This window comes from Lepidochelys kempii, chromosome 9 (assembly GCF_965140265.1).
Source record: "Lepidochelys kempii isolate rLepKem1 chromosome 9, rLepKem1.hap2, whole genome shotgun sequence".
NCBI classification, from domain to species: Eukaryota; Metazoa; Chordata; order Testudines; family Cheloniidae; genus Lepidochelys; species Lepidochelys kempii.
The window spans coordinates 7,546,401-8,114,049 of NC_133264.1; the positions used below are offsets into that span (position 1 = coordinate 7,546,401).

Consider the following 567,649-nt stretch of genomic DNA (forward strand, 5'->3'; position numbering starts at 1 on the left):
TAGGAGCAGAGAGGTTGTTTTACCTTTGTATTTGGCACTAGGGCTACTGTTGCTGGAATCCCATGGCCAGTTCTCGTGGCCACAATTCAAGAAAGATGTTGATAAATTGGAGAGAGTTGAGAGAAGAGCCACAAAAATGACTCAAGGATTAGAAAACCTGCCTTGTAGTGATAGACTCAAAGAGCTCAATCTGTTTATCTTAACAAAGAAGGTTAAGGGGTGACTTGGTTACAATCTGTAAGTACCTAGATGAGGAACAAAGATGTAATAACAGGCTCTTCAAACTAGCAGACAAAGGTATAACAAGATCCAACAGTTGGAAGTTGAAGCTAGACAAATTCAGACGGGAAATAAGAGGGGTTTTTTTGTTTTTTTTTTTAAACAGCGAGGGTAATTAACCACTGGAACAATTTACCACGGTTCAGGGTTGATTCTCCACCATGGCAATTTTTAAATCAAGATTGGATTTTTTTTAAAAGCTTAAAAGCTCTGCTCTAGTTCAAATAAAATTATTTTGGGAAAGTTCAGTGTCTTATTTTATACAGAAGGTCCGACTAGAAGATCATAATGGTCCCTTCTGGCACCGGAATATATGAACCTATGAATAGGGCTATAATTGAAGGCTCCAGAAATATCAGCTGGTGCTGAACCACTTCCTTAGCAGTGGGTCTTACAAGGAGCACGTCCCACATATGCTCCATAGCTAGTACTGGACTCCAGCTTAGTTTCAGCTAAAATTCAAAGTGTTAGTTATGACCTGTGAAGTTATTCATGGATTGGTTCCTGGTAGAGCCCTGCGCAGGACGACTTTTAATTCTGCTCCTGCCCTGCAATACTCACTCCCACCCACTCCCGCTATTGTGGCAGCAGGTCCTGCAGGTCTGGTGGGATCCCAGTCCCGCTGCAGGGCTCTAGTTCCTGGCTACTTTAGAGCCTCACTTATGTGTGTTCAGATTTATCTTAACATAAAGCACTGGTATTAACTCCGCCCATACCTAGCCATCTGTGGCCTGGAATTCTCTCCTCTTGCTGGCATGACAGAGACACGCGTCTGGAAGTGAAAAGGCCCAGCTATGCTGGCAATGATGTACCTCTCTCATTCATAAAGTACTCCACCAGGTGACGGGCCTCCTCTTGGATTCGGTGCTCCAGGCCTTTCTTGCCCAGCCCCAGGTTCCGTAGGGTCATCAGCCCAAAGCGTCTCTGCTGCTTCCAGGTGTGACCACTTGTGAAAATAATACCTGAGGCCATTGAGAATTGTTGTTTATATAAAGCAAAATCCTTCACATAGTAACAGTTAAATCTAAAATAAATTTTCTAACAGGAGAGGTAAATGCAGAAGAATGTGACTCCTAGCTGAACTCCTTTATCTGGCCACAGATGTGATAAGGCTTGTGACAACTTCAGAAAAGTACTTGATGTCGAGGGTTTTGTTGCTCTTATAAGAGAAATAGAAAGTGGGGCTTCAAAAACTCAGGATGCAGTTTTCGTAAATCATTTGTAATACAAAACCATGTAATTCTACAGCTGGGAACCCACACCAGGAATTCTAGAGAGGAGGGGAATTTCGTTGGGTGAGATTTGCTGCAGTGCAAGGCATGACTAAAAGGGCAAGAATGGTTGTGTTTGAATGACAGTGCAGGGATCTGACCTGAAGCCCAGCAGGTGAGAAGATCCTGCCCAGGTTAAAAAGCCATCACATTAGATGACTATGACAAAACTAGTACTGTGTAAAGCATATGTACAATGGGAGTAATGCCAGCTGATGTTCACATTCCTGGCTGATGCTTCAAACAAACTTATTAGTCAGGATTTTGCTCCTCCGTTCTATTCAGTGGCTGTTTGCCTCATTGATTAGTATCAGAAAAGTCACTTTTGTAGTGATTTTAACTGTTTGCAGCAGCATTCCCATGGGGAGATGACTATGGAAGCAGGGAGCAGCCACACTTAAAGGATCATGTGAACTTACTTTTTCTGTATAGTTAATAAGGAAAGAAAATGTTACCCTTTCCTCCGGCCGTTTTCCGAAAGAAAGGGGTTGTTGGCCGGCCAGAGACGTCTTCAGAGCGGACAGTCAGGCCATCCTTCACAGTTGGGAATCCATTCAGTATGATGATAGGAATATGTCCCATCCACAAGGTGAAGATGTTGCCATAAATCCGTGCCAACTAGAGACATCATCAGTGCCAGAAAACCACAAGTCAGAAAAACTGTACACAATGAATCAACCGCCCAGCTTACTCCAGGACGCTCTCTTGGGGGTGGGAGGGGGTGCTGTAGAAACATTTGTAGTGAAACCCCGAACCATGGCGAAAGACGAGCTAAAGTCAGAAAAGCCTCATAGCTGACTGAGATAAGACCATACTCTCTCATCCAACAGGATGTCTCAGCAGCTGTGTCATGGGGATGCTATTTAAATGTCTTGTACGGAATGGGATTAGAATTACCTACAGGTGAGTTTCACCTCATGATGGACAGACGTCCCCAGGAGTAGAATGGCTTGTGCCTTCCAATTAAGGGGACAATTCTGTGGTGTCTCTTCTAATACCTTGTGTGTAAACATTGCATATAAAACACACCGAATAAAGGTGGTAACTGACATGCTTGGGAGATTTATTATTGTTCCTTGGAGTCACAGTTTATCAGGGTTAGTTATATGCGATAATGCTGGGCAATCTCATGCATCTCAGTCTTCCTAAGTACCCCTTGCAGTGACCTACCTCTGAACTCACTAATAAGCATATCATTTTCTCCTTTAGAGCTAACAGCAAATTACAAACAGCCCAGTGCCCAGAAACATCCCCATTAATTTATTTCCCCATCAGAATCCTAGAAGATTAGGGTTGGAAGAGACCTCAGGAGGTCATCTAGTCATTCCTCTCACCTGCCCCTGTTTTCCGAATCCTTTAAAACAACCAGATCTCTTGGCATGTTATAAAGGGACATTCACTCCAGAACTTGTATAAAGGGCAAATTTCTGCCTAAGGCAGCTGGTCATTTGCTGCCTCTCTCTTTGCAATAATTTCTGTTGTTGGTGTTTGAAAAAGATCTTTCTGTCTCGCAATGCTCCTTCCTTCTGCCTGATGAAATTGGGTGTGTTCCAGGTTCTTACCGTAGAAGTGAATGCAATGCCACCTACTGAGCATTAAGGCTTCAGCGAAGAATTGAGCTGGGAAGGAGCGTAGCCATCCCAGAAACAAATACTTTGGATATGAGCAAATGTAGCAAGAAATACTGAAGGAAACCAGGCGACAGTTGAATAGATTGAGGCTGAAATTGTCTAAGTGCCTCAATAAATCCGTATTTAACACCTGCAGCTCCCATTGACGTCAGTGGGACTTGGGGGAGCTCAGCACCTCGAAATATCATCTCACTTTATCTAGGTAGTTACATATACATTTAGGAGCCCACTCATGACCTACCAGGGTTTGGGGACCCCCCCCTTTAAGTCAATTCTTTTTGCTGAGTCAGGAATACTTCGTTCTCATTCAATCTTCTGCTCAGCAGATGTCATTAAATTCACACTTTCATCACTAACAGGTAATGGAATTTATGGCCATCGTTTACTATCCCATGCACAAGCCAGATGAAATGTTATTTAGCATGCAGAAGTGCCTTATGTGCCGCCTTTTGCTAATTTTATCATTTACTTGGTTATATTTGGACACACACTCACAATACCTTAATAAGAGTCTCATGCTGGCGTTTGAAATCCATCTGCCACATGGTGCCGATGAGCGGGAGGGGAGTTGGTCCAGGAGGAAGCCTGCTACATGCCCACTTCAGTTTCAGAAATTGCACAACAAAGAGAGAGATGACCAGAGTTACTAAAAACTCACTTATCCCCAACATCACCCTGCTGCTCTATCTGTCTGTCCACTTTGTGGTCAGGTCTGAACTCTCCCTGTCTTTTTTGAGGTTCCAGCTCTCCCTAAATAGGCTTTAATCCCCTTCTATCTACCTCTCTCTTTCTCCCTGTGATTCCCTGCTTTTATACCTATCATCAGAGTGGTGAATTGCAAGTTTCATGTGTATTTAATAAGACCTTTGTACTGTAAGCCAATCTTTCTGCTAGCCAAACCTTACCCACCAGACCATAAACTCTAAGCTCACAGTGAGACTGGTCTGCCCTCTGCTGTATAAATGTTTTGTGTAAAGGTAAAAACCAGTTTCAACATTAATTATATAATTTGATGAAGGGCTGGGAGAAAGCCCTTGGGAAAGTTTTCACACAAATTGAGAACTCTCTCAGAAAGGAAAGGTTACTTATCTTGTACAGTAACCTGAGTTCTTCAAGACGTGTCCCCCTATGGGTTCTCCACGTCAGGATATCTGCATGCCCATGCCCTCTTGATTTGAGATTTTGTCAGCTCTGTCCATAAGTCCGCTCCTGCGCCTCAGACACCCTCGTTCCCCAATACAAGAGTATATGGGGGTGCAGACCTGCCACCACTTGTAGCCTACCAAATATATTAAGTAGAAATTAGGCTTTGGTATGACAGAAAATAGAAGTTAGAAAGAACATGACCCAGGGTTATGCTACTGTTATGTTTTGGTTGTAACTGTTTAAGCAAGGTTTTCAGTGAGTGATTTCAATGTTTCATTAAATGCTATCTGTATTGATAGCATAGGAAGGACAATGGTGGAGATGTTAATTTAAATAATGTGTAATGGAAAGAGCCAATGAGGAGATAGCAGAATAAAATTATGGCAAGGGGCAGTTTATTGTTAATTAGTGTTATAATGGATTATCAAAGGAGCCATTTTGTTAAATTGGAGAGAGCTCCAATTAATATCAAAAGGGGACCGTTATGTTCCAGGATTTTAAGGTTGTACTGCACTCTGTGGTCAGTGGACTGATCAGCCATTGATACATGAGTTCCTGTTTGAGTGTAAGTATTGTATAATTGGAGTGTGGTGGAAGTGGTAATTGCATGCCTCTTTGCTTAACTAGTCATTTTTCTTTTTGAATAAAGTTTGGTATTAAAGTGTTGCCTAGTGATCCTCTACTAAATAAATGTTTGGTGAGTCTGAGAGGGTGCTCTATACAGAGGAGTTTAAGTCCGTCCTCCCTCAGATCTTAAAACCCCTTTTTTTTAAATCCAAAGCAAATTTTAAATTGAGAGGGAATGTGGGTTTCTCCCAAGCCATGAAGGCAGCTGGAATGTCCGTCACTGTGGGGAAAGGACCTGTGGCAGGTCTGACAGAGTTTGAAGGCCCAAGTCTTGGGCATAACCTGCACTCGAGGCCATGCAAGAGGCCCAGAGGGGAAAAAAAACAACAAAGGGCCAAACAGTAGGGAACCCCTCAAAGCACAAACTTGTGGTAATTAAAAAAAAAAAGAAAAAGAAATAACTCAAACTAAAAAGGTATAAAGAAAGCGAGGTGTAGCAAACTGCATGGCTCAGCTTACAGACATCTCGATGCTCCATCTCAAGCAGCAATTGGATCAGTGACGGGTCTCCCCTTCCCTACATGCCCTCACCCCATGGCACAAGGTGTCTGGGATGCAAGTGTGGCTCTGCGTAAACTGCTGACAAGAATCTCTGATCCAGCCTATTCCGGAGCAGCCACATGGACATGACTCTGTGGTATCTGGCTGATGAATCTTGCCCATATGCTCAGGGTTTAGCTGATCGCCATATTTGGGGTCGGGAAGGAATTTTCCTCCAGGGCAGATTGGAAGAGGCCCTGGAGGTTTTTCACCTTCCTCTGTAGCATGGGGTACGGGTCACTTGCTGGAGGATTCTCTGCTCCTTGAAGTCTTTAAACTACGATTTGAGGACTTCAATAGCACAGATATAGGTGTGAGGTTTTTTGCAGGAGTGGGTGGGTGAAATTCTGTGGCCTGCGTTGTGCAGGAGGTCAGACTAGATGATCAGAATGGTCCCTTCTGACCTAAATAGCTATGAATCTATGACTCGAAGCAGAATCGTTGGCTCTCAGTTTAGTTTAAAAAAAATGGAATTCCTTTAGGCTCTGCAAAACACAAGTTCTTGGCCACTGCATGTTTGTATGATTTTTATTGTATTCCCCTGGAGGCCCTAGGATCTGGGAAAGAATTAAATTAAAATCTGAGTTTTTATCGTTTGCATAGAACAACTTCAATTTGGGTAAAGAAAATTCACTAGTATGCTCCAGCTGCTCCAGGGATGCCAGGAGCTGTAAACCCACGTTAACCAGACCATTCAAATGGAGCTATGGCTTCTTTGCATCACAAAAGTGGTCCAAAGCAGCTGGTGTATCCTGGTGAAGCTGAGCCATAGACCAACACCTCAAAAATGAGGAAAATGTTTTATCATTTTAAAACTCTAGTTCCGTAGCTTACCAGGACCTCTGAGCTGGATTTATCAACCCAGGGACTTTGCTTCTCTAGCTTTTCCTTTATCTTCACATTTGAATCATAGAATCATAGAATATCGGGGTTGGAAGGGACCCCTGAAGGTCATCTAGTCCAACCCCCTGCTCAAAGCAGGACCAATTCCCAGTTAAATCATCCCAGCCAGGGCTTTGTCAAGCCTGACCTTAAAAACCTCTAAGGAAGGAAATTCTACTACCTCCCTAGGTAACGCATTCCAGTGTTTCACCACTCTCTTAGTGAAAAAGTTTTTCCTAATATCCAATCTAAACCTCCCCCACTGCAACTTGAGACCATTACTCCTCGTTCTGTCATCTGCTACCATTGAGAACAGTCTAGAGCCATCCTCTTTGGAACCCCCTTTCAGGTAGTTGAAAGCAGCTATCAAATCCCCCCTCATTCTTCTCTTCTGCAGGCTAAACAATCCCAGCTCCCTCAGCCTCTCCTCATAACTCATGTGTTCTAGACCCCTAATCATGTTTGTTGCCCTTCGCTGGACTCTCTCCAATTTATCCACATCCTTCTTGTAGTGTGGGGCCCAAAACTGGACACAGTACTCCAGATGAGGCCTCACCAATGTCGAATAGAGGGGAATGATCACGTCCCTCGATCTGCTCGCTATGCCCCTACTTATACATCCCAAAATGCCATTGGCCTTCTTGGCAACAAGGGCACACTGCTGACTCATATCCAGCTTCTCGTCCACTGTCACCCCTAGGTCCTTTTCCGCAGAACTGCTGCCTAGCCATTCGGTCCCTAGTCTGTAGCGGTGCATTGGATACTTCATCCATTCTGTATCCTCTGGAGGGTTGCTATGGAGCTGCTTTTTGGAATTTCAAACTAAGACTTCTGCAGGGGAAGCCACTGAGCTGAGGATAGGGTAAGGAAGAGCAAAGCTGAGAGCTTCTTGTTAGTGAATCTGGTAAACCCTGTGTGTTACAGTGTGAACTTGGTCAAACTTTTATAAACTTAATTGAACTCCAGCTCAGTGAAGTTCAAGTCAATACAGAGGCGTTTACATTCCAAAATTAAACCTTGACAACAATGTTTTGCACAGTATTTATCCAACATTTCATTACTGCAACTGGATACAAACTCCGCTGTATTCATTTGAATGTCATTGAACTGCCTCCTGCATGTGTACTGTATAAAGGGAGATCACCACAGCTGATTATCTAGTTGAGTTGTGTAACACCCTGTGAATTTCCTCTAAGCCCTTCACTATTAATGAGTTAGATTGGGAACTGCACTGAACTCACTTGAACTGACTAAAAGGAAAACTACTTACCTTTAGTAAGTGGAGTTCTTCAAGATGTATCGTTTATGGGTATATCCAGCCGGGGATAAAAGATCCACAGCACACCTGCGGCTGGCCCAGGTCAGCTGACTCGGGCTCACAGCACTCAAGAGTCCAGGGCTAAAAATCATTGTGTAGCCATGTGCATTCGGGCTGGAACCCAAGCTCTGGGACCCTTTACTCTTGCAGAAACATCTACACAGCAATTTTTCAGCTCCAGAGCCTAAGCCCTGTGTGCCCGTTAGCTGATCCAGATCAGCCATGGGTTTTTATACCTCTGTGTAGACATACTCTATATGCGTTCCACTTCCGGTGTGCACTTGCCCCGTGTGCTCGAGAGCCAAACATTTTACCCAGAAGCGTGCTTCTTTGATGACCTCGAGCCCCTCCAACTCAAGGGTATAAAGGAGCAGAGTGACCAACGAACCCTCAGCTTCTGTGCCACTATCAAATCCAGGCTATTGGCTTTGACAGTAGCCGTAAAAAGCAAGGTGGGTCATGGAACACATGTAAACAACGCATCTCAAGGAACTCCAGTTACTAACGATAAGTGGCCTTCAATTATGTTAAATAATCAATTAATTATGTTAATTATGTATGACATTAATATGTCAATTATGTTAATGCTTCAGTCAAACACAAGTTATTGGGCTCAATGCAGGAGTAACTGGGTGAAATTTGATGGCCTGTGATATAGAGGAGGTCATATTACATGATCAAATGGTCCATTTTGTCCTTAAAATCTATGAGTCTGTCAGTCTAGGAATTATTTCAGTGGCAGAGTCAAGCGAGCAAGTTAGGAAAGGCCGGATTGACAGTTGCCCTGAATGAGGAAGGGTCCTGTGGAAAAAATAATGTGTCATCATGTTATTAAAGGCTATCCCACTGCATACGCACAAGGAGGCCAAATTAGATAGCACAGAGAACAATAAATCCTAACTTTTGCGTGCTTGACTTTGCAACCTAAACAACATTCTTTTAATGTAAGTTTTTTCATGTACTTTCCTCCTAAGTGATTTTTTTTTAAAAGTAAAATTTTGTTTTTTACACTTTTCCCATGTTCATCTGTAATAACCCTCCAAGCATGTAGGGTTTGAACCCTGAACCTTCAGCATTGCCGCACACATGGCTACCACTTGAATTACAGGACTAACTACATTAAGCTTGCAGTAGCAGAAGACTGTTATCCCAAATCGGGGGTTGGACCACTGGGTCCAAGTGCTGAGCTCTGGGGTTGGCCAGGGGATAGCCCATCCCAGTCCAGCTCTCTCACCCCCCCTCCCACAAATCCAGCCATGGAGTGCTAGGGGAGCTACTCCCCTGTGTGGTACCCGCAAGGGGGCAGGGGGCCAGGCGGCGAATGCTGAGTCTGGGAAGTTCCAGTGTGTATGGGGTCTTCAGAGTCTTCAGTGGAAGAGAAGGATGGATTCAAAGCCTACAGAGAAGAGAGGGAGGGAGGCGCTCTGAGCTTAGGGTTACAAAAGAAGAGAGGGGTAGAGCTTTCAAGAGCTAAGGGGGTGTTTCCCAGTGGGGGAAGGGGAGACGTGGGAGCGCAAAGCCTACGGGTGTTGAGTGCAAGAGAGATTCTGAATGGGACTGGTTTGGATTGGAGGGAGTTAAGATGCTGGGGAGGGGGGCGGCTTCCTAGGCTGGCAGGGACCAGGTTGGAGGGGGAGATAGATGATAGCTGTGTGGTGTGAAAATGTGCGTAAGTAGAGGGAATGGTGACCGGAGGGACAATACTAAGGGCAGATAAAAAGGTCACAGCCAGACTGGTGGGGAAAGAGAGACAAAAGAGGCCAGGGACCTGAGGGGAAAGGAGTCACAGAGATACTGTTTTCTCTTACCAAGCCCTTTACTATAATGTGTCCCAGGGTTTCATGATAGGGGGAGGGCAGGGGCAGAGGCAGGGAACAATTTTGTCTTCTCATTTCCCCACCCCCCTGCCCCGAACTCTTTCATCCCCTCTCAAAGCTTTGCCTCTGAGCCCCCGCCCTCTCCTCACCAATGGGCAGGTTTTCACCTTGAAAGTCTCTTCAGGCTGGAGCAGGAGGGAGTGCATCTAGGATGCAGACAGGTTCCAGCACCTGCGGTCCCACCACTTATTAGAGACATCAGGCACTGCTGCCTATGTGTCACCTCTGAATCTGGCCCAGCGAATGCTTCAAACAAGTTTCTTATCAGTCAGTTTTATTTCTCTGGCATTTTTATTCTTTTGTTCTCTTTAAATGGCTGTTTTCCCCCTTTTTCCCCTATCAATCTGGCTGCTCACTTACGGTAGCACTGAATAGTTAAGATCTGCCATTACTGTACCAGAGACAATGGCTACAAAATAGAGGAATGGCCACCTCAAGCAGATATTCAACATTTTCATTTAATTTCTATGGAAAACAAATCTCAGCCTCTCCATTTGACAGAGCTTTGAAGAAAGGAGTCATTGCCCTCCCAGAAACATCTTCAGGGTGGATGGTCAAGCCGTCTTTCACTGCTTGGAATCCATTCAGTGTGATCACAGGGATCCCTCCAAACCACAAGGTGAAGATGTTTCCATGAATTTTTGCCAGCTGTAGACTGGATCAATGCCAGAAAAGCACAGGTGGGGAGGTGAGGAAAAAACCCACCAACCCAATAGGTGATGAGTTTCCTTTTCTCACTGATGACGATCTCTCAGGGGGTCTGTAATGGGGGGTGATATTCCCCTCTCATCTATGGGATCAGGATACCAGCAGGAACATTTCACCTCACTATCAGATTTGTTGTTGTTTCCTGAGTTGTCCCCAAGAACAGAGATGTGTCTACTCATTATATTCACTGTTAGGAATGATTTTGTGGTGATCCTTCTCACTCTCCACAGCATCAGAGATGCTTTAATTTATTCCAGCCAGCGAATTTTATCATTAGGGGCCATTCTGTTAGCCCAGGATCACTGGACCCCAATGTACTCTGGCCACCCTTTCTCCTCCCACAAGACTGCTCTCTCTGTTCTGTCACATTCATGATGCCCAGAGAATTTTCTATGCAAGGAGAATCCCCAGTGATTGCTTAAGCCCATTTTCCATCCTGTTTGCTCCGCTAAAGGAGTGTAACGGGAGTGGAGCAGGGCCAAAATCCTGGCCAAATATCACTTCCTTGACAACATCTTTATACCTTTTACCCTCCCTCCTCCCCCCAAAATGTTAGACTGTCTCACAATGAGCAGTGAAGCAATTCAGCCTGTTTCCCATAGTGACACAATCTTTCATCGTTCGTTCCGAGCCCACCTGACCTTCCACCACCCACCCAAACTTCACTTTGGACCTAAACAGTTGCAAAAACTATACGCAAGGGTCAAAGTAATAAATGACTAGAAGAGTATAAAATCCCATTTCTTATCCAAGGGGCCTACTTCCAATAACCTGTAATAATTTCTTTCACCCTTGGAATGAATTAGAATACAATCTGTAACTCCTTATTCTCCTAACAGAGCCACATACTAAGGACCATGTTACCTAGTGAAAATTATGTTCACCAGCAAGTAATAGGCTGGCACACTGGAACTCTGATAATCCCTAGTGCCTTAAATAAACCATCCCTTTCTAATAGAATCGGGCCAGACCGTGCCTGGGCCATCAGGGCTTTCAGGATTCCGTGAACATCTTTGTGCTGCCATGGTGTGCAGCTGACTCAAGGCAGCAGGATTCCATCATCATCACAGAGAAGCCAGAGACTCTGTGCTCTCGTAAACGTCAGAAAGCCCAGAGCACTTCGGCGAGGCTGGCAGTGAAGGTTAAAAGTGTGAAGCTTGTCACCAGGCTTGTGAAACAACTGGAGGGGACTCCTGGTTGATTTTGAGTTCCCTTCCTCATGTGGTACAAATAGAGCATTTATCCCTCACCTGGCCCTCACCAACACAAATCAAGGAGCTCTTCTGCCTCCCTGTGACAGGGATAACAGCCCTGCCTGTGGCACACTGCTCAAAACCTGGGGATTTTTTCATACCAAAATCCTCCAGGAAACTGGTAAACTATAACTAAGTACTAAATACTACTAACTATACCCAGTAAAACTATAAAATACTGGCTAACTGATGCAAATGCTACAGGGACCCACAACTCTCGCCATGGGCAGTGAGAAGGAACTGAGAGAGAGGTGGTGGGCACCCCTTTTATGCACTCCCCTCACAAAAGTTTCCAACTCAAGAGTTCTGCGCACACAGACACCTGCAGTGGAATGTATATGGACACAATCACTGTACAGGTAAGTCACCGTTCTCTCCTTTCTAATCTTTGACGATGATGGAATCCACCTTCTGGGACCCACCGGCACCCCAGTAGCATGTCAATGGTATTCACTGATTCCTGACATCATCAAAGGTTAGAAAAGAACGATGGTTGGAGGCACTAGAAGCTAGCAGTGTCCCATACAGGGGCAGATATTCACTGCTCTGCTCCTGGTTCATGAGTCCTGATCAAAGACTTACCAGAGGGATTCCAACCAGTCTTGCAAATGGAGCATGGACCCACATTCACTTTTGGAGAAGAAAATATTATGCAAGAAGCTATCAGTTGGGAATAACATTTCTAAGGCACCCATCCCCACATTAACTAGACGCAGCTGACTCAGCCAGGCATTTTCTATTTCTCGCTTTACAATAATTTTGGATATCGGTACTTCAATAAGATCATTATCCCTCACAATGTGCCTCCTCCTTCTGCCTGATCCTGCAGTGAGATGATAGGAATCCATACATTGCCCCAGTTGCTGAGATCACCTACTGAGCACTATGAATTCACTGCAGGATTGAGCAGAAAGGGGCAAGGACGGACTGAGAAACAGCAAGCCCTGAAAAAAATGAGTGAGAACTGAAGAGATCTGTTAATTTCTAACCTTTTCAGTAATACAGACAGACGCACAACACATAGTGCTAATCCTTTGGTGAGCAGGCTAGAAAAATGTCCGTGCTCTAAAGGGTTAAAAACCAACGTGTCGGAAAGTTTCATATTGTTGAAAGTCCCTCTTTAAAAATGTATTCCTTTTCCTTCTTCACTAGTCAGAAATACTGGCCCCACTTGTTTAATTTTTATAAACATCAGCGTTCTCATGAATTTGACACATCCCACATTAAAAGGCGACAGAGTTTAGCTATCAGGTTGATTTTCACATTTGCAATACTTTGACCACAACTTTCCAGAGCATGTAAATCTACTTCCTGCTACCAATACATGTCACTTAATTAGCCCATTAGACCATCAACCAACCAGTGTCTAAGAATGAATACCTTCATGAGACGATCACGATGAAACTGAAAATTCATCTGCGCGCAGTTTCCAACGACTGGGCAGGGAATTGGTCCAGGAGGAAGTCGTCTTCCTGTGCCTGTCGCAACTTCAGAAACTTCACAATCAAAAGAGAGACAATCAAGGAGATGAGAACCTGACTTATTGTCAGCATTTCACTGCTTTTTAAACCACCTTGTCTGTGCCTAAACTAGGGGTGGGCAAACTTTTTGGCCCTAGGGCCACATCGGGTACAGAAATTATATGGAGGGCCAGGTAGGGAAGGCTGGGGGAGGCTATGCCTCCCAAAACAGCAAGGCACGGCCTGGCCCCCGCCCCCATTCCATCCCCCCGGAACTCCCACCCCCATCCAACCCCCAGCCCCCGCTCCCCACCCCGACTGCCCCCGGGACTCCTGCATCCTATCCAAACACCCCTGCTCTCTGCTCCCTGACCATCCCCCTGGGACGCCTGTCCCCTATCCAATCTCCCCTGCTCCCCACCCCCTGACCGACCCCCTGGGGCTCCCCCACCCCCTATACAACCCTCCCTGTTCTCCCCACCCCATGTTACCTGTGGAGTGGGGAAAAGGGGGGGCTCAGTCCTTTTCCTGTGTGTTTCCCCTGCTCGTTTGGCTGGTCTCCCTGGCAGTCGGGCAGGGCTCGCTCCCTGTCTGGGCTTGGCTGCTGGGGACAGGGGCCAAGCATGCTGGAAGTGGAGGGGGGCCCTGGCTTGCTCTGCCCCTGTTCCCGGCAGCAGGGCCCAGGTCCCTTGAAGAAGAGCTGTGTTAAGGGGGGGGGGGGGGGGCTGAGGACAAGTTGGTGAGCGGATGGCTAGCGCGGAGAGTGGAGCAGATAGCTGGACGGCTGGCGGAGAGGAGCAGACAGCAGGACAGCGAGCAGAGAGCGGAGCGGACAGCTGGGTGGCTGGTGGAGAGGCGCAGAGAGCGGAGTGGAGCGGATAGCGGGGCAGCTGACGGAGAGGCGCAGCTGGTGGGGAAGACTGCAGCAGAACCCGTGGAGAGGCCTGGCATTTGGCTGTCGACCCGAGCAGCGGAGCATGTAAGATGCCCCCCGTACCTCCCTCCACTTCCACCCAGGCTGGGACGTAAACTCTGCAGATGAACTTCTGAACTCTATGCAGGGGCTGCACTGACCAACGACAGAAACTGGGGGGATGACTATTGGATTGCTGGACTTAAGACCCTGAGGGGAAAAGGACACTGCCAAACTTACCTGGGGGCGAGTCTTTTGCTCATGGTTGGTGTTATGAATCTTGTTTGTGGTGTTTCCCCAACATAATGCCGCATTGTTTCCCTCCTTTATTAAAAGGCTTTTGCTACACTCAGACTCTGTGCTTGCGAGAGGGGAAGTATTGCCTCTTGGAGGCGCCCAGGAGGGTGGTATGTAATTGTCCCAGGTCCCTGGGTGGGGGCTCGAGCGAGTTTTGCATTGTGTTATTGAAACGGAACCGCTAGATACTGAACCCGGCCCTTGTCGCTGCCAACTCTGACGAGCAGAAGGAAGGGTTACAAGTACACAGATCTTTACAGACTCAACACCTCAATTCACAGTTCACATACATGAATTACAGGATTTATTAGATTAAAACCCTGTCACTTCAATATTATAATAAATGACAGCATCTACCTCTTAAAATTCTTCCTCCCACTAGTCAGTTTTCAGGTCAGTGAGAAGTAAAGTCAGACACTAAATTTCTTTGCTGTAATTTTTTAATTTGTAGCACATCTGGAAGAAATTTACAAAGACTTTTTGAGCACAAGACAATGATGAAACAGCTGCACTGTTCAGCTGCATTGCCCAGGATCTAGCAGCTTGCGATAATGTGTGATGCTGACACCAGAAAAAGAGTAAGAGATGCAAGGAGGAGAGTTATGGGGTCAAGCAATCTTGATGAATGATTCTTCTCCCGATCTGTGATGCACGGCAGCCTAACGAGGAACAGCACAGAGCTTATATGGCTGGGGCTGCACTGTGCTCCCCAAAACAAGCTTTGTGCTTATTTCCTTCACTCCCTTTGGGAGGGTGAACTTGAATGCCCTCAGCAGGTTGGTGAAGATGATGAAGAGCTTACTCCTTGCCAGCTGCTCCCCAAAACACACCCAGGGCCCTGAAGAAGAGAAGGGGAAGGACAGTTAAGTACCCAAGGAATTCTGTCTCCACTTGCCATCTTCCAACTTGCAGGTACTTTTCAGAAGCAAGATTGTTCATTCTCAACCGAAAGCAAACTGACTCCCGGATATCACTGCACCCTCCCCCCCACTCACCAGCAAGAACTTGGCACCTATCATAGGTGTTTATGTGGCTGTAATCACAAGCAAAGACACTGTGAAAGGGTGGCTGTCTACTGATCTCGACAGATTTATCTGTGCAATGCTGATCATTTTGGGGAACAAGTGGGGGGCTCTGCGGCTTGAATTGGAAGAGATTACTCTACTCAAGGGGATGTTGATATCCAGTACGAAGCTGGAAAGGTCAACAGCACAGGCTACTGTTATATATTATATACACACACACACAAAGGGTGCTGCCCCTCAATTATGAAGATTAGCATTCTCAATCTTATTCTGCTATATATTTCCAGGCACTTTCAGAACTTTCAGAAGAAATACTCCCTCTGTACACATGGTCATGATTTATTTCTCCCCCGGCTACCTTCTAACTTACACGCACTTTTCAGATGCAACATTGTTCATTCTCACCTGAAAGCGAAGGTATTTTTGCTGAACTTGTAATTTTCTCTTGGGACTGAATAATACAAAATGGGGTGGGTGGGTGTAAAGTTTTTTTAAACTACTACTACTTACTCACTACTAAGTACTACTAGTAAACTACTAAAAGAGCTAAGAGGACACACCTGAGGTAAAACTCAACACAGACAATTGCAAAGGCTCCATCTCTTGAGAAGGAATGGAGGGTGGCTCGCCCACGCAATGCTGCATAACAATGGCATGGAGCAAGCCTGAGTAATACATATGCATGCGCCAAATGGCCACTGCTATGAAATATCTCCAATCAATGGTGCATGGGGCACAGCGCACCTAGAGTGGAGCACCCAGAGGGATATTACTCAAAGAAGAAGTGTTTATCCGTCAGTGCATTTACCTACTGAGAATGGTAAAAAACCTTCTCTGTTCACAAAATTTCCTTCCTTATCCAAGAAACGACTTGGGTTGAACTGTCGAGGAGACTCCCATTTCTCAGGATCAAAGAGGACAGAGTCTAAATTTGGCAGAATGATGGTGCCCTGCAAGGAAGAAACAGTTGGTTCAGTTCTCTGAGGTCTGGTCTACGCGGTGAGTTTGTGGGCTGTAATTTCTTGTCTGCACCAACCTGTCATGTGCTAACTGGCCTGTGTAGACCCACTGGCACACACTAAAAGTTCCCTCGTTTACATGAGCATAGAACTGTTTGAAACTGGAAGATGTTAATGTGCACGAGGGAACTTTTAGTGTGTGCCAGCCGGGTCCACATGAGCCACTTATTGCACCACACTCTCACATCGAGTAGAATTTATTCTCCACTGGTGTGGGCTAACACACAATGTAGACAAGGCCTGAGTCTTTCTCCATCAGATAAGTCAATAAGGAGAGGGACATGGACAAATTTCAGTTCAAATTTATTGCAATGTGCAGAAGGTCACATGTAGAATGTGTGTGTCACATGTTTTGGATTTAAATGGCCTTTTTTCAAAACCAGAAACTTTCGTTTGGAGCTTTCAGTTTCTCAAAATGTTTCAGTATTTCATCAAAACCAAAAATTTTGAAATTGCAGGTGTTTGTTTTCTTATCCTTTCTCTCTCTTCCCCCCTTTTCTCCTTTCTGCCACTGAATGCAATAGAAGCGATGATGTCTTGTTTTTGTCAATTTTTCCCCTTGCCACCCTGTAACTTTTCAAAGCTACTCCACATTTTAAAAAGTTATCCGGGACCAGAATTGTAGAGTTTCATTTTTCCTTTTGACAGTCTATAACTTTTGCAAAGTTGAAAATTCAAAATGGTTAGAAAAGTATTTTGAATTTTTTTTTCAAAAAAACAAAAACAAGGGTTCCGTTTGGAACCCTGCAAAATGGGAACAAAGTTGAAATTTCAGATATTGTTGTGAAATGGTTTTTCCACGTTTTGACCAGTTCTCGTCACACAGTGACAAGCCTGTGTACCAGGAGTAATTCAGAGGATACTGCACATTAAACTGTTTATTTCAAGCTTGCTACCGGCAACGGCCACGTTGCCAAAAAGGAATAATATTGATGACACCAGTGACATGGAGCCCACCTTTTACTTCTAATATTCACGCTTGAAAGACACTGGCAACAGTTGGGCTGTTTCAGCATTTGCTAGAGAAGCAAATTTGCTAGAGGGCCAATTCAGAAAAGCTCTTAAGTCCATCCTTCTTCTGGAGATCATTTAACTATGTGCTTCACTAAAACAGAGTCTTAAAGTCCCACTGACTTAAACAGAGCTTAAGCATGTGTCCTTAATATGGATGCTTACCTGAATCTGGCCTCAGGAAGAAACTTTAAAAAAGAACATGAGAGAGACAGCAATATATTTGGAATCATGAGTTGACTTGGCTTCCTAATGCACTATACCCCTTCAGTGGGAGAAGGGGGTTATAAATCTGCACCTCTTTCACAGATATTACACAGAAGACGAGCGTATCGAAGTGAACAATGTCTCTGTACCTTTGGAATGAGAAACGCCTGCAGTGTTGTATCCTTCCCACTTTCTCTGGGGATTGCAATTAAAACAATGCTACAATAACGTTGGATCTCATGAATCACGGCGTTGGTGTAGGGCAGTTTCTTTCGATCCTCATAGCAGATTAATTGAGAGGGACCCAGTAAAGTGTCCATCTCCTTCTGGACTTTCTCTGAGGAAAAGCATTCGGCTTTAGAGAGGGGGAAAGAGCATATATTCTGCATACTGTGTATTTATTATGGGCACTTTCATTTCCCTTTTGGCTATTATAGTGATAAGAATACAATAAAGTAAATAATTAAAAGAATTTTAATTATTTGAAAACATAAAAGTAAATAAAGAATAAGAATATTTTCAAATTCCAGGACAAATGACTAAAGTATAATTTGACTTTTCACATACTTCTGGGTTGCATCTTCAGATAATTCGTTTAAACAAATACTAGAAGACAGTGAAATCTTACCATCTGCCCATTCCCAATGAGACAGCTGATTTGGGGATCTTTTATAAAATTAGTCTTGCAAGTTGTTGTATTTATAGTTAGGCTCTGAGAGTGAACCATAAATAAAACATTAACTGCTAATTAAGAAATTAATTCAGTGACACAATCAAGGAATCTATTTTGCTCTCATAGGAGACAGAGTGACAACACATTTAGACCACAAGAAAAGCACTGCATCATCACAAAACTCTGAAGGCAGGAATATACTCCAAGAGCAAGATAACATTACCTAGCAACTACTGAGCGCTAATGAACCCTTCGCTGGTTGTCACATACCCCACAAGATTTTATTCAGCTTACAAATGTTAAAGGTTTAGAAAAGCAGTTAAGTAATAATTAATCTAAGATTAATTTCTGAAGTTCAATTAAAACTGGAAGTGCATGCATGCCCCTCCACTCCAGCATTCCAGAACCAAGGGTACAAAAACCTTCCTCTCACTCAACTCAATTCCTCTCTGAAGCCTGGCACACGCTTTAGATCTTGGATGCTGACGGGAAGAGGGAAGGTCAATGTGAATCTGGGGAGGCACTGCATTCAGAAAGCAAAAGTTACTCCAGTGTATAACCTCTTTTGCAATCTTAATTGTAATAGGTACTACCTGCCTGCACTATAATGCCAACACGTGGCCTGTTAACCCCATATCTAACCAATCACAATTCTATACTATGCAACTATACCCCACCTCCTTGGTCTTCCAGTCTTCCTTTTACCTTCTTTATCCAGTGGAGGGCAATGAAAATGATTAGGGGGCTGGGGCACATGACTTATGAGGAGAGGCTGAGGGAACTGGGCTTATTTAGTTTGCAGAAAAGAAGAGCGAGGGGGGATTTGATAGCAGCCTTCAACTACCTGAAGGGGGGTTCCAAAGAGGATGGAGCTCAGCTGTTCTCAGTAGTAGCAGATGATAGAACAAGGAGCAATGGTCTCAAGTTGCAGTGGGGGAGGTCTAGGTTGGCTATCAGGAAACACTATTTCACTAGGAGGGTGATGAATCACTGGCATGGGTTACCTAGGGAGGTGGTGGAATCTCCATCCTTAGAGGTTTTTAAGGCCTGGCTTGACAAAGCCCTGTTTGGGATGATTTAGTTGGGGGTTGGTCCTGCTTTGAGCAGGAGGTTGGACTAGGTGACTTCCTGAGGTCTCATCGAACCCTAATCTTCTATGATTCTATGATTCCCACTTCTCTTGTATAATCATCTCACATGTTGCTATTAATATTATTATGAAAGAGAATACCGCTGTGCGTACCCGTATGGCCCCACAGTATGCCAACATTTTTACAGCTGACTTAGAACAACGCTTCCTCAGCTCTCGTCCACTAGTGCCCCTCCTCTACTTGTGCTACATTGATGACATCTTCATTATATGGACCCACAGGAAGGAGGCCCTTGAAGAATTCCACCTGGATTTCAACAATTTCCACCCCACCATCAACCTCAGCCTGGACCAGTCCACACAAGAGATCCACTTCCTGGACACTACAGTACAAATAAGTGATGGTCACATAAACACCACCCTGTACCGGAAACCTACTGACCGCTATACTTACCTACATGCCTCCAGCTTCCATCCAGGACACATCACACAATCCATTGTCTACAGCCAAGCCCTAAGATAAAACTAAATTTGCTCCAGTCCCTCAGACAGAGAAAAATACCTACAAGATCTTTTTCAAGCATTCTTAGAACTACAGTACCCACCTGGAGAAGCGAGGAAACAGATTGACAGAGCAAGACGGGTACCCAGAAGTCACCTACTACAAGACAGGCCCGACAAGGAAAATAACAGAACGCCACTAGCCGTCACCTTCAGCCCCCAACTAAAACCTCTCCAGCGCATCATCAAAGATCTATAACCTATCCTGAAGGACGACCCCTCACTCTCACAGACCTTGGGAGACAGGCCAGTCCTCGCTTACAGACAACCCCCAAACCTGAAGCAAATACTCACCAGCAACTACACACCACACCATAGAAACACGAACCCAGGAACCAATCCCTGTAACAAACCCCGTTGCCTACTCTGTCCCCATATCTACGATAGCAACACCATCAGAGGACCCAACCACATCAGCCGCACCATCAGAGGCTCATTCACCTGCACATCTACCAATGTGATATATGCCATCATGTGCCAGCAATGCCCCTCTGCCATGTACATTGGCCAAACCGGACAGTCCCTATGTAAAAGAATAAATGGACACAAATCGGACATCAGGAACGGTAACATACAAAAGCCAGTAGGAGAACACATCAATCTCCCTGAACATTCAGTAACAGATTTAAAAGTAGCCATCCTGCAACAAAAAAACTTCAGAAACAGACTTCAAAGAGAAACTGCAGAGCTACAATTAATTTGCAAATTTAACATCATTAATTTGGGCTTGAATAGGGACTGGAGTGGCTGGCTCACTACAAAAAGCAGCTTTGCCCCTCCTGGAATTGACACCTCCTCATCTATTGTTGGGAGTGGATCCACATCCACCCTGATCGAATTGGCCCTGTCAGCACTGGTTCTCCACTTGTGAGGTAACTCCCTTCTCTTCATGTGTCAGTATAAATATGCCTGCATCTGTAATTTTCACTCCATGCATCTGAAGAAGTGGGTTTTTTACCCACGAAAGCTAACTGTCAAATAAATCTGTTAGTCTTTAAGGTGCCACCAGACTCCTTGTTGTTTTTGTGGATACAGACTAACACGGCCACCCTCTGATACTTAGGATTATTTCTGCTATCCAGCAAAGGAGAACACGGTCATGCCAGTTATACTTTTCTGAGAGACCACTGTACAGGACGGTTTATTCTAACTTCATTGCAGAGGCCAACTCCCATTCTATTTGGAGCACCGTCAGCTACGGGCTCCCAACGTTAGGTCTGTGTTGGATTTAGACTGAGAGAGCGCTGAAGCAAAGACTGTGTCTTCCTCAGTGTCTGTACAGGACTGAGCACTCAGACAACAATCAATAAAAAATGAAATATGTTTCCAAAGAATGACTATCCTGAAATCATATCTGCATCTCTGGCTGCAACGTATCTAATTCCACAGCTCCAAACAAGCAGCTTTAGTACTTGCACTATTCTTCTTAAAATGTGCAGAAATGGTGGGTTTTCTGCATCAATCTCCTGCATGGTTTGTTTGTGTCCCTGACTCACCTTGGATGTTGGGATAAGCCACCATATAGAGAAGTGCCCAGCGCAGGGTGCTGATTGTGGTCTCTGTACCTGCCAGAAAGAGGTCAAAAATACACTGTTCCATGTCGTCTTCGTCATACGTAGAGGTGGGGTCATCTTTAGCCTGCAGATGTCAATCAGAAAGATGATGTTAGAGCACATAAGGTAGGACTATGTAACAATTAACCTGACTACATCACTGGAATGTGCACTGTATAATATTACACAACAAACACACCTCTAAAAGAATTAGACAATCAAGCTGATAGAATAATACAAAGAGATTTGCAAATATTTTATTGAATAAATATGGAGAATTTGTTCCAGTATTATTCACATTGTCATGTTACTTGTTCTTCCAAAACTGTCAAATTTGTAAATCCACTTACTATTCTGTCTGTTAAACTCACCGCCTATTGTAGCTCACCACCTGCCTCACTTTTAACATTATGCACAGAGCTAGTCCAGCCAAAACACACCCCTCATGTTTTTCTCTCACCTTCCTTCTCTCGAACTCCTGCCCACTTGTTTGTTTCATCTATATGTTGCATATTGTCATTAGCCAAGATTGTAAGATCTTTAAGGCAGGGACTGTCTTTATTGTTCTTAATCTCTCTCTCTCTCTCTCTCTCTCTCTCTCTCTCTCACACACACAGTTACATTACAAGAACATTTTTAAGGTTGCAAAGTCAAATTGCAAAGTTCTAACCGAAAAGTTGGAAAATTCCAGAATTAAGATTGTCTATGCAATCTGAATTCAGCCCCTTTGTGCAAATGCATTATGATACAATTTTTTCCATACAACCATTGCCTCATTCAGTGCACATGATAGATGGTGCTTTGAGGATGAATCGGGGCTGTGTAAAGGAAGCAGGCTGTTGTCTGTGTGGATCTTTACCAATAATCGACTTGAAAATTACAGGTAAGTAGAACTCCTCTTTCTCCTTTGAGTACTATCAGTTCAAATCTCCACTCTTTGGAGGCTCATAAACTATATTAAACTGACAAGGGTCTCCCATCTCTCTATTTATGACCTACACTAACAGCTACATTCCCAACAATGCTGCTGCTAACAGTGCCCAGGACTAAGGTTATGACAGAAAGAGATAAAATAAGTTTACTCAGGGACTCTTACTAATAAGGGGGAAATAAGACTGAGCCCAAACCCAAATACCTTCAGAACATGATGCCAAAACACACCTGTTTTACATTAAAAATAATTTAAAAAATCTTCTCACAATAAACAAAGACAAGGAGTTTCTAATGCTCACATGCACTAAACAGGAAGGAAAGCTGATGGAGGAGATGAGCAGTAGAATCATTCGGGAACTCTGTTGAGCACAGTGCTATGTGACTGATAATTAATGCATTTAATTCTTAGATGCTAGAGTGATCAGTGCCCCAGAAGCACCGAAGATTAAACAAGCTGACTGACCAACCCTGATCAATTCAGTTTAGCTCCCAGCCTCGGTTTCCCTGTCTATAAAATAAAAAAGTTAGTATTTAGCTGACTTGCAGGAATGCTTGGAGATGTATTAGTGAGTCTTTGTAGGCTGCTTTGAAGATATACTTCACGATGTAAGTGCTAAGTGTTGTTATTTTTAAGCTGCCTGTTTGTCATGGAAGAAAACACGAGTCATAAATGTAGTTAAATAAGAAAGAGTAATGGGGCATGATCTTTTAATATTAAAATGTTTTTCATGTGGACTCATGTTTTTAGATGTTAATTTTACATTCAATATAATTTTATACCATTGGAAAATATTTTAGATTCAAATACATATTAAAATGCACTTATTTAAACCCCCGAGGACTTTTCTTTATAACTAATGTAAAATATTTTTGTCTTTGTAATAAATCAAAAATACATTTTTTAGGCAATATGTATAACAAATCAGCAGTCTCACCTCACCCCTTGAAGCATATATCTACTATAATTTATGCAAACAAAATACGTAAACTCATTAAAAACTCATTCAGAGCTGTAGTGAACTATAGAGAGTTAAATCTGTAAAGCTGCCTAAGGGAGTCTTACTGGGTTGGAGCTTGTAAATATGACAGACTGTAACTGTTTATAAAAGAAAAAAGAAATAAAGTAGCAGTTTTACTCTTGGGCATCATGACCAGAGAACACAGGAATGAATTACTGGCTTAGACTCAAATCCATCCAATCCAACATCCTGTCTCCAAAAGTGGCCACCACCAGATTTGTCAAGACACAGCATAAGAAACTCCAGTGGAAAAGCCTTGACAAATTGTCCATAGAGGAAGTTTCTACTTGACCCCCTGTCACTCACTGCTTGTCTTATGTCCTGAAGAATGAGGTTTTATAGTCCTTAAAAACACCATTTATTTTATCTAGTCTAATGTAACTGTGGATGTTCTCCTCTAGTTGTTCAGCCTCTCGGCACTGGGTGCCAGCAACACTGCCAGCATACCCCTTTCCCTCGGGGACAGGCCCATGCCAAGCCACACAGCCCCCCCACCCAACACCCCCTGACTCCCTCTGGCCAGAGCCCCCCGGGACCCACTATGCCCAGCGCCCCTCCAGACCCACCCACAAATGCGCAGCATCCTGCACAACACCACCCCTGCCCACAGCCCCACCACAACTGCCCAGCACCCCCCACAGAATCCCCACTCCCTAGTGCCCCAACATACACAGATCCTCCCCGCCCCTTCACAGCCCAGCACCCCACCAGACCCATTCCCCCACCCCCTGCCTCCCAGCCACACTCACCAGCCCTGCTGGGAGGCGACTGTGTCTGCCGGACTGAGCTGGCAGTGCAGCCAGGGCCGGTCCCAGGGCCAGGAATCGCTCCGGCCCCTCAGGAGTGGTGAGATCAGCCAGGCCAGGGCCTGCCCGGCCGGGCTCCCTCAAGACACACTTGCCTGGAGGGGCCCAGCCAAGCCCCTCACACTGTTTCTCCCCCCACACATGGCCGAGACCGGCAGGCTTCTGCACCAGTCCCAGGTGGCTCAGCTCCGGGGAGACAGGTGGTGGGAAGCAGAGACTGCCAGGAGCCAGAGGCGCACTGGGGTCCGGCCAGGGGGCTGAGAGGAGCCCTCGGCTAGCTGGTGAGCAGGCCGAGAGGAGAAAGAGGTGGGCGGGGGGAGCCAGCGGGGTCTCTGGACACAGTGCAAGGGGAGCAGGCTGGGGCCCCTTCTGAGCATGGAGCTACTGTGAACCCGGCACTAGAGTGGATTATATCCACCCTGATCAAATTGGCCCTGTCAGCACTGGTTCTCCACCTGTGAGGCAACTCCCTTCTCTTCATGTGTCAGTATAAATACGTCTGCATCTGTAATTTTCACTCCATGCATCTGAAGAAGTGGGTTTTTTACCCACGAAAGCTTATGCCCAAATAAATCTGTTAGCCTTTAAGGTGCCACCGGACTCCTTGTTGTTTTTGTGGATACAGACTAACACGGCCACCCCCTGATACTATCTAAAGATCCACCCCCTTTTCCTTTGACCCTCCCCCAGCTTACTCCAGAACAACTGAATAACGATAAATAAGACTATTTACAAGTACAATCCATGAGCCAATGGCACGATTGGATCAACATTCCCCTCTCACTGAAATAGGTTCTAGTGTCCTATGTTGAGAAAGACCTTCTGCTGAGTGTGTAATTGCTGCTCCATTTGCTCTACAGTTCCTGCACACTCGGTATCTAACTCACTGTCTTGTAAATATATAAAAAGAACAGGAGGACTTGTGGCACCTTGGAGAGACTAACCAATTTATTTGCGCATAAGCTTTTGTGAGGTACAGCTCACTTCATCGGAGGCATACTGTGGAAAGCGTAGAAGATCTTTTTATACACACAAAGCATGAAAAAACACCTCCCCCCACCCCACTCTCCTGCTGGTAATAGTTTATCTAAAGTGATCACTCTCCTTACAATGTGTATGATGATCAAGGTGGGCCATTTCCAGCACAAATCCAGGGTTTAACAAGAACGTCTGAGGGGGGAGGGGGAGGAAAAAACAAGGGGAAATAGGTTACCTTGCAGAATGACTTAGCCACTCCCAGTCTCTATTCAAGCCTTAGTTAATTGTATCCAATTTGCAAATGAATTCCAATTCAAGAGTCTCTCGCTGGAGTCTGGATTTGAAGTTTTTTTGTTGTAATATCGCAACTTTCATGTCTGTAATCGCGTGACCTAAGAGATTGAAGTGTTCTCCTATTGGTTTATGACTGTTATAATTCTTGACATCTGATTTGTGTCCATTTATTCTTTTACGTAGAGACTGTTCAGTTTGACCAATGTAGATGGCAGAGGGGCATTGCTGGCACATGATGGCATATATCACATTGGTGGATGTGCAGGTGAACGAGCCTCTGATAGTGTGGCTGATGTGATTAGGCCGTATGATGGTGTCCCCTGAATAGATATGTGGGCACAGTTGGCAACGGGCTTTGTTGCAAGGATAGGTTCCTGGGTTAGTGGTTCTGTTGTGTGGTATGTGGTTGTTGGTGAGTATTTGCTTCAGGTTGGGGGGCTGTCTGTAGGCAAGGACTGGCCTGTCTCCCAAGATTTGTGAGAGTGTTGGGTCGTCCTTCAGGATAGGTTGTAGATCCTTAATAATGCGTTGGAGGGGTTTTAGTTGGGGGCTGAAGGTGATGGCTAGTGGCGTTGTGTTATTTTCTTTGTTAGGCCTGTCCTGTAGTAGGTGACTTCTGGGAACTCTTCTGGCTCTATCAATCTGTTTCTTCACTTCCGCAGGTGGGTATTGTAGTTGTAAGAATGCTTGATAGAGATCTTGTAGGTGTTTGTCTCTGTCTGAGGGGTTGGAGCAAATGCGGTTGTATCGCAGAGCTTGGCTGTAGACGATGGATCGTGTGGTGTGGTCAGGGTGAAAGCTGGAGGCATGTAGGTAGGAATAGCCGTCAGTAGGTTTCCCCTATAGGATGGTGTTTATGTGATCATCATTTATTAGCACTGTAGTGTCCAGGAAGTGGATCTCTTGTGTGGAGTGGACCAGGCTGAGGTTGATGGTGGGATGGAAATTGTTGAAATCATGGTGGAATTCCTCAAGGGCTTCTTTTCCATGGGTCCAGATGATGAAGATGTCATCAATATAGCGCAAGCAGAGTAGGGGCGTTAGGGGACGAGAGCTGAGGAAGCGTTGTTCTAAGTCAGCCATAAAAATGTTGGCATACTGTGGGGCCATGCGGGTACCCATGGCAGTGCCGCTGATTTGAAGGTATACATTGTCCCCAAATGTAAAATAGTTATGGGTAAGGACAAAGTCACAAAGTTCAGCCACCAGGTTAGCCGTGACATTATCGGGGATAGTGTTCTTGACAGCTTGTAGTTCATCTTTGTGTGGAATGTTGGTGTAGAGGGCTTCTACATCCATAGTGGCCAGGATGGTGTTATCAGGAAGATCACCGATGGATTGTAGTTTCCTCAGGAAGTCAGTGGTGTCTTGAAGGTAGCTGAGAGTGCTGGTAGCGTAGGGCCTGAGGAGGGAGCCTGGATTTGTGCTGGAAATGGCCCACCTTGATTATCATACACATTGTAAGAAGCATGATCACTTTAGATAAGCTATTACCAGCAGGAGAGTGTGGTGGGGGGAGGTATTTTTTCATGCTTTGTGTGTATAAAAAGATCTTCTACACTTTCCACAGTATGCATCCGATGAAGTGAGCTGTAGCTCATGAAAGCTTATGCTCAAATAAATTGGTTAGTCTCTAAGGTGCCACAAGTACTCCTTTTCTTTTTATACACACAGACCATGAAAAAATGGGTGTTTATCACTTCAAAAGGTTTTCTCTCCCCCCCACCCCACTCTCCTGCTGGTAATAGCTTATCTAAAGTGATAGATACACATTGTAAGGAGAGTGATCACTTTAGATAAGCTATTACCAGCAGGAGAGTGGGGTGGGGGGAGAGAAAACCTTTTGAAGTGATAAACACCCATTTTTTCATGGTCTGTGTGTATAAAAATATCCTCACTGCATTTTCCACTTTTATGCATCCGATGAAGTGAGCTGTAGCTCACGAAAGCTTATGCTCAAATAAATTGGTTAGTCTCTAAGATGCCACAAGTCTTCCTTTTCTTTTTGCGAATATAGACTAACACAGCTGCTACTCTGAAACCTGTATAAAAAGAGAAATTGTAAACAAAACCTATATTGATTGTCTTCTCCTATTCCCCCACCTTGTAGCCAAGCTTTTTCCTCTGGTCAGTACAACCACTGCCGTTTGTTTTACATTAGAACTGAGTTGCTCTGGGCTTAAGCTCTTTCTCAAGCTATGTGGTTGTGGGGCCTTAGACAAGTCACTTAACTTCCCTGTTTCAAAGTTTCCTTAGCTTTAGAGAGGTAAGGGATACGTGAGACTTAATTCATTACTGTTATCTAGGTACTCTGATACATTGGTGATGAGCGTCAGAGCTGCCGATAAATAATTAATTAACACTGATACAGAAGAATGCGGATCACAAGACTGTCCCAAAATAAAAACATGTAAGCTGCTAATTCCAACTTCCTCTCTTTCCCCTTACTGGTTCTTGAGAAACAAAAGGGGCTCCACTCTTTTTCTCTGAGGAGCTAATCAGAAATAGCCATTCAGAGGCCTGATGTCACCACACTGACCTTGCTCTGTCTGGTGCCTCCAGCCCATGTGCTACAGAGACTCCAGGTGAGGATGAAGTAGCTCATGGCCCCACCAGGAGTCCCTTGGGTGCACTGGAGAAGTCCCAGCCCCACGTGATATCCACAGTAGGGGGTGCTGCACACTGCATTACACAAGTCATCCTGTAGATACAACATAGGGTCTGCTTCACAGTTGTGTGGCATCTTGTGTCACCATTTACACCTGTGCAAAGTGGGTGCAAAATGCTGTCAAATCAGAGTGATGATGTTTTACACTCTGCGTTGGTCTAAGTGACTGCACAAGGTGCAGGGCAATAGTGGATGGGGATTGTTGTGGCTAATGACTGGAACGTCAAAGGTGGAACTTAGTCCCACCACCCCTAATTGCCAGCTGCTGGGATGTAATTGCACCCCTTAAACTCAGTAAGATTTCCTTACACACAAGCTGCAGTTAGGGAACTTTTGGTTGAAGTATTAACTAATGGGGTTAGTAGAAAGTACGGGCAGAGGTATAGTCTGAAATGACACTCGGATACAATGTTGAACAGAAATTTGGGATGAGGTCTTGGAACCCCCCGGTCTTTGTGGAATATGTTATCAGGTGGGTGGGCCATCAGGGACTGCAGTGCCAAAATTATCTCCACTGAGGTTCTGGTCATTAAGAAGAAAAACTTCAGCAAAAGGTTGTACAGAGTGCAAGACTCAATGGGCTCAAAGGACCTCCCATAAGTTTGGTTAACAGTATCTGCAACTCCAAGACCTCACTGGTGGACTGCTGAGGACTTTCTGGTAGCCAGCAGAAACCTGGCTGGTCACATGGTGCCAGTTCTCCTCGTTTCCAAAGCACATTATAAAAAGCTAAAAGCACTCTGCTAAGGTTGTTTGTCCAGGTAAGCAGCTGTTCTAATTCCCACAGGGGTGGACTTGTGATTGTGTCTCCCAACATTTACAATCTCTTTATTAGGATGTGGTCCATCTTATGGAAATGGTGGGAAAGCCTGTCTTAGAATGAGACCCGAGGAAGAGCTTGTACTGTCCACCAGCAGAAGTCGGTCCAGTAAAAGATATTCCCTCACCTACCTTGTCTGTCCTCTAATTAAGCTATTGAGAAGGTCCAAGAGAATATTTGTGGCCTCTGGAGAAAAATCTCTCAAAGTCAAGTGACCTTGGCTTAAAGGCTGTCTATGTGGATAAGGATTTATACCCCTTCATGCCCTGAACTAGGGGATGTGCCTGTGTCTGAATGTCTCAGGGCCCAGTCAACTCAGGAGGGGACAGCCACAACAGCCCGTAGCTGCACTGAGGCTTTATATGAAATCTATAGGGCTGCTGGGTGGAGCTTGCTTCACACTCTTACTAACCACTATTCTCTTGACACTGCATCAGGAGCAGAGGCTGGTTTTGGGAGGACAGCTATTCGACTCTTGGGGCTCCTCAACCCTCCTTCCCAAGGAGGTCACAGCTGGATAAATGTCTGCTGGGAAGCTCTGCGAAGACAGTGTCATGAAGGAGAAAACAGGGTTACCTGCCTGTAGTAACTTACATTCTCTGGATGTGTGTCCTTCACACAGACCCTCCCTCCTTCCCTCTGCTTCAGAGCCAAGCTGCAAATAGGGCATTTGTGGGTAGTGAAGAACTGAGAGGCTGGAAGAGAGGGGCTCTGTATACACTTGATATGTAGAGCTCAAGGGAATGGTGTGCACCCTTTAACTGCCAACTAGTGCCCCAAAAGAGTCAGTGACTTTGTAACCATTCCTAAATTGGGTTTCTATGGAGGCAACTCAGTCAGAGAACAAGAATTACTGCTGGTGAATAACATCTATTTATCCTCAGCTTTTAAATCTCCTGTTTACAATAAAAAACAATCCCTTTTTTAACAGGAGACTTTTCTCAGGTGGTTCCAATCCATGTTGTTTCTATGTCACAGCAAGATCTCAGATAAAAGAACTAAGTCCTATGGTTCTGGATTTATTCCTCTTGATAGAAAGTATATTGTAGGGACATGTACATAGTTTTGCTTTTCATAAATATTAGCGTGACAGGTAACTGATTCTCAATGGCCTCAGGTATTATGTTCTCAAGTGGTTACAACTGGAAGCAGCAGAGACGCTTTGGGCTGATGACCCTGCAGAACCTGGGACTAGGCAAGAAAGGCCTGGAGCACCAAATCCAAGAGGAGGCCCGTCACCTGGTGGGGTACTTTGAGACGTCACTGCTAAAGTGGTTTTTAACTACAGTTGTGTTGCCAGCACGTATTTTATTACTAACATGAAGATTTCGTCTCAAAAGAGCTACATAGAAAAGCTCAGGGTTGGGAGATAGGACTGAGGCTTTCGGGCATCCATCTTATGAATTTTGCCCTTATTCACAACGGCGGCCCATTACGTCACTTAGGAATGAATTCCTGATGGCAACAATTTCCCTATAGCCTCTGTTTGCCCCGAGTAAAAATGATAGCTATCCCCCTTTATTTCCAGTGCTGCCATAAGGGAACACAAGCATAAAGCAAAGGCAGGGCAGCTAAGGAACTGAACAGGAAATGGTGAGGAGCTGAGGGACTGTGTGAGGTAGGATTGGGACTTGGAAGAGACTGGAGGGAGTTCAGGGAAATGCGTATGTGCTGGAAAGAGACAGAGGGAGGTGAACGTGAAGGAGCCGGAGGGAGACTGAATGTATGTGGAGGAGTGGAAAGGGAAGAGGAAGAATGAGGAGGAGAAGGAGGAACACAGTGTAGGGTGCAAGAGAAGACAGAGGAGGGGAAAGATTTACCCTTTCTATTTGCCAGTTGTTTGAAGACAGGGGTCTCCAGCCGTCCAGAAAACTCTTCAGAGTGGGTGGTCAGACTAGCCTTCACTGCTTGGAACCCATGCAGCACAATCGCAGGGGTGTGTTCCAGCCCCAAAGTGAAGATGTTGCCATGAACTTCTGCCATCTGTGGGCTGCACCAGTGCCATAACAGCACAGGTGAAAAAACATCATGCCAAACAGTCATGATTAGGCCCCACCAAATTCATGGCCTTGAAAAACACGTCATGGACCGTGAAATCTGGTCTCCCCTGTGAAATCTGGTCTTTTATGTGCTTTTACCCCATACTATACAGATTTCATGGGGGAGACCAAGGTTTCTCAAATTGGGGTCCTGACTCAAAAGGGGGTTGCAAGGTTATTGTAGGGGGGGTCGCGGTATTGCCACCCTTACCTCTTCACTGCCTTCAGAGCCGGGTGGCCAGAGAGTGGCGGCTGCTGACTGAGCTCCCAGCTCTGCAGGCAGCAGATCAGAAGAAAGGGTGGCAATACCATACCAGGCCACCCTTACTTCTGCGCTGCTGCTGGCCGCGGCTCTGCCTTCAGAGCTGGGCTCCCGGCCAGGAGCCGCTGCTCTCCAGCTGCCCAGCTCTGAAGGCAGCCCTGCCACCAGCAGCCGTGCAGAAGTAAGGCTAGCAGTACCACTAAACCCCCCCCAATAACTTTGCGACCCCCCCCCACAAAACTTCTTTTAGGTTCGGGACCCCTACTATCACAACACTGTGAAATTTCAGATTTAAATATCTGAAATAAGGACATTTACAATTTTTAAAATCCTATGACCGTGAAATTGACCAAAATGGACTGTGAATTTGGTAGGGCCCTAGTCATGATGAGCCTGCTCTGTTTTCTGAGAAGGGTGATTCCAGGGTTCAGTACTGAGGCAGGGACTGTCTTTTTTTTCCCTGCTTGCACAGCACAGTTGTATTCATTTAGATTATATAAATAGACCCCAAGAGTCAAATGTGTGAACATGACCCTGTCACTGTCCAACATTAAAGAGTTTTAAGCAAGGTTTGGGGTTAGGCATACAGAAACCTTAGCCTGCTTAGTACCGTGGCAAACACCATTAACAATCCTATTAAAGATAGAGAAAAAGAAGGAAAAACAGTTAAAGCATTTGAAAGGCAAAGCATTTGTCATAAATATAAAGGGGACAGTAACCACCTTTCTGTACACAGTGCAATAAAATCCCTCCTGGCCAGAGGCAAAATCCTTTCACCTGTAAAGGGTTAAGAAGCTAAGGTAACCTCGCTGGCACCTGACCCAAAATGAGCAATGAGTGGACAAGATACTTTCAAATCTGGAGGGGGGGAAAAAGGCTTTTGTCTGTCTGATACCTTTGCCGGGAACAGATCAAGGATGCAAGCCCTTCAACTCCTGTAAAGTTAGTAAGTAATCTAGCTAGAAAATGCGTTAGGTTTTCTTTGTTTTGGCTTGTAAATTCGCTGTGCTGGAGGAAATGTGTATTCTTGGTTTTGTGTCTTTTTGTAACTTAAGGTTTTGCCTAGAGGGATTCTCTATGTTTTGAATCTGACTGCCTGTAAGATTATCTTCCATTTTGATCTTACAAAGTTGTTCTCTTATCTTTTTTTGTTCTTCTAATAAAGTTCTGATTTTTAAGAATCTGACTGGGTTTTTTGGGTCTTAAAAATCCAAGGGGTTTGTGCTCATCTTGTTTATTCTCAAGCCTCCCCAGGAAAGGGGTTGTAATGGCTTGGGAGGATATTTTGTGGAAATAGGAACTCCAAGTGGTCCTTTCCCTGTTCTTTGTCTAAATCACTTGATGGTGGCTGCTTTGTCCTCGAACAGTATGCTAAGTTTGTGCCTTGGGAAAGTTTTTAACCTAAGCTGGTAGAAATAAGCTTAGGAGGTCTTTCATGCGGGTCCCCACATCTGTACCCCAGAGTTCAGAGTGGGGAAGGAACCTTGACAGCATTAAGTAAGGCTTTCATTTTAAGAGTGTCCCTTGTTCCCTATCCCTAAAGCTGAAGAAAGTTTTTAGAAGGAGACCACCCCTCTATTTAACCACCTCTTAGTCAGTATTAAAGATGGCGATCATTATCTTTCTGGGGAAAAGAGAAATTAGTTGAGATGAGCTGGAGCTGTTGTTAAAGTCCATTTCCTAGCAGACAAAACTAGACAAATGCATACACGAGGGGAGAGAAAAGAACAGCAAAGATCGAAAATGCAGCTTCTTTCTCTGGGGTTGACTCTTCCTTGCAACCTCATTGCTGAAAAAACACAGGCATGGCACACAGAGTGATCAGCCACTCCAAGACCTGGCAAATTTGTACTCGCATCAGGCTGTTTAGGGCATTGCTTCTAACTGCTCCTTTGAGCAGAGGCTCACAATCGTATTGCCAAACATACAGTCTTGGCCAGCTGGGCCAGATTCCTATTAGATAGGAGGCAAAAAGGAAGTGGGATAGGAAAGAGAAGAAGAAATAAGGTGAGGAAGGAAAAGGACACACAAAGGGGTTGTGGGGAGATGACAAAGTCTCACACCCACAGTCGGAGCCAGATTTAGTGGCTGGATTTCTAGAGAGCTCATCACATTGGCTGCTCTCTTGAAAATCTGATCCCAGTTGTGTGTGTTGAGCGTTTTATAAAATCTTTCCCTGTGATATCATGAAAATCTGGCCCCATATGCTCAGTGTGGACAAAACCTTTCCCCCTCCCAGCTCTATTCCCCTGCATCATCCACCACCTAACATCTTACCTAGGTGTAACTTCCTCCCCACAGACTTTCTGAAGTCTGCAGGACAGGTGCCACTTTGATAGACTTCATAAAACCTGATGGAGCAGGACTCCCTCTTCTGTGCAGTTTATACACCATCCCAGTTTAAATTATGGAACAACAGGTGGGAGATGACTAGATTTGATTTTTCAGTACACATCATACAACCTTCTAAACATTTATTTAGTGGGATGTCTAAAAAAAAAAAGCCAGTTCTTTAAGGGTCAAATCCAATGTATCTGAAAATTTCTACAATATGAAAATTTATTCCTTCTTCCTCTTCATGAGGCAGAAATACTGTCCTCAGTGTTGTTTAATTCTTATGCACATCAAGGTTTCATGTACATTTGACACAATCTCTGTTTAAAAAATGACAGAATGATCCAAGTTGACTTTCATATCTCCAATTCTTAAGAAATAAACTCTTTAGCATAAAAAAAACCACTTTATACTACCAATAAATGTCACTAATTTTCCCTGTCAGCTTATTAGTCTATTAGTTAGTTATCTGGAAATACATACCTTATTGAGGATGTCATGATCAGCTTTAAAGTTCAGCTGCCACAAGCTTCCAAGAATGGGGTTGGTCCTGGAGGAAGGCGTCTACGTGCCCATTGCAACTTCAGAAACTGCACAATCAGAAGAAACACAACCAGCCCTATGAGAGTCTTGCATATTGTCAGCATTTTACTGCTGCTTTATAGAGCTACTCTCTGAAAAGTCATAGAATCATAGAATATCAGGGTTGGAAGGGACCCCAGAAGGTCATCTAGTCCAACCCCCTGCTCGAAGCAGGACCAATTCCCAGTTAAATCATCCCAGCCAGGGCTTTGTCAAGCCTGACCTTAAAAACCTCTAAGGAAGGAGATTCTACCACCTCCCTAGGTAATGCATTCCAGTGTTTCACCACCCTCATAGTGAAAAAGTTTTTCCTAATATCCAATCTAAACCTCCCCCACTGTCTGTTGCAGATATACAGGCTGAACCCTCTTTATCTTGCTTTATTAAGGATTTAATGCATTAATTAGTCCACTTAATTATAGGAAGCTCTGTGTATCTCTCAAATCTCCTTCCCTCCCTGTTCTTAGAGCATAGGACATTCACCTTCTAGAGTGTGTTTTATTGTTATGATGTTGTGTTAAACCTCATGGAAACTGGTGGGCGTAACAGCTACCCCTCATTGGGATAAAAGTGTGAAACAGTTAATCTCCTTTATCGCTGAAACAACAGGAGCCTCCACCCAAAACACAGGCGCATGTCAGACACTTTTAGAGAACTTTTAGAGCTCAGTAGCAGGGTCTGCATGGTCAGTCAGCGTGTGGCAGGCTAGGCCACTGTAGACTTACACCCCAGTTTGCTGCAGGCTAACGCACCAGATAGACATGCCTTTGAGGGCCTGTGGAATTTGCCATTGAACTTGAGTCTTTCCTGGCACCAGCCCACCAGAAGAGGAAGAAGCACTAGTAAGGAGGATAGAAGCTTTTCACCACGATCGCCATCAGTACAGCTCTGTATCTAATACATATAGTGGGAAAGGGGATTCTGATCTGGTTCATGACAGAATTATACTGAAAGGGGTTAGTGGCTGCCATCAACCACAGATCCGGTTGAAGTTGATAGGTGTGCTGAGCGCCTTTCATTCAGGCTAAAGACAGGCGCAATTATATACCCCCTTCATGGTCATGGCTGAAGCAGTGGAGTCTTCCGCCAAAAGCACTGGCCACATGTGAGGCCTGGGCAGAGGCTTACCCATGTGAGCCGAAGGGTTTACCTGGGGACTGACTGCAAATGCTGGATTGGGGAATTCATTGGTTGGAGCTGTGTGTCTGCATGGGGTAGAGGCAGAAATCAACCAGAAAGCCAGCGAGAAGCAGTGACTGCTGCTTCCTGTGTCTAATATGATTGTTTGACTTTTACATTCTCCTCTACTCCTCATCTCTTTGTTTGTCTCTACCGGTTTTCTCTAGAGTTTACACTGTAGCTTTTTCAATACAGGTACACAGAGCCTAATACAAAGGAGCCCTGAATCATGATTCATGCAAGTAAATGCTACTGTAATAACCAACATCAGGTACTGGGGGGGAAATGAGGCCGAGCTGGAGCCACCCCTTGCCCCAGCACCCCTTGGACCCAGAACTGTGCAGAGGAGACACCCCTCATCTGGGGGCATCAAGACCCAGGTGTTGTATTCTCTCCCCGCCTCACCCCCTACCTGGGCTTGTTAGAAAGCTGCAAAGAGAAGCCAGCTGGAGACTCCATCTGAGAGGGTCAGAAACAGCCAAAGCAGGGACCAATGGTCCTCTGGAGAACTTTTTTCAGTTTTGCCTTGACTTGGTCCTGTGCTGATTGGTGGTTTGTTCCAACCCTCCCCCTTCCTCAGTCTCTTCACCTCAGGATCACTCCCTTTCCCTTCAGTGTCCCCTATCCCTTCCCTTTTGGGGATGCTCACTAAACTAAACACGTAAAAAAAGAAACCATCGTTCAACTAACATGACGTTGCTGCCATCAACTTTTTCGGTTCAGCTCAAACTGTTCAGCAAATTCGACACAAATTTGCAAATAGTTCTGGTTGATCTGAAATGACATTTTTCGGTGAATAAACTATTCATCCAAAAAGTTTCACCCTGTTCTAAGTGTAAAAGCTTTGGGGTGGGGGCCCGTCTTTTTGTTGGGTGTTTGTACAGGACCTACCAAAATGGGGTCCTGGTCCTCAGCCTTACAATAATAATCAAAGGTAAAAAACCAAATGTATTCATCTGTTGGCTGTTCCATACATTAAATTGGGGTGGTAGATAAGGTCTGCAGAAGAGGGAGCCCTGCTCCATCAGACTTTATGAAGCCCATCAAAATGGGACATTCTGCTTGCAGTTTCAGAAGTTTGTGGGGTGGTGGATAATGCCCAGGAATAGAGCTGGGCAGGGGAAGTTTTGTCCATATTGAGCACGCAGAGCCAACTTTTGAAAAGACCCAGGGGCAAGATTTTTCAACTGCCTGACAGCCGGAATCAGAGCCAGATTTTTAAAAGAGCACCCACCATGCCGAGCTCTTCGGAACCGCCAGCCAGTTGTTTAGGTGCCTAAATGGAAGCCATGCTCTTCTGAGCATCTGGTTCCAATGGTGGGTCCTGAGCACATCTGACAAGGTTATCAGCTAGAAAATGTTCAGTATTTACAGTTTAACATGGAGATAATAGCTGTTACCTGACTTTCCATCCTCGCACAGCACCTCACCTGCCATGACTCCGGTTCCCTTCGCCCCTTCCTGCCCTAGAGCCTCTATTTCAAGACCAGGTAGCACAGCTCCATGACACCCAGTCCCTAACCCACAGTCCACTTCCCCCATCACCATGTCCCCACCTGGACTCCTGCCCCTCTATATTTCTCTCATCCCTTATTCTCTGCTTTCAGCAATGGTACTGCCAGTACCAAGAGTTCCAAAAGGCAACGTTTCTCACCTCGTGCAATAACTAGTTCTGCATTATGTGCGTCCCTAGGGGTGCTTCACTCCAGGTGCTCATGCGCCTCTCAAGCCTTTGAGCAGAGACTTCTGGCTAGCAGTGCCCATTCAGCCCACACAGGCGCCCTATGCCTTCTCACGGCAGACACCGAGGCTACAGAGGGGTCTGTGGGCAAACTGCCCTCGGTTCCTTCTCTACTCAGTCATCCCTAGGGAACAACCGAAGCAGAGGGTAAGGAGGGCGGGTAGGTGAGCACCCATTGCGGGACACAACTCAAAGAACTACAGTTACTGCACAGGGTGAGTAACATTGCCGCCTTCTTCGAGTAGCAGCATCCTTTTGGGTGCTCCACTTCAGGTGGAGATAAGGCCTCTGATGCTGAGCTGGGAGGGAGGGGACGTGGCTCCATGACAGCTGCTCAGGGGGGCTCTGCCCCTCTCAAAGCACACCAGGGAGCCTGCAGCACAGCTGCCTCTATCAACAGAAGGGGGAAACACAGGCAGTTCAGGTGACATTCCTGAGCTGACCGTGCTCTCGAGAGAGATCACGAGAGCTCCTTCCATAACTAGCCTGAAACTGCAAAACTTGCAGCATCACCAGAAGCGTTGGCAACAATGGGCATGTGAAACTTCAGGGACACCTGGTTCTTGGGTAAGGAGGGAAGGGGAGGGTTTGAAATGTTGGCTTCAAATAAGCAGCTGTCTTCAAATTTATAGCTCTGAGAACTCAGCCTGAGATCTGAAAGTCACACTGTTTTTTCCTTCTCATCATCATCATCATCATCAAAAGATTTTCCAGGCCAACAGGATCCCTCAGTTTCACTTGTGCAACCTTAAAATCTAGAGATTATGCCTTCATTGACACCTCTGCAACTCCCATGGTCTTTAGTGCATTTGCATAGGTGTAACACCTGGGAACTTGGCAAAGAATTCTGTTTATGATGCACCAACAGACATAGAATCCATCTCTCTCTTGCTTTCTTTGGCTCTGCATGGCTAACAGAAACAAAAAATAATCTCATATGGGTCTGATACACACAGGCAGTAGGTATGCATTGATTCAAAGGGCCATCTGACCATTCACTTTAAACTAGCAAGATGATATTTTGTCATTAAAAATGTTCACTAGTACAAGTTTGCTGTAAAAATACAAATATGAGAAAACACAGCAGTAAAAACAGTGCTATGAAAACTCCTGAAGACCAAAGGAATGTAGAGAACATCAGAACATCATTCAGACCGCATGGGGTCTCATCACAAACACGCTCTCAGAAGCAGGAGCAGATCCATCTGCAGACACAGCTGATGTGCCGTCACTGGCGAAAATGTAGCTTAGGAAACAGAAGCTACTTCAGGGAAGAGCTGTGAAAGAAGTTACACTGTAAGACATGGCCACCAAGGCTTCATGACGTTAACCTCTGAGTGTGGTATTTATCTGCAAAGGAGGAGGCTTCTGTATTAGGCAGTAAAACATACAACAGACATAGAACATGGATTGTTAACGGCCGGGTCCAGAATTGTTTAATACTGTTTTTGAGCAAAGCCTGTAAAACCCTGTTCACAACATTACGAAATTGATTCAATTAATAATTCTTGGCACTTAATATTTTCCCTCCGTACATCCTCAAGTGATTCATAACAGTGAGTAAGACATCATTAAGCCCCAACAGCATTCTCAGCTGTTGTACTTGAAGGCACAAGTAGGCATCATCCCTGTGCCCTGTGAAGCTTACAATCTAAATGGATACAAGGCTCACATGTCAAACCCAGAGAACAGAGCTAGCTGATAGATTTTCCTCTCTCCACCACAGATATGGGTTATTACTCACATCATCCATCCAGAGGGATGACTTCTCTGCTGCTCAGAGAAGTTAAGTGACTTAAGATCACACAGGTTTCAGAGGGGTAGCTGTGTTAATCTGTATCAGCAAAAACAATGAGGAGCCCTTGTGACACCTTAGAGACTAACACATTTATTTGGGCATAAGCTTTCATGAGCTAAAACCCACTTCATCAGATGCATAGAGTGGAAAATACTGGAAGGAGGTATAAATACACAGCATATGAAAAGATGGGAGTTGCCTTACCAAGTTGGGGGTCAGTGCTAATGAGCCAATTCAATTAAGGTGGAAGTGGGCTATTCTCAACGGTTGACAAGAGTAAGGCAACTCCCATCTTTTCATATGCTGTGTATTTATACCTCCTTCCAGTATTTTCCACTCCATGCATCTGATGAAGTGGGTTTTAGCCCACGAAAGCTTATGCCCAAATAAATGTGTTAGTCTCTAAGGTGTCACAAGGGCTCCTCATTGTTTTTGCTGATACAGATTAACACGGCTACCCCTCTGAAACCTGTGTGATCTTAAGTCACTTAACTTCTTTGAGCAGCAGAGAAGTCATCCCTCTGGATGGATGATGTGAGTAATAACCCATATCTGTGTTAGTCTCTAAGGTGCCACAAGCACTCCTCGGTTTTTTTTAGATCACACAGTGTATTAATAAATGACACCATCAAAGAACATAATCACATCAGCCACACCATCAGGGGCTCGTTCACCTGCACATCTACCAATGTGATATATGCCATCATGTGCCAGCAATGCCCCTTTGCCATGTTCATGTCTGTCCCATTCACACTGTGTAAATGTTGCCATAGATGTTGGTTAACTGGAGAGTTGATAACCATAAGTCAGAAAAATTGAAAGCAACCGGCAGATCTATTAAAAGGCTTCTTTCGGATGTTTTCTATAACTCTGACTAAACCCATTTGCCTCTGACTGAATCGGATTAGAGTTTACAACATAATTTAGCTGCCTAACGTAACACACTTTGGGTATGGAATGCCAGTCCTACTCCATTTTATGCAACATGGACACTGAGCGTTAGAACATCACTCAACAGGAGGGAAAAGGCGACAAAAGGAGAACCAGAGAACTTCCTCTAAAATATTACATCAGCTCAAAGTTAAAGTGAATAAACAGACACTTGTTATTTTTTCTTTTTTTTTTTTGTATGTGTTTTTTCCTTTTTGTTTTAGTTTATTGCAAATTATTGTATGTGTTTGCTTCTCTCAGTGTCAATGTAGGAAGATAACTATTTTTTGCACTCTACATTTCTTTTCTTGCTACTTCCCTGTGACTTTTCTTATCTTCCTTCTCATTGCCTTTTCTCAGGTCAGACTTATATTTTCTCCTGAAACAGAGTCTGAAGTGAATTTCTTACTATTGTAATTATTTAAACTGTTTCGCAAGAGAATGGCACTTCAGGAAAACAGGAGTACAGTTTTTCCTACTCCATCTTAAAACCAATTGTCTGGGTTATTGCAAAACTTTGTTTTAGGGTGTACAGTTGGCCATGCTATGGAGATCAAAGTTCTCACAGCCTGGAAACATTTCACTGATATCAGTGTCAATATATCATAGTGCCTTCTGCAAGAAAAGTTCTGCCACGGATGCCTTATAGAAGGAGATACTCTCTGCTCTCTATATATTGTGGGTGAGTCCAAACGGCCAGTAGAACATAATGAGTGCTTTTTAGAAGAAGGCTGAGTCTTTTATCTATTTTATCTTATATCTATTACCTAGTGCCACTCGCAGTCTGGAAGAAATACCAGAGAAGCGACGAGCTGTTCAGCCTCTGGCAAAACAGGATATCTAAATGGTCACGGAACTGTTTTGGAAACAATAGGGCCTGATCTAAAATCCAGCGAAGGCAATGGAAAGACTCCCATTGATATCAATGGGTTTTGGTTCAGTGCTATTCACACACTGGATTTGTGATAATAAAGTCTGTACATTATAAATTCTTAGAGAGAGAACAGCAAAAGCAAAGAAGAAAAATAGCAATTGAAAGTGATTATTCTTTTTTCCCCAGTAGTGCAGTTCCCCACGTCGCGTGTGTTTGGGTAATAATTAGTCAGGTTCAAAACTGCAGTAGCGTCATTCATGTCAGAGGGGTGAAAAAAATTTCGCCACTGGCTTGAAATGAAGTAAATCAGATTTTCCCCAGATAGAGATAATGGGACTTAAAGCAAGACTGAAGGATGCAACCTGCTACATATCTGGCACTCTAATTTCTCTTAATCCACGGGGAAACTGAACACAACGAAACAAAAACCCACAGTTGAAAGTCATAATCACACCTGTAACTCAGGCTCTTGTTGGGCATTTAAATGAATTCCCTGGAGTTCATTCTGTACTTAATGAATTATTGGCACTAAAACGTTGGATCCAATAGCAGGTACACAATGTGCTCAGAGTGATTCGGTAACCTTGATTCTGCCAAAGAGATATGAGTCTGGAAACGGCAGCTGGCACACTGAAGCAACTGCTGAAATGAGATATAACGACATTTGCTTATTAACAGGCAGTTTACAAGAGCTTAGTTGGGCTGAATTCTACACAGTCAGATTCATTCCTCAGATACTGAAGAAACAATTATTATTTACTTTCAAAGGTGTCAAAAACAATACATAAAAAAGCGCTCACCCAGAAGCTATACAAGTTGGAAGGTTTGATCTTCCGCAGGGATCAATAGGGAAGGAAAGGCAGCCATTTTATAGCAAAGGTAACAAAAATTGAGTGAAAAGACTGTACTTGAGGTCCAGTTCTAAAGAAATGTACACATCCCAAACAAATAAATAATTCTAGGAAGCGCTGCATGCCTGAGAGTGGCCCAAAGTGGTCCATGCCAAGTCGGTTAGCAAATTTGATCATGCTAGCCAGCTGCCATGACCTGACTCTTCCTGGACACACATCTTATTTTGGGTTGCCAGTGCAGCCTTTTTATCCCAATCATCTCAGGGTGCTTGCCTGTGAATTGAGTGATCCTGGCTACTTCTCCTAATTTTATTTCGAGGGCCCTGCAGAGCTCTTAAAAACCTACCGACGGACTATACCGCCAACTTCTGCTCGGTTTAAATAAACGCCTAGTGTTTCGTCAGTCAGACTAAACATAACATAAACCTAACAAGTGTTCAGAAATCTTCCAACTTGTTACTCCAATAGGGACAGCCTGTTCTTATACGGCCCCAGCCCTGCTTACCCTCATGACCGCAGTCTAGCTCTCCGACCCCATCTAGGATCCTGCTCCCTCTCCCCACAGCAGCCAACAATCCCTCAAATTCAAACCCTCCAAATCTCTAACAGGCAGACTGGGTGGAACATCCATCCAGGAGTCCAAGCCTGTGTGTCTATGTACACTCAGCACCATGTTCTTTTTGGTCTTCATCCTGCTTCATATCCCATCATACGATTTCGCTTAACATTTTATCCTATGACCACATCTCTTACCAAACAATTTTCAAACAAACGTAGTTCCTTCTTCACACCAGCTCACGGCCCAGGTGCATTCATTTGCTTCTGCCCTTCTAAGCTAGCAAGCACTCTAGGTCCTATAGTGCTCAGAGATTGATCCATCAGGTTTACAAGTGGTTTGCCTTCAGCCAAGAGAATACCAGTCTTGCTTCTCCACCAAGAATGGGTCTGGAAGGATGCTAAGGTTGAAATCCAGGGAAGTCAATGGAAGTTCTGCCATTCACTTCAATGGGCCCAGGATTTTGCCCAAGAATGCAAGGCCCTAAAGAGGTGTTTTGGTTATTTTTGTTTTTTAAATATTTGAACTGTGCATTTCTCCAACTCCAGGCTTTCTGTACAGTGAGCAGATTCTTTCTTGCAGTCTTGCCCATTTGCACTGTTCTGGCATGCCCAGTAACAAAACGCTCCAGTGAAGAGAATCATTTTATACCCTTACTATTCAGAGGCCCCCTTCATAGTGGTTTCAGCTTAATATCATATATTTTATCTTCAAACTATTTTCTGTCTTCAAACTATTTTCCTTATATATTCAGTCATATTATCTTGTTTTGGTGTGATTGCTTTGCTAAACAAGGTATTAATTAACCTTATATAGTATCTTGTGGATGCCTTCACTCCCATTTGCAATTATAGCAATCACTTCATAGAAAAATAATATGATAAAGATAACATTCTTAGCTGTTTTTAATGCATTTTAGCTGCTGGGAACAAAGAGAAACGTCACCATTATATAAAAAGAAGTGGAGTACTAGTGGCACCTTAGAGACTAACCAATTAGACTAATTAGTTAACTAATTGGTTAGTCTCTAAGGTGCCACTAGTACTCCTTTTCTTTTTGTGAATACAGACTAACACGGCTGCTACTCTGAAACCTGTCACCATTATATGAGAGTCCAGATGCCGATGGATCACAATTTCAGAGCCAATAGCATGTAGCCCCAGTATCCATCCTAATAGGAGAGTTTCTCACTGAAAAGAGAGAGAGGTCACACTGGGAGATCACAGAACAGGGTGGGAGTGGTTTGGCTAACTGAAATGGATCACCTATTTCAAAGTTTACTAAAAACGCGTTAGTTTGGCAAGCGTAGAGTGTATCAAAGAGAGGAAACAATAGAGAGAGCGAGAGATGACTAGAAAGGGCAAATGCGCTTAGCAAAGAGCTAGAATCTAACAGAAACTGAGCTCAGTGTATGCAGCTCCAGGACAATTTTCAGAGAGACAGTACCCTCAGCAGAAAGGAAATTGATAACACAGCACGGTGAGATGTTGGGGATAACTGAGGTTGCAGTGGCTCTGATTGTGTGTCTCCTGATTGCACAGTTTCTGAAGTTGCAATGGACACGTAGACGTTTTCCTCCTGGACCAACTCCCCTACCCATTATTGGCAACTTATGGCTGCTGGACTTTAAACTTCACCGAGAAAATCTTGTTAAGGTATTTATTTTAGCAGAATTCTGTACTTGGCTGAAATAGAGAAGCTTGGAATGATTCAGGTGGATTTAAAATTGGCATTGCACAGGAGTTACCTAATCAATTATAGGGTATTCCGCAACCTGACTTAATTATTACCCAAACACACGCGACGTGGGGAACTGCACTACTAGGAAAAAAGAATAATCACTTTCAATTGCTATTTTTCTTCTTTGCTTTTGCTGTTCTCTCTCTAAGAATGTCCAAATAGGCATATTTATAATGTACAGACTTTATTATCACACGTCCAGTGTGTGAATAATACTGAGACCCTGAACCAAAACCCATTGATATCAATGGGAGTCTTTCCATTGCCTTCACTGGATTTTGGATCAGGCCCTATTGTTTCCAAAGCAGTTCCGAGACCATTCAGATATCCTGTTTTGCCAGAGGCTGAACAGCTCGTCGCTTCTCTGGTATTTCTTCCAGACTGCGAGTGGCACTAGGTAATAGATACAGAAGACTCAGCCTTCTTCTAAAAAGCAACTCATTATATTCTACTGATGGTTTGGACTCACTCTCTGCTCTCTATATATTGTGGGTATCTCATTCTATAAGGCATCCATGGCAGGACTTTTCTTGCAGGAAGCACTATGATATATTGACACTGTGGCAGAGCTCCGACCTTGTCCCCGTGGGTCCCACGCTTCCAGGCGGTTTATGCTAGCTTCAGAGGGTTGCAGTGAGCCTCTATGTCTTCCTTCTCTCTCTAGGGCCAGGGATGCAGTCTACTGAGCCTTTTTCATCATAAGCCAGCAAGGAGGTCGGTGAGAGAACTCCCACAGTCTCTGTTGCTCCTACGGCCTTATACCAAAACAGTTCAGCCTCCTGTCCTGACAGGGGCCTGTCTTCCCCTCCCAGGAAGTGTTTCTGTTGTGGTGGGTTGGGGGGAACCCAGGCCCACCCTCTACTCTGGGTCCCAGCCCAGGGACCCTAATGGTAGCAGCTCTTGGCAGCCAACCTTTTACTGCCAGAGTTGCTAGATTTCCCTGGGCCACTTGCCCACAGCTCTCCTTCTTCTCTCTTCTTCACCCTTACCTTAAGGCTCCCTAACCAATGACTTGAGCGTGTCTTCATGAACCAGCCCTTCAGGCACACCTCCTCTCCCCGGCTTTCCTCCGCCTGACTGGAGTGAGCCCTTTTGTAGTACCAGAGGGGCCTTAGAGTCAGGTGGTCACATTAGCTTAATGGCCTCACCTGACTCTTTGCAGGTTAATTAGAGTCAGGTGTTCTCATTAGCCAGGAGCCTAGCCCCTGCTCTGGTCAGTCAGGGAACAGAAAACTGTTAATCCAGTGGCCAGTATATCTGCCTTCTGCTACTCTGCTGTACCCAACTGGCCTGGGTCTGTCACATATCCCTCCCCCCTGCTCAACACCAAGGGGTTGGGCAGCTTGGGACGCCAGACAGCGTGCGCGTGATAAGCCATCGGCGTTGCCATGGCGACTCCCTGTTCTCCACTAGATGTGGAACTGGAAAGGTTGGAGGGATAAGAACCACCTGGTTACCCTCGTGTTCTTTTCCTTGTTCCGTTGCACCCATTGAAGAGGGGCATGGTCGGTCACAAGGATAAATCTGCACCGCAACAGGTAATAATGTTTCCATGGCCCATTTTACGGTGAGGCACTCTCTCTCTCTCACTGCATATTTTTGTTCCCTCGGAAGGAGTTTCCTATGAGGTACAGAATTGGGTGGTCCTCTTCCCCAACCATCTGCGACAGGACGGCCCCTAGCCCCACTTCAGATGCATCTTTCTGTAGGATGAATTCGTTGGTGAAATCCGGGGCTATCAATATGGGGTTACTGCAGAGGGCAGTCTGTAGGTCCGCAAATGCCCTCTCTGCTGCACCGGACCATCTGACTGGATCAGGACCATGGGCCTTCACTAAGTCAGTTAGGGGATTTGCCCTTGTGGCAAAATGGGGGATGAAAAGCCGGTAATACCCCACCACCCCTAGGAATGCTCGGACCTGCTTCTTACGACTTGGCCGTGGCCAATTTTGGATGGCCTCTAACTTATTCAGTTGGGGTTTTACCAGACCTTTTCCCTACCACATAGCCAAGATATTTGGCCTCCATGAACTCTACGGCGCACTTAACAGGGTTCGCCGTAAGGCCAGCTCGCCTGAAGGTATCAAGGACCGCCCCCGCCTTCAAGTGGGTTTCCCAATCTGGGGTATGAATCACCATGTCATCCAAGTAGGCCGCAGCATAACTGGCATGGGGGCATAATAACTTGTCCATGAGGCGCTGAAAGGTAGCTGGGGCCCCATATAGTCCAAAAGGGAGGCCTGTATATTGGAAGAGACCCTCTGGTGTAGAAAACGCCGTCTTTTCCTTTGCATCTTCGACTAGGGGAATCTGCCAGTACCCCTTTGTCAAGTCCAGGCTTGTCAAGTACTGGGCATTCCCCAGACGGTCCACTAGTTTGTCGATGCGGAGTATAGGGTAGGCATCAAACTGGGATATCTTGTTTAGTCGACGGAAGTCGTTGCAGAACCTCGTGGTGCCATCAGGTTTGGGCACCAACACTATTGGTCTGGATCACTGACTGTGGGATTCTTCGATGATCCCCACCTCCAGCGTTTTCCTGACTTCTGCTTTTATTTCCTCCCTTTTGGCTGCTGGCACCCGGTAGGGCCTCATAGTTACTCTAGCCCCAGGGTTCGTGATGACATGGTGATATGTCCCGGTTGTGTGACCTGGCTTTGTCGAGAATACGTCTTGATATTGGGCAATCGTCTCAGTTACCTCTTTCTTCTGGGCTGTCATTAGATCAGGAGACACCCTCACCTGCTCAGGATTTTTGTTCCCTGGGTACAACTCTTCCCGAACCACTGTGCATGCCTTTCGCGCATGCCAGGGTTTCAGAAGTTTGACCTGGTATATCTGCTCTAGTTTTTGATGTCCTGGTTGTCGCACCTTGTAATTTACTTCCCCTATGGGTTCGACTATTTTGTAGGGCCCTTACCACTGGGCCAACAGCTTACTTTCTGCTGTGGGTACCAGTACTATTACACGGGTCACCGGGTTGAAACTGACAAACCTTGGCTTGACGGTTGTAGTAGGATCTCTGGGCCTCTTGGGCCTTCTCTAGGTGCTCCCTCACTATGGGCATGACCCAGGCTATCCGGTCCCTCATCCATAGCACATGATCTATTACGTTCTTTCCCTCACTGGGTTCCTCCTCCCAAATTTCCTTGGCTAGGTCCAGGATGTCTCGGGGGTTGCGTCCATACAACAGCTCAAAGGGAGAGAATCCGGTGGAAGCTTGGGGGGCCTCACGGATGGCGATCATGAGGTACAGTAGTAGGCTGTCCCAATCTTTCCTATCCTTGCTTACCACCTTTCTTATCATGGCCTTGAGGGTCTGGTTAAATCTTTCCACCAGACCATCGGTTTGTGGATGGTAAACTGAGGTCTGCAGCGTCTGGACATGGAGCAGGGAACACAGGTCCTTCATCAACTTAGACATGAATGGTGTTCCCAGGCCTGTGAGGATTTCTTTTGGTGGCCCTACTAGGGCAAAGATTGCCACTAATTCTTTGGTAATGCTCTTGGAAGCTGTGTTTTGTAAGCTTCTGGGTATCTGGTTGCATAGTCTAGGATGATAAGCCATACTGGTGGCCTCAGGTCATTTTCTCTAGCAGCCCCATGGCGATCCGCTTGAACAGAACTTCGATGATCGCCAGGGGTACCAGAGGAGCTCTTAGATGTGGACGAGGGCTGTGCAGTTGACATTCGGGGCAAGAGGCACAGTACCGCCGGACGTCTTTATGTACCCCCACCCAGAAGAACCTGTGTGAGAATCGCACCTGGGTTTTCTCCACTCCCAGGTGCCCTCCAAAAAGGTGACTGTGAGTGAGGCTTAATATTGCCTTCTGGTGTTTCCGGGGTACTAGGAGCTGGTGTACTTCTTGCTCCTGCATTTGCACGACCCGGTATAGGAGATTCCTCTTGATCACAAAATAAGGCCCTGGCCCCCAGGTCTTTCCCCTCTATAGGTACCCCATCTATCTCAGCCACCTCCTTCCTGGCGTTCTCTTGGGTCTTCCACCTGGTCCCGTCCAAAAGTCTCTCTCCCGGGACTTATCAGCCCAAACTCTGAGGGATCTGTCTCTGCCCTCTCGGCTGGCTCCGTGAGGTTGGGGCTGGAAGCGGTCTCTGACCCCTCTGTCTTGGGGGGTTGTCCGTGTACATCTGCCTACACAGGAAGCCCTTGGTCCTTGTATCCGGATTCGGGTACGCAAGGGCTTGGCCACCCTCCTTTCTCTCTTGGTCTTCCTACCTTTCCCCAGGACAGAGGATAGCTCCTGGGACATTTCCACGAAAAATGGGAGGTGACATTCGCCTCCTGAAGTTCGGGGAAGTCCCCTTCCTCCAGTCCCTCCAGTAGGAGCAAGTTTCCAAACAAAGGGAAATCTCTACCTATGATCATGGATTATAGGAGGTTTGGGACTACTCCTGCTTTCATGCCGTGACATTTCCCTGAATTTCAATTTTCACTGGTATGATGGGGTAGTAACTAACAGTCCCATGGACACAGGTTACCCCCATATGCTTAGCCTGCATTAACTGGCTGCGCTTCACTAACTTACCTGAAATTAGGGTGATAGCACTCCCCGAGTCTACGAGTGCCATGGTTTCTACCCCATTCAACTTTACCGGCCTTGTATATTTAGGTGGGGTGACTGCAACCCCTACAATATTGAGTAGGCTGTACGGGTCTGTCCCGTCCCCCAGGTTCCACTGCATGGGCTCTACGACATTGGGGCGTTGGACCGCTATGTGCCCCAACTCCCTGCACCCGTAACACTTATAATTACTTCTAGTCACTCCCCCGTCACATGGGTTAGGGGGTTTAGTCCCAGGGTTCCCCCCACTCAGGCCTTTTCCTTCCTTCTGGGTTCCTGGCTGGTTTTCGGTCCCCCTCTTCTTCCACCTAGGACTCCCTGGGGATTTGGCCACCCGACCCTCCAGGGTCAGGGTCAAGTGTTTGCTTCAGGAGGGGCCTTCCTTGGGGAGTTGGGTCAATTCCCTGGCTGTCATCCGTCTTTCCACCAAAGTGATCATTTCATCGTTGGTGGACGGATCATTCTGGCATACCCATTTGCGGAGATCTGGCAGCAGTCCCCACATGTAATGGTCCATTATCAATGCTCCAAAATCTCCTCCGGGCTGCATGCCTTGGGCCGTAGCCACTTCCGAACGAGATGTATGAGATCAAATAGTTGGGACCTCGGAGGTTTATTCTCCCTGTATTTCCACTCCTGGAACCTCTGGGCCCGTACCACTACCGTCACCCCTGATCGTCCTAGGATCTCTGCCCTCAGCCGGGAATAGTCAGCAGCGTCCTTGATGGGCAGATCAAAGTAGGCCTTCTGAGCCTCTCTACACAAAAAAGGGGTGAGAATGCTGGCCCACTGCTCCTGGGGCCATGCCTCACACTGAGCAGACCTTTCAAATGAGAGGAGATATGCCTCTACGTCATCCTCTGCTGTCATCTTTGGCAGACAACCGGTGGTCCTCAGGGTTCGGGTCCCCTCGGACTGCCGGGCCTGGGTGGTGAGGATCGTCAGCTGGTCCATTACCTCGCACAGGAGGGCTCGACCTTGGGTCGCCTGGCTCATCAATAATTGGTTGGTTTCCTACTGTAGCCTCATGGACTCCTGTTGCGCCATCGCCTGAGCCCGGGTGGCCTCCTGCTGGGCCGCCGTGGCTTGCACCAGTGCTCTCACCACCTCCTCCATCGTGGTACAAACACCCCAAACCATAAACCCTAGTGCACTTTTTAAAAAACAAACAAACCCTCTTTGTTCCGCCACACTGTGAACAATCAGTATCCCACTTCTCACACCAGTTGTGGCAGAGCTCCGACCTTGTCCCCGTGGGTCCCACACTTCCAGGCGGTTTATGCTAGCTTCAGAGGCTCACTGCAACCCTCCATGTAACCCTTCTCTCTCTAGGGCCAGGGATGCAGTCTACTGACCCCTTTTCATCATAAGCCAGCAAGGAGGTCGGTGAGAGAACTCCCACAGTCTCTGTTGCTCCTACGGCCTCATGCCAAAACAGTTCAGCCTCCTGTCCTGACAGGGGCCTGTCTTCCCCTCCCAGGAGGTGTTTCTGTTGTGGTGGGTTGGGGGGAACCCAGGCCCGCCCTTTACTCCAGGTTCTGGCCCAGGAACCCCAATGGTAGCAGCTGTTGACAACCAGCCTTTCACTGCCAGAGTTGCTAGATTTCCCTGGGCCACTTGCCCACAGCTCTCCTGCTTCTCCCTTCTTCACCTTTACCTTAGGGCTCCCTAACCAATGACTTGAGCGTGTCTTCATGAACCAGCCCTTCAGGCACACCTCCTCTCCCCAGCTTTCCTCCGCCTGACTGGAGTGAGCCCTTTTGTAGTACCAGAGGGGCCTTAATTAGAGTCAGGTGTTCACATTAGCTTAATGGCCTCACCTGACTCTTTGCAGGTTAATTAGAGTCAGGTGTTCTCATTAGCCAGGAGCCTAGCCCCTGCTCTGGTCAGTCAGGGAACAGAAAACTGTTAATCCAGTGGCCAGTATATCTGCCTTCTGCTACTCTGCTGTACCCAACTGGCCTGGGTCTGTCACAACATTGATATCAGTGAAATGTCTCCAGACTGTGAGAACTTTGATCTCCATAGCATGGCCAACTGTACACCCTAAAACAAAGTTTTGCAATAACCCAGACAATTGATTTTAAGATGGAGTAGGAAAAACTGTACTCCTGTTTTCCTGAAGTGCCATTCTCTTGAGAAACAGTTTAAATAATTACAATAGTAAGAAATTCACTTCAGACTCTGTTTCAGGAGAAAATATAAGTCTGACCTGAGAAAAGGCAATGAGAAGGAAGATAAGAAAAATCACAGGGAAGCAGTAAGAAAAGAAACGTAGAGTGCAAAAATAGTTATCTTCCTACATTGACATTGAGAAAAGCAAACACATACAATAATTCGCAATAAATGAAAACAAAAAGGAAAAAACACATACAAAAAAAAAAAAGAAAAAACAACAAGTGTCTGTTTATTCACTTTAACTTTGAGCTGATGTAATATTTTAGTCAAAGTTCTCTGGTTCTCCTTTTGTCGCCTTTTCCCTCCTGTTGAGTGATGTTCTAACGCTCAGTGTCCATGTTGCATAAAATGGAGTAGGACTGGCATTCCATACCCAAAGTGTGTTACGTTAGGCAGCTAAATTCTGTTGTAAACTCTAATCCAATTCAGTCAGAGGCAAATGGGTTTAGTCAGAGTTATAGAAAACATCCGAAAGAAGCCTTTTAATAGATCTGCCGGTTGCTTTCAATTTTTCTGACTTATGGTTATCAACTCTCCAGTTAACCAACATCTATGGCAACATTTACACAGTGTGGATGGGGCAGACACCTGTGATTGTATTGAATGGATACAAAGCAGTAAAAGATGGCCTTATCTCCCATTCAGAAGAGATTTCTGGACGGCCTCTCACCCCCTTCTATAGGGATCTGATGGGAGAAAAAGGTAAAAGATATTACTCTTTTGCAAGGAATAATATTGAAGCATAAAGGTGGCATTCTAAGGCAGACTATTCTTCCCAGATACTGTCTTGCCACGTGGTACTTATGCAGTTGGATAGCAGGGCTCCATGCAGAACTGCAATATTAAAAAAGAAAAACAGACCAAAAAAGGCAAATCCTGTACAACTTACATAACACACCACTGGCTATGCTTCTCTTCTTTCCATAGGATTTGGAGAAAAATTTGCCCACCAAGTTGGCCTTAATATGGCTTAATTCTAAAAAGACAATGTCTCCATATACAAAACCCCCACAACAGACATGTATTCAAAGGTTTGCCTATAAGCACATCTGACACACCAATAGATGAGTTATTCTATCCTCTCCAAAAGCTGCCCCCACGGAGTTTCCAGGGATGTGACTATAACAAGATATATAATTATACTAATGGTGATAGAAACCCAAGTAACAGATCACAGCTCAAAATCTGTAAAGCACGTCATTGTTTCCTCTTACTAGAAAAAGGCATCTTAATTTAAACTTGCCTTCCGCTATAAAAGGGTTTCCTTCCTAGCAAGAGTATAATGGTGTTTCTATTGTCCTCAGGTATTTTCCTGACAAGCGGTCACACCTGGAAGCAGCAGAGACGCTTTGGTATGACGTTTCTAAGGCGCCTGGAACTGGGTAAGAAAAGCCTGGAGCACCGAATACAAGAGGAGACCAGACACCTGGTGGAGGTCTTTGCCAGTCAGAAAGGTAAATTCTTTGAAAGATTGTAATTTAGAGCTGTTCCCTATATATAAGACAGGCTGTGGGGTGATAACAAGTCTAACAGCACTTCTGTTCTTGAATGACACAGAGATGCTCATGCTGGTGGGGACTGTTATGGGTTTCTCAATTGAGCTGTAGCTCACGAAAGCTTATGCTCAAATAAATTTGTTAGTCTTGAAGGTGCCACAAGTCCACCTGTTCTTAATTGCCTAAGTGAACGAAGCACTTTAGGAGGAGTGCTCAGGTTTGAGTGTACAGATAGACATTTAACGGGTTTTAAAAATAAATACACCAAAACCAATTTTTATTTCTCATTCATATCACTGTCCTATTGAAAACACAGGGAGCTGGAACAATCCCTATCTTTAGAGTCACCTAACACTTTCCATCACACCAAATTCTTGTGAACTTTTTGTGTGAGGCTTTACAACTCCATTGCTTGCAGGAGACCTTTGAAATTCAGCTGGGAATGGGCCCTCAGGCTAGAAACATGTCTTTCCCTTTTCCCATGAAATTTCATGCAGGCCTGGATGAAATATAAGCCACTGAAAATCACCATCTTCCCTCGCTTGTGTTGTTCAGTAACATTGTGGCAGAATGCCAAGAGAATAATAACTGAACATAAATATATATTCATAACATAAATATATATTTATGAATTGAATATATTTATGAATTCAAAATACATATTTTGAATATATAAATATTCAAAAAAATGAGGTCTACCCCACCAAAGCAGTAGCACCCCATGCTGTATGGGGAATGCCTAAAGAGTCCTAAGGATCAGGGCGTGGCCGTGTTAGTCTGTATCCAGAAAAACAACAAGGAGTCCGGTGGCACCTTAAAAACTAACAGCTTTATTTGGGCATAAGCTTTCGTGGGTAAAACACCACTTCTTGATCTGAAGAAGTGGTGCTTTACCCATGAAAGCTTATGCCCAAATAAATCCATTAGTCTTTAAGGTGGCACCGGACTCCTTGTTGTTTTTTAAACAGTCCTGTCGCTCCAGAGGCAGCAGTCTCTGTTGCAATGCTGCAGGTTCAGGGTAAAAACCGTGATGATGTGCGGATGGAGCCGTTATTGGTGCACAAAATATAGCTTGCCTTTTCCCTTTGGAACTGCTCCCCCGGGAATTACACAAAGAAAACCACGTTAGAATCATAGTCATTTTGGTTGCAAAGTCAAGCACTTGAAAGAGACGAAATGCCAGAATGAAGATTGCTGCTGGAACCTGAATTTTTCCCTCTTGTGAAAATTCATTATAACCTTTCATTACCTGTTCATTCATTCATACACACAGGCCCAGAGGACTTTTATTCACTCTGGATGCACAAGACAGCAAAATTAACATTGCCCAGACAATTTTTAATCTAGCATTTGCTAACTTTTGAGCACTTTTCTTTGCCACCTAAATAACATTATTGTAATGCAGTTTTGTAGTATGTGATATCAATTTAGATTGAAGCCAGATATATTTAAAATGAATAATATACCTTACCTTTTAATGATAGCTTAGGAAATGTGAATACTTGTGTGACATTATTAATATGAACGGGGACCATATAGATCATTGTTACAACCAAGGTACTGTAAAGTGGCACCAAATCTTGTATAAAGGGGGTCAAATAAGGTGTCTAAGACAAGGTTATGATTTGCTGGTTATGATTATGCTGTCTGTATGCAGGTATCATTTTATATTTAAAGTTATAAGTATTGGCTCTATACTGTCTGTATTGCGAACTTGTGCTATGCTTCTGGGGGACACCCCAGACAATTTCGTATCAGCACTGCCTAGCCTGCTGGATGGTCCATTAAGGACCATCAGCTCTACAGCTGACCCACTGAGAGAAGGCAGACATGCCTTGTGACTCAGCAAGGTGTGCAGGGATCTGCCTATGGACAGAACTCTAAGGTTTTTCTATGCCATGTGCTGGATAGCTTGTCTTTGGGACAAAGAACGCAGAGACCACATGGCAAGAGACTATAAAAGGCTGCTGCATCTTGTCTTCAATCCTGCTTCTTACTTCTGGAGGAACCTTCCTGCAAACTGAAGCTCTGAACAAAGGACTGAATGACCCATCCCAGCTGGGGATGTTCTCCAGAGACTTGATTTAAACCTGCAGTTTATTCTTTCACTGCTACAAGCGTGAACCAAGAACTTTGCCATTACTGTATGTCATTGATTCCATTTAACCAGTTCTAGCTCTCATCTATATTTCTTTCTTTTTATGAATAAACCTTTAGATTTTAGATTCTGAAGGATTAGCAACAGCGTGATTTGTGGATAAGATCTGATTTGTACATTGATCTGGGTCTGGGGCTTGGTCCTTTGGGATTGGGAGAACCATTTTTTCTTTTACTGGGGCATTCGTTTTCATAATCATTCGTCCCCATAACGAATGGCACCGGTGGTGATACTGGGAAACTGGAGTGTCTAAGGGAATTGCTTGTGTGACTTATGGTTAGCCAGTGGGGTAAAACCGAAGTCTTCTCTGTTTGGCTGGTTTGGTGTGCAAAGAAACCCCAGCCTTGGGCTCTAACTGCCCTGCTCTGCTCTAAGCAATTTGTCCTGAATTGTTACTCTCAGAAGTGTCCCACCAAATAAATTGGTTAGCATTGTTACAGTAGCATAGTTGTGCTAGGATCCACAGAACCAAGGCAATTAAGCTTTGGATCAAAACCCCATGCTATCCAAATTTGAATTTTGGTATTGAGAGTCTGGTTGGTTAAGGAGCAGTTGCAATGGGTGAGCAAAGAGCATATGAGGGCCTTGACAAAAAAGCCCTGGAAGTTTTGTGTTCAGAAAAGGGGATAAGCTTTAAAAAGGTTTCAGAGTAACAGCCGTGTTAGTCTGTATTTGCAAAAAGAAAAGGAGTACTTGTGGCACCTTAGAGACTAACCAATTTATTTGAGCATGAGCTTTCGTGAGCTACAGCTCACTTCATCGGATGCATACCGTGGAAACTGTAGCAGACTTTATATACACACAGAGAATATGAAACAATACCTCCTCCCACCCCACTGTCCTGCTGGTAATAGCTTATCTAAAGTGATCATCAAGTTGGGCCATTTCCAGCACAAATCCAGGTTTTCTCACCCTCCACCCCCCCACACAAATTCACTCTCCTGCTGGTGATAGCCCATCCAAAGTGACAACTCTTTACACAATGTGCATGATAATCAATAACCTGGATTTGTGCAGGAAATGGCCCAACTTGATTATCATACACATTGTGTAGAGAGCATAAGCTTTCGTGAGCTACAGCTCACTTCATCGGATGCATTCAGTGGAAAATACAGTGAGGAGATTTATATACACACCGAACATGAAAAAATGGGTGTTATCATACACACTGTAAGGAGAGTGATCGCTTAAGATGAGCTATTACCAGCAGGAGAGCAGGGGGGAGAAAACCTTTTGTAGTGATAATCAGGGTGGGCCATTTCCAGCAGTTAACAGAAACGTCCAAGGAGCAGTAGGGGGGTGGGGGAAATACTGGGAAATAGTTTTACTTTGTGTAATGACACATCCACTCCCAGTCTCTATTCAAGCCTAAGTTAATTGTATCCAGTTTGCAAATTAATTCCAATTCAGCAGTCTCTCATTGGAGTCTGTTTTTGAAGTCTTTTTCTTCTAATATTACGACCTTTAGGTCTGAAATAGAGTGACCAGAGAGATTGAAGTGTTCTCCGACTGGTTTATGAATGTTATAATTCTTGACGTCTGATTTGTGTCCATTTATTCTTTTACGTAGAGACTATCCAGTTTGACCAATGTACATGGCAGAGGGGCATTGCTGGCACATGATGGCATATCTCACATTGATAGATGTGCAGGTGAATGAGCCTCTGATAGTGTGGCTGATGTGATTAGGCCCTATGATGGTGTTCCCTGAATAGATATGTGGACACAGTTGGCAACAGGCTTTGTTGCAAAGATAGGTTCCTGGGTTAGTGGTTCTGTTGTGTGGTGTGTGGTTGCTGGTGAGTATTTGCTTCAGGTTGGGGGGCTGTCTGTAGGCAAGGACTGGCCTGTCTCCCAAGATCTGTGAGAGTGTTGGGTTGTCCTTCAGGATAGGTTGTAGATCCTTGATGATGCATTGGAGAGGTTTTAGTTGGGGGCTGAAGGTGATGGCTAGTGGTGTTGTGTTATTATCTTTGTTGGGCCTGTCCCGTAGTAGGTGACTCCTGGGTACTCTTCTGGCTCTGTCAATTTGTTTCTTCACTTCAGCAGGTGGGTATTGTAGTTGTAAGAATGCTTGATAGAGATCTTGCAGGTGTTTGTCTCTATCTGAGGGGTTGGAGCAAATGTGGTTGTATCGTAGAGCTTGGCTGTAGACGATGGATCGTGTGGTGTGGTCTGGGTGAAAGCTGGAGGCATGTAGGTAGGAATAGCGGTCAGTAGGTTTCCGGTATAGGGTGGTGTTTATGTGACCATTGCTGATTAGCACCGTAGTGTCCAGGAAGTGGATCTGTTGTGTCGATTGGTCCAGGCTGAGGTTGATGTTGGGAAGGAAATTGTTGAAATCATTGTGGAATTCCTCAAGGGCTTCTTTTCCATGGGTCCAGATGATGAAGATGTCATCAATATAGCGCAAGTAGAGTAGGGGCGTTAGGGGATGAGAGCTGAGGAAGCGTTGTTCTAAGTCAGCCATAAAAATGTTGACATACTGTGGGACCGTGCGGGTACCCATAGCAGTGCCGCTGATTTGAAGATATACATTGTCCCCAAATGTGAAATAGTTATGGGTGAGGACAAAGTCACGAAGTTCAGCCACCAGGTTTGCCTTGACATTATCGGGGATAGCCTCTGTCCTTCATGCCATTGGAGATTTTTTCAAATATTTTGGCATTTTGTCTTTTCGAATGGAGTTCTGCCAGCACGGATTCGTCTCACCATACAGCGATCAGATCCCGTACCTTCCGTTCGGTCCATGTTGGAGCTCTTCAGTGATTCTGGGACTGCATGGTCTCCTGTGATGATGAGCTCTGCATGGTGACCTGTGCAGGTGAGCTCGCCACGCTGGCCAAACAGGAAATGAGATTCAAAAGTTCGCGGGCCTTTTTCTGTCTACCTGGCCAGTGCATCTGAGTTGAGAGCACTGTCCAGAGCGGTCACAACTGAGCACTTTGGGATAGCTCCTAGAGGCCAATACTGTCGAATTGCATCCACAGTACCCCAAATTCGAGCCGGCAAGGCTGATTTCAGTGCTAATCCCCTTGTTGGGGGTGGAGTAAAGAAATAGATTTTAAGAGTCCTTTAAGTAAAAAAAAAAAAAATGGCTGTCATGTGGACGGGTGCAGGGTTAAATCGAGATAACGCTGCTAAATTCGACCTCAACTCATAGTGTAGACCAGGCCTCTGTAAGACAGAGTCCAGCCTTGAAATTGGTAGAGTCACCGATCTGAAAACCGGTAAACAGGTTCCTGCCTGTGTTGATGCAAATTACCAGCTGACAGGGAGAAGAAAGACTTGCTAATAGCTGTTAGCAAAGATATCACACCCAACCAGCCAGTGAATTCTGTTAAGCAAGAGAAATCAGGGTTTGATCCTTCAGGACAAGGAGGAAAAAGAAAACTTGATTTTGCAAAGGGAAGCCACAGGGTAACCCTAAAAGGCCCAAACCCCAATGGTATTAAGCCAAAGGTGTGGCATGACAAGAATAATTGTAAATGGACACTTGCAATAGATTTGATGTTATTGCTAATGGTTATTTTTTTAACTAATATGTTATATAGAACTGTAAAAATGTACAAGGTGCCTAATCTTTTGAAAAAACCCTTGAACATGTTAAGAGTGATACATGAAAACACACTTTATGTTAAAAGGCCTTGTAATGCTGATGTTGCACAGTTAGTGCCTGTAAACAGTCCTGGAACTTTTCACGGGAGAAAAGACATTCCAAACTTGATGTCATTTCAAAGTTTGGAAGAAACTAAAACTTTGTCAGTAGAAAGGAAAAATTAAAACTCCTGCCTAGAAGCTTGAGGACCTATGCTCTTATTTCAGTGCACAGCACAGAGGGGAGAAAAAAATGCAGTAATTCCACACAAAACAGGCCACAGACCAAACAGGGAAACATAGATGCAAGGGTTGTTTCCTCCAAACGTATTATATTCAGTAGCATCGTTCCATTGTAAAGGACAAGGACTAACATAAATAAATTCCAAGCATCTCTTCACAAATATCTTCAGTTCTTTTAGAAAAAGGAAGTCCTCTCCAGGTTCTAGTTCCTCTGTTTAGTTTACATTAAATAGAATTCACTCCTTTGTAAAATGTCTCACTTATCTAAAAGTAATTCAATCTCCTTTACATTGTACAACTGCTTGTACTATTGTGCAGATTCCTTCATGGTCCTCCTTAACACTCCTCACCACAGTCCATTCAGTGGTTCTAAGTAACACTTGCCGTATTTTCAGGGAAATCCTTCGACCCCCATACCCACATCGTCTATGCTGTCGCAAATGTGATCTGCACTGTGGTTTTTGGCCATCGCTTCTCCAGTGAGGATGATTCCTTCAACCGGCTCATCAAAGCCATCTATTTTGTGATCTTCTTCCAGGCCACGATCTGGGGCAGGGTGAGCATACAGTTATTCCGGTTCTTATCACTGTAAAGTTTATCTATGCTTCACCAGGAAAACCAAAGGGTTAATGGTTACTGTACATACATAGTACAGAGAGATGGACATTACCACAGCATGTAATTTCCAAAAAGTATTATGCAGGATTTTTGCTTATGAAGCAGTAAATACACACTTCATAGATCTCATGTCTTATTTATAGGACACCATCAGTAAATCATGTGGCCCAAGACTTGAGTTATTAGTACAAATCATTACTTCTTTTGGCAGCAGATTTCCAAATCATTTAATGTGTTTCAAAACCAAGAAACGTTTACATAAACGTGTGCGTCTTGAACCAGATTTCTAAATGCTAGTACTAAACCTAACACTCTTGGAATGCTGATTTTGTACTTGGAAACTGAGACATAAAAGTACAGTTAATAAAATCCAAAACTTTGAAGCCCTGTCATTTTGAGCAGATTTCTGATCAGTCTTGCTCAAGATCTGATCTACAAATCCTAAATGTATGTTCTATACTGCATTCTCTCTCAGAATTTATGTTTAAACTAATCTGCACGTATATTCTGTATGGATGATGCTTTTTCTTCTCCTTTTAAGGCCAGAAGGGGCCATCAAATTATCTTGTCTGACCTCTTGTATGATACAGAGGCCATAGAATTTCATCATGACTAAAGCATATTTTTAAACTAGGGCTGTCGATTAATCGCAGTTAACTCACGTGATTAACTCAAAAAAATTAATCGCGATTAAAAAAATTAATCGCAATTAATCGCAGTTTTAATCACATTGTTAAACAATAGAATACCAATTGAAATTTATTAAATATTTTGAATGTTTTTCTACATTTTCATATATATTGTATCTGGGTTGTAATTGAAATCAAGGTGTATATTATTTTTTATTACAAATATTTGCACTGTAAAAATAATAAACAAAAGAAATAGTATGAAGTGAATTGAAAAATACAAGTACTGGAGTGCAATCTCTCTATCATGAAAGTGCAGCTTACAAATGTAGATTTTTTTTGTTACATAACTTCACTCAAAAACAAAACAACGTAAAACTTCAGAGCCTACAAGTCCACTCAGTCCTATTTCTTGTTCAGCCAATCACCAAAGACAAACAAGTTTGTTACATTTACAGGAGATCATGCTGCCTGCTTCTTATTTACAATGTCACCAGAAAGTGAGAACAGGTGTTCACATGGCACTTTTGTAGCTGGCATTGCAAGGTATTAACATGCCAGATATGCTAAACATTCATATTCCCCTTCTTGCTTCGACCACCATTCCAGAGGACATGCTTCCATGCCGATGACGCTCGTTAAAAAAATAATGTGTTAATTAAATTTGTGACTGAACTCCTTGGGGGAGAATTGTATGGCCCCTACTCTGTTTTACCCACATTCTGCCATACATTTCGTGATATAGCAGTCTCGGATGATGACCCAGCACATGTTGCTCATTTTAAGAACACTTTCACTGCAGATTTCAGAAAATGCAAAGAAGGTACCAATGTGAGATTTCTAAAGATCGCTACAGCACTCGACTCAAGGTTTAAGAATCTGAAGTGCCTTCCAAAATCCGAGAGGCAAAAGGTTTGGAGCATGCTTTCAGAAGTCTTAAAACAGCAACACTCCTATGTGGAAACTACAGAACCCGAACCACCAAAAAAGAAAATCAACCTTCTGCTAGTGGCATCTAACTCAGATAATGAAAATGAACATGTGTTGGTCCACACTGCCTTGGATTGGTACAGAGCAGAACCCGTCATCAGCATGAACACATGTCCCCTGGAATGGTGGTTGAAGCATGAAGGGATATATGAATCTTTAGTGCATCTGGCACGTAAATATCTTGTGATGCTGGCTACAACAGTGCCATGCGAATGCCTGTTCTCACTTTCTGGTGACATTATAAACAAGAAGCAGGCAGCATTATCTCCAGCAAATGTGAACAAACTTGTTTGTCTGAGTGATTGGCTGAATGAGAAGTAGGACTGAGTGGATTTGCAGGCTCTAAAATTTTACATTGTTTTGTTTTTGAATGCAAGTTTTTTGTACATAATTCTACATTTGCAAGTTCAACTTTCATGATAAAGAGATTTCCCTACAGTCCTTGTATTAGGTGAATTGAAAAATACTATTTTTTTTTTACAGTGCAAATACTTGTAATCAAAAATAAATAAAAAGTGAGCACTGTACACTTTGTATTCTGTGTTGTAACTGAAATCAATATCTTTGAAAATGTAGAAAACATCCAAAATATTAAAATAAATGGTATTCTATTATGGTTTAACACTGTGATTAATCACACAATTAATCACGATTCATTTTTTTAATCGCTTGACAGCCCTATTTTAAACGTATCTGAAGTTTATCTGTTTATTGGGCTATGTCGCCTTTCTGGCATTCTAGTATTCACTGATAGTATTTTTGGGTACCCGGAGGCCTTCAAGTAGGGGTGCTTCAGAAATTAAAACATAAATGTAAGCGAACACTGCAGAAGTTGCTCTGCTTACAGCCCTAGAGACCAAAATCCTCTAGCCACAGAAGAGGCACAGCATAAGCAATGCAAAAGAAAGCTTCCCACAAATGACTTCCTAACGGTGCATCTCATCTCTGTTTTGGAGGGAACACATCTAGGAATTCAGCCTCCACACCCACTCAGTCTTCAGTCTCTTTAGCGAGGAAGTTAAACAGGGCGACAATAGCATAGGTGCTGCGCCTGCTCCCTAGTAACTAGACTTGGGGTACTACCACCTGCTCCATGACCACACATGTCACTGAGCAGATGTCACCTCTCTGCAGCTTCTGGTCAACATGCTCCATGGCCTGGGCTCATGGTGCCTGTGGGTCTGTCTACACTGCAATAAAACGGCCAAAGCTGGCCCGTCAGCTGAGTCAGGCTTGTGGGGCTCAGACTGCGGGGCTATAATATTGCAGTGGAGATGTTTGGTCTGGAGCCCAGACTCTAAGACCCTGCAATTGGGGAGAGACCCAGAGCCCAGGCTCCACCTCGAGCCCCAATAGCTGCACTGCAATTTTACAGCCCGGCAGCCTGAGCCCCGCAAGCCCGAATTAGCTGATAGCGATGAGCCAAGGGTGTTTTATTGCAGAGTAGACATAACTTAAAAAGAAAAGGAGGACTTGTGGCACCTTAGAGACTAACCAATTTATTTGAGCATGAGCTTTCGTGAGCTACAGCTCACGAATGAAGTGAGCTGTAGCTCACGAAAGCTCATGCTCAAATAAATTGGTTAGTCTCTAAGGTGCCACAAGTCCTCCTTTTCTTTTTGCGAATACAGACTAACACGGCTGTTACTCTGAAACATAACTTAAAAACAGTCCAAAGCTCCAGGAAAAAGACCGTGGTCAGCAACTGTGCCCCTCTGGCACAAAGGAACGCTCCACATCTGGGGTGATCCAAGACTGTGGATTGAATTCCCCCAGGCACTAAGGACCATGACAGACCTAACTACTTTCCACACCTAATGGAAGGTGCATTTCTTTAACCTTGCCTTCTCTTACCTAAACACAGAGCAACAAGTATATTTATATTAAAAACACCCTTCTGAAACAAGACTCTCCAATGCACGTGCTCTGGGGAGAGAATGAGCGAACAAACTCCATGATAGGTGTGCAGACACGTTGTTTAATGAACACTGGAGAGCACTCAGATACTACCATGAATAAGCACAGTACAAAAATGTATGTAGAACAGATCAGTTTAGTCCAGATCAGAACTGACTTAAAGCAGAGGTTAAAAGGTTTCATATTCCTACTAGACATGTAAACCCTCCAGTCCCTTCATACTTTTATTTAAGTTTTCATGACACTTTAAACTTCCTCAGGTTCACTTGCTTATATCAGAGAACTCACATCATCTCCCCTATGTTTTACCCATAGATGTATGATGCTTTCCCATGGTTTATGCATCATCTCCCAGGACCTCACCAGGAAGTGTTTGTGTACACCAATTTTATGCATAATTTAGTTAAGAACGAAGTCCGAAGTCATGAGGAGAGATGGAAAGAAGATGATCCACAGGATCTCATTGACTTCTACCTGGCTCAGATAGCAAAAGTAAGTGCCTGTACTCTGTATAACACTAGCTTCTCCTTAGCCTCACTGTCCACTGCAGAGAGACTTAGCTGAAGGATTGCTAAATAATTTTATAGATTAATATTTCAAATCTTCCTGTAATTTGGGACTTCAGAAGCATTTTTGTTTCCCCCCTGCCATTTGTTGGACATTTCACGAGACGTTTTCATCAAGCAACACTAACCGTGTCAGCTGCCTCCCCTGCGCCCCCTTGTGGCTAAGGGTGGTGCTGCAATACCCAGCCTCAGTTTCCGCTCTTGGTTCCTCACACTCAAAAGAGGCTTTCCCAAGTCCAGCAGCAGCAGCACCTCTTTGGGCTGATTTTAACGAAGTTCCAGAACAAACACAAAAGCTTTCCCACTCAGCCTTAAGCTGGGCAGAGCCCCTTTTTGCTGAGGTACTGTCTCTTCCTCTGTTCTCTAAGCCACTGGAGCAGACGCCAGGCCTGGCCCCCTTCTTGGTCTCTCCCCAAAAGGAAAACAAAATCGTCCAGAGGGGTCTTTCTACCCAGCCCCAAATCCCCTCCCAGGAATCACTACAGGAGGCAAACACGCTCCCTGCAGCTTCACTCTGTCGCCCCCATCCATTTGGCCATCCACCAGCCTCTGTTTTTCTACCTCCCCAGAGGTTCGATTTAGTCACACACCTGCCTGTCACATGACTTGCTTCCTTCTCTCCGCCAGGGGAGGAAAATTAGCTGTGTCACAGGTGGGCTGAGAGATACGTCCCTTTAGAAGGGCCAGCCAACCTGTGAAAAATGTGTTAATTACCAGACAGTCAACCGTACTCCTGTAGAACCTTCTGCTTTCAAATCTTGTGAATGTCACCTTCAGACCAAAGATGACCCCACCTCCACCTTTAACGAAGATAACATGGTTCAGACTGTGGCTGATCTTTTGCTGGGAGGGACAGAAACCACAACTATCACCCTGTGCTGGGCACTCCTCTATATGCTGCAATACCCAGATATCCAAGGTGAGTGGATGCGCATCGAAGGGACACACATTAAAGTTTGCCAATAATTACTAAACAAATATTAGCTCAGATTAACAGGGTGCTGTAAGACAAAGTGACCTGCCAGCAATGAACATCAGTGCTTAGCTGTTAATATCTAACAGCTCAGAAAAGAGAATTTAATCTATGAAATATCATGAAAGGAAATAGAAATATGCTGTCACCCCATCAGCTGCCTGAAATGCAACACCAGCAGGCTACTGGTCTCCCCCTTCATACTAAGACAATAGCGAGGGAAGATAGCAGGCTAAAGGGGCAATTTCACAAGTAAAACAAGCATATTTTCTCTCACGAATACCTTTTCATTGCCAAAGTAGAAACAGTGAGCAGCACTTAAAAATTTACCTAATCTGACATGTATTTATAACTTTCCTGTCAAAAGATATGGTGAATATAATGGGAATATGTCAATGTCCCTCGTTTCATCTAAACGGGAATACGCAGGCACTTCTGTAAAGATTAATTTGAAAGAGAAGTACCATTTGAGAAATTACCATGAGCTCTGGGGAAACGCTCCCCCTCTCAACTTCAAACCAATGCAGGGATCAAACCACACTCCAAAGCATCTCAAGGCAACGTATTCTTATTTTACAAAACCCTGGATTGTGTACGTCCAGTCAAGGGACACACAGCAAGTTAACACAGCTTTGTAAAGAGATGGGCGTATTAAAAAGAAAACCAGAAAAAGGGACGAAAAATATTCACCGGTTATCAGTAAAACCGAGTATTTCTTTGCAGAGAGAGTCCAGAAGGAACTAGACACGGTTCTGGAACCTTCCCAACTAATCCACTATGAGGACCGGAAGAAACTGCCTTACACAAACGCTGTGATTCATGAGATCTTGCGCTGCAGCAACATTACTGCTGTCGGGGCCCCTCGGCAGTGCGTGAAGGATACAACAGTGCTGGGGTTTCCCGTTGAAAAGGTACAACGGTATTCCCCATGTTAATGACCCCTGCTTCTTTTGCATCATTATTACTAAAGGCACGTCTACACTAGAGACATACATCAACTTATGTTACGTCGACTTACAGACACTGTTACAGCCTACAGCAGAGGGGGGTAAACTACGGCCCGCAGGCCATATCCAGCCCTCAGGACCCTTCCCTCTGGCCCCTGAGCTCCTGCCAGGGAACGGGGTCAGGACAGGCTTGCAGAGGAGCCAGCCCAATTCCCCCGCAGCGTGGTGAGCGGGCCAGAGGCTAGCCCCTGGTCCCTCCCCTCTTCCCTCCCTCACAGTCACAGTTCCCCCAGCTCCTGGGCAGCATGGCTGCAGCTCCAGCCGGGCGGCACGGCTATAGCGTGGCCAGGGGGAGTTACGGGGGGGGAGGGGGGCGAGGAGCAGGGGGAGTTGCAGGAGGGCGGTCAAGGGGTCTGGGCCCTGCTGCCAGGGACAGTGGCAGAGCAAGCCAGGGCCCCCCTCCACCTCCAGCATGCTTGGCCCCTGTCCCCAGCAGCCAAGCCCAGACAGGGAGCGAGCCCTGCTCGACTGCCAGAGAGAGCAGCCAAACAAGCAGGGGAAACGCACAGGGAAAGGACTGAGCCCCCCTTTCCCCCACTCCACAGGTAACGTGGGGCAGGAGAGCAGGGAGGGTTGGATAGGGGGCAGGGGGGCTTCAGGGGGTCAGTCACGGGGTGGGGAGCAGGGAGGATTGGACAGGGGACGGGCGTCCTGGGGGGATGATCAGGGGGCAGAGAGCAGGGGTGTTTGGATAAGATGCAGGAGTCCCAGGGGGCAGTGGCCAGGCCATGCATAGCCTCCCCCAGCCTTCCCTACCTGGCCCTCTATACAATTTTTGTACCCGATGTGGCCCTAGGGCCAAAAAGTTTGCTCACCCCTGGCCTACAGTCTACACTACAGATTTACAGTTGTAATTACTGCTGTGGCTGATGCCCACACTACCCTCCTACTGTTGGTGGCATGCATCCTCACTAGAAGCACTTCCATTAACTGAAGAGGGGCAGTGTAGGGAGGCTAAGAGCCAGGGCTCTCAGCTCCCTGCAGCTCCCCACTGGGAGCCCAGCTGCTCCCCCCCGCCCCCAGGCTCTTGGTTCCCCACTCCCACCTGCGAGTGGAGGCCAGCCACCTGGGGTTCGTGCCTCCCTGCTCACAGCTGGGTGCAGGGGGCAGCTGCCCGGGCTTCTCGGCTCCCTGAGCGGGAAGCCGCCTTGCAACAGCCCAGCCAGGCTCCAGCTACCCAGCTTTCTTGTCAATTTCACTGCTCCAGCATGGAGCTGTAAAATTGACAAGACAGCCAACAGCTGCTGTGGCTACACAGACACTGTGTTGTCATAACTACACCAACGTAAGTCCTATGCCTCTCGTGGAGGTGGAGTTATTATGTCGGTGTAGCAGGGCACTTACATCAGTGGGACAAAGCTGTGGTGTGTACACTGACATAATTAGGTCAATGTAAAGTGCCTTCCATCCACCTAACTGTGTAGCGTAGACCAGGCCTAAGTATTCATGTTACACTCATGCCTCGCTATCCTAATCAAGGATCAGGGCCCCACTGTGGTAAGAACTTCAGAAAAAATAGCCAAGACGACAGTCCCTGCCCCCAAACACTTTCCGTCTATACATGAGACAGGACAGAACAGGCAAATAGGGTGGAAGTAGGTTGGGAGTTGAAAAATGACCACAGCTTTGCAGAAGTAGTCTAGGCCTGTAGGCATCATGGCATCAAGAAGGTTTTAAGGGTGGGGGAAGAGAGATGGTGGTGTGCTTTATCAATTTGATTGGGCATTTTCCCCACACATATGAGAGGATCACGGGAGAAAGCCTGGAGGCGTTTGAGGGAGATGATGATTAGGGCTGCCGTCAATACCAAGCAAAGGCAGGAGCCAACTATTCAATGTGCCAGTAGATCTTACCGATAGCATGGGGCTCACTGGTGAAGGGCCAGAAATGAAAGACAAGGAGCTAGTGTCTGATGTGGTGTGATAGGACCCAGCAAAGAAATGGAAAGAGACGGTTAATGTGGTTAGAGTGACAAGCCATGAATGCAATCCTAGTAGCAGAATTTTGAATACACTTGAGAGGGACAATGTAGCTGGCATCAAGGCCAGAGAAGAAGAGATTATAAGGCTCATGGCATAAAATGATGAGATTAGATGACAGTCTGGACACAGACAAGGCCAAATCTTTGAAATATTATATTGGTGGCAGCAGCAAGATTTGGCTGCAGTCTAGATTTGTGAGTTTGGAGAGAAGGCCAAGTTGATGAGAACATCCAAATTATGGTCTTGCAACAACTGGGAGGGTGGTGGTGTTATCCACAGTGATGGAGTAAATGGAGAAAGAAGAAGGCCAAAACTCAGTTTTGACCATGTTGAATTGAAGGTTCCAGCTGGACATCCATGAAGAAATGTTAGAAAAGCTATCTCAGATGTAGAACTGGATGGAGAGGAACTCAAAGCAGTAGTTACAGAAGACATATTCTATGTGTGGAGGTGGAGGGGAAAGGGACAGGGAAGTAAGTGGGGTAAAGGTTAGATTTTTTTCATGATAGGGAAGAGAAAAGCATGCATTTATTGAGAGGAGTGAGTGGTTAAGAGAGAGCAAGGAACAGGGTGAATGGGGTGAAGGGAGGTAGAGTAGGATCGGGTTGCTGGGACAGATGGATTAAAGGAGGGCAGATGAGAAACCTCTGTGTCAGTAATAGAGGAGAAGGAGAGAATGTGATAAAAGGAAAAAGAGGACAATTTGTAACAGAACATTTGAGTACAATACTATCAGATGTGACCCTGGTGAACCACGCTGATAAGCAGAGAAATGAGGCTAGACAGTCTGAGCCACACAGCTGCTATAAAAGGGCATAGACTTGTTGATGTCAATGAAGCCACACTGATTTACACAAGCTGAGAACCTGCTCCTGTTTTTAATGCTTAGCTAACAAAGACTAATTCACAAATAGAAGACAATTAAGTTTTGCTTCTTTTTCAGGGCACAATTGTATTGCCAAACTTACACTCTGCTGTATACGATTCTGAACACTGGGAGACCCCATGGAAGTTCAACCCGAGTCACTTTCTCGATTCAGATGGCAACTTTGTAAACAATGAAGCATTCATACCTTTCTCAGCAGGTATTTCACTGGCATCTAAATCTGCTTGCTCCAAGTATGTAAGCATGTGAGATGCTAGCTACATACATGGGGCAGTTAGCCCTTCCCGCTGGTTCCACCATGGCAGCCATGCTTTATTTCTAGTGATCTAGCATGGGCATGTCTCCATGATCTGCCTGTGAATTACATCCCCGGCTCGAAGCATAGACATACCCAAAGCCAGATATATATCTAGCATCTCAGGTAAAGAAAATTATACAGATTATGTCCCTCTGAGGCAACTTCTCACCTTAGCGTCCAAGAGACTCAGCAGAATTTTGTTTGGAAATTCACTTTTCTCTGACTCACTCTGCAATCATTTGTAGGAGTAATGCCCTTCTCTTGTTCCTTCCGTAGGGCATCGGGTGTGTTTGGGGGAACAGATGGCAAGAACTGAGCTCTTCATCTTCTTTGTCAACCTGCTGCAGGTGTTTACATTCCAGCTTCCAGAGGGAGTGAAGGAAGTCAATCTAAACTATATTTTAGGGGCTATATTGCAGCCACATCCATATAAGCTCCATGTGGTTCCACGCTAGTCTGAAATGAACCATAAATGGAGGTGATTCTGTCAGGGATTTTAATATTCATCTTGTACTTTATCTTATTAGTCTTATTTGATAATTCAGTATTGTGACAGTGGATGGAGATAGTTTTATTTAGGAACACAGACTTATTAAATTTTAACTTTTAAAAAATAAATGCATTTGCCAAAGATCAAGCGATCTTCAGTGTACAAAAGTGCAAGGTAACACCTATTGGAAAGAATTATCTAAACTATTTCTACACAGTAGAGATACTAATGAACTAGCTGTAGTCCCACCACGGCTGCACAACTGTCCAGATATAATAAAGATGCATTATTTTAACTGAACTTCAGTGTGTACCATTCACTCTTCTGTGTTCACAAAACCTCTCTTCTCTCCTTCAAAGTTCATTTCACATGTTTTTATCCAAAGGCTATCAATGTACTTTGGGTCCCCCTTCCTTTACTCTCTCTGGGAGGACTATTCACAGTAGTAAAGTTAAGCATGCACATGTCTGCAGTTTTAGGGCCTCATGTCCTCTCACAACCACCATTCTTTTGAATGTCCCTTTGGATTTGGCAATGTGACATGTCACTATAGTGTTACAGATTCTTTTTGTTCGCCTTCTTCTCCTGGTTTCCTCATTAAAGCTACTGTCTCTTGACAAGTTGCTTATGCATCTGTTTTGTTATATCAATCACGGCATCTCCAGGAACCAACTCTTTTTTTTCTTAAGAATCCCTCGTTTCCCCTTACAACTCCATCCTCTTTGGAGAGGTTAGTGGGACAACATTCTACTACTGGTTACTTAAAGTGAGGGCACTGAGCAGTTGAGAACTGAAGAAATTAGATCAAATTACCACCATTTCTTAGGATCACCCCTAGATATAACACTATTCTATGAAAATTAAGGGTTAGGTGCACTTGGTACTACCATTTATTGCATCACCATCCCACTAATCTCAACCAAACGTATCGCGCTCTGTTGATTCCACTTCTGAAAAGGTTCCGTTTCCAAATCGGCTGCGTGCAGCCTAGTTTTCTTCAGTTTCTGAAGCTCAATAGGGAAAACCGTAAAAGATTCTGGAGTGAGTTTTGACGCTGAAAGTATCATTGTGCATGTGAAGCTGCTGTAAAGTCAATGTCAGAGGAGAACTGGGCCCTCTAGGTCTGCTTTTCAACTCCCACTTAACGGAAACCTGGGGATTGCAAAAAATTGCAAAGCTTGCCACAACACAACAAATAAAGCTTAAAGAAACACAAAGAGATTGAAACTATCAATGATATTAACAGAAGACCTTTTAAACTCTTTAACATCACCTTACATTTATTAAAGAAAATACAATATCTAAAAAACCCACACTTGAGTAAGAAATATTTTAACAGGAATTAAGAAAACAACATTCTGGTTACTAGTAAAAATACTGTCTTATATGGAGTTTCAAACCAACAGCTTTGCATAAGTTATTTCTTCCTTCCCTTCCAGGTGTTCACATGGTGCAAGACAAACTCGCCTACACTTATCTTTTCCAAAGTTACAGTTTCATGACAAATATTCATAGTAGCAGGGCCCATGATAAAGTGCTCAGTAATAAGACTGGCAGTGGTAGATCTAGATCTGGTCTATACCTGTTCCAGTGTACTTCGTTGGATCCTAGTCTTTCCTTCCTGGAAAAGGGACTCCAGTTTCTTTCCCCTACACTCCTCCTTTCCTCTGCTGGTCTCCTGAGGTTGTTCTGTAAACTTGGGTACTCTTCACCAAACGTTCTTTCATTATGTACACATAGGTCACATTTTTTTTTTCCTGTTTTAATGTTAAAACTACAGCTTGAGTTAAAACACGTGCACACACCCTTTGCCCATATTTTTGAAGAACTGAGGTATAGCATGAAGTTCATTTGTATGTTGCTGGTAGTAAAACATGGAGGGGAAGAATGCTCATCAGGATGCGAATGATCAAGGAGGTATCTTTTCAGAGAGGACGTCACCAGGCTGGAAGTCAGTCTGAATGGAAAACCACTGGGACCAGGGTATTTTCTGGTTAATTCATTTCAAATTGAAAATAGCCACAGGTCAGGCTTTTCCAGTCTCTCTACTGTTATGATGTTGACGCGAGAATTCCAAATTACCTTTTCATCACAGCTGTAAAGGAGACCTGCAAAAAAGAGGCTGAACTGAAGCTATTTCATAGGTTAAAACCTGTAGTTTTGTAACATGTTAACAGTCTCAGGGTGAAAAAGATTGGCAGATATGCCTTAGCTAGACAGAGAAAAGGAAAATTCAGGAATTAAGGCCATGTGTTGTTACACATTCTCTTCCTGTTAATTGATACACTTAAATAGTCTCAAGGAAGTGATGCAAATCCCGTAACTTCAGTAATTTGGAACTAGACTGGACAGAACCCTAGAAATATACAATACAGTATACCACTCGCACCCGCTCTACGTCTCTCTCTCAGTGCCATTATCCACTTGTCCCAGTGCCCGAGACACACAACTACCTGAATGAAAAGCAAGTAATGGGGCTGGGAGGAAAGGGGAAAGCACTGCATAGTCTCATGGTTCTAAGTGGACTCGTCACCACTCCTACGCAACCAAACAGCAGCTGTAATCAAAAGTGCTTTAATATTTGATTAACAGAGGGACTGCACCTTTTTCTTCGAGATATAGACCCAGCGCAGTCAGCCATGTTTCCATCTCCTTCAGGCTAAACTACTGCAGTGTACTGCACCTGGCATAGACCAGGAAGGGCACATAGAAGCGTTAGTTGTTTTAATACACAGCAGCCCACTTCTATGTAAGGCAGACTAACAAAACCACATCACCAAAGTAGTCCATGCTCTCCACCGGTTCCCCTTCAAAAACCTGAACTGCTTCTAGGTTATAGTCTTTATAACCTTCACCTAGCTAGGATTTCTTAAAAACTCAGAGATTATCTCTTTCTGTATCTTAGCTGGAATCAATGAGGAGATTGTGGCTGTCATCTCCAAACTGAAATTCTCAGGAGGTTTGAAGCACGGTATTCTCAGGGGAGTGCCACTGGCACTTTACCCTACTACTGGACAGCAGGGTAGGCCCAAGTCTGACTACCCTTAGGGAATAATGTAAAAATAATCTCACTAGATAGGCTGTTGTTACTGAGGGAGGGGCCTATCAACGTTTGCCCTAGAGACAGGCAAGAACCACATCTAAGAAAGAAATGAATAATGAACAAGGAATGGAAATAATGCTATTATTAATTAGGTGTTACAGCTCCTAGATTCTAAAGCAAGGCCACCATTAGAAATGTACATATATGTTTCTATCTCCAATTTCTGTGAAATAAAAGTCCAGGCTTAGTTTGTTGTGTGGTTTTGAGGACAAAGTATAATCACTGGTCAACATAACCTAGAGCAGGAAAATTAGTAAGCCAACTGATACCTGGTGTGGTGATGTGGTTGTTTTTTTATTTGCTTGTTTATTCTGTGTGTAATTGGCCTTTTTACCTCTGGGAGATTTTATCAGGTTGGTATTTGTCTTGCCTAATAAGTAAACAGTGTTATGAAGAACACCCTCTGATTTAAAATGCAAGTAAGATTTTATTTTAACACAGTCGCAAAAAATAATATTTTTGGATCTTTCCCCCCCTAAAATAAAAATATCTTAAGTGTCAGGAACTCAGAACTCATGCCCAATCCTGCAACCACATTGTGCGCATGTGTAGTGGAGAAAAAAAATAATCAGTCAAATGTTAAACATGTTGCATTAACTTGACCAAAACAGCTCACAGCCCAATGTGAATTATCATAATAGCATATTGTGTGTACAAGCAAACACAAACGTAGACCTACTAAGGCATACAGGGCAATCATCTCCAGGTTTTCCCCACTCTTTTTTTCCCATATGATTAGTATTAATTTCTAAATACTGCAGTAGTGCCTAAAGACCCCAATACAGATCAGAGCCCATTGGGTGAGGAAAAGGACTGAATATATAAATAAAATAAGAGTGATGGAGACACAAAAGGAGAGTACAGTTAAAAATATTATATATATACACACACACACATATATACATACACACTATTAATATAGCTAGGATTCACGATGTGACGGAGAGACTGCCGAGACTCATCAAGCCCTCGGATCACTACCCCTTCCTGCTTCTCCACATGGGCACCAATGATACTGCCAAGAATGACCTTGAGCAGATCACTGCAGACTACCTGGCTCTGGGAAGAAGGATAAAAGAGTTTGAGGCGCAAGTGGTCTTCTCGTCCATCCTCCCCGTGGAAGGAAAAGGCCTGGGTAGAGATCGTCGAATCGTGGAAGTCAACAAATGGCTACGCAGGTGGTGTCGGAGAGAAGGCTTTGGATTCTTTGACCATGGGATGGTGTTCCAAGAAGGAGTGCTAGGCAGAGATGGGCTCCACCTAACGAAGAGAGGGAAGAGCATCTTCACAAGCAGGCTGGCTAACCTAGTGAGGAGGCTTTAAACTAGGTTCACCGGGGAAGGAGACCAAAGCCCTCAGGTAAGTGGGGAAGTGGGATACCAGGAGGAAGCAGGAGCGCGTGAGAGGGCAGCGCTCCTGCCTCATACTGAGAAAGAGGGATGATCAGCAAGTTATCTCAAGTGCCTATACACAAATGCAAGAAGCCTGGGAAACAAGCAGGGAGAACTGGAAGTCCTGGCACAGTCAAGGAATTATGATGTGATTGGAATAACCGAGACTTGGTGGGATAACTCACATGACTGGAGTACTGTCATGGATGGATATAAACTGTTCAGGAAGGACAGGCAGGGCAGAAAAGGTGGGGGAGTTGCACTGTATGTAAGGGAGCAGTATGACTGCTCAGAGCTCAAGTATGAAACTGCAGAAAAACCTGAGCGTCTCTGGATTAAGTTTAGAAGTGTGAGCAACAAGGGTGATGTCATGTTGGGAGTCTACTATAGACCACCGGACCAGGGGGATGAAGTGGATGAGGCTTTCTTCCGGCAACTCACGGAAGTTACTAGATCGCATTGCCCTGGTTCTCATGGGAGACTTCAATCACCCTGATATCTGCTGGGAGAGCAATACAGGGGTGCACAGACAATCCAATGGAAAATGGAAAGAGAGCAATACAGGGGTGCACAGACAATCCAATGGACAATGGAAAGGGTAGGGGACAATTTCCTGGTTGCAAGTGCTGGAGGAACCAACTAAGGGCAGAGCTCTTCTTGACCTGCTGCTCACAAACCGGGAAGAATTAGTAGGGGAAGCTAAAGTGGATGGGAACCTGGGAGGCAGTGACCATGAGATGGTTGAGTTCAGGATCCTGACACAGAGAAGAAAGGAGAGCAGCAGAATACAGACCCTGGACTTCAGAAAAGCAGATTTTGACTCCCTCAGGGAACTGATGGGCAGGATCCCCTGGGAGAATAACATGAGAGGGAAAGGAGTCCAGGAGAGCTGGCTGTATTTTAAAGAATCTTTATTGAGGTTACAGGGACAAACCATCCCGATGTGTAGAAAGAATAGTAAATATAGTAGGCGACCAGCTTGGCTTAACAGTGAAATCCTTGCTGATCTTGAACACAAAAAAGAAGCTTACAAGAAGTGGAAGATTGGACAAATGACCAGGGAAGAGTATAAAAATATTGCTCGTGGATGCAGGAGCGAAATCAGGAAGGCCGGATCACACCTGGAGTTGCAGCTAGGAAGAGATGTTAAGAGTAACAAGAAGGGTTTCTTCAGGTATGTTAGCAACAAGAAGAAAGTCAAGGAAAGTGTGGACCCCTTGCTGAATGAGGGAGGTAACCTAGTGACAGAGGATGTGGAAAAAGCTAATGTACTCAATGCTTTTTTTGCCTCTGTCTTCACGAACAAGGTCAGCTCCCAGACTGCTGCACCGGGCAGCACAGCATGGGGAGGAGGTGACCAGCCCTCTGTGGAGAAAGAAGTGATTCGGGACTATTTAGAAAAGCTGGACCAGCACAAGTCCATGGGGCCGGATGCGTTGCATCCGAGAGTGCTAAAGGAGTTGGCGGATGTGATTGCAGAGCCATTGGCCATTATCTTTGAAAACTCATGGCGATCCGGGGAAGTTCCAGACGACTGGAAAAAGGCTAATGTAGTGCCCATCTTTAAAAAAGGGAAGGAGGAGGATCCTGGGAACTACAGGCCAGTCAGCCTCACCTCAGTCCCTGGAAAAATCATGGAGCAGGTCCTCAAGGAATCAATTCTGAAGCACTTAGAGGAAAGTGATCAGGAACAGTCAGCATGGATTCACCAAGGGCAAGTCATGCTTCACTAATCTAATTGCCTTCTGTGACAAGATAACTGGCTCTGTGGATGAGGGGAAAGCGGTGATCGTGTTGTTCCTTGTCTTTAGCAAAGCTTTTGACACGGTCTCCCACAGTATTCTTGTCAGCAAGTTAAAGAAGTATGGGCTGGATGAATGGACTATAAGGTGGACAGAAAGTTGGCTAGATTGTCGGGCTCAACGGGTAGTGATCAATGGCTCCGTGTCTAGTTGGCAGCCGGTATCAAGTGGAGTGCCCCAAGGGTCGGTCCTCGGGCCGGTTTTGTTCAATATCTTCATAAATGATCTGGAGGATGATGTGGATTGTACCCTCAGCAAGTTTGCAGATGACACTAAACTGGGAGGAGAGGTAGATATGCTGGAGGGTAGGGATAGGATACAGAGGGACCTAGACAAATTAGAGGATTGGGCCAAAAGAAATCTGATGAGGTTCAACAAGGACAAGTGCAGAGTCCTGCATTTAGGACAGAAGAACCCCATGCACCGCTACAGACTAGGGACCAAATGGCTCGGCAGCAGTTCTGCAGAAAAGGACCTAGGGGTTACAGTTGACGATAAGCTGGATATGAGTCAACAGTGTGCCCTTAAAGAAAAGGAGTACTTGTGGCACCTTAGAGACTAACCAATTTATTTGAGCATAAGCTTTCGTGAGCTACAGCTCACTTCATCGGATGCATACTGTGGAAACTGCAGAAGACATTATATACACAGAGACCATGAAACAATACCTCCTCCCACCCCACTCTCCTGTTGGTAATAGCTTATCTAAAGTGATCACTCTCCTTACAATGTGTATGATAATCAAGGTGGACCATTTCCAGCACAAATCTAGGTTTTCTCCCCCCCCCCCCTTTTTTTTTTCCAAAAACCACACACACAAACTCACTCTCCTGCTGGTAATAGCTTATCCAAAGTGACCACTCTTTCCACAGTATGCATCCGATGAAATGAGCTGTAGCTCACGAAAGCTTATGCTCAAATAAATTGGTTAGTCTCGAAGGTGCCGCAAGTACTCCTTTTCTTTTTGCGAATACAGACTAACACGGCTGTTACTCTGAAACCTGTCAGTGTGCCCTTGTTGCCAAGGCCAATGGCATTTTGGGATGTATACGTAGGGACATTGCCAGCAGACTGAGGGACGTGATCGTTCCCCTCTATTCAACATTGGTGAGGCCTCATCTGGAGTGTCCAGTTTTGGGCCCCACACTACAAAAAGGATGTGGAAAAATTGGAAAGAGTCCAGAGAAGGCCACCAAAAATGATTAGGGGTCTGGAGCACACGATTTATGAGGAGAGGCTGAGGGGACTGAGATTAATTAGTCTGCAGAAGAGAAGAATGAGGGGGGATTTGATAGCTGCTTTCAACTACCTGAAAGGGGGTTCCAAAGAGGATGGATCTAGACTGTTCTCAGTGGCACCAGATGACAGGACAAGGAGTAATGGTCTCAAGTTGCAGTGGGGGAGGTTTAGGTTGGATATTAGGAAAAACTTTTTCACTAGGAGGGTGGTGAAACACTGGAATGCGTTACCTAGGGAGGTGGTGGAATCTCCTTCCTTAGATATTTTTAAGGTCAGGCTTGACAAAGCCCTGGCTGGGATGATTTAGTTGGGGATTGGTCCTGCTTTGAGCAGGGGGTTGGACTAGATGACCTCCTGAGGTCCCTTCCAACCCTGATATTCTATGATTCTATGAATATTAATAACTTTTAAAATGCAAATATAAGTGTCAATTATTGCCATAAGCCCATCACAGCTATTAGTCCACCAGCTTCTCACAGGCTTTACAGCAGAGGTGGGTATTGAGGATGGATTTGAAGGAGTCAGTATGGCTTTATAGATCATTTCAGAGAGGGGATTCCCTGTGTCTGAGGCAGCATGAGAGAAGACAAAGAGTTATAGTATAATTGCTATTTTGCAGACTGGAAAAACGAAAAGAGAGGTTCACTGATGTGCCTAAGAACAAACAGTTAGCACGGAGTGGAATTAGAACTTTCAAATTCTTGTCTCCCAGTCCCTGGTACAAATCATTAGCTAATGCTTATGTGTTTGCCTCTGACTTCCAGTGTACATCAATCTCAGTGCCACTGAAATTCAAATGCCACCTACTTCTTGCAATATTTGTCCAAGGATCTCCTGGCTCTGAATGCATTTCCTATTTGAAAAGGAAAGAAAAAATTACTTCAGTGCAAAGCATAAATAGTTTCCTACTGTCTCATCTCCCAGGGAACTCTACCTGTCTCTCTCAAGACCTAACTTCCCTACTTCCTGCAGACCTTCGATCAGAGCCTCCCACAGGCCTAACCTACTTCCTGTAGTTCCTCTTTCTGAGGCCCAATTGTTCATCAGGTTAACATCTGATCCCATTAGTATCACCCCCTCAGATTGCGGGCTGGTAATTATGGCACAGATGGAGCCAGCCCTACTTCCCTTAAAGGGCCAGTCACCCCAGTTACCCTGTGGTAGTGGTACAAAGATGTTATAATAAATATGGAAACATTACTATTATAAATTATTGTGTAGTGTTGTCCTATGCTCTGTTACATGTGAATTTAGAAACAGTCTAAACCCAAACAGATACCTATATATTTTTACCTGTCTATTTTGTTGGTTATGACCACTGTGAAATTGCCTTCAGTATTAGGCAAGTACGTTGAAGGTACAATTACATAATTCCCTGCAGAGAGTCTGCACAGTTGGCTCACTTCCTGTGAGTAGCAATGAGGTACACAGCTAACCAGTGGCTCCAAGTGCAGAAAAGAACAACTCTGTGGTTTCCAACTGTCGTTAGGCACCTGAAGAGATTAAAATAATTTCAGATCTCACACCTTTAAAACAAATCAGAGTGGTCCACAAATAACCCACCCCTCCAAATACACGCCCTATTTCATAGAGTGATCACGGTTCGCTCACGGTCACTTATCAGTTGTCAGGGGGGAAAAAAAATTGTTAGGGGAGAAGGGCAGGAGAGAGTCAAGCCCAATTACCAAGCTTGGGTCTTAGTCACCAAGCATGCCCAACCATTTGCATCTGTGTAAAAATGAAAAAAAAATCCATGCATTTTAAAAAAAAGCGTATAATTTAACATAGAGTTACCTGGCTATAGTCTTAGTGTTAAATAAAACCCTTCAAACATTCAGAAAAATCTATAAGTACTGGCTGCTGCATGACTTCTAAACCGGAATATGACAAGGGTTCAGTGGAACCAGAAATTTGGTTGCTGTGCTATCCACTCATGCATTGTTATACCTACTGTACCTGTGAACTAATACAGCTCAAATGTCTACTTGTATTGGCCCAAATATAATCATTTATAGGGTGCATTTCCCTTCTCCAAGGTAAGAGGCACCTGAATAAGTGATGGATTTGTTTCATTTACAAGAATCAACTAATCTGACTGACTGGGGTAAATCATACCTGGAAGATATGAAACCCTATTGGACGACACTTGCTATCTTGACAGTGCTGGCGGAGGGTGACTTTCATGCTGCGCTCTTCTGTTCCTGCAGGGACGGAGAGGGGAAAGCAGGGATTGGTATGGAAGGAGTGGAAGTTCCTGCTACCTCCAGCACTTTGGCCGTTTTTCCAGCATCCCTGTAGCTGCACTGTCTCCCATTCACCTGGTGGGAGCTCTTCACAGAGGGCAGCATCAGTGGGTGGTGGTTTTATCTCACTATCAAATGTAAGAAAGAAAGGGAAAGTAGTGTACAAAAGGTGAAAGGTTTCCATGACTGTAATTCACCATCCTTAGTGCTCAGCTGTCAAAATATGGACAAATACCAATAATGAAATAAGTGTCAAGAAATGCAAACTCTTACCAGTCAAGCATTCCCATTAACTGTTAATTCAATGCCAATCATTGCCACATATAAGTATAATTAAATGCAAAACCTGAACATTTGTGGAACAGAGAAAATAAATAAAGTAAAATTTAAGATCTCTACAGCACCTTGAATCTGGCCACATTGCACAATGTAAATTTAAAGTATAAACACATTAAAATATGTATTTAAGACATAGCAATAGAAAATACAACATGCTGCATTAGTTTATTGATTAAATTTATCTTTTGAATTTCCTAACATTGATGCATTTGGTTTCTTAACCTTAATGTTCCATGAATTTACATTTTTGCATTTAATTTCCCTAGAGTCCCCCGCCCCCGCAAATAGGGCAAGGAGGAAAAGAAAGAAATATGAAAACAATGTAGCTCTCGGAGGCCTTCCCCACCGCCCACAAAGCTCCAGGAAACATCTACCCTGGATGAAGTGAGCACACCACAGACCTGTGCAACATCCAAAATGTACTGATGCCTGCAGTAATTGTGCAGCAGTAACATTCTTGTATAAAACACACCATACCTTGTATGAAGTATATTCTCCACAAGGTACACACCGCAAAGAATTACACCAGTTCACCTCTGAACAGTGTGCACTTCTTCCAGACACTGGGGCTCTCTTGGATCAAAAAAAGATTTAGGTGGCCACCCCCCAGGTCCCTTGAGGTACTATAGCAGGGGTGGGGAATCTTTTTTCTATCAGGGACCTCTGATCCACATTAAAAATCAGTCAGGGGCCACACACAGCTCTGGGGTGGGAGCAGAGGCTCAAGCAAGTGGTCGCGGCTCTAGCCCCGTGGGGGGTGGCACGAAGCTCGTGGCTTCCCCTAGGCTTTGGGATGGGGCCAGAAATGATTGGGTTGCGGGAGGGGGTGAGGGCTCTGGCTGGAGGGCTGAAGGGTTTGGGGTGCAGGAGGGGGCTCTGGGAGGGGCAAAGGGGTTTGAAGTACAGGAGCGGGCTCAGGGCTGCGGCAGGGGTTTAGGGCGTGGGCTCCGAGAGGGAGTTAGGGTGCGGGAGCAGGGCCTGACCTGGGGCAGAAGGTTGGCATGCAGGAGCGGGTTTGGGGTGTGGGCTCCAGTCGGGGAAGCGCTTACCTCAGGAGGCTCCTGGTTGGTGGCGCAGCAGGGCCAAGGCTGGCTCCTTGCCTACCCGGGCTCTGCACTGCTTCCGGAAGCAGCTGGCATGTCCGGCCCCTAGGCAGAGGGGCCAGGCGGCTCAGTGCAGTGCACGCGACCAGTGCCCATTGGCCACAGTTCCTGGCCAATGGGAGCTGCGGAGCCAGCATTGGGGGCAGGGGCAGCATGCAGAGCTGTCCTGATCGCCCCTCCACCTAGGGGCCACAAGGACATGCCGGCGATCCGGCGCTCATGGCTTCAGCCCAGTGGGGGCGGGGGGCGCCAAGGCTCGGGGCTTTCGGCCCATGGCACGGAGACTTGCCGCAGACCAGACGAAATGAAGCAGTGGGCTCGAGGTTACCCACCCCTGTACTACAGGAAGGACTTCAAGCATCTCCGAGACCCCATTCAAAAGAGCCAGAAGAGGTGCCCATTATACAGCCACACTAATTACCTGAACTCAAAAGATTTAGCACCTTCTTTACATGTACCTCTCCTAACCATAGTTCAGGTCACAGCAAGCCCTCGTAAAGGGCATAAGGCTTTACATAAACTGTCAACAGGGTTTTTGTGGGATTTGCTACTTCTCTTCCTTTTTGAACATACCTGAGGCAGATTCTTCCTGTTGAGAATACACGAAGCAGGAAGTCGCTCTCTGCATTCTTCAGAAAGGTGCTAGGGACAATAAGGTAATAACCAGGGGCAAGGTCACAGCGCAGATGTACTTCTCTGTCATAAGAATGACAAATGGTACCTACAACCGGAGGAGCAGAGAGGGTCTTTGGTAGGTTAAAGCGCCTCTTCTCCACCTAAAATAGACACATAATGTAGCATAGCATTGTAGGAAAGTTGACAAGATTATAGCAAAGTTAAATGGGGTCAAATATTCAGTCAACAAACCCCAAATCCATAGTACCACAAGTGTGTGCTTTGCCATCTGGCAGACCATGCAAGTATTATTTCCAAACCTGTCTCAAAGGGTCAGATTCAGGATCGCACTCATGAGGGTGAGCAATTCGGGGTGGGAAAATGAAAGCTGCTTCCCCTTTCTTGTGCTCTGGAGCAGTGCTGGACAGAATTTCACTGGGGACTGTAGTCCCTTCTCCCACATAGCTTCCCTGCGGAAGTTAATGCCAGTAAGTGGGCAAGAAAGGGTGAGATGAGTATAGGGAAATGGTCCACCATCTATCCATCAGCCAATGGAGCAGACCACACATATAGCACATTATACCATCTCAAAAGGTCACAGAACATTCCTCTGGCATATTTATCCTGGGAGTTCCCAGGAAGAATTCTGTCCCAGCTAGAATTGCTCTTGGGGGCATCAGTTACAAACCAGCCCCATGCAGAACCGAACCAGCATGCCTCAGGGCAGAATTTTGCCCAAAGGAAACACAAAATTCTGATACACTGTTGTGTTTTCATTCAGATTAGATTTACCCAGAAGCCAACATGGTCAGACTATAAACCATGGGAAGCTCTCATTTTTCATGCAAAGTTCAGTGGTGCTGAACATTGCTCATGTACAATAGCTACTTTTTCAAACAATCACTTTTTTGGAAATCTCATGTAGTCTCAGGGCAGGTTAAAGCTCAGCACCTACCAGACTCTGAGCACATTTTGTAAAAGTGAGCAACTGTTATCAAAAAAAGTGAAAACAATTTGTTTTAATTTGCTCTCTTCAAAACAAAAAAAAGGAACAGGCTGGAGCAAACCAGGCCCAGACTGAAAACCTGTCTACCACATTTCAGCTGAAATTAAACGTTTTCAGCGAAGGGCAAACATTTTAATTCTTTCACAATATTTTAGGTACAACAAGTGTAACAGAGATCTGTGGGGAATTAAAGGAGATTAGGAGAAAAATACTGTTCATATTTTGAGTTAAAGCGTTTGGCCTGAGCATCAGTAAAATAAGCCTTCATCCACTACTAATTATGTTCTTGTTTACGAAAGTAATTAAAAAGAAAAAAGTTGTTAGAAGATATTTTCATGGTGCAAATTAAACTTGGAGGTGAAATTATATTAATGAACCCAGGGGCACTGATCACTGTGCAACGACAAGCATAAACACACATTTCTGAAGTTTTTGAACACCTCGATGATAGCTTGAGTACGCAAAAATAGAGTTGCACAAAATTGTAGCTACAAATGAGTAGAATTATTTTCAGTTGCACTAGGCATTTCTGAAATTAGTTTTTTTCCTATGCACATTGTGTTGTATTCTGGGTACACACATTATTAGACAGAGTTTAACAAACTAGAAAGAACCCAAAGAAAAGCAACAAAAACAAGTAGGGTGGTAAAAGGACTGACTTATGAGAAAAGATTAACAGAGATTTTAAAAGATTAATACATATATAAGAGGTGATAATTAAGGGAGGGACATAACAGTATACAAACATGTGAAGGGTGTAGACACCAAAGCGAGAGAAGAACTTCTTAGGATAGTACAAGGGGGTTGAACTAAGAGAAAGGAGTTAACATTAAGAAAGGGAAAAATTATCAGGCAAATCTTTCTAATACTGCAATGTAACTGACTGTGTGAACAGTCTCCAAAGAGAAGTAGCGGAAGCTTCATTGCTTAGAATGTTTAAAAATAAACTCAATAAAGCCCTGGTATATGTACTATAGGCAACGATCCTTCAATGACCCTGTGAGATGGGAAGTCTCATCTAAAAGGTCTTTTACACCCCTGACTTCCATGAACAATGGACTCATGGCATTGCAGTAACAAATGAACAGTTTCCACGGTAAACATCTGATGAAGTGAGCTGTAGCTCACGAAAGCTCATGCTCAAATAAATTGGTTAGTCTCTAAGGTGCCACAAGTACTCCTTTTCTTTTTGCGAATACAGACTAACACGGCTGTTCCTCTGAAATGAATGACTATGTCAGATGCTCCTGTTTTTCTGGAAACTTTTCTTCTTGGCCCAACTAGAAGTTTGAAAAGTTACCCCCAATTACCTTCCAGACGTGCAGTCCCACAGCCTGGTAATTCTGCCCTTGAATGCCTTCAGTCAGAGATGGACCTTTCTCTGCTAAGTGGGTCAGATTCTGAGTTCTTCCAGCCCAATCAGCACAGTACTTCCTGGGTTTCTGCAGAAGAGCAATGCACACCTCACTCTGCTCACATATCCTCAGCCAGAACTTGGGGTTCATAGGGAAGCTGTTGTTGTTACGGCAACCACCTGCAGACTGGCCTTTCACCCAGGATCCACAGAGATTCCGAGTATGACTCAGCACTTTCTCTAAGGAAAAAAACAGGTACCACACATCAGCAATTGGAAACAATTCATTTTTGTGGCTCAAGAGTCTCCAGACTGAAAGCAGTCCTGTGGCAAGGCCACTTTCTGTGAGCTAATGTTCACGGCCAAGATATCCCAAGAGGTATAAAATCCAAGTCAGAGTGGGAAGCTGAAGAACTTTATCCTTAAAGATCATATGCAGACTATTTCTACAAGTCTGAAACCTCAAATTTGTCTCCCAGTTGGAAGAGAACATTACAGGGCTCCCCAGTAAAACTGTCTTCAGGAAACGACTAACTCCCACACCAAGGGGGCAAACATAGCAAACAATTCTTTAGTCTGGGGGGAAAAAAAAAAAAAAAAAAGGTTTAAAAACTCCTGTGAAATCTCCTTCTTTCCTCCCAGCAGCAACAGTCACAGGAAAGGCCTACAGCAGGGATTGGCAACCTCTGGCATATGGCCCATCAGGGAAAGCCACTGGTGGGCTGGGACAGTTTGTTCACTTGCAGCATCCGCAGGTTTGGCCAATCGCAACTCCCACTGGCTGCGGTTCGCCATTCTAGGCCAATGGGGGCTGCGGGAAGTGGCGGCCAGCACATCCCTTGGCCCACACCGCTTCCAACAGCCCCCATTTGGCCTAGAACGGTGAACTGCAGCCAGTGGGAGCTGCGACAGGCCGAACCTGCGAACGCTGCAGGTGAACAAACCGTCCTGGCCCACCAGCGGCTTTCCCTGATGGGCCGCGTGCCAAAGGTTGCCGATCCTGGGCCTACAGGTTGGGAAGGAAGAGAGTAAAATACTGGTATTTCTGCTTTTAAATATTTTGTGTCTGATACTGCAGCAAACGAGGACCATAAAATAACCTACATAGAGATCATCTCATCTGCAGACGTGGGCTGATAAGAACTTTACAGCAAGCGTAGGTCAGAATTCCAATTCTCCATAGATCATCTTGAGGTGGGATGAAGGAGTAACTGCGACACCTACACCTCTGGGGGTGTGGAGGAGCAGGAGGAGGAGAACTTGCAACACTAATGTAGCAAACAATCTGTATTCCACAAAGCACCTACTTCACATTTAAGCACGATTTAATACTTTGGTGAATAGGAATTTACTTACAAATATGTTTACATGTTTTGCCAAATCAAAGCCAAAATGCCTCCTACTGGTCTCTCTGGAATAAGCACAGAATCATAGAAATGAAGGGCGGAAGAGACCTTAAGGAGTCATCAAGTCCAGCCTCCTACACTGAGGCAGGATTAAGTATATCTGGCTCCATTCCCCAGGTTTCTGTTCCTCTGGTGCTGTTCAGATGACCCAATTCAGAACCAGATTCTCCCCATGTGTGCCAGGGAAGGTGAGAGTTTGAAGATGGCATGAGCAACTTATCTCCCCAGGCCTCAGCTACTGCACTGTTCTCCAGACAACCTAGCTTGACAGCTTACACTTCTGTTTTACCCCTTCGCTGCCTGCAAGCTGGACTCCAGCTATCACTCCCAAACCTCCTGATGTCTGGGCTGCATGGAGTATGCACTGAAACTATAAGGGCTAGAAACATTTTTTTAAATGATGAGATTTCAGAGCATAATTCTATAGCAGGCAGGTTAGCTCTGCAGCAATCTCCACAGCCTCAAAGTACATGAGTCCCTAAGCTTTGCATAAGCATTTTCACTTACAACTCTTAAAATTATTGGCAAATAAGGAAGAGGATTTTTCCAGTAAATCAGAGAAATGTAGAAAAAGAGAAAAGTTAATAAGAAGTTTAATTTAATTACCCAGTAGACACCAGTTCTGTTCTCCAACCTCTCCCAGAGTACGCATTCAGGGCATACTCAATAAAATTTGGAAAACGTTTTGGAAACCACAAAGGTCTAGTGTAGAGGGGGACAAACTACGGCCTGCGGGCCACATCCGGCCTGCAGTACACTTCCCTGTAGCCCCCGAGCTCCTGCCAGGGAGTGGGGTCAGGACGGGATGGCTCCTCTGCAAGCCTAACTCCCCCGCAGCATGGTGAGCGGGATGGAGGCTAGCCCTTGACCCCTCCCCTTCTACTCCCCTGGCTCCCTCCCTTGCAGTCACACTTACCTGGGCAGCGTGGCTGCAGCTCCGGCCGGGCAGCCCGGCTATAGCGCCGCCAGACCTGGTGCTCCAGGGCGGCACGGTCGGGGGGGGGGGGGGGAGGCGAGGAGCAGGGAGGGTTGCAGGGATCAAGGGGCCTGGGCCCGCTGCTGGGGACAGGGGCAGAGCAAGCCAGGGCCCCCCTCCACCTCCAGCATGCTTGGCCCCTGTCCCCAGCAGCCAAGCCCAGACAGGGAGCGAGCCCTGCTCGACTGCCAGGGAGAGCAGCCAAACAAGCAGGGGAAACACACAGGGAAAAGGACTGAGCCCCCCTTTCCCCCACTCCACAGGTAACGTGGGGCAGGGAGAGCAGGGAGGGTTGGATAGGGGCGGGGGTCCTGGGGGTGGTCAGGCGGTGGGGAGCAGTGGGGATTGGATAGGGTACGGGCATCTGGGGGGGGAGGGTGGTCAGGGGGCAGAGAGCAGGGGTGTTTGGATAGGATGCAGGAGTCCCAGGGGGCAGTCAGGGGTGGGGAGCAGGGGGGGGGGGGTCGGATGAGGGTGGGAGTTCTCGGGGGCTGGAATGGGGGCAGAGGCCAGGCCACACCTCACTGTTTGGGGAGGCATAGCCTCCCCCAGCCTTCCCTACCCTGCCATCCATACAAGTTCTGTACCCGATGTGGCCCTAGGGCCAAAAAGTTTGCCCACCCCTGATCTAGTGCTAAACAAGTCTAATTTTGGCCCTTTTTAATTCAAATCAGACTTTCCCATTAAACTAATTTGACTTGTTACCAATAGTCCCTTTGTCCACATTGTACCTGTATAGAGGCTCTGAAGCTGTCCCTCTTCAGTGACTGGAAACCCAATGGTAATCTCATCAAACTCCTTGAAAAACTCCTCCTCCTCAACCCAGAATTCTCCTTCCTGGATCTGGGAAAGCAATTCTGAAGCAACTATTGGATCCAATTGGCTCCACCCTTGACCACTGCAAATAAATGCACAAAAGTCAATGTCTAAGCTCTTTGCTCACACTCCCAATAGAGTTCTACAAAAATCTTCTACAAAAATTGCTTCGTGAGGGAAAAAAAGGTATTTTTTCATTTTACTATTGTGTTCATCCATGCAACATTTCGTCTAGTTATTAATCAATTGGGACTGGAAAGAGAAATTATAGATAGGCAATCTCCTTGCAGGAAGACCTAGAAACCAGCTACACCAGAGAGTAAGGGATTATGGAACATACTCCCAGGTAAAACAAATAGTTTATTTGCAATGAATACTGAACAATGTGCAAAGTATTTGTACCTTTTTTTATCGTTTAAAAAAAAAGCAGGTGTTAGAATTTGTGCATGATGGAAAGAGGAAGTGAAAAACACAACTCCAAACACACGAAAGTGGTTAAACAAATAAAATTAAATATGGCTGTTTTGGAAGGTTTTTCTGGTGCCACTTACTGAACCCCTTACATCAGCGACACACCATTTCCATAGAGCAGTAGGGCAAGACCTTTTTAGCATGTTGGCTTCAAAGTTACTGCAAGTTGAAGATGTGAGCCACAACTAATTATTTAGGGTCCTACTAGTTGCTGGGCACCTTCAACTCCCATTAATTTTACTGAGACTGAAAAACATTCTGCACTTCACAGAACAGGGTACTACAGCTTTAAGTTCTTTGAGGCAAGGAGTGTGTGTCTTCCTTTATGTTTTATGCGGTGTCCAGCACAACACTAATTTTTAAATTAGCCTGTCTTTTTCTCTATGCAGTGTTGCTGTAGCTGTGTTGGTCCCAGGATATTAGAGACAAGGTGGGTGAGGAAATATCTTCTACTCGACCAACTTCTGTTGGGGGGAGAGAAACTTTTGAGCTTACATAGAGCTCTTCTTCAGGTCTGGGAAATGTACTCAGACTACCATCTTTAAATACAAGGTAGAACGAGATGGAACAGATTGTTTAGCATAAATAGTTCATACATATTTCAAGGGACCACTCAAGTGAAGTGGCCCGATAACATACCTTTCCTGTCACAAAAAAAAGAAAAAGAATCTGGGGGCAGGGAGGTAAGTGGATTACAGGTAACAACGATTTAGGTCAGTGGTTTTCAACCTATGGTCTGCGGACTATGTCTAAGGGGTCTACAAAAGGTGACTATGAAAATAAAGGTTTCAGAGTAGCAGCCGTGTTAGTCTGTATTCGCAAAAAGAAAAGGAGGACTTGTGGCACCTTAGAGACTAACAAATTTATTTGAGCATAAGCTTTCGTGAGCTACAGGTCAAATAAATTTGTTAGTCTCTAAGGTGCCACAAGTCCTCCTTTTCTTTTTATGAAAATAAAATTTCAGATCCAGAAAAGGCATTTTGTTTTTCTGATCAATCAAAAGTATGTAAATATCCCCACCTACAGATCAAAACCTGGAAGTGTTCTCATTACCATATAAGTCCACTGTCTAGCACCCTTTCTCATGCTGTGTCAAATGCCATGCTGAGCATGTTCAACATGTATGGTTGAATTCTGTTCAGTCAGTTTTCTGTCTTCTAAGAGGTCTATGGGAGGGGTCCACAGACCACAGGTTGACTTTCCAAAGGAATCATAGAATCATAGAATCATAGAATATCAGGGTTGGAAGGGACCCCAGAAGGTCATCTAGTCCAACCCCCTGCTCAAAGCAGGACCAATTCCCAGTTAAATCATCCCAGCCAGGGCTTTGTCAAGCCTGACCTTAAAAACCTCTAAGGAAGGAGATTCTACCACCTCCCTAGGTAACGCATTCCAGTGTTTCACCACCCTCTTAGTGAAAAAGTTTTTCCTAATATCCAATCTAAACCTCCCCCACTGCAACTTGAGACCATTACTCCTCGTTCTGTCATCTGCTACCATTGAGAACAGTCTAGAGCCATCCTCTTTGGAACCCCCTTTCAGGTAGTTGAAAGCAGCTATCAAATCCCCCCTCATTCTTCTCTTCTGCAGGCTAAACAATCCCAGCTCCCTCAGCCTCTCCTCATAACTCATGTGTTCCAGTCCCCTAATCATTTTTGTTGCCCTTCGCTGGACTCTCTCCAATTTATCCACATCCTTCTTGAAGTGTGGGGCCCAAAACTGGACACAGTACTCCAGATGAGGCCTCACCAATGTCGAACAGAGGGGAACGATCACGTCCCTCGATCTGCTCGCTATGCCCCTACTTATACATCCCAAAATGCCATTGGCCTTCTTGGCAACAAGGGCACACTGCTGACTCATATCCAGCTTCTCGTCCACTGTCACTCCTAGGTCCTTTTCCGCAGAACTGCTGCCTAGCCATTCGGTCCCTAGTCTGTAGCTGTGCACTGGGTTCTTCCGTCCTAAGTGCAGGACCCTGCACTTATCCTTATTGAACCTCATCAGATTTCTTTTGGCCCAATCCTCCAATTTGTCTAGGTCCTTCTGTATCCTATCCCTCCCCTCCAGCGTATCTACCACTCCTCCCAGTTTAGTATCATCCGCAAATTTGCTGAGAGTGCAATCCACACCATCCTCCAGATCATTTATGAAGATATTGAACAAAACCGGCCCCAGGACCGACCCCTGGGGCACTCCACTTGATACTGGCTGCCAACTAGACATGGAGCCATTGATCACTACCCGTTGAGCCCGACAATCTAGCCAGCTTTCTACCCACCTTATAGTGCATTCATCCAGCCCATACTTCCTTAACTTGCTGACAAGAATACTGTGGGAGACCGTGTCAAAAGCTTTGCTAAAGTCAAGAAACAATACATCCACTGCTTTCCCTTCATCCACAGAACCAGTAATCTCATCATAGAAGGCGATTAGATTAGTCAGGCATGACCTTCCCTTGGTGAATCCATGCTGGCTGTTCCTGATCACTTTCCTCTCATGCAAGTGCTTCAGGATTGATTCTTTGAGGACCTGCTCCATGATTTTTCCAGGGACTGAGGTGAGGCTGACTGGCCTGTAGTTCCCAGGATCCTCCTTTTTCCCTTTTTTAAAGATTGGCACTACATTAGCCTTTTTCCAGTCATCTGGGACTTCCCCCGTTCGCCACGAGTTTTCAAAGATAATGGCCAATGGCTCTGCAATCACAGCCGCCAGTTCCTTTAGCACTCTCGGATGCAACTCGTCCTGCCCCATGGACTTGTGCACGTCCAGCTTTTCTAAATAGTCCCTAACCACCTCTATCTCCACAGAGGGCTGGCCATCTCTTCCCCATTTTGTGGCTTATTACAACATTATTATTATTATTATTATTTATGGCTTATTACAACAATCTGTAACCCAATTAAATCCCCACCCCCAAAAAACATATTTCCTATCAATGTATCATGTATTTGGAAATCAGGATTGCCAGACCCAAAACCCCAAAAAATCAAGACCACAAGAACCATAATGTTGTATGCTGAACTCATAAAAAGGTTCTAAGAAATAAGGCTACCGTACTCTGCAACTCTCCTCTGTTGTAGCCTATTAGGAATACTACTCTGTAATATACACACACATTTTGTGCTCACACACAGTAAATATCTTCATCTTTATGGTAGTACCTTAAAAAGAGAGTATTCTAAATGAAAACAAGCCACTTACCCTTCCCTCCAGCGTCCTTTCCAACACCTCCTCCCCCAAGGATTTCGTATCCGTAGCAAGATGATTTCGTTGCCCGAGACTCTGGAGAGATGAAGCATATCTGAGACAATAAAGGCATGAAATTCTCCCAGTTCACTGGCACCTGTACAGGAAAGATAACCATCGTTAGGAGGTAGAAAACTACCCAGCATTCTTTTTCAAGGCAAGAGGAAGTAAACTCGCTATCCCCTGTGAAGAAGATTCACTTTGTACTGAAGAAAGTTGCTACAAGTCAACTGCTCTGCCTGTGAACACAACGGATGAACATGCAACCCACCCTGTACGCAGAGACAAATAACTGCCTGGTTTATACATCTATGATTAGAAGAGTGAAGAGAAATGCTGATCACCAGAATCCCTAGAAACATGCTAGTTAGCTTTGAGTATCCATAGACCAGTGGTGCTGAAGCACTACTTTCCCTTACTTTTTCCCTTTTATGGGAAGAAAAAGACACACCTGCCATATTTAAGAATCTCTGGAATGCTCATATTACCTTGCCTGGAGCTGAGGACTGAGCAACTTATCACACATTGTTCCTTCAGGTTCATCAGTCTCCTAAATACCATCTTCTCCAAAACTTTACCAGTCCTCTCTCTTTCCATGCTTCTTCCAGGGTCTTTTAGGATCCATCTCTCAGCTAGACCTCCAGTCAAGTCAACTAAAGCATCTGCCACCTGCCCTGCCCACAACTGCTCATAAGACCCATGCACCCTATAAAAACAAAAAAGAAACAGTGGCACATATTTCAAACTTAAATGAACATCATTTTGGCTTTATTTTAATCACACATATGTCCCCATTGGGAGCCTGATGTTAGTATGACATAAAAGGTGCCACTGCAGCGATGAAATATTTAGGCCATCAGACACCTCACGTATTCAGCAAAGTATCTAGGTGACAGCTGGGGCCTCTGCTGCGATTCTGTGACGTACCAGAGGACCTTGTCCAGATGGTGACAGGTTTGTATGACACTTTCATGACAAGTGGACACACTTCGGTGTAACAGAGTGTTTTGAGGTGAAGGTTGGGCTCCACCAGGGATCAGTGCTTAAACTATTAGTATTCAAAACTGTGATGGACTTCATAAGTAAGAAAATCCAAATAGGTGATGGTCCAAAGTTGATGTATGGAGACCATATTGCACCCATGGCCGATAGTGCAGAAGATTTGGTCCAGGCAATTGATACCTGGAACAGGAAACTAACAAATTATGGCCCCAAAATGACTAAAGAAAAGACTGAAGTCATGTGGGTAATTCACCCGGGACCAAAATAGATGAATATTAACATTGAGGGCCAGCAACTAAATCAGGTTTCTGCATTCAAGTACTTTGGTGGCTGGTTAGCAGCAAACAAAGTAGTCAACAGTGAACTGCGCGCGAGACAAAACTGGCAAAGATAGGTGGTGTGATTTATGACTACTTAAGAGACAACTATACCAAACTTTGGTAAGATCAGCTCTTCTCTACAGATCAGAGAAATGGGTGACGGAAGAGAAGCATTTGAGAAGACCTGAAGCCATTGAAATGAGATGTTTGAGGGCAGTGAAAGAGCTGACATTGCTGGAACACACGTGGAATGATGACATCAGGAGTGAGACTAAGGTCTGTGGTATCAGACAGAAGCTGCAGGAGAGGAAGCTGAGACGGTATGGGCATGTTTGAAGGATGGATAAGGGAGTCCAAACTAGTCACATTGAAATAAGGTGCTATTGGGCTGTTCGGAATACAATCCTGTCCTGATAGTGCTTATCACCTCCAGAGAAAGGGAAGTGCCTAGAAAATGTAAAAGGAAACTTAGTTTGATAGCATCCTGTCTGGCAAGAACTCACTTATCAATAGATGGGATGTGAAATCCTCACTTCTGTATTGTTTTGTCATTATAGTTCCCACTTTGCTATTGTTTGTCTGTATAATCTCTGTCTGGTTCTGTGATTGTTTCTGTCTGCTGTATAATTAATTTTGCTGGGTGTAAACTAATTAAGGTGGTGGGATATAATTGGTTACATAATCATGTTACAATATGTTAGGATTAGTTAGTTAAATTTCAGGAAAATGATCGGTTAAGATATAGCTAAGCAGAACACAAGTTTTACTATATAGTCTGCAGTCAATCAGGAAGTGAGTGAGTGTTTGGGGCGGAAATGGGAACAGGGAATGGGGGTAGGGAAATTGGAATCATGTTTGGCTAAGGGCAGGAATGGGAACAGGGACACAGGTGTAAGGCTCTGTGGTGTCAGAGCTGGGAAGGAGGACACTAAGGAAGGAAACTGAAATCATGCTTGCTGGAAGTTCACTCCAATAAACATGAAATTGTTTGCAACTTTGGACTATGGGTATTGTTGCTCTCTGTTCACGCGAGAAGGACCAGGGAAGTAAGTGGGTGAAGGAATAAGCTCCCTAACAGGAGACATTTGGGACTAGAGTTCACAGGCTGAGAACAAGAGGATGGCCGAGAAAACAGCCAATAGACGGTGTACGGGAGGACGAAGTAGATATGGAGTGAGCGTTGGACCAGCAAACCTGGAAACACTGATAGGCTACCTGACTCCAACTAGATGGGAAAAGGGAAAGAAAAATAAGATATCACACTGCCTTATGGAAAGCTTGATACAATCCTTTCCTGTACAGAAACTGCTCACTGCTTGTCATTTGCATCTCATCTTTAAACTTTCATCACCCTTCATGAAGCACAATATAGCTAGTAATGTTTAAAAAATAACATTTCTAACATACCTCCCCTTAATATATTCTTTGTTTGCTAAACACAGTCAAACTAGTTTTTTCTCCCAGCTGTTTCATTTTGTGGGGTCAGGGACGTTGTGTTATTATTTGCGGTAACTACAAAGCAGAGTGAATGAACACACTGAAAGAATACTAAGCCAGATTCATAAAATTTCTGTAAGAAATGGTCAAAATAACATTTGCCTGGCAAACCCACAGTAAGAAGAAAAGGTTAATGTGCCAAAGGTGCCTTGACAGAAACATGTACCTTAACTTCAGCATATCTACTGCTAGCTGAGTAACTTCACCTTAAAAGGTGTTTGTCCTCTGCTGGGGGCTAAACAAACCCTTCTCTAAGATCTTGTAACTGTTTGGTGTCCTTCTTATCCAAAGCATTTGGTCTCTGAACTGCTTTGTCAGTCTACACTGTATACTGGGCTGAGGTCGTATTTTGCTGCTTATTTTATAAAACAATGGCCCCACTGCCAGATATAAAACAAAACAACAACAATAATAATATTCCAGGGTCCATAACTCCTGATAAAACCAGCAAATGAGTGGCAAGGGATGGTTAGACAGAAGTATGCAGGAAAGAAATATTCAGGGCCTGAGCCTCAACTAACATAAGCTGGTGTAGCTTCATTATTTCAGTGGAGCATCATAGATTTTCAATAGCTGAAGATCTGTCCATTGATGTCTATCTTAAAATCTTCTCAAATAATGCACCAGGGAAAACTTTATTTCAGTCTTACTAAGCTAGGTGATCTGCAGCTAGTAGCTAGCTGAGCATCACTGCAGTCTAGCAGCTGCTGGGTCATTATAAAACTCTTATTTTTTTCACAATTCCTTTCAGTAAGAAAATCTCACCCTGTGTGAAGGCGAAAATGTATCTGGGTGATCCAGGATAAACATTGGACCTCTACAGAATCCAATATAGGAAAAATTCTGGAAATTATCAGTCTATATACAGGTTTCAGATATAAAGAGCTCAAGTCCTAGAGAGGGCTCTGGAAGCCCACATGGCATGAAATCCAATCAAACAAAGCACTATGTAGAATATGTGCTAGTCATTACTGCAATTTAAATCTCCTCCTCCAATTAAGTTCACTTACTTGGCATAGACCTTTTCCAGTAAGGGAAGCCAAAACACATCTTCTGTCTGACACTGGGAGAAGCAGAGTTTACCCCCAAGGCAAGGCAGGCGATCATCAATGGTTACCTCCACCCAATGTCCAAACTGCCAGACTTGACAAGTGAAACAGCCTGTGTACGTCTCATCTGTCCAGCTGGGCTGACCTGGAGGGATTACCTGGAAGAAGACAAGACAATATTAGCAAAATCAAGACAAACAGGGACTTTCTTTTGAGGAAACCACCACTTAAAACATGGTCAATTCCAGCTATTCTACATCATAGCATAGATAGAAATAATATGTCATAACATCAAAGAGTAAAGACAGAGCATCAGAGTACATCTTAGAAGTTTCACTGAGTTGGAAAAGACTAGGGGAAAAAAATATTAATGGAGCATACAGGAAAATCTGCTAGGACATGAAACATTACAAGAAGCTGTTCTATACCTTAGTTAGCAGGTATTTACTCTTCTGCAAAGCAACACAGGCACACAGGAACCAACAATCTCCCAAAATCCCTTGCTTCACTTGCACCTCCTGTGGATTGTCTGAAAACAATTGAGGAGCAGAACAAATTTCCTAAAACAAAGCAAACGTTAAGGTTAAATCCTGTATGACAGTCTAAGCCAAACAAGCTATGTTTTGTGGGATCGGATGGCTCACAAGACAATTAACACAATAAGGGACCTTTCGTTCTTGTTTGAATACAGTACAGGTTACCACTAATTGAGAGTTGTTACAGTATGACTATTCAGTAGGTGACCTATGTGAAATAAGACTGGTGGATCTCAGTCCAGATCTTGGTAGATAGATTCCATCATCAATAATACATTACTATTGATAATCTCAGCAAAGAGACAAGAAGTGAATGAACAGAGAGAGAAATAACCCACTCCCTAGTAGTTGTGCAGGTCACAACTCACAAGCAAGGTTGAGGTACATTAGCAGGGCAGCATGAGATACAAGCTATGAGAGAATTCAACATCCCAGAACAAAAAAACCCACCCTTGTCTGGCCACGCAAAACTCAGTTTGCCATTGCTAAGCAAGCTATTGATCTAAACCGCAAAACACTTTTTCTTGTAAACTTTACAGCGGGCAGAAAACTGAATGAATTAGCCCTGAGCTGCTGCTTTGCTACTTTTCTCCTTGGCTAGCGGAGCCCCACACTTTACTCTGGGAAATATGCTTATTAGTTATTTGTTTTACCATATGGTCTAGGAGCCCCCGTCATGGATCAGGATCCCATTGTGTTAGATGCTGTACAAGCAAAGATCAAAAAGGTAGTCCCTGCTGCAAAGAGCTTACAATCTAAATATACAAGAAACAACAGATGAATATAGAAGACAAGGGAATACAAGGAAACAATGAGACACAACAGGTAGTGGTCTCAGCACACCAGCAGCTTGTCAGGTTTTTGTCAGTAAAGAAAAGTAATTAGATAGCTTTGCTCCTTCCAAGCATGGGGGCAAGCACAGGAGAAAGCATAAAGGTGCTAGTTTGAAAATTTAACAAATGGGCTATGGAGATTGGCATCAACTTTTCAATACTGAATGAGAGATTATTGTGGGGGGATAGGGTGGTGATAGGGCATGAAGGCCTTCGAAACTGAAGACAAGTAACTTATGTTTGATGAGACAGAGAAGGGGAAGCTAGTGGAGGGATTCAAAGAGAAGGGTGACATCGTCAAAGTGACAAACAAGAAGAATAATCTTTGCAGCAGTGTTCTGAATGGATACGGGAGGGGCAAGATAGCATTTGTCAAGGCCATAGAAAAGGATGTTGCTGTAATCAAGATGTGAGCTGATGAAAGCCTGCATGAGAGTTCAGCTGTGTGGATGGACAGGAAAGGCCGTATGTTTGAGATGTTGTACAGAAAGATTGGGCAAGATTTAGACATAGCCTTGACGTGAAGACCTACAGAGAGGCCTAACCTGAAGATGATACCCAAGTTATGGTCCCGAGTGACAGGCAGGATGGTGGTGATGTCCACACTGACTGAGAAAGGATGGGATTGGGGGGGAAGACTAAGAGCTCTGTTTTAGCCATGTTGAGTTTGAACTGATGGCTAGACATCCACAAGGAGACTTCAGAGAGATAGGCCAAGATCTTAGTCTGGACAGAAGGGCAGGGATCTGGAGTAGAGAGGTATACCTGTGAGTCTTTAGCATAGAGATGGAGTTGAATTTGTGTTTGCAAATCAGATTATCTAGGGATAAAGTGTAGAGGAAGAAAAAAGGGGAAATTAAACAATACTTTGTTTTTTTAGAAGGCCATCAAGTTATCACATTGACCACTAGTGACAGATTCCTAAAGGGAAGAATCACAGGTGTCAAACTTAGTCAGACTTGCTGGGTAAACACATTTGATACACAGAGTACTAAAGGCTCTCAATCAAAGTGGCCAAAGATACAGTTAGCCCAGCAACCATAGCACACTACTTTTGTCATTTTTGTATTTCAGAACCATACAAAGAACTAGAAACAGTAACTGAACACTAAGTCATCCCGTTGTTAATGGAAAGTCAAATATTGCTAAACCATTAAGCTATCCCATCTCAAAACTCACCTGAGGTCTCAGCCAGGAAATCTCCCCTCTGAATTGTGAGAGTGGGGTGGAACAGTTAAAAAAGAGGGAGGTGTCGCTTGCTGGAAATGTGGGGTCTTTGTAAAGATTTTCTTTTGTAGCTGACTGCACTCTGTCTCCCAGCATTTTCAACACAACTGAAGCTCTGTCGGCCACTCCAAGACTTTACGTCTCTAACTGAGATCTATAATATAAATTAAAATGAACCAGGAATCATAACTTTGGGAGTGGGTGAGTGAGGCTGATAAACTCATAAGCGAAAAGTCACTAACCGTTTCCACTTAATCGCTTGAACCATATTAGCTGAAATTGTATTCAAAATCAGTTGTTGGCTCTGAAGAATCCAATACTGCAAAAAAAGAACACATCAAACTGTCTGAGTAGTTATTACTCCTGAGGGCATTCTGCCCCAAAAAATTAAAAATTCTGTGCACAATATTTTAAAATTCTGCAAAATGTATTTGTCAATAAATAAATGCAGAAGCTCCAGCATGGCAGTGAGGAGCACAGGCCAGTGGCTGTATAAAGGTGGGAGATCACCCTACAACCTCCCCACCCTCGGGACATGGACTCAGTGGTGAGGCTGCACCTGACCCTGACAGAGCACAAGGCCTGGGCCTACCCCAGAAACACCCTGGGGCCCTTCCCCTCTGTGCCAGGTGCCCAGGTGTGGGGCAGGCAGGCCCAACAAGGCAGGATCCAAGTGTGGAGAGGCTCAGTGGATGATCTAGGTGTGGGGGGATCTGGATGCACAGAGGCTCATGGGGTGGGGTATAGGGGCAATGGGACTCTGCAAGGGCTTCCAGGTGAAAGTGGTTGGGCCTTAGTGGAGGGGTCTGGATATGGGGGTCTCAGCAGGGGGATCTGAGTGCTGGGGGAGCGGGGCTTGGTCTGGGTGCAGCTAGTTGGGAGTCAGTGGCGTGGGGGCTCATCAAGGTGGGGGTTTGAGTGCAGGGAGCTCAGTGGGGTTGGTCTGGGTGGAGTGGTGGGGGTCCAGAGGCAGCGGATCCGAGTGCAGGGGGATCCGAGTGCAGGGGTTGAGGTTCAGTGGGGTGTGGTTCAGGTATGGAGGTTCTGTGTGTACGGGGTGAGGCTTGGCAGGGGTGTCTGAGTATGGGAGGTTCCGGGTATGGGTGTCTGGGGTTGGGAGGCTGGGGGAGCAGCTCCCCATACAGTGACCTCTCCTCCAGCAGCTGAGGAACGATGGAGGCTGGAAGCAGGGGAGGATGCTGAGCTTTCTGGGGGTGGGTCTGACACAGCCCCAGCCACTCCTTGCAGGGGAAGAGGAAATTCCACCCTCTCCTGCCTCCAGCACAGCTGGGACTAGCACCTGATCCCAACTCAGGGTAGGAGCCACTGGTTGGGGTGTCCCCAGCCCTGCGGTGATTTACCTCTCCACTGGCTGCCCCGGGTGCCTGAAACCATGTACCTGTGCAGCTGGGGAGTGGTGTGCTCTTGGAGCTTCCCTTTGCTTCCCTATCAGAAAGTTATTTTTCTGCAAGGAAGCAAAGAAATCTGGGGGGAGACTACATTAATTCTGCGCACGCACAGTGGCGCAAAATTCCCCCAGGAGTAAGTTATCCCAGTGCAGCCTGACATCTTCTTCTAAGTAATCTCACCATTAAATGACAGGCCAGACAGAGAGAAGTATGAAATCGAAGTAAACCTCAATGTGAGTAGACACCTGCTACTGCTCAGGATATGATCTCACAAAGTATTTGGAGCAATACCCACTCTCCTCTCAGTCATGTCCTGTTAATCCTCCTCTCTACACATCCCTGGCCAGACGCCTCCCCAGAGTTTTTCTCCTAAAACTTCCAAGACCCTTCCCCAACAAACATGCCAACCCAGCCCCAACCTTCACAATCCCCCCTCAGACCAGTCCATCCACACACATTCCCCAGAGACCTGCCGGCCTAGTTTTTTCTTACTCAGTGTCCCTCACAACTGCCCTCCCAGACCCCTGCCCTCCCAGATCCTTTCCCCCCTCCCTCTCAGAACCCTCCCTCTGTCCCTCCCACCCAGATTCTTCACCCCCCCAGTACTTGCCTAGACCCCTCCCCAAATCCCTCCCTCTTCCACACAGCCACTCCCCCCCCACATCCGCTCCCGGACACCTGCCCCCGCGACCCCTCCCCCCCCACATCCGCTCCCGGACACCTGCCCCCGCATCCGCTCCCGGACACCTGCCCCCGCGACCCCTCCCCCCGCCCACAGCCGCTCCCGGACACCTGCCCCCGCGACCCCCACAGCCGCTCCCAGGCACCTGCCCCCCTGACCCCCCCACACTCCCGGACACCTGCCCCCACGACCCCACAGCCGCTCCCAGACACCTGCCCCTGGGACCCCTCCCCCCCACCCGCTCCCAGACACCTGCCCCCGCGACCCCTCCCCCCCCCAACAGTCGCCCCCGGGACCCGCTCCCGGACACCTGCCCCCGGGACCCCTCCCGCTCCCGGACACCTGCCCCCGGGACCCCCCCCCAACAGCCGCTCCCGGACACCTGCCCCCGCGACCCTCCCACACTCCCGGGCCCCCGCCCCCGCGACCCCTTCCCCCGCAAACCATTCACATCCCCTCCCTTCAGGATTCCCGCCCCGGGCTCTCAGCTGCCATCCCGGGACCCACCCGCTGCCGACCCGTTACCTGGGCTCCATTCCGCCCGCTCTCCCCGGGCCGGAGACAGCCGACTGGACCACCAGCCAACCAGGAGCCAGGATCGGAGCACGTGACAGCGTACGACCAATTATAACCCTCGAGGCGGGCGACTCCTGATCCTAGCACCCCAAGAGGGAGCCGGCTGACTACCGATCCCAGCATGCGCTGCGGGGCAGAAAGACTACAGCCCCCAGCATGCATTGCCAGGGGGCTCGCTCGCGCCACCCCCTTCCGTCACGTGGGGTACGGGGGGGGGGAGGGTTGGGAGGCTGAGGTCCAGGCCCTCTGCAGCTGCCTCTTGTGAAACGTGTCCAGCTCCACCTGCAGGGAGCCCTTGTGCGGGGGAAGAGGGAGTGGGGGAGGGGGGGGGTCCTACAGCCTGGGCCTTGGGGAGTTTGGGGGAGAGTCAGCCCAGGGGCCTGTCACCTTTGGACCCTGCGGGACAGATTCCAGATGGGCCGAGCAATACAGGCAGCCGACCTCTCCGTGCAGGGGGCGCCCGAGGACCGGCTTGTCGATGCAGCCTCCATGGGTCCAGGGCGGGCGCTGCTGGGGAGCGCCAACTAGACAGCCTTCACCGTGGCCTTCAGGGAGGGTGGCCAGCCGGCAAATGTGAAAAACCAGGGTAGGGTAGGGGGCAATCAGTGCCACCATGAGAAAAATCCCCACCTAGCGGGACTGTCCCTATAAAACCAGGACAGCGGGTCACCCTACCTTCGGGCCCTTCGTTCGGCTGATGAAGCTGCTGTCGAGAGGCTCGGCCGGCACCGCAAACGCTCGAAGAAGGCGATGGCCCCATTGCTCAAAGGGGAGCCTCCGTGCGAGCCCAGAACACCAACCAGTGCAGGGACCAGCTACGCTGAGTGCGACAACCCCTCCCCCCCATAAATTAAAAACACTTTTAAATATATTTAACACCATTATAAGTGGAAACATCGGTACTGCTCGTTTTAGTCCTGAAACATGAGCCTGCGTCAATTGACCCAGGCTCTGACTTGCTGCTGCCAGGTTGGTTTTTGTTTGGGTTTGGGTTGTTGGGGGGGTTTTTCAGTATCGACAGACACTAAGTCGCTCTAGAAAAGGGGACTTTACGTGATTTTGAAAATTTTACTCCTAGCCCATAAATCCACAGTAGGCACATAAATGAGACACCTGATTGTTGAAGCAACAGAGTGTCAGTAGCTTCGGTGACTTCATACAGGCACTCAACACCTTTGAAAATCAGACCATTTATGTAGGTGTCTGAATATTGGTTAGTGGCCTTGGTTCAAGAATCCCATCTTGAAAAACGGTGGTGATGTTTACAGGTGGAAGGAAATAACTACAATAAATGACAAATTATGTCAGCACCTATAGATAAAAGTGCATTGATAGTCATAGAATATAACAGTACAGCCATGGGTAGAAGTGCATTCTGCATTAGACCGGTGTCCCCCAAGGCATTTCAACACCTCACAGTCACTGGTATCAAAAGCAGCTGCTAGCTCTAAAAGAATTAACATTGGACAGCCTATTATCCTCCCTCAAACAACATTCCCAGCACACTATACACTGGTCTGAAACCAAACTAACTGGGGTTAAAGACCTCAGGACAAAAGTACTGCTCGCAACATCTCCCCACATCCTTCTCTGTCATCTTTCCCAAACATGGGAGGATACTGTGATAACTGGTTAGAGAGGGACAAGAAAGTTCCTTGGCAAAATCTAACAGTTATTTCTGTAAGCGCTTGGCGGGGAGAGGGCTCTAGCAGGTGCAGGAATAGGTGGCGGGAGAAAAACATTGATTAAACAAACAAATAAACCAATTCTCCAGGAAGCTCCTGAGCCCTGCCACGTATAAGCCCACGACACAACATGGGGAAGAAATACTGGGAAAGAACTTTCAAGTGTCACTTTAACATTCTTACATTATTTTGGTGCAAAGAAAGAAATAACCCTTTTCACCAGTAAGACTTTTTAAGTTGGGGGTCCCAGGCTGACCAACTCTTCTGAATGGGAGATAAGACTATCTTTGACAGCTTGGAATCCATTCAGTATCACCATGGGGGTCTGTCCCAGCCACAAAGTGTAGATGTTTCCATAAATCTTTGCCAGCTGGAGAGAGAAAATTGGCAAGAGAATTAGGTGTTCACATCTGTATAAAACAGAAAACCTATCTTAACCTAATTGGACGGCAGGAGAATCCCCCCTTTGGGGAGGCTAGTCCCTGGCTCCACCCCTTCTGCCACACCCTCCCCACAGCCAGAGTCCCAAGACACCCTGCCCCCACAACCAGAGCCACAAGTTCTCCCTCTCCCCGCCACAGGAGCCCTGGGCTGGCTGAAAGCCTGAGCGCTCCCCGCCCTTGGCTGGAAGAGCCCCGAGCTGGCCACAGCCCAGTGCATGCCACTCGGTTGGAGAAGCCACAGGCTGACCGCAGCCCAGAGTGTCTCCCACCCTCGTGCTGTGCTTCCCCTCCCCGGCCCAAAACTTCTGTTACTTAAAAAGAAAAGGAGGACTTGTGGCACCTTCGAGACTAACAAACTTAGATCTGAGTATAAGCTTTCGTGAGCTACGTACTCCTTTTCTTTTTGCGGACACAGACTAACATGGCTGCTACTCTGAATTCTGTTACTTAGTAGACGCTTTTGATAAGCCCCATACAGGTTTTTGGAAATACAAGAAGTGGGTTTCTCTAAGACCCAACAACTAAGCAAGTCAGGAGACTAGGTGAGGCTGGTCATTAAATCCTATTAATTGACTGGAAAAAGAGCTCTGTTAAATGATTATATACAAATAAATACCTCAATAAGAGTCTCATGCTGAAATCTGAAGCCCAGCTGCCACGTGTTCCCTACGATGAGGGCTGGGGGTCGGACCAGGGGCAAGCCGTCTAAGCTGCCCAACGCAGCTTCAGATACGGCACAAGCAGGAAACACGCAGCCAGAGCTATGAAACTTATCCACATCATCTCCTTGCCTTTTTGTCCTTCTCTTTATTCGGGTCTCTCTGAAAATCTACTGCACTTGTGGAGTCTGAAATATCTGTGTCATGAACTCTTCTGCATCCTCATTCTTCTCAAAGGCTCCTTGGTCCTATCTGGGTCTCTCTTATTTATTTCCCCTTTCCACTCCTTCATGTTCCCTCCTATTAATCCTCTTGCATTCTTTATGATGACATGACTGACAGGCTCCTAAATTAATATTCGCTCTTCATTCAAATCCTTTTTTAGGCTCACCTCTTATGCATTACTGGCAAGCAGTGAGGCAATAGTCAGTATTAATAATTACAAAAAGAACAAAAACACACAGCTCAACCATACCATCCAGACACACACAGTCCTAAACTGAATATCTAGGTGATCTTCTTGTTCTAATTTCATCCTTCCTTGCCCTTTTCCCTCCCTGCTTTTTGCTACCTTCACTTGGCATGCCACAATTATTAGATTTCAGGGACAGGGACAGAGTAGTAATTTTGGTGCTTCAGTCTTTGGGTGGCCCAACCTGAGACACTTCAAAGGAGCACAGGTTTCAAAAAGTGCTGAGCTATGTGCCACTTTCATGTTTTTTTCCTGTGCCAGAGAGGCACATTGGGGTTAGATTATAATGCAGGATCTATTTTACTTACCCATTTAAAAAAAATGCAGGACAATGACTAGCAAAACTGTATGACTTTCATGTGTGAAAGTCTGAGCAATTTAAAGCAACATTCTACTTTACTTTTATTTTGGTGTTCTGTAATGTAATTTAAATGAAAATCCAGGATTATAACTGAAATGCAAAGTATTTTGGTTACAAGTATTTGTAACTTAACTTTCATGTGTTTAGGAAATACTGATCAGTTATTGTGATTTTTTTTTCTGTATGGTAGTTTAAATAAATTACCAAAGTAAGTGAAACTGGTGTGATTATATTGCATTATTTTGACAAATAAAATATGCAGAATTTTGCAGAATTTTTAATTTTTTGGCATAGAATTCCCCCAGGAGTAGCAGATGATGTGTGGTTAGATGCAGTAATTCGTGCTCTACCAGCTTTCTGTATGAATTTCAAAATTGGATTTAGTCTAGAAAACAGACCCCACTGTATCTTTTCCTATCTTACACGCCGAGTGACTCAGCAAGACTTCTCCCTTCTCATTCTCCCCTTCTTTGTGTTTTAAGTACAATCCTGTTTGTTCAGGTTTACACCTTTAGGGTGAAAGCAGTTACTCCAGTTGTCCCACATGGACTTGCTGTCTCCAAAAAGATTGAAAGGTAACGAAAGGTGGATTTTTTCAAAGTATTAGTAGTCTACATTCGCCTGCAAAAACACAGCAGACCTGTCAAATTATTTTGGATACCAATGTTTGATTCATACAGGTTTAGCCTGATCATAGAATATCAGGGTTCGAAGGGACCTCAGGAGGTCATCTAGTCCAACCCCCTGCTCAAAGCAGGACCAATCCCCAATTTTTGCCCCAGATCTCAAATGGCCTCCTCAAGGATTGAACTCACAACCCTGGGTTTAGCAGGTCAATGCTCAAACCACTGAGCTATCCCTCCCAGTTTGATAAATATGGAGCCAGTCAATAAACTCAATTTAATAAACTCACCAGAAACAAAACACCCGGGATGGTGTAAAGAGGCTCATTCTGGGCGCCTCTAGTGTGCTCTTCACTTTATTGATACTGAAAACCAGCACTCGTATATTGTTTTACTTTAAAATGCTTTACAGACATTAACTTAGCCAAGTAACTGACTTTCTTTTTGAGTTGGAGGTCAGACTAACGATCTAAAGGTCCCTTCTGCCTTAAAATCCATGAACCCAATGGAAATGATGCTAGTGGTATGTTACGGTAACTTTATCAGTTAATGCATGTCTCATCTAATTTATTTTCCTTCTCCATCTTGTTTCCACTGGCCTCTCTTGCAGTGGCGACACGGGGACGATGGGATATCGGAACATTAGAAGGCGTAGGTGGGGGAGTGGGAGAAGATCCCAAATGCAAGAGACGCTGGAGAAGATGAAAAGAATTTTATTGCAATAACAGTTAAACAGCCAGAGTCATTTCTCCTTGTGTACACAGGGCTCTTTGGTACTGAATTCGATCAACCCCTGAATTCCCCTAGAACACCTTTGCATTGGGCATCTCTAACTTTCCAACAGTTTCCCCACTGTCACACTGAGGAGGCCAGCCATCTACCCACACTCCTCGCTTAGTTTTTCCCTGGGTCAGTTTCCTGCCCTCACCCATTCTCATACTTCTCAGAGTGGTGTTGCTGGTCTTCTCCCAGAAGACTAGTTCAGAACTACACCTCTCATTTTAACTGTCCCCTTACAAAACACTCAATTTAACAACTGAAACATGCTTCTGGGTAGGAATATCACTCTACAGAAATACCAACTATGCCAAGATAGCCCCGTGTTCCATAGTCCTACATCTACACTAGGAAACTTACCATTGCAGGTAACATGTGCCGTGAACCAGTGTTGGGAACAATTTAACTGCAAATGTGGACAGGACCAAAGTATGTTCAACACCATCTCGGAAATGTTAGTGGAGCTGTGAGCGCCTTGTCAATACTAAAAGCATTAGTGCCTGCATCCAATCAACTGCCAGCAACTGGGCAGCTCTCCTGTTGGCAGCAATGGTGTAAACACTAGTATAGACAGGGCTCAGGCCCTTCTCATACCTTCCCTCCCAACCTATTTCACCTGCTTCTGCCTGCTCCCTTCAATCCCCTCCAAAATGCCTCCCATCCTCAACAACCAAAAATGCCCACGCTGAAGTCATTAGCAACCTCTTCCTGGCCAAATCTCAGGGACTCTTCTCAATGCACCATCTCTTCCCTTTCTCCTCTTTATCACTGTTGACCTGCCCCTTCTCCCTCACACCTTTCCCCTCTCTCTGCTTCTGACACTATCTAGATCCCTTCCTTTCCCACCAACCACTCCTTCAGTGTCTCCCCTTCAGTGACTTCTGTTCGTCCTCTCTTCTGGCATTCATCAGGATCCAGCCTCTGACCCCTCCTTTTTCCTCCTGCTAAACTAATTTCCCAAGCAATTTCATGATACATGGACGACTCTCAAATCTAACTCTACCCCAGGCCTGTCACCTCAGCTGTAACTTCCTCCTCTCTGGAGAACCGCTATTGCCTCGTTCTGTGACCCATCTGTGCAGTTTCAGAGTCGGTCCCTCTGTGACACACCACGCCCCATATTCACCATGGTGATATAATTGTGATATGTTTTGAACAAACTCTGCCTTGTGCGGTATCATTTTAGAAGTCTTAATCAGCTGACCATTAATATCCTGTTGTCTGTGCTCTCATTGTGTACAAAGTTTTGCTGTGTTTGTGCCACTGAAACACGTTATGAGATTGGGAACACCCACAAGCAGCCTTTCAGGTTGACAATAAAAAGGCCAAACAATGTTGATGGCTCATTGAGGCGAATACAAACACTCACAAGGGTCAGCCCAGGAACTGTGAAGAATGGAAACCTCTCAGAGATCACGCATACCCAAGGGAAACTGTTTGACTCATGTCACAGCAAAAGATATTTCCAGTAAGTTGGAAGAAGATATAAAAGGGGGAAGTGACCTCATGACTTGGCCTCACTTCCCCTACAACAGAGCACTTGGAAACACCTTAGGAACAAAAGTGTGAACTGGGGAATTGGGGCCCCAGGTGAGAAAGAAGGAAGCCTGCCTGTGTATGAAAGCTTGGTGGACTGTTTATACTATCTAACAGGGTGAGACACTGCTAGATTCAAATCCTATCTGATTTAGAGAACTTAGATTGCAATTTTGTTTTATTTCTTAGGGTAATCTACTTTGCTCTGTACGCGATTACTTATAAATCACTTAAAAACTCTCTTTCTGTAATTAATAAATCTATTTTATATTTACCTAAGAATAGTGTGGGTTAAGTGAAGTGCTTGGAGAAAAATCTCAGCTCAGTCAAAGGCTTTTGCATATTCCTCCCCAGATTCAGGGAGAGGTGGACTGGGTAATAAATTTATACTGGGCAAGCTTTTGACCAAGGCAAGACGGTAGAGCTCTGAGGTCCTAGGCTGTGGAGCTGGGGAGAAGCCTTTGTGAAACTGCAGCTGGGTGTATCCCTGCCTGCGTAAAGGTTTGTGCGAGTGCAGGACTGGGAGCAGTCTGCAGCTTGTCACAGCAGCACAGTGTGAGAGGGAGCCCAGGCTGGTGAGACAGAGGGCTCAGTGGTACCCCAGTTCCTGTCTGTACCCGGGGGGGGGGTAGGGGGGACCTGTCACACCCTCCTCTTCACATCAGTCAGGAAAGCTGGCAAACAATAAGAAAGAAGCATACTCACATCCCTCAGCAGGAACAATGCAACCCTCATTCTGCTTCCAGCCAGGCTAATTCCAGTTTCCCATGGAAGCAGGAAAATGGAGGCCCCTCCATCATCAGCTCCTGGCGTCCTTCCTGCTCCACCTGATTGTGCCTGGTTAATGGAATCTCTTTTCAAGCCAATGCCTTGCTGTAGGTCTAACTGCACTTTCATTGTCTGTCCCCCAAAGGGTTGCGGGGAGAATGAGTTTATGTTCACAAAGTGCTTTGAAGGTGTAGAGCCAAGTATTACCATTCTCAGGAACAAGCAATGGGAAAGCAGAAGAAAAGGGCACCCCGCGTGCAATGGAGGTGGGGGCCAGGCTGCACACTGCAGGCCTACTACTCTATGCGAGTGCCCTTCACTACTCCATTTCAACACAGTAAACTTCAGCCATTTCCTATCAGGACCAGGAACTCACTAAAATATACAGGACTGGGATCGTCAGCCAGCATAAACCAGCATAAATGGAAATTCTAAGTTCCACCCTGTGATCAGCTTGGTGGACCAGTTACTGCCAGTCATCTTGAAGCATGTGTCTATGTACTCCAGTATAATCTAGGCAAACATCCCAGACTTTCACTTGACTGGATGCATTCCAGTAGCAACTGCTCCCTTTTTAACCAAGTAATATGTGCACTTGAAAAGACAAGGGCCTCCCCTTCTGGCCAGTACATGAACTGTAGGGACTGGGTAGGCAAGAATGCTCCATTGCAATATATTGATTGGCTCCAGCAGAGGAAGGACAGCACAGTTCCAAAGTGAGTTTCTTTTCCCCTGCAGGAAGCAAGAGCCTTCAGGCCAACAAATAATCCAGAAAATGTAATCTTGAATACAGAGGCCCCAAGAGGTCCTGTCTCAAGAGTGAACGTGCTTGCATGAGCAGGTTTGGGGGCTTTTTTCTATTTCTGAAGCAGATATGAAGTAAAGTGGTAACTGAGAAGAAGTAGGAAAGATCCCGGGCAGCAGCAGTTGATTTGGAAAAGATACTTGAGTACGAGAAATAAATATTTGAGGTTAAGGACTGTGACAGAGTGTTAGGCAAGAACGGCTGAACCAGCACCCTGGTCCTGGCATGTCCAATCAAACAATGCAGAATGGAGCTGGTTAAAACAGCGCTAGGCTGAATTTGTGGATGGAGGAGAGCTGGAATTAAGCAATTAGGCTGAGGCTAGAAATAGGCACAAGAAGGAAGTGTGGCGAGGGACAGGCAGCAGGGAGAGGAGAGAGATTGCCCTTCCCTGTTTGTTGCAGGAGCTGCAGGCTCCCTAAGACTGTTGGAGCAGAGCTGTATATAGCATGAAGGAGGTGGATATCCACATTGCAAATAAGCTACACAAGGTGTTTGACCAATACAAGAGTCTCTGAGCGGTTCATCGACCAGCGCACAGGGTGGGATGAGAGACGCCCTCAAATCTGACCACTGATTTGGCTAACTGCAACCAGTGAATTGCAGGTACCCTTTGGATTAATGAGCTTGTGTTGCCAGATGTCTCTGTCCTTAGTCACACAAAGTCCTTCAAAGTCCTAGTAAAGACACTTAACATATGCTAATAAATCTGGAAACATATGCTAATAAATCTTGAAAATGATTCAGTTCTAAAATCTGGCTCATCCTTCAGTTGCAATGAGACTGTAAGGTTCTAGAGAGGATCACCCCCAGCTGGTATTTCAGGCTCAGCTTGGGAAGTTGGAAGTGGAATCTCCAAATCAGTGAGGCAAAGACGACAAGGTTCATACTGGCCCCAGGCTCCCCTGAAAAACACATCATCCGAGAAAAAACACAAAGCTGAACGATTCGTGCATCTGTAAAGAAATAACTGCGTGCACTCTCCACGCACAGGGTTTATTTAATAAAGCTATCAATGTTCACGCCTGCTGCCTTCAGACTCCCCAGTCTACTTGGAGACGGTTGTAACTCAGTGCAGTGCAGCTGGGGAAAGCTTTCCCTACAGCTGTTTCTACCTTAATTTTCCTCTGATGCTATGCTACACCACCACTCACTCCTTGGGAGGTACAACCATTACAGACTTCACCAACAGCACATTTCAGATTTTTTTCTAGCTGCTCTCACACTGTCTTGAAACAAGAATGAAGATTTTTAAAAAGCCAAAAACTCTACCCACTACTTACTTTAGGAATCAGGTAACCATGAAACTGGACATCCCCATGGACCCCTGTTGGTGTGATGTTGGCAGGGAGAATTATAGGTTAAAACAACCAGGGAAATCCCATGCTAACTGCCACTTTTGTACTAACCTAACTGCCAAACGTTAAATGGCCCAGCCTTCAGCTCTGATGAGAAATACATTTTAAATTCAAGGGGGTAGCTGTGTTAGTCTGAATCTGTAAAAGCGGCAAAGAGTCCTGTGACACCTTATAGACTAACAGACGTAGTGGAGCATAAGCTTTCGTGGGTGAAAGCCCAGTACCTTGCCTCTGGCAGTTTCTAATATCCGATGTTTCATAATTGCTTGGGATGGTTCTAGACTATTCTCAGTGGTAGAAGAGGACAGGACAAGGAGTAATGGTCTCAAGTTGCAGTGGGGGAGGTTTAGGTTGGATATTAGGAAACACTATTTCACCAGGAGGGTGGTGAAGCACTGGGATGGGTTACCTAGGGAGGTGGTGGAATCTCCCTCCGCAGAGGTTTTTAAGGTCAGGCTTGACAAAGCCCTGGCTGGGATGATTTAGTTGGGGATTGGTCCTGCTTTGAGCAGGGGGTTGGACTAGATGACCTCCTGAGGTCCCTTCCGACCCTGATATTCTATGATAAGGCAGCACAAAAAATTCCCGATAGAGTTGGAAGAATATCTTTCAAGATAATCAGCTGACCCCATGGAGCATGAAACCCAATGGTCACCATTTAACTGGCAAAATATTATTGGGCTCAAATTATCCCTCTTCATTTTAAACCTTCCCACAGCACTCTCAATCTTGCCCTTAATTTTCTCCCCAGAAACGTTACAGCTGGCAGATCCAGCACAGCCAGCCCTGTCAATGTCACCGGCTGTTACAATCCTGGCAGTCTCTAGGGTGAAAGCTCTCCCATTTACCAGAGTGAGATGAGCTTTTTCATTCAGCAGTCCATGACATTGAGCGGCTCCTCTGGGTCATCGCTCTCCAAGTGGCAGCTGATCTGTTCCCTCACAAACTGCTCCATCGCCTCCCAGTTACAGGAAATCCTCTCATGTCGCCCTGGGCTGATTTCCATGAGGAATGTGAAGGCATTGTACAGCTTCAAAAAATCCAAAGAAGTTTAAAAGCTATTATTGGCAGAATTACAGTGGTATCTTATTGCAATAGGAACTGGCACCAAGTAGGCAGCTGCATAACAGACTTTTACTGGGTAAAAGCGTAACCTAACATTGCCGTCCCCAAAAAGGTTTATTTGGTATGACATTCCCTCACTACTCACACTAATTCCTGAATGGCAAATTGATACTCACAGGCTTCTACCAGCTGGGCTATCTCCCATAGCACTCCAGTGCAGGGTTAGAGTATTCCACACCACGGCCATGCTGTGCACCACTTTGGAAGCTCTGCTTTCAGATAATTGAAAAGCTGATGAATAACCCTCCAGGGCCTGAATGCAAGATCACCTCAATCACAAATGGTACCAAGGCTAACCCCCAATACTTCAGAAAAGAGTCTGAGTGTCTCATGATGGAAGCGCAGACCAACCGAACATGAGTCTCACTAGTTCAAGCAGTGACATAAGACAAAGCAAGAAGATGCTGGAGCTCAGATGTGGAGTGCACCTAATATTGTCAAATGTACATTCACATGCAATGTAATGAACAAGTTATAACAAAAGAATACCACTATGTACATCATGTAGGATGCAGCTGTAATGAACTTTAAACTGAAGGGTAGTTCAGTCGTATTATTTGAAAGCACCAGGACCTCAACAAGGAAGCTGTTCTTCAAAGACAAAGGCTTGAATTAAAATGTAAACTCCTCTTTGGCAAACCTTGGGATTCTACCACAGCAGCTGCTCGACACACCTTGATGCAAACACTAAAATCACAATTCATGAAAACCTTGTGTGACCAGGGGAATCACGTACCACAAACAGGAAAGAAAGCTGGGTTGTTAAGGAAATTGTCTGGATATTTGAAACTGTAGAACAACAAGGGAGACTTTACCCTTGAGGAGAATAAACCTAGTACAGAATCCTGTACCCAGAGCCTTCCACCACTTCTATAGACTCTTCCAGCAGGGCTAGAAACCATTGGTCAAAGCAATTTCCAAAGACAATGGCACAGATCACATTTGAGGTACCTTTATTTATCATTAAATGGAGATCGACAAGCTGTGGTGACAAAAAAAATAAAAAAGCATGGATCTCCTTATTTATAATGATCAATACATTTCTTTCCCCATCAACTGTAAAGAATCACAAAAGCAAGAAATCCAGAAATAAAGGTGCCAACCCATCCATACCTCACCTTTATTAAACCATATAAACTATGAACCCCTGCAGAGTGACCCTTACCGTGGGACCTTCCCGGTGCTTGTAGATTACACTCATACCCTTTAACCTTATTCTGATTCAGTGTTTAACAAAATGCCAAGGCAACATTATTGGGTGATCAGAAGTCGGTAACTTCAGAGCCAAGGTCTCACCAGGTGAGATGGCCCTTTAAGGGAGTTCAATCTTAACTCCCATCTCTGACTAATTCGCTCCCCCCCTCGTGATGGGTCTGTGGCCAGAGATAGGTGATAGCCATCAGATCACCAGGGCCTCAGATCCAAGCCCAACAAGAAGCTTGGTTAGGAAGAGAGAGACCTGCTGGGAGCTGGCAGTGTCCTGCAGGAGACTCGAGATTGGAAGAATGAAGCAGTAACTGCAGGCACCCTATCAGGTGTATCAGCCTTTACTCTAGCAAGTTGGAAAGTGTATTCAGGTGCCCAGTTACTGTGCTGACAACTCAAACAACAGGACGTGTTTAATCTGAGTAAGAACAATAAAACAGCTTTTGGAGATGGTTCAGAATATACAATCAACTAGCACTCTTGAGACTGCTACTGGAATATGCATCTAGTTCTGGTGCCCACACTTCTAAAAGGATGTTGAAAAACTGGGGAAGGGTCCACAAAAGAACTACAAGAATGTTTTGCGATCTGGAAAACATGCCCTACAGTGAGCAACTTAAGATGCTCAATCTATTTAGTTTATTCATGAGAAGGTTAAGAGGTGACTTGATCACAATCTACAAATACCTGCATGGGGAAGAGATTTCTGGCAGTAGATGGCTCTTTCATTTGGCAGAAAAAGGCAGAGTGTGAATCAAGGGGCTGGAAGCTAAAGCTAGACAAATTCAGTCTAGAAATCAGGCACAATTTCTTTTTTTAGCAATGAAGGTAATTAACAGTTGGAACAACTTATCTAGGAACAAAATGGATTCTCCTGATTTAAAGACTTTAGAAAGACATTCACTCCATCATTTAAAAGATGCACTATAGTTCAAACAGAAGTTATGGGCTTAATGAACCTCACCCCGTGATTTCTTCTATGACCTGTGTTATGCAGGAAGTCAGACTAGATGATCATAATGGTTTCTTCTGGCCTTAAAATACATGGAGAGAGACATGTAAAACAAGTATCACTAGATTTATAAAGGATTTAAAATGTCAGAGCAGGAGGCGGCCTGAAGGATTTTCTTACTTTGTATCAGCAAAAGGAAAGCTGACCTGCCACAAACGTATTTTCATTTTTTCTGATCCCTTTGCAATAAACAGAAATGCACCCCGAGTTCATAGAGGGATCCTGAGCCCCTGGATAATGGAATATACAATATTTTTACCAAAAATTTCACCGTGAGCTTTCGAACAATTGAGACAGAGGACAATTCTCATGAAAATAATCTCTTCATAAGATTTCACAGAGATCAGGGTGGAAACACCAACCCAAATCTTGCATTCTTTATTCAGGAAAAAGATCTATTGGTTTTGAGGAGTGTATCCTTCCCATCTATGCACTTATATCGACTGGATTTTGTAGCCAATGGGTTAAACTACAGGTTTAAAGTTAGCTTTTACGTAGGATATAGGTATAAAGCAGTTATGCAAGGTCCATACCTCTAAGACATTAACTTTAGCATTTAGCATTTAGGTTTTAGCATAAGTAAGTTGACCAACAGTGACTCAAAGTCACAAGATGACATAGGATATAATTTTGCAATACGCAATTCTGCTGAAATTCCAAATAAAACGCTCACAGGTAACCACAAGAAGTCAGATGATGCAAGTTTGGGTATTTCAGGATAGGAACATCAGCAGATGTTGCTAATAGTAACTAACTGACATATAGCTAATAAGTTTGAGCTAATAAATATACTAACCTATAGAACAAGGACACTGCAATATTATTAGTGTGAGAAAGTTAGTTATGGGCAAAGGAGGCCAAACATTTTTATGAATATTCAAGGCAGCCACCAGACCCTATAACAGGGCTAACCATGGCCTAGACCATCGAGACCTTAACCATTGGAATAGTTTGGCATGCCAGAGAGAGGAAAGGACCCTCACAGACCACCACTAGTCTCCCTACTCCTAGGTCTACACAAGGATTGTGTGAGCATGCCTAGGACATGACGCTGGACATAAAATTAATATTGCATTACTGTTACAATCTTGTTTGGATCAGATCTTGTGTGTGTTTACTAACCCTGTTAATAAAACAAATGAAAGCTTAGAACATTTTTGCTTAAGTGTGACTGTTGCAACCATGCATTTCGGGGTTTCCAATTTAACTGTAATTCTAATTAATTCTGGGCCTGGCCTAGGAATTCAAACCTGTCAAACCTCAGAGTATTAATTTGTCAATTGGGGATTATTAAATTATTAATATACAATAAATAGATTAGGCAACAATTTCAATATACTGTAATATAATAGATAACATTTACCTTAGACTGTGGACGTTTCCCTCTCTTGGAGGCTCATGCCATGTTTTTGCCAGACTGTCTGCCATAGCTTCTAAAATCCAGGCATGTGGTACATCTTTTCAGCAAATAACAAAACAAAGACAACACACCCTCCTTGTTCTCCCATCTGTTTATAACATTCCACCAATTTTCCTTAAAAAATGCACAGCATTTGGATGGGCACAAAGAACAAAAATAGTCACCCTACATTAAGATTTGAAAAATTCTTGTTTAGTCTATTTCCCACAGATTACTTCTGCACTTCCCACACAATTGTGCGTCTTTCTCTCACGCACCCTATTCCCCACTCCTCTTTCCAGCCAAGATCCTTTGTCTTGCTTCCTCTCAAGTTAACAGTACAAAGCTCGCTGATATCTGGCAGGAACAGGGTAAGGCAGACAGCAGAAAAGTTAGACACGTCACAAAGCTTAGTTTAATTTGATATTTAATCATAAGGCATCAATGTAAATTAAAAAATTTCCACCAGGGTCATATACATTCTCCCGCAAAATAAAATGCTGCAAAACCGAGGCCTGGTGCTGCAAATGAGGCTAGTGGTCACTGGTTTTAGCCAGGCTGTCATTGTCGGCAGTGGTGTCCAGGATATTCAGCGCCAACAATGGCGATAAAGGAAGCGGAAAGGTCAATTTGCATAAATCAGCGTAACACGGTAACAATGAACGAAAGGAAAGAGAATTGTATGGAAAACCCCACTGAACAAAAAAAGGTTAACCCCATTAAAAGAGCAAAGAACACAGCCTGGAGATGTCAAGCTCCCAAATGCTGATGGTACATTTTGGAAAGGACTGTAGTACTATGCAGGCCTGAGTTCATTATTGCTTTATCCCAGTTTGGCCCAGGCTAAGGTGAATGTGAAATCCAACTTCATTTAAGGCCAGAAAAATAGGTCAATAACAGCACCTAAATCCCCATCAGTACATGGGTGTAAACTGATTTCATTTGGAGTAATATCCCCCAAGTTTCCTTTCTTGCCAGTGCTATGTACATCTTCACAGCAGTGCTAAAACGTCTGTCAGAACAAATGATGTTACCTGGAAAACACGGGGGAAGTCACTAGAGCGGGCATGTCTAACAGGCACTTAGTAACAGCCCCTCTTAGAAAACATAGGCAGACGTATTTTAAAAACACTCTCTCGTCCGAAAAAGGCAGCTTCCAGCTCAGTTCTCCTTTAGCTGAGCATACTCCAAAGCTTTCACTGTTTACTCAAGCTAGTTTACTTGCTACAATGCTACATCAGTTCCAAGAGAGCCGCAGGGCACCCGCAGAGAGGCACTGAGAGACTGCCCACATTTTAGAATAGAAAAAGTTCTTTAGAATCCCCACTGTATTGCCTGTGTTGTGTCATTTATTAGGGCTGCACTAGCGATTCCCAAAGGATGCCCCATGTGTTTATTTCTGATGAGCAACTACACCACCACTTTGCCCACAGGGAATGGACAGTGGAGATTCTCTCTCTCTTTTTTTTTTTTTTTTGCTAGTAACAGTCAGGTGTGCCTAGCTTGCGAACCTGGGGAAGCACTCTGGGTATACGCCTTGGCACTGCACGGCCATTAGGAGTCAGGGAACAGACTTGAGTAAAGTGGGGTTTAGGCTCCAGCGTTTTGCATCCAGAGAAAGGTTGCTTCCCTCATCCCTCTAACAGACTGTTATTCAGATCGGGGGGGAATATACAATAGATTTTTAGCATGGTCACCATCTCCATGGTTGTCTTGCAGGTCCAGTGCACGCAGATGATTTTTTTAAATTAAATAAAAGGTCCCATTTATTATTCGCAAAGGCAAGTAAGTAGGAAGAACACAGGCCATTTGAAGGATGCAGATGCTCTACATGCCAGGAAATTAGCGAGGGTTGACGCTGGGCTTGTCAAAGGAGTTTAAGGGATTTAGGTTTCCAACTTCCATTGAAATTCAATGGCATTTGTGCACTGAACTCCATTAGGCCCCTTTGAAAATCCCAATCTGTTTGCTCATCATTCCTAATCAGTGCAAAGGGAACACAGAAGGCAGAGTTGAGTTAATGGGGAGGATTTTAAATCCTCCATGAGATTTCTATGCTCTCCATATGTATCCATCTGGAAGAAATCCAGGTGCTGTTTTAAACTAGATTCTCAATTATATAAGCATTAGTTCTCCACCTTCCAAGTCCCACGTTTGTGTCTCAGGAAGGAGCACAAGCAGAAACCATATTCGCCACCACTTCAAATTCTAAAAAGTCCTTTCTTTACAGAGCTCTGACCCAAATCCCAATCATCCTGCTTCTTGATCCTCCTGGCGACACACACACACCCCGACACACACCACACACACACACACACAGAGCACCTCAGATTACTCAACAAACCCATCCATAAGAGCCCCCAAAAAGAGAACTATCCACTTGCAGAGGGGAAACAACTCCATGAAGTCCCTGTCCATGATGCAATGAATCAAAATATCCATCCCACAGTAGTTCCCGCTTGCATCGGAAAGAGATCCCTGAAACTTGGCAGCGTCACTGTGTTGGGCACTTGAAGGCACATTTGCTTTGTGTCTGGGGATTTTAAAAACATCCAGTTACAGAAGATGGCAGCTGCAGGGCTGAGGAAAAGGAGGCAATGCATTTTATTTTTCTTCTGTTCCTGTCCCCGCTCTTGAAGCGTTGTGCCTGGCATGAGATGGTGATCTAAGCAGACACGTTACAATCCCTGAGTGAAATGGCACTGTTAGCGGCCTCTGAGGGCTTGTCCTCAAGCACCAGAGTTGGTGTGTCTGTGGCAACTGCTGTAGTGTCTGTGGTGGGAAGAGGATTCAAGCCCTGTGTCAAAATCTGCTGAATGGTTTTCCGCAAGTTCGGGTGCAGCTGGTTCTGGGTCTGGTAGAAAACTTCTAAGGCAAAGGACTTCAGGGTGCCAGTACAGAGGTCCTCATAAAGTGGAATTGTGTACATTCGAGACATCTACAATAAAAATAAAACTGGATAACACATAATACATATAAAGGTTAAGAGACTCAACTATGCAAAGAATACACCGGACAGTTCTCCATGACCTGTCCTCCAAGATCAGAGGCAGTTACTATATTTCTTCAAACTCTCTCTTTGGTAAGACTTTTAGCAAATTACTTTAGATCAGGTCAACCTGAAGCCAGATTGGTATCAGTAAGACAACAGGCTTTTCTTTGAATGTCTGTCTAAGAATCGTTAATTCCACTACTCGTGCACAAAAAATAGCTCAAACAGCAGGCCAAGGGGAAAAGACACGGTGATGAAACGCATCAGCTTTACACTTCTGCTCAATCCAGTAATGAACGAATGGAGTCTGATAGGCCTCAACTTAGTCTATGGACATTTATCCACTGGACAACAAAACTATCACAGATTGGCATGGGTTGCAGTCTCTGCTCTAGAGGGCCCAGGCCTGGAAAAGAAAGACAAGACTGAGGTGGGCAGAGCTAGGCTAGGGGTGGGGAGCCAGACTAGAATAGTACAGACTATGCTTAGGGAAGTCAGATTATGTCCTAGCCAATCCTTCATCACAGAAGGAAGGCGTTGAACAGAAATATGGCCAGGGCAATGTTGTGTTCCCTTACTTGCAGCCATCCCCACCCACTAGCAGGTGAACCAAGCTCAGCCCCTTCGCAACACACCTGATCTATACTTGGCCAAGAAGCAGAAGTTCCAAGGTCTCTTTCACGTCGCATGTCTCATGCACATGTCTCATGCACTGAGAGGTGCAGTGCTGTTTAATCCAGCAGTTAGTACCTGGTATTCCAAGAAGAGTCGGACTTTGTAAAAATCTGGGTAATAGTCGTTTCGGACTACGATCTGCAACCAGCGGATACGGATCTCTGCATTCATGGCGTCCAGCTGAGAGGAGTAACATTCTGAAAGCTTTTTTATCACCTCTAAAGAGAACATATACACAAAGAGAGAGTTTGTTACTAGGAGATATTTTGCCAAGTTTGAAAGAAATTACAAAAAAGCGGATGAAAAACATTAACCAGGGGTGAGGGGCTATGTGTTAAGCGAGCAAAGTAAGCGATAACATTATTTCCTTCACTGTTTGTACCAGAAACACTTGCCCACTGCTTTGCTGCAGTACTCACCAGGAGGCAACGGTGACCCATCCAGCAATCTGTCCAAAAAAAGCACAGTTTGGAACGGTCTCCAGTTAGTGATGTCAACACTGCTAGCAGCAGCAACGGCATCAAGAGGCTCAGTGGTCCAGAGTTTGAAGAGTGTCTCCACTGGTCTGATCAGACTGGATCCCTGAGATAAGTCTGGCTCAGCTAATGGAGGTCCTGTAGCATTGAGCCAACGTTCAAACTCCAGTCCTGGAATGAGGAGCACCGAAAGGGTCAAGCAGGAGTCTCTGCAGCTGACTTGACTGTCTCAAGGCCCAGGACTGCTTCAAGCATAGTTAAAAAAAGTTCTATCAATAGCAATTGGATCAACTTCTAATGGTAGCAATACAGCAGGGAGCAAGATCCTAATAGTGACCCTACCAGTCTTAGCTATTTTCTCTGCACTATATAGCATTTATCAGGTTAGGTTGTTGTTGGCTCCCTTCCAACTGTAACACTTCTCTGTCTAATTCTAACCCTGATGCTATCTAGTGCTTAGTCACTATGGTGATGGTAACTCAAAATACCCAAGATGATAATGTTGAGATAGACAGAAAGAAAGATGAGGCAACTTGAATCCAACTTTCTCTCAGACTCCCCTTCATGCACGTCACTTTCTCGGCAATTTTAAGACCTCAGTTCTGACAAAGACTCAAGTAGAGATTAAAACGCAGGTAAGAACTGGGGGAGAGCTTCAGCTCTGTAGAAAGGGGGACAGGTGACTGCCCCACTAGTGGGAATGTAAGTGATTTCAGATTTATTCCCACTATCAAAGGAAAGATGAAAATAACCTCCTATAATACACAGAGCCCTGCAAACCCATTTGTAGAATCAATGGCAGGATACAGAAAGGCATTTATACATGAACTTCAGGGAAGTATACAGGCTGCAGCTTCATAGTGAGAGAAATTATCTAAATTCCACTTTTATTTTAATTATAGAAAACATTTCTTTTCTATCCTCTTTCTCTAGCTTTGATGACTGACATTACAAGCAGAGTGACAATGGCATGAATCACGTTTCTAATGGTTTGAATGCCAAAGATGAATCAGTAAGGAAGTTTCATTTTCTTCAGATCCAGCATTTCCCTATACACCCTCTAATCCCAGCCTAGGCTGTTCCTTTCAAAAGTCTTTGCTTAAACAAAGAAACTCTCTCTTTCCCACCTGCTTTGTTGTCAACACTTTGCTCTTTCAGTTCTGGAAAAAAATTCAGGAAGGAATCCAAAAGATCTTGGGCTACAACGCTGGTGAACTTGTATTTCTCAATGTACGCCTGAAACAGAGTGAAAGAGTGAATTATGGTTAGGAAGACACAGAGTTTGTGGAAGAATCAAGGAGCCTGATGTGAAAATACAGAGATGGGAGAGTGAGAACAGCTATTGGAAAGGGGTTCTGGTACGAAAGGAAAGCAAAGAGGAGGGGAGATCTGTACGAGAAGCTAGGTAAGGGAAGCACCATTGTATGCAGAAAAATGGTGCAGTCACAGAAAGGTTCCAAGGTCAGTACAAACTGCGCTAAGCAAGAGCCCTGCCACACTGAAGTATCAGTGGAAGGAGGGGAAGGTTTCAACACATTCACACTTGTGAAAATTAGAACACAACTGACCAACTGACCACCAAGGTATTCACCAACTGGGTATGGATTACAGGAGACGTACAGATGTCTCTGTACATGCTTGATGTATTAAGGAGAGAAAGAGGATGAGTCAGAAGATACTGAGAGAAAGAGAGCATAGTGAGGTGACACCAATGTGCAAGTAAAGGAGAGAAAAGTCAAGAAAAGAGCAAATGAGCTTTGTTGTCAGTTTTTAAAAACACAATGCAGTAGAAGACCTCAATTTATACAGCATATGCTACAGTGCCACAGGATACCAAGGCTTCCCCATCTATAATAAAAAGTGCTCTGTCCAAGAAGTCCTGATCATTGGGTTTGCTAGTCACACATGCGAAAACCACCAGAAACTAGGGACTCTCAGTAGCAAACTGAAGGTAATCCCAGTGATACCTAAACGATTCCATGCAGGGTTTTCCATGGATTTGAAGCCCTAAACAACGAGTTACAAAGATATCTGATTGTCAGAGCACTATTAATTAAGTCACTGGCAATCACAGGACACCCTTTCAGCCTGCAGCTGGAGATGGACAGGAGCCTGTCCCCGTTCAGTTAGGAGGTAACCCAGGAGACACTTCTCTCTTGTGGTGTCTTGTCAGAATTAGAGTGATGGCATGATTATTCTTCTGCTGTCTCAGACCTAAATGCCTCCTAGCCTCTCCTCACATAGGCCATGTCTACACTACCACTTATGGTGGCAAAAGGTACGCTGCCCAGGGATATGAAAAACACATCTCCCTGAGTGACCTTAACGTGCACAGCACACAAGTGGTAGTGAGAAGGTAGTTTTATTAGGTTGACAGGAGAGCTCTCTCCCGTCAGCACAGAGCGGCTACACGAGCAATCGCACCGTGGCCCGACTGCATCGATAAGCTCGCTAGTACAGACATGGCCTTAGCTGCAGTGACAAAACCTGACACAACAGCAGTTAGAAACACAGGCAGAAATGTGTGCAGGACGAGGTATGTATTCACACTAACTCTGAGGAAGGAGTCGAAGTGTTTGGAGTCTCCGCAAAGCTGGGACAGGTAGTAAACAAAGCAGTAGCCTTTCTCGTAGGTGAACAGGTTCATCAGATTACTCGGATTCACACCTGAAAGGAAAAGATAAACAACAGCATTGTAGGGTACTATATAGCCTGGGACATCATCGAAACTAAGCATAAAATCCCTATGATTTCAGCCATTTCAAATTCCAGACCAGTCTCTAAGGCCTCTTTTTGGAGACCGATCTTTTTCTCAGTTCCATATTCTTCAATGCAAACCTTCGGAACCTCTCAGCATACACACAGTGCTGCTAATTTCCTTGTCAGTGACTCTTGAGATGCCAACACTTGGCACCTTCAGTATTTTTCAACCTGCACTAAATTCTTATGTGCATTTTATTTTGTTCTATGTAGCACCTAGACTGTAAGACTACTTCACGGTCTGGTGCTCTGTGTCCCCTTTACACAGTCAAAAAATAAACAAACGAAGTACAAAGACAGAAAACCAGCACCAGAAAAAAAAGCACATATCAGGGTGTAGAAATAAATTTAGCTGAGGGAGTAACAACAGATCAGCCTCTAATACTGCAGAGCTGTATCAACAGGAAAGCAAACCATGCATTTTAATGTGTGCATATATCCCTGTGTGTGCACATTACTATATACAAATATAAAATTATTATATATGTGCACACCAGGGCATCTAACAGAGCAGACTTTCACAGAGGTTGCAAAACAAATCGTTTGCATTTTAACCACTTATTTTGACATGTTCAAATTCTCAGAAGTATTCAGCTTTCAGGGCAGAAATTTTCTACATTTGGTCTTTGCCCAATGATACTTATTTTGGAAACTGGAAAAAAAAATCCATTCAAACATCTGAGTTTAGAAAAGGTTAAAATAAATAATTTTTAAAAAAGTATTTTTTTTAGGACAGGGCTGGAATGAAAAATGTCAGGGCACTGGCTGCTCACCAAAGGCAAGTTCCTTCATTTATATTTAAATTGTTCTTCAAATTAAACAGACTGAAAATATAGGCCAAGATTTTAAAAAACTGGGTGTCTACACTTAGACTCCCGAGTACATATTTAGGCATTTAAATATTTGGGCTGTTTCTCGCAACACCAACTCCCAGCAGTTCCAGAACCAGCCGTACCTGGCTCCAACTTAACCTGAAGCTTGCTAACAGGGTTGTCCTCCCCAAGGAGCTTCATCTGTCTGTGGAGGGCATCAAGACGGAATGCGGTCTCCAGGCATGTGAAGGCAGCACCTGCCCCGAGAGAGAGAGATTATACACACTATCCAGTTGCAGGCAGATAACTGCCTCACTGATACATGTAAAAGATACAGACTACTGGAAAGTGAAAGACAAATATCACAACAGGAGAAAAATCACATGAAAGTACTTTACAGGGAAACCAACCATAGAAAACCCTTGCAATTAGTGAAAAATATTTGCAATGGAAGTCTGAACTTGAAACTTTGTATTTCTGAATTCTGGCTACATATCAGTCTGAAACAAAAGGAACTTATGGAATTAAACAACACGAAAAACTACACTAGATTTCCCACCGCAGGCTCTTATCTGAACAGATTTTACAAGCCAAGCAGAGTGGTACCTGGGCAATCTTTGAATGGGAAACTTTCAAGGAACACCCAGGTGATACAGGAAGTGATATTGGAAGTAGAGTAGTGGGCTCCTTTCTTATGGTTCAGTACTTCATCAGTACCTCAGCCTGTTTGGGACACTGCTGAAGGATATGCATCTCACAGATGAAATCTAGAGAGACGTTCCGACAAAGCGTGGCTAGGCTCTTTTTGAAGCAGTAAGGGCTTTACCTACAGTCTCCTAGCCAAATTCTGATTCAAGTTATATCTCCTTCTGTCTCCCCTGTAGCTGAAATTAGGTAAATTATTCTACATTTCCTGTCCCTAATTTCTGTGCAGAATTGCTCTGTGCTGTTAAGGCACTGCTGCTTTCACCCTACAGCCGGCTGAAATTTTTTGGTGAGTGAAGTGATCTCACCTATACCTTCACAGACATAGGGAGGTGTTGGAGAGAGGACCTAAAAGCTAACTTTTGATTAAGAAAATGACTTAAGTCCATGCCCTCTACAGGAGCTTTCTCTGAAAGGTTTCCAATTTCACTTGCAGAGTCAGCTACACAGGGGCAACGTCACAGTTTTTCAGTGTCTGGAAAGGGCTATGTAAAGAAGGAGGACAGGAATTAAATGTATCCAGTCCTGGGGAACTTGGGGGGGTGGGAGGGAAGGAAGAACCAGTACAGGAGGGATGGGGGGGCTCTACGTTAAATCAAAGTGGAACCAACTGCTAGCACAGAAAATTTATAAGATTTGGGGCCCATTTTTTCAACTTGGAGCCGGGGAAGACCCAATTGGTGTAGAGGAGCACTCCAATTGGGCAAAGACCTAGGGATGTCAGTAATACAAAGGTATCTATCTAGTAAAAAGACAGTACATAAATAACTGCAACTGCTAGTTCTAAAGGAGAGAGGAATGAGACAAACCAGCAAGGATCTTCCTCTACCCCACAGAGATAGAGATGGGAAGAGTAACATGTATTGGAAAGAATAATTTGAACTGGAAGAGGGCTAAGATGAGAGGTACTGTCTGGAAAAGAAATAGGGTGTCAGACAGAGGAGTTTAATAAAGAGCCATACAGCAATAAAATAAGATCTGTAAGAGTCTAGCAATGGGAGAAGCTAGAAGATCAAGTTAAATGAACTAGAATGCCTGTGGTGAAAGAGATCTGGACATGAGATCATGGTGAAATGACAAAGTCAGGGAATAATGTAATACCTGACTATAAACCATACAGAAAAGATGGATTAGATCACAGGGGACAATTTCCTGGTGCAAGTGCTAGAGGAGCCAACTGGGGGGAGCTTTTCTTGACCTGCTGCTCACAAACAGGGAAGAATTAGTGGAGGAAGCAAAAGTGGACAGGAATCTGGGAGGCAGTGACCATGAGTTGGTTGAGTTCAGGATCCTGACACAGGGAAGAAAGGTAAGCAGCAGGATACAGACCCTGGACTTCAGGAAAGCAGTCTTCGACTCCCTAAGGGAATGGATGGGTAGGATCCCCTGGGGGACTAACATGAAGGGGAAAGGAATCCAGGAGAGCTGGCTGTATTTCAAGGAATCCCTGTTGAGGTTACAGGGACAAACCATCCCGATGAGTCGAAAGAATAGTAAATATGGCAGGCGACCAGCTTGGCTTAACGGTGAAATCCTAGCGGATCTTAAACATAAAAAAGAAGCTCACAAGAAGTGGAAGGTTGGACATATGACCAGGGAAGAGTATAAAAATATTGCTCGGGCATGTAGGAATGAAATCAGGAGGGCCAAATCGCACCTGGAGCTGCAGCTAGCAAGACATGTCAAGAGTAACAAGAAGGGTTTCTTCAGGTATGTTGGCAACAAGAAGAAAGCCAAGGAAAGTGTGGGCCCCTTACTGAATGAGGGAGGCAACTTAGTGACAGAGGATGTGGAAAAAGCTAATGTGCTCAATGCTTTTTTTGCCTCTGTCTTCACTAACAAGGACAGCTCCCAGACTGCTGCGCTGGGCATCACAACATGGGGAGTAGATGGCCAGCCCTCTGTGGAGAAAGAGGTGGTTAGGGACTATTCAGAAAAGCTGGATGTGCACAAATCCATGGGGCCAGACAAGTTGCATCCGAGAGTGCTAAAGGAATTGGCGGCTGTGATTGCAGAGCCATTGGCCATTATCTTTGAAAACTCGTGGCGAACGGGGGAAGTCCCAGATGACTGGAAAAAGGCTAATGTAGTGCCAATCTTTAAAAAGGGGAAGAAGGAGGATCCTGGGAACTACAGACCAGTCAGCCTCACCTCAGTCCCTGGAAAAATCATGGAGCAGGTCCTCAAAGAATCAATCCTGAAGCACTTACATGAGAGGAAAGTGATCAGGAACAGTCAGCATGGATTCACCAAGGGAAGGTCATGCCTGACTAATCTAATCGCCTTCTATGATGAGATTACTGGTTCTGTGGATGAAGGGAAAGCAGTGGATGTATTGTTTCTTGACTTTAGCAAAGCTTTTGACACAGTCTCCCACAGTATTCTTGTCAGCAAGTTAAAGAAGTACGGGCTGGATGAATGCACTATAAGGTGGGTAGAAAGTTGGCTAGATTGTCGGGCTCAACGGGTAGTGATCAATGGCTCCATGTCTAGTTGGCAGCCGGTGTCAAGTGGAGTGCCCCAGGGGTCGGTCCTGGGGCCGGTTTTGTTCAATATCTTCATAAATGATCTGGAGGATGGTGTGGATTGCACTCTCAGCAAATTTCCGGATGATACTAAACTGGGAGGAGTGGTTGATATGCTGGAGGGCAGGGATAGGATACAGAGGGACCTAGACAAATTGGAGGATTGGGCCAAAAGAAATCTGATGAGGTTCAATAAGGATAACTGCAGGGTCCTGCACTTAGGACGGAAGAACCCAATGCACAGCTACAGACTAGGGACCGAATGGCTAGGCAGCAGTTCTGCAGAAAAGGACCTAGGAGTGACAGTGGACGAGAAGCTGGATATGAGTCAGCAGTGTGCCCTTGTTGCCAAGAAGGCCAATGGCATTTTGGGATGTATAAGTAGGGGCATAGCGAGCAGATCGAGGGACGTGATCGTTCCCCTCTATTCGACATTGTTGAGGCCTCATCTGGAGTACTGTGTCCAGTTTTGGGCCCCACACTACAAGAAGGATGTGGATAAATTGGAGAGAGTCCAGCGAAGGGCAACAAAAATGATTAGGGGTCTGGAACACATGAGTTATGAGGAGAGGCTGAGGGAACTGGGATTGTTTAGTCTGCAGAAGAGAAGAATGAGAGGGGATTTTATAGCTGCTTTCAACTACCTGAGAGGTGGTTCCAGAGAGGATGGTTCTAGTCTATTCTCAGTGGTAGAAGAGGACAGGACAAGGAGTAATGGTCTCAAGTTGCAGTGGGGGAGGTTTAGGTTGGATATTAGGAAAAACTTCTTTACTAGGAGGGTGGTGAAACACTGGAATGCGTTACCTAGGGAGGTGGTAGAATCTCCTTCCTTAGAGGTTTTTAAGGTCAGGCTTGACAAAGCCCTGGCTGGGATGATTTAATTGGGGATTGGTCCTACTTTGAGCAGGGGGTTGGACTAGATGACCTCCTGAGGTCCCTTCCAACCCTGATATTCTATGATTCTATGAGAAGTCAGGTGACATTCTACTATACACCTAAAAGATTCCACGTAATCTAATGAGGTTCAGTTTTTGAGTGGAGAGGACCATACACTAGAGCAGTGGTTTTCAAACTGCAGGTCGTGACCCAGTACTGGGTCGCGGAATGTAAGGCACTGGGTCACGGTAGCTCTGGTCAGCACCGCTGCGGGGGGATGTGCCTGTGGGCGAGAGCCGCGTGGAGCCACTTGTGCGCCTCCTTGTAGGAGCTAGACCTGCTACTGGCTGCTTCCAGGGTGCAGCATGGTCTGGGAGCCGCCGGAGGTAAGCCTGTGCCCAACCCCACACCCCAATCCCCCGCCCCAGCCCTGAGCCCCCCCCAAACCTGGAACCCCCTCCTGCACCCCAAACTCCTTATCCCTGGCCCCACCCCAGAGCCTGCACCCCCAGCCGAAATCCGTGACCCCCTCCAGCACCCCAACCCCTTGCCCCAGCCCTGAGCCACCTCTCACACCCTGAACCCCTCATTCCCGGCTGCACCCCACAGCCCTCACTCCTGCACCCCAACCCTCTACCCCAGCCCTGAGCCCCTCCTACACCCCAAACCCCTCATTCCAGCTCCGTTGGGTCACGAGCATCAACAATTTTCTTCAACTGGGTCACCAGAAAAAAAGTTTGAAAAACACTGCACTAGACTATAGATACAAATCCTAAATCACAAGACTACAAATAGGTTTATACTACTGGCCTCCTGATCAGGAAAAGGATGTTCGGGAAACAGTGAGGAGGGAATTCAAAGAGGCAACTAAGTCTAATGAAACAGCAATAACAGGTGACTTTATATATTAATCACATATAAAATGATCAATTGTCACATCAGGACAACATATAGGAGAGCAGTTTCTGAACGCCCTAAACAACTGCTTTTTGCAGCAGCAAGTTCTAAAGGAAGGAGAGGAGAAGAGACTGAAACCAGCAAGAGTCTTCCTCTACCCCTCAGAGATAGAGATGGGTATTGGAAACGAATAATTTGAACTATTCAGACAGATTGTCTTTCACCAATGTAACTGTGACCACTCAGAAAAGAACCTCAGCATTACTGTGCTCTGTTCAATGCATAATGGCAGTCCAACAAGGGAACAAAAGGTTACAATGGAATCCAAAGGACACTGACAAATATTATAATGAATGCCTTTTTGTAAACTGCTGGCATCCCTTCTCCTAGAGCTCTATTCTGGTAGACCTACCTCAAAAAAAAAAAAAAAAAGTCAAGATATAGGAGACCAGGAAGGGACATCAAAATTGATTATAGGCATGGCAAGGCTGCTAGGAAAGACTGAATAAAAAGGGACTGTTTAGTTCAGAGAGGAAACATACGAGGGGATAGGATACTCGTACACAGAATAATGACCAGAAGAGAAGGTAAATTGGGCACTCCTGCTTACCCTCTCTCCTAAAGGGTAGGCAAGGGAAAGCCGGTCAAATTGAAGATAGGGATGTAAATACCGTTTTAAAAGTCAACCATTTAAACAATTAAAAATATTTCATTTAAATGGTTAACCGATTAAGTGGCTAGGGCCAATCCTGCCGGCCAGTGCAGCTGGGGCTGGTGCAGGGCCGGCGGGCCGGCCAGCGCTGGGGTTAACAGTTAAGGCAGATTAACCAGTAAGACTAATGCTTACCGGTTAACCAGTAAACATTTTACATCCCTAATTGAAAGACGACAAATTAAGAAATGATTAAATGAAACACTATTTTAAAACACACAACACATAATTGACCTGTGAAATTCACTGTCACAAGGTAGCACGAAAGCCAAGGGCTTAGCGGGATAAAAAAAAAAATATTGATTTTTTTTGGACAGTGAGACCAACCTGAGTTAGATTTGATAGGCTAACTTACGGGATATAAACCCTCATACTTCAGGGCATTAGCCAGCCACTGACTGAGGGACAATTAGGAAGAAACTTCACCATGGGCAGGTTATCCCATAAGTAATTACAAGTTTTTTTACTTTCCTCTGAAGCATCTGTCACTAGCCACGGTCAGGCAGAGTTTACAGAGAGACCGCTGGCCTGATCCAATACAACAATTCCTTCTACTGCATGTAAATCTCTTTGAGATCTTTGGCTGAAGCACAAATAGGAACACCAGTTTTATGGTATCCAGTGTGACATCAGCCCAAAGCAGGGTGGATAAAAAAATCAATGATTTAAAAAAAAAAAATTGGATTTTTTTTTATTTAAATTGGATTTTTGAGGGGAAAAACCTATCTCAAGATAGTCTTAATTAAGAAACATTATAGCTCAAAGATATCTCACCATGGAATGGGGATTATAAATTCCAATTCTATAGTATAAGACAATATATTTGTGTAATGTTTAAGAAACGTTTTCTAAATGAGTTCCAATAGTTCATGGATTAGGGACCCAATCTTGTGGAGTTCCAGGGGCTTCTGTATAGATTATTTAGGTGAATCTTTCTCTCTACCCAATGGGACCCAGTGCTCAGTCTAGAAGATCCCATCAGAGATGCTTAGTTTTGCAGTTCTCAAACTGTGGATTTGTGTCTCCAGAGGTAACATGCTTGTTAACAGCAAAAATGTTTTAAAATAAATAAATAATATATAGAGGTGAGAAATAACAGACCTCAACTCTATTGTCCCTCTGCAAATTTGTGTACACAAAGTCAATCCCTTAACTCTCTCTAAAAGTGCAAAGTTTCAAAAAGTTCAATGAATAGAAGATTGTTGGGGGCAGAATAGATCTGGACAAGGAGAAGAAGTCTGGAGATAAATGTGAGAAGCAAGGGACATAGGCTTGTTTTGTTAAAATATTATATGTTTGCTGTTGAAGGAAAAAAATCCAGAATACTTAACGTTGTTGTTCTAGTTAAATAAAACAATTTAAATGTCTGTCTGGTGATGTTCTCCTCCTAATACATCATGACAAGAAAATCCTCCAAATATTAATGATTAACCTGTTGATTTGGAGATAGTTCACCTCCCAAAGACTTCATAGCTATCTGCTTCAATTACCTTTGGTAAATGAAATAACCAAACAATCATTCATTTTCTGATATATCTGTAAAACTAATCTGAAAAGTTTTCAAAATAAATCACTGTTTAAAAGTGTATAGTGTGTACCTTCTAAAAATGAAACCCACATCTATCTCAGAGTTGTGAAGAATATATATTAAGGTTATAACAACCAACAAGAATGCACTTTTATGTAGAAAACCATGATTAAATCGAGCCTTCCAGACTAGTGATTTAAATAATGATTTAAATCAAATCCACCCTGGCCCAAAGCAAATCAAACCAAAGAGATTCAGAATTAAGGGTGCTACGCTCATCTAATCCACTGTGGGGTATGCTCACGAACAGTAAGAAAAAGAACCAGAAGCATTAACAGCAATGTTCTAGTTGTTTTATGACACTATTGAGCTCCCATCACTAATATTTTATATTAGAACTTCAAAATCCCAATTCTCAGCTCCAAGTGGTTAAAAGTCAAATCTTTGCATGCCTCCTTCCTCTTATTTTACTCAAAGCTCAAATATTCCTTAACCCTCTTCCCATGAGCTGGGAGAAGTACAGCATTAATCACACATGTCAAACAAAAAAAAATCGCAACATGTATACCATAGGTCTCGGTGGTGATCCGGCGCTGTGCATATGTGGCCAGCCCCTCGCTCAGCCACATCTCCTCCCACGTGGCGTTGGTGACTGCATTGCCAAACCAGCTGTGGGCAATCTCATGAATGACGTCGATGATGAGGAAATCATCACTCTCCAGAATGGAAGAAATTATGAAGGTCAGGCATGGGTTCTCCATAGCAACAATGGGGAAGGATGGAGGAAGAAAAACAATATCATACCTGGAACGGAGGGAGACAGAAAGAGAGAAGCCAGAGGAGCCAAATTACTTTAATTTATCCAAGCTTACACGGAAGTTTTGTTGAAGGAAAGCTTACTTGAGGGCTAATGGGTTTTCCCCATTTCACCTCCTAACTCATTACTTGAGCCCTCTAGTCAATGCATTCCAGGTCAGACTGCAGCAACCCGCCAATCTCCCCCACCAAGTGATCAGCACTGGCCCATGATCAGAGAGCACTGCAATCAGCTTTGGTGGGTAGGAAAACTTTCCTCCTGCCTATTCTTAACAAAGAAATACAAAAGCCCTGTGCATATAGCTTACTCCAAGAACAAAAGCAATTCCCTGAAAACTGACAGACTGATAGTACCAAGGCTTCGAATCAAAGTCAGACTGAACTCCAACAATCAGTTATAGGGGGTACAGGACCCACCCCTGCAAAGTGCTGAGCACCATCAACTCCCACTTCAGTAGGAGATGAGCGCATTTAGTATCTCACGGAAGGCTCTTCACACCTTGCAAGATTGGGCTCCAAGCACAGTATTGACTCTTACACTTGGCTAGGTGAGGTTCAAGCCCACCTTGTCCCAAGGACATAAAACAAAAGTAAAAAGAAAGGGTTGAAATGAAGGAAACAGGGAGAGAGTTCTGGCTTAGTCCGTAGAGGAAGGAAAGCTGCATCACAAAGTGCCATGGCACCTCTGAAGGACTTCACCACTCCACAGGAAAGACCCAGTGTCCAGAAAGCTCCGGTCCTCAACACTGCCCACCCAGATGATCACGAGTACAAATACCAAACGATGAGAGACAAATGGATTCTCCAAAGCAAAAATGAAAGAGGGAGATTGGGGGATTGCTGTTCTTGTTTTGAATAAATGAAGTTTCCTTCCTCCATATTCTTCCTTTTTGCGATATTCTGAATTTCAGAGATTGATCATCTAACCATAGCATGAACCACTCCCCCTCACAAGTGGAATGCGGTGAAAGTTGAAGTACAGACATTTTCCACTTTAACAAAAACGAATGTCGGCAAATACAGAAGGAACTTTTATCATCTGCCTTCACGTTGTTACACAGGCTACACAAATCCAGAGGAAGATAATGTAGCAAAATATACAAACGGTTTAAATACTGCAGGATGACACATGAAGTCAAGTGGGACTTGGCAAACATTAGAAAAATAATTTCTCAACTCGGCTGAAAATTCCAAAGTCTCCTGGGAAATATGATATAAAGAATTATATTGATTGCTCACAAAAGAAAAAAAATAAACCACTGAGAGGTCAGCATGTCATTTAGAACTGGTTAAGCCCAGTTCGTTCAGATTGTCTGCAGCTTCCTGGAAGGTACTGAACTTTGCTCTTGTGCCACATCCTTTAAGCTTTTGCTGAAGGTCAATTCTAGCCAGCTGAGCTTCACTTTTTATTTTAATATCTTGTAGTATTTTATTGTGCAGAACTTATATACTGCTCAATACATGTTCTATAAGTGTACTGAATAGATAAGGTGTGTTATTAAAGACTTTATTTTATATGTATGCTGTGTTTATAGATTTTCTTGTAATTTTCTTTTGAAAAACTAAACTGAAAAACAAGTTTGTGTGTTTGATCCTCTGCATTGACCTCCATCAAAAGCAGGTCCACCGCTGAACCGAGACTCTGCAGTCAATTATTAACTCCACACCATACACTCCTGAGATGCTTATCAGGCCTGCCAGATAGAACTCCATCATGTACGTCCATTTTCTACATTGCTTTACTATATTCCTGTCATGAGTATCCAGAAGAATTCTATTGAACTCACCTTCCCCATATGTAGGGGCCATAAAGGCTCTCTGCAGCACTCAGCCAACTCTCCACCATGCCAGACAGCTTGCTGATGGCTGTTGGCAACAGACAAGGTTCTGCCCACACCCTACTCCTGCAACAAAGCAGAAAATTGGAGCTAATAATTCAAACAGAATTAATTCCCTCTCCAAAAGAATAAAACCTTATCTTTCCACCACACTTTTATTTCATATCTGTATTCCAGTAGTGAATAGAGAGGTCTCAGGTCAGGATCAGGGCCCTTCTGTGCTAAGCACTGCATGGACTCACAGGGAAAGATGGTCGCTGCCCCAAAGATCTTACAATTTATTAAGACTCAAGTAGATGTACCCATCACAAGGAACACGGAAGCTTAGATGACGGCAAGTAATAAACACATACAAATTAGGGCTGTCACACAATTAAAAAAATTAATCACGCTGTTAAACAGTAATAGAATACCATTTATTTAAATATTTTTGGATGTTTTCTACATTTTCAAATATATTGATTTCAATTACAGAATACAAAGTGTACAGTGCTCACTTTATATTTATTTTTGATTACAAATATTTGTACTGTAAAAAACAAAAGAAAATGTATTTTTCAGTTCCAGCATTACAAGTACTGGAGTGCTCTCTCTTTATCATGAAAGTTGAATTTACAAATGTAGAATTATGTTAAAAAAAACAACCTGCATTCAAAAACAAAACAATGTAAAACTTTAGAGCCTACAAGTCCACTCAGTCCCCAGTTCAGCCAATCGCGAAGACAAACAAGTTTGTTCACATTTGCAGGAGATAATGCTGCCTGCTTCTTGTTTACAATGTCACATGAAAGTGAGAACAGGTGTTCACATGGCACTGTTGTAGCCAGCATCACAAGATATTTACGTGCCAAATGCCCTGAAGATTCATATGTCCCTTCATGCTTCAACCACCATTCCAGAGGACATGGATCCATGCTGATGACGGGTTCTGCTCAATAACGATCCAAAGTAGTGCGGACCAACACATGCTCATTTTCTTCATCTGAGTCAGATGCCACCAGCAGAAGGTTGATTTCCTTTTTTGGTGGTTTGGGTTCTGTAGCTTCCACAGCAGAGTGTTGCTCTTTTAAGACTTCTGAATGCAAGCTCCACACCTCATCCCTCTCAGATTTTGGAAAGCACTTCAGATTCTTAAACCTTGGGTCAAGTGCTGTAACTATCTTTAGAAATCTCACATTGGTACTTTCTTTGCGTTTTGTCAGATCTGCAGTGAAAGTGTTCTTAAAACAAACAACATGTGCTGGGTCATCACCTGAGACTGCTGTAACAGGAAATATATGGCAGAATGCAGGTAAAACAGAGCAGGAGACATACAATTCTCCCCCAAGGAGTTCAGTCATAAATTTAATTAACACATTATTTTTTTAAATGAGCATCATCAGCATGGAAGCATGTCCTCTGGAATGGTAGCCAAAGCATGAAGGTGCATACGAATGTTTAGCATATCTGGCATGTAAATATCTTGCAATGTCAGCTACAAAAATTGCCATGCGAACGCCTGTTCTCACTTTCAGGTGACATCGTAAATAAGAAGCGGGCAGCATTATGTCTCATAAATGTGAACAAACTTGTCTGTCTTCGCAATTGGCTGAACAAGAAGTAGGACTGAGTGGACTTGAAGGCTCTAAAATGTTACATAATTGCACTCAAAAACAAAACAATGTAACAAAAAAATCTACATTTGTAACTTGCACTTTCATAATAAAGAGATTGCACTTCAGTACTTGTATGAGGTGAACTGTAAAATGCTATTTCTTTTATCATTTTTAGAGTGCAAATATTTGTAATAAAAAATAATATAAAGTGAGCACTGTACACTTTGTATATTCTGTGTTGTAACTGAATCAATACATTTGAAAATGTATAAAAACATCCAAAATATTTAACACATTTCAATTGGTATTCTATTGCTTAACAGGGAGATTAAAACTGTGATTAATTGTGATTAACTTTTTTAATTAGGATTTAATTGTTTTGAGTTAATCGCGTGAGTTAACGGCGATTAATCGACAGCCCTAATACAAATAAATAACAGCAATAATGTGTTATTATATGATCACAGTGCTTAGGAGCCCCAGTCTTGGACGGGACCCCAGTGTGTAGGCACTGTACAAACCCAGGACAAAAAGACCGTCCGAAGAGCTCACACAATCCAATTCTGTGGAGTTTCTTATACCCAAGTAAACCTCCTGCTCTCTGAAGGGTCACAGCTCTCACTCCCAGATGGTAGCACGATATGCAGCATTAACCCTTACCCACACTATTGCCCTACCCCCCAACACAGCTTTATATGGACACAAGGAATAAAGTAGAAGCAGCTCGCTGCCAATCTCACCTGCGGCCAATGTCTGCAGATACAAGGTCCCCTGCCACCAGAGCCACGAGGTAGGCAGGAACTGGATATTCCATATAAAACTGGTATATGCCCTCCTGCTCCAAGTAGGTACTTTGGGTGGCACTCATCAACACCTGGATACCCGCAGGGGCCTGAAACATCAACACACATCTACTTAAGCTACAGACAACACACATCTACTCAACAGGCTGAGATGATTGGGGCCAAGGGGCCAGACTCGCAGGTCTTACTTTTCCTGGAAGGATGTAATTTAATAGATGGGAAAACATTTTATATAGAGAGAAAGAGACAGAGCAAGGTCAGATCTTTGTTTTTGTTTTTAATCTGGATAAGCTGTCTGAAGTGACCACGACTAACCCTATTACAGAATGTACATGTGGCAATTGGTGTTCCAGGAGCGCTCACATACCAAGGGGCTCCATCCACACAAGAGATCACATTACCTGGTACAGCTTTTTCAGAACTGTGCACTGCCTAGTCATCACTGGGGAGGGTTACCCCTCAAAAACCATTGCTGGAAGTTACCACCCAATCTAATTCCTCTTTCATAATATGCACTGCAGAACAAATGGTCCCAGAGGACCCTGGCTATTGGAATGCAAGGCCTGGGAGTTGCTTCAAAATGGCTATGCTGGTTCCATTCAGGGAGGACCCAAAGTCTCATGTCTGCTACCAGATCACCATTTCTTCTCTCTCATTAGCTGTCACTGTAGCACTGTGTTGTTCCTACCCAAGATAGCCACTGGAGTTACCCACCTTGACTGTAGCTGAATAGGTGCATTTCACTGCTGGTGTGTCAAAGCAGGGAAAGAAGGACCGATTACACACTGAATGACCCTGGGTGAAGACAAACGGCTTGGCTTTGCCACACGTTAGCTCTGGATCCAGCCACCAGATCTGTTGGAATGTCAGATGGAGCAGAGGTGAGAAAAAGAAACAAAATTGATACACGGGGCAGAGGAGCTGAAATTAACAGGTATGCTGAAAGAATCAAAGGGAGTTAGTGATTCTCCATTCATACTCCTGGAGTAATGCATATTTCCACTTCCAATAATTTCAGCCGCCATACATTTGCCATGGCTATCCAAACAGAGTAATTTTCTTTCACTATCTGGCTACGTAGCGCAGTGCACAGCAAACCATAACCCCACTCAGCTCAAGCCCTGCAATAACTGGAAATATGGATTTTCTTGTGGAGTAATCACCTGCCAAACCAGAAAAAAACTCTCTCCTTGAGTAAAATGTAGTACTGATGTTAAAAAATAAGAACATATGGGGTCAGTAGTGCAAGCCTCCAAAAGCAGGTTAAAACAGTGTAAATATAATTACAGGGTGATAAGTATTAGCCAATATGGATTTGTCAAGAACAAATTGTGCATAACTGGTTGAAAAACCATACTCAAAGAATAGTTATCAATAGTTTGCTGTCAAATTGGGGGATATATCTAGTGTGATGCAGCAGGGGTCTGTCCTAAGTCTGGTACTATTGAATATTTTCATCAATGATTAGGATAATGGTGTGGCGGGTACGCTTATAAAATTTGTGGATGACACCACGTTGGGAAGGATTGCAAGTGCTTTGGAGGACAGGATTAGAATTCAAAATGACCTTCGTAGACTGAAGAACTGAAAATCTGAAATCAACACGATGAAATTCAACAAAGACAAGTGCAGTACTACACTTAGGTAGGAAAAAGCAAATGCACAACCACAAACGGAGAATAACTGGCTAGGCAGCAGTACTTCAGAAAAGGATCTGATGGTTAGGGTTGGTCTACACTTACCGGAGAGGATCAATGCTGCAGTGGCTGATGCATCGGCAGTCGATTTAGCAGGTCTAGACCTGCTAAATCGACCGCCGATCGCTCTCCCATTGACTCCTGTACTCCACCTGATCGAGATGAGTAAGGGGAGTTGACAGGTAAGCGTCTCCCGTCGACATTGCGTGGTGTGGACCGCACAGTAATTAGATCTAAGCTATGTCGATTTGAGTTACGCTATTCACGTAACTCAAATTGCGTAGCTTTGATCGACTTTTCCCTTTAGTGTAGAGAAGGCTTCACAGTGGATCACAAACTGAATACAAGTCAACGTGATGCAGTTGCAAAAAAAACTAATATTCTGGGATGTATTAACAGGAATATCACATATATGACATGGGAAGCAACTGCTCCACTCTACTCGGCACTGGTGAGGCCTCAGTTGGAATACTGTGTCCAGTTTTGGGCACTGCACTTAAAGAAAAATATACACAAATGGGAGAGAGACCAGAGGAGAGCAACCAACATTTTAAAAGATTTAGAAAATCTGACCTAAGAGGAAAGGTTAAAAAATCTGGGCATGTTTAATCTGGAGAAAAGACAATGGAAAAGGACCTGTTAATAGTTTTCAAATCTGTTAAGGGCTGTCATAAAGAGAAAGGTGGTCAATTCTTCTTCACATCCACTGAACGTAGGACAAGTAGTAATGGGCTTAATCTGCAGCAAGAGAAATTTAGACTAGATATTAGAAAAAACTTTCTAACTAGAAGGACAGTTAAACACTGGAATAGGTTACCAAGGGAGGTTGTGGAATCCCTGTCAATACAGGTTTTTAAGAGCAGCTTGAACAAACACTTGTCAGCGATGGTCTAGGTATACTTGGTCCTGCACAGAGGGATGGACTAGACACTCTTTCAAGGTCCCTTCCAATCCTACATTTCTATGATTTTATGACCACTGGTCCGCAAAACCACCACCATTGAAATGCAGCCATCTCCGGGGAAACATGGGCAGCAGCCAAACAGAGGGGTACACAGCATACACATCACATTCAAAGAGTAGAAAATTTTGGCCAATGGCACGGACACAATGCCCTTTTTTTTTGTTTTAAACAGAATGGGCAACAGGATCTTTAGTATCCAGCAAAGCAATCGGCACCGGTTTCTTCTGTCTCACCTGGAATACCCCCATTGCATGCAGGCAGGCTAAGAACCGCATGGAAAGAGAGAAGCTCTTCTGTTGCTTCACATTAGCCTCAGGATTATTACTACTGAGTCACATCGGGGAACTCAGTTCCAACCAGAATATAAAGGGATAGTCCTGTCTCTTTGGGCCACTGTAAACAGACCAGTTACTAATTCCAGGCTATGCTGCTACAGGTGCTGGATAGAACCTGAGCTAATGTAGCCTGGGAGGCACAGGCTGGGGAAGGTATAGAGGGGAGTACAGGGAATTAGGGGGAGCAAGCAGGACCTTTTATATATTTTTTTAAATTGGTTTAAATTCTTAGCATTTTCTAAATGTTCTAAAAGAAAGAACTTACAACACAGATGAAATCCTCCCTGTCTCCATTATCCACATCCCCGAACCAGGGGAAACACACATGCCTCTGATGGACTTCTAAGGTCTGCAAAAAAGATGCCTGACTCTGGTGCACCTCATAAGCTCTGTTGAAGCGGAGCTCCCCTCCTATAGGCCGTACACACCAACATGATTTATACTAACAGCTCAGTAAAAAAAACACAAACACACCACCACCAAGGAAAGTCCCAAATAAAAAATACATTTAAAAAAGAACTACAGCTGGATGCGTGTTTCAGTGGCCTCCACTTAATGGCCAAGAATTCATATTACATTTTCTTTAAAAAAATAAAAAATTGTGAAAGGATCTAGTCCATTCTTCACTGCCACATAACTCTTCATCATTCATTAGATACCCCCTTCCAACTTGTAGCCCTCTCTCAACTTTAGATTTGCACTAATATATGCAAAGGTAAAACCAACCAATTAATAAATTATAAAATCCTATTTCCTTTTCAAGGATCCATCTCCAATATTCTGTAACATGAACACACTACAACATTACTCAGCACAACATATTAGCTGCAACATAGTTAACAATAAAAAAGTATAAACTTGCAATATCTCATACGGTTACATAAACCGACATCATCTTACAATCAACACATATCCTACAACAACAGACCATTCCAATCCTGTTCAGAAGAATATCCCGTCTACCCCACCATCACATCCCCCTATGCTGCACGGTGTTACTGAGGGGTGGCTCAACTAACCCCACAAACAGCCATGTCCCGGCTTGTGTTGCCGCCTGCCCCTGAGATTGGAAAAAACCTCACTCTTCCCCATAGCCACTTCACACATGCTCCTTCCCTTACCACCCAGTCGTGGCTTCCCCGAGAGACATTTCCAGGTGTGTGAAATACCCAGCCACCCCTACCTTAGAGAAACAGGGGGATGGCTGCTTTGCCCAATTCCCTTCACTGGAGTGACCAGATGTCCCGATTTTATAGGGAGAGTCCCAATTTTTGGGTCTTTTTCTTATATAGGCTCCTACTACCCTCCACCCCCAGCCCGATTTTTCACACTTGCGGCCTGGTCACCATACCCTCCACTGAAAGAAAGGGGGTTTCCCACAGTCTGGCTCTCTCTCTCCACGTGGACGGAAGAGAAGTGGGGTACGGACACTGCATCTCAAGCAAGCAGCACAAAGCTTCATAGTTTACTGAACCAGATAAGAGTTTATATTTATTGGTCGTGCGCCCCAAAGGCAGATAGCTGAGCTTTCTGCAGCTTTGAAACCTACAGCTGATACTGTATTTATTAGTGGTCAAGCCACCGAAAAACCACCAGTGTGCCAGTTTCTCGGCAGGGTCGGCATTCAGACCTGTGGTGAGGAATGGGCTGCTCCATCTGAAACATGAATCTCAGATCTATAGGAAGCAATTGAACTGCCCATCTGAAATACAGAGGACTTGGGTAAAAGAGAGCCACACCTGGGGACCAGGGAGTGAAGTGTCACTCAGGGATGTAGATTTCAGAGTAACAGCCGTGTTAGTCTGTATTCGCAAAAAGAAAAGGAGTACTTGTGGCACCTTAGAGACTAACCAATTTATTTGAGCATAAGCTTTCGTGAGCTACAGCTCACTTCATCGGATGCATACCGTGGAAACTGCAGCAGACTTTATATATACACAGAGAATATGAAACAATACCTCCTCCCACCCCACTGTCCTGCTGGTAATAGCTTATCTAAAGTGATCATCAGGTGGGCCACTTTAGATAAGCTATTACCAGCAGGACAGTGGGGTGGGAGGAGGTATTGTTTCATATTCTCTGTGTATATATAAAGTCTGCTGCAGTTTCCACGGTATGCATCCGATGAAGTGAGCTGTAGCTCACGAAAGCTTATGCTCAAATAAATTGGTTAGTCTCTAAGGTGCCACAAGTACTCCTTTTCTTTTTTCAGGGATGTAGGAAGAACTAGGAAACTGAAATGGTACAGAGGTCAGCTGTCTGAACACAGGTTGACTTGTGTGCTGTATCACAGGGAGGAGGAAATACTAACAAGTTTTATAACCTGAAATGCAAACCTTGGCTTGTCCCATTGTCATGGAAAGAAAACAACAGTGGATGACAACATAGTAAATGACAAGTCAGAGACATGTCACAGCTGGAGAGGTGAAGTAGAATTTGCTTTCCCCGGAATGGCACAAAGAAAATTTTTTTGCGGAACATCTCTAGTCCTGAAAGGTTGGGGCTGAATTCCCCCTCACTTCAACACACTTCACTACTGTATGCAGTCCACACACCACTAGGGTAGTGCTGAGCTTAACACGCGCTTGCTCCTGGAGCGTGAAGGTGGCATACAGATCATAGTTCCCTAACAGAACACAGCCCCAGAAAGGAACTGGAATGCTCTGTGAAAGGCAGATTTAATCTCCCAGCTGTCCCCTAAGAGCCATCCACCATAAAACTATATTGGCTCCTGCCAGATCTGCATGAGGAATAATGGACAGCTGAACACAGACAGCTAAAGCCAAATAAATAAATGCAACACAATTCCATAGAATCATAGAATATTCCATGTTTCAATCAGATATTTCTAGCCTCTCATGCTACCTTACTGCTGATACCTCTATGCTGGATTGAAACATTATTTAATAACCCCACCCACAAATGTACTAGGGGCCTCAGAGGAAACAGTCCCTGCCCCGCAAAAAATCATCTTAAAAAGATCTTGCAAAGACTGAAAAGATCCAGAGAAGGGCAATGAAGATGGTTTTAAGTCTAGGTAGGACTTCTATGAGAGAGAAGTCTCAAAATCTACAGTTATTTAGCCTGCAAAGAGAAGAGAGTTTGTGAGGAGTTTACTAATGTATTGACAATTATAAAGAGTGAAAACAAATCACTCTGAACACAGCCTCACCTGTACTCATAGTGTAGAGCTACACTAAAAACAATAATAAACAATGGCACCACATTCCCACCACTCAATTGCTCTGGTGCCAATAAGACGGAAAAAGTGTAAGTGACACCATATGCTCAGACATGATGGGGCTGAGGAGCAGATGTTAACTGAAGGCATAATTTGGCTTGCAGAGTATTTATGACAATGTGCAAGTCAGAAAACACAATGTGGCTTTGAGATTGTGAAGCAAAAGCGAGACCACTCCCTGCTGCCAACAATATCCTTAGGACAACAGGCTTTGTATAACTCTATTTCAACAGAATCAGTCAATGCAATCAGAAAGAGAGCAAAAAGGCTGCAAGAAAAAAGCCCCAGGAGAAAGAATAGCTGCCTCACACACCAGAGTCAGAGACCTCCTGGACTATGACCAGGGAGACTGGCTGGATCCCCTGACACTCGCTCAGCGCATGGGGCTCTCCAGGCCTCATACTCCCCGGCGCATACTTCAGGAAATGTGGGCCGCTTTGCTGCCCACTGCTTGGGTTTTCCTCGACCAGGTCCTGTGAGAAGGCACACCCCACCCACCCTCCACCCCAGGCCCTCTGGACCTTTTCATTGGGCCCCCACCCTTTTACCGTGAGTCGGCAACACAAGTTGCAGCCAGTTCGGTTCCAGACCACGCCAAAGAAACATCTGTACATGCTCATGCTCCGCACCCTTCACGTCCTCACCCTCACGTCCCGCCCTGACACGAGGTGGCGGGACATCCTGCCACCTCTGGAGAGTGAGGAACCCCCGTGAGCCAGCCTATATTCCACCCTGATCCCGAGGCCCGCTGGGGGCATCAGCTGGCAGCTCCTTCATGGAGCCGTGAGCACGGGTGTGTACTTGGCACAGTTCACTCCCCTCCCAGACACCTGCCCCTTTTGCGGCGTGAGGGAGACCCTGGCGCATGTATATCTGGAGTGCACCAGGTTGCAGCCCCTATTCCAGCTCCTTTTGGATATATTATTACGGTTTTGGTTGCACTTTTCCCCCGACCTGTTCATCTACGCACTCCCTATACATGGCCCCACAAAGTCATGGGACCTCCTTGTCAACCTCCTCCTAGCCCTGGCCAAAATGGCCATCTACAAAACCAGGGAGAGGAGGTTGGCCGACGGGGTTTCTTGCGACCGTGGGACCTATTTCCGTTCCTCAGCCCGTTCACACATCCGGGCAGAGTTCCTCTGAGCGGCATCCTCTGGCTCCCTTGACACCTTTAAGGAGCAGTGAGCACTCTCTGGGGTTCTCTGCTCGGTGTGCCTGTCAGGTTCCCTTCGTTTAACCCTTTAACTTCTCTCCCGTTCCTGTTATCTCCTTGGTTGTCCCCCGCAATTATTTGGAATCCCGGACCTGTGGATCCTCCCCTTAGGCTGGGAGAAGGTCCTTTAGCAGTACTTCCTGGATCTCAATAGGACTCAATCCAGGAAAGGCCAAACCAATGATGATGGGACTGGAGAATCCAGATGAGGGTCTGGACACAGCATCTATGCATTTGTCATCTGCAGACTAAATTATTGCAATACATTGTATCCAAGTGTAAAAGCAGAAGCTCATGCAGAACAAGGCAGCCCACATAAGCAGGATGAGACAATAAGAGAACATCACCCAAGGTTTCAGTGCACTTCTAATGCCAACAGTCTTGGCTCAGGATGCAACTACGTCTGAGACCATCCATGACCCAAGACAATTCTGCCTGTGGCATAAGGCAGCTGGCAAAATCCAGCAGCAAGATAAAACATTCTCAGTCCAGATGACTAGACTGTGGAATCAGCTCCCAGAACCAGCACGTAGATCTAATTTACCTTTTCAGTACTTCGAAGCTACCGTGAGGAGCTCTACAAGAACAACCAAGACAGAATATATATACTGTTGTAGAGTTTCTGGGGTGACAGCCAGAGATACTCTTTTCTTACTTGTAAGCTAAGCAAATTTGATCTGGAGTTGTGGGGCCAATTTTTACTGCCACTTCTCAGGACAGAACTGCACCTGAAATATCAGCACATTTAGACCAAAAGGAATCATCATTTTAAGTAGCAAATAGCATATACAATTCACTGCCACGGCTGAGTCAAATTTTTAAGTGGCTGGATAATTTTAGACCACCGAGGGGTTTTGCAGTTTTATAATCTATAATAAGACCTAGATACCAGTGTTCACAGTGCTTTAGAAATGCTTTGTGATTAGGTAATTTTATGCCCTATTGCCTGTCATTGTCATGAGAGAATCCCCATTCTCACCGCCTGCTACCACATGCAGCAAATGTGCAATTGGCCAAGTGCATTCTGGAGGTTTTTCTTCCATACCATCAGGCATCAAGCAACATCAGTGGCAGGACAATGAAACTGATCTGATCGTATCAACATGGCAAATCTCATGGGAACCCTTATCTTAGGGACTGCCAATTTCATGACATGGTGAGCAGTGGTAATCTGATACAAGCCTACCAGACAATCTGGGCTTGACAGAGACAGCGATCACAGCCACTAGAAAATAATTTCTTTGTGTTCTGAATTTTAACCACTTTCTCAAGTGGCAACATGGCTGTTTATTTTCTGGCATGCTCTAAATCAGGCAGAGAGATGGCTCTTCATGGGACATTTCCAGGATGATCATCATTCCTGACCCGGTAGCTGGGGACTTAATGAGAAAAGTCTGTAGAGCACCCCAGCTAAAGACTCTAAAGTCAAGATTACAGAGACTGCATGTGAAGCACTATAGAAAGAGGAATACAGAGAGGAAGGTCCAGTGGTCAGGGTGCTAATCTGAGACCCAGGTTCAATACCCAGCTCTGACATAGGCTTCCTGCGTGAACTTGAGCAAGTCACCTAGTCTCTCTGTGCCTCCATTCCCCTTCTGTCCAAAAGGTATAATAGCACTGCTCTACCTCAGTGCAGGTTGTGAGGTGCACAAGTACTATAGAAATGAATGGGGACCCGATAAGTACCTAAAATAGAGAGAGAGAGAGAGAGAAATCTGGTAAATCACTTCTACCTGGAAATCTGTTCTTTTCACAAGCGTGTGACACCTACTCTTTGTTGTCTACTAGATTATTTTGCCACAAACTGATTTTTTCTGGTTTTCTCCCCCCTTAGGTTTTCTGTTTGAATCATGTTCAGCAATTAAAACAATTACACTAGATGCAGCACATGATACTAAACAAACAAGCTGAGATAGGTAAGGGTAAGTCACATCAGATAAAATGAGCGCGTCCATCGCATTAGACTATAAAAGTTTTGCGAGTCTCCCAAAAGCCTCGAGACCTTATTACATTTTGCAAAGGAACGTAGGCAGGCCAAGTGAGCATAGTACCTTCGTATTACAGCCAAATACAAAGAAAATGGATATTGTACTTTTCAGCTAGAGAGCGCTGAATTTAACTTAATTTAATGAAGTCCAGTGGTTGCTTAGATATGTTTGTTTCCATCATCCCTTGGAATTTCAATATCAGTTGGGTATTGACTGAAAGCTCAGGGTCCAACTGGTTACAGAGAACTGTGGGAATCAAAATGAGCAGCAAAATTTGTAAAGATCTCTCTTTACTGCAGGAAAAAGTCCCATGCAGATTAGCCAGTCAGGGGCCACCACTAGGCGGGCCTGTTGAGCATACTGTGTTATAATCCAATTAAACACTGCCACAGCCATACACATCCAATAGAATGTCTTCCCAAAATACTGGTACACTGTTATTCATGCCTGAATTGTGTATTAAATGCAAGCATAACAATTCCAGCTCCCTGTGATCGTTTACCAAAATGTAACTGGCTACATAAAGCCTAATTTTTGCAAACATTTGGCAAAAGTCCACTGTATTCTGGCTTACTAGCAGATACCCGACCTGCTCAGAAGCATTCTCAATGAGGCAGAAAAGGAAAGGAACCGAGGCCGGGTCCACATTACAGACATAGCTGGCATAGACAAGGGTGCTATGAGGTGTGATTTGTGACCAAACACATGTGCCAGCAAAAGCCCTTAGTGTAGACGCAGTTATACTTGCAAAACTGCAGCTGGGGCTTAAAATAAGATATACCCACAACAAGCAAGGAGTGCTTTGGCAGTACAGATACCAATACGGCTATATGGGCAAAGCATTCTAGTGTAGACCTGTCTGAGCGTACACCACTTGCCAACAATTATGTTCAATTTAAAGGCGTAACTCAGCTGCTTATGCCCATAGTGGCAATGAACAGGGGTATCAACTTTTGAGAGCCATAGAAAGAGCAAGTGGCTCAGTTAGTGCACGTGTTGTAAAAAGCCTTGGCACCCATCACAGGTTGGTGCTTCAGAAGAAGGCACTGAAACTTGTTTATTCAGTGTCACATCCTGAGGTATGCCCCTGTTGAGCGAAGAGAGATGTCAAACACTGAATCAGAAGGAGCAAGCTGAGTAGGAAGGGGAAAGCTGCTGTTTACACACAGACCATCTGGTAATCAGAAAAAATGGCAGGATAACGTAGCAGTGAAATTCTGATTTTCTCTAATGCCAGCCCACACGCACACACCAACTTAACAGATAGTGAATTATAGGTCAAAAACGAAAAAATAATAATATGAAAATAAGTAACCTCATGATATTACATACGGTAGTCACCCCCTCGTTCCTACAACCCCACTTTGTCTGCTGTCATCTCTCCCTGGGTCAAGCTGTGGCTCATCTAACCTAGACTGTAAGTGCCTCAGACGAGCACTGTGTCTTCTGTGTCTTCGTAGGTGTCTGAAGAGCTACCCACTCGGAGGAGGATATATGGATAACGATACGGTGTACTGCCAATATGGGAAACCAGATCCACTGCCACTCCCATGTAATCAAACCACCTACCGCTACCATCCACAAAAACAAATGCTTCGAAATGACGGGCACAGTCCTTTTGGCTGGGCCCAGACAAAAGCCCAGGAGAAAGCCCACAAAACCCCAAAGCACAGCCTGGCAGTGAAGACTATTTCAAGCCACACCTTCTGCTCTACCCTGGCAAAAGGAGAGAGAAATCGCGGCCTAGGTCTCTGTACGTCTGGGAAGATAGCAGAGGGCACAGACTCGACCTCCCACCAGGCTCCCACCTGGCCGCTGGTATTTTTGCTGCCTGTCCGGGTACCCAGACACCCCCTCGACGGGGGAACAAACAGTCGAGCGAAGCTGGCAGGGGCTCGGAAAGGCTACTTACGGCCGGGCCGTCGGCGGTGGTGTAGCGGATGATGATCTGGAAGGGCTGGTGAGGCTGCAGGGCAGCGGGCAGGGAGATGGTGAGGGAGGAGCCGTAGTCGGTGAAGGGGTCTACCCTGAAGACCAGAGGGCAGGGGGCGGCGGAGGGGTCGGGGAAGCTGGGGAAGGGCGGGGGCGGCGGGGCGGGGGCAGGGGGCAAGTCAGGCGAGGGGCACGGCAGGGGGCTGGGCGGGAGGTCAGCGGGCTGGGCCCGGGCCCCGGGGCCAGGGGCCGGCCCGGGGGTGGCAGGCGCGGAGAGGGGGGTGGAGGCGGTGGAAGGGGCGGACAGGGAGGGCGAGGAGCCCGTGGAGGGGTCGGGCAGGAGCGGGGTGAGGGCACAGGCGGGGCCGCAGGGCGGGAGCGGGTCGGGCGGCGGGGGGCCCGCGGGGAAGGCGAAGGCGCAGGGCCCCTCCCCGGCCGGGGCGCGGCGGTAGCCGGCCGAGAGGACGCGCAGGGCCGGGTGCGTGTCCAGCACCAGGGCCCGGGGCCGGGCCCGCAGGCCGCAGAGCTCCAGCACCAGGCAGCCCGCCAGCGCCCGGGCCGCGGGCCGCAGCTCCAGCCCCAGGTGCAGGTGGCGGAGGCGGAAGAGCTGCGAGCTCGAGGCCGAGGCCACGTCCGGCGGGGGCTCGGGCGGGGGCGGCGGCGGCGGGGCCGGCGGCGCCTCGGGCCCGGGCGGGGGCCCCTTGCGGCAGCAGCACAGGCCGGGCGGAGCCGGAGCCGCCATGGAGCGGCGCAGGCGGAGGCGGCGGCGGCGGCCGCTATGTGAAATCCATGGGCGGGCGGCCCCGCGACCGAGGGCACCGGGGGGAGGAGAGCCGCGCAGGCCCCGCTCGGCACCGGCCCGCGGGAGCGCCGGACCCGGCCAGCAGCACGGAGAAGGGGCGGGACGGCGGCCGCCAGGGGGCGCCGGGGACGGACATCCCGGCCGCGGCCGCCAGGGGGCGCCGGCGGGCGCGAGCGATCGGCGGGGCGCGGCCGCCAGGGGGCGCCCGGGAAGGGACCGTGCCGGGAGCCAGGGGATCGTAGCGCGGGTACGCCCCCTGCTGGAGCCCCGCGGGGGGCGCTAGGCCGATGCTTGGCTCCCCAAGGACCCCGCTGCAGGGGGCACCACCAGCCCCTGGCATGGCTGGGAGGGTTGGAGTCTGCTGCTGGGCTACTGGGGGCAGCCCACGCCGGCGTCCACCTGCCACCCAGACCGCCCTCCTCCAGGGGCACAGCCCACGCCCGGCGTCCACCTGCCACCCAGACCCCCCCTCCTCCAGGGGCACAGCCCACGCCCGGCGTCCACCTGCCACCCAGACCCCCCTCCTGCAGGGGCACAGCCCACGCCCGGCGTCCACCTGCCACCCAGACCCCCCTCCTCCAGGGGCACAGCCCACGCCCGGCGTCCACCTGCCACCCAGACCCCCCTCCTCCAGGGGCACAGCCCACGCCCGGCGTCCACCTGCCACCCAGACCCCCCTCCTCCAGGGGCACAGCCCACGCCCGGCGTCCACCTGCCACCCAGACCCCCCTCCTCCAGGGGCACAGCCCACGCCCGGCGTCCACCCATAGCACAGATGCCCCCCTCCACCTGGGAACAGCCCGGACCCTGTGTCCATCCGCCACACTGATGTCCCCCACCCATGACACAGACACCCCCTCCTGCAGGGAATGGCCCTGAGCCAGTGTCCATCCACAACACAATTGTCCCCCTCCTCTAGATGGGCAGCCCGGACCCATTGTCCACCCGTGACACAGACGCCCCCCTCCTCCAGGGGGACTGCTGTGATCTGATGTCCACCTGCCACACAGATGCTCCCTCCCTGCAGGGAACAGCCCTGACCCAGTGTCCCCCCGTGACACAGACACCCCCTCCTACAGGAGCCAGCCCAGACATTGCCTCCACCAGCTACACAGATATCCCTCCCTCCTCCAGGAGGGCTGCCCAGACCCCTTAATCTGCCCAGAGCCTACTGTCTCCCAGAGAGGAATTTACGCTGCTGGGGTCAGTAGGACACAAACCCAAGTGACAGCAATGCTACCCTGGCCCCTGCCCACGGTCCCCTGAGGATGACGACAAGGCCTCTCTGATTCTGTCCTTCTTCACACCCGCTCTGCCCTGCGGTCTGTTAACTATTGCACAGACAATCACGCTGCGCCCCGTCCCAGCTCTCCCAGTCCCCAGTTCAAACTGCCCTTCCCAACTGTTCACATTCAAACATCCCCATTCCCAACTGTCACCTCCCCAAAACCCCATTCAAATGTCCTCTGCAACAACTGCCAGTCAGACCATCACTCCCCACAACCAAACCTCAACTGTCACGGTCCCAGCTGCCCTAAATCAGCCCTAAAATCCCATCTGTTGCTCCCAGCCATCGTTCCCTTTTCAAATTCCCTTCCAAAAGACCCTTTCTTACCAGCCATTTCTCATTCTCCCTCCCAGGTGCCCCAACTCCCCATGGCTCAGCTCCCTCTCTCAAGTTCACTCCACGCGGCAAATTCAAACTCTTAGGCCTGGTCTGCACTAAAAAGTTAAGTCGGCCCAGCTGTGTCACTCAGGAGGGTGAAAAATCCACAGCCCTGAGCAATGTATCTATACCCACCTAACCCCTGCTGTGGAAATGCTAGGCTGATGGAAGAATTCTTCTGTAGACCTAGCTACCGCCTCTTGGGGTGGTGGATTACCTATGCCGCTGGGAGAACCCCTCTCATTGGTGTAGGTAGACAACAGCAGCACAGCTGTAGCCTTCCAAGTGTAGACAAGCCATCACTCTCCCATGACCTGTCACTCCAAACTAATGCAGATCCACAGGTCCATATAAACTGCTACTTCCTGACTAGCTGTTCACACCTGCCTAGTTCCAACTGTCCCAGTTCAAACACCCCACCCCATCCTACTCCAAACTGCCACCACTACCAGGCCCAGTTCCACTTGTCCCTACCAGCGCTCCTTCTGGTCTGTTTGGGTGTGTAGTAGGACAGCGCTCCAGTTCAAACCCTATGGTCGCAGCAGCATTGGCAAGGAGGTGGGAGGCTGGCATGGTAGCGCCAGGGCAGAATACTGGGAGCCGATGCAGTGCTCGACCTTGGGTACTTTCTCTGGTAGGGGATGCATAGGGCCTGGCCCTAGGTTCTGCAGCAGCAGGAGGAGGAGGAGATGGAGCCTTCTCAAGAATGGTGCCTCGAGCAGCACTCACTGAACTCCATAAAGGGTGCACCTGTGTGCAGCTTCTCGGACATCCAGCCACTGCCCACTTGGAATTGTTACAGGCCCCCCTGGAACCTTTGATCTCATCGCCCCAAACCGTCCAGTTGCAAGTTCAGAGCCTTTGTCTTGCCAGGGTACAATAAAATTGCTGATCTCCACTGCTCTCTTCCTAGCCCCTCCACCCCCATGGCTTCCTTGAAGTTAAGTAAGGGACAGTTTTGCCAGGGTGCTTGCAGCACAGATAGAAATGTAGCTACCCTCTCCTCCCAATCACAGTGATAAGTGTCCATCACTTGCTCGAGCCTGCAGACCGCCCTGGATTAAGAAAACAGGCCCTGTTTAATTTTCAAAATCTGATCACCCTCTGTGCTGTGGCTATGATGGGAACTTGTCACCTTTGATGTATGTATGTGTGTGGGGCAGAGGGGGTGGGGAGAAGTTACACTTCTTTCTCGTCACTTATCCCCTGCAGCAATGTTGCAGAGTGGAGACGGGATGGACAGTCAGCTTCGGTTAGCACCAACAGCACCTTATGCATAACAAATGTCCCAGACCCCAATTCTGAAGCCTTCATGTCCCCCATAACTTGCTTTCTGATTACAAGGGAACATGGATGCCACTGCCACAGGATGGGAAAGGGGCAGGAACCACTTTGAACCAAGTAACAAGCTTCTCCCACATTATACACTAACTTCTTTCTGTCTCTATGAAACTTCTTTTTTGCAGGCAGTGGTAGGGGAAAGAAGTAGGTGAAAGAGGGAGGTTTGCTGGATCCAAACGTAAGTAAATCCCTCAAAGCCTGAGGCCTACCTCTCTAGGGATGGTGTACAGGAAACCTGACTCTGACCCATGCTGACTCCAAATTCCACTCCCCCTTTTGTTGAAGACATCTATTCAGCAAGGGGCAGCAGGGTTGGTGACAGCAGCTTGGAGAAACCTCCACAGCCCTGTGGTGGGCCCAGCTGCACCTTCTGGCCAAGTTCTCCCTGGAGCTCCATATTTTTCTTTCTGCTTAGGAACCGAAGGCAGGAGCCCTGGTGTTAGCTCATTGATGTGATCTGAACTTGGCAATTGCATTGCGGCTGAGGGTGGGACAAAACAGCAGATTTTCAAGAACTGTCCAAAATATGGATTTGGGTGAAAGGCTCCAACCCACTCTTCATTAACGAATCTGCGACTTGTGGTCGAAGTAGATCATTAAATACAAAGAAACATGAAGCGAACAATGCTTTCTGTGCTACTCATCTGCATTCCAACACCCAGAAAGCTTTTCTACTTTTGTGGTTTCCCTGTGGCAGTGATGGCTGGGCTGCGAGCACCAGGTTCTTTGCTATTATATTCAGGCCTAGATCTTGCAAATCTGTATGTGACATGACCAGAAATACAAGAGTTGGTGTGGGTAGAGGATGGGTGTTTAAGGAGACATGGGCATAAACATGATCCAGTCTATGCTAATAGGGGGGTTAAGTAAGCTCTACACTCCCCTCTCAGGCCTCCCTCCTACTACAGGGCAGAATCTCATTAATGCGAGACTGGGGTCCCCCATGCTCCCTGTCCTGCTCAGCACTTAAACTTGTAGCATCCTGTACCGGGCAACGTGGAAATAATCTGCTGTACTCTTAAAGAAACTGATCTGTCTTAAAGGGAAAGTCAGCTCCAGATTGATGCATCACGAAAACCGCACCGACGGTGAGAACTATTCAGCAGTGGAGCTCTGCCAACGGCCGCAACGGCCTTGCTGCTCAGCCAGCGATTTGTGTGCCTCAAAGAAACTGCTTCACACAACAAGAGTTTACAAAACCCAAAATAGTTTTATTCACTTTTTCAGATTTTTGCCTCGACGAAACATTTTGCAAACATGCTAAGGCTACAAAATGTCCAAGTTGACAAAGACATGCAATGCTGAGCATTCAATAAGTCACGGCTATAACTGGAGTGACCGCACCCACCTGGGCCCCGGGGCCCACAGAACAGGGATGGTGTACAGTAATCATGGTAACGTACCACACAGGACTCAGCAACCTGAGGTAGGTCTCTTTACAGTAAGAAAATAACTTCCTTCCAGTGTCACACCCTGATCAGCAGGAACCTGTTCAAAGTTGCAGAAGACTTTGGGGTGTTAAGTGTTAAGGTAATATGTGTGCAAGACCAAAACGAGAAATGCTGATGTATTATAAGGTTAGTGTAAGTGAACAGCTCGAAGGGTGAGTGTTATGTATGCCTATAAGAACCAACCTCAACCTGTAAGGAGCATTAGCAGCTTCAGGATAAATGATTCAGCTGGAGCAGCTCAGGAAAGAAAAGACTTTAGTGCCAGCAACCCAGGGTTTGGATTTGAACTTCAGAGAGCAATTGTTTTACTATAGGTTGTTCTATAAACATTTAGATCCTAGTCACCAGTTAGATCAGCAAAGCAGGAGTTCGGTTATTTTAATAGAAACAAAACCCAAACTCCATTGATACATGAGGGAATTGCCCCAGGACACTGCACGAGGAAGAGCTGCTGCATTCCCATCACTGCACCAGGACACAGTGATCGTGGAACTTTCCTGTGACCCAGAAGTGGTCTTCTCCCTGAACCACTCAGGAAATCATAAAAAAAGCTACCCTGGGAAAGCATCATTGGAAGCAGCTGCCACCATGAACATTAGTGATGCTCCAAACAGCTTTAACAATAGTTACGATGCAATAGAGTTACACCACAGAGCCCTTCCCCCTTGTGCAGGACGACAACGATGGGACATTGAAGGACACTACTGCAAAGCTTCACTTCCATTCAGACACGCAAAAAATCCGGCACTATGAAAAGACCAGCTGTAAGAGACTAAATGGTGTCTGATACAGTCTGATAAAGCCAGCTCTCTAGTACCGTAACCTGTACAAAAATTATAGAAAAGAATATGCACTGTTATTAATACAGTGCTCATTTTAATATAAAATAAACAGCTTACATTTCCACTGTAAATATAGGCTATGTACAGAATTATGTATAGATATAGCTACATGTATAAAGCTTCATTATAGGCCTCTGATACATTTATAACTATGGCTCCCTGAGCCACTTGTAGAGTGCATTTAGTAACAAAAAAATTTAGTAATATGAATATGGAATAAATACAATAAAAACAGGAAGAAATCTTACAGGGTTTTAAAAAGTCTCCGGTTTGACACATTGTGCTAAAAATTAAAAAGATGAAAAGGCAATAATCTGCTTTGACAATGAGGAGCAGGCCTGCCACAGGCAGGGATTGGAAACCTCCAAATTAAAGTGACTGTATCCTGAATTTTAGCCCTTGACCGCAACCTTGTTGTCTGCAGCAGCAAACATGGCATAGAAGCGCGAGTTCTCATTGGACAGAAGGGCAGGCGGAGTGTCGAATTCCACTACCTAAAACAAACAAGGTGGGGAGTTTTCATTAATGAAATTCAGCATAAAACAGGTTGCCACAACAGAGGGTATGCTAACATCATAGTGATGCATCAGGGGACTCAATGCAAGGGACTATGCCCAGGGCAGCTATATTCCAGGTCCCAATCCGACTCCCTGCCCACATCATCTCCTGAGGCCACACAGACAGACTGCATAATGCCAAGTTTGGAGCACCCCTTATTTGCTTAGCATCTTTTTTCAAATCATTCCATGGATGCCCACATGCTAGAAAGACTTCAACAGCTGACAGCCTCCTGGTTCATTATCCAGGCCTCCCTTTGCAGATCTGGCTTTAGCCTACTAATGGCATCTGCTTTAAGATTTTAGATTGTATTCTGTTAGGACTGAAACGTCTTTTACCTTCCCCCTTTCATTTTCTTACCACCGTCAAGAGTTTCCATTATTATTTTTTTCCTAGCATCCAACCCCACAGGAAGACAGAGTCCCTCCCCAAAGAGCATTGTTCTGACATAAATGAGCGGCACAGGATAAAGAGAGAGGAATGAAGAGCACCCAGTAATGGATGAAGGCAACAATAAGAGCGCATAATTATTCAGAGGGCACAGATGCCTCTTGGTGCCTTCACCAAATTAGTCTTAAAAACCTAGACATGGCTCCTGCTCCACGTGCCAGCTGGAGTTTTAATGAGAATTAGTTCTCCCAGCTCCCTACCAGCCCAGAGTGCAAGAGCGAACTCTGACGCCCAGCAGCAGGACAATGATAGGTGGCATGGTAACAGTCTATGCCTATTTGAAGGGTGTAAACATCAAGCAGGGATAGGAATTACTTAGACAGGGGTGTAACTTGGAGGAATGGGGAAAAATTAAGAAAATGTAGGCTAAACTTTAGGAAGAAAAAAAAGTTTCCTAAGATGAGACTGATCCAGCTGTGGAATAGTCTCCTGGGGGCCGGGGGTGCATATGTCCCGTCTCTGGGAACATTTCAAATGAGACTGGACAAAACACTAGGAATGTACAATAGTGAGCAACCCTGCACTGGCTCAGAGACAGACAGACTTGGTGGGACCCAACAGGTCTTTCCTTCTCTGACTTCTAGGACCACACCATATTCTTCACATTTGGAGTTTACTGTATAGAGCCCCTATATGAAAATCTGAAGCATGTCTCTCACAGCCAATTATTACCATAGGGCTGCACAACAGCGCCAGGGCAAATGGCACTGAACCCTACCGAGATGCAGGCAGCTCTTATACCGGTTAGAATTAATCTGTCTGTGGAGTTTCCAAGTGATGAGCTTGCTCCTACATACCTGCTTCTAGATGGGTTTGGTGTTTTTTAAGGAAAAGCGGGAGAAGGAACATTCATCCCCTTTGATCTCATCATGATGGAGCAGTCCCTTATTCCAACACAGAGAACTACTGTCACAGGGGTGAAAGAACATACAGCCACAAGTACCATGGCTTTCCATGCTATGGAGAGACAAGCTCAGCCTGGCTATGTAAGCAGCACCAGCAAGCAGGCTATACCTAGAGCCAAAGCAATCTACAAGAATGCCAGCCACAAAGGCAAAGTGCTACTAATTACCTGCCCTTGTGTTAGCACCATGATCCGATCAGAGCCCAGCACAGTGTGCAGGCGGTGAGCAATTGTTAGCATAGTGCAATCTGCAAATGCCTCCCGAACAGTCTCCTGAATCAGTACATCTGTCTCCGTGTCCATCGCAGCTGTTGCTTCATCTAGTATCAAAACCTGCAAACGGCACATAATGCAGGCTGTTACATTCTAGCTAACCCACTTCCCCCAAGTACACAGGCACACAGCGTGGTCTGAAGACAATTCTGCTGACTGCCATGACAACAAGGGTGACTGATAATCCTAATAATGCCTCTTGCACTTGAGAAGGGCATCTTGTGCAACTGCCTTGGACGCAGTCACTCCCTGGGCCTTGTTTGCTGGGAGCATTTTACGAGCGCCTGTCCCATGGCCCTATAACAGATGGGGCCGTCGCGTAGGGCTCAGACAGCAACCTTATTCAGTTTTATATTCCGCACCTGAATCTCAGATTTGAGCTTTAACCAGTGAACTATTCCTGAAGGAACAAGCACCTTCAGCACTCTCAGGAGAAGGCTTTTGGAGAGAGAAGGAGATGAATGGAGGCTAGGAAGTCTGTATCATCAATCAGCTGTCTAGGACTAAAAGCACTGTGCTGTGGACTGCTGGCTCCTTTAACAGCATTAATGCTGGTGTCTACCTTGTAGCAGCTCTCACTAGCTTATATCATACAGCTAGCCTGAGAAAGGAAGAGATTCCCACCATCCAGCCCTTGCTTAGCTCAAGACCATGCCCGCATTACCATAGATAGGTGACAATAGCTTGAACACTGCAACTCACATAGTATTTATTGTTCTCTTTAGTCTCCGCTTTGAAGTTTTCATACACAGAACTACAATTCAGAGACACTATTCCCCTCTACAGACTTCTGAGAATACCCCCCTCTCTCAAGCTTCCATGTTGCCACTCCCATCTAGAGTTAGTCAATATTGCTCCTTAGTAACCTGGAGGGGATCGCTGTTAAACAAGGACACCCTCTTTCTCTCCAGATCCAGACAACCACACTACTGGAATGGCAGCTCATCAAATCTCATTGGCTAAGCTAGGTGGGCATCGCTGGTATTTCATGTGATACAAGAAAAACCCAGGGTACTGCAGAGAGACGTGTGGGGATCTTAGATGAGACCACAGGTCCTTCCAAGCTTGCAATGAATCTGATGGTCTGAGTGATGGGGTGAAGGTGGGAAGGGGGGGGTGGGGAGGCACTGTGCTGATGGAGGTGCCATTTTTTGATGAGATATAAAAACTGAGGATGAGAAAACTCAATGAGAGCCACTTTTTAAAAAGAAAAAGGCAGTTTAACCCTGAGTCCTGGTCAAGTTCCACTTGGGTCCATCCATTCTGAGCTACCTAAAATCCTTTCTTCACTTAAATTATTATTCAGTTTCCCCTCCTAAAGGAACAAAAACCTTGATAATTTTTGGCAGCATAGGTCCCATGTTCCACTTCTAGGGGTTACATTTAAGTGGAAGAGGAAGTGATCCTTACACCAAAAGAAAATACTTCGATACTGTCAGGATGAATGGAGCAATGTAAAATATCAGCTCTGCAACAATCTTGGCGAGCACTAGCAAAGGCGGGGGGCGGGAGACAGCACCTAGTGCTGTCATGCAACAGGACAAAGCCACAAGCACAGCCTAAGACTCTAGCTGTTAAACAACAAATCTCTGGATACAGTATTTGGGAGACCTATGAATCGTAGGGTGTCCTGAAGAACTAACATCTGCCTAAGGAATGCCTTCCCCACTCTCCTGACCCCATATACTCTGTGGGTCACATTACTTGTTGGTGTAACTCCCTTGACATCAATGGAATTAGAACAGGGATGAATTTGGCCCACAGAGCCATCTTCTCATGCTGCAGTGACTGTGACCTCTCCAGCTATTTCCCCTCCCGCAGACACTCACCTTACAGCGACGCAGCAAGGCTCTGGCTATGCACAGTAACTGTCTCTCCCCCACAGAGAAGTTTTCCCCATTTTCCATCACTTCCGATTCCAGTTTCATGGGCAGCTGAGCAACCTGCAGGGAAAGCAGGGGGAAGATTGAAGCCACTGTACTGAGATGTTGCACCACCACCACGTGAACAGGACAAGTCGCACTGCTGCTTCTCTGGAAATTCAATCCCACCACGGGGCTAAGAAAAGTTCCATCCATCCCGTGCCCCTCACCCTGGCGTCCAAGTGCTTCCCACTCCCTCCATCTTCCCGAAGAAACAGGTCGTACTAAAGAACCTACAGAACTAGAACCTGTTTAAACTAAGCAGGTCTGATAGCTTGAACATCTAGTCAGTCTGTCTGAAATGCCTCATGTATTTGATAATGCTACTGTGAATTTACACTAGAATTCTGGACATGTAGGGCTAGACTAGAATACCCAAATGATTTCAAGAGGTAACCTTGCAGTGACATTAGCTTAAAATAAGTGAACAAGTCTCATTCATAAAAGCCTACAGCGTATTCAGAAGTCACATCAGTATGAATACCCTGTCTCCTGACATCCTCCCCCATCAAGAGCAAACCCTGAACCTAGCCCTGTGCTGTGCAAGTTCCTACATTCTAGAGCCAAATAGGCAGCCTAATGCCATGTGACCGATCCACTGTGGGAAAAGGAAAGAGCTGAAGGCGAAGTGGCAATGAGACTTGCGGCAGATAGCAAGCACACACAGCAGATTTAGAGTTCACTATATGTGTACACACCCTCATCACATCACCAGAAAAGTGACACAAGCCTTTCCCATAAGCAGAAGAGACTGCAAGGACAGACTGAACTTTACCTGCAAGTCTTTAAAGCAGCAGTGGCTACTAGTGGGATACGCAGGTAAGATCTTTCTCTCTCTCTCTCTCTCTCTAACATAACCATACCCTTTCTCCTCTCTCCCACTGTGCATCATACTTACACACTCCTTCATGTGAGTCCTTTCCAAGGCATCCCAGATTTGCTCCTCACTGTACTGGTTGAAAGGATCCAGGTTTGATCTAGAGGAGGAGGGAGAAAATATAACAAGAATCTCTCACCAGTTCAACACTGAATGGCAAAACTGTGGAGTTCTAACCCCTCAGCATGGACAGCTCGTATCCACCCAATGCAGCAACAGAATTCACACCACAGAAGTCAGGCACTCCTGGCACACCACGGTTAAAATGGCCAAAAAAACTAAAAAGGTGGAAAAAACCCACAAAAAAGCAAGAATCTAAGGGAGATTTAAAGTGGGAGGCTACCTGTAAGACAACACAAAGCAATGATCATGCCCAACTCAGAGTCTCTACCAATACCCAGCTTGAACTCAGATTTCACTTGCTTCTGTGTCACAAGCTTGTTATAGTTTTAAAAGCCTGTTAGAACGGTTATACTAAAATGAAAGGTTGGAAGCGTTCTAACTAGACCACCACTCCTAGGCTCTTGCACTACACACACCGATGGCAGGAGCAGGCCAGTGCCAGAAGGCCCAGCTTCTGCTCCCAAACCAGCATATCGCACCAGGTACCACACACAACAGCAAATGGCAATTCCGTGGCACCCAGATTTCTGAAGCTTCTGCTGTTTCCTAGGATCAGGATTTTAGTCAGTTTCACTTTCCTGCTATCCACACATGGTGCAAAATGTAATGAGAAAATGAACATAGGAGAAGGGATGTGTATGCCACAAAAGAATCAGCCAAGATGAACTGCTGGATGCTACACTATTGAGTCACTCTAGTTAGTGCTCTGGGGGGAGATCCACTGCTTGGGACATTTAAAATTAGACTGAACAATACACCACAGAAATAATCTTTCAAGGTTCATGTCAATCTAATGGCACTTTTCGATCTCCATTGTCTATGGTTTTACTAACCTCACAGTTCCACTGAATAACACAGGCTCCTGAGGGATTATTGAGAGTTTGCTGCGGAGATCTGCTAAACCAATGTCATTGATTTTCACTCCATCGATTTTAATACAGCCTCCAGACAGTTCAACGAGACGAAAGAGTGCCATTCCAAGTGAGGACTTCCCTGCATGGATGGACGGGGGGGAAGGAAAAAAAAAAAAAAAAAAAAAAAGTCAGCCAGTGGTTTTTGGGAGCAACAGCTCCGTATAGCTGGTACTGTAGGGACAGAGACAGTTTAAAAGAATAGAAGTGTTTCAAAATATTGATACAAAGTGGCCTCCAAACAGTTCTGGGTGGGTCTAATCCAGGCTGGGCTTCAAAATCTTTAAAATCCTAAACACCAATTCCTCATTTAGAAACAAGAATACTGAAACTTAGCTATTCATTTGATATCTTCCTACTCAACTGCCGTTTTAAACGAACAGCATCTTTCACATTACAGGCCTCTTAAGAAGATTTAGGGCCAAATGTGGCTGCCATATCTATGCAAACTCCTCCCAGCAAAACCACAACAAGCAGATTTTAGGGGAACAATTTGGCCATTGAAAGAAAGAGTTGGATAGCTATATGTTGGCTGAGTAGACAAAAATAGTTGCTACTCAATGCTGGGCAACAGCCGTAGATGACAGAAGAGGGGTTAATTAGTACTGTGTTGGCCAGAGCGTAGCTGGGTTTTCCCTCTTCAAGAGGGATTATTTTTTGTTCAAGTCTTCGTCCGTGTGGATCCCACTCAAGGTGTGCAAGTGGGATCCACACAGAAGGCACATGGCACACCTTGAATGGGATCTGCACAAACAATTCTGAAGAACCAGTTACATAAGGTAAGTAAACCGTTCTTGTCCAGCTGGACATCTTGCATCCCATTCAAATGCCTTCAGCTCAGATCCTGAAGGAAGCATCTTCACAGTGGTGCAGAGGCTTTCACATCAATAAGAGCTAACCAGTTATATCGTCAAGCCTGCCAGCAAAGTTATTTAATTCCACCCAAAGCTCCTTCTCACCTGACCCCGTCCGCCCCACGATGCCAATCTTTTCCTTGGGTTTAATGGTAAAGGACACTTTCTTAAGCACCAGTGGGAGATTCTCTCGGTACCGCATCTCTGCGTTTTCAAAGACAACTTCGCCTTCTTGGGGCCAGTCCAGAGGGGGAGCTTTATTCTTAATTCGAGCTGGAGCCTCCAGAGAAAGGGTCTTTAAAAACAAAAACAAGACCGAAAAGTCTAGTTTCCAGTCAGCAAAATGCATCAACATGGCAAATCGTTTACTGCAGTTCTTTACGGGAGTTGGTTTCTTTGTATTGTAGATTTTTCCCCTTCTTTTCTCACTGCTAAGCTGGGGAGGGAAGCTGTGCCCCCAAAACTGATCCCAGGTCCCTTGAATGGTGCTCTGCATTTCCCCACTACAGGGTCAGCCCCACATGCTGCTTTAAATGCCACCTTAATGAGCATTTGAGGAAGGCAATGTTGCCTAGTGGCAAAGGCACCAGATTAGGAGTCAAGAGACCTGAGTTCAATTCCTGGTTAGAACATAAGAATGGCGACACTCAGTCAGGCCAAAGGTCCATCTAGTCCAGTATCTGACAGGATACTTCCGACAGGTTTCAGAGTAACAGCCGTGTTAGTCTGTATTCACAAAAAGAAAAGGAGTACTTGTGGCACCTTAGAGACTAACCAATTTATTTGAGCATAAGCTTTCGTGAGCTACAGCTCACTTCATCGGATGCATACTGTGGAAACTGCAGAAGACATTATATACACAGAGACCATGAAACAATACCTCCTCCCACCCCACTCTCCTGCTGGTAATAGCTCATCCAAACTGACCACTCTCCTTACAATGTGTATGATAATCAAGGTGGGCCATTTCCAGCATAAATCCAAGTTTAACCAGAAAGTCTGGGGGGGGGGGTAGGAAAAAACAAGGGGAAATAGGCTACCTTGCATAATGACTTAGCCACTCCCAGTCTCTATTTAAGCCTAAATTAATAGTATCCAATTTGCAAATGAATTCCAATTCAGCAGTTCCTCGCTGGAGTCTGGATTTGAAGCGTTCTCCGACTGGTTTATGAATGTTATAATTCTTGCCATCTGATTTGCGTCCATTTATTCTTTTACATAGAGACTATCCAGTTTGACCAATGTACATGGCAGAGGGGCATTGCTGGCACATGATGGCATATATCACATTGGTGGATGTGCAGGTGAACGAGCCTCTGATAGTGTGGCTGATGTTACTAGGCCCTGTGATGGTGTCCCCTGACTAGATATGTGGGCACAGTTGGCAACGGGCTTTGTTGCAAGGATAGGTTCCTGGGTTAGTGGTTCTGTTGTGTGGTATGTGGTCGCTGGTGAGTATTTGCTTCAGGTTGGGGGGCTGTCTGTAGGCAAGGACTGGCCTGTCTCCCAAGATTTGAGAGTGTTGGGTCATCCTTCAGGATAGGTTGTAGATCCTTAATAATGCGTTGGAGGGGTTTTAGTTGGGGGCTGAAGGTGACGGCTAGTGGTGTTCTGTTATTTTCTTTGTTAGGCCTGTCCTGTAGTAGGTGACTTCTGGGAACTCTTCTGGCTCTATCAATCTGTTTCTTCACTTCTGCAGGTGGGTACTGTAGTTGTAAAGAGAGTGGTCACTTTGGATGGGCTATTACCAGCAGGAGAGTGAGCTTGTGGGGGGGGGGGGGGTGAGAAAACCTGGATTTGTGCTGAAAATGGCCCAACTTGATCATCATACACATTGTAAGGAGAGTGATCACTTTAGATAAGCTATTACCAGCAGGAGAGTGGGGTGGGAGGAGGTATTGTTTCATGGTCTCTGTGTATATAATGTCTTCTGCAGTTTCCACAGTTTGCATCTGATGAAGTGAGCTGTAGCTCACGAAAGCTTATGCTCAAATAAATTGGTTAGTCTCTAAGGTGCCACAAGTACTCCTTTTCTGTCTTCCGACAGTGGCCAATGCCAGATGCTTCAGAGGGAATGAACAGAACAGGTAATCATCAGGTGACCCAATCCCGATCACCCATTCCCAGCTTCTGGTTCTGCTATTGGTTTGCTGGGTTACCTTGGGCAAGTCACTTCCCCCTCCTCTTGCCTCAGTTTCCCATCTGTAAAATGGGACATTTTATTTTTAATTCAAGCTTTATTTTTGTAAAAAGTGCGGATGGAAAATGCTAAGAGCTAGATACTGTTTATAGACAGAAACCATGAAGTTCTTGGGAGCCTGCAGGGAGATTTTATGGCTGTGGGACACAGCAATGGGACACAGCAACTATCTTCAAATCACAATTTTACGGCAATGCTACATAGTGCCATAGAAATGCTGATTCACCCACATTTGCTGTGCCAGGGTCACGTATTAGTTTTGCACATGGGTCAAGCGTGATCTGCATTTACAAGGTGGATAAAACATGAAATTCAACGAGTAGTTCCCCTCAAACTTCATCTGCCAACCCACCGGGCTGGCTCCTTGCCCTTTCCTTTTGTTGCTACACTTGGCACCCTGTCAGAGCCCTTGCTAAGTAGTTATAAACATCACATTCCATAGAAAACAAAAATTAAGAATCAGATGCAATCCATGTGATGGCACATTTCTCTTTGGTACGTTTCAAAATGTGAGTAATTGCCACTTTCCCCAATTTCTTCCAAGAGCATCTTCTTGCTAGAAAGCAGAGATTTGGCTAGTGGACACAGTAGATCTACTGGTGTTCAAAAGGGGTGCTGCTCAATGACCGTAGTACTGTATTTCCTTGAACTAGGTGCTAGTAAAAGAAATCTGAACAGCCACATTGAAAAGATGCCAAGCCTAGGGTTTCATGGGGCACAGAAGCTGCTGGCAGCTTATTTTCTAGCACACAGATACCCATGCCATCCCCAAGATGGAGAACTGAGGCTCTTTGTTTGCTATGGTCAAAGATACAGAAAGCCACGGCTAGCACACAGCAAAAACTGTGATGGGAAATGACAACAAAAGTCAAATATGCTTTATATTGCAATCAAAACAGTTTTAAACAAGTTCATGATACAATGACCATTCAGACAGCCAACAGGGTAGGAAATCATAGAGTTGTCTTGCTCAGTAGCAAGCCGTCCAGGGTGACAAAAACAATGACTTTACAAAACCCTATGAAAGGCCTGGGTTTTGTCCCTGAAGACATGGCCATGACAAAAACAGCACCGCTCAGTGAGAGCTACACTTGGCCATTCACAGGGGGAAGGTACAGAAATACCTGGGATGGTTCCCTCAGCTTCTGCAGGTAGAAAGAGTCACCTCGGATGGCTGCACAAGATTGCTAGTTTCCTTTTGTTTCTTTGTGTAGCTACAAAATTAAACTAATGTTTCTTTCCCCTGCACATGCAGTCTCTAGAATAGAACAGGATAAACTATCCCACATATGGACTGCTTAAAGGCCTGGAGTTTCCAGAGGATACATGTCTATGGCGATTGTTTGAGATTGCTGACCAACTCCTCAAACGGCACAAGGGGAGCTGCACTCTGCGACTCCTGTGTCTGTGGACCTGAAAAAGAGGCTAGTCTGCAAACCCACATATCAGACCCACTGTACAAGCTTCTCCGGGACCCCTCTCTTCCCACAGTACCAACACAGAGAGCCCACTGTAGTGTAGGAAAAGGTGTGGAGCAGGATTTACTGCTACCTTGAGCAACAGTAACTTGCTATACATTTAGCATGGCAAGTTGCACATCTGTACAAGGACAGCATGTTGTTTAGTCGCTGTCCTGACTCATCCCCGTCCATCTCCCCCTCTCAGCTGTCTTAAGGTTCTCAGCTGCCAACTTCAATTCTGGAAAGGATTCCACAATTTTCAAAATATATTTTACAGCAGACAGCTGTGTGGAAAACAAGAGTGACTCAATGGGGACACAGTGACTTTAAACGCCGAGCAAGTAGAGTCAAGTCTTAAAAGAGCCACTAATAAAGTAAACCTTTCAGACCCTGAAGTGACGCAAACATGCCAGAGAGTGGGTATTATGCAGCTGCCCTAAAATATTGGATGGATTTCCTGCAGTGAGCCCTTCTCACCCCCACATTTCCTTCCTTCTTGCTGCAGGACTCCTTGCAAACATTCAGAGTGTAATTACGCTTCACTGCAACCGGGCAGAAGCCCTGTAAATTTATTCACCAAGCAAATGAATTCTTAGGCCCCAGTCCTGAAAACACTAAGCATGTGTTTAACTAAGTGCAGCACTAGCCCCCGGTGAAGTCAATTTTAAGCACATGCATGTTTGCAGGAGCAGTGCCTTATTTCCTATTCTAAAGCAGGTTCCAATGCAGATACAGGCCAGCTCTCCTTCCGCTCATGTCAAGAGCATGAACAGCAACAAAGAATTGCACAAGAGAGTGAGAAGGTGAACTGATGCCTTACCTTGATATAGTGATCAATCCTCTCCACTGAGGTGAAGCGAGCCTCTGTTTCTGAGGCCAGTCTGACTGTGAACTGGAATAACCCTGTTAACTGGGAGGGGGAAGAGACAGGAACTGAACCATTCATTTCGCAGAATTCTACTGGATTTGTTCATTCTTAACATGTCTAAGAGCTTTTCATAATCAATACCCCACAGAACTTGGATGCCTTGATGCAAAATAACCTCACTTGTGGTAGCTTAATCGTTAATTTTAGAAGGCTTACAGTCCCCATCAGTAATTCTTTATTACCTCACCTACCTCATCTCTCTAATATCCTGGCACTAACATGGCTACAACATTGCATAATATTAAGCTCTTCATTTTGTAGTTTCACCTTATTACAAGAAGGGGGCATAAAAAGAAGGGGGCATACAATGGAACTAACCTCTATGTATTCTAAGCACTACCATAAACTAAAGGTCACAGTAACACACCTCATCAAGCCATCAGATTGGCTAACGTGCGTGTTACTTCTCTAGAAATATCCAGGAAAGAAAAATGTGCAAATATTCTATCAAGTGCCCAAAACAGCTTCCACTCTAACATTAAAAGAGAGAAATTCAGCCACCAACAGCAACAATCTCAAGCATGACTCCCCTCCCAGCCTGTCCCTAATCACTTGGAAAGGCCCTAATCCTTGATCACTATTGCTCCATTATCAACAGAAGCATCAGTCTCTCTGCCCTCTCCCACAACACTGCATTAAGCAAAAACTTTTCAGTAAGACATTATTGTTACCTACACCAAGATGCACCATGGTTAGAGATTCAGACAGATTCTAGAAGACAGATGTGGACAGCACCTCACCTGCACAGCATAAGAGATGGCGAGCCCAGAGTATGCAGGAGGAATCTGGCCATGCATTAAGACAATCATCAGGCCGGTGGTTGTGATGAGGGCGATGCTGATAACATCTAGTCGTATGGCCAGCCAGCGCATTGCACAGCTGAACAAGTAAAATGGTGCTTGATTGTCATCCAGCAGCTCTTGGTACCTGGAAGCAGGTAAGGGAGAGATTTCTAGAGGGGCAGTTGCACCACTTTGAAGCTTTGTATTTAACTATGACACTTCTAATACTGCTGCACGAGACTAATATCAGAACTCATCTGGATGGACTAATCCTGGTTGTTGCCTGTCATGCAGAACACACTCCAAACCAGGCCTAGGGGTAGGGGATTCGCAAATCCTTTTATCCTCTGGCCCCTAAATCACATAAGGGATCTGCTGATCTTTGTGGTTCTCAAGCCAAGAACAAGCCAACATAAACAACAGCAAACCACAAGGGATGCCTCAGCATTCACTAACATTATAGCAACTCCTTTCCCCACATAAACCGAGCAGCATCTTCCAGGAGAAACCCAATAGCTACAAGCTACTAATCCCATAAAAGCTACAGTGCCACAGAACACTGAGCGTACAAGTACTATTTCAAGAGATATTACAGCACATTGATAGGATTTAATGAGACTAGATGATTAAAACAGATATTAGCATCGGATTTGTAGTTCCAGCTCTGTGTAACCAAGGAAATGCAATTAATGGAAGATGGTTTTGAAGGGCTCACAAGATCAGCTGCCAGTTTTTCAGGTCCTGAAACAGTGGTTCATGCAAGTCCTATCCCATGCTAACGAACTCCAGGCGGAGTGCTGTACTGACCTGTGCAGGAATTCCTGCCTTTTGTTGTAGGCGTGGATTGTGGAGAGACCCTGTATACTAGACGTAATATGAGACAGAAACGGAGACTGCGTGATGTTGTCCTGGCGCTTCAGCTCACGAATAAAGACTCTGGAAGAGAGGAAGGAGCAACTCTGATGGACGCACACAACCATCCATACTACACTACACCAGCCTGAAGAATACATTGCCCAATTAATTTAAGATAGAGAGGCTCTGACCCATTAAAGCGACTGGTGAGCTTACCTAGATACAACATGCAGGATTGTGAAGAGGACGGTGAGGGGCACCACTGCCACCATAAACCATGGGAAGACCCCAGCGATCACCCCGGCACAGAAGAACACCAGGATGACATTCTGAATGAACATTTCAGCTTGAAATGGCAAACGGACATCAACTGGAAAAGATGGGAGAGAAAGAGGGAGGTCTTGGAAACAGGGAGCCAAATAACCTAAATAAAGCAATTCAGTCCAGCTTCTACGAAGTCCAGGATACTGGTTTCCAAGACTAATTTAGGTATAAAGCCTTGCTCTTTAATGAGTGTTTTTGTCTTCTACAATGCTAGTGATCTTTGTAATTGCTCCTCCCGTTCCCACCCCACCGGTAAGGTCACTGCTGCAGCATTGGCCATTAAACTCTTTGCTCTTAACTTGCCATAAAAAAAGGCATCAAGGTGGTTTGGATGGGAACAATAAGGTGGCAGGTCTGGTAGCAACCACGAGCATCAGGACTGGACTGGAGTCCCCAGGACCAACCTTACTACACAGGGCATGGCTGAGCCTTCAAAGCCTGCCAGTCTCCTTCCTTCCAAAACAATTTAAGAGCTTCTAGTGCACAGAGAAATGAATATTACTTTTATTTTGGGGATGAACACATAACAAAAAAAACATGCAATAAAATCAATTTTATCCTAGTAAACCTGTGGGCTAGTTACTAGCAGTACCCCAGCACTGACTGGTGGGTGTCCATATGCATTGGATTTAGATATGAAATTGGTTTGCTATATTTCTTTTTGGGTTGGTCTGATTTGGGGCTTTTCCATTCACAGGAGACAGCCTATAGCCTAACCCTGGCATGGCCCAATTACTGATTTGTCTATTTCAAATATGCCACGTGCACCAAAGGCTTCTAATCTTCATCTCTGCAGCCAGTGACTGGCATGCACAAGTGAGTTAACTGGAAGGTCTGAATGCAGACTGTGATGTGTTACAGAGGACAGAGAGGGACACACCTTCATCCATATCTTTGGAGAATCTGTTGAGAATCCGCCCAGTGGGTGTAGTGTCAAAGAACTTCATGGGGCTGCGAAGAATTCGTCGGAAGAGCTCATCATGGAGCCTGGAGGAAGCTCTAAGTGTTCCCTGGTAACACAGCAAAGGTTACTGGGGTTGTGTAGGGATGTCTGGCTATGCTGTCATTCACATCACGCCCACCGCCAAACAACTGAACTGGCTTACTGTGACCAAGGGGCCGAACCTCGCATCAGCCACGACCCAAAAGCAAATCTCTGCTCTTGCAGTCTTGAAGGCAGCTACAGAGTCTGTGCTGCTATGCGTTGGAAGGAAGATAATAATCCAAAAGAGGTTTTAACAGTGAAGAAGGTAGTAGCCCCAGGTGATAGAAGGTTGCAGTCAACCCAACTCATGCTTGGGCTGGCCCAAATTCAGGAAGTCCTTCTTGGGAGCTGAAGGCAGCCTCCTCACAATAATACCAAGAGGAGAGAATCAGAATGCCAAAGGCCCCAGCCATGCAGAAAGAGAGGGAGGGAAACACAATTGGCCTTGGTGCGTACCTTGACAAAGACAACCCCACGAACAGCTTTCAGAATCAACATGACTCCCATAGAGAGCGCATAGATGCCGGCATAGTAGCGCATGTGAGGGTTATCTTTCATACTGTTGCTCACAACAGTTTCATTTCCCAACATCACGGTGGTGTTCTGTGTGAAATCCAAGATCCCAGTTACATGGTTGTAGAAGACAAGAGCAGGCCAGAGGCTCACTGTGGCTGGGGCAATTTGATGACTCTCTTTCTTAAGTATTTTAAAACTTTCTTTTTTTTTTTTAAATAGGCTTCTTTTTTTAAAAAAAAATTTCCATGGAAAAAAGAACCTGGCCAATCTGGAGTAGCAGAGAAATCCAAATCCTCTCACACCCACCCTAAAAGGGAAGCTCGAGTAGAAAGCGAAGATCTTTTTAACTGACTCAGTTACATAGCCACCGTCTGCCTATGTACCCACCTACAAACCCATTCCAGCTGTGCCCCAGTCAGGATCAGTGCTCCTTTATGCAAGGCACTGTATGAACACAAGATGATCCACCCCTTTTGATTTAAGCCAATGTCCCTTTAATCTTTACTGCAGCTGCACTCTGGACTGAGTATTTAATCTATAAATTAGGTCTATCAATACACCCAGATCTCTCTCTCTACTCTTAACTAATTCCGTGGCATTTAACGATAGGTTTCTTGGGTGTTATTTCCACCCAAGTGCACCAGTGTATGTTTAGGCACACGGCATTTCAATTTGTAGCTCCATCCCCCCATTTTATTATCGTCAGTAAATGAAACAACTTTACACGTTCTAGCCTTATCTCAGTCATTAATACAATACTAGAGCATACTGATTAAAATAAAAACCACTCTTCAAACGTCCATGAAATACACACACTAATTCCAACCCTCTTTTGCATTAGTTCTTTAGTCTCCTGAAATAATCTCTCTAGCTGTATTTGGGGTATTTAAGGTTTCATGTGAAATTTTGTCTAGGAACTTCCTGAAAAGTCCAGAGATACTTAGTTCATATAGTCCAGTATCCTGTCTTCAACACTGAACAGCAAACAGATTCTTCCCAAAAAGGAGCAAGAACCCTACAGTAGGGAAATGTGAAATAATCTATGCCCCACACTCACCCCTTGAAGGACTCACCCTAATCCCTAGTAGTTAAGGGACTTTCTTAAACCCTGAAGCATGAGGTTTTTATTCCTCCAAAACTCCTTGTTTGTATTAACTGTTATAATGCTGAATACTCCTGTTACACATATAAACCCCCAATCACCATGAATTTTACTTTAGACCCACATTTCATTTTGCAAACTAATCACATTGGGACAACAGTTGCTGTTTTCCAGCTCCTGGGTACTTCTGCAGTATCAAAGTCGCCCTAAAAATAATGGTTAACGATTTGACTATATGAGCCCTAATCTAGTCTTGTTCACATATGGTACTTGATGTTTTACTGACCTTCATCTTTGCCAGATACTTGCTCAATAATTTCAGGCTCCTATTTTTAGTCATTACTACACAGGCACATGCATCAGGAGCGGGCTGTTAATACTCTCCTCAAATACAAAGTTATTGTCCCTTAGTAGCAAAGCATTCCTGTCACTGTATAAAGGGGCAGTGCTGCAGGGAGGGTGGGGGGAGCCTGTGGGGGTCATAGGCACCCCAAAATTTGCCTGAGCCACCCCTCCCCAGAACTGGGCACGCAGCTCCCACTGTGACAGTCGCCCCTTCTTTGGGAACCTGATCCATGACTGGTGGGGCGCTTGGGGAGCTCACCCACTGCCATGCTCAAGGTGGCCATGCCCAAGGGGGTCTCTGCTGAGCTGGAGAGGGGGGACTGGGAGCCTATCTGTGCTGGTGGCTCTGGCTCAGGAGTGGGAGCTGCAGCTGTTGCTATACTGAACAAGCGCTCAGGCTAAAGGGACAGCACGCAACACACACCCTCTCACATACGCACACACAGTTGTCCCGTCTCTCCCTCCCCCAACCTCCATTTGGCAGTGCTTTATTTATTTTGTGCTTTTTTTGTGTTAATTGCCAGTTCATTTAGTTAAAAGCCAAACTGCTTTTGTTACTTGAACAAAGACTTTGGTTCATGGAGGTGAACAACAGTAACAGGAAGAGTGATCCCCTCCGCCAACAAAACAGCTTTACCTATGTTTTGAATTTTCAGAGTATATGCATTTGATTGGCTTTTGGTCTGATGGAATGGAAATATGGGCTCTAGCGGCTAGGGAATAAAGGTGTACTTCAGTTTTGGTCGGTTGTTTATTTTGTTTTAAACAGTAGGGAGTGTGCGTGTTGTTGTTTCGGGGTCTTTTTGGTATGTGCAAATGGCTAATTTTAAAACAGAATGCAGTAAATTGTCCAATTTAACGTAATTAGCTATTAGTATTATTTAGCCAGTCATTTTTCCCCCCAGAAGTTTGCATTTGTTTACTGTTAATATTATTTATTTATTGATTGATTGACGTAGGCTTTTTCCTGTTTATTTCTGATCCTCTCATTTTTCTGTCCTCCATCGTAGTTAAGCACCCCATTGTTTACTTTAACAACCCTCGCTCGTTGTGCTCCACTGCGCCTAGTCATGTGAATACATACTTTACCTTCCCTCAGTTGCTTCTTATTAAAAAAAGAAAAGTGCAGGGTTTTTTTTTTCTTGCAGCTAGTTTAGAACAACTGGTCATTTATTCCCACTAGTTTGGACATCCAGGCTGGAACTCCAATGAGGATTACCAGTATACCAGGGATGAATTTTATATAATTCACACAAGCTGCCTCTCCACCACCTCTTTAAATGCCAGTCTAGTTTCACCAACCGGGCTTTTTGCTAACACACACACACGCACACCAGGTTATTTCACTTAATAAGGTTCTTCTCTGTCATAAATGACCTTCAGATCTTTAAATGTATCCACTCTCAACCTAAGCCCCGCCAATGGAGAAAATGCTGCACCATCCTAGGTTGTCATCCCCATCTCCCAAACTATTCCCAATACTCATTTTACTTAACAGTCATCTCCTTTGACAATATAAAAGTGTTATCCCACCAGATGTCCAGGTCACAGTGACAGCAAAGCAATGGACAAAATTAGCTATCGCACTTGTTGCTTGAATACTGTAAAGTAGCCACCCCCCACTGCACTGCTCTGCTCCCATTCCTTACGTCGACAGAGCCGAGGAAGAAGGGGCCAACACCAGACTGCATGAGCTGCTGACTATTTTCTTTTCCCCCCATAGATTTCTGTAAGGCTCGGGGGCTAGCTTCTTTCAGATGAGATCATCTCCCGAAGAGCCCTCCTAACTATCTTCCTTTATGAAGTAGAGTTAGATTTGTCCTAGACTACCCCAAGCAATCCTAGGAAGGTAATCCCCCCCGCCTATTAGAGAGAGTTAGAAGTTCCGATTTCTCTTACCCCGCTGCCTTGCTTGATCCAGTAACTCAGCCACCAGTTGCTGAACGCCATGCTGCCCACATTCAGCACAAAGAGTGCCATGATGATCAGGAATGCAACGGGGCCTCCAGCTGCCTGGATATAGGTGCCATAAACAGACCAGGGGACAGAGCCTTTGCCCTTCTCTTCCAACTGCATCAACTGGCCTACGAAATACAATGGGACAAAAAAAGGGTGAGGGGAGAAGAGTTGCTTCATAAGACTTTAAAAAGTTGTTTACTTCACATATAAGGGATTGTATCACCATAGACCCATAGGAGGAACACTCGCTGTACAGCAGTGGTCCCCAAACTCTGGGGTGTGCCCTCCTAGGGGGTGCAAAGGAATGTTCCACTCTGCCCCCAGCTGCGACTCTGCTCCAGCCCTGCCCCCCCAGCCACAGCTCCGCTTCCAGCCATGGACTCGGCCTCAGCTCCCGGCCCCAGCTTCTGGAGGGGCATGGACAGATTCCATTATGGGTAAGAGGGGCACAACAGAAAAAGTTTGGGGACCACTGCTGTACAGAGTAGTTCTGAGAGCCTAGTTGTTACTTTGCACACAGAACTCAAAGATTCAAGCAATAGAAGAAAGCCACAGAAGACATTTCAATGGCAGAGTCATGAACAGCCTGGAAAGTATGTGAGGGCTCAAACAACATGAGACTGGTGCCAAAATCAGCATCTTTTGATCCTCACCAGTTTATTGTTAACAAAAAAGACGCTGATGGGGAAGATCAGAGCTTTCCATTCTTTATGCCCAGATGCTGCTTCCTCCCCAGAATTAAGCATGCCAGTAGGTAAACACAAATGCCCCTCTTGCAACAGCAGGGAAGAGAAGTGTGGGAGGTAGGGATGCTGATAGCTAAAGCCAGCAACATGTCACTTGCTGATTACAGCTGACTGTGCCAACTTATTTAAACTGGAATAGTGCTGAACAGACCATCTCGTATTTCTAATGGATGGTCACTGGTCGTCCAATACACGGGTACTATGTGCTATCGGCAAGACAAGTGACCAAGATGCAGGGCAGCTTTCAGAACTTTTGAGCTTCAAAAAGTGAACATTTCAGGGTCACCAATGTATGCTATGATAAAAAAGTCAGAAATCTGATTCCACGGTTACCTTCCTCCTTCTTCACCACTTTCTCCTTCTTCACAGACCCGGCTTTGGCGCTTTTATCCTGGTTTTTTTTTAACGAACTGCTTGTGCTCTTCTTTACATTAATCTGTAGAAAACAAGCTACACTGAAACATACTAAAGCACTTGTTCTTAACCTATTTACCACTGTGGGCTGTGTCTGCAGCTCTCTCGGGGTTAAGTAGGGTGCATCCACACAGTACATATATTACCTATATGGCCCTGAGGAGGTCACATGGGCCACAGCTGTGTCCTGACTGGGCCACAGGTTGAGAACTACAGTACGAGAGTCATCTATTTTTTCAGACAGATATTGAGTTCCAGTAGCTTAGTGTACATACCCAGACAGGACACTCACTGGAAAGAATGCTTGTCCACTATACATGATTTCACTAAGACTGACTAACAACCACAGACAGAGTAAGTTCTCCCCTCCTATTGTCCTGTGCTGTTATCTGTTTGTACTGTGGTAATGTCCAAAGGCCCCCCAATCAGGATGAGAGTCCCACTGTGCTAGGTGCTGCCAATGCACATGGGAGGATACAATCCCTCTTTCAAAGAGAGTCTACAGTCTAATCAAGACATCTTTCTCAGAAACCTCCCCAAGCTCCCTTCCAAGAAGGTACATAGGAGCTGATAGTCTCTTCCAGATACAGTGTTGCTCCCAAGACAGCCTAAGCAGGCATTACAGAGCAAAGTGAGAGCCTTACATCCCCAGACACTGAACGCACAACCTCTGAGAAGCACACACAGAGTTACTGTTCTAAACCTGGGTCATTCTCCCAAATAAGGAAGTTACAATCTGCGAACAGAATGTATATTTCAATTTTCAGGCTAACCCCACTGAAACCCTTATACGTCTTCAGGACCATCTTCCCAGGCTTTATGCTAAAAAGAGATCATTCACACTTGTCAAACCAGAGAGAATATCTATCTCCATTGAGCCCTTTCTTCCAATTCCATACGGACTACAAATCCACTGCCCATTCCATGCGCTCGTGCTTATGGAGAGGTAATGGAGGCCAGCCAAGTAAGCAGGTTGGAGAATCTCATATTAACCAGGATTGCTTTAATTTAAAAATGACAGCACCACACTCGTCACAGCACTGAGAAAGACCATGCGAGGTAACTGATTATATTCATTCCTCTGCCTCTTCCATCAGCACTACCAAGAAGAAAATCCAATCAAGCACCTCCTACCACTAAACCCATCTCCAACCACATCACGATTCCATCTCGCCAGCATGTCTTGGGTCTGATGTCTGTAAGAGGCATGTATTCAATCCATGAATGACCGGCCTCTTGTCTCTTGATAAACACACCAGGTTATTTTCCTAATCTAATTCAATTAAGATAAGGGCACTGATTTCTGTTAAACATTCAGAACAAAATTCTGAAAACTCTCTCCAATAAAAAGCAAGAACACTGCTACCTCCCAGGCATGGCTGTTGAGGAAAATACTGTGGGGAGAGGATGAGAGTGAAATGTCACACTTTTAACACTGTAGAGACAAACTCAATCTCCCACTGAATGGTTCCTGCTTGAAGCCATTTCGGTAATTGCATTAAAGGGTGGCCAGCTGACTGAAGTGCAGCACACAAATCCCAGTTTCATTTACGGCAATTCCTCCTCAGCAGGCCCCAGTAAAAAATTTTTTTTGGCCCGTTTCAATCAGAAGATGACGACTCGTCTGGAGTTAAATTCCAGCATTTTGCTGAGTAGGACTTTTGGACAAGTAATGTTACTTCTGTTGTGTCTCAGTCATCTCACGTTAGAAAAATGGGTAAGAAGCCAGGAAGAAATATAAAACCAAGAGCTGGACTGAGCTGAGCTAACTTGGGAAGATACCATCTAAAAATGAGATGCCCATTGAAGAAAGGGATATGTATCCTCCTGTGAGCACGACAGCATAAACCAATACCTTTCCTCCATATTAGATCAACTAGTTCAGGGGCAGTACTGCATGAGAGAGGCACTCCAATAGAAAACAGCCTGCAGCAGATTCAAACTGCCAAATCATCATAGCAAGTCATTTTCCAAACTTCTTTCAAGTGACTAAGAACGTGGTTCATCTGAATTCTAAGTACAGGCATCGGTCAGAATATTTTAAAAAATGGAGTGGAGTACCTCAATATGTGGTGCCTCTCCCAGCTGCAGGCTATTAAAAATCACAGCATAGTCGCCATTTAAGTTCATCAGTCCCTCATGGCTTCCTCTTTCTGTGATACAGCCCTCTTTCATAACGATTACTTCATCACAGTCAACAAGATACTGGAGACAATGAGAGTGAGAACATGGCTTCATTATCTCAGATTGTCAGAAAAAACACACTTGAATTTTCTCAGTAAATAGCCTTCTGGACATGAAAGTCAGTACTCCTCCGCGCACACCTGATTGATTAAGAACCCTGTACTGATTAGAGCACTGTGATTACTTCTACAGTACATATAAAACACAGCTTGCGTGATTTAACAATGACTTTCTGCAGAATGTTGGGGAGATGCATTCAGGCGGCTTTGAACACTAAAAATTAAGACATACCAGTTACAATGAGTTTTATCAGCAGAACAGGTGACAAGACCCCAGTCTCAGAGTACATTTATTTACAACACTAGGCTGGATTCACCGACTTCAAATCCCACATATTCTAAAATGATAAACAGGCTTTATGCACTTCAGTATTCAGGTTAGTAGAAAAACTGCTTTTGACCGGGTCATCCCTCTACCAGACCCATCTTCAGCCAAGCATTCCCAGCTCCTATTAGCCACCTACCAGACAGCCCTGGCATAGGCTATTTACATCACTGCCAATGCTCTGTGTACAACACACAGATGAATAAAACTTAGGGCACGTCTTCACTGGCAGCGTTTTAACGTGGCTTGTGTAGTCACGGCACAGCACTGGGAGGAAAAAACCACCTCCACGAGGGGAGCAGCTCCCAGGGGTGCACTGTCTACACCGGCACTTTACAGCGCTGAAATTTGCTGTACTCAGGCGGGTGTTTTTTCACACCCCTGAGCAAGAAAGTTGCACCGCTGTAAAGTGCCAGTGTAGGCAAGCCCTTAAACTACACAGCCTCAGGGTGCCATGTTGTAACAGACCAGAGCATGGGAATCTACAGTAAGAGGCAAAAGTGACTAACCAAAAAGCATTCTATCTGAACATTTAGAAAAGATCCAAGCAAGGAAGCGTAAGGGATACTGTACCTGAAGCTGATGGGTGATGAACAGGACAGTTTTTGACTTCAGATGCTTCCTTATTGCACTGTTAAAAATATGGTTTCCTACATGTGCATCTAAGGCACTAAGAGGATCATCAAGGATGTAAATACTCTTGTCACTGTACAGGGCTCGGGCAAGACTGATCCTCTGACGTTGGCCTCCACTCAGGTTAGCCCCTCGTTCACCAATCTGTATAATATACGCAAAGTTATTGAGTTTCTTTCTGCAACACTTAACACAAAGCCGGAGATCCCTGGTGTAACTAATACAGTTAATGGAGTAACAGCGAGAATTAGAATGGGCCACATTAAAATTTAGGCGACTTATTTATTGTAAAAGGAAACTTATAGTGAATACCCCTAATGCTAACATGCTTGAAACATTCCTATTAAACAGCCAGCAGATACTATGATTTTTATTAATTATTTTTAATCTAAGTTTTAAAAGGTCTCTCTAAGGAAACTAATTCCGAGTGCAATGAAAAATTCCCACATTACAGAGTTAAAAAGCCTGGAGTAATCAGTCTCCATACAGTCCAGAATCTACATGAAGAGGATTTTTCCCATCAGTTTATAAGCACACCAGACTGATGCCCTCCCTACCCCACCACAGCATGTCAGGCTAACACTTCAATCCACCCATCCTACTCTCTGTGTTATCACAGCCAGGATTTTTACCTCCGTCAGGTCCCCATTAGGTAGGATGGCTAGGTCAGGTCTCAGACAGCAGCCATTCAGCACAGTGTTGTACCTAAAGAATATGGATAAGACAAGCAGTGAGCACTAGCACTTATGAGGGTACCCTGCTAATGGAGCATTATTTTTATTCCCACACAAACACCAGACAATCTTCTCGCTTTGAGCAATTAACTACTGATCTGCCTCATCAGTAAACTGCAGATAGAACTTTGGGACCAATTTCAGAACCATTACAAGAAGCACAGTGAAGAGAAGCCAAATTCACTTGAGAGGCTATGCCAGCACAGACTCTGGTAGAGATCCCTGGGGTGGAAAATTTGTATGTCGGGAGGGTCACATAAGAGACCCGTGCAGCAGGAACAGATGTTGCACTGGATAGGAGGAGGGCATGGCTAAGGAAGCCACAAAGTGCACCAAGCCAGTGCCTCACCACAGCAGCAGCTACCATCAGACCTCAGTGTTCTTAGGAGAGTTAAAGCTGCCATCCTAGAGAGGATGGGTGCAGAAACACCAACTACCATCTGCCAGATGGAACTTCCCTTCTGGTGCAGGTGACTTAGGCAGGGAGGGGTAAGTCTATCTGGCATCAGCTTTCCTGATGCTGGCCCAAGAATCCCTAAGCTTTCAGGCTCATGAAAGTTTCTATTTGACAAACCTTTCTTCATCAAACTCCTTTCCAAAAAGGATGTTGTCTCTAAGCGTAGCATTGAGAATCCAGGCCTGCTGGGCTACATAGGCAAAATTTCCATTCACTGCAATGCTACCCTCCAGCAGGGTCATCTAGAAGACAAGACAGAAGGTCTTGAAATTATGCTATTTCAAGGGTTTGTGTGTAATCCCCCTATATAAAACAAGACAGACCCCACTGGAAATCTCCATAGGAAGCAGAACCAGCATACAATGTAACTCAAAGATCCAGTGTGTGTATGTGTTTGTCTTTTTGAAGGTCCCACACAAATACCGTGTGTTTATTCTGAACTTCACAAAAGCTTGAATTTCAAATACTGGGCATACATGGATAGATTGTCACAAGAGCTCAGGCCCTAGATAGGCACCTAAATGAAGTAGCTAGATCTTCAGAACTGCTCAACACGAACAATTCCCAAGGAAAGTAGAAGAAGCTGCTGGATACAGAGCCCTTATGAAAATCTGTTCCACAGTCCAGAAAGCATTCATCTAATGGATTATAGCAATTTTAAGACTGTTTGTAACCTAAATGTGATCTATTTGATCAGTGTATGATCTAAATTATAGGTCAGATTAATCATCATATGGAGTGAGACCAATTAAACAAATGCAGCTGCTGGCAGAGAAGAGAAAAAGGGAGAAACCATAAAAATATAAATTCTCACCTGTCCTAAAATGGCTGAAATAAGTGAAGTTTTTCCACTCCCCACACTGCCACAAATCCCAACAAGTTTTCCCTAAAACAGAAAAAAATGTAAGTTCTGGTAACACATTAATCAATCCCCCTAGACTATCTGCAGTATCTCAAACAGAGAAAGGGGATTTAACACTAAAGCTAATGGAAATGGGGTATATCAAATGGGAGAAAGAATGAGACATTGACCAAGTCTAGCCTAAGAAAACAATTGGTGAATATTTTCCATCAGCAACTAAAACTGAGAGTGAACAGGATAGGTGAAAGGCAGATTCACTAACCCGCTGAGCCACTAAGCTTTCCTCTGTGTAAAGACAGGTGACCAATTCCTTTCCATACAGCTCTGATGCAACCAAACTTTAAATGCTGAATTCACCTCTGGGCACCACAATACCAGAAAGATATTGCCTGACTGGACAGAGCACTGAAGAGCTACCTGAACCAAAGGGAGTCTTTCCATTAACTTCAATTGGCTTTGGATCAGTCCCAAAATGACCAAAGGAGTGAAGGGACTGACTTATGAGGAAAGATTAACTTTGCACAGTTTGTCTAGGAGACAGCTAAGGGGGAGGAGAGGAAAGGTAACAGCCCAAGACATGTTAAGGTTTTAACACTAAAGAGTGAAGATAGCCTAAATCTCTCTCATTTCCATTATTCCTGATTATATCCTTACGTATTGCACCGAACAGCTATCAGATAGATACCTTCCTGATTGTGAGATGGCTCTGGTTTAGGAACAGCCTCTCTGGGAAGAGCTAGAAGCATATCACTTGGAACTTTTACCAACAGATTGGACAACACATTTGGAAATAGGGCAATAGGGAGCAATCATAGAATCATAGAATATCAGGGTTGGAAGGGACCCCAGAAGGTCATCTAGTCCAACCCCCTGCTCAAAGCAGGACCAATTCCCAGTTAAATCATCCCAGCCAGGGCTTTGTCAAGCCTGACCTTAAAAACCTCTAAGGAAGGAGATTCTACCACCTCCCTAGGTAACGCATTCCAGTGTTTCACCACCCTCTTAGTGAAAAAGTTTTTCCTAATATCCAATCTAAACCTCCCCCACTGCAACTTGAGACCATTACTCCTCGTTCTGTCATCTGCTACCATTGAGAACAGTCTAGAGCCATCCTCTTTGGAACCCCCTTTCAGGTAGTTGAAAGCAGCTATCAAATCCCTCCTCATTCTTCTCTTCTGCAGGCTAAACAACCCCTGCTCCTTGCCAATCTTGCCTTGGCTCCCAATTAGAAAGAAGGGATGGGATCCGAGAAGTCTTTTCCATCTCTAATCACGATCTCTAAGCTTCTAGTAGTCTGAGTCCTAGTCAACAGTTTAACAATAGTGTTGAATGGTACTTAACAGAGAAAGTCCTACTGACACCACGTTAAATGCCCAATGAATTTATCAGAATTACTCTGATTACGAAAGAACCAAAAAAATTAAGCATCTGTTAAAAAAAAGTTGTCAGCTGCTGGTACCGGATAAGAACACTGCTGGGCTCTTGTACATAAGTTTTTCCTGCTTTTACAACAATGTAGCTTTATACTATCAAACATGAATTTAGTCTTCTTTCAAGGTTCCTGAAAACTCCTATGACTATGTGGTCACACTGTTTAAGTCACAGGGTTTAAAATACACCACCATCTGACTATACAAAAGATTTTCTGAGTTTTTCCAACAAGTAACTTGGTAGTCGGACGTACAAAAACATTTTTATTAAATATGCTCTGGATTAAGCTTGATGTTTTTGTTCAACATTTTATCGTATTTTTATCCACCTAAACTCCAGGTGCTTGTAGCATCTATAAGTCCCTCTGGATCCTTCTAAAGAAGTACTGAGGACTAAACATTCTTCAGTGAAACACCTCTGCTATGCTAAACCACAGCAATGTCGATCATTCCAAATGCACCTGCACAAGGTCCTCAGTTTAACTGAATATCTGCAAAGTTACAAACAGCTGTAGAAATAAGTCCTGTGCTGAAAACCCTTGCTGCAATGTTAAGATCTCTGCATACTTAATAGCTTGCTCATGATAGATACCATACTGAAAACAAACAAAACCTTCACTGAGCCCATGGCAGGGGTGATAGAGCCCAGAGTTCTGCAACTAATGGTACCAGTTTGCAATGATCCAGGTGGATAAAAGTGGCACAGCTGCTTGGATCAAGATGGGACATTACATACTGGTATTTACAGTTGTCATGGGCTGCACATGCATATTAGAGAGAGATGGCAGCAGTGATCTGCTCCATTTAATACGAATTAAGACAGCCTTTTCCACAGGAATGCCAGGTCAGGAGGGTTCTTGGGATATGCTATAGTTTTTTCTCCTCACCTTTTCAATCTCCAGGTCGATATTGTAGAGAGTCCTCTGAAGCCGAAAGTTAACTAGATGGATGTTTTTGTTTTCTTCCTCAGGGCTTGGATGGTCATCACTGTCCACTAGAAGATGGCCCTTCTGCTCAGCCAGCACCGCTTGCGGTCCCTCATGCTGTAGCTTCATTTTCTCCTTCTTGCCCTTGGTGACCTTCTTGTCTCTTTTCATTTTAGGGGTCAGCTTTGGTGAGCTCTGGACACTGGCGTGGGAGAACTCCCAAGCCAAGGTAGCATTTTTCACCTCTATCGCGATGTGAGGACTGGCTGGTTTTTTCTTTATCATATGAACCTCTTCCATTAGAAACAAACTCTGATAGAAGTTGTGAGAGAGGTGTAAAGATGAGACACCTGGTCAAGACTGGGGACAAGCCTATGGCACACTCATGCAGCAAAACACATCAGGCTGTACAGTAGGAGGAAGCTGAAGAGCAAAAGGTAGCTCATTAGTGTAAATTAACTCCAGGCCTGCTAAGGGGCCTGAGCATTCCTGAATGAGGTGGAAGCTCTTAGATACTGTAAGACTTTCACAGAATTATTATATTTTGGACACGGATATGTATGCTGTAGGGTGGAGTGGGAGGGGAGGTTAGCACTTTTAAAGATGTTTGCAGTTGCTTGCATTATATTTCCAAATATAAGGCATAATAGCAGAGGGCATGAGAATGAAGGAAAGATGCTCACATGCCTAGCACAACAACTCCTTACAGACTTTTCCCATAACTAGAAGGGATGGGATGGCTTGTTGCACCCACATGCAGAAGAGGTATAATTTCTGCTGGAAAAAGCCACCTGAGACAAAGTTAGCTCATTTGTGAAGTCTTGGGAATGTGCAGCAGTAACAACTAACACAGAAAGTCCACTGTATAGTTTTCCACCACATCCATCTCTCCTTAAGACCACAGTTACAGATTCTGTAGAGGTTTTCCCCACAGTTCAGTTACCAAATCCACACGATAAAACAGCTTTCAATTAGACAACCTGCATTTTGAACTGAACAGGCACTTTTCAACTAGGAGCATTTTAAACTGCCAACAAGAATCACTCTAGTACTCGTGAGTCATCCCTCTAAATCATGCACCTGCAAGAAAGCGTCAGACACAGGAGAGAGCCAAGCAGTCAGCTACGTTTCTATTTGTAGTATTACCGACCACCACAGCCAGCCCATTACCCTCTGCACAGGTGACAGTAGGAGCCTCAAAGAACTTGAGGGATATTACCTCACACCTTCCCCTCGTCACAAAGACACTGCCTTCAGTGTTTTTGAATTTAAAGAAGTCTGATTTTAGGGCGATTCAAAATTAGGATCAAATGAAGAAGGTGCCTCATGAGCCTTTGGATTTCCCAGGTATTCCACTGTAGATTGCGCTGTCTGATTGTACTTAGGCACAGGCTTCTTTCATGCCATTGATTACATGAAGTCCATCTAACTGACATTACCTGTATGCAGACTTCAGGATACACAGTCATGTTTGGAAACATCAGTGAGATGTTAAAAGCCTAGAACTATCTAAGAGATAAAACAGATCACTGGCTTGTCCAGGGAGTTTGCACTGGGAGAGCACAAACACAAGTGTGCTCTCAGAGATTGAGAGGTGAGAGAAGAGTGTTTCTGTGATCTGAACTGCAAGTTTACTGCCTTAGATTTAGTTTAGACAGACTGCAATGTTACATTTTATTCCCAAAATTCTTCATGCCACATGAATATACATCTATCTAAGCAACAACCACCTTGGGTTAGGCATTTTCTTTCTGGCAGTTAGAGTTAAAGCAAGAGTAGAGAGTCTGAGGCTTTGTCACTGACAACTACATGTACTTCGTATGTGAGGAAACTGAAAGTCACTGCTCTCTCCTGTTCTGTTCCCCTCCACACACATTTCTAGCATCCATTACATTTTCTGCTCTGCAGCTGCAAACCTCCACTAACATAGGTTTAGAACAACCACCTAAGCAAATTGGACATGTATTGGTGGTACCATATGGCTGAAAAAACAGTGCAATTTTGGGCTACATATATCATGGGACAGAAGGGCGATAGGGCCACCAATAACTGCCAGAGGTTAGGATGAAACATTCCTTTATTCTCCATTATGGACTTTCTTGCACTTTTCTCTGAAGCACTTGCTATACTGGCTATTGTTGGTGACAGGATAGCTGATAGGACAGACCATTGGCCTGATTAATACTGGATATTAGAGAAGGTCTATTATATACACATAGGTTAGGAATTCTCCCATTTCTCTGCCATTTAAATGTATGTTAATGTACAGATGGATCAAAATCAGCATTCCAGATCAGGACACCTGAACTTCAGGTATACAGGTCCAGATATTCTAGCTTGGGCCCAATCTCTGGTGGTCAAGGAGCAGAGAAAGAAGTGATCAAAAGGACCTTAAATAATTTAAAAATCAAGAAATTAAAATTCAAAAATGATCATAGTGACAAAGACTCATATGCTCACTAAAGACTTACACCTTGGACACAGATTACTCTTCAGATGCTTTAATGGAACAGGTTTCAGAGTAGCAGCCATGTTAGTCTGTATTTGCAAAAAGAAAAGGAGTACTTGTGGCACCTTAGAGACTAACAAATTTATTTGAGGATAAGGATGCATCCGATGAAGTGAGCTGTAGCTCACGAAAGCTTATGCTCAAATAAACTGGTTAGTCTCTAAGGTGCCACAAGTCCTCCTTTTCTTTTAATGGAACAGAATTCCAATACCACAAACCTTTTTTGGTTACAAATAAAAAAATGTATTCCCAGTTCTTGGAAAGTTAGTCTGCAGAAGTACAAATGTAACACATGCTGGGTTTCACTGAGGAAATATACCATTGAGTTCTAGCTACAGTGAATTCTCCTCTATGAGACTGCTCTTAAAAGACAGTATAGGAACTGCTGTACTAGATAAGATGTGTGGTCCCCACCTAGTCCAGTATCCTGTCTCCAATAGTGTCTAGCACCGGTGCTTCACAGCAAGGTGCAAGAAATCCTGCAGTCATCAGATGTGAGACAGCCTGCTCCTCAGGAAGGTGTCATCTTAACCCCTAATAGTTTGCGATTGGCTTAAGCCCCGAGTATGAGGTTTTATACCCTTTCTGCAGGGAGTAAGAGCTGCACATATAACCAGAGAACAACCTCTGGCCTGCTCCAAAATATCCTTGGCATTAAAATGATTCCTTAGCATAGTCAACTGCATTCATGTATTGTAAGAGATGCTCCACACATAAGGATAAAATTATATGGCCAAAAGACCACTCACCTTGTATCTGTCAACAGACACAGATGCCTCAGATAGAGACTTCACGGAGAAAGGGGTTACTTTCAGAGCAAACGTCATGGAATTGAAGACTGTGACCACTGTGAAAGCCTAAACACAGGACAGACACAAAACAAAAAGCTTTTGGCGGCAGTAGCCATTAACAATTCCAAACCACCAAGGATTAAGTTCCATCAACAGCAGCAACTCAAGACCATTCCACTTGAGAAGGAAAGGTCTGCAATTCCAGACGAGCCATTTAAATATAACATACTCTAACCTGATACAGGAAAAGGCAGGTTCCTCCCCATCACAGAGTTTTAGAATAAACTAAATGGGGAGATATAGCCCAAGTGTTTGTAGTTCCATTGGAAATGACATAACCAGAAGACCTACAGGGTGCTGCAGGTTACGGCTTTAGCCTCTCACTTCTAGAGACCTGGGTTCAAATTCTACCTTAGGTCACAAGGGAAGATAAACTGGTCTCCTACATCCAGCTGCACAACTTCAGCAAAAACCTCTAGTGTCCCAGTCTCTTTTTTGCAGAAGCCTGTTTCTGCCAAGAGAACACAGGTGCAGATCATGCCCACAAACGAGGATACTGGGTCTTCTTCCCAGATGAAAATTTGGCCCTGAGCCCCTGCTCTTGGGAGGCCAGGACTTAATAGCATTGGCCAACCTGTGCACAGGAAGATTGCGTAACTCCTGCCTCTACTTTGTGCCATCAAATACTCACTTCTGTGAGCCAAGCCACAAAATAAAGAAGACTCTCACAGATCTGGGGTATTTTGAACTGCACCCACTTAGGATTACAACAGTTTAACCAAGAAAGGCTACTGCAGGAGTGATATTATAAAGCAACATTCTGTGATGAGCCAGTCAATTACCTGAGCTGCTGTGAGATCATAGCCAAGGATCATATGGACAGAGAACGTCACGACACTGGCAATAACCACAACAATTGGAGCCACTCCCACAGTGATGCTCTGGAAGTAACCTGCACGCTCTAAGATTTTACGTTCTTCCTCTCGGATTTCTAGAAATACAAAAACCACCACCACATCTGAGGTGCAATTCAGACAGATACAAATGCAGCAGGCACAACTAATGCATTGGGAACACTAGGAGTAAGAGAGAATTACCCTCTTCTGCTTTAGCATTTCTCATGTTCTAGAAAGAGCTACCTTTACAGGAGGGTAGAAAAATAAGCGTACGTGTAACTCAGTGAGGCTGGCATCCTGATCACTCTTATTACATTTAAAAACTGACCAATTTGTACTAGGTCAGTCAAGATTAGTACTCATAGTAGAAGCCACTCCAATGTTAATAAAGGTCTTTAAGCCCAAAAGTTAGAGGGAAGCATTGTGCTAAAAGGTGAGACTTTGGAACAGAGATTGCCATGCCAGCCCATTGTAAAGAAGAATAGCAGGACGTCCGAGGGATGGATGATCTAGCACACCACACATGCAAGAGCATCTACCGAAGTGAACTAGGAGGATCCAGCAGGATGTGGCTGGGTGGCGTGTTTTTTAAAGGGAGATGCGTTTACAGAGTGTCTGTACTCACTTTGAACATTCTGAGAGAATGCTTTGACCCAGGCATACATTTTAATGAATTTAATGTAGTTAAGAACTTCATTCATCTTCTGCACACGCTCATCGGTCGCTGACACACATTTCCTTCTGAAATAAGCTGTGAGCCGTGATACAAACATCTGAAACAAGAAGAGGCACCATACATCTTAGCAGCAACTCAGAAATGGCAAATGCATCCAATTCCACTAACTATAGAAGAAAGCAAGTAGTCTGATAAAGGGACATCAACGACAGGACAACCGGATACCCTCCCTGGCCAAAGTGATGAGCTGGAAACGCCCCTTCAGAGCATCACACTTCATTTAGCAAGCATAAATGCACTGAACACTGGGCTCTCTCTCTAGTTCTATTCTCAACTGGGTTAGTTTTATTCAGATTTCCAAAAGGCTCTCAGTGCTTTTACTAATATTTAACCAAACTAGATTTCTTTAAAATCCCTCAAGTAAAAATACAGACTAGCCTCAAATAAAACGAACCCTCACACCAGAAGAATACAAGGTACCCAACATATCCACATCCCATACTCATTCCCCCCCTAAGGCCCAAGAAAGAGATGGGCCTTGCACATGCCGAGCAATTTCTTTAGTATACCAAATCTTACAGCAACACTACTGTATAAGGGTGGTAAAACAATATATTTGCACCTTTACTAATCAGGTCTAAGACAAGATGGTAGCCATGTCCTCATAGACATTTCTCACTCTGTCAACAGTCAGTGACATTTACCCCTTCTCTTTCCTAAAACCCAGAAGAAAACCCACCTCACTAAACAGTTTTCAACTGTTTGTCCCATCTTAAGCATCCTTACTCCTTTTTTAATCCCTCTCAGATACAGAAAGCAGTAAGGAGGAGAGAGGTGAATAGTGAAAATAGTTGGTCAAGGCTATTAAATTCCACCCCTTCCGTCACAATCCAATTATTTACCTGTTGTACTCATCACTATTCCCTTACTATTGAGCAGATAAATTAGACCATAGGAGATCTCGCAGGATTCTGCCCTTCACTCATGAGTAACTTTTTCAAAAAAATACATTTTTATTATAATGGGAAAATTACAGCAGTCTTGCAGTGTGGTCTACAGACAAACAGATTTTGGCTCTGTCTATTTTCCTGGTGGCTCTTTCCCCAACCGCCCGCCTTGGCCAATAACACTTCTTTCTCCAGGTGCAGCACACTTTGTCCTAATTATGTCAGCTCTCTTGTCACAGAGGAATGGAAATGCATTCGTGGTTCATGGATGGAGAGACTGTCTCTGATGTAACTGGGTCTTGATCGGTTCATGTATTTAAAGATCAGAACCATAGGCTTGAAGATTAATCAGAAGTGATCTGGAAGCCAACAGAGGATGAGGAGCACAGAAGTGGTGTGCTCTTGGCTTCCCAGCCTGCTGCTGAGGTAAGTCACCATGTTCTGAACAAGCTGGACACCCTGCATTTTTCACCTTCAGTACCAAATCCAGTGAATTACAATAATCCAGCCTGGAAGCGTATCACTCCATGATTTAGTTGCCAATTTTCCATCTCACCAAAATTTATTTCCATCAGTCACTTCTATTATTATTTCTAATTCCCTTTATTATCTGAATTTCTTGCCTCTGAACTTTTACTTTTCAATGTCTTTTAAATTACATGCAGGACCCTAAAGGGACTTAGTCCAGTATCTATCAACATCTTCTGTTCAGTACACAGACACGGATATTCTTGGAGTGAGGTGTGAAGCACATTTCAAGAATATTTCCAAACTATTTTGTATAAGAGTTTGAATGCCGCTTACTCACCATCGCCGGGTAGAAGAGGATAAAGACAGCAGATCCCAAGAAGCCTGTTGGGCCTAGAATAATTACATTATAAACCATGCCTAGAATGGCAACAATTGGGCCCCCAGCCAACAAACTGCCAACTGCTGCAGCCTCAAACATTCTCTGCCCATCACTGGAACATACGTTTATGAGCTGAAAAATACAAACAACATAAGTATTATCCTCAGAAGGAGGTAATCAACAAGTATCCTTTTTTGTACGGTAATTTCCAACAGGGTACTGTAGCTCACCTCCCCCAGAGACTTGTCCTTGATATTCTTCAGCTTGAGAATTTTCTTGAATGCCATTGTCAGGATAGCTCCCCTCAGTCTGACCCCAGTGCGGTAATTTAAAGCCCAGGTTAGGGCCAGAGACCAAGAGCGCACTATTTCCGTCATTAGGATGCCAAAAACTAACAACAAGCTGTACTGCAGGTTGGACTCACTTTGCTGCGTGTATTCCAAAAGGTGTTTCACAACGAAAGCCTACAGGAAGAAATGCAAACTCGCATGAACACCCCAATGTACCAGAGGCACCATGCAACAACTTATGTTAAGTTAGAAATGAGTGGGCTGCTTCGTTTGTCAATGAGCGATTTGTATTACATGGAATCTTCTTTCTAGAAATAAAAATGGTCAAAACACACAGTACTGTTACACAAAGCCCTGCTGAGAGCAGAGAGTCAAATTTAGCAGGTATGGGGAATTGAAATTTGGAATCTTATTCCTTGCAATAAAAACTTCTTATTCTTTAGGTCTTCTAACTTAACATAAATCTGTCAGTTAGTTGAAAGCAATGCTTTATCATACAAAAAAGTTTTTAAAAATAGTCTGTATTTATACATTTGAACACATTAAGAGACATTCCTTTATGTGACATTAAGACCTTTTTTGTTTGCGTCAAACGTGCTTATTTGATAAAAAGGAACAATGTACCTACAGTTGTACTGGGGAAGAGTGAGAAGGGCATTTGCAAAACATTCCTGAAAATAAACATCAGCAGTTTAATAGTAAAGAAAAGAACATGCAGAAAACACAGGTAAGTGATACCAGACTATTAAAAAAAAAAAAAAAAATGCTTTGCCCCACCACCCACCTCCCCCCTCCAAAAACAAAAATATTTTACCTCAGGAATCACATTTCAAACATCACCTGCCGAAAGACAGGACAGCCCCAAGAACCACTGATTCCCACCTCCAGTTGTGTGTTAGCCAACAGCATAGTATATCATCATGTAAATCACATTCATCAGCAGCATTAAATACTATCAACTGAGAAATAACAGTCTTTTATTTAAAAACAATCAAGTGCCATGTTAAAATGGGTAACATCTCACAAACACTGTACAACAGGAAGAGCATCGCATAAACATACAATCTGAACATACAAGAGAATTATAAAAGGCTAGAATCTAACAAACAGTCTAGCCTCTGACGCGAACTAAGTTAAAACTACACACACAAAATTAAAGATACAAAAACAGAACCGATATATGTTCACAAAGTCCGAGAAGAAGTGAAACTTGCAGTGCTAGTCAGGCAGGCTCCCGAGGGTGCATGGATTCTTAAATTTGGTTTAAGAGGTATGCTACAGTAAGGCCTCACAGCTAACAAATGGAGGTTCCCTAAAGAAGGCTTTTCGACAAAGATGCTTAAAGACGCTGGTGTTTATACGGTTAGACGTTGGTACTTTAATACAGAGCTGAGAATTACCTTTGCCCACAACACAACAAAATGCCAAAAATGTGAGATCAAAGAAATGATTTGGAAAGCCTTTCACAGTCTGTTGAAGTCCTCTTGGCTAAAACAGGTTTTGCAAATAAGAGTTCTGCATAGCGTGAGCAGGGAGGAAAAACAAAAAGGCACTACTTCAGCAAAGGTAACAGCAGCTATAGCCCAGCACCGAACAACAGATAAAAATGGAGGCTGAATGCGTTTGTCCTGAAGTGGCTGATTCTGTATCCCAGAACCAAGGAAACATGCTGTATATAGTTTTGCTTATTCACTTTCGAAGTGTGAATTAAAGCCAGATGTCCATCAGGTTCTGGAATGGCCCATCGAGAAATTTACACACTAGTCCCTGATCAAATGTGAGAAGCTCACATTCACAGAACTACTGTATTCCAGCTTTTTCCTCACTTACATTTAGCTTTACATCAACTGTTTTGGCCACAACTGTATACAGTTGGTTTGCAGTTACTAATGAGAAGATTGGCTTCTTTTCCTGTTTTCAATCCAACATACACAACTGAGTCACTGAGTAGTGGGAGTCAAAAGCCCCCCTTTTCCTCACGAGCTGTAACTCAGCATGATCGCAGCACAGCAAGCATTTTCTCGCACCCCACAGCACTGCTGAAAGTCTCCAAGGGAAGGTGTGTAAAGATAGCAGATGTTTCCTGGGGTCTCTTTCCTCCCAAAACCTTTTAAGTGCAATTTTTCAGCACTGTTCTATAGAATCAGCATCTCCCGTGGTGAGATAAAAGACAATGCTTACATTATACCAAACAAAAACAAAAAAAAAAACATTTCAAACGGAAAAAAAAAAAGAGGAAACAGCAGATTAAAGAATTTGAAAAAGGAAAAAGAAGTCACAATATTTAGCATTTACATTTCAAAACATTCCATTTGAAGAAGTTTAATGAAAAAAAGAAATCCAGCAAAGTTCTTTACAAAATTGGAGTTAAAGCTTTAAAAATTTTAATTTAAACTAAGTGGGGAAAGGGACTCCTGCGATTGTTACCATAGTAATTGGTATTAGCTGCTCGGCTGTCTTAAGCATTCCCATTGAATAAACATTACCTTACCTTTACTCTTGGCGTTGGATTCTGACCAGCTTGACTGTCTCATTCTGATCGCAGAATACAGCCATCCTGAAAATTCTAAAGAACAGCTTCTGTCATTGGTTCCACTACAGAGAAAGATTCCCCACCCACATCCAGTATCTGACAGCACAAAGCAAGCTGCGACTGGAGCGGAACTAGAAGAGTGGGAAACTTACCTCAAACGGCTTACCACTCCCCCCTCCAATAACTGTCTGAACGGTCAAGCTGTACTCCACTAAGATAGCAAGTTTCCCCATCTCCCAAACAGGAAGGCTAGTTCTGAGCAAACATACAAATTGTTCAGGCCTGGAGTTAAACTGATTTTGTTTAGTAAATTAGAAATATTCTTTGCCCCTCCCCTCCATCTGAACATAAAAGGTTTAGCAGCTGGTTAAATGGCAGCAACTGTATCAACTGGAGATGAGAAGTATCTCACCTGCACTCGTGCATTCTGATGGTTATTAGAAGGTATTCTGACACAGGAAAATAAGCAGTCTCTGAACAGGCTACAAGGTTAGAAATTGTGCCAGATGTGCAAGACTCCTGAAGGATATCAAAAAGCCCAAATATGAAATCCAATAAGCACCCCCTCAGTTATAACCATCACAATGCTTATTAGTGAGACCACCACTACGCCATTTCCACTAGCATTCCAATGTCATGGAAGTTCAATTCAGAATTTTCAAGTTTGGGAAAATGTTTAACTCCATTTTGGTAATTTTCACCAATACATGTGGACAAGCTAAGTGCTTTTCCAGATCTCCCTTCTCATTTCAATGTGACTGAAAAGGTGCATCAGTACAAGAAAGCACTGATACTTCAGAGGAGACAGCATAGGTGTATCACTATGGGGAGGGTGGTAAAGACTCATCTTTCATTCCAAGTGATGGAACCCAAAAGGGCACTTTCCTTATTCAGAGAGCAGTCCAATCTTGACTAGATATAGGCAAATGTTTGAAGGATAACTTTAAAGCATCCAAACTGAGCATGAATTGGAACCTAAAAACCCAACCTATTGAAGTTTCTTCCCACTCAGCAGTTTGGCTCTGACAAATAGATACAATTATTCTAAAGAAATTAGGGACAACCCTGCTGTAAGTTCTCTGCTAAAGATAAGAGCAGCTATTGGGCCCTGTAGTGAAACAATGACAGAAGCTCTTCTTGGGGGAACCTGGTTCTGTTAAAACCTTAATACTTCAACATTTTGATAATCAACAGTGCACTCAACAGGTTGTCCAAGTGTTTCATAATTACCACAAGCTATTATCATTAATTAGTTATTACTGTGAAACAATACCAAGAGAACAATTATTGTTATTCCTATTACAAGAAACAAGGCAAACTTTTAAAAGGTTCAAAAAGCAAGAAAAACATTTTTAGAAGACTTTTAAACCTAACAACACACCCCCGTTGTACTTACCCAAGTAATGAACCTCCATCTTAACAGCACACTGAAACATGTACTACAAGCAGTAATACTGCTCCTACTCCTCAAGGGAAATTTGTAGAGAATAAATTTAGTCAAGATCGCAACTGTAAATCTGCACAACATGTGCAACAAACAGGTGACAAGAAAATGGTGTGAATGTCAAGGCCCATACGTTGAATCTTCATTACTAACTAGTGCAAGCAGCAGCAGTTCCTAATGGCAATTCCATATTCTAATGCTTCTAAACGTAACCCGCCTGATCAATCCTTGTAGCATCGATACCCACGTTTGCAGACTTCTCCTGAGCCCCATTTCCTTTGGTTTTTAAATAATGATCTAACACCACCACTCAGTTTCATTTCTTGCAGACTGCACTATTAATGCGAATGCTCTACAAAGTGATGTCTTGCCAGTTTGAATTTTACTTCCAAAATAATTACCTATCTAAAAGCAAAAAACTTTAGGCAAGAATTTAGTGCAATATGATCACACCAGTTAAGGAGGAACTTTAAGCTACACTCAAAACGAGAGAGAAAAGCCAAGTGTGTTTTTCTTTCAGGACACCTAAACCCACTACCTCTCCAGAAACCTGGCCCCATCAGTAAATGATCCACCAGCCGTATGAAAGCTATCTTGCATTGCTGTTTCGTTCTGGAAACATCATCTTCTCTCAGCAAACTGTAAGGACCAATATTTCTAACTAATCATACTGTGTCAGTGACCCTGCAATGAAACCTTAACATGTTAGAGCTGGCCATGGGATGGAGCCCTCTATGGTTGTTAAAAAAAGGATGGATATTACTTACTGGTCCACTGAAGCCTGCAAGCTGCGTGATCATCAGACACACTATGGAAATTATGAGCCTGGTGCGGCAGAAGATCCATACAACCCTCCGGAGAGAAGCATCCTCAGGTCCTGTTTCTTTCAGTTCTTCCTGCCATAGTCTCTCTAACCTAAAAGAAGCACAAACCAGGAGTTACAAATCTTTCTACTGGACAACAGATGCTATATCTCAAAGGTTATTCTCTGATAAACGTCTCATTAGACACACGACTGTGAGCAACACAAACCATCAAGCTTCATAACATGGATAGCATCTTCTACACAGCCAGGGAAAATAGTTCTATCCTGAATTTCTGTGCAAAGAGGCTTCTACACTGAGCAGAACTGAAAAAGTTAGAATGCTTTTTACTTTATCCAGAGTCCTATTAGGAACACAAATCTCACCACCTCCTCCCCTTTTCTGTTCTATCCTGCAATAAAACCCTGGGGCTAAATCTTATAGTTCTTGCCCTGAGCAAATATCTCACTGACCACAACAGTTTAGCCTGACTGCAGGATCTGGCCTGTAATCAGACCATATTCGGTTACTATCATTGTTATCTGGTCATTAACTCAGCATTGCATGTTCAGAATCTGGGCTGAGAGACCCAGAACTTGTTTAAAAACATAAAAATAGTTCTGATAAGGAGCAAAAGTGGAAAAGCAGTTATGAAACACCCATAGGGATAAAACCTGCTCAGTTACAGCAGTGCGACCCCACTGAAGTCAGTGAGGTTGAGACACCAGTGTATCTCAGAAGAAACTGGCCCCAGGATAAATAAGTTTAAGATCCCCTCCTCTGATAGAAAGGATTTAAGAGCTGCTTTTTCAATATTAGCACATGCAAATATCTTCAAAAATACCAGACTACAGTATATACCAGGCTGCAAAGGGCTAGAGTACAAGGGAAATAATATGGACCAGCATATCCCTACCTTCTACAGTTAACATCTGAAGACTCATGCTTTGACAAAGGCCACACATCGTCCATAAACAGCTCCCCTTTCTTGTACGCTGTGCGGGCCAGAGGAGTGAGCCATGAAAAGGTCATGCAGGAGAAAAGTCCAGCATTGTCTACTGGGTGCTGGTGTCTAAAAGACGAGGGAGAAATTACAATGAAATGAAAGAGAGAAACTATTGCAATAACCTTTAAGAAAAACAAAATCCCCTCCAAATACAATCATCATCTGAGAATTCTGCATGGTCTACACAAATAAATACTTGCTAAATACATTTTCAAAGATGACATTTCAGCATCAACCAACAAATTTAAGAGCTGCAATCACATTCTGACAGTCTATTTTCAAGAAGGCTGAGGTTGCCAGATCAGTTCTTTTTTAGCACAAAGTCTTACTTGGAAGTAGTCCGTATGGGTTTTAGCAAGTTCAAGCCATGGTGATATTTGCCCTTGTGATGCTGCTCATCCAACATTCTCAGCTGGGAATGCACGGAGATGTCCAGCGCAAGGCCTTCTGCCCGTGCTGCTGTTTCCAAGGCATCTTGACATTCCACCTGCTTTTACAAACAAGACAATGGAGTCAGAAATTCAAGAGTCCCACGATAGTCTTAAAATCAATCATTTCTGTCTCCAGCAACTTCATACCTGTTACTGCTGTTGATCACTGTGATAATGTAGAGCAATCACTGTAACTAAAGATCTCTGGGGACAAATTGATAGCTTGGGGGCAGCAAATCAACGCGGGGGTCCCATATAGTCTAGATCCACTTTAGCTCTCTGGATTTCTAGAATGGTGGAGCTCAAATAGTAGCATGGTATCCATATGTTTTGGGTTACAGAGGATTAAGTACATAGACTTCCCAGACTAGATCAGAACAATGGTCCATCCTGCCCTGTGACTGGTCTCTGGCCCAGTACCAAATGCTCAGAGAAAGATGTAGAATGCTCATGATGGACAATTAGGTAACACCATGCCCAATGGAGAGGACTATTCCAAAGTTTAGGCAGTTGGTTATTGGCTTATGTTCTGAAACATGAAGGCTAACATACCTTATTAACCTGTATCCTATTTAGTGTAATTCAAGATATCTGTATCCATACGAAGGTATAATCATTTTCAGAATCCTATTAAGCTCTAAGCTTCAAAAATACCCTACAATAGTTCAACAAGTTAAATATGCATTGTGTGAAAAAGTATTTCCTTTGATATTCACAACCGTTGCCATTTACTTTCTCATAATACAGAACAGGGATATCCAATAAAAGGCAATTACACTTGTTCACAGAGGAGCCTCCTGAGAGCAGAAAATCCCTTTCCCATTGCTTCATGGCACCTCCCGAGGAAGCAAATACGCTACCCTCATCTTGGCCAAGAGATATTTTCACAGCTGTCTGAAAAGATGGAATTGAGTTCCAAAGAAGGGAGGAGAAAGTAGCACTCTGGACATACAACATGTCAGAGAGTCTCATGAAACTCCCTTTATTGAGGGGCCAGACATAGCAAGGGTACCAGGCGACATAGTACCAAAGTGTACACAAGCCCAGTGCTCAGTACTGACCCCAATAACTTAAATGGGAGCAGGATTAGGCCCGTTTACATGAAAAAAGTGATACTGAATATTCTAGGTCTTAGAGAGACCAGTATGCTTTGTACAGCATCCTGACTTTAAAATCTTTGCCACTTTTCACACGGATACAACATGCAACATTTCCCCGTTAACTGCCCTATCAATGGTGAGATTATTCTACTTCTCTGAAAATATCAGCTGTAGCTAGCTAGTAGTCTCCTGAAGCATGATGCCCTCTGGGTTAAAGGTCCTAAAAGGCCATCAATACCAAGTATTTGATTCCCATTCTCTCTGGTTATATGACTGTGTTAGAAGTATTGATATTTGTCTGGGATTCAGGCTCACAGTCCATTAACATGCAAAGCATTATGGTATTATTAGGCCTCCATATACCCCAATGTGTACAAGAGACAAGGACAAATTCAGAGGGGCATAAATTCACCTTTCATTTATTTAAATAGCACCCCAAAGTAGGCCAGGCACCCTGCAGAAAACCAAAAATACACGGTCCCACCACCAAAGAGCTTACCATCTAAATCTAAACAAATGTGCGTTGACTCAGGCATATGTACAAACTGAAGACTGAATTAAGATTTTATTTAATATAATGTAACTGACTCACTTCTTATGGGCAATGCCTTCCTACTAAGCCTACCCAAATCAACATTTACCATTCGCTTAAAAAGTGACAGCCAAGCAAGTAGGTCTGTTGGACCCACCTTACCGCTGCATCCTCCAGTTATCAGCACAGACCTGACAGTTGGGCCCCTCTCTGTGGCCCACGTGACATGAAGAGGACACAAGCCTAGCCGGTGTAATGCACTGGGCACAGAAGCTTTTCTACAGGAGCAAACATCTCATGGAACACTGAAGAAGATTTGACTTGAGTTGGCAGCTCCTAGATCCCAATAGGAACCATTTTGGCACAGTTTCCCCAACTGGATCCAGCAGTGCAATCCCTAGCCAATGATGCCCTGCTGCCTCTGTTTGCCAAGACACAGACAGAGCTGTCCGAGCACCTCAACACTGATCAAATTCTCGGGACCAGCACTTCTCACTGTAGAGTTAGCTGCGGTCTCCAAGGGCTTATCTACACTGGCAATTTACAGCGCTGCAACATTCTCACTCAGGTGGTGAAAAAACACCCCCAAGCGCAGCAAGTTTCAGCGCTGTAAAGCGCCAGTGTAAACAGTGCACCAGCGCTGGGAGCGGGCTGGTAGCTATGCCTCTCGTGGAGGTGGAGCATTCCCAGTGTAGACTAGCCCCAAGGTAAAGCCAGTGCTGCAGAGAATGTACCGTATACTGCCCCAATAGCAGGTCTGGCAAGGAGAGGAGAGTTTAGAATGTACTGGCCACAGTTGCAATATACACCTGGAAGCTGGATAGTCTTGTAACGAGCAAATATTAATAACCAATCACTTAAAATTCAACAATCTAAATAAAACCAAAGAAGCTGTATTTGGCAGATAAAGCTCATGCTTCCGAATGAACTCACACAGATAAATCACAAATGACAAAACACACCATATCAATCATGGGTAAACACTTTTCGCAAAACAATCACTGCCTATTTGATCTCTCAGTTTTTCTACCAAAGGAAACCTGCACACCACCTTCAAAAGAGGAGTCTGGGAGCTTAAATTCAGAACTTAGCTAGACACTAAAAATCACGGACTCAGTAAAGACACTGTATATATGGCCCATTACAACAATCTAACTCACTAACCCTCCTTTGTCCTGTGGCTGTCCATGTCGTAACTGCCTCCAACGGCCTCTTGCAACATGTGTTAAACATAAGGAGTTAACACTCTGGTCCACGTTGTAGTTAGCTGTGACACTTTCCCAGACCTGAAGAAGAGCCTCTGTAAGCTGAATAGCTTGTCTCTTTCACCAAGAGAAATTGGTCCAAATTAACTCGCCCCACCCACCCCGGTCTCTCAACTTTTAGACAATCCAAAGATTTCTTTCTAAAGCACACCCTATGTAAACAATTTGGTTATCCTGAGCTGCCACTCAACAGAATTTCTCTCACATGCCTAGAAGTGACTGAATGGTACATGAATAGGAAACTGGTTTTGAAAGGAGTCTATATTCTTCTCAATACACAAGGGGAAAGGTGTGTGTAAACCCCTGGGCAGCAAGAGGAGAATGCATCTCATGGTGTTGGCACAGCAGACAGAAGCTTGATGAGTTGCTGTAAATGCCAGATTTGAGTCACCAGAAAGCAGTGCACCACACTGCTGTATAATAACGAGGTCTGCAGCTCTGTGTCATATTAAAAAAAGCCATTAAAAGCATGCAGTTTTAAGCCAAACCCACACTAAAATGTTAAGATGATCCAGCTACACTGCTCAGGGGGTGTGGACTGGACGATGTAGTTAAGCTGACCTAGTCCCTGGTGTAGACCGCACTAAGTTGACAGAAGAATTCTTGCACTGACCTAGCCGCCACCTCTCAGGGAAGCGGATTAACTGCAGCAACGGGAGAACCCCTCCAGTCACTGTACTCAGTGGCTACACTGAAGCACTTCAGTGTTGCGGCTGTGCCCCTATAGCAGTTGAAGTGTAGATAAAGCCTTAGGTCTTATCTACACAGGCAAGTTTCGGCACAGGAAAGCAGCTTTCTATAGTGCGACTCCCGAGATGTACACACTGCCACGCCACTTAGTGCACAGAAACTGCCCAGTTGCAGCACTGTTAAAACAAAACAAAGAAACCAACAGCCCGATGAGAGATGTAGAGATTTCTCCGCCGGGGTACAGCGCCGCAGTGCCAGTGTAGACACCCTGGTCGATTACAGCGCTGCGACTGGCCTCTGGGAGGTGTCCCACAATGCCTGTTCTCACCTCTCTGGTCATCAGTTTGAACTCTACTGCCCTGCCCTCAGGTGACCAACCGTCAGCCCCACCCCTTAAATTCCTTTGGAAATTTGAAAGTCCCCTTCCTGTTTGCTCGGTGATGCATGCAGTGGTTTCAGCGTATCTTTCCAGGTGGCCATGCCTGCTTCGTGCACCAGGCGATCCCCCGCTTGGAGCAATGCTGAGCTGCTGGACCTCATCAGCATTTGGGGAGAGGAGGCTGTGCAGTCTCAGCTGCACTCCAGCCATAGAAATGATGATACTTACGGACAGATTTAACGATGCATGACAAAGGGGCCATGATCAGGACACAATGCAGTGCAGGGTCACAATGAAGGAGCTACAGAACGCCTACCACAAGACGCAGGAGGCAACCCGCCGCTCCGGTGCTGTGCCCACAAGCTGCCGGTTCTACGAAGAGTTGGACGCAATACTCGGTGGCAACACCATCCCAGAGGCAGAGGAGCCACGTGCCAGTGTACAGTACGGTTCTGGAACATTCATTTCCCCTGCCCCTGCAGTTACTCAACATTTTGGGGGTCTTGTGGCCCGTGTGTGCTTGTCTGAAGTCAGCCAATTAGTGACAGGTATGTGAATAGAATCAGTGGTCTGTGTGTTGCAAATACTGCTTCTGTAAAATGTTGCATTTTGGCTTCACAGATATGACCTTGGGAGCCCAGCCTCCTGCTTTGTTATCGCCGGCTGAACGGCTGCGCACAATTAGAAAGCAGCCACGAAGAACTAAAGAGGACTTTTTGCGTGATGTCATGATGCACTGCGTGGCCAAAAAACAAGAATTAAAGGAGTGGCGGGACAGCGAAAAGAGGGACCAAAACGAGAACGCAGCACCAAAACGAAGCCACAGAGGGGCTCTTAAAAGTTATGGAGCGCCAAGCAGACACGCTCCAGGCGTTCCTAACACTATAAACCGAGAAGCTCCCTCCCCTGCAGCTGCTATCACAAAACTCTTTCCCATACGCCCCCCAGACACAACCAACACACCCTTAACAACCTTGCTCTGGTCAGTACCTGATGCATTCTACTCCTGCCCCATCACAGTCCAGCCCTGCAGACTCCCAGTACCCACTGCACTCAAGACCCATCCCTCTGCAGTTTGGCCCTGCTGAAGTACAGTACCTGCTGCGCTGTATTCCAAAGGACAAGGCTGAATATGATACCTGGACATACACAGATCTTTAACCGTCCCGGGACTCCAACTCCTCCCTTCCCCCATCCCCCACAGTGCTGATGTGTTTTTTTGTCTCTCCCCTCCGGTTGTTATTTTTTAATAAAAGCATTAATTTTGGTTTGAAAGCAATCTTTATTCCATTAATTGAAAGCAAACAGAGCCCTGCAAAGCAAAAGGCAATTTTCTTAAACCTTCATAATGCATCATCTGCACCAATCACAATCACCTCCTAGCATTATAAGCACTGCACTCCTGAGCACAGCAACAAATATTAGTAGATTTCAGCTTCAAATTGCTGACTCAAGGCATCCCTGATCCTTATGGCCCTGTACTGTGCCCCTCTAACAGCCCTGGTCTCTGGCTGTTCAAATTCAGCCTCCAGGTGCTGAGCCTCAGCGGTCCAGCCCTGAGTGAAGCTTTCACCCTTTCCTTCAGAAGTATTATGGAGCGTACAACACATAAGCATAGGAATATTGTCATCGGCCAGGTCCAGCTTCCCATATAGGCAGCGTCAGCGGGCCTTTAAACAGCCAAAAGCACCCTCAACAGTCATTCTGCAGTTGCTCAGTCTGTTGTTGAACAGCTCCTTGCTGCTGTCAAGGTGCCCCATGTATAGTTTCATAAGCCACGGCATTAAGAGGTAGGCAGGGTCTCCCAGAATCACAATGGGCATTTCGACTTCCCCTATGGTGATCTTCTGGTCTGGGAAGAAAGTCCCTGCTTGCAGCTTCCTGGACAGGCCAGTGTCCCGAAAGATGTGAGAGTCATGCACCTTTCTGAACCAGCCTGTGTTAATGTCTGTGAAATGCCCACTGTGATCCACAAGTGCCTGGAGAACCATAGAGAAATACCCCTTCCAATTAATGTACTCTGTGGCTAGGTGGTCTGGTGCCAGAATTGGAATATGCGTGCCATCTATCACTCCTCCGCAGATAGGGAAACCCATTTGTGCAAAGCCATCCACAGTGAAATGCACATTGCCCAGAGTCATGATTTTTTGGAGCAGCATTAGATTAATGGCCCTGCAACAGTCGACTTTCCCACTCTGAACTGGTTAGTGACCGATTGGTAGTAGTTTGGAGTAGCCAGCTTCCACAGTACAATTGCCACACACTACTCCATTGGCAAGGCAGCTCTGATTCTCGTGTCCTTGAGCCAAAGGGCTGGGGCAAGCTCACAGTCCCATGAACGTGGTTTTCCTCATCTGAAAGTTCTGCAGCCACTGCTCATCATCCCAGACGTGCATGACGATGTGATCCCACCACCCAGTGCTTCTTTCCTGAGCCCAAAAGCAGCATTCCACTGGGCTCAGCACCTCCGTGAATGCCACAAGCAATCTCATGTTGTTGCTACTATGCGTGGTGAGATCAATGTCGGACACCTCTTGCCTTTGTAGTTTAAGGAATAACTCCACTGCCACTCACAACGTTAGTCAGAGCGAGCAGCATACTGGTCAACAGTGCAGGATCCATTCCTGCAGACCGAAGATGCAGAGCGTGCAGTACACAAACGTTGAAAGATGGTGCCAAATGCAGACGGTAGCACAGAGATTGCTGGGATGCGAAGCAATGCATCATTGGGCACTGGGCAGGACCCAGGATGCCCCACGACCCCCTCCACCTTCCCACAACTCTTAGCGGCAGAAGAGGAAGAGATGCTCAGTGGGATAACTGCCTAGAGTGCACTACTCTGAATGCCACTACAAGTGTGAACATGCTATTGCGCAGGCAGCTGACAGTGTGAACACACAACAGCTTCACTCTGCCAGTGTAGACAAGGCCACAGTGAAATGAGACTTCTACAACACACACACATTGATTATATCATCAATGCACAGCAACAGACTTAGCAGTGTTTTTAGTGAATATCAAATTCAGATGTCCAAGGCTTCTGAGCTCTCAGTTTATATTATCATTTGTCCAGCACTGACAGTGTGCAGATCTCGCCTTGTTGCATAGGTTTCTTTTATTTCACTTGGTAAGTAAACTAGCATGTACATCAGAAAATACATAAAATAACAGGCTTCAACTCATATCTACTGGATTCAATGACATCCAAGTTGTAAGCATTGTAGGGAGGCAGTGTGGTTCCCAACGCCCCGGAGAGGGACGAGTTCCGCCGGACACCAGAGTGGGTGGAACCAGAGCACTCCAAGCTCACCCCCGAGAGGGTCAGATGCCAGATAGGAAGTATAAGAGCCCAACCCCAGCACTCACTCAAGAGGAACAAACGTCTCTGGCCCAGCTCCCACTGCGGACACTCCAGCAACCAGTGGCAGATCTGGAGACTGGCCTGACCAGCTGATCCTTGACGCGGACCAGTGTGCAGGAGAGTTGCCAAGCCTACCCCTCACCAGCTACCCGGAAGAGTCGCTGAGCTTGCCCCTCTCCAGTTACCCCGAGGATCCAATGGTGATCGACCTCCCTGAGGACACCACCTTGACCAAGATATCTCCAGAGGGGAAGTTGGGAAGTAGCCCAGAGGCAGCCGATCTGAGTCTAGCTGCAACACTGCCAGAACCCACGTCAGTGTGTTGCAGCTAGGATTCCCAGACGCAGCAGTGGGCCTTTGGCTGCTGCTAGGGACGCAGTGGAGTGGAGGGCCTGAATCTCCCCCGGCCACCCACGCATTGGGTGGCAGTCTCCCCCTCTCCCAGGCGGCTTAGAGCCTGAAGCCTGGGTGTGCTCTTTACCTGTGTTTGCTCAGCCCCTGCTTGAGGGTCTGAGCCTGAGAGCTTAGCTACACTTGTAAGTTAGAGTGCATTAAATCAGCCCGGGTGCCCTAACTCCTGAGGTGTCCACATTGGCAAGGCACCTAGAGCGCATGGACTCTGCACCTGGAGCGCTCCTGGTAATCCTCCTCTACGAGAAGCATAAAGCTTGCTGCACCCTGGCTGAAACACCCGGGTATCAGTGTGGACAACGTGTTGCATTACTGCGCTGTGATTGGCCTCTAGAAACGTCCCATAATCCCCTGAAGTCAGCTGGCCATTCTTGTCATTGTTTTGAACTTGGCTGCAGGCATGCGGATATTCCCTTTCAAAGCTCCATTTCTGACAGCCGGCATGCTTATCTGCTCTGGGACAAAGCAACCATTAGTGTGAAAATGCTGCTTTTGCGAGTGTGTGAGAGAGAGAGGCGGGTCTGCTAATGTCTAAACTTACAAGACAGCATGCTGACACACACTCTGCCCCCCAAAACAGTCTCTCCCCGCACATACACACAACACACTCTCCATCATACTCCACACACACCCCCATTTGAAAAGCACACTGCAGCCACTTGCACACTGGGATAGCTACCACAATGCACTGCTCTTTGTGGTGTTGCAAGAGCTGCTAATGTGGCCACGTCAGTGCACTTGCAGCTGACAGTGTAAACACACAGCAGCGTTTTCCCTGCTACAGTCTCCGAAGACTGGTTTAACTCCTGGCGCTCTACATCTGGAAGCGTAGCCAAGCCCATAGACTCATTGCGTGCGTGTGCGCTGCTCAGCCCCTGCCTGGGGGCCTGAGCTCATTACAGCCTGGCCATGTTAACTGCTACCTGTGTTTTCTCAGTCCCTACCCAAGGGCCTGAGCTGTGACTCTTTACTGCCCTGACCTAGGGCTTGGGCCTGTTAACTGCTGTTACCTGTGTTTGCTCATCCCCTGTCGGCTGGCTTGAGCCAGGACTCCTGTGGCATGACTGATTCCCCAGGGGCCAGTGCAGGGACTAAGGGAGGTGGTGTGGTTCCCTGCTGCCCCGGAGAGGGACGAGCCCCGACAAACACTCTCTACACGCATGCATGCCAATAAATGGGGCAATTCCTACCACACTTTTTCTAATTCACTATCTTGCTAATGCAGCATTGGGGGTTATTTAATATTAAAATACAAATACAATAAAAGCACATCTAGATTGCAAAGTCAAGCACTCAAAGATTAGGAAACGACAGGTTTATAGATGCCCTTTGCACATCCATCCTGTGACTTGAGTAAAGTGGGACCTGTGATAATATGTTCTCAAATAATTAAGGAAAGTATCATAATCTATATGCACAAGGGAGACAAATTAAGATTGCACAGACACCCTTTCTGTGTAGCATTTCCCAACTTTCAGGTATTTGACTCTGCAGCCAAAAATATATATAAGATAACTTATGTAATTTCCCAGCAAGGGGGATGCTGTGTTTTTTAATTATACTACATGCAACTGTAATAAAACAGCACCCCTCAAAATTAAACACCAAGTTTGGAAACCTGAACCTTCAACACTGCAGCACAGACTACTACCACGTGAACTACAGGACTAATTACATTAAGTTGGCAGCAGGAGAAGGCTGTTTTTCCAGAAAGGGGGTGAGGGATTCAGAGCAGGATGAACCACTGGGTCCAGGTGGTGGGTTTGGGAAACCCAGCCTGATCTCTTCTTCACCTCTAGATTTGAGAGAGCTCCTGCCCCATGTGGTTCCCCAAGATAGCCCCATTGGCCCATTCCCCCTATGGGCTGGGGAAGCCCAGCCCAGGAATCTTCTCCCCATTCCTGACCTGGTGCTTGGAATCACAGTATCACTCTGGTTTGGGACAGCCGGGCACCAAGTCACAACCCTCAGAAGGGGCTGGAACATGAGCCACCACTGGAGAGTGAGTGTAGGGAAGGCTTGCTCTCCAAAACGTCTCCCCCGTGCCCATCCTGGGCCTTCCCTGCACACCAGTCTTGGATTGGGGTTGCAGTGCCAGGGTGGACAGTGCATAGATGTAGTGGCGGGTCACCCAAAAAAAAATTTAATTGGTGGGTCACCTAAGTTTCAGAACCCCGATATATAAATTGCTTGAGAAGAAAGTTTGATGTGCTTAAATGTATATAAAAACCCAAATATACATGCGACCCAAAAAGTTAGAAAGAAGTTGGGGGAGTTTCCTGGCCAAAATGGAGAACTAGTCTGCGTACAGAATTCTTCTGGGATCTTTTCTGCAGTTAAGAGATTGGAATATGTGAGCTTTTACCTGAATAGTTTACAGGTATAGTCAGTTACTTAAATTAATTTGTCCCCAGGACAGCTCCAGGGTAACAGGAAGAAGCAGATATTTTGCTGAATGCAATTCCCTTATTTTTTCAGAACCAAGGGTGTATCAAGCAGCGTTTTTAACAAGAAACGAGAATGGATATGAGTAGCATTCCCCTGAACCAGTTCTCACACAAAAGGAGAGACATCTGTGTGCTCACTCTTGCACCAGGAGTCCACGTAAAAGGGGTCAAACAAGGACTAAGAGCAGCAAGACTATGGCTCAGGATTAAGTGCACAGGCAGAGCAGCATATACTGCAAGGAACAGAATGGGATGGTTCATCTGCCCGTACGACATCAGACTCATAAGCCCTGACTGTACTCTAAATGTACCCTGTGTACTAGCAGAACTCAGAGACGAACAGTGCTTCAAGTGTAGGATACTAACAGAAGCTCCTACTGCCCACTGCCTTACTTGGCTATGGTTTAAAACCAACATTAGTTTGTTTTGCCTGAGGGCAGAGAAGTGTTTCAATTACATTTTTCTAAGATTAATGCTGCACTTTTTCCCCTGCCTGGATTTCCTTCTTTGTCCAGACTGTGCAAGCTTACATCTGCATCAGTCTGTCCTCACCTCCCTGCCAATTTTCTTTGAGTATATATATGCTGTAGCTATAAGAACAGGATGGTTTCAACAGGCTCATTGCATACTTTGTATTTAATTATATATTTGTAAAAAGATCAACCTGCTGTATAGCCCACTTCCAAGTGCCTCAGTGGGAAAAAGGGGAGGCACTTTAAAAATAATTTGTTTCCAGTTTCCTCCCTCTTCTTCCTCCCTCCCCCATGCGATTTAGCCACTCAAGCACATATACTTCCCCATCAACCCACAATACATTCACAGCAAGGTGCTGCGACACAATGGGTGTGAGTTTAATGTTTGCATGTTTTTGGTAGTTCACAGGAACACCTCATTCACCTAATGGTATGTATGAAAGGGGAGGAGACAGACTTTCATTCCTTGATTTGGTTTGTCCTAGGCATCATAGCAGTCACATAACCTGCAATTCCTCTGACAGATGCAGCTTTGGTTACACAAGTTTTCAAATTTATTTGAGCATAAGCTTTCGTGATGTGCATCCGATGAAGTGAGCTGTAGCTCACGAAAGCTTATGCTCAAATAAACCTGTTAGTCTCTAAGGTGCCACAAGTACTCCTTTTCTTTTTGTGAATACAGAATAACACTGCTGCTACTCTGAAACAGGTTTTCACTTCACTTCCTTGCCAGTGACATGTAATGGAAGAATGCATGAAAATTTCAGGGTCCCTCCTAGTATGAGCTGCTCCATTGCAGAAGACATGAAAAACAGCTCCTCCCTGCTCCACCACCCATCTCAATTCAGAGACAAATGTGACTTTTCTACCCAAGCGAGTGACTTTAGAACTGATTAACTCTGATTTGCCTGGAAGCTCCCCCGAGACACAGCTACTGAAAATCCAATCACCCTCTATAATCCCACACACTGCCAGTACATGCGATTTGGGGATCACCATCACTACACAAAGCCTCTTCCTACATGTGGTTGCTCATTTTCTGAGCCTGGCTAAGTGGAAGCTTACACTACAAAACCATACACACCCGATGTTAAACTACGGACATGTAAATGCAGGTTTAGGTTAACACACCCACTCTATACATAGGTACTGCAGGAGTCTACAAACAAATGATTTTTCACATCATACTAGCTAAGAATCAGGGAGTAAGTTAAAGCTGTAATATGTTTGACCAGTTTTTTTTGTGAGTTGAGTGTGTTTAGAAATGGCCTTTAAATATTAACTGCTTTCTACAGGGTCTTTAAACCAAAAGTATAAATACATACCTAGGCCCTGGCCACTACATACATAATCAGAGACAAGTCGATTTTTTTTAATAAACATTTTGACACCAGACTTATCCATAACATTCACTATATCACTAATTTATGTAACACGGATACAAAGAAAATACACAGGCCTCACAGATGAATATATTTTTAAAATTCCAGGTCTTAAAAAAATAGATGGGGAAGAGAGGAAGATGTAGACCAGCTCCATTCCCAATTACAGATTACTGGTGGGAAGCATTATATTTTATGGAACCACCCCCCAAAACAACATTTGAAGCTACATCTTAGCTCTGAAACCAAACATTTATATTTCCATTCTAGGTCTCCAACAATTTGCATGGATCAAGTTTTAATATTTAAACTTAACCACTTGGGCATATAGTACGAGAGCAGCAATTATAGTTAAGACTTCATAACAGTTTCCATTGTAACCCATTTTCCATCAAGAAGAAGAAGAGTTAAGAGTTAAGTTAAGTTTGTACATAGAACAACCTGCATTAGTGGAGTGCTTCACCACGCAATCTGACAGCCCTATTTGTGACACCGACAGGCCAGCTCAGTTTCCAGGCTGAAATTTCATGGCGTATCTGACTAGATTCACTACCCTCGCAAGTTTGAGCAAAATCAGTTCAGCCATTCTTTGGCACAGAGAGTAAGAAAGTTTATCCTGTTACAAAAGAGTTGCTAGCATTCTTGTATATCATAAAATAGCAGGGCTGGAAGGGATCTCAGGAAGTCATCTAGTTCAACCCCCTGCTTAAAGCAGGACCAATCTCCAATTTTTGCCCCGGATCCCTAAATGGCCCCCTCAAGGATTGAACTCACAACCCTGGGTTTAGCAAGCCAATGCTCAAATCACTGACCTATCCCTCCCCCATATTGTCAAAATCGCTGTGGGTTGAACATTTCAATTTGGTATGGTAACATCTCTCACTGAGCAGCAGTAGTCCTGCCTATTCTGTAGGAAAGTGGTTTGATTTGACTAAGTTATTAACCTCCAGGAGAAAAGGAAGTCACCAACCTGGACATCGTATCAGAGGGTAGCCGTGTTAGTCTGTATCCACAAAAACAACAAGGAGTCCAGTGGCACCTTAAAGACTAACAGATTTATTTGGGCATAAGCTTTCGTGGGTAAAAAACCACTCCTTTAGATGCACGGAGTCAAGCTGGACATACAGATTAGATATTTTGCTAAACTTGAGAGATGCAGCTCAGGAATGCTGTGTTGTTTGTGAATATTTAGCTGCAAACCAGCAAAAACCTTAGCGGTTGTGTAAGGGCTGAAGTTGCAAAAAATGGATGATGCACTGTATTTGAGTAGTAGTGTGTGATTGTGTAACTAAAGAATGTGGCAAAAATACATATGTGCAAAGAGGAAGAGTTAAGTTTGTACATAAAACAACCTGCATTTTCAAAACGGAGTGCTTCACCACGCAATCTGACAGCCCTATTTGTGACACCGACAGGCCAGCTCAAATCAAATCCATAGGACAATTCACTTGTATGTGAATATCAAAGAAATGTTAATGTTCTTGTCTTCACTTGCCTATAATCTGTTTATCACCACATTACATCTATCCCATACTTTATTAAACCTAGATCAAAAGTATATGTTAGAGTAAAGATAAAAATTTACTTTATGTGTAAGCTTTATGAAAACTAATGAAAGATTGTTTGTAACTAAACACATTGTGTACATCTCTGTAATTGGATTGCTCATCACGAGATTGGAACTTTGTAATTGTAAATGCATGCTAACTTCAAAGCATGGGTCATTGGGTTTGACAGTACAAAATCCACACAGACCCAGTATGCGTTTAGTCAAAGGAAAAGCCCATGCTGTGATGAAAACACTTGCCAGATTGCTTTCAAGGGAAAACAGCTGTACAAATGAATCCAGGGAATGATCTTGTCTCTCTGAGCTGTTTGGACACTTTCAGAGAACATTCCAGATGCAAGACAGAGATCTCCAAAGGGTTATTTTGGGTAACTCTGAGACTCTTAGGGAAAACTAGCAGATCACTACATCTCTGCTATCACTTTTGATTTACAACCTTGGACTCACCTGTTAATGTATTTTACCTGCTTTAACCTCTCACTAACTCATTTTCTTTTCTTAACTAATAAACCTTTATGTTAGTTTATTAGAGAAACTGGCTGCCAGTTTTTGGCACAAGATGGAGAGTATCCATTGACCTGGGGTAAGTGGCTGATCCTTTGGGATTGGGAGTAATCTGTTGCCTGATTCAGGAGGTTAATAATAATTTGGATAATATGGGTTGTAGGCTCAACAATCTGTTTGATCAGAAGACAGTAAGGTCCTTGTCCCGAATCAGGCTCAACAGAATTTACAAAGCCTGTTGTGTCCATATATCATATGGCAGGTGAGTGGACAAGAGTGCATCCAGAATGGGGTGGGGGGGATTGTGTCTTAGTCTGTTGCTTGTTTTTGTTGAGCCAATACAAACATCTAAACTGAATAATCTTGCGCTCATTCCCCACTTGCCTATGCCTCAGAGATCCACACTGTAGGTCCTCCTAGATTACTGTGTCTGCTCAGAGGCTGGTGGGATAGTTCTATCAGAGGGGAGAGGAACGCTCACAGCTTTAAGAATAAAAATTCTGAAGATGGTATCTTATTTCCCTCCTCTTGAGCACAGAAACCACTTTCTCTCCTCCCCATACACACGCTGTCAGTGACAGGATTCCCTGTGTATGTTTGTTCTAGTAAGCACCCCTCTACTGCAGCAATTTACTCACAGCATTAGCAGAGCAGAAACAGCACAAAAGTGGAATTTCTCCTCCAATACATGAGGTGTAGGCTAATTGCCTGGCAGAAGCAAAGATGGGTTTTTAAGAATGAGTGTTTTTCCACTCATGGACGAAAATTAACAACACTCTGATAAGCTCTTAAGGTATGTATACACTGCAATTAGCCTGCAGCTGACTACTGTCAGCTGACTGGGGCTTGCAGGTCTTGGGCTGTAAAACTGCTGTGTAGATATTGGGGCTCAGTCTGGAGCCCGAGCCCTGGGAAGCTGCGACCCTCTAGTCCAAGCCCAAAAGGTCAATGCGGCAATTTTACAGCCTCACAACCTGAGCCAGCTGACATTGGCCAGCCTTGGGTGTTTAACTGCAGTGCAGACATACCTTTAGATCCCCCAGTATCCTACTGCATGATTAGATAAAATGAATGGTTCCTTGCAGTCCCGGAATCTCCAAGTGCAGAATGAAAAAAATGCAATCATTAATTTCCAACACCCAGAAATTTAATTATTACAGTATGGGATGTGACGTCTAAGATTTCTGGTGGCAGGTTTTGGGGATTGTGTACCTTGTATGCAGTTTTTCTTCTATGTTAGTGTAAGCAGAGTCAGGATGAGCTCCACCCTGTCATCCGGTGGTGAGGTGTGGCAAGTTGTGGAAAAGAACTTCAGGGGCCGATCTCATTTGCATAGGCACACCCACCCCGCCTAGAATGAGGCCATAGCTGCCCAAATGGTCACTTTGGCTGTTGTGGGATCCCCAGTGTCTCTGTTATTGGGGCAGGAAGAATAAATTGCTATTACCCTGATTATGGGAACTGTGCTTGGAACTGTACTTGGCCTTTTGTTATGATGGAGGGACTCACCATCAACTAAGTAGCACTCGCTAGGCAAGAGTCATGGGTTCCAAAACTGTGAATTGACAGACTGGGGACAAGTATTAATGCTTGGTGGTATGGGCCTCTTGGTGAGGGCCTTACATGCTGATTGCACTTCCTCCTCTCTCCACTGTGGATCATCAGAGCTAATTTTGATTCCATTGGAGTCTAGTTACAGGCTGCTAAGCTCACTTTGGGCTAATGGTGCCAGCACTGAGGCTCCCCTACTACAAGCTGAATTCACCAAAGAGCTGAACAGACTAAGAGCTGAAATCACTGAGCGTTGTGTTAAGTAGTGGGGGAGCCTGAAGATATATTGTGGAGCAGTTTGCGGGACGGCTGGAGTGCCTTGTGGACAGGCTGGCAGAGCAGTTCATAGGACGGCGGGAGCTGCTTGTGGGACATGGAGCAGTTTGCTGGCGGAGCGGAGCCCTATGGAGCTGCGGGGCAGTCAGCTTCAGATCATGTAAGGTGCCCCTTACTTCTCTTCCACCCAGGTTGGGAGGTAAAGCTCTGCAGATAAACTTTCGAACTCTAGGGCTGCCCTGACCAGGGACAGAGACTTTTGCGTCATGGGACTTTGGGTGATTTCGGGTTGCTGCACTCAAGAACCAAAGGGAAAGGACACGACCCAATTTGCTGGGGGGGGGGGAGGATTGCTCATGGGTTGTGTTATGAATTCTGTTGGTGGCGTTTACCCAACATAATGCCACATTGTTTCTCTCTGTTATTAAAAGGCTTTTTGCCACACTCAGACTCTGTGCTTGCGAGAGGGGAAGTATTGCCTCTTGGAGGCGCCCAGCGGGGGTGGTATATATTTGTCCCAGGTCCCTGGGTGGGGGCTCGAGCCGGTTTGCATTGTGTTATTGGAATGGATCCCCTAGATATTGAACCCGGCCCTTGTTGCTGCCAACTCTGAGGGGCAGAAGGGTCACATTAGCGTAGTAAACTGAACTATGAGACAGTGACCAGAATTCGACTTCTACTTTACTTTAGTAGAAGATGAAGAGAAGGTAAAACTGCCAAATCCTAGAACAGTTTCTATCTGAACTTGCTAAATGGATCAAGTTAATGCACAAAGATACCTTCCAATGTGATAAGAGATTTTACATGTGCAAACAAATGCCTCAAGCTGGTGAGCACAGTTGTAAAAGTAGCAGAACAGACTGCTATCATCAAGTTTTCAAAAAGCATACATGTAAACACAGCCATGTTTACTTTGCCCCTGTATATCGCCTGCAACACAGCCAAATGTTGATGGATCTGCTCATTTGGGCAGCAATTAAGCAAACAAATTCAGAACTTTGTGCCAAGTATGTCATCTTGATAAATGGCGCCAATGGTGCTTCACCCTATTTCTACAGCTAATCCACCAGGATTAGCTTCAAACATCACCTACAACTAAAGACACATAGGAACGTCTTCAGATATAAAAAATGCCAGCTCAGAACAAATTCTAAAGCCCATTTGAGTCCACTGACTACATGGGAACAGAGACTGTTTTATAGAGCGCTTGACTATTTAAAAGATTATCTGGAAAATGTGCGTATCAGTATTTTCCACAGATTTTGGTCATTTTTCCCCCCAGCACCTGAATCTCAGCGAGATTCATTTGTAGAGCTCCTAGCATATGTAATAGGAGTCTTACTAATGTCCAATAGCAATTGTGTGGATTGCTGATCAGCCAGTCTACACTCAGGCTCCCAATACTATAGACCAGCCCAATGGTGGAGGTGAATGGGTGCCAACAACAGTGAGAAATTTTAGGAGTTTTCCTAGTGTAGGCAGGACCTTTGTCTGTTTCAGGACCTAAAAATGTGGTGCTGAATCCCAGCCCTCTTGAGACCTTTAAGCCTTATGAATGTTCAGTGCTATCCCTGCAAGGCCTGCAAACACGCCTACCTAGGCAAACGGTCTTCACCCAATAGAGCATTCAGGAAGTAATCCTGAGTAGGAATGGGGAGAATGGGAGAAGACTGAAGAGAGAATTACTAGGGCTCCACCCACTCCAACTTGACAACATGGATTTTACCTGATTCAATTGATGAGTCACTGTGATCAGAAAGAAATCAATGTGGGTGCAGCACCAATCACCAGTGTTTGCACCACGTTTGGGAGGCGGTCACATCCAGGTCCCGTGGCAAAGACCCTAAGGGTATGTCTGTGTGGCAGCTGGGAGCATGCCTCCAAGCACAGGTAGACAGACACACATTGGCTCTTCTCGAGTTAGCATACTACAGGCAGCCGAATGACTATGGCAGCAGTGGCTCAAGCTAGCCACCCGAACACAAACCCAACCCACCCTCTGGGTATATACCAATGGCCTGAGCCACTACCACGCTGCTATTTTTAACTAGGGTGACCAATCGGAATGGGACAGGGGGATAAACAGGTTGCCCATTTAAGACAAAGTCCCTAATATCAGGATGTCTGGTCACGCTATTTTTAACACACTAACTGAAGTGGAGCTAGTGTTTGTCTACCCACACTGGGAAGCACACTCCCAGCTGCTGTGTACCCTAAGCCTGAGCAGAGTGCGTTGGGGCAGGGTGGAGATAAATTACGGTGTTTTAACCTATATTACTTACACACACACACACACCCCCCCTAATTACTGCTTCAAGTTAAAAACTGACACCGCAAATTCAGGAATTTCCAGGAGTACACCGGACCCTAGCTAGAACGCGGGATTTGGGATCCATGCGCGGTACCGCGTTAACCGCATTATAGTAGGGACCACATTAAAATGAATTGCAATTGAAGTAATTAAATTTGGGATCCATGGCTGCAACTGCGTTATATGCGAATTTGCACTATATAGACGCGCGTTCTAGCGAGGGTCTGGTGTATTACATATCACTGTTTCAAAATGCTTTTGGTTTTTAGGCCTTTCTGATAAATTACTTCCTACCATAGCCCTTAAAGCTTTTCTGGAATGACAAATTCTTTCCATTCCTTGTAATGTCTCTCTTTCTGCAGTGGACTTCATGGACACAACTTCCAATAGGGTCCCAGCTAAGGAAATATAAGCAATGCAATCTTTCTGATATACTTCTTTAAAGTACATGGTTAAGAAGTTTGAGAACAAAGGATATTAACGCATGTATTAAAATTCTGGTGAGATATTAATGGGATGTTTTGAAACATGCAGAATATATTTAATCTGGTAAAACACACTGGCTTTTTAGCATCAGTAAAAGGATTGTTTGTGGAACCCTGCAACTACCTTTAGATTTGTTAGCACCAGAGAGCAGCATCTTTCATCAGGAAATTAAACACTATAAAACACAACGGTGCTAATTAGCACAGCATCTCCTTATACAGGAGCAAAGTTAAGTGTTTAATGCATCTTACAAAATAGAATATTAAGGTCTCTTCTACAACACGGCTTTTAAAAATCCAGTGTGGCAAAAGCACATGTATAATTTTTATTTGTTATTGTTATTATGTCCATCTTGGGTCAATAAGATTTTCACTGGAATTATATTGCTTTTAATTTTTAGCTTCCCAAAACACTTTTCACAGGTCCAAGTTTCTATGACAATGCCTCTATCAGGTAGCATCAGGTTTCCTTGGGGATTATTCTTACCTGTATGACAGGGCACTGAGAGTTAGTATTTCAGGAATCCTGCCTGAGATAAATACCATATCTTTTTATCCACACAGCCAAGATCTGATAGTGCTGTGAGCATGATACCCTTAGCTTTCATGAAAGGAGCAACTCACTCAGCAAATACTATACCTACCCCGTATCAGCCATCCCTAGAGATTTAGGAATAGCCCTTTCAGCCTTCTTTTGACAGAAGACTCGAGGCCACAATGCCACGCCCTGGGAGCGGATGGAATAAGTAGCATATGAGTGGGAACTCCCTAGGGCAAAACAACACAGAATCTTCACATGCTCGGGATTGGAGAGCGACCCAGGATTGACATGACATCCACCAGTAGCCTCTAGGGTCTTGGCTATGCAATGGCTCATACGCCATCCTTTCACCCATGAAAGATCTAATTTAGGAGACAAGTGAACATTTTGCTGATCTCAATTTACTAAGTAGGATGTGCACAACTACTGCTTCTTAAAAGCAGTTTTTAGCACACAGAGAAATGCAGAAACCAGAACTTGGAAGACACACTCAGAGGCAAGTCTGGTCTGATGCAGCTACAGCCCTGCCTGGAAGCATGAGAACCTGGTGACTAATAAAAAAAATACATACATACATACGTACATACATACCACCTACTTCTTACATAGCATTTTTCCATCTATAGATCTCAGAGCACTTTACAAAAGGAGGCCAAGTGTCATTACTCAGCACTCCACTTACTTTGCAGCTCCCACTACTTATGAGAGCCACTGAAGAGGACATCCCCCGCTCCCCAGGACAAGAGGAGGCACATGCCTTCATGCTCCTATGCATGGACAAGAGGAAATTAACACCCCATCTTCCTCTCAGAATAAAAAAAGCTGTGCAAACACTTCTCTGGCATCACACTTCGCAACAAGTGTACTGTGGTACATTTGAGGCTCGGTTTCAATGCAGTACAGCTCTGAATGTCCACATTTCAGCATTTTCATTTCAGCTCTTTGTAGCGGCAACTTTGTTGAACAGAAACTCTAGTTTCACACAACTCACGTTTTCAGCTGTGTTGTAATTAGGAACTACAAAACTACAAATATTGAGCAATCCAGCTAGCATTAGCAACATTTAGCAGTTTAGTAAAATAAATTGACTTTTTTTTTTTTAAACTAAGCAAAGTGTTCTGTACAGGTTGTTTGTTCTACATTTAATAAATACTGACCAAAATTGTTTGAGCGCCCTCTGCCAGGACCCTCACGTTATTTATTTGTACTATCTGATTGGGTCTTCTGGGCACTACTGCCCAGGCTCCACTGTGCTAGGCAATCTGCATGCACACACGCATGCTCTCACACGCTAAAAAAGAGTAACAATGATAGATAAGCAACCAGCAGATTTTTTTTTTTTTTTTAAACAAGAACTGACTTGAGGGTTTTTTTGTGGGGTTTTTTTGTTTTTTACACTGTTGTTCTACACCAGAACTTTCTAAATCTTATTGTCCCCTCTTTGAGACTTACCTGTTTTCTGATTTTTTACCATAGCTTCCTGTTTTGTCCTTCTCGGTTAACCCTTCGACCGTGGGGTTTTTTGTGTTTTTAAACATATATAAATACATAAACCCAGCCCTACTGCTCCCTGTCCAGCCTGGAGCCCTGGACGATTCATCCCACCTTTGTTCTTAGCCTTCCACTCAGAATTCCGCACTTGTGGCTGAGAAAGGTAGAGAGTGTTCCACACAGCAGGCACCCCTCAAGTTCCAAACACTCAGAGGGTGCATGGCCTTTCCTGACCATCCACAGCAGGGAACTCCTCAGTGGGACCAGGCGTAGAGGTGCATCTCCAAAGACTATCCTGAATGTAGCTCAAAAGTGAATTTCAAAGCAAATGACCATGAAGTTTATTTCTTCTCAGTTGTTCCAAGAGAATAATTTGAAGCACAACACCCCCATCAGTACAAGGGGTACTGTACTAACTGCAGTTTACAAGGAGGTAAACAGCAGCTCATTCCCAGCAGCTTTAATAGGCTCACTGCAGGAATTACCCTATGCAGGAGCATGTTCTTAGGATGCAGGCCAATCAGAAGAACCATCCTAATATGGCTTCAGCTGGACTAAAAACCCATTGGCTAGAAAAGAAACAAGGCTCCCCACCAATGGTAACACTGTTGTCACCACCAATTCAACAGTGAAGAGTTGCTACTGGATAATGTATATTGGGTTGTAAGCCAATCATAATAATGTAATCAATGCTGCTCAGACGCTGCACCATGACTTCAGAGGGGCCCTGCTTCATTACCGTTGCCCGCATTAAAGCAGAAGTCAGATGTTCTGACTTGCCCTGAACAATGTCTGTTATCAATATTATGCTGAGTCACAGAGACTGTGCAGAAACTAAGAGAACTGCAGAGAATGCAAGTACACTCGGCATTCTGCCCCACTGCAGAACAGACCATTCTATAACAATTCAGCCTCTAGTACTGCAATGCTTTAGCCAGGGTTACAACCAACTGCCAAAACACAACTTTATTGCCATTTATCTTACTTTATTGGTACTTTACATGTAAAAACACAAGTTCAGATTACCTGACATTTAATATTAGCCTTTACAACAACATTCTCAATACTTGCTTTAAAACATTCATAGACTTCTCGTGAAAAAAAAAAAAGTAACTGGTAACTATTTTTCATACTGGGGATTTCAGACAGCTGATCTTTCTAAGGTGTTTACTATGAATCCTGACAAATTAGCATGTTTACTAGAGTTTCATATTGTGTGCATATACAAATAACAGAGAATCCAAACCTAAGCAAGACACATTTGCAGTATTAATCACTTACTTTATTTGTTGTTTAAACTAGTATTTACTTCCTTAGCATTTAGATACAAAAATTCTTGAGAAAAAGATATGCCCCAATAGATTCCAAAAGCGTCAGTAGTTATAGTAAACATCCCTAATCTAACTTGAATTGGCATAAATAACTGGTTCTGAGCTACACCTTTCACAAAAGTGGATCATGATGGTCAAGATTTATTGAGTAGTTGGGTTTTTCTGCACACCAATTTGTCTTGCAGTGTTTATGTTCCTGTTAAGGTTACCGCTAGCTATACATCTGCATAACTCCATTCTTATTAACCCATCACAAACTCACCAGTCCAGATAACATTGGAGAACACTAGCACAGCAGCTGAATGGCAGTGCCAATGCCAGAGTTTGGTTCTTAACTGGCAGGGACAGTTAACTACTTCAGTGTACAGCACAGGAAACACAATCAGCACTAAATAGTAAAGAACTAGAGATATGTAGTGGTATACGGGATATAATAAAGATTCGAATTCATCCCTTTAAGTACAAACAATTCCTACTAAGGCAAGTTAAACATCTGCTTCAGGAAAATAATCCAGAACAAACGCAGTGCATGATTAAGAATATCTTTAAGCTGCTAGCTCTGACTGAAGCTTGATTAGCAAGAGCTCTTTATGTTTTCATGTCATTTCTGTTGCCTCTGTGTTCAGAAGCATCATTCCAATGGTTAAACCTGACTTGTGCTTACAGATTTCTCTTGGCTTTATATCACCACAATTATACAGATGGCCTGATAAATGTGCATCAGAAAATGTTGTCTGTCAGAATATTTGGCATAATTCAGTTTAGTTTATTTAGTACTTCTTGAGAAAATGTATTTCAGTTTTGAGCATCTGTTAAGCACTAGTCTCCCTCACTAGTGCAATTTTGCACTAGAGGTTAATATATGTACAGCGTTCCTTCAAATGACCTCTCCTATGCAAGACGCAGAATGTCCATCATTGACCTTCAAGGTAACAAAGCTGGCATGGCAAAATAGGGGTTGCTATATGTAATTTATTAAGCAGCCACACAGAGACATGGAGAGTGGAAAAGAGAAACTGACCTTATATTTAGCTTGCTGGAATTTCAACCCTTCCTGCTCTTGGAACTGCTCCGAGCCGGCTCTCTCCCTCACATTTCTATACCCAGGACTGGGTATAACATACTCTTTTCCTAGGTCGATGTCTTTCATCTTCTCCTTCCGTAAACGCCAGGGTTTACAGTTGTATTTTCACCTCAGAAAAATCTAAAGAGAATTAAAATCCCACTTAAAACATATGTCCTACACCCTAAACAACCCTATATGATTAATAGGAAGCTTTTTACCCAAAGGTCTTGGGCAGCAATTTTGAAATCCTATTATAACATGTGACCAAACTACTCCACAGTGCCTTGTGGAGAACTGATTCAAGAGCACATGAACCCCTTGCTAAGCTAGTTAAAGGGTATCCATAAGTAACCATGAGACTAAAGTGACTCAGTGCGGAAGCGCCACTATAATATCTAGCCTACTTATAATTTTCAAGTATTTGTATCCTTATGTAATCTTAATTGCTAGAGATCAGTCATTTGATTCTAGCAAATTATAATTTTTTCAAAAATGTTTTAATATCAAACATCTAGAACTCTATTTTCTTGATTGTGTAATTTTACATATTAGCATTTCAAAATAGTATGCTAGTTTCAACACCCATAGGACATACAGCATGCATCTCTGCAAATCTAGCACAAGATATTGTCAGTCTTCTCTACAGCGCCCACAGACACTATGAAAAAAGCCTATTCTTAAAAAGATAATTTTTTCTCCCACACAAGTACTATTCATCTTCATTACAAATTTGTACAAGCATTAAAATGTATTTGCATTAGATTACATGCCTGCCTGTACATTTATTTATAAAGAAACGCTTTGGGTTGCTGTTCTTTTCAGACTGTTAAGTCTTTCAGGTTAGAATAGCAAATTTCTCCATAAAGCTGCTGGCCTTAAAGTCACTTTGTCCCACGGCATTACATTTTATATCTCCATAGTTGTTGATTTAAAAAAAACAAGTCACTGTGAAAAGGTCAGCTTAAATCATACTGCAGCCAGAAAAATGTAGCAGCAGGTCTGGTCTGGTGCAATGGACCAGAAGCCTCCCATATTAATTGCATAAAGATCATCATCCAGGCTATTTCTGTAACATGCCCTTTGCCTCATATTTACAACTGGCCCTATTGACTTACAAGGTGGGTGAAGTAAGATCTTTCATTGGACCAATTTTTGCTGGTGAGAGACAGACAGAAACGGGTCCAGGACAAGGTATCACCTCACCCACCTCGCCTCTCTAATATCCCGCGACCCCTCCCCGGCCACCACGCAACCTATTTACTCACAGAGAACCAGACGGTTCCCCACTATGCCCCTCCAGAGAGCTCCACCCACTGGAGCAGGAATCCACTGAACACACATGGGCCGCCTTGCCCCCACCCTTGCCTGCCTTGGGGCTTATTTGTCTGCGCCGGGCGAGAGCGGTTCTTCATCGCGCTGCCCCCGCGCCCCAAAGCCACCGTGCACCCCCCCCCCGCTCCCTAACACAGGGCGGGTGTAGCCCCCCCCCGCGCCGCTGCACCTGCCCGCCACATAAACAAGGGAGGGGTCCGCGGCCCTGACTGCCTCTGCACCCCCATGGGACCGGGGGGGAGGTGGTGTGCGCGCCCCCCCGTCCCGTCCCATGGATCCCGGGGGGGGGTCTCCCCCCCGGTACAGGGGGTAATGCCCCCTCCCAGCCCGGTCGCCGCCTGGGTGCCCAGGGCACCGGCCTCCCGCTCCCGCCCTGCGGGCGGCCCGGCCGCACCAGTCCCCGGCGCACGGTCGGGGGAGCGGGTGTGAGGGGAAAGCGCGCGCGCGCCCCCCGCCGCCGCGGGCCGTTACCTCGCCCGGCTTCTGCCCCGCTGCTGCGGCTTCGCCACTCAGCGGCCCCCGCAGCCAAACCACAACCTTATAGCGGCGCCGGCGGCCCCACTGCGCCGGCGCGGGGCCGAGTCTCGCGCGGGGAACGACGGGAAGCGTAGTCCCCCCAGGTAAGGCTGCGGAGCCGAGCCTCGGGGGCAGGAACGACAATTCCCGGCAGCCCCCGCGCCGGCCGGCTCCCGCACTCTCCCGGCCGGTGCCGCAGCGCCCGCCGGGCCTGGAACGTTCTCCGCGGTCCTGGGGCCCCCCCACACGAGCTGAAGGGGGAGGGGTGAACCTGGGGGAGGGTCCGACCCCGCTGCGGGACCTGGGGTGGGGGCAGGACGCTCTGCAAACGGGAGCCGCCCCCCCCCTTTCGCCGCGGGGCGGCGCGCGCCCCTACAGAACGGGACTAGGGCCAGGCCCATAGCGGGGGGGGGGGGGGAAATGTGTCTCTCTGGCGGCAGACACAGCTGGAGCGAGGCCCCTGGCTTCCACTGCCCTTGTTCTTTCACCCAGGCCAGGTCATTTACATTGCATTAGGCCTGGCTGCAGGGGGTCAGCTTAGAGAGACCCACAAAAAACCCATCACCCCCCCCCCCCACACACACACACACACACACAAATTTAAAGACAGATTCCACTGGAGGTTGTGTCTCATGGGGAAAGACCCTGCTGCAGGCCATCCAGACAAAGCATTAGGAGGATCTGCAGTCTCATCGTGTTCATTTGGAGTATCGTTCAGCCAGGGCTGAGTGCAACCTAGGATAGCAAAATACATAGCCACATGCAGCAGAAACAGACCCTATGAATAAGGGACAGGTACAGTTACCACAGCCAGACCTTCAGGCGCCCACATCCTGACTAACCCCTTCTCTCCCCTCACATCCTTCATGGATATTAACAGATTGAGAGATAAGAATACAGCTGTATCCCTAAACACACTTCATCCACTAAGAAACAGATGGCAGCTTTTCACTAGCAAAGACCCTTAAAAACAAGGGGACTCTAGTTTCTCCTCTGTTTTTAAAAAGCCTTACCCCAGCCCAGCAATTCTATGTTACTTTCAGAAGTTAATCTTGGCTGATGTCGCAGGTAAACAATTTATATAAAACAGGTGCCCATCTGTATAGCAATTGTTCTCCTGTCAGTAAACTTTCTACATCAAAGCTGGTGTTTTTCAGGATGCTGAAACAGACTCACTGTAAAACTGGCATGTGGGAACCAACAAGTAAACTGGACCCTGAATGTTTGTTTTGGGTCCAGAATATAAGAGCACAGATAAAAAATATTGAATTCTGCCAACCTTACTTAATAAATTCTTTAGATAAAATGCTTAATAAATGGGTCTCTGTTTAAATGTTCAGTTGTGTGAGAATATGCGAGAGACCAGAATCTAATGAAGACGTTGAAATGGAAAAGGTTAAATACATATAGTCAACGTCACATGTCAAAAAAAACAAATATCCTTAAATCAGACTAAGTTCTCAATTGCCATTCCTCTTTGCCTTTTCGTACATTTCAGTCTATCAATAGCAATATTTTTTCACTGGTTGTGCCTATGAAGTTGACATTTACCAACATTAGATCTTTATCAGTCAATCCTTCCAAGCCTCTATCTAATAATGGCACCACTGACAGATGTTTCCGGGTCATCCTATACATAACCCCAGGAGCATTCATGAGCACACTCACATCACTCTGAGCCTGTACTATTTCTGGCAAAATTGAGAATCATCTCCATGGAGGACACACTAATATATTGGAACAGCAGAACCACAAGCCAATTACTGACCAAAGGAAGAAGAATAGCAATGACCACAGCAGGGCAGCCATGAAAGCACAGGGCTAATATGTTGGGTAATCATGTGTCTTCCCTTAAAATATTCCACTGAGAACTCAGCTGTGCAATTTCAAACTGGTTTGGTTGGAATTTTATTGTGTTTGGGGATTATTTCATACCAAGTGACAGGGTGCACTCCATGTTTTATAAACAAGGGCAGATATCTGGACAGGAGCCAGAAGGATAAAGGGAACCTAAAACGCTTTTGAATGGAATTATAAAACTGGACTCCTATTAACAACACACAAGTTCTGGTATAAAAATACACACAGCTGCAATTAAACAGCACAACCAAAGTAGTACAGGGTGTGAGGAATCAACTGGAAGGGACTTCGAGAGGTCATCTACTCTAGTCCCCTGATGGTGAGAAATAATCCAAGAACCCAGCATGGTTTAAATTAAATATAAATAATTTATTTTATAGTGTGTTGACATGAGTCATCTTGACCAGAATAAAATACCTGCCAAATATTTTAACACAGCTGTGAGTTCTGGGCATCCTGTACCAAGTGTGGGCCTTACACAGGCTTCCCAATGAGGAGTTTGCCTTGAGTCTCATTCCAAGGTCATAATTCTAAGAAGGCCAGGAACAAGTGTACTTCGTCCTCCAGCACAAAAATGGGGAAGTAGCCCTTGATCCAGAAATGCTTGCATTGTGCTTTTTTAAACAAATCTGCATGCTGCAGTCTTGTTACCAGTGGGATCCAGCATGTAATTCTCAGCCTTCCTGACCCCAGAAGGGCACAGAGTAGCTTTCAAGTGAGTCTTTGGAGCCTGAATTGTGGAAGAAACAGGAAAAGAATTAAATTTTATTTTTTTTAAGTTGAAGAAATGAGAGCGCTCAACAATTCTGTGGCATCTGGTTGGAGACATGCAGAAAGACTGAACATTCAGCAAAAACACCAAAACCATTGAAAATGAGATGGTGACAAGACAAGTGGAGGAGGAGGAGGTCATCCCAATAAATGAAGCAGAAGTAGAGCGTGCTTGGCTGTGACTATCTGGCATTTTCCTTTATGTCCGCCACCTTTCCACTAGCACAGGGGCGGCTCCACTGGTGGGAGGAATAGTAGGAAAACTAGAAGAACAGGTGCTGACATTTTAACCAGAATCACCTATCTTTGCTCAGGTCAGGTCAAGGCAACAGTGGTTGAACCACCAGCAGCCTATTCACACTTGCATTCCTACAACTATAGACACCCCATGCTGGTGCAATGATAGGAAATTTGAAGAAAAATACTGGTGTAGACATAACCCACTGGTAGGTCTGCATTATGAGTCTCTGCTAGTGGCCTGTCCAGAGGATATGCATGTACCAGTTAGAGGAGTTATTTTATTTAACTCCAGTGGCAGAAATTCATGCTTTTAGTGCTAGGTTCATTCCCTCATAATGACCAACGATAGACTTTACGTAGGGAATTAAAAAATGTCACTGATTCTATATTCAGTCCCAGAACAGGAATTTTAAAAAATGACATAGCCAAACCAAGGGACCAGTGACAGCTTTTGAGACTTGTGTCTGAGGAATCACCAACTCTAGAAAATGTTTGCTATCATCTGACAAGTGGGATACCATCAGAGCTGGGATTCAGAGTACATAAAGTATCTGCTTCTAGCCCTGGCAATTAGAGGATACGGAACCTTAACGATCACCTCATTCTGATTACCAACCTGTTTGTTTGCCACTTGAATGTAAACACTATTTTAATGTCTTGAGACCCACTAACAAGAAACCAACCCTGTAAGCAAGCCAAAAGCTGAGAACTTGTGCAGAGAAGGAGCAAAGTCAGCTCGGAACAGCTGGCCTCCAAAGATGCAGAAAGAATCAGGAGTAGAAGTGTGCCAGAGCCGCAGAAGGGAGGGTGATGAAGCTTAAATCAAACCAAGTTACTGTCGGATCTAAGCCATTTGGATTTGATAAGTGGAGTGTCACCAAGTTACCCAGAAAATCCACATTCAGTGTATGGAAGTGATGGCCTTTATCCAGCTGTTTACACCACATCCATCACTATTGTATCTGAGCACTTGCATCCACCCACTGAAGAGCACGTTGCATCAGAGCACATGTTGCAGAGAATTACTTAGTTACCTTACCTGAACTTACCAGACTTACTTCAGTCTCTTGGGTAGAAACAAGCAGACATTGCTGAGTGCTTCAGGAGTTCTTCCCAATTAAAACTCCTATGCTAGTTTAAGCATTACTGCAAATGTGGTTTGGATCACCAGTATGGTATCTCCTTTTAGAAGCACACCACAGCCCACCAGTGGAAAGCCTAGTAACATGCACAATTGCACAAAAATAAAATTGGACTGCAGTTTTAATGTTGTCCAGACCCTGGACAAAACCAGGCAACATCAGCTACAAAAAGAGGAGGAGATGTGACAGTGGGTTAGTTCAATAATTTATCTCTGCTGCACGACTAACTGCAAATTCTGCTTAAGGCCCTAAGTGGACATGAGTTGGAGGCTGTGCTCCTAGTCCAAGGAAGTTTGTCCACAAAGGAGAAACAATGTAATTTAACTAAGTGTGGGCTGACTGACAGTGTCTATCAAGAGACCTAGTTTTGGAATAGCAGGAGATGCTGCAGGATAGCAGAGATGCATAATGAAGCACTTCTAGTGCATACCTAGTCTAACAGTTACCACCAGTCTCAGCCTCTCCCCATCCTGCAAGATTAGCCAATAGGATGCTCAATCCCTGTATTTCATTCAGGTAGGACGATGCATGAGAGTGCATCTTGCTTGACAACTTTAAAAGCTAGATGCCACCTGCACTCTGCTTAGTTTTGTTCTTTTGCAACTCATTGTTCAGTGAGTTACTCGGCCCCAGTGTGCACAGTCCACAGTGGCTATTACTCTGCCACAGCAGCTCCCAGGTAGGGAATTCAGTTCAAGCTGCAGAGGCTCATGTGTACAGTTCTGGAGACCCCAGGTTCGATTCCGGTAACAGTTTGTGCTTTTGCTTTCTCACCGAGTGGTGCGTTCAGCCACAAAACAAACAGGATTGAGAAATTAACTTCCTTTTCCTTGCGTCAACCAGGAGTCCTATGACCATCTGTCTAGCCTGAGGCACCCTAGTTCCCACCAGCTCCAATAAAAAGCACAAGCCCTGGGGAGAGCTGAAGGGATTGCAATCAGCTTGTTCCCTGGTTTTTTAAATCCACTTTATGGTGGCTGATCTTTTATTAGACCTGAACATACATTCAGTTTCTGACCCTTCTGATTCCACAGAAGATTTCTCAGAGCTTCTGCTATTAGTTAGATTCTGCTCACTGATAGAGGGGTGCCCGATCAATCTCTCAGCCCCCAAGAACCAGTCCTGGCTATTATCCAGCTTGTTTCAGGAACACCACTCAGTAAGTTGTAACAGCACGCTAGGGACTTTATGTTCTTTTCAACTCTCACCCATGTCAGATCTGCCAATACCAGAACACCAGTCTGATTTACCCAGATATCAACAGGTCCTGTAATTGAAGTGCAGCACTGGAAAGGATGTGTGTGTGCAGTGTAGGCTGGATTGGAATTGTCAAGTGACAGAGGTCACTTCTGCTTTCCTACAAGCCAGCGAGTTTAACAGCTAGGGATAACCTTGTGATAAGAAGTCATTACAAAGGTGGCAGTTTTGTCATGGTAGGAAACGGGACAGTCACAATTTCAATTTAAGAAAAACTGTGGCACATACTGTACTAATGGGCCATTTGCAATGGGAAATGAGAGTTACCAACACACTTCACAAGTGTTTTATGCTATTCACAATAAATTAACCATTTCAAATCCTTGCAAAGCCAGATTCTGCTACACTGGCCGTCTCAGGAGCTCAAAACTGGGATCTGAGCTCTCTTTGCAGAGGGCCCCATCAGATGCAGAACATCTTCTGTAAGAGATTAGAATGACCATGGATCTCATTGCTTTCAGAACAGAGTGCAAGAGATTGCCCTTCCCCATAACTTTCTCACAGTAAGAATATATAAACACAAAAGAGGATTATGCATCACTCTCCCCAGCAGAGACAACAATCAACTTTCATGTAAGCCACTCCAGTACTAAGGGGATAAGTGCAGGACAGATACGAAGTCCCAGTGGGGCAGGCAGAAAAACAGTTACACACCCACCCACCAGTGGAATTTTCCCAGCAAGCTAGTTTCCAGTTTCATGCCAGGGTTAAGATCTTTCAGGAGCTCAGCTTTTTCATGAGGGACCTGATGGTCCCTGCAACTTGCACCCCTTAGATGGGAAGTATTACCTACTATGCTAGCCACCTTGCAAGCTGGTGGGCTACGGTAACTGGGATTTGCCCCAAGCCCTTGTTAAACCAAGTGTCGTGTGGAGGCAAGGGGATGGGATCAGATCGAAGCAATCTACACCTCAGCTCGCAACTGAAAACCAACCCAGAGCTCTCTAAACAAATAAAAGGTGGGTTAATTCAACGGATTTCCAAGGCCCTAGGTCCTATGAGGACACATGAGATCTAAATTATGCACCAGGGACCCCAAATAGTGCATCACTACTTCCTCCAAGCTCTCTCTCCTACACTGCCCCCCCCAATCCAATCAGGGCTCTGTGTGTGTGTGTGAGACTGGTGTATTCCAATATTCAGTTTATTTTATGCTGCTCCCAACGTTCCTTATGCTGCAGATCAGTGTAGCTATGCTGTGTAAGGTGGGGCAGGGGGGCGGGAAAGCAGGATCTGTTTGGACATGGAGCAGTTGGGGTTTTTGACACGCATGAAGATATGGAAGCTGGTTTTGGTGTCCAAGAGGGATGTGATGCTTTTGGAGCTGGGGAGGGGATCTACCCCCTCTTTCCCTCTCTTTCGAGCAGCAGCAGAGGAACTAAAACTTGGAGGAAGTTTTAATTCCTTGTTCCCCACCCTCGCAACTTGCTGCTTCACTGCGTACCTCCCCTGACATCTGCCCCTACATGCAAAATTGACACACACATACATTAGCTGGATGTTTCTGCAAAAGTGATCAGCCATGTGAAATAGTTCATGCTAGCACTCAAACTGTCATTGTGTTTCAGAATTAACCCCCACTGGAATGAACTGGGCAGCTCACACTTTTTCAGAGCTGCAGATTCAGGCAAACATCACAGCATTAGTTTAGTATTTTCCCCAACCATAAAGGCCAAGGATTACTACTTTTGCTTAAATGAAAGTTAAGCTTCTGAAGCAAAGTTTATGTGGCAATTTAAAATAATCCACAATTTTGCAGCAATGTAAGTCACAATCACATTATGCACAAGGCTCTGCTTACCTCATATTACTGGGATATTTCTCTGTGCCTTTGGTTTTAGCCAAGCTCAGAAGTCTTGCAAGAGGCTATTCTCACTGTATCAATCAGGTCTGTGTTAGAAAGCTTTGGTTTCGTGAGATTTCCAGTTTAAAGTGAATATGTAAAGGGGAACCTCACTATTACAGCTCACCCTGTTCTATTGTTTAGGTCAGGCAGTAAGGAACATGACAGAGCATTCCATCTAACTTTACCTTGCCTCAAGAGCCCTTTCCTTATTGTGAAAGAGATAATGCACTGGTTAAATCCAGCAGCCACGAGTTTGAAACTATTTTTGACTGGGATCAGATTTAATGGAATCAGAAGGTCAACTATTGCAAAGTCAAGAGTAAAATTAAATATATGGAACAAGCCCAGAGCAGTTAATCTGTACTGAGTGTGGGACTGTTTGATATCTTTAGGAAACCTGATATCTTCAAGGACAAAACATATGTTAAACAACAGCAGTGGATCAGCCTCTTAACAATAGCTGACCCTGTATTTAATACTGCTCATGCCAGATCCAGAGTGACGGCTAAATTAGAAGTCTGTTCCACAGCTAGAGTTTGATGTCTGCACGTTCTTACAGGCAAGGAATGGACAAGAGTTAAGGCTTAGCCACCTCTAGCTGTTGGTTAGTAAATGAACAGAATTACAGTCTAACAAGGCTGAAGCAAAAAGGGACAGAGATGCTGGTCTTGAAATTGGATTGGATGCTTCTGATTCAAACCCTACCTCCTCCCTTCCCCCCACTCCCCGTGGTTCTGGGATGTGGAGTAGAAGTTTTGGTTTGGGACCTATATCTAGCACTCAAACCATAGGGCACACCTCCCCCATCCCTCCCAGATCTGCCTATGTTTTTTCACTTGGCAAATTTACATTGTGAGGACAAAGGTCATGTCAAGAGACAGGTCCCCAGAGGCCATGTTCCTGGATTTGTTTTCAGCTCTGTATTCTGGCAGGTTGTATTTGCACTGGAACCAGCCAGGGCCCAAAAAACAATTCAGGCCTAAGCAACTCCCTCACTATTGCTAAATACAAGCCCTGGCTGCTATCAGTTGAGAACCAGTCTCTAGACTGAGGAGCAGTTGGAATCCTTGGCCAGAGATAATGGTACAAGAGACTATTCCTTTCCATTGACTCCTACAATCAGTCCTGCTGCCTGTACCAGCATACTCTTTTCCAGCAGGGCCAGAAGACAAGAGTCCATGGTTAGACAAGCCAGGGGTGTTCATGCTTCTGGAGGTGCACAGGGACAATCAAAACAGCAGCTAGTTTACTTAGCTAGGTCATGTCAGCATGTGATTTTGTAACTGACAGCTGCTTTCCTCAAATCAGGAGAATCACTTCACCAGGCCCCATCAATGTGATAGACCAGGGGTTCTCAAAGTTCATTACACCACCTCAAGAGGGAGGAAACGAAGCCTGAGCCCACCCATGCCCTGCCACCCCAGGTGGATGGGTGGGGCAGAGCCAAAGCCCCCCCAGTCTTGTAACCTGAGCCCCACCACCTAGGGCGGAAGTTGAAGCTTGAGCCCCACAGCCAGGGGGCTTCTGCCCCAGGCAATGGGGCTTGGGCTTCGACATCAGCCCCAGGTAGCGAAGCTCGGGCTTCGACCTCTGCCCCGGGCCACAGCACGTCTAATGCCAACCCTGGTGACCCCATTAGTTTGAGAATTGCTGTGATAGAAGTTATGGAAAAACACTAATAAAATACAGATTTAACCAAACCATGACTGATGTGGCAAGCCTAGAGGTGCCCCCCGGGGCTCAGCCCCAGCACAAATTAAGGCCTACCTGAGCTTCATGGCCAAGTGCTCAGCACCTGGCAGCTCCCACTGTGACACTTAAGGCCAGGTTTTTCCAAGAGAGCTCGGCACCTCACCTATACCCAATATGCTGAGTATTTGGAAAAATCCAGCCACTTCTTTAGGTAGAGAAAAAAACAGGGTCTTTTGAAACTCAAATCCCAATTGTGGGTGCTGAGCCCTCTTGGAAATTCAGGCCTGTTTTTACAGCAGCCACCAGCAAAAACTTCTAGGTTGTGCAGGAGGCAGCTGCTGCTGCCTCCTTCCCAGGCTGAACAGCCAGGACGGCCCTACACCTGCCTTGCACTCTTCACTGGCTACATCTGAAGTGCAGCATGCTTTCTTGGCTGGCCTGGTTCACTTTGGAGACCACGAGAACGTTTTTCTGGACCTCCTCCTAACCAGCACCTGGGTTCTGAGTAGAGTGGCAGAGCCCAAAAAATCCTATTAGATAGCACTGGTGTTACCCTTAGTGGCTTGTTCAGCTGGTATGTCTACACTGCAATTAAAAGCCTGCAGTTGGTCCATGCCAGCTGATGCAGGCTAAGGGTCTGTTTAATTGCAGTGTAAATGTTCAGTCTCAGGCTGCAGCCTGAGCTCTGGGACTCTCCCACCACACAGAGTCCTCAAGTGGAGGCTCCAGCCAGAGCATCTACACTGCCATTAAACAGCCCCTTAGCCCGAGCCCTGGGAGCTCAAGTCAGCTGGCACAGACCAGCAGTGGGGTTTTACTTGCAATGTAGACATACCCTAAAGGCACAGAAGGAAGCCTCACCTGTCACTAACCAGCACTCCCGGCAGCTGATGTGCAGCACCGTTAAGACAGCATTCAGCAGGATGGGGTACAGGCCCCAAAGGATTAACCTCTCAAGACTTATGAGAGTACCAGGACTTGCCCCACTCAGGGTCATCCAGAGCTGCAGCCAGTAGGTCACATGGGCTTCTCCCTGCTCACTCAGCCCACAGCCTGGCTAGAACCCTCCACGGGGGTGCAGACTGCCTAGTAGCTAGTGCTTGGCCTGGTCAGTGCTGCCTACCAACTCCAATGTGCCTCCAGATTCCTCTGAGCACAGCCCCAGCCTGCCCCTTTCCCACAGATCGAGCGGAGGTTCCCAGGCTCAGGGGGCCTTTTGCTTCTGTTTATGAGGCTGGGTGGTGAGCCACTGAGAGAGACTCTGCTGCTCTGATCAGACAGCGCTCTTAGCACTAGGAGCGATCCATCAGGGGCTTGTTTAGTTAATACCTTTGTCAGACTCCTGAGGGCATCTTACAGAAACTGATGGCTGTCACACCCCTGGATGGATGTCACACCCCTCACCCCACCTGCTCACCTTGTAACCAAGGGCTGTCATACAGGACCCCGGGCACGAAGGGGAAATATCAGACTCTTGGGCTCAGGCTCCAAAGAAGGGACCCCGGCCTGGGTTTTGGAAAGCGATCTCAGCTTTGAGAGGATCGGAGCGGGACGAAATCAGCTTTCTGGATCCCTTGGGAAACCTCAGCTCCACAAGAGGAACAGGAGCTCAGGAATGCATCATCAGTGTCTGATCCACGTCAGACAAGGCGCCGATACTGGTAGCCGTGCAGCCAGTCAGACTTCACATACGAAGCCATTTGAGTCAATATCTTTAGTGACTCAGGCCCCAGGGCTGCAAGGGAAAGTGCCAGACTCCAGTCAAATATGGACAGATGCTGATGCAGGCATTTTGTACCTGGGGAAGCCCAGGAGGAGCCAGAGATGTCCTGGTACCTGCTGGGTGATTGGAGGATACAGAGCCTTTCAGCTCCAGGCTCCTTGTTCAAAATTAATTCAGGTGCCACTGGCAGTGACCATCTGTTGGCAGCCTACATTAGATCAGTTTGGTGGGTCTCCATTCATTGGGCAGTGGAAATATGTCCCATCATCCCAAACGGCACGAACTGACACGTTGGCTGGATATTTCAAGAAAGAAGCCAAGAACTGAATGACCTTGGATACTGAATTCATCCCCCTAGAGATGCAAGTCAGAGCTGGACCACGTTGGCAGGGCAGAGGAAGGAAGGGGAGTTTGCGTTGCTGTTACCAGTCCTGTACGTGTTCTGGGGGTAAGGAGAACACACACTAGTGTAAAATAGACCAGCACCCTTTAAATAAATTCCACACTAATTCAGAAGCTACTGGCTGGGTCAGACCAAGATGCTACGGGATCTTTTGCAGATTCTTTAATTTAATGCATAGGCTCAAATAGCACAAGCCTGATTCTCATAATTAGGGCCCTACCAAATTCACAGCCATAAAGAATGTGTCACGGACCATGAAATCTGGTCTCCCGCGTGAAATCTGGTCTTGTGTGTGCTTTTACCCTATACTACACAGATTCCACAGGGGAGACCAGCATTTCTCAAATTAGGGGTCCTGACCCAAAATGGGGGATAGCAGTTATATTAGGCAGGGGTGGTGTGTGCCCCGGTATTGCCACCCTTACTTCTGCACTGCCTTCAGAGATGGACAGCCAGAGAGCAGCGGCTGTTGGCTGGATGCCCAGCTCTGAAGGCAGAGCTCTGCCAGCAGCTGTTTTGAAGTAAGAGTAGCGGTACTGCAACCCTCACCACAATAACCTTGCACCCCCCAGCTCCTTTTTGGGACAGAGCCCCTATGACGACAACACCATGAAATTCCAGATTTAAATGCTGAAACCATGAAATTTACAATTTTAAAAATCCTATGACCGTGAAATTGGCCAAAATGGACCGTGAATTTAGTGGGGCTCTACTCATAATTTACCAAGGCTGCCAGTTCACAGGGACAGCAGCAAAACCAGAGAGCCCCTTCTGCCGGTCTCTTGTGCTGACCCACTCACTGGAGTCCCGAGCACGTCTGGGTTCTCCTTGCACCACTGCCTCCCTACAAACATCACAGAATGGAATGGGGTGGGTGCTTGCAGAGACGCCTCAAAATCCTAGAGCCAGCCCTGAAAGAGATGCCTCTGCCCTGAAGGAGGAAAGTTAGGACAGCTAGCCAGGCAGGCCCAGCAGCTTAACTGTGCTCTTGTATCATCTAGGGATCCAGGGGCTTCCATTTTCCCAGTCTGGTAACTCAGCTGCAGGAGCAGGTTCTTCCAGGTAGTCCTGCTTGGCATGACAGCCAGACTTAGGAGCCCCATCATAGCATGCAGCGTAACAGCAGTGTGCCATGGAGCAATCCCAGTAACTGGGAGGAGAACCTGATGGGGCTGTATAGGAGGATCACAAACATTGTCAGGAGAGTCAGTCGGTGGCATCAGCTAAGAGGAAATACATGAAGTCATAGACGGTTACACAGAAAGATCACATGTGCCAGCTAGGGCTCCCCGCACTTTGCACCTTCACTCCCCCGCCCCCAATAATGGCTGCTTGGGAGGTGTAACCCTGAGCTCAGATTGGGTGAATGTGGATTTGTTCGGCAACATCCAGGGCTATTGGAGGGGTGTTTGAATCGCTGCACAGTCTGGAATTCACTGCTTCAGCCAGCAGCTGTGTAAGTCAGCAGCTCTCAACCTATCCAGGCTACCGGTGCCCCTTTCAGGAGTCTGATTGGTCTTGCGTATCCCAAGTTTCACCTCACTTCAAAAACTACTTACTTACAAAATCAGACATAAAAATACAAGTGTCATAGCACGCTATTACTGAAAAAAACTGCTTACTTTCTCATTTTTACCATATAATTATAAAACAGTTGGAATATAAATATTGTACTTACATTTCAGTGTAGAGTATACAGAGCAATATAAACAAGTCATAGTTTGTATGAAACTTTAGTTTGTTCTGACTTTGCTAGTGCTTTTTATGGAGCCTGTTGTAAAACTACCCAAATATTTAGATGAGCTGACGTACCCCCTGGAAGACCTAGGCGTACCCCTGACTGAAAACCACTGGTGTAATCACTCAGACAAGACTCATCTCAGCAGAGGTTTCTGCAGCTAGGCAGTTGCTTTGTGTTTGATCAGGATAGTGTTAAAAGCTCTGGCCCGTGCAGTTACCCAGAGCAGCCAGAAGGCTTTAGACAAGCCACTCATCTGGGATTCAGAGGACACTTGCAAGTCAGCATGGGTTTGTTACTCACCAGCACACCCTCTTTGAGGCTGGACAAGGACATTTCCCCTCTGGCCTGGTGACATTCCATTTAATAAACAGGGTTCCTCCTCACAGTAGAGCAGAAATTAATGTGCCTCCCATTGCAACTGGTTAACCACTTGACAGCCGCATTCCTCTGTGCTGCAGCCAGCCACGGGTCACCCCCTCTCCATGCAGGCACACTGGACAGCAGTGAAGTTAACAGCTGTGATGGTGCAAGCAGCAATGTGGCTCTGGGGGTGGGGTGTCTGGATTGGCTCATCCTCCCTGTGCAGCAAAAAAGCAGAGATGGTCAGAAACCGTGACCTTAAAATATACATAGAACCACGGCTACAGGATGCAATAAATTGGAAAATAGATGTAGCAGCTGGAGGACCTGTCCATCCACTCTCTGAGAAGGGGAGTAGGTCAGATGGTGGGCCACAAGGACTTGGAATGGAATAGTCCCAGCGTGGCACACGGAACAGTCTCCCCCTACCCCCAAACTGGCAGGCGGCACACATATCTAATCCTGCTACAGCATGGTCTAGTGGCTAGCGCACAGGGCTACGACTCAGGAGATCTGGGTTCTATTCCCAACTTGGCCAAGATTACGTGACCTTGGACAACTCACTGTCCCCCCCCATGACACAGGGATGATGTTTCAGCATGGCACTGTTGGACCCCCCTAGAGGAAGCTTCTGGACAACGGGAAGGTACCTCCAGAGAGAGCAGGTGGGTTTCTTTGTTCACCACAGTAGCAGCTCCCAGAGCGCTACCTCCATTGCTAACCCACAGCAGCATTACAGTAGCTCCACTCAGGGCAGGGACAGGCAGAAACCAGGTCTGCATTAGCAACATTAATTTTACATGAAGCAAAATATTTTACAGGAGAAGTGGTCCTGGGAGACCAGCAGGTACCATTATCCTGGAACCCAGCTGGAATGGGAGTGGCTAAAGACAGAGAACAAGGACAAAGCTGCTGAGGTAAGATGGACAGCAGGCATGGCCATTCCACCATGAGCAAAAGATGCTCTGCCCCACTCTTGAACTAGAGCCAGGAACTCTTCCCTTTTCCAACCCCCCCAACCCTTAGGATCGCCCAGAGCTCAAGCCCACTCCCAGTGTCCAGCCCCAGCAAAAGGGCTGGCTTAGCATGCCACCTCTGAGGCATGGGGGATGGAAAGAGATTCAGAGATTTTACAAAACTTTTACTATCATCTAGTTTGACCTCCTGCATAACACAGGCCAGACAGTTTCATCAGTAACTCCTCCATCCAGCCCATAGCTTCTGGCTGAGCTTTCAGAAAGAGCCAGTCTTGATTTAAGGACTGCAAATGCTGGAGAATCCAACACCACCCTAGGCAAGTGGCTCCAACCTTGAATTACCCTCACTGTTAAAAATGCATACCTTAGTGCTAGCCTTTGCCTAGCCTCAGCTTCCAGCCACTGTACCTCAGAATGTCTTTTTTTGCTAGGTTAAAGAGCAGTCTGTGATCAGAAATCTTCTCCACACCTAGGTACTTGTTGACTGATCAAGTCTATCTCTGGGATAAATTTAATAGTTGAAGCATGTTTAGTCTCTCATCAGAAGGTCCTTCAGTGGGAATGATGCCATCCTTTTTCCATCTAGTTACACTGAAAGCTCTTTGGGGCTGGGACCAGACCTTGCTATGTGTTCATACAGCACCTACCACAATGGAGCCCCAATCCAGATGGGGGCCTCTTGTAAGACTAGCACAAACTAACGGACCAGAATGCCAGGTAGCCAAGGTGCTATAGAATAAGGTGAGTACATCGTGTGACTCACAAAACCAGGAGAACAAGAGATGGAAGAACCCAATTAAGTCCCAGCCGGTCTCTCTCAGGCCAGGGCATAGCTTCAGTTTGAATTTAAGATGGGGGGGGGGAGGGGAGAAGAGAAACAGGACAAAAAGCAGAAGGGCAGCAAGATAATCCTGGGGGAAACAGTGCCCCACATAGCTGGGCGGGAGGAACAAAGGAGCAACGGTATGTCTGGTTCTGTAACTACAGGTACAACCCAAGTACACTTGGGTCTCTGGGGTCACAGCAAGACCTTTAAGGGATGCAACTCTCCCCACATATGGCTGCATGGCCAGGGCTGTCCTGCTACTTGAACAAGTTACAAGGTAGCTGCTTAAGGGAGTGGCAATGAATCACAGGACTGTCAATCGAAAACTTACTTTGTTTGGCTGCCAAAGGGAAGCATCTGCCTTCCCCCACTACAGGCCTCTGAACTGCTGGGCTCCAGAGAACAAGTAGAATGGTCTGTAAAGGTTTGTAACAGCAGCCGCTATCTATAGTCTCCTTAAGCCCTAAGGGGCTCTGTGCACTGCCCTTTTAAAGCATGTGTGGCTGGGTGCTGAAGCAGGGCCAATTGTCAGCACCTGTGCTCAGCTCCACACCAGACCAAAGTCTTGTCTGAGTCTGAGTCAGAGATAGGGGAGCTCTTTAGTCACCCAGCTCTCTGCTCTCACAAGGAGCTGATGGGGGGGGGGGCGGGAGAGAATAAGGTTATAGAGTCACTGCAGTGATAGCCCAGGGTGGGACCAGGGTTGGCCAGGTGTGAGTGGCTGCCCTTGCAAAGCTACACCTGAGCTACCGGGCCCTGACTGTTGCTGCACTCGCTAGTGTGTGTCGCTAGGACTTCCGAGGGCACAACCCATTGTCCTTAACTCTGCGCTGAGCTGAGCTGCTTCATGGTGCTTTCCCCGTGACTTGTACCTAGTGAGGAGCTAGGGAAGGGCGGGCGTCCAGTGACTTGTAGGGGAGGTTGTCTGCCCATCTGGGCACAAGGCATGAGAGGACTAGAGCATTCAGGTGCTTAGCTTGTGTACTTGCTGCAACGTGCGTGTATTATCAGCATGCAAGCAGACCCCCTGCTCTAATCCACCCCCTAGCCAACCAGCTAGCTCAGAGTGAAGGTACCACCCTATTCACCTGACAGAATCTTGTGTGTGGATAGGAGGGGACATAGGAATAACACCTGAATAAGAGCCCCAGCTAACTCTCCAGTGAACAGAGACCCCAAAGAGAAATTACCAATTAGGCCAAGCCCTTGAGACCATTTGTTAAGTCTACAGGAACAGCTCAATGGGGAAAACATAGGTCTGTAGGATCTGTATGTTGCTGAGCTGTGCAGTCCTGTCACATGCTCTACCGCTGGGAAAAAAGCCCTCTGGGCATTTTTCAGCCACTAACACAAAAAGCCCCGTGTGTAATCTGGGATTAGCCAGGTCAGCTAGTAGCAAAGTTCTCTGGTTACCGGTTCTCATCGCCAGCTCCCTCTCAACTCACTTATAACATGCTAGGAGTCACTGCACTGGGAGCAGCGAAGATGAGGCCTGCTACCCATCCTTAGCAAGGGGGGAGAATCCTAGAAGCATCCAGACAGATTAAAATAAGCAATAGCCCCTGCAGTGTTTATAGTGTTAAAAAAATCAAACCATTTGAGTGTGTCTTTCTGCATCCCCTCCTCCCCAAGGGTTACTAGGACAGCTATACCCAGCCGCATGGCACTGCGCAGGGAGTAGCCAGCACCCATAGCCCTATGGCCTGGGGACAGGGAGGACATTAAAACCAAGGCCATAAAGGCACGACAAGGCTAATCTTGTGTGGTTAAAGCACAGGACCGGGAGCCAGGAGATTAGTTCAGTTCCTGTCTCTGCTTCTGACTTGTTTTCTGATCATGAACAAGTCACGGCTCCTCTCTAAGACTCAGTTTCCCCATCTGCAAAGTAAAGCTAGTGATGCTGATTTGCTGTGCAGGGAGGTTGGGAAGCCCAATTCATTCATGCTCGGAGAAGTCTTGGATGGGAGGGTTCAAGACATCTAGTCTTGTTCTACAAAAAGTGTCTTGGGGTCCCAAATCTCTGCAGGCCCTGTTCAGAGAAATCTGCCCCTCCCCCAGCAAGCAGTATGGGCCTCAGCACCTCAGGCTTCCTCATGTAGACAAAGGACCAACTCAGCATTGCACAGGCTGGGCATCCGCACCTGAGCTAGGGAAGCAGCAAAAAGTGGTTTGAATCCAGTTCTCCATCCGGGCTGTTGCCTGTCAAGTGATCTTTATGTCACTGCAGCCACAGGCTGTTCTACCCCTACAGCCTGTTTCATGGGTGACAAAATTAGACCATCCTCTTAGCTGGGCCTCTCTGTGTGTGCACCACTTCTGCCTGCCTACAGGATGGAGGAGATTTAGCCCCTGCCTGTGTGGGATGCCGTTCTCTTTACTAAGCAGGCTAGCATTTTTACAGCTGCAGGCCCTGAGTTCTATTCTGGATGTCACCTAATATGCTTATTGGTGTCTGTGGGCCAGATTTTGCCCTTCCTTGCACCTCATGTTATCACTGACACCTGTGCAAAGTAGGTGTCAGATGCCACCGACTCAGAATTCCCCACTCCCTCCTGGGGATGGGGGTGTCATTACATCCACTGTGCACAGGTGCGGGTGCTAATACCTGCTGCAGGGAGACACAGGCTCGGAAGGTTTCCAGCCATGGCTATTTGCAAGCCCGAAGGATCAAAGTTTACTGCTATTATTATTTATTGTACTTGTATTACCATAGCACCTAGAGGCCCTGTACAGGACAAGGCTCCCCGTGTGCTGGGTGCTGCACAAACCCACAGGAACACACAGTCCCTGCCCCATGGGGCAACAATCTCTTTTGAAATGAGGCATGAGTGAGTGTGATGAACAATAGACGGGGTGTGGCGGAGAGGCCAAGGGTAACAGTGACAGGGTCAGTGGTTACACAGGCGAATAATGGGCACAGCTCAGTGGGTCCCAAGACAATAAACAACATCTGCTCAACCTGGCTACTGAAAAATCATGATTTCAGGCCTTCTTCTGCAGTTAAGTTCTGGGCCCCTTGGAATGAGATCTCTGAGCCCTGTAAGCACAATGCTGGGGATTACTGGGGGGGCGGGGGTTGATATTGGTGCCAAGTCACCCTCTCCTTTGAACAAGGTGCCCTGCAGCAGAGGCAGCATCCAGGACTTTGCAGGGCTCAGAAACGCCCAGACAGCTTTGGCTTGACCAAGCCCTGCCACCTGGTGTCTGCTACGCAGGTGACAAAAGCAGGAAGGACAGGGCGCATTGCTGCCTGCATCCTGGACTGACAAATCAGGTGCCAGCAGCTGCTGGAACAGAGTAAATGGGGAAGTATTGCTCTTGTCCTCCGCATCACTGACCGCTCAGAGATCTGGGGCCTCGCTCCTTGGGCTAAAGGGCAGGCAGAGCCAGGGAGGATCCTCTGCTCCCCCAAACAAGAAAACTACTAGGGCTGCTTCCTCCCACAGGGGAAGTGAAACAGCCCTGCCTTTGAGACAGGCCAGCAGAGGCAGAGCAATAGCTCCAACAAGCGGCTGGCAGGCAAAGGGTGAGTGCTGCGGTCGGGTGAGATAAAGATGTGCCATGGGGATAGCCAGGGGTTGACAAAAGGCAGTAAGAGGCAAGTCCCCAGGTCCCAGCTGATTACAACGGGCGCTAGGGCCGGAGAGCAGCTGCACCGAGCGGGGTCTGCTACAGGGGCACAGCCTGGCTCCCTCAGGCTCTCCTGGGAGAGAGCTGCCGCTGGTTCCCAGACTCTAGGGAACAATTCTGTCATTGTCCCAGACAAGCCTGTCTTCAGACAACTCCTCTGGCTCCCCACTTGGCTGGCTCTGATGATGCTGAATGGGAAAGACAGCCCAGACTTGCCCTTCCTGTTTCTCTAACCCCGGGGTTCTCAAACTGGGGTCATGACCCCACAGGGGGTCGCAAGGTTATTACATGAGGGGTCGCGAGCTGTCAGCCTCCACCCCAAGCCCCGCTTTGCATCCAGCATTTCTAATGGTGTTAAATATATTTAAAAATGTTTTTAATGGATGGAGGGGGGGTCACACTGAGACTTGCTATGTGAAAAGGGTCACCAGTACAAAAGTTTGAGAACCACTGCTCTAATCCTCTGCAGACCTGTAGCAGCTGAACACATGCAGTGTATCTAGCATTGGACACCCCTGTCCTCTCTCAGGATGCAGCGACTGTGGGTGCCAGCACCATCTTCCGCTGCTCCAACCTCTGGAAGCTCAGACTCTTGTGTCTTTTCAGGCTCTCCTAATGATGTCTCCTTTCCCCCTGGCCCAGACCTCAAGATCCCCTCTCCTTGGCCATTGTGTATTCCTGAAATCCAAACTTCCCCAGTGCTTTCTTCACACCTGCTTAGAGAGCGTTCTTCTAAGCACACCAGTGAGGCCTTTTGCCCACTCTGAGAATCCCTGCTGGCACAATCTATCCCAGACATGAGCCCCAAACAACCCCCCCGTGGCTGGAGGAGTCCCAGCCAACCCCACCCCACCGAGTGCCAGGCCAGCTCCAGAGCGGGTCTGTGCTGCTGGCCCAACTCCCTCCACCCCAGTGACACTGGCTTCAACCAGAGAGAGAGGTTGGGGCCTCGGAATGCAACATGGGTGGGACCACAGCCCGGGTCAGGGGAGGCTTAGCCCGCCCTGGCCTATAATACCCGCCGCCCATGCTCCCGGAGCCTATCCAGTTAAGAAACAGGGGGCTGAGCTGGTGTTATAGTGGGACATTTGCCTCCTTCTTTCCCCCTCCATTTCATTGGACTGGGAGACACATCCAGGATCTCTAATTCTCAGGGGTCAGAGACAGACAGAGGCTTTCAGCTAATTCAGCATTGTTCTAACAAAGCAAACAAATCGGCTCTCAGGCTGAAGCCTGGTTTGCCAAGGTTTAGTGCAGAGCCAAGTGCATAGGCTGTGAAGGCCAGACACAAGCATGAGAGGACTCTGGGGCAGGCGGCCCTTCACGCCGTTCTGGGTTCCCTTTTCCTGGGAAAGCTGCAGGGGCAGCTAGCTCTGTGTTGAGATGCAGGTCTGGAGACATAGGTCAGGAGCAGAGAGGCAAGTTGATGGGTAGCTGAATTCATGTGAGCCGAGTAGTGGAGAGGATCAGCAAGTGGGTCAATGGAAGAGAGATGTGAGAGCTGCCGAGATACCTTGTGGTGGAATTTTCCCCATGCTTGTGTAGTCAGGGTAAACCCCAGCAGCTGAATTAGTGCAAACTTTGGCTTGTCCTTGCCCACACTTGCCCCTGTGTGGGTCAGCACGCAGAAGCAGCTACGTTGATTGCTGATGCAGGGCATTCTGAGTGGAGACATGGCCTCAGTAAATGATGCTTCAGCAATAAACTCAGTTAAGCAGGTGAAGAATCAGCAGAGCTGTGAAATAAAGTCTATAGGGAGTAAGAGTGAAATCACCCTTTCCACTACACCAAGCTGCTTTCACTAATGTGGAGACCATTGTCTGCAGGCAGATCCTGGCTGGAGCCTGGGGCAGATTTGCAGGGTACCTCTTCCTGCCTGTCACCCAGACTCAAAAGAACATCCGGCTCCAAGCAGGATGTGTGATTTTCTCCTGCAGCACTCTCACTTTCCCTGCACTAGAGGGAGGCAGATCAGGGCAGCTGACACCTGCAATATCAAAGCCAGGACACTGGGGTTGGCAGGAGCTGGCAAACCATTAGCCCAGGATTGCCAGGGTGCAAAGGGGAGGGCAGCAAGGAAGGGAGAGGATGAAGATGAAGAATAGCTGGATTAATAGAGAATGGGGAGAGGGGGACTCCAAACCTGTGAGTTTTTCCTTTGCCTCCAGGTTGGCCTTCTGTACAAGGTAAAGTTGGGGTGGGGGGATTTCAGGGTTCTTTGTGGCTAGGCAGTATGGGCTAGTTAGCGAGGACGCTGGGCTAGGAGTCAAGTGTCTTAGGTTCTAGTCCTGGCTCTGCTATTGACTGGCTGTGTGACCCTGGGCAAGTCACCTCTTCTCTGTGTGCCTCTTTCCATGCTAGCCAGACCACGGTAAGTGCACGTGGTGATTTACAGGGCAAATGATCCGCCCTGCTGCCCGAGCTCTGCTCTGGTACAATGGAGACAGGGGTTATCAGAAAGCAGCCTGCAACTTCCACTGGGACCAAGACAGGTGGGGATCACAAAGTTAGACCTGCCAGGAAGCTACTCTGAGTGGAGCAAGGCCTAAGTGAATAGAGAACTGAGTGATTACACTGTCAGCTAAGCAGGTGAAGAATCAGGGACCTTATGCCAGTGGAGGATTGGGCATAGCAGATTTCTGCTTCACCGCACCCTTGCCACCCACCTGGAATTCCCCAACACGCTTTGCACTTCTACGCCAGAGGTTCTGGGGGGTGTCTGGTCCAGGAAGCGGCTATGCTGGCAGAGTTCCCCTGCACAAAGTCGCCACAGGCCATCTCTGTCCACTTTAAACCCATATTGGGCTGCTTATGGGAGTGGACTTAGCAGACCAGAGAATCCAACCCAAGGTCCTTTCCCTGCAGAGCTCATAAAGGAACACAGACCTGACAGGACAGGAGTTCAGCCACCCAGCGTGTGGAGACAACAGGGGTGAGGAGAGCGAGCAGCCCAGGGAGGGGAGGGGTGAGGAAGGAAGGGGAGAGGCCTTGGTGGAGGAGAGATTGTTCCATGCAGATCTGGGGAAAGCTTGTTAATTGTAACCCTCCATTTCTAAGCAGGGGATGGAGGGGATAGCTTTGTCCCAGGAGTCACCATGCCTCTGCAGTGGTGTATGCTGGCAGTTCACACACTGCAGGCCCCAAATTCCAGGCAGGGGTTAGTTTACACTCAGCTGGTTCCTGATCTGGAGAGCTACAGGTGACTGCCTCATCCCGTTTCTTGTGCAGGAAACATGGGGGTAAGAGACAGCACAAAGCAGACAGCTGTGCCGGAGGTGCAGGAACCAGCCCTGTGGAGATGCACGTGAGGGGGCTCTGTGAGGTCTGTGAGCCACCGGGAATCATCCAGAGCAGCAAGCGAAGGCCGAGACTGAATGGACTGAGATCATGCTGGACATGCTGCTCTTCTGGATCTACTCAGCACCCTGTGGACAGCCTGGTACAGGTCCCCCTAGCACCATAGCTGTAGTTTGACTTCTATGTTTGGGGCACCTCCAGCCAGGCCAATGGGGCTGTGCGTGGGGGGCAAATTCCGTGCCTGCTCGAGGCTTGTAATTTGGGGGGCAATGCCCCCCATGCTCCCACAAACTACACCCATGCCTAGCAGCTATCCCAGAAACTCCCAACCACCTAGCCCTGGCCCTCCAATGGCAAACATGGAACCCAGGGGCTTTCAAAAAGTTTGACCCTATTTCCAAGTGCCCAGCAGGGTTTTAAACTATGTGATCCCCACTGACCTCATTGGAAGTCGCACAGCTAAACTCTGCTGGCTCGCGACGAGTAGAACAGAATTCCTGGTCAGGGAACGTTGTGCCTTGCTAGTCCTGCTTGGGGGAGTCCATTTCACGCTGGTCTCTGACCCCTCTGCAGCGGCAATTATTCCCAAAGGTATGTTACTCCTCCATTTCCAGGCAGGAGAGTGGCACTTCTCTAAGGCACAGGATGGCAGGTTCAGCCTGGGACCTGACAATCCAGCTAGATTCATGCTCCTCAGCCCCAGCCACCACGATCCTAGACTTCGCATGAAGCTGCCAGTTCTGTAGCTGATGCCTAAGGTGGATAGATCCCAGCCCACCTTTGTGTGGCTCTCGGGAGTTTGTGGGGCCAAATGAAGGGAAACCCTGGGGTGAAGCACAGCACACACAACTGCAGTCCAGGGGTGGGGTGCAAAGGTGGAGTCTAGGATGGCTGGGGACCGAAATAGCCCGTGGTATGACTCAGATAGTTCCAGGGAGCAGCTCTAAGTTACACCAGCCTCCCGAGGGCTACCTATGGGCAGCTCCACAACCTAGAGCTCCCCAGAACCCCCACAGCAGCATGGACTTCAGCCCCATCCCCTCTCACTCTAACACACCCCAGCCTGTCTGTGGCGCACCCCCTTAGCCAGGGAGTGGGAGGGAGCCTGCATGGGACAGCCTACAGCTGTCCACCAAGATCCCTGTGCTGGGGGATTCTCTCCCAGAAGCTTTCATGGCCACTGTACTCCACCATAGCAGCACAAAGGAGCGGGAGCAGAGGTTATCCCTCCACTGGGCGGCAACCCAAGAGCACAAGTGACTCAGTGGATACATGGGGCAGAACTGGCTGGCAGCTGACACTTTGTACCATGACAGCAGTTTAACCCTTTGCTATTCTGAAGAGCTTTTGGGAGCTCCATAGTTAAGGCTGCAGCCAGCTTCCATTAAAAAGCTCTCTCAATACTGTCCCCTCCCCCACTTATCATTTTGTTTGGGAAAATATGCTTGGCCTACAAATTTACTCTGGCGCCTCAGGAAAACAGGTTGGCCAAGTCTGAGGAGGATTTGTCAAGCCATTTTGGCGTTACAGCTAATTGCCCCAAGTGGAAAGTTTTACTTGTAACTTCCCCTAGTTCAGAAGTGGCTTGTTCCTGCCCCTGCCAGTTTTCCAGGGCGCCAACCTGGAGACTCAGGTGTTGGCTGCATTTGAGGAAAATAGGATGGAATTATCTTTGGGGCAGGTAGAGACTCTCTGTTCCGGGTTTGTGCAGCGCCTAACACCATGGTGCACTAGCCCATGGCTGGGGTTCTAGGATAGACAGATAAATAGATAAATTCATAAATTGGGCCATAATTTGGTTGTGAATCTGTATGGGCCCAATCCTCATATCGATGGAAGCTGGGATAGACCAGATTTCTTCAGCTGTCTGTATACTGGGTGGTGTACACACAAAAAGGAAGACAATGTCTTTGCCCTAAGGCTGTCACAATAAATCTGCCTTTTCCTTTCTAGATCACTTCCCAAGGCTGTAACCTTGGCACTAACATTAGCCTGGACCCTTTGTTCCATCCGCAGTTTGTTTGCTGAGGCAGCCTCACTCCAAGCCGATGCTCATATGCTGATGTTGTGTTGCCTCCCCTCTATTTTTAGTAGGAGGGGTGGTGATTTATTTCTCCAGAGCACTTCATTTCTCAGCTACATCTTTCCTCGCTGCTTTATTTCTACCTGCCAGCATCCTTACTTGAAGCATGAAGAGAATGTCTACGCTGCAATTAAAAACTTACAGCTGGCCCACAACAGCTGACTTGGGCTCACAGGGCTCCTGCTAAGGGGTTGTTTAACTGCCGTGTCAACATTCGGGCTCAGGCTGGAGCCCAAGCTCTAGGACCCTGCAAGGTGGGAGGATCCCAAAGCTTGGGCTACAGCCCAAGCCCAAATAGCTACACCACAATTAAACAGCCCCTTCGCCCAAGCCCTGCAAACCAGAGTGTTCTGGCATGGGCCGGCCATAGGTTTTCAATTACAGTGCAGACAGACCCTAAGAGGTCAAGCAACTTCCCAAGCATGTACAGTGGAGCATTGGGCTGCAATCCTGGCAGCGTTAACAAAGATGGATGGCAACAAATAAATGATCTTTCTAATTATTGCTCTAGTTGTAAATTTTAACCAGCACTGAAAATCCAAGGAACACCCAGTGCTGCAGGAAGTACTGCTGAGGACTCAGAAGGGAGGACTCACTAGCTCTCTCCAGAATGGTGCCAGGGTGATGCCATGGAGTTTGGCAGATAGGAAATAAACCCAAGTCTCTGGCCCATCCGTAGCCGTCAAAAGTTCCCATAACACTTTCATAACAGTTGTGATGTTAACTACAGGGTCACAGCCAAATTTCAACTCTGATTATTGTATTCTGCTTCCCTACATCCTCCTGCAAATGCAATTGGATATAATACTCTTCTTTACTTCTTGCCCTAAACTGTTGTGTAGTGTTACTGTGAGCTATTAAACAGCTGTTGTGTTTCACCCCAGAAATGGCTGTTCCATAGTGGTGGCTGAAGTATATACTTTGGGTCTCTATTCTTCAAGAGTGGGTGCTTCAGCACTTTGGTTTCATCACAAAGCCCTCACTCCCAATGCCCGCGAGACGCTATTGATCTGAACCCACAGAAGTTTCAGCTAATGCAGGTGAGGTAAGGCCATCAGCAGCCGTGGGCTACTCGCACCAGAGCTCTGAGCCTGATGTGCTACTCATACGCTCCAGCACCTTGTTGTATGAAGCTTCTCTCACCAGCAAAGCAAAACCTGACTGAATGCTGCTACTTGCTTCATAGCTGTACAAGTATGCTGCTAATTCCATTGAGAACATGCCCAGCAATGTTCTGACCCAGTGATATCCCCCAAGGCCCTGAACCACCTGCTGGCACAGGACCCAGGAGTCCTCACACTGGTCTTTGCCAACACCTCCTGCCTGATAAAGGCCTGGAAGGCTGCAGGATATCCAGAGTGACCAAAGAGACAATGGCATCCAACAAAGCAAAGGATTTCCCAGCTGTCAGAGCCCACTTGCTGGGCATCTCCCTGTCTCCTTTCGAGGTTAGGACCACTTCCTACCTGGGGCTCGCATCAGACTGGCTGCCAAACCAGCTCTGGTGACGAGCACAAGGATGAGTGTGGGTTCTTCACTAGGTCACACCAGCACTGGTATACATATATGAGAGCGCTTAGGAGACCCCTTTGCCACCTGCTGTGGCTGCTCCTTATCCCAGACCTGCTGCTCCATGGAGATTCCATGGTCCCCTCAGTTTTCGCAGGTGATGGGATGGTAAAGAGCAGAGTGAGGAGTAGTGGGATTAAGACTTTCATGTCTCTGGTGGAGCTTGAGGATCCCCCAGGCCCATGTCCCAGACACAGCAGTTTGACAAAGGAGATCACAACTTCCTTCAGTACCCATCATTGCCCCTTGTGATCAGTCAGAATCACTGGGAAACAATGCGAGGCCTCCACATAGCAATGCAGGAATTGCCAGTCTAGATCAGAATGATGGTCCATCTAGTGGTCAGTGACAGTGGTCTGTAGCAGGTGCTTCAGAGGAAGGTATAAGAAACCCTGCTGATGGCATGGGATAACCTGTCCCCAGGAGAAATTTCCTCCAGACCCCCAAGTCAGAGGCTAGCTCATGTCCCGAAGCAGGACGGTTTATGCCCCTTCTCAAACTCTTGTTTGTTTAGAGTTTGCTGTTTTAACCTGGATTTCTCTTTTAGCTATGTGTCCAGTCCCTGTTTTAATCCTGCTAAACTCTTGGCCACAATTATATTTGGTGGCAGCGAGTTCCATAGGATGATTATGAGAACATAAGAATGGCAATACTGGGTCAGACCAACAGTCCATCTAGCCCAGTATCCTGTCTTCCGACAGTGGCCAATGCCAGGTGCCCCAAAGGGAATGAATAGAACAGGTAATCATCAAGTGATCCATTCCTTGTCGCCCATTATCTTTAAAAGTATTTTCTTTTATCAGTTTTGAATTTTCCACCACTTCATTCCATTGAATATCACTTAGTTCTTGTTTTTTGAATCAAAGTGGGTGTAAGTTCCTGATCTACCCTCTCTAAACCATTTAGGATTATTTTACATATCTTGCCCCCTTTTGTATCAAGTCTCCTGTCTAAGGTAAACACACCCAGTCTTCTCAGTCACTCTTCATTATGAGTTGTTCCAGGTCCTTAACCTTCTTGCCAAAGGTCTCTGACTCCCCCTTTATTCTGCAATATCATTTCTGAGATAGAGTGATTAGCAATGAACACAGTATTTGAGGCAGTATCCATGCTCCTGGCTCCCACAACCTCATTCTTCTGGCACAATGAACCTTTCTACCACAAGGGTAAAGCCTGTCTGTGCAGGGTACAGAACTTTCTTGGGGCTGGCCAAGACAGTGGAATGAACTCCCTGAGGAACTAAGGACCATCACAAATCTCACCATCTTCCGCTCCAAGTGCAAGGTGCACTTCTTTGACCTGCCTTCTCTAACATAAACATAGATAGACCATTTGAAAGAAATCCAGAACAAAGCCCTCCACGGCATACACAAGCCTTCAGTTTTATGAATGAGCCTTGAGGTAGCACTGACTGTACACCAGTATGTACACGTGTGTCTGTGTCCACGTGCGTGTGTATAAACACACACCTTTATTTTGGGGTGCTCCCTTTTCCATCGCACACCGACAATACGGTTTGCATTTCATAGCCCAGCACATACAGCGCAACTTCCTCCTATATGGTGGTCACAGTACTGCCAACCCCTTATGTTCAAAAGTCATGAGTCAGGCTCACCAAAAAGCAGGAGATTGGCTCTCAAATCAGGAAGTTATGCAAGAGTAATGGCTGTAGCGTTCTTTTCATTTGCCTTTTGCTTTCTAACGTGCACTGGCGTCACATTTTGAAGCTTCCTCCACAGCCACCAGGGCTAGAAACTTACTTTGTCTTGAAGAATGAAGGCTGAAATCCACACAGACCCGCTGGACTCTGAGAGCTGGAGCTCTAAGGAAAACAACAGTGATCAGGAGACTCACGACAAAATCACCAGAGTTGGGACCACTGTGGTTAAATAGAGAGGTCCCCAAGAGAGGCCCTGAGAGGAAACTGAGGAAAATCACAACACCCCTTTGGCAGGGACCTGCTGAGCTGGAGGCTGCACCAAGGCAGCCTGGCCTTGCCCTGGGGGACATGCCCTGCAAGCAGCCAGCACGGCCATGGCCAAGGCAGCCCCAGCTGGGCTGGGCTGGAGGCTTCCACACAGCCAGGAGGAGCAGCCATGCGAACAGCAGCGCCCACTCACTCCAGGCGCTGCCCGCACACCTCCAGGGCCCAGGAGGCCTGCCCACGTGGTGCCCCTAGGGCACGTGCGCAGCCTGCCTGAGGGGCACCCAGCCAGAACACGCGCATGCGTGTCAGGAGTCCCCCTTCGCATTCTGCGCGGGGCGGTGTGTCCTCGCCGAGGCGCCGTCTCCTTCCGGAATCCGAACTCGGGGCAGCCCGGAAGCGGACGCGGCTGAGGGGCCGCGTGCGTGCCTGAGGAGACGGATGATGGCGGCCCGGGGCTCTGGGAGGCGGGGAGCCGGGTCTGGAGGGGCCCGGGGGCCGGACCCGCAGGAGGAGCCGCCACCCCCGCTGCAGGCCGTGCTGGTCGCGGACAGCTTCAATCGCCGCTTCTTCCCCGTCTCTAAGGACCGGCCCCGGGTGAGACAGACCGGCCGGGACCCCTTCCCGCCGCAGCCGGAGAGACCGGGGCCGGCCGGGACCCCTTCCCGCCGCAGCCGGAGACTCCAGACCTACCTCCCCGACGGAGAATCCGGGACCCTTCCCCCGCCCCGCCCCGCCCGAGAGACCGACTGGGACCTCCCCCCAGCTGGAGAGACCGGCCCCCTCCCCTCTCCCGCCCCGGTGGAAGGGCAAATCGGCTGCTGCTGCCCCTCCTAAGACCAGAGGGAAGGCAGAATTCCCCATCCCCTCCCGGGATCTAGCCCACATTTCAGCTCTGATTTCTCTTCCAACTCTGCTGCCTCAGCCAGCTTGATCCTGTGGGGAAAATCCTCCCGAACCCCCCAAAAGCTGCAGAGGAAGGCGACCCCCCCCCCGCCCCGGAGAGCCCCAGGGAACTGCAGGGGATCAGAGGGCAGGACTCGTGGGTTCTGTTCCTGGCGCTTTCCTTGCTTTGCTGTGGAACCTGGGCCAACCCAAGCCTTCTGCAATCCAAGCCTCAACTGCCCTGTCTGTAAAATGGGGGGTAATTGTACTGATATACCCAGGGGGAAGGATAGGGAGTATCCCTAAAGGTCTTTGACAACAATTTGAGAGATACCTGTTTGTGGTATTCTCTGGGAACAGCATGTGATGGGGGGGAGATACTGATTTGTTATATGCAAGTATAAAGCGCCCACTATTCTCCAATCTGGTTGTTTCTTAGGCCTTCTCTATGCTGGCAATTTATAGCGCTGCAACTTTCTTGCTCGGGGGGTGAACACCCCTCCCTCCCCCCCCCAGCGCAGCAAGTTTCAGCGCTGTACAGCGCCAGTGTAGACAGTGGACCAGCACCTGGAGCTGCGCTCCCAGCTCTGGTAGCTATGCCCCTCATGAGGGTGGGTTTTTTAGAACCCTTTCTCCCAGCGCTGCGGCCACACAAGCCACATTAAAGCGCTGCCATTGTAGATTACGTACCTTACGTACCTTAATTCAATAGAATATGTTTCCGGAACACTCATTCTGCATCTCTGATAGCAATCTAACTGGCTTTGCTAGAAGAACAAGAAATTGGTAGTTTACCAGCGAAGGACTAATTGCCACTGTGAGTTAATAAAATAGCTAAATAAAGAGATGTTGCATCATGTGCTGAAAGTGTCCAGGCTCATACACAGTTCTGGAGAGGCCCTGCTATGCAAAGCATGCTATTACCATCTCCCATTTGATCTTCCTGGTGGAGTGACAGGTCTTGGAGGTGAAAGCTGCCATGACATCTTCCAACAAGAAAGTATTTGTTAGAGTCCCTTTGGAACCTATGGGAGACAATTTTAGTTGATTGAAGTTTAGTTTATTAAAAAGAAGACTGAGAGGTGTCTTGATTAAGCATATAAGCACATTCACAGGGCTCTTTCATCTAGAGAAGAGAAGCAGAACAAGAACCAATGTCTGGAAGTTGAAGCTAGAGAAATAAAAATGAGAAATAAGGCACACATTAACAGTGAGGGTGATAAACTATTCGAACAAACTGCCAAGGGAGCTGGTGGCTTCTCCATCTCTTGATGTCTTAAAATCAAGACTGGATCCCTTTTTAGAAGACATGCTTTAGCCATACACAAGTCATTGGGGTCAATACAGGAGTGACTGGATTAAATTTATCTTGCTTTATATTTGGTGAATCTGTGAATTTCTTTTTAAATCCTTACTTAGGGATTTTAGTATATTAAGAAGCAAAGTACCCAAATACAGCAAGAAACTGCTTGAGAGGAAAGAGACCTGTAGAGCACACACTGATGTATAATATCTTGTAAGATCAGTTTATGATGAATGGAAGAGGCTTTCAAATGAGGCAATCTAACGGGAGTCCAGTGGTTAATGTGACTGATGTCATGTTGTGCCCCCTTTTTCCAGATCAAAAAGCACACCTTTCAACTCTGAAAGAGAAAGGAGAGTGATGGGGGTGAAGGATTTCACTGCATTAATTTCTGAACTGTTGAAAGGAGAGTGGGTGAAGAATGACAAACTCAGCTCTGAAACTATTTTGAATAGTCTTATTTGTATTACAGTAGCATGCTGAGGCCTCAGTTATAGCACAATTCCCATTGTGCTGAGTACTGTACAAATTTAAAACAAAATATTCCCTGCCCCAAAGCTCTTACAGTCTTAACTACAGACAAGACATGACAGGTTGGTAGAACACAATGTGGAGAGGGAGAAGACAAGGGTGACAGTAATAGCTAATACATACAACATGTTCGAAGTGCACAATTTGGAGGGAATATTTTCAAATGCAATAACAGCAGCTGTTTGTTTTCTTATCTTGTGCTGCCTCTCCTGGGTGTGAATGAAAGATAGTGCTTCATTTGAGGGAACTACATTGCCAATAAATGTTCCTGTAGCCCTCTTGCAGTCTAGACCCTGGGGAATTATAGTAAGTCATAAATAGGGGGAGTGTGTGAAAAGATTTTGACTCTACATAGCGTATACATACCAGCTATTTCTGCGGGAATGTTTTGGGTTTTTTTCACCCCCACAATGAGGAAAAATAAACCAGAAATCCAAACTACAACAGTTATAACACTGGGGACTAGAGAGCATTATGGTTGTTTGCTTTGCATTTGCTAGTGATGATATAGGAACTGCAGCTGCCTTTCTCACGGGAGGGACAAATGCCTTTGTGGTAAATGAGGAAGAGGCTAAGCCACTGCCCAGAGCAGCAACAATGTTTCCCATGAAATCATCAGCAAATGAAAGAAGAGAGTACTTTAATTGCCCAAATCTTAAGGCTCTGGTGCTATAGGAGACAGCAGTACCTCAGTTGGGGTTGAACAGTTATCCTCTTTCATTTTAATCTCACTGTCAGAAAAAGATGCTTTTTGAAAATGATGGATACAAAACAATTGATAAGTGATCCTTCAGTTTTAAATTACCTTCAAGAAAACACTTGACTCTCCAGTTGATGGAATGTATTGACATTACCTGCATAAGTGTTCTGTGGTTTTTTAAAAAAAAAAAAAATTGTTTTTTTAAATTTTGTTCTGAAGACCATTGTTCCTGTGGCTTCATCTCTCATGTCTGGCATTTTTTTTCTAATGGTTAGAGCATGAGACAAGGAGTCGTGACCGTATTACTCCAACACGGCTGAGTCGTCTTTCCTGCAGCTGGCTTGTCGCTGACCTTGTTTGGTGTACAGTGTTGGTTCAGCTAACTCTGTCCTGTTTCCCTAGGTTCTCCTTCCTCTGGCAAACGTGGCCATGATTGACTACACCCTGGAGTTCCTAACTGCAACTGGAGTGGAAGAAACCTTTGTCTTCTGCTGCTGGAAGTCTGCTGAGATAAAGGAGCATTTACAGTAAGGAACACCTCATCTTCCTTTGAGGCTCACTGTAAAGGAATGTTTTCCAAGGTCTTATATCACAGTGACCCCTTTGGCTAATGAAAGCTGGATGCTACTCCCATTATTGTCCCGAGGAGATAATTTGAGCAATGTCTCTTTAGCAGCTTCTGCTGGTCCTGGGAGCATACTTGTTGCATGTCCTTATTCACCAGCTGTTGCTAATAGCTGAGAATACAGCAGGGTAAATAACATGTGAAGAGAGAACATTTCTTCCATTGGAGAGCAGGATGTGGGTAGCAGTGTAAGTGGGCTATATCTCTCTGAGGACTGCATACATGAAGGTCTTGACTGTCTTCTTTTTTCGTATTTAAAGGCAGAACTTTCCTGGTTAGATATTTAATAACACTGTATACCTGATGGTCCTTAAACTACTGGCTTTCACTGAGGAGTCATGGCCTTGCTCTGTAACACTTTTAAGTGCACTTAGCAGGCTGGGGTCAACTCTCTGCTACACAATGTTCTTAGCTTCCATAATCTGTAGGCTTGTGTGCTAAAGAGGAGTATACAGCTTCATCTCTTCCCTGTTTCAGCTGTTGCCTACAGGTTAAAATTCTTCTCTTTGATTTTGCATAAATGCTTCGTGTCTTTCCCCTTCTTTTACGAATCTCTACACAAGATCTTGCCCACAAGAAAGTCATTGTCCTCTAAGCTATCGTCTCAGAGCATTACCCTCTTTTGTCTGTGCTACAGAAATAACTATGGTTAAATGTAACAGTGGGCCAGCCATCATAACATGGTTGCTTCTTATACGTGTGGACAGACAACCCCTCACACTGGAGCACCATATTCTAGCCTAAGGTAGAAGATCATCCTTTTCATTCCTTCTGGCCTGTTTTCTTCCCCTCCAGTAAGTCCAAATGGTGCCGCTGCACCTCTCCCAACAAGGTGCGCATTGTGACCTCAGACCTGTACCGCTCTCTTGGTGATGTGCTAAGGGACGTCGATGCCAAGTCCCTAGTCCGCTCTGATTTCCTCCTCGTCTCTGGAGATGTGGTGTCCAACATCAATGTTTCCACAGCTCTGGAGGAGCACAGGTGGGTGACTGGAGAGAAGGCGCACCGGCCTGGCTTGTTCAAGCTCGTTGGTGTCACTTTTTCAGAGGCATTGTTTAAACTCTTCCTTTCCTGTTTAGGATGCGCCGTAAGCTGGACAAGAACGTGTCTGTGATGACGATGATTTTCAAAGAGTCCTCACCAGGTCACCGTGCTAGGTGCCAGGAGGATGACATCATCCTTGCTATGGACAGCACTACGAACCGTGTCCTGCACTACCAAAGAACCCAGGAGCTGAAGCGCTTTCGCTTTCCCATGGTACATGCAGTGTGTGTGGCTGGCCGTGACTTGTGGAGTGTTCTCCAGATTTCCAACCAATTGAAGTGCATTCTTAGTATGTTGTCCTCAGCTGGTGCAGAGGTGTTCTGGATTGACTCCCACATGAGAAGCACTCAAGCTGTACTGTGTTCTCTTCTCTTTCCAGAGCTTGTTCCAGAGCAATATTGAGACGGTTGAGGTGCGCCATGACTTGCTGGACTGCCATATCAGCATCTGCTCCCCACAGGTGAGTTGCTGTAGTTCTGGAGGGCTGAAGTGTTCTGAGTAGCTGGTTTAGTGCTGCTCACATGGTAGAAGCACACTGCATTGTTACAGCATAGAGTGGATTCCAGAGCCCCGGTCCCATTCTTTGCTACTTTGCATGCATGGAGCATGTCATGGACACAGAAAGTATGATACTTTCTTGGGCTGCCCCAGCACTCTCAGCGTCTGGTGTCTGTTGCTGAGGAAACAGGTCCAAAAGGAAGCGCCTCTGTGTGTGTCCATGTCTGAGATGAATGGAGGAACTAGTCCAAGATTAAACAAGGTGAAAAGTAACTGATCTTGCTGAGCTTGTTACAGGCTGCAATAGCAGAGATGGCATCTCTGGGGGCAGGGGACCAAGTGAAGTGTCAGTTCTTGCTGGCTGGTACCTTGTTGGTAATAATGTTCAGGGTGTTCCCTGCTATGTCCTAGATTCAGTAACTGTTCTTCCACTGTCAGGAGGAGAACTGATCTTCAGTCTTTCATGCTAAGCAAAATTACAAAGTTAGACTGGGCCAACCAGCTGGAATTAATATCCCACCCCTTCTGAAAGCCAGACTCTACTAATGTTCACTATGGAAGGGGATATGGGAAGCCCCAGCACCTCCCATGGAAGAGATTGAGCCTTTCTCATGCCAGTAGGAGAAGGACAAGAGCAGTGTCTTTTTGTGTTGTACTTTCCTGAGCTCCCTGGGAGTGGCTGGTCGGGGTTAATAACTGGGCTGTCCTGGCAATGTCCTCTGAGTTTTGCCCTCACATTGTCTCCAGGTGGCTGAGTTGTTCACAGATAACTTTGATTATCAGACTCGGGATGACTTTGTGCGTGGCCTGCTGGTGAATGAGGAGGTAAGGAGGGGTATTGCGGGAGACCCACTTCTGTCTGACCCGAGAGGGGCCTTTGGCTTATCCCTTATCTTTTCAGTGGGTGGCTGGGACCTTTTTGTGTGCTGTCTGGGATGAGGTGTTTCCATGTCAGTGCAGCTAGTTGTGCGTGCTGGGCTGTAACATGTTCTAAGTTGTGATAGGCACTGGAAGTTCTTGGGGAGCTGGGAACAGTTCTCTGTTAAACTAGGAACTAGATCTCCTGCGATTCACAACAGCACCTGCTCTCAGCTCCTGGTTTAGCTTGTATGCGGAAGGAAATATGAAGGCTTGGTCTTGTTAAATTAGAAACTGACACAGCCTTTACTGCTTCACCAACATGGTGCCATGTTTTACATTATGCTCTTCAGAGCAAGGACTGTCTCCTGAGTTTGGCACCACCCATCACAGTGGGCCTGTGATCCTGTTTGGGGCCTTTGGACACTGCCATAATACAAATAACGATAACAAAACTTTATTGCTCTTGACCTTTCTTCTTTCCAGACTTACTGTTTGGTTGAATTTCAGCAATTATAGGGGATCTGAAAGTCCTGGCTAGAGATAGGCGTCATGTCAGCAGATGTGTGCTAGCTGCCTCCACGGAGCTCTGCTGATGCCCCTGGGTCTTGACTTGAAGACCACCCTTGTTTTCCCATTCCACCACCTCCCATATAGCTCTGCCAATGTCCCTCATCCCGACCTGAAGCATCTCCTTGTATACCAGTCCTCGCTAATCATATTGGTTCTGTAGTGGGTGTCTTTGGAAACAAATGAGCAGGCTTGTGCAAATGAGATGCCTTCCTAAAGCCACTGGGGTGATAGTGACTGTGGCTTGTAATGCATTTGGGAGGCTGGAGTTTGGGAGTACTTGGGATGTGATTTAGGTCACTGGGGTCTGAGTGTGTCATGGAAGCAATGCCCTTCGTGTCTGAAAAGGCTGGTTAGTGAATATGGTAGCAGAGACGTCTTTATGGAAGCAAGAGTGCAAAGAAGAGGGGTGGGTTGTGGAGGGAAAGTGTGTGGGTGACATTTAACATGGCATAGAACCCTGCTAAGGTGCAGGGAGCCTTCCTCTGCAAAGAATCCCTTGACACGCTTCTGTCTGTTTCCCAGGTCCTGGGGAACCAGATCCATATGCATGTGACAGCAGAGGAGTATGGTGCCCGTGTGTCCAACCTGCTGATGTACGAGGCTGTGTGTTCCGATATCATCCGGCGCTGGGTTTATCCTATGACTCCAGAGATGAACTTCACTGATGATGAGACACAGAGCTATACCCATTCCAAGCACAACATCTACCGAGGGGCAGAGGTGAGCCTGGGCCACGGCAGCGTGCTGGACGAGAACGTCCTCATTGGGCAGGGGACGGTCATTGGCAGCAACTGCTCCATTACCAACAGTGTCGTCGGTCAAAACTGCAAAATAGGTGAGTGCCATAAATGGGAGGTGTGGGGAGGAGAAGCCTGATGTTGTTTGGAATTATAGTGAATTCAGTTCTGATCGAAGGTACTTTTTGTGGGAGGAGAGGAGTGGAGGCAGTGGGTGAAATGGGATTATTAGGGAAACCAAAGTGGAAGGAGGGGAGTTACAAATAGTTAAGCTAGTATATATTGTACAGTTTTTGAGTGTTTAATTTTTAAAGAGGTCCAGGCCTGCGTGGTGGGAGCTAATGCCACAGCAGGGAGTATAGTGAGGAGTGCAAGCTAAGTGAGAGGGAGGGCACTTGGCACGCAGGAAAAAGAAAGAGGGGTCGTGTACATATGTTAAGACAATAACTTACTGGGCTTGTCTCAGACCAGTATTCTAGAGATGAAAATCTCTGTATCCCATGCTCGTCCCCATGAACCTCCTAGTGTCCCAGCTTCATGGCCTTGAATACAGCTCCGCTGGTCTCATTTTTCCCTGGTTTGCTGAATTACTGTAGGTGGGAGGCCTGTTGGTACTGCAGATTTGCTGAATCTCTACAGAAACCTTAACTCAGTTTATTTTCCCTGGCTTAGCCTAAGGAGTGGCTGCTGAAATCTGAGGCTGGCTCTGCCATGACGTCTAACCTTCACTGAGCCACAAGGGTACCCTCTAGTTCTGGAGCTAATGGGTTGGATACTCTCTGGTGCATTCAGCATTGGGAAAGTGCTAGCCCGGGGTGAGAGCTGTGATCTGCCCTGCTCAGCATCTTTGTGGTGGCGTTTAATAGGGGATGAAGTTATCCTGGATGGAGCATTCCTCTGGAATGGTGTCCACATAGCAGACCGCGTGGAGATCTGGCAGTCTATTGTCTGCGATGAGGCTGAAGTGAAGGAGAAGGTCAAATTAAATCCTCACTGCGTCCTGACTTCCCAGGTGAGTTGCAAGGTTCTCCACATGCCCTTGGAGAGCTATTAGACTTGCTCATTGAATGTATGAAACTGAGAGGACCTGGCCAGCAGCTAGATTGAGGGGTGCTCCAGGCCTTTTTTTCTGGTTGGGGCATAGGCTACTGCCTTCACCTTGTCCCTTCTGCAAGGAGTTTGTTTTATTTAGCAGGCTACATGCCCAGGCACCGCTAATATTTCCAAATATGTTTCAATGTTAAGCAGTTCCAGGAGAGACTCTTTGAGGCAGCCCTCGGCTCCTGGGGGCGGGGGGGGACAGGAGGGGAATGAGAGGTGGCAGTGGAGGGAGCTGTGCTTCTGTTCCTTATAGAAATGTGTACGTCCTTTATTTTTAGGTGGTGGTGGGTCCTAAAATCAGCCTCCCTGCGGGCACAGTGATCTCACTGCACTCACCAGATGAGGAGGAGGAGGACGACGATGAGTTCAGTGATGATTCTGGAGTGAACAAGGAGGAGAACAAAGTGAAGCTGAAAGGTGCATGAGCTTTTGTTGAGCACTTGGGTCCTGTCTTTTGTGGGGCTTCATCCTCTGGGACCAGCCCGTGGTCCCAATTTGCTGAAATGCAAAGCTGGTTGCAAAAGTCTTATGTTAAACTTGGCATCTGTGCCCATTTAGTGGGGAAAGGGGGATATCCAGTATACCAAGCTAATAGTCAAGTCAAATAACAGGTGACTACCTGCCCTCTCTAGCATCCAACCTCCTGTTTCATCATAAAGATCTGTGGACGCTTGTCTTGGGGTAGGAGCTCTCTATAGATGACAGGCTACAGCTTGAACAGTTACTCAATTCAGGACAGATGCCAAGACATCTGGCCCTCATTTCTCTTCCACTGCACCCCAGGGAGTACCTGGATCTTAATCCTCCTCCCCCATGGGATATTGGTTCTGTCAGTCCCCACTTGTGTAGGATTCAGTGTGAGAGTCAGTGTGTCGAGCCAGCCAGGCCATGCTGCTATAGGGCGAGATGAAAGAACAGTATGGTCGTCTTCTACTGGGCTAGGTTAATGAGAGCAGCACCCTGTATTCATGGATGGGAGACCCAGCCCTCCCCCCGTGGGTTAAGTATTTGGGACGCAGCTTGGTGCAGGTCATTCTGACCCTACCCTCAGTCCCCCACTAGAGGCCAATCCATTTCAGGTTGGTTGGCTGTCCCAGTGTGCTTCCTTCCTTCTAAACGCCATCTTCTTCTTTCAGGTTATAATAAAGCAGAGGTGGGGTCAGAGGGCAGAGGTTACCTCTGGAAAGCAGATGATGAGAATGAAGCGGATGAGGAAGAACAGAGACAGAGTCTTTGGGGTGAGGAAAGGTTTGATGTAGACTGCTGGGAGTGGAAACGCATGTACACAATTTCAGCGAGTTGCTGAGTGGGACATTAATAACGGGCAGGGATCATCTTTTTGTTCTGTGTTTGTGCGGCGCCTAGCACAGGCAGGTCCTGGTCCATCACAGGGGATCCAAGATGCTGTAGTAATACAAATAATAATTAGTATCTAAGGTCATCGAAGGTGATGTGTTGAACCAGGCTGAGGAAGTCTCCCCAAATAAAGTGGTGTGAAGTCCATTACTGAGATGTCAAAACTCAGATTAGACAAAACCCTGGAGAAGAGGGAGTGGGGGGAACAACCTTGGGTTAGAAATCTGACATTTCAGCTGAATGGGGAAATCCCATCCCTCTTGGAGCCCTTGTTTCAGACTGCCTCCAGACGCAGGCAGATGTCACTCCCCCAGTTCTGCTAAGGACATGTTTGGAAAACTTCCTTCCCAGCCATAAAGGCTAGATACATTTTATTGAAGAGAAGAAAAAAAAAAAAAGGGCAGCTGAGATTCTGGAGCACAATTCCACAACAGGGATGGATCTCGTGGCAAATTCCATCGCTGCCAAACAGCGAAGTCCGTGGCGTCTCAGTTATAGGTGTGGGATTGGGTGGCATGAAGTCTCCCATTGAGCTCCATGTAGAGTACGGTGTATATGGATGCACTGTGTTGACCAAACGCTCCTCTTTGCTCTTTGAATGATGGTCGCGGATCTTGCCTCTTCTGCTCCAGCCTTTTGTCTCACAATAACAAACTTCAAACCTGTGTCTAAATGGTGAAGGGAGCCCATTACATTCCAGGCACCAAGCTGCTGCTGTCACCCCTCGGGATGGGGGAGGCATGTATGTTATCATCATTTTCCACCAGAACTGCTCAGCTCAGAGGCTGCATCTGTTTTTCTGCAAGGTTCCAGCTCAAGTGAGAGTCCGTCCCATGCTGCTGGCATTGCTTGCCTTGCAACGAGTGAGCAGTTTGGCTGGGAGGGATGCTTTTGCTTTAATCACTGACCTGTGCTGCCTGATTCTAGGGATCTAGCAAAGCCCAGTCAAGTTAGTGGCAGGACCCACTCAATGGTTGTGGATGTCTGGATCTGTAAGTAGCAAATCCCATACAAGGATAGCTTGTTCAAACCTGCCTGGATTCCAGCTTTGTCAGTTGGGGAATTACTGCAGCTCCTCTGCTTTCGGGGTTCCCACTTAAAAGGTTACATTTTCCTGTGTTTATCAGGCCCCACCTTGAATCTAGAGGAAGAGAGTGAGACAGAGAGTGACCTGAGCCTGGGCTCTGAGCAACCAGACAGTCGGACTGTTTCTCCTCAGCTGGATGACGTGAAAGGTGAGAGGCCTGGGCCTAGAGGGAATTCTGTGAGGGGCAGGGAAGGGCCCTGACCTTGTGGGTAGTGGGGTGAGCCCTGTGCTGTGGTAACGGTGTGCACTGAAAGTTCCTGCCTTGCTCCATCTCACGCCTCCCTCTTCAGAGAGGCCCCCAATCTTCCTGGCCAGCATTTCTCTTGTTCCTGTTATAGTTATTTGATATTCTCTTCCGTGCCGTTGGCTGGTTAGTATATGCACAGGGGGCCCAGGTGGGAAGGTTGAGAAGGACTTTCGCTCTTCCTGACCAAAGGTTGTTTGAGGCTGTCTTTGTCAGAGACTGTTCCCTTTCCATAGCAGCTTATTGTGGTAATTCTCCCCCTGCTGCACATCCAAGAAGCCACAAGATGTGTTAGTACTTGTCAACATGGGAAAGTTTTACTGGTATAGTTAAGCCAATGTAGTTACACTGGAATTACGCCCCATGTGGCACTCTTCGTTTGGTATGAGTGCTTTTTCAGTTTAGCCTATGTGACTTGGAAAGAGTTTGTTGTTCTGGTATGAGTGGCTATTTTTCAGTTTAAGTGCATCCACTTAGGGAGTTATGCCAGTCTTGCCACATGAGTTTAAAGTCCCCCCTAGCTTATACCAGTATAACTTTCCACGTAGATGAGCCCTTAGGTCATGGAATAGCCTGTCAAGGGAGTTGTAGAAGCCCTGTTGCCTGAATCGTTTAAAACAGGTCTGCATACAACCCTGGAGAACACGTGGTGCAGTAGGAGACAGTCCTGTACTGGTGCCTAAGGATGAAATTGGTGGGATCTGGCAGGTCTTTACTTTTACTCGTACTCTGCAGTTACTTACAGGTGGAATAACTGTGGGCATGTGTTGGGTTATGGAGGGGAATGAGGAGCTGTTTAGTAGGCTTGTCCCTGCTCCTGTCATGGGGCTGGTTTCTCTGAAGTGAGAGGTGCTGTATGCTGGACTTCTTCCTCTCCTATCTAATGGCCTATTCTTTCATTGGTGACAGTTTTCCAGAATGAGGTTCTGGGTACCTTGCAGAGGGGTGAAGAGGAGAACATCTCCTGTGATAATCTGGTCTTGGAAATCAACTCTCTCAAGTAAGTGCTCCACCTGGGACTGCAGTGCCTGACTCTGAAGTGTCTTTTGTCTAATGAGCATGATGCTAAGAGGTTTGAAAGGGAACCATGTGACTAGCCCATGTGGCGATCAGTATCCAGTTAGTTTCTTCAGCAGTGGGGCTTAAGAGCTAGTGATGACTGAAGATAGTGACATGAGGCGATGAAGAGAGTGCTCTCGCTCCATAACCTCCCCAGCTAGCGTTAGCTGTTGTTCCATGAGCTCTTGGTCTAGGGACTGAATATCCATTGGGTGCCTATGAAGGGAATGGGAGGACACCAGTCCTTTTAGAGCTAAGCCACACGTTAGTTTACCCAGGGTGTTGCTGCTTTCCATACATTGCAACGTTCAACCAGCAAGTCCAGAGCCAAGAATCTGTGTGTGGTGTGGCATTTCCATCTTATTTACACAACAGCTCATGGGTTTTAGCCTTCGTGATATTCTGGTCTGCTCTTGTTAGCATCTCCACTGCTAACATGCTTAGGTAACCTCAGCTTGTCCATGCTTTAGAATTCACCTTCCACTGTCTGCTGTCACTGAGAATAATTAGGCAGAACAAACCCGCTGGGCCTCATTAAAGTCTTCTCTCTACTGGGAGCAGACTATAAACTAGAGACACAGACAAACCAATTGACTTTTTCCTGAGCACAGATGGCAGTGGACCTGGTTTGTCTCCCAGGTCTGTGTAGGGGTGATGAAAGTAATGCTTATCTCACATTGAAAGCTATCAAATTGGTGAGGGTTGGAGCGCAGGGTCTAACTGGGTGTGTTCTACCTACCACTTCTCAAGTACAAGTCTGTTTCTCTTGTTTTCCCCATCATATTCCTGCATCATACCAGTAAATGTGAGTGTGCTGTCCCTGTCCAGGCAGCATGTTACATTCTGAAACTTGGTCTTTAGGAATGTGGTCTTTCATGAGACCCATTGCAATGCAGGTGTGTTTCTGACTGCATGTGTACACTAAACATGTTGTTTTTTTTAAAAAAAGACTTGGGCCCAGGGCTTGGAAGTTAAAATTGAATTGAATTCTTAGAAGTTCCTGTCCTGCAATAGAAGAAAAGACTTCAGTGGTTTGCCATGGCTGGAGGCAGGATGCCAGATTGCACAGATTTATGGTTGTAGAAGGTGTGTCAGTCTGACAACCCCTCCCCTTTCCCTTACAGATATGCCTATAACATTGGCCTGAAGGAGGTGATGCAGGTGCTCAGTAAGGTGGTCATGGAGTTCCCATTGCAGCAGCTCGGCACAGAGTTAGACCCCCAACACTACTGTGTAATGCTGATACCTGTGAGTATACCTCCCCACTCCTTTCAGTTTGCATATATTTTCTGTTATTGACTGTGACATGGTGTTTTAGAGAGAGGAGCCCTGGTCCCTGCCCCTGAGTTAAATCAGACTAATGTCAGGCACTATTACAGGAACAACAGATGGATGTTCCCCTTTGTGCTGAGCACCATACTTGAACATGAACCTTAGAAGAGGGCTGGGGATGGGATGGAGAGTTATGCACTTGGCAGTCTCTTGGTTTTTGCACTGGACACACCCTTCTAGTAAAGTGGCATTGGAGTGTGGGGTTCAGAAGTGGGATCTGAAGGAGCTGGGAGGCTGCATGGCCTGCGGAAGCAGGGAGAACATTCCCAGTGTACACAACAGCATGGCAGTAAGTGGGGCAGGCACTTGTGGGAGAAGGACTCAATAGCGCACAGGGCTTCAGTTTGTGCCAGCAGGCAAGATACAGGTCGGTTCAGAATGGTACAATCTTGAAAGTGAAGACAGAGAAATAAAGAGCCTGAGAAAGTACATTTTGGTGAGGCTGGAGGGACATGAGAGTCAAGAAAGCCAGAGAGCAGGAGGCTTCAGCAGCAGCTAAAAGATAGGGGAATGGAAAATTAAGACTACTTCTTATCTGTTCTTTCTTGGGACTTCTCTCCTGGTGCATAGGAGTGGGTCTGGGTCCTCCAGCCACCTGCTGGCTGTAGGATCATTGAGCCTAGGGACTGGCCTGTCGGGAATTCAAGGAACTTGCTGGCTCATGAGCCTCCCTTGATTCTCCTAAAGCAGTAAAATTATCAACAATGTTAACTCCACTTGACAAAGCTCAGCTGGGTGTCTGGCTTGGAAGAGACTTTTTTGTTTAAGTAGCATATGCTGCTTTCTGTCTCCTGTGCGTGAGGACTGGAAATATTATCCCTTCCTTAGAGAATAGATCCAAAAGAGGCACAGTCCTATTGGTCAGTCACCAGGAGTACTACTTGCCTGCAGTACAGATCTAATACTGGTAACTTTTCCAGTGTCCACTGCAGAGACAGAGGCAGGACCTGGCTGCCTCTGAGTAAGATGCAGGGCACTGCTTCACCCCTAGAAAGGCCCTGGGTGTATGTGGCTGTGTAAAAGGGGCAGCCATGTTACCTGCTGACCCTCAGTGAGAGCTTGTTCCAGGACCTCTGGTCTCAGTTTGGAGGAGGTGGACAGGTTCCCGCTTTTTCTGCTGTGGCCTCTGATGCGTGTGTGTGTTGGACTGAGTGACCCTTTAGTGCTTGCAATGATGCATGTTTTAGAAGAAGCAAGTCTGGCTCCTAGTTGCAAAGGGTTGATTTGGATTGTTCTGCCTCTTGTGGGATATGGGCAGCAACAGTGGGCAGCTCCTGTGTTTTCTGTTGGGCAGTGTGATTGTGTGGGGTGGGGAGGGTGGGGGAAAAGACATTTCCCCAGATGGATCCAGACATGTGACTTAGTTCAGTTTTGGGAGATGCCTTCTGTTGGAAATGTGCAGCAGTTGAACAATTCAGTTCATACTAATTCAGTTCTCCTTATAAGGTTTAATTGAAAATGTACCATTCCTCGTGGCCAGAAGGTACCCTAACGAAAGTGGAGTACTGGGGCGCACACTGGAGCAGATGCTAGACTCTCCTTGTATGTGGAAAGCAACACAACTGGAGAGTTGGATGCCTGAAGTCTGCTGCTGTTTGGGATCCTAGTTTGAATAAGATACAGCGCCGCTCCTTGCTAGATCCTGCAGTGAGCTGCTGGTCCAGCAAGTGAGAGACATGGAAGCGTCACGGCAGCATCCTGTCAGAGGAGCTGGTGGACGAGAATGGGGCTGAGCCCATGGTTTTTCCATTAGCTTTGCAATGAGGGAAAATGATCAGAAAACCACGATGATGATTGTTTGTAGTACAGTAGCGCCTTAAGTTGTGAAGCTGCAACATCAGGACCACTCTACCCTTGTGCACTATTACAGATATTGTCATGTGAGCCAATCGTCATTGATATAATATACAAATCATCCTACTTGTATTTCCCACGCTATCTCCTCTCCTCCCCCCTGCTGGATGCTTGAAGTCACAAAGACCCGAACGTGTTCCGTCGTAGTAAACTTTGGTTTCAGAGTAACAGCCGTGTTAGTCTGTATTCGCAAAAAGAAAAGGAGTACTTGTGGCACCTTAGAAACTAACCAATTTATTTGAGCATAAGCTTTCGTGAGCTACAGCTCACTTGATCAGATGCATCCGATGAAGTGAGCTGTAGCTCACGAAAGCTTATGCTCAAATAAATTGAGGTGCCACAAGTACTCCTTTTCTTTTTGTAGTAAACTTTGCCACCAGCAGAGGAGATGGAATGTGGCACTCCGGAGCCATTCAGTGTTGCCTTATGCCTTGGGAATTGCTCTGGGTGCTCTGTATTCACAGCCTTTGCAGGCTTGGAAACTTGCCCAGGGTCCCCTGTGTGGCTGTCATGCTGCCTGGAGGGGCTCAGGAGTGAGAATACAAAGCTCAGGGCAGACTGCTAAGAAGCAGGGCACAAACCCCAAACTGGTTGTGAGTTCAAAATACTTCGATTTCACCAATCAAGTAACAAGTGTAAACTCCTCAGGCACTATACGGCCTTAACATGGAGTCTCAGACAGTCACCTTGGGCATTCCACTCTATCTTGCCACCCAGGCAAGATGGACTCTGTGATGGATGGTCACTTTACACCAAAAATTACAAAATATTCAGGTTACTCCCAATCCTAAAGGACCAGTCACTACCACAGGTCAATTTGCATTTTTAGATCTCTGACCAAAGACTTGTAGCCAATCCTGTAATAAACTAACTAAAGGTTTATTAACTAGGAAAAATAAATGACTCTTATTTACAAGGTTAAAGCAAGTAATCATCCACACACGAGTTAGTCGGTTTTCAAAAGGTAACAGCAACTTCTATAGTAAGCAGACTCTCTGTATCCTTTAGGGCAGGGGTTCTCAACCTTTCTCTTTCTGAGTCGTCGTCCCCCATCCCGTTCCCTCCCCCCCCCCCCCCCCGGCCAAACCATGCTATAAAAACTCCATGGCTCGGCTATACCACGGCAACTGGTTTTCTGTATGTAAAAGCCATGGCCAGTGTCAGGGGGTAGCAAGCAGGGCAGTTGCCTAGGGCCCCACGCCAAAGGGAGCACCGCAAAACTAAGTTACTCTGGCTTGGGCTTCAGTCCCGGGTGGTGGGGCTCGGTGCCCAGGCCACAGTCCTGTGTGATGGGGCTTCGGCTTTCTGCCCTGGGCTCTAGCAAGTCTAATGCAAGCCATGCTTGGCAGACCCCTTGAAACCTGCTCAGGGAGCCCCAGGGGGCTCTGGACCCCTGGTTGAGAACCACTGCTTTAGGGCTAATCCAGGCAAAACAGCTGGGGATTCCTTGCATATGCTTAGAAATCCTTGCCCCTCAAAGTTCAAGCAGCAAAGGAATAATACATTTGGCTCAACAGGTATTTTTATTCCCTTCCCCCAGCATTCAGGCTGTGATGGGATGAGGGATTGGGCACTTACCCTCTTCAGGGCTGTGGGGGAAAGTCTTTGTTCCACAATGGCCCATTTGGATTCAGTAGTCCTTCCTGATAGGCAGGAGACAACGTCTTCTGTAGGAATCCAGCATTTTGCATTAGGTGAAGTTTTTTTTCCTGTTTGGTAAGTTACGTAGTTTCAGAACAAACATTTTACAATTATAAAACAAACACTTAAGTATTACCTTGTAGCATGGGATATAGAGATTATAAGTGAGATTAATGTATGTGGCAACATACAAGCATTTCATAAAGTCTAAACGCTCTACACATTGAAATAAGTCCAATACCTGTCTTAACAATCCTACACACAGGTGAGCCAGACTGATTTCCTGCTCTGCATTTGTCAGTGTTCAGTGAGGCCTAAAGGGCCTTGGCATGAACTGGCACCTGGTCTGCCAGTGTCACAGTGACAATGAAGAGGTCTGAGCTTTCCAGCTGGCAAAGGTGCTTCCTCCCAGGAGTTGATGGGAGAAGTGAGTATTGATTAGCCAGGAATATGGCTGTGGGAGGTCTTTGCCCAAAGCTCCTGAGAAATCCCTATTGCTGCTGTGTCATCTCCACTCAGTGGGCAGACCCATTCATTCTCTGAGGGAGCTGCTATCCCTGGAGCATGGTAAAAGAGTGCGTGTATCTCCATGGGCATGCAGGGGAACTTAGCCATTGGTTTCTCTCTTTTTAAATTAACCCTTGTAAAAAGAAACTGAACTCACTGACTTATTTCAGAGTAACAGCCGTGTTAGTCTGTATTCGCAAAAAGAAAAGGAGTAATTGTGGCACCTTAGAGACTAACCAATTTATTTGAGCATAAGCTTTCGTGAGCTACAGCTCACTTCATCGGATGCATACTGTGGAAAGTGTAGAAGATCTTTTTATACACACAAAGCATGAAAAAATACCTCCCCCCCACCCCACTCTCCTGCTGGTAATAGCTTATCTAAAGTGATCACTCTCCTTACAATGTGTATGATAATCAAGTTGGGCCATTTCCAGCACAAATCCAGGTTTTCTCTCCCTCCCCCCCCACCAAACCCACTCTCCTGTTGGTAATAGCTTATCTAAAGTGATCACTCTCCTTACAATGTGTATGATAATCAAGCACAAATCCAGGGTTTAACAAGAATGTCTGAGGGGGTGGGTAGGAAAAAACAAGGGGAAATAGGCTACCTTGCACAATGACTTAGCCACTCCCAGTCTCTATTCAAGCCTAAATTAATAGTATCCAATTTGCAAATGAATTCCAATTCTGCAGTTTCTCGATGGAGTCTGGATTTGAAGTTTTTTTGTTGTAATATCGCAACTTTCATGTCTGTGATTGCGTGACCAGAGAGATTGAAGTGTTCTCCGACTGGTTCATGAATGTTATAATTCTTGACATCTGATTTGTGTCCATTTATTCTTTTACGTAGAGACTGTCCAGTTTGACCAATGTACATGGCAGAGGGGCCTTGCTGGCACATACACATTGTAAGGAGAGTGGTCACTTTAGATAAGCTATTACCAGCAGGAGAGTGGGGTGGGAGGAGGTGTTTTTTCATGCTTTGTGTGTATAAAAAGATCTTCTACACTTTCCACAGTATGCATCCGATGAAGTGAGCTGTAGCTCACGAAAGCTCATGCTCAAATAAATTGGTTAGTCTCTAAGGTGCCACAAGTCCTCCTTTTCTTTTCACTGACATAAACATCCTGCTTCCCACAGCATGTTAATGGGAGCTGCACACCCTGGCTCATCACACTATCAATCAGGCAACTTCGTGTTCAGTTGTTCTCTTATTCTAGTGCTATAAATCATTGGTTCTCAACGAGGGGTCTGTGAGCTGGTTTCTGGGGGCTGCGGGGCCCTGCAGCAGAAGCCTGCGCCCTGGCACCCCCGTGCGGCTGAAACTGGGAGTGGAGCCACGGAGAGCCCCAGCTCCCCCTTTGGGGCTGAAGCCAGAGCTGTGGGGTTGGAGCCCGAAGCTGTGGCACAACTATGGGACTGAAGCCCCAAGGGCCCACTCCACCTGCCTGGTGGCAGAAGTCTGGAGCTCCCCTGCCTGCCACTGAGCCCTGGAGTTTTTATAGCATGTTGTGGGGGGCCTCGGAAGGAAAAAGCTTGAAAACCCCTGCTGTAAAAGATCTTGTGGTTTGGGATCAGGATGCGCACCTCCTGCATTGCCCTCGAGTTTTCCTCCCCAAGCCCAGACCCCCATTAGGCAGCATCCACTTTCCCGTTTCTCAGCTAGAAATGCAGCACAAAATCACTACGCGAAAGGTTTAATGAAAAATAAACCTTGGGGAGGGATCAGCCAGTAATGTGACAGCTTCCTGCTTCTCATCTCTCCTCCCCTTTACCTGTAACAGATTCTAGTAGCTGCTGCAGTGTCCTACGAAGCTTCCAGACAAACACAAGCAAATGGAGACTGAGCCTTTGGGAATATCTCTTATGGTGCATTTGTTCTGGAGGCAGCCCATTTTGCTGTGTCTGTCTGGGCTCAGCTAAAGGGGACGGACAGTGCAGGGTACAGTTACTAAGGCTGTGTCTACAGTAGCACTTTCATTGGTAAAACTTTTGTCACTCAAGAGTGTGAAAAAACACCACCCTGACCGACATAAGTTACACCGACAGATGTGTCAGTGTGGACAGCGCTGGGTCTCCTGCCGACATAGCACTGCTGCTCGTTGATTGAATGATGCCGACGAGGGAGCTCTCTCCCGTCAGCACAGAGCAGCTACCCAGGAGACCGTACAGCGGCGCTGCTGTAAGATCTCTAGTGTAGACATAACTTAAGTCTTTGCTCTGTTTTTAAGAGTTACTCCTTTTCAGTTAGACCTTCTCTAGCTGCTCTGCGGAGTGATCATGTCCCAGTCTCAGTGATGTACCTCTGTTCGCCATTGTCTGCTGTGAAGTGACATCCTTTGAGTTCCCTGCTCCCATGAACTCATTTGTGATACCTAGCACTCTATCTATAGCTCCTAAAGCACTTCAGCAAGATAGTTACACGTCATCTTCATGCTACAGACAGGAAAACACAGACACACAAGTGGCCTTGTCACCTCGTAGTCCTGTGCTATAACCCCAGCTGCCCCCTTAACATCACTCAGCTCTTGGGGAAGGTGTTGTGTATGTAATTAGGTGGTCTGAGTGATGAGCGAGTGGCTTTCTACAGTGCTTTGCTTCCCCAGACCAGTCTGTTCCCACTGAGGAACTGCATTGAACATGCACATTATCTGTGTTTAAAGGTCTCATAATCCAAGAGCATTTGTTCTTTACCCTAATTCCTCCTGCAGCTGTTGAAGAACTGGTCCCCGGTGTTTAAGAACTACATAAAGCGGGCATCAGATCACTTGGATGCCTTATCTGCCATTGAGGAGTTCTTCCTGGAACATGATGGCCTCCACACATCCATAGCCAAAGTAAGTTCCTCACAGCAGCAAGGACTTCTTCTTCCACTAGCTCAGTGGTGAATTGTGGTTTGTTGGTGCCATCAGCTTGTCATCTATCAGGAAAGGAAAGCTAGTGTGTCTGTTGGGAAGGGTGGGTGAAAGAACATCTATGAACATGATTAAAATCTCTCCTCTGCATCTGTCCAGGCCTCTGAGCCCTGCTATGGAGGATACTGGTTGACATGAAATCTGGAGCTGCTATCTAGCAGCTATCTAACCCAGAGGGACCCCTTCCATGGTGCTGTAGTGGAGGAGAAGCCAGTTTCACACTCTGAAGGCACCCAAACCCACCACCTTGGACCCAAAAGCGATGGGGTATAAAATGGCTTTTGTCACACTTAAAGATGGGAGATAGGCAAGGCTGGAAAGAGGGTGGGATTTCCTATTCAGGCTGAACTGGGTGGAAATCAATGAACAAAATGAAGGTGGTGTGTGGCTGATCTGCTTTTCCACTGTAGGTGTCAGTCTTGGAAAGTGTTAAACCCACGTCTCACACACACACGCGCTCCCTCTGTGTTAATGGATTATTTCTGCCATCTAAAATTGCAGCTAAACTCCCCAATTAGAAATCTTTCCGTGAATAGTTCCTCTGCAAGTGCCTGCACAGCATTACACCCGTCACTTCAAGAAGAGAGCTGTCCTGAAAACCCGCCTACACCTTGGTTCCCCAATAAGGAGGAATCTTATCTCATGGTACCAGTGCCTCTGCCTCATGGCATGAGCACTTAGCCTGGACTGATGCCAAAAGCCTTCAGCTCAGTAAGCCAACATGTCCTTGAATGACAGAGATTGTTTGGCATGTATCCATTGTTCTAGCCTGGCTTTCCCTGGTGGCCAGGAGTTGAAATGACACTTCATTACTGGACCTGGCACATGTAGCCCAGCTTTTATCAGTCCTCTGCTGTGAGGAGACTGACTGCAAAGTGTCTCATCAGGCCGCGCACAGAGGGGTGATGAGGTCCCCCCAAGCGAGAGTGCATTAGCATCCTCCTCTCATCATGGTGTCCAGCAAGAGCTTGATTCTACAAATGTTCAATTGCATTTGACGCCCACTATAAGGCACTGTTTAGCAAAGGCCATGTGGGGTTGAGTTGCAGATGTGACGACCAGAGTTAGGACTGGCTGGTTAGGACAACCAGAGTTAGTGCTCTTCCCTACTGCAGCTGCCAGAATTATGTGCATCTGGATCTGCGGACACAAGGGGTTCCTGAAAGATCCCTTTCGGTGGTTGTTGTTAGTGTACTTTACCAAGGAGCGGAAGATGACTTTGTGGAGCCCCCTTGGGGTCCTTCGTTGCTTTCAACTCCTAAATACCCCTCCCTGCATCCTTGGAGTTGAAAGCCGTGAGGGGAGCTGTGATTTGGACCTTGGGTGCATCAGAGCTACCTCACTTCAGGGGCTCAGTGTCAGCAGGGAAAGTGTTGGTATTGGGGACAATAAAAGCACAATGATATACACCCTGTTCTCGCCCACTGAGGCTTGCGGTGGGCGTCCCAGATTGTCATACACAGCCTTTGGCTATTAAGTGAACCAGTCCCAGAAGAACTGCCTGTTCTGTTGCCCCATTTATGGTTTTCTGATTGGTCCAGGTGCTGATGACCTTTTACCAGCTGGAAATCCTGGCAGAGGAGATGATTCTCTTCTGGTTTTCTCAGCGGGATGCATCTGATAAGGGCAGGCAGCTTCGTAAAAACCAGCAGGTAAGTTCGAGTCCTGGAGGGATTCACTAGCAGCTGCAGTCAGCCTTGGGGCAGGGGTGGTTCTGGTAAAGCTGGGTTCTCAGCAGGGCAGGTAATGAAACACACAATGCATTGGCTTACAGCAGCTCAGCCTGGCTTTCTGCCATGTTCTTCTGCGGTAACCAGAGTGTTCTGGTTGGGGTGAAGGATGAGGAAGTGGGAGAGGGAGATGTTTACTGACAGGTGTTCGAGAACCTGCTGGGAGCACCCTATGCTCTGAGTAATGAAGAAGCCTCTCTAAGCTAGGCAACTACTTGAAATGGGCTTCACGGAAATGAACTATCACTCCTTACATGTTTCCTTTGAAGCTGCTGTACCTGGCTCTCTCTCCTCATCCATTTGCGTGGTTCGCTGAGCACTGGCTCTGCTGAGCGGCTTGATATCAGAATAGCTCTTCTATAACTGGCTTGTGCTGCAACAAGCATAAAGCTCCTCTCCATCAGTAGGAACTCTGTACCTGGATGTGGCCAAGCCCAGTTCCAAAGCCTTTCCCACAAACAGTACAGAAGGAAAACCCTCTTTGAGGAAAAGACCAGATCTGCTTAGTTTAGAGCCCACATGAAGTCAACTCTCTTTACAAAAACCTGTCCGTGCCTGGAGCTGCTTATTTAAACAGGGTTCAGAAGGCAAAATGAGCAAAGTACATACCCTCAGCAGCCCGTCAGGGAGTAGGTTTCTCCTAGCAGCAGCTTTCCTTGCACTGCCCCTCTTATGGGCTTGAAAATTAGGTGGAGCTGTCATGCCTCCTTCTCATGAGCCCTTGATGGAACAACTCTGGGTCCAAACTTCCCTTCTCCCAAGCAGACTTTGCCTCTTTTTATTAGGGTTTTGGGGGTACCTTGGCCATGAGGCCTCCTTTGGGGGTTCCAAAGAGTCTGTACTGCCCACACCACCTGGATTTAAGTGTCCATTTTTATGTCTGTTTTCCTTGTTCCTCGGCCCCCCCATCTAATGTGGAGGTGGTCAAATGCCAAGAAACTGCAGTTGTCTCATTAAAGTAGGTGTTTTCAGGGGTTTATTTTTCCTCATTACATTTCATTGTCCCTGCAGCTTCAAAAGTTCATCCAGTGGCTGAAGGAGGCGGAAGAAGAGTCGTCCGAGGGCGACCAAGACTGACCTGGCCCCCTGCCATGAGAAGAGGCACTCCTGCCGCCCTTAGAGGAGGAGGGAGGGATCTCTTACTGGCCAGGCTTTGCCTGGCAAGGGGGGCAGAGCAAGAGCAATGTCAGTGCAGGGGGCGTAGGTGTGGGACCTGAAATCCAAGTGACTGACAATCCCAGCATTAATTGTTGTGTATTCCCAGCCCCGGAAATGGCATCTTACGCGGGATAGTCACAGCACAGCATGAGACCCACAAGGGAAAAGCAGGACACCAATGTCCAAGATCCTTCTGTGCCCTGTCTGTGATGTATTATAAGCTATCCGTTGGGAGGGAGCCACTCACTCCTAATGTAGAGGTGACAGGCAAATACGTACGAATTCCATGTAAATCTAACTCTTGGGGTTTGAACCATTTCTGGTTTGTGTAAATGTGGTCATATGGCCTGGTTATTGGGAGTTACTGACGTTCCTGGAGCTGTAAAGAATGGACAATTCATTCCCACTCGTGGAGAGCCCCTTCTGAAGGGACACTGGCAGGGCAGGTGGACAGACATGGCTTAGTGATCTAAGCACAGGGTTGGGCCTCAGGAACTCCTTTGGCAGGGGAAAGCACAGTTGTCAGAGGAAGCCCAAGGCATTTGGCAGCCTGGAATGAAAAGAGGCACTTGTGCTGTCTTTCGAGGAGGGAGAACCTCTTACCATCAGGCACACCTGGCTAGTTAAAATCTTGGGTCTGACATGGACTTGCACTGTGATCATAGCAAAACCATGTAACCTTTCTGCGTCTTTCCCTTTCTGTAAAGTGGGGCTAATACTCACTCTCCTACCTCACGGAGGGCTAGCTAATAACAGAAACACACTTAGTGAATAAAGTACTGTATAGAGGATTATGCCCCAGATATGACCTACCTTCTCTGTCACCCTAGTTGCTGGCTCTTTGGGTGAGGTTTTATTTTAACTTGTAAAAGGGAACAAGATGCCTGACTCTTGTTAAGGCCCCTGGTTCAGGGATTTGCATGGTTCTGAGCATGCAAGCTGTGACACCAGATGTTCTCTCATCCTGCTTCCCATGCTAGCGACAGACACACTAGCTCAAACCAGGTGTTTTATTTATTTATTTATTTTTTAAAAGCTAGCTTTGCTTTTCTCCTTTGGGGGAAAAATCTATGGGTCAGCAATTGCAGGGTAATGCATGGGTATGCAGCAGGAGTGAATGTGTCCTTTCCATCCATCCCTCTACTGCATCCTCCTCCATGCAGGTAATAGAGCCCTCGGGAGCAGCATTCTTGTAAATGTCATTGTGCCACTTCCCGCCCCTGTTCTCCCCCAAGAATGGAGCAGATCAGCTGACCCTTAATAGGTAGGTCATATGTTAAGCATGCTGACCATGCCACTGTCCTTTTAGGAGGGATCTGGAATAAATTCTGTGAGGGGAATACATTGAAGCTGCCCACTCAAGGTTTTTTTGGATGATGCCACATATTCTAAATGAGGGGACATTGATCTGTGCGGGAGGGCGGGTCAGAAAATGCTGCCTCTTAAAGATGGATGTTGGGAAGGGGGCAAACTTGAGAACTCACAGGGTCAGTTGCCAGGACTGTGCATGAAGGCCCTCGGCTTCTGGCATCACGGAACCCAGTCTTGTAAATGTTGGGGAAAATAGCTGATATATGAACTTTCTATATCTGCCAATATTTAATTCAGGGAGTGATTAAAAACATCCTGGTGTAAACAATGACCTCTCTCCTCTGTTTACTTTGAACAGATGTCTCTGATCATGGCACAAGCCTGAGCAGGGCTCATACGTAGTCTAATGAAGAGACTTATGTAATAGCTTTATTTCTCAACAGGATCCAAGTATGCCTATAATATGCAGATGTGAAATCAGCCCAATATGGAATTGGGATAATTGTTCAACCATGTCCAGCAATACCACCATCTAAGATAGGAGCTGGAGAACAGTTTACCTGATTAGAACTCCTGCACTTCAGTTTTCTACTAGCCGGGAGAGGCTCCCTTTTATTCAGAATTAAGTTACAAAGATGCATCTTAAATCTCAATGAACCAATGCTGAGAGTTACAAAGTGTATATAACACTATGCCCTCCTGATATTATGTGATTTTGAGGGGCAGAGGGTGGCAACAAAGCCCTTTTTCAAGTGTGGTTGCAAGCCAGCTGCAAGATCCAGGCAGCTTAAAATTTCCCTGGATGTCTTGAGTATTTTTTTAATAGTATAAAGATGGTTTAAAACAAATGGGTTTTGCTTGTAATTGCATAACTAACTTGTTTTGAGCAGAGGATCTGGATTCTTTGTGCCAAGGAACAAACAATTCTGCTTTCTGTGTTCTGCATTTCACAGCCTGAATTCTCTGTGCTAAAGTGGCCCATTTCTTACTGTTGTGAGCCTCTCTCTCACCCAGGGGTTATAGGCACATACAATAGAGATTTAGGTAGAATGTTCCTATGTTGCCAGACTTTGTCCTAATCCTTCAGGGCTCTTCTGAGTGGATTTTTTTTGTACTCCTGTCTCCAGGTCTGTGCTTTACACAAAGGAGGCTTCTCAAAATAACATACTTGATCTCCTCCTCCAAGGGACAGCCATAGTGCAGTACAGACACTCTTACTTCTAAAGGGCAGATAATTATATATTTTATGAAAGAGTTAATTACAATGCTGAAGAGCGGACGAGGCTTAGTGCTTTCTCTGGTCTAGTATCAGAAGTTAGGTGGAATGCAAAAAATTTTCTTAGAGGTCTTGACTGTGCTGTAAAATTAGCTACCCATTTTTAGGAGTGATGGAAGTGGTAGATTCATGTATTTTTTAAGGCCAGGAGGGGCCATTATGATAATCTAACCTGACATCCTGCATAAAACAGGTCAGAGAATTTCACCCACTGGTTCCTCAAGCAAGCCTGTAACTTCTGTGTGAACAAGGGTATATCTTCAGAGATGCATCCAGTCTTGATTTAAAGACTTCAAGACCGACCATTTTTACCACTATGTCATCACAGACTGGTCTGAACAGGTTTTCATGACGTGCTAAAAATACCTGTAGCCAGACTATGGAGGTGTTTACACCATGGGAAGCAGTGGTGCTCACTAGCTGCTACAAAATTTTAGACCAGGTGTTTACAGTATAAACTTACATCACTCAGAGGGGGTGAAAAATCCACACCTGTGAGCAACACAATTATACTGACCTAAGCCCTGGTGTAGACAGTGCTATGTCAAGATCCGGGCTTCTCCCATTGACTTAGCTATCGCCTCTCGTGGAGGTGGATTAACTATACCAACAGGAGAAGCTCTCCCATCAGCGTGGTAGCATCTTCAGGACTACTAACTGTTGTCTGTAACCTATCATTTAAATCAGCTTCTGTACCAAATGACTGGAGGATAGCTAATGTGATGCCATTTTTTAAAAAGGGCTCCAGAGGTTATCCCGGCAATTACAGGCCAGTAAGCCTGACTTCAGTACCAGGAAAACTGGTTGAAACTATAGTAAAGAACAAAATTGTCAGATACATAGATGAACATAATTTGTTGGAGAAGAATCAGCATGGTTTTTGTAAAGGGAAATCATGCCTCACCAGTCTACTAGAATTCTTTGAGGGGGTCAACAAGCATGTGGGACAAGGGGGATCCAGTGGATATAGTGTACTTAGATTTTCAGAAGGTCTTTGACAAAGTCCGTCACCAAATGCTCTTAAGCAAAGTAAGCTGTCATGGGATAAGAGGGAAGGTTCTCTCATGGATTGGTAACTGGGTAAAAGATATGAAACAAAGGGTAGGAATAAATGGTCAGTTTTCAGAATGGAGAGCGGTAAATAGTGGTGTCCCCCAGGGGTCTGTACTGGGTCCAGTCCTATTCAACATAGGATCATAAATGATCTCAAAAAAGGGATAAACAGTGAGGTGGCAAAATTTACAGATGACACAAAGCTACTCAAGATAGATAGTTAGTCCCAGGGAGACTGAAAAGCTACAAAAGGATCTCTCAGAACTGAGTGGGGAACAAAATGGCAGATGAAATTAAATGTTGATAAATGCAAAGTAGTGCACATTGGAAAACATAATCCCAACTATACATATAAAATGATGAGGTCTAAATTAGCTGTTACCACTCTAGAAAGAGATCTTGGAGTCATTGTGAATAGTTCTCTGAAAATACCCTGCAGCTGCAGTCAAAAAAGTGAACAGAATGTTGGGAATCATTAAGAAAGGGATAGATAATAAGACAGAAAATATATTTCCTCTATATAAATCCATGGTATGCCCACATCTTGAATAATGCATGCAGATGTGGTCGCCCCATCTCAAAAAAGATATATTGGACTTGGAAAAGGTTCAGAAAAGGGCAACAAAAATTATTAGGAGTATGGAACAGCTGTCGTATGAGGAGAAATTAATAAGACTGGGACTTTTCAGCTTGGAAAAGAGACGACTAAGGGGGGATATGATTGAGGTCTATAAAACCATGACTGGTGTGGGGAAAGTAAATAAGGAAGTGTTATTTACTCCTTATAAACAACCCTGATATTCTATGATTAACCTGATATTCTATGATTAACACAAGAACTAGGGGTCACCCAATGAAATTAATAGGCACCAGGTTTAAAACAAACAAAAGGAAGTATTTTTTCACACAACGCACAGTCAACCTATGGAACTCCTTGCTAGAGGATGTTGTGAAGGCCAAGAGTGTAACAGAGTTAAAAAAAAAAACTAGATAAATTCATGGAGGATAGGTCCATCAATGGCTATTAGCCAGGATGGGCAGGGATGGTGTCCCTATCCTCTTTGCCAGAAGCTGGGAATGGGCGATGGGATGGATCACTCAATGATTACATGCTCTGTTCTTTCCTTCTGGGGCACCTGGCATTGGCCACTGTCAGCAGGCAGGATACTGGGCTAGACGGACCTTTGGTCTGACCCAGTGTGGCCGCTCTGATGTTCTTATGATGCACTACAGTGGTGCAGCTGTGGCAGTTCAGCATAGGTGCTGGAACTAGGTGCCACACCTGACTTGAAGGGGTTTCCATCATATCCAGGGTTTCAGTTTGGTTCCATGGCTCTCAGCACCCCTGGACCCGTAGTTCGTGTAGATTTAAGCCTACAGTCTGTTCAGCAAGGATTCCTTTTGGAACTGGCTTGCTTAGCCTAGTCCCTTACTCCTAATTTCCTTGGCTCTGGGGTCTTTACTCCCATGCATTGAGTGAATCACACATAACAAGACTTTTGCAAGCAATTAAGTCGGTGTTTATCAGCTGGGAGTATTTAATCACTTATCCTATTTTTAAAAAGCAGCTGCAGTAATGAGTCTGTTAATGATATGAGCTGCAGGATTTGAACTATGGAGCTGGAGCAACATTACAACTACAGAGTGCGTACAGTCTAATTTCTCCATTCAACCTTACATGGCCTGTCCGCACCTACCTTATCGTTGAGGAGCCTGCCACTAGAGAATACTTTGAAAACTCCCTCGTGTTGTGCTGCAGCCTTACTAGCAGAAAAGAAAAGGACATTGTAGGGAGAATGGTCACTTTGGATGAGCTATTACCAGCAGGATAGTGAGTTTTTGTGTGTGGTTTTTGGGAGGGGGTGAGGGGGTGAGAGAACCTGGATTTGTGCAGGAAATGGCCCAACTTGATTATCATGCACATTGTGTAAAGAGTTGTCACTTTGGATGGGCTATCGCCAGCAGGAGAGTGAATTTGTGTGGTGGGGTGGAGGGTGAGAAAACCTGGATTTGTGCTGGAAATGGCCCAACCTGATGATCACTTTAGATAAGCTATTACCAGCAGGACAGTGGGGTGGGAGGAGGTATTGTTTCATATTCTCTGTGTGTATATAAAGTCTGCTGCAGTTTCCACGGCATGCATCCGATGAAGTGAGCTGTAGCTCACGAAAGCTCATGCTCAAATAAATTGGTTAGTCTCTAAGGTGCCACAAGTCCTCCTTTTCTTTTTGCGAATACAGACTAACACGGCTGTTACTCTGAAACCTAGCAGAAAAGAGTCTGCCAGGAGTTGGGAGTGCAGAAGGATGACCCTCCCAGTACCAGCCACCCCCACCTGTGGGCACCCAGGAAAATCTTTAACATTAGCTCCCTGTATGGTCCCAGGGCATCGCCTGCTGGACAGGCAGGAGCTGAAGTTGCACCATAGGGGGATACAAACACACTGAGAGGGGAGCTGTTACAGCAGACCTCCACATGTCCAAGAGCATTACAACACAAGAAGAGAGAGTTATGCTACATCCTTGAATATCTTTGAGGCGTTAACACTGCATTAGGAGGGCAGTTACAGTGGATCCCTCATGCCTTGATGACACTCTCCGATGAGAAGGGGCACATTAAACTAGACCATTGCACGGCTGGGACTGTTGCCAAGATCCCTGTGGAGTTGGACCATTCCTCTGCCAGTCACTATTCTGCGTGAAGGGCCATTGTCTACAGAAAGAACTCCAGACCAAGGCATGTGGCAATTTCCCCAGGGCTGAAGTGGAAAAACCACCCATTCCCCTCTTCCTGCCTCCTATAGCTGCTGCTTATTTGCCAACTTTTCCTGCTCTGTGCTTAGGGCTCCAGTTAAATATTAGATTGATCTCCCTCACGCCGGGCTGTGAAAAATTGGAGCCATAGCTAGGTCGACGGAAGAATTCTTTCATCAGCCTAGTTCCTGGCTCTCAGAGAGGTGGATGGACCGAAAACCCCCTTCCGTCAACGTAGTAGACATCTATACTACATCGGCACAGGTGCACCGCCAGAGCTATGCTGCTGTAGGCGTCGTACCCTCAGGAGCTATTCTTGAAGGCTTTTTGTTTGTTTGTTTTTGGCAGGGGGTGCGGAGCTAAACTTAATGTCAGGCTAATAGATTCCCAGCCAAGCGAGTGCAGCTCCCTGCCAGCAGCACTGCCTGAGTGACCCAGGCCCATCGGCAACAGTCACAAGACTTGTCAGTGTTGCCTGGAAATGATCAAGTGGGGATTCCACCCTGGATGTCTGGGAACCCAAGGAAACTGGCCTGTTCCCTCCAAGGGGAACAGCTTATCCTCCCGACACATGGGATTCTAGCCCTGACGGTGGGTGATTTTTCAGAGTCTCGTCTGTGCTGAGCCCTTGGCAGTAGGATGCTTTCTCCTGGCTTCACTGTTTTGCCTACAGCACCCTCATGTGCGGGTACTAGACAGTGCAACAGAATCCCTCTCCAGTAGAACTGGCTAACGCTCCCAGCAGCTCCCTTACAACTTTGCTCGTCAATGAGACCGTTTCTCAAAGGGATAACATTAGTCACATAGGTGAAAGGAGTTCCCGGGTCTCAGGTAGAAAGAAGCTTTCCTAACCAGCCACCAACTTGCACGCGTTTGATGAGGAATCTACTGCTGGGAGGGGACTGTTTTCCCTGCAGCCCTCAGGGGCACTAATGGGGAAATCCAAGGAGATCGCAAGGAGTGTGGAGAAGCAAAGAAGGGAGGTGTCAGAGACGCAGAGGGAGTCTGAGATGGGGAGTGTTAGAACTGGGGGGGGGGGCACATGATTGCGAGGGGTTGAGATCGTAAAGGGGTGGGGGTGAGAAAGAAAGGGGGTGGGGGGGTCAAAGGACAGCTTGGGAGACCCCAGGGTCCGTGCACACATGTGGGGCTTTGTTTGTAGGAGAACCAGGAGTCGCAATTAGGTGTCCCTTGGCGGGGGCTGGGGTTGGAGGGAAGCTGGGGTGGGGGAGAGAGCTCTGGGGTGGAGAGAGGGTTTGGAGCCTACAGGGGAGCCTGAGAGCAGGTTAGATGAATGGTATGTGTGTGTTCAGGCTGTCCTGGAGCTCTGTTAGGAGTGGGGGCAGCTGGTGGGTGTCAGGAAGACGGGACTGGAGGGAAGTATGTGTGTTCAGGAGTGGGGGCTGTCCTGGAGCCCTCTGTGGGGCAGCTGATGGGTGTAAGGGAGGGGGCTGTCTGGAAGCCAGGGCTGAGGGGGGTGGGTATGTGTGTGTCTTGGGGGAGGCTGTCCTGGAGCCCTGGGGTTATAGAAGGGGACTGTAGGGAAGCTGGAGCCGGATGGAGCTCTATGTGTATTTGGTGGTGCAGGGAGCTGGTGGATGTAGTAGGGGGCTGCTGGGAAGACTGGGTTGGGGGAGCTGTGTGTCTTCAGGAGTGGGGAGCTGTCCCAGAGTCCAGGGGAAGGGAGGTGGGAAATCAAGATGTCTGGAGAAGCTCACGAACATGGGTGCCAACCTCAAGGCAGACTGTCAAGAAGCAGGACACAAACCCCAAATTGGCTGTGTGTTCTATAACTAAATTTCACCCACCAAGTAACAAGTGTGAACTCTGCCAGCACTAGAACAACCTTCCCATGGAGTCACACATAGTCCCCCTGAGCAGGTGCTCTGGTCTATCTTGCCACCCAGGAGAGGCTGCCTTGGTCCCTTTTACCAAAACTCACAATAATATTCAGGTTACTCCCAATCCCAAAGGACCAGTCACTTACCCTAAATCAATTCCATCCCAGATCTCTCACCAAAGACAACACTGGCAGTCAATCCTGTAGTAGTTAATAAATCTTTAGTTAGATTAAGAAAATATATGAGTTATTTACAAGATTAAAGCAGGGGAACGTAACACACACAAATGAGTTAGTCTTAGGTTCCAAAAGGTGATACGCAAGCTCTCTATGTTCTTTAGGGCTAACCCAAACTAAACAGCTTGGGGATCCCTTGCTTATGCTTAGAAATACTGCCCTTTCTGAATGCCAAGCAGCATAGGGATGATAATTTCTCTTTAACAGGGATTTTTATTCCCTTCCCCCAGCATTCGAGCTATGATAGGATGAGGTACCCTCTTCATGGGCGTGAGGGAAGCCATCAACAAAGTCTTTTGTTCACTGATGTTCCACTGTGGTTTGTCTGGCTCTTCTTTTGTTGGGGAGGAGGTAAGGTAAATAGTATTTAACACTAAATGCTTCTCCCGACTGTGGGTTTTACAGTTTTAGCAAACACTTAAATATTACCTTATAACAGGGGGTGAAGATGTTGCTAGTAAGATTAAGGGCTTGGCTACACTCACATTTTATAGCGCTCTAACTTGCTGGCTCAGGGGGGTGGAAAATCACCCCGAGCACAGCAAGTCTGAGCGCTTTAAAGCGCTAGTGTAGACAGGCTCCGAGTGCTGGGAACCGCTCTCCCAGCGCTCAGAGCTAATCCCCTCCTGGAGGTGGATTACCAGGAGCGCTGGGACACCTCTCTCCCAGCGCTCCTACGCGACCACACTCACACTTCAAAGCGCTGCGGCGGGAGCGTTCCCGTGACAGTGTTTTGGCATTTCCAGTGTAGCCATGCCCTTAAGTAAGCAGCCTACAAGCATTTAATAAAGTCTGAACACTAAACACATTCTTATATCTTTTTTTAACCATGGTAACGCACAGACGAGCCAGACTGGTTTCCAGCTATGCATTTGTCAATGTTCAGTGGGGCCCAGGGCCTGTGCAAGGATATTTTGCGCCCTAGATGAAACTTCCATGTTTAGAATCATAGAATCTCAGGGTTGGAAGGGACCTCAGGAGGTCATCTAGTCCTACCCCCTGCTCAAAGCAGGACCAATCCCTGATTTTTGCCCCAGATCCCTAAATAGCCCCCTCAAGGACTGAACTCACAACCCTGGGTTTAGCAGGCCAATGCTCAAACCACTGAGCTATCCCTCCAGAATATCCAATTATTGTTAATAATACAAATTATAAAATTAGAATGACAGGTTTCAGAGTAGCAGCCGTGTTAGTCTGTATTTGCAAAAAGAAAAGGAGTACGAGTGGCACCTTAGAGACTAACAAATTTATTTGAGCATAAGCTCACAAAAGCTTCTGCTCAAATAAATTTGTTAGTCTCTAAGGTGCCACTCGTACTCCTTTTCTTTTTGAAAATTAGAATGGCGGATACGCCGTCATACAACAACTGACAATATCAGTATGACAAATTTCAACAACCTACACACGTATATTCGCACATGATAAACATATACACTCAAATACTTAACATACGCACACACCTGACGCAGAGTTTTAGCGAAATGATGCAGCAGCGAGTGCCAGAGACTGAGATCTGAAACAACTCAACAAAAATAATTAGCCTCTGTCGACAATCTCCGAAACCTAGTCAACTTAGCACTATAACCGGCCTGTCAGGACGGGTGACGGCCACGCGCGATGAAAAGGACGACACCTTGGCCGCTTTGTACCGTCGTGAAGCAGCACGCTTGTGCCCGCCACGCAGAGCTGGCGTAGGCTATAGCTGTAACGTGCGAGAGAACAACCTCTCTCTTTTCTTTATTCATTCGTTTTCCATCAATAGTGTAAAAAAAAAATTGGGGGGCACCGCTTTTTGGCACCCCCAAATCTCAGCACCCTAGGCGGCCGCCTAGTTCACCTAGAGGTTACACCAGCCCGGCTAGCACCTGGTCTGCCAGCATCACAGGGGAGCTGGTGGGTGTAGACGGAGGCTGTAGGGAAGCTAGGGCTGGGGGAAGCTGTGTATATTCAGGTAGGGGCTGTGCTGGACCCTTGTGGCGGGGGGTGGGGGGGAAGCTGGTGGGTGTAGGAGGGGGCTGTAGGGAAGCTGGAGCTGTATGTTCAAGGGAGCTCTGTGTGTTGGGGGGCTGTAGGGATGTGGGGGACTCTGTGCTGCAGGACTGCAAGGAAGCTGGGTCTGGGGGGCTCTGTTCTGGGGGGAAGTAGGGAAGCTGGAGGCTCTGCATGCTGCAGGGAAGCCAGGACTGGGGGCGGGGGGCTCTGTGTGCTGCGGGGCTGTAGGGAAGCTGGGATGGGGGGCGCTCTGTGTGCTCAGGGGGCTGTAAGGAAGTAGGGCTGGAGGGCTATGTATTGTGGGGCTGTAGGGAAGCAGGGGGGACTCTGTACTCAGGGAGGGTTGTAAGGAAGTGGGGCTGGGGGCTGTGTGTTGGGGGACTGTAGGGAAATGGGCTGGGGGGGCCTCTGAATATTGGGGGGCTGTAGGGAAGTGGGGTTGGGGACTCTGTATATTGGGAGGCTGGGGGATCTATGTGCTTGGGGGCTATAGGGAAGCGGGGGGCTCTATGCACTCAGGGGGCTGTAGGGAACAGGGGGAGCTCTATGTGATGGGGGGACTGTGTGCTCGGGGGCTGTAGGGAGGTTGGGGAACTCTGTGAGCTCAGGGGGCTGTAGAGAAGTGGGGGTGAACTCTGTGATGTGGGGGCTCTGTGTGCTCGGGGCTGTAAGGAGGTTTGGGGGACTCTGTGCACTCGGAGGGCTGTAGGAAAGGGGGGGCTCTGTGTGGTGGGGGCTGTAGGGAGGTTGGGGGGCTCCATGCCCTCAGGGGCCTATAGGGAAGCTGGGGGAGCTCTGTGTGCTCGGGAGGCTGAAGGGAAGCTGGGGGGGGGGGCTCAGTGCACTCACAGGGCTGTAGGGAAGTGGGGGGGCTCTGTGGTTTCAGGGGGCTGCAGGGATGTGGGGGGGCTGTGCTCTCAGGGAGCTGTAGGGAAGCGGGGTGGGGGCTCTGTGCTCTGGGGGGCTGCAGGGAAGCGGGAGGGCTGTAGGGATGCGGGGCTCTGTGCTCTCAGGGGGCTGTAGGGAAGCGGGGTGGGGGGCTCTGTGCTCTTGGGGGGGCTGCAGGGAAGCAGGGGCTCTGATTTTGGGGGGCTGTAGGGAAGCAGGGGGGCTGTGGTTGCGGGGTGGGGCGCTCTGTGGTTTCAGGGGGCTGTAGGGAAGCGGGGTGGGGGGCTCTGTTGTTTCGGGGGGCTGTAGGGAAGCAGGGGCTCTGTGGTTTCAGGGGCTGTAGGGATGCGGGGGGGCTGTGGTTGCGGGGTGGGGCGCTCTGTGGTTTCGGGGGGCTGTAGGGAAGCGGGGCAGGGGGCTCTGTGGTTTTGGGGTGCTGTAGGGAAGCAGGGTGGGGGGCTCTGTGGTTTCAGGGGGCTGTAGGGAAGCAGGGGCGCTGTAGGGAAGCGGGGGCGCTGTGGTTTCAGGGGGCTGTAGGGAAGCGGGGGGGCTGTGGTTGCGGGGTGGGGCGCTCTGTGGTTTCGGGGGGCTGTAGGGAAGCGGGGTGGGGGGCTCTGTTGTTTCGGGGGGCTGTAGGGAAGCAGGGGCTCTGTGGTTTCAGGGGCTGTAGGGATGCGGGGGCTTTGTGCTCTCGGGTGACTGTAGGGAAGCGGGGCAGGGGGCTCTGTGGTTTTGGGGTGCTGTAGGGAAGCAGGGTGGGGGGCTCTGTGGTTTCAGGGCGCTGTAGGGAAGCAGGGGCGCTGTAGGGAAGCGGGGGCGCTGTGGTTTCAGGGGGCTGTAGGGAAACAAGATGGGGGGCTCTGGTATCGGGGGGCTGTAGGGAAGCAGGGTGGGGGGCTCTGTGGTTTCGGGGAGATGTAGGGAAGCGGGGTGGGGGGCTCTGTGGTTTCAGGGGGCTGTAGAGAAGCAGGGGCTCTGTGGTTTTGGGGGGCTGTAGGGAAGCGGGGTGGGGGGGCTCTGTGGTTTTGGGGGGCTGTAGGGAAGCAGGGGGGCTGTGGTTTTGGGGGGCTGTAGGGAAGTGGGGGCTCTGGTTTTGGGGGGCTGTAGGGAAGCGGGGGGCTCTGTGGTTTTGGGGGGCTGTAGGGAAGCAGGGGCTCTGTGGTTTTGGGGGGCTGTAGGGAAGCGGGGGCTGTGGTTTCGGGGGGCTGTAGGGAAGCAGGGGCTCTGGTTTCGGGGGGCTGTAGGGAAGCAGGGGCTCTGTGGTTTTGGGGGGCTGTAGGGAAGCGGGGGGCTCTGTGGTTTTGGGGGGCTGTAGGGAAGCAGGGGGCTCTGTGGTTTCAGGGGGCTGTAGGGAAGCGGGGGGCTCTGTGGTTTCGGGGGCCTGTAGGGAAGCGGGGTGGGGGGCTCTGTGGTTTCGGGGGGGCTGTAGGGAAGCAGGGGCTCTGTGGTTTTGGGGGGCTGTAGGGAAGCAGGGGGGCTGTAGGGAAGCAGGGGGCTCTGTGGTTTCGGGGGCTGTAGGGAAGCAGGGGCTCTGTGGTTTCGGGGGGCTGTAGGGAAGCGGGGTGGGGGGCTCTATTGTTTCTGGGGGCTGTAGGGAAGCGGGGGGCTCTGGTTTTGGGGGGCTGTAGGGAAACGGGGGGCTCTGTGGTTTCAGGGGGGCTGTAGGGAAGCGGGGGCTCTGTGGTTTCGGGGGGCTGTAGGGAAGCAGGGGCTCTGTGGTTTTAGGGGGCTGTAGGGAAGCGGGGGGCTCTGTGGTTTCAGGGGGGCTGTAGGGAAGTGGGGGGCTCTGTGGTTTTGGGGGGCTGTAGGGAAGCGGGGGGCTCCGTGGTTTGGGGGGGCTGTAGGGAAGCGGGGTGGCTGGCTCTGTGGTTTCGGGGTGCTGTAGGGAAGCGGGGGGCTCTGTGGTTTCAGGGGGCTGTAGGGAAGCGGGGTGGGGGGCTCTGTGGTTTCGGGGGGCTGTAGGGAAGCAGGGGCTCTGTGGTTTCAGGGGGCTGTAGGGAAGCAGGGGGCTCTGTGGTTTCGGGGGGGCTGTAGGGAAGCGGGGTGGGGGGCTCTGTGGTTTCAGGGGGCTGTAGGGAAGCGGGGGGCTCAGTGGTTTTGGGGGGGGCTGTAGGGAAGCAGGGGCTCTGTGGTTTCAGGGGGGGCTGTAGGGAAGCGGGGGGCTCTGTGGTTTCGGGGGGGCTGTAGGGAAGCGGGGGGCTCTGTGGTTTCGGGGGGGCTGTAGGGAAGCGGGGGCTCTGTGGTTTCGGGGGGTGCTGTAGGGAAGCGGGGGGCTCTGTGGTTTCGGGGGGCTGTAGGGAAGCGGGGGGCTCTGTGGTTTCGGGGGGCTGTAGGGAAGCAGGGGCTCTGTGGTTTCGGGGGGGGGCTGTAGGGAAGCGGGGGGCTCTGTGGTTTCAGGGGGCTGTAGGGAAGCGGGGTGGGGGGCTCTGTGGTTTCGGGGGGGCTGTAGGGAAGCGGGGTGGGGGCTCTGTGGTTTCAGGGGGGCTGTAGGGAAGCGGGGGGCTCTGTGGTTTCAGGGGGCTGTAGGGAAGCAGGGTGGGGGGCTCTGTGGTTTCGGGGGGGGCTGTAGGGAAGCGGGGGGCTCTGTGGTTTCGGGGGGGCTGTAGGGAAGCGGGGTGGGGGGCTCTGTGGTTTCGGGGGGGGCTGTAGGGAAGCGGGGGGCTCTGTGGTTTCGGGGGGCTGTAGGGAAGCAGGGGCTCTGTGGTTTCGGGGGGCTGTAGGGAAGCGGGGTGGGGGGCTCTGTGGTTTCAGGGGTCTCTGTGGTTTCGGGGGGGGCTGTAGGGAAGCGGGGGGGACTGTAGGGAAGCGGGGGGCTCTGTGGTTTCGGGGGGGCTGTAGGGAAGCGGGGTGGGGGGCTCTGTGGTTTCAGGGGGGCTGTAGGGAAGCGGGGTGGGGGGCTCTGTGGTTTCGGGGGGGGCTGTAGGGAAGCGGGGTGGGGGGCTCTGTGGTTTCGGGGGGGCTGTAGGGAAGCGGGGTGGGGGCTCTGTGGTTTCAGGGGGGCTGTAGGGAAGCGGGGTGGGGGGCTCTGTGGTTTCGGGGGGGGCTGTAGGGAAGCGGGGAGCTCTGTGGTTTCGGGGGGGGCTGTAGGGAAACGGGGGGCTCTGTGGTTTCAGGGGGCTGTAGGGAAGCGGGGTGGGGGGCTCTGTGGTTTCGGGGGGGGCTGTAGGGAAGCGGGGGGCTCTGTGGTTTCGGGGGGCTGTAGGGAAGCGGGGCGGGGGGCTCTGTGGTTTCGGGGGGCTGTAGGGAAGCGGGGGGCTCTGTGGTTTCGGGGGGCTGTAGGGAAGCGGGGTGGGGGGCTCTGTGGTTTCGGGGGGGGCTGTAGGGAAGCGGGGGGCTCTGTGGTTTCGGGGGGCTGTAGGGAAGCGGGGTGGGGGGCTCTGTGGTTTCGGGGGGGGCTGTAGGGAAGCGGGGGGCTCTGTGGTTTCGGGGGGGGCTGTAGGGAAGCGGGGGCTCTGTGCGGTCAGGGAGGCTGGGAGCGGGGCTCGTTGCTGAGGGGAAGCCGCCGCGCGCGGGGCCGGGCGGGCCGCCCGGGGAGCGGGAGCGGGAGCGGGGCGAGGCCGGGCCGCGCTCTCGCTGCCCAGTGAAGCCCCTGGGACTGGGGGCCGCGGGGGCGGAGCCGGAGCCGGAGCCGCCGGAGTTTGCGCTGTAGCCGGGCGGCGCTGGGACCCGGAGAACAAGGGCGAGGGGGACCCACCCCGCGAGAGGCCGGGCCGGGCCGGGACGCTGTGCTCGGGGGGCTCCGCGCCGGGGCCGAGGGGCGCCGGGCCGGGGGGCGCTCGGGGCCCGGGGGGCTGCGGGCCTGGTCGGGGCCCGGGCGGGGGGCGCCATGGCGGCCGCCGAGACGAAGATCATCTACCACCTGGACGAGCAGGAGACGCCCTACCTGGTGAAGCTGCCGATCCCGGCCGAGCGGGTCACCCTGGGCGACTTCAAGGGCCTCCTCAACCGGCCCAACTACAAGTTCTACTTCAAGTCTATGGACGATGACTTCGGGTGAGTGGTGGGGGGGGCACCCCCGGACTGTGCTGGGGGGCACCCCCCAATCCTGGCCCCGGGCTGTGCTGGGGGGCTCTCTGGGGGGCACCCCCCAATCCTGGCCCCGGGCTGTGCTGGGGGGCTCTCTGGGGGGCACCCCCCAATCCTGGCTCCCGGGGTGTGCTGGGGGGCTCTCTGGGGGGCACCCCCCAATTCTGGCTCCCGGGGTGTGCTGGGGGGGGCACCCCTCCATCCCAGGGCTCCTAGCACCCTCAAATGTTCATGGCTGGGTTAGAAGGTTGGGGGATTTGTACCTTCTTCCCCAAATCCTCTCTCATTTTGGGGCTCCGTAATCTAGTTTTTCTGACACCCCCCCCACAAAAATCTGCATCTCTTCAAGGAGCCACCAACCATGCAGGCACACGCTTAATTTTCCTGTGGAGCCCCTGATCCTTTCCTCTCCCTGGGATATTCACATCCCTTCACCCCATTCTGTCATCTACCTGCGTCCCACTCTTTTCCAGTCTCTGGTGAAGATCCCATTTCTGGCTGAGGAGCTCTGCTCCTCCTCTCTTGCAGAGCACCTGCTTGGGAAGGGGTTGCAGAGCCCGTCTTGCTTGGTTTTTCCCCCCCTCACAGGATTCACAGTTTACACTAGAACTTGTGAGGGGGCGACTGGGGGTTGCAAGTGGCCTATAGTTTCACACTCCTCCTAGCTCCTTTCTACTACAGCCAAAGACTGCCTCAGGCTGTGACCTTGTTCAGTCTCATAAATTAAACAGGGCTGGGCCTGGTTACTGCTTGGATGAGAGTCTTTCAGATAATTCTGAGTGCTGCAGAAAGCTGTGTGTGGGAGTCATTAGGGGGTACTTTCTCTGCTGAGTCCGTTTTGACCCAAATGCCCCAGTCTGGTGTTAGGTCTGGAGATGACCGCTTTTCGTTTAGACTTAGAACCAATGTTGAGCCTATTCATGGTCCTGAAATGAGTTGGTATTACCTTTTGTCCAAATTCCAGTTGAGTTAAGTACATCTTCCTGCCCTACCTTCTCTCTGGAATTTCAGTTGTTTGCACTACATATTCTGTGCCTAAATTGTTGTATCCCGTTGTTGGGTACTGCCAAACTGCTGCTGCCTTCCCTTCAGAGGAGGCTGCATTTCAGTGGTGGGTGAAATGAATTCTCTATGCATATTGAAAAGGAGTACTTGTGGCACCTTAGAGACTAACCAATTTATTTGAGCATAAGTTTTCGTGAGCTACAGCTCACTTCGCTGTAGCTCACGAAAGCTTATGCTCAAATACATTGGTTAGTCTCTAAGGTGCCACAAGTACTCCTTTTCTTTTTGCGAATACAGACTAACACGGCTGTTACTCTGAAACCTGTCTCTATGCATATTGTTTGTAAATAAATGCTTTGGGATCCTTTGAAATATTGATCTCAAAATGAATTGGAACTCTTGACTGCACCACTGCCATAGAGGTGGAAAAGTGTCTGTCTGCATTTGTCAACCAAGAGTAGTAATACATCGCAATGTCTCAAGTTGTGGCCAGGGGGTCTGGTGGAAGCTGCAGGGACCTGTGTTAGGCCTGGTCTTATTTCATAGCTTCACTAATGATCCAGAAGAGGAGGCGTATGGCAGATCAGTGAAATTTGCAGATGAACCAAAACAGGGAGGAGCTGCAGATACCAGTGAGGACAGAGAAATGATACAGAGAGACCCAGTGAGACTAGAAATGGGCTGCAAATAATAAAACAAGGATCATCTTGGACAAATGCAGCTCATTCAATGGGGGAAGGGAATAACCCTAAACCTGGATCCTCTTTGGGTGGAAGAAATCTGCAGTGTGGGAGTGGATGAGAGAGACTGAGGGGGTGGGCAGCAAATCAGACAGGAGTCTGCAGTGTGATATGGGATAAAACGCTGGTCAGTGTGGTTTTGTTTTGGTGCCACGTACTTCTATGCTGCTGAATAAATCATCTAATTGAGGCTGCAGACACAGAGGCCTCAAGTTCTGGAGCAGGGAGGGGAGAGTCTCTCTCTGCCTGACTCTGGGGAGAACCCATCTGGAATGCTGCGTTTAGTTCTGGGTACCTGCTCGTTCAGGGAAGTGTAAGGAGAACGATCTGAGGGTTGGAGGGAGACAGTAAGACTGATCCAGCTGTGGAATTGTTCCCAAGGAAGGGGCGGGGACCCTGTCACATGAGATGTTTTGGTAACTTCTAAATAGTATACAGGAGGGAATAACTTTCAACTGGCCCACGGGGAGGTGGGCTGGCAGGTACCTACTCGGGTCTTGTATCTCCATCTTAGTAAGATGCATGGGGAGGAGAGATCGTAATGATTTGTAGAAGGGCATGGACACTTGCAGTGCCATGTGAATGACTGAAAAGAATTGCTGTGTGATTGAGATAGAAAGGGGTGGTATTCATGTGCACTTATTACTCTTTGCCAGACAATCTGCCCCTTTTCCCCAGGTTGCCCCTTCCCCCAGCACCTGCAAGAAGGAACATGGCTTGTGTGGAGTGAGTCTCCTAAGCCAGCCTGGTTCTGACAGTGGGAGAACTTCTAGAAACTACTTCTTTATGAGGCAGAGGGAATGTTGGAGCCTGAAGGTTCAGTGGCAGCTGGTAAAACAGAAAGGAGAAGCCTCCAGCTGGGATGGGCCTTGGCCCTGGTTCTAAGGAGACAAAACTCCTAGGGAATGAGGGTGAGTTCTCTGCAAGCTGTCTGCCAGGGATGGATGCATTTCACTCTCCCCAGAGTTAGCCAGATTTACCTGCTAATACAGGCCTAACAATTTCCTCTTTCCTCCTCTGCCCTTAGCCCAGGCCTGGTCAATTCCGTCTTTTCCACCTTTCTCCAGGCAGGACAGCTCTGGCATGGCGTTCCCTTGGGAGCTCCGTTCAGCTCTCCACATCCCAAAGCAGCAGTGCAGCCACTGGCTTAGGCCATGTCTTCTCTGTGAGCACTAGGGCAGCACAGCTATGGCACTTTAGTGTGTTAGGGTAGACACTTGCTACGGCGCTGAAGGCGCTTTTCCGTCACTGTAGATAATCCACCTTTCTGAGCAACAGTAGGTGGGTTGATAGAAGAATTCTTCCATTGATCTGGTCATGTCTACCCTGCGGGTTAGGTCAGCACAGCTACAGTGCTCCAGGGTGTGAACTTTTAGCTATGCCAGCCTAACATTTAACTGTAGACCATGCCTTAGCGTGTGGGATTTTCCTTTCTTTTATTTATCTTGGTAACATCTGTTTGCTCTGAGTATCAGGATTGCAGGGAGGCTGATTCAGAGTTTTCATCTCCTTGGAAATGTGAACCAAGATTCTCCTTACTGAGTGCGGAGTTGCAGGGCTGATCAGCAGTTAATGCTAGCCAAAGTGCAGGGTACCCAGCCTTGGAATAAGCGAATCCCAGAACGGTATCTTCTGTGGGAAAAGAAAGAAAGAAACCCAAGAATAATTAATCTTGCAAATTTGGAAGAGGGGAGGGTTAAACAGAGAGGTTGCAAGGTTTCCTGAGCTAGTCCTCATGGGGAAATGTGTTTATTACCCACCCACGAAGCAGGAGTCTGTTGCTGGACTGAGATGCGACAGCTACAAATGGCAGTAAAGTCCCCTTGGGTAAGTCACTTAATCTTTCCGTGCCTCAGTTCCTCATCTGTAAACCAGCCATTATAATACTGCCTCCCATCCTTTGTTTGTCTTGTCTCTTGAGATTGTAAGATCCTCAGGGCAGGGACTCTTACGTGTGTGTGTTTGTGTGTGTGTGTGCAGTGCTTCACCCAACGGGCCCCGATCTCAGTTGATACAGTAATTTAAAAAAAAAACCCTCTAAAAAATCAGGGTACCCGTGCAAGGACATCACAAACACCACACCTCCTGAAGCCCCATTGTAGCTTGCATGGTTATTCAGTAAGGGTATGGATCTCAGTAATGTGTGAAAAGGCTCCCCCAAGTTGTCATAGTGAAATGGTGTCTTGCTTTGTGCATCACAAATGCAGGTTTCAGAGTAACAGCCGTGTTAGTCTGTATTCGCAAAAAGAAAAGGAGTACTTGTGGCACCTTAGAGACTAACCAATTTATTTGAGCATGAGCTTTCGTGAGCTACAGCTCACTTCATCGGATGCAGGTCTTCTCTGCAGTCTGTGCTATGATACAGTTGCAAGGGTTAAACTAAAGGTGTGATTTTTAAGCCAGTTTAAATTAACCTGGTGCAACTCTGCTTGTGGCTGTTCTCTCAAATCAATTTAAACCAGGTTTTTATTGGTTTAGATTTTACCTGTAACCAATATAACCAGTTTTAAACCAATAGAAGCATGTCCATGTAGTCCTTGCTCTGGTTTAATTTAAGTGGTCTTTTAAACTCATGCAATTTCTGTGTGTGGGTAAACTGTTAGCAACTGGCTCAAGGGTTTCCCTCTTCTCTCCTCTCCCTAAATCCTTAGCTGCCTGAAAGTTTTAATTTTCCCCCTTAGTCTGCTTCTTTTTCTCATAACTCCTCTTGTGCTTAAGGAAGTGGTTGGTCTGAGCGATTGGTTGTTTTGCTTGTCTCCATTGTGCCTTGCCAACTCTTCTGTTCCATTCCATTGCAGTCTCTGGACCTCTGTGATCTCCCCTTTTTTGGCAGTGATAAGACAAACTAGCCCCCATGCCCTTTTGTGCTGCATCACTGAAGGGACACAAGTGATTTGGAGTGGGATGATGGGGTGCTTCTGCTGCTTCTCCCATTGATTTTTGCTTCTCCCACTTGTATTCAGGAGTTGATTCCAACTTTAACCTTTGAACAGTACCGAGTGATTTCCAGGTCTCAGCTGGCAAGCAAAAATTGGTATCCAACTAATCACCAGCCTGATAACTAATCCAGGCCTGTTTAATTATCACTCTGCTTTCCAAAGATGGGTTCAAGGCTGAGATTAGGAGAACTTTCTGGAGACCGAACAAAGCAGGCCCTGCTGGAATTCCCAGCTTGTGGGTCGGACGCTGTTGGTATTTGGCGACCTCATCTCGCGCACATGTGCATGGGGAAATGTGTTGATGTTTGCTGAGAGGCTGGCTGATTTATTTTTATTGTGGGATCTTTCTGAAGTCAGTGCCAGGAGCCTCTGTCTTCCTGGTTGAGAGTGTTTGGAGACAAGGAATGGATCCTAAACTTAATAAGCAGTGTCAATCCCTAAGAAGTGGTGAGCTGCCTCACAGTGTGCCAGCACTTTGGAGCCTGAGATGATATTTTCTTGTATGCGTAACTTTCTTGTTTGCAGAAGGCTCTTGGCTTTGCCCTGTTCCTGGTGTTAGGTGCTGCTGTCACTCAGACTGGATTGCATGCAGGGAGAGGGTGAGAGAGAATCTGTTGACAATGTAAGTGAGCTTACAAGGCTTGGAAACCTTGTGTGATTTGTTTGCTTACTTATTTCCCTTGTGGTAAGTGGCAATGCCTGTCCTGCACTTCTCCTCCTCCTCCAGCTAGTGACCCACTAACTGTGTCCTTACTCATACTGAGGGGTAGGGTGTATGCTGTCCCTATGGTGTTCAGGGGCTGAGCACAAATCCGTTGCTGAGTCTTTCCTAAGCAGTTAAATTCTAATTGAGGAGAAGAGTTGCTTGTTCCCTGGATGTCCCCCAATCCGCTGCTGCAAAGACAGGAAGGGCTGAGGGGACAAGACAAACGGTTTGGTTGAATTGTAGACGCCTGCAGTGTTGGGTGCTCTGTGTAGCTCTGTTTAGGACAATTCGTCTGACTCAACCTAGAAATCCTTGTGAAAAAGCACCTGGCTCCTAGGACAGAATTGATGTGGTTGGCCGATGCCTAGCATATTGACTGGCCCTCCCCCAACCAGGTTATTCCTTCTCAAGCTGACCAGAAAGCTTGAGGTCCTTGGAGGGCAGTGTTCAGCTCTGAGACATGTTCACAGTACGCTCGTCTATTGCAGTCTCTCCTACTTAGCTGTGAGGGTACAGAGGTCTCCCTGCTGATCAGGTGGGATGGAGTTGCCTGAGTCGGGGCGAATGGTTATTTGCAATGTTTCTTGGGTGTCTGAATGCTGGGCTCTGCACCCACTGACCGGCTGCACTTCCTGCCTTGTAGGCTGCTGAGCACATGGCTAGGGACTGCCAGCCTCTCCCTGCTCTTCTGGCAAGTTTCCACACCATTCTCCCCAGTGTGGTGTGGCACATAGACACTGGAGTTGATCCTAGTCGTGGCTATTGCAGGAGCCTGTTCCTAAGTTGTGGGGAGGAGGCAGAGCAAGAGCACCAGGGCTGGGGTGTCACAGATATGTGTGGGGAGGGTTAGCTGCTCTACTCACTCCAGGATGGCATTGCATGTGCCTACATTGCTGCACCTTCCTGCTCAAACCCAGCTATTAGACTCTGTCGGTGTCCAGCCCTGTCTGTGTTGTGGTTGGCACCATCTTACCGTCCACCATGTTTGATGGCACTCGTACCCGGGCTTCTTTGCCATGGAGAGGTGTTCTGTAAGACAAGCTAGCCAAATTGGGCCCTGTCTACAGTACACAAATAACAAACCTTCACAACCCTTACTGAACTTGGTTGCAGCTAACAATGAATTGAAAAGCTGAACACGGACTTCTTGACACAATTCTGATTTTTGAAAAAGTCTGGAAGGTTTTGTTTTTGTTCTGGTGTGGAACGTAAACCAGTTTTGGGACTTCAAAATTTGTCGTGAAACGGAATTGCTGTCCTCTAGCCATCTCTAGGTGCCTCTGAGCTGAGTTCCAGCATGTTTGATCTGGCATTTTGTCTGTGATCATGGCCAAACATAGCCTTGTTCTCTGCCTGAGCTGCCTGCTCTTGGTTGTTAATGTCACGGTTTCAAGCATGGTTCTCAGCCCATCTGCTGAAATGTATTCCACTGGATTTAACCCTTGTATAAACATGGCCCTTCATCCTTGTTTCCCTGAGTTGCTGTATGCTGTCCATCACAAGGTCCTATTTGGTTATGATGTGGCGAAATGGGAATTTTCTGTAAATTTTTGTGAAACCTATGTGTGCCTCAGTTTCTCCTGTATTTCACATGCCTACCCAGTAGTGGAGGAAAAAGGACTGTTTTCTCTCAGACAGGCTGAGAGAGAGACATGGGTATGAAACGTCTTCTGTATTTTCCACAGTATGCATCCGATGAAGTGAGCTGTAGCTCACGAAAGCTTATGCTTAAATAAATTGGTTAGTCTCTAAGGTGCCACAAGTCCTCCTTTTCTTTTTGTGAATACAGACTAACATGGCTGTTACTCTGAAATGGGTATGAATGTCATTTGTCTGAGCCTGAATGGGTCCTTAAAAGGACTGACTGAGGCTGACCCCATCTGAGTGGAAAATCTGAGAAGACCATGGCAAATCCATTCACCAGGACATTGACACCTGGCAACTGATGCCCAGAGGGAGAGGGGTTTCCCCACCGCTCAGCAGGGAAACTGAGCAAAATCCCCCAGCTCGAGAACAAAGAACTGAGAAGGAGTGAGGTGGAGGGATCGGAGTTGGCTGTTGGAAAGAGTCGGGCCTCTCACCTGGGAACTGCTCCTGGAGGTCAGAGTGAGTGAGTGAGAGAGAGAGAGAGACAGAGCCTGAACATGGAGTTCATTACAGCTTGGCTGGGCTCTGGGCTAACCAGAATGGGCTTGGACTATGCTTTTACCTTCAGTTCTCTGAGCTCATCTAAGGACTTCCCAGGCTGCGACCAACTGACTGATAAACCTGACGGTTTTTGACACTGAGCGTCACTGCAAATACTAGTGCGTTAATCCCTACAGGGTGGACAAGTCTCTACCAGGGTCTGTCTCAGCTGGACTCTCTGGACGGAGCTCACAGTGTGAAGCAGGAGGGCTGGAGCCCCAGACGTTCAGTCTAGGAGGTGGTGAGGCCTCATGGCCCACCCTGAAGGAAGAGTGATACCCCTTGGGAGTCTGGCACATCGAAGGGATTCCTCCCAGAGACTGTTCCAAAGCTGAGGGCATAGCACCAATCCTATGGATCTGTGACATATGGTTCTGCCAGAAAGGGTGTTTTTTTGTACTCAGTATTAAATTGGCTTCAGTCGCTGACTCTCTTTTCTGAGCTCAGTGGTCTGCCACTGGCTTTCAGTGACAGCAGGCTCTAGTGCTTTGAGTGAAGGAAAGAGGCCTCATGCACATAGCAGCCTGCCAGGGAACATGTGAGACTTTGGTCGGGGGGTATCTCTGGCTTCTGTGGTCAGGACAGTGAGTGCCCTCCCCCAGTGCTCACTGGAAGAATATGATACTGTTGGTTTTCTGGTTTACTTTTGCCTCTTGTCCTATTAGTGAGCTAATGATGACAGTATGGCAGCCATTGTTCGGTCTCCTGGTTTCCATTTAAAATAAATGTTTGAGAGTCTTGTTCTGAACTTGGCAGAGCTCCATTCCGCACAGGGCCCTTCGCTCCCTTTGTAGCCTGGCTGCCTTTCAGCCATGTGTCTGGGTGGTGCTGCTTGGGGGCAATGTTAGTGTCCCCTTTGCCGGGAGCAGTAAGGGGGTGGGATTGCCAGGGAATTAGTGTTGTTGGCTGGCTTGGAGTTGGTGATGCAGATGGTGGTAGCTCGTGCCCCTTGTGCTCATGGCTCAGGATGCTGAGCCCCTGCCAGTCGCTCTCCTCAAGCTTAGCTCCCATGTACATGACTTGTTTGCCCTTGGATTCCCCACCTACTCTCATCTCATTGGGCAGCTCTGTGATTCGTCTCCATTGCAGTGTCCAGTCCAGTGACTGTTGTCGTATATTGTTGTAATAGCTGTATTGTTGTCCTGTTGCAGTCCACTGCCCAGAGGACTGGCTAATCTCTGTCTCCGATGAGGGCTTCTCCTGAACTAGGCAATCGCTGAACTGGTGCCATGCGCTCCCTCGGCAGAGACTCGGGCATGGCTGTGCAAACACTAAGAAACAAGCTTCTGCTCAGTCTTGTGGATCCCCAGGAGGCTGACAGGACCAAATGTGTTTGAGCTGCAGCATTCTGGCCCAGAGACCTCTTGAGCTATGGAAGCTGATGTGCAGAGCTTGGCTTGATATTGCTCAGCCAGGAGGGAAGGGGAGTGCGAAAAGGAATCTCGGTGTGGGTCCCTCAGCAGCTCTTTCTTCACAGTCGTGCTTGGTTTCCATCTTCCTCACAGAAACCAGCCCCTTTTTCTAGGCAGTCAGGCCATACGCCTTTCTCTTTAGCTATGCAGAGCACATTGTTAAAGTTCCTTGTGTCCTTTCTGAGGCTTCTATGATGTAGGTTAGCGGAAGCCACCTGTGTAGCTGTTGGGGGCGGTGTAGGGTGACCAGATGTCCCGATTTTATAGGGACAGTCCCGATTTTTGGGTCTTTTTCTTTATATAGGCTCCTGTTACCCCACACCCCCATCCCAATTTTTCACACTTTCTGTCTGGTGTGGTGGGAAAAGGCTATGCAGACTCCCCACTGCAGCTGATGGGATGTTTCAGTTTATGCAGCTCCTGGAATGAGAGAATCGGTTTGATTCTGCTGATCCGTCACCTCCCCTGCCCGTGAGCTAGCCTTGGCTGCGTCCCATATAAACATCCCAGAGAACACAGCAGTGTCCTGGGCCAGGGCATTGCTTTTACCTGACTCTTTGTGAAAGCCCCTGCAGGGCAGCTGGGCGTGGGTGAGTTTGGTTTGTAGAATGCTGTGCAATCTGCTGATGTGGACATTGCCTGTGTGTTACCCAGTCCTCTGTGCATGCTGGATGCTGTTTGGGTTGCGTGGAGGCTTATCAGATAGGGTGACAGCCAGAACCCTGTTTGGTGTTTCCGATTGATTCCCTCCTCTTTCCCCTCCCACCCTCTTGTTTGTTAGCTGGAGGCTGCTGCCATGACCTTTGCTACCTGGCTGGTGGTTTTCTGGAGTGTTTGTAGTGGGGTGGTTCTGTCTGCAACATCATGTGATCCCAGCCCTCATGGCTGCTTGTTCAGATGGAGCATGTGAACCCCATCATTTCATTCGGGAGGGGGAGGTGTTAGACAAGACTTTGTTGGAAGCTACTGTCCGTAGTACAGTTTTCAGATCAATTCTCCCTGACACATTTTTGAGGCACTTGGAGCAGATCTGATTTTTGGGAGGTTGGGTCAATCTCTCAGCTATTTTGGCTCCATAGCAAAACCTTCCACTCCCTCTGACCACGTCTACAAGAGAGGTCCCAGTCATTATTCTTGTTTATAGAGTGCGCCAGGGTGCTCTGTACTGTGTGCGCCATCCCTGCCTCAAAGGACTCTCAGGCTAAGCAGACGAGCTTTTGTGACTCGCAGATGAGACATATTGGCATCTTCCTGAGCTTCCTTTCTGCTGCTCTGAGGCTCTTGGTCTGGCTTTTCTCTCTCTCCAGCCTTGTGCTGTTGGGACTGTGATAATTACAATGGGCCAGCACAGTTAAGAGCTAAGTTGCTCTGGTAGCTTTGGCAGGCACAGAGTTGGAGCCGGGCTCTTCTCCCCTGGGCTCACAGTTGTACAGGCAGTATTGTTTGGAGTTGGAACAATTATGATTTTATATCAGTTACTTTCTAGATTGGGGGGAAAAAATTCCCTAGAACTGCCCCATCGTGGCTCAAGTCTCCAGGGCAGTGGGAGCAGCATTCAGTCAGTGTGTCATACCGGCTGGGCTTTGAGTTGGTTGTCCCCACTCTGCTCTGCCTGCCTTGCTGGCCAAGATGTAAGTAAAACTACAATGAATTCCCGTAATAATGACTGAACTGGCAGGAAAGAATCAGGCTTGTTGGCCTTGGCATTACAGGCTCCGAACTGCACTTAAGCTTTAAATCCCTGGGAGGGAACAGGCTTCCTCATGCCCCCCAGGGTAGGGACATAGGCTTCCCCATAGAGAGCAGCTGCTAGGAGAGAACTAGCAGCAGCCCTGTCTGGGAAAGTCTTTCCTCTCAGCTGACTTCTGGATCTGCCCTTGCAGTGCTGAGAAGAGCATCTGCTGAATGACCTCCCTCTTTGTTGCCAGCTGTCTCAGTGACTCATGCGGAGTGCTGGGTGTGAATGAGACAGGCTGTGTTTGGGTTTCTCTGTTCTCTGATGCCCAGCAGCTGCTGCCATACACACTAGTCTACCTCAGAGATGAGTCTAAGGGCCAGTCAAACAGGATTGCATTCTGGGAGCTGTGTCACAGGCTTGGATTACAATGGAGAGGACGTTTGTGCTGAAAGTGTAGGCTTAAGAGTCAGGTGCCCTGGATTTTGTTCTTAGCATTGCCACCAATTTACTGACTTTGGCCAAGACACTTCCCTTTTGTGTGCCTTAGAGTCCCCCTCTGTATCATTGGGGTAATACTGACCTACTTTATTGGGCTAGAGATTAGTGTTTGGAACGTGCTTTAAGATCCTTGGCTGGGATGTGCTGAGAAAGGGCCAGGTCTTATTCTAGCCTCATGGGGTGAATTCCAGAGGGATTTATTGTACAGACAGGGTTCCTCCTGAGTTGTTAGTAATGTGGGTGTCCTAAGAACTTTGCTAGGATTTCTGATGGAATTCTTTCCTAAACTGGCCCCTTGTGATGTGTCAGCTGTAAATCCAACCCTTTCCGGCTCTGTAGTGAGTACCAGGGTCTGAAGAGAGAGCACAGAGGCTAGCAGTGAAAAAGGCCTGTGGATGTGTGCTCATCTAGGCCTTGTCTTCTCTAGGGGAAAAAATGTTTTATTTTTACCATTAGTGTTTATCTCTGCCTGTTAATGTGTGTTAAAAGTACAACTGCCTTATCCATAACTTTACCACGTTAATTACCATCAGTGCTTAATTTGTAATGAAAGAGGTGCCGGGTCTCAAGCAGTATTTTTACTTTCATAACTAATGTGGCAAGCATCGGTGCCGGGGCTATGAACTGCCAAACCTAGAGGTGCCTCAGCCCCGGCACAAATTAAGCACTGGTTACTATCTGTTGGCAAAACAAACTTTTTTCTTAGTTTGGATGCACCCCCAGTCTGGCTTGCAGGTACTGGGGCAGTTTTATTCTCTAATGCACTTTTTCTAGTGTTTTGCCCCAGTTTAGTTTTAAATGTCTGAAGCAGTTGGATTCCCACCTCTTTTCTAGGAAAATGATTTCCCTGGCAGGTTTCTCTCCTGGCAGAGTTCTCGCTGATAGCTTATGTTATTCCTTTTCTTAATAATATTCTCTTTCTCCTACCTACACTCCACTGTCTTCCCCTGAATAGCTTTTCATTTCTAGGAGGCTAGTAGCAAGTCACTGTACCTGTGACTCAAGAGTCCTGTGGGTAATCTATACGTGGGCAAACCAAACTGTTCACTGTTGGAGATTTTTATGCTGTTTGGGAGGAGAGCATCATGTACCTAATGTACAATGAACCCTGCAGGGCAGCTTCTGGTCTACCCTTTTGTGTTCATTGCAGTGTCTGAGTCATTAAATAGCTGGGGGTAATGTGCAAAATATTGCACTAAGTGTGACTTTGGTACTTGATGTGATCACCAGTTTGTTGGCAAAGCTTTGAGAGTGCAGAGAAGTTCATTAGGGTGCTAGTCATTGTGGTAGCTGACTCATCCGTGTGTTACTTAGACCTTCCTAATGCAACCTCTCTATTCCCACAAGTGAAATCAGACTAGGCCAGGAGATGCCTTCATTGTAGTATGGTAGAGGGACTTGCATTATAGATACATTTTCAGAAACGTACAACTTTCTCCCCAAAGGGCCCTCTTGGATAAGATTTCTCATGTTAACTGGAGCCAAAAGGTGGATTATTTTGGTATGCTGATAGGATTTTGTTTGTCTGGACCTTCTCTCCCACCTCCCCCTCCCCCAAGAATCATGGTGTGTTTGTCACCCAATTCAGCTGCCTTTTTATGCACGTATATCTTTAATCTGGGCCCTTTTGAATCTTCTAGTCCCCCCAGCTGACACAACCCTCCATGTGGCCAATGCCTTGGGCTGTGCTAAGTATGGGGAAATTGCCTGCTGCTTGTGTGCTCTTCCTGAGATGTGGAGTTCATATGCACCTGAGTTGAGATGTGCACAGTAGTCACATGCCTGTGTTTCTATGTGATCCTGTCTGGATCTCCCAGTCTTTCAAATGCGTTGTCATAAAGCGCTCCCCGTGACTTAACTGCGGGGCAAGGAGAGACATTCCATGCAAATGCTGTATTATTGCTTCAATACAGTTAAGAGTGAGGGAAGTGGAAGTCCTGGGTCACATAACAACTCTGCCCATCCTGCAAATACACTGGGGCAGGAAGTGGATCTGTTGCTGAGCATAATTATCAGCAATGGGCCACTCTGAAGTGGTGGTGGAAAAGGTTTAACTAACTGCTAGTGTAACCACTTTTCAACACTGCAACAGAACTCAGTATTCTGTTGTTTATTCACATAATAGCTGCAGCTTGGGCAGAAGCAAGGCAAGTCCTACCACCTTTCACTGTGTCTTTTCCCTGCTCTGGAGAGACCGCTACAGGATTGGGGCCTGGCAACCTAGATTTGCTGAGACCGCCAAGAAGAGGACCAATTTGTGCCAGTTGTGACAGTGATCCAAGAGAAGCAAGGGAGCCAAAGCAGAATGACTTTAATTTTGAGGGGTTTCAGAGTAACAGCTGTGTTAGTCTGTATTCGCAAAAAGAAAAGGAGTACTTGTGGCACCTTAGAGACTAACCAATTTATTTGAGCATGAGCTTTCGTGAGCTACAGCTAGCTCACGAAAGCTCATGCTCAAATAAATTGGTTAGTCTCTAAGGTGCCACAAGTACTCCTTTTCTTTTTAATTTTGAGAACAGCCTGGGAAGGGCTGGGGCTGCTGGGACTTTCCCTGTCCTGCACATTTGGCTAAGCTGCTGCTTGGAGCAGTATGCCATTCCTTGAGGGAGTGCTTGACTTGACTGGTCAGTGTTAGTTTTGTTCTGTAACTTGCTCGCTCCCTGGGTCTCTGTTCAGTCCCAGCACATCCTCTTTCTTACTAGGTGGAATCAGAGCATCTATCTTTCTTTTCTTGTTCTTCCAGTTGCCAAAACCAGTGTCCCCTTCCCTTCTGTTTCGCTTCCCTGGACCCCCAGGTCTGGTGTTTGCATGGCGCTGGGGGTAGTGCAGAAGGCAGGACTAAACCAAGAGACTTTGGCCTGGTTTACACTAAGGGGTTAGGTTGAATTTAGCCACGTTAGGTTGATTTAAAAATGACTAGGTCCATGCAACCAACCCCGTTCCGTCGACCTAAAGGGCTATTAAAATCAACTTCTGCACTCCTCCCAACGAGGGGAGTAGTGCTAAAATCGATCTTGCTGTGTCGAATTTGGGATAGTGTGGACACAAATCGATGGTATTGGCCTCCGAGAGCTATCCCAGAGTGCTCCATTGTGACTGCTCTGGACAGCACTTTGAACTCCGATGCATTAGCCAGGTACACAGGAAAAGCCCCGGGAACTTTTGAATTTCATTTCCTGTTTGGAAGTCGTGGCGAACTCAGCAGCACAGGTGACCATATAGTCCCCCCAGAATCGTAGAGCGTAGAATGTTCCTACGCTCCCCGTATCATCTCCGTCCCTGAGGTTACCATAGATTAGAAGGCAAAAAAAACGCACTCGCTATGACATGTTTTCCGAGATCATGCAGTCCTCCCGCACTGATAGGGCACAGCTTAATGTATGGAGGCATTCAGTGGCAGAGACCAGGAAAGAATTAAGTGAGCACGAAGAGCAGAGGCAGAACGTGATGCTGAGGCTAATGGGGGAGCAAACGGACATGATGAAGTGTCTGTTGGAGCTGCAGGAAAGTCAACAAGACCACAGACCCCCTCTGCATTCACTGTATAACCGCCTGCCCTCCTCCCCGTGTTCCATAGCCTCCTCACCCAGATGCCCAAGAATGCGGGTAGGGGGAGGCTCCGGGCACCCAGCCACTCCACTCCAGAGGATGGCCAAAGCAACAGAAGGCTGACATTCAAACAGTTTGCTTATTGTAGCCACACTAAAAATCAATGTGGCTTTGTCCTTCCTCCTCCCCTTCCCCACCCGGGCTACCTTGTCCGTTATCTTATTTTTGTTTTTAATTAATAAAGAAAGAATGCATGGTTTCAAAACAATAATTACTTTATTTTGAAGCGGGGAGGATGGTTGGCTTACAGGGAATTAAAATCAATAAAGGGGGGTGGGTTTGCATCAAGGAGAAACATACACAACTGTCACACCGAAGCCTGGCCAGTCATGAAACTGGTTTTCAAAGCCCCTCTGATGCGCAGCACACCTTGCTGTGCTCCTCTAATCGCCTGGTGTCTGGCTGCTCAAAATTGGACTCCAGGCGATTTGCCTCAATCTCCCACCTTGCCATAAATGTCTCCCCATTACTCTTACAGATATTATGGAGCACACAGCAAGCAGCAATAACAATAGGAATCTTGGTTGCGCTGAGCTCTGACCTAGTCAGCAGACAGCGCCAGCGAGCTTTTAAACGTCCAAAGGCACATTCTACCACCATTCTGCACTTGCTCAGCCTATAGTTGAACTGCTCCTTACTATTGTCCAGGCTTCATGAGCCATGGGAGCAAGGGGTAGGCTGGGGTGGGTGCGACCTCATGGTGCTGCCAGCTGGGAGAGCAGCCTGAGGCAGAAGCCTCCAGCTCGCATGATATTCCAGGCAGGACTGAATCTCCGTGAGACGAAACTTAAAGAAGAGACTAACTTGGAGTCTCTGGGTCCCATTTGGTGCTCCAAGAGGAGGATAGCCATGTCTGTCCAGGCGCCCCTGATCAACCTCACCAAGGTCTGCCAGGAGCACCCAGGAGACGCATGATGGCTATCAGTCCTACTTCACCATCTGCTGCGAAGGCAAGGAGCTGCTGCCATGTAGCAATGCAGTACTGCGTCTGCCAGCAGCACCCAGGAGACATACAGTGACGGTGAGCTGAGCGATCTCCATGCTTGCTGTGGTGTGGCGTCTGCATGGGTAACCCAGGAAAAAAGGCACGAAATGATTGTCTGCCGTTGCTTTCACGGAGGGAGGGGGGGCCTGACTACATGTACCCCAAATCACCCACGACAATGTTTTTGCCCCATCAGGCATTGGGAACTTAACCCAGAATTCCAGTGGGCAGCGGGGACTGTGGGATAGCTACCCACGGTGCACAGCTCTGTAAGTCGATGCTAGCCACGGTAGTGAGGACACACTCTGCCGACTTAATATGCTTGCTGTGGACATACGCAATCGACTGTATAAAATCGGTTTCTAAAAATCGACTTTTATAAATCGACCTAATTTTGTAGTGTAGACATACCCTTTGATTTGCCTGGAAAATAATCTTTGTTATGGTGGCCCTGCTGAGAGTCCATGCTTGTCCTACAGTAGGTGCATTGCTCTAGTGCTGGGTCCTGCCTCTGGGGAAGAGCCTGAGAAATGGCTGGATTTAGTATAAAATGCTCTTAAGATCTGTCCCATTCAGAATTCATTCTGTGAATTTCTTTCAACTTCCTCTGAAATGACTGTACTGGCCACTGTTGGAGTCAGGAGACTAGGCTAGCTGGTCCAGTGGTCTGGTCTGGTCTGGTCTGGTCTGTCGGTTCCTATTGTCCATGCCTCCTCCTCCCCCAGTAGACAGGTGTATTTCTGTAACTGTCTCCTTGCAGGCTGATCATTCCAGCCACATTGTTTTTGGTGCTTTTCTTTGAATTCTTCCCAGTTTGCTGACATTTGTCTGGTGGGCACTCTATACAGTACTATGTGTGTGATTTCTTCCTTCCCTGCTTGGCTGTGGTGCAGAGGAGTTGTCCAGTGATTGCTCCTGCTGTGGTTGGAAATAGTTCTCAAGCTGGCTCTCGCTCTCCTCCCCTGCATCTGGGAGGAGAGCGAGAGCCAGCAGGGGAATTGGTGCAACTGCTCGCCCTCCCTTCCACCAAAAGATATGCTGGGATGTAGAGTCCCGGATCCGTGACTATCCAGTTGTTTCTTAAGCCATCATCCGCAGCTGCCCTGGCCCGACTTTTGGAAAGGGGCATATCCACTTTTTTGTGGTTCCGTCTGTCATTGTCTGGGGCTGTTGCTTTGTCATACTATAAAAGGAGGTGATTTGGTGCTTGTTATTTCTCCCCTGTTGGCTTTGTAGAGGCTGTCTGTGTAGGCACAGAGTGCCCTGGTCAGGAGAGAAGTTGCTGTTGATAGTCCCACAGGCCATCTGGAGACTTTGTGAGCCTGTGGAGAAAAGGACTCAGGATTCTGCCGCTCCCCACAGCTGCCCCTCTCTGTCCTTACAGGGCATTTCATTGGAAATGGGAGCAGGGTGTAGAAGGAACATAGTTGTTTATCTGAAGTCATGTGTTTGGGAAAGAGCCTGTGTGAAATTTACGTTTGCTAGGGCTGAGAAACATGACTTTGTCCTTTAGATGCTGCTTCAAAGGAAATAGCCATCAAGGCCCAAGAATGGAGCTTTGTAGTTGCTCCCACATAAGGAAGCAGCACTGGCTTCTGCTCACTGTGGGAAGCGGAGGTGCCCCATCAGTGGGTGCACTGCCTGCCATTGTCCAGCCCAGCATCCCATATGGAGTCATCCTCATGCTGGCCTCAGAGGTGTATGAGTAGAACTCTCAACCTCACCCACTGCCCTTGCTTTACAAGCCCCTCTGGGCAGCTGCACTGTGGGAGGCCGTAGGTGCTGAGACTACTGGAACCTTCTGGCCTAGAGTCTGATTAGCAAGGTTGTGCCTTCTCCTTCATCCCGAATGTCTCATGTTTGGGCTTCCCCCTCCCCGCCCTTCCCAGTACTCTTGCACTGTTGGATGGGGCAGTGTGAGGGTAGTATGTGATGGTTGGCGACAGTTTTCCCTCTAATTTTTCCCACACATATGCGGAAAGAATTTTGTTATGTGCACTGATATGGAGATGATGTGTCACACATCACCTCCGTATTGGTGCACATACGCAAAATTCATGTGGCAGGGGTGGGGCCGAGGGGTTCAGAATGTGGGAGAGGGCTCAGGGTTGGGGCAGAGGGTTGGGGTATGGAGGGTGAGGGCTCTGGCTACGGGTGCCAGCTCTGGGGAGGGGCTGGGGATGGGAGGCTTTGGGTGCAGGCTGCCCCGGGGCTACAGCAGGGTGACACCTCTCCCTGGGCTGGACTGGGTTGGGGCCGGGGGAGGGGTGCCTGTCCCCTTGCCGTGGCGGGTCCGGGGCTGGGTTGGGGCTGGGAGAGGGGTGCCTCTCCTAGGCCCAGCCCAGCCCCGGATCTGCCGTAGTTGGGGAAGAGGCGCCCCTCCCCCTCCTCTGGCCACAACCTAGCCCCGGCCCAGACCTGCTGTGGCCAGGGGAGAGGTGCTTATCCCGGGGCCCCAGCCCCGGAGCTGCCATGGTGGAGAGAGGCGCTTCTCCCTGCTGCAGCCCTGAGCGCCTGTGCGGTGCTTAATAGGCTGCCGCGCAGCTGTGAAGCTTAGGTGGAACTTTGGTCGGTGACATGAGGCCAGGGTGCACTCAGAGGCCATTTTGTTGCCTCCTCCCCCTCCCTGGGCAGATCTGTTGTTAAACACATACCGATTGTTCACGGGGTGGGGGGGAATAAATCCAGTGAATAGTCACTGTCCTCCCAACAAATGTGTGCCCAGGACTCATACGTGATTTGGAGGTGTCTGCCTGGTTTTGTGCCTGACCAGTTCTGCTCTGCAAGGAGGCTGCACTGCTGACTGGTCCAGGAATATGGTCTGAGAACAAAGGGGCTGTGCTGGGATGGGCCTGTTGTGCGGAGAGGCCAGGAGGAGGGGCTGCTGGTGAGCGAATTGTTTTGTGGTGACTCCCTTGTTCCCCAGGTGTGGAGGTTGAGTTGCTCAGATCCCCTCTTCTCCCTTTTTGCCTCTCTTTGCTCTCCCGCTGAGTTGATGCTTTTCCAGGAATGAGCTGTTCTGCTAACCCAGCACATTCCACAACATCAGCATTTTTTTGGCAGGAGCTTTGCCTGCTGTTAAGAAAGAGCTGGAGCTGGCTGGGCTTCTCTCCTCCAAAGGCCAAGGAAGGAGGGCCTCCTCCTGCCTGCTACATTGCACACACAGGGGCTCATTGATCTTCTCATCCCTGCCTGCCACACTACATGTACTGGCAGTGGTGTGGGTCAACTCCTTTGTTGCAGTATTCCTCCATATCCCTGGAGAGCTCTTTGCACCTCCTTGCTTTGATGTTTCCCTTGCTTCTCGCTTTAACCCCTGTAAGGTCCCAGCCCCTGCAGGTAAAACAGAGAGCGTGTTACGTTCTCAGGCAGCCTGGAAAACAGTAACATATTGCAAAAAGAAAAGGAGGACTTGTGGCACCTTAGAGACTAACCAATTTATTTGAGCATAAGCTTTCGTGCAGCTCAGATAAATTGGTTAGTCTCTGAGATGCCACAAGTACTCCTTTTCTTTTTGCGAATACAGACTAACATGGCTGTTACTCTGAAGTAAGATATTGGAAGAACTGCAGAGATTCCATAGAGAGCTCATTAACGAGCTACTAAATAAGAATGTGAAGTACACCGGATTTGTTGTAAGCACTGGGTTAGCTACTGCCATTGGCCCCGTAGATCTTTCCTTCCATCTAACTGGCTAGTCCCTGCTTTTTCCTCAGCATTCCAATGGGAGCTGAGCTCTGTTCTGCTTGACATCATCAAGCTGGCAATTCCTGTTGGATAGTTAGTTGGTACGTTGGTGAGTTTCTTCTCTCTTCTGTCAGCAAGCGTTGCAAGGGGAGTTGACATCCAGGTACTACAGTGATGGGTGCTGTATCGTGTGCTTAATCCCTATGTTCGTATCTTTGACATTGCTGTGGCGTCTCCCAGCTGCTTGGATCCAACTGGAGCTGAGCAGCACGGTAGGCTAGGCTCTGTTGTTTTTGTTGGCCACCCCTCACCATTCAGATGAACCTTAAAAGCCACCTTCGGATTGTGTTTAGCCCACCCTAATATATATCCATCTTCTTTCAGTTGCAGCTTCTCTGAGCCAGTTTTCCCTCAGCAGGAGCCCAGCTTTCAGTCCTGGGTATGTTGTTATGTCTGCTGGCTTGTCCAAGGTTTCCTGAATTTGTCTGTAGGGAGTTTTTTACCCAGAGGCCCTTCATTCATTCCCCCAGTGTGGTCCCTTTAGGCTTATCTGCTACCTTTGTGGTTGACCTTGTAGACTAGCTCATTCTGCCCCAATGAGTTGAAGCTGCTTGGATTACAGGAGTGGGGAGATGGGCTTATTTTTAGTTGGGGTGTTTCCTTTTGCCCTAGCCAGAGGTCATGAAAGTGGCTTTGAACCTTCAGAGACCTGGAGAATGGCTCCTTTGATGGCTTCTTTAAACATTGTTGTGGGGGTGGATGCCAGAGGTGTCTGCTGGGCAGGGCAAAATTAATTAATGTGGAAATGCCTCTGTGTCTCCTGCAGTTTTTCCCCCAGCTTCCTGTGTCTGTCCAGACTGACAGGTCTGTGGAGCTTGTGCAGGGTGGGTCCTACAGCCAGATGGTTACTCTGCAGCTCGCAGAGATCCAGGTGGGAGAGGCCACTGTGGGTCTTTGGCTTAATTTGATTTCTGGGCCTCGTGCGTAGTTTAGTTAAATCTTGGTGCTAGACAGGCCTCTGAGGTCAGTTTGCTTATTTCCAAATCCTGTTCCTTCTGCATCTCTGGGCTGGATCAACACTCAGTCCTGGGTGGGGTGGCATGGAAGGGGGTGCCCTCTTCACTGAGCACAAATCCAGCAGGAGCTGAGTGTGTCTGCCACCTCCAGCTCTGGGACATAGGGCCTGAGCTGGTTTCTTTTCCAATCATTGAAAGGGCTATTCTAATGCTTGAGTGTCTGTCTAGGGCAGAGAAATCATAACAGGAACCATCTTCTTATTGTGTGTACGGTGCCTAGTTCGGTGGGGCCCCGATCCCTAACTGGGACCTGTACACTATATTGTAGTATAATAATAGGTGCCTTGACAAGGCCTCATGACTGCAGTGATGTGAAGCAGGCCAAAGGAGCTCTTTAGGAGCTGGGAACTATAAAGAACTTGCCCAACAGTGACAAAGGAACAGTGAGTGACCAAGGTTTCATTGAAGTCAGAGTGCTCAGCCCTTGGGCTGGGGAGAATTTCACGCCCCCTTTGCCTGTTCTCAGTTTGAAGGAGTCATGGCCCTGAGTAGCCCTGCTGAAAAAAATCCTGCATGACTGATTCCTTAGATTCCAAGGTCACAAGGGACCATTGTGACCATCTAGTGTTATCACCTGTATAAAACAGGTCATAGAAGTTCCCCACAGTAATTCCTTTTTAATACAGTATATCTGAGGGAGCGTGGGAGGGAAGTTGTTACAGTTGGGTATGCGCATGTTCAGTCTTTTGCTCCTTCACTGGCTCCATTACTTCCCTTAGCAATAGGAGCACCAGGGGGTAAGACTGGTTTTGAGAGACTGTTGAGTTGGCAGGCCAAAAATGGCAGAGCTTGGTGATGTGCTTTAGTTCCTGGGTGTGGCTTTCCCTGCTGCCTCTGTGAGCAAGCAGTGAAACAAAACTTGAAGACTCCTTGTAAAGTTCATTTTATGACTTATGCAGGAGAACAGATGACAGGTGCTTGCTATGGCACTGTGTTATTGTAGGGTCCCAGTTTCGCAGATCAGTTGCTTTACAATCCCTGCTTCCCAAAAACCTCAAACGAAGGCAACTGTGTGATGAAGTTCTCAGCAGCACATTGGGACCAGATGATGGAGACACTTGAGGACAGTTGGGGTACAGTATATTGCCTTCTGAGAGGGAAGGCTCAAGGGAGCTGGTGTGCAGTTGAGTCTGTAAGCTCCTTGTGCTACGAAATTGGAATGCCGAGGAAGGTATTGCTCGTGGGGGCTTGGGAAAGGAGTTTGAAGGGACGCGACAGTCTCATCTTGTGCTCCTAGAGCCCTTCTCACCCCAGCATGCCTTACAGACTTCGTGCATGTGCATCTCCCAGCCATAAAACGTAGTTCAGTTGGAGGTTGCCTCAGTTACTTCAGTGGAAGTGTAATGTAAGGTTGCGCTCAACATTGAGTTCTAGCCTTTCTGAGAAAATGCCACTGTTCTGTGATGGGTTTTTCCTTAAAATAAATTAAGCTTTTTGCTTATGAATTTCCTTAAATTGAAAAAAAACCCTCTGTTCTGAAGTTTTTCCTGATCTTCAGCCTGCAACTGCCATTGCTGAATTGAATCTCCTAGCTCACTGCTTTACTCTGAGGCATTCCTTTCCATCCTTGGTATAATACATGCCTCAGATGCTTTGTGATCACATTATTGCCCCCTCTTCCATTCTCAACCTCTTCCCCACCCCTCAAACTATGCGGATTTGGGTTTTCTGATCTCTTCTCCATAAGTAAGTTCCCGGGTGCTCTTGATAATTTCAGTGGCTTTTCTCTGTACTTCCTTCCGTTTGTCATTATCTTTCTGTTAATGAGGCTTCAGAAGTGAACACGATTCTGGATGCGGTCATCCCAAAGATGCTCTGGAGGGAGTCTATCCCCTTTGTGCCCAAGAATATCGCTGCATACGCAGCTCAAAACTGCATATCCAGAGATAGCTACTCTCACCCCCAGGCTTCTCGAATGTTTCCATGTTTCTACTTCTGGGTTTCTCCTTCCCACTGAATCTCTCTCTCTCTCTTTTGCCAGATGCATTAGCTTTCCTGCGCATCCCTGGTAGCCAGTGGGCCCTGTCTAGGAGAGCCCTGGGCTGGAGTGATTCCCATAGCTCCCCCATAGCCAGCACTGCTGTGTCAGCAGGAGGCACTGCAGGGAAATGGGAGAGGCTAAGACTCCAGCAGCTGCATTTGAGGCTACCTGGTAGTGGCTCTGGAGCCCAGGGGCTCCATCGGGGACACAGGCCAGCAGTCTCCAAGTACTTGTTTGATTTCAGCTGCCTCCTCTCCCCCTGCCCCATTCCTGTTACCTTCCCCTCACCCCCATCCATCCTGCTGTAATATATGAAATCCCCTGTGCTTGTGAGCCTGGGATTGGGTCTCTCCGGAGGACACTCTGCACTCCTCTCATCCATGTGGAGTGATGGGACCAAGATGAATCCCAGCCTCCCTGCCCCAAAGCTACTAGCCTGCAGGAAATTCCCTGCTTGGTCACCTCTGCCGGTGGAGGGGCTGGCAGCCTGGAGGGTGGTGTTGGGGAGGAGCAGTTGGCTCTGCTGGAGGGAGAAGGCTGCAGGAGGGTAGGGGTCTGATGAGGGCCTGAGCTGGCTTCCTCGCCTCCCTCTCTATTCACAGGCTGCCTCTGCCCCTCCCCCACCGGCATGGGAGCAGATGTGCTGCTTGTGTCAGCGTCTCAGCAGACAACTGTTTCACGGATACCCAGCAAGCCCAACCCTAGCTCCTGCGGCCCTCCCCCAGCCTGGCTCCGTGTACAATCCGCCTCCATGTCACTGGGGGATGGAGCCTGAATCATCCGCCCACTCACCCTGCCTCCCCCAGACCCATCCTCCTTCCCGCAGGTCCCTTTGTTGGAAAATGCCCCACAGAGGAGTGGGGCAGTGTGAGGAACGCTGCCCAGGGGCCAGGCCCTGTGTGCTGTTTGCGTGTGGCGTGCTGCTCTGCCCACGGCTGCTGCGCGCCGAGTGCCATGGGTCGGGCTGAGGCAATGTGTGCAGTTTGTGCGTGGCAGATTGCTGCAGAAGGCAATGCAATGTGCTGTCGTATATACGGCCCATGGAAGGCCACATGCAGTCAGGGGAGGGGCATCTTTATTGAGGCCCAGGGTATCTTCAGTCCTCTCACACCTGGGGCTGTGCTGCCATGTACTGACCACATACCACGTAGGTCGCTCTTCGGGGATGATATGAAGGGATGATGGGCTGTGAAGAATACAGATCCTGTCTGGAGCAGTTTCCCAGCCCTGTTGACTGCTGGGCTCGGTAATCTCTGTGGGTCGCAGAGCCATTGCAGTCTGCTCTGTGGCATGTGGCCTGTGCCACGCTCGATTGGGCAGGGTTAGGGCTGCCCACTAATAGCTAGGAGTTCTCATTGGATGGGAGAGGATATCGTTTCTCAGCATGCACCAGAGCTACCCAAACCTAGTGGGTCTGTTAAACCCTTGTAGTGTGAGGCCAGCCTGCCTTGTGCACAGCAAACCAGGGGTAGTTCTCCTGGGATCAGCCTTGGCCTGGCAGCCTGCTGGGCTCCACAGGGCTGCCATGGCTGCCATTAGGTAGAAGGGTCCTTAGAGAGCCAAGAGTGAAAAACCCCTTTCAGTCTCATCCGGTGCTTTGGGAACCCTGGGGTATGACCCCCCCAGCTGAGGCTTCTTCCCCAGGAGGTATGTGGCCCTGTTCTTCTCCATGGCTTCCTCCAGGGTTGTCCTGTGCAACCTATTGAGAACAGATGTGGCATTACGCACAGCTATCATGGGAGGCTGCCCAGCTCAGGTGTGACTGACCTGGGGTAGAGTGAGGTGTAGCAGGGAGGAGGACCTTAGCTCAGGATTGGGAGGCATCAGCAGATCTATAGAGTGGAGAGCCTAGGACTAGAATAGCATGGAGAGCTGTGCAGACAGGATTGACAGGCGTCGACAGAACTGGGCTGGGGCCGGGGAGGGAGGGAGATGGTCTTGTTCAGTTTCTGACGAGCTCATTGCTATCAAGCTTTCCTCTGGGGATTCTAAATATGTATTTCATTGCACGCTGGAATCCTGGTGGTAAATACATGATAAATAATGCAATGTGCATGCTAGGAGCAGGTTATGGAGGAAAGTTAGAGGGGTAGATTGGGAGGAGCTTGTCCATGTACTATGGGGAAGAAATCTGCTCCCAGCACCAGTGTGAATCCTGAAAGGCCTGTTCCCTTCCAGGAGCAACTGTGTTCCTTCTGTTTCTCTGTGGGGACATGGGGAGCAGATCCCTGGTGGGACAAGCCATTTGAAATTGTGGGGTCTCCCCTATCACCACTCCCTGCCCCCCAAAGCCAGCACACTTTGTGGGGCTATTCAGTCCCTTCCTGGCTGTTGGTCACTTTGTCCCTGCCGTGGGTAGCACTGCCCCCTTTCTTGCACTTGGGGCTCTGTGCTGCTAAGGAAGCTGCAGACAGTACTGGAAACTGGCTCTGCCTGGAGCTCTCTCTAGGAACTGGATGGAGTCCAGGCTGCCTATGTCAGTCTGAGTGGATGTTAGTGCTGCCAGGCAAGGAGGGAGTGTTGGGGGAGCCTTCCAGCAAGTGAGACGGACTGGCTTGGGTGGTGAAAGAGACTGGTGTCTCCTCAGCAATGTGCCAGCATTTGACACTTGCTCTATGGAGCAGAGCCACGCTGATAGCGTCAGTGGAAGACTTCACAGACTACAGGAAGGAACATTAGACTGGCAGAGTTTTAATCCTGGATTTGCTGCTGCCTTGCTGTGACCTTGGGCTGGCTACACCTTAGAGGAGGAAGGATTAATCTGCTCTAAATTGATAAGTGTTCTTGCTCTCCTGGTCTGTGGATGTATCTTTCCTTGTACCCAAGGGATATTGCCTTCTGGGCAGTTGTGGGATTGAGATGCTGCATCTCTTCTCTTCCTCCCACCCCACCCCACCCTCGTCCCAGTCCCTTAGGAACCACTGTTTCTCTGCCTTGGGAAGAGTTCATAACAATTGTGTGTTGACAGCCAGTGGTGATCTTGAAATCCATTTGGTTTCATTTGGTGACTCCCTTAATGGGAGCGTGTGGCACTGAATGGAGCAGCTCATATTGCTGCCAGGGTGGGGCAAAGCCTGTTCCCCGGATTTTGGCACATAGCATTGTCCATTTGCCTTTGATGCTTTAAGCGTGTAAATGCAGTTTGCTGCCCTAATTTCAGCAGCTATCTGAGCACCTATGCTCCCATGTCCCAGCGTGCTCTGCCTTGATCTAAGTGGCCAGGTTGCATTGCATGCTGGGCTGATGGGTCACAGTCCAGGGAAGACAGCTGCATCCAGTTTTATTTTCTGTAAGTTAGGGGGAAGCCCTTAGATATCTAGGATTGGGCTTATGTGGCCCTTGTTTTGTGCCTTCCTGCTTCGCTGTAATAGTTTACTTCCAGAGTGGAGTGATTTAAATCACCAATCTGAGCCATGATGTAAATAACCAAGCTGGAAACCCTGACTCACATTTAATCCTGTTTTGCATTTGCACTTTTTAGTTCTTTTACTAAAGAAAGGTTCTTTCTCATTGGTTGGTAGCTATTAAAACATGTTGCTTTGCAATGAAATATACCCTTTTAACTAAATTATATAGATGTATAATATCTACGCACACGTGCCCACATGCATTTATTTAAGCAATTATATAACTTAATATTCAGAATCTAAATTTTTATATTTTTTCTGATGTTAGAAAATGGTAAATGATACATTTCTTATTTACTAGATTAACTTTTTGTATGTGATTTTGTGTCAAGCTACATTTGGATGGAGATTGGAATGCAATTAAAAATGCTCAAAACCAGCATTTTAAAATTGTTTTTATTAGCTGAATAAAATCACCTTAAATGTGCTGGATATATAAAGAAAAAAAGTAAGGTTGTCAAAACGTGTTTTGCATTTAAAACTGATTTGTTAAATGAAGGCAATATTAACTGTAGTTAACAAAGTGGCAGATGGTTTCTGGTCACTGTAAGCCACACTTTCAAAGGTGTTTGCAGATAGGTGCTGTTTTATTTAATCTAAATTAATATATGGGCCAGAGGTGTTGTCATAACCAGTCACTGTCCAACAATAAACAGTGTTAACCAAGGTCTGGGGTTTGATATACAGAGACCTCAGCCTCAGAGACGATGGCGAACACACCAGTACAGCTTCTTTTAACCTTTTATTAAAGAAATGGAAAAGAAGGGAAAGCAGTTAAAGCATCTGAAATGTAAAGTATTAAGTAAGGCTTTCATTGTAATAACATTTCCTGCTCCCTTTCCCTTCAGTGGGATTTTGAAATCAATGAGAGTTGAATCACTGGGAATTAGGCACCTACCCTGCTTAGGTGCTTTTGAAAATCCACCTAGGTACCCCTCTGCATATTTAGGTCACAAATTACCTTTGTAACTCTGCCCTCGTGTCCCTCAGGATTTTAGTCATAGAGTGGAAGAGGAAAACAAGCTTTCCTGCTTTTTCAACTCCTAATCAGTTTGTCAACTTTGATGAAGCAAATATGCCCCACACCCGCTAGCTAAACTGAAATGAACAATAATGGCATTTCTGCACAACAGAAGTGGGAAGTACTTACATTTGGAAAAATGAAGATAGCCGCATCGGCTCCATTGCAAATACTGTAAATGATACAGATACTTAATGCATGGCATGTACATGGCGTGTACATTGTGACGTCTTTAAAAAGCTTGATTGGACCTCAGAAGATAAAGATGTTTTCCTCTGAGTCTGTATCTAATTCAAAACCCAGCACCCTTTACCTCTTTAGAAATTGAGGAGGGCTTCTTGCAGCATATTATATTTTAATGATTTCCATTGATCCTGGTGGTGTTAGGCCTTCACATAGCTGATCATAATTTCAAATTTAATTTTAAAAAGGTTTTTTTTTAAGTGCATTTAATTTAAATGTTAAAAAAATCCAATTTTCATATGATTTTACGTAGCGATTTTTATGCGCCCTGGTTACTTCCCTCCATTGGTTTCTCTCCAGGCATCCCCCTACTTGGCTTCTCTGGGCTCGGTTGAGATAGCTGAGCAGCGTAGGGTACTGAGCAGCTGGAGTCCATCCTGCCGCCAGTGCTTTCCTCACCCCATCAACCCTGCGACTGGCCATTTCTCTGAACTTGCAGTGGGGCCTTCTGCTGCCAGCGCCAAGGGGATCAGAAACGACACTGCAGCCCAGCGTGGGTGCCTCTGTGAACAGCAGGAGTTCCTTGTCCCTTCTCATCTCCTCCTGCCCCATGACCAAACTGATGTCTGATCTGATGGCTCAACCCAGAGGTTGCCTTCTGTGACCCTTAGCCATAGGATTTGAGCCTTATTGCTAACCTGTCCCATCTCTTTTGTCTACAGGGTCGTGAAGGAAGAAATCTCGGATGATAATGCCAAGCTTCCCTGTTTCAATGGCCGGGTGGTATCCTGGGTAAGCAGGCCTCTTGGCCGGATGTCTGTCTGTCTCTACATCAGACTACGCAACCAGCTGTGAAAATCACCATTCCCATGGTACATTGCCAGGTAGAGCAGTGGGACAGCTGTGCTTTGTACTGAAGAGGGACTAACTGTAGTAGGAGCTGAAGCCATGCTGAGCTCCTGAGTGTCTGGGCTGAGGGTACCACTTCCCATCCTAGTCCTGAACCCTAGAGCAAGTCTGTCCTGGGTCCCCCACACCCGCTAGGAAACAGTCCTGGAGATATAATAGTTAAGAACGTGTATCAAGACTTTTTGTAACTGCTTCCTAGTGTAGCTGCTGCTTGGAGTGCTGCTCTTGGCCTGCCTAGGGTAACCAGTGTGCCCTGACAGCGTGGTCAGCTTTCCAAGTTCAGATGACTGTAGCAAAGGGTTTTAAGTGCTCGAGAAGAAGACTGGATTTGACTGTTGTGAAGCCTGAAGGTACTGTCTGGGCAGCCACAGGCAAGCTTCTCCCTCCATCCCACACCAGGCACATGCTCTCCCCCTTGCCCTGGAGGGGACCCCATTTTGGGACACAAAGGCAGTTCAGTCTCCATGGCCCACTGAGCCCTTGCCCTCTCTGCTGAGGCTACAGATGATGCTAGTTGGGATGTGGGCATCTGCCTACTAGGAACTAAACTGAAATCCAACAGCTCATTTCCCAGGGGCCACTGAACGGTCCCCAAATGGAAGCCACCATCAGGCACTGGCGACCTAGGCCGGATGAGAGCCGATGCCTCCCAGTGCAGATAAATTACACACAGTCCCTGCCTCAAGGAGCTTACCATCTACTGTCAGACAAGGGGTAACAAAACGGCAGTGGTGATGGTAGGACAGTTGGGGAAGAAGGATGGGGAGCAGTAAGGTTTGGGAAATATGAGACCAGCCGGCTGGGTGTCCAGGGCATGCTACACGCATTATCCCTGCTATGAGTGTGTCTGAAAAAGGCACCCATGTCACTGGGGTTGAATCCTTTGTTTGTGAGTGCAGGGAATGGGGGCCTCTCTGCCGGCTCAGACACAAACAGTTGGCCTTTTTTTAGTTGTTGCCGAACAGTTTGCAATTCTCCCTCTAGTGGCTTGCTGGGCGCCTGCACTGCGCAGAGCGTGTCCAATTCCCATCCCTCTCCAGTATTTATTGCAGCTGCATCTATCTGCTCTGCTCTTCCCCTTCCCAGTTGCCTTTGTTCTTATGTGCTCGGTCAGTGGAGCCCGCAGGCTACGAGCCCTCTGCTCCCCAACTCCGTTTCTTTGCCATACTTCTAAATGCGGTTTGTATGCATGCACAGCAGCTGGCTTCCCCTCTTGCATCCTGATGGATTCAGGGCCTGTGGCTGAGCAGAGTCATGTCATATGGGTATAACACAGTTTGGTCCGATCTACCTATACAGAACCAGTCTGTGTTCTTGGTACCCCAGGCAGGTTAGCAACTGATACTGCTATAGATGGGGCCTGAGTTAATTGGACTCCGTGTGGGGCTGTCAGACATCTGGAGTTAGCAGTGGCTTTCAGCCCTTGTGCGTCCTGGGCAGTAGCACTTGGCTCCCTCTGGGCGCAGCTGACATTCCGACTTCCTCCTTCCCCCCCAAGATTCCCCATCGGTTGGTGGCTTTGGAAGCTGTGTGGTCTGTTCTGCTGCTGCCAGACAGGCTGGAGTGAGGCTATTTCAGGAATCTAGTGCTAATTTTAGCAGGGGGGATTGAGTCTGAAGCCTTCACAGCAGCTAAAGAGGCAGGGAAACTGCATGAGTGTTACTAAGCAGTGACAGACCCTTGCCCAACAGGGGAGGGGGAGTTCCAGCCTGGTGCTGTTAGATTACTGCCTGGATCCAGCCCCCTGTCTATCTGTAGTTATTTCTCTGTCCCCATTCCCACAGTGTCTAAATGGAGAGGGCCATGGGTGCACTTTTCAGAACCTGTCCTCTGACGCTTCTCTTGTGCTGGCAATTTAATCCTGAGCTCACCACACAACATAATCAATCCCGCTTTCCTGGGCCTCCCAGCCTCTCACCCCACCTTCTTTTGCAACAAGGTTTCTGCTTGCCTGGGGGCTCATTGGAGCCAGGACTTTGTTCACTTCTCTGAATATCTGCAGTGCCCTCTGCTGACAGAAAGCAGAGCTGCAGGTGGATTTTCCCAGCTGCATCAGGGAAGAGAGGTTATGATGCTATTGGAGACAGCAAAGTCCAGTTAGTGGCCAGCCAAGTCCCTCCTCTTCCACCCCTGGTGATCTTTCCAGCACTGCAGTGGACTATTCCCTGTTTGTCCTATGATCAGGCCCTGTCCCCTCCCATGGCTAGTGATAGGTAGAAGAACTGGGGCCCAGGTGGTCCAAGCAAGTAAGATCAGGGGCTGCCCTTGCTAGGCCTAGTACCTCTCGCCTCCAGCTCTCTTGTCGTTCTTGCTCAACCTGTCTCCAGACTCGCACCAGCTCCTGTTCTAAGACCGGTTTCAGAGTAACAGCCGTGTTAGTCTGTATTCGCAAAAAGAAAAGGAGTACTTGTGGCACCTTAGAGACTAACCAATTTATTTGAGCATGAGCTTTCGTGAGCTACAGCTCACTTCATCGGATGCATACTGTGGAAACTGCAGAAGACATTATATACACAGAGACCATGAAACAATGCCTCCTCCCACCCCACTCTCCTGCTGGTAATAGCTTATCTAAAGTGATCATCAAGTTGGGCCATTTCCAGCACAAATCCAGGTTTTCTCACCCCCCGCCCCCCCCCCAACTCACTCTCCTGCTGGTAATAGCCCATCCAAAGTGACCACTCTCTTTAAAATGTGTATGATAATCAAGGTGGGCCATTTCCAGCACAAATCCAGGTTTTCTCACCCTCCCCCCCCCAAAAAAAAAAACAAAAAAAAACACCACACACACAAACTCACTGTCCTGCTGGTAATAGCTTATCCAAAGTGACCACTCTCCTCACAATGTGTATGATAATCAAGGTGAGCCATTTCCAGCACAAATACGGGTTTTCTCACCCCTCCACCCCCTTTTTTCAAAAAAACACACACACAAAAACTCACTCTCCTGCTGGTAATAGCTTATCCAAAGCGACCATTCTCCCTACAATGTGCATGATAATCAAGGTGGGCCATTTCCAGCACAAATCCAGGTTTTTTCACACCCCCCTCCACACACACACACACAAACTTACTCTCCTGCTGGCAATAGCTCATCCAAACTGACCACTCTCCTTACAATGTGCATGATAATCAAGGTGGGCCATTTCCAGCATAAATCCAAGTTTAACCAGAACGTCCGGGGTAGGGGGGGACGGGACCAGCACTGCACTGGGCCAAGACCAAGGGACAGTGTCCGAATCCCCTCCTTGGGCCTGGAAAGAACTCGCTGCCGATCTCCTTGCTCTCCAGTGCAGGGAACATGCCATGTAGGAAACATATTTGGGTCAGCCAAGCCCAGCAATGAAAGGGGAAACAATGGAAAGGTATTTATTTATTGTTTGTATTACTGTAGTGCCTAGGATCCTTGGTCATGGACCAGGGTGCTAGGTGCTGTACAAACACAGAACAGACAGTCCCTCCCCTGAAGATCGTGCAGTCTAAACAGAGCAGACAGAGGAAGGGGTAGAACACACAATCAGAGTGAACAGTATGATGGCAGCAAACGGCATGTTAGTTCTATGATTTGATTTTTCTTTTCTTGGTTGGTTTAGTTTGGGGGGATCAGTTAAAGGGAAGAGAGAGGGGACGTTGAAGGGATGGAGAAGGAGAGAGACAGAGAAGGGGACAAGAGGGTAGGAGGAGTGATGCTGAGGTGAAGACTGAGGAAGGGGGAAGGTTGGAGGAAATAGCCAGTCAGCACAGGGCAGAGAAAGTCCAGTGAAAACTGTAGACAGTTCTCCAAGGAACCAATGGTCCCTGCTTTGGCTGCTTGTGCGGTCCCTGCTTTGGCTGCTTGTGTCCCTCCCGTCTGGCTCCTCTTTGTAGCTTTATCCCTAGCGCACGTGGCCTTGGTTTCTCTGTCTCAAAGGCTATTGATCAGCCCTCATAGGAAAGTGACTTCTGATCACCACTGTCCTAGGCTGCATTTGATTGGGTGACCTAGGTCCCCACCTCTCCTACAGACAAAGTTTGGGAATCATGCTTAAATGTAGTGCCAGCTAAACCACTTTCAAACACAGCTTGGCAGCAGTGTGGAGGGATATATCCAGTTAGAAACTGCCTCAGCTGGAGCCATCTTCAAACAGCTCCATAAAGTGTCTGGAGCATTCTGTCCTTTTCCCAACCCTCCTGAGTCAGCCAGTTCTCCCTGCCTGGGGATAAGCTGGCATTGGTGCCATGGTGGTGATAGGCACTGTACCCCATTCTTTGAGCCCGGGCTCAGGCGGTGGGTGGTTGTTTAAAACAGTACCCAGAGGTCCCAGTTCAGATTAGGGCCTCACGGTGCTTGGTGCTGTCCCAAACCATATACAGTCTAGGTTACTTCATGACCAGAATAACACAGTGTTTTGCAGCGCACAAAACCCTGATGCTTAGTTTCTGCTCTGAGCAAGGCACTGAGCCCCTCACAAGGCAGCATACAGGCCGTGCTCACGCCCTCTGGTGTGACTGAGGTTGTGGGTTTGCAGAGAACTTGGAACGGTCAGGATGGAAAGCACATTGGGGTCTGCCCCAGGGTTGGGCACAGCCCAGACCGCCTCCTCCACCAGCTCCTAGGGGCTGGAGATATGGAAGCCCCAGTTGGTCCTAGGGCCAGTGCGGTTGTAAATGTACCTCATGCTGAGGCTCCCACTCTGTTCCTGAGCCGCTTCGTTCCCTTTCTCTCCTCTCTTCAGCTGGTGTCTGCAGAGGGGTCGCACTCAGATGGGGGGTCTGTCTGTGCCGATAACCAGCCGGAGCTGCCGCCCTCAATGGAGCGTACTGGGGGCATTGGGGACTCCAGGCCTCCCTCCTTCCAGTAAGTCACGTGGAGACTCATCTCAGTGGGCTTCCCGAGGACAGGCTGTCAAGTGAGCTCTGAGCTGGGAGTGGCCACGTGATCCCATTGGTCACAAACCAAGATGGGGAGAGTGATGGAAGGGCAGGGGCTAACCAGCATGGTAGGGATGCAAGCTGGCAAAAGTGGGGCTGGGAATGGAGTGCTAGGACAGGGTTCCTTGGGTGGTGAGCTGGGAATGGAGTAACGAGCACTGGGACTGGAGTTCTTTGATTGTTTGACAAGCAGGGCATGCTGCAAGCAGCAAGAGGACCCACACCACCTGCTGCTGTTGCTTTGGTCTCCCGTTGCGCATCACACATGACAGGTTTCCATCTCCCTTTTCTTTTAAAAATGGTACCAGCATATTTCACTGAGGGCTTGGCAGGGAGTGGCGAAACTGCTCCCTGAACCGCTTTGCCTCCCAGCTCCATCCCAGTGTGGGTCTCAGATTGCACCCCCACTCCCCAGTCCTGTGCTGGGGCTGTGTGCACCCCAAGCCCCACATGTCCCAATCCCGCACTAGAAAGAGGGGGGTGGAAGCTGTCATCCAGTGGCTCCAGTATGCCCCTCAAAAGTGAGGGGTAACAGGAAATACGACTTGAGAAGTGCAACGTAACTGGCGTATGTCAGAGCAGGGAATGCCAGGAGGAGAGGGGGGGTCCCTTCATGTCTTTGGGGAACCACTGAGTTCTCTGTTGGACGTGTCACCCCTCTGCAGCCCCAACACCGGGGGGAGTCGGGAGAACCTGGATAACGAGACGGAGACCGATTCAGTGGTTTCATCGCAGCGGGAGAGACCTCGCCGGAAAGACGGGCCTGAGCATGGTAAGCCCCGATGACCTGACTGGAGCCTCTGAGGGGCATAGCTGGGGCGCAGGGAGGGTGCTGCTCTAGGCACGAAGAGCTGTGTCCACAGTGCCCTGCGGAGCTTGTGCGCTGACTCCTGCTGGGCAATCAGGCAGCAGTGCGGGTAAATCCCCCAGCACGAGCAGGAGGATCCCAAGGGTGCGATAGCCTCGTACCACTACCTCGTAGCTGGCTCCCGGATCCTAGTGTACCCATGTGTCACCTCAAAGTGTTGGACATGAGTCTCTGGGGGGCAGGAGGGGCAGAACACCCATTGCCTCTAGATACCAAGGGGGCCGGGACTGTGTCCCACTGGGCAAGGCACCTCTCCGCTGTTTCCCAGCACCTACAGGCAGGACGTGTGTCTACAGGGGACAGCGCTGCAGAAGGTCCAGGGCCCAAAGGCATCCGGGTTGGGCTCTAACCCCTCCCAGTGAAAGGCTGAGATGGAGGAGAGAATGGTTCCCAGCCTGGGCTGGCATGGCACTGCACTCTCACTGCCCGCGATCTGGCACTTCTCACCCAGAGGGACCATCTCCAAGTAACCTTCCCTACTCTGTAGGGATCGTTGTGGCTTCTACCCTTGCTCCCAGTGGCTCACCTTCCCCTTCTCCATTATCTAAAGAAGCAGGGAAGTTGTAACCCTGAAGGGGAATGGTCAAAGTGTGGAGGGCAGCACAGTGCCCCCTCATGCCAAGATGGGATGTTTGATGGGCAGATTCCTCCTCTCGGAATTCCTTTTGAGCCCCAAGATTCCCCCCTGTGAAGTGCTGAGCCCATTGGGTGCTCCTGCAGGAGGCCGGGACGCGGCTCTGCTGCAGCGGGATCTCCCAGCAGTGCTGACCCCACTCTCTCCCCAGCACCCAGAGTGAATGGGACGGCAAAAGGAGACCGGCGCCGAGACCTAGGTGGGTACGAGAGCTCTTCCACTCTCATGAGCAGCGAATTGGAGACCACCAGCTTCTTCGACTCAGATGAGGATGACTCCACTAGCAGGTAGGAGAGCGTGAGGCCTGGGAGAACAGGGGCACCTCTTTCACTCTTAGTGCCAAGGAGATGCCAAATCAGGACACCTCAGCCCCATCCTTCAGGGCTCTTCCCTCAGCTAGTGGCCTCAATCCCGACCAGCAGCCCCCTCTGCTATTACAGTCTTCTGCTCCCCTCACTGCTTTGTTGCTGCCCCCAATCCTGGCCCGCAGCGTTCTCTCACCCTGCTCCTCCTTTGTGGCCATCTTGCTGGCAGACCTGTCTTCTCTTGCCCCCTGCGGGCAGTGGAGCTGACTGTCTCCTTTGCCGGCAGGTTTAGCAGCTCGACAGAGCAGAGCAGCGCCTCCCGCCTGATGAGAAGGCACAAGCGACGCCGGCGGAAACAGAAGGCCCCACGCATAGAGCGGGTACATCTCTTGGGAGGGCAATTGCAAAGCTGGGGCTGGACTTTCTGGTGCCTGTGGCATACCCCTCCCCACTCCCATGTGGGGGCTAGGCTTCACCCTGGCCCCCAGGAACTCAGCTGGTGGAATCTCCAGTCCCTACAAACTGCGCCCAGGTGCTGAGAATCTGCTGGTGAAAGTACCACAAACCCTTCTGGGTCAGTGCTGCTGTTAGGACCAAAGGCCTTTCTTGTCCCAGTCACAGTGGGAATGTGTGGGGTGCAGCCACCAGTCCCGTTTGTGGAGCTTCCTGCATTGATCGGGGTGGGGTCAGAGGTGGGAGCATGGGGACAGCACTACGGGGAATAGAAGGGGCAGTGGGGAGCATAGAAACAGTATACGGGGGGCAGTGGAGAGCAGCGAGAACTGGCAGGGGCTGTGCTTGGACCAGGGAGCAGGGGGACATCTCATTGCGCCTCATTGTGTTGCAGTCATCGTCCTTCAGCAGCATCACGGACTCAACTATGTCTCTGAACATCATCACAGTCACTCTAAACATGGGTGAGTGAGAGACTCTGTCTTTCTGTTTGGGCCCGAGGTCCTCCCGAGCTCCAGGAGTGAGATCAGGAGGTGCAGTGGGGAAGCAGGGAGATGGAGGAGTGGGGAGGTAATGAAGGGAGAGGGTCCCTTGGGGAAACTGACTGGTCCTGAAGCATTAATCCCCTTAAAGATTTCCAGTTTGCAAGAATGTGGTTGGGATCAGGGTGGTGGGGGGAGTGGTTTTTGGTCCTGGGATTTGGTCCAGGATGAGTGTCAGCCTCTTCTCTACCCAACCTGAGCTCAGCTCCGTCTGTGTCCCATGTGCGAGGTTACCCCACTGTTGCTTCCCAGCTGCTTCCTGTCTGGGAGCCTCAGAGGCCAAGATGCACATGGGGAGGGCAAGGGGAGAACAAAAAACTCTCTGTGGAGCCCAAAATGTGTCTGTGTCAAGGTGGGCAGTGTCTTTCCAGTGCTTGGCACACAGGGCCAGGTGCAGGAGGATGCAAGGCAGGAGCACGGCAGGGTAGCGGTTAACTCTGCTGTCATCCCCATGCTCCAGTTCTCAGGGGGAAGGAAGTGGGGAGCAGGCAGAGCATTGGGAGGCTGAGGAGATCAAGGCTGAGCTGGGTAGAGTTGGGAAGGGAGGAAGGAGCCAGGAAGCCACTTGATGGGGTGGGGGAGGGTGGTTGTGTGGCTGGGACTACTGGAGGGGGATTGCCCAGGTGTGGGGCTCTAGGGCCAGTGCAGTGAGGCTTTGCTGTCCCATCCTGCTCTCACTGTGCTCGTTCTCCACCCATCCCTGCAGAGAAGTACAACTTCTTGGGCATCTCCATCGTGGGACAGAGCAACGAGCGCGGGGACGGTGGCATCTATATCGGCTCCATCATGAAGGGGGGTGCAGTAGCAGCCGATGGCAGGATCGAGCCGGGAGACATGCTCTTGCAGGTACTGCACGCCTCGCAGCCAGGGCTGGGGCGGTGAGGGGCGAGGGGCAGACTGGAGCCCCTGCTCACCAACTGATGGGCCAAGTCACAGAAGCTCCTCTCAGAAGGAGCCCAGCCTACAGCCGTTTCTCTGGAATTCAGCCTCTCTTTGTCTTGTTTGCAGGTGAACGATATCAATTTTGAGAACATGAGCAACGATGATGCTGTGCGCGTGCTGAGGGAGATCGTGCACAAGCCGGGGTAGGTGCTTTCCCCCACGTCACCCACCAACTCTCCCGTTTGGGGCAGGTTGCCCCCAAACCTGCATCTCCTGCTAGGCTATAGTCCCCTTTGCTCTGGCTCATCAGGCACTGGTGATGCAGCCAGCCCTTGTGTCTAAGAGCAGCAACCCCTGCTGTTCTCAGCAGCCAGACCCCCACCCCTCTTATGCTGGGTCTGGGGAGGCGGCCCAAGGCCCTCAAACGCTCTCTCCTTATTAATATCGCTCTGATTCCTGGGTGTCATATGAATGACCTTGAAAGAGCCCAAAGCAAGAATTGGAGCTGGGAATGTCTCCATGGTCAGGTCATGAACCAAGTGTCCCAGCACTGGTCCCCTGCCCCGAGCCCCTCCTTTCTACCTAGGCTGGGTTTGCTGAATGCCCCTGCAGTTCCCACTGGCCTCCTTGTTACCGGCTGTGCCACCTGGGTGGGGGTGATCCCCAGCTGAGGGATCTGTGCTGGCAGTGTGCCAGCAGGCCTGGACCTAAACTGCCTCCAAGAGAGCAGGTCGTAGCCACTGAGGGCCAGCACCTTGATGAGAGCAGCCTGGTTGTGTTGCATGCTGGCCTGTCCGCAGGTTGCAAAAACGGTTGTGTTTCTGCTGCAGGCCAATCACCCTGACTGTGGCCAAGTGCTGGGACCCCAGCCCCAGGGGCTGCTTCTCGCTACCCCGGAGTAAGTGGATTGCTGACTCGCCCTTAACGCTGGTGCCCAGCCCCTGTGAGAGCCTCGTTGCCAGCACCTGCTTGTTTGCTTTAGTTCCTGTCTGTTTGCTGTGAAACTGAGTGTGGAGTCATTGAGGGTTGCACCCCCTCTCCCTCTGCTGTGGCCTCAGGTGCCCGGTGCAGTGCAGACCTTTGAGGACTGCAGTCTCCCTCTCCTTGTGTCACACAGCTAGGAGAGCTGAAGTCCCCCAGTGCCCACCCTCCTCCCCCACATCATGCCTGGGACATACCCACCTAACCAGGGTGGGGAGGTCACCTGCTTGGAGCTCCAGAGGAAGGAGAAACACCCCCAAGATTGCAGCCACTGAGCCATAGGGGGACTCTCTCCCTCTGTGCCCCTCTTGCTGACCCTCCCTCTCTTCTTTCTCTCCCAGTTGCTCCCCAGCGGATCTGGGCTGGGCCAGACTCTCCATGCTCCGATCCGGGTGAGTCCCGGCTGATGCTGGGGAAGGAAGGGGCTGCCCTGGGCGCCCCCTAGAGGTGGGTTTCATGAGGGAATGATTCTCAGACAGCATCTGACCCTCTCTGCGTTCACTCTAGGTGAGCCCATCCGACCAATCGACCCGGCAGCCTGGGTTTCCCACACGGCAGCGATGACTGGCACCTACCCGGCGTACGGTATGAGCCCATCCATGAGCACAATCACTTCCACCAGCTCTTCCATCACCAGCTCCATCCCAGAGACCGAACGTAAGTCCCTGTGCCTGTGTGCTCCCCCCATTGCACGGCTTCCAGTCACCTGTGCTGTGCCTGCCGGCACCCAAGCCTGATGGGAGCAATACATCTGCATGGGCAGAAACCAGAGGTCTGGGGTGGGGCTAGGGAAGGGGGATCCAGGGACCATGGGGAACTCCCTACCAGCAGGAGTGGGGACTGGAGGAACAGGCTCTCCCTCCAGGCAAAGACTAAGAGAGCCTGGCTGGGGTGGGAAGAATTCTGCAGGCAGGCACCTGGGGTGGTGCTGGGGAAGGCTAAGAAAAGTCCTTTTGTCCAAAAGCCCAAGACAAGTACAAGCTTTGGGTAGGCAAATTCACATCATTTTTCCTGCTCTCCAGACAAGGACAACAGGAGAGGCTGAGTGACATAGAAACACAGGGTTGGAAGGAACTTTGAGGGGTCATTCCCCCCACACTGAGGCAGGACCAAGTAAACCTAGACCGTCCCTGACGGGTGGTTGTCCAGCCTAGTCTTAAAAATCTCCAATGACAGGGATTCCAAAACCTCCCTTGGCAGCTTGTTCTAGTGCGTAACTGTTCAGATAGTTAGAAAGGCGATGGGAGGAGGCAGGAGGAAACTATGCTAGTGGGAAGGGAGGTGATGTCAGTCACGCAAGGAATGCCTAGGGGAAAGTGAGCGGGGCCAGGAAGAAATGCCCTGCTGGGCGTCCCTGAGGCTGCACCTCTGCTTGAATTAGTGCACTGATCAGAGGCCTGTGGTGGCTGGGAGGGAGAGAGCTTGGGCTGGGCCTTTCAGCTATGGGCAGGTAATTCAAAGGTAGCTGTAACAGGGAGGTCTGCCCTGTAAGGGCTGGGGGCCTGGAACCAGCCAACCCTGTTCTGAGGTGGAGCCCCATTAGGCCTTATCCTGTTCTGGGTAGTTTGAAACGGGTAAGGTGATTGCCTGATGGGCACCTGATTCCTATAAAGGCTGAAAGAGCTGAATTGAGAGAGGGGAGCTATAGGAAGCAGGCTGGCTCCTGTGGTAGGCCCTGGAGCAGATGCTCAGGCAGATGGCCTCCAGGAGGGCTAGAGGAGAGCTGCCAGGAGCAGAGGCCCTGGCAAGGAAACCGCTCAGTTAGGGGAATTGTTTAGTTGTATTTTGGGGGGTGGCTGAAGATTGTTGGTGCCAGTGGTAAACGGTGCTGTGAGGACAGAGCCGGGGCATGGCACTGGTTCTTTCCTGAGCTAGTGAGACTGGCCTTTCTGGCAAAGCTGGAAGGTACCAGTTTAATTTCCCAGCTGAACCAGCACCTGGCACAAAGCAGCTTTTAGAGCCTTGCAAACTTAGCAGCAGGTGCTGCTGGCTGGAGGCAGTTTTTAGTTGGGTTTTGCAAGGAAAGAAAGCCGAGAAGACCCACAGGTGCTGCAGTGTGTTGGCCAGTTGCTCGGTGTTATGGGGTGTGCCTGCGATGTACTGTTCCCTGGCCCATCCCCTTGTGTGTGACACCTCCATGTGGCTCCGTGGCCTCTTCCGTCCCCTCTCATCTCTGCCTTCCTTCCCTTCGTCTGCCTCGCAGGCCTCGATGACTTTCACCTGTCCATCCACAGCGACATGGCCACCATCGTCAAAGCCATGGCCTCCCCTGAGTCAGGTCTGGAGGTGCGCGACCGCATGTGGCTGAAGATCACTATCCCCAATGCCTTCATTGGTAAGAGGCAGCCACTTCCTCCTCTGGGACTCGGGGAGGGGTAGACGCATGGGTAGACAGGCGCCTTCCCTGTGTGAGGGGATCCTGTTTGGGGACCTATGCCAAGGGAACATCCTTCACCATTATGTCCTATTGGCTCGTCCTGTTGGTTGTGCTAGGAAAACAAATAGAAATCTTGGCCTTGTGCTGCCCCTGGGAGTGTCTCTGCACCTCTCTCACCCGTGGACCACTCCCATCCCTCACCCCTGGAACAAATTCAGGCCCCTCTTGTCTGCCCCCAGAGCCAGTCCTTCCGGTCCTTGCTGCGTTTAACCGTGCTCTGTGGTTAATCTCATGGCAGGTTCAGATGTGGTAGATTGGCTTTATCACCACGTGGAAGGTTTTACAGACCGGCGAGAATCCCGCAAGTATGCCAGCAACCTGCTGAAGGCCGGCTACATCCGACACACTGTGAACAAGATCACCTTCTCAGAACAGTGCTACTATATCTTCGGAGACCTCTGCGGCAGTACGGCCCCCTGCTCTAGTGCTGTTGAGGAAGTGGGGGGTGGTGAGGGTGCTGAAAGAAGACGCTCTGCTCTGCCCTGACAACTCTCTGAGGACAGTCTTGAAGTGGTTTGCCACCTCTAGACTGCCAGCCTGACCCCTTCTGTGCTGCTCTCCGGTTCTCAGTGTATTACTGTGCAGCTGATGTCACCATCTTCTGCTGCACGATCCTTTCTCCTGGCTGGACAGGGAGCAGTAAAACGGCACCTTTCTTTGATCCTGGGCTAAACCTAAACCCCTGGGTGGGGCTGGCTTCCCTCTGTGCTATCAGAGTCTGCATTGTCCTTAAAGGAGTGGGCAGGGAGCTGAGACCTAAGGACACCTGGCTCACCTGAGAGGGATGAGAAGGGAAGGGAGACAGACAGACAGACCTAAGGGTGTCTGGCCAGCTCTGATGTTGTCCTCTCTCTTCTGAGCTGGTTAATGACTATTTAGCAGATCATTGATCCTCTTTGACCAAGTGGGGAACAGTAACCCCCAACATAGCCTGGGCTGGTGTCTGGCAAGGAGGTGTCCATAGCTGCCCATGAAATCTTCTGCCCCTCTTGCAGGCACCCCATGATTACCTGTCAGCAGGGATGGGGGTGAGGTTGTCCCACTGTACATGGCTGTTTTTATTCCGGGACTAACCTGGATTTTCTATTTGCTTCTCTCCAGACATGGCTAACCTGTCCCTGCATGATCATGACGGATCCAGCGGAGCCTCAGATCAGGATACGTTGGCTCCGCTCCCCCACCCAGGAGCTGCGCCGTGGCCCATGGCTTTCCCATATCAATACCCACCACCTCATCCATACAACCCGCACCCAGGATTCCCTGATCCAGTCTACAGCTATGGTGGGGGCAGTGCAGGCAGCCAGCACAGTGAAGGTAAATGAATGAAAGGAACTGAAATGTGCCATCAGGGTACTTTCCTTAACACCTTTGGAGAGCAAGACAAGATCTGGGTCATCTCCTGGAATGAGGAATATGTCTCCCTCTCTGTCTCTCTCATGCACACACACAGCACAGTTGGGCAGGTGCACTGCAGAGCTGCTTTGAAGCATCAGGTATGGGCCATTGCCACGGGCTAGATCCTGGGCGTGATGGAACCAGTGTATGATACCTCCTGTCACAGAGCTGCTGTTGGGTTAGAGGGCAGAGTTTGAAAGGAGGCCAGATTTGCTGCGGTGGTGCCCTGTCCTGGGGCTGAGAGCTATCATTGGTCAGGTTTATTATGGTAGTGCCTGAGGCCTACCCAAGACTGGGGCTAGGCCTGTCCAAATACAGAGTAGCAGAGAATCCTGGCCCTGACGATCTTACAATCGAAATAGACCAGACAGACACAAGGTGGAGGAAGGGGTGGAACACACAAGCAGAGTGAACAGTGTGATGGCAGCAAATGGCATGTTACTTCTGTGATTCTTTAAATTTTTAGTCTTTATTTGGTGCAGGGGGTTAGTTCAGAGGGTATCAGCAACATGGAAAGAAAACAGAAGGGAGAGGGGGCATGGAAGAGAAGAGGGGCTGGGGGACAGCAAGGGGAGAAGAGGGTGAGGGGGCATATGTGGACCGAAGCTGAGGGGGAGAGACTGGGAGGGAGAGAGTTGGAGCGAACCCGTCAATCAGCACAGGGCAGGGAAAGTCCAGTCCAAACTGTAGACAGATCTCGCGATGACCAAAGATCCCTACTTTGACTGCTTCTGCCCTTCCTGGCTGGGGTCTGGCTGGTTCCTCTCTGCAGTTTTTCCCAAGGCCATGTATTGTGGCCTTGGCTTAGGGGAGGCTCCTTTTATTCCGGTCTCTCCCTTCCCCTGCTGTGCTGGCTGGGGTTGCGTGTTGGGGGTGCGCTGTCGGGGCCATTCCCTAACCTTGCCTTGGGCTTCTTGCAGGGAGTCGGAGCAGCGGTTCAAACCGCAGTGGCAGCGAGAGGAGAAAGGAGAGAGACCCGAAGGCCGGCGAGTCCAAGTCGGGTGGCAGTGGCAGTGAGTCGGACCACACCACGCGGAGCAGTCTGCGGCGGGAGCGGGCAGCCAGCGAGCGCTCGGTGCCAGCCAGCCAGCGCAGCCAGCACTCCCTGACTCACAGCGTCCGCAGCCACCACAGCCAGCCGTCTTATGGGCCGCCCGGCCTGCCGCCCCTCTACAGCCCGCCCATGCTGCTGATGCCTCCGCCGCCTTCGGCCATGGGGCCCCCAGGGGCCCCGCCGGGCCGCGACCTGGCCTCTGTGCCCCCTGAACTGACGGCCAGTAGACAGTCGTTCCGAATGGCAATGGGCAATCCCAGTGAGTTCTTTGTGGATGTAATGTGAAGCACCTGTCCCCCTGTTTGTCTGCTGCCCTCATCGGTTTGTCTTCTAGGAAAAGCCCTGGCTTCACTTTGTTTGTTTTTTTTTTTTTTTTGTCTTGATAACTAAAAAAGGGAAAAATAAACTGAACTAAACCTTGAGTTTAATCCCTAGTCCCGTGGCATGGAGGCGGGGGCCAGCAGGCCTTGCTGAGCCCTGCCAGCCCCGCCCGGCCCGGCCCAGCCCACCTCCGGACTCATGTGTGCAGAGGCAAGTTGCTGCTGCTTGTGCAAGCCCCTAACCCCCCATCTCTAACCCCATTAACCTGCATCCGTCCTGGAGCCTGTGCTGCTCGCCCGTGTGTAGCTGCCGCTGCCCCCTTACTCCTTCCGCCCTAAATGTCTCCTCTTTCTTTTCATCCTTTTGTGTTTCTTCTGTCAAGCAGCAAAGAATTACGGGGTGTTTGACTTCCTCTGAGCTTGCCGCCCGCAGGGGTGAGAGCTGGAGCATGGCATAGCAGCTTGGCCCAACAGAGGAGGACATGAAGCCCCAAGGGTGCTGGGCACGTACGGTGCTGAAGATGGCTTCTTTCCCACTAGCTGAAGACGCCCCCCCCCCCGTCCTCTCCACAGCCCTGAGAGGGGAGCAGGGCCCAGCTCCAGCCTTTTGTGTGTTCAGATCAATAAATGTAGCCACTGAATGTGCCAGGGCTTCAATGCCTCTGGGGAGTGGAGAAGATGAGGCCCCATCTGGGAGGGTACCATTCCCTGTTCCCCCATCCCACCACATGCTCAGGCTTGGGCCAGGGTCTGTTACTCTCTGTACAGTATTAAAGCCAGTGTACCCCTGTGGCAAGGCCCCACTTGGGTTCGGAGGCAGTACACTAATGAGGCTCTATTCCTGACTGAGTGCTGTTGGGTCAGTAACTCCCATAGGAGGTACAGGCCAGCGTCAGGAGGCCGAAATACCGGTCATCCATTACTCAATGCTTGTGGCCATGAGCTGCGTGGTGTGGATTTGGCTGAATGTGAGGGTTCCGTTTGCGCCCGCTGCGCTGCAAGGGTGGATGTCTGGCTCTGAAAATGTGCCTTTAGTCTAGGCAGCCTCTCCCACCCCCTGCATGACAATGGGCCTGACTCCCCATTCCTTGGCCACAGAGCATGCTCCGTCCAGGCCTGCTGTGTGTAGGTGGGGGCTTCAGCTACTGGCTGTACTCTCCTACACTGGTGCTTAGCAGCAGGCTCCGGGTGCGGAAGCTATTAGGCCTAATCAGAGCAAGAGGAGGGGGTAAGAAGCTGAGAAAGGGGCAGCTGTGGGGTTCTCCTGCATTTGCTGCCTCCCTCTGTTGTCCTAGAGGGGTGCGTTGTGCTGCCTTTTTGTCCTCATCCTCTCCATGGACAGGGGAGGGGTGGGGCAGGACCAGGCTCTAAGGAGACTGGAGAGTGACAGCCTTGGGCCTGCTGTGGCAGTCCCTGCTTGAGATGCTGCCCCCTTCTGTGTCGTGGCACTGCAGCCCTTGCCTGTGGCATGTATGCAGGGCCTGGGCCCTGTCCCTCTGGAGGACTGCAGTCAGTTTAGCTATTAGAGAAAAGTTCCCTTTTTCTCCCTCGGCCTCCTGGAGCCACTCGGAGCCCTACTCCTTCTGCCTGATGCTGGTGTGACAGAGAGGTTATCTTGGGTAACTGGCTAGTGCACGAGACAGTACATGGTACGCTAAGCTCCACTGCAGCCAAGGGTGGGCTTTGCCACAGTCTTTCCCTTTCCTCCCTGGGTCCTCTCGCTTCCGTTCAACAGCTTCCTCTGCAACAGTGTAAACTCCTTGGAGTTGTGGTTTTTATTATTCTTAGCAGGTGAAATATATCGTACGCCTGGCACCAGCTCATCTACTGCCCCCTATTCTGCCCTGTCTGCCATCCCAGCACCAGCTATCCTGCCCTATGTGCCATTCTCCTGCCCCTCTAGCGCAGCACCAGCTGTTCTACAGTCCTCTATTCTCCTAGCTCCCTACCATGCGACCAGTGCATCTACTGTGCATAATCCTTCATATCTACCCTGGTGCCAGCCTAATATCCACTATCCTGCCCCGTGTGCCATCCTGCCAGCTCATGCTGCCACCTACCATCCTCCCTGCCTTCCAGCCAACTCATCATCCTGGCATTGGCCTGGCTTCGCCCCCTGGCTGCTGGGTTTTATAAAAACAAAACCAATCTCCTTGTTTTTATTTATAAACATAGTTTTATTGGAATCCTGGCTCCTGTTGTTTTTATTCCTCTTCTGTCCTTCTGCGTCTTGGGCTGATGCGGCTGGCTGGCCCACAGCAGGCTTCCCTCGCTGCTGAGGCCTAGAATGCTTGATCCTATTCATTTCCCGATGAGCTCTTCCCAGATGTTTCCGGCTCTGGCACGTGAACAGTCAGTGTCTGTCCTATGTGGCTGCTCCTCCAACAGAAAGAGACTCTCATACTCTCTGAGGCCCAACCTGCAGGGGTGCGGTATATTTTCAAATGTGTGTCCTGATGAAGGTCATTAGGGAAAAGAAGCCATGACATCGCTCTGAACTAAAACCTAAACTGGAGTGCTTGATCTATTCTTTTTTTTCTTATGCCTGTCTTAAATAGAGGGAAGCTAATGCAACTCTGGTAGAATTGAATGGGATGGGTGAATAAGCCTGCCCCCACCCCCACCCCACTATGCTGTGTATGCATGGGAATAAATGGGTTTCAGTAGCAACCCCCACCTCTCAAAATATGTACGCGGGTCAGTATACAGCAGGCTCTACATTACAAGCTTCTGCTGGCATAGCTGTTGGGCCGGCAGGGTGAGGGGCGTGCAAAAAGCTCCTAGTTCAGATGCGGTTCTACCGGCCAAACTCTGCTTTTGGGGGGATGGCTTATTTGGCTCAGAGTGGGGACAAAATAAGCTATCCTGCCAAAAGTGCAGTTTTGCTAGTATAAACTGTGCCTGTTTCTATGCTAGGAGCACCTTGATGATGATATTATAGGTATAGCTGTACCTGTAAAGCCTTCCAAGTGCAGACTGGGCCTCTTAACACCTCCCACCTCTCTCTTCCACGTGACTGCAGTTCTGCTGGCTCCAGCTAAACTTGGTTTCCTGCCTTTGATACCGCTGTCTTCTATGTGTCCTGTGGCAAATACAGCAGGCGGGAGCTGAACTGGTCCCTTTGGACATTTTAGGGCTTTTTCCAAGCTCTGGATTGGACAAATGAGGCAGAAGGGTGACAAAGAAGTGAGGAGAGTTGCAAACTCTTGCAATAGCTGGTGGTTAAACTTGAAGCCCCAGCTTCTGGAGACAAGTGACCACGGGAGAATCTTAGCTTTATTTTTTTAAAGCCCTTGGGGGTGTGAACCAAACCCTAAAAGTGGGCCCAGGACATTAAAGTCTCAAAAGCCAGAAGGCAATTAAAAAGAACCTCTTTAACCTCACAATTTTTAAGATAAGCTCACTATTTGATTAGTGAATGGGGGAGGGGTTGAGGTGATGGGGAAGGTGAATTATGGGGTGAATCATTTTGCCAATCTGTGCCTTAGTTTCCTAATGTGAAGAAAGAATGCTGGTGTGGCTCCCAGCCGTCAGGCAAGTGCCAGCAGGGCTTTGGCTGGGAGGGATTCTATGAGCTTGGGAGTGGCATTAAAGTGTCTGAGCCGATGGGGTTCCCCACCCCAACCCTTGGAGACAGTCACAGATGCCATGTGGCCCCTGTTGCCCCATCCCACCGCTCACTGGGGGCTGGAGCTGCTTGGTGCCATGTTCACTGTGGCCCGCAGGCTCTGACATGGGCTCTGGGAATAAGGGGGTGCTTCCTATCCCGCCCTGACAGAGCCTCGTGGCTGCAGCCCCACCCTCACCATCTGGATTTGAGGGACATTTCTTTTCCCTAACCGCGGGCTCGAACTCATTCCGCTGGCGCTGTCCATGTTCAGGGACTACAAGCCCCAGCATGCAACGCCCCCTCCTGGAGGTCCACGGTCTCCATCGCAGCAGTCTGGCCGGAGAGACTACAAATCCCAGTATGCAGTGCGAGTGGCCTCTGACGCTGTTCGGATCAAGGTGTCGCGGTGCATTCTGGGACATGAAGTTTTCGCCTCCCCGATCTGCACGCTTCTCCCTTCCCGCCCCCGCGCCCTCCTGGAGGCGCATGCGTAGAGGCTGCTGGGCGGGGGTTGGGCATGCGCAGAGGCGGCGGCTCTGCAGTAATGGGGGGGGCGCTTTAGGGCGGGGGAGTAGCCGCCATTTTGGGGACTGGGCGGAGGGAGGGCGCGAGAGCGAGCTGAGGCAGCACTGGCAGGTGAGGCCGGGCAGCGGCTGCTGGGGCGCGGCGGGGCCCTCCCTTGCCCCGGGCTGCCCTGGGCGGGTGTCTCATCTAAGGGGCCCTGTGGGCTGGGACAGGGGGCGATCTCCCGTCCCGTCCCGTCCGGGCGGGGTGGGCTCCCCTCTCCGGAGCCCTCGGGGCGTGGGTCACAGCCTGCCCTGCCTGGAAGCGAGGTGCTGCCCTGGGGGCCGGCTCAGCGAGCTCCCCCCTTCTCGGGTGTCCTGTGGCGGGCGCCGGCTTGGCATGGGCTGGGCTCGGTCCCTACAGCTCCCCCCCCGATAACTGGGAGGGGGGCACCATGGGGGGAGAGAGTGGGGGGAATAGACCCCGTTCCTATCTGGGGTGGAGGGAATACCCTGTATTTTTCCGGGGGACGACGACATAGACCCTATGCCTGGGAGGGTGGGTACGAGGGAGGACTTGTATTCTGGTCGGGGGGAATAGACCCTGTATCTCCGCAGGCGTGTGCAAGGCGATGTATGGGCGGGGGGAAATAGACTCGGTATTTGGGAAGGGGGTGTGAGGGAGAGACCCTGTATCTGGGTTTCTTGTTTCATCATTTTTCCTAACCCACTGCTTTAGAGCAGGAAGTCTGATGGCTCCTTGCTTGGCTCACCCCTGACCTGGGAGAAGCTGTGAGGAAAAGAATCTTTCAATCCTTGGCTTGGGGCGGGTGGGAGTTTGGCTTGTAGCTACAAATGCCTTGTGCTTGGACTAACAAATGTTGCGCTAACCAGTACTTGGTGGGAGACTCAAACAAGTACTGCAGGAACTGGTGTGGGTGGCTCTTCTCCTATGTCAGCGTACAACCCATTGCTCTGCTCTGATACTGAGTATGGTAAGAGGCATTATGCTCAAGGGAAGGCTACAACCAAGGTCCTGTGGTTACTGTAATCTTCTGACCCTTTGCTGTGCTTTGCAGGCCACTTTTCCTTTTGTAATTGGGCTATTATCTTGTGCATCCTGTGTAAATTCTAGTCTGGCTCCCTAAAAATCTCCTGCAGTTCCTGTTGGATAGAATTGTTTCTTTCTTGTGTAGGGAGAGTTGCTGGGCAGCTGTTAAACAGCTGTGGTGCTCCCCCTCAGAACTGCATAGTGGTGAGTCAAAGATATTGAGAGCTAAATGCTAATATCTGTAGTCTGTTCTCCAGAATGCACATAGACTCTGCTCTCACCTAGTGATGAGGATATTTGACACCCCTCTTCAAATGCTAAAGCACTGTTTCTGTGGGTTTCAGAAAAAGAAAAGGAGTACTTGTGGCACCTTAGAGACTAACCAATTTATTTGAGCATGAGCTTTCGTGAGCTACAGCTCACTTCATCGGATGCATGCCGTGGAAACTGCAGCAACTGTGGGGTACCAGTTGGCTGTTGGTGATCCATTGGAAACACCTGTCATGGCAAGAAAACTGTTATGAGTCATCTTGGCATCAGTTATGCAGCTGAAGGTCCTTGAGTGAAATGGGAATTAAATCAGGATATGTAGAGCTTTCTTGAAGGTGGTGTGGTGTAATCTAACATGACTGGTTAAAGTGAGCAAAGGCCTCATAGGCGGATCAGGAGTATCCCTTCTCCAAAATTATCTGCATTATTGGTGTAAGCATGAATTAGTTGGCTCATGGATTGCAGCTTCTTTCTGTAAAGCCTACTGGGCTGAGGCATTATGTAGCTCTGGTAACTGTAAAGTGTTGTTCTGAGGTTGAAAATGGGGCCCTTTTCACACAGCTCGTCCACTGCATTCCCATTTCCTTTCTCTGGGCTTTTGAATTCTGTACAATTGCAGGAAACCCAGTGTCTGTTTATCAGGCAAGGTAGTTGGCTTCTCTCCCCACTTGGAAGCTAATCTTCTCTGATCTCTTTCCTATTTTAAGCTGTAGGCTTTTTGATCACCGCTCTTATCTCCTCTGCACCATAGACTGCTGTCAAACTTTACCCTTCGGCTGCCCAAAATCAGAACTTGGAACCTTTCCAAGTAGGGAAACCTGAATGCTTTGTGCATTCCAAAAGCCTGGGATATTAGGGGCCCTTCTTATTGAGTGCACATTCTGTGTAGTTACAGGCTGTGTTTACACTGAAGACTCTGTTGGCATAGCTATGCTGGCATAGGCCCCTAATGTAGCCCCCACCAGTAGAAGTTTTTTTTGCTTGTGTAGGAATGCCACCTCCCCAAATGACATTAGCTATGCCATCAGAAAGAAGCACTCTTCTGTTAGCCTAGATGCATCTACTCTGGGGGGTTTGTTGGCATAGCTGTATTGATGGGGTGGGTGGATTTTGCACACTCTTGACTGATATAACTGTGCCGATATAAGTTTAAAATGTAGACTAAGCCACGGCCTCTTGTTAGAGAAGGTTTACTTGGGCTCCTTAAGAAGTAGAGCTGATGCCATTCTGATCAATTAGCAGGAGCAACATTACTTGTCCCTGCAAGCTTTGTTAGCAGTCTGGTCTCTCATCTGGTGTGATGCTACCAAACTGCCCTTTCTCTAATTTTTTGTGTATGTTGCTTTGGTAGAAGGCAGCATTGCTTCTCTTGTGTTGTAAGGGTTCCATCACTGGTAACTAGTACCTCAGTGTTGTCATTTTTTGGAGCCACAGTTTGTCAAAGTTTCCTTTCAGGGTGGTTGGGGAGATCTCCGTTGAAAAAGATCAGGAAACCTCTCTGCCCAGGGATGCCCAGAATGGCACATTTAGAATTTCTCTGTTATAAAAGATAATGGACCCCTGGGGTTATGGATGGCTTGCAGCATGAGTTGTTGAGAAGTAAATGACTGGAAATGTGGTGAGTTGGTGTTGGAATGAAAAAACATCTCTTCTCTCTTAGACTAAGGATGAACAAAGAATAGTTCAGGGTGCTAAATGCATCAGAAAGACTTGTACTGTACAGCCTGCAGCTTCCTTTCTCTTTAATACAGACAGGTGAGCAACAGAGACTATAGGTCCCAGCAAGCAGCATTTCATCTTGATCCCAGCAGGAGAGCAATTAATCTAAACGCATGCTGGGACCCAGGACTCAAAATATGCTTGTTCACTTAGCAATAGGACACTTTCCCTGGTGAGTCGGGGGGCCAAAACCATCAGTTTTCTGAAGTCTAAGCTTTCACTTAAACCCTAAAACTAATTTTCTAGCTTTTAATCTTCCAAGGGGGATGGAATCTAACTCATTTTCATGAGATGTTAGTACCTCTTTCTGCTTCTCAGAGCTTTGTCAAGCAACAGCAGTGAGAAATGAAAGACTTGACTGTTACTGAGAACCCTAAAAGCAGCAGTGAAACTCAACTGTTCACTTAACACTGGTGGTTGGAAAACTTATGAGCAGCAGTGGAGGGAGAAAACATCAAAATTGGAGGCTAAAGAGGGGTAGGATATTGAGAATCTATTTTCCCACATCTCCAGGCAGCAGTCTAGAACAGAGAGAAGCAGAAAGCTCTTTATCCCTGGAAATAGTGCTTCAAATGGACATCCTCTGTCCACAGGCTGATTATATGAAACATGGCACCCTCAAGTGAGAGAGAAATCCCAGTACTCTTTCCCTCCTGCCTGCTCTGAGGACTTATTGGGCTGGACTTAAAACCAGGGTATTGTCCCTGAAACTCCAGTGGTGGTCACCTTTGACCTGAAACTGTTGTCAGTAGCTACTGGTGTGGTGCTCTGCTCTTGTTTGATAAGCTGCGTGCGTGTTCCCTCTGTGTGCTGCCCCAGCTCTGTGCAGACAGCTAACACAGCAGACCCCAAGAGAACCCGCAAAAACCACAGACTCTAGTAAGGTATGAAGGAACCCGAGCCAGGTTTATTGTCGAACGAAGCACAGTAATAGTTTTCCCTGTAGACTCTACAGGGCATACTACGAATTTGTGCTCCCTGGCAATGGACACAGCTCAGTCAGTGGTGGGACACTCCACTGCCCCCTAGACTGGACAAAGATGTGCGCTCCCGGACCTACTTTTATACAGTTGCAGGACAGATTACTCATCGTAGTTCAAACGAATCTATCCATGTTGTCCTTTTGACCCTGTCTTTAAGATGCACCTGCCTGTTTCTTGTTATGTCTGTGGAGTGTTCTGATGCTGTCTTGGCCCAAGTTCCTCTCATTAGCACTTGTGTGTGTGCATGTGCTTCTAACAACCTTTTCTTGCCAACTTCTGTGAGTGGGACCTGCCTCTGGCTCACAGCCCAGCTTTGCATAACACTGCCTGGAAGTACTTTGGTTCAGGCTTCAGGCCTCAGACTGGGCCTCTGATACAAGAGTTTGTTTCAGGGCCTCTTCTTACTACAGAAACTATCTCTTGCTGGGTTTAGGCATCCGTATTTGTAAGGGCAGCTGCTGTCTGTTCCCTCACCATAAACCAAGTGCAGCTCATGAACTGCTTAGAGGGCCACATTAGGTACTTGCCAGGAAAGTTTGGGGGCTCGAGTATTAGTTTGTCAGCTGCTTTATGGCCTGTAGGGTGGCATTGTCTGATCTGATAATACCAACTCTAACCAGAAAGTAATTGGCTTACTAAGCAACCTCATTTTGCTTAACTCAAATCTGTGAATTAATCCTCTTCCTCTTTCAGCCACTGTCACACTTGTACTGGGCTTCAAGAGCAATCTGCTTTACCATGTAATGCTTTATGCGATTCTGAATTCCTGCATCAGTGGCAGTTGGGGGTTGCTTGTGACTCATTCCTGTAGATATATTGCTACTCAGAGGGAACGTTTTTCCTGGATTCTTCCTAGCGCTGTCCTCCTCTAGATGTTGCTGGGTCTTGGTCTGCTTAGTCAGATAAAGCTTATTAATATTCAGGAACCTCACTCATTACTTGAAAATCACAGCTCAAACCAATTTAGTAGGCTACTAAATATACACAAAATGGTTTGGGCAGTGAACAGCAGACCAGATTAGGTGATGGCTGGTGAAAAGCAGTGCTGTGTAAGTATCATGCATACCGAGGAAATAGTTACTCTTCATCTTTCATGCATTTTCATCCATGTGCAGTTTGTGCTGGGGAAGGGTACTGGCTTGGGAGCCATGGAGACTGAGCTCCTCTTAGCTGGAGTAGGTACAGCCAGGGTAAGGGCAGTGCAAGCTTTTCCAATACCATGGGCTCCCATCAGAGTGCCGCATTCCTCATCCAGCCAAACTTCTTATTGGCTACTAGGAACTGGACTGAAACTACCAACTTGTTTTACAAAGGGGCTATTGCACATCACTGGAGTGACTTGGTGGGTATTGCATTCATCTACCAAGTCTTGACCTTTTCCTTTCTGGCAGCTGTTGGGTAAGGCAGCCGGATAAACTATGCTTCAAATGCTGCTCTGATCACCTACAACAGTGGTTTTCAAACTTCTAGCATATCCCTTTCCAAATAATGTAATTTACTGCAAACCCCTATCTGAGATACGGTCATAATATACCTATGATTAGATTTCCAAGTCTTACTCAATAAAATGTGGTATTTGCCATTGCAGGATTTTTCTCTCATACCACCGATGTAGAGCTCATGTACCCCTACAGGTACGCACACCCTCGTTTGAAAAGCGCTGACCTACATCAGACAAGAGCCCATTTGCTTTGACAAACTGCTGCTACCTGCTATCCTTCTCCTTTGGTGGAGGGACATCTTAATAGTAAGGACTAGCACGTGTGTCCATGGCTGGAAGCCCATAATGTCTTCCTTAAAGATAGGTGGTAGCATGACTGGAAATATGCAAAGACTTCAACCTTTCTCTGCTAATGCTGCGCTAATAGCAGTACTTTGGGGTTTCTGGTTATGCTGGGTGGTGATAGCTGTATCTTTGTTATGGTGATGAGAACCATATAGGATCTGAATAGAATAGAATTCCTGTCCTGCTTACAGACTTGCTTTAAGACTACAATTTCAAAGGTGTAGTGAGGGTGCAGCACAGAGAAGCTTGGCTATCCTGTACGTCAGTTTTTCATGGCAGGAGGCTAGGCTCAGAATTTTAGCAGAGATGTTTTACACAGCTTCCCTGAGGAGAGGAGCTCTCTGAAGTCAGCCAGTGAGAATACAAGTTAGCCCATTAGCTTTATGACAGAAATGTGTATTGGCATGTGCTTGCTTTAGGAAAGTCCATGGTAGTTTCCATAATACTAGGATATGATAACAGCCTTAATGACACCTGTGTGTTTTTTTTTCTCCTAGAAAGAGGAGAAACACATCTTCTGGCAAGTTTTGAACTTGTAGCTTCTGCAGATATGTTTCCTCTTACTCAGGTGATGGCAAGAAACTGCTGAGATTAGGGTTTAGAGGGGTGGTTCCCAACCTATGTACCATTGTGGGCTGCATATGCAGCTATCTGGGTTAGGCTGCATCCACACAATACTATCTGTATGGCCCTGAGGATGTCTAATGGGTTGCAGCTGTGTGCTGATTAGGCTGCCAAGCAGCCTGTGGGTTGAGAACCACTGGTTTAGAGCCTGGAATTGAGTGTGAGTTGAAAGCTGCTAGTTTCTTCCTAGAGAAATGGAGGGAATTAGTGTAATGAATGGTGGTGTCTTCATTTTCAGTCTGCTATAAGAGGGGTGAGTGTGTGGTGGGGTGCCCTCAGGATGGGGAAGTTGGGGGGGAGGAGTAGGGTATGAAGCCGCAAGTGGGTTGCAGGGAGTTAGGAGTGCCTGTCAGCACCACATTTTCCCTCCCTGATCCCTTTGGCCTGGCCTGGCTGGCTGGTGGTGTGGAAAGGACACTCTCAGACCTGTCTCAGGCTGCTGATTGTGGGCTAGAGGGGGATGTGTTTCACGGTGGGTGGGTGGGGGTGGAGGGGAATAGGACAAATGGTGATCTGTAGCCTTGGGAAGGGTAGGGACCCCCATGTGAGTTGGAAATCTGGCGGTCTTAGCCCTTCTCCTTCCTCCATGTGTTAGCTGGGGTACTAATGCCTCAGTGAGGGGACGTGAACACCTACTGAGACAAGTAAAGCAGTTCACACCTCTGAGCTATTGTTGGTCTGTAGTCTTCTCCATTGGGTGTTGTGGTCAGACATCTCAATGAAGTGAAGGGGATCATTTCACACCTCTCTGATCCACCTTTGCTGCAGATGTTTGTGTAGAGCCTTTCCCCAATATATTAGGCTCAGATCTGGGGAAGAAGCAGGCTGTGCTGGGAAAGTAGAGATGGATGATAAGATTGTGAAGGGGCTAAAACACACCAGTACTGTCTTTGGCAGGGGTAATGGGCAAGAAGGAGCCAGGAGAAGTGGGAGGAGGCAGGGGAGCATAGGATATACTGAGATCACTTTTCAAAAACAAGGACATTTAAACGCAGAGTTAAGTTTGCCCAGTGGGGCCTTGTGCCCTTCCAGACCATGGAAGGTGGCTAAACTGAAAAGCTAAAACAGTAATACAAAGCTGAGGTACACCCCCTCCCTCCCCCACTGGAGCTGGCAATGATCACTAGGAAAATTTCAGTAAGAGTGTTGCAATAGTTAATAAATCACCAAAGTAAGTGGTGGATTTTCCCCCCTCCTGATGGCATCAAATCTAGAATGAATGCTTTACTGGAAGTTAATTTGAGACTGACTAAAGCATTAGGCTTAATACAGATTAATTTCCTGTTTAACACAGACAAGAGAATTTAAATCTAGTCTAATGGGCCTTTCTGGACTTAACAATCTATAAGTAGATATGATGGACTAAACATTCCATTGTGTTCCCCACCTTTGAATTCCAGCACTTTTCTGGATCCATTCAGCTGTGTTCACTGTTGGGTGTAGTTGTATTGGATTGTAGAGGGATTAGTTGGAGTATCTCTGCCAAGTAACTTGCTGTTAACTGTAAGGGATGGTAAGTCTCTAGCCATGTGTTGGGTCTGAAGATTTGAGAAGGATCTAGTTCCTGTTGAGCACTGCTATACAGAAACTGACATGTGACTGACCCTCAAAACTCATGTGATTTAACAGAGTAAGGCTATATTTACGCTGTGAACGCTATTGTGGCAGTGATGCAGTTATGCTGTTACAGTGCTCATAGCATAAGTGCTTCCCACATCAACAGAAGCAGTTCTTCTGTTGATGTAGGTAATCCACCTCTCTGAGCATCGGTGGATAGGTTGATGGAAGAATTCTTCTATCATCCTAGCCATGTCTAAATCGGGGGTCAGATAGGCTTGACTATGGGGCTTGAGTGAGTGTGTGTGTGAGTGAATTTTTTCACGCCTCTGAGTGACCTAGCTAGGTCAATCTAAATTTCAGGTATAGACCCAGGCTTAAGTATTCCTTCAGACCGAGCCTATTGTCACAGTACCTGTTGGAGACTAGAATAAACACATCTGTACTGTAGCGGGGCGGTGGGGGGAGGCGAGGATTGTAACATCTTTACAGAACATGCAGCTCTAGGTTCAGGCTTGTCACACACAACAGTGGTAACTGCATTCACAGTAGCAGACTGGAACTGCTTTTTCACAGCTCTTTTTCTTCAGGTTCAAGATCTCCTTAATCTGCTTCTGATGGAGCATAAAGCCTAGCTAGCCTTTGCTTCAAGTTTCTTCAGGATAAATAACTTGTATTGTAGGTTGTTAAAGCTCAAGAGCTGAGCCATTAATCTTGTACCTCTCTTGGGTGCTAAATCTGAGGAAGTATAGGGCCTGCATAGGCCAAGCTACCTTGAAAAGCCTGAAAGTGTAAAGAGAAGAACAGAACATTAGTTGCTCAAGGCTGATTGTTTCCCAGTAACAGGATTGCTCATTCTGACTGAGTCATTCTGCTTTGTGCATAGCAGCTTGCTTTAACTCCATTTTGGATTTTTATTATGGGGGCCTCCTGATTCCAACAGCTATGAGTCACAAAATATAGCAATGTTTCAGTTATCTAAACTGTTGCCTGTGTTTTTTAACCACTACATGCTGTTTGTGCTTTACAGCCCACTTATTTACTTATGACAAAAGGCATGAAAGCTTTTAAGCTCTTTTGTGCAGACACATCCCATGGTTCTAAGCAGGATTGTCCAGTAGTTAAGGCACTGACCTTTGACACAGGAGATCTGGGTTCATTTCCCTGCTATGCCACAGACTTCCTGAACTTGAGCAAGCCACAGTAGTCTTTCTTGGTTCCTCTTCTGTAATATGGAAATAATGCTTCCCTACCTTGCAGGGATGTTGTGAGGTTAAATACACTAAAGATTGCATGGCACTCTGACCTAGTAGTAATGGGGCTATATAGGGATCATAGATAGGAAAACTAAGATCTATAATCCACCAAACAGCTTTGTGTGGTGTTTGGATAACATGGTGGCAGAACTGCCTAAATACTGTCTGTGCTACAGCCTTCACCATTTCTGCCACCAGTAGAGCTGCACTGGTGTTGGATTATGGGTCCTAGTTTCTCTAGTGTAGTGAAGGCTGTTGACGTTTTGACTAAGATGACAAGCTAATAAGTATCTAGGTTTCTTACTAACCAAATGGAGTGTTTCACTGTACAAAGACAAGTGAGAACCTAAGGCCATCAATGTGAATATTTCAGACAAATGAAGGTGTTGGTCAGAAAACTACATGAATGGCTGTTGGTTAGACTTCAGCAGTCTTCTGGGAGGGTGTGATTTGCGTTTCATATCAAGAACCCTTGTATTGTGTGATGTTTGTTATGTTTAACACCCTACTGAATTCAAGGCCTTGAAAAACACGTCATGGACTGTGGAATCTGGTCCTTTGTGTGCTTCTACCCTAACCCTATACTATACAGATTTCACATGGGAGACCAGTGTTTCTCAAACTTTGGGTCCTGACCCAAAAGGGGATTGCGGGGTGGGTGAGTGGTCATAAGTTTTTTTGGGAGGGGGGGATCACAGTATTGCCACCCTTACTTCTGCTTTGCCTTCAGAGCTGGGTGGCCGAAGGGCTGCAGCTGCTGACCGAGGGCCCAGCTCTGAAGGAGCAGCACAGAAGTAAGGATGGCAAAACCATGCCATCCTTCCTTCTGCGCCGCTGCTGGCAGCGGCTCTGCCTTCAGAACTGAGCTCCCAGCTGCCACTCTCTGGCTGCCCAGCTCTGAAGACAGCACCGCTGCCAGCAGCAGTGCAGAAGTAAGGGTTGCAGTACCACAACCTCCCTACAATAACCTTGAGACCTCCCCACAACTCCTTTTTTGAGTCAGGACCCCTACAATTACAACACCGTGAAATTTCAGATTTAAATATCTGAAATCATTAAATTTACAATTTTTAAAATCCAGTGAGCATGAGATTGACCAAAGTGGACCCTGAATTTGGTAGGGCCCTAGCTACATTGTGTCTGGTCCTGATGCTCATCAAAACAGGTGTTTTTCCTTTGGCAAGCTAAAAATCGTCTAATCTTAAATCATATTGAATTCCTGAAAGGGAGATTATTTTTAAGGCTGGGATGTTCTTTCTAGGAAACTTGTTGAAGGCAGGATGAGGAGAGACTTCTGACATGAGCTGTGGAGAGAGCTGTTTGTTTTATGTGATCTACCTTCATGCAAATTACATAAGCATCTAGGAATGTCTCTGTAGTCCACTGAATCAGTGTTTTTAATATGATGGAGAAACTTTGCTTTGTCTGCTCTACGTTCAAAGTCTCTACTGTAAAACACAACATACTCTTGTCTTGATTGCATATTAAGTAACAGTAAAAGTACATGAAGTGGATAACAAGCAGCACTAGCCAAATTAATAGCAATTGGACTAATCTTGCCAGCATGTTGCAAAAGGTTTATCCTAGTGTATTCAAACACCTGACTTCGTGTTCTGAAGTTGTGCAGTTGAGCCACAAGTATGAATAACAGTGAACATAAACTTTGTAACTTGACCATGGCTATCCAGCAGTACTAATGTAGAAGTATCCCAATGCTAACTAAAAATGTTAATCTTCTGAACAGCATAGTTCAGTGGTTTTCAAACTGCAGGTCTCAGCACCACTGACCAGGCCACTAAAAGTCCTGTTGACGGTGCTGCCTGGCTAAGGCAGGCTAGTTCCTACCTGTTCTGACACTGTGCTGTGCCCCAGAAGCGGCCAGCAGCAGGCCCAGCTACTAGGCAGGGGGCCACAGGGCTCTACACATTGCCCCCACCCTGAGCACCAGCTTTGCACTTCCGTTGGTCAGGAACTGGCCAATGGGAGTTGGGGGGGGGTGTGCCTGTGGGCAAGAGACATATGGAGCTGCTTGTGAACCTCGGCCTAGGAGCTGGACCTGCTGCTGGCTGCTTCCAGGGCACAGTGTGGTCTGCGGTGCCAGGACAGGCAGGAAGCATGCCTTAGCATCCCTGCTGTGCTGCTGACCAGGAGCCACCTGAGGTAAAGCCCGCACCCCAATCCCCTGACCAAGCCCTGAGCTCTGTCCCAAACCCAGAGCCCCTTACTGCACTCCAAACCCCCCCTTGCCTGCACCCTATTCCCCTTCCCAGCTGTGAGACACACCCACCCTCCCTCTTCCCCCCCCCCCCCCCCCCCAGCCCCTCATCCCCAGCTCCATTGGGTCACGGGCATCAACAATTTTCTTCAACTGGGTCGCCAGAAAAAAGGTTTGAAAACCACTGGTATAATTTATAGGCTCTACATCCCAGTAGGCAGGGTGCTGTTACCTTGCTAAAGATATCAGGCCTATGGATACTGTGACTTCCAAAGGCTGTATTTCAAAGCATGTTACATGTAGCCTACTGATGGTACTGTAGCTGCCCATTGAGACGGTAATGGGCAGAATAGGTATTCTGTTAATAGCCAAATTAGAGAGATCATGAGCTAGTGGACATGGCACAGGAATTGTAAGCATCCTGTCTTTTCTGACTTAATGTGGCCTTGAGTCACTCATCCTGATTTCGGATCATACCACCTTGCTGCTTGGCAGCTGAAGCTTGTTTGTACATACTTTGAATATGTGATGTACTAAGTATTATCACTGCATCACTATCAGAACTCTGCTAGCTTATAAAGGCATGGGTTTAAAAACAAGTAACTTCCATACCAGATCAGACTAACCCACTAAGTCCAAAAACCTCTGTCACTTGATGCTTCAGGATATGTAACTAACTCAAGTAGAAAAGTATATAAGAATAGTATGTCCACAGGGAAAATGTCTTAATAGCGAATGCCTTTGAGCATGATGTTTTACATTTTATTCCAAGTCATAATGTCTTTTACCCCATAAGAATACCTAATCTTTCTAGAAATCTGCCCAACTTTTCTCCTGCTTGCGACCGTGTAGCAGTTAGTTCCCTAGGCTAAAACTGCATTGAGTAAATGTTTCCTCTTTTTTAAAATGTGTTGGCTTTTTGAATTTGAATATTACTTTGAGCATAGATAATACATGACTCAGTACCATTTGCTATCTTATATGTTCTTCCACTTTTGGCTTGATTTTTATTTATTTATTTATTTATTTATTTTTTAAAATCTCTCTCCGTGGAAGTCTTGTCATGCTTCCAGTTGTACTTGTCATCTCTAGACCCCTCTGTTCCTGATCCCCTTGAGGTAAGCAGGGGACAAAATAGTTCAGCTTCTTTTCTTGGTGTGTTCTAGGAACACCACGTACATATAGTTCAGTATCTCCTTCCATTTGTTGCTTCTTGCTATCCTTTTCTTATTTGGGATGGGTGGGAAGAACAGCATGTGGCCATTGGTTAACCAAGTGTAGAGCTGTGAAATACTTGCATATTGACATTCTTGTGACTGCTTGTGAGGGTCCTGTCTGCTATCATCTTTGCTGTACGACTCTCTGGACTAAGCCCCAAGAGCAGCTGTTAGAATAGATACTATGACTTGAAGGAGCTAATTGAGTGAAGAGGGCAAACAATTGCATTGCAGAAACTGGATCTGTATTAAAGCAGCTGTCTGTCATAGATAAAAGCTGTCTTCAGTCTGGCAACCTCTTAGTGGCTGTGAGGCCAGTAAGCACACATGAGGATTCACTGGCAAATAGCTGATCTTGGCTGTTCTGTGGAGGGAAAAACCTTTGATCACTTTTCTCAGAGAACAAATAGTTTGGAAACTTGAAGTGTCATGAACAAGTGCAGAGTAGAATCTAGGGTCATCAAAGTTACGTAACTCTCTCCTTGCTGAACTTCCATTCTCTGCACTATTGTACTTTGAGTGCAAAGTGGAGGCTTTGAAAAGGATGAAGAAGGCCATGGCTTGCAGCTAGACATCTTTTTAACTTATTGTGTCATTAGTGTAGGTGGTAAAACTCTGCAGTATGTAAGTTTGGCTTTGTAGGCACTTACAATACAGAAGCGCAGTTCTACACCACTTCTAGTTTTCCTGATGGCATCAAATCTGTCTGGGATCTTAGATTGCATTGTTTCTGGTGTGTGGTGATGGAGAAGCATGTAGTTTCTTGTGAGGTGCTGTAGAGTAGCTCTTTTTGTTAGAGATCAATGTAGTGGGTAAAAGCTGATGACATTTGTAATTAGCATCTGGGTTTCCAGTGGTAGTCTTAAGTCTAGCCGATACTAGAAAGAGTTTACCCATAGATGCAGTTTATAGCAGCAAAAGTGCTTTTGCCAGTATATCATCTTTATACCTGTTTCTGAGCAAATAAGCTAGGCCAGCAAACACTCTTACTCCAGTATAATTGCCTCTACACAGAGGTTTTTGGCCGTATAAAAAGTTGCATTCCTCTTCAATATACGTTTTGGTGGTATAGTATCTGTATAGACCTAGTGTTAATCCAGTCTTGGCTTAGTGGTATCCAAGATGCCATGACTTGGAGCAGTCATGGAATAAGAGGGAAGGTCTTCTCGTAGATCAGTAACTCGTTAAAAGTCTAGAAGCAAAGAGTAGGAATAAATGGTCGGTTTTCACAATGGAGAGAGGTAAATAGCTGAGACCCCTAGGGATCTGTACTGGGACTAGTGCTATTCAACATGTTTATAAATGATCTGGAAAAAGAGGTAAACAATGAAGTGGCAAAATTTGCAGATAACTATTCTGAGTGATTTAGTATTAAGTCCAAAGCAGAGTGCGAAGAGTTACAAAGGGATCTCACAAAACTGGGTTACTGGGCAATAAAATAGCAAATTAATGCACATGGGAAAAAATAGTCCCAACTATCCTTACAAAATGATGGGGGTCTAAATTAGCTGTTACCACTGAAGATTGAGATCTTGGACTCATTGCAGATAGTTCTCTGAAAACATCCACTCAATCTACAGCAGCTGTCAAAAAAGCTAACTGTTAGGAACCATTCGGAAAGGGATATATAAAAAGACCGTAAATATCATAATGCCACATTATAAATCTGTGGTACACCCACATCTCAAATACTGTGTGCAGTCTTGGTTGACCGTCTCAAAAAATATATTAGAATTGGAAAAGGTACAGAGAAGAGCAACAAAAATGATTAGGGATATGGAACAGCTTCCATATGATATGTTAAAAAGACTGGGGCTGTTCAACTTGGAAAAGAGATGACTATGGGGAGGGACATGATAAAGATCTCTAAAATAATGAATGGTGTGGAGAAAGTGAATAAGAGGATTATTTATCCTTTCATGTAACACAAGAACAAATTAAATTGATAGACAGCAGGTTTAATACAAATAAAAGGAAGTACTTCACACAATGCAAAGTCAACCTGTGGAATTCATTGCGGGGGGATGCTGTGAAAGCCAAAACTGTAACGGGGTTCAGAAAAGAACTAAAGTTCATGAAGGATAGCCATTGATGGACCTATTAGTCAAAATGGTCAGGATGTAACCTCATGTTCTGGGTGTCCCTGAGCCTCTTACTGCCAGATGTTGGGACTGGATGGCTGGGGATGGATCACTGGATAATTGCCCTGCTCTGTTCCTTCTCTTTGAAGTGTCTGGCATTGACCACTGTTGGAAGACAGGATACTGGACTAGATTGGGCATACTGGGTTAGATCAATGGTGTTTCTTATGAAGCTTTAGTAATGTTGTCTTTGCATTTTCGGACACTTCATTAGGTTGTGAATTGGTTTACTAATGTGATTGAAGAGCCATAGGTATGGGTCATTGGATTTCTGTACCTATTCAGTGTACTTAGTCAACATACTATTATAACGCTCAGAATGCACTTTAGGTTTTGTCCAGACATAGGAAAACAGACCATTCCTTATAAAACAGCACAGTGTAATGCAGTACTTATACTGCTGTGTGGCAGTGGGCTTTTCTGCAGTAAACCATTACAAGTCAATTCAGAGTCACATTTTCCTTATCTGTGGACTCTGCCTGAAATGAGAGAGATCTGAGTCAAGATGAACAAACTCTAATAAAATAATTGCTTTGAGACTCCATGAATACAATGAAATACTTTTCCTCTCTAGAAATACTAGATATTATATTGGGCTCAGCACTTGCCTGTAGCTTCAGGCAGGCATGGGCCCTGAATTCTGCTGAAGTGGAGGGATATGAGTATCTCTACTGGGAGGTGTCTAAGGGCTTGTCTACACTGGCACTTTGCAGCGCTCAGGGATGTTTTTCACATCCCTGAGCGAGAAAGTTACAGCGCTGTAAAGTGCCAGTGTAGACAGTGAACCAGCTCTGGGAGCTACTCCCCTTTTTACACTGCTGGGGAGCTCTCTCCCAGTGCTGGAGCCGCGACTACACAGCTACGGCAGCGCTTTAACGTTGGTAGTGAACACATACCCTTAGTGTAACTGCTATTAAGCTAAATTCCTGTGCTGACTTAAACTTTTAAAAATAAAAAATAAAAAAATCAGTAGTACATTGTAACATTGATTTGACATGTAACTGTATCCCAAAACAGTCACAGTGGGCATACAGCCTCTGGCAGTTCCGGAAGTTGGGACTCTTGGCACCTTTGATGGTATAGGAGCTGGGTTTTGTTTGTGGCATCTAGGAGGCTGTTGATCTTAGTTCAAGAATTAAAGCCAATCAGTATAGATGTATAGAAAACATATCTTGCTGAAATAACTTCATCTTTTCTTATAAAACTAATAGTGTGATGTAATACTTAGAATTCTATAAGGTGCTTTAACTTGGTACCACACATTTTGATTTTAAAAAAACAACCACCCTAGAATATAAAATTAACATGACAGATTAAATGTCATAAAAGCTGGATCATAGAGCTCAAAATATAACTGTGAAGAGGGAATCATCAAGTAGGTGGTTGGTTTGTATTTTTATTGGGGTGGGCCCTTTAGGGATCGGGTTTTGGTCTTGTACTATTTAATGTTTTTACCAATGACCTGGAAGAAAACACACAAATATCACTGATAAAGGTGACAGAATGATACAGTAATACACAGTGATCTGGATCACTTTGTAAGCAGTATGCAAACAATGTATTTTAACAGGCTAAACATAAATCTTTAGGAATAAAGAATGTAGGCCATACTTACAGGATGGGGACTCTATCCTGGCAAACAGTGACTGTGGGGGAGAAAACTTGGCTGTGGTGGATGAACAGCTAACCACGAGCTACAAAAGGGCTCATGCAATCCTCCCCTGCATAAATGGGAATCAAGTAGGAGTAGATTTTTACCTAAGTATTTGGTACTGGTGTGACAGCTGCTGGAATATTGTGTCTAATATTCAATTCTGGTGTCAACAATGCAAGAAGGATGTTGATAAATTGGAGAGGTGTCCGCGAAGAACCATGAGAATAATTCAAGGATTAGAAAACATGATTTATAGTGATTGAGCTCCTTGAATCTATTTATCTTAACAAAGAAGGTTAAGGGGTGACTTTGATCAGTCAAGTACTTACATGGGGAACAAATATTTTCAGCATAGCAGGGAAAGATACAACACGATCCACTGGCTGGAAATCAATGCTAGGCAAATTTAGACTCCAAGGTATAAATTTTTAACAGTCAGAGTAATTAATCACTGGAACAACTTACAAGGATCGTGTTGGATTCTCCATCAATGCAATTTTTAAAACAAGACTGGATTTTATTTTATTTTATTTTTATTTTTTTAAGAGATGCTTTTGGGTGGGAAATTTTATGGCCTGTTTACACAGGAAGTCAAACCAGATGATCACAGTGGTCCCTTCTGGACTCGGAATCTATGAATTACTAAGTTGAGGTGGGGGGGAGGGAATTTCTAACTCTCCCTTTAAGAAGGTGCAGAAATCACTCTAAATTTGAGTGAAAAGGAGGGGGTGTGGCACTCCTCTTCATTCCAGCAACCATGGTTAGCAATTTGCTACCTTGCTATGCCTTATAACTAGCTTGCTCTGGCTAAATTGATCAGCAGTAAATTAGCCAGTGTTGGTCAAGGTTTCATCAGACTTCAGAATAAATATTCTTTCATTACACTTAAGGGTAAACACCTAGTTGAGACAAATGCTGCAATATATCCTTCTCAGGCCTACACATGTCTACACTACACTATCTCAGCACTGCTACCCTGCTGCAGCCGCTGTAGTGTAGACGCTTCGTACATCAATGGAAGGGATTTTTCCATTGATATAGTTAATCCATTTGTGAGGTGGTAGCTAGGTCTACAGAAGTCTTCTATTGACCTAGCCACACCTACAGTTAGGTTGACCTAATTACAGCACTCAGGGAACAATGTTTCACAGCCCTGAATGACCTCTCTAGAGTGTTCTAATTTAAGTGTAGATCAGGTCTGAGTTATTGTTTCAGGCTGTGGCTGTTTCTGCAAATGGACAGATACTGCTGCCTTACACTTGGTGGTCACACTTCTGAGGTTCCTTTGAAACCCTTGGGCAACACTTTCTTATTTAAAAAGAACAGCTTAAATTGTCAACTCAAGCTATTTAGCTTGAATACCCACAGTTTATGCAGTTACTACATCTGGAGCTTCAAGCATAATATGATTGTAAGAGGCAAAATCCTCAGAGCTTCACCAAAATTTCATGCAATACCAAGTAGTATCATAAAGCTCCTTGCTGCTGATGTGAACCGTACAGGTCATTCTGTGCCATTAATACCTTAACTAGGAAGTTCATCTCTTAGGCTTAGCTTACTCAAGTTACAAAATGTGCACCCATAAGTAAACTTCAGAATGAATAAACTCTATAGTTGGCTATCACTGCACTGGGGGTCAGGGAGAAGTTCTGCTTGGGGTAAAAATCATGAGTAAGTAAAGTAGTCTGGAAGTTCCCAGATAAAACACATTTTTTTAACCACCTCAAACTTTTTAGATCTCAGGATGTAAGAATCCTGTCCCAATGCCCTTTTGAACTTTGTAGAACAGCAGTTCAAGATTGCTTATTGCCGTGGCACTGCCAGCAAGGGCATACGCACAGGTCCAGAGTGACTGAGCCACAAAGCTTGTGGTTTCAGGGTGACAGATCAGTGTTCGCTTTCCTGAATAATTGGGGCTTCGCTTATAGCCTGGTAAACTGACAAGTTGAGAAGCCACATCAGTGCTTGTGTAAAGTTTCCACCTGGCTCTAATTGGTAGAATCTTGAAGGTGATAGTGTATTCAAGCCTATAACCTCATGTAGGGATTTAGAACCTTAATACAAACCTGTCAGAACTCTCATTCTCACCTTTTACAGTGATTCTGACTCTACATACATGGGTCATTTGTGCTAATCTCCTAGCTGATAGAATTTAGTGCTGTGAAAAGTCTAATGCTGTACAATTACACCACTTATTGCCATACAAAAAGCCTAATGCTCCCTCTGTCTTCTCAGGTCTTATGCAATATGGAAAGAGAAGACTAAGGTTCCATCATGATCGGAGGCTTGTTCATTTATAATCACAAAGGAGAGGTTCTAATCTCTCGAGTCTACCGTGATGACATCGGGTAAGTAACTTGACTCCAACTTAAAGCTTCTGCACCCTAGTCCCACTCACTGTGCAGACAACATTCCATAGCTGCTTCCTCTGCATTAGCTGTGTATGCATGTGAGACTAGTTCATAACTACGTTAACTTAACTAGCAGGATTTTTTGACGTACTCTAGATCTGTTTCTGAATATTGGTGTCCTTCAGGTGATGGTAAAAAGTGCCCTGCTAGTTAGGCTGGGCTTCTCAGCTAAAAACCTCTGTAAGGAGATGCTTCCTAACTTACAGTGAAGCTGGTAGATTTGCAGTTAAAGCAGGAGTGGTAAAATGGCATTTGAGTGTATACCACATACCAGGCCTAGGGGACACATGCTAGTCTTCCCCATGAGCATGGGGAGAAAGAGGGTATGTTTCCATACTTGGATATGGCCGCATTGCCCACAAAGCCATTGGGCAAAGTTTGCCTAGGTTCCAGGAGCTGAAGGTTACATCTGACTTGTATAAAAGAGGTAGTCTACAGCCGTGGTTCTCAACCAGGGATACGCATACCCCTGGGGGTACGCAGAGGTCTTCCAGGAGTACATCAACTCATCTAGATATTTACCTAGTTTTACAACAGGCTGCATAAAAAGCATTAGTGAAGTCAGTACAAACAAAAATTTCATGCAGACAAAATGAGAAAGTAAGCAATTTTTCAGTAAGTGTGCTGTGACACTTTTTATATTTTTGTCTGATTTTGTAAGCAAATAGTCTAAGTGAGGTGAAACCTGGGGCACTCGAGACAAATCAGACTCCTGAAAGGGGTACATAAGTCGGGTAAGATTGAGAACCACTGGTCTACAGAGCCCAGCATGCAATTCATTCTTACTGCTTGGATCAAGCCTCTGATATCCACTAGGGGCTGCCTAAATTCAGCTGCCATTGTCTTTATGGTAGCCAGAATAGATTTAAAACTTACTTTACCTGCAGGAGGAATAGCTCAGTGGTTTGAGCATTGGCCTGCTAAACCCAGGGTTGTGAGTTCAATCCCTGAGGGGGCCATTTAGGGATCTGGGGCAAAAATTGGGGTTTGGTCCTGCTTTTGAGCAGGGCGTGGGACTAGACGACCTCCTGAGGTCCCTTCCAATCCCTGATGATGGGTCACTGACCTCTGTATTTATCAAGTCAAGAATCCAAAGATCTAGCCGTGCTTAACAGGAATAATGTGTATGCTAGTGCCTCCTAAGATGGAAACCAGACAGAAGCATCCCAGTGAAGTTAGCAGTCCAACTCTCAAGTGCAGCTTTTTCCTTTTAAAAAAAAAAAGTTATGCAAGGCCCTTTTTGTATAGTGAAATTCTTGCCTCTAGTGGATTCTAGCTAATGTCCAGTATCAACAGATTGGAATCACATAATCAAATCAAAAAGAAAAGGAGGACTTGTGGCACCTTAGAGACTAACCAGTTTATTTGAGCATAAGCTTTCATGAGCTACAGCTCACTTCATCGGATGCGTACAGCCCTCTGAACCTTGTGTGATCTGCTGGGTATTGACACGCACGCCTACACTAATGCAGAATGTGTAATGGAGAAACAAGTATGCAAATATCAACATGTAAAGTCTCACAAGAATTCAGTTAAGGGTATGAATTCTGCAACCTTGTAGAGCTAAAAGTTGATTCTAATGCCTCTCAAAATGGCACCACTTAAGGATGCTTTATCTGAATAGCATCCATTGAAACACTGGCCAGCAAAAGGCTGTAGCTGGGCCAAATAATTTGCAATTCCCCTTGTTTTGCACCGCCAGCATGTCCGTATTTCAGAGCCTAACGTGCAGTGAGGCATCTGACCTTTTTTGCATGGAAAGTCACCCTTGTGACTGGAAAAAGCTCCTGGCAGAACAGAAGGTAGCAGTACTGGAGCCTTGGCCTTTGCTCTCAGTCCTGTACTTCATTCAGCAGTTTGCACCTTCTTTGGGCTCAGGACCCATTTGTAAACCTTGATGGCCTGTCATGACCTAGTAAATGGCTTTAGTGTGCAAAAAAAACCCAAAAAACTGGCTTAAATGTTACCCATGATATATATTAATAAGTACACACAGTGTATTTATTTAGCATTGTAACAGCAGCTCCAGTAGCTCCTGTCCCCACTCTGGGCGTTGTGATCTCTGGGGTTGCAGCACTGCTCAGGTTTGCCTGGTACCCTGCACTGGCTGGGCTAAACTTGTGAGTGGCGTTGTGATCTGGTACTTGGGGTTGGAGAACCACTTAGTCATATTTGGCTCTTAGCTCTCATGGAGGAGCTGGGCCAAACCTGAACAGCACCCCATGCACCCGGTTGCAACTCCTGGAACAAGGAGTGGAGCCCAGCCAGCTCTGTGGGACCAGAGCTGCCACTGAAGGATAAGCACAGGGTGGGCTCACTCTGCAGCTCTCTGCTTGTCCCTTTGACGCATTCATCATGACCCCTGGGTTGAGAAACATGACCTATGCCTTGCTAAGCAAATTGACTAGCCAGCCTGGGCCCATTTAACCTCATTTTACTGAAGGGGAACTCCTACCTCTGCATGGCTGTGGAGATCAGAATACTGTATCTGGATTTTGCTTTCAGTAACTTTCCTCCTCTTAGAAATAAGGGAATTGAGGCCCATGTTAAATGACTTGTCTGGAAGGAACTATAAAAGTAGGTCTCTAAAATTACTACAGCTGCTTGGTGAGGATACATGGTTGGTGAGGAGATTATAAAGTGGGTTGGCCTGGCCTGGGCCTGTACATATGCTCAAACTCCTAATGTGGCTGAGTGAAGTGGGTACTTATGCCTTCAGCACCCCTTTCCAAGGACAGAGCATAAACTTTGGTGAAAGAAGCTTTCTGGAGTGAAGCGTTTCTCACAATTTGCAGCTCTGCAAAACTGCTTCACTTTCACTTCTCTTGTAGCCTCTAAAACTGGTAAAGATCAATTAATCTTCCGGCAGGAACTTCACCTGGCTCTTAAAGTGCCCAAAGAATTATTGGGGGTTTCTTCTGTCAGTGTGGTGGAACCTGGTACAGAGTTGGCTAATGGCCCACACATGCTGTTTTTATAAATAGCTGTAACTTGGTAGGGAGTGTCCTGTGCATGCTAAAAACTTGTGATGGAAGTGAGCAATTAAATTAGGGTTTTCTGCTGTACTGAGCAAGTGTAGTGAGCAAGGAGAGCTTGATGCTAATGTCCAAACCAGGAAATAGCAAAGCCATGTCTGCTTCAAGCTGTTGCTGGCCCGTCTCTGCCCTTTAGCACATCATTAGAGTCCAAAGAGAATGGAATACTATCCAGCTTCTAAGTATTCAAAAGGAAATAAAAAATACTGTTGTCCAGTGTCCTAAGTGGAATCTGGGTATGAAATGCTCCAGGCTTGTTGCTAAAACATTGCTGGATCAACTCAGTATCCTAAATGGCTGTATTGTGACTCCTGGAGCCTGTGGGCTCTTGTTTCCAAACTATCTTAGCTGAACAGTGATGTAAATGCAAAAGTCAACATGAATGTCATGCACAGAGGGGAGGTATGCATGCCACAAACAATCACTGCTGATGCCCTTGTTGGTTGGTAGCTCATGACCTGAATTTCGTCTTTCGGTGCCAGAGTTGAGACCCACTGACCGGATGCCCGTTTGGAGGGAGAGGAGTGAGACTGGATGGGGGTGGGATTGGGAAGACTTGCGCTGCTGCTTATGCTTTATGTGAACTCTGAGAAATTAAGGCTTCTGACTCCTTGGCTCTTGTTTGGCCCCTTCACTCCTGCCAAACTCTGTGGAAACTTGAAACCTACACACTGGGGGAGAAACTCAAAGCCATGGGTCTACAGTAGCTAGAACTCTTTCCCCTTGTGCATATGTAAAATCTTAAACTGCATATGGTAACTTGGTGTCCAGTGAGCAGAGTAGCAGTTAAGTAACCATTGCTTTGAATTTCCTGGCACTTCTGTATAGCACTCAAACTTGAGATTTGTTTGCTTGCAACTTCTCTCTAAAAGAATGGCTTGAAATAAATGCATGTAGAGCATCTGCCAGTGCCATTTAACTAGATGCATGCATAAATGGTCTTGTTACCTTTCTTAAACTCCATATTGAAACAAAAGCACAGTGCATTTAATTCGAGATTACATGGAAGGGTTCACTGTAACCTTCAAGTGCAGTTTTTATTTGTATGGTTAACTCCTGAAGTAATCCTATCTGCATTTAAACATGCAGATCTCCATATAGCCACCTGGTAGGAATGTGCCATTAAATGACAAATTGCATGTATCCTCTAATTCTTGAGCATTTGATTTCAAACCAGACTCTCTTAATATTGATCTTGTGCTTTGATTATCACACACTCGGTCTTAGTTGTGCCAAGATGATGATGGTAAAGTGCAGCATCTGAATCTTCTGGAAGTGCCATCTCTCCTTCGTGCTCTGATTGTGCCTGCCTTTCTATAATTCCCTACGGTTGGACCAAGCCTCAGATGCTTCAGTCAAAACAGCCTTTTAGGAGAGAATGGTGCCTCAGTCCGATCAGTAATATCATGCCTGATGTCTGCTGGTAGGAGAAATCTAAACTCTAAGCAGGCTTCTCCATTAGATGCAGCCTCACACTTTGAGGCTTCTTCATTCTTGGTGTCTGCTATTTTATTTGTAATAAACTGCACATAAGAGTGCAAATTGGGTAATACTGATAGCAACTTGGGTATGGCTCTTGACTAAACGCCCAATTAGAGCTGCAACTAAACAGCACAGAAATCTGTTGGCACAGACGGCTGCTGAGTGACCACTGCATGTTAAGTTTCTGTCTGCAATTGCTTCACTGCTGTCACAGCTTCTGACTTTCCATGAAGTACCTCCTTCGCCTCTTGTGCCTGGAAATGGGGAGGGGGTGCTATTTGGTCTCTCCTTATCTCTTTGGATTCATTGTGCCTTGTGTGTGTTTCTAACCCTTTCTCTTGTTGCTGTCACTCCTCCTTCCTTCGCTGGCGCCATTTCTGTCCATCCCATCTCATTGGCTGCTGTAGCAATAGGTAAGAGACGCGTGGCAGGCCATGACTGGCCCAACAAAGTGGGGAATTGATGTGCTAAAAGTTTCATTCATTTGAGGCTTCCTCTCTCTTGGCCAGTCCATGACTCTTGGGGCTAGTATTAGTGTTAGTGGGGGGAAGATTTAGCTCAGTCCTGGAGCATTATCATTCATTGCAGGGTTTATTGGGTAACACTTAAGTATTACTGAGGAACTTAAACTCTTCGGGATGAGAGGTAATTTTTATTAACTTGTCTCCCTCTTGAAGACAGAAACTAAACTAGTTTTCTTCAAGGTTCTTGGGTAGTAACAATGTATGTTATCAAGTGTAAGTGACAAAGATTGAAGGGGCTGGAACTTAACCCATTTTGAGGATGAGTATTTACTATCCAACTCACTAATATTAACTATACCCAGTATCTTGACTACCAAAATGCAAAGGCATCAGAATTGCAGTAGGCAGTTCAATACCTAACAGCCTATTAGAAATAGCGTTTATCTTCTAGATCAGCAGTTCTCAAACTTTACCAATCTGAGGACCCACACTTTGATTTAAAATTTTTCCTGGACCCCCAAGCCTCCTGCTTCACTCCACCCCTCTTTCCCACCTCTTTCCTTCTCCTTCCTCCCAGCGCCTCCTGCATGCTGTTGAACTTGGAAGGAGGGGGAGGAGTTGATCAGCGGGGCCAGTGGCTCTGGACATGACTTGTGGACCCCCTGGAGTACCTTCATGGACCCCCGGGGTCTACAAACCAGTTTGAGAAACCCTGTTCTATATCATAGGGTCAGTCCCAGAGCAGAGGTATTGAAGGACTATTGTATGGCTCCTAGCTCATTCCTTGGTGTACAGACACTAGTTCTCAGGCTTGCATCAAGAAAAGAGTGTAAAAAGCCTCCTGACTCCCTGGATTCCTAGTCTTAATGGACTTTCAGCTTAATTATGGGAGTACAGTCTGGTAACTATGCAGTGGCCAGGATGCCAAAACCTTCCTGCTACATAATGCAGAAGGTTGAAGAGCTAGCCTCTGGAGTTTGTTCTAGGTTTAAATTCCACATCTCTCAAAAGTAAAGGCATTTGTACAGTAAGGACTTGGTCTAGTGCACATAAATTGTCAACTGTGTAGTGGGTTTTAAGACAAAGGACCAGAATGGTAGTGCATCATGTTGAGATTAAGGCAGAGCTACATAGGGAAGCTTGCACAGTACCTGCCTGCACTACGCAACTACACTAGTGCATTTCCATTAGCTTGTTGCACCACTGGAATTCTAAAAACTATCAGTCAAACCACTCTGCTGTTCTATAGTTGAAGTATAAGGACTAGCAGTGTAGACTGGAAACAAGTAAAATATGCTCTAAATTCTACATTTCACTTACTGGTTTGAGCTTCCTCATTTATGCTTGCTGTGTTCAGAGATTAAGCACATCTGGGAACAATCCCATTCCTGACACGGCCTGCCTCCGTATATCAGGCAAGTGAATCTAGTAGGATTTGATGGATTTTCACAATGGCATGTGATATGACAGCAGTTCCTTTCATGCAGAAGGGGTTGCAATCAACCTAAACATCAAGCAAGTTGTGGGGGGCAGCAGGTGTAGAAGCCAGGCTGCTGTGAAGCTTTAAGGAGTGGAGAATAGGAAGTAACAGGCTGTATATTTAGTCAGAATTGGGTTTCTCTCTACCTAGGCCACAGCCTGCTATGCCTTTTGGCCTCTGACAGTGCTAGCCAATGAGGGAGCACTAGCAAGGTGAATTGAGAGGAAGCCTCTTATTAGGCCAGTTGAGAAACTTCCATCTGGAGGCAGATAAGAATTGGTGTTGAGCTGTAGTCCAAAGCTTCTTAGAGGTGCAGTAGGTTCTCTTTCCTCATCCCCCTCACATAGTATATTGCAGGATTTAACATGTTAACTCTGTTCCTGAACTCTGTTAGACCCCATTAGCTATAATGTCCCAAACACCCTTCCTGATAAGGGCCAGGCAAATGTAGCTGTAGCTTAACAAATGTAGTCCTTAAGCAGCTTGGCTACAGTTTCTGACCAATCTGCAGAGTGCATGTGGAGTTTAATTCTGTTTTTCCGCCTCTTGTGACAACCCTCTAGGCGGAATGCAGTGGATGCCTTCCGTGTCAATGTCATCCACGCACGGCAGCAGGTGCGTTCGCCTGTCACCAACATTGCCCGCACCAGTTTCTTCCATGTCAAGCGTTCCAACATCTGGCTGGCTGCAGTCACCAAGCAGAATGTCAATGCTGCCATGGTCTTTGAATTCCTCTACAAGATGTGCGACGTGATGACTGCCTATTTCGGGAAGATCAGCGAGGAAAACATCAAGAACAATTTTGTGCTGATCTATGAGCTGCTAGATGGTGAGTTACCAGTTAGTTGCCAGGATCCAGTCAGCCATAGCTTACCCCCATCCCAGCGTTGGCTCTGAGTAGCTTCGTGTAGTTTGTATGGGGCAGGGCCATATAGCTTCTAGCTCTGCTTTAAAGTTCCCCTGCATTCTGCCTTCCGGTGTTATCAAGTGTAGGATGATGGAGCTTCCCCATTCTCAAACGCTTAAGCTTGTTAGCTGCTTCTCACTTCAGTAGTGAGATTACCTGTGCTATGGTGGTGATGAGGATGGCATAAACATGTTGAGAAAGTGAAGCAAATCACTGCTTCAGCAACCATCATTGAATCTAATCAAGCTGGCATCCATGCCATGTGCTATTCCTGTCCATGCCATGTGCCCTGTTCCTTACTTGGTGTTCGAGCAAGTCTGGGGAGCTAACACCTCAGCCCTCTCTTCCCACTGAGGTGAGAGTGCAGTTCAGAGCTGCTTCCAATGGCATATTATTGTAGTCTCTTCTATCTGGATGCTCACTGAAACTTTTTTGATGCTCAGTGTATTTTTAAAAAAAATACAAAACTGCTTGGGTCTGTGGAGGCTAAAGGTCTGCACTTGGGCTGATTCTGGGTCCTCATCTTGCCTAATGCCAATACAAATAAAATTATTTCTAATGCCATGACTCTAGATAGCCAGTGTCAGCTGTTTCCTAAAACTGAGCTCCATCTTCCTCCAGACTTGAAATCAAAAGAATAAAACAAGTGTGGGTGTACTAGGATTCAGAGCCTGTCCAAAGGTCACAGTTAGTGCTTGATAAACTCTCTACAGGTTCCTCTTGATGGGGGTGGAGGAGAAGCTGCAGAGCTGTAATTTATTCATTTCTCTTACATGGCAGGCTCTGCCTTTGGTGCTCAAAGCCTGCTCTCTCCTAGCAGAGTGGTAACAGTTCCTGCATGTGCAGTGTCATGCTATATTCACATTACAGGTTTGCCATCCCCGCTGGATTTTGTGTAGGTGGCCCGCTCTCCCCTGGAGGGGCAAAGTGCACTTCTTTCTCTGTAGCTAACAGCTGTTTCTCTCCCCTGCTGGCTCACCCTGCGGTGTCACTACTCTGCTGTTATTTTTTTAGGTTTTGATTTTTATTACATCTTCATGCGAAAATCAAAACCTAAAGAAAATGCTGCAAAGATAGATTATTCTGCTGTTGGATAGACCCTCTTCACTGTCCCTTGGATGTCTCTGGATAGACCCTCTTCAGTGTCCCCTGGATGTCTGTCTTGTCTTGCTAGTATTTAGACCCTGAAGTACAGCGCCGTGAGACCTAGTGAGCTCCTCACTTCCAGATGGACAAACCCTCCCTTGCCCCCAAACTGGCTTGAAAATTCAATTTCCCCCAGACAGTCGCTGCCGTTAGTCCAGCAGGGCTGTGTCTGCTGCAGAGGAGCATTCTGATGCAAGTCTTGGGCTGGTCGTGTCTGCCCTGCTTCAGAGGCTCCAGGCTCTGTGGAGCGGGGTGGGCATCCATGCCCCAGTCCTTTCTCCCTCTAGGAATGTTTACCCGTGGGGACTGCTTGCGTTGGAAGTGACTTACACCCTGCAGCTCTCTTGTCTTGTGAGTTCTTTGAGCTGATTATTCTTTACCCTTCTGTAGAAATCCTGGACTTTGGCTATCCTCAGAACTCTGAGACAGGGGCTCTGAAAACCTTCATCACTCAACAAGGCATCAAGAGCCAGGTAATGAAAGGGATTTGGGATATAGTAGCACTGTCCTGTCCCTGTTCTATCTTGGTATAAAAATCTGTTCAAGGAAGTGTAGGGGTCTCAGCCTCTTGGGGGAGGGATCTATCTAAAGTACACAAACTTTGACCATGGGATCTGAGCTGGTCATGGTATAGGAAGCTGGATAGATTGAGCATAGCGGAGAACCTGAGCAGTGTTTCACTCTGTGCTTACGATGTACTTGCTCCATCTCCTTGTTTCTCTCCCACAAGGGTGGGGACTGAGCTGGGGCAGCTCTTATCACTCCTTTACTTGCAAATGTTCAATAGTTTGATTTCATTGAACTGACTGACAATGAGGCTGACAGGTGGAGATAAACATCCTAAGTCCTAGTAAGTCCTAGTCATAGCCCAATTAGGGAGAGAACTTGTTCATATCCCTCTGCTAGAGCAGGATGGCTCCGACTCCTGCTCCAATCTACTCTCCAGTTCTCAGTGTCTCAAGCCATGGGGCTCTCACCTTCACCTGGGTGACCTTTTTTGCAACCTGATGAGTCTTGCTGTTAATCTCCCTTATTCTTAGTTACATGGCCTTGCCCTCACAGATTTAGATGCTGCTTTGTTTAGCTTTTGTACAATGGTAGCACCTAAAAAGTCCCAAATGAAGCGTGCTAGGTAGTGTACAGACACCAGGCAGTGTCTGCCCCAAAGAGCTTAAATCTAGATAGGAAAGAAAAAGTGTGAACACTTGATAGAAGATCCTCCATGTGCCTGAAAAGGAGGGCTGGGTGTTAAAGGAGGGAAGCTTAATCCCCATGAAGGAGGGTGTATTCCCTTGCCGTTCAGTGCTTTTTGGACTGTACAGCCTGAAGTAGAACTAAGAATTGGGCTTGTTTGAACTCATTGGGAAGGCATTGCTTGTGAGATCTTACTGATGCACTCAACTCCACAGAGATGGTCATGAAATCCACCTGCTATGGAGTAGGAGTTGGCCATGAGGCAGAAGGGCCAAGTGGGGTGAGAATTCTGCAGTTGCAGTTCACGTTGGACCCTGTGGAATTGCTGGAGGCACAGCAGTCATTCAGCTTCGGTTCCGAATGGCCATGCCCATAGCAGGCCAACTATACACTCCATCCAGTTTTGGCAAAAGCCATGCAATTCAGAGTGGAGAATATCACTTCTCCTCACCTGCTCTGCATAGGCAGAGTTGGAAGAAGGGAAGGGACTCAAGTCCTAAACCTGCATTAGTGAGCAGTCTGAATCTTGTTAATCTGAGTTTATCCAGGGCTGCAGTCCAACTACCTTCATCTGCACTAACTTTCCCAGTAACTGCTTTTTTTAAACCAGAAATCCCAGCAGTGGCCTCGCCCTTGGCCAGCCCAGAGCCCCACTCACATTCCGTCTTGCACAAACTGCTGACTTGTACTCCAGCAGGAAGTGTCAGGCCAGATGTGAAGTCTCTGGAAAGGCTGCTCTTCCAGGCTTCCTCACTCCCTCCTGATCACTCCAGCCTGCTGCAATCTGACATGCCAGGCAGTCAGTGCCCAATCTGGCTGAGTCAGCTCCAGTGCCTAGGAAGACTTAAAACTAACCATCTCCGTCACTTCCTTCCTTGATATTTTTTTTTTTTAAACACTGCTCTTCATTCTGTTTTTAGCAAATCTTCATGCTGGTAGGCAATAAGCTGCCACATACAGCTCAGGCTCCATCACCATCATACATAGCTCATTCCACAGCTGGCCAAAGAGCCAGATGTGCTGTTATCCCTGTAAGAGTAGTTTTAGACTACAGGTCCTAGCAATGGTCCATCTTGAACCAAATAATTCTGCTTTGCATGCTGGGATTCTGTCAATGGGCTTCACCCACCTATTAAAAACAAGAGCAGATTTGGTCTGCAGCTGGCCTTGTACCTACAAGGCCCTCAGATTGTTCTGCTTGAGAGTCCTACCATATTTCCAGGACTTCATCGTGCACTCTGCATCTCTATCGAAGAACGCAAATTTTGCTTGGAATCCAGACTTCTGTGTCCAAGGACTTTAACTGCTTGTAACCGTTGAGACTAAACCTGCAAAAGCACGTACATGGGGCAACGCTAGGTGGCTTGCCTGCCCTGTTTGTGACACAGACATTTTTAGGCCTCAATCCAGCTGTAGTATGTAAAAGGCTACTCTACACAAAGCATCCTTCAGTTCCAAATAGTCTGACTTATGACACTTTCCAAATAGGTTTGAACTCTGCTTCCTTTGACCAGGGTGCCCTATGCGGCCTGAGCACCTCCTCTTCTTCCCCCACCAGCCCCACAGAGGATCTCGGCTGCGCTCAAGGCCTGCGGGGCTGGGGAGGCAGGAGCTGTGGGAGGCTGCTTTGGGGGAGGAGGCTTGGGTGTCATCCCCCCTGCTTCCCCTCCTCCTCCTCCCCCCCCCCTCCCAGCACTCACCAGTGGCAGGAAGTGGAGTGATCTGGCCCCAGCCCACTCTGCTTCTCCCCAGCCTTGTTGCTCAGGGGCGGGGGAAGGACCACCCACTGCAGTGACTGGGAGGTGGCGGAGTGGGCTGGGGCTGGGTTGCTCTGCTTCCCGTCACTGCTGGTGAGTGTGGGGTCACTGGGGGAAGAGGTGGAATAGGGGTGGGCAGAGGGAAAAAGGCAGGGCGGAGGGAGTTGTCCCAGGTCCCACACCCCGCTAGGAATGTCCTTTCCCCTTGCAGTGGGCACAGCCCGCCTGGGGCTGGCCGGGGGATAGGGCTGGCCACCGGAGCTGGTGCTGCCTCAGACATCATGAATTTTGGGGCAATTTGGTGCCCCAAATTTCATGGTGCCCTACACAGCTGTGTATTCTGCCTATGCCTAGAAATGGCCCTGCCTTTGACACATTGACCCCTTACCACATCCATAGGAAGGTCTTGTACTGTCCAAAATGCACATTGCCTTCTTGGAAGGGCTGGTAACAACTGGACACAAATGTATCCTGGAAATGGTGGTTCTGACCAGCTATTGCTTTATAGCTTCTCAAAGCAGTTCCCAGAGGGTGCTGGAAAGGGTGTCATGTCTCTCTGAAGCTCATGACAGACATTAGTGTGTCCCTTCCGGTCAATATTGTGTACCCACATAAGGGGTAGTCTGTCTTCTAGGGATACCCGGCACTAGAACAGGGTACAGATTGCATCGATCTCCCTTGGAAGAAGCTTGCTCTGTAGCTTGGCTCATCCTCCCTTTCATGAAAAACTAAACGCTCAGCTTTTGAAATCTTTACATAATGGCCCTGCTTCTGGGCAGAAAAAGGGAGGCCAGTTTGCCATCTCTACACCCCCTATTATAAATAGGAACTAATTCTAGGAAAAAATCACACACCACATTCCAAAAAGTGTGCCCTATTTGAACTTTCTACTGCAATTCCAATCCATCAGCATCTCCCTTACTTCTCACTTATTAGCAAAGTTCTGGACTTTCTGCAGCTATAGGAATTCTATAGCTACAAAATGTCTGGTAATCCCCACTCTGAATTGGAAGTCTCTCTGCATTCCAGGGCGCGTGCTGATTAGCACTCCACATGCGTCCCCCAGGAGATGACATGCTGGGCCTGTCTCAGTAGCTGTGTGTTCAAAACAGAATCCTGCAACACCATAATATTCCAAGGATTTAGTGAATACAGTAGCTGTGGGGCTGCCTCAGCAGAGCCAAATACCCTTGAACAGTTGAGGTCGACCACCTCTCCAGCTCCATTCAGTAGAAGTGGTTAGACTTGCCCCATCTGGCTGCTGGACAAAAACAGCCCAACAGAGTGGCTTGAGCAGGAACTCGCCGCAAAGCAACATTCATCCAGTTGAGCAGTGGGCTGAGCTAGAGCCATACGCCCCACTGGCTTTCCCATGTGTGACAGCATTCTGCAAAGTGGCTCTGACTACCCAATCAACCATGACTTGCATCTGATAACCAGTAAATGTTCCACTGGCTGTCTGTGTGGCAGAAACTGGAGCCCCGGGATTCATGTCTGCTCAAGCCTCCCCATTCCTACCACTAGGCCTAAAATTGAAGCAATAGTTTGGCAAAAATATTCAAAGGATTGAAGGATACACATATAAGGAGGTGGTCAGTGGGGTGGGTGAGCGACCGTGGGGTACCCTGCAGGGTATTCGGCAAAGTGCTGTATGGACAGTGTCCTGCAGATCCTGAGCTAGTATCTTGTTTAAGGAAGGCAATAGTCTAATGGCAGCATGAGCACAAAACTGGAGATATTTGTAACCTCGTTAACGAGGAGCCTGGCATAGAACCAAATTCCCTGCTGTTCATGTGTTTGGTTTACAATACTGAGTTCACACACTACCCCCTTGTGGCTACCGCCATAGGGATGTGAGACAAAAGGCTGATGTTGCCCAAAACATAGCCATTTTCCTGTAAGGATTAAAATGGGGCCTAATGGTGAAAATGAAACCTAATGTCTGCATCCACTGCTATGAGACTGTCTTACAGAGTACCCTCCTGCTTCACTCTAAAATCCCCTTTGCGGCTGTGCTGGGGCATGGCAAGTGCCAATGACTTAGACTGAGGGGAGTGCAGAGTCTAGACCCAGTGCAAGGGTGTGTCTTGCTGTGCAAGGCCTGGTGCTCACCCAAGTGAGTGTTCTCCACTCTGCCTGCACTGCTGAGCAGATTTCAGGCTCCTGCCTTGTCCCTGTTCAGTGGTGCCTTGACGGGTCATGTCTGGAAGTAGCTCCTTCAGTGCTGGAGTGCTCCATAGCCTGAGCTTACAGGAAAGCCTTCAACTTGTTTGTGCTTATTAGTTGCCCAGACAGTGACAAACTAACCTACTGTGTTCCCCTCCTGAGGTAGCTCTGAACCTAACCTGCCTCTTTCCTCTTCCTTCCCTTTCCTGCTACTGACCTGCTTGCCTGTTAACTCTGTGTGCACAACACTTGCTGCTATACATCTGCTTCCTCTCGCTCTGCGTCTGACTGGACCTGCCTATAGCACCAGGTAGGCGAACCTGCTGTACGGCCCAGCAAATGCATAATGATGTTAGTAGTGCAGATGAGTTAGTGGGATTAGATCCCAGAGCAGCATTTGTTATACTGACCCGATGTATGTGTAACTTGACATGGAATGGCTGTCCCCAACTTGAATATATTTGGGTGTCTCTTGCCAGTCATTGGAAACTGGTCTGATCCTGGCCTGAGTAAAATACAGTACAAAGCTTGTCAAACTCATGTCTTGTTACATTTGTCTGGTGGCATTATTCTTGGCTAGCCCAGGGTTTGCTGTCAGCCATCATGGCTTGGTAAAGCCTGAACTGCAGTCTAGGTCTAATTTCCCTGTAATTAACCCTTGGTCTAACTATGCGCTACCTGACCTAATGGAAAGAGACCTATCCTTGCTTCCTTATGATGGCAGAGACTAGAGCCAGATGAGTGAGAATAATCAGTCCCTTCCCAGAACAAGGGAACTCTTCATATGGACACTGCACACTAACTTGGCTATTGATACCCAATGGGGTATCATGATGGCACCCTAGATCAAGGCAACAGATGTAGTCTCATGGCCGATTGTGTCTTGCACTGCAAGCAACTTGCTATATATTCAGCTGTAAACTACTATTAATGCTTAATGTTGGGTTTCCAAAGAATTATCATCTTCCCTCTTATTCAGACTAAAGAAGAACAATCGCAGATTACCAGTCAGGTGACTGGTCAGATTGGCTGGAGACGTGAAGGGATCAAGTACCGTCGGAATGAGCTTTTCCTGGATGTGCTGGAGAGTGTGAATCTGTTAATGTCACCACAGGGTACGTGGAAGAGAAGCAGGCTTTTGTCACAGTGGATAGGCCTGGAATCGGCAATCTCCCCAGGGGGCAGGAGTGGAGACTCTGTAGGTAGCAACCTAACCGCCTGGTGCTGCTTCAGTGTGTGTTCTTCTCCACCCAGGTCAGGTTCTCAGTGCCCACGTCTCTGGCAGGGTGGTGATGAAGAGCTATCTGAGTGGAATGCCAGAGTGCAAGTTTGGCATGAATGACAAGATCGTCATTGAGAAACAGGGCAAAGGGACTGCGGATGAAACAGGGAAAAGGTAAGAATGTTAGGGCAGGATTCCTTAGCCAGGGACTTAGCAGTTTTTGATCTGGTAGACAGAGGTGATGTGAGATCGTCCTCATCTCCTTGAGAACTGGATCATTAGATGTCTTTGAATATATTGTATTGACGCTTTTTGCTCTGAAGGTTAAAAGGGGAAAGCTGGCCTGAACGCATCAGCATAGATAATTTTGCTGGCTTGAGAATAATCTGGTTCCAGGAACCAGGGCTGATGTGAACAAGGAGACAACCTGGTGCTAGTTGCACAGAAGCTTTGGTGCCATTAGTCTACACAAGACCATGAGATCAGAATGAGAGTAGCTGGGATCCTGTAGGTCCAGTCATGGCTGTGTCCTACTTGGCTGCAGAGGGAACCAACTACTCTAGTGGCTTTTCGCTCCGACATGCCACTGTGGAGTCGGAGGTCTGTGGGAGGCTTTGATTCCTCCACTTCCTCCCTACAGTTGTTGCCTGCAGGGATCCCCTGGGGAGCTGCTTCCTTCCAGAGTACAGGTTTCAGAGTAACAGCTGTGTTAGTCTGTATTTGCAAAAAGAAAAGGAGAACTTGTGGCACCTTAGAGACTAACCAATTTATTTGAGCATGAGCTTTCGTGAGCTACAGCTCACTTCATCGGATGCATACTGTGGAAAGTGTAGAAGATCTTTTTATACACACACACACACACACACACACACACACACACACACACACAGAAAAAATACCTCCTCCCACCCCACTCTCCTGCTGGTAATAGCTTATCTAAAGTGATCACTCTCCTTACAATGTGTATGATAATCAGGGTGGGCCATTTCCAGCACAAATCCAGGGTTTAACCAGAACGTCTTGGGGGGGGGGGGGGGGGTGGTAGGAAAAAACAAGGGGAAATAGGTTACCTTGCAGAATGACTTAGCCACTCCCAGTCTCTATTCAAGCCTAAGTTAATTGTATCCAATTTGCAAATGAATTCCAATTCAACAGTTTCTCGCTGGAGTCTGGATTTGAAGTTTTTTTTGTTGTAATATCGCGACTTTCATGTCTGTAATCGCGTGACCAGAGAGATTGAAGAGTTCTCCGACTGGTTTATGAATGTTACAATTCTTGACGTCTGATTTGCATCCATTTATTCTTTTACATAGAGACTGTCCAGTTTGACCAATGTACATGGCAGAGGGGCATTGCTGGCACATGATGGCATATATCACATTGGTGGATGTGCAGGTGAACGAGCCTCTGATAGTGTGGCTGATGTTATTAGGCCCTGTGATGGTGTCCCCTGAATACATATGTGGGCACAGTCGGCAACGGGCTTTGTTGCAAGGATAGGTTCCTGGGTTAGTGGTTCTGTTGTGTGGTGTGTGGTCGCTGGTGAGTATTTGCTTCAGGTTGGGAGGCTGTCTGTAGGCAAGGATTGGCCTGTCTCCCAAGATCTGTGAGAGTGTTGGGTCGTCCTTCAGGATAGGTTGTAGATCCTTAATAATGCGTTGGAGGGGTTTTAGTTGGGGTCTGAAGGTGACGGCTAGTGGCGTTGTGTTATTTTCTTTGTTAGGCCTGTCCTGTAGTAGGTGACTTCTGGGAACTCTTCTGGCTCTATCAATCTGTTTCTTCACTTCCGCAGGTGGGTACTGTAGTTGTAAGAATGCTTGATAGAGATCTTGTAGGTATTTGTCTCTGTCTGAGGGGTTGGAGCAAATGCGGTTGAATCGCAGAGCTTGGCTGTAGACAATGGATCGTGTGGTGTGGTCAGGCTGAAAGCTGGAGGCATGTAGGTAGGAATAGCGGTCAGTAGGTTTTCGGTATAGGGTGGTGGTTATGTGACCATCGTTTATTAGCACTGTAGTGTCCAGGAAGTGGATCTCTTGTGTGGACTGGACCACGCTGAGGTTGATGGTGGGATGGAAATTGTTGAAATCATAGTGGAATTCCTCAAGGGCTTCTTTTCCATGGGTCCAGATGATGAAGATGTCATCAATATAGCGCAAGTAGAGTAGGGGCGTTAGGGGACGAGAGCTGAGGAAGCGTTGTTCTAAGTCAGCCGTAAAAATGTTGGCATACTGTGGGGCCATGCGGGTGGGTACATACATGCACGTTGTACGGAGAGTGATCACTTTAGATAAGCTATTACCAGCAGGAGAGTGGGGTGGGAGGAGGTATTTTTTCATGCTTTCTGTGTATAAAAAGATCTTCTACACTTTCCACAGTATGCCTCCGATGAAGTGAGCTGTAGCTCACGAAAGCTTATGCTCAAATAAATTGGTTAGTCTCTAAGGTGCCACAAGTCCTCCTGTTCTTCTTCCAGAGTACTTAATTGTTCAAGCAGCCTGTTCTGGCCAATGCTACATGATCACTAGCACTATATCCTCATGTAGCATGAAGGAGGGAGCACAGGCTAATCTCCTGTTCCATGACTAATGTTGAGGCCAGATCACTGACCTTTGAGCCCTGCTTAGAATGGCCAGTTAGATGACAACTTCCTGTTAATCACTTGGTGGTAAACCTGTCTCTGGGCAGTGTTGAGCAAAGAGCAGGTGATGCTGGAGCTGAAGGCTCCTCCCCCACCCACCCTTGTGGGCTTAGTTCTTGGTGCCAGGTGCTCAGTCAGTTCCCTTGCTCTCATGCTGTAGAGAGAGGCTTGTGCTCTCTCCAGCTTCCCTGCTTGGGATTAGAGTGCTAACTCAGGCGGGGGCTGCCGACAGCACTGAGCAGCTCTGGCCTCCCACTAACCATTTGTTACATTTTCTCTTGTTTTCTGCTGACCCCAGTGAATTGGGAAGGTAGATAATCTGCTTTTGCTGTGTGCGCACACTCTGCTCCCTATCCCTGTCTCTTGCTTTGCGTGACTTGTGCATGTGACTCAAACTTCAGACACTTCTCCTGACAGTTCCTGTGACTGAGCTGCTACCTGCTTACCCTTCAGAACAAGCCAAGGATGAGCACTTCACTGTCCCCTTTAATCCCATCTGTCCGTAGCTGTGTTGTAGATGTGACCCTTGGCAAGGAGCTACTGCTCTGGAAAATCCTCTAGCTCAGCAGTTCTCAACCAGGGGTCTAGGGCCCTCTGGGGGGCCACAAGCAGGTTTCAGATGGTCTGCCAAGCAGGGCCAGCATTAGACTCGCTGGGGCCTACGGCGGAAAGCTGAAGTCCCACCGTATGGGGCAGAAGGCTGGGGCCCTGAGCCCCACCACCCAGGCCTGAAGCCAAAGCCTGAGCAATGTAGCTTCATGGAGGCCCCCTGTGGCATGGGGCCCCAGGCAATTGCTCTGCTTGTTACCCCCTAACACTGGCCCTGGATTTCATATGCTGAAAAACATTTGTTGTGGCACAGGTGGGCCGTGGAGTCTTTGTAGCCTGTTGGTGGGGCCTTAAAAAGAGAGAGGTTGAGAGCCCCTGCTCTATCTAGTAAAGTTCTCTGCATTGGCTGGTAAGTCTCCAGCGCTAGTAGCCAATAGCAGCCATCTCTCTCCAAAGCTCCTTTATTGGCCAGAAGTGTTAAGTGGGGAGACAGGATGGGAGTTTTCAAAGCAGGTTTGGCAGTTGTAACGCTGCCTCTCCAAGGTAGGGAAGCAGGAAGGGAAACTCACCATCTTGGTGATCCAAAAACTGAGCTGTCTCTGGCCACAGCAGCAGTGAGCAGGAGCACTGAATTCTGGTACTGAAGTGCCCAGCAGTGGTAACTGTCTTGAGTTCCAGTGTATGGAGGTTTAAGGCACAAGCAGCTCCGCTTTCGTGTAGAAGCTAAAGTTAGGCAATCCTGAAGTCCCAGCCTCTCCATAATTCTCTGATAGGTAGGACTTTTCAGTTCTGCAAAAGTATTGATTATTGTAATTGGCTAGTCCAGCGATAAAGGCCTTCCATAGATACACAGGAAGGAACCAGGACCTAAAGGTTTCTCTTTCCCTTGGCAAAATAGAAGGGCCTTAGGCTTCTCTGAAGAGGAAGCAGTAGGCAGATCCCACTGAAGAGTGGCCCGTGTCAAGGCTGCAATACAAAGGCTGTGTATAGTAGACACTGACCAGTCAGACTGGAGTCTGCCCTTGTAGCCTCCACCACTGGCTGCTTTAGGATACAGATTATTGCATAAATGAGAAGCAAACTGCCTCCCAGGCTGCCTGTTCTTACACAGCTCCCCCATTAGCCATGAAGGCCTCCCAGCCGCCAGACTCCTGCACTCTGGCATCCTTTCCCTGTCACTTTTGGTGTCTTTGTCCCTTTCACGCATCCCCTCAAAGCTTTTGAGGCAAAGTGTCTCTTGTGTCCTCCGAGGCAGAAATGAGGATTTTCAGAGTGTGTGGAACCCAGTTGCTATCCCAGGCACTCTGGTCATTCCAGGAGCAGCATCTATCCAGCTTCTACAGGTACAATGCCAGAAACTCAATATCTGAACTTAAGACCTATGGCAGGGAAGCATTGTCCTTCACAAGCCAAACTTGTTGTGCTGGCTGGCTCAGTGAGGAAGGGTTGTGGCCCTGGAATGAACCACTGTTAGGTGCATGGAAACATGGCTGGTGACTAGAAAACTTCACAAGGTGGAAATTTGAGAAGAAAGGGACACCCCAGAAGGTCAGAGTGGAATAGCGCTGTGTGCAGGAAAATGCTTCCTTTCCCCTCAGACTTCACTGCAGGGACACGCCTCCTTGGGTGAGGTTGGCTGAGTTTCCCATGGCCCAGTGAAGTGATGTTAGTTGGGCAGACTCCAGCATTGTTGTCCAGCTCACATCATGGGGGGCACCCAGCCGAGGCCTGGGTTCAGGTTTCTCACTTAGGAAAGTGTCCTGAAGGTCTGATATGACTTCAGTGGTTCACTGAGACAAGGAAAGTGTGTGTCTGAGCTGGCAGGTCTGTCTCCCCTGAATCTCTCCTCCCTCCCTGCCTCCCTCACTTCGTGGATACACATGATGGCAAAGTGCTCACATAGAATACTCGCTATGAAATGCAACGTGGGCAGACCTCACGTGCCCCACGACATTCTAGGTGGCCACAAATTGCACTTTAACTTTCTGTCTTGTGCTATAGCGGCAAACAGTCAATCGCCATTGACGACTGCACTTTCCACCAGTGTGTGCGGCTCAGCAAGTTCGACTCGGAGAGGAGCATCAGCTTCATCCCACCTGATGGAGAATTTGAGCTAATGAGGTATGGCCACTGGGAATGCAGGGCTACTGCATCGGTCTCCCTTGCTGCTGCAGGAGTCTCCCTCTGTGCTGCTAGCTTCCAGCTGGCCTCAAGTTCCTTGAGCACTAGTGCATCCTACCCGTCTGGTCCCTCCTTCTCTCCTAGGGGGTTTCACAGGTCTATATGCTAACAAGCTGAGCCTTGCACCTTCTCAGAGGACAATGATCTGCTCAGCTCCTTGTTTTACAGAGGGCACACAGGTTAAGGGCCGAAGCCCAGGGTCATCTCAGCCATTCCCGAAGCAGTGCATACAGATCCCCTAATCTGTAGGGTGCAGCCCTGTTTCCTAGCACTTATAGCAACCTGTATGTGACTGGCTCAGGAGCCAGGAACAGATTCCAAGAATCCAGACTCCTAGTCCTGTATCTTAACCATTGGCCTCTACTTCCCCATCCTGCTTGTGGGGCAGCTCACTTTAAATGGTGTCTCCAGCTAGTGCTCTTAATAAATTGTGGAGCCATCCAGCAGTCTGAGCTTACCTCTAGTACATGGCTGGCCTCCCCATTTTTGGGAGAGCTGCTGCTATTTGAGGCCATAAGGGCCTTCTCCTTTGCAGAGTTTATTGATATATTCGTCCTATCCCTGCAGATACCGAACCACCAAGGACATCATCCTGCCCTTCCGTGTCATTCCCCTGGTGCGGGAGGTGGGCCGCACCAAGCTGGAAGTAAAAGTGGTGATCAAATCCAATTTCAAACCCTCCCTGCTGGCCCAGAAGATAGAGGTAGGACAAAGCCCCATGCAGTTTTGTGCTTTGGAGAGAAGCAGGGGGCTTAGCTGGGACCCCAGTATCCTCTGTGCAAGACTAGAAAGGCTCAGTGTTGGTGCTGCTATTCAGGGAGATAAAGGGCTACGAAGTCAGCTGTGTGCAATCTGCCTGAAAAGTTGCACCTCAGAATTGGGACCGTTCCCTAGGTGCAGGACTGGGCTCACTTTGTGCTCTTCCAGGCACCTGCCCAGCAGCTGTTCGCTGAGCATTCCAGCCACTGTTAATGCTTGTACCCTTCTCACTCACCTGATGCAGTGAGCTATGAGCAGCCCCATTGCTCACTGCAGCCAGAGGTAACCAGGCCAAGTACAGATGTGCAGCAGCAGAGCCTGCTGCCAGGGGGAGCATAATACTGCAGTGCAGAACTCCTGTCTACCTTATCCAGGTGTTCATGGTGTAGATTAATGTAAACCTCTTGGGCTCGCATGCAAACCCGTTCCCCTCATGCATACATCTCTGCAGTGGGGTTTACCCTTCCTGAGGAGGGCTGCTTGTAATACTTGCTGGAAGGCATACTCATGCTTCCCCCCCCTCCAATGCTTCCTCAAGCAGATCTGCCTGCCTGAATTAAAGGGAAAAGGCTTTATCTTGCCCTTCAGTTGGCTCCTTCAGCACCAGCTGGCAGTTTTGGCTCTCAGGGGTTTAAAGCGCTCTCTCCAAGCCCTTGGGTTTCTTTCCCTCTGGGTAGAGTCTCATGCTATAATTCCTGGAGCAGTATCTAGTGTTTCTGCAGTAGCAGCTAGCTTGTGAGCCCTGGAATGGATGGGATAGGGTCAGGGAATACAGGACAAGCTGCCCAGTCATGGCTGTTCTTGAGTTAAGATGAAGCTGCCCACAGACTCTCAACCCCAGCCAGAGTTCTTCCTGCCTCTGCTCACTGACTGTCTTCCAGGTCCGAATCCCAACTCCCCTCAATACCAGTGGAGTGCAAGTCATCTGTATGAAAGGGAAGGCAAAGTACAAGGCCAGCGAGAACGCTATTGTGTGGAAGTAAGTGAGCATGGCAGCTTGGACGCTGCTTGCATTGGGGGAACCACGCTTCCATGCAAATCAGGAGTAACTCCACAACTCTGCTGGGTACTTGGGGCCAGCAGCACCCTGTCTGCATTAGGCCAGACCTCTTTCCCAGAGAAGAGGTGGAATAGCTGGAATCTGAGTCTGACATCTCTGGTCTTTTCTTTTCTAGGATTAAGCGTATGGCTGGAATGAAGGAGTCCCAGATCAGTGCAGAGATTGAACTGCTGCCCACCAATGACAAGAAGAAATGGGCTCGGCCGCCAATCTCCATGAACTTTGAGGTAGGATGACTGCATCCCTCCTCCTCAGATGCAAATCTAGCCTTGTGGGCACTTGGCTGCTGCCACCTGTCCTGCTGGGAGGAACCTCTGCTATGGAAGCGCTCTCCTGCTCAGGCTTGTAGGAGGCCGCTTTGGGAGCCATGGGAGGAGGTCCACAGTTTGTGTTCCTAACTGCAGTTAGGAACACAGTTCCCTGTGTGGCTGTAGCACTCCCTGTGTTTGTGCCTTCAAAGTCACTAGAAATGCCTTCCCTGTTCCTTCCCCCAGGGACCCTCTGGCTTTTGCCATGCCTGGTTTGGAGGAAGATCAGCCCTAGGATTAGGAGTTCTGTGCCAGGCTCATAGCATTGCATCCCATGATCAGGATCCACAGTGCCTGCAGTGTTCTCAGATGCTCTGCTCATACGCTTTCCATTGGTTGTTCCCTCTCTGAACAGGTCCCATTCGCACCCTCTGGGCTGAAGGTGCGTTATCTGAAAGTCTTTGAGCCAAAGCTGAACTACAGTGACCATGATGTGATCAAATGGGTGAGGTACATTGGCAGGAGTGGAATCTATGAGACCAGGTGCTAGCCCCAAGAGGCTGGCGGGTTCCCTCTCTTCCCCAGCCACCCTCCCAGTCTCCTTGGTCTTCAAGTACACTTAAAGAGAGCATCTGTCTGGCACCCTCTGCACACGGACTGGAAGTTAGACCCCTGTGGCTCACCTCGGGAATGGACTCTCTCCTGTCTATGATCTCCGTTACCACCAGAGTGGCAGCTGAAGTTCAGAACCTGACCATGCACAGGAGGAGCATAGCTAGCCTCCTGCTTCCTGTCCCAAGGTGGGGAGGGACTAGTCTAACCACCATCCTCCTAGGATCGTTCTAGGGAACATCCACCATTAAACTCTTCTGTTGGTGTCTCGCTACTCGCATCATATCCTAGTATTTTTGAAGTTCTTGTGCATATGTACTCGTAGAGTAGACCTGAAAACCGTAGACTGGACAAATCTGAGTTGACGCTGACCTGGCTCCTGTACTAGTTATTGCTGTCGTGGTAGACATTGCTGTGCAGTCTGAGGCGCCTAGGTGTGGTGAGCGCGCCAAGCCTCCCCACCTCCCTTTTTTCCCTTGCAAAGTCTTCAGTATCGTGTCCTGCCATGGGAAGGTTTGTGACCAAAAAGGATGAGGGTTTAAGACGCTCTCGCTGGTGTGTATGTGGGTGGCACAGCATTTCACAGCCCATATCAGGTCCTTGGCGCACTTACCCCCACCTGGTGCTGGCTTGAGCCAGAGTCTGCCCTCAGTGGATTGGAAACTCCTCTTCCATCCCAGCGGGTGTGGGCGCAGGTCATCCTTACTCTACCCAGGATGTGAACTACAGGATCCGTCCTTGGCAATCTGAAACATGATGGCCAGTAAGAGCCCCCTGCCCCAGCCCACCCTCCCCACACTTCTACCAAATGCTTCTGGGTCTATAGAAATGCTGCTGCTACCCACAGTCCTCTGCTTCGAATAGTGTGGTCTCCATTTTGTACACGTTGTGATTTGTCCAGTTCTAAACCTAATAAAGTACGTAGAACAGAGGAGGCTGTGAGAGCTGTTGTTACGGGGGCCCTGAAGGATCCGAGCTGGGACACAGGCTTTGACCTGTAAATACTGCCATGTTGCTGGAAATGTCAGGGCTCCCAATAGCTTGAGAGTTTGCCCGGGTGGGACAGGTGAAGAGGGCCAGTGAAGCTCTTGCTTGCCAGTAATGGCAGCACCACTCACCTGGCCACTCACTCCCTGGACTCTCGGGTTGTGACAGAGCTCCCCTGCAGCAGACACCCTCATTTTGCAGGAGCCAGCAGTGCTGCTAACTTCTCAAATGACTCTGCAGAGCAGCATGTGGCAACACCCTGTAGCCCAGTAGTAAATGGGCAGAACCCCTAAATTGATGGGGGTCATTGATCTGGCAGCTTTAGTGGCAACTTTCTTTCAGGCAGAGACCTTTCGCTGACTGGACTTCTGGTAGCTGCAAGTGCTTGAGGCCCATGGAGCCTGTCAAGCTACACCTACCTTCAATGAGAGCCCCTGGAGTCTGCTGCAAGTTCACCTAGACTTAAGAAAAGACTCCGCCTGGCTGAATGACATACAAATGGCCAGCACTGTAGTCCTGTGCTCGTTACTTTGCTATAAAGCAGTGTTTTTTGTGGGGGTGGGTGAGAGAGAAAGTAAAGATCCTTTACTGTGGTCTTGGCCCAGCACACAGCTCACGAGGCAGATCCAGGTCTGTCGTCTTCTGGCCAGGAGTGAGTGACCGAGCCACTCTGCAGCCTGCAGCAGAGCAGAGTGGAAGGCTTGGGTCGGGTGGAAGGGGAACCTAGCAGTCCGATTCAGGGGGTGGGTGCATTGGGCTAACATTGGTTTCTCAGCCCACTGAGATGAATGGGGTAGCCCATCCCCCTGCACTCCCATGCACTCAGGCTGGCACCTCTGCTTTGTTACCCTTAATTACTGTTACCTCTGAGCCACAAAGGCTAACTCTCAAAGTGGGAACAGAGGCTTTTGGAGCCCATCTCTGCAGCAGTGGAGTGAGATACAAAGTCAGAACATCGAGCCTTCCTTGTAGCCTAATGCTGAAGGGCTTGCACCTGGAGTTGCCAGTCGGTCCTTGTCTGATAATGCAAGTCTGTCTCTGGACCCCACATCAGGAACTTCCAGTTCCTTTGGAGCATAGGCAGTGGCTCCCTAAAGCCATAATGTCAGTGTGCAGGAACGCTGTCTTGCATGGTAATGTCTGACCATAGTGAAGTGCTAGTTTCATAGGCACTACCCTGTTTCCAGCTCCCCTTGTTTAGGGGAAGAGCATTACGCAGCAGCCTGTCCTATGATCCCTACTACAAAAACAAGGCCCCATTGAGCCTGGCTGGATGCTGTCTCAGGCTCTGGACATGGAGCCCATCCCCCTACTTTTTAGGATGGTGTACGTACTCCTCCCCCTCAGCACCCCTACTGGGCCATCACTGTCTCCAGCTGGCAGATTGAGGCCATGAGACCCTGGGGCTGAAGTGCTCAGAATAGCAGGCTCAGCCACCTCTCCTCTGGTGGGCTGTGGAGGGTGTTCTTGGGCAAACTACTGTTACCAGCATCATCTTCCCCCAAAGGCCATCAGAGATGTCTGGGCCGGCGATAGCATACAGTGACCACAACTATATGAGGAAGAAGAGTTGGTATGTACGATGGGGGTGGATGAACAGCCTAGGATTTCCTGCTCTAGGAGCTTCTGCTTCCAGATTTGGTCTGCTGCAGCATGGGCTGGGGCCACCCTTTCATCTGACAAGGAGCAGCACTAGCTTGGTGCTAAGAGCTCTCTGTTTCTAGTACTGGTTCTGACCAGGACTTGTAGTAAAATCTCCCTGCCTGCCAAGGGTTTGCTCCCCTTGGTACATGGCTCTAGAAATACTGAACATGTAATGAGAAGGGCTTCTGTCTCGTCTCTAGGTGCATGGAAGAGCCCTGACCTTCACTCGAACAAATCCTCTGCATCCTCTCCTAGCACCAAGGTTTCTAGTTTAAACTAGAGCACACACTTGTCATCCAGGTCACTTGGCCTTGTGCTTGTTCCTTAAACATATGTCGATACTGCCCCCCACCCCCAAAAAAGACATACCCAGCAAAACTGGGCCTTGTGATATGGGGCTAAATATCAATGTTGCTGTTTCCACTTAAGCTGGAGCCCAAGCTGAGCCCTGGTGAGGGAGAAAGGTCTCAGAGCCTGGCTTCCAGCCTGAGCTGGAACATCTACACTGCAAACGAAACAGACACCTCGCTACAGGGCTGAAAACAGCAGTGTAGGCAAACCCTTCCTGCTGAGCTGAGTCCAGTTGCAGGCTCTGTGATGTTCTTGTGTGAAACTGGTGCCATTGGCTGGGCCTGAGCGGTGCACTGTGAATTGATTTTGTGTTTGTGTTTGCAGCTCAAATCCTCCCTGGTACTGAGAGTTGATTCTGCTGTAGTGACTTAGACGGCTTTTTATTCCACTAGCGTGCACCAACCCTGAGCAGAGAGTGGGGTGCTAGGCTCTGTACATAGCAGTAGCCCCATCCCAAAACTCCCCATGTACAGACAACAAGACACAGCCGGTGCTTAAAGCAACTGAATCCTAGAAATGTCAGTCTGTAAGAGACCTTGAAGTAGTCAAGTCCAGCCCTCTGTGGTAAAAGCAGTCCCAAGTAAACCTAGACCATATACAATCTGTGATCTACCGTAACCCCCAGATCCTTTTTAGCAGTACCATTGCCTAGTTGTTTGTTCCCCATTTTGTGTTGTGCATTTGATTTCTCCTCCCCTCATTTCTTAAGTGTAGTACCGTGTATTTCTTTACTGAATTTCATCTGGTTGATGGGGAAGGTGCAGGGGCTGAGGTGAAAAGTGAGCCACTCATGATTGGCAAAGGCAGCAGTGCCAAACAACTGGCCTTCCCGCAGCATGAGGGGGTCTTAAGGAGGTGTAGTTATGGTCATGGACACAGATTCCACCTCATTCTTCTGAACTGGGCCCATTCACTTGGGCACTGGTCCTAATGAACTACAGGTTCTCCTGAGGGCATTCTGCGCACAATATTTTAAAATTCTGCATATTTTATTTGTCAAATAAATGTGACTCCAGCATGGCAGTGGGGAGCACAGGCCCCTGGTTGCACAGAGGTGGGAGATCACTGTGCAGCTGTCCCCCATGGCCCCCAGGACATAAACTCAGTGATGAGGCTGCACCCAGCCTTGACACAGAGCAAGGAATGTGCCTGCCCCAGAAACACCCTAGGGTCCTGCCCCTCCATACTAGGTGTGGGCAGGAAGACTCAGCAGGGCAGTATCTAAGTGTGGGGGGGATCCAGGTGTGGGTTGAGAGGGTTCTGTGTGGGGCAATCTGGTTGCAGGCAGCTCACTGGACATCTGGATGTGCAGGGGCTTGTTGGGGCGGGGGGAGGTTCTGGGTGCAACAGTAATGGGACTCTGCACGGGGTCCAGGTGAAGGTGGGGAGGGCATCTGGGGGGGCTTAGTGGGAGGTCCAGAAGCTGGGGGAATGAGGCTCAGTGGGGTGGGGATCCAGGTGCAGCTGGTTGGGGCTTGGTGGGGTGGGGATCCCGGTGTTGGTGGCTCATTGGGGTGCTCCAGGTGCAGGGGAAGTGGGGCTCATTAAGGGGGATTCTGAGGCAGGGGGGAGGCTCAGCAGGAGGGCTAGATGCATGGGGATTAGGAAGATGGGGGTACAGCTCCCTGTACAGGGATCCCTCCCTGTGCAGCTGAGGAGTGATGGGCACAGGAAGTGGGGGAATGGGGAGTTTGCAGGGCTTCCTGCAGCCGGCAGGAAAAATTGGGGGGTGGGTCTGAGCCAGCCCTAGATGCCATGTAGGGGAAGAGGAAGTCCTGTGTTCCCCAACTGGGACTTGCAGCTGGGCCTGGCGCAGGATAGGAGTCACCAGCCAAGTCTTCCTCAGTGCTGCCTCCTGCCCCACAGTGCTTTACCTCTCTGTTGGCTGCCCCCGGCACCTGAAACATACTGCTAGTGGTCTCTGTGAGCCAGGAGTTCCCTTCTGGTCCGAATTACCATTGAGCCTAAAGGGCATCCGCTGGGCTGTGTCAAGGAGCCCAGGACAGAATGGGGGCATTGGCAGAATAATGAGCGGGGGGTGGGGAGATGCTGGGCTGCAGTGGTTGGCAAGGATTGGTGGGGGGTTGCAAGTAACTAAGAAATGGGGGATGCTCAGGCTGAAAGGGACAGAATTGGAGAAATGGGGGGGAGGTCGTGGCGTATCAGCCGGTGTGACAATCCGGCTGTCGGTGCTGTTCAGCCTCTTGGTTTGGGCCGGGCCGGGGAAGGGGTCTGCATCTGGCTGTGAAGCTGGAATGGCTGAAGTGGGGCTTTGCTTTGTTTCCGTGCCTTGTGGACAGATGGATCCAATCTAGCAGAGCTGGGCCCACCTGCGCTGTGGCTTGGGGGCACCTCGCAGACGTGTGCTCTCACAGCAGAGGGCCCGCATGCGGGTGGCTGTCGGTGGGATTGGCCACAGTAGGGATAGGGGGACACTTTGTGCTGAGCCCTGTCACTTGGGGAAGGGGAGAGCTGAACCCAGCCATGGGCACGGGTCTCCATATGCCTGTTCAGCCACGCCGAAAGGGGGGGGGGGGGCGCCAGGGCTGCTCTCCTGATCCTGCTGCTGACTGTTTTCCAGACTTTGCAAGGAGCTGGCTGGAATCACTGGGTAAGTGGAGAACTTCTGCCACTGGGACTCTGAACTCCGGGGCTTTGTGTAGCTGATCCCCTCGCTTGGGAGGGGGAGAGCGGGTCTGTAGCGTATGGGGGTGCAGGAGAAGGAACAGAAGTCAGATTTCAGAGTAGCAGCCGTGTTAGTCTGTATTCGCAAAAAGAAAAGGAGGACTTGTGGCACCTTAGAAAATTGGTTAGTCTCTAAGGCGCCACAAGTCCTCCTTTTCTTTTTGAGAAGTCAGGGAGGCAATGTTTGGGGTTAGCAGGGGGTCAGGGGCATCCTGCTGGGAACCCAGGGAGTTAGGATTTCTTACCTAGAGTGTTGCAGACTGAGGCTGCGAGAACCAGACACAGAGCTGCCTCTGTCTCCCCCAGTTGAAATCATGGGGTGTGGGAGGGGGGGGCTCTCTGGCCAGTGAAAGGGGCCTCTGGCTTCCCAGCCCATTTCCTGCTGAGCCCCTCACCTCTCCCCACTTCCTCAGCCGCAGCATTGGCCAGAGCTGGGAAAAGAACCCAAAATACACCACAGAAGTTTTCTTCACAAGGCAGAGCCCGCAGCCCAGCACCTGCCCTGGGTCCAGGGCTGGGGGTGAAGAGGGGATCTCAGCTTTCCGAGCCAGATTTCAATGGGCCCTGGGCTGGGGGAAGGGCAGGTGCGGAGTGAAATCAGCACCAACCCAGGGGGAAGAGGGGACCCTCACTCTGCCCCCTCGGTGCTTGAACGAACCATGGGGGTGGAGCATTAACTCCTAGTGCTGCTCCGTTTGCCCAATGCTCCAGGAGCCCGAATGCTGCCCCTCGGGCGGGGGTAAAACGGAGCAGATCACAGCTGATAGCTTTCATAGGGGGTTGGCTAGGCTGGGGTCACTGGCCCCAGTGCACGCTGGGACCTGTAGTTTCCCCTGGAGCAGCCCAGCAGAACGCCTTGGTCTGAGTTTGGTTGCCACCCCCCCTCCCCTTTCTCTTTGCTAACCTGCAGCTGCCATTGGCTGGTAGATACCGCCCAATGCAATGCCCCAGAGGGAAGTGTTTCCCAAGGGCTGCCCATGGGATCTCGTGGTGACCGCTGTGGCCCATGCTGGGCCGCTGAGACACGCTGCAGGAGGGAGCGACAGCCCCCCGAGAGTCAGATCCCAGTTTCACCGTCGCACAAGATCGTCGCATGGGCAGGAGGAGGTGCTATGCCATCAACCCGCTTGGTTACAAGTGGGACCATGTTAACCTGACCTATAAGTGAGTGTACCGGGGAGGACAGGGGTGCGTCAGCCTGATCTGCAGCCCCCCCAGCCATTCCCATATGGAGCACCCTCCACAGAGCTCAGCTGAGCCCCCTCCAGCCTGGCCCACAGCCCCCATCCCTTGCAGTTAGCCCAGTTCTTGGCTGTCCCTGTTCACCCTGTTTGGCTTTGAGAGGCCTCAGAAGGTGGCTCCACAGCTGAGCCTGCCCCTGGCTCCCACCGCCTCTGCACCATTGCATGTCTCTGGAGAGCAGCGACTCCCTGACACCAGCCTTTGCTAGCAGGAGCTAATTGCTTCCTTCAGGACGATAATAGCCCCGTGGCTGCCAGGAGCCCAGAGGTCTCTGTTGGATGCTCCCACTGCACAGGAAATGGGGCCCTGACTCTGCTCCGAACCTGCTCCCGCTGGGCTATGCGTGGCAGGGAGCAGGGGCTGCCTCATTGAGCCCACCCGGGAGCTCAACCAACCCAAATAATCTCCCACCACTCCTGCAGCTGGGCTCTATGACCTTATGGGGATGTCCCTGCCATGTAAGCACCCAGGGTACAGAAGGAACAGGACCCTGGCACCCCGCTGCTCCACTTGCCCTAATACAGTCTCTTTCCATGCTGTGCAGACAGGCCCCTTCCACATAGCTAGATGCACTGGGGAAGGGGCAGGGTGGGAAGCTGGCCTCAACTCAAGAAGTAGTTTGTGGTATGAAGGAGTTTGAGACTTGTTAGTGTAGCCAGCGCCCCCTGTCGGGAGAGGCTGGGTCTGGTTCAGCTGGGACCCTACACACACAGACAGCACTCCTGCCCCACCCTGCACAGTGCCCCCTGCTGGGAGAGGCTGGGTCTGGCTCAGCTAGGAGCTTCCCTCCCCCCCCCATAGCCAGCGCTCCTGCCCTGCTCCCTACAGTGCCCACTGGTGGGAGAGGCTAGGTCTGGAGTAGCTGAGGGGACTCCCACCCCTTCCCTACAGGAGCCCTGGCTACAGTAGTAGAGGCTGGAGGAGCAGCTGGGGCCCATGGGTCACCCTCCCCTCCTCCTGCTGCAGGATTGTGCAGTTCCCCAGCACGCTGAACAAGGGTGACACAGAGAGAGCCATTGCTGCTGCCTTCCGCATGTGGAGTGAAGTCTCGCCCCTCGGCTTCCGGCGCCTGCCCCCTGCCCAGCCGGCTGACATCACCATAGGTAGAAATGAGGGGCTGGGGATGGGGCTAGGGGTGCCATTGGCAGGGCACCCTGTGTCTCTCACTGGTGCTCTCCCTGCCTCTTCTGAGCTCCCTTCTGCCTTCCTCCTGTTTGTGCAGATGGCTCTGGGGTTGCCTCTGGGAGTTGCAGACCCAAGCTGCAGGGGAGCCATCTGAAGGGCTTTGAGACCATGTGCCACCCCTGTTCACTCCTTCCCTGCTGCCAGACCCTGCCCCAGCAGAGCATACAAGCCCCCAGGCCCTCCCCTGCACACACCTGGAACCGAAGAGGGGCTGTCACAGGCAGACTTAGCAGATCCAACCACACCTCCTGCTCTCCAGCAGGTTCCAGAGCTGGGATTCCTGCTCCAAGCCACCAGCAGACTCACTGCCTCACCTTTGTTACCTTTTCCCTGGGATTCACATGGCCCTCTGCTTCCAGGACGTCTTTCTGGTTGTTGTTGGGCAGGCTTCTACACCTTTAACCACACTGACTGCTGGTTTTCCCCCGGCACCCCTGCTTTGATGGACTGAACGGAGAGCTGGCCCACGCCTTCCTGCCGCCCCGCGGCGAGATCCATTTTGACAACCATGAGTTCTGGATCCTGGGCCGCTCGCACTTCAGCTGGAAACAAGGTAGGAGGGAGCATGCGGCGGCTAGAGGCCTGCCAGGGTTGGCAGGGCAGGCGCCTCTGCTGTCCTGAGATCCCTCACGAACAGCCTTGGGTTGTTTAGCGCCTCTGTGAGGTTCATTATCCCCTTCACCAAAGCACCAGCTCCACCCTGCGCTGCACGGCTAGGCCAGATTTCCTAATCCCCAGCTCTTTCTCCAGGGAGACTCTCACCCCGACACCATCAACCCCCAGTCTGGTCACTCCTCTCCTCCTCCATCAGCCCTTTCCCGGGGGAGCCAATTAATGCTTAAGTGATGAGAATGGTCGGCTACCATTTGTCACAGCCAGCAGGGCCGGCTCCAGGCACCAGCTTTCCAAGCAGGTGCTTGGGGCAGCAGTCAGAACGGGCCAGCAGTCCATGTCCCATGGCAGCAATTCGGCGGCAGCTCCGCCCCCTTCCCACCACGGCAGCTTTTGTGCGGCAGCCCTGCTGCTCTTCCGGGGGCGGCAGCAATTTGGCGGCGACTGCTTGGGGGCCTCAAAATTGGTAGAGCTGCCCCTGACAGCCAGGCTCAGCCTGCCCCCACCCCCAAGGATCAGGGCATTATGCTACCCTCCCTCTGCCCCCCAGCAGGAGCCCACCCACTACAGCTCCCTGTGCCACAGCAGAGCCTTGGGGCGGGGAAGAGTGGCGAGTGCTGTCTGCACAGACTACAGCCAGCATGGGGCGCCTTGTTCTGCTAATCCTATAGAGCCGGATGCCTTCCCAACTCTGCCCAGGGCCGTAGGGCATGCCCCGGCTAGGCCAGCCCAGGAGGAAGAGATTCTGTTTGCGACTAGCTCATGGCAGCTCCCCTGGGCTCCTCGCAGCTCCGCTTAGGGGGAGATGACTTGCAGCCAAGGCCAGCTCGGAGCAGCTCCAGCCTATGATTCTCCCAAGGGTCCCGGTTCAAGTCCCAGCTGCATGAGCTTGTGCCCTGGGGTGGCTTCTTCCCGGGCCCCCAGTAGAGATCGCGGCTGGGAATTGCTCACCCCCCACGAGGCCCCTCTGCTGTGGGGATCTGCTGTCTCCCCTTCCCCATGGGTTTGCCAGGTGCCTTGGGTTGAGGTGCCGTCCATCTACAGATGACACAGGGGCCTTGCCTCTCTCATCGCCCCAGAAAGCTGCAGTGTCTCTTTGGGCCCAGCTGAGCTGGCGAAGAGCGAGCTGGCGGCAGCTCAGTCAATGAAGGAGCATGGAAGGAATGGCAGGAGGAGCCTTCTCTGTGGCGGTGGCCTCCGGCCAGTGGGGCTGCACTCTTGGGGGGCCTGTGGATGCCTCACTGTTCCTTGAGTCCTGGCAAGGGGACGTACATGGCTCTGCACCTGCTTTTGGCACCCAGGTGCCATTTCCTCCTGGATGGTGGGTGCTTTCCTACAACCCTATCCTCCGTCAGCTCAGAGTGCGCTGTGCGTTGGGAGTGCGCAGCTTGGTTCTTGCAGGCAACAGCTGAAGGGACACCGCTGCTGTTGCCCATGACGTCCAACTCTGCCTCTTCTTCCATGCCCCTGCAGCTGATCTCTTCTCCCTGGCAGGGTGTTCTCCGTGGGGAACTCCCCCCCCTTTGGAGCTTTCTGCTCCTCTATTTGGGCTTGTGTGCCAGGCTCCCAGATCCTGCCAGGCTGCAAGGTGAGGGCCCAAATTCAAACCCCACTGCAGGAGCCCCTTGTGCTGCTGCGTGGGGCGGGAATTCCCCATCAAAGCCAATATTCCCTGATGTTGGGTTGGGTTAGGACAGGGGCTGTGTGCAGGGGTGGTGGGGAGCTGCAGCGGTGGCTCTTCAAGGATGCTTGTACTTGGCTAGAAGAGAGAAGCCAGGCTGGGCTTGCTCAGGGGGCTGGTCCAAGAGCCCTCTCCCTGTACCAAGGTGGCTGGGAGCTGCCAGGGTTGGCTCTGCAGCATGTGTGTGTGGTCCTGCTCCCTGGGGGCACTCTGTGCTTGCAGGGGTCTGGCTGAATGACCTGGTCCAGGTGGCAGCTCATGAGATCGGCCATGCCCTGGGCCTGTGGCATTCGCGGGACGTCCGTGCGCTCATGCACCCAAACGCTACCTACAGCAGGACGTGGCGCATCGGCCACGATGACGTTTGGGCCGTTCAGCGACTGTACGGTAAGGGGGTGCCAGAAAGTGCCAGCCCTGATGTGTGGCCAGCACTCATGTGTGCCCAGCACCTAGTTGCCATCTGGCCCCAGAAGAGGGGACAGTCCCCTTGAGGGCCCCTTTGGCTGAATCATCGTCCTGCACCGAGACAGAGTCCTGCATCGGTCCAGCTGCATCCAGCCAGGAGCCCAGAACGCACAGAACCCACAGGTCGACCAGCCCTGCCCAGGCCCCTGCAAAGCAAATGCCACCTAGCACCTCCCATGCCCCTCAATCCCCATCCAGCCTCTGCAGTATGAGGAGAGGTCTGGGGGAGCTGCAAGGGCCCTCAGCTGTAGACGTCACTGTTCTTTGTCTCTCTCTTTCAGAGCCCCTTGCTGTCTCCTCCTCCCCCTCTGTGCGTCCCTCCTCCTCCCCCCCCCCCCCCACATTCACACCAAGTACATCTCCGAAGGCAGAGTCATAACCTTCCGCTGTGGGCTGAACTCCTCCAGGCCACACCTGCAAGTCAGGTGAGTCACTACCCCCTGCAACTGGGGGGCCCTTCTTGGGTTCAGAGCATTGATGTGTCCAGGGTCACAGACAATTCACTCTCCCCACAGTAGCCACTAGACCTGCCCCAGGTCTCTCTACTCTAGCCCCATAGGGCTGATCTCTGCAGTAACTTCCTTGTCCGGAAGCTTGATGTCTTCTGTGGGCGAAGGTCTTTCCCAGTGCAGCTCGCTCTCCTGGAGCTGGTATCTGGGCAGATGCTACCAGCTGTGGAGGGCAGGAAGGAGGGAGGCTACTGCTTTGGAAAGGCAGAGCAGATGGGGTTCAATGGCTACTGAGCATTGAACACCCCTCTAATAAGGAGCAATCATGGTTCCTGATTCTGACCATGCCTGAATGAAACAAACTTCTCCACTGTGTTCTGTGTATAAAGTCCCTGTCTAAGAGGCACAGCGGAGAGATGGAGGGAAGGGAGAAATGGCCTGATCTCTGCTGTAGCTGGGAGCGCTCTGGGCAGAGTGAAGGAGGCTGTTAACAAACCAGGAGCTGCAGGAAAGGCATTAACATTTGCAGGGTCACACTGAGTGATGGGCCAGAGGTGGCTGGTGCTAGTTGAGAGCAGCTGCCTTGGACTTACTGTACTGCCCCCCTTTCTCTTGCAGCTGGTACAAGATGGGGAGCTCCTTTCAGATTCTGTTCCCAGCTTCAAGCTGCTGCCGTGCCAGGAGCTGCGCGTTCGTGCCACTAAGTTCAGCGAAGGGCAGTACACGTGCTTGATCCGCCACGCCAGTCGGATCCTCCGGGCCCATTCTTGGCAGATAAAGCTCAAGGCCAGGAGTCCTTCCTCTCACAAGCAACCAGGGCTCTGAAGGGACATACAGGGAAATGCATGTGCCTGATTCATAGGGTGAGGGATGCATGCACAATTGTAAACATGTGTCTCGGGGCCCTAGGGCCCTGAGGGGGAACAGTATCAGCCCTGTTCTTCACAGCAGTCTCATTGCTTGGGTCTCTCATCACTCAGCATCCTGCCCCATCTCCTCTGGTTCCTCCTCGTTCTAGGCACTTAAACCAGGGCTGGCCAAATAGCAGCGAGTTCAGTGCTAGAACTCTGCTCCTTTCATTGGCCTACTCCCAGTGCTGGTAGAAGCTGCTCTGCTCACTATTCCTGAGCCAGGGCAGTGATCTCCTGCTGGGAGGAAGTGAGGGTGAGATTGCTATGGCCTGCTTCCCAAGGCCCTCTGCTTGCTTTCATTCCCTACCCCCCCCAGTTAGCTGATATCTGTGAGCATGTCTCTTCCCCTTTCCATGCACCTCAAGCCTGTGCTTATATCTGGATCCACCCTGCTGTAGCCCTGTCAAACCAGGAGCTGAATTAAAACCTAGGTAAGAATCCCAGCTGCCTTCTTCTGCCCGTCTTCTTTTGGCTCAGTGGCCCTTTACAAGTAGTGATTTGTCATTTTCCACGTCCACAGCCTGGCCTAGTGCAGCTGTTAGCTCTGTACCCCAGCCTTTAAGGGTGTGGATGTTCGTTTTCCTGGAATAGATCCTTGCAATTTCCCGCCAAACAAGTTATCTGAAAGAAATGGCAGCAGCGTGGGCTGGAAATGCTGCTTATCCAACGCTCCCTTGTGCTTGGTTGCTCGGGCCCTTTGGCGATGTCTGCGCTGTGCACCAACTGCCTCTGGGGCCCGGCTGGGCCCTGGCACGGAGCAGCTCCTCAGGTGCAGAGGGCTGCTACCGTGCCGGATGGAAATACACCCCGCCTTTCCTTTCAGCATCTTCGGTGGGTATCAGAAGGGAATGAGGGGCTGAAGGAAGGGGGTATTTTAACCTCCTGCCACCCACGTCCTCGGCTATCTTCCAGTTTGAGGCCCCGTCTCGTGGAAAAGCCGCAGTGGGAGCTCTTCGCAGGGGTGGTGTAGCCGTGTCGGTCCTAGGACATTAGAGAGGCAAGGTCCTTGGGCTCGGGCCTCCCCGCGGGGCAGAGTCATTGATGAGGGGTGGTGAGAGGCCCGAAGTCCCCAGCACCCCCTGGGGGTCGGGATCCTGGCTGGCTGGATCCCTGGGGCTACGGGGGGGTGGGCTGGGCTGAACCCTGTTTGGTTCCCAGCAAGGGGGCGGGGCCCATCTCTGATCACTGGGGCAACCGTGTCGTTGCCCCGCCCCCTGCCCTCTGCGCTCCGCCCCCTGGCCTGGCCTCAACTTGATCCCCACTCTAGAGCCCCGCCCCCAACCCCACTGCGCATGCGCTCCCGCAGTCCCGGCGGGAACTTCGAGGACTGCGCGCCCCAGGCAGAGGCGCATGCGTGGGACTCCGTCTCCCGCCGTCCCTCGCGCTGTGGCTTGTCCCGGACTCCATTTCCCAGCAGCCCGCGCGCCCGGCGGACTTTTTTTCCCCGGCGTGCCCCGCTCTTCCCCCTCTCCCGGGGCTGCGTGGGCCGGTGGCGGCTGGTCTGGGGCCTGCGGTCCGGTGCCGGGCTGCGCGGCGATGGCCTCCTGCGCCGAGATCCTGCGCAGCGAGTTCCCCGAGCTGGACGGGGAGGTGTTCGCCTACGTGACGGGTGAGGGGGTGGGGCCGGGGCTCGGGGGTGCCCTGCCCGCCGCCTCTCCCCGGGGCTCTGAGGGGAGGCGGGCGCCGCTGCCCTCCGCTCCGCCGCCTGCGGTCCGGGCCTCGGCTGCTTCTCTGCCTGGGCCGGCCTGAGACAGCGGGGGGTGCCGGGTGTCCTGCCCGGAAGCCGAGCCTCCGGAGCAGCCCCGCTCGGCGGGACCCGGGCGCTCCCCTGCCGCTCCCCTGCCGCCTTGCTCCAGCTGCCGGCGCCGCGGAGAGTCAGTCCCCGGCTGGCCGCCCTGCTCGCCCGAAGGCTGCCTGCTCGTGGGGGAGGCTTCAGTCCCCGGCGCCCGAGGTGCGGGGTCTGGTGGTCTAGGCGCTGCTGCAGCCCCCAGCGGCGTGGCCTGAGCCTCTCCCATGTGAATGAAATTACTCTCAATTCCTGGGAGAGAGGGCGTCTGGTCCCGTGGTGGGGATCTGAGGCGCCTCATTCCTATGGGCTTTGATGTCCGTGAGGCGCCAAAAGGGCTTGAGGATCTGGGCCAAAGTGACTTACTCATAGTCACACAGGGTGTCTGTGGCAGAGCCTGGGATTGAACCCACAGCTCTCTTCATCAGTGCCAGTCGAGGAAACCAAGAGTCCCAGCCCACTGCCTTAATCCCAGAATGATCCTTGGTGCTCAGTTAAAATGATGGGGAAGTGCTGAGCCCGTGACACTGGCTGTTGTTTGGGTTGGGATTATTCGGGGCTTGTTGCTCAGGGGCTTGTCTCTTTCCTCTTGCAGGGGTCCTGCATAGTGGCAGTGCAGATTTTGAGTCTGTGGATGATCTCTTTGAAGCGGTGGGAGAGCTCTTGCAGGAAGTGTCCAGAGACTCCAAAGATGATGAGGACATCCGGGAAATCTGCCAGAGGATGTACAACACTCTCCACCTGTAAGTACCCTCCATCAAGTGACGTGGTGGGAGGCTCTTGGGCCTCAGTGCAAGGATCTGGAAACAGGCCTGGGGCCAAAGGCAGTGGGTGAGAGATCAGGTGTGCTCTGGGTCTTGTGATGTGTTGGAGCCTGCATTTTACTTTGGAGCTGTGGTGGCAAGCGTCAGCATCTGGAATGTATGGCACGAGGATGTAAAACGGGGTGACAAAGAATAATTTAGAGCAGCATCTGAGACTCATTTGGGGAGGTGTGGCAGATGGGAATGTTGCAGAGAGGATGGTATCTTGGCAGCTTTACTCCTTGACTCTCCTGTATGTTACAGGGATGAGGAAAACTCACGAGGACGCAGGCAGGTGCTGCTGGATGCCCCAATTCAGCTTTCCAAGATCACAGACAACTATGGTGAGTAACAAATGTTTAGCAGCCCTTGCTCCTAGGACATCGACCTTCAGTGCTTGAGCTGGACAGTCTCCCAGCTGATCTGTTCCTTCCAACAGAAGCATCATTGTGGTGGGAAGTTTATAAACCCTGGAGTTTATGGATTGGAATGGGACTCCCTCCTTGGAATTTTGAGGAGCTCATCCTGTGTAGTGGTGGCCTTTGAGACAGTGAGATCTAATGGCAAGAACGGAACTAGGAATAAAGACTTAAATTCTAGTCTCAGCTCTGCCACTCGCTTGCCATGTGCTCTTGGGCAAGTCATTTCACCTTTCTCCATCTGTAAAATAGGTTATTAATTTTCCTGCCAGGGAGCTGGGTAGATTTGTATTAAGCACTGAGTTTGCTTTGGCAGAAGGTGCTGGAGAGAGAGAAGGGCTGAGTGTTACTGTGCCTTTCTTGTTGATTGCAGATTCTGGCTTGGACCTGTTGCCGAAGCTGTTGCTAAAGAGAGACCAGAACTCAGTAAGTAAGAAAGGGATCCATGCTGCTCATGCTGTTACCAGCCTGCCTGCTGCATTGCTCAAGATGCTGAGAGGGCTTTGCCTTCTTACACATACATCCACACAATAGGCTGGGGAGTGGGGCCTTCTGTCTCTTCTCTCTAGATGTTGAAATTGCTTTCTCTCTGTTCACACCTTCACTTTGTGTGGGGCTGCTTGGTCTTGATCTGGTAAACAGAATTACCTAGGTAATTGTAGGCCTGTGAGCCTGACATAGATCCTGGACAAAATAGTGGAACAGATGATATGGTACTCAATTAATAAAGAATTAGAGGAGGGTAATAATACCAATCAACATGGCTTTATGGGAAATAGATCCTGTCAGACTAACTTGATATCATTTTTTGATTAGATAACAAGTTTGGTTGATAAAGGTAATATCAGTGTTGACGTAATATACCTAGACTTCTCCAAGGGGTATGACTTGGTACCGCACATTTTGATTTAAAAAACTAGAATAATATAAAAGTAACAGGGCATGGATTAAAAACTGGTTAACTGATAGGTCTCAGAATGTAACTGTAAATGGGGACTCTTTGAGCATGTGTGTTTTTAGTGAGGTCCCACAGGGATCAGGTCTAAGCTATGTAATATTTTTGTCAATGACCTGGAAGAAAAAATAAAATTGTTAATGATAAAAATCTGTAAATGAGACAAAGATTGGGAGCGGGGAATAGTAAATAAGGAAGAGGACAGGTCACTGGTACGGAGTAATCTGGATCACTTGGTGTGCTGGGTGCAATTGTGTTTTCAGTACAGCCAAATGTAAAGTTATATATTTAGGAACAAAGCGTATAGGCCATACTTACAGGATATGAGACTCTGTCTTGAGAAGAAGTGACTCGGGGTGGGCTGGGGGGAGGACTTGGGGGTCATGGTGGATAATCAGCTGAACATGAACTCCCAGTGTGATACTATGGGCAAAAGGCCTAATGTGATCCTTGGATGTACAAACAGAAGACTCTCAAGCAGGAAAGTGATATTACCTCTTTATTTGGCACTTATGCAACCAGTACTGGAATGCTGTGTCCATTTCTGATGTCCATTAATTCAGTAAGGATGTTGATAAATTGGAGAAGGCTCAGAGAAGAGCTGTGACCCTGAAATGCCCGTTGGTGCCATCCGCACCCTTTTAGTCAATCCTCGTGTCCCACCTAAGTAATTGACCCTTCCTCCTTGAAATTTCCACCCATCAGGATTTTCCCTCCTAACTAGGCTCTTCCCCTTTACTAGTCAATTGCTTCAGGCTCCTTATGGTCATTCTTGCTCTTTTTTGAATGTTCTTCCTTGTGTCCCAGATGGTGAATGCCAAGAAGCTGGAGAAGGCGGAAGCCAAACTGAAGGCCAAGCAGAACAAGAGGACAGAGCGGGATTCCCTGAACCCCACTGGCATACTGTGAGTGTGCACGTGGCTGATGGGCAGGCTCTGATCGCACTGATGAGTGTGGCTCTCTGGGGAGCCTGATGTGCTCCAGGGCTTTGCCACAACTGAAGCTCTACTTTCTTTCATGCCTGGTCACAGGGTCCTGGAGGAGGCATCTGCTAGCCAGGCATCCAGCAAGAAGGAGACTCGCATGGAGTCATCGGGCAAGAACAAATCGTATGATGTGCGCATCGAGAACTTTGATGTGTCCTTCGGTGAGCGGTGAGTCCCTGTGGGGTGGGAAGGACCCGGGGGAGGCTGGGATAGGGGTGGGGTAGGAGAAGATTCATATAGTGGCTGCAGTTTGTGTGGAGAACCCTAGAATAGGGGAGGTGGTGGGATAGGATCGTGGGACAGCCTGGACTGGAATAGCAGGAAAGGTGCAACAGGTCAGGATTGATTGCCACTGTGTGGGAGCTTGTCCTCCCTCTGGCTTTGGGTAGCAGCTTTCATGAAGTTCCCAGCAGAACCCACCATCCAGTGGAAGCGCTGCTGCTGGGTGCTGCTGTGTCCTTGCAGGTGAACTGTCAGGCTGACCAGCTATCGGTCTGTTCTCTTGCCTTAGTGTCCTGCTAACAGGTGCAGACCTGAACCTGGCATTTGGCCGGCGCTACGGCTTGGTGGGCAGGAATGGGCTGGGCAAGACCACCCTGCTGAAGATGATGGCCAGCCGCAGCCTGCGCATCCCCTCACACATCAGCATCCTCCACGTGGAGCAGGAGGTGGCAGGGGATGAGACGCCAGCTCTGCAGAGCGTGTTAGAGTGCGACACCACCCGCGAGAGCCTGCTGCAGGAGGAAAGGGAGCTGACAGCCAGGATCAACGCTGGCAAGTGAGACACTGCCATGTAGACCATGCCTTGGGGTTACGGCCTTGCCTGAGCCTAGGCTTCCAGTCCCGCTCCTAGTGCCTGAGCCTCGTGTCCTGGAGAGACCAGTGCTTTCTCCTGCCATGTGCTAGCACTAAAATTGAGCTAGTGGCTTTGCCAGGGTTCTGCTTTCCATTTTTCCTCCCTGGGGCTGGTCATGTTCAGATTAAAGCTCCAGTAGGAATGGAGTGCATACCCCAGGAGCTTGAGTTCTGCTTGCCTTCTCCCCCAGCCCACATGCACACAACCTGAGAGAGCCGATTTTTAAACCCTGACCTTACAAGAATTCCCTATGCTGCCCTTGTGTCTCCTACCAGGGGACAAGGTACAGAAGGTGACAGACTGTCGGAAATCTACGCCAAGCTGGAAGAGATAGAGGCAGACAAGGCGCCAGCCAGGTAAGACGAGCCCCCTTTCTGAGCCAGACATGGGGAGCTGCCCCTTGACTATCTGCAGCTAGCTTGGGGTATTAGGAGATGGGTATTTAGACTGGTGGACATGGACTCTTTGTCGGTGGAATGTCCCTACCTGGTCATGGAATCTAACAAATGAGCTGGAGGTTCTTGTGGCCACTACTCCTGCCTCATTCTCTACATCTGGGAGAGATTGGAACTGGAGCAGCTGGGAGCCCCCCAGAGGTTTTGGGGAAAGTCAGGCTTTCTTACCCTCTAATGACTAGACTAATGGTGCTCCACTTGGCTTCTGGGACCTCCCAGAAGGTGACCATCTGAGAGATGTTTCCATGTCTGTAGGTGATGGAAACTGAATGTTATGCTGGCCTTAGAGGCAGGGCTGGGCTTCTTTGGCTCTGGGCCAGTGGCCTGGAGTCAGTGTCTGATTTCAAACCCCAGAACGTCATGTCAAAACCATCCTGTGCCCTGTTGGGAAGCTGGGATTCCCGGCGTGGCTGCTATTGTGCGGGAGATGGGTTTCTGCTGGGTCCAAAATCTTGCAGCATCCTTTCGATACCGCAACAGTCTCCATTGGAGCACTTGTCTTGGATTCTGAGCCTTGTGTTGCAGGCAGTTACACATAGCTGTCGAGTGGATTTCAGAGGCCTGTCTCTCCTCTTCCCCACAGGGCATCTGTCATTCTTGCTGGGCTGGGCTTCAGTGCAAAGATGCAGCAACAGACAACCAAGTAAGTCTCCGTTCATCAAGGTGTCAGTGCTTGGGTAGATTCCTCCCTGCCCTAGGCCTGGAGGGGCCTGAGCTGCCCTACCCCAGTGCTTCTCTTGCCAGGCTAGAGGCATCAGATGGAATGCTGGGCACTGCCAGACGCTCCGTGGGTCACTGGCGTCCCCCTTGCTGTTGCCGTGGGGGTGGCCTGGAGTGGATGAAACAGCAGCTGGTATGCTCTTTGGAAGGGCTTGGCTGTTTCCCTCCTGAATCAGGCTGCTACAGATGTGGCAGGGCAGAGAGCAACTCAGCAACATGTGATGCTGCTCTCAAGTTCAGCAGCAGGCATACCATGATGAATTTTTGCTGCCCCTTGTAACTTCTGAGTCAGGGCCTGCTGCATCTCGCCCCTGCTGCACTGACAAGCTCTCTCTGGGGTGACAGCAGAGTTTAAAGGGCACCTCCTTCCCCAGATGGTGATGAGCCCTGGCATCTCTGCTGTGTGGAGTCATGGGGTGAGAGAACAGGGTGACTCGTGGGGGAGGATTTCTTGTGGATGGGCTAAGTCAGGGTGGTTCTGTACTGAGCTCTGATGCCTCCTGTATGTGTGTTTTTCTCTGCCCAGAGAGTTCTCCGGGGGCTGGAGAATGAGGTTGGCCTTAGCCAGGGCCCTTTTTGCCAGGTAGGTCTCAGCATGGTCCATATTTGATCTTATTCCACTCCATCTCTGTTAAAGTAGGGTAGACTCTGATGGCAGAGCCCAGGAGTTACCTTGGGGTTAGCTCACACTCACTCTGCCAGCAAGGGAGCAGGGCAGTATTGGCTGCGGGGGGAGCCCCCAGCCTCTCCAGGCAGGGTAACAAATAATTGAATTAAAACAATCTTACGGTAGATCTACTCATATTTAAACATATACCAGTATTAACTGTTCTCTCTCCCCTCCCCCTACACTCTCTCTCAGACCGGATCTTCTTCTGCTTGATGGTAAGCGAATGCCATGAATCCCTTCTCATCTCTGAGCTGTGGCCTTGTGGGATGGCTCTGAATGCCCTTGCTGGGAGTGGGAGACCTGGTATGGCTTTTTGGCTGCATATCCTGAGTGAATGCGCAGCTGTTCACCTGGTGCTGCCAGGGCTGTGGAGTGAGACCCCTGTGTACTGGCTCACCAGAGGAGTCCAGACATCTAAGGAAGTCAAATAGCTTATCCTGTCCCCTCTTCCTCCTTGGCCATTGACCTTGGCTGGCCTGGATGTTGGCTTGTTCAAGGGCTCTGAAGGCGTTAGTATTTGTGTTTATTACCAAAGAAGACTTGAAACCTGCCAACCATTCAAGTTGGGAGCCACCAGATTTTCACCGTTTGTTGCATCCGCTTGTTGCATCTTGTCCGACTCTCATCCAGTGGATGTATGCAGTACCCAGTACGTTGTCCCCATGATTCTCTGGGCACTACTGTGACGGTCCCCTTTCCAATGGTCCTAGTTCTGGAGCAAGTGGTAGCTTTGCATGTTCTTACCAGCTGGGTGTTTGCCATCCTTTGTGTGGGCTGAATCCACTGATCCCTGTCCCTTTTCTGTTCCCTTTCAGAGCCTACTAACATGTTGGATGTGAGGGCCATTCTGTGGCTGGAGAACTACCTGCAGGTAGGTGAGGTGGCAAAGGGTAGTCTGACCTGTGGAGGGCTGTTGTCTAAGATCACTCGTTCTTTGGTGATGCACCCTTGGAGTGGAGATGACTCCTTAATGGTTTGATAGGCAGTAGGCATGGGATATGGGCCCCTGTGACACAGGCCGGAGATCCCCATTGGCTGGATGAAGCTCCCCTGGGATCAATTAATACCTTGGCTCAGGCCTCCCCGCTACTATCTCCTCTAGACCTGGCAGTCAACCATCCTAGTGGTGTCCCACGACCGGAACTTCCTGAATGCTGTGGCCACTGACATCATCCACCTGCACTCGCAGCGTCTTGAACCGTACCGGGGCAACTTTGAGAACTTCATGAAGATCAAGGAGGAGCGGCTGAAGAACCAGCAGCGCGAGTATGAGGCCCAGCAGCAGTACCGGGAACATATACAGGTACAGAGATGATGACATGGCATGGATGCGATCACATCCTGTGAGAAGAGCATTGCTGTACCATTCTGGGAGTCCCTCCAGCAGAAGGGCCAGTTTACAGAACTCATTTCCATGCAGCATGGCTCTGGCGGTTGCCAGTGGGAGGCAATGGAGGGGCTCATGTGGGCCTAACACTCTTACTCTGGGCTAATTGTAAGGGAGCATCTCTAGTCCTCCTTCATACTGACAGCCATAGACTGTTCTTGGGCTGTCCTCACCCTGGATCCTCCATGCCGCTCTGGCTTTAGAGTGGAATCTGGCCCACAGCTCAGGTCCCATTATAGGAGGACAAGCTCTGAGGTGGGGGCCTTAGCAGCAGGCAGAGGTTAGTGGCTGGTACCACACTGGGCCAGGGGACTCTGATGATCTGTTCTCTCCTAGGTCTTCATTGATCGATTTCGCTATAATGCAAACCGGGCATCCCAAGTGCAGAGCAAACTCAAGCTGCTGGAGAAGCTGTGAGTGCTTGGTCCTGCCCCTCACTCGGGCCTGGGAGGAGGGGAAGCAGTGGCATGCAGTCGGACTGCACCACTGACACAGCTGTGGGAGGGGCTGAGACCGTGCCATGCAGTTAAACCATGCCACTTGGCCAGGTGGTAGGGGACGGGGCTTCACACGCTTTAGGTGGTAAAGCACCTAATCCTATTTGAGTAAGTGGAAGGTGTTGAGGGCCTTTCCCAGTGGCTCCACATGGGCCTGAAACACAGTGGTGTTTCTCTAGGCTTACAGGGCTGGCTCTGGACCCGGGAATGGCCGATCTTTGGCTGACCAGACATAGGGCCTGCTCTTTTGGAGGAGGTCACCTGACCTACATGGTCAGTTCCCCAAGTGATCATCTCCTCTGCTTCCTGTCCTGTCTCTGAGGCCACCTGGGATGACTGTAAGGAGCTGGATGGTTGTACAGTATAGGGCTGGGCGTGTCACTGACATACTCCTAGCCCCCTGCCCTGGGGCAAAAGTTCCCCACTCTACCCCGGCCCAGGGAATTGCATGGCATGTGGGGAGGGGGTGCTGTCCTGCTACAGCAATATCCCAGCTCAGAGTGACAAGTTTCTCCTTCTAGGCCGGAACTGAAACCTGTGGACAAAGAGTCTGAAGTGATTATGAAGTAAGTGACGACAGACCCCGTGGTGAGGAACTGGTAGCTCGGTTCCCTGTACTGGTGACTGGCAGCCTCAGACCACAGCTTCTTGCCTCCCAGGTCCTGTTACTGGGCGTGTGCTCTGTAAAACAGCAAAGCACTATCAAGGCTGCAGAAGCTGGTGCCATTTCCCTCATAGAATCCTAGAATATCAGGGTTGGAAGGGACCTCAGGAGATCATCTAGTCCAACCCCCTGCTCAAAGCAGGACCAATCCCCAGCTAAATCATCCCAGCCAGGGCTTTGTCAAGCCTGACCTTAAAAACCTCTAAGGAAGGAGATTCTACCACCTCCCTAGGTAACACATCCCAGTGTTTCACCACCCTCCTACTGAAATAGTGTTTCCTAATATCCAACCTAGACCTCCCCCACTACAACTTGAGACCATTGCTCCTTGTTCTATCATCTGGTGCCACTGAGAACAGTCTAGATCCATCCTCTTTGGAACCCCCTTTCAGGAAGTTGAAAGCAGCTATCAAATGCCCCCTCATTCTTCTCTTCCGCAGACTAAATAACCCCAGTTCCCTCAGCCGCTCCTCATAAGTCACGTGCTCCAGCCCCCTAATCATTTTTGTTGCCCTCCCCTGGACTCTTATCAACTTTTCCACATCCTTCTTGTAGTGTGCGGCCCAGAACTGGACACAGTACTCCAGATAAGGCCTCACCAATGCCGAATAGAGGGGAACGATCATGTCCCTCGATCGGCTGGCAATGCTCCTACTTATACAGCCCAAAATGCCATTGGCCTTCTTGGCAACAAGGGCACACTGTTGACTCATATCCAGCTTCTTGTCCACCGTAACCCCAGGTCCTTTTCTGCAGAACTGCTGCCTAACCACTCGGTCTCTAGTCTGTAGCTGTGCATGGGATTCTTCTGTCCTAAGTACAGGACTCTGCACTTGTCCTTGTTGAACCTCATCAGATTTCTTTTGGCCCAGTCCTCCAATTTGTACAAGTCCCTCTGTATCCTATCCCTGAGCTGGCACCTCCCCTCTGCCTTCCCTGGTATCAGGCCCAATACACATAAATCCTACTGTTTTCTTGGTTTGCTTGCATCATTCTCATGGTGAGGGCACGGATCCAGGTCCGGGGAAGATGGGCTGGGTGGGCCAGATAGAGTAGTAATGGATGCACATGGCAGGCAGGTGGGGTTCTGTGCTGAACTTCTTCCCTATCCCAGAAGGTGGAGGTTGGCAGGTGAAGCAGTATCCTTTCCTGCCCTCCCCCTGCCTCGTATGGTGTGTGGGTATTCCTCCTCTTCAGGTGTTGTGCTTCCTCTGGCTACCTCTCCCCTTGCCTGTTGTATTGACCGCGCTGGGCTTTCCTCTCCTCCCCCACCCCCTTACAGGTTCCCTGATGGCTTTGAGAAATTCTCTCCCCCAATCCTGCAGCTGGATGAAGTGGATTTCAGCTACAACCCAAGTCACTGCATCTTCCGTGGCCTCTCTGTCTCAGCTGACCTGGAGTCCCGGATATGTGTGGTACGTATTGGGGACTCGGTCTTCTAGCTGGGATGGGGCCGCAAGAGGATGTTTCAGGAGAGACCTGGCAGGCCCTAGAAGTAGGATGTGGGCAGTTGGGGCAGATGTCGTACAAGGGGATCACGGCTGGAGTGTGGCAAGTGAACCTTTGGTGGCCAGCTGGGCTGTGGAGCTCCTTGCATTGCTGGAGTATCTGCTGTCCTGTGGCTAGCCCCCTTTGTGTGAAGGAGGGCCCTGGACAGTGGTAATGGGGGATGGTCAATTATACCTTCCATCCCTAAAATCCAGTCTAATCTTGGGCGAGGAAAGGAATCCCCATGGGCACTGGGGCCCCATTGCTGTCTCTGTGGGACCTAGTCTCTCAACTATTGCTTCTTTGCCCAGGTCGGAGAGAATGGAGCTGGCAAGTCAACCATGTTAAAGATCCTGATGGGAGACCTGGCACCAGTTCGAGGGATTAGACACGCACACAGGTACAGCTTGTGTTGCTATTGCCTGGCTTTAGCACAGAGGAAGGGATTGGGGGGATCATGGGGTAAGGGCCAAGAGGTCTCTGGACTTGCAGAGGGGATTGTGGGAAATGGCCCCCCATTTGCAGAGTGCTGGAGGGAACATGGTTTATCGGCCACTTCCCCAAAAGCACTATGGGTGGGTCCCCAGAATGGCTGCTCCTTCTGTCCTGGGGCCACCTCCCGACATCTCCAGGGCTTGGGGAACCTGCATTAACATGTTTCCCCAGTTACCAGTGGCTAAGACTTAATGGCCAAGAGCTTTCTAAGCTGTCATGGAGCAGCCAGATCCCCCAACCCCTAGGGAAGGCAACCCCTGCCCCCACCACTACCACATGTGCACATGCCTTCCCTTCCTGCTGCCTCTGTCTTGCTCTTGGCAGCGAGTGGGTGAGGCCAGTGGGCCAGAGGAGCTCTGGGTAGTGCTGCCTATAATGGTCTCTCTTCTCTGGCTTGGCAGGAACCTGAAGATTGGCTACTTCAGTCAGCACCACGTGGACCAGCTGGACTTAAACATCAGTGCTGTAGAGTTATTGGCCAAGAGGTTCCCAGGTGAGCATCCCACTTCCATGGGCATTGACTCTGGGTGCTTGGGGGTGCCAAGTGAGTCCTGCATTTGCTGTCTTGCCTCCTGGGGCAAGTAGAGCTGGCAACTGGCATGTGGCGCCTTCTGCCAAGCAAGGAGCAGCATTGATGCATTCGGGAGGCTTCCCCTGGATGCAGATAGGAGCTCCTGCCTAGAGAACCAGCCACCTCTTGCAGTGCTCTGGGGCCATCCTCTTCCCTTGCCTAATATTTCCCCACCTCACGGGAGCTGCAGGCTCTCTGATACCTGGCTTGCAAAGTTCAGGTAGTGTCACAGTGTGAGTGCTGCAGGGATGTCCAACTCTGCAGACAGCCTGAAATGAGCCCTGGGAAGTGATTGTTGTCATTAGGTTTCAGAGTTATGCATCAGCATTGCAGACTATTTAGCTGCTGATCATTTTAGCAGCAAAAGCTTCAGTTGCTCTTCTCCCAGCTGCCAAAACTTCCAGCTTCTTCCTCTCTGATGTAGGATAATCCTTTTACCTTATATAAAAATATGCAACACTGAATTTAGGGCCATTGTCACTTGAATTTCATCTCAGCCAGTACCCTGGAGCCCCTGTCCTGATTGTGTCACTCAGGTTCATATTGAAGCCTCTGTGAATTTCCTCCATTCTGCTGCTGCATTTCCCTCCTCCTGCACTTGAGCACTGTAGATTCCGGGGGACTTGGTGCAGAACCTAGGTCCAGCTTGCTACTGAGGCCTTGTGTGACTCCTGGCCGACTGGAAGCTCTGAGTTAGTATCTTGGGGGCTAATGCAAACAGGCTCCGGCTGGGTTGTGACATTCTCCCTATGTGCTGTTTCAGGGAAGACAGAGGAGGAGTATCGTCACCAGCTCGGAAGCTACGGCGTCTCGGGGGAGCTGGCCGTCCGCCCTGTCGCCAGCCTGTCGGGAGGTCAGAAGAGCCGAGTGGCATTTGCCCAGATGACCATGCCCTGGTAACCCTCTCCCATATGTTGCTCCTGCTGCTTTTAGTGACACGGCTCTGTCCCTAGGTGTTTGTTTGGGGGAGGAAGCAGAGATGCTAAGAGTATTTTGCTGGTTCTGGCTGAGCAGGAGACCCAGTGCTTTCTAGGGAAGCATGGTCACCCTGAGGGAGCTATGCATGGACAGAGGCATGCAGCTTGCTCTTGTCATTACCCTTTTGGGCTCAGTCCACAGTCCTATTCTTGGGATACAGGGGTCCCTATAGCCCACACATGGGACTGGGCAGAGCAGACACTTGGGGACCTGAGCCTTGACAAGAGACAGTGCTATGAAGAACCTCTCTATCACGTTTTGAGCGGAATGATCAATATGCTGGGCTCTCCCGTCCAATGTGAGTCCTTGCTCTCTAGCCCTGCTAACAGAGGGCCTGTTGTTCTTGACGGTAATGCCAGGCAGTGACTGCACTGCAGGGTCTGCATGGGCCTCTTCCAGTGGGATGCTGAGTTGCTGATTCTTTTCTCGTCTTCCAGTCCCAACTTCTATATCCTGGATGAGCCGACAAACCACCTGGACATGGAGACCATTGAGGCCCTGGCAAAAGCGCTGAATAAATTCCGGGTAAGGCTCTCCTTGGTCTGATGCTCCCTGCAGCCTCTTGTCTTGTGGTGCTGGAGCATCCCAGCCCGGTGGCAGCCACTAGAGTAGTTTAAAGTGGCCCCAAATTATCCTGGTCAATGGAGAACATGATGCATTTCCACCTTGACTCTGTGCTTCCTGTCCCTTGGCTTGTTTCAGACTTCCCTTGAAAAATATGGTTATTCTTCTTTTAGTGCCCAGGAAAGTGGCTGGCTCTTACCTGTCAGCCAAAGAGCAGCCCCTTCCCCCAGCTCTGTGAGGTATCTAGACCCACAGCATCCCCTCTTCTAGGTCAGGGTATCCCACTGCTCTGCCAGCTCACTTCACTTCAGCCTGGCCTGTAGCACATTTTACTGTTCCAGTCCTAGGCAAATATGCCACTTGTGCCATATTCTGTGGTGTCTTCATGGGGATGGGCCCATCACAATCTTTTGTTTCCAGTAATAGCTTGACAGGTTAACTCAAAATCTTCCTGCTTCAAAAGAGAAGCTACAGCTTGTTCAGGCAAAGCTGAGGGCAATGGCTGAGCCTTGCTGTGAGTTTGGGTGGCCAGTGGCAAACTCTAGCTGTAGGCCAAGGAGTGAAGTGAAAAGCCAGAGTCAAGCTCCTTCTCACTACACACACAATCCGTTCCCAGACTATGCATTTGCTCTCAAGTCTTGGCCCCAGATCTCCCAGGAGGAAAGGTGAGGGTCCCGAGCCCATTTCCCACCCCCTTGTCCCTCCTGCCTACTTGTACCATGGAAAGTAGGAGTTCCCAGTGGGCCCATTCTGCAATAGATGGAGTCCAGAGGTTCCAATATGCAGTGCAGCCTAGCTATTGGAATGATACAAAGTAGGAGGATATATCCAGTGGGGCCCACAGAGGTCACTCTTGGGTCTGGAAACTAGTCAGTATTTTCATTTATGACTTGGATAATGGAGTGGAGGACATGCTTATAACATTTGCCGGTGACACCAAGCTAGGAGGGGTTGTGAGCACTCTAGAGGTCAGGATTAGAATTCAAAATTACCTTGACAACTTGGAGAATTGAAATCAACAAGGCGAAATTTGATTTGAAATCAACAAGGCGAAGTTCAGTAAAGATAAATGCAAAATACTTCACTTGTTAAGAAAGAAAAAAATTAAAATTCACAACTGTAAAATGGGGAATAACTGGCTAAGCAGTCATACTGCTGACAAGGATCAGGGGGTTATTAATCACAAATTGAAAGTCAACAATGTGATGCAGTTAGGAGAATGCTATTAGCATTCTGGGCTGTATTAACAGGAGTGGCATATGTACGACACGGGAGGTAACTGTTCCACTTTACTCAGTGCTGGTGAGGCTTCAGCTGAAGTACCGTGTCCGGCTCCGGGCACCACTGTAGGAGAGAAATGGGCAAATTGGAGAGAGCGCAGAGGAGAGCGTCAAAACCCATAAAAGGTTTAGAAAATCTGACCTATGAGGAAAGGTTAAACTGGGCCTGTTTAGTCTAGGGAAAAGAAGGCTGTGGGGAACTGACCAGTCTTTAGGTAGGTTCAGGGCTGCTATAAAGAGGTTGGTAATCAGTTGTTCTCCGTGTCCACTGGCGGTCGGACAAGAAGCAGTGGGCTTAATCTGCAGCAAGGGAGATTTATGTTAGATAGTAAAAAATACTTTCTAACTCTAAGAGTAGTTAAACTCTGGAATGGGCTTTCCAGGGAGATTATGGAGGTTTTTGGGCAGGTTGGAAAACCCCTGTCAGGGGTGACCTCTGTTTACTTAGTCCTGTTTTAGTGCAGGGGTGGACTTGATGGCTTCTTGAGGTCCCTTCTAGCCTTACATTTGTATGATGCTGTTTTGCGTGGCCAGACCTGTGGTCTGCATCTCCATGAGCTGAGGGGCCAAGAGCTACACTCAGGCCACCTCTGTGGTCTAAGCAGTGGGGTCAGCAGACTTAACAAGACATGTTACCCTTCCTCATAGTATTCAAATAGCGATTTAGAACTGGACTGTTTGCCGTTGTACCTTATTTTCCCCTCTGGTGTAAAGCACTTTCTCTTTGTACCTCAATCTCAGGGTGGTGTGATCCTAGTGTCCCACGACGAGTGCTTCATTCGCCTGCTGTGCAAGGAGCTGTGGGTGTGTGAGAACGCTACCGTGACGCGCATCGAGGGTGGTTTTGATGAGTACAGGGACATCCTGCAGGAGCAGTTCCGGAAGGAGGGCTTTCTATAAAGGAGGCGGCCAAACGGGGTGTGAGCTGGCTGGAGTGGGGAAGTGCAGCGGCCTCAATCTCCATCTGAAAGGTGCCCGGCGGAGCAGCAGGGACACCACTTGCACCCCATGGACTGTCAGCTGTGCCATCTGCATTACCCTCCCCCCAGAACTGCAAAAGTGTTTGGGGTATAGGATGGGCCCTCTCTCCTGCCTCTGGAGCTACACCAGGCCTCTGCTGGGCAGGGGTGAATGGACAGTAAAGTGATGGGGGGAGGGGGAGTCTAAAGCTGCAGTGCGAGGGGAGGAGTGCAGAGTGGGTAGTTTCTGCTCTGAGCACATCCTCTCCTCTGCCCCCTGCCCAGTGCTGCCTAGCTCAGCCAGCCTCTGCGGTAGTGGAGGATTGGTGATCCGAGTGCGCAGGGAACACTGGGCTTGAGTGCTGCTACCTGTTGCACCTTGAGCTGCTTCTCTGCTCTGCTGAGAAGAGGGATAGAGTTTAGACCCCCCCCAATTTTAACTTAAACCATGTGAGGTGGTGGGAAAGGCCTCTCAACCCCTCTGCAGGGAGGAGCTGCTGCCTCCTGGCTTTTCAGTCATTTTTACCTGCCAAACACTAGTCAAACCCTCTTAGGAACACACTTCTTTCTTCCTGGCCTGACCCTATGCTACTCTCCCCGTCCTGCTAAGGAGTGGGGAAGCTTATGCTGCTGCTGAAAGGGCCCTGCTTCTTGCTAAGGTCCCTTGGAATCCTTGACAGGGTTTGCTTTTGTTTTCCCTAAGCTGCAGTCAGTAAGAGTCAAGGACTTGTGCTGTTTGAATCACAGTGGCCCACTACTCTGCCAGACAGGGACAAAATCTTGCCTGCACACAAGCTTCTACCAACTTAACTGCTGCACAAACCCCTGCACCCTTCTCCCAGCTAAAGGCCTCTCCATCAGGACTAGGCTAGGTCCGTCCCAGCTGTCACTCTGTTTCATTTCTTTTTAAATGATCAAATACTGTACATTGCAAGGTAAGTTATTGAGCACTGAGTGAAACTCTCTGTTCCTCAGCCCAGAGGTTGCAGTGTAAATAAAAACAGAACCTAATGGCCTTGGGATTCTTATTTCGCTAGTGGATTCCACTTCCTGGTTTCCAGTCTGTTTCTTTACCGTCCTTTCTACTGATAGTGAATTTGGGCAAGAGGGGCTGGTTACACTTCCTGCACAATCTCTGCCTCCAGTCAGCAAATGTGCTATGAAAGGGGAGTTTGATTATTCGGTTCTTGCTAAAGCACTGAATGAGGGGGAGGAAAAGATCCAGCCCTCCCTCTGCTGAGCAAAGCACATAGTGCTAGGAGCCTCTGCAGAAGCATATCATGAGCAAAGAATTATTTGGCTACTACTATTAGAAGGGTGGGCTGTTACAAACCGGCTCAGGAATGGGTGGTGGGGTGATGCTGAGGATGCTGAAGCTTGTGTGTGACTAGATGAACTAGTTGGGGAAAACTTTTTTTAAAGTTACCATCTGCGAGGAGTCTCATTGCTTGGCCTCTGCTCCCTAGCATGAGGCAGGCACAACTCACTCCGCAACCTCTGAAAGCTTTTATGGCAATGGTAACCTTTCCCCCACCCCTCTGTGCTGGCAGTCATTATCACCCTTGGAACAGGACTGCTGCCCATGGAACCCTCTATCAGTTCCTCCTAGACCACAGTTAGCTAAGGAGCTGTGGCTCTTCTTCCAGAACATGCCAAAGCAGGGGTTGGGTATCCTTTGTCAGGTCCCTGCATTCCAATCCGGTCCAGGTTGCTCCTGAAATTGTTCTTGGCACACTTGCTTTGACATTCCAGTGTTTTTCTTATGGCAAGAATATGTGGCAGCTTCAAACTGTCCTTGCAGCAACATCAGTAGCAAATGTGTGGTCTACATCTGCCAGGATGGTGGTCATACAGTGAAGCGATGTAGCCCTGGGGAAACCTATCAGGCTGACAAAAGGCCTGCTTGGACCACTAGGGCTGAGAAGCACAGTGTGCTGCCCCCACAAAGCCTGGTGCTCTGCTGAGTGTCAACAGCACTTGCAGCCTCAGTGCTGCAGAAGAGGCTAAGAAAGGAAGCAGCAGGAGCGAGGGGAGCCATTCTCTCCCCTACAGTCAAGGGGTTTTGATAGCAGCCTGACAGCTCCCACATGCCTTCTTCATGTGCTTGACATGGATGGGGATGGATCTAGTGCTAGTAAACATGCTATGAAGTCTTCAGTCTCAACTAGGACACATCTTGCCCTTCACAGGTGAGTGCAGACTCCTGTGCAGTTTGAGCTTTCTCTGCCTTAGTCCTCAAAATAAGGACTTCACTAGCAGTCCACACTTGTACCTGGCACCTTCTCCAGCAAGCAGTCACCCTGCTACTGGATTGCCTTAACAGCTCTAGCTGTTTATGTGGTTGGCCTTGGACTTACAGTCCTATGTGTTGCAGCTGTGCTCTCCCTTTTTCTTTAGGGACATCAGATCTGCTGGAGCGAGAACTCCTCATGGTTGGGATCTTTTTTATCCTAGAAGGGTGGGGGAATCACTTAATAGTCTCTTAATTTTAACATTTGTTTACTTTTTGCAGCTAGTTTTTAATTGCTTGATTAACAGTCTGGAATTTTTGTCTCCTGTGCTGTTGCAATGGTACATTTGCAGTGGCTGCCTTGGGCACCACCTTCCATGCTGTGGTGTGGTAAAGACAGGAGCCACCTGATTTAAAAAAAAAATGAACTCCCTTAAAAACACCACCACAATGCTGCATCTAGCCCTGTGGTGGGCTCTATAACCATTGAATGACTCTACCCCCAGCCTTCTATACACTTATTCCTGCCACACATGGCCCACTTAAGTTCTGTCCTGTATGTGATCCCCTTGGTAAGATTGCAGCCCTGTTGAAAATACACCCCAGCTCTGCTTCTCTCAGCCTTTTCTGGGGGATTTTAGTGCTAGCCTGTTCCCTGTAGGTTAGAAAATGTGGGGGGCTAATTCCCCCAGCAGTTCCCCTTGGGACAGTGAGGGCGTTTTCTGCTAATTCCAGACTTTCTATTGTCTCTTAACAAGGATTTCAGTCTGTCTCCCAGTAGGTATTTTGGGGGAAGGGTTGCAGGGCAACAGTCTAAAAGGCTTTCTGGGCCAAAGCTCTCAAGTGCAAGGGTGAAGTCCCATCCTGTCATGGGGGAAGAGGGTCAGTACCAACCTTATCTCCCAGGCAAAGCCGGCCCTGCTGCTTGTCTCACTGGAATCAGGTGCCTTGTGTCTGCTCTGGGAGCTGGCAGCAGGGTAGGGAGGCCTAGGGTCTGCTATAGGTAGCCTCATTTTAGCCTCGGACGGCTGCCTTCACCTGGATAAGGACCCCAAACCTGTAGGAGTTGCCATATTACTCTGAAACATATCCCCTCGGATCCCTGGTCCAGCTCTTGCCAAGGGGCCAGTACCCGTGGCCTCTCCCTCCCGCTGCCGAGCCGGCGCTGGCTGCCTGGCATGACCCCAGCCTGGAGGGGGTTCCCGGGCTCGCTTCCCAGCGCAGGGGAGCTAGGAGCGACCGGGGCCGGACCCAGCAGCCCCTCCTCCGCCTTCCCTTGTGCGGCCGGCTGGCGGGAGCCCGAGCCGGGGGCAGCGGGAACGGCCTGAGCTCCGTCCCGCAGCCCCCCGCGCTCTGGAGCCCGTTCCCCCGCCAGGCTCTCGGGAAGCGGCGAGCCCCGGCGCGGAGCTGCCCGGGGGCAGCGGGTGGAGGCCGCAAGGGGGCAGCGGCCGCCCCGCGCCGGGGGCGCTGCCCGCGGAGCCCCGGGCGCTGGGGAGGGCAACACGCGGCGGAGCCGGGAGGCCCCGCCCGGGCCGCTGGCGGCGGCGGCGGCGGCGGCGGCGGGGGGGGGCCGCGGGGCTGCCGCTCAGCTGACGGGCGAGTCCAAGTGCCGAGGGGCCGGGGCGGCTCCCCGCCCTGTGCCGGCTCCAGGCCCCTCCTCCCCCTTCCCCGCCACCAGGTGGTTCCGCCCCCGCCCCCCGGAGCGGCCGGGCGGGGCTCCAGCGTCGGAGAGGAGCGGCCGGGAAGGAGAGAGGAGGCGGCGGGGACGGAGCGGTGCCCGCGCCCCCGAAGACCCGCGCCCCGGAGCACGGCGGCCCGCGCCGGCCCCCGCCCGAGGCACACGCGCCCCGCCCCGCGGCTCCGGCGGGATGAGCGGCGGCGAGCTCGCAGGTGGGAGGCGGCCGGGCTCGGGGTCGCCCCCCCGCGCCGATCGCTCTCCCCCCGCCTCTCCCCCTGCCGGTGCCAGCCCCGGCCCCCCCGGCCCCGAGGAGGTGAGGCGGGCGGCGGGGAGGGAGCGCTGGGCGCCCGGGCTGTGGGGGCGGGGAAGGCTCGGGCTGCCGGGGAGGGGGCTCCATGTGCTGTCCGGGGGGCTCTGCCCCGTGGGGGGGAGGCAGGGGCCTGCTGGTGCCGGGGGCTCGGGGGGGGACCCTGTGTGCCAGGCTCTGGGGGGAGGAGCGGCGTGGCGTGGCTGGCCGGGCGGGGGGGGAGGCTGCGTGCCAAGCTCTGGAGTGGGGGGCAGGGTTCCGTGGGCCGGGCTGAGGCGCGGGCGATCTGGGCGGGGGGCTGCGTGCCACGCTCTGGAGACGGGAGCCGGACTCAGCCGTGTGCCGGGCTGGGGGGGCGCTGTGGGCTGGGGGGGTGGGGGAGAACCTATGTGGGAGGATAGGGCTTGCGTGTCTGGCTGGGAGCTGTGAAGTGGGGGGCTGTGTGCGGGGGGGGTGGGGGAGAAGGCGGCGGGGGGGGGCTGTGTGCGGGGGGGGTGGGGGAGAAGGCGGCGGGGGGGGCTGTGTGCGGGGGGGGTGGGGGAGAAGGCGGAGGGGGGGGCTGTGTGCGGGGGGGGTGGGGAGAAGGCGGAGGGGGGGGGCTGTGTGCGGGGGGGGTGGGGGAGAAGGCGGAGGGGGGGGCTCTTTGTGTGCGGGGCTAGGCTTTGGGGGGGAGGTGGGGGACCAGCGGGGCCAAGCCGGCCGGGGAGGGGGCGGAGTGCGCTGGTCCGGGTTTTGCGGGGAGGCAGGAGGGTTGCGTGCCGGGGGGCTCTGGGGAGAGCTGTGTGCCGGGGCGGGTGGAGGCTCTGGGGGGCTGTTCACTGGAGGGGCTGTGTGCCGGGGGTGTATCTGAGGGGTGGGCGGCTGTTTACCCGGGGGGGCTCTGAGGGGCTGTGTGTCTGGGGGGGCTGTTTACCGGGGGGGCTGTTTACCGGGGGGGGTGTATCTGGGGGGGGCTGTGAACCCCGAAAGGCAGTGGGTGCCGCCACACGTTTTGGGGGGGGTGTTCCGGCCCCTGCCTGCCCCCGCCCCTACTCGGCTCCCTCCGGAGGATCCGCCGGGCCGCTCCTGCGGCGGGGAGTGACCCCGTGGGGGGCCGGCTCAGGGCAGGACCGGCAGCGCTGCGCGGGCGCCATCTTGGGCGGGATCAGATGTCGGGGGAGGGACCCCCCCGCCCTTGGACTCCTCGCTCCATCTCGGGCTCTGGGCCGAGGGCGGCTCGGGGGCTGCTCCTCATGGAAGCGCCGGGCTCGGGCTCAGCCTGTCTCCATCCTCCATAATGGGACTCCTCCGTTGGGGACCTCTGCCCTGGCCGGGCGGGCTCCCGGGTGGATCGCGCTTGGGTGCCGCAGCTAACAGGCTTTTCCACTGCCTGCCCCTTCCGCAGGAGGTGTCAGCTATGTGGGGGCGGCGGGTGTAGGTCTGGGCACTGGGAGCACGTGGGGATAAGCTTTGGGCAGTGTGTGTGTGTGAGGGGGGAGGTCTGGGCATTGGGAGAAGAGTGTGTGGCTGAGGGTAGTCAGCTTTCTGTAGCCCTGGGCATGCTCTTTCCTTCAGGCCAGTAACTCTGACAGGAGTGAGGGTGGGACGCTCCTCCCACCCACCATAGGCAATAAAGGCTTTTCCCCCCTGCTCCCCAGGGGGCAGGTGCCCTCCCTATGGCTGGAAGTGATTGCCCTTCTAGCCATTGGGGAAGAGGGGTGGTTGGGTGGAGACAGACCTCTGGGGGTGGGATGTGACCACACCCCAGAAATTCCAGGCTTCCCTCAGTGTTTATCCTGCACTTCCCCTTCTGCTGTTTGGGGTACAGCCCTTCAGAGTTGGGAGTGAGGGGCTGGAGAGTTGGCCTTTCTGGTAGTGCCAAGTGTTAGATGCTTGCAGACCAGCAGGGAGGGGGCCTCCAAGCTGCTGGTTTTGACTCGGGCTCAGCCATTTTTCACTGGCCTTGGGTGGCTGGCATGGACTGCCTGGCTGAAGTAAATGGCAGCACTGTGCCCATATGGCCTATCCCCAGTCAGTCAGATAAGTGCCCCTGTGCTGGCTGGGATTGGCTGCAGTGCTTTCATTTCCCTTCCTCTTGAAGGAGGTGGGTGCAAGAGGCTGTTCTGTGCAGGACCCTGGAGTTCCGTAATAGGCAACTTGATTGTCCCGAGAGGAAACTCTTCCCAGGTGCCCCTGCCATTGTGGCACAGATGTTTTGATTCCCCTCCATAGAGCTGTAGACTCCGGGATCAGGGCAGGATGTTTCCCTAGAGTCCAATGCTCAAGGCTTTGTCTGAACTCTCCTGTGTTAATTGTGTAGGGGCCCGTTATCCTTTCCATTGGATCTCAGAGCAGGATTTCCTTAGGCACTGAACATGGTCCCTACCACAAACACCCCAGTCCTGAGACTGCAGATAAATGGAGCTCATTGCTGGGGGCTCTTCCACAACTTTGGGGGATTCACCCTATTTAGAAACCTTGTAGAAACTCAATATTCAAATATTTTTGTATTATAGTTCCTTTCTACACATTGTGTGCAGGTAGATTTGATGTAGTGGGGATGCCTGTATGGGTTATGGCTGCAGGTTCTGGGTGTATTTTTGACGGGGACTATCTAGGCACAATGAATGTATGGGTTGGTTTGGGAGAAAGGAGGGTCGCCTGGGTGGGCTGGGCACTGCAGGCTTCTGTGGTGGAGTTTGGACAGTCTGGGACTGTGCTGGTTGGTTGTGGGGAATGTTGCTCAGGCATTCCAGGGCTGTATGTGCTGGACGTGTAATGGAGTTGCTTGGTGGCTGGTGTTGCACACACAGTCCTTTCTGACTCCCACAATGGCACCTTGTAGCATAAGATTTGGTCATTGCCAGCTTGGCCTTTAACTACAGACAATGTTTGGTCACATTTTTTTCCAGCCATCAAGTCTGAGGCTGGAGGTAGAGACTCTAATCAATAAAATGTCATTCTTTGCAGCCGCCACAGAAAAGACAAAGAACCGTGGAGGACTTCAACCAGTTCTGCACCTTCGTGCTGGCCTATGCTGGCTACATCCCCTACCCCGAGGAGGTAAAACAGATTGGTGTGTGCGTTGTGTCATTGTTTAGTGTTGTGTGAAGGGGCCAATGTCCTGGGAGACAGACCTGGCACCTCTTCTTTCTTTCTTGGCATTGAGGTTTGGGGACTTCCTGCTATGTCATTTCTCCTGCTCATGTCTTCTTCTCTCCCCCAGTCACTCCAAGAACACCACATCTGTGGTGTGGTCTTGTGCAGATCCTATGTGCTTTTCTTTGTCCTTCTTGCAGAATGAACCCTGGACCCTTGGAGGCAGCATGAGTCCCCAGAACAGCACAGGCAGCACTCAGGACAGTGACAGCTGGGCCTCATCCCATTCCTCTGATTCCCAAGTCCTGCCAGATGAGGGGAGGATCAGGAACGCCAAGTACAAAGGGGGCAACCTGTTCCTGAACTGCCCTGACTTCCCCAGCAGTTTCTATGCAGCCCGACCCCAGCAAACCAAGAAGAAGAAACTGTCTGCAAAGAAGCTCATCTTGGATCAAGAGATGGAACAGAAGATGACACTGGCTGGCACGAAGAATTTAAGTGATGTTCAACCGCAGAGGAGAGAGTCGGCTGTACTAGAGGAGCAGGCGCCTTACGTAATGGCAAAATGTCTCGAGTCCTTGGTTGTCCCAGCTGGTGAGCTCCGCCCCAAGTCCCTGCTGGAGGAGTTAATGAAGGAAGAAAAGGATTGGACACAAGGGGTTCAGGGGAGTGAGGTGCCAGTAGGAGGCTATTTTCGACCAAAGGAGCAGGAATCATGCCCTGAGGAGAGGAGGAGCTCCAGCTGTCAGAATACCTTGGATCAAAGCAAAGAGGAGGAGGGTACAAGCAGTGTCCGCTCCCAGCTCAATTGTAAGCTTCCAAACTAGTTTGTATGAGGAGTGTGGAGGGGTCTGTAGGAAAATGGGGAAGATGTCCCTGGTCTGGATAGGTGGTTATGTCAATGCTTTGTTCTCACTGCAAAGCTGCATTGTGTTCCAATGCCCAGTACCTTGCTTTCTTCCAGGTGGAGGAACTGTAGGTTCACTGGCTTTGTGGGGAGCCCACAGCTACTGGAGTCCTAGCCTCACCCAATAAGAGGTGAAGTAGGGGAACTGCAAAGTACAGAATCTAGGTGTTGGGCCTCAGCTTGTCAGAGTCTTTATTTCCCCTGGTGCAAACCGTGCTGGAGCCAGAGTCCAGACTCATTCTTCAGCTTGGGAGACTCTCTCAAACTAAGCATCTGACTGGTTTGAATTGCTCTTTTTCCTTTTGCAGCTTCACCTGTAGAATTCATGGTGGCACCTCCCAACACCAAATCAGAAGGTGAGTGGGACCCCATTATGTGTGGTACTGGTAGCCTCTCTAGCACAGGGAGCTGGGAGTCCTGCTTTGCTGCTGGTTTTCTTCCTGAGATGGGGGGGGGATTGAACCAAACAGAGGGGAATGCAGGCCAGTGTAGGACAGGCCTGGGTTTTCTTCAGAGCTGATCGCTAATCATCTGTGGGGGGTCAGTGCTGATCCCTATAGGCCTTCATGCCCCTGGGACAATGTATATTGCCTTCCCCTGCATGCATAATCTTATGCTATAAACTGGATTTGTCTGGCATTTTCTGATGGAGGTCTGTCTCTTTCCTGCCCAGAGGATGATGCTTGGGACCTGATAACCTGCTTCTGCCTGAAGCCCTTTGCAGGGAGACCCATGATAGAGTGTAACGAATGCACCACCTGGATCCATCTATCTTGTGCCAAGATTCGCAAATCCAACGTGCCTGAGGTCTTCATCTGCCAGAGATGCCGTGACGCCAAACAGGAGATCCGTCGCTCAAACCGAGCCAGGACAGTGCCCCGCAAACGCTTCTGTGACTGATTCTCTCCCCTAGAGACATGGTGATTGTGGGTGGGGGCCCTTTGTTCTAAGACTATAGCCCAAGTTGGCTAGACAATCGATACACAGTGACCATAGGAGGCCGGTGGCACTGGAAAGGGGGAGCATTTTTGCTGGGCATGCCCCCTGTACTTCCAACTCTAGGAAGCTGGCATGTTGAGACTCAATCTTTCTCTTGTGGGGGTCATGTAAACTATGCAGTTGAGACATCAGTTTTGCAAATGCAGTGGGGTCCAGCAAGAGAAGTGTGTCTCTGAATGGAATCCAGTGCAGTAGGTCAGCCAGAAACCTGCCTGTTGTCTCACAAACAGGGCTCAGTGCTTTTCCCCCAGGCACTCCAGGAGAGCCTACTCCAAGTAGTTTCCCTCTGGTATGGTGGCTGCTTAGACTTATCCCACTGGTGTCCAATTCCTTTCCTGACAACCTCTTAAGAGTGAGTTTAGTGCTGGTGAAAGTTGTCACCTGGCTAGCGCCCCCCTGACTAATGTCCTCTTTAATCTGGGCTGTATCTGCTTTGTTGAGTGCACAAGCTTCTCCCTCTACAAACCATGCTCTGGAGTGACACCCTCTCGGGGAGGAAAAGGAAGTTGTCCTCTGTGCTGTCATGGCCCCTCAATTATAGTGAGGTGAACACCTGAGTTGAGCACCCTGCCTTCAAACTTGCTTCATGTGAGTAAGCAAAGAGTAGCTCCTTGATCTGAGTGCACTCACTAGCTCCAGAGGTTTGGAAGAGAGGGGCAGTGTGCAGTTACTGTAAATATTAATGGAGTGACTGTAAATAATTTGTAACAGATGTTTAGAAAATTATAAAACAATTCTTGCTAAACTGTAAAATGGAATCCTCTGCTCCCAAACTTCCAGTTGCACTGTAGTCTCCTGTATGAGGGGATTTAAGGAGTTGTGGCAGGAGACCAAAACAGTTTTGGGGGGGAACCCTTGGAAACTCATGAGGGAGAGGGTGAGGCCACAGGCAGACCCTAAGCAAAAGCAGATCTCATCCTCTGGGAATGGCTCTCAAGACTTCCCCTACTGTTCTGCACTGGGCTGTCTCCCAGGAAGCATCTTTGGTGAAGGTGTGGTGGATGATGTGAACAAAGTCCTGACAGAGCAGAAAGAAAGTGAAGCTTCTGTCTGAATTGTCCAGTCCCCTAAAGAATTCTGTGTTAGCCATCTAGGCTCCTCAGTAAAGTTTGGGGAATGTTAGTGTCTCAGACAGATTAAGGGGTCTTTTGCTTTGAGCCTCATCCACTATGCAAATTGCTGCCTCTTAGATTGGATGTGCCTGCTATGAGCACACCTTTGTTTCTAGACAGGATACTTGGTCTTCTGTCTCCCTTGCCTCAGGGAGGACATGGCTGAGCTGGCTGGTCTCTAGGGGCTCCACATGCACTAAGTATTAGATTCCATCTTCTAATTCTCCTTGTATACCCCCCACCAAAGAACCAGACCCATGTGCCTTCTGCATTTAATATGCTGCTCCCCCTGTGCTGGAGGCACTTGATTTAGTCATATAAACTGCAGGTGTGCTGACTCCTGTGCTACATGTTGGTACTGAGCTGGGCCTCTGCTGCTTGGGGTGACTGAGGGGTGTGGGGAGATGAAAGGAACCTAAGATCACAATTCCTCTCTATTTTTCCAAACTTGTGTACTCAGCTGCCATGAGACATCATCAGTCAGCAATGTCCCTCTCCTGTAGGGGGAAATCTAGGCCCCTGAAATGCTTTACACTTTTATAGTTTGTAGTAACTTTTATTGAAATTATGTAAAATACAAATTCTTAAGAGTGTGGGTGGAATAATATGTATATAATAAAGTACTTTTGCCATAATCCTTGTGGCCTTATTGTTTCATGACCTTACCTGTAACTCCCCCTCAGGGGTAAGTTTCTGTGACTATTTCCTTTGGCTGTGCTGGGGGTATAGCTGCTAGCCCTATCATTTTTACTATGGAGTCATCTTTGACAATTGGGTGGATGCTGGGGAATTAAAAGTCCAAAGCAGAGTACAAGCCTGCTGCTCTGGGGAAGTAGGTGGTGTTAACTCAGGGACGTTGAGTGAACAGAAATGTAGAATGAGTAGGTAAGAGCACCAGGGCTCTCAGATGGGTCAGGCATGGACACAGTCTCCCCCTTGGAAAGGTGAGAATCAGATTTTAGTACCCTAGGATTAGACCATATGTGCTAGTCAGGTGCAGTGAGAGATTCTAGTTAGGACTGATGAAATCTTTCCTCATCTGTGATGCAATGCACGATTGATTACATGGTAGTGGTCTGACACCAATGGTGCTGTAGAAAAGAAAATTATGGAAATGGAGCATCTCCCTCACCTAAGGGAAAGTATCCCTTCAATGGTGGGAGACAGGCACAACCCCAGGCTACCACACTTCTGAGCATATCTGTGGAAGCAGCTCAAAACACCAACCCTCTCTGCAACTAGACACCCCACACATGCCTTATCCTGGCCTCTGTGGTTACTTAGAAATCAAGCTCTAGCCTCTTCTAAAAAATCACACAAAAATACACCCTAAAATGAATGTTTTGTTTAGATTACTTTTAGTTTCTAAAACAGGATCAATTTGAACAAAACAGTGATCTCATACACCAAGGCAAGTTATGTACATGACATGGTCTGCTACTAGAGAAATAAATTTGCATTAAAAAAAAGTTGGGATCTCTCCTGGTTGTGGTGGTACTTGCATCACCCTTGAAAAGTTAACTGATGGTGTTTTCTTCTTGAGTTTGCAGGAAGAGTAGCTCTGAGATGTAAGCTCCTTCCCTCACATTCACATGGGGGCAAGACTGATGCTAAAACCGAATACTTTAAATATAAAATTAGCCTGTTAAACAATCAGCAATTAAGCTCACTCTGGGAAAGAAGGGTGGGAGTGAATATAAGATGGCAGCATGGGAAAAAACAGCTTTGTGTGATGCTGCAGTGACGATAAGGCACATAAGTTTAGTTACTCCCTAAAGCAGGGGTTCTCAAACTGGGAGTCAGGAGCCCTTGGGGGGTCACAAGCTGTCAGCCTCCAACCCAACCCCCACTTTACCTACAGCATTTATAATGGTGTTAATACATGAAGTGTATTTATTAAATGGGGGGGTCATACTCAGAGGCTTCCTATGTGAAAGGTCACCAGTACAAAAGTGAGAATCATACCTTACATTTTATCTTCAAGCCTGCCACTGACAGCAGCAAGGATTCCTTGGTGGACTAAAATTCAAGTTTAGTCCTGAACATTTACTCCAGACCATTAAATGGAACCCAGCCCCCTCCAGAGTGAGTAACAACCCAACATATTTCCCCAGAGATCTGGTAATCTGAACTTGTTTGCACACACATGGAAGCATCAAATGCCAAAAGTATTTGTTCTGCAGTAGGACAGAACCATTAAATCATTGTCTCTCAGTAGGAGACAAAGGCAGATACTATCCTGGCCCCCATGGACCTTACAATCTAAAGAAGGAAGAGTCTAGGCTCAGCAGGCATGTTCTAGATCCCATAGTTCTGCTAGGGCAGAACCAGAGATAGTCCATTAATCCATCATGGCATCTGGTGGAGTCAGAAGTCCCTGGTGGGGTAGTGGCCAGATGTCCCCATTACTTTATTCTACCTGAGCCCAGACTGAGTTGCTTCTCTTCTCCTCCAGGTGGGGAATCACAGCCTCCATGTAGAACTTCTCCAGCTTGGGCTCAGTTCTCTCCCAGAACCCTGCATCAAAATCCACAGAGGTGATGACTGTATCTTTGTTGGTGTGAACCACGAAGTCAGCCTTGTCAAAGCCAGTTGTTGCCAGCTGGCACTGCACCTGAGTGTAGTAGGGATGGTTTCTCTTCAAGGAGTAGGACTCATCATCCACTTCCAGGCAGAAGGCTTTGTCCTTACAGGCCTCTTTCACTGTCTTGTCTTTGTGCTTATAGGGACACTTGACCTCCAGCAGCTTCCCCGTATCTGCTTCTCTGACAATTCCATCTGGGCTGGCTGCGAGCCACTCCTTCCCTTGGTGAATGAAGAGGCCACACTCCTCCACCTTCACAGGCCTACCTGTCCTCTTGGACTGCAGCTCTTCATATGCCTGCACTGCCTTTTTCTCATGTTGGGTGCCCCAGGACATGGCTGGTGTCTGCACTTTGGAACCAGAGCTCACCACAGCCTTGAGGTAAGACTGGGGCACCTCTGAGCTCTTGCCATTGACAAACTTGCTGTTAGCAATCCTGGGTGCAACTGAGGCCGTGATGCGGTTTTCCTGCCACTCAAACCACTTGGGATTATCTCTCTGGCCCCGAGTTTCCCTCTCCACTTTCACCACATCTTCTGTTGTCAGCAGGGAAGGAAATTTGCTTGCTTTGCCCTGGCCAGTGGTATTGGCCCGAGAGCAACTGGATTGATTCCTTTCCAGGCAGGGGTCGACACCGGCAGGTGCTTTAGCTGTTGTGGAGCAGGGTTTCCTTCCACTAGTCACTGAGGGGTTCTTAGCTGTCACTCTGTAGCTTATCTTGGTGTCTCCTTGATCACTGCCATGTGCTGCAGTGGCCCTTGATTGGGAAGAGCTTTGCCCAGCTCTTCTGGCAGTGGTGCTGCTGGTTGGCTTGTCTGTCTGTGCCCTGCTGCTACCTGAACTCCCAGCAGCCTGAGCACTCTTCAGTCGGCTGGCTGTGGGTGTTGTCTTGGCTTGGGTGGAGGAGGCAGAGGAACAGGGTGCAGCTGGGGTGGCTTTGGGCATAGTTGCAGCCTGACAAGGTAAGGCTGTGCTGTCAGGGTTTTTCCTGGGTCTCCCCATTGTTCAGTGTCAGGGGTCACGCTGTGTGGGCACAAGAGAAAGGTGAGTGTACAACCCTAGACCAGATTGTTTCCTGGCTCTGGCAGAAGCCTCTGTGCTTGAGTCTCCAGGAGGATTACACATCCCTTCTCTCCCCCTGTAGGCAGGACACCCTGCAGCCCTCTGCAAGAATGTGTCTATCTCCATATTAAGTTGTTATGAAACCTCTGCCCCTATGCAAGCCCCTTTGCCAGGCTGTGGTGTCTGCCAAGCAAGCCAGGATGTAAGGAGCATGCAAGTGCATCAATGCCCTCTCTTTATCGCTCTTTAAGGCTGTGTTATGTCTGACCTCCTTGCAGCAAGCTGGTTCTTGGGGCCTGCAACTCTACAGTATGCATGGTTCTGGCCCAATGAAGCCAGCCCAGAACTGAACTGGAGCTTGAGCCAGAGAGGGTTCAGGGAAGGAGTAGGTATCAGCTAGAGCTGTCCCATGGGAGCTGGAGCTGTGATGGATTTGGGGGGACGTAATGCAACAGCTAAATGTGCAAGTTTAGAGAGATGTCTGAGTCATTGTGAATCCCATTGTTTTGTGAACACCTTTTGTTATTGAAAACTTCATATCACTACAGCTCATTAGAACACGCATTTTGTAGCACAGCCTTGACAGTTAGTGGACAAACTGAGAAGTTGAGAGTAATCAAGGAACATCAACACTCAATGAGGCTTTCCTACTGGAACAATGGATTTTCTACTGGTAGGGCCGTTGACTGAATGGGTCTCTACACAATCTGAGGGGGCGGGGAGCTCAAATCTAGACCTCTTCCTATCTTGCAGCACTGTTTTATAATTGGTGCTTCTTTAAGCAAGGGAGGCCAGCCCTTTCCACTACCAGCAGCAACAGGAACAGACCAGAAGGCAGTGAAAAGTGCACAAGGACTCAGACCAAACCCAGGACTTGCAGACCAGCAGGAACTGCATTCATGCGCTTGTTGTCCACAGGTCTGTTACTCTTAACAAGTACAAGATTTTTGTAAGAACTCTTTAAAATCTCAAAGCCCAATAACATAGTAATATTTCCTTCAATTTTCAGGCTTACCAACCTTCACCTTTAGGTGCAATGCTAACCACAGCAGTGGCAACCTGCGGGGCAAAGGCCTCCACAGAGATTCTCTGTCCAATCTGGAAGAAATACAAAAGAGAAACAGTAGGAATTAAGATCAAGAAAGTATATTTCCATGATGCAGAGGGACAAACTGATGCAGAGAGTGAAGTGACTTGGCCAAGGCTGTTTGAGAGCAGGTGTCTGTGCCAGGAATGGAACTGATTTCTTGTTTCCTCGTCCAGAGGTACTTTTACCTGTCCAAGCTGCTTCTAACCACACTGTACTGATTATTAAACAAAGACACTTGAGAGTAAATTAGAGGCTCCTGGAGCAAAGACTCCCTCTATGCTGGCCTATGAAGGGTCATGCCCAGCTACAGTGCTAGGTAAAAAGACACAGAGGGGATTAGTGCTTCTCAGAGCCCCAAAGCAACAAACCAAGCCATAGCAAATACTCAATTGCTTCCTGGGAGAACCAGGTCTCTGCATCTGCTCCACTATGAAAGGCCCACTTACTACATCACTTCTCAGAAATCAAGCCTCTGAAATTATGGATGCCCTGGGATTTCACTTCCCTTTCTGGTAGTAAGAGTTAAGAGCCAACAGCAGAGTCCCCTTTAGCAAACATGCCTCTGCCTGCCTCTCCTCCATACAAGGGAACTTTCGATTTGGAAGGGTTGATAGTCAATTTCACTAGTTCTCAGGGAGTGGTGTTAGCATGAACTATTGACCTGGCAATAATGAACATTGTTATTAAAGAACTGAAAGGCTGTAACCACTATATTTACAATTAAAGTGTACCTGATCCCCCAAGTAACTCCAGCCATTCTCCTGTCCTCCACCCCCATGTAAGGGCCTTTACTCTCATATCCTGGTTTTCTTTCCAGTTTAGTGGCTCAACTGGGGCTTTTGGATGCCAGTGTCAAATTTGCAAACAGGCCCACCTGTTTATTTCATGTTAATCTTTAGAATGGTGAAGTTTTCTTGGGATCACATGTGACACCCACTCTTTGCCACCCTAATATTAGCTTCTCCCTCCAGGTTTCTCACTGGTGCCAGCCTGTCTTCCCAACTGCAGTGCCAGGATTAGGACACAACAAAATGGTCAAATGCCCGTGACTCAAGTAGTCCCTTCTGCCAACAAGTCCGGGCACATTGGTCAGAATGGCTTGACCTGCTCTAGTCTGCGTCCATGGGAGAGACGGTCAGGGGAAGGGGGTTTATTTATGCCTCACTCTGCAGCTGCAAATCACAAAGCAGCCAAAAGTGAATTTTTCAGGATTACACGCCGCCCCCCCCCACCGCTTCTTCAAAACAAGCCTGTCTCCAGCATACCCCCCCCCAGCAGGGAACGGAGCCCGTCTCAACCCAGTCCCACGCAGGCAGCGGAGACAAGCGCCCACCCCGCACTGCGGGAAACCAAATCCACCCCCTGGGGGGCGCGCTTCCCCCCCCCCCCGCCGCCGCCAGCGACTGGCGCCAGCGTCCGTCCACACGGCTGAAAGGGACCCGCGGCGGAGTCACTCCCGCTCGCGCTCCGGAGTCACTCCCGCTCGCGCTCCGGCGCTGAAAAGAGCCGTGCAGACGGAGCCCAGCCCCCAGCCCCCCCCGCGCCCGGTTCGGAGCCCAGGCTCGGGCCCGAACAGCCCCCCGGCTCCGGGCCGGGCCCCCGCCCCCACCTGAGGCGAAAGCCCGGGCCGCTCGCACACGAAGCGACGGGCGGGCCGGACCAGCGCACCTCCGGACGGCGCGCGCCCCTCAGCGCAGCTAACGACAGCCCCAGCCGCGCGCCCGCCGGCGAGGCTCTTCAAGTAGCCCCGCGGAGCCAATCAGCGACAGTCGCCGCCTCTCCTTTTCTTTCTTTAAAACACAAAAGAATGAGCGGGATGGCCCGACCAATCAGGGGCCTCCGCTCACTTTCTTAAAACGTCCTCGCAGGCCATTGGCTGCGAGGTAGAAGCGGGGGCGGGGCAGGGTGGAAGCACAACAAAACAGCCCAGAGGAAAAGGGGGCCATGGGTTTGCAGGAAAAAAGCCGGTAGCTTAACCGCCCGCGTCACGTGACCACTCCGCTCTCTCCCCCCCCCTCCCCCAGTCCCCAGTCAGGGGCGCGCAACCCACCGCCTGGGAGCGGGAGAGGGGCGCGCTGTCAGTGTGCGTGGGGGGAGGGGTTAGGTCTAGGCAGCAGGGTAGAGGGGGCACTGAGCGGGGCAGTGGGGTTACTGTTCAGTAGCGGGGTGAGCTCTCTTCCTCAAGCCACTAACTCAGCTGGGAGCGAGGTTTGGGGGGGGGTGGGATGCGCTGTCCAACCTTCCCCTGTCCCCAATGGTTGGCTCCTCTCACCCTTTGCCTGAGTTTAGTGCTGGTGAAAGGTGTCAGGGAGGTTAGGCCCAGAGGCTATGGGCCTCTTTCAATATAGCAGATACAGCCCAGATCGGAGGGCAAGCTTCTCCCTCTGCACACCATGCCCTGGAGTAACACCCTCTAAGGGGGTGGAAAGGAAGTTGTCCTCTCTGCTGTTATGGCCAATCAATGTCAAATGTGGTGATTTGCCCTAGGACCTGAATTGAGCACTCCCTCCTGTAAACTCGTTTCACCCGGACTAAGCAAAGGGTAGCCCCTATCTGATCTGACAGCACTCACTAGCTCCAGAGGTGGTGAGCAGAGTGAAGTTACTGTAAATAATTTGTAAAAGACATTTAGAAAAGTATAAAACCGTTCTTGTTAAACCGTAAAATGGAGTCCTCTCTGCTCTGGAACTTCCAGCTGCACTGAAGTCTCTTGCACGGAGACCAAAACAGTTAGTTAGCAGGGGTAGTTCAGAAAATTCATGGGAGGGGGAAGAGGGAAAGTCCACAGGCAGCAGAGAATAAGTAAAACCACCCTGGGCAAAAGCAGATCAATCTCAACCCCTTGAAATGGCTCTCGGGTATTCCCCTTCTGCTGCTGGGCTGCCTGCCAGGAAGCATTCTTCATAAAAGTTTGGTGGATGATGGGAACCAAGTCCTGAGAGAGCAGGAAACAGGTGAGGCTTCTATTTCTGAACTGTCCTCTCCCCTGAATAATTCTCAGGTTTTGGCAATCTTGGCTCCTCAGTCAAATTTGGGGACTGTTAGTGCCTCATACAGACTGGGGGTCTTGTGCCTTGAACCTCATCTGCTATGCAAATTGCTGGCCCTTGAATGGGATATGCTGACTATGGAGTTTCTAGACAGGGTATTTGGTCTTCTGTCTTCCTCTCTCTTCTTCAGGGGGAGGTAGGATGATCAGATGTCCCGATTTTATAGGGACAGTCCTGATATCTGGGGCTTTTTCTTATATAGGCACCTATTACCCCCCACCCCCGTTTCTGATTTTTCACACTTGTTATCTGGTCACCCTAGGCGGAGGACACAACTGAGCTGGTTGGTCTCTTCGGAGCTCCACATGCACTAAGAATCAGATCCCATTTTCTAATTCTTCTTTACTGTCCTCCTCCCCCACAGAACAAGACCCATGTACCTTTTGCACCTTCTGTGCTGCATTTCAAAGACTCCACTCCTCTTGTGTTGGAGGCCCTTGGTTTAGTCATATGATTGCAGGTGTACTGATGCTTGTTCATAGGGGATTTATGCTGATACTGAGTTGGACCTGTTTTTTGGGGTCATCAGGGACATGGAGGGGTAGGGGACATGGAAGGAACCTAAGATCACAATTCCACCCTTATTTTTCTAAAGGGTTTTTTTCATACTTGTGCATTTGGCTCCCATGTGACCACTTATTGGGGGGAAGGGCATATGGGCGATCTTCCCCTCACTCAGCAATCCCCCGCATTGGGAGGGTTCACTCCCTGTACCCGTCTCCTGCAGTGGGAAACCTAGGCCCATGAAATACTTTACACTTTTATAGTTTGTAGTCACGTTTTTATTGAAATTATGTAAAATAACAAATTCTGGTCCTTGCCCTGTGGAGTGTGGCTGGAGTAATATGTATATAATATAGTACTTTTGCAATAATCGTTGTGGCCTTGTCTTGGTTTCATAGCCTCGCCTCTAATCCCACTTGGGGGTGAGTGTCCCTGAATCTCAACTTTGACTGAGAACGCAGTGGGTGGGAATGGTCCCTTGCCATGTCTTTTCTACCATGGCTCACAGTCTTCATTGGGAGTTTGGTGGATCCTGGGGAGTTAAAAATCCAAAGCATGGAAGAAAGAGTCTGTCTACATGTGTTTGAAGAGTACAAGTCTCTTGCCCTGCGAAAGAAAGAGTTGTGGAAGTGCAAGGGTGAGTAAAAGTAGGCAGAATGAGGTGAAATTGAGCAAACAAACATAGGGTAAAGAGTAGGGAGAACACCAGGGCTCTGAACTAGATCAGGCTCAGATGCAGTCTCCCAGTGGAAAAGGTAGGAGACAGTAAGCTGGGGTACTAAAATCTCAGACTAGAATGTATCTGCTAGCCACAGGCTGAGAGAGAGATAGGACTGATGGCATTTTCCCCCCATCTGTGATGTAAGCAGCTGAAAACAGGTCTCATCTAGGGTCTTGGGAGTGAAATTACCACTGTTTTTTTTATTACTATTTGAGATGTGCACAGCCCTATTGATTACAAGGGTGGTGGTGGTAGCCTTGGGCTGTGAGGAACTCTGGAAATGGGGGAATTCCAACACCCACTGAAAGCACCAGTTCAACCATGGGAGAAACTGGGAGGCAGGCACAACCCCATGGTACAAGGCCCATATGTTAATACAAGCAGCTCAAACTGGGTGTCCTGTTCTTGTGTGTGTGAGCAGACACCCACTCCTGGTAATGAGCCCCTCTGTTGCAGTGCCCTATCCAGACCCCCTGGCTTAATTGTAGCTCCACAACTGGTTCCCTCTACAAATCACAAGAGAATCACCCAAAGTGAATATTTTATTTAGACACTTGTAGTTTCCAAAACAGGAGCAACTGAAATTAACCAAAGCAGTGATTTCAAAGACATAGGCTACTCTACATACTGCTGGGACACACATGGCAGAGTCAGCTATTGAAGAAATAAACTTTAATTTAAAAAAAAGTATCTGGGGAATCTCACGGTTGTGTAGTTATACTTGGTTCAGATTTGAAAGGTTAATTGATGGATGCAGTGTTGTCTTCCTGCATCTGCAGACAGCCTGACATAGTAGCTCTGAGATGTAACCCCTTCCCCCAAATTCTCATGGGGTCCTATTGGGTTCAGGGGAAGCAGGTGGGCATAAGTCCACCCATGACTGAAGACCCCTCAGAGAAAACCTGGATTTGTGCTGGAAATGGCCCAACTTGATGATCACTTTAGATAAGCTATTACCAGCAGGACAGTGGGGTGGGAGGAGGTATTGTTTCATATTCTCTGTGTGTATATAAAGTCTGCTGCAGTTTCCACGATATGCATCCGATGAAGTGAGCTGTAGCTCACGAAAGCTCATGCTCAAATAAATTGGTTAGTCTCTAAGGTGCCACAAGTACTCCTTTTCTTTTTGTGAATACAGACTAACACGGCTGTTACTCTGAAACCCCTCAGAGAATGGAACAGAAATAGGCCCCACAGTCGCAGAGAACCCCCTCAGCCAACATCCTCTCCCTGGTGTTATAGATGCCCACTTTCGCCATCACTAGGAAGTTGACGAAGAGGTCCCATGACTTTGTGGGGCCACAGATTGGGTGTGTAGATGAGAAGGTGGGAGAAAACGCAAAAGTGGGTCCAAGAGGAGCCAGAAAAGAGGCCGCAACCTGGTGCACACAAGCCGGGGTCTCCCTCATGCCACAAAAGGGACAGGCAGCAGGGATGGGGTGAACCGCATCAGGTACACGCCTGTGCTCATGGTTCACATTCTCATGGGGTAATGGGTGGACTCCAAACCCTACTAACATGTTAGGGGGCTTATTCCTTCACCCACTTATTTCCCTGGTCCTTCTTGCATGAAAAGAGAGCAACAATACCCGAAGTCCAAAGGTGCAAACAATTCGATGTTTATTGGGGTGAACTTACAGCAAGCCATGATTCCAGTTTCCTTCCTTAGTGTCCCCCTTCCCAGCTCTGACACCACAGAGCCTTACACCTGTGTCTCTGGCTAAGGGCAGAAATGGGAACAAACATGATTCCAATTTCCCCACCCCCATTCCCTGTTCCTATTTCTGCCCTTAGCTAAACATGATTCCAATTTCCCCACCCCCATTCCCCCCCACACCCCACTCACTTCCTGATTGACTGCAGACTATATAATAAAACTTGAGTTCTGCTTAGCTATACCTTAACCAATCATTTTCCTAAAAGAAAAGGAGTACTTGTGGCACCTTAGAGACTACTGGTTAGTCTCTAAGGTGCCACAAGTACTCCTTTTCTTTTTGTGAATACAGACTAACACGGCTGTTACTCTGAAACCAATCATTTTCCTGAAATTTAACTAACCAATCCTAACATATTGTAACATGATTATGTAACCACTTATATCCCACCACCTTAATTAGTTTACACCCAGCAAAATTAATTATACAGCCGACAGAAACAATCACAGAACCAGACAGAGATTATACAGACAAACAACAGCAAAGTGGGAACTATAATGACAAAACAATACAGAAGTGAGGATTTCACATCCCAGCTATTGATAAGTGAGTTCTTGCCAGACAGGATGCTATCAAACTAAGTTTCCTTTTACATTTTCTAGGCACTTCCCTTTCTCTGGAGGTGATAGGCACTATCAGGACAGGATTGTATTCCTAACAGCCCAATAGCACCTTATTTCAATGTGACTAGTTTGGAATGTGAGGATGTGACCATTTGCTTCCCAGCTTATGGCTGCCTCTGCTGCTTAGCCAAAGATCTTCGCCTAAGCACAGGGCCTCAGACTGTCACAGTAAGAGAAGGACCTTACACTGGCAGACAGTGATTTTGATTCTTTCTTTTATACCCCTAACTAGCCAAGTGATAAGAATACACCTGAATTCTTAGAGTATAGGCCTTTACAGACAGGCCTGAATATCTATATCCTAACATAACACTTTAAATGTAAGCAGTTAACTGCTGATCATTTTGACAGACTGTGGGAAAGAGGTTGTGAGGGAAGATGGCAAGAGAAGAAACAGCAGTCCATCTAAAGCAGAACACATTATCCCTTTGTCTGATGCTGAATTGACAATGCGGCCCATAATTACAAGTTCAGTTACCCCTTAAAGTCCATACCTTTTGTTTGATCTTTGGCAAACCTGCTATCGACAGCAGCAAGAATTCCTTGGTAGACTAAAATTCAAGTTTAGTCTTGAATTTACACCCCAGACCATTAAATGGAATCCAGTCCCCTCCCCAGACAACCTTGAACTATGCAGTTTTGTTGTAACCATGTTGGTCCCAGGATATGAGAGACAAGATTGGTGAGATTATCTCACCCATCTTCTTCTCTAAAACCTGAACTAGACCATTTCACAGACAGACCAACTTATTTCCCTAGAGATGGGATACTTTGCAGCAGCTGCCAGGCTCTGGAATAAGAAGTTTAAAAGAGGGCAGATGTTGAGAGAACAGTGAAGTTGTCTACACAGACAGGGAATCAGTTCAGTCCCAGAGCACTAAATGCCAAGGGCTGAGACAGAACCAGAAAATCATTCCCTGTGTCTCCACTCCTGTATGAGACAAAGAGAGATACAATCCTTGCCCCGTGGAGCTTACAATCTTAATAGGAAGGAAGAGTCCAGTCTCAAGCAATGTCTATATTACAGCCACTACAGCAACACTGGAGAAGTGCTGCAGCTGTACTGAAGATAGTTCCTACACTGAGCAGTAACTAGCTCATTAAAAGACCTAGCCATGTCTACACTGGAGGTTAGGTAGACCTATCTAAACCATTTAGGGAACAAATGTAGCTAGTTAGATCTAATTTTTAAATGTAGACCAGGACTCCGCAGGCATCATGTTCTAGATCCCATAGTTCTGCTGTGGCAGAACCAGAGAGAGTCCATTAAATTACTATCATGGCATCTGGTGAAGACAGAAGTCCCTGGTGGGGTAGTGGCCAGATGTCCCCATTACTTTATTCTTCCCTAGCCCAAACTGAATTGCTTCTCTTCTCCTCTAGGTGGGGAATCACAGCCTCCATGTAGAACTTCTCCAGCTTGGGCTCAGTTCTCTCCCAGAACACTGCATCAAAGTCCACTGAGGTGATGACTGTATCTTTGTTGGTGTGAACCACGAAGTCAGCACTGTCAAAGCCTGTTGTTGCCAGCTGGCACTGCACCTGAGTGTAGTAGGGATGGTTTCTCTTCAAGGAGTAGGACTCACCATCCACTTCCAGGCAGAAGGCTTTGTCCTTACAGGCCTCTTTCACTGTCTTGTCTCTGTGCTTATAGGGACACTTGACCTCCAGCAGCCCCAGTAGCTTCCCTGTATCTGCTTCTCTGACAATTCCATCTGGGCTGGCTGCGAGCCACTCCTTCTCTTGGTGAATGAAGAGGCCACACTCCTCCACCTTCACGGGCCTACCTGTCCTCCTGGATTGGAGCTCCTCATATGCCTGAACTGCCTTTTTCTCGTTTTGGGTGCCCCAGGACATGGCTGGTGTCTGCACTTTGGAACCAGAGCTCACCACGGCCTTAAGGTAAGACTGGGGCACCTCTGAGCTCTTGCCATTGACAAACTTGCTGTTAGCAATCCTGGGTGCGACTGAGGCCGTGATGCGGTTTTTCCGCCACTCATACCACTTGGGATTGTCCCTCTGGCCCCGGGTTTCCCTCTCCACTTTCACCACATCTTCTGTTGTCAGCAGGGAAGGAAATTTGCTTTCTTTGCCCCGGCCAGTGGTATTGGCCCGAGAGCAACTGGATTGATTCCTTTCCAGGCAGGGGTCGACACCGGCAGGTGCTTTAGCTGTTGTGGAGCAGGGTTTCCTTCCACTAGTCACTGAGGGGTTCTTAGCTGTCACTCTGTAGCTTATCTTGGTGTCTCCTTGATCACTGCCATGTGCTGCAGTGGCCCTTGATTGGGAAGAGCTTTGCCCAGCTCTTCTGGCAGTGGTGCTGCTGGTTGGCTTGTCTGTCTGTGCCCTGCTGCTACCTGAACTCCCAGCAGCCTGAGCACTCTTCAGTCGGCTGGCTGTGGGTGTTGTCTTGGCCTGGGTGGAGAAGGCAGAGGAACGAGGTGCTGCTGGGGTGGCTTTGGGCACAGTTGCAGCCTGGCGAGGTGAGGCTGTGCTGTCAGGGTTTTCCCTGGGTCTCCCCATTGTTCAGTGTCAGGGGTCACGCTGTGTGGGCACAAGAGAAAGGTGAGTGTATATCTCTAGACTAGGTTGGTTTCCTGGCTCTGGCCGCTGTGCTTGAGGCTTCAGGAGGATTACGTCCCTTCTCTCCCCATGTAGGCAGGACTCCCTGCTGCCCTCTGCAAGAATTTGTCTGTATCTCCATATTAAGCTGTTATGACACTTTTGTCTCTGTTCTGTCCCTATGCAAATCCCTTCCCCAGGCTGTGGTATCTGCCGGGGAGTGGTCATGCAAATACATCAATGCCCCACCCATCCCTTTATTCCTCTTCTTTAAGGCTGTGTGATGTCTGGCCTCCCTGCAGCAAGCTGGTTCTTGGGGCCTGCAACTCCACAGTATGCATGGCTCTGACCCAATGAAGCCAGCCCAGAACTGAACTGGAGCTGACCCAGAGAGGGGTCAGAGAAGGGCTGGGTATCAAGCTAGGGCTGTCTCATGAGAGCTGGAGCTGTGATGAATGGGAGGGGATGTAATGTAATAATAGCTGGTGTGAAAGTTTAGGGAGATGTCTGAGTCATTAATTCCATTTTGCTTTGTTTGGTGAATGTAACTTTGACTAGAGTTTAGAACAGGGGTGAGCAAACTATGGCCCGGGGGCCACATCTGGCCCTTCAGATGTTTTAATCTGACCCTCGAGCTCCGGCTAGGGAACGGGGTCTGGGGCTTGCCCCACTCCACATGTGCTGTGGCTCTGCACAGCTCCTGGAAGCAGAGGCATGTCCCCGCTCTGGCTCCTATGTGTAGATGTAGGCAGGGGGCTCCACACGTTGCCCCTGCCCCAACTCCCGCCCCCACAGCTCCCACTGACGGGGAACTACTATCATGGCATCTGGTGAAGACAGAAGTCCCTGGTGGCCAGAAAGTGCGGCCAATGGGAGCTGCAGGGGCAGCACCTTTGGATGGGGCAGCATGCAGAGCTGCCTGGACGCGACTCTGCGTAGGAGCCAGAGGGGGGACATGCCGCTTCTTCCGGAAGCTGCTTGATTTAAGCACCACCCGGAGCCTGCAACCCTGACCCCCTCATGAGCCCCAACTCCCAGCCCTGATCCCCCTCCCACCCTCTGAACCCCTCAGTCCAAGACAGAGCACCCTCCTGCACCCCCAACTCCTCAGCCCGAGCCCCACCCCAGAGCCTGCACCCCCAGCTGGAGCCCCCACCCTCCCCACACACTCCAACCCACTGTCCCAAACCGGAGCCCCCTCCTGCACCCTGAACTCTGGCCGGATCCCAGAGCCCGCACCCCCAGCTGGAGCCCTCACCCCCTCCTGCACCCCAACTCCCAATTTCGTGAGCATTCATGGCCCAGCATACAATTTCCACACCCAGATGTGGCCCTTGGGCCAAAAAGTTTGCCCACCCCTGGTTTAGAGCATCCATTTTGTAGCACAGCCTTGACATCTAGTGGACAGACTGTATCTGAAAAGCTGAGAGAGCAATTGAGGGCCATCAGCATTGACTGTTTTATATGGGGTGCTTCTCTAAGCAAGGGAGGCCGTTCTATTGCCAGGCCTAAGGAATAAGACCCAACCCAGGAGTCACAGAGGTGGTAAGATCAGACAAATGGGTATTGTGTTCAGGAGTTTGATTTCCACACATCCGTAACTCTCTTGTGCTTTTAAAGAGTAAAGTATTTGTGCTTAAGAAATTCCTTTGCTAAGCCTGTTTTCATTGCTTTAGTGCCACATTGACCCTGAAGGGTTTAACTAGAAAACCAGAGCTCCCAGAGCCCATGAACTCTGGGGAAAATGTGACTAAACAACTGGGGGGACTGGGTGGGTTGTGCCACTGTTTTCAGGATTCAGAGTAACAGCCGTGTTAGTGCTGTAGCTCACGAAAGCTTATGCTCAAATAAATTGGTTAGTCTCTAAGGTGCCACAAGTACTCCTTTTCTGTTTTCAGGATGTTAAGAAAGATCTCAGAAATAGGATCTGTACCTGGGAGTATGCCTGAAATACCGAGAGCTGTCTCTATCCAAATCCAGGGGCTCAGAAACATGTGGGATTCAGTGGTTGAATCCAATCACAAGAGACTGGTGATCATCCAGAGAGTGGGTCTGGGCCAGATTCTAACAGCTGATTCTTTCCATCTTGAAAGTGCTGCCCAAATACTAAAAAGAGAAACGCCAACTGCTTGGTCCCACACTCTAGATATTTGTAAAAACTCTTTAAAATCCCAATAGTAACATTTCCCTAAATTTTTAAACCAACCAATCTTTACCCGTAGCGTGTGCAACTCTAACACAGCAACAGAAGTGCTAACCTGCAGGGCCAAGGCCTCCACGGAGATTCACTGTCCAATCTGCAAGAAATGCAAAAGAGAAACAGCAGGAATTAGGGTCAAGTAAGCTCCTTTTACTAGTCCAAGCTGCCGCTGATCACATCTTTCAACCTGCTTAAAGGAAGTGTGCACTGGATTGTTCATTAAGTAAAGAAGCTCCAGAGAATATATTATTAGAGGCTCCTGGGGTAGAGACTCCCTCTCTGCTGGCCTATGAAGAAGGTTCATGCCTAGCTGCAGTGCTGTGTATATAGAGATAAACGGGATTAGAGTGCTTCAGAGCCCCAAAGTAACAAACAGAGCCATGGAAAATGCCCAATCTCCTCCTGTGTGTTTACGCAACCTTGAAAGGCCCACTTGCTACACGATTCTTTTCGGAAATCAAAGCACTGAAATGATGAGTGCTCTGGGATTTCACTTCTCTTTTTGGCAGGAAAAGTTATTAAAAGCCAACAGCAGAATCCCATTCAGCAAACATGCCCCAGTTTGCCTCTCTTCAATTCTGGGGAACCTTAGATTTGGAAGGACTGATAGTCAATTTCACCAGTTCTGGGGCTGAGGGTTAGCTTAAGGGGTGGCATGAACACTCTTGACATGGTAATTATGAACTTTTAAAAGACTGTAATTAAAGAACTGAAAAATTGTAACCACTATTTTGACATGCCCCTGAGTAACCCTCCAGCCATTATCCTGTCCTCTGCCCCGATTTTAAAACCTTATATTCTGGCTCTCCAGTTTAGTGGCTTGGTTGGGTTTTGGGGCAGTGTCATTTTGCAAACAGGCCCAGCTGTTTATTTCATGATAATCTTCAGAATGGTGAAATTTTCTTGGGATCAAATGGTGACACCATGCTTTTTTATAGCTCTAAAACTGACTTCCCCCTCCATGTTTCTCTCACTGGTCCCACCCTGTCTTTCCAGCTGCAGTGCCAGGATTATGACAAGACAAAATGTTCAGATTCCAGTGACTCAAATAGTCCCTTCTGCCAACAAGTCCGGGCATATCTGTCAGGATGACTTGAACTGCTCTAGTCTGCATCCATGTGTGTGACTGTCAGGGGAAGGTGGTTTATTTATTCCTCACTCTGCAGTTGTAATTCACAGAGCATCCAAATATGAATTTTTCATGATTACACTCTACCACCCCCACCCCCATAGGCTCTTCAAAACAAGCCTATTAGCTTAAAAGTGAAACTTGTTCCCTGGTTGAAATACAGCCCCCAAGCAGGCTTATTCCTAATGCAGTACATGTTAACTGAGCAAACCTCTGCCAACCATCTGTGGGTTTCTGTAAACCACCCTCTGCCCCTGAAGGATAGAGGGGTTGTAGTGATAAGTTAGATTTCATTTCGAGCACCCTCCCGGTCTGTGAATTATAATTCATAAAGTGCTAGAGCCAAGGAGGGGCCATGGACAGCTTAAGGGAGTGGAGCCTTTGGCCTGTAGGTCATCACTGATCTCAGACCCACAGGCATCTACAGCATACCCCCAGCATACCCCCCCCCGGAGGGGATTCAGCCCCTACCCTACCCCGCCCCCCGGCAGGGAACCCAGCCCCTACGCCACCCCGCCCCCCAACATTCCCCCTGGTGGGAAACCCAGTCCCCACCCCACCCCGCCCCCCGGCAAGGAACCCAGCCCCTACCCAGCCCCGCCCCCCGGCAGGGAACCCAGCTCCTACGCCACCCCGCCACCCAACATTCCCCCTGGTGGGAAACCCAGTCCCCACCCCACCCCGCCCCGCCCCCCGGCAAGGAACCCAGCCCCTACCCCGCCCCCCAGCAAGGAACCCAGCCCCTACCCCGCCCCCCAACATTCCCCCTGGCGGGAAACCCAGTCCCCACCCCACCCCGCCCCCCGGCAAGGAACCCAGCCCCTACCCCGCCCCCCAACATTCCCCTGGTGGGAAACCCACCCCGCCCCCCAACATTCCCCCTGGCGGGAAACCCAGTCCCTACCCCACCCCGCCCCCCGGCAAGGAACCCAGCCCCTACCCCGCCCCCCAACATTCCCCCTGGCGGGAAACCCAGTCCCCACCCCACCCCGCCCCCCGGCAAGGAACCCAGCCCCTACCCAGCCCCGCCCCCCGGCAGGGAACCCAGCTCCTACGCCACCCCGCCACCCAACATTCCCCCTGGCGGGAAACCCAGTCCCCACCCCACCCCGCCCCCCGGCAAGGAACCCAGCCCCTACCCCGCCCCCCAACATTCCCCCTGGCGGGAAACCCAGCCCCCGCCCGGCCAGGAAACCCGGAACGTAGCCCCCCGGGCCCGCACCGCCACACTTCCTCACCCAACACCCGGACGGCGTCGTCAATTTCTCTTGAGAACTTGTTTGCTCCGCCCCGGCTCCTTCCCCCGCTCCAAGGGCGGGTGATGGGAGGAGCTGGGGGAGGGGCGGGAAGGCCGCCGCCTTAGAGCTGGGAGTTCGGCGGGGGGGGCGTGGCGTGGCGACGGGGGAGGGGCCATGGCGGGGGGGGATTGGCAGAGGAAAGAGCTGTGGCCCGGGGAGGGGCAGTTGGGGGAGGGCAGTGGCAGGAGGATGGGGGGGCAGTTGTCAGTGGGAAGGGCTGTGGCACAAGGGGGTGGGGGAGTTGGGAGAGGGAGGGGCCGTGAGACAGGGATGGAGGGGGTTGGGAGAAGGCGGGAGGGAGCATGTCACAGGGAAGGGGCAGTTGGGGGAGGGCAGTGGCAGGAGGATGGGGGGGCAGTTGTCAGTGGGAAGGGCTGTGGCACAAGGGGGTGGGGGAGTTGGGAGAGGGAGGGGCCGTGAGACAGGGATGGAGGGGGTTGGGAGAAGGCGGGAGGGAGCATGTCACAGGGAAGGGGCAGTTGGGGGAGGGCAGTGGCAGGAGGATGGGGGGGCAGTTGGCAGTGGGAAGGGCTGTGGCACAAGGGGGTGGGGGAGTTGGGAGAGGGAGGGGCCGTGAGACAGGGATGGAGGGGGTTGGAAGAAGGCGGGAGGGAGCATGTCACAGGGAAGGGGCAGTTGGGAGAGGGAAGGGCAGTGGCAGGAGGATGGGGGGGCAGTTGGCAGTGGGAGGAGCTGTGGCACAAAAGGGGTGGGGGAGTTGGGAGAGGGAGGGGCCATGGCACAGGAACAGGGTGGGGGGTTGGGAGAAGGAGAGAGGGAGGAGCATGTCACAGGGAAGGGCAGTTGAGAAGACTGTGGCACAGGGGGGAACCCTGATGGCCCGGGGAGGGGCAGCTGGGAGAGGGAAGGGATCTGGTACCGCACGGGGATGGGAGGTGGGGGGATACCCAGGATATCAAGTCTGGGATGAAATCTCTCCAAAGCAGATGGGCCCCCATTGCATAAATATCCAGGGGGAGTAGAGTGATGGGTGCTGAGACTGGAGCAAAGGGAGCTGGACAATGTGATGGGGGAGCTGATGGGGAGAGAGACTGGTGGAGTGGCAGGAGACAAATGCTTCACTTTCTTGAGGCCCAGCCCTGTGCTGCAGATCACTCACAGCACCATAAGGTCAGCAATTCCTGGTAATACAGTAGTGCTTGAAGGGAAGGGTGCTTGTGAAGAGGAGTTCCTTGTCTCTGCTGGAGCTCATCCCTACCTATGGTTAATGCTAAGTCATTACCAGCTGCAGTTGAACAGCAAGGGATGAAACAACAGCAACTTCATTTCTGAAGTTGAACAGCAAGGGATGAAACTGAAAACATTTACAGGGTGCTAGATCCTTTTTAATGGGCATAGCTGGATTTTCCCACTAGAGGGAGTCATTCATTCAAATATACAGAGAACAGCACAGCGCTTGGCAAAATAGGCAGATATAAGGCCCTTTAAAGGCTAGCCCTGACATGTGTTTTACAGAGACCGGTGACTGGGCCATGTTGAATGTACAGCTGCAGCACAAAGAGGCTCATCTCTTAAATGAGCCTGCTGCTCGTAGTCACTGGCAAGCAGAAGGAAGAGTGAAATCCTGTCTGTTTGTGGAAGTCTTGCCACCAATGAGAAATCAGACTTGTCTCCTTGCTCACCAAAACTGAAAATGTTTATGCTTCAACTTTTTTGTGGACAAAGTGAATTTTATGAGTGTGAGGACCTTTTACCTGGGGGAAATTCTAGGAATATTCTTTGTTTCCTTGGGGGGTTGGGGGTTAGAGTGTGTCAAATTTTGTTGCATAAAACTAGGCTTGAAAATGTGAAATTTCACTCTGGATCAAATGTATTTGCATAGCTCTGCTCTCAAAGTCAACAGTAGAAAATCCATCATTTCAAAACATTCCAAACCCCCCACTCCCCCTCCTTTTTTTTTTTTTTTTTTTGGAGGCTGTTTGTATCCCTGCAGGGGTGTTGTTAGAAAGTTGACCAGTAAGATGAAGGATGCTCTGTATCTCAGAGTAGGGCTAGGGAAAGCCTGTTTTATAGACACCAGCTGTTGCAGGATCACTTTGCTGTGCTCCACTCCTCTGGATTCCTGGCTACAGCAGCCATGTGAGCTCTGTGGAACACCTTATTCCTTTCAGGCAAGCTGCAGATTAACAGATCCTTGTCAATTGCACTTTCTGCTGGTTCATATCAAAAGGCAAAATAACAGTTGCCATGGGAGCATAGCAGCAGCTGTATGGGATTTGCTTCCTTGATTAAAAGTCTGTGGAGCAGAGGGATGTCCTGCCACCCTAGAGGGCATGTTCCTCTTCTGGCTGTTGAGCACATGCCACCTCCTTTATTCTGTCTTTAGCACAATTCAGATGGGAAAGTAAGGGGACATCCCACTTCAGCACAATCCAGATAGGAGAGGGGAAGGTGCAATAATTTAGCACAATGGAGAGTGGGAGGGAGGAGCCATCCCATTCCAACATGATCAGAAGGCTTATTACAACAATTTATAACCCATTAACCCCCTCTTTTTGTCCTATGACTGCAGAGGCATTAATGGGCCATTCTACCTTGGTCCCTTAGAATATGTGCTGTCTACTTGTGCTAAACAATCCACCTTGCATTTGCTGTGACTCTGGGAGTACTTTTCCCAAACCTGAAGAAGAGTTCTGTGTGGCTCGAAAGCTTGTCTCTCTCACCACCAGAAGTTGATCTGATAAAAGATATTATCTCACCCACCATGTGTCGCTACGATCCTGGGACCAACATGGCTACAACTAGACTGCATACAGAAATGGAGTGGCAGTTTCACAGTACCATGATACAGATGGCGAGATATGATCATCTGACTCTGTTCCTTGGGTCTCTCCTCATGTTCTCCTTCCTTCCGTTCCCTCTCTTCTCCTCCCAGCACCTTCATATCTCTTTCCTGCTGAATTTTCCCTCTCTTCCCATTGTCGTCTTGTCCCTCAGCCCTCTTTTCTGGTCTTTCCCCTCTTCTTTTTTGAGCCACCAGATAAACACACCTGTCAGTTGAAATCAGAATCAGAGCCACTTTCATGGATAGATACACCTTTTGGCCTAATACTGGGTTTGGTTCTGCAAATTGTATCTCAGATGGCCTAATCTAACTGTTCAAGCATCTAGCACATTTTTTGGCAATATGTAAATAATTACACACACAAAACTACATTAAAAGAACATTATTAAGGTGGCAAAGTCAAGCACTTAAAAATTAGGAGGTGCCAGAATTAAAGTTGCCTGTGCAACCTTAATTCAGCCCTCTTGTGTGTATGCATTATGATAGTCTTTAATTACATGATCACATGCTGTTTTTTCCATAAGCAATCTTCCCCTCACTTCCTTATGCTGCTCCACTGGTTCTTAGTACCAGTCTCCTTGCCCAGCCAGTCCCAGTCTCTCCCTGACTTCTCATTTGATCTCAGTTTCTCTGCCACCTCCTGGCTCCCAGCCCCAGGTTCTTACCCAACCAGTGCTAGTCTTCCCTTCCCCAGCGAGACCCTGATTCTTTGACCAGTTTGGTCCAGTTTCTCCCATGGGTCCCAGTTTCAGTCTCCTTTACCAGCCAGTCCTTCTCCTCCTACCCTGAACTACCAGTTCCAGTTTCCCTATCTCCCACACCAGCTTCCAGTTCCTGTCTCACCCTCCCCAGGCTCCTTGCCCCAATCTACTCCCAACATCCACCTGCAGGTATGGCTCTTGTCGTCTCTGCGTTTGTCTCAGGCAGCTTCCTCTTCTATGCTGCCTGGGCAAGGAGGGGAGGCACTGAGAGCACAGAAGAGACAATCTTCCTGCTCTCAGTTCAGGTGCCCAAACCCGGCGCCGTTCAGAGCCACCCAGAGCTGCAATTGCAGGGAAAATCCTGCTCAGCCCTAAGTTGGAGTATGCACAGTGTGGTTCAAGTCCCTGTTCCAAAACGTGGGGGTGCTGTTGAAAGAAAAGGTTGCCAGCATTTTTTGATATGGGCAAACAATGTATTTTCTCCCAACCTCATTCTCAGAAACAGCTCAAGCATTTTGAGGCAGACACATGGCATGGAAAATTTCACCCTAAATGTTAAAGTTTGGCAAAATGATAACTATAAACAGGGTTTTATAATGGGAAGTGTCGGGCAACCTTAATAACAGGTAGTGCTACCAGCCCTGCCTATGATAAATTATATACCACACATACCCAGACAGTGCTGTAGATACTGTTTGTCTATGCCCTCCAGGTGTGTTTGGTACACCTCTGCCTTTGCTGGGAGTCATTTGGTGGCATACTGCAATGTAGATACTTTAGAGTTAGCAAACATAACTATGAGTGTTAACTTGCTGCAATATATATATGCAAACAGTGCAGGAGATTGAATACTGCAGTATATACGTTATAGGAGGTGGTATGCTGCAGTACATACTCTATGGAGGGTAGCATACAGCAGTATTTCAGAGTAGCAGCCGTGTTAGTCTGTATTCGCAAAAAGAAAAGGAGGACTTGTGGCACCTTAGAGATTAACCAGTTTATTTGAGCATAAGCTTTCGAGAGCTACAGCTCACTTCATCGGATGCATTCAGTGGAAAATACAGTGGGGAGATTTATATACACACAGAACATGAAAAAATGGGTGTTATCATACATATTGTAAGGAGAGTGATCACTTAAGATGAGCTATTACCAGCAGGAGGGCGGGTTGGTGTGGGGGGAGAAAACCTTTTGTAATGATAATCAAGGTGGGCCATTGCCAGCATTTAACAGGAACATCTGAGGGGCAGTGGGAGGTGGTGGGGGAGGGGAAATAAACATGGGGAAATAGTTTTACTTTGTGTAATGACACATCCACTCCCAGTCTCTATTCAAGCCTAAGTTAATTGTATCCAGTTTGCAAATGAATTCCAATTCAGCAGTCTCTCGTTGGAGTCTGTTTTTTAAGTCTTTTTGTTGTAATATTGCGACCTTTAGGTCTGTAATCGAGTGACCAGAGAGATTGAAGTGTTCTCCAACTGGTTTATGAATGTTATAATTCTTGACATCTGATTTGTGTCCATTTATTCTTTTACATAGAGACTGTCCAGTTTGACCAATGTACATGGCAGAGGGGCATTGCTGGCACATGATGGCATATATCACATTGGTAGATGTGCAGGTGAACGAGCCTCTGATAGTGTGGCTGATATGATTAGGCCCTATGATGGTGTCCCCTGAATAGATATGTGGACACAGTTGGCAACGGGCTTTGTTGCAAGGATAAGTTCCTGGGTTAGTGGTTCTGTTGTGTGGTGTGTGGTTGCTGATGAGTATTTGCTTCAGGTTGTGGGGCTGTCTGTAGGCAAGGACTGGCCTGTCTCCCAAGATTTGTGAGTGTGATGGGTCGTCCTTCAGGATAGGTTGTAGATCCTTGATGATGCGTTGGAGAGGTTTTAGTTGGGGGCTGAAGGTGATGGCTAGTGGCGTTCTGTTATTATCTTTGTTGGGCCTGTCCTGTAGTAGGTGACTTCTGGGTACTCTTCTGGCTCTGTCAGTTTGTTTCTTCACTTCAGCAGGTAGGCACTGTAGTTGTAAGAATGCCTGATAGAGATCTTGTAGGTGTTTGTCTCTGTCTGAGGGGTTGGAGCAAATGCGGTTGTATTGTAGAGCTTGGCTGTAGACGATGGAACGTGTGGTATGGTCTGAGTGAAAGCTGGAGGCATGTAGGTAGGAATAGCGGTCAGTAGGTTTCCGGTATAGGGTGGTGTTTATGTGACCATACAGACTAACACGGCTGCTACTCTGAAACCTGTCATTATGCAAGGCACTGCATTTAGCCGTATGGAGTGGAAATCTATCAACTTCATGAAAAAACTCATATAGATACAGACAGACATCATCTTCCTTTCCAAATGCAAACAGATGGACATCGTACCAAAAGGGCTGAAGGTAAAAAACCCATTACAATCTACATACCACACAGACTATGCTGACAGCTTGTGCCACACGCTCTCAAAGAAACTGCGGAACCACCTGATCAACATCCTCTACAGCAAACAGGGAAAGATTAAGAATGAGCTCTCAAAACTGAATACTCTCACAAAAAACCAACCTTCCACACAAACTTCCTCGTGGCTGGACTTTACAACAACTAGACAAGCCATTTACAACGCACACTTTGCTTCTCTACAAAAGAAAAAAGACACTAAACTATCTAAACTACTACATGCCATAAGAGGCCACAGCAATGGTTCCCTTAATCCACCCAGCAATATTGTCAATCTATCCAACTATACTCTTAGCCCAGCAGAAGAATCTGTCCTATCTCGGGCCCTCTCCTTCTGCCCCTCCCCCACACGAACATGATACAGTTCTGTGGTGACCTAGAATCCTATTTTTGATGGCTCCGACTCAAGGAATATTTCCAACACACCTCTGAACAACATACTAATCCACAGAGACCTTCCTATCAATGCTACAAAAAGAAGGATCCTAGGTGGACTCCTCCTGAAGGTCGAAACAACAGACTGGACTTCTACATAGAGTGCTTCTGCCGACGTGCACAGGCTGAAATTGTGGAAAAGCAGCATCACTTGCCCCATAACCTCAGCCGTGCAGAACACAATGCCATCCACAGCCTCAGAAACAACTCTGACATCATAATCAAAAAGGCTGACAAAGGAGATGCTGTTGTCATCATGAATAGGTCGGAATATGAACAAGAGGCTGCTAGGCAGCTCTCCAACACCACTTTCTACAAGCCATTACCCTCTGATCCCACTGCGGGTTACCAAAAGCAACTACAGCATTTGCTCAAGAAACTCCCTGAAAAAGCACAAGAACAAATCCGCACAGACACACCCCTGGAACCCCGACCTGGGGCATTCTATCTGCTACCCAAGATCCATAAACCTGGAAATCCTGGATGCCCCATCATCTAAGGCATTGGCACCCTGACAGCAGGATTGTCTGGCTATGTAGACTCCCTCCTCTGGCCCTACGCTACCAACACTCCCAACTGTCTTTGAGACACCACTGACTTTCTGAGGAAACTACAATCCATCGGTGATCTTCCTGAAAACACCATCCTGGTCACTATGGATGTAGAAGCCCTCTACACCAACATTCCACACAAAGATGGGCTACAAGTTGTCAGGAACAGTATCCCCGATAATGTCTCGGCAAACCTGGTGGCTGAACTTTGTGACTTTGTCCTCACCCATAACTATTTCACATTTGGGGACAATGTATACCTTCAGATCAGCGGCACTGCTATGGGTACCCGCATGGCCCCACAGTATGCCAACATTTTTATGGCTGATTTAGAACAACGCTTCCTCAGCTCTCGTCCCCTAACGCCCCTACTCTGCTTGCGCTATATTGATGACATCTTCATCATCTGGACCCATGGAAAAGAAGCCCTTGAGGAATTCCACCATGATTTCAACAATTTCCATCCCACCATCAATCTCAGCCTGGACCAGTCCACACAAGAGATCCACTTCCTGGACACTATGGTGCTAATAAGCAATGGTCACATAAACACCACCCTATACCGGAAACCTACTGACCGCTATTCCTACCTATATACTGCAGTATATGATGTGTAGAGAATTAGCACACAGGAGAGCAACTCATGCTGATGAATGCTAGATTGGTCACCAACAAAACCAGCACCATCTGTGATCTGGTTTTGGATGGGACACCAGACCTTGCACACACCAGTAACATCTGTTTAAAACTATATGTTGTCCCATTGTAGTTCCCCTAATTCCTCCAAAATACTCAGTACAAACTGAGAAGGTTCCCAGGAAAGGGTAAAAAGGAAAGAGAAGGCAGAATAGCAGTCTTGTTCCCCTCCAGCCTCAGATAGAGAAGATACCCCATCCTAGAAACCAAAAGTTTCACCTGCATCCATATGGTTTGGCAAGGCTAGGGACAAAAGGAACCTCCGGATCTCCAGATCTCCAGATGAAGACTTCCTGGAGGAACTAATGGACCTGTTGCCTAGCACTGTGCCTGAATCACTCAGGTTCATCATTCTGGGTGACTGTATCCTACACCTAGACAACACCAAATACATCATAATATCTGAATTCCTCAGTTGCATGGAATCCATACAGTGTCTGGATCCAAACCTTCAGCTGGGCATGCACTAGATCTGATCTTCATCCTAATAGATATTATTGATGTCACAATCTTCACACTGTCCTGGTGAGACAGTTGCCTCATCTAAGCAAAGATCATAGTCTTCCCTTTATCGCAGTAGGGAAGTGAAAGAAAAACCCAGTTTACTTACGAAAAACTTTGGAATATGTTAAGTTTTCAGATCACCCTAGACCAACTAACTGCAAAGCAAAGGGGGTGATGATGAGCAAGTAAGATAGTATCACCTACTGATTACTGCGGTCAGCACTGTTGCCCCATCCTGCCCTCTGCCCTCAAGCTGACCAAGATCACCATGGTTCACCAACAAACTGCATCAGATGAAGAACATGGGCAAAAGATTAGAACACTTGTTACAGATCCATCCACAGACAGCACAAAGACTTCCTGCAGGGCCATGTCACTGCAGTAACAAGCAGAACCAGAATTTCAAAATCACTGATGGCAAAGTTGTTCCACAGAGTGAACTAGCTAATCAACTTGGATTGGATCAGTGAGACATCAGACACACATGCCTCAACTGCAAGGTCTTCTACTTTCCAGAAAAGATCAACTGTGAATACATGAGGCAGAATACCTGGTAGTGAACCAGATGGCAGTAACCACCCCACCCCTTTGACTGAGGTTTGTCCCATGACACACAATGAAGCACTGGAATCCCTTAGAAACATTCAACCTACCACCAACAAAACTGATCCCTGCACCTACTGGCTGGTGAAAGCCAGCAAAGAACAACTGTGTCTTAAAATAATCAATGCATTGTTTAGAGAGGCAAACATGGCAGTCTCTAAAAAATGCAAATGGTTAACACAGTCCTTAAAAAAGATAGCACTCAGTGCAGATTCTCTCTCCAACTAGTGCCCCATCTTCAGCTGCTATTTCCTAGGCAAAATCATCAAGAAAATACTGACAAACATGCACTAACATCATGTGACCTCTGTTAATATCCTGGATGCTTTGCAACTGGCTTCAGACAGGGCACAACACAAAGACAGTGCAAATTGTCTCAAACGTCAGCCTCCTCATTGCAGCGAATGTAGGCCATGTCTCAGTGTGGATGCTGCTCAATCTCTGCAGCTTTCAACATAGTTGAACACAAGGTGCTGCTGACTCACCTACGTGACATAGAGTAAATGGTGCAGCGATGTAATACCTCCAATCTTTCTTCTCCAGCACGACCCAGAGAATGGTGATGGGCAATTGCTCCGTCTTGTGGAGCCCTCACATGCAGAGTCCCACAGGGATTCGTCCTGTCCCCATTCCTCTTCAATATCTACATTAGTCTACTTGAAGTATCAGAGGGGTAGCCGTGTTGGTCTGTATCCACAAAAACAACGAGGAGTCCGGTGGCACCTTGAAGACTACCAGCTTTATTTGGGCATAAGCTTTTGTGGGTAAAAAACCACTTCTTCATATGCATGGAGTGAAAACTACAGATACAAGCATAAATATACTGGCACATGAAGAGAAGGGAGTTACCTTACACGTGGAGAACCAGTGATGACAAGGCCAATTCAGTCAGGGTGGATGTGGTCCACACCAAATATTTGATGAGGAGGTGTCAATATCAAGAGAGGGAAAATTGCTTTTGTAGTGAGGCAGCCACTCCCAGTCCCTATTCAAGCCCAAGTTAATGGTGTTAAGTTTGCCAATTAATTGTAGCTCTGCAGTTTCTCTTTGAAGTTTGTTTTTGAAATTTTTTTGTTGCAGGATGGCTACTTTTAAATCTGTTACTGGATGTCCGGGGAGATTTAAGTGTTCTCCTACTGGCTTTTGTATGTTGCCATTCCTAATGTCTGATTTGTGTCCATTTATTCTTTTACGTTGAGACTGTCTGGTTTGGCCAATGTACATGGCAGAGGGACATTGCTGGCACAGGATGGCATATATCACATTAGTAGATGTGCAGGTGAATGAGCAAGGGAAGTAGCAGCATATTGCAGTATATATGCTATAGGTCTAAGCATACATGTTCTATAGGAGTGAGGAAGAACCATACTGCAGAATATATAGGAGATCGTCAATGATCTAAAAACCCAGGAGATCTTCCAGGAGATCTCCAATGATCTAAAAATCAAACAAAAAGTGGAAACTAGGTCAAATTATAAAGGATGAATATAAACAAATAACACAAGCATGTAGGGACAAAATTAGAAAGGCCAAGGAACAAATGAGATCAAACTAGCTAGAGACATAAAGGGTAACAAGAAAACATTCTACAAATACATTAGAAGCAAGAGGAAGACAAAGGACAGGGTAGGCCCACTACTCAATGGGGGCGGAGGGGATAATAACAGAAAATGTGGAAATGGCAGACTTGCTTAATGACAACCTTGTTTCGGTTTTCACCAAGAAGGTTGGTGGTGAGTGGACATCTAACATAGTGAATGTCAGTGAAAATGAGGTAGGATCAGAGGTTAAATAGGAAAAGAACAAGTTAAAAATTACTTAGACAAGTTAGATGTCTTCAACTCATCAGGACCTGATGAAATGCATCCTAGAATATTCTAGGAACTAACTGAGGAGATAGCTGAGCCATTAGCAATTATCTTTGAAAAGTCATGGAAGACGGGAGAATTCCAGAAGACTGGGAAAGAGCAAATATAGTGCCTTCTTGTAGTGTGGGGCCCAAAACTGGACACAGTACTCCAGATGAGGCCTCACCAATGTCGAATAGAGGGGAACGATCACGTCCCTCTGCCTAACAGGCATTTGTCCTGACACCTCTGAGCTGGGCCTGCAGATAGGGTCAAAAGGATCATCAGGCTTGTCTCTGTTGTAATCTGCTTGTTGTGTGTGTAAATCTGTAGCTCCCTACTGCTTTTCTGCCTGTCCCTCAAGTACTCCTGGCAAGGTTCACCATCCCCCTGAGAAGCAAGACAGCACATGCAGAGCAGCTCCATCCCCTCCCAGTTGCTGCCAGACCAGTGCGTATGGCCCTTTAATTAGGCTGGGCTTGGAGCTGCTCAGCTCCCTTACCTCTGGCACTGAGGAGGAAGAGATGTAGTACAGTACTGAGGAAGCCAATGCCAGAGAGAGAGGGACTCTGCAGCAGTGAGAGAGGGGGAGAGAGAGAGAGACAGAGACAGCAGGCTGAGGAGGAAACACATCATTTTCCTCTTGAGAGGAGAAAGAAGAGCCTGAGAGGCGGGAAAGAGCAGGCTTCTGGTGAGTGTCCCAGGCAGGATCAGGACATCCAGAACGGGGCTGATTTCATTCCTCCTTCTTATGTGTTTTTAATTCATCTGAAGCTGGGCGAGTTGGGACTGCAGACTCTGTCATCATCCTCCAGGTAAGTGCTTAACACTCAGTCCTGTCTGGCAACTTTGCAGGTCAGAAAATGGGAGGTTTGAACAAGGTCTGGTGTGGGGGGGATAGATATGAGACCTTTGCTTTTTCAGGCTCCCCGCCCCCCCTCCGCAACCCTTGGGGGTACATTGTGGTCAGCGACTCCCTAAACAGAATGTGTGTGTGACTTCTGCTTGCTTATGTTTTTCATGGCTGTCTGGGAGACTCATTGCAGACTGGTAATAAATTTTCTAAATTAGCAAGAAAGCAAATGAACACAATGAAATAACCCTCCAGTCAAGGCCGTAGCATCGCAGACTGATCTGCCCTTAAGTATTTGACAAGTGTAGTTTTAATTATTTATGATAATATGTCATAGTATATTAGCAAATGTTCCCAAGTCTATACTGTACAAGTCCCTGATATCTGAGGAGTGAGGAGCCTGCCCTTCCCCTCTCCCCACCTTCCCCAGCACTGCTTTGGCTCATCAGGTTTTGCTGAGAAGTGGGGAGAGTGTGCTTGGGTGTCTTTGTGGGGTTTTTTTTGCTAAGAGTTACTGGGCTTGGGGATCAATGGCATGAGAATTAGCAGCTTTGATGGTACGCTGAAAAGAAAGTTCTCTCTGTTTCCTGGCATTTGATTATTGTTGTAAAGATCTGTATTTTATAAGTGGCTTCAGGGAAAGCAGAGATTCCCCTGGCCTATTATTAAGCCACCGCCCATGCAGAGATGGAGACTTTTAGCTTGTTTGAGATCAGTCTGCATGAAAAAAGTGCTCAAGTGAGTTTCTCCCCTAAGATTCAGTGACTTGGACATGAAGGGGCATCATGAGCCAAAGAGACTTTGAGGCATTTTCTTGGTTTGTGTCTGACACTTTAACCTGACACTTTTAACTGGCCACCTGAGCAATGTGGTTGGGAACAGATGGGGGCCCCCAGCAGGAGGCCCCATTTTTTAATGTCCGATGTGTGTATTAACTTGTGGGTGGCTCTGTCTAAATGGACTCAGGGCTGCATTCCTTATTTCACCTCTTGTGACAATTTCCCTCTTTGCCAGTCGGAAAGCGGCAGGAAACACAAGTAGGTAAGCATTGGGGTGGGGTAGAGAGCATTGCCAGTCACCAGTGGGGACTGCTTCTTTGAAATCTGGTGACTGTTGTCTCAGTGCAGCCCATAAAGAGTCGGGATAATCCCTGCTTAGCCTAATGTCCTTATCACGGAGTCTCTAGGAAAATTCTCTTTCCCCCTGCTACCCCACTGTGCCTGACTCCTCCCCCTCGTTCAGCTGTCAGCAAGCTGAGCTAGAATGCCTATGCTCACTACTTGTGGGTGCCTTGTAAGTGTGGGCACATGGCAATTTTGTGTGTTCACCCACAGCTATCTGCACATTCACCCTTGTCCTTGTTTTTCCTCAAAGTGTTGTGTTGCACCTGTGAGGGTTGGTTTGACCCTGTCGTCAATGACCTTATGCTCAACCCTAGTGTGGTGATTTGGGGATTTCCTGGGCTATTGCCTAGTGGGAAGCAGGAGGGAGGACTGATTTCCAGCACTGCTAGGGAAGGCAAGTCCTCCTTTATTTTCAGGTAGGTCTGTGAGACCTACAGTGCAGAGTGTGTTAGATAGAGAGACAACTAGAGACAAAAAGACAAACGTGAGCACTTTGATCCAAATCCTTAAAGGTATTTAGGTGCCTGTCTCCCAGTGATACCAATGGAAATTAGGCACCTAAATACCTTTGAGGATCTGGGCCGTTGTACAAACATCTGAACTTGGGCTGGGTGGAAACTGAGTTCATTAGGTACAAGAGGATCTATTGCGCCCATGCTAGACCTGGGGGCCCCCCTATCGTGAGCTGTGAAGGGAATTCACTCTCCACCTGCACCCCAATATTGGCACACATGCTCAGAACTGTAGGATCCCCTCTGGTGGGTCAGCATAGCTTTTAACCTTCTGGATCTCAAGTAAGAGACAACACCAATAAAAAGGAGACAGTAAACTAGTAGCAGAAAGTTGATAGGAGGGAACAATCTGGAGTTGTTTCTTCAGGCAAAGTTAATGGCGGTGGATGCGGTGCTGCTGGAGGTTCTGTCTTTTGGCTGAGGAGTAGAACCAAAGTCCTAACCACTTGTGTTCAATAAGGATCCCGAGGCTGGTTTTGCATGAGTTGGGGTTTGACTGGCTAACTTCCAGCATGGATAATTACATTCTGTCTCCCCAAATTGCTCCTGCAGAGGCAGTTGGACGCAACATTCTGTCCATGTCTTGCCCTAAACTACTCTGCATTGCCACTGGACACTGTTAAACTTTCCACCCCAGGATTGGGAGTGATATCACAGGTGAGTTTAGGAATTCCCATATATTCCATAGGTGCAGGAACTAGGGGTGCTGCCGCACCTCCATCTTCAAGTGGTTTCCATCACATACAGGGTTTACAGTTTGGTTCAGTGGCTGTCAGCACCCCTACTATACAAATTGTTCCAGCACCCCGATGTATCCTACTTTTTAAAAAAAAAAGTGTTAAGGTTGCAAAGTGAAGCATTCAAAGTCAGGCTGCCTGCACAACTTTAGCTCTGGTTCTTTGTGTGTGTGCCTTATGATAATCTGTAATTAGACATACAGTTTTTCTGCAGGATCCCTGCCTCACACAGTGTGCTAGATGGCTGTTGCTCAGTGAACGAGGCAGCTGTTCAATATTTATTCTTATCCTCTTCATCCTCTGGGCCCATACACTGCTCATCCTCCAACTCCTACAATGAGTTAGGCAGTGGTCCTATGGACCTTGAATTAATTTGTTACATGCTACAAAACTTCAGCAGCTAATGAAGTTTGGGTCCTCTGTACTCCTGCCTCATTCTATGTACAGCCTGGTCACTAAATGAGGCTAGGTCTGTGGGGAAGTAATAGTATGTGATCATGCAATGAAAGAGTATGGAAGAACTCCTCAGGTGATGTAAATTGGCATGCTGCCCTGATTTTCACCAGCTTAAGATCAACCCCTTTTGTGTGAAATTTCCTACTTTTTTACAAAGAACAAAACCTCTTTATTGTGTTCAGTGTTAGAAAGCTCTGTCCTGTATAATATGTGCAGTCAATGAGGTAGAAGCCCTGGCTTCATTCTACATGCACCATCACAGACAATATCCCCCCCCCCCCCCCCACCATGGCCTTAAAATTGATTTCCTGCTTTACTTTCTTACACGTGCATGTGAAAGTCGACTGTAATGTTATGAGATCACCTTTTCAGTGGAAGTTTCCACTGGGTTTGCCTATGTACCTGTGTGTAGTGCAAATGAAGCATTGGCAGATTGTTACATATTAAAAAAAAAATTGCATATGCAAAATCATTATAGCTTGGGAAAATTAGACAGAAATATACATGCTGAATTTCAGCAGAACATGCAAAAGTTTGACAAAGTTACAAGCTTCTGAAAATGACCCTTCAGGCTCTAAGCACTTGAGCATCCTTAACTATTCCCATCACTCCAGCTAGAATACAGTCAGGCAAGTGCTTTGGGATTCATTATTTATTTTTTAAAAATACAGTAGGAATAAACTCTCAGGAATATTGTGAGTCTTAATGAATGTTTAAATGAAAGTTCTGAGATCCATGGATGAAAGAAGCTAGACTATCTTATACTTCATTATCATTGCCTGATCTCACAGATGCTCTGGGCTAAATTCAGATCTGGTTTAAGTAGATTTAACTCTGTTGTCTTCAGTGGATTTCCATCTCCTTACAGTAGGCCTGGATTTGGCCCTTCTCTCAATATCTACTACAGATGCTGTTGACCACTCACCTTCCCTGGCTGTTTACCAACACACAGCTTAGTCCCCTGGATTCTGAATCAGTTGATCCATAGCAGGGATGCTGGCTCTTTAAATTACGATTCTCTTTCCCGTGCCAGCTGAAACAGATATTAACAACAGCTCCCTTAGGTAGAAGTGACAAGCAGGAGTGGGGTAGGAGGCAGAAAGAGCTAGCAAGTTGTACTTCCGTCTGTGCCATTTGTTAGGCAATCGAGAATAAGAGAAAGGGGCTGGCACCCTGCTCATGTGAGGGGACCTGACCTGTCTTGCAGGAGATGCTGTGGAGAGAGCAGCAAGAACCCACAGTCTTTGCCGTCACTGCCACAGACCATTTGCTTCCCAGTGGGGCAATAGAGGGGGGGGCGGGTACAGGGTGAGGACCTGTGGATCTGTTTTTATTCATTACCAGCTGGTTCGCTGCAACCTACATAAAACATGAGAGGACCAGATGGGACTTGTTTACTTTGGTAGAATAAATGTAAAGACTGTTGATAAAAAGCAGCCAGTACAGCCTCTCTGGTAAGTCCCTGGTAAACAGCTAAATGGAGCTCTGGCCAATCAGAGGCCTGGCAAATAGCGGGCTCACTGGTTGTGTGTTAAGCGCTCTGTCTTGGGGAACAAGTGGAGTGGCTCTGAGGTGAAAATGTGTCTGAGCCCCCCTCAGGTACCTATGGTTTGCTTGGTGCCTTCTTTTCCCTTGCTAATGCTCAAGGGGTCCTAGTGAGAGCATGATCAGAACAGATGTACATCAGCTTGGCTTCCCAATGCCAGCTGGCACTTTGAGTAGCGGGAGTGTCCCTCTGGCAGTTCCCTATTAGGATGACTGTGCTCTAGAACCCCACCAGAGCTCTAATGCTAACCTGGTGTGATCATCCTCAGAGCAATTTTAATGACACCTGGAATAGTGCCAGGACTCAAATTCCCAGGACCTGTACATCAGGGTAAAATCCAGGCTCTGTTCAAGTCAATGGGACTTTTGATATTGACTTGAACAGAACCAGGATTTCACTCCAGGACTCTAGTGTTAGGAATCACACTCCCAGCTCCTAAATGCAGCAGGGTCCACACCCAGGGCTGGATTACTACCAAGATTCACACTCCCCAGCATCCTAGGATCTGTGCACTAATCTAAATTGTCTGGTAATTACATTTTATGGGATGTGTAGGTGGATGGCATGGTAATGGCAATCTCATATAATCTATGTTTTCCTGGGTTGTACGTACTTTCTAAGGGTCACCTGTAAAGCTCCGGGACATCGTCCGCATCCTTTGTAGCCACTGCTCTCTTCACTGTGATTGACTTGATCACAACTCTGTCTCCTCAGACTTGTTTTGGGTTTATCACTCCTCCACTTCAGCGTCTCCATTTTCCAAGTGGTGTAAGGTGCTCTAAACAGATGCATCCTTGACCCATAAATTGTGGGTACATGGAATCTTAAATTACAGTCTGTCTCATAAGCCTGCAGTTCCTGAGATGAAGGCCACTGGAGTGAGATGAAACCAGATGCTTTGTTTCCATCTGGCCTTGCCCTTTTCTCTTAGCCTGTTGCACTCAGAGCAGCTAAATCTATAGCACACGCTAGTGATGCTGGGATGTCTCTATCCATTATGCTTCTGGGTGAATCAAGAGTGGGAGTTGAGGTGAGGTATGTAGCCAGCTGGATGGGCACAGACTAAATACTTGCATGTGTCTGGAGAAGAAGGACGCAAGGAATCTCTTTGCAGGGAAGATGCATTACGGCTTATCCGAATGTTTTATGGAATGTTGATTTGACCAGTTTGGGGATCCATTCACTTACAACTGCGAAGAAGCTCAGCTCTGGCTGAACACTGAGCCAGAATCCTTTTCTTATTCCAGGACTATGCAATCTCTTCCCATGAAGGGGTGAGGGATACTGGTGGAAGAGGGGCCAAACAGTCCCTTCACGTAAGCAGTGAGGCCTGTTGGTTCAGGCAGTCCCTCCATGTGAGTCTTGAGGCACGTTGTGGAAATAACATTACATTTCACATCTTGTTCAGGAAAATCCTTTGGCCAGAGCAATAATTTTGGAGAAGTCTCTCAGTCGATATGGGAAATTGGAAGTAGGAATGGGGTGGGAAAGTTTGATAGCCTCAGGGATGGGCTGGTGTCCTGACCTTTTGGTATTATTCATGGACTTTTCTCAGGGTAAGTGACCACAGGTGGAAGGTGGGCATAGCCTGGGAGCTGCTGTGGCCAGAAGTGGACTTTGCGTGATCTGCCTGAGGGCATTGTGGAGATCCCAGGTTTCCAAGGGATGCATCCTCCCACAATTCCTTCCCTGCTCTGTTGTCTCAGTTTTAGTGTTGTCCCTGTTGTTAATTATTAATCCCCCAACAAACAGAGACTCCAGTCTCTGTTTTGTCCTAGCTACTCTGTGTGTTTTTTCCCTTCACTTGTTTATCAATTACCCAGGTAACCTTTGTGGGTGGCTGACGGGGATGGGAACAGCAGATACTGCGTGTGCTCTGAGGCTGAAGTATGGTTTGGTGTCTCCTGATGTCCGGTCCCTAAAGACAGGAGAAGAGAGCATGGAGCATAGTCTGGGATTAATCTTCTTTTGCCTTCAGTGTCCGTATAGGCCCCCTCTGGAGATCTTAGCCGCTAGGAATGGTTTCATTGGAAAGTTTAGGCTGAGTGCTCAGCTGCTGCTGACATGGAAAAATAAACAGAGAGCAAGTGCATGACTATTTGATCCCATTCATGCTTAGAATCAGTCCTTGTGTTGCTCTTTTCCTTCCAGGCAAAATCCATTCTGAAGGGCCGCAGAAACTGGGATTTTTCTCTTAATTTCAATTAAATACAGGGGCTGAGGAAGTCCTCACTCTGCTTAGTGTGTGGGCTCATTTAATTCTGCTGCTGTTGTGGCCAGTGAGCACTCCCTGAGTGGCTGCTCAGCCTGGCAGCATGATGCTACGTTCCTCAGATCCCTACCCAAGGATTGTTTTTTGAGAACCAACAGTATGCTCAACCCTGTACAAAACATAAGACGGCCCAGTCTTGCAATAAAGTCTAGATACAGACAATGCAGAGTTCAGAGACCCACTCTAGTGAGTGCTGGTGTGAGCTTGAGGTGCTGGAGGAATCGTGCAATGCTCATTATTGGAAGGCTTGCCAGAAAAAATATTGTGAAGAGGGATTTGAAAGCAGAGAAGGAGGTGGTTTGGTGCATCAGCAGAGCGAGCTTCTTCCAAGTGTAAGAGCAAAATGGCATGGAGAAGACATGAAGGTGGGCATGGAGAAAGGATACAGAGAGGGAAATTAGGGTAGTGCCTTAGCAGGAGCAAAGGAGAGAGCAGGAGAAATGAAGGCAGAAACATGTACATGATCCTGGAGGTGAGGATGATGGATGAGAAGTATGTAATACAGCAGGCTAGGGGAAGTCAAGGAGGGGGCTCAGAGGTGGAGTGGAATGGTCAGAGAAGTGTGAGAGGAGAATTTGGTATTGCACTTTAAATAGATTGGAGGGGAGCAAGATGAGATTCAGGGAATCTCTAGAGGAAAAGATTGAATAGCTGAGGTGAGAGAGGACCAAAGCTCAGGTGAGAGTTTTAGATGAAGGTTGGGATGGAGATGAAAGGACAGTAGAGAATTTGCAGAGTACAAAGTAACAAGAACTGATTAGAACTGCGACGTGAGGGGAGAAGGGAGTTGAATGGTACCCCGGGGCTGTACACTTCGGTGATTGGGAAGATAGTGGAATTGTCAAGGGTGACAGAGAAAGGGGGCAGAGGAGAGAGTTTGAGAGGAAAGCTGAGAAGATCCAGGATAGCAAAGCATCATGGAAGCCCAAGAAGCAGAGAGAGGGGGTGAGAAGGAATTGAGGAAGGAAGAATACTGTAAAGTCACCAGCTTCATTGGGCAATATTCTAATCTTGCGGTTGACTTATTCCAGACTTCTGAAGCTCTCCTGATAGTTAAAGACAGTATTCAGTCTGACCTCTCCTTGCCTCCAAACTTCAATGCTTGCTTGTGTTGTTTCACCTTCTCTTGATAGCTCCAGCTGGCAGGACCTGGTAGCTGTGCCTAGAGACCATGCCAGGATTGTATTCTCTAGCTACCTGGACAGCTCTCCCTCTGAAGAGCTCATGCGTAAAGGCCTGTGCCAACGGGTACTCCCTGGGAGTCACTGCTCACCTCACTTACATCAACTCAGAGGAGGATCCTGTAGAAGGTAAGATGCGTCTATCTAGAGCTAAAGAATAAGTTGTACCTACTTAACTAGCAGATTGCTGGTATACAGGAGCAGATCTGACCTGTCTTGGTGTGGAGCAGTGCTGCACTCACCCTCCTCTACCTGTTCATCTTTAGTCTCTTGAACTCTTGCCTTTACTTAGTGAGCTAAAGGAGGAGACCCACTAGGACAGTCTGTATACAGAACTAATATACGCAGAACCAAACCCAGCATGTTCCCATAGGAGGCAGTGGAATGCACATGTTTGAACCAGGACATGAATGCTAGATTGGCAGAAGGATCCTTCCCAAACCTAGCACAGCCCATGAGTAAGGGCTTGTCTGCATTGGCACTTTTCAGCGTTGCAACTTTCTCGCTCAGGGGTGTGAAAAAACACCCCCCCTCCGAGTGCTGCAGGTTTCAGCGCTGTAAAGTGCCAGTGTAGACAGAGCCGCGCTCCCAATGCTGGTAGCTATTCCCCTTGTGGAGGTGGTTTTTCTAGAGCGCAGCTACACAAGCCGCAGCAGCGCTTTAACATTGCCAGCGAAGATGTGCCCTAAGAAGAGGTGGAAGCACTGGGCTTTCCTTCTTCCTGACCATATCATAGGTGAATCTGGGCTGGTTTGTATCCAGGAGGCACTGATCCAGTCACCTTTCAACAAGGTGACAAATAGCCAGGCTGTTGTGCATTTAAATGGCTAGGCACCCTCTTATGCATTAAGTAGATACTAAAATGGATCTAGAGCAGTTTCCTAGTTTCCTTACTGCACCCTGAAGGTTAAAAATCCCTTGTTGGAGGACTGGTTAGCTCAGAGGGGACTGGAACTGGGATACAAAACCTTGCATCACTAGGTCAACTGCTCCATTCTGTCCACGTTGGGAGTAGTGACCAAAAGTCGTTTCCATGTGTTGGCTGTTCAGTGGTTTAGGAGGTGAAGTGAGTTAGTGAGTCTCGGTCCAATTTCCAGAGGGCAGATGTCCACATCACAAAAGCCACCATCAGATTTGACCCCCTCGTTGGGAGCTATGGACCGAATAAACAAACTGAGTCTGAACTCTTCTCTCCACAATAGAAGGGTTGCCTTCAGAGCAGAGATAAGACATGTTAGGGAGTGTGGAACATGGGAGAAGCTGATGTTGCAATTGCCGGTGCTGTAGCAGCGCTGTGGATAAATGGAGGTGGATGCTCTTCAGGACCTTTCACCAGCACTAAAGCAGAATATGTGGTGAAGAGCTAATACATCACGTAGTGCAGGCTGGGAATGTTGAGCCTAAGGTTGGAATCTATTCTGAGTCAGGCTGGTTTCTGTCTGGTAGCTCTTGCAATCTCAGCCTCAGAATTCTTTCTCTGCTGCCCCCTAAAGGTGTGTTCATCTATCCCCTGGAGGAGTCTGAGGTGGTAGTGGGTTTTGAAGCTGTGACAGGAAGCAGAAGCATCACCTTCCAGATCCAGAATCGACACCGAGCAGAGGACTGCTGCATTAACTGCAGCCCCAGTTTGGGCCAGCCATTGCTCTGCGCCAACGGTAAGTATGCTGGGTGGTGTGACGTCACCTAGCCTAATTAGGACAAGGGTGTGGCTAAAATGATGTTGAAGCCAAGGGTTGCTCAAATAAAATAAGCATAGATGGAAACCAAGAGCTTCCTGAGGGCTGAGAAGTTACCTGTAGCATAGGTGCTGACTTTTATTTTTCCAGGTGGGTGCTCTGCCCCACTCAAGGCCCCGCCCTCCCTCCACCTCTTCCTGCCCCCGACCTCAGAAATCTTGACTACTAGTGCCCCTCTGCCATGTACATTGGCCAAACCGGACAGTCTCTACGCAAAAGAATAAATGGACACAAATCTGACATCAGGAATCATAACATTCAAAAACTGGTAGAGAACACTTCAACCTCCCTGGTCACTCAGTAAAAAACTTAAGGGTGGCAATTTTGCAACAGAAAAGCTTTAAAACAGACTCCAACGAGAAACTGCTGAGCTTGAATTAATATGCAAACTAGATCCCATTAACTTGGGTTTGAATAGAGACTGGGAGTGGCTGGGTCATTACACATATTGAATCTACTTCCCCATGTTAAGTATCCTCACACCTTCTTGTCAACTGTCTAAATGGGCCATCTTGATTATCACTACAAAAGTTTTTTTCTCCTGCTGATGATAGCTCATCTTAATTAATTAGCCTCTTATAGTTTGTATGGCAACTTCCACCTTCTCTGAGTAACAGCCGTGTTAGTCTGTATTCGCAAAAAGAAAAGGAGTACTTGTGGCACCTTAGAGACTAACCAATTTATTTGAGCATGAGCTTTCGTGAGCTACAGCTCACTTCATCGGATGCATACCGTGGAAACTGCAGCAGACTTTATATACACACAGAGAATATGAAACAATACCTCCTCCCACCCCACTGTCCTGCTGGTAATAGCTTATCTAAAGTGATCATCAGGTTGGGCCATTTCCAGCACAAATCCAGGTTTTCTCACCCTCCATCCCCCCACACAAATTCACTCTCCTGCTGGCGATAGCCCATCCAAACTGACAACTCTCTACACAATGTGCATGATAATCAAGTTGGGCCATTTCCTGCACAAATCCAGGTTCTCTCACCCCCTCACCCCCCTCCCAAAAACCACACACACAAACTCACTATCCTGCTGGTAATAGCTCATCCAAAGTGACCACTCTCCCTACAATGTGCATGATAATCAAGGTGGTCCATTTCCAGCACAAATCCAGGTTTTCTCACACACCCTCCACCCCCCAGAGTGAATTTGTGGGGGGGGATGGAGGGTGAGAAAACCTGGATTTGTGCTGGAAATGGCCCAACCTGATGATCACTTTAGATAAGCTATTACCAGCAGGACAGTGGGGTGGGAGGAGGTATTGTTTCATATTCTCTGTGTGTATATAAAGTCTGCTGCAGTTTCCACGGTATGCATCCGATGAAGTGAGCTGTAGCTCACGAAAGCTCATGCTCAAATAAATTGGTTAGTCTCTAAGGTGCCACAAGTCCTCCTTTTCTTTCCACCTTCCTATCTATCTATATATATCTTCTTACTATATATTCCATTCTATATATTCGATGAAGTGGGCTGTAGCCCACGAAAGCTTATGCTCTAATAAATTTGTTGGTCTCTAAGGTGTCACAAGTACTCCTGTTCTTTTTGCGGATACAGACCAACATGGCTGCTACTCTGAAACTTGACTACTAAACCAACCCTGTCGCTGTTTTCAAGACAGGGTTTTTTTGAGGGCCTCTTTCCCCCTAGCATAATGACTGGTTTCAGAGTAACAGCCGTGTTAGTCTGTATTCGCAAAAAGAAAAGGAGGACTTGTGGCACCTTAGAGACTAACCAATTTATTTGAGCATAAGCTTTCGTGAGCTACAGCTCACTTCATCGGATGCATACTGGAGATGCATACTGAGTTTTCCACAGTATGCATCCGATGAAGTGAGCTGTAGCTCACGAAAGCTTATGCTCAAATAAATTGGTTAGTCTCTAAGGTGCCACAAGTCCTCCTTTTCTTTTTCCCACTTATCAGCTTTTTCTTACCCTTACCTATTCTGTTGTGCTCCCAGCACACTGTTCTATATGTACATGCAATGGTGGAAAGGAACAAATTTTCACACCCAGATCCAGTCTTTCAGCCCCACAAAGGGGAATTAGGAATGTAAAGGATCATTTCATTTTTAAAGGTGATCTGTAAAGGGGCAATAACTGAGACTGTGCCTTTGTTTGATTTTCTTCTGATGTGTAAAGAACGCATGAAGATTTGGGGGTCCTAGGTGTTTTTTGTTTTGTTAATGTGTTTGTTTGTTTTGTGGAGTGAAGATACATTTATGTTGCCACCTTTTATATTAAAAATGCAGGTCCTGTCTAGCCTGGGGGACTCATGCTTTGGCTTTGTCTAGACTAGAGTTGGTGGTCCTGTTATAATTTGAACTAATTGACTGTGAATGCTAATTGTGTTAATAACTGAGGCTCTCCACAAATGTTTGTTCTGGAGCACAAAGTTTTGTGGTTTGCTCAGGCTGAGCCCCCATGTCCTGATACTCTGCAAATGTTTGCATCTAGATTAGCATTTACAGTCACTTTACAGGTTTCAGAGTAACAGCCGTGTTAGTCTGTATTCGCAAAAAGAAAAGGAGTACTTGTGGCACCTTAGAGACTAACCAATTTATTTGAGCATGAGTTTTCATGAGCTACAGCTTTGGCAATCATTTACATCAGGAGAACAAATGCTAGTCCAGACAAAGCCTATGATAATAGGAGAACTAGTGAAATTATAACGTCACGAGAGTCAAGAGACAGAAAATGGAGCAATGGAGAGGGGAAGGGATTTTAAATCACACTTTGAAAAACTGTTTTGTCTGATTTTGTTAACACCTACTTAACTTCCATGCCAAATGAGTATTTTGGATAAAGGATTCATGGGTGCAAGAGAGGGAAGAGAGAGACAAATTTGCCCCCAGATTTTTACTATCCTGGGGGGGCAGGACAGTCCCCCCCTTGCCCAATGGCACTCCTGTGGACAGACCCTTCCCCACCAGAGCAGAGCAGCTCAGCACTGGCAGAAATGTAGGAAGGCAGTGGCAGTGATTCTGCATGCCCCATCACCTCCAAATTGTGCCCATGGTGGCCTCCCCTCTCCTGCCACTGCAGTGGGCCCTACACACCCCCAGCCAGGCTCCCTCTGCCTGGACTCACCTAGTGCTGCCTGCATTTGGAGCTGGCTGGGAGCTGGAGCCTGCCCAGGAGATCTACATAGGAGGCGGGGCCACCCAACCCAGGTAAGCAAGATCTCACTGCTGCTCATGAGGCTGGGCTTCTGCAGAGCAGAGGGAACCCTGTGCTCCCCCCATCCCCAACCCTGTCTGGAGCAGCTCCCTGAGGCTGCTGGAGGAGGGGTCCCACCCCACACTGAGGGCTGAAAAGTAGGACTGGGTCAGCCTCTGCTGCAGCCAGTCCAGAGGCTGCAGAACAGCTGATAAGCAGGGGGGGCTGCATTTGGGGAGCCCACCAAACAGCTGATTAGTGCAGTAGCCTACCAGCTGATTGGTGTAGGCGGGGCTACTTAGGAACTGCTGATCCCTGGCTGGGGCTGCAGCACCACTGTTGCTGGTGGGTGCTAAGCACCCACTAATTTTTTTTCGTGTGTGCTCCAGGGCTGGAGCATCCATGGAGTCGGCGTCTATGTCATGTAGCTTTCAAGGTTGTCTTTGTGCTTCTGGGTGTTAGCAGGGGTGGGGGATTCCAACCTCCCCTGAAAAGCAATGCTTTCGTCGATGCACAGTGTGGTTGCAATATTGGTAGATATCCCAGTGTGCAACTTGCTGCCATCCAGCGCATTGTCCTTTGGGAAATGTTAGCAATGCATGGTGGGACAGAAAGGAGCGGCACAGGGGTCACCGGGACTAAGGGGTCAACTACCCAGTGTGCAGCTGTCTTCATCCCATAATGTCATCTGTATCCCATATTTTTTGCACCTTTTTAAAAAATCCCATGAACCCTTCTCACAGTCTGCCATCTCTGACATAAGCATGAAACCTGCATAGCTCTGCACTATTGTCATGAGTGTTGCAAACACAGGATGCATGGCCTTCCGGTATTTGCAGAGCCGTAAGAAGAATGGAATCTGTGGGGAATGTGATGATTTCTTGGAGGACAAAGATTGCTGTGGGACGTAATGAGAACCAATTAAAGCTTGTAGGTGGTATTCACGGAGCAGTTGCAGATGATGGAGAGCCACTTTTGGGCATGAGGAATGAGCACTGACAGGTGGGAACACATCGTAATGCAGGTTGGGATGAGGATCAGTGGCTGCAGAATTTTCGGATGCACAAGGCCACATTCCTGGATCTGTGTGCCAACCTCGCCCCAGCCCTTTGCGCAGGGATGCCAAAATGAGAGCTTCACTGAGAGTGGAGAGGCGAATGATAATTGCACTCTGGAGACTTACAACTCCAGATTGCTACCGGTCAGTGGGAAATCATTTTGGAATTGGGAAATGCACTGTGGGGGCTGTTGTCAGGCAAGTATGCAGGGCCATTAATTGTTTCCTGCTACACAGGACTGTGACTCTTGGCAGTTTGTAGGACACAGTGGATGGATTTGGAGAAATGGGGTTCCCAAACTGGCGTGGAGCGATAGACGGCATGCATCTCCCTATTTAGGCACCAGAGCACCTTGCCCCAGAGTACATCAACACAAATGGCTACTTGTCTATGATTATACAAGCATTGATGGATCACCAGGGATGCTTCACTGACATCAGTGTTGGCTTGTTAGGGAAGGTGCATGATGCTGGCATCTTTAAGAACAGGACTGTTCAGAAAGCTACAAGCAGGTACTTTCTTTCCCGACCAGCGTATTGCCAATAGTGATCCTGGGGGATCCACCTACCAGTTGTCCTCTGGCTTATGAAGCCATACCCCAGGCATCTCAACAGCACCAAGGAAAGATTTAATTACTGGCTCAGCACATGCAGAATGACAGTTGAATGTGCTCCTGGTAGATTGAAGGGATGCTGGTGCTGTTTACTCACAAGATGAGATCTCAGTGACAAAAATCCCAATGATTATAGCTGCCTGCTGTGTCCTGCATAATATCTGTGAAGCAAAGGGGGAAAAGTTGCAGCTGGGGTGGAGTCTGTCTGAGTTTTAACAGCCACATTCACAGGCTATTAGAAGAGCTCAGTTCAGAGCTATACGATTCATAGAGGCTTTGAAGGAGCACTTTAACAGTGGGATCACAGTAATGCATTGTGGTGTATTGTGCTGTACCTCACTCTGCTATTTGTGGGCCTGTTAGAAATGGTGTGGTGCTTGGTGTACATCTATGACTATAACACTGTCAATGCACCTAATAATTTTGCAGTGCTTTTGGTGTACATTTATGGTTATTACACTGTGTGTGTATGATCCTACGAGTTATTTCACACTCGGGGGTGAAAGTGAGCCGGTACGGGCCGATATGGCATACCGGTAAGAACCCGCACCAGACCATACCCAGCCCACATTAAAGCGCTGCTGACCCTGCCCCTTTTGCCGGGGTTTAACATTGCTGCGCCCCCCACCCCCCCCATGTTGGCAGCCCTGGGCTGCCAACGGGGTAGGTGGGGGGGGGCGCAGCAACGTTAAATCGCTACCACAGCAAAGGACGCTGCAGTGCTTTAATGTCCCTGCCCCTTTTGCCCCCCCCCCGGACGCTGATGGGTTCGGGGGGGCAAAAGGAGCAGCTGCCCTGTGGCCAGCGATTTAAAAGGGCCCGGGGCTCCGGACGCCGCTGCTGCTACTGCAGCAGCAGTGGCAGGAGCCCCGGGCCCTTTAAATCAACACAGGAGCCCTGGGTGGCGCGGGCCAGGCAGCCTAGAAGGGCTGGCTGGGGGATGCTGACCCCCCAGCCCTGCCCTTTCTGCCAGAGGCCTCGCCCCTTCTGGGGGCCAGAGTTGCCCCAGCACTGTACTGGTAAGTGTCCTGACTCACTTTCACCCCTGGTCACACTGTAAAGTAGTTAGTAAGTAGGTGCTTTCAGAACAGCTAGGCACTCTGCAGCATATGTTGGAAGCTAATAAAGATGAACTATTTTCCAAATAATATAATTTTATTCAGTAGCAAAACCAGTACAAAGAAAAATCTGTGCAATTTAAAAGCAAATACATTAACAACTTAATAAATTAATGGAACATAACTTAGCAAGGGAAAGACCATTCGTGTCCTACCTACGCACATTTACCTACTCATACAGCAACTGTGGCTTTCACAGGTCAGTGTATGTGAAGCAATGGTTGTCCTTTATGTCCCCTGGGGTGGACTGGTGAGGTAGAGATGTGCCCCCTGATGCCAGGTGGAAAGTTAGGGGTGTGTGTAGAGAGGTGTAATGGAGTTCTCCAGGGATGGCAAAGGGAGGTATGCCTGTGATTGTTGACCCTGTAGGTCCACAAGAGTCTGCAGCATCTGTATTTGCTGCCAGAGAAGCCTTATTATAGCTTGATGCATCTCTCTCCTTTCCCTGCTGGGACTCCTGGGCCTTTCTCCTGTCTTCCCTTTCCTTCTTCAGGCTGTCTGCAATGTTCACCCTCCAGGCCCTTTGCTCACAGTCTGATGCACCACTGGCTTGGAGGATCTCATTGAACATGTCATCCCGAGTAATTTTCTTTCTCCTCCGCATCTGGCTCAGCCATTCCAAAGGTGTAGCGGGAGAACCTGCAGGTAAAACACACGAAGGTACCATTGTCACTATAGTCACAACAGAAAGTGAAAGTTAAGATTCATAGCTCCCTTCTCTTTCTCCAATAAAGTTTTAAACAAGGCATACTTATTGACAATTCTGCTTTGGAGAGCTTGTGCATGGCGCCACTCACAGTACCAGCCATGGTGAGTATGGCTCGCCAGGGGCGAGGAAAAGGAGGAGGAATTGCTCAGTTGCATGAAACTATGAGTATAGGCCAGTGGTTTTCAACCTTTTTCATTTGCAAATCCATAAAAAATTTCAAACAGAGGTGAACCCCTTTGGAAATCTTAGACAAGTTGAAAACCACTATTCTATAGTAACAACAACCTTTCATGTACCCTTACACGTAGACCACAGGTTGAAAACCACTGGTATAGGCCAATGGCACTGAATACTGGCACCATTTTCCATAGATGGTGGTGGTTTAACTGATATCTTGTTACTGAGGGTAACAAAGGCAGAGAGAGCACAGCTGCTGCTAGTGTCCTGAAACTGCCCAAGACTGTATGCTGCTAGCCTGTATACTGCAATGGTGCCTGCTGAAATTAACGCTGACTGGTGTGGGAAAGGGTCCTTCCATGGAGGAAGACATAAGGCTGCTATCCCTAGAAACCTTCAAGAGAGGATTGCAGAGTACCTCCATGAAAGTTTTATCAAGCTCTCTCAGGAGGATTCAAGGGACATCCCTGTGTACATACCCCCACTGTCCACACGCTGATGGACAGTCTTGCCTAACTCGCTTTTCATGACACAAGCCTATGGCTTGGGCTCCACGGAGGTATCCATGGTGGTGTGCAGGACAGTGTTGGGATCTCTGCTAAGTATGATATGCAGCTCTTTGTAAAAGTGGCCCGTCTGTGGCTCGGCACCGGATCAACTGTTGGCCTCCCTGGCCTTTGATATGCCTGCCGCAAATTCTTTGCTTTCACACAACACTGCTGCTGGTCCCTTCTGCATCCCCCAGGCAATCTGCTTATAGATATCCATGTTTCTATGGCTGGTCCAGAGCGTCTTTTCCCCACAGGCCCAGGAGATCCAGTACCTCCTTTCTGTTCTAAGCTGGAGTGCATCTGGAGCATGTAGCCAGCATGATCAGCTGGGGAGTTGTACGCAACAAAAGAGAGCTGCTAGGTGTGCTTGCCAAGCTGGACAATCAGGGAAAGACATTTCAAAAATTCATGGAGCTTTAAAGGGGAGGGAGGCCTTCCAGTCTCCGTGATCCCTGGGCAGTGGAATTCACAATTGTGACCAGAACTCTCAGTGTCGGGCATTGTGGGACAGCTGCTGGAGGACTGTTAGGGTCAACATAAGTAATGCAGCGTCTACACTCACACTGAATTGACATCAGTACATCGACCATGGCTCAATGCTGCTCAGGGAGGAGGTGTTACTGCATCACTGTAACGGGGCACTTACATTGGTGGGAGACAAGCTCAAGTGTAGACACATACACAAATAGGTCAACGCATGGTGGCTTACATCAGCTTCACTTTATAGTGAGACCAGACCTTAGACTAAATTTCTAGGGGCAAGGACTGTGTCTTTTTATATGTTTGTACATTGCTAAGCACACTGATAATACTTAATGTATAATGAATAATAATCCCCCTGGCCTCACTATTTCAGTTTGGGACTGTCCATGGCTGAGGGCCTAATCCCCTGTCCTGGTGCTGGTCTGTAACTGCAAATACCAGCTTGATGCTCTAAATGCCTGTTCTGTGGAAACTGCCTGCTGACTGTTCCTTTCCTGCCCAGGTCACCTAATCCTTGATGAAGATTTAGAACGATCTACCTTCATTCTCAGCACGGGCCCCATTGGGCCCTCAGAAATCCTGACTGTAGTCTTCACCAGCAGCCAGGAGCTGTCGACCCTGCCAGACGGTGCGCTCCACATTGCGTTCCCCTCCATCCTCACACCCCTCGTGGTGGCTGTCCCGGAAAATGCGAGTGAGCCGGGAGGCTTGTGTGACGACAGGTTGGCCCTATGGTGATTTTCATGGCTTTCTCGGAGTCTGTGCCATAGTGGGGGCTGAGGGGGTTATGGAAGGGAAGGGAAAGCAGAGGGGCTATAAGGAGGGGATAAGGAGCATTGGATGGTTCTGTGGTCACCTCATTCCTGAGGAGATTCCCAGAATGCACCTTAACTTCACCAAACCTGAACACAGAGTCTCACGCTAGAGGGTTTGCCCAGGTCTTCCCAGTTGTGGATTCCCACAATCTCCTGTTGCTTGCTCACAGGGGGGCAGACCAGGAATTACCTGACAGGTAAATGCGGGAGGATGTTGGGGTTTAGGAAGGCGCTTCATTTTCCCTCCCTGATGAACTGTGGATCTCCACTGGCCTGAGGTGGCAGTAAAGTCCCCATGGCCTGCCTGAGATACCCAGTTGTGCACTGAAGTCTGGTGCACATCCCAGGCTATCATCAGAGGAACCTGTTAATCTCCCAGCTGCTGGAATGCCCAGGAGTGCATGGCAAGAGCTCTCTGCGCTGATAGGGAGAGAGGCTGCTGTGGATACAGGGTGTCTGCAGGCTGCTCAGCACTGCAGAGGCTAACATTCCCCAGCAGGCCAAGCCCACCCCTAGCGGGTGCTTTGCAGTCAGCTCATGACTGACTTGTCTTTTGTTTCAGTCCCACTAGCTGCTTTGGAGCTACTGGCCTGCGAAGTGAACAGTCATTCATTGTGCCTCCCGAGAGCACAGACATCTTCAGGGGCCAGGCCTACAATCCTTTCCCCTATGAATTCTCCTTTGAGCTGCTGGTCAAGGGGCCCTGCTTGCTGGCAGGTATGAGGGTGATGTTTCTCTGTCGGCTTATTTTTCTCTCTGTTTTGGTGCGTCATCAATGCTCATGGAAGTGAAGTGTCAATAGAGCTGGACAGAGTGTGGGCAACAGCTGGCCAAGCCTCCCCCTGACAGCCCATCTAGTGTCCCTCAATCCCCACCCACAGTCCCCCCCCTGCTATTCCAGCCCTGGGATAACAGACACACACAGCTCATTTCATGTCCCTCTATCCTGACCCACCACAGCCTGCTATTCCAGCCCTCAGCTCCTTAGATCTATCGCTTACTGATCCTACCCGTCACCTACCAAGGCTCAAACGGGGTTGCAGAGTGTGACAAAGGCCCAAAATTAAGAGCACCAAAAAATTACTATTCCATTGCGGTTATGGGATTCATTCCCTTAGTGTAAATGGCTCTCTCTGTTAACTCAGATTCATGAGTCTGTTTTTGATGGAAAGTTTCCAACAATAAAAGCTGGGGGGGACATGTAGGTAACTCTGGGACTAAAATGAGAGATGTCCCATGAAACAAAGGCTATCTGATGATGCACCTCATTCCTGAAGACATTTCCTTTTGGTATTTAAGGGAAAAGCTACTTTCTGTCCCTCCGTCCAATCCCTTCTCCAGACCTGCTCCTTCTGCCTCCCTCCATCATTGAGCCTCATTTTGCTCCAGCTGCTGAACAATAAAACAAAAGGGTTGGGGAGCTGAACTCACATGATGTGATCCCACCATAGCCAAGGAACCTCCTGACCTTCTCTCATGTTAACCTGGTCCGTCCAACCCGCCCCAATGTCCTTGTCTGATTTTATCTCTCCCTGGGACATGTCATCTCTGATTAAGCTTCTCAAGGCAGAGAGTAGATTATGACTATAAATGCCAAGCTGTGAACCAGTGGCATTCTCGCCGTGCTCCAATACACTCAACACAAACTTGAGAGAGGGAAAACCCATCCCAAGCTGCCTCCCCAGGGCACTCACTTAAGACAAAAGCACCCATAGATACCTCTGGCCAAAGGGCTACTGCCACTTCCATTATATCTAGCAGGAATCAATTAACATGTCCTATGGTGTCCCGGTACCTTATAACCAGGAGGGTCAGCTGAAGAACCCAACCACCCTGTTAAATAAGTACACCATTAATAATAGAATGAGAGCTCTTGGGTGAGTCAGGGAATGCAGGAAGGATCAAAGGGTATCTGAGGCAGGCCAATAGATGAGCCAGTCCACTTACTCCTGCCCCCAAATGCCATTGCACATCATGGATTTATGGGATAGCTGGCTGAGACCAGTCAACTCACTTCACCTGGGGTTGAGTCTTAGCTGCTACCACTTAGACCCAGCAGTAAAAGCCTAGCTCTTTATTGCTTAGCCAATATCCTCCTCCACTCAGAGAAATGAAAGTGAGGAATGGCTGTGGGGAGAAGGGATGTGATGGGGATGAATTGCACAGAGACTGGAGTGTGTGCCTGAGAGGTTAGGGGAATTGATCCCATTAGTGTTGGCTCAAGGCCCATCTGTCTCTGAGGTGCCGCACTCCGGCCTCACTGTGCATCGATCTGGAGAAAATGTCTGTTGGTGCTGAGTGGTTTATAGGCCCCTCTCTGGTAGGAGGGGGAGGTATGCCAGAAAGAGAAATGTCAAGGGGTCCCAGCTGCACTGTGAGCATCCCCACCATCCTTTTTAGACCTTGAAGAGGCTCTTCTCTGCCTCCCCTGAACTACTGCCTCTGGGGGTGGGGATGTTGGCACTGAGCACTGGTGCAAATATTACACTGGGTGGTAACTAGCCAGTGGCAGTTTCAGTGGAGGCCATGCTCTGGTGAGTGTCTGTTTGTGGGGTGGCATAAGGGTGAGCAGGAAGGGATGCTCAGGGAAGACTCTGGCCAAGTGGGATGGACAGAGGGCTCTCAGCAGATAGCCTGTGGCTTTCTTCTATACTGTCCCTTATGCGCAGAGCCCCTTTTCTTCTGCTTCCACCCTCTCCTCCTTCAGTCTCTCCTCAAAACTCGCTTCCTCCTTCTGCGAGGCCTCCAAACCTTAACCTTCCCTCTTAGCAAATGTGTTTAACCCCGTGCCCCTGTGTGAGTGTAAGTGCTTGTGCTCATGGCTGTGTGTGTGTGAGCGTGTGTGTTTGTGTGCACATCTGTGTGCATGCATGAATGCTTGTCTCTGTGTGTGAGCACATGTGCATGCATGGCTCTATGTGTGCGTTGCACCTGTGTTTGAATGTGCCTGTGTGTGTGTGTTGGTATAAATACTCCTGTGTATGGAAGCATGGGTGTGTGCACATTTGTGTGTGAGTACTTGCATATGAATGAAGTTCTGGAACAGTCTTCCATGGGGAGCAGTGGAGGCAACAAACCTAACTGGTTTCAAGACTGAGCTTGATGGGTTTATGGAGGGGTTTGCCTACCATGGCATATGGCCCATCCGCAACTGCTAGTAGCAAATAATCCCACTGGCCGGAGATGGACCCTAAATGGGAGGGCTCTGAGTTACTACAGAGAATTCTTTCCCAGGTGTCTGGCTGGTGGATCTTGCCCACATGCTCAAGTTCAAACTGATTGGCAGATTTATGGCTGCAAAGGAATTTTCCCCCAGGTCAGATTGGCAGAGACCTTGGGGTTTTTTTTTGCCTTCCTTTGTAGTGTAGGGCATGGGTCACTTGCTGATTTGAACTAGAGTAAATGGTGGATTCTCTGTAACTTGAAGTCTTTAAATCATGATTTGAGACTTCAGTAATTCAGACAGAGGTTATGGGTCTAGTATAGACAGGGGCGTGCACAAGAGGGGGCAAGCAGGGGCACATGTGCCCCGAATAATCAGCAGGGGCACAGAACTACTCTAGGGTTAAGGTGGGGAGAGCCAGCTCCTCGAGGAGAGAGCCAGCTTCTCCAGTTCCAGGGACATTGGGGGCAGGGAGAGATAGAACGTGCCCCTCCAAAAGTGGTCAAATTTTTATTCCTGCGCATACCTCTGAGTACAGGATTGGGAGGGTGAGGTTCTGTGGCCAGCAATGTGCAGGAGGTCAGACTAAGTGATCACAATGGTCCCTTTTGGCCTTAAAGTCTATGAGTCTATGTGTGACAGTGAAAGGAGGCTGATGGGAAGTCCTGAGGGGGAAGGATAATTTTGCCCCTCTGCCAAGCAATACCAGATTTTCAGGGCCTTGCATAATGATGTTATCCAAACAAAACATTTCTGCAGAGAAGGACCTAGGGGTGACAGTGGACGAGAAGCTGGATATGAGTCAACAGTGTGCCCTTGTTGCCAAGAAGGCCAATGGCATTTGGGGGAGTATAAGAAGGGGCATTGCCAGCAGATCGAGGGACGTGATCCTTCCCCTCTATTCGACACTGGTGAGGCCTCATCTGGAGTACTGTGTCCAGTTTTGGGCCCCACACTACAAGAAGGATGTGGAGAAATTGGAGAGAGTCCAGCGAAGGGCAACAAAAATGATTAGGGGACTGGAACACATGAGTTATGAGGAGAGGCTGAGGGAACTGGGATTGTTTAGTCTATGGAAGAGAAGAATGAGGGAGCATTTGATAGCTGCTTTTAACTACCTGAAAGGTGGATCCAAAGAGGATGGATCTAGACTGTTCTCAGTGGTGGAAGAGGACAGGACAAGGAGTAATGGTCTCAAGTTGCAGTGGGGGAGATTTAGGTTGGATATTAGGAAAAACTTTTTCACTAGGAGGGTGGTGAAGCACTGGGATGCGTTACCTAGGGAGGTGGTGGAATCTCCTTCCTTAGAGGTTTTTAAGGTCAGGCTTGACAAAGCCCTGGCTGGGATGATTTAGTTGGGGATTGGTCCTGCTCTGGGCAGGGGGTTGGACTAGATACCTCCTGAGGTCCCTTCCAACCCTGATATTCTATGATAACCCCCAAGTATGAATGTGCCTGAGTGTGTGTGTGTGTGTGTTGGAGGCTAGTAAATGAGAAAATTCTGTCCATTTCAGTTTGACAGACCCCGCCTCCCTCTCATGGTGTGGATCTGTTTTATTTTAGCAGAGCTGGTAGTGTGCCCTGGAGTTAAGGTTGCATAAACTTTCCATTATAAGACCCTGTTTTCAGTTGCTTATAACTTTGCCAGACTTTAAGTATTTGGGCTGAAATTTTCCATACCAGATGTCTGCCTCAGCCTGAGTTGTTCTGAAACATTTCTGCTGAAATGGTTTGCCTGTTTCCAAGAGTGAGATTAGGGGAAAATACATTGTTTGTCCAGACCAAAAATGCAGCCTTAATTTGGCCTCTTTTGCATATGCATTGTGGTACAGTCTTTAATCACATGATCACATACTACAGCGTCATTCACTGCCACAGAATGGACAGTGCTTTGGGAATGAATCAGGGTTGGCTGTAGTCTGTCGGACCCCTGCCTCGTTTGTTGCAGAAGTAGGAAGTTGAGTAGTGGATGAGGCAGGGGACTGCAGGATGAGAAAGGATGGTCTCATGGTTAAGGCAACTGAATGTCTCCCTGGAGAACTGGATTCTATCCCTGCCTCTGCCCCTGAGTTCCTAGGTGATTCTGGGAAAGTCACTTAAACCAAAATGTTCATGGTTGGCCACTAATTGTGTGTTGCTCCTTTTCTGGATGCCCAGCGTGAGACATCTATGGCCAGATGTGTAGAGTGCTCAGAATGGCAGCTGCAGACTGTTGGAGCTGTGCTGTGCTTTGAACATATAAATTCCTGGTACTCTGGAAAATCAGGCCATAGGTGTCTCACATTGGGCCCCCCAAAGTAGTGGACACTTGACAATTTTAGCCTTAATTGTTCTGTGCCTCAATTCCCCATCTGTAGAATGAGCATGATAATAGCACCTATTCCCACAGGTGTGTTGTGAAGATAAATTAAAGAAAGATTGTGCAGCCCTCAGATACAAAGGTGAGAGCATCATAAAAACTCTCAGGAGAGAATGAGCAGTTTTGAATTCAGGGCAGGGTTTGAATGGTATGGAGTAAATAAGGTATGGGGCAAATCACTGAATGGTGGGATAAAAAATATTGAATAATTTCTCATTTACTCAATGAGGCAGAGGTCCTGTGGAAAAAATCATATGTGATCATGCAATTAAAGATTGTATCATAATGCATGTGCACAAGGGGGCTGAATTCAGATTGCAAAGGCAACCTGAGTTCTGACACTTCCTAACTTTTCAGTGCTTGACTTCGCAACCTTAGTGTTCTTTTAGCATAGATTTTGGATGTAATTATTATCTATTTGCAGTTACTCCAGATATCTCTGTAAGTCTTCTGCGGAGGAGGAACAGCAGGGTCTAGGGGAGAGAAAGAATTGGCATAACAGGCCACAAATATTCAAAAAAATAAAAAAGGCACCCAGCTGATGCAACAGGGACCTAGATTATGTTTGCCCTGCAAAAAAAAAAATCTGCAGCAACAATTCTCAGCTGCGGTCTGCAGACTCAGGCTCACTGCTATGGTACTAAAAACAGCAGTGTAGACGTTCCCACTGGGCTGGAGCTTGGTCTCCGAAACCTAGCAAGGGGGATGGGTCTTAGAGCCTGAGCTCCAGCCCAAGTGGCAACATCTATGCTATGCTGCTATTTTTAGCACCGTAGCTCAAGCCCGAGTCTGTATACCCAGGTGCTGAGACTCGCCATCACAGGGTTGACATACCCTAAGTGCCTTGGGATGATGTCTGGATATAAAAGCCACAATGATGATCCAGAGCTGAGACTAGATGATTTAGGCCCAGATTTTTAAAGGTATTTAGGCGTTTCTGTGCATCAATGTTGCGACATCTACCTGATATAGGTGCCTAAATCCCATCAACAGTCAATGTGATTTTGTCTCCTGAATGCCTTTTGAAAATGAAATTTAGGCTCCTAAATTGGTTAGGTGTTACAACACTGAGTGCAGCAATGCCTGAGTACCTTTAAAAACAACAAATCATGGGCCTTACCCCTATCTCCCTAAGCCCCTTAGTAACTGTAACTTCTGCTTCTTATTCTTCCTCTGCCCTGCAGGCTTGGAGAGCCCATCACATGCCCTACGGGCTGATGCAAATCCCTATGCCAACTCTGCCTCCACCATTTGTGTTACCTTGGCAGAGGGTCACCAATGTGACAGGAGTTTGGAGATTATCTTGTACCCCTGTGGTAAGAGGAACAAGTGAACCAACATTACACTGGGAGCATGTTTTTAACTTGGAGTCCACAGTTAGGGTAAAGGAAGCACTGCAGGGAAAATTCAGGAGGCACTGACTCTGGGAGCTCAAGGCCTCTCCTAGCAGGAGCGCTAGCTGTGGGAAGCTCCTGGTTACTACAGTTCAAGACTCTTCCAGCTGGTGGTGCTGTGGAGAAGGGAGCAGGCATGCTAAGCATGGGGAAGCTCTCCACTGTTTAATTCTCTGCCTCTCCTAGCCGGGGGTGCTGCCAGTGGAGTAAACCCCAATTCTCTTACATGGAGTCATATTTAGTATTTCAGAGGCTTTTTCCATTCACCAGTCCTAGAAGACTGTGTCAGGGGCCCATTCTGTTCTGCAGCCCACTTCAAAAGGGAGAGGGCCCAGCTCCCCTCCCAGCACCTCACTTCCCAATTGCTGGGTCCTCATGACTCTAAGTTCTGAGGAGCACCAGGAAGTGTCCCAGGGCCATAGGATGGGAGCTACTGACTTCTCTGATGTTTGTCCTTTTGTCCAGAGCCCCATTGCCCTCACCTGGTCATTGAGGAAGGTGCCATGACTTACCAGGAGTATGAGGCACACATCAGGAGTCGTCGGGATTACGTGCGAATCGCCAAGAAGGACAGTGATCGGGAGAGACAGGTGACCAGCCTTGGAGGGTCTTCAGCAGGGTGGTCCTGGAGGGGGAGGTGTCCCAGCCAGTTAGAGGACTGGGATGGGAGAAGGTCTGGGAGAAGTCTGAGACTCGGAGGAAACAGCTGTCCTGGGCGAGGATGTGTGAGGCTCAAGGGGAAGTGCCTGTGGAAGGGGGATGTGAGGCTTGAGGATCCCACCCCACTCCCATCTCTCTCTCGTGCTCACAGGTGGCCTTCGTTCAGAAGCGATTCCACAAAGACATCTTCCACAACCCGGTCCTGATGCTGAACTTCTGCCCTGAGGTGGGCAGTGTGCCTACTGACCTCCAGACGGTCACCCGGGAAATCCTCTTCCTCATCGACCAGAGCGGCAGCATGAGTGGCCCCAACATCATCAGGATCAAGGTCAGGGGGAAAAGGGCCCAGCTTGGGGACAGGCGGCATAAGATGCACCTAGGGGAAGAAAGCCAGGAACAAGCAGTGGCCAGGATGGCTCCAAGTCCTCAGGGTGAATCACTGATGTGTCTCGAATCTTCCCATTAGGGGGTGAGGTGAGAGGGAGGAAACATTAGGTCGCCCTGAGCCCTCAAGATTCCTTTCCTCCTTCTCAGTGGGGCCTGATGGCACAGAGACTGTGTTAATCCCCTTGGTTGATCAGCTACTTAACAGGCAGGCTGGCTACCTCTGTTCCCTGTGCTGCTGCATTTGAGGTCAACTGAGGGACTTGCTAACAATCCCTGGATTTGAATGTTGTGGGGAGGGGCCAGGTCATGCCATTTGCTTTGGAGGAGACAGACTGCAATTTGCTTTCTCACTGAGTCCACCAGAGCCTGAGTCTGCTGACCATCTGGGCAGGGTGTAAGTCTCATCTCTCTTCTCATGCTTTTGCTTGGGGTTGCGGGGAGGGACATGATATCCTGGAGGGGCAAGACTCCTTAGTTACTTCTGAAAATACTTTGGCCAATGCGGAGAGACTTTAGAGATTAGAATGGAAGGAAGACAGACAGACATCACAGACTGATCTGTATTAGAAACAGAGAGGGGAGGAGGTAGCTGAACAATGTGCAGGGTCAGTCCATGCTGCAGGGAAAAGACAAAGCAGATTGAGGCTGTTAATAAGAAGGGCTTTTAAAGAAACGGTTGGGGGAAGGGAAGGATAGAGACATTAGAAAATGAGGAGGGGATGACATCAGTGCTGACTCAGATGTTTGAGGTTCTGAGCTGCTCAAAAAAAAATTGACTTAAATTAATAAAGCAAAGAGGTTTGGGACACGCAGGCCAAATCCATCTCCCTCCTCTGAGAGCCCCTGGGCCATGGAACCAATATGACTTTGTACAGTATGAACAGGTTTAGGGGCAGAGGACCTGCAGTAGGTGAGTGAAGTCCTCTGTACTGCAGAGGGGTGGGGAGGGAGATGTGGATGAGCTGGAGGTGGGACCAGTGGATCTGCCACTGTGTGGATCCTCTCATCTCCTTCCTCCTGTGGGGGTGAGGCTGTGTGAATGCCCTGCATAGGCTACTGCAGCAACTGAGCTGAAAGGTCTTTGCAGAATGGCTCCCCAGCTTCTCTGCAGCCGAAGGAAATACTCCTTCACACTTTCCCTACACATCTCCACAGCCCAGCTGTTCAGGCTGGATTTGCTGCCTAGGGAATAGTGAAGACCTATTGATAAAACCAGGTGAGGGAATACTTGGAAAATGTGACCATATAAAGATTAGCTAGTCTGGATGGCCCAGACCCCAGGGCATTAGGGGAATAAACTGACAAATCCATTTGATTGCTGAACTGTTTCTATAAAGTCTTGGAGAACTGGAAAGATATGAGAGGACTGGAGAAAAATAAATGTGGTACCAGTCGTTAAAAACTGACAGAGAATGATCCTGACAATTACTGTCCTGTATGTCCCTTCTAGAATAATGGGATGGATACTCTGAGAATGCTGTTTATAGAGTAAGAGGACCATGAGCAATAAGGGGCTGTACAGAATAAATCACGTCAAGCAAATTTGATTGCTCTTTCTAACAGAACAGTAGAATCAGTGAATGAAAGGAACATGGCAGTTTTTACTGAGAGAGACTTTAGGAAAGAAAACATTTGATTGTGCCCCATGAAATGGTGCTTGAAACATTCATTCTGATTGGCTTGGATAGGCACACTGGTACCTGGGTTGAAAACTGAGAGACTGGCAAATGGCAATGGGTAGAGCTGTGAGGAGGTTTCTAGTGGGGACTGTAGGGATTGTTGCCAGGACCTGTCTGAGTTAACTTGTTAATAGTGTTACTTGTAGGCAGTGGTGTTGTAGCTTTGTCGGTCCCAGGATATTTGAGAGACAAGGTGGGTGAGGTAATATCTTTTATTGGACTAATTTCTGTTGGTGAGAGAGAGACGCTTTTGAGCTTACACAGAGCTCTCACCAACAGAAGTGGGTCCAATAAAAGATATTACCTCCCCCACCTTGTCTCTCTAATAGTGGTACTTAGCATTTGCATAGCGTTTCACGTATTTAAGGTACAGTGTAAACATGAACTAATTAATCCTCTTCATCGTTTTCATGTAATGATCCGAAAGCATGTTAAGGAAGTTCACAGGTGAGACTAACTGAAGAGGTGATACAAGCACCAGTGAGGGCAGGAAGACGATACAAAGAAACCTAAAGAGATTAGAAAAATGGGCTGTAAATACACTGAGATTCGTCATGGGAAAACGCAGCTATCCCATCCGGGGAGAGGGGCTGAAACAGGAACAGGATGTGATCGCCTTGTCCGGGACATCCTGGACTCCTTGGCCTGTATCGAACGTGTGTGTAAATATATAGGGGCAGATCAGCTCCATCAGTCCATAGCTCCACAGTAATTCAATGGCTGAAGTAGCCTGTGAAGAAGCAGGGCACTTAAGCAGCTGAAGATATGCCCTGTAGGCTTTAACCAGAAATACACCCACATCCTAGGATCATTGTCATTGCCTGACCCTCTGATCCCAGCACCCCCCCACAGCCTTCCAGTGGCTCCCCTTCTCCACTGCATCAAATCCAAGCTTCTTGTCCTCCCTTTCAAGGCCCTTCACACCTCAGCTTCTTGCTGCTGCTCCCCCCTGTCACATTGCCTCCGGCCTCCTTCCCCCCAGTGAGTCCAGCCTCAGCCACACATCTGTGTGCTTCTTCCCCAACCCAACACCTCCTTCCACACTGGCCCTTATGCATGGAGCATCCTTATTCAACTGACCCAGAAAGGCAAGGGGGGCATCTGAGACTGAGGAGGAGGGAAGTGACTTGGCTCAGTTACCCAGTGAGTGCCAGTACCAGGAAGTGACTCCGCAGAGAGGTGCTCCAGCCTTGTGCCACAGAGGGAGGGGTCCCAGAGGCCATGTTTGTTGAGAGATGTCAGAAATCGAATGGACCCACAGAGGCAATGCAGGAGTGTTCTCTCTAGCCCATGCACCAAGGCTTTGTCCAGTCCAGTCATGAACGTTCCCAGCAGTGGGGCTCTCAGCCCTTCCCCTGGAAGATGGTTCTGCAGCCTGGTGGATCTCCTTGGTAAGGAGAGGTGCATTTTCATGGACAGGGTGTGTCCCGCTTACAGCTGATCAGCCTCACTCTCCGCTCTCCCCATCATCACTGGCCTCACCTGCCATATGTGTTATATTTCGTTTCTTCCCAGGAGGCCTTGTTGGTGGCAGTGAAGAGCCTCCCTTCTGGCACCTTGCTGAACATTGCTGGATTTGGCTCCCACATCAAACCCCTCTTCCCAGCAAGCAAGCCCTGCAGCAATGTGAGTGTGGTGCATGTGAGGATTCCTGTCTCTCATAACCCAGATGCCATCACAACCTGGCTCAAGGGTCCCCAGGCACCAGTCTCCCTCACTCATCCCAGTCTGAAGCCTTCACCACACTTCCCCACCTCATGTTGGCCCCCCATGACCAACCCCTCCAATAGTCAACGCCCCCTGATCCACGTCCCTGACTCTTCATGGGCCATGGCTGCTTGGTGCACTCTCATCATGAGCTTCTTTAACGCCTAAGTCAGGGGCTGGCAACCTTTCAGAAGTGGTGTGCTGAGTCTTCATTTATTCACTCTAATTTAAGGTTTTGCATGCCAGTAATATATTTTACTGTTTTTAGAAGGTCTCTTTCGATAAGTCTATAATATATAACTAAACGATTGTTGCATGTAAAGTAAATAAGGTTTTTAAAATGTTTAAGAAGTTTCATTTAAAATTAAATTAAAATGCAGACCCCCCCTGGACCGGTGGCCAGGACCCAGGCAATGTGAGTGCCACTGAAAATCAGCTCGTGTGCCACCTTTGGCACACGTGCCATAGGTTGCCTACCCCTGACTTAAGTCTTTTTATCTGGCTCCTGTGATTGAAAGTTAGCTGCTCCCATGGTGTGAGCGGCGCTTGCCAGCAGATCGGCGCTCGGTATCAGACTCCTTGCTTCAACATGACCGTAGTGCGGTGGGATTATAGACAGGAGGGGAGAAGAGTGAGAATTTGGAGGTGATTCTGTGGGCTTCGGGTGCCCCTGTAATCCACACTGTTTGTGTCAGCAGGAGAACCTCAGACTGGCCTGTGAGTACATACAGAAGCTCCAGGCCGATATGCGTGGGACCAACCTTCTGGCTGCTCTGACCTGGATCCTGGGGCAGCCTCTTCACCGTGGTTACCCGCGCCAGCTCTTCATCTTCACAGATGCCAGTGTCAGCAATGCAGGCAAGATCATTGAGCTGATTCGGAGGCAGGCCAGCACCGTCAGGTATGGAGTGTGTGTGTGTTTGTGTATGGTTGTGGGGGGAGGGAAACAAACCCAGGGGAGGGACAGGACAAGAATCTTTCTGCTGTGGGAAGGATGGCTGAGGGGATGGGGAACTAGCCTGCAGCCCCTGGTGCCAGAGGGGATGAGCAGAGGGCCCTGCATTGGTACTGTTATACCCAGGGCTTAAATTCTCTTAGGGTATTTCCCTGAGCCCCTCCCAATCTTCCCCCCACCCTCGGGGCTCCCTATGAAACCTCCCAGGGCTCTGTGCTTCAGCTGTGGGGCAAGGGGGGCTCAGGGCTGAAGCCCTGCAGGGTGCGCCATGGCTTGGCGCTTCAGTCCCATGGGTTTGAAAATATTTACCGGAGCTCTGCTCTGGACAGCTCCAGCTGAATTTAAGCCCTAGTCAGAGCCGTCCCTAGTGTATGGCGAATCGGGGTGGCCACCCTGGGGCCCGCTCTTTGGGGGACCTGTGGCGGCCGGCCCGAACCGCTGTACCCTAGGGATGGCTCTGTGTGCGTGTTGTGCGGGGGGGCAGTAGGCCGGCCCAGGGTGGGTGGGGTTAGGGTGCAGGGGCCAGGCTGGCCTGCGGGGATAGTGGGAGGCCTGGTGACGGCAGCGGGGGTCAGGCTTGCACTCACGGGTGAGAAGCGGCAGGAGCAACCCCAGCCCGCCCCACTGGCTCCCAGCGTCACTTGGGGGAGGGGGCAGAAGGCGGAAAGAGGCAGGGCAGGGGCGGGAAGAGGCGGGGCAGGGTTTGGGGAAAGGGGTGGAGTGGGGGCAGGGCCTGGGGCAGAAAGGAGGGGGTTGTTGCTGACCCCGCACCTCCCTAGGGACGGCCCTGGCCCTGGTTATACCAAAGTTCACTCCTGAGAGAATAACTCACACACACACACACACACACACACACACACAGCGCTCCAAACTCAGAATTCCCATTTCACAGGAAATTTTGACATTCTGAAATTTGTTTTTGTTCTCATGAATTTCTCACGAAACAGAATTTCGGAAAAACTTTTGGACCTGGAAAATGTTTGTTCCAGAATTTCAAATTTTTGTTTGGGGATTTTGAAATGTTACCTTGATTTTTAATTGTAATCTTCATGTCGTTTTTATTATTTGTACGTTACTTCAAATGTCAGCCTGTCAGACTGTTTAATGAAAACACAAACAGGAGACTCAGATCTAGAAAACAAGATGCGATGTTTCAATCTGTACTAAGTAGCAGCTGCCCTCTAATGATTTTAAAAATAAAATAAAATAATAAAATATTGTAACTATATTGTATTATGTCATAGTATGGCAGGTCTATAGCAGAGGTGCATATTATGCATTATTGCTATGGGCATGTCACAAAGTGTTATAAAGAATAATACAAATATACAAATGAAATTTTTTTAAAAAAAGCCCCAAAATTTCAAAATTAAAATTCAAAATGTTCTTTGTTTTGAGTTTTTGTTTTAAATTGACATGGTTCTACAAAGGTATTACCTCACCTGCCTTATCCTCTCATCCCGGGGCCAGTACTACAAACACCGTATGTCTAATTGTTTTGATTTTGACAACAATGTCATTTTGCATCAAAAACTTTTCAATGGAACATTTCCGACCAGCTCTAACCTCAAACTCCAGGAGAGAGGTCTCTGAGCATTCTGTGCCAAAGACCCCAGTGCAGACCTAGTCCTAGAAAACCTACAAATATCCCAGCCCAAGTGGGGTGGCTCAGTGCCTCCTCCTTTCAGGCTAGAGCCATCCCCATCTAGGCCAGGTGGGTCTCAGAATAGGCCTCAAGGTTGCTTTTAAGCAGTTCTGCTTATTCCTGCAGGTGTTTCAGCTTTGGCCTGGGCTCTGGAGCCTGCCGGAGGCTCCTGAGAGGCCTGGCCAAAGTGAGCAAAGGTCGGGCTGAGTTTCTGAGCCCTGAGGAGAGGCTGCAGCCAAAGGTAAGCGTCCTCCCTCTGCACCAATATTTTGGACTCAGTTGTGGGGGTGAAAGCACTGAGGTCTCTATTAACCAAGGATGCCTAAAGCTCACCCACCATACCTAATGGGCATAGAACGACACTGGTTTCAGCTGCCCTCTTTCTGTTACAGAGGGGTGGCCTACATAGAGCACCCACAGGTGCAGCCTGCAGGGCCCAGCCTGCAGACAGACCAGGGGACTTGGCATGTCACACAGCTTGTGGCGTGTGGCTCATGGCAGGGACCAGGGGTCTCCAACACAGAGCGCACCACTTTGATCTAGGCAGCATGGCTACACTGTACACCTGCTGGGAATGCCCATCTACATGGCTCTGGCTGCGATGGGTTCCGTTGTGCTGGGCACTGCTCAGACACATAGTGACGTGCCATGGCCAGTGGCTAAGACGCTAGGTTAATAAACTGCGAACACACTGAGAGATGGTCCCTGCCCCAAACAGCTTACAACCTGAACAGACAAAGGAAGTGGTGGTATAGGCTCCTAGCTTCCATTGAAATCAAGGCTCCGAGGATTTGAGGATCTGGGCCTGGGTGACTTGCCCAAGATCATGCAGAATGAGTGGCAGAGCCAAAAATTAAACCCAGCTGTCCCGAGTCCCACCTGTGTCTTAACCACATGGCCATCCTTCCACCATTCCCCCACCCTTTGTCACTCAGTCCCTAGGGGTGTAGGGCCTCGTTTCTGCTCTTGGGGCCCCAGTACCTAGGCTGGTGCTCAGAGTGGTAACCCTGGGCTCTGGAGTGAGCTGCATCCATCTCCCGTCGGTGGGAGGGAACTCAGTGCAATGGGAGCTCTGAGAGAGTAAATGTAGAGGGAGAAGAATTAAGGTCCTTCCCACCCTGAATGACTTTGAAAGATATTTTAGTGCCAAGAACAGGCTTTGCTCACTCCCCTAGGATCCATCGAGCCAGCCCTCTGCCAGTGTTCAGCAAGGCATTGGCCACCAGCATTTAACAGCGCCCCTGTAGCCCCAGATCTACCCTCATCCCCTACTCCAGCTTGGTTCCTGCTATCAGTGTTTCTGTGCCATCTTGTGACCCAGAGCCACTTGCAGTGTCTGGGAGGCCCAGTCTGTGCTCTGAGCGGCTCAGCGTTCAGTGTCTGTCATCTGCTTCTCGGGACCAACAACTGGTTGGTAATTCAAAGGGCTGGAGCCCCCTGGAGTGCGTATGGCAGTGGAACATATAGGTGGGGAGGCTGTGAGCCTCTGAGGGCTGATGGGTCTGGTTTCTGCCCCCTCTTCAGCTGATAAAGTCTCTGAAGAAGGCAATTGAGCCCGCCGTGAGTGACATCACCATAGATTGGTATGTGCCTGACACCATGGAGGCTTTGCTGTCACCCAATGAAATTGCAGCCTTGTACCCAGGAGACCGGCTCATCAGCTATTGTACCCTCTACAACATCGCCAGCTTCCGGGACAAGAAGACAGTAAGAACCCTCTGTGTAGCGGGGGTGAGGGTTTTCCACTGGGCCATGCTCACCAGTGGGGATTGGACAGTAGCTGCAAAGCATCAGGCGCTGTGGTGAGGAAGGTTGCTGCTGGAGCCCCGGATGGCTGGGCCCTGTGGCAAGGAAACTCACATGCTGGTGTATTTCTTCCCTGCCCGTGATCTGATGCCAACAGGAGAGCCTCTTTCTGTGGCTGTGACAACTACCTTGTCCTCTTGTTTTGCCAGGGTAGAGAACGGGTGTGCAGAAGCCTTTCGCGGGGCTCTGTGGGGTCAGCCTTCCAGTCCCAGGATGAGGCATTTAGCCCGGACGTGGCTCACCCGTATCCAGCTGGCGAGAGCCAGGACATCAGTCAAGCCCTGCAGGAGATTTCCCGTGAGATTTCCCTGGAGTTTTCTGCTGGGGCCGTCGAGGAGTCTGAGAAGAGTGAGTGGAGCAGTGAGTGACAACTTAGTGTGGGAGTGGGGCTGGCTGTGCCTGGGGAGCTTGGCCATGAGATGGACGTTCATTCACAGAGGAGCTGCAGAGGCAGAATACTGACCCCTTACCCGTTTGGTCACTTACTGCCTGCTCTCGCTGTGTTGGTGCTGTGTACGTAGCCCTCCAGACTTTGCAGCACCCACCCCTCTTGTTTGGAGAGAGCTGGCCAAAAGATGAGTCCCTGCCAGGCAGGGTCAGAGGGCTATAAAGGCGGGGTCTGGGGTGAGGGGGAGCGTCTCTTTCTCCAGTAGAATAGGGTTGCTGCTTGTGTCTCTCCTTGGCAGGTGTGGATCCTGTTTCTGACATCTGGAAGAGGATTTACCAGGCCTCCTACATCCAGGAGCAGTATGTGCTCACTCACTGCTCCATCAGCACAGACCGGAGCCAGGGCCTGCTCTCCCATGGCTCCACCAGCAGCGAGTCCACTGGCTCCAGGGACATAGCACCTGAGAGTGGCTCGCTGGCCTGCACCTTTGAAGCCAACTCTCAGCAGGGACAGAAGAGCGTTTCTCTGTGCGACTCCTCCACCAAATCTGCTCCACTCCCGCAGGCCGGGCTGACTGCTGGCACCAAGGTGAGGTGTGGCCGAGCCCCTGGCTGACCACAACTGGGACTGCCGTGAGTAGAGAAGGCTGGGTTGTCCATCTCCTCTTGCCTCATGTACCTGCCCCCGCTGGTGAGTGCTGGGGGGGGGCGGTTCCCCCCTGCCCCCCAAGCCAGTCCGCCCCCCGACCTGGGGGCTGCATAGGGCCTGTCAGGGTTCTCTCCCCACTCTGAACTCTAGGGTACAGATGTGGGGACCCGCATGAAAGACCCCCTAAGCTTATTTTTACCAGCTTAGGTTAAAAACTTCCCCAAGGCACAAATCCTTCCTTGTCCTTGGATGGGTACTGCTGCCACCACCAAGTGAGTTAAACAAAGATTCAGGAAAAGGACCACTTGGAGTTCCTGTTTCCCTAAAGTATCCCCCCCAAGCCCTTCACCCCCTTTCCTGAGAATAATCTACCAACCAGATAGATAAACAAGGTGAGCACAGACCAGACTCTTGGGTTTTTAGGACCCTAAAAACCAATCAGGTTCTTAACAACAGAATTTTATTATAAATACAAAATAAAAGAAGCACCTCTGTAAAATCAGGATGGAAGGTAATTTTACAGGGTAATCAGATTCATAACAGAGGATTCCCCTCTAGGCAAAACTTTAAAGTTAAAGAAAACAGGGATAAACCTCCCTCTTAGCACAGGGAAAATTATCACAAGCTGAAACAAAAGATACTCTAATGCATTTCCTTACTATTACTTACTATTTCTGTAAATTTAGATGTGTCATTCAGTAGGAGCTAGATTACTTGCTTGGTCTCTCTCTTTGTCTCCCAAGAGAACACACACAAAGAGCCAAAGCAAAACCCTTCCCTACCACAGATTTGAAAGTGTCTTCTCCCCTTATTGGTCCTTTTGGTCAGGTGCCAACCAGGTTATCTGAGCTTCTTAACCCTTTACAGGTAAAGGAGGGATTGTATGCTACCCTTAGCTGTATGTTTATGACAAGGCCGCAGAATAGCTAGGGACGGCCCTGGAGCTATGTCTGTTATCTGCCCCCTGGGTTCTTGCAGTTCTAGGCCCTGACATCTGGAGAAAGGACATCTGATGGGCACAATTACCCAGTCACATGGAATTTAAAATGTAATTAATTAATTAAAAACCCCAATACAATTAAAATCACTTAAAATTAGTCTTAATTTAACATGAAACAAACAAAATTAAAATAAAGTGGGCTAATCTCAAACCATCTATTTAATCTCATTATCAAATTAAGGAATACCAAATACACCACCAGTTTCTCATCAGCTTGATCTAATCATTGAGGAAGCTAGTAGTCTTTGTTTAGCTTTTAGCCCCAGAATTACAGCTCATTATCTATCTCCCTGCCAGTTGACATGCTTCTTTAAATTCCTGTTAAGGGCAGATATAGGGAGGGTCAATTCACTCCCTTGTTGAAGTTAGTGTTTAGACTGCAGCTCTGGTACCAATTAAGGTCACTCATCTGCTAGGTAATGATCCATCTTTCCTCCCCCAACTTCCCCTCCTCAATTTAGGGTTACATAAAATGTTCCAGTCCCGGATACCACGGCTGGTTACATTTGACAGTCAAATGAAAAATGTAAGTGAAGATAATGTGATTTCTCAAGATTTAGGCACACAGGCCCCCAGCCCTCTGCCATCACGTTAGCTGTCTGCCGTTCCCAGAGTTATCATCCTAGCTTTTCCTGGGATGCCCTGAGTAATAGCTGGGACTGGAGACTTCAGTACTTGGACTACCTTCTCCTGGAATCAACCTAGGCCTCGAAACCTATACTCACAAGGTACTTTTGTGGCAGTCTCTAGGCAGAGGAATGATAGCAAATTACAGTCCAACAATTAATTTAAAGAAGGTCATGCAACTGGGGCCACTAACTCCATGTCCCCAGACTCTTGATAGCTCCTTCCTGGAGCTTCCCCAAGTGAATCTCTCCTGTCGTCAACACAAATGGCTCCCTTCCGAAATCGACTGTCTCCTGCCAGCTGTGGGACATAGCAGTGAATGTTGATGGGTGTCACTGCCTCAGTTTGGCTGATGGCTGCTGACCTCTGTGTCACGTTCCATGCTTTACTATGGCAGGCATCATCTCAAGATGATACTTCTTGAGAGCTGGGTCTATCCAGAGCAGTGCAAAAGTTCCCTGTTATCTCATACGGGGCTCTAGGGCTGGTCTTGCAAAACATTATCTTAAATACACAAGCCATGGGAAAGCCTACATGTGCATCACCCATAGTTTATAATTTGTTGCCTTTAACTGTCATCACTGTCAACCTCTCAATCCAAGCCTGAGCTCTGGCTTTCAGAGTCTAAGCAGATCCCCAGATCTCCTGCTTCATCAAATTAAATTCATCTAGACAATTTCTTCTGTGAAACATACAACTACATCCTCACACCTTCCATGGCATACTGGCTCATTCATGATTAAAGATAACTAATAAAAATAAACAAACCATTAGGGTCAAATTTAAGGCATCCCTTTTGTTTCATGTGTTGAATGTGTGTGTTGTACTTCGGTTTATTTTGGAGAAAGGGTCAAAACGCTGGGCTACAGTCTCCAGCATCTTAAAGTGGACTTGACGCAATTTTTCGTTGAATCCATGGGATGATGACCTCTTCCTGATAACAGGCAAGATAGCAACGTCTTCTCCTTGAGACAGACTCTTGGTGACTCTCCGTGATTGCTTTTTTGAGATGAAACGAGAAATATGTACATGACAGTTTTAAATTACAACATTATTAAAATCTATTTTAATTTGAGGAGGTGACTCTGAAAGCAACCAAATGTACTGGCCCTTACAATATTGATCTGCCAGTTACACTAGGGACTTGTCCACTAAATCCTCTAGATCATTCAGAAAGCAGAATAGGAAAGAAAATATAATCCATCTTTCAGAACCATCCCCCCTACAGCCCAGCCAACGTGAATATTAAACACTGCCTCCAGCTTGCAAAAACGCTCCCTGCTAACTGCACAGGGGTAGTTCCGCTTTGCTGACCAAGCAGAGTTTCGCAACAGTCCTTGGCTGTCACTTCTGTTTTTTCCCAAAAACTTTGTTTCTGCTTTTCTGGCTGCCAGCTCTCTGGAGCAAAGACAGAACTTTACAACCCCAAGATTTTAAAGGGAATCAACATCTCAATCCATACAACAGATTTAATATTTCTTTCTAAAAGGGCCCATCCGGGGAAGCCCCAGTGTGAGGACTACAGGAGGCAGGTCATATGGATCACCACTAGGCGGCTTATTATCATGTTCTCTGTGTATATAAGTCTCCCCACTGTATTTTCCACGGAATGCATCCCGATGAAGTGAGCTGTAGCTCACGAAAGCTTATGCTCAAATAAATTTGTTCGTCTCTAAGGTGCCACAAGTCCTCCTTTTCTTTTTGCGGATACAGACTAACACGGCTGCTACTCTGAAACCTGAGTTATCTCTGGCTTCTGTCCCAGGCTCCTACAGTTTTGGGCTCTGACATCTGGGAGAAAAGTGTCTGGTTTTCAGAGTTTTATATTATTTAGTAACTAAACTAACAAAAAAAAAAGCCTCACTGGAAATATACTCGTGGTTTAATGTTACCCAAATCACCCTACAATAAAAGGGGTTAGTATCAAATAATCAAATTAATCTCATCAGATTAATATCAGATAAACCAACAATTCCTCATCAGCTTTATCTAATAATTTGGGAATGCAGCAATCTTTGCTTAGCTACCACACCCAAAATAACAGGGAATGATCAGTCTTTCTCATTGATAGATGTATTTATATTCTAGTCAAATGGCTGATAGAGAGAGGAGCAGATCACAGCCAGGTTGAAATGAATATTTGGACTGCAGCTCTAAAGCTAGTTAAGGGCACCTGCCCTGAAAATCTTGTGTTACAATTGTGAGTTGAGGCTCAGTTTGCACACAGGGTCTAGCTCCAACCTGGACACTGCTGTGACACCACCGTTGCCAGCAGCCAGAGCACGTCCAGGGAACCCGAGGGAGGGAGGTACCACTTCAGCTTATGCCAGCTACTGGGCTGCCTCAAAGCCCTCTCTGAGCTCCATTGGTTTGTCTGGGACTGCAACTGCCCCAGTCTTGGGGGCAGCTTGCCCACCAGCCAGCACTCCACCTATCAGGCCTTGAGTCCATGCAGAGATAGGTGGGCTCAGCGCTAGGCTTGTGTACAGAGATGAGCCAGCTGAGCCCCTGCAGTGACCCCAGGGGGACTCATCTGCAAGCCTGCCCAAAGCAGAGCCCCAGCTCCCCAGACTGACCCCTGAATCTCTCCTGCTCAGGCATGCGTGGTGCTGAGCTCCGAGGAGCTGGCGCGGCGGAAGAAGGTGCTGGCACGAACTGCCTTATCTGGACGCAGCTTTTCGTCCCCGCATGGTGAGCTGGATGCCCATCGGCTGCAGAGAGCCCTGGAGAAGGTGTCCCAGAAGCGGAACCAGTCCCTGGAAGGGAAGCTGGATGAGATTGGGCCAGAGCTGCAGCGGCTGCGAAGGAGCCTGGCAGATTCCAGTGAGTGTTGTTACAGCAGAAGGGAGGCGCTGGGGGCCGGAGCCCGAATTAGCTCAGGTCTCCGGACAGCCCCCTCAGGAAGGTGCAGGGGACTCAGGGCAGTCCCGTCCCCAGGGTGGAGCAAGGGACTGCTGTATAGAAGCCGTGGGGGGCTGTCTCCCACTCTGCCCCCTGACCTCACTCTTGCTGTCTCCTAGGTAACTTGCTCTCGCCATCCCATCTGGACTGGGACATGCTGGTGGAGCCCCCGTATCTTTTCAGCGCGTCGCCAGCGGCTGAGCGTGGTGAGTGTGAGGGGGGTGCCTGTCTGCCCCTGCGATGCCAGGTGGTGATCCATGCACTCAGTGCTGGGAAGCCCATCTCCTGGGAAGTGACAGTCACCCTGGAGCCTCTGCTCCAAGCCAGGGACGTCAAGGGCAAGGAGGAGCCGTGTAAGGCCTGGGACAAACTGCTGCACCACCTGACTGCCAGCTCTGTCATCCGGGACCACGAGAATGTGGCACAGAGGGAAGCTGAGCTGGAGCACAGTGAGTATGCACTTACCTGCGTGCCCCACCATGTCCCGTCGGCTCTCCCCCTCCCCTCCCAGCCTCACCCTGTGACTCTCTCTCAGGTTTCTCCCGGAGGTTCCGCCTCAAGGCCATGCAGTCTAGCAAGGCTTGCAACACGCCCTCCATCTACACCTGCCTGGTGCCTGTGGACTCCTCCACCCAGGAGGCCCTGCCCAGGGCCCTTGAGGTTCGCAATGCAGGTACGGCTCCCAGGAGGCATTGCTACACTGAGCTCCCTCCCAGTCCCCCAGCTCACCTCTAGGGACCCATGGGACTCTGTATGCATATGTGGATCTGCATGTGTCTGGGTCTAGCTGGCTCCATCCATGGGCCTGTACATGTAGCGGGGTCTGTATTTGTCTCCCTGTTGGGACATGCTCATGCGTACACCTGTGTGGTCAGGTGTGTCTGGGGTCCAGGCTCAGAGATGTTTCAGGAGGGCAGCTGGCTATGACGAGGACAGAGATAGATTAGACTCCAAAGAACCGCCCAGAGAGTGGGAAAGCCGAGTGTGAGAGGAAGCATTAAAGGAACTGAGGCCCAGATCCTCAGAAGTATTGAGGAGCCTAACTCCCATTGAGATCAATGGGAGTTAGGCACTTTATGCCTTAGAGGATGTGGGCTTGAGGTTCTTGGGCTCAAAGCAGCAGTGGCCAGGGGGGGCTTGGGGACCCTCTGCAGGCTCTGAGCCTGGCTCTGTGGTGCAGCTGACAGCTGATGGTGGCTGTGATTCCTTCCAAGGGGGCCCTTCCAGCCATCGCCGAGGGTCCCAGGCTGGGAGCCGGCGCCAGGGCAATTACTCAGTGGGCCTGGGACGACGGCGTGACTCAGAGGAGCTGGATGATGCTGTCATCTCTGCAGGTACCAGCCCAGCCCTGCATTGCTAACCTGCCCCGGCACGCTGTCCCATGCCCATGAAACCCCAACACAGCCTCCCTAGAACCAGCCCTCTCGGGGAGGAACTGCAGCAAACCACTGAGACTTGCGCAGGCTCTTAGGGCAATGGCAGGCTTGCTGACATTGCACAGCCCCCGAAGGGTTACGTCAGAGGGCTGTCAGCTCAAGGGGCCACTGATCTCAGCCACCCAGGATGGGAAATTAGGAGAGTTTGAGTAGCCTGGATCAAAGCATCAGGGGTTCTCTGGGCCATACTCAGCACCTTGAATTGGGAGCCAGGGAAGCTTACAGGGCCCTGGGGTGAGGTGCTCCCTGGAAGCCCACAGCTGGCACTCCCAAGTGCAACCCTGTGCAGGTCCTGGGATCCTGGGGGTGGGTGCAGCCTCTGCATCAAATGGAGATGGCGACAGAGGACAGCACCACAGGTCACTGCTCTTGCAATGGGGACCAAATCGGAGCCCTAGAGCCCATGGAAGTTGTGGCTCCATGTCCTCAGCCGGCTGCAGCTGGGAGTTGGAGGGTCCCAGCACCCAGCGTAGGCTCTGAATTCTTGATTCCGTTCCAGAGCAAGACGAGACACCCGCATCTCCTGTCAGCATCTCCTTTGCTGCCGGTGCCTGGGAAAAGCAAAGCTGCCCCGATGGTAAGTCCCACACACAGCCCAGAGCTGGAGGCGGGGGAATCTGAGAAAGTAGGCTCTTTGAGGATTAGACATTGCGCAGCTCAGCCCTATAGGAAAACCTGAGAGAGAGATGGGGCCAACTGTCCTCCCAACGCAGCTCCTGGACAGATGCCTGCCTGTGGCTGCTGCCAAGCCCCCGGGAAGTGGCAGGAAGCCTGGAGCTTTAGCGTGAATCATCTCACAGCCCATTTGGATGTGTAATGCACGGCGGGCTCAGGTACCCATCAGCTTTACTGTCCACCTCTCAATCCCATGTTGGGGTGCGATGTCTCATGAGGGGGCTGAGCCCCCTCCCCTAACCTGTGTGGTTACATTATCGGACAGCCTGCTGCCCATGTCTGTGCTCCTGGGACTGGCCAGAATGGGCTGCTCTCCAACATCGCTGCTCCAGCCACCGCAGAGATGCTGGCTCTCTTGTGGAAATAAAGGGTCTGATGAGAGGGTGGCTCCCATTTCCAGGAACGTAGGAGACCCTGTGTGGGAGCCGTAACCTCCCCACGCTCCTGACCTGTCTGCAGTACCCTGCGGGAGTGCTGGGTTTGGGAAGGCAGCCCCTGCTGGGGTCGTAAACTTCCCATCCTGTACCATATTGCACTTGGCAGAGGCTGGAGTAATGTTCAGGTGGGGCACAGTCTGGGGAGAGGACCTGCTGAGGCCTCGTGGATGGGGACCCTCCACCTGCCCTGTTACCTCCTAGCGTGGCTGAGCCCTTCCCCCACAGGTAGGGGTGCTTTGGGGGCCTCTGTGGAGCTGTGCTGTGGCAGCAGGCAATTGTGGTGGGGATAGAGAAAGCAGGGGAGCCCAGCCCTATGGAGTGACCTTCCCTCCCCATGCCAGGTCCTGTGGCCAGTCCCTCTGCCACCTCTGTGGGATCCCAGAAATCCATGGAGAACTTTGCTGGCTCCAGGTAGGCCTTCTAGACTGACTCTCTGGGGCTGGGGGCACCTTCCATGCAGAGGGGACTTTGCATTCAACAGGAAAGGCCCTAGCCTGTCAGGGGGACACCCCACCGCTTCTTCACTGAGGGGACCTCCCGCAAAACCTCCAGTGCTTGAGCCCTGACCCTGCAGCACAGCAGGGGTTAATCTCTCCCCATGCTGCTGCCAGCCCACCCTGCACTGCAGCGTGCATTGGCCTGGGGCCCAGCAGCCTCCTGGAGAGTGGCCAGCATCCCCCTGCAGCTTGGTCACCTTCTTCGGCAGGAAGGAGCTGGAGAGGAATCTCTCTTGGCCACGGCTGCTGTGTCACGGAGGGGAGTTGGGGTGTGTTCATTCAGTGCTGGAGGCCCACAGCCCTCCCAATGGACCGCCTCTCTCTTGCGATGACCACCACTCTCCCAACGCTGGCAGGATCCAGGCCATGCTGCTCACTGGTCTCTTCTCCTGGCAGGTTCAGTCTCAGCAGGATCAGGGGGCACGGCCTAGTACTGCGGCCACAGTGCCTGACCCCAGAAAGTGAGCTCTCCAAGGACAGTGCCATCCATGACTACCTCCCACTGGTAAGGACCCTGCACTGTCATCCCACCCTGCTGAGCCCAGCTACTCTCCTGGGGTACTCCACTCCCAGCCCAGCAGTGCCAGGGATGGATCCCACCCTAGGACCTGCAATCAAACCTGGGTCTCCTACATGATGGAGCAGACTTGTAATGACAAGGCCAGGATCCGCCCCAACCTCACGGGAGCCAGGGCTCCTGCAGAGCTGCCCCCACCACTGCATGGTATTGCCAGAGGTTAGGCTCCAAAGCGCAGAGTCAATACTGTGTGTGCGCCCCACGACAGGCCTCAGCACTGTACAGGGGAAACTACTGCTGCCCCAGCCTTCCCTACCTGCTCCACCCCAGCTCAGACCCCGTGTGTCCGTGTGATGGGGACAGATCTATGTTAGCCGTTACCACTCGCGAACGAGAACTCAGAGCATTGTCAGTTCTCTGAAAACATCTGCTCAGTGTGCAGCGGCAGTCCAAAAAGCGAACAATGGTAGGAACCATTAGGCAAAGGATAGATAATAAAACTGAAAATATTACAATGCCACTATATAAATCCATGGTACGCCCATACCTCAAATCCTGCCTGCAGCTCTGGGCGCCCCATCTCAGCAAAGTGATATTAGCATTGGAAAAGGTACAGAGAAGGGCAACAAAAATTACTAAGGGTTTGGAACAGCTTCCATATGAGGAGAGATTAAAAAGAGTGGGACTTCTCAGCTTGGAAAAGAGAGGCCTAAAAGGGGACATGATTGAGGTCTATAAAATCATGTCTAGTGTGGAGACAGTGAATAATGAAGTGTTATTTACTTCTTCACATAACACAAGAACCCGGGGACACCCAATGAAATTAACAGGCAGCAGGTTTAAAACGACGAAAAGGAAGTATTTCTTCCCACAACACAGTCAGGTCAGCCTGTGGAACTTGTTGCCAGGGGATGTTGTGAGGGCCAAAACTATAATGCCTGCTAAACCCAGGGTTGAGTTCAATCCTTGAGGGGGCCATTTAGGGATCTGGGGCAAAAATTGGGGATTGGTCCTGCTTTGAGCAGGGGGTTGGACCAGATGACCTCCTGAGGTCCCTTCCAATCCTGGTATTCTATGAAATAATGGGGTTCAAAAAGGAATTGGATAAGTTCCATCAATGGCCATTAGCCAGGATTGGCAGGGATGCAACCCCCTGCTCTCGGTGTCCCTAGCCTCTGTTTGCCTGAAGCTGGGAGTGAACAACTCAATGATGGCCTGTTCTGTTCATTCCCTCTGAAGCACCTGTCACAGGCCTCTGGGCTAGATGGACTGTTGGCCTGACCCAGCCTGGCCCTTCTTATGTTTGTACATAATGAGCCCAGGCCCCAGCGCTGGGCTTCCCCACCCCTGCTGTGCAGTGCCAGCATCAGCAAAAGGGCTGCCTGGTGCACAAGCTCTGCCTCTCAGAGACAGCCCTGCTGCAGCCAGGGCCTCACCTGGCCAGGAGGCCCCCCATGGCCTCTGGAGTGAGTGCAGGACCCCTCCTCCACACCCTAGGCTCTATGCAGTGGGAGTGACAGACGCTGGCCCTGTGCAGTGAATGTGAGATGCTCCCCCCCGCCCTCTCCTCCCCACCAGGTGCGGCTGCAGCAGGCCCTGGGCACCTTCCAGCTAACAGAAAGCTTCTCCGAAGTGGTGCAGATCCCACTGGACCGTCTGCGCCGTGCCTCGCCATATGCCTCGCACCATGCCAGCCTCAGCCCTGGCTCCTGCACCGCCCCCTGGGCACTCATTGCCAAGGGCAGCCCTGATGGCGGCCCAAAGCAAGTGGCGAGCCAGCCCTCTCCAGAGGGAGTGGAGCCTGCCAGAGGCAGCCAGGAGCGGGCACCAGAACCAGGCTTGCCCCATTCACACAGCACCTGCTCTGAGGTCCTAAGCGCTGCCATCTGGCCGCAGGCAGACAGTGGGCGCGGCTCCGAGACCGACGCCTGCGACCACTCGCCCGCCACCTCCGAAGCCGTCAGCCTGCAGGAGGTGGGGCTCGAGGCCGAGGAGGGGGACCTGGAGAGTGCCAGCTGGGCCACGGCTGTGGCACTGGCCTGGCTCGAGCACCGCTGCGCCGGCTTATTTGTGGAATGGGAGCTGCTGGCCGCCAAGGCAGACGCCTGGCTCCGGGCGCAGCAGTTGCCGGAGGGAGTGGATGTGGGCTCTCTGAAAGGGGCGGCACACCACCTCTTCCTGCTGCTGCGCCACTGGGACGAGAACATCAGGCTGAACATGCTGTGTTACAACCCCAGCAACGTGTGAGGGGCGGGGCCGGGCCGTGGCACCAATAAAGAGGTTTGGTTCAGACTTGCTGTGTCCACAGCTCCTTCCCCTCCTGCACTGCCACCGGGGGGCGCTTCCCTCTGAGATGGGCGGGCCCCACCCGCTCCGGCAGCCAGCTCCCTCCCACCATCAGTCCCGCTCCTGAGCCCAGGTGCCCGTCACTCGGCCTCCGGCTGGGGGCCTGGGGTAGCCCAACGAGCAGCAGAAGGGGTTGGAAGCAAGTGAGGGGCAGGCAGTGTTGGGTGAAGAGGAGGCATATGAAACCCCCCCTCGCTCTGCTCACATAGGCCCAGGGCCCTCGTACGCTGCACTGAGCCTCACTGCACCCCCAGTGGGTGGGGCAGTCCCATTACCCCCATTCTGAAGGTGGGGAAACAAACAGAGGAGGTGAAAGGCTCTTTTGCTCTGTAAAAGCAACTCGAGAGTGCTAGGGGACCAGGTTCCAGAATGATTCCGTGGTGTAGGGTCAATGGGACTGAGCCCTGTTTGAACCATGGCCTGAGCAGGGCTGGAGCACCGGGTGGGGGGTGATGCTTATCCCCACGTGTGGTCCCATCTCCTCTAAGACTGACCGAGTTTTAAGCACCTCGAAGGCCAGCCACATTGTTCCCTGAAACGGGTGTCTTTGCAGGTACCCCTCAGGGACTTGCCCCTGGGAGCACATAGAAGCCAAGAGTCCTACCTCCCAGAGCTGCCCTCTGCCACCCAGCCCCCTGCTCTACCCATACTCCCACCCAGGGCTGAGAATGGAACCCAGGAGTCCTGGATCCCAAGCCACTGCTCTAGCCATTATACCCCACTCCCCACAAACAGCAGGGCAGCTGCTCCGTCCTGTGAAATGGTGCCTCTGCCCCAACAGCAGCAGGGGCCAGACTGATCACTGCAGGCCAGGGCCAGACTGCAGGCCGGGGTCAGGAGAGCCCACGGGACATTGCCACGTTTATTGAGGAAATCCCACGTAAGAGGTGTCCCCAGGGGGGGCCTGCTCCACTCAGCCACCGGGTAGGACAGGCAGTGCCACCAGCTGAGCGGCACCTGCAGAACAGCCTGGAAATTCAGCAGCCAGGGCTACCAGCCCAGGGCATCGTCCCGCCCAGGCAGAATATCCAGTTCCAGCTCCCAGGGGGAGGGGCTGCAGGTCCCATCATCCAGCTGCCCACGGTCTCACTGTGTCTTTTTCAGGGAGGGGGTCGTTTTCTGTGGCTCCAGGGGGGCAGTGGTGCCGTACCAGAGCTGCAGCAGGATCATCCCGTGACACACGTGCAGGAAAGCTGAGCTGCAAAGTGTGGAGGGGTACGTGTTCCAGGAGAGCTCGATGAGGCCCAGGATTAGCACCCTGCAATGGGAGAGAACTGAGTCAGTGCTGGGGAGTCAGGTCCCTCCCCCACAGGAGGGATAACAGCCTTCAGCTCCTCACCCTGCTATCCCAGCCCTGGGGGGCTCCCCGTCACGCAGATCGGCCAATACCCCTCACTCCCAACCCACAGCCCCCCGCTATCCCAGCCCTGGGCTCCCCGTCACACAGATCGGCCAATACCCCTCACTCCTGACCCACAGCGCTCAGTTATCCCAGCCCTGGGCTCCCCCTGTCATACAGATCTGCTGCTACCCCTCACTATCCCAGCCCTGGGCTCCCCGTCACACAGATCTGCTGATATCCCTCACTCCCAACCCACAGCCCCCCGCAACCCCAGCTCTGGGCTCCCCCTGTCACAAAGATTGGCCAATACCCCTCACTCCCAACCCGCAGCCCCCACTATCCCAGCCCTGGGCTCCCCATCACACAGATCGGCCAATACCCCTCACTCCCGACCCACAGCCCCCACTATCCCAGCCCTGGGCTCCCCATCACACAGATCGGCCAATACCCCTCACTCCCGACCCACAGCCCCCACTATCCCAGCCCTGGGCTCCCCCTGTCATACGGATCTGCCGCTACCCCTCACTCCTGACCCACAGCCCCCTGCTATCCCAGCCCTGGGCTCCCCATCACACAGATCGGCCAATACCCCTCACTCCCGACCCACAGCCCCCACTATCCCAGCCCTGGGCTCCCCATCACACAGATCGGCCAATACCCCTCACTCCCGACCCACAGCCCCCACTATCCCAGCCCTGGGCTCCCCATCACACAGATCTGCCGATACTCCTCACTCCTGACCCACAGCCCCTGCGATCCTGGCCCTGGGCTCCCCCTGTCATACGGATCTGCCGCTACCCCTCACTCCTGACCCACAGCCCCCTGCTATCCCAGCCCTGGGTTCCCCATCACACAGATCTGCCGATACTCCTCACTCCTGACCCACAGCCCCTGCGATCCTGGCCCTGGGCTCCCCCTGTCATACGGATCTGCCGCTACCCCTCACTCCTGACCCACAGCCCCCTGCTATCCCAGCCCTGGGTTCCCCATCACACAGATCTGCCAATACCCCTCACTCCTGACCCACAGCCCCTGCGATCCTGGCCCTGGGCTCCCCCTGTCATACGGATCTGCCGCTACCCCTCACTCCTGACCCACAGCCCCCTGCTATCCCAGCCCTGGGTTCCCCATCACACAGATCTGCCGATACTCCTCACTCCTGACCCACAGCCCCTGCGATCCTGGCCCTGGCCCTTTCCTCAGCAGAGATGACGAATCAAGCAGAGTTGCGATGTGCATAATTACCCGGGAGGAACCCACACAGCCCCTCATTTGCTCAAGTTTATGGCACCACTGAAGGCCAGGGCCTGCCCTGTGCAGTACCAGCAGCGGGAGGGATTCCCAGGAGCTGGGGACAGCACACTGAGGCACAAAGGTAGGTCGACCCCACTCCCCTCCCAGGCACGTACCTCAGCAGGTGGCTGAGCTTCCCGGCAGGGGTGCACCACAGCAGGTAGGGCAGGGTGTGGAAATACCACACGTAGAACTGATAGTGCAGGGACCGGCTGCAGCAAACGCCGATGAAGTTGGAGGTGAAGAGAACGAAGACGACCTGTGCGCTGCCGTTAAGGAGGAACGGAGCTGCTGGCTCCAGGGCTACTGTCTTCCCAGCCCAGGGTGGGGCTCCCAGCACGTGACAGAATCCCAGAGCCACAAGGCTGCACAGGGAGTGGCTGCGTCCCCCCTCCTAACCCAGTGTGGGGGAAGCTCCCAAACAGCCACGCCGCTCCGGGCTGTGGGACTGGGAGGCCCCAGGACGCCTGGGTCTCCCCAGCGCCGCATGGCTGGGAGCCTGGAGATGCTTGCACCGAGGCCTCCTCAAGCCCATGGCCTTCAAGCACTCCCTGGCCGGCCAGGGCTGCCCTGCCCTAGCCTCCATCGCCAGCTCCAGTGTAAGGATATGGTTGGCTGTCAGGGGCTGGGGCGGACTCTTCCTCTCTGCTGGATCCTTCAGCAGTGACAAGAGACTCCCCTCAGACCTGCAGGGAAGAAGGACGAGCACAGGACCCTTCAAGCCCAATCCCGGCAGAGAGGCTGCAGACCCCCCGGGCCATGAACTGGCCCCTCTGAGACTATACAGCCAGCAATGGCTTCATAGAGCCGGGGGCCCAGGTCTGAATAGGGAAGGCCCCAAAAATGGACTAAAGTTCTCCCTTCCCCCGCTTCCCCCCAAACTCCATAGCCCCAGTGCAATGGAAGCTATTTAACGCTATGCTCCCGGTAGCCCGGCCAGGCAGGGATCTGTGGGGGTGGGCTGCCTCAGCCTCCTCTCCAAACCACCTGGCAGTGTAGGGGCTGCAGGGAAACCTCAGGGATCAGCTGCTCTGTACCCAGCGCCCCGTTCCATGCTGGGGTCTCACCTGTGCCACCGATGCAGTGCAAAGAGTCCCAGGGCGCCCAGGTGGGCTGCGAGAAGTGCCAGGTGGAAGGCCCGATGCTGGAAAACCTCCTCTGGCAGGAACCGCCAGTTCACCGTCCACTTGAAAAGGAACTGGCGGCCCAGGTCGAAAGAGCGGGTCACGTACCCAACAGGGTTCTCCAGCAGGAAGGGCAGCCCCAGGACCACCTGCAAGTGAGATCCCCAAACCATGAGAGCAGCTCCCCAGCCAGGACTGTCCCAGGTACCTCGCCAGACACCCCTAAGTGCTGGGGGTCGGGACTGATGGGCATCAGCAGAGCTGAATGGGGAAAGCCCAGGGCTGGGATAGCAAGGGTCTGTGGGTCGGGGTTGAGGGGCATTGGCAGAGGTGTGGGGGGAGCAGGGACATTGGCAGAGCTGCAGGAAGAAGCAAACACTGTGTTCTCCTGCTTGCTGCTCCGGTCATGTCCTGTGTGAATTTGGGCCCCCAGGCTCCTTGGCTGGGGGGACACTGAACAGCTGGGGATACTAAGTGCGAGTTTGTGAGGGGGCTCTGGGTGGGGATGGTCTTTGCCCCAGGCTCCCTCTCTACCCACCCATCCACTGTCCTGATTTGCCCCGTGCGTCTCTGGGTGCTGGGCCTCTTGGGATCAGCCTGGCAGAGTCAGGTGCATCCATGCAGGAGGCATCAGAGACCCACAGACCAGGCTGGCCACGCAGCTCGCCTCGGCTATGCAGGGCCCCAGCGTTCGCCTGGGCTGGGCCAGGCCCACGGGGTGGGTTACCTGCAGCAGCGCACAGATGGAGAGCTTGGGGATGGTGCCCAGGGGGCCGAAGCGCCAGAGAAGCAGGAAGAGGAGCCCTGGAGCAAAGAGCAGGACGTTCATCTTCACCGACACGGCCAGGCTGAGGGGAGAGAGAGAGTCACTCCGGCTCACCAGGGCCCTGCCTGCGGGGTGCCACCCCTCCCTGGCCCTGACCCTGCGCAGAACGGCCCCGATCCTGACTGCAGGCCCCCACAGCCCTAGCGGACCCTGTTCCAGCGCTGTAATGGTGCTGAGGCTGGTGGGGGAGGGCCCTGGATGAAATGACAAGACAGACGGTGAGAGGAGACCGGCAGCTGCCCATCCTGAGGGGAGCGGAGCCAGGGGAACGAACTGTCCCTGTCAGAGGATGCGGGCTGAGGGGTTAGATGTGGCGTCCCCGAAAACGCAGGCCGAGCGGCTCAGTTGGGTGCTGTCAGGGGCATGGGGATCCGGCCAATCGCAGCTCGACTGGCTCAGACAGGTGCTGTCGGGGGCATGTGGGGTTGTGTCCGATTCTGCCCTCGCCCATGGCTTATGCATCTGGGCTGTTTCCAAATCCTGCTGCTTCTCCATGCTCAGCATCTCCAAAATCCGTTCTTTCCTCTCCATCCCCACAGCCAAATGTCCTGAATGGGCCACTGCTGCCTCCTCCTCTCTGGCCTCCCAAATGCCCCCCCCCCCTCCCTCCAGCCTGCACAAAGTCCTGCCCCGAGAGGCCTTGTCCTGGCCCAGGGGTTTGATCAGGTCACTCCCAGTAGGGGATCCCTCCACTGGCTCCTCCTCCAACATCACAGCCACCCAAGCTCTGCTCCTGCTCCTCCCTCATCTGCTTGGCGTTGCCCCTCCTCATCCCCTCTGCTCTGCTAAGGCTCCCAATGCTAATTCCTGTGCACAGCGGACTTGAGGGACCCTGCCCTACCCATGTCTCAGTCCCCCTGAGGGCACATCCACGCTGCCACCTGACTTGGGCCAGACATGGGTATCTAGCTGCAGGGTAGATGGACGCTTAGAGCCCAACCTCTGTCATGCTGCTGGAGTCAATCCTGCTGATCTGCGCAGAAGTCACCTGGGCTCGTTCCCCTTCCCAGAGCTCTATCTGTGACCGAGAGCTCCTGGGAGCAGCGACCACCCCTAGCGTGGACTCGCTGCGCTCCTCAGCCCCAGAGGCCTCGTGTTCTGGAGCAGGGAGGGGTCAGTCCTGACCCAGAACAACCCAAGAGAATCCGACACTCCCCAGCCAAAGGAAGGGGTCCAGAGGCTCAGGCCTTGTGGTTTAGGGGGGACGCACCTGAAGAAGCAGCAGCCCCAGGACCAGCGCTCTTCCAGGAAGAGGTTGACTGCAAGGAAGAGGATGGCCATGGCGACGGGGTCGTTAAAGAGTCGCAGGATGTAGATGGAGTGGATGCGGTAGGAGGCGCAGCACATGAAGAAGAAAACATAGGGGGGGACCTACGAGCAGAGACAGGGGCTGCCATCACTGCAGTCCCAGGCCCCCGATACTCGTCAGTCCTGAGCCACCACCCCCTGGTATCCCAGCACTGCCAATGCCCCTCAGTCCCAACCCACAGCCCCCTGCTATTCCAGTCCTAGGATCCCCCACATCTCTGCCAGTGCCCCTCAGTCCCAGCCTGCAACCCCTGTTATCCCAGCCCTGGGCTCCCCCATCTCTGCCAATGCCCCTCACTCCCGACCCGCAGCCCCGCACAGGGCGGATGTGCTCGGAAGCTGGAGTTGTGATTGCTCCCTTGAGCCCCAGGGGGCTTTGGCCCTGGCCGGGTGGCTACAAGTAGCGTCTCACCTTTCTGGTCCGGCTGTAGATGCGGAAGACAAGCAGCAGCGTCACGAGATAGAGCGCGGCGAAGAGATACTGCGCCAGACGGATGTTGGTGCCGCGGCTGGTGATGTAGTAGAGACCCAGGAAGATGTAAACAAACCCGGCGGGGTAACTACAGAGAGAGACGGGAGTGAGGGGCCGGGGCAGTCTGGGCCACTGCAGGAGGGAAGGGGACCTGGCCAATGGACAGCCCCCTCCCAAAAGAGACAGGCCCTATCCACCTTAGACACACACTTCCTTAGCCAGCAGGAAGCCCCGGCCCCCAGGATTGGTCTCCCAAGTCCCCAGCTCCCTCCCAGCCCTTCCTATACTCACACCAGGGGCCCGGTATCTCCCTTCAGCTGGGTGTAATCGAAGGTCCCGTTAACGACTCCCTCCACCTCATCCATGTAGGCTTTCCAGTCGATCTCTGTGTCTGTGGGGAGAGCACGCGGCTCACACTCAGCAGCGTCTCCACACAGACAGCTGCTAGGAGGGGGCTAAGAAAACATGGTCATTCCCCAACCCTACGGGGTGGGAGATGGGCACCAAGCCAGGTCCTTGCCCCATGGGACTTCCCAACTCGGTAACACCAGAGGAGCAGCCAGGCACAGAGCTGGAGACCGGCACTACGGGGTAAAGTAAGGAGAGATCACAGGGAGGGCCAGGCGGGGAGCTGGGCAGGGGGCTGTTCCAGTGAATTAACTGTGAAGGGGCAAATGGGAGGAGACAAAGCTGAGAAAGAAGGCGGGGAGCGAGTGAGAGGAGCTGGGGGGCGGGGCGGGACATGGAGGGTCAGAAGCTTGAATTTGAATTAACAGTGAAAAACTAGCCCACAGCAGCCTCGAGGTTCCCCCACCCCAGCTCTGCCAGTGCCCCTCAGTCCTGACCCGCAGTCCCTGTTATCCCAGCCCTGGGCTCCCCACACCCAGCTCTGCCAATGCCCCTCACTCCCGACCCGCAGCCCCCTGCTAGCCCAGCCCTGGATTCCCCAAACCCAGCTCTGCCGGTGCCCCTCACTCCCGACCCGCAGCCCCCTGTTAGCCCAGCCCTGGGCTCCCCACACCCAGCTCTGCCAATGCCCCTCACTCCCGACCCGCAGCCCCCTGCTCCCCCAGCCCTGGACTCCCCACACCCAGCTCTGCCGGAGCCCCTCACTCCCGACCCGCAGCCCCCTGTTAGCCCAGCCCTGGGCTCCCCACACCCAACTCTGCCGGAGCCCCTCACTCCCGACCCGCAGCCCCCTGGTGCCAGCCCTGGGCTCCCCACTCCCAACTCTGCCGGAGCCCCTCACTCCCAACCCGCAGCCCCCTGCTAGCCCAGCCCTGGGCTCCCCACTCCCAGCTCTGCCGGAGCCCCTCACTCCCAACCCGCAGCCCCCTGCTAGCCCAGCCCTGGGCTCCCCACACCCAGCTCTGCCGGAGCCCCTCACTCCCAACCCGCAGCCCCCTGCTAGCCCAGCCCTGGGCTCCCCACTCCCAGCTCTGCCGGAGCCCCTCACTCCCAACCCGCAGCCCCCTGCTAGCCCAGCCCTGGGCTCCCGACACCCAGCTCTGCCGGAGCCCCTCACTCCCAACCCGCAGCCCCCTGCTAGCCCAGCCCTGGGCTCCCCACTCCCAGCTCTGCCGGAGCCCCTCACTCCCAACCCGCAGCCCCTGCTAGCCCAGCCCTGGGCTCCCCACACCCAACTCTGCCGGAGCCCCTCACTCCCAACCCGCAGCCCCCTGTTAGCCCAGCCCTGGGCTCCCCACACCCAGCTCTGCCGGAGCCCCTCACTCCCGACCCGCAGCCCCCTGCTAGCCCAGCCCTGGGCTCCCCACACCCAGCTCTGCCGGAGCCCCTCACTCCCGACCCGCAGCCCCTGCTAGCCCAGCCCTGGGCTCCCGACACCCAACTCTGCCGGAGCCCCTCACTCCCGACCCGCAGCCCCCTGGTGCCAGCCCTGGGCTCCCCACACCCAGCTCTGCCAGCGCCCCTCACTCCCGACCCGCAGCCCCCTGCTAGCCCAGCCCTGGGTCCCAGGTTCGGGGCCTGTCCCGGGCCGGCCCAGCCCGCCTCGCCGCCCCGTAGGAAATGCGCCAGGCCACTCACATGCCACCCTGCGAATGACCCAGTGCGTAACCCCCACCTCCGCCAGGCAGAGCCAGGCGGCCACCAGCCCCGTGTACTGGGGCGCCAGGAGCACCCGGTGCTTCTCCTGCCAGGCTCGCCGCAGGCTCTGGCGCAGCGAGCCCGGCCCCGCCGCCCCTTTCCGCCGCGGCCCCGAGCCGGGAGCGGGAGCCATCGCCCGCACTGCGCGGGCCAGGCGGCCGACTCCTGGCCCCGGTGTCACCGGCTAAGGGCTCCCCCACTTCGGGAGGAAACACGCAGCCCTCCCAGGGCGGCCGGTCCCCCAGGCCCGAGGAAAACGGGGGACGGGATCTGCCTGCCGGGCTGCGATGGGGCCATGTCAGGAGCTTGCCCTGGACCCAGCCACGTGTTGCCTGGGGCTGGCCGGAGAGAGGCAAAGCTGGCGGGGCGGGGGACACAGAGATCGGGGGACTCCGGGCTGTGGGAGGGCAGCGTGGCCTGCTGGTGAGACCGCTGGGGCTGGCGCAGCTGTTTGCCGCGTCTTTAAATGTCCCGACCAAGCAAGGCTCCCTGAGTCCCCAGTGGCTGGTGTTGGGAACACAGGAATCATCTTCCCTTGCAGCCCTGGTGGGCAGGGTCTGGGGAAGCAGCTGACGCACCTCGGCCCAGAGGCGGCTGCATTTCACTGCTGTGTGTGTGTGTGGGGGGGTCGCTGGATCAACAAGTGTCCTGCCCCACCCCTGCCCCCGAGGGGCTGCATTCTGGGCTACGGTCCTGGTACCTGTGGGCCTAAACGTACCATGATTAAGCGGTGCCCCTGACCCCGGCGTCCAGGGGGTGGGCTATGTCGTGCATGGGGGTGACAGAAGGGCCGGGGGGTGGTAACACAGGGGTGAGGACGCAGGGCGTGGTGGGGGCAGCACGGAGTGGTGGGGGTCCCCAGGAGGAAGGGGGTCCCCAGGAGGCAACATCCCCTCCTCTTTCCGTCCCCTGGGAGCTGGCCACAGGGTCCCCTCCCACGGGCTCGGCCTGCCGGCGGGGACGGATAGGAAGGGGTTGGTTTCCGGACGGAGTGTTTTCAGCGTTGCACCAAACCCGGCCCGGAAGTGCCACGTTTTTGGGGGGATACACGTGGGAGGCGGCAGGTTCGGTTTCAGCGACCAGCTGCAGATCGGCCACGCCCCCTGATCGATGGCCCCGCCCTCAGATAGCAGCCGCCGCCGCGCCCCTGGCTCCGGGAGCCTGGATCTTCCCTGGCTGCCGGACTGTAACCTCCGGTACCGGGACCGGCGCTTCTGGGATTCGCGGTACCGCCAGGCGGGGGCTACTGCGGCTGAGTGGTTTGGGGGCTTATCCTGCTTCCGCCAGCAGCTGGAGGCGGAGCTGCGCCCGGGGGACCGGATCCTGGTGCTGGGTGAGTGAAACCCCCCCCGGGGCTACCCCTCAGCCTCATCGGGGCTTACACCTCCCTCCCGCGGACCGGCGCCTGGGGCTGGGTTAGGGGCACCCCGGCCTCTGTCCCCGTTTTCCTCTGCGGGGCTGGATCTTGGGGGTGGGTTTGTGCTGGGGGTCCCCGCGCGGGATGACACGTATTTCCACTGCCCGGCACTAAGATACCTTCCCCCCCACCCCCCCCGCGCTTTCGGTGTATTGTAGGTCCTCCATAAACAAAACACTGATGGTGCCTTTCTTCTCTGCGAAGGGTGCCCCCCGGAGTTGCGGTAACGTCAGGGCTTGCGCCCTGAGAGAGCTGCAGCCTCCCGGGAGCCTGGGGGGACTGGTCTGCCCTAGGAGACGCTCCCTCAGTGGGGGACCTGGGACTAGCTCCGTAAGGCGAATGGGACTGAGCCATGTCCCTGGGTAGTGCTGCACCCCTTGGACTGTGCAGGGCCCAGTGACTCGGAGATGTGGATAACACATGGCTCAGACATGCCTGTGCCATGAGACTGAAGCATGTTTTAACCATGCTGGGCTCTGGCCTGTCCCAGGGCCCCCTGGCTGAGGAGCTGGACTGGTGTAGTTAGGGCAGACGCAGTGCGGCCAGAAGAGGACAGTGGTGACATGCTAGCCGGTGTGATCCTGCACCTGATGCCGAGTGACAGGGCTGGGATGGAGCCGGTTGCGGTAGTGACCCCTCTACACTGAGGTAGTGCCTAGAGGCCCCAGTGAGCTCAGCCACGTGAAGTTAGACCTATCTTCCTGGGAAGTAGCCTTGAGAACCTGGTACTGGCATAGCCTCGTCTACCTGAGCCTGCTGGCAGTTAGGAAGGAAAGCTCTGAGACCCCTGACCTGCCTCCTCTCATGTCCAGGATTGTTATCTCTGGAGCCTAATGACGCATCAAGTGTTCATGTTGTTAACTGTTTCATTGCTGATCATTGTAGGAGAGAAATCCAGTGGTGCTGGGATTGTGGGGGGAGCCTGAGCAGAGAATCGTCCCTTTATCCCACGCACATCTCCACCCTGGGCTGGGCACTTCCAGGTGCGGAAGGGGAAGGTACTGGCGAGTGAGCAGCTGCTGGTGTTAGCAATGGGAGGCAGTTGCACACCTGGCCTGGGGGAACAAGATCAATGGCTGGTTTCATCTGGATTACGTCCCAGCGGCTGTGGGGAAGGCCTGGGCTGTGTCAGGTGACCTCGGCCTGGGCTGTGTGAGAAGGTCTCTTTGAATCGGTGGTCCTTGAACGTGGCCTTTCTGGGGCTGAGTGCTGCAGGACAGACAGGGGAGAACATGGATCTGTCTTTCCCTCTGTCTGGGGGAGTAACTGGCTGCTTCTGAGGGGGGTTGTAGTGAACTTGGTGAGGAGGCATAGTGGGGTCTGCACTCTCCTGGAGAGGAGAGTGCCCCCTACTGACTCAAATGTGCCTCCCAGTCTGGTTAGCTGCTGACAGCTGACCACACTGCAACCTGTTGGAAATTTCCCTGGGTCATAACCATAGGGGGTAGCCTAAATTCCTCCTTACCTGTAAGGGGTTAAGAAGCTCAAGTAACCTGGTTGGCACCTGACCAAAGGAACCAATGGGGACAAAAGATACTTTCAAATCTGGTGGGGGGGGAAAGAGGTTTTGTTTTGGGGTCTTTATTTTCTGTGGGTGTTTGCTCTTGGGACTAAGAAGGACCCGACGCCAATCCATGTTCTCCAAATCTTCCTGAGCAAGTCCCTCATATTTCAAATTTGTAAGTAACAGTCGGGGGTGGCGTATTAGTTTACCTTTGTTTTCTCAACCTGTGAATTTTCCCTTTGCTAGAGGGAGGTTTATCCCTGTTTTGTTGTAACTTTGAAACTAAGGCTAGAGGGGTTTCAGAGTAGCAGCCGTGTTAGTCTGTATCTGCAAAATTATAATCCACCTTGATTATCACTACAAAAAGTTTTTTTTCTCTCCTGCTGGTAATAGCTCACCTTACCTGATCACTCTCATTTCAGTGTGTATGGTAACACCCATTGTTTCATGTTCCCTGTGTGTATATATAAAATCTCCCCCCGTATTTTCCACTGAATGCATCCGATGAAGTGAGCTGTAGTTCACAAAAGCTTATGCTCAAATAAATTTTAGACTCTAAGGTGCCACAAGTACTCCTTTTCTTTTTAAGGCTAGAGGGGGTTCCTCTGTGCTCTTTGTATTTTCTGCTACTCTGTGTAAGGTTAACTACCAGCCTAAGTTTGCGGAGGTGATTCTTTTACCGTTTTCTCTTTAAATAAAATCGTTCTTTTTAAGAACCTGACTGATTTTTCCATTGTTCCAAGACCCAGGGTTTTGGGTCTTGGATAATTTTGTAACCAATTGGTTAGGATATTATTCTCAAGCCTCCCCAGGAAAGGGGGTGAATAGGCTTAGGGGAGTATTTTGGGGGAATAGGACTCCAAGTGGTCCTTTTCCTGAATCTTTGTTTAACTCACTTGGTGGTGGCAGCAGTACCCATCCAAGGACAAGGAAGGATTTGTGCCTTGGGGAAGTTTTTAACCTAAGCTGGTAAAAATAAGCTTAGGGGGCCTTTCATGCGGTTCCCCACATCTGTACCCCAGAGTTCAGAGTGGGGAAGGAACCCTGACACCCTGGTAAGTTTATTAAGGTTTTACAATGACTCAGTTTCCACACAAGCATTCCTTTATTAGTCCAAAGGCCACTTGGCATTGGTTACATCCAAAATATCAACATAATCAGATTCTACCACCAGGAACATAAGAACAGCCGTACTGAGTCAGACCAAAGGTCCATCTAGCCCAGTGTTCTGTCTTCCGACAGTGGTCAATGCCAGGTGCCACAGAGGGAATGAACAGAGCAGGTGATCATCAAGTGATCCGTCCCCTGTTGCCCATTCCCAGCTTTTGGCAAACAGAGGCTAAGGACACCATTCCTGCCTGATGGCCACTGAGGGACCTATCCTCCATGAACTTATCTAGTTATTTTTTGAGCCCTGTTATAGTCTTGGCCTTCACAACATCCTCTGGCAAAGAGTTCCACAGGTTGACTGTGCATTGTGTGGAAAAATACTTCCTTTTGTTTTAAACCCGCTGCCTATTAATTTTGTTGGGTGACCCCTAGTTCTTGTGTTAGGAGAAGGAGTAAATAATACTTCCTTATTTACTTTCTCCACACCAGTCATGGTTTTATAGACCTCTATCATATTCCCTTAGTTGTCTCTTTTCCAAGCTGAAAAGTCCCAGTCTTATTAATCTCTCCTCTTACGGCAGCCGTTCCATACCCCTAATAATTTTTGTTGCCGTTTTCTGAATTTGTTCCAGTATCTTTTTTGAGATGGGGCGACCACATCTGCCCACGGTATTCAAGATGTGAGTGTACCATGGATTTATATAGGGGCAATACGATGTTTTCTGTCTTATCTATCCCTTTCTTAATGATTCCCAACATTCTGTTCGCTTTTTTGACTGCCGCTGCACACTGAGGGGATGTTTTCAGAGAACTATCCACAATGACTCCAAGATCTCTCTTGAGTGGTAACAGCTACTTTAGACCCCATCATTTTATAGGTATAGTTGGGATTGTTTTCCAATGTGCATTACTTTGCATTTATCAACACTGAATTTCATCTGCCATTTTGTTGCCCAGTCACCCAGTTTTGAGAGATCCTTTTGTAGCTCTTCACAGTCTGCCTGGGACTTAACAATCTTGAGTAGTTTTGTGTCATCTGCAAATTTTGCTACCTCACTGTTTACCCTTTTTCGAGATCATTTATGAATACGTTGAATAGGACTGGGCCCAGTACAGACCCCTGAGGGACACCACTATTTACCTCTCTCCATTCTGAAAACTGACCATTTATTCCTACCCTTTGTTTCCTATCTTTTACTCCGTTACCAATCCATGAGAGGACCTTCCCTCTTATCCCATGACAGCTTACTTTGCTTAAGAGGCTTTGGTGAGGGACCTTGACAAAGACTTTCTGAAAATCTAGGTACACTATATCCACTGAATCCCCCTAGTCCACATGCTTGTTGACCCCCTCAGAGAATTCTAGTAGATTGTTGATGTATGCTTTCCATTTACAAAAACCATGTTTACTCTTCCCAACAAATTATGTTTATCCATGTGTCTGACAATTTTGTTCTTTACTATAGTTTCAACGAGTTTGCCTGATGCTGAAGTCAGGCTTACTGGCCTGTAATTGCCGGGATAACCTCTGGAGTCCTTTTTAAAAATTGGTGTCACATTAGCTATCCTCCAGTCATTTGGTACAGAAGCTGATTTAAATGATAGGTTGCAGACTACAGTTAGTAGTTCTGCAATTTCACATTTGAGTTTCTTCAGAACTCTTGAGTGAATCCCATCTGGTCCTGGTGACTTATTACTGTTTAGTTTATCAATTTGTTCCAAAACCTCCTCTAATGACACCTCAATCTGGGATAGTTCCTCAGATTTGTCACCTAAAAAGGATGGCTGAGGTTTGGGAATCTCCCTCACTTTCTCAGCTGTGAAGTCCGATGCAAAGAATTAATTTGGTTTCTCCACAATGGCCTTATTGTCCTTGAGTGCTCCTTTAGCATCTCAATCGTCCAGTGGCCTCACTGATTGTTAAGCAGGCTTCCTGCTTCTGATGTACTTTAAAAAAAAATTGGTATTACTTTTTGAGTCTTTGGCTAGCTGTACTTCAAATTCTTTTTTGGCCTTCCTAATTGTATTTTTACACTTCATTTGCCAGAGTTTATGCTCCTTTCTATTTTCCTCACTAGGATTTAACTTCCACTTTTTTAAAGGAAGGCATTTTGCCTCTCACTGCGTCTTTTACTTTGTTTAGCCACACTGGCACTTCTTTGGTTCTCTTAGTGTGTTTTTTTTAATTTGGGGTGTACATTTAAGTTGAGCCTCTATTATGGTGCCTTTAAAATGTTCCCATGCCGCTTGCAGGGATTTCACTTTTGGCGCTGTACCTTTTTAATTTGTGTTTCACTAACCTCCTCAGTTTTGTGTAGTTCCCCTTTCTGAAAATAAATGCTACAGTGTTGGGCTGCTGTGGTGGTTTTCCCCACGACAGGGATGCTAAATCTAATTATATTATTGTCACTATTACCAAGGGGTCCGGCTATACTCACCTCTTGCTCCACTTAGAACTAAATCAAGAATTGTCTCTCGTGGGTTCCGGGACCAGCTGCTCCAAGAAGCCGTCATTTAAGGTGTCAAACTTCACCTCTGCATCCCGTCCTGAGGTGACATGTACCCAGTCAATATGGGGATAGTTGAAATCCCCCATTATTATTGTGTTTTGTTTAATAGTCTCTCTGATCTCCCTGAGCATTTCACAGTCACTATCATCATCTGGTCGGGTGGTCTGTAGTATATCCCTACTGCTATATTCTTATTAGAGCTTGGAATTACTATCCATAGAGATTCTATGGTACAATTTAGTTCATTTAAGATTTTTTAATTCATTTGATTCTATGCTTTCTTTCATGTGTAGCGCCACTCTCCCACCAGCACGACCAGTTCTGTCCTTCCGATATATTTTGTACCCTGGTATTACTGGGTCCCATTGATTATCCTCATTCCACCAAGTCTCTGTGAGGCCTATTATATCAATATCCTCATTTAATACGAGGCACTCTACTCACCCATCTTACTATTTAGACTTCTAGCACTGGTATATAAGCACTTTATAAACTTGTCACTTTTTAGCTGTCTGCCATTACATGATGTAAATGAATGGGTCTCTTTTTTTTTTTTCATTTGACTCTGTCATCAGATCCTCCCTACATTTTATCATCCATCCATCCTCTCCTCATTACTCGGACATGGGGAGGATCTATTAATGGAGATTCTCTAAGGGATGTCTCTGTCCAAATCACGTGCTCCTCTGCACATGTTGGCTTTCCCCCAGCCCTTAGTTTAAAAACTGCTCAAGACCTTTTTAATGTTACGTGCAAGCAATTTGGTTCCATTTTGGTTTAGGTGGAGCCCATCCTTCCTGTATAGGCTCCCCCTTTCCCCAAAGTTTCCCCAGTTCCTAATAAATGTAAACCCCTCCTCTGTACACCATCATCTCATCCACGCATTGAGACCCTGCAGTTCTGCCTGTCTAACTGGCCCTGTGCGTGGAAGCATTTCGGATAATGCTACTGTGGAGGTCCTGGACTTCAATCTCTTACCTAGCAGCTTAAATTTGGCCTCCGGGATCTCTCTCGTATCTCTCCCTATGTCACTGGTACCTACATGTACCACGACCACTGGCTCCTCCCCAGCACTACACATAAGTCATCTAGATGTTTCGAGAGATCCACAACCTTTGCACCAGGCAGGCAAGTCACCATGCAGTTCTCATGGTCATTACAAACCCAGCTATCTATGTTTCTAATGATCAAACCACCCATTACTAATACCTGTCTCTTCCTAATAGCTGGAGTTCCCTCCCCTGGAGAGGTATCCTCAGTGCAAGAGGATACCACATCATCATCTGGAAGGAGGGTCCCAACTATGGCATCGTTTCCCTCTGCTCCATTGGGTGTTCTCCTTCTCTGAGGCTTTCATCTTCCTCAACAGCACAGAGGCTCTCAGACCAGGGGTGGGACCGTTCTACTGTGTCCCAGAAAGTCTCATCTATGTACCTCTCTGTCTCCCTTAGCTCCTCCAGCTCAGCCACCCTGGTCTCCAAAGGCTGTACACAGTCTCTGAGGGCCAGGAGCTCCTTGCACTGAATGCATACATACACCACCTGTCCAAAGGGCAGGTAATCATACATGCTGCATTGGGTGCAATAAACTGTGTAGACCTTACTCTGTTGCTGGACTTCTGCCTGCATTCTCTTTTTTACTCCTGCAGCTCGTTCCTTTGTTTTGTTTTTATGGGGGAGGGGGGTGTTTTTTGGCTTAAGTTTAAGGAATGTTAGTGTATGTAGCCCCCACACCCCCTCTAAACTACCTCAGAACATTCCCCTGTTAGCTGCTCCTGTTCAAAAAGCCTTGTTAAGAAGCTCTCAGCCTTGCCTAGCAGGCTGCTAGGCTCAGCATCCAACAGTCACACATGGTCCGCAAACAGACCACATGGTATATTTCAGTCCAGCAGCAGCATATCACCATGCACACTCTCACTCTCTACAGTGATCAGCATCCCCTGAATACTCCAGCCAGGTCAGGCCCAGGAGCTGTCTTCCCCCAGAGGGGCAAGGGAAAGCTCTGAGCACTCAAAAAGCTTGCTAACAAGCAAGCAATGTCTCTGCTGGTGGTTGGACCTTAGCTAAAGTCAGTGGAAGCAGTTTAGGGCTGCACTCTGCTCGTCAAGGTTTTTCCCCGTCTCTCACTTTGCCATATTTTGTCCCTGACTACTGCACTAAGCGTTTCTAACCAATTATTCACTGCACCTGGTGCCCAATTAACCATGTTTTCTTTAGTTCTGTTGCTTAGCCCAAACCTTAAATCGGGGAATGCTGCTATTCCAAAGGGTCACTACGTGTTTAACACAAACAGTCCTCCTTTCTCATGATTTCTTTTTTTGGTCACGTGCTTTGGGCCAGTCACTCATGCTAAGATCCAAACTCAATTTAAAACCGTAGCTCACCTAGGGCTTATGTGGCCTATATTCCTACATGTCCTGAGATGGTGTTAGGTGTGGGCGTGTTCTAACTGTTCTCCTCTTTTCTCCCCCCCCCCCCTTCCATCCTTGGGTATTCCACAGCCCCTGCTCTATCTGGCTAGTCATTCACTGCTCTCTTAATAAGGCTGGTCTATGCTACAGGAAATGCCCTTTGCTGACAGTGGGTGTCAGTAACACATGCAGGTGGAAAAGGAGGACTTGTGGCACCTTAGAGACTAACCAATTTATTTGAGCATAAGCTTTTGTGAGCTACAGCTCACTTCATCGGATGCATTCAGTGGAAATGCACGGCATGCATCGGATGAAGTGAGCTGTAGCTCACGGAAGCTTATGCTCAAATAAATTGGTTAGTCTCTAAGGTGCCACAAGTCCTCCGTTTCTTTTTGCAGATACAGACTAACACGGCTGCTACTCTGAAACATGCAGGTGGGTGGGCACAGAGCATGATGTGGCTGCAAGTGTAGCCAAGGACATGCCATGCCCAGCTCTGGTTCAGCCACATCCCTTGCTGATGTTCATTGTCGGTGCCAGGCAGGTCTTGAGCCAGGCCACTGGCCCAGCAGGGCGAGTGAGTGGTTTGGGGCTTGTGCGGATCCTCGTTCCAAGGAGGAAGCTGTTTGTGGAGCAAAGGGGCTGTAAGATGCCAGCTTGGCTTGTGTAGCTTATCCCTCTAAGGTGACGTCCATATGTGCCAGCCCACCCCTTATTCCCCTGTCCTCCCAAGACTCTATGGGGGAAGCAGGCCTCTGGCCTACAGCCTGAGCGCCCCATTCCATAGATCAGAGCTGCAGCCTGTGTGTGTTTCCACCATATCCGTCTGTGAAGCCATCAAGGGCCCCCTTATTCCAGGGCAGCCTTGGCAGCAGGGGGTGCATTGGAGACCCCTGAATTTCTGCTGCAGAGGTAACCTCTAGAAAACAAGTACCTGCCAATTCCTCCCGAGCGCCACCAGGGGGCAGCATGGCCCTTTCGAGTGAGGCTGAGGATGCTGGACTCTGGCCCCGATGTGCAGGAGTGCAGAGCCCGGGGTGAGGGAGGCCCTGGGCCGTTGGGGCTGCCTCTGTGAGCTGGCTTAGGGCTGGTCTCCTTTGCGTCTCCTTGCTCTCTGGCCCCTCTTCCCTGCCTCCCCTCAAGCATCTGTGGGGAAAGCCTGCTGCTCTTTCCCAGCATGCTTTGCTAATGAGACTCTTGCACTCCTGTCTGTTGCACCCGAGAGCCGTGGGGATGCCTGGGAGTTTCTGCCCGAGAGCCCCAGCCGGGTCCCGGTGGGTGCTGTACCCAGTAGGGCTTCGCGCTCACCCCTCTGCTGTCCTCTGAGGCCTCGCTTTATCAGAAGAGCTCATGCTGCCCTCCTCCGCCTGCAGCGAGCCCAGGGCCCATGGGGAGAACTGAGGCGGAGAGGAAATGGGAGAGAACCCAGGAGTCCTGAACCCCCACCCCCAGTAGTCCCCAGCCTACGACACGCGGAGGCTACCATGGGGCAGCCTTTGGAAGGGGAACGTCCGTGGGAGGGAGTTCACTGCCCCTGTGGCCCCCGGGTATTGTCACTGGGCTAGAGCTGCGGCACCTGTGCCTGGCAGCGAGGATCTGGGGGCTCACTTCGCCCAAGCCAAGCTGGGATTGCTCTGCGAGGGCTGGGCTCCACCTGGGCTGTGTGGTGGGAGCTGTGTCCTGCTGCTGGCTAGGTCTGAGGTTACTCCAGGCGGGGCTGGGACTGAGCAGCGCCTCTCCCTTGTGGGCTCTGTGCTTAAGGGAGGAATGGGGGTTTTGCAGAGGCCCTGAATCCCTGCATCAGAGATGGGTCTCCCCGCCCCAGCCTATGATCACTTACCCAGGGCTGATCCCCAGTCTGTCCTGTGTCCCCTCTCCCCAAATGTGCTCAGGATCTGCTGCCGTTCCCACCATCTTCCTCTTCCCCCTCCGGGAGAGGTGTCCAGCAGCAGGGGGCTCAGACCTCCTGCAGGGTCTCTCCTCAGGCCATAGGAAATGTTGGCTCACTGCTAATCCCACTTCAATCATCCTCCCCTTTCTCTGCAGTGACAGGACGAAGGGCAGGGCCAGGCGCTCCCTTGGGGGCTCCTCCCTGCACTTCCTAGAGCCCTGGCGTTTGGAGCAGACCAGAGGAAGTCCCTAGAGACAGCCATTGGTCTGGCTTTATATGTGGCCGTCCCTCCCCCGCCGCTCTAGTGGGATGGACCAGGCAAAGCGTCAGAAGCCTCCCCACCTTCCTGGGTGGCCAGAGTGGAAGATGGGACTGAGGGCTTGCGACACATCAGGGACTCTGCACCGGTTCTCCCCCCCCGCCCCTGCTCCCCGGAAATGATACTGACCTCCTTTGTGAAGGGCTTGGAGCTCTACGGGTGACAAGGGCAATGGAAGAGCAAAGTGCTGGTAAGGGTGAGCTTTAGATTCCCGTCCAGAGGCTTCTGTGCAGTAACAATCAAGGCATTTTCTGGTGTTGACTGAGGAACCGTCTCACCTCCAAGCGGGAAGAATTCCTCCTGTGGCCCCTCGGAGTACGTCTACATGGCAGCGTGAAACCAGGGTTTGAACTCAGACTCAAGCCTAACCCTCCCCTTCCATTTACGTGCAAATTGCACCAATCCAGGGCTTGGATCCAGCATCCCAGGACCCCATGGGGTGGAGGGTTTGTGCCTGAGCCAAACTGGGGCCTAGGGTTCAAGCCCTATTGCTTTACAGTGTAAATACAGCCGCACTGGACTCCTGCTCTGGGGGTCTGCCAAAAAAATACCACGGGCTGGCCTTCTGTGTCCTCTGGAGATTCAGGTTTGGACAGTAAAGTTTTCCTGCTCTGCATCACGAACAAAGGGCTGTGGGGAGTGCGTTCTGCGAGGGTGCTGGGAAGTCTCAGTTGTGGGTGGTTGGACTCAGGCCTGCAAAATGCAGGGTAGATGCTGGAGCCCCAGGTTCAATTGTTCCTGGTCTTACAAACGTGTTTAGATGCTCAAGCCCAGGGTCTGCTAGGTCGAGTTCTGCTAACCCTGGGCTTGCACTGCAGTATAGACAGACCCAAAAAGGCTTCAAATGAGAGTACAGTCCTTGCTCGCAACAATACGCTGCGAACCGTGGGCTTGGGACCTGAGAACAGCCATGGAGGAGCCGGCTGGCATGCGCTGTCTGCGTATCACGGAGTTGCACATCAGTTTATGCTACACGTCCCTCACCTTGGCTGGTGAATTTGCTGACAATCCGTGTGTGCCGACTGCATTGAGGGAGGGTATCCAGAGCTGTTGCCGGTGCCCTTTATTCTGAGCAATAAAATCTTTGAAGATCCATCTATGCTGCAATGAAACAGCCATGCCCAGCCTGTGCCAGCTGACTTGAGCTCACAGGGTTATAAAATTGCAGTGTAGACCGGGATCCTCGCAGGGTCCCAGAGGCTGGGCTACAGCCCAAGCCCCAGTGTCTACACTGCAGTTTTATAGCCCCAGCCTGAGTCAGCTGACACGGGCCGGCTGCAGCTGTTTTATTGCAGTGTAGACAGATCCAGAGGGAACTAGCCTGGCCCGTATCTCACATCTAGACTGAACGCTATGTTTCAGGGGAAGCTACGAAAGCGCCGTTGGCCTTTGGAGATCTGAGAGGCAAGAATGCCCCATCCCTAAAGGGAGGAGAACGTTGGTGACCTGCACTTCCTACGGCGAGGATGCGCCATCAGGACATCCGTTTCTCTGTGCTGGCTCGGGCAGAGCCCTGGCATCAGCACAGCGCCGGAAGCGCTCTGTGGTGGCGGGAGCCAGCTTCCAGCAGCCCTTGGCTTTGGCTGGGGGTTGGTAGAGCTGCAGCTGCTTCTTCCAATTAAAGGGGCCTCTTCATTCATGAGTTTCCGAGTGCTGGCAGCCCTTAAGTTGGAACGTGAAGTCTGGCTGTTCCACAGTGTGGCGGGGGGGGGGGGCAGATGGGTGAGAGCCCTCGGCGGCATGGGCTGCGACTACTTCCAAATGGAAAAGGCAGCACCTAGGTATCCGGGACTTGCTCAAACATGGTGCCGTGGCTGCTGTCCCCATAGCATGGAGGAGCCAGTGCATTGGTTCGCTGTATGTTTTGTTAGCATCTTCGGAGGTAGCGTAGTAACCGGGCCACACACTTGTGTATTTACGCTGCTGTCACCCCTGTGAGGCCGGGCAGGGCTTTTATCCCCTCATTGCAGTCTGGGAATTGAGGCACAAAGACTGAGACTTGGCCAAGGGCCCATGAGATGTCTGGAACAGCAGGGTCTAGAATCCAGGTCTCCCAGGTTCCGGGCTGGCACTCTGACCACTGAGCTAGCCTCCCTCATCCCCCACAGGCTGCAGGTGGCTAAATGGAGGAAAAGTGGGACAGAAGATCGGTGTTGCTGTTAATGCAGGATGGTTGGACACTTCAGAAATGACCCAGCAGTGGGGGTGACCTGCTGCCACAGTAGCTGAGCAGCAAACCACAGAGCATCGTGGCCCAGGTGCTGGGGATGCCTAGCAAGGGGGGTCTTTGCTGCTTGGCTGGGCAGTGCAGGAGGTGAGACCTAAGTGGGGGCAGCCGTTGCAGGCTTGTGACTCGGATGTCTGGCGCACGACTGAACCTGATGCTGGAAACAGCTGACTCCTGCTGTGAATGTCGAACTCTCCCATGACTGCCGTGGGCCGGGTGGAGGAGGGACGACTGATGCCCCGCACCTGGTGGCGCGCAGGCAGGGCGCCTCTACGCTTGGGCCAGCTGTTGAGATGGGCACAAGGGCTCTGATCAGAACACGTCTCCACCAGCAAGGCCCCTCACAGACAATAGGCGAGGGCTCTGGAGGGATTTGCTGGCTGATAACTGATCTGGGTGGAAACCTTGGCTTGACCCAGTTAACAATGAAGAGCTGTTCCCCCGCGAGGATGCCAGGACAAAGGGCCGGGCCAAAGGGCTGAGAAGCCAGGGGGTCTTCACCAACGCAACGTCTGCCAATCCAGAGTACAAAGACCAGAGCCTGGAGGAGAAAGCTGAAACACCCAGTTGTGTGGCAGAGGGGCCGACCTGCATGGCATGACAATGCACAGGGCGGGATGGTTGAATTCTAGGTTCTGCTTTTAAAGCCCAGTCCTGGCATCTGGGCATGAATTGCCAACGCGTTCTTATTTTTCTGACCCCAGCGCCTCGGAGCCCTGGTCATGTACCAAGACTCTGTGGCCCTAGGAGCTGTACAAACGATGGTCCCTGCCCCCAAAGAGCTTCCAATCTAAGTATAAGACAAGAAATGACAGATGGACATGGACAGATGGGAGCACAAGGAAACACTGAGACACACTTAGCTGCTGTCTATCACAATGTTAGCAGCAGCCTGGCTTTGGTCGGCACTTCCTAGTGGTAAGTGCTAACATTAGCTAAGTTGGGGGGCGTAGCCAATGAGGAATGTGGGGGGGATTCTCCATCACTTGAAGCCTTCGCCCCAAGACCGGGTGTCTCTGTCTAGAAGAGATGAGTGGGTGGGCTGGGTGCAGGGACTGCTGGGTGTACTCTACTGCCAGTCTCTCTGCAGGAGGTGATTGCCTTCTGGCCTCACTGTCAGAGTGCAGGGGAGCACAGCCTTGCCTAGGGTGGGGAACCTGGTCATTTTGGCCAATCCGTGCCTCTGGAGAATCAATGCACTATTCACCTGTGGAACTCCTTGCCAGGGAATGTTGTGAAGACCAACAGTAGAACTAGGTTAAAAAAAACCTAGATAAGTTCATGGAGGATAGGGCCACGAATGACTACAAGCCAAGGTTCAGGGGCACCCCCCAATGCTCGGGGCATCCCATAACCTCTGACTGCCAGGAGGGGAAGACATGGATCCCTCCATAATTGCCCTGTTCTGTACAGTCCCCTGCAGCTCTGATACTGGCCATGGACGGAGATAGGAAGCAGGGCAAGATGGACCATGGTCTGACCCAGTGTGGCAACTCCTGTTCTTATAAACACGCTCCCCGTGAGTTACGTGGCGCATGGTTTTGTCTTGGTTTGTAAAGCCTTTGGGCGTGATTGCGGGGTGGGGGTGGACAATGCCCACCACATCCTGCCTCTCTAGCCTGATCCCTTTGCTGTCCTGAGCACAGTGCTTCTCCTGTGAATTAACCAGATCCCCCAGCAGGCCACGGGGAAGTCCTGTCTGTCCAGGGGATTTAACCAGGAGGAGAGGAGTCAAAGCTTCATTTAATTCCACCTGGTGCTTTATCCATCTCTGATCTGGCTGCTGCTGCAGCTTTTAACCTGGTGCCTCCTTAATCTGGAGTTTTCCCCGAGTTTCCGAGCAGGTTCAGATTAACAGGGTCTAATCGCCTGATCCCCTAACAGGATCAATCTATACGATCTGTGATTAATAGCAGCCAAATCCCCCTGAGGCTGAGGGCTGCTCAGGAAAGGTAGGAGGGGAGCCCTGAGGTGTGGGGTGCAGGCTGGAGCCAAGCCTGATGGTAGGGCTGAGTGTGCTAGGCCAGGCCCCATCTGGAGCAGGGAAGGGAGTGTCTCACCCAGTCTGGAGCAGGCAGAGAGCCTTGGGGAGGGGAGTTCTGCATTGGGGAGACCCCCAGGGATACACCTTCCATGGCCTAGCTGCAACCCCTGCATGAGGCTTGGCTTGGGAGCTTCCCCAGCCCCTGGTCTGAGGGCACTTGGCCAAGGCTTGGCTGTCCCAGATACCTTTGCTGCAGGGCAGTGCCAGGCTCCCCCCTGCCTTGGTCTCCCATGTACCCCTGTGGGGCTGGCCGGGGAGCTCCCTTGAGAGCGTGGACAGCCCGTTCCCTTCCCTGCTCTGCCTCACATGCACTAGAGAGTCGCAGATGCTCCTTCCACCCCCCACTCTCTCCAAATCGGTTAAAGCCTGCCAGATGGTGCCAGGCTGCAGTAATCTGCCCACTGGCCAGTGGCCCTCTGCATCCCAGCTACATCCCTACCTGGTGGGTCGGCTTCCCATGCAGCTCAAGGGGCGGGAAGGGGGCAGGAATGGGGAGCCTGGGAGGGGTGTAGGGACCCACAGACTGGCTGCACCCAGCACTGTGACTCGGCTGTCAGAGAAACCAAGTAAAGACCTTGGCTGCTGGGGGGATGCCCTATCTCTGCAGCCCCACCTGGCATTGGGGGGAGCTGCCCGGTGTCTGCACCCCAGCCTGGCATGGCGGGGGGGGAGTGGCTGCGTCGCTGCGGGGGATGCACTGTCTCTGCACCCCAGCCTGGCATTGGGTAATGCTGTGCATCTGAGGGATCTGCCCATCTCTGCACCCCTGCCTGGCATGGGGGGTGGGGGTCTATGTTGCTGGGGGAGCTGCCCGGTGTCTGCATCCCAGCCTGGTATTGGGAGGGGGCAGTACTGTGCTGTGGGGCGAGTTGCCCTTCATGCCCATGCCCCTGCCCCTGCCCCACCTCCCTGGGAGTAGTACACTCTCTGAACCTGTGCTGGTGTCGGAAACCCAGGGCATGGCAGGGACAGCCGAGTCCCTTCCATGTCACCAGAGGATCCAGTTCTGATGTTTGTGCTGCCCTGAGTGCGCTGCCCCAGACCACTCTGACATGGGCTGGCCCCGGTAAATCCCAGACTGGAGTCTCTCACGTGCCCGACCCGGAGTGGGGCAGGGCAGAATCTTGCTCCCTCTTCCCTGGTGCTGGGTTCCTGGCCAAACCCCTCTAGTCCGTGGTCAGGGCCGGATTAACCTTTTGTGGGCCCCCCCATTTTTGTGGGAGGCAATGGAGCATGGCCCAGGGAGGTCAGTCTCGGAAGGAGGGGCCAGCCAGAGTCAATGGGACATGGCATGGCAGGGGTGGCCCTGCTCCACCCAATGCGAGGGCACTATTTACAAACCGGCAGTTGCGAGATGCACAGTGGCCTGCCCAGCCCTGTGCTGCCATCATGCCCCTTCCCCTTGGGGGCAGGCCCACATCACACCACACAGCCCCCCCCCCAGACCCACCCACAAATGCACAGCGCCCTGCACAACACCACCCCTGCCCAGAGGCCCCCGATCACAACCCCACCACAACTGGCCTGCACCCCCCACTCCCTAGAGCCCAAACACACACAGATCCTCCCTGCCCCTTCCCAGCCCAGCACTTCCCGCTACTCCCCACAGACCCACTCCTGCAAGCCCTGCCTCCTGGCTGCACTCACCAGCCTTGCTGGGAGGCGACTGTGTCTGCCGGGTTGAGTTGGCAGCGTAGCCAGGGCTGGGAGTCGCTCTGTCCCCTTGTCCCCACGGGAGTGGCGCAATCAGGCAGGCCAGGACCTACCTCGGCTGGGCCCCTCCAGGCAAGTGTGTCTTGAGGGACCCCAGCCAAGCCCCTCAAGCTCTTTTCCCCCCACACCTGGCCGAGACTAGCAAGGCTTCTGCACCAGTCCCAGGTGGCTCAGCTCTGGGGAGACAGGTGGGGCCCCACAGGTGGTGGGAAACAGAGACTGCCTGGAGCCAGAGGCGCACTGGGTTCTGGCCAGGGGGCAGAGATGAGCCCTCAGCCAGCCGGCGGGCAGGCCGAGGGGAGCAAGTGGTTGGCGGGGGAGGCCGGCGGGGTCTTGGGGTGCAGTGCAAGTGGAGCAGGCCGGGGCCCCTTCTGAGCATGGGCCTGGCTCCATGGAGCCACTGGAGCCATTGTAAACCCGTCACTGTCCATGGTGAAACTGGCCAGGCTGCCCGTGGAGAACCGAGTTCAGCAGGGCTGGGATCTGTGTCCCCAGTTGCCCTGTAGGATGGAGCAGAGTCTTGGGTCCTTCTGGCTGCTCTGCCTGGGCACGTCTGCCCGCCCATGACATTAAAATGGAATTTGCAAACTGCTCATTACGTGGAGTTTTGTCTCTAAGTTAATTTGACCCTGCTGCACCCCACCGCTCCCCCTCCCAGAACTGACTGCTCTTGGAATCGCAAAGCAGAACTGGAGGAGACCAGGCCTTTTTGGTGAGCCCCACAAAAATTGAGGTTACTACTTTTGATATCCAGCTTCCCCAGTCAGGTTGGAAGCAGGTTGTTGAGTGTTTGGGCCCAGACCCCGGGCTGGGGCCCCGTCAGTCTGAGTGCTCTGTCTCTTCCGCAGTGCACTGTGGGGAGAGGAGGCTGGTCCAGAGCTTGCTGCAGAGAGGGCTTTGTGTGCCGGCTGCAGTGAAGGGAAATCGCTGGGGTTTGCTGGATTAGCTGTGATGACAGACAGGCCAGTCTCCTTCATGCTCCCCAGCTTACGGGGTGGGGGGGCAGGGAATGTGTGTTATCTCACCAATCTGGGGGTTGGGGAGCCGCTGGGAGGGGGCAGTGGGAAAGTCTCAACCTCCCATCCCCCACTGGACTTGATACTGTGTGTGACCAAGGCTTGAGCTCCTAGGTCAGCACCCCAGCAAATGGCAGCCCCTTTGCCTCCGGATCTGCCCCAGCATCCACAGACAGTGGAAAAGTGCATTAGCTGGATCTTGCTGCTAAAATGACTGGCACTGAAACAGTTAACACTGACATTTGAATAGTCTTCTGTAGGTTCCAGACTTAACAGCCTACTGAGCTGGCTGGGGCAGCTGGCTCCTACTCCCCAGCTGCAAAACACTTACGGCTCTGCTGGGCGTCACGGAGCCGCCCCTGTAGTTCATGGACCCATCTGCCTCGGATGGCTCTCACCTGGCCATCCTCGTTTTTGCAGGCTGTGGAAACAGCGCCCTGAGCTCTGACCTGTTCCAGCTCGGCTACACGGATGTCACCAGCGTTGACTACTCTCTGGTGTGCATCGCGGGCATGCAAGCCCGCTACGCCCAGTGCCAGGGCCTGCAGTGGGTGGTGATGGATGCTCGGGACTTGGCCTTCGCAGACGGCACCTTTGACGTGGTTCTGGAGAAGGGCACGCTGGATTCCATGATGGTGGCGGAGATGGACCCCTGGAATGTGTCACCCGAGACCACGGCGCTGCTGGACCAGGTGCTAAAGGAGGTGAGTGGGCAGGACTCAAAGGTCATTAGTGGCTCTGATCCCCTTGTGATAGTCGGTGCAGGGTGGGACCAGACTTGGTCCCAGCCAGGATGTAGACTCGTATCCGCCAGGCATAGTGGACATGCCATGTGGATGTGTGATGGAGCTGGGACTGAGCATCCCTGCCACCCCCAGGAGAACAGCCCCAGCTGCCTGACTGCTCCAAAGCCAGGGGTAGAGTCGGCCTGGCCCATCCCTGGGCCCCTGTCCAGGTGGGAGCCAGGCAGCACTGGGGTCAGGTCTTGGCTCTGATCTATGGGTCTGAGGGGAGCTGCCTCTCCCCCAAAGGGGGTGCTAGTTACTCCTCCCCACCCACGCTCTCCATACGGAGCTCTTCCCCACCAGCATCTCCGCCAGCTACTGGGGCACATCCCAGCCATTCACCCCCTCCTGGAAACTGCTGAGCAGTGAGACACTGGAGTGAATGCAGTGTCCTTGGTTTGGTCCAGAGACCTCTGGCCACTGATGGTCTTGCTCTGCCCTGGGGCTGTATCGTGAGGTTGTGGAAGGGAGATGCTCTTGTGTTCCTTGCCTGGTCGTTCAGAGCTGGCTGATTTTGTCAGGGCAGGGATGTTAGTCCACAAGACTGCTGGATGGGCATCTCTGCTCTGAAGACAACATCAGGAAGGCAAAAGCGGGTCGGTGTGGGGGAACTGTGGGTCAAGATTGAGAGGCTTCAGCAGAGCTGGGAGCCCAGGGCAGGGATGGCAGAGGGGGCTGCAGATTGGCACAGAGGGGCACTGGCAGAGCTGGGGAGGGGGGAGCCCAGGGCTGGGACGGCAGAGGGGGCTGCAGGTTAGGACTGGGACTGGCTCCTTGGAAAGAGTTAAGGCTGTCTACCCTTTCAGGACTGCTAAGGGTGTGAAATTCCTCTTCCCTGTTCCTCCCCAGTACAATGACTCATCAGGGTTGCCATGGTGAAGAGGCTGCAGAGCCTGTTGCCTGCAAATAGTTTCAGTGGCTCATCCTTTGATGTTGTGTTCGGGCCAGTGCTGCCTGGGAAGCTGGCAGTGGCCATGGGAGCAGCAGGTCCCTGCCTCTGTTGGAGCAGGTGATGAGTGCTTGGCTTCACTCTGCCCTGTCGGGGCAGCAAGAGCCAGAGGGCAGCTCCGGTTGTGTCAGGGGAACTGCCTGCTAGGAAGATGGAGCTGGCTGTGGAATCTCCTCCCAGGGAAGGTCTGGCATAGGGGGCATCACACTGGGGCTCCGGAGACCTGGATTCTGTTCCCACCTCTGCCCTGCTGTCGGACCCTGGGCAAATCACTTCCCCTCCCACCCGTTGTCCAGTGAGGCTGTAAGTTCTCTGGCTCAGGAATGGTCTCTCGCTGTCTGTGCAGCGCCCAGCAGCGCGGCTGCCTGCTCTGAGTTGAGACGTCTGCACGTCTCACCGATCCACGGGGCTAGCGTGCCTCTGACCTTTCTGGGAGGGTAGCCCGTGTAGCGATAGGCCCTCGGCCAGCACTTCTTATGAAAGTCAGCCCCACGGCCTCGCTACCCAAATACTGGCGCTCTGGCTAAATCACCCCGGTGTCTCATTGTGCAGCAAGATGTTTCCCCTTTGGCAGCCATGCAATGCACAGATGTTTTGCAGAGAGACAGAATGGCTTTTTCACAACACGCCAAAATCTGGAATACAACATATCATAAGATCCTGAGGTTAGGACGGAAAAGACATGCATGTAAACTTTACCATGCTGCAGCGTCACCTGTCTCTGATCGTTCATTGGAACCAACAACCCAGCCATGCCGCTTGCCTACCACGATTAACTCTTTCAGCCCTACCAGGTCTCCATAGGGGGTGAGTGGGTAAAGCGAGGCCCCTAGTGTAGACCAAGTATACGCTGGCAGGAGTTTTTCTGCCTGTGTGTGTGTGTACATTCTACTACTTTCCTGAATGACATTAGCTAATTCTTCTATCGACATGGCTGCATCTTCACTGGGGTTGGGTTGGCATGGCTACGGCGGTCAGGGCTGTGGCTTTTTCACTCCCCTGACCAACGTGACTAGGCCATGCTTAAAGCTTTGAGTGTAGACCAAGTCTTAGTCTTCCATTTTTTTTCTTAAACCATTTCCCACATGCTGTTGTAATGTAGACGATTCAGTGAAGGGCTGGGAGCCCCAGTGTTCCCCAACAGGGGCGTGGATCCAGCCAGGAATCATCCTCTAGGGAAGGGTTGGGACCTTTGATGGAGACCTCTGGAACCAGACTGGCTAAAATGCTTGGAAGGCCTCTCCCTTGCCCTGGGCCTGGGCGTGGGACTGAGTGGGGTTCCTCCTGTTTTGACTGTGCCACATTGATCTGGGGGGGGGGGTGATCACGACCCTCTAGGCTGAGGGGACAGCAAGAGGGTTGGGCCCTGAGCATCCCTGCCCCAGGCAGGCTCACTGGGTTTTTTCTCCTGGTGCCTCCCGAGTCAAGTGAACCTGGGCACTAGGCACAGAAACGGGAAGTATTAGAAACCAGAGCCCATCCCATCCCCCCTTTGATTCCTGCACTTCGATCTTGTTAGCTGGGGACCCCCTTGCAGAGGGAGATCTGCCTGGCTTGTTCTCCCGGTTGCCCGTGGAAACCCTTGTCAGTATTGACTGGGCCGTGGCGTTACTATGGGGACGGGTGATGCCTCCAGCCCTCTATTAATTGGCACGATGGGGTGATGTGGCTGCAACAGCAGGAACCTGATTAAACTCACCAGGGCAGGGCACTGGGGATCGCTGGCCCAGGCAGTGCTGCCCACTGGAATGGGAAGTCCCTTCCCCTCCTATCTTGCACCCGCTCTCCTCCTCTGCTTGGCCTTTTGCTTTCACTGGTTTCTCTCTCTCTCTCTAACCTCAGCTGGGTTCCTCCTGAGCCAGTATCTCCCCACCTCTGCCCGTTCTGCACCGAGTCTAGGCCTGCTCGGTGAGGCTACCTCCGTGGGGAACTTGCTCAAGGCCCTGGGCTCCCCTGGGTGGCTCGCCCTGGGCCAGAGGGGTTGGGAAAGAGCCTGGCCTTCTGCTAAGCTTGAAACAGCCCCATGCTCTCCCCCGTATAATCACTGCCTGGCTGTGGCTAACCACGCAGTGCGTGACATGGGGGGAGGCCTTCCCCTGCCCCTGCTGACTCCCATGTTCCTCAGCCACAAATAGACAAAGAATCAATCACCCCTTTGAGCCCTGTGAGCTTCCTTCCACTGCCCCCAGCCCCCTTGCTGCTCTAGACCTGGGATCCCTAGGTGAACACAGCTCTGCCAATGCCCCTGGATCCTGACCCCCGGATCCTGACTCCTGAAGGCTGGGGATAAGGACAAAGATCCTGCGTGTTTGCCCATGGTCCTGTCCACTGAGAGCTTGGCTGTGACCCAGCTGCCCTCTGTGGCTCAGAGCATAGGGCCCTGCAGCTGTGGGTGCTAATTCTCTTCCCTGCCCAGATGCTGCTGTTTTGGTGCTGGGCTGTAAAGCGGCTGGTACGAGCAGCTCTGAGGCTCCCTGGTGGCTGCCCTCTCCCACCAGTGTCAGCTCAGCAGGGCTAGAGTGTGTGGGGTAGGAGAGATGGTGGTGGGGGTTTAGTTCTGTGGAGAGCAGCGGGAGAAAAGGGAAGCGTGCCAAGAACTGGGGGGCCTAGGCATGAGCTCTATGAGGGGGCGGTTCTATGAGGGGGCCCTTCAGGAGGAGGGCAGCTAAGGGGGTTGAAGAGATGGGGCGACCCCTGTCTCCCCATGGAGCTCTGTGAGCATGATGCTCCCTGCCCCACCTGGCCTAGAGGCAGCAACAGTCACCCGCATGCTGGCTAGGTGCAGGGTGGGTGGAGAGAAGACCTAGGGCATCCCTGTTGCTCAGCAAAGGGGTTTTCCAGGGACACCATGTGGCCCCCTCGCCTGCTCCAAGCCAGTTCTGTGATTGTGACAAGAGGATCCTGCAAACTCTGCCCACCCCACTGGGAATCATGGGAAGTGTGTGTGGGCAGGCAGTTGGCAGGAGCAGCGGTCTCACCTAGTCCCTCTCCCCAGGGCAGGCTCTCTTGCTCCAGTCCAGTCTGGTCTGATTATCTCAAACCAGGGGGCTTCCTGTCCAGCTGGATGCTTTAGCTTCTCCTTTGGCGCCGAATAACCTCTTGCCCTCTGTTGTTTACCCTTCACTTGCCTGCAGACTCTTTCCCCACCAGCCCTGGGCCACTTGCCGTGGGGCTGGGGCTGGGCCTGCCCCCTGGTGCTAGGGGCAATGGGAGTCACGCGGGCGATGGGTCTCTGCCAGCTGAGCTGTGCTCTGATCTGTGCCCGTCTCTGCTCCCGCTCTTACCGCGGCTGGCGGCGATGCTGGCTTCCCAGAGAGGCCTGGGTGGAGGTTGGGGCTGGTGGTGCTGCCTGCAGCTGTCAGTCGATCAAGTTAAGCTCTTGTAACCTTCACTCCGACCTCAGTCCCTGCAGCCTCTCGGGCTTAGAACTGGGTGAAGCAACGTTCAAGGTGGGGTGGCTGGAGACGGGGGCTTTGTCCTGTCCCAGAGCAGGGCACACATCTCTGGGGTGGGGGGCAGAGCTGGGCTTAGCAGCACCGGGGGCTTCTCCCTGCAGCTGTGTAGGGAGAGCCAGACCCCTCTCTGCTCCTGCATGGGAGGCCTGGACATGCTCTGCCCCCAATCCCACTGGCCCTTTTACAGCCGTGTCCCATTGCAAACTCCTCCCCAGTTTATGTCCCCTCCCCCAGCCTCTCTTGCCCTAGGGAAAGGGCTTAGGGCTGGAGGGCAGCAGGCAGATCTGGCCTGGCACTGTCATTACATGTTTGCTTTCCTCCTCCTCCCCCCCTGTTATGAGAGGAAGAGCCAAATCCCTCTGCTCCTCTCCCCAGCCTGTTGGATTTGTGGACACTGAAGTACTGGCCAGGGGGCTCTGCCCTCCCTCTAGGCAGACCCCATGCGGTTGGGCCGGCTGGTGCTGCTCTGCCTGGACTGATGACCTGGAAACCTGTATTATGCCAACCTCCACTTGTGTCTGAGCAGCATCTCTCTCATGACTGTCCAACTGGCAGCTCCAATCCTCTTAGGGAGCAGCGCTGGGCTCTCGCTGTAACGAGATTACGGGCGGCCGCCCCAGCCCTTCCCAGCAACCATGGGGGGGGTGTGCATGTGCACATCCAAATGGCACCCTGGTGCTGCGTGAACACGCATGGCCACAGCGGCAGGGGGGGCCCCCAGACCTGCACGGGTGTGACTTGGAAGGCTGTGTATAAAACACAGCAGAGCACGCACACGTGAACATGTACAGACCCCGGTGCTCACCAGTGCATGTGGAGTTTCATGCCTCCTTGTGCCCTTCACCCCATACACCTTTCCATGGCAGTGCCACCTGGCTAGTGGCAGATCTGTGGACCCTGGGTCCTGCATTCGGATCCCTGGGGCACCAGCTCCCCGCTGGGGGGGTGAATGGGAGGAGGGGACAGACATCAAACGAGAGAGAAGAATTGGCAGAGCTGGGTGTGTGGGGAGCCCAGGGCTGGAGTAGCTGGGGGGCTGTGGGTAGAGATTAAGGGGCACTGGGACCCAGGGCTGGAAGAGGTGGGAGGGCGCTCTGGGTTGGGATTGGGGGGGCAGAGGTGGTGCTGGGGGGAGGACAGCTCATGTAGCTGGAGTGCCCAGCGGCCCCTGTGAGTTGTGCTAGGGAGTGATCAGATCCTGCTGTGCTAGTAGGGGATGGCGAGAGAGCCGGGGGGCCACTTGGAAGCAGATGCTTCTTCCCGTGCCCATCTCCCCAGAGCCCCTCCGCAGCAGCTACTGGTGGATAAAGTTCTGGGAAGCTGTCTCTTAGCAACAGCCATTAGTCCTCTCTTAACTGGAGATTTTACAGCAGGAGATGGATCCCACCTCGTGTGTGATGGGCTCAGACCCTTCCTTCCCCAACCAGCCTGCTCTCAGCAGGGACCCCCCACCCCTCCCTCCTGCCCCCCAGGCAGCTCTGGGTACTGAGGAGACCGCCTTAGCAGCCTGAGCGGGGAAGATTTTGGCCTGGCGCTGGGAGCCCACGATAATGAATTTTTCACCAGACCGAAACTCTGTCAGTGTTCATGGTACTGCTGGATTTTAACAGGGAAAGCACAGAGGCCCAGGTCCCCAAAGGTATTTAGGCACCAAACTCCCACAGATTTCAGTGCAAGTTCGGTGCCTAAATGCATTGGGGGATCTGGGCCAGATGTTTCATGCCCCTCTTGGAGGCAGAACAACAGACTGGCCAGGCCCCTGGGCTGATCGAGTCTGGCGGTTGCAGTGTAAAGTGCTGGACGCTGACCCGCTGTGGGACTCAGAGGCGCGGGAAGGGCCTTCTGAAGCGAGGAGGGCCCACTGGTGAGTGTGTGTTGCGTCCCTTTCTGCCTGCTCCACAGAGGAGCTGAGCCTGTTACAGCCCCAGCGAGGGAGCTTTGGCTCATGCTGCAGCAGCTCATGCTCTCCGGTCCAGAGGCCCCCGGTTCAAGCCTGGGCAAGTGGTCCAGGCTGGCGGGTGTCGCTCTAACAGCAGCCTAGGAGATGGAGAGGTGGGGTTTTTAGTTTTGAATCCATGGTAGCTCCCACTGCAGCCCTGAGTGGTTCCTCTGGTGTCATGAGCCAGGCTGCAGTTTTGCCTCTAAGATCCTCTCGCCTTTCCTTGGTCGTCACTGCTCTGTCAGTGGTGCCTGGTCCCCCGCTGGGAGCCCCCAGAGCTCTGTTGCCCTGCCCCATGCTGAGCGCTTGGCTGTCCCAGCAGCGGGCTGACATCCCTCCAGCCCTTGGCGGATGTGGGTGTTCTGCAGATTTCCTCTTCCTTTGCTCTTCTCCTCTCCAGCTGCTTCCCCCCCAGTTCATCCCAGCACTCGCCCAGTTATACCCCATTTCCCCACTGTAGATTCCCAGCTGTGACATCCTTTCACCCAATCCCCTATCCCAGCCCAGCCCCTCTGATCACGCAGGTCCGTGTGCTCGGCCTTGTGCTGATTTCCTCTGCGAAGGTCCAGGCGGGCCTCCTCCCTGTTTGGCACTTCACCAGCCTGGGCAGGGGGCTGCTTTTCCCACCCTTTGGAGGTGCTGCTTCCCTTTGCGCTGCGGCTGGCGACTGGCTTAGTGGAGACCCCGACTCTCTGCACTGAGCCCTGGTGGCTGTAAACCCTCCGGGCCAACTTACCACCTCCTGCGATTGAGTGACTGGCAGGGGTGCTGGCCCCAGCCGGCTGTGCGGGGGGAGCTGCTAAGGACAGGCTACTGCCTTGGGGTGGGGGGCTAGTGCATCCTCAGTGTGTTTCAGGCTAATTCCCCCTGGGTTGGGGGGCTGGCCCATGGCAGCGATATGGGGTGAGAGTCCTGACCCAGGTGGGGGCTGTTCTCCTGCAGGTCTGCTCCTGTCCTTGCTCCTGCTTCCTGTCTCCTCTGCTAAGCTCTGTAATGTACCTTGCAGTGCCCTGCATACCCCTGTCAGCTGGGAGCAGTCCCTTTGACACCGATTCTTCCTTCTCGGGGCTGCTAACCCCCTGGCATTGCCACAGAGCAGGAAATGGGGGGTGGAGGTGGAACCAGCTCCACCCAGCAGCACCCAGACCTGCACCCAGATCTGCCTCAGAAACTCTGCCCCCTGCAGATTGGGGCTTTCACAGCTCCATTTCCACCCTCCGCTGAGCAGAATTAGGTGGGGCATGTCTGGGAGCAGGGGTCCCAGGTGTGGTTTAAGGGGCAGATTCTCCTAGCCCTAGAGCTGAGTCTGAGCTGGGTCTGGGGGCATGGTCACACTGGCTGTCAGGCAGTCCAGTGGCTGCTGGCCGAGCGTGACTGTGTGCTGGCTGGGTGAAGTTAGAAGCGGCTGGCTCCTGGCGCTCCAGCCGTTCTGCAAAACAGGAACCCTTGGGACCGGCAGGCCCAGCTCCCCCGGGCGGTGAAATGGAGGCACAAAGGGCTGTGATTAGTTCTTCCGGTGTCTGGTTATTCTCCCCAGCTCTGTGCATTCAGGCCCAGGTGGCTCCTGAGCCGTGTCCTGGTTTTGCCCCAGTTGGGCCCCTCATTCTGGCCACATTCTGGATGGCGAACGCCTTGCTAGGGCAGGCTTCCTGCTCAGGGCTCCCAGTGCCTGGAGTAGGGACATTCCCTGTGGAGGGACGTGGTCTATGCAGCCACCCCAGGCTCCTGCGGAACGAGAATCCTGACTCCAGCTCTCTTGGAGGAGGCAGTGAAGGCTACTTGGGGTCCTGCTGAGTCCCTGGAGCTGCCCCATGCGGCACTGAGTGTGAGTCAAAGGGCAGAGCCTTCTGGTCTCCAGGGCAGAGAATTGAGCTCAGGCCCCTGAACCTTCTCCAGCATAGTTCTGAGCACACGTAGCTGTCCTAAAGGGCCTGACTTCAATGCATGCACCACCCCTTGCCTCCTGTTACCACAGCTGGAATCTTCCCAGTGTGGGGCAGGGGCTTTCTGCCCCCCATCTAAGGGGGATTGGTGTGGAGGGGGTGGGAGTTCATCGCTGCGGCTCACGTATATGTGGTCTTCCAGAGCCCTAACTATGTGCACGGACTCCTTTCCCGCACCGAATGCCCCAGACCCTGCCCCTTGGGGTGGGCGTTCGTGCCTTTCTGCTTCTGGGGCCAATCTAGGGCAGGTAATTTAAATATCCTATTGCCCCTCCCCCTCCCCAGCTGCTGGAAGGAGGGGCAGGGGGGAGGGCTCTTGCCTGATCACTCTGGGCATGTGATCTGCTGCCTTATATGTGTGGGGCAGGCCTCCAGCATCAGCTCCTCGCTGTCCAACTGTCTGCACTGGGGCTTTTCCTGGCCCATCCCACCCAGGGAAGGAGGAACAGGCTACTGGGTGCAGGCTGGCCAGGGGAGCAGTATCTCCCTGTAGTATCCTGTCTGTGTCCTGGGTGTTGGTTTATGGACTCTCTCTCCTCTGAGAGATGATCGGGGCTCTTGCCACTTGCCCTCGTTCTGAGGCTGCTAGCCCCAGAGAGGGGTATCCCATTCATAGAGAGAACCTTCTTCAGGAGTGAGGGGCTGGGTCCCTGCTGGGTCTGGGTCTGGGTCTCTGGACATCAGCCAGGAGCAGCTGCTTACACTGAAGGGGAGGATGCAGAAATAACCTCCCTGCAAAACCTCCCTCTGCCCCATGTGGATAGCAAAGAGCGGGGCTTGCATGCCCCATCAACCCCAAGTCATGCAGCCTGGCCTCCTCTCTCATGCAGCGGAGGGGACCCTCGGGGAGGGGGGGCTGATGTCTGTTTAAGCCTTTGAGGTTCAGAGCACTGGCCAAGTGTAGAGCTGGGGGCTCCAGGCTTTCCTGGGGGCAGGTGCCTGGGCCAGAGTGCTAGGGAAGGCCACTGTGGCTGAGCGAGCGGGACCAGGGTGCTCACTTGTGTTGCTGGAGCCAATGACTGTGCTGGCCAGGAACACCTGTCATGGGTTTCAGGGTAACTGCACCAGTATTCCCCTCTGCCCCCACCCTCCTTGGTCTTCTCCAGGAATTCCCAGCCACGTCTCAGGTCTCCAGTCGTCAGCTGTCTCTGGACCTTTGTTTCCTGACAGTGACAGGCAGGGACCTGTGTTCCACTCCCTTCGGGGGGGAGCGGGGCAGGGGTTTAAGGCTGCACAGCTCCGTGCTGTACACTGTCCCCAGCAAGCTGCTCTGCCTAAAGGCCAATCCCTGGGTGTCACGGTGTGTGGGGGAGTCCGGGGCCTGCACCCCTCTTCCTGGGATTCACTGTGACTCTCAGCCAGCCAGTAAAACAAAGGTTTATTAGACAATAGGAAGTCTAAAACAGAGCTTGTGGGTACAACAAGGACCCCTCAGTCAAGTCCTTCTGCGGGAGCAGGGAGCTTAGACCCCAGCCCTGGGGTTCCCTGCGTTCCACCACCCAGCACAGAACTGAAACTAACCCCGCCCGCCCTCCAGCAGGCTCCCTCCTGCAGCCTCTGTCCACATTCCTGGGCAGAGGTGTTACCTCCCCCTCCCCGTCCTGGCTCAGGTGACAGGCTCTCAGGTCTCCCATCCCCAGTGAAACTCCCCTGCCACATTTCCAGGTCAACACTCCCCCCTCCCTGCTGCATCACACTGGGCTTGCTTCGTCTCCCAGGGCTATGAGCAGCGTACTGCCAGCAGTTACAAGTTACCCCGAGAGCAAGCACCTTTATTCTTACAGTAAAAGCAGTACAGAGAAAACCTCCTAAAACCAATGAAAGGGCTTTGCCATGGGCTGACGCTTGGGTGAGGTCACCCCTCAGTCTTATGGAGCCCTGGTAAGTCAAAATCTCCCCAACCCTTCCTCAGAGGTTGGGGCTCCCTAAGGACAGACGGTCCCTGTCCGTTTGCTGAATCAAAACGAAGCCCCTGAGTCAGTTTAAATGCAGCCTATTTATCTTCTAAGCTCTTTCCTTGTCCGTTGCTCTGTGGAGACCCAGTTTGAACCAGGACATGTCAGCCTCCATCCGGGGGAGGGGGAGGGTGGGGAACGGACCTCGCTGCAAGTGTTTATAACCTGAGTGATTCACCTTAATCATCCCCATCTGCTTTTCGTTCCTGGAGGAGCTGTGGGAACCCTGCCTCTGGAGTTGCATACAGTTCCTGGCCCACAGTGGCACATCAGCTTAATATCGCATGGTCCCCAAAGCTATTGTATGTGGTTGCACAATCTGTGTCAGCACCAACCTGGGAAGCCCAGGGCTGGCCCTTCTCCTGCCCTACGATGCTGTGGCCGTCCTGGATAGGCCCTGGTTAGCGCTATCTCCCAAGGCCCAACTTCGGCCTCCTCCCTCTCTGATCAGAGGATGCCCAGCGGCTACATTTTCAGGACTAATAGCCCCTGCGTTGCCAGTGGCACCAGCTGTGGATTTCTCTCTGCATCAAACGATGGACAAATGGATGGTGTCCGTGGGAAATACCGACCCCTGTATTGCCGGAGGATTAAAGGAGAATCTTTTACCCTGCCACAGAGATCCGTCCTGCGTGGGTGGTCCCTCCCCTCCCCTGCCCGCCTGCTGCAGAGCCCCCTCCCCACCGCCAGCATTCGGCCAGGACTGCAGCAGCAGCTCCCTGGCGCTGTAGCCCTTTGGCTAAGGGTGAGTCATGAGAGATGAAGGGCGGTCGGTCCCCACCTGTCAGGGACCCAGGCAGCCGAGTGCGGGGGAGTTCCCGGCTCTGCGCCGTGCCCTCCCCATCAGGCTGCGCTGGGAGTAGCTGTGCAGCAGAGTGCAGGGAGGCCGCCAACGCTGGCTGCTCATACCAAGCAGCGCCGTTAGCATGCTGAGCACGCCGGCGCTGGCCGTAAATGCCTTTGACATTGGATAAAGCCAAGCAAGAAAATTGATGTTCTTTTCCATCCTATTAGCAGGAGCTTAGTTCCACTGAGGAGAAAATGATGATTAAAAGGGTCAAGTCCTCTCTGCTTCAAACACCCCGTACCTTGGACACTGTGTTTTCGAGCGCTGCTCAGGGACGTTTTGGCGTGGCAAGCACAGTGGGGGGCTGGGACGGGGGAGCTCTGCACAAACAACCACTTGGGTGGGGAGCATGGATCCTGGAGCTGTTACCTTGTGGGGGGGAGGGGTGGCACCGTGAGGTCTTGCCACCTGTGGGGGTGGGGTAGGTTTACCCTCATCTGTGCTGGGCATGCACAAGAGTCTGGAGAAAAGACAAAGGAAAACCGCTCCGCTCCCCCGCCCTCTCGTAGCAGTTGCACCTGGGGACCCTAGTGGGCTTTCTCGTCTGGGGGCTCTGGGAGCTGCAGCCCCAGGCCTGGCCAATGCACCTGCTGCAGCCTTTGTGCTGTTGGGTAAAATTCTCATCCCTGCAGTGAGCCTTCCCCGTGTGAGCAGGGTGGGGGTCGGACCCCTGGAGGGGTGCAGAGCAGGTGGAGGAGGCCAAGCATGGTCTCTTGGCAACAGGAGGAGCCAGGGCTGTTGGCGACAAATGCCAGCTCCAGCAGCAGGGAGTAGGCAGCGGAAGAGGGCCAAGGACTGCGCAGGCTGGAAGCTGCTAGATCCCGTAACATCCCTTCCCCTCCTTTCAGTGGGGGCCGGCCGCTGCTTCACCCTTTCCTGCCCAGCTGCACTGTGCTGCCGGAGGGGTGGAGAAAATTCTCTCCAAACCCCTGTGGAGAGCAGCAGATGCCCTGAAACTGGGGATCAGCTGCGCCCTCCCTGCATAGCCTGAGATCTCTAGCAAGATGGGAGGTGACCCGTTTTCTGCACACTCCTGGAGCAGCCGACAGGTTGGAGGGATGCCCTGGCAGGGATGGGGGGGAGTGTTCCCTGGATTTGGAGAGGTTCGTGCCCAGGAGGGGAGCCTGGCACAGTGCAGGGGGGTCCTTGACCCTGTCCGCTTTAACCTTTTCCTCACAGGTCAGCAGAGTCTTGCGGCCGGGAGGCCGTTTCATCTCCATCACCTTTGCCCAGCCGCACTTCCGCAAGCGCCACTATGCCCAGCCCGCCTACGGCTGGTCCCTGCGCCACTCCACCTACGGCACTGACTTCCACTACTTCCTCTACGTCATGTGCAAGGGCCAGGAGCTGTCCCCTGCCGACCTGGCGCTGGGGCGGAGACTCCACGAGCCGCCCGGCCCCGCCTGCCCACCCAGCTTCCTCCAGGCCTCGGACAGCGAGGATTATCTCAGTGCTATTGAGCTGTGAGTGGGAAGGGCCTGCCACAGTTGTAGCAGCAAGGAGTTCTCCAGCCAACTTGGGGGCCTAAACCAACCAGCGCCAGCTGCAGCTGCCAGTGCCAGATTCATGGGGCTGGGTGACAGCGGACTCCTCTAATCCAGTGCCTTGCCTATGGCTGGAGCCCAGCCCATCCTTCCAGCCACCTGGGTGCTGTGAGACCAAAGGGAATGTTGGTTTGCAGCCAGCTCAATAAAGTTGGTTTCTCTCTAGTCGCCCAGACCAGCTCCTCATCCTGGTGCTGTCGATCTCAAGGCTTTAGAACATGGCTATGTTCCCAAAGGCCCCCTTGTCCCAGGACCCCAGACTCCCCCACCCCTGAAGGTCTGGCCTGTGTAGACTACAGTTCCCAGCAGCCACTGGGGTCAGGCTGCCCTGGGGGGCTGTTGTGTCTACAACTCTGCTCCCCCCACCCCTCCGTAGCAGGGTGGCCGCAGCCTGTTCCTCCAGCAGCAGCCTTGGGGGTGACACAGGGAGCGACCCACATCTGGCTGCAGAGCATAGTGGGAGAGGGGTGGCATGGGGGCTGGGGAAGCTTGCTGCAGCCCTGCCAGTCCATTGCGGTGTGTACGCTCCGTGGGGCTGGATGTGAGCAACGCCCGAAACCTGCTGCAGTTCTGCAGGGAGCCAGGGGCAGGCCAGGCGGAACCGGGGAAGAGCTGGCAAAGGGCACTTGTGTGGGGAGGCTCAGGTTGACTCAGCTCCTGGACAAGCGCGGTGCTTTGGCTCTCTTCCCCCTCCCCACCCCCAGGTCGCTGGTCTTTGTGGCTGGTAATGAAGCTGCCAGAGAATCCCTGAATCATATTAATTCCCTCCATCCATCTTTGGGGGGGATGCGGGGAGAGGAGCCGGCCTCGCACGCTCTCAAGTAGATTTCGCAGCAGTGCAGAGGCAAAGGGAGGGATTTTAGCATTCGCCACAAGCAAATCGCTCTAATCCAGCTTTTGTCCTTGCATGATTAGGAAGCATTATGCCAGCGAGAAAGGGACAGGATTCCCAGGTCCCTGCTCAGTCAGCCGTGCCCTGAGGAGCTCTCACCCACAGCGTGACCCCAGCTGGGTCCTCCCCTGCTCAAAGGCTCCTTGTGCAGCTCCCCGAGCAAAGGAACCTGTGGCCTTGCTGGGATTGGGGGAGGAGAGGGCTATCCCTTAAGTTGTTGAATTTTAATGTTTTATGTGTTATTTTACTACACATGTGGCCAGAAATAGTGGGGGAGGGGGAGAGGCTACACAATCAGGGACAGATGGGACATGACAACCAACTGCCTCAGTGTCACGCACTGGTCGCTGGAGTGAAGCTGGCTCCTGGGCTGGAAGAAGCCAGGCCGCAGAGGTCAGCACGAGCTCAGGCCCTGGGATTCAGGACTCAAGAGTTGCTTGGTCCAGCTGGCTGCCTCTTTGGGGGAGGGGTGAATTCTGCCCAGTGTTGCTTCAGTTCTGCCCTGTGTCCCAGCATGGCGAACCCACCTTGTTCCCTGGCATAACTGCTTGCTCCATGGCTGGACGGGAATTCACCCTTCTTGTCTGGTCAGCCTGGGCCTTGCAGCGCTTTGCATGGGCCCCTGTCTCCTGCGTTGGGAAGAAGATTCCACTTCCACCATGTCAGTTGCTGGCTTCCTCATCTCTTCCCAAGGCTGCCTCTGCCCTGAGGCTGGTGTGGTTCTTTCCCACTGCTGCAGTCGTACAGGTGCGGTGCCTAGCATGCCCTGGGGCTGCAGGAGTCGGAGCAGGTCGCGGTGACATGGTGGTAAAAAACCTCAGCATTTGGTTTACAGTAGGACTCCCCTGTTGGGGCCTGCACCTCCCACACAACAGCATCCCAAGCATGGCTGGGTTGGCAAGGCTAAGAACCACTCCTATCCTCCTGTGTGTATTCCCTGGCCCCCACATTGCCCCTTCGCCCGTAGAACATCATTCAGTGTCATTGTGTGGCACATACAGCCATTCCGGTTGCCAGGGTCGTTCAGACCTTAAGTGCATCACCCCCTTCTGCATTGATGGGAACCTTCCCACAAACAACACCCTGATATTAAAGTGGATCTGACCCCCGCCTTTGGTCAGTCCCAGGTTCTCCCCAGGGAGCCCTCATGCCACCCTATCCTGCTGTGGTGTTGACTTTTTTCACCCTTTTGTTGCTCTCCCTCGGCTGGTGGAGGCCAACTGATTAGTCCCGCTGCCTTTGGGCTGTATCTGTGAAGCCGACTCATTTGCCACATATATGTGGGAGCTTGTAAATGTCAGCACTCTCCTTGTTAGTCATCTGGCTGGCTCCCTCGTGCGTGCACACCTTTTCAGCTCCTCGGAGATGCTGCAGCCGTTGAGTTGGAGCCGCGGCACTGGATTGGCTACTAGAGCCTCTCCACCCACACGTGTCTGAGAAAAACTATTATGTTTCCCAGTGTTTATATTAGCTCTGCATAAAATTTGTGTGCATGAAATCTTTAATGTTGCTCCTGACCTAGATTTATCTGTGTGGATAGAACGGGTGGAAAATTCACTTCACTTTTCAGCTGTCACTTTGGGAGCAGTTGAAGGTAATTGGGTTGGTTCTTTCCCATGTGGTCTGCAAGGCTGGTGTAGAATCCATACGGAATGGGCAGGGTCACCGTGAAAGCCATGGGAGGTTGGGGGGGAACCGTTTTTCCTGAAGTCCACCAATTCACTCTTGAAAGTTTACCGGGGCAATTTGGGGGATCTCAGTGCAGTTCCAAGTGAAGAGCTGGCTCTATCGAAGACTCCATGAGTCTAATTTATAGCATCATCGGTGGTATCGTTAACAAATCCAAGGGCTCAATGCGGCTGGCTAGATCACTCAGAAGAGTATGAGTAATCTCAGGGTCATGGGTTTGTGCCTCATGTTGGGTGCAACCCTTTATCGTTACAGGGGTAACGCTGACATTCTCTGGCCTGTGTTATGCAGAAGGTCAGACTTAATTTACTGGACCTTTCCAGCCTTAGACTCTATGAACCCTGCAGAGCCAACTCCCCTCTAGCATAGGGAGCTCCGGGTCCAAGCACTGTCTTGAGGCAATTGGGGTAAGTTTGCACTGATGCAGCCTCTGTTGTTGTTTGTATTTTGGTACCATCTGTGGAGCATGATCAGGGCTTGGGGTCCCCTTGTGCTTGGCGCTGTGTGTACGTGATGATGGGAGTCCCTGCCCCAAGGAGCTATTGTGTGGGCAAATCCAGAGCGTGTCTAAGGTGATCAAAGTGGGATTATGTCCCAGCAAAAAGTGCATTTAAAAAGCAAAAAGAGCGTTCAGCAAAGCAATTCAAGAGGTTTTAACTGATCGGAGAGAATGGGTCCCTCTTTCCATTCCCAGGGGAACGAAAGCAGAGGAGGAGCTGGCATCAAACCTCTTTGGGCTCAAACATCCCTGTTCCTGCCACCACCTGGGCCTCCCGCTGTCTGGTTTGGCTGCCTCTGATTTGTGTTCTCGCTCTTTGGGAGTGCTCTGTGGGTGGGAAGGAACTAGAGTAAGACTGCATGGGTCAGGAGAGAGCATCACCTGCAGAGAACGCGCCAGAATAACTGAACTTGTGAAATCGCAAATGGCTCCCGGTCCCCCAAAAGCGGGGACTCCTGCTGGCTGGGGTGCCTGCCTCTCTCCAGCTCGCCTGTCCGCTAGAGAACGTCTCTGCAGCTGGGAACGTGACGGGAGCCGGCAGCAGCTGAGCTGGGGCGCCTGGCTGTGCAAATGCAGAAGCCTGTTCTAGCTGCGTCCTTCAGGGCTGGGCAGGGCCCAGGGACGGCTTTGCTCTTTGGCAGCTGGCACTTGTGTCACCAGAGGCTGATAGCCCCACGAGGAGGCAAACATACAGGGAGTCAGAACCACCGTCGCTCGCTGCCCTGGGGCACAGAAAGCCCTGTGAGGGGCGAGTCCTCGGAGAGCTGGGCATTGGCTGTGGTGATGGGTGGGGTGAGATGGGCCAGCTGTTGGGTGGGAGAGCAGGGGCACTCGAAGGCCAGGCCATGGCCACTATGGCAGGAACCAATGAGGGGCACAGTCGGGTTAACTGGTTACAAATTGCACCCATCAGTTGGAGCCCAAGCAACGGCCTTGATGCCATCACAGCTGGGTTTCCGCAGCCAGTAGGCTGCCTCACTGTGCTCTCCGAGGGTGCTCTGAGCAGCTAGCCCGTGGGGCCCCAGAAACACCCTCTGCTCCAAAGACAAGGGGTAGGTTTGTTCTAGAGGCCCTCCCCTTGCCACCTAGGATGATGGGATTCCTTACGCAAAACCCATAACCCCTCTGTCTAGGCCTACAGTAGCCATTTGGGGTCACCGAGCCCTTCCTGGGACTGTCACTTGTGGCTTCCTCTGGCTTATGCCACCTGTGAGATGCTCCTTCCCTGTGGGTCATTGTATCCCTGGCCAGAATCACGATCTCAGCATCTAGAGAGACACAACACTTCAAGCTGACTGTCCTAATTCTTCCATCTCCCTGCCTGGGAGTGACTGAAGAGGGCTGAAAGCTCACCAGCTGCCTTTAGATTAAGCCAGGCTTTCAGCCAATGGAATTTATATTTTTTTAAATAATTATTTGGCATCTCATAAGCGACAAGCCCCAGAGGGCCAACTCCTTAGCAGGTGTAAATCAGCATTACTCCATTGAGGTCAGCAGCCCAATGCTGATTTACAGCAGCTGAGGCCCTGACGCACAGAATTCAGTGGCACAGGTTGGACCGGGCCGGACTCTTTCGTTGCTGACAGGGTCCCAGTGCAGATGCCTGCTAGTTACCCAGTGTGACTCCATCAAATTCCATTCTGCCGGTGGCCCATGAACTGATCTGCCACCAGCCTGCTGGGAAACTGGACCTCTTTGCTCGGGGACTGGCCAGAGGTAGGAAAATGGATAAGCTCTGATGCGAGTGAAGAGGTTGGGTAGTGTGGGGTGGATCGGAGGGGAAAAGCGAACCGCTCAAGACCCTGGTGTGTTAGTGAGAATTGGGATAGGCTGGGGCTAGATTCCTGTGTCACCTAGAACATCCAGAGGCAAAGGGAAGGGTTCTCCAGCAGCAACTGGCTGCAACGCTGGCAGCTAGAAAGCTGTGGGATCTGGGTCGCTCACTGGCACCCTGAGCCGCTGAGGCCCTCCCCATTAGCACAGGGGGTACCCAGCACCGCTTGGCTTCAAGCCCATCCATCTCTGAAGCCATTATAAAGAGAACATTTGGCAAAGCCTCGCCTCAGAGCGGGCCCTGTGCAAATAAACGCGTGAACTGACTGTGTTGCTGGCCTATCGTGAATGTTCTTTGTCTGGAGCCCGCTGGTGGGAGGTATGCCCTGGCACCTGGCAGTTTCAAATCTCTTGATGTGATGCTGGCCCCAGCATCCTGCATGTGAGGGCAGGTGACTGTTCACTGTTGCCTTTCGGTAGCTCAGCAGGCCTTGGGATGTGGGGGTCCAGGGGGAGTGATACCAGCACCACTAACTGGCCATTGAGCAATACTACCCAGGGCAGGTGATGGCACCCTGGGCTGGAAGTAAAGGGGAGACAGTTTCTGGCCTCACAGGGGGACATACTTGGTTCTTGCCAGGATATGCTCTGCATAGGGACAGGTCTAGCTAGATAAGCAGCCCTGCAATGTGGTAAAACAGGGATCTGCACAGTACCAGCATCTTCCTGTCCAGTTAAATCTCTGGGCACAGTAACTTTTTCCCCAGTGTACCTTTTGGAGGCTGGCCTTTTAAATTTAGCAGCGACATTCAACTGCAGCCCTAAAGTAGCCATCTCGCACCTGGTAGCTGCTGGCAGCCTCTCTGGGCGGTGAGGCCCTGTTGTTTCCTCCTCCTTAATACTGAGGAGAAGGCAGGTTTCTCCAGACATTTTACTCCTGGGGGCAGGGGCAGCAGGTATGTATAATTTTTGGTGGTGCCCAGAATGGGTCCAAGTCCTGCCCCCCGTCCAACACCTGCCTAACACTCTGGGAGGGAGTTTGGGTAGGGGAGCGGTGCAGGCACTGGGCAGGAGTTTGGGTTCAGGAGCGGGTTTGGGGTGCAGGCTCTGGGAGGGAGTTTGTGTGTGGGGTGTGTGCTCTGGGCTGGGACAGGGGGTTAGGGTGTAGGAGTGGGTATGGGGGGTGGGCTCTGGGAGGGAGTTTGTGTGCGGGCTCTGGGCTGGGGCAGGGGGTTGGGATGTGGGAGAGGGTGAGGGGTGCAATGCTTACCTTGGGTGGCTCCCAAAAGCAACCTGCACACCCCTCTAGCAACGGCTCCTAGGCTGGGGGGCCAGAGGGTCTCTGTGCGCCACTGGCCACAGGCACCTCCCCCGCAGCTCCCATTGGCTGCAGTTCCCAGCCAATGGGAGCTGCGGAGTCAGTGCTCAGGGCGGGTGCAGTGCATGGTGACTCCCCCCCCCACACCCAAGGCCATAGGGCTGTTCCAGCCACTTCCAGGAGTGGCATGGAGCGAGGCTGGGCAGGAAGCCGCCTTAGCCCTGCTGCACTGCTGATGGTGGTGACTGGGGCCCGCTGAGCCCTTTTAAATTGCGTGGGGGTGGCAGGTGGGGCTGGGAGATGCTCTGGGGCAGGCATGCGGGGGCGGCAGACAGGGCCGGGGGAGAGACCCAGCCCTAAACATTGGTGGAGCCGGGCCCCCGGGCCCTGAATATTCCTGGAGCATGGGCACCACGGGCCCATATAACTCACTGCCCTTGCCTGGGGGAGAGAGTCTTGTGTGTGCAGAGCGGGACCCACAGGCTCTGGGAAGCATCAGAGGGGTGGCCGTGTTAGTCTGGATCTGTAAAAGCGGCAAAGAGTCCTGTGGCACCTTATAGACTAACAGACATAGTGGAGCATGAGCTTTCGTGGGTGAATACCCACTTTGGGGGAGGACTGGGTTTACAGGTGGCCTGATCAGACATACCCATTCCCACAGTAAATTAACCCTGCGCTTGATCACTTCCAGGAGCCAGACTGTGTGCTGGAGCTTGCAGCCAGCAAGGAGTCACTAACCATTGCTCTAAAGTGGGCATGAACCGTGCTTTAAGCCCCTCCAGCTAAAAAGTCACTGTGGGGACAGAGAACGGGCCGGAAAGGGGACTGTCGGTAAAGGCTGAAGGCTGGGGCAGGATGGGCTTTGGAAGAGGCTGGGGGAGTGGGCCTCCTCCCCTTGCCCTTGTGGGGGAGGATGGGCAGAGGGGAGGCTGCTCTCAGGAAGGCAGGTTAGCGTCCCCTTTAGTGCAGTCAGCTCCCATCTCAGTGCTGTGCCGCCTCTGGAGGGGAATCTCTTCATCCTGCTAGCCCAGCGTTTGAGCCGACCCAGGCCTCACACCGTCAGCTCTGTGGAAACCCTGGCAGGATAGTCCATGGAAACTGCTGGCGGCCTGCACCGGGTCAATAGCATTAATCAACACCCCTCTGGGCTATGGCAGCCCTTGACGGATCAGCCTCAGCAGCTCCCGGGGCTGCCTGGTGAGGCTCTGGCCTTTTCTCACTGGTGCTTCTCTGTGAGGCTGGCCCCGGGCTGTGCTTCGTTTACACTGGCATAGGTTGGGTGACCTCTACCAGAGAGACCCCGTACTGCTGCCTTCCCTCCCTTTTACCCTCTTGTGGCTGGGCTTTGCTGCTTTGCCAGACCAGCTGGGCTGAATCAGAAATGCCTTGGAACCTCCTGGCCTGACCCTGGGTGGCAGGGGCAGATCTATTCCCTTGTCCCACAGGCTCAGATTTGGAAACGGCCACAACCCAGGGCTATGAGAAGCAGCAACTCTTTGTGATTATACTGGGGTGTGTGTGTGTGTTTGTACTGGGGGGAACCTGAGCCGTCTGCTTCCTGGTCACGACCTTCCCATACTCCCACTGCTGGGGAATGGCTCCCTCCACCCCTCCGAACTGTAGTTAGCATAACAAGCCTTCGTTCCTTTCAGCTGTGAGCCCTTTGCGGGAGGGGCTGTGTCTCCCTGTGTGGCTGGACAGGACCCAACACATTGTGGGCCTGAGGCATTTACACCCAGGTAATTCTATGGATGGCAGTGGAGTTACTCCAGATCTACACCCGTGACAGTGCGAGGAGCACCCAGTGCTCTCTCTGGGTGCTCACAACACCCCATTAATGCTGGTCACTCAGCCTGCAGCTTCCAGCCTGGGGAGGCCTCTCCCCTCTAGGGACCTCACAAGCCTGTCTCTGGATAAAGGGCTCCAGCTCCGATCCTGGGCTCCATATGAGGAATTGAAGGGGCTTTCCCCCCACACACAGGGTCAGTGGGAGACCAAGGGGCCGGTGCTGCAGAGAGAGTCCATTGCAAGTGTTAGGCAGCTGGAGAAAGTCCCCTGGTGCAGGCAGGGACTTTGCCCTGGGCTGTGGTCTCCACTAGAGGTGGTCTCCTTGTGCAAACAGCCCGTTAGTTTGGGAGGATGCAATCGAATGGGACTCCTGCCCACCCATGTGGATCCAACTTCACAATAGGGGCCTTACATGGGCTCCTTGGGGCCGGGGTTGTGTCCGCTTTTTGTGGATGGTGTGAATACTTCAGTGGCGGTCACAGCGGGGAAGGCCTGTCTTGGTGCTCCCTGCTCTGTGTTACTGTGACACCCTGAAGGCAGGTGCCAGATGGGAGTCCCAGGGAGAGGCTGGCATCTGCCAATCTGATTCAATAGGGAGATCTAGACGGGGATCAGGATGTTAAAAAATATGAATGTAAAATGTGCACCTGAGAGACTCTAGCTGGTGCTGAGAATCCAGAGGTTCGGGGGCAGCTTCATCTCTCCTGCAGCTCAGGGGGCACAGACAGGAGTGTTCAGAGAGCTCGGGACATGGATCAGCAAGGGCGAGATCTGTAGACACCCATGTTCCACCATTGGCCCCATACCCACAGGCTTCTCTTTCCAGCAGAAGGAGACAGGAGCTGGCCCAGCTGTAGAGACACTTAACTGCAGGGGGCTCAGACCCTGAGGTACCCCCCTCCCCCAGATACTGAGCATTTTGGGGATGGGCATTTATTCATGTCAGCGTTAAGCCATGTAAATACAGCTCGGGCAGACATAGGGGGTGTGTGTGTGTCTTGGTGTGGGTGTACTGATGGTGTTTGTGGAGTTCCTGTATGCATGTGGCTCAAAGTCATACACACAGATTCCCATACAGAATGTGGGTCTCCGAGTACATATGTTGAGCGTGTATGTAGGCATCTGGGAGCGTGTGCACTTTGCATGTGCCTATATGAGTCTGTCGGCCAGCCTATGTGACTGGCTGTGCGTCTGTGGTTCTCTGTGTGTGGGTTGAGTGTATATGGGTGTGTCTGTGCTTCAGTGTGTTTGTAGCATGGCTCACTGCCTGTAGTTGTGGTGTCTGAATTTGACTCTTTACATAAGAGCGGCCACACTGGGTCAGACCAAAGGTCCATCTAGCCCAGTGTCCTGTCTTCCGACGGTGGCCAATGCCAGCTGCCCCAGAGAGAATGAACAGAACTGGGAATCATCAAGTGACCCATCTCCCATTCCTAACTTCTGGCACATAGAGGCTAGGGACATCATCCCTGCCCATCCTGGCTAATAGCCATTGATGGACCTAGCCTCCATCCTTCCCTTACTCAGAAAAAGCAAGGTTTCAACCAATGCAAAAGCTAGTTTAATAAATGTAAAAGAACAGAGAAGGAAGGATTGGCCCCAATGTGTATGTGTGTTAGAGTGGCCCAGAAAGGTAAATAAGCACCCCTTCCTCCTCCAAAATAGCCCTTGAATTGCCAAGTGCATTTCCCAGTGGTTTAAAGTAAATTCCCAAGGCCTGTGGGAGGCTCCAGCCTCTCCTCTCCAGGGGCTTTTGATGGTCTGTAGGGCTCAGGAAAGGGTGGAGAGCTTTGCCCCTTCTGTATTTCCCAGGTCAGATTGGTAGACACCCTGGGGGGCTGTCGCCTTCTGCTGCAGTGTGGGGCATGGGTCACTTGCAGGTTTGAACTAGAGTCAGTGGTGGATTCTCTGTAACTTGACATATTTCAATCAAGATTTGTGGGTGTCAGTAACTGAGTCAGAGGTTATGGGGCTATTCCAGGCTTGGTGGACGGGGTTCTGTGGGCTGCAGTGTGCGGAAGGTCAGACTAGATGATCATGATGAGCCCTTCTGGCCTTAAAGTCTGTGAGCCTATCTGGGGCTTCTTATCAGCCTGTGCCTAAGGCAGCAACAGAGAGAGCACCTGATGGCCTGGCCATTGACCCCCTTGCTGCCCTGGGGCATCCCTTCCTCCTCAGCTCCACGGGATTCTACGGCCAATGAACCCTTGTGTTGGCCCTTGTGATGTGCCTGCCTGACTGTTGAATTGAGATGGAAAGCAACGCTGGCTCCACTTTGGTCCGGGTGCCTCTGGGACCAGCCTCCTCCTCCAGCTCCCTGCTGCAGAGTTCCTTCCACCCAGCCGCCGCAGGATGAGGGCAGCTCCTCTGAGAGGCCCCAGTAAAATATTTAACAGCCACAAGCCGCTCAGCAGCCTGGTTTCTATTTCTGTCTTAAGCAAAAACTAGGTCACCTGCTGCCCTCCCTCCCTCCCAGCGAACCTGCAGGGACTTGGAATGTGACCCTCCGGGATGCAGCACCAGGCCTGAGCTAGGGGTTCTCACCCTATCTCCTGAACCCCAAGCAATTCAGAGAGCCAACCAACAGAGAGAGGTGGCAACTGCAGCAAAAATACCTGTGACCCAGTGCAGTTCTCCGGGGGTTGTGATTGCCTGGAGAACATGGTAGAAGTCCTTGAATAATCTCTCAACTATTCCCTCAACAGTCCAGATCCAAAGCCCATTGACTGCACTGGGAGGTTTTCCATTCGCTTCCCTGAGGTTTGGCTCAAGCCCAGTGACAAAGATCTTGCTAGGGAAGACACGCAGGGCTGGCTGCCTTCATTTGGTACAGGTATGTATTTATTCATTGAGTTTTGTTCACCAATACAGTGAAAAATGGCATTAAAATGTACAATGGGTCATTCTTAGAATGGCATGACCTTTTCTTTTTTTTTCTTTTTTTGCTTTGTTGTCCTCATAAAATGACACAGTATATTATTGAAAAGATGATCGTTTCTCATGCACATCAGACCAGAATAAGCTTTTTAAAAAATTAAATCAAATTAAAGTACAAAATTAAAAACACCCACTCGGAACATCCCCCATGAAAGAGGAGTCAAATAACCAGCGAGTTATCCAAGCACATTCGTAGCCAGTGCAATCAGATCTTCTAAAGTCATTATGTTTCTGCATGGTCCGTCAATAAAGCCATTAATCACAGTATAAGATTCTTAGATACATTTGTTTACGGGTGTTTTGAGGTGTGCAAAACCCTAACCACAGCCCAGAAGTCCTGTCCAATACTGATATATAGAATTACGAGAACCAACCATTTAAATTCCATTCTTTACACTTATTTTCCTTTCCTATGGGAAAAATATGAACAATCTTTGATGCAGTATTTCAACCTTAGACACTAGCAGATCATTTTTAACAAAGATTCGGATATAAAAATACAAATATGAGGAGTTCTGTTAAAAAGAAGCGTGCCAGAGTGGGATGACCAGTGGCACCAAGATGTGGCACCAGGACCAGGAAGCTCATGCAAAAAAGATGGAGCAAAAATGTCTCTCGACAGCAAAACGATCACTGTCTTTTATATTATAGTCCATCCGGGTCGGAACCTCTGCCTTCCATTCAGCACTGCTGGCTTTGGATTTGCGACCGATCTGCTGGTATTTTGCAAACTGGACAGGGATGAGGTGTGGGGCTGGATGGATGAGTTAGAGAATGGGTGTGGGTCTGAAATACAGCAGGGGGGTGACTGCACGCACAATGAGCCTGCTACAGCTAGAGAGGTGTGTGTCTGTGCAGGGGCGAGATACACAGCCACTCGGAGAGAGACAGAGAAAGGTGTAAAGAGCATGGCTACAGGAGCCCTCTTCGAGATGAGACCGCTGGGCGATCCCAAGGGCTCCGCGCTCTCAGGGGAACAGCACCTCGGCATCGTGGCATGGGGAAAGTGTGGGGGGGGGCTTAGTGGGGCTGGGAAGAAGGGCATGGGAGAGGAGTGGGGGCTGGAATGGACAGCTCCCTGGAAGTGCCGCTGGAATGGACAGCTCCTCAGGAGGGTGCTGGAATGGACAGCTCCCGGGGAGGGCGCTGGAAGTGGCGCTGGAATGGACAGCTCCCCGGGGAGGGCGCTGGAATGGACAGCTCCGCGGGGAGGGCGCTGGAATGGACAGCTCCCCGGGGAGGGCGCTGGAATGGACAGCTCCGCGGGGAGGGCGCTGGAATGGACAGCTCCGCGGGGAGGGCGCTGGAAGTGGCGCTGGAATTGACAGCTCCCCGGGGAGGGCGCTGGAAGTGGCGCTGGAATTGACAGCTCCCCGGGAGGGCGCTGGAAGTGGCGCTGGAATGGACAGCTCCCCGGGGAGGGCGCTGGAAGTGGCGCTGGAATTGACAGCTCCCCGGGAGGGCGCTGGAAGTGGCGCTGGAATGGACAGCTCCCCGGGGAGGGCGCTGGAATGGACAGCTCCGCGGGGAGGGCGCTGGAATGGACAGCTCCGCGGGGAGGGCGCTGGAATGGACAGCTCCCCGGGGAGGGCGCTGGAATGGACAGCTCCGCGGGGAGGGCGCTGGAATGGACAGCTCCGCGGGGAGGGCGCTGGAAGTGGCGCTGGAATTGACAGCTCCCCGGGGAGGGCGCTGGAAGTGGCGCTGGAATTGACAGCTCCCCGGGAGGGCGCTGGAAGTGGCGCTGGAATGGACAGCTCCCCGGGGAGGGCGCTGGAATGGACAGCTCCGCGGGGAGGGCGCTGGAATGGACAGCTCCGCGGGGAGGGCGCTGGAATGGACAGCTCCCCGGGGAGGGCGCTGGAATGGACAGCTCCGCGGGGAGGGCGCTGGAATGGACAGCTCCGCGGGGAGGGCGCTGGAAGTGGCGCTGGAATTGACAGCTCCCCGGGGAGGGCGCTGGAAGTGGCGCTGGAATTGACAGCTCCCCGGGAGGGCGCTGGAAGTGGCGCTGGAATGGACAGCTCCCCGGGGAGGGCGCTGGAAGTGGCGCTGGAATGGACAGCTCCCGGGGAGGGCGCTGGAAGTGGCGCTGGAATGGACAGCTCCCCGGGAGGGCGCTGGAAGTGGCGCTGGCCCTGGATAGCGCCTCAGTAGCCGGCTCCTCCATTCTGCAGGGAGGGGGGTTGCGAGGGCAGGACGTGGTGCTGAAAAAGATGGCATCTCCGGGGTGGGCACGGCGCCCTGAAAATCTGGACGGGGATGGACGGCCAGCTCCCTTTGTCCCATCGCTCTCGGCTGGATGCTGAGGAGGGTGAGATGGCCCCATCCGTTACCGCCTCGGGCTGGGGTCTGGGTTGGGGGTGGAAGGTGTCGCCAGCAGCCTCATCTCCTTCCTTTGCTTTCCTCGTTGACCACAGTCCAACAAACATGCACGGCCAAAAGTGCTTAAAATCAGTGAACAGAGTCTGCAGCTCAGTGCAGGCGCCTCCTCTGCCGGCTTATACCCCAGAAGGCGACTTGTCTGTCATCCCCTTCAGCACCTCGTCTATTCTATCATCTTCGATCACCACTGCAGGGGGGACAAGCAGACAGTCAGGATCCAGGAGCAGGAGCCCCTAAGCAAGGCTGGGCTGGGCTGGCGGAGATGGTCTCTTGTGGGGCTTAGGCTCGCAGTATTTGCCTCTCCCTATACACCTCCCCCCCCCCCAAGCCAACATCGGCTGGAGAAATCTGCCCCAGGAAAATGGCTCCCGGAGCGAGCCCCTTGCCTGTCCGGCTTGCTGCGGGGGCGCAGGGCGAGCTAAGGTGGTGCCGGCAGGAGCGGGCACAGAGTGCGGCTGGGGGAGCGGGGTGGGGGTGGGGGACGCCCCAGCAGGGACACTGGGAGGGTGGCGCGGACAATGGAGAGCCCTGGGCTTTGGCAGGAGCCGCTCTCTGGCATGTGCGATGACAGAGCCCGGCCCGATCCCTCCAGGGGAACGCGGGTGGTGGTGGTGGGGTTCTCCGTTCCCTTTCCCCGAGCCTGGGGAGACCCTTCCCCACTGCGGATCCGGATGGAGGGGCGGGGGAGGGGTCCAGAGCCACTCCTGCCACGGGGGAAGGCAGGGGGCGCTTACCTCTCTTGGCCCTGCCGATCTGCCCCAGCTTGGGGGGCCGCTTGGCCTGGTTGCCCCCGAAGAAGGAGTTGGTGTCCTGGAGCCGGCAGCTGAAGGAGATCTCGCTGACTTCGGAGTCGGTGCCGAAGCGGGCCACCTTCTCCTCGCTGTAGGGGAGGATCTCAGACATGCTGGCGGCGGCCGGGGTCCTGCGGGGCGGCCGGAGAGCGCGATCCGGCAGCGGAGCCGGGCGGGCGGGCTGGCGAGGGAGTGCGGAGCGCTGCAGCCTGCCAAGGTGTCTGTGCGCTGGGGCTGGGGCAGCCCTACATCATAAAGGAAACCCAGGCGGAAGAATGAAGTCATGCATCCGGGGCTGGTGCGCTGAGGCCCCTGCTCTGGAAGGTCCTCCCCCTGGCCCCCCCCGGCCCTCCCCCAGCTCCCCCCCCGTCCCAGCCCTCCCCCCCCCCCGCCCCCGGCTGCGCGGGGGGAAGGGAGGAGGGTGACATCAAGAGGCAAGAGCGGAATGACAATGAGATTGCAGCAAAAGCGGAGGGGAGGCATCCGGGGTCCCTGCCTCTCCCCCACGCCCGGCGCTCCCGGGGCTGGTCTCTCTGTGCCCCCCCCCGGGCAGCTACACACACTCCCCAGGGCCGGGGTGGGGGAGGCTGCTTCAGCCAGACACCTGAGGGCTCCCTGCCTGTCCCCCCTCTGTATCTTCCCCCCCCCCCGTGCCTCTCCCGGCCCGTTCCTCCCCCTCTGTGTCTTTCCCTGCCCTTCCCCCCCGTAACCCCCCTGTTCCTCCCCCCTGTGTCTTCCCCCCACCCCGTGCCTCCGTTGGCCCTTTCCTGCCCCTCTGTGTCTTTCCCTTCCCTTCCCCCCCCGTAACCCCCCTGTTCCTCCCCCCTGTGTCTTCCCTCCACCCCGTGCCTCTGTTGGCCCTTTTCTGCCCCTCTGTGTCTTTCCCTGCCCGTCCTCCCCCTGTATCCCACCCCGTTCCTCCCCCTCTGTGGTCCCCCCCCAGTGTCTCCCCTCGGCTCTTTCTTCCCTCTCTGTATCTTCCCTGCCTCCCCCGGCGCTTTCCTTCCCTCTCTGTGTTCCCCCCCGCGTGCCTCCCCTGGCTCTTTCCTGCCCCCTCTGTGTCTCCCCCACCCCCCTTGCCTCCCCTGGCCCTTTCCTCCCCCCTCTGGATCTCCCCCCGTGCCTCCCCCTGCCCTTTCCTGCCCCCTCTGTGTCTCCCCAACCCCACATGCCTCCCCTCGGCCCTTTCCTCCCCCCTCTGTGCCTCCCCCAGCAGTTCCCTGCCCCTCTGTGTCTCCCCCACTCCCTCTTGTCTCCCCCGGCCCTTTCCTCCCCTCTTTGTGTGTCTCCCCCCGGCCCTGCCCCAGGTTTTGTCTCTCTCTTCCCCCTCCCCCATTGTCGATCTTTCTCTCCTGACAACAAAGCCTGTATTTTTAAAAAATGCCCCCTCTTATTCCTTTTCCATACCAACTTCCCGGCCCCAGCCCCCACCCCCATGTCCTAGGCACAGGTCCTCCACCAGCCTTCACCTTCCCCAGGAGCCTGTTAGTAACATCTTCAAAAGCAACCCCCACCCATCCTCCTAAGTGGCTCCTGGTGCTGCTTAAAGTTGCAAATTAGCTTCCCTAACAACCCCTGCTCTCAGATTGAGGGGTGGGGTGAAACACCTGCTTCTGGCCTGAAAGTCTCCCTGCCTGGTCTCTGCTGCAAGGTGAGGTTGTGTGTGTGTGTCTCCCTCTCTCTCTGTGTTAATATCGGTGGTGACTGCTTCACCCAGACAGCATTAGCATCAGTTTAGCTAGTGCCAAGGATGTGAATGGTGATTAACCAATTGTGGCAGTGATGCAAAGGCCCACATGCTGCTCTTTAACGCACGCATGCTTCCAGCTCATGGAAGTGGCATGCTGTGTCTACAGTTGTTTTGCAGCTCCTCAGAGCTTCAAGCCCTGAAGGCTAAGGCCTTGCCTATACTGGGGCTATTGGTTCTGGTGTAGATTGTACTGTACCAGTGGAGTATGGAGCATGGACTGGTGCAGCTTATCCTGTGAGTGTGAGTCGCCTCCCGAAGAGCCATGCACAGAAAGGACCCTCTGCACTAGGTACCATGCAGAGAGAGAAAGGGCTAGTTCTCTGTAATACTATCTCCCTTCTCCATCTCCTAGGGTCAATACTGGGGAGGTGGGATAGAGATTGGATGGGCTAGGGAAGCAGTCCCCAGACATGTTCTTGGCATGACCCCATTTTTCTCACCTGTATGGCTTCCCATGCCCCCAGATGGCATGGAGGATGCCACTTAAAAATGGCAGCCTCCCTGCAGCGTGACCTCACACGCACTGTACGTGCAAGGTCATGTTGCACGGAGGAGGCCATTTTGCTTTAGAAAATGGCCTCCTCCTTCTCCTCACAGTGTGACGTCACACGCATACAGTGAGTATGAGGTCACGCTGCACGGAGGGCACCATTTTGTTGAGCAAAATACCACTCTCCATCTGGCATGACCTCACACAAATGGGGTGGGGGATGTGAGGTCACACTGTGTGGAGGAGGCCATTTTGTAAAATGGCCTCCTCCACAACCCCACCTGCTGATGGAGTGAGCCCACTTGGGGTTGTGACCGTTTGGGAACCACTAGATTATGGGAAGGAGTGGGCAGGCCAGGGGAGGGGGAGATACACCCCCTCTCCCCTACTCTTTGAGAAACCAACTGTAGGCTAGTGCAACAAGAAATAGCTGCTCAGAAACGTGTCTGTTCTGAGGACAAGACAACTAGCCTGTTGAACGTGCCGCTTACAGGGGCACTGAGGGAAAGATGGCATGCCTTCAAGAGAAGGGAATCTATCTGCGGCAGAAGCCAGGGGCTCTCGGTTACACCAATAGCAGTCAGGAGTCGCTCCCTTGAACCCCAGTACAAAACCAATGCAAGTGAGGAGAGAACCACGTCCCGGGTGGGCTGGACCTTTACAGTGATGAAATGAGGGTCATCCAGACCCTACAGGCATGGGTTACAAAACCCTATGTATAAGAGCATGGAAAACCAGGCTGAGATACGTACACATTTGTAGTTCTGGGAGTACAGAGCGAGCCTAGGCTATTGAGATGATTGAGCTATAAAATATGGGATGGAGTCCATCACGGGAGAGCTTTCCTCCAAGGTGAAACGCACCCCCCCGGCAGAATGCCAAGGGTCGGTGCATCAGTTATGTCCCTGTGTAAACCTTTAACATGAGGTTTAAGTGGCTTCTAAGGCCCTGGCCTAAGGTTGAATTTCACCCTTCGGGAACTCTGATACAGGCAGGTCAGAGCTGGGGGAGGGGGCTGCAGGCAGGAGGGTGGGGGTATGGGAGAACGCTAGGAATGGGGTATCAGACAAGAGAAGGGAAGAGAGCAGCAAATAATTCACCGATCCAGAATCGATCACTTGGGCTGTGTGATCGGAAAGCCTCACATCCATGGTGTTTCTGCTTCCTGTCTGGATGGATGAAACTGTCGTAAGCAGGAGAAAGGGAATCAAAGAGATTTCACAGTGGAGGCAGAAGTGTTTCCTGTGCGAAGAGAGTCACATAGAGTTTAAGGGCAGAAGGAGGCCACCAGAGCATCAAGTATGACCACAGGCCACGAGACCACAGGCACCCCTACACCCAGCCGAGCAATCAGAATTAGACCAAAGTGTTACTGCCTGCAGAAGAGTAAACTGTGTGTGCCATGGGCATCTAATGTTTGATTCCAAGGGAAGAACCACTACTGGCAGGATTCGCCCCAAATCTTTCTATTTCTAGGGCACCTCTCACCATAGCACACAGCCCATCTGCCACAGGTCAGCATCAAGGCAGGCCCTTGTCTCTGCAAACTCCTCCTGCCTTTGGCATTAACTGTGGGTTTCACATGCAAGACGGTCCTTTGTCCATATGTCCGTGCTGGGCTTTCTCCTGGACTGTGGAGCATACACAGAGCTTTCTCTTTCCCAGGGGCTCACAATTCTTCTTTGCCATGCAAAAGGCAATAGGGCCTGTCCACGCAGCATAACTGCAGACAGTTTAGAGGTAAAGCAGCAGAACTATAGAAAACCAAGGGTGAAGCTGATCTGCATTCAGGAACCCTGCACAAGGGCCTCTGAGATACTTAGGACCATGTGAACTGAGTGTACAGGACCGTGCCTTCGCCCTAAAGGCATGATTTAATGAGAGTTACGCTTCTGGATCTGAGGGTAGAACTGAGACCTAAGTTTATTTCATCCACCTTTGTATAGCAGGGAAAATGCATATAGGGCAGGCCAACATATATAGTCAGACCAACTGGTGAGGGGGCATGGAATACAAGGTTAAAATGGCCTCAAGGGGGTTGGCTGTTGCTCCAGAGCGCTTCACACATCTTGGTCTCCCATCACTGGCTCTAGGTACTATGCTGATTGGAAGGTTTTCCAGTTTCTTTCCATAGCTTCCCAAAGGCCCAGCTAAACAAACAGTACGGGCCTGTCAGATGTGATGCCAGCATGCTGACTCGGAGGCAAAACGATGCCTCCACTGATAAAGAAAGGTGTCAAGAGGATGGCATAAGCAAGAGGCGTGTCCTTTACCAGTCCAGAGCACTCTTCGGGCCTCTTTTCACCCCCACACAGGTGTCTAAGCCAGTCACTATTGGCACGACGCTTCTATTACGGCTTTTCAGAGTCAAAGTGCTGTGAAAGTGCGACAGCTTGTGTGTGTGATGCTGTGTGTGTGTCTGGTTTTGCATGTGCAGGGTTGGTATCTACGGCGCCAACCTTTGGAAAGTGCTTTGGGATCTTTGGGTGATAAGTGCTTTAGCAGAAGGGATCGTTGTGAATTATCATTGTACTGGTAATCATGATTTCGTTTGTCTGTGTGAGCTGTAGCTCACGAAAGCTCATGCTCAAATAAATTGGTTAGTCTCTAAGGTGCCACAAGTACTCCTTTTCTTTCTGAAACCTTTATATTACAGTTGTCCCCAGAGACTGCGGTCAGGATTGGGGCCCTATTGGGTGTGGCACAAACCCAGGGGAAGATATGTCCCTGCCAGAAAGAATTAACAATCAAATGGAGGATCAGTCACATCAAGTAAATGTGACAAACAACGGGAGGGAGGCCAAGGGCACCAGTGATAAGATCCTGTGGGCCCAGATTATTGTTACAGCTGCTCTGAACTGGCTGATCCAACCTCATGTGAGCATTTATAATGCTGCAGGAGCACCTGAAAAAGTAGGCAGCAGCCCATGGCCCATGCTGAGATGTGTCCTGCTTTCCAAGCCCACAAGGGCTAATGCAGTAGCGAACGTACGCACGTGCAGGGACATGGCGGCACATGCAGCCCCCTGCAGACACCGGCATGGGCACACACACATCCCCGTAGGCACACTCATTCATACACACAAGTGGGGAGGAGTGTGGGGCGGGAGCGGTGGACGGGAGTGGGGATAGTTTGTGGGGATGAGGGGAGAGGGCTGGGGGGAGAGAGGGAAAGTTATAGAACTAAGGGCCGTCCGGTTGGCTAATGAGGAATCCCATCCGTATAGAAAGAGACTAGATCAGACCAATGGTTCATCTAGTTCAATATCTGGTCGCTGACAGTGCCCAACCCCAGATGCTTCAGAGGAAGGTCTGAGAAACTCCTAGAGATCAGTTATGCTCTAGCCTGCTCACAGGGGAAGTTTCTTCCTATCCCCCATCACTTAGTGGTTGGTTTATGTCCCCACGCAGGAGGGTTGATATCCCTTCTTTAAGAATATCCTATCAATGTTCTCATTATCGATAAAAAAGTCTGATCCATTTTTGACTTCTGTGGTAAGATGAGGCCCTGAAACACAAACCCTTATATCAGAGGCCTGGTACGAGGCCTAAGGCCTAAAGCAAAGTTAAGCTGGGAGCCAGAGGCAGGCCCTGCTCACAAAAGTTGGCAAGCAGAAGGCTGCTAATTGGATGTATACACATCTCTAAAGGGGATCAAGTACTAATAGGATAAACATATGCTAGGATGGTACCAGAACACTCCAATACTTGCACATTCCCCACCGATAACAAGGAACAGGCGGACCCATCCTAAAGACAGGGGCAAAGGGGCAGTATGATGGATAGAGTTGTTTTGTTAAAACCAACATGTACAAGGGGAGAGGTGGCACCTTGCTACGTAGAGGGGTTGCACCTCAATACGTCAGGAGTGATGTGTAACTTGTTCGTACCTGTGTATAAGAATGCATCCCTGGGGCAGTGTCTCTGTCCAGCCTAGGGGGCAGTGGAGTGTCCCGCCCCTGACTGAGCTGTGTCCATTGCCAGGGGGCATATATTCGTCGTATGCCCGGTAGAGTCTAGAGGAAACTATTCCTGTGCTTCGTTCGACAATAAACCTGGCCGGGTGCCTTCGTACCTTATCAGAGTCTGTGGTCATTGGGGGTTCTCTCGGGGTCTGCTGTGTCAGCGATCTGCGCAGAGCCGGGGCCGCACACAGAGGGAGCATACGCACGCAGCCGACTGTTATCAACATTGGACAGAGCAGAGCACCACACCGGTGACGTCTGACAACAACTTCTACTAAGCTCTTGGCTTCAATGATATCCAGTGGCAGTGCGTTCCACAGGTTAATGTGTAATGAAATATTTCCTTTAGTCAGCTTTCAGCTGGTTACCTTTCAGCTTCACTGACCATCCTCTTGCCCTTACATTAGCAGATGAGGTGAGCAGGAGTGCTTGACTTACCTTCCCTCTCCCGTCTCTCTGTCACATCCTCTCTTATCCATCCCCTCTCAAAATGAAACAATTCCAATTTTTTCAATCTCTCCTCTTATGGAAGTTTTTCCAGGCCTCTGATCATTCCCGTTTCCTGTCTCTGGACCCCATCTGTATGACCAGAACAGTAATTCAGAGGAGGATGACAATAGGACCAGAATATTTTCCATACTACTTGCTATCCCATCCCCTATGCACCCTAGCACTGTGCTTGCTTTTTCTGACTGCCCCTGAGGCTATTAAAAGGTCAGACTCTGTTATCTGGGGTCTCCTCTCTTTATAGGAAGACACCTGTGGGTGGGGAATTTCTACCATGTTTTCTCCCACATCTTCATTCCCCTCTCCCATTTTATTCATAATTTAAATAATTAAAACCGATGCTTTAAAAGCTTTTTTGCAGTTGCATCTGGGCCCTGCTTTGTGAGATGGCTTCCTGGGAATAAAATGAACAGCAGAAAGACTTGGGACAAGGGCTGTTTTTTTTCTCATAAATGGATAATAACAGGTTGTCTTTGGGAAATCTTTTGTGCTATGTCAACTGCTGGAACCTCAATTGCTGCAAACCAGTGAATGAGGCAGCACGCATCGGGCGGGGGCTTTCTGATGATGTCAAGAAAACTCTTGAATTCAGCTTCCATGGTTATCATGACATCAGAACCTGCCAGGTGTGGAGCCTTATAGGGCAGCTCTGAGCTCAGTATGAATCTGTGTGCGTGTGCGTGCAGATGCGTGTATCAGTGTAGATACAGACTCAGCCAGACACGTCACTTTCACAACACCTTCTTTCACCAAAGTACATTACTTCTGATACATACCAATGTTTTACAAGTCAAAAACCTGGCAACATTTTCCACTCTATTCCAATTCTGAACTGATCCAGGTGATCACCGCTACTGATTGGCGTGGACTATTGAGGGCCTATGGGCTGTGTTACACAGGAAGTCAGACTAGATGATCACAGTGGTCCCTAATGGTTTTATAATCTGAGTCTAGGGATTGTGCACAGCTTCCTAGAGCTGTTACCTGTCTTCCTTCTAACTCAGCTGGCATTTGGGTCTTATTCATCTGGCACAACGTGTCTTTTCTTAGATCGTAAGCTCTCTGGGGAAGAGACCGGCCTTATGTTCTGTTTATACAGCACCTAGCACAACAGGGTCCTAGTCTGTGACAGGGGCTCCTAGGTGTCACAATCATACAAATAATAATAACAATAAATATAATTAACGTACAGCGTTTGTACAGCCCCAAGAACAATAAGGCCCAACCTGGCTCTGACCTTTAGGTGCTACCTAGTACTTGCTATGGAAGATCCTCTCCCTACCATGCTGGGTCCACAAGCCATCTACAATGGGGTATTTCCCTGTGACAAACACGTTCATCAAGACAAAATCCAGTCTGGGTCAATCCAAGAACCAAAAGCTGCAGAAACCATCGCCAGCTCCTGAGGTCTCGGGGATTCTTTATTACAGCTGGTGGATTGGCTGCCCCCACCCAGAAATGTGCTCTGTGAACAGACTGAAAGCTGGATGGAATTCTGGGAATAAAAATCTTCTTTGTCAAAAACAGTGATCAGCTATCAAAGGGGGCTGGTGAGAAGACTCAGACAGGGGGCTGCAAGTTATCAGCTGAACAGTATATGTGTGAGGAAGAGAGAGAGAGAGAGGTGAGGGAGGGAAATATGGAAATATCTGGTACTTTTGGGCTAAAGACGATGGATCTGTAGACCATGGATTACCCAGAGGACAGTAAGGAAGTGGTTGGTCTCAGAGCAGTGAACAGACAGCGAGGGAAAGGAAATGGGATTTCCTGTGCTGTCAAGTTGACTTTCCATGCGGCATTGGCAGGCAAAGTGCATTCCCTGAAGCAAGTGGCAGATGCAGGGTGCAGGCCAGGCTCGTGGCAGGGGATGCTGAGCTCTGTTGACTGTGAGAATGCAGACACTTAGGAACAGCACCTCAAGGGCTCAGCACCTGCCATTGCACCACCGATGGCTGGAGTCTCCAAAGAGCTCGGCACCCAACTTGCTGAGCCCTCTGAAAATCTGGCCTGTGGAACAGCAGCAGAAACGAAGTCAGGTATTTGCCCCAATGGTTTTACAGCTCCACTTAAATATGGAGCTTGGAGGGCATGGAGGAGAGTTCACATGGAGGTCCAAGAAGCAGGAGAGCTGTAACCCAGAGAGGGCTGTGAGGCTACATTCCTTCATTGTGCTGCAGTCTTTGTTACAACATGAGCTTTAGAGTGTCACCAACTCCCATGATTTTGTTGTGAATTTTGCATTGTCTGAAAGCCCCAGATCCAGGAGTCATGGGAACCTCAGCTTTTGTTACAAAAATGTGTATGTCTCTAATCCTTCTGGTTGCAGAGAAAAGCTGGAAGACATGATCCTGAAAGGCTCAACTGGCTAGGAAATGTAAAGACCACACATTCATTATTACTTTTAAATCTCATGATTTATAAGCCAATCGCATGACGCTGGGGCCCTGAATCCTGATTTTCAAATGCTTGGGGTTGACCATGCTGGTTCTGGTGCAAAAGCTTCCACTACAGCTGACTTGAGCTCCTGGAGATTCAGAGAAACTGCAGTCGGTGGGGGGTGGGGAGGGGAGAAGGAAGTTGGCACTTTGCCAGGAGAGGTAGCTGACTCTCCTGCCTTCCTCCCCGTGTGACCCAGCATGTGTCACTCCAATTGTGATGTCGTGCCCCATAATAGTCTTCCTCTATAAACACAGCCAACTTGTTAAAGTGTTTGTCCAACCCAAAGCTGGGTAAAAGGGCAGCGCTTGGTACTGCTACACCTGTCTCTTTAAATCTGGGCCTTGGGGCCAAGGTCAGCCCAGCTCTGGAGATCAGGAAGTGCTTGGAGTCTCTGACACACTGCGCTGCTGCGGATATGCCAGTACAATAGTGTTTTGCTGTTACTGTCTCATTGTGGCGCTGATCTATTGTGGTGTGTTAGCTGATGCATCAGTCAGAGGCAAGTGACGAAGCGGGCCTGTGTGGAGCGCTGGCTGTTTGTTTGTTCCTCTCGGCCGAACGCTGCAGCCCACGCTTGCAAAGTACAGCGCCCGTTTGCAAAGAAGAACTGTTGTGCATGAGCCCAGCGCCCTGAAAAGGGATCGTTGCCCACAGAAAATCCGAAAGCCTTGGAAAGAATTTGTATGCTGCTTAGGACTGAACTTGTAGTAGACTGAGCTTAACCCTTTAGGGAGTGTCTTGTGATCATTAAACCCGGATTATAGGCCCTGCGGCTGGTATAAACAGTATCGCTCTGGATAATGCAGTTGGGATTCAGGTGTTATTAGGGACATGATATTTGCCCTGCTAACTTCTTTTTGTGTGGCAACAGTTCCAGAATGGGTTTGCTGGGGCAAAGGAGAGCTTTGCCGGAAGGATCTGAGGAACCTGTATCCTTTCCAGAGCCTGCTGGGCTGGCTTTGAATTTGCAGATGGGCTGATGAATCATTCCTGCTCTGTGCTCTGGGACTGGAATGGTCCTACAGCCCCAAATGGATCCCTCTGCTTCCCAGTGGGAGGAAGCTCATGCTGTGCTCTGCTACAGTGAGGAGAACAGGGGGGTCCTGGGTCTTCAGCCGCCTGGCCCTCCCCATATTGCTCACTGGGAGGAGGTTTCAGCTAGATCCCCTGGGAGAGGGGTCCTGGTATCGCAAAGGTTGAGAATCGCTGAGGTTTAAGCAGCTACGCAGGGGGCACTCAAGGCTTTTGGGCCTGCGTTCAAGCAGGCTCAGCTGATGGGACAGCCTCTTCTGCCCCCACTCCCAGCCCCACATGCAGGCTGTTGCTTAGAACCTTCTATATGGCCTGTGACTGGTATGTATCATACTGGATCTTACTAAGAGAAGTGATTTTTAACCAGAGCAGCAGAACACATCCCTCTATCCTTGGTCAAGGTTATTTTTGTGAACAGAGAGATGTTGATCTCCCCTTGTCCAATCCACCTTGTGTAGTGCAGGGTCCTGTCCCCAGGAGTGGTGTATGAAACATGCTGAGATACCACCTCATTGGGATCCTGGGTGCAAGAAAGGAAGAGGGTTCTAGGGACAATTCCCTTTCCACCTCCATATGGCCCTGAGCTCCAGCTCTGAGTTTGTGTAGGGTGCGAGTCTGAGCGAATAGCTGTGTGATAGGCTAGAAAGCCAGCCTCACAGCTGTGATTTTTGTTTAAAAAAACTTTCAAGTTAGTGGTGAGACTTAGTCTTACACATCACAAGGCCAGTTATTAAAAGAGGAAAGATGGTACAGTGGTTAGGGCATTAGCCTGGGCTGTAGGAGACCTGGGTTCAATTCCTTGCCCTGTTACAGGCTTCTTGTGTGACCTTGGGCAAGTCATTTAGTCTCTGGGTGTCTTAAGTTCTCTAGCTGGAAAATGGCACTTCCCTGCCCTAAATGGGTGTTGTGATTTGTCCCTAGGGAGGTGCTAGCCTCATGCAGGATGGGGCAGAAGGAGACTGGGATTCTCTCTGGGCCTCTGGATCACCATTCTTTTGTATCATGATCTTGTTGCTTTGGCAGCTTCCCAGCCTCTCCAGTTGTTCTTACCTGCCCAATGACCCACCCTTCATGCTGACTGGGTATGTGGCTGGGAAGGAATCTGTAGCGTCATACATTTAATTTCACACAATGGCTATGGTTGCCTTTAAAAGGTCATTTGTACTATGGGGGGTTCAGCAACCAGTGGAATATTGTATGTGTTTCAGTAGGGGCAGGTTCTGTCCCCCGCTCTGGTTCCTGTACACAGCTCCAGTGACACACAGGAACATTAATGTGCTGCCGCTGACCAGGGAAGAATTCCCCCAGCAAAGGCATGTGGCCTCCCACTGCTCCCCTGGCAAGCTTTGGCACAGAGGGCGTACCGAGGAAGGGGCTGGCATGGAGGATCAGGGCAGGAGGGGGCAGGCTCATAGCATATGGCACTGCAGGGATTCTGGGCCAGGCTGCAGCCCATGAACAATGCAGGACAGGCTACCATAAGTCAGAGCATCCAAGAGCTGCTCTAACTTACAACAGGGCCTATTTCGCTCCTGCAGCAGCCCAGAATCTGTGGCCTCAATCCACCTTCACCTCGCCTCCCTTTGGTCTGTGTGTTCTGCACCTCCTGGGGGTGTGGCTTGGCTCATCAGAATGGAACAGGCTGACGGATCTCTGCTGGGACTGTATAACACAATGGAGAATGGTTCCATTGGTCACCTTGTCACCCTAGAATTGTTGGTTTTTTTAACATCTAACCTTGTCACCAGCATGTCCCTGCTCTTTGTAAGAGCCTCAGAAATTAGTTGGGGATTGGTCCTGATTTAATTGGGGATGGGTCCTGCTTTTGAGCAGGAGGTTGGACTAGATGACCTCCTGAGGTCCCTTCCAACCCTGATATTCTATGATTCTATTAAATGCCAGAGTGGTCAGCGCAGTGGCCCATCTAGCTCAATATTCTGTCTCTGATAGGGGCCCATCTCGAGGGTCACTACTCGATGCTTTTGAGAAGGGCATAAGAGTCCCCACAAAGGACAAGTGTTGAATGTCCCAACCCAGAAGGGAAGTTTCTTCCTAACTTTAGAATGTGGGTTATGCCCTGAAGCAGAAGGTTTATAAAAAACAAACCTTCTCCTTAATATGACAGTGGATGTACTCTTTGTCTGTATGAATAGTTTGGCTAAGAGATGACAGCTTATGAATATGTCAGACAGGTGTAAACACCAGAAAGGGAGAGGAATTGTTTGGGTGGTACAAGAGGATGGAATGAGATGTAATTAGACATAATGAGGAAAGTGAACAGCTGGTTTAATCTCAGGCCAAGCTTCCTGCCAGCAAGATTGATCCAGCCAGGAAGGGGTAGAGACCCGATCACTCAAGCCATTTTTAATACATTTTTCTCCTGAGATAACCATAACCAGAAATTGACTGATGCTGAATATCCCAGAGTTCCAGTGACTCAGGAGACACACACCATCCAGGACACAGATAGATAAATATGTAACAAGGTGAAACAGACAAACCTAATAAAGGGTATAATATTAATAATGACTGATAAAATCAAAAGACAAAGTGACTGGCAAGGGACCTAAGCTCCTAGCATCCTAATGATCTATCATGTTGGCCTTCCCAGGAAAAGTTGTCAGATGCTGGATAGATAATTGTCAGGAAACTGATTTGTCCTAAGAGTATCCTCAGGTCGTGGAATGGAAGAGACCACCCAGAGAGAGACATTGGACAACTGGGATAAACCAATGGTGGAAAATAAATAATACAGTGATGGTTCATTTCCTGGTGGATCATTTCTCAGGCAAGAGAGGCATCGAGGCTGGTGGGAAGACGACACCACTGTAAGAACTAGCTGACGCCATTTCATCATCCACAATAAGGGGATCTGCTGTGCGGCTCCACCATTAAAGTGGGCTCCCCCCTGATACCAGGCACCCCACAGCAACAGTGTCTCTCCATGCTTTCTTCTGTGTACACACCCTTGCTGGAGCAATGAAGACTCACCATGGAAATACAGGTGTTTGTCTGCTCCAAGCTCACCAATTGCAATGCAGGCCTGGATACAGCCCCAGTTGACACTGCCTGCAACAGCCCACCTACTACATTTCACAGGCTGGTGTGAACATATCATCCTGATGTTAGGGGCACTGGGGTTCAGTTAAAGGTCCTGGTTTTTGTGTCCGAAGCCCACAATGGGCAGGCACCAGGCTATGCAGAATCCACCTCTCCCTCCATCAACACAATAGCTGCACTCCACCTGGCCAATGGGACGGCCTCTGAGCAGAGGGACAGTTCCAGGACAGCTTTTCCAGCAACTGACTCATGGCAGGATGCCCTCTCAGGGTTGACCACAGACCTTCCCCCTTTCAGGGTGCAGTGGAACACCCATTTCTCTGCCTTGGCTTTCCCACAGTAGCAACAAGGTACAAACTGGTATCAACAATAGTATTAAAACCAGACAGCGCCGCCGTATGTTCCTGGAAAGGGGAAAGAAAAGCCCAGAGACAGGCTAGGGTCCGGCTACCTGTCATATTGACGTAATCTTGTTAGGTGCCCAGATACCATGGTGACGGGCTTGGTATAAGAAGCCAGATCTTCTGGAATCGACAGATGCCTTGTTGGCCAAACAGATAGATCCAATGGATTTCTGGGGGATGCGATGAATAAAGAGAAGGCTCTCAAGCTGAATCTACTAGTTAAACTTGCCTTCCCAGGCTGGTCCCCGTCCATTTCGCAGAGATGTTGGGAGGCTGAGTTGGTTAATGTTTGGGAGTCCAGATGCCGCGGCGATGAGGCCATAGGGGCCTAGATACAAATCCCTTCGCAAGATCCCACCGTGCAGCACAGAGCCCTCTCAAAGAAGCCCTGATTCCAGCAGCGTGACTCCTGCCCCCTCGTGAAGGTGACTCCGACCCCTTTACCGGTCCCCCCGGAAGAAGGCCAGAGCATAGGGTGGAACTTGCAAACCCAGGCCCAGCCCCTCCTTACTCAGCCACCTTTTGTCTCGGTTCTGCTCCAGTGCCGCAGCGGGAGAGTCGCCCCCTTTCGTCACGGTGCCTTGAATGTCACTCGCCGTCCCAAGAGGGGAAGGTCCCAGCACAGGCCCGGCAAGGAGGACCCCTTGCCATTCACCAGGGCTAATTCCCGGCCCCCCCAGCCGCTGGGAGGCGCGGGAGCGTGGGGAGGGCCCGGCAAACACAGGATAGTTTTGCCTCCAGCCCAGTCCCGGGCAAACGCCTCTTTCATTCATCTTTTCCTGCGCCGGCCACCTCTGGGGCACTACGGGAAGGATGCGAGTGAGCGGGGTGTCAGGGCGCTCAGGGATCCTGCTGGGGGCTGTCCCCCAAGCCAGCCGGGACGGCGGTGAACTAGGGGCTACTAGGAAGGTTCCCTTGGTTGGGGGGAGGGGGAAGGGGTCTTGTTATGGCGAGTGCCTGGGGCAATTGACGGGCCCAGGGAGGCAGCTGCCCCCGGAGGGGGAGGGGGCGAGGCTAAAGCGTTTTCTCAATGATCGGTGGAGAGGCTCCTCCCCTCCCCTCCCCTCCCCCCAGCGCCCCGCGGGGCGGCTGCAGCTTTGCGGAGAAGCCACCTTTGGCGCAAACGGGCCGCATTAATATTCAGCACCACGGGCAGCTCCGCACCGCGCCGCCGCCCCGGCTGCAGGGCGAGATCCCGCCGCGGCTCCGGAAGGCAAAGCAGCTGCAGCCGGGCTGGGAGAGGGGCTGGCGGGGGGCGGGATGGGGGGCGGGATTGCACCGCCAAGCCTCGGGGTCAGGAGCGCCCGGGGGAACCCGAGCCGTGCCAGAGGGAAATGGGGCTGAGCTTGTGTGCACAGACAACTGCCATCGTGTGTGTGTGTTTGTACACACCAGAGATAGAGAGAGACACTGTCTGATCCCCTGTGTGGGTCCCTGTGCGTGTGTACACACCAGAGATAGAGAGAGACACTGTCTGATCCCCTGTGTGGGTGTGGGTTTACACATGAGAAATAGAGACACTGTCTGATCCCATGTGTGGGTCCCTGTGCGTGTGTACACACCAGAGATAGAGAGAGACACTGTCTGATCCCCTGTGTGGGTGTGGGTTTACACATGTGAAATAGAGACACTGTCTGATCCCATGTGTGGGTCCCTGTGCGTGTGTACACACCAGAGATAGAGAGAGACACTGTCTGATCCCCTGTGTGGGTGTGGGTTTACACATGAGAAATAGAGACACTGTCTGATCCCATGTGTGGGTCCCTGTGTGTGTATACACACCAGAGATAGAGAGAGACACTGTCTGATCCCCTGTGTGGGTGTGGGTTTACACATGAGAAATAGAGACACTGTCTGATCCCCTGTGTGGGTCCCTGTGCGTGTGTACACACCAGAGATAGAGAGAGACACTGTCTGATCCCCTGTGTGGGTGTGGGTTTACACATGTGAAATAGAGACACTGTCTGATCCCATGTGTGGGTCCCTGTGTGTGTATACACACCAGAGATAGAGAGAGACACTGTCTGATCCCCTGTGTGGGTGTGGGTTTACACATGAGAAATAGAGACACTGTCTGATCCCCTGTGTGGGTGTGGGTTTACACATGTGAAATAGAGACACTGTCTGATCCCATGTGTGGGTCCCTGTGTGTGTGTGTACACATGAGAGAGAGAGAGAGACACTCTCTGTCTGATCCCCTGTGTCTGGGACCCGAGTGCCTGTCTCTTGTGACTCCCCGAGTGTGTGCCTGCCTCTGGCTGAGTCCATGTGAATATAAAGTAAAAGGCAGACACGTAGCCTAGTTTTATTCATGAAATCTGTTGAGCTGGCAGCTGCTGCTGGGGCAGGAGGATGGCAAGCTGGAAGGGGGAGCGGATACAGGGATCAGACGCTCCTGAAGGGATTCCATTTCCTGTGCAACACTTTGCTCCCACGCAGATCAGTGCAGCCCAGGAGACGCTGAGATTCCCATCTGCAGCCCAAACCACAGGCCTTTCATTCATGCTGGTGCATCCATAAATTGGCACAGAGATCCTGAATGAGGGGGGATTTGATAGCTGCTTTCAGCTACCTGAAGGGGGGTTCCAAAGAGGATGGATCTAGACTGTTCTCAGTGGTAGCAGATGACAGCACAAGGAGTAATGGTCTCAAGTTGCAGTGGGGGAGGTTTAGGTTGGATATTAGGAAAAACTTGTTTCCTAGGAGGGTGGTGAAGCACTGGGATGGGTTACCTAGGGAGGTGGTGGAACCTCCTTCCTTTGAGGTTTTTAAGGTCAGGCTTGACAAAGCCCTGGCTGGGATGATTTAGATGGGGATTGGTCCTGCTTTGAGCAGTGGCTTGGACTAGATGACCGCCTGAGGTCCCTTCCAACCCTGATATTCTATGATTCTATGATCAGCTCTGTACCTGGGACATTCCCCTGCCCCAGGATGGACAGGAAATAGGGGAGAGATGCCAGACAGATCTGTCCCCTCCTCCCCCTCTCCCCAAACACCAGGCTGATACTCTAATGGCTAAAGAGCACGCTGTTTGCAATACATTATACATAGACCCCCCAATATTGCCCTGGACTGAGTGCATCCCAGTAAGCCCCTATAGTGAGCCCAATAGGTCCCTAGAGTTCACCCATTGGTATTTTGAAGCACCCAGGATAACTATTAAATCTTATTATTATTTGTATTACAGTACAGGCCTCAGCTGAGATCAGCCCCTTATAAACGCATAGGGAGAGAGGGTCCCTTCCCCAAAGAGCTCTCACCCAGTTTAGTGTCTTAGCTACAAGAAAAGCATTTTGAAAGCTCGGGATTGGTGGCTGAACTGTGCCGATCTCTAAGAAGATCCCAGTTTCCACAGCCACCAGCCAGCCTCCCGGGAAATGCCTCCTCAGGGCATCCCAGCACGGACAGACCGTTCACAGCTGCTGCCTCGGCTGGTGGGCCCTGGCAAAGAAGTGTCACTGCTTTGTAGAGATGTTACTGCTGTCTTAATCTTCCTGCGAGACCTGGGGGAGCGCAGAGGCCCCAGCAGCCACACGCCCATTACGCAGTGTGTGCCATCGGCAGCGGCATGGAGAAGCAGCACTGGCCACCCCACTGCCCCACTGTGCCCACTCTGGTTTGGCCCCACAGGTCCTCCATCATGTGGGGTCAGAATTGAGGGAGTGGGGTTGTGACTCTGTGTACAGGGAGTGTGGGGGGAGGGCACAGCTCTGCTCAGGTTTGGCCCCGCAACCATAGAATCCTAGAATATCAGGGTTGGAAGGGACCTCAGGAGATCATCTAGTCCAACCCCCTGCTCAAAGCAGGACCAATCCCCAATTTTTGCCTCAGATCCCTAAATGGCCCCCTCAAGGATTGAACTCACAACCCTGGGTTTAGCAGGCCAATGCTCAAACCACTGAGCTATCCCTCCCCCCACTGAGAACCCTCCATCATAGGGCCAAATCTGAATGGGCAGTGGGCCAGCTAGTGCTGCTCCTTGCTGCTGCCATGGGGCTGGCTCCTGTGCCAGGAATTCCCCTTGGAAGCCTGCCTGGACTCACCCCACTTCCAGCCGCCCGTGTCCCCGCTTAGGGATGGGGCGTGATGCTGCACCTGGACTGGCTGAGCTGGAAGGCAAGGGCTGAGCATGGCATTGGTAAGGAACTGGGGCCAGTGGCTTCAGCAGGGATGGCTCCACAGGGATGGACAACATGGGAAACATGGCTCCACAGGGATGGACGACATGGCATCCCTGAAGGCCCCAATTCTGTGGACTCTTGTGTGTGCACCGGTGAAAATTTAGCATCATTCCTCACAGCAGGATGTCAGCCAGAACCCATTTCCCTACAGCAGCCTTGCCTGGGCAACCTTTCCGGCTGAGGGCTTTATCCTGCTGCCCATCACCATAGCATCTGATAAAATCAATAACAAGAGCGAAGTCTTTAGGGGACTTTCTGGAAGCTCTGTGTCTTTTCCCTTCTTGGGATAAAACTCTGCTTGGATGAGAGGTTGTGGTTGTTTGTGGGGGTATTTTTGGAGGCTGGGGGCACTCTGTGGAAGAGGGTGTTGTGGTGATTGCCATTCTTGCTAGGGCAGAAAGGCTTTTTCAAAGAGGAAGGTTTTGCAATGTTTCCTAAAGATGGTCAGAATCTGGGTTCACCTGCCCTGCTCTGAAAGATTGTTCCATAGCCGGATCCCCGTGACAGAGTACGTTGGCCCCAGCGCTCATGCACTTTGTCCTGAGCTTTGTGACCTGCACTATCCCAGAAGAGCCCAGCTGCCTCAGCAGTTCACAGATCGAAATTCAAGTTTTTGGTGTAGCTGGGGCTTGATCCGCTAATTGCCTTGATGACTAGGATCAAGGCCTTAAACTGCCCTCTGAAACTGACTGACAGCCAATCGAGGGCTGATTTAACAAGGTAACATGAGCATCCATCTCCTCCCCTTACTCCCAAGAGATAAATAGCTCTGATTTCACACTGATATTAAGGTCACCCAGGTCCCCAGCACCTGACCTCCTCTAGTCCCCCTTCTAGTCTGGCTTGGAATAGCCTAATGGTGATCCCACCCCCCACGCTCCTATGTTGACAAATGGCATTTTTCATTATACTTTGTTCTTTCCAGTTCACGATCCTTCAGTTCTTCACCCCTTGATGCATCCTCGCACTGCTGAGGACTCTCCCCTCTTCCTAACATTAGGGTAGATATGATGACTGGAACTCTCCCCTCCTGCTCCGGCACAAATTCAGTCCGCTTAACCTCTCCTGTGGGTCCTGTCCCACACACATTTGGTCATGTGGACCAGGCATGGCCAGAGCATGACCACATGAGACCCATGAAGTGGCAATAGGTAGGGTTTGGACAGACGCAGCTTTACTATATGAGTGTGGCCCATAAGGACCACCTATCCCAGAATTCAGTGCTCCTCCGTAGTCTCTCCAGACCACACCCCCAGTGTTAAAAGAGGAGGGCAATTACCACTTCCTCCATTTGGCCAAATCACAGGCAGCCCTCAGCCTCCTAGCAGGCTACCAATGTAGCCCCCTCATCTGGGCCTCCCCTGATGTGGGCCATAAACTTAAGCCAAGGGAAATAGCTCTCCTAAGACATTCCCTTCCTGGGTGGCTCTGAAGAGGCACAAGATGCAGCTGAGAATTTCCAACTGCTCCCCATGTTCTTGCCTATTAAAACTCTCTGGTGAGAAGGACGGAAGCATCTCAGGAGAGAAGCAGCTCTGCCTATTAAATGCCATCCTCCAAGCCTGGGCTCTCCACCTTCTCTCCAATCCCACCTGAAAAGAGTCTGCCAATGCTCTTGGCCTCTCCATTTCCCTCTCCTTGGCTGATTATTGTCTGCTTGTCAAGACAATTGATGATTGTCAAGCTCTGTAAAGTGCCCGGGGTTAGAGTTTGTGGCAGAGACATTGCATGGAATGGCCAGCCAGGTCCTGAGCTCCCTTGGGGTCAAATCCAAGAGTCACCTCTGCAGCTTCCTTCCCTTCTGTTCTGAGGGGGAGGTCTTCCCCTTCCCGGTGCCTGAGTAGCCTGGGATGGTGCAGGGGTCTCACAGGGGCTGGCAGGGAGGCAGAGTCCTCCCCTCCAAGCCACAGAGTGGAAGTGGAGTTGTGGCAAGACAACTTTTGGAGCATCTGGATTCCTGTGACTTCCCTTGTGTCATGGGCCTACAGGGGGTCTGTTGCCTTGGCCTTTATACAGTCTCCTGAGAGTACCCCTATTTCCTGCCAATCCCTAAGCTTAGCCCTTTCAAAGGCAAGCTCCGCAGCTCCCCGACTGTGAGATGGGGCCTCTGGCCTCCAGCACCCTCTGTGTGTTACTGTGTGCTCTCAGTGGTGAGTTCAGATCCTTGTTGGAGACTTCTACCCCTTCAGGGAGCAAGCAACCAGTGAGTGTTTTCAGTGACGCAGGGCAACCTTTTCAAAACAAGGCAGCATTTCATAGTCTCCTGGGATCCACCTGGGACAGACCTCAGGGGAGCATGGAATAGCCAAGCTTAAGACAGTGCCTATAGAAGCAGAAGCAACTGCCCCATCACTCCATGCCTTCCTGGACTCCATCTTGTCTCTGTCACTCTGTGTTTCTCCTGCTCAAGTCTTTTCCACTCTGCTTCCCTGCAGACAATTGGAGGATGCTCTTGGCTGCCAGTTGTTAGGAGTTAATGGTCCAGTCCTTGGGTCTTCCTTTCATACGTGTTGATTCTGTTCAGATGTTGACGGTGCAATAAAATCCAACCCTGCCAGATCTAATGCCTGCAGGACAGTCAGTTATCCCCACTCCCCCTTGTTCCTAAAGTAGGAATCAACCCCTTCACACTCAGTGGATAAACTGGGTCACAGATATTGTTCATAGAAATAATACAGAAATGTCACACATTCTCCACATCTTGTCTGACCTGGGTCCAGCGCAAAGCCAGGTGGCTGATCTGGCAGTGGATGACAATCAGGGGTCCATGCTAATATTACTAACTCTATTGGCTGCCTTTAATATCATGACTCAGGAGGTGGTCCTGATACTTTTGTGGTCCCTGGTGGGAGAGGACAGGACTGCCCAGAGGTGGTTTCATCCCTGGATCTCTGAGAGATCTCTGAGGGTAGTGCTGGACAATTGCTCTTCTACCCCAAGAGCTCTCTCATGTGGGTACCACAAGGTTCTCCGCAGTCACCTGTTTATTCAATGGGCATGGGCAGCCATTCAGGGCTGAGCACTATCAGGATGCCAGACACAGCTTTGTTGCTCTCTTTCCCAGCCTGGTGTGTGGGAGGAACTGGGGCATGAATCAGAGTGAGCCGGTAGTGACTTAACGCAGATATGAACACAGAGGGTTAGAGGAGGCACCTGGGCAATTTGGCTAAGATGATGTCAGCCACTTGGACGGCAGGCTTTGTCCAAAGCTTGCATCTTGGGGTTCTGGCTGGGTTCTAGATGATCAAATAGCAGGAGTGATAGAGATGCTGTTTTCCCATTCGTGTCTGCCTGGGGGAGTTGGTTTCAGAGGGGTAGCCGTGTTAGTCTGTGTCAGCAAAAACAACAAGGAGTCCTTGTGGCACCTTAGAGACTAACACATTTATTTGCGCATAAGCTTTCGTTGGTTATAACCCACTTCATCAGATGCATGGAGTGGAAAATACACTAAACAGGAATAAATATACAGCACATGAAAAGATGGGAGTTGCCTTAGCAAGTGTGGGGGGTCAGTGCTAACGAGGCCAATTCAATTAGGGTGGATGTGGCCCATTCTCAACCGTTGACAAGGAGGGGTGAATATCAACAGAGGGAAAATTATTTTTTGTAGTGACCCAGCCACTCCCAGTCTTTATGCAGGCCTAATTTGATGGTGTCAAGTTTGCAAATGAATTCCAGTTCTGCAGTTTCTTGTTGAAGTCTGTTTTTGAAGTTTTTTTGTTGAAGAATGGCCACTTTTAAGTCTGTAATTGTGTGTCCAGGGAGATTGAAGTGCTCTCCTCCTGGTTTTCGAATGTTACAATTATTGATGTCTGATCTGTGTCCATTTATTCTTTTGCATAGAGACTGTCTGGTTTAGCCAATGTACATGGCAGAGGGGCATTGCTGGCACATGATGGCATATATCACATTGGTGGATGTGCAGGTGAATGAGCCCCTGATGGTGTGGCTGATGTAGTTGGGTCCTATGATGGTGTCCCTTGAACAGATATATGGACAGAGTTGGCAATGGGGTTTGTTGCAGGGGTTGGTTCCTGGGTTAGTGCTTCTGTTGTGTGGTGAGTAGTTGCTGGTGAGTATTTGCTTCAGGTAGGGGGGCTGCCTGTAAGCGAGGACTGGTCTGTCTCCCAAGGTCTGTGAGAGTGATGGGTCGACCTTCAGGATAGGTTGTGGATCCTTGATGATGTACTGGAGAGGTTTTAGTTGGGGGCTGTAGGTGATGGGCAGTGGCGTTCTGTTACTTTCTTTGTTGGGCCTGTCTTGTAGTAGGTGACTTCTGCGTACCCTTCTGGCTCTGTCAATCTGTTTCCTCACTTCCCCAGGTAAGTATTGTAGTTTTAAGAATGCCTGATAGAGATTCTGTAGGTGTTTGTCTCTGTCGGAGGGATTGGGGCAAATGCGGTTGTATCTGAGGGCTTGGCTGTAGACAATGGATCATGTGAAGTGGTCTGGATGAAAGCTGGAAGCATGTAGGTAAGTATAGCAGTCAGTAGGGTGGTGTTTATGTGACCATCATTTATTTGTACTGTAGTGTGAAGGAAGTGGATCTCTTGTGTGGATTGGTCCAGGCTGAGGTTGATGGTGGGTTGGAAATTGTTGAAATCCAGGTGGAATTCTTCAAGGGCCTCCTTCCCGTAGGTCCAGATGATGAAGATGTCATCAATGTAGCACAAGTAGAGTAGGGACATTAGGGGATGAGAGCTGAGGAAGCGTTATTCTAAGTTAGCCATAAAAATGTTGGCATACTGTGGGGCCATGTGGGTACCCATAGCAGTGCTGCTGACTTGAAGGTATAGCTCAGTGGTTTGAGCAGTGGCCTGCTAAACCCAGGGTTGTGAGTTCAATCCTTGAGGGGGCCATTTAGGGACCTGGGGCAAAAATTGGGGATTGGTCCTGCTTTGAGCAGGGGGTTCGACTAGATGACCTCCTGAGGTCTCTTCCAGCCTTGATATTCTATGACTTATATAAATTGTCCCCAAATCTGAAACAGTTGTGGGTGAGGACAAAGTCACAAAGTTCAGCCACCAGGTTTGCTGTGACATTATTGGAGATACTGTTCCTGAAGGCTTGTAGTCCATCTTTGTGTGGAATGTTGGTGTAGAGGGCTTCTACATCCATAGTGGCTAGGATGGTGTTTTCTGTAAGATCACCGATGGATTGTAGTTTCCTCAGGAAGTCAGTGGTGTCTCAAAGGTAGCTGGGAGTGCTGGTAGCGTAGGGCCTGAGGAGAGAGTCCAAATAGCCAGACAATCCTGCTGTCAGGGTGCCAATGCCTGAGATGATGGGGCATCCAGGATTCCCAGGTTTATGGATCTTGGGTAGCAGATAGAATTCCCCTGGTCGGGGCTCTAGGGGTGTGTCTGTGTAGATTTGTTCCTGTGCTTTTTCAGGGAGTTTCTTGAGCAGATGGTGCAGTTTATTTTGGTACCCCTCAGTGGGATCAGAGGGTAATGGCCTGTAGAATGTGGTGTCAGAGAGTTGCCTAGCAGCCTCTTGTTCATACTCCGACTTATTCATGATGACTACAGCACCTCCTTTGTCAGCCTTTTTGATTATAATGTCAGAGTTGTTTCTGAGGCTGTGGATGGCGTTATGTTCTGCATGGCTGAGGTTATTGGGCAAATGATGCTGCTGTTCCACAATTTCAGCTCATGCACGTTGGCGGAAGCACTCAATGTAGAAGTCCAGTCTGTTGTTTCAACCGTCAGGAGGAGTTATGACCTTTTCCTCAGATGTGCACCTTGAGGCATGATTCTTGCCTGTCTTCTCTAGCCTGGACCACTGTAATGCTCTTGTTATATGGGCCGTGGCTGCACCTTAAATCCATTCAGATGCTGAACTTAGCAGACAGGGCAGTGGCTGGTTAAATGGAGTATCCCACTGTGAGTATATGACATCTGTGCTCTGGACTTTGCACTTGGCTACTTATTGCCTTTGGAGTTTAAGGTGCTGGGTCTTACCTACAAAGCCCTAAGTGGCCTGGGGAGATGCCCTCTCTGTGCTAAAGCTGTAATCAGCTGGACTTCACTTGGCATGAACAAGAGAGGCTGCTGGCAAAGTGCTCTCAAGAGGGGTGTTAAACGTTGGCATTCAGTCCTCTTGGCCTGAAATAGTTGGACACTCTTGCCCTTCTGGACTCACTGCAGAGCCCTGTCTATTGGAGCAGGCATTTGTGATTCTTGTGGGAGCCTGAGCCTTAGGTGGATTTGTTCTGGGATATGTTCTTGCCAATTAGGGGTGATCTGGTGTGGGCATGGGATTCACTGCTGGCTTGTGTTGAGTTTATTGGGTAAGGGTTGCATTTGTAATTGGCAGCCAAAGCCCCAGAGGCTGGGACTGGCATTTGTAATGTTTCTCTAAATCCAAACAAACAGGGGCCCAAGCAGTGATGGTATCTGACCCACAAGGAACTGGACTCAAAACCCACCAGCTCTGTCACTTGGCAGTCATCTAACAGCTATCAGATGGGAACACCAATCAATCATTGCTCACCTGGGCTGCACTATAGACCAAAGTCTGTTGGGCCTTCCAGGCCCCTGTAATTGGTCCTATTCGGAAGGTGTTTGGGTCTTGTCACGCACCCTTTCTGGCAACACCTGCAGTGATACAGAATCATAGAAACGTAGGCTGGAAGGGACCGTGAGAAGCCATCCAGTCCAACCCCCTGTGCTGAGGCACGACCAAGAGAACCAAGACCATCCTCGACGGGTGTTTCTTCAGCCTGTTCTTAAAAACCTCCAGTGATGGATTCTCTGTAACTTAAAGTCTTTAAATCATGATCTGAGGATTTCAGTTACTCAGCCAGAGGTCAGGGGTCTATAAGAGGAGTGGGTGGGTGAGCGTCTGTGGCTGGCAATGTGCAGGAGGTCAGATTAGATGATCCTAATGGTCCCTTCTGGCCTTAAAGTCTATGTGTCTATGAGGATACCACAACCTCCCTTGGAAGCCTATTCCAGAGCATAACTACTTGTAGAGTTAGAAAGTTTTTCCTATTATCTAACCTAAATCTCCCTTGCTGCAGACTAAGCCCATTGCTTTTTGTCCGACCACCAGTGGACACAGAGCACAATTGATCACAGTCCTCTTTATAGCAGCCCTGAACAGATTTGAAGATTGCTATCAGGTTCCCTGCTCCGCCTTGTTTTCTCTAGACTAAACAGGCCCTGTTTTTTAACTTTCCCTCACAGGTCAGATTGTCTAAACCTTTCCTATCATTTTTATTGGTCTCCTCTGGACTCTCTCCAATTTGCCCACATCTTTCCAAATGTGTGGTGCCCAGACCTGGACACAGTGCTCCAGCTGAGGTCACATCAGTGCAGAGTAGAGCGGGACAATTAACTCCTGGGTCTTACGTACGACACTCCTATTAATAAACCCCAGATGATATTAACCTTTTGCACAACTGCATCACACTGTTGACTCATGCTCCATTTGTGATACACTATAACTTCCCGATCCTCTACAGCAGGACTGCTGCCTTGCCCGTCACTCTCCATTTTGTAGTTGTTGTATTGATGACTCCAGTTACCTTTGTCCCTAGGAGCACCGAGGCCTTTTCCAAAACTCAAACCAGAAATCCCAGCCGTCATTCATGCGTTTCAGCTCCCTGCTCCCATAGGGGTCAGAACTAATCCTGCATCGTTCATTAACGGCGCAGACGTTTTGCCCTTGTAATTCTGGCCCATGGGCACTTCTTGCTCAAGGGGTTAGGAGGTTCCTGGGGCTGGGGATGGGAAGGGAGTTGAATGGCTGGAAAGTGAATGAAGAAAGGTGAGCAAAGGGCTGATGTTTAAAGGGAGCATGGAAGGTTGCTAAACTGTTTGGAGTGTTGCTTGTAACCTGTAGGAAGGATTCTACAGGCCCCACACTGAACCAGGGTATGAAGTAGAGAAATACAGGACTAGTGAGGCCTCCCCTCAACAGGTACAGGGCATATTCCCAGTGAAGGAACAATTTAAAAGGCCTCTGGGATCCCAGGAGAAAGGGGGGGGGGGTGAGTTGCATGTGGCACCAGGCAGGAAAGGTCATGCTGAGAGCTCTGCAAGGAGGGGCAACTGCTTGGTGACAGCTGCTCTCGGGACTTGGATTCCGTCCTCCATTTTCTTTGGGAGTTGAAAGCCTTAAGAGAGAGTGACTGGTTGAACAGCACACTAAGAGGCTGAGGAGAGTCCGCCAAGCCAGCAACCATGCCCCAAACTGAGGAGCTCCAGATTGCTAGAAGGAAGTGACCTGGGTCCCCCACCTTGCCCCCCTCCCCTGTCCTTTGTAGTGACCAAGTTCTGGGGGAGTAATTGGAGCAAGAGTGAGTCATTGAGGCTGCAGTCAGGGGCCTCTGGGATGACTAGACCAGGAGAAACCGTAAGGCCATGAGCTGACCACTGGGCAAGCTGGTCATCAGACCTTCCTGCTACAATCGGAAAGCAGCTAGGGCCGGGGGACACTGGTGTCATGAGTTGTCTGATTTTCTGTGGGGGTGTAGGGAGGAGACTTAACTTTTTTTTCCTCCCTTGGTTCAGATATAAAAATGGTGTAACCCCCCCGCCCCACCGTGCCCCCTCCCTCCAGCCCTGAGTGTTAGGGAAAAGTGAGTGTGCGACCTCTGGTGCCACTGCTCTGCGCCTCCCGTGCTCTTGGTGACACACACACGCTGAGACGTCCATCTGCAGTGCTCTAAGCAAACTCTGCTGGCAGCAGCCAGCTCTGCCTTCCACAGCTGGCCTGCTGGGTCCTACTCCTGGTAGCGATGAGGAGGGGGCACGGGCCTTCGTCACTCCAGCAACAGGCAGAGACAAGGAGAGGAGAAGCTGGAGTGAGGGGGATATGCTTAAGCTAGGTCAGGGTTGGGATTTGGTGGGGGAATGGGACCAGGAGTCCCAAGACTGACTGGCTTTCCTCCCTGCAGAAAGTGGCACTATTAGGGCAGGGCAAGGGCCCACTGGTGGAATCATGTGGGGGAACCTAAATGGCCTCTCCCTGCCTGGAGCCTGAGCGGCCTCTCACCTGCCGGGACGCTGAGACGTGTCTCTGGATAAGGACACGTCTTATGGACTGAAACCCCCGGTCATCCTAGCATGGGGGTGGAGGGACGGCTGAGTTCTCTGGACATGTGCTGATTGTTCCCCCGCGGCCCAGCCCCTTCTCTCCCTGGGGGTAGTTCACACCTGCTGTATAACATGCCTCGCCCCCGGCTCCATAGAAGGGAGACGCCAGGATCCCTTGTGCCTGGGAACTGTGGGAGCCAAGCCGAGCCCAGGTTCCCTCTTTACCGTTCATTCCCAGATGGACTCTCCTGGGCTTTAAATCCATCCTCAGGGGCATAAACCTCCCTTTCGACACTGGATCTGTCCTTCGCCAGGCAATGATGCCCTCTAATAAATCACCTCCACATCCCCTCTTCTTCCGGGCAAATGAGTACAGCCTCCTGAAATTTAATTGCCATCACTGACATGAGCTTGGCCCATATCAGCTCGTGCTCTGCTGTCTCAGACTCTGACACAGGTGGCCAGGGGCTAGAACCAGTCTGTGATGGGGTTTAACCTTCCCCCCACCCACTTGCGCACTTAAGGGGGTTAAGAGCAGCTGGAGAGCTCAACAAGTGCGTCCAATTACAGCTGGAGGAGGAGCCAGGACCAATTTGAGACAAGGCCCAGTTGGAGGGGACTAGGTGGCTACTGTAAGGGTAGGGCTTCAGGCTATAGATGGGGGGAGGCCTGTGTGGAAAATAGGTCTTGGTGGGATCTCCTGAGAGGAAGCTATGGGAAAGAGTCAGGGAAAGTGGGCTACAGGGGAAAGGAACGTCCCTGGACAAAGGGTCCTGAGGAAAGGACAGGACTGGATGAGGGCTTTGAAAAGGGAAATAAAGCCTGAAAGAGGGGCAAGGCTGGGCAAGTGGGGCTTTGGAGGAAGGCCCAGGCTAAAGGGGAAAGGAGCGATAGAGGGGCCTGCAGGAAGGAGGTTATATCCTGAGACTGTCCCTGAGGGGGGAAGGAGACTCCTAAAACAGGCCTAGAAGAGAAGAGGCTTGAGGAAAGAAGCCGTGAGAGTCCATGGCTTGGGAGGACCCTGCCCCCCAGGAAGGCAGAGCTGTGGGACAGAATGAGGAGGAACTCTGATGGGGAGGAAGAGTTTGTGGAGAACTGACGCTGGCAAGGATAAAAGAGCTTTTGTTCCTTTGAGTTTGGACATTATTACGCCAGAAGGGGTGGATTTAAATCATGAGCTGGCTGCAGGGCTGAGTCAGGGGGAGCGGCACACCACCAGCGGACCAGAACAACCATTGGCAGGGGGTGCCGGATGGGGAGAGAACCACTCCACCACGCCCAGTCCCGGAGAGGCGCTCCAGCGGTGAGTCCACCCTTTCACAATGCCCAGGAGCTGATATAAACAATGACCAAAGCAGCATGGACCAAATGGACCAAA

General features: G+C 49.0%; 15 protein-coding genes and 1 pseudogene across 38 annotated transcripts in view; 8 read left to right on the forward strand and 8 right to left on the reverse strand.

Moving 5' to 3' along the window:
• Nucleotides 1–3,962, reverse strand: part of LOC140916856 (cytochrome P450 2J6-like) — a 22,754-nt gene extending 18,792 nt beyond the window's left edge. The window contains exons 1-3 of the mRNA XM_073358745.1: nt 3,682–3,962; nt 2,006–2,168; nt 1,092–1,241 (exon numbers count right to left, since the gene is read on the reverse strand). Coding sequence (XP_073214846.1) covers nt 1,092–1,241; nt 2,006–2,168; nt 3,682–3,852 — 484 coding nt within the window. The 5' untranslated portion in view covers nt 3,853–3,962. The remainder of the gene's footprint in view (nt 1–1,091; nt 1,242–2,005; nt 2,169–3,681) is intronic.
• Nucleotides 3,963–14,861: 10,899 nt separating this feature from the next.
• LOC140916984 (cytochrome P450 2D28-like) lies at nt 14,862–34,141 on the reverse strand (annotated as a pseudogene).
• A 9,348-nt stretch (nt 34,142–43,489) lies between these two features.
• LOC140917095 (cytochrome P450 2J2-like) lies at nt 43,490–68,368 on the forward strand. The gene is made up of 9 exons (XM_073359165.1): nt 43,490–43,660; nt 51,046–51,208; nt 51,811–51,960; nt 58,396–58,556; nt 62,470–62,646; nt 63,498–63,639; nt 64,417–64,604; nt 67,626–67,767; nt 68,143–68,368. Exons 1-9 carry the CDS (start codon nt 43,490–43,492, stop codon nt 68,319–68,321), a joined length of 1,473 nt encoding a protein of 490 aa, XP_073215266.1. The 3' UTR covers nt 68,322–68,368.
• A 1,232-nt stretch (nt 68,369–69,600) lies between these two features.
• Nucleotides 69,601–98,624, reverse strand: CAPN10 (calpain 10). 3 transcript variants are annotated; one of them, XM_073359163.1, is made up of 15 exons: nt 98,550–98,624; nt 96,176–96,252; nt 95,886–96,087; nt 93,766–93,897; nt 93,299–93,495; nt 89,958–90,175; nt 89,425–89,566; nt 85,665–85,831; nt 82,508–82,791; nt 80,150–80,352; nt 78,210–78,262; nt 78,007–78,092; nt 77,185–77,384; nt 76,699–76,744; nt 69,601–70,464 (listed from the first exon to the last, which is right to left on the reverse strand). In XM_073359163.1, the coding sequence occupies exons 3-15, from the start codon at nt 96,027–96,029 to the stop codon at nt 70,435–70,437; spliced, it is 1,902 nt and encodes a 633-aa protein (XP_073215264.1). In that variant the 5' UTR covers nt 96,030–96,087; nt 96,176–96,252; nt 98,550–98,624; the 3' UTR covers nt 69,601–70,434. The 3 variants fall into 3 exon arrangements, with proteins under 3 accessions (XP_073215264.1, XP_073215263.1, XP_073215265.1); XM_073359162.1 differs by having other exon boundaries at nt 78,007–78,262; XM_073359164.1 differs by lacking the exons at nt 69,601–70,464; nt 76,699–76,744; nt 78,210–78,262 and having other exon boundaries at nt 77,298–77,384.
• Nucleotides 98,625–113,239: 14,615 nt separating this feature from the next.
• On the reverse strand, nt 113,240–145,119 carry RNPEPL1 (arginyl aminopeptidase like 1). 2 transcript variants are annotated; one of them, XM_073359176.1, is made up of 11 exons: nt 144,193–145,119; nt 133,554–133,694; nt 132,777–132,928; nt 130,391–130,507; nt 128,356–128,591; nt 120,688–120,801; nt 119,527–119,639; nt 118,100–118,208; nt 116,916–117,143; nt 116,572–116,714; nt 113,240–115,767 (listed from the first exon to the last, which is right to left on the reverse strand). In XM_073359176.1, exons 1-11 carry the CDS (start codon nt 144,952–144,954, stop codon nt 115,495–115,497), a joined length of 2,388 nt encoding a protein of 795 aa, XP_073215277.1. In that variant the 5' UTR covers nt 144,955–145,119; the 3' UTR covers nt 113,240–115,494. The 2 variants fall into 2 exon arrangements, with proteins under 2 accessions (XP_073215277.1, XP_073215278.1); XM_073359177.1 differs by lacking the exon at nt 116,916–117,143.
• A 4,092-nt stretch (nt 145,120–149,211) lies between these two features.
• Nucleotides 149,212–222,796, reverse strand: ABCC5 (ATP binding cassette subfamily C member 5). Of its 8 annotated transcripts, none has more exons than XM_073359170.1 (30): nt 222,671–222,796; nt 213,707–213,889; nt 190,487–190,647; nt 190,068–190,223; nt 189,116–189,263; nt 184,312–184,545; nt 184,040–184,213; nt 182,234–182,381; nt 181,555–181,703; nt 180,671–180,778; nt 177,374–177,724; nt 175,009–175,080; nt 174,312–174,436; nt 173,636–173,708; nt 172,944–173,147; nt 171,864–172,007; nt 169,722–169,824; nt 168,583–168,767; nt 165,177–165,323; nt 164,616–164,745; nt 163,628–163,781; nt 163,364–163,492; nt 162,515–162,701; nt 161,667–161,756; nt 157,292–157,481; nt 156,255–156,414; nt 155,320–155,398; nt 154,329–154,442; nt 152,395–152,559; nt 149,212–150,808 (listed from the first exon to the last, which is right to left on the reverse strand). In XM_073359170.1, exons 2-30 carry the CDS (start codon nt 213,833–213,835, stop codon nt 150,707–150,709), a joined length of 4,311 nt encoding a protein of 1,436 aa, XP_073215271.1. In that variant the 5' UTR covers nt 213,836–213,889; nt 222,671–222,796; the 3' UTR covers nt 149,212–150,706. The 8 variants fall into 8 exon arrangements, with proteins under 8 accessions (XP_073215271.1, XP_073215273.1, XP_073215269.1 ...); XM_073359172.1 differs by lacking the exon at nt 222,671–222,796 and adding an exon at nt 215,555–215,656 and having other exon boundaries at nt 190,487–190,644; XM_073359168.1 differs by lacking the exon at nt 222,671–222,796 and adding an exon at nt 215,555–215,656.
• Nucleotides 222,797–243,284: 20,488 nt separating this feature from the next.
• EIF2B5 (eukaryotic translation initiation factor 2B subunit epsilon) lies at nt 243,285–268,323 on the forward strand. Its single transcript, XM_073359178.1, has 16 exons — nt 243,285–243,537; nt 246,762–246,886; nt 247,780–247,965; nt 248,064–248,241; nt 248,408–248,488; nt 249,274–249,351; nt 250,480–250,792; nt 251,561–251,706; nt 252,074–252,212; nt 252,932–253,033; nt 254,279–254,386; nt 255,392–255,482; nt 256,666–256,789; nt 263,590–263,715; nt 265,335–265,445; nt 266,535–268,323. Exons 1-16 carry the CDS (start codon nt 243,382–243,384, stop codon nt 266,598–266,600), a joined length of 2,130 nt encoding a protein of 709 aa, XP_073215279.1. The 5' UTR covers nt 243,285–243,381; the 3' UTR covers nt 266,601–268,323.
• Nucleotides 268,324–281,812: 13,489 nt separating this feature from the next.
• DVL3 (dishevelled segment polarity protein 3) lies at nt 281,813–327,048 on the forward strand. Of its 4 annotated transcripts, none has more exons than XM_073359179.1 (17): nt 281,813–282,024; nt 309,894–309,963; nt 314,796–314,917; nt 315,657–315,763; nt 316,645–316,780; nt 317,085–317,178; nt 317,646–317,715; nt 318,500–318,639; nt 318,802–318,878; nt 319,506–319,573; nt 319,998–320,048; nt 320,164–320,313; nt 321,860–321,991; nt 322,332–322,499; nt 323,195–323,407; nt 324,409–324,801; nt 325,249–327,048. In XM_073359179.1, the coding sequence occupies exons 1-17, from the start codon at nt 281,858–281,860 to the stop codon at nt 325,278–325,280; spliced, it is 2,190 nt and encodes a 729-aa protein (XP_073215280.1). In that variant the 5' UTR covers nt 281,813–281,857; the 3' UTR covers nt 325,281–327,048. The 4 variants fall into 4 exon arrangements, with proteins under 4 accessions (XP_073215280.1, XP_073215283.1, XP_073215281.1 ...); XM_073359182.1 differs by having other exon boundaries at nt 320,164–320,241; XM_073359180.1 differs by having other exon boundaries at nt 324,409–327,048.
• A 1,973-nt stretch (nt 327,049–329,021) lies between these two features.
• Nucleotides 329,022–371,691, forward strand: AP2M1 (adaptor related protein complex 2 subunit mu 1). 5 transcript variants are annotated; one of them, XM_073359185.1, is made up of 12 exons: nt 329,073–329,108; nt 334,587–334,632; nt 347,684–347,796; nt 354,884–355,149; nt 356,764–356,846; nt 362,470–362,605; nt 362,745–362,886; nt 367,901–368,020; nt 368,648–368,783; nt 369,721–369,818; nt 370,015–370,126; nt 370,563–371,691. In XM_073359185.1, exons 3-12 carry the CDS (start codon nt 347,723–347,725, stop codon nt 370,695–370,697), a joined length of 1,302 nt encoding a protein of 433 aa, XP_073215286.1. In that variant the 5' UTR covers nt 329,073–329,108; nt 334,587–334,632; nt 347,684–347,722; the 3' UTR covers nt 370,698–371,691. The 5 variants fall into 5 exon arrangements, with proteins under 5 accessions (XP_073215285.1, XP_073215286.1, XP_073215288.1 ...); XM_073359184.1 differs by lacking the exon at nt 334,587–334,632 and having other exon boundaries at nt 329,022–329,108; XM_073359187.1 differs by lacking the exons at nt 329,073–329,108; nt 334,587–334,632 and adding an exon at nt 329,203–329,305.
• A 12,723-nt stretch (nt 371,692–384,414) lies between these two features.
• ABCF3 (ATP binding cassette subfamily F member 3) lies at nt 384,415–400,519 on the forward strand. 2 transcript variants are annotated; one of them, XM_073359189.1, is made up of 21 exons: nt 384,415–384,580; nt 385,353–385,500; nt 385,825–385,904; nt 386,353–386,405; nt 387,742–387,839; nt 387,966–388,088; nt 388,432–388,698; nt 389,052–389,132; nt 389,815–389,874; nt 390,478–390,534; nt 390,814–390,836; nt 391,437–391,492; nt 391,724–391,924; nt 392,345–392,421; nt 393,027–393,071; nt 394,452–394,584; nt 394,969–395,057; nt 395,554–395,645; nt 396,487–396,619; nt 397,139–397,226; nt 399,287–400,519. In XM_073359189.1, exons 1-21 carry the CDS (start codon nt 384,508–384,510, stop codon nt 399,443–399,445), a joined length of 2,136 nt encoding a protein of 711 aa, XP_073215290.1. In that variant the 5' UTR covers nt 384,415–384,507; the 3' UTR covers nt 399,446–400,519. The 2 variants fall into 2 exon arrangements, with proteins under 2 accessions (XP_073215290.1, XP_073215291.1); XM_073359190.1 differs by lacking the exon at nt 390,478–390,534.
• Nucleotides 400,520–404,725: 4,206 nt separating this feature from the next.
• LOC140917105 (PHD finger protein 13-like) lies at nt 404,726–410,450 on the forward strand. The gene is made up of 5 exons (XM_073359197.1): nt 404,726–405,106; nt 406,669–406,761; nt 406,998–407,607; nt 408,013–408,060; nt 408,378–410,450. Exons 1-5 carry the CDS (start codon nt 404,996–404,998, stop codon nt 408,602–408,604), a joined length of 1,089 nt encoding a protein of 362 aa, XP_073215298.1. The 5' UTR covers nt 404,726–404,995; the 3' UTR covers nt 408,605–410,450.
• On the reverse strand, nt 410,374–428,377 carry LOC140917104 (uncharacterized). 5 transcript variants are annotated; one of them, XM_073359196.1, is made up of 4 exons: nt 428,294–428,377; nt 425,943–426,023; nt 414,481–414,559; nt 410,374–413,422 (listed from the first exon to the last, which is right to left on the reverse strand). In XM_073359196.1, the coding sequence occupies exon 4, from the start codon at nt 413,399–413,401 to the stop codon at nt 412,226–412,228; it is 1,176 nt and encodes a 391-aa protein (XP_073215297.1). In that variant the 5' UTR covers nt 413,402–413,422; nt 414,481–414,559; nt 425,943–426,023; nt 428,294–428,377; the 3' UTR covers nt 410,374–412,225. The 5 variants fall into 5 exon arrangements, with proteins under 5 accessions (XP_073215297.1, XP_073215295.1, XP_073215294.1 ...); XM_073359193.1 differs by lacking the exons at nt 410,374–413,422; nt 414,481–414,559 and adding exons at nt 420,834–423,708; nt 425,660–425,832 and having other exon boundaries at nt 425,985–426,023; XM_073359194.1 differs by lacking the exons at nt 425,943–426,023; nt 428,294–428,377 and adding an exon at nt 416,161–416,315 and having other exon boundaries at nt 410,375–413,422; nt 414,477–414,559.
• An 11,105-nt stretch (nt 428,378–439,482) lies between these two features.
• VWA5B2 (von Willebrand factor A domain containing 5B2) lies at nt 439,483–485,211 on the forward strand. Of its 2 annotated transcripts, none has more exons than XM_073359199.1 (22): nt 439,483–439,760; nt 447,579–447,755; nt 449,120–449,281; nt 457,742–457,973; nt 458,617–458,771; nt 464,761–464,892; nt 465,436–465,560; nt 465,782–465,958; nt 469,212–469,322; nt 470,102–470,304; nt 472,130–472,244; nt 473,528–473,710; nt 473,959–474,157; nt 474,496–474,785; nt 479,070–479,295; nt 479,493–479,822; nt 479,909–480,046; nt 480,588–480,707; nt 481,309–481,386; nt 482,263–482,332; nt 482,815–482,923; nt 484,514–485,211. In XM_073359199.1, the coding sequence occupies exons 2-22, from the start codon at nt 447,617–447,619 to the stop codon at nt 485,180–485,182; spliced, it is 3,963 nt and encodes a 1,320-aa protein (XP_073215300.1). In that variant the 5' UTR covers nt 439,483–439,760; nt 447,579–447,616; the 3' UTR covers nt 485,183–485,211. The 2 variants fall into 2 exon arrangements, with proteins under 2 accessions (XP_073215300.1, XP_073215299.1); XM_073359198.1 differs by having other exon boundaries at nt 457,742–457,961; nt 473,959–474,169.
• Nucleotides 485,212–486,114: 903 nt separating this feature from the next.
• On the reverse strand, nt 486,115–493,946 carry ALG3 (ALG3 alpha-1,3- mannosyltransferase). Its single transcript, XM_073359200.1, has 9 exons — nt 493,693–493,946; nt 491,938–492,037; nt 491,587–491,734; nt 491,077–491,237; nt 489,768–489,888; nt 488,984–489,189; nt 488,525–488,602; nt 488,033–488,176; nt 486,115–486,539 (listed from the first exon to the last, which is right to left on the reverse strand). Exons 1-9 carry the CDS (start codon nt 493,883–493,885, stop codon nt 486,368–486,370), a joined length of 1,323 nt encoding a protein of 440 aa, XP_073215301.1. The 5' UTR covers nt 493,886–493,946; the 3' UTR covers nt 486,115–486,367.
• An 842-nt stretch (nt 493,947–494,788) lies between these two features.
• Nucleotides 494,789–525,599, forward strand: EEF1AKMT4 (EEF1A lysine methyltransferase 4). The gene is made up of 3 exons (XM_073359201.1): nt 494,789–495,085; nt 512,334–512,617; nt 524,966–525,599. Exons 1-3 carry the CDS (start codon nt 494,863–494,865, stop codon nt 525,251–525,253), a joined length of 795 nt encoding a protein of 264 aa, XP_073215302.1. The 5' UTR covers nt 494,789–494,862; the 3' UTR covers nt 525,254–525,599.
• A 10,513-nt stretch (nt 525,600–536,112) lies between these two features.
• On the reverse strand, nt 536,113–539,711 carry CAMK2N2 (calcium/calmodulin dependent protein kinase II inhibitor 2). Its single transcript, XM_073359202.1, has 2 exons — nt 539,346–539,711; nt 536,113–538,798 (listed from the first exon to the last, which is right to left on the reverse strand). The coding sequence occupies exons 1-2, from the start codon at nt 539,512–539,514 to the stop codon at nt 538,728–538,730; spliced, it is 240 nt and encodes a 79-aa protein (XP_073215303.1). The 5' UTR covers nt 539,515–539,711; the 3' UTR covers nt 536,113–538,727.
• Nucleotides 539,712–567,649: the final 27,938 nt, after the last annotated feature.

Excerpts from the sequence above, each read along its gene's own strand:
- LOC140917095 (XM_073359165.1), top strand. The coding sequence starts at position 43,490 with ATGTTGGGGATAACTGAGGTTGCAGTGGCTCTGATTGTGTGTCTCCTG. Across the intron at positions 43,661-51,045 it reads ACCGAGAAAATCTTGTTAAG|TTAACCAACATCTATGGCAA; the intron begins GTATTTATTTTA and ends TCAACTCTCCAG. Across the intron at positions 51,209-51,810 it reads GGATCTGATGGGAGAAAAAG|GTATTTTCCTGACAAGCGGT; the intron begins GTAAAAGATATT and ends TATTGTCCTCAG.
- CAPN10 (XM_073359162.1), bottom strand. The coding sequence starts at position 96,029 with ATGCTGGGAGACAGAGTGCAGTCAGCTACAAAAGAAAATCTTTACAAA. Across the intron at positions 93,898-95,885 it reads TTTCCTGGCTGAGACCTCAG|GAAATTTGTTCTGCTCCTCA; the intron begins GTGAGTTTTGAG and ends GCTTTGTTTTAG. Across the intron at positions 93,496-93,765 it reads GTAAATACCTGCTAACTAAG|GTAATCCCTCCAGGTCAGCC; the intron begins GTATAGAACAGC and ends GTCTTCTTCCAG.
- RNPEPL1 (XM_073359176.1), bottom strand. The coding sequence starts at position 144,954 with ATGGCGGCTCCGGCTCCGCCCGGCCTGTGCTGCTGCCGCAAGGGGCCC. Across the intron at positions 116,715-116,915 it reads TGGGTCACCGTTGCCTCCTG|AGGTGATAAAAAAGCTTTCA; the intron begins GTGAGTACTGCA and ends TGTTCTCTTTAG. Across the intron at positions 115,768-116,571 it reads GACTCTTCTTGGAATACCAG|ATGTCTCGAATGTACACAAT; the intron begins GTACTAACTGCT and ends TTTTTATTGTAG.
- ABCC5 (XM_073359170.1), bottom strand. The coding sequence starts at position 213,835 with ATGAAAGACATCGACCTAGGAAAAGAGTATGTTATACCCAGTCCTGGG. Across the intron at positions 173,148-173,635 it reads CTAATGGGGACCTGACGGAG|ATTGGTGAACGAGGGGCTAA; the intron begins GTAAAAATCCTG and ends TATATTATACAG. Across the intron at positions 162,702-163,363 it reads AGGCAGGAATTCCTGCACAG|GTACCAAGAGCTGCTGGATG; the intron begins GTCAGTACAGCA and ends ACCTGCTTCCAG.
- EIF2B5 (XM_073359178.1), top strand. The coding sequence starts at position 243,382 with ATGATGGCGGCCCGGGGCTCTGGGAGGCGGGGAGCCGGGTCTGGAGGG. Across the intron at positions 248,489-249,273 it reads TCAGCATCTGCTCCCCACAG|GTGGCTGAGTTGTTCACAGA; the intron begins GTGAGTTGCTGT and ends CATTGTCTCCAG. Across the intron at positions 251,707-252,073 it reads ACTGCGTCCTGACTTCCCAG|GTGGTGGTGGGTCCTAAAAT; the intron begins GTGAGTTGCAAG and ends CTTTATTTTTAG.
- DVL3 (XM_073359179.1), top strand. The coding sequence starts at position 281,858 with ATGGCGGCCGCCGAGACGAAGATCATCTACCACCTGGACGAGCAGGAG. Across the intron at positions 320,314-321,859 it reads CTCCATCCCAGAGACCGAAC|GCCTCGATGACTTTCACCTG; the intron begins GTAAGTCCCTGT and ends TCTGCCTCGCAG. Across the intron at positions 323,408-324,408 it reads AGGCAGCCAGCACAGTGAAG|GGAGTCGGAGCAGCGGTTCA; the intron begins GTAAATGAATGA and ends GGCTTCTTGCAG.
- AP2M1 (XM_073359184.1), top strand. The coding sequence starts at position 347,723 with ATGATCGGAGGCTTGTTCATTTATAATCACAAAGGAGAGGTTCTAATC. Across the intron at positions 368,021-368,647 it reads GGAGAATTTGAGCTAATGAG|ATACCGAACCACCAAGGACA; the intron begins GTATGGCCACTG and ends CTATCCCTGCAG. Across the intron at positions 370,127-370,562 it reads CAATCTCCATGAACTTTGAG|GTCCCATTCGCACCCTCTGG; the intron begins GTAGGATGACTG and ends CTCTCTGAACAG.
- ABCF3 (XM_073359189.1), top strand. The coding sequence starts at position 384,508 with ATGGCCTCCTGCGCCGAGATCCTGCGCAGCGAGTTCCCCGAGCTGGAC. Across the intron at positions 387,840-387,965 it reads CTGAACCCCACTGGCATACT|GGTCCTGGAGGAGGCATCTG; the intron begins GTGAGTGTGCAC and ends GCCTGGTCACAG. Across the intron at positions 393,072-394,451 it reads GAGTCTGAAGTGATTATGAA|GTTCCCTGATGGCTTTGAGA; the intron begins GTAAGTGACGAC and ends ACCCCCTTACAG.
- LOC140917105 (XM_073359197.1), top strand. The coding sequence starts at position 404,996 with ATGGGACTCCTCCGTTGGGGACCTCTGCCCTGGCCGGGCGGGCTCCCG. Across the intron at positions 405,107-406,668 it reads GCCTGCCCCTTCCGCAGGAG|CCGCCACAGAAAAGACAAAG; the intron begins GTGTCAGCTATG and ends CATTCTTTGCAG. Across the intron at positions 407,608-408,012 it reads TGTCCGCTCCCAGCTCAATT|CTTCACCTGTAGAATTCATG; the intron begins GTAAGCTTCCAA and ends TTCCTTTTGCAG.
- LOC140917104 (XM_073359191.1), bottom strand. The coding sequence starts at position 423,687 with ATGGGGAGACCCAGGGAAAACCCTGACAGCACAGCCTCACCTCGCCAG.
- VWA5B2 (XM_073359199.1), top strand. The coding sequence starts at position 447,617 with ATGCCAGGATTGTATTCTCTAGCTACCTGGACAGCTCTCCCTCTGAAG. Across the intron at positions 472,245-473,527 it reads AGGAGAGGCTGCAGCCAAAG|CTGATAAAGTCTCTGAAGAA; the intron begins GTAAGCGTCCTC and ends CCCCCTCTTCAG. Across the intron at positions 482,924-484,513 it reads TCCATGACTACCTCCCACTG|GTGCGGCTGCAGCAGGCCCT; the intron begins GTAAGGACCCTG and ends CCTCCCCACCAG.
- ALG3 (XM_073359200.1), bottom strand. The coding sequence starts at position 493,885 with ATGGCTCCCGCTCCCGGCTCGGGGCCGCGGCGGAAAGGGGCGGCGGGG. Across the intron at positions 491,238-491,586 it reads TCTACAGCCGGACCAGAAAG|GTCCCCCCCTATGTTTTCTT; the intron begins GTGAGACGCTAC and ends CTCTGCTCGTAG. Across the intron at positions 489,190-489,767 it reads CCATCTGTGCGCTGCTGCAG|GTGGTCCTGGGGCTGCCCTT; the intron begins GTAACCCACCCC and ends TCTCACTTGCAG.
- EEF1AKMT4 (XM_073359201.1), top strand. The coding sequence starts at position 494,863 with ATGGCCCCGCCCTCAGATAGCAGCCGCCGCCGCGCCCCTGGCTCCGGG. Across the intron at positions 495,086-512,333 it reads GGACCGGATCCTGGTGCTGG|GCTGTGGAAACAGCGCCCTG; the intron begins GTGAGTGAAACC and ends TCGTTTTTGCAG. Across the intron at positions 512,618-524,965 it reads TGGACCAGGTGCTAAAGGAG|GTCAGCAGAGTCTTGCGGCC; the intron begins GTGAGTGGGCAG and ends TTTTCCTCACAG.
- CAMK2N2 (XM_073359202.1), bottom strand. The coding sequence starts at position 539,514 with ATGTCTGAGATCCTCCCCTACAGCGAGGAGAAGGTGGCCCGCTTCGGC. Across the intron at positions 538,799-539,345 it reads GATCGGCAGGGCCAAGAGAG|TGGTGATCGAAGATGATAGA; the intron begins GTAAGCGCCCCC and ends TCCCCCCTGCAG.